Source organism: Pan troglodytes, chromosome 22, assembly GCF_028858775.2.
Source record: "Pan troglodytes isolate AG18354 chromosome 22, NHGRI_mPanTro3-v2.0_pri, whole genome shotgun sequence".
Lineage (NCBI taxonomy): Eukaryota > Metazoa > Chordata > Mammalia > Primates > Hominidae > Pan > Pan troglodytes.
In genome coordinates, this window is record NC_072420.2 from 29320735 (window position 1) to 29781670 (window position 460936).

The 460936-nt window shown below is 38.6% G+C and overlaps 2 protein-coding genes and 4 pseudogenes across 15 annotated transcripts; 1 reads left to right on the forward strand and 5 right to left on the reverse strand.

Annotated features, from left to right (window-relative positions):
• Window positions 1-39232: 39232 nt before the first annotated feature.
• N6AMT1 (N-6 adenine-specific DNA methyltransferase 1) lies at window positions 39233-344944 on the reverse strand. Of its 8 annotated transcripts, XR_001712444.4 has the most exons (10): window positions 344771-344944; window positions 342545-342631; window positions 341721-341811; window positions 339439-339522; window positions 337763-337904; window positions 335906-336085; window positions 332203-332329; window positions 282462-282530; window positions 88548-88639; window positions 39233-41016 (listed from the first exon to the last, which is right to left on the reverse strand). XR_001712444.4 is itself a non-coding variant. In XM_525443.9 (6 exons), the coding sequence occupies exons 1-6, from the start codon at window positions 344902-344904 to the stop codon at window positions 335979-335981; spliced, it is 645 nt and encodes a 214-aa protein (XP_525443.2). In that variant the 5' UTR covers window positions 344905-344944; the 3' UTR covers window positions 331787-335978. The 8 variants fall into 8 exon arrangements, 1 of the variants encoding a protein (XP_525443.2); XR_010154394.1 differs by lacking the exon at window positions 339439-339522 and having other exon boundaries at window positions 344771-344926; XR_001712446.4 differs by lacking the exon at window positions 88548-88639 and having other exon boundaries at window positions 39398-41016.
• On the forward strand, window positions 203755-203854 carry LOC112206689 (U6 spliceosomal RNA; annotated as a pseudogene).
• Window positions 344945-346833: 1889 nt separating the features above from the next.
• On the reverse strand, window positions 346834-348820 carry LOC474080 (60 kDa heat shock protein, mitochondrial-like; annotated as a pseudogene).
• Window positions 348821-360701: 11881 nt separating this feature from the next.
• On the reverse strand, window positions 360702-362738 carry LOC100609301 (THUMP domain-containing protein 1-like; annotated as a pseudogene).
• A 24795-nt stretch (window positions 362739-387533) lies between these two features.
• On the reverse strand, window positions 387534-452462 carry LTN1 (listerin E3 ubiquitin protein ligase 1). 7 transcript variants are annotated; one of them, XM_514851.9, is made up of 30 exons: window positions 452224-452462; window positions 446203-446406; window positions 445612-445710; window positions 444169-444399; window positions 441793-441845; window positions 440598-440778; window positions 430691-430864; window positions 429972-430162; window positions 428868-429003; window positions 425767-426576; window positions 425261-425302; window positions 419906-420095; window positions 418840-419079; window positions 417766-417919; window positions 416712-416856; window positions 416141-416327; window positions 412595-412754; window positions 411546-411650; window positions 406845-406987; window positions 405533-405668; window positions 405188-405332; window positions 403767-403980; window positions 403055-403292; window positions 402650-402724; window positions 400608-400794; window positions 395916-396087; window positions 394504-394724; window positions 391866-392060; window positions 390546-390713; window positions 387534-389911 (listed from the first exon to the last, which is right to left on the reverse strand). In XM_514851.9, exons 1-30 carry the CDS (start codon window positions 452401-452403, stop codon window positions 389849-389851), a joined length of 5439 nt encoding a protein of 1812 aa, XP_514851.4. In that variant the 5' UTR covers window positions 452404-452462; the 3' UTR covers window positions 387534-389848. The 7 variants fall into 7 exon arrangements, 6 of the variants coding, with proteins under 6 accessions (XP_514851.4, XP_009446796.3, XP_063659491.1 ...); XR_010154396.1 differs by lacking the exon at window positions 394504-394724; XM_009448521.4 differs by lacking the exon at window positions 425261-425302.
• Window positions 452463-456932: 4470 nt separating this feature from the next.
• LOC473940 (large ribosomal subunit protein uL14-like) lies at window positions 456933-457493 on the reverse strand (annotated as a pseudogene).
• Window positions 457494-460936: the final 3443 nt, after the last annotated feature.

Below are 460936 nucleotides of genomic sequence, written 5' to 3' on the forward strand. Positions count from 1 at the left end.
TGATAAAACACCAATGTGTTGGGCCCTGGAAAATAATTTCTCTTGAGGGCAGGTAGGTCTTGCAAGAACAGAATCGTTGACATAAGCAAGTTTAACTATGACTTGATTTTATTTGCATTATTAATTAATTTGTCTGTTAGGCTGAATGTCCAAAGAACATTTTTTCAAGTTCACTATCTTTACTAGGCTTTATCATGATGTTGGTATACCTGGGTTGTTTGGTTTCTTCATCAATTTCCCATTGTTATATAACAAGTTGCCGCAAACTTAGCAACTCGAAACAAGACAAATTTATTATCTTATGTCAATGAAGAGTCAAACTCTGTAAAATATTTGAATAGATTTATTCTTAGCCAAATATGAGTGTCCATGGCCCATGACACAGCCCTGAGGAGGTCCTGAGAACATGTGCCCAGGGTGGTCGGGGTGCAGCTTGGTTTTGTATATTTTAGGGAGGCATGAGACAAAATTGAACAAATACATTGGTTTGGTTCACAAAGTCAGGACAACTCAAAGCAGGGGTTTCCAGGCTATAGGTAAATTTAAACATTTTCTGGTTGACAAGTGGTTGAGTTTATCTCAAGACCTGGGATCAATGGAAAGGAACGTCCAGGTTAAGATAAAGGATTGTGGAGACCAAGTTTTATTGTGCAGAGGAAGCTCTCAGCAGACTTCAGAGAGAGAACAGGTTGTAAATGTTTCTTATCAGACCTAAAGGGGTGCCTGGCTCTTAGCTGATTATCTCCTGGATCTGCAAAGAATGGAAGGAAAACAAAAGGGGGAGGGGATTCTTTATAGAATGTGGATTTTTCCCACAAGAGACTTCTCAGGGCAATTTCAAGGTATGGCAAGGAAATATATTTTGGGGTTAAATACTTTTTCCTTGTTTCATAATGTTATGCCAGAGTCAGATTGAAAAGTAAGTCACGATATATAGGGTCAAATAAAACCCATCTAATGAGAACTGATGGTTTGTAGGGCATGAACTCCCTAGACCTCTTGGGTAAGAATTTGGCCAAGATAAAAAGTCAGAGCTTAATCCTCACTACAATATCTACGGGTCAGAAGTCTTGGCAGAAGTTAGCTGGATCCTGTGCTGATTAGGGTCTCACTAGGTTGAAATCAAGGAGTCAGAGGGGGCTACCATCTTTTCTGAGACTACTGGTCATCTTCCACATTCACGGGTTGTTGGCAGAATTCGATTGCTTACCTCTGTAGGACTAACACCTAGCTTTCTTGCTGGCTGTCTGCTGGAGGCCACTCTCAGCTCAGTTTTGAGAGACCACTAAGCCATTTCAGGCCAACAGAATAGGCTTGTTTTAAAAGACATTATAACTATGTGTCTTTCCTGAAAATATTGGTAGAGGTCATTCTTTTCATGCATTACTTGTTGAGTTATAAATTTAGTCTCTGCTTAATTTTTATAAAGGATTTTTAACAGCATTTTAAGAAAATATGGTATAAAAATAGGATCAGAAAATCGAGGCAAGGAGAAAATAAGTACAGGTGAAATAATGCCCAAGGTGAACGTTATATCCCAAACTGCATAATATAAAATTCTACTATATAGCTGTCCTACATTTACAATCTAAGCATGCTATTAATAGTTAACAAAGCAGAGAAGGAAACTGACATTCCTTCAGAAAAGCTTTTTTCAAGCACAGAAACCTAATCGAAATTTCTTCCATGAATCCTCATGAAAAGGGCACCAAGTGGTAGAGTGAGCAACATTGCAACTGACCTCCCTAAATAAATCCAAAGGCATAGTTCCAACACATAAACTCTATAAAAATATTTAATAATTGTATAAGAAAACAAAAATGTGGTTTAATTTGGCATGATCTAGGCATGGAATTTAAAATACATTAAAAAACGCATAGACTACAAATTCTTTAGTAAGTTATCCATGAATAACATTACTCAAACTGAGTTTTTGATAAAAATTACATGGCAAAGCATTTTAAGTTACATTCTCTGGCTAAAACCTGAAGGTTATACATGGCATGTAGGGAATAGCTAGAGGATTATCATGCTTTGACAATCAAACAGGCCTGCAGGGATACTGACATCCCCTTATTAAAATGAGGAGCCTAACTAAGACTTGGGCTTGGATAGACTTTCATCCAATGACTGTATGGAGTTGATTCAAGGTAGTGACTTTGGGCAGAGCCAACATTTTACTCACTCCTGGGGCTGATGCAAATATGGGCAAATGAGTAAATGAAGGTCTAAATTCTCCATGAAAGACTATGGCTGCAAGAATTTTCATATAGAAAATGTTATGAACAGGTGTTACAAATAACCAGAGCACCCATTTATAATGTTGGTGAAGTATCCATAGAACAGTGACTATAAAATCCTGAAATTAAACTATGTTTGTCTTCTGATGATTCTTTACAGTAAATCAGAAAAGCATTGGTATAGATTTTTCTCCAGCCTACTTAGAAGCCAAGGAATAGAAAAATTTGTTTAGTTACATTGGTCCAGAGTTTGAGATTGTCAAGGTGTCATGACAAATCTACCATAAATTTCATAAAACCACCAAAAGGTATTAGATCTGGAGAACACAGCAGAGTTAAGAACTTGACAATTATGATGAGGGTTGAAGGACAGGCAAAAAGGGAGCAAGATAATTCGAGTGATAAAAATAAAGGGTCCTTTTGTTAAAGTAGGAAATTTCTGGCTTTCAGTTTCCTAAGAGAATCAGATCCGGTGGTGAGAAATTTCAAGGTATAATCACACACATGAATGGCTAATGTGAAATTAAGGAAAGTTTATAGAGTAGAAAAGCTTAGGAATGGTGAGTCTAGAGTTGCTGAGGACTCAATGTCCAACAGCCAAAATATACTCACCTACTTCAAAAGAACTATACTCTGAGCTTCAATTATTTGCTAGTTGTTATTTCCTATTTACTTATGTAAGTTACTTAGTTAAACTGGTTTGAAAACAATAGCCAGCAAATAAAGTGCAAATTGTTTCATAACTAATACACTTTGTCAAGCTAATTGAACTCTACGTGCTAAGGACTTTGGCATCAACAATGATGACTAATAGCTGAAAAGGGAGATGAAGAAAAGTTAATGTGAGGGAAAATGAAAACTTGGATTTATAGTGTAGTCCAATTGACTAAAGTTTCAAAATAATATTGACATACTGATAGTAAATGGAAAAAACGAATGGTGGAGAAAGCAGTTACGATTTCACAGAAAACCACTTCCAATAGAAATACCATTTTAGATTGCTCATCTTCTAAATGAATGTTTAAAATGCAATTTTTAAGAGAAAGTTTTATTTCCGTTGTGGTTACTAATGCATCTGAGTCACTTGTATATTCTTCTCCAGTGTGATGTAAAAAAGGCCAATGAAGAAATAAATCACTTTGATAAATACCTATGTTTAACAGAAGATCTTAGGAAGGTCATCCTTAAAGACCATGTGTTAAGTTGGCTGAGTATCAATACAATGAGTATGCATTGATTCACAAGGAACTCATGTCCCTAGGGCTCCAGTTTCTAAGAGTGGTCCACAGTGGTAGCTTCAAGCTGAACTCTGAACGTGAAATGAAATCCTATGTCATTTGAACTTTTTCTTTTTTTTTTTTTTGAGACCGAGTCTCGCTGTGTTACCCAGGCTGGAGTGCAGTGGCGCGATCTCGGCTCACTGCAAGCTCCACCTCCTGGGTTCACGCCATTCTCCTGCCTCAACCTCCCAAGTAGCTGGGACTACAGGCGCCCGCCACCACGCCCGGCTAATTTTTTGTATTTTTAGTAGAGACAGGGTTTCACTGTGTTAGCCAAGATGGTCTCGATCTCCTGACCTCGTGATCCACCCACCTTGGCCTCCCAAAGTGCTGGGATTACAGGCGTGAGCCACCGTGCCCAGCCTGAACTCTTTTTCTATTCTCGAAATTGTGAGATCCTCTGACAAATTCTGCTAACAGTTCCAAGGTTTAAAACTGGGGAAGTTAGAGACATGTTATTATAATTTTTTTTTAATTTCAACTTTTATTGTAGACACAGGGAGTACATGTGCAGGTTTGTTACATGGGTATATTGCACCCAGGTATTGAGCATAGTACTCAATGGGTAGTTTTTCAACCCACATCCCCCTTGCTCCCTCCCCTGTCTAGTGGTCCACAGTGCCTACTGTTCCCATGTGTATGTCCACGTATGCTCAATACCATAATCCTAAGTGAATTAATGCAGGAACAAAGACATGTTTTTGTTTTTGTTTGAATGCTACATCTGGGGCTGGCTAGGATTGAGAAGACACTATGTCTTGCTGATATGTCAGTCGCAACTTCAGCCTCTTTTGTGTGTGTGTGTGTGTGTAAAAAAGAAATCTTTTTTATTTATTTATTTTCAAATTATAAATTCATAGGGTACATATGCAGGCTTGTTACATGGGTGTATTGCATAATGCTGGGATTTAGGCTTCTAGAGAACCCATCACCCAAATAGTGAACATAGTATCCAATAGGTAGTTTTTCAATTCTTGTCCCCCTTTCCACCCTCCCCACTTTTGGATTTCTCAGTATCTATTTTTTCCATCTTTATAGCCACCAACATGAGTCTTTTGATGAAATAATGCTTGGCTGAGGTCCACAACTTAAAACAACATTCCAATATAGATTCTCATGATCCCTGAAGAAGTGTGTCTGATGTGGCTAAACATCATCAAATGAGTAAGTCAACATAGTAAAAGAAAAGAACAGTTCTTTATCAGATTAAATGAGCAAAACAGCTAAATGTCAAGTGACAAAACATTGGGACTGACTGTATAAAATGCTAATAACATCTACCAAACAGTTTACATTGTGCTAAACAACTTATGCACATTATTTCTTTGATTCTTTTTAACACACTGTTGTGGGCTGAATGGTGTCTCCCAAGAAGTCATATGCCGGGATCCTGTCCCATAGTGCCTCACAACGTGACATTGTTTGGAGTTAGGGTTGTTGAAGATGTCATTAGTCAAGATGAGGTCATACTTGAGTGAGGTGGGTTTCTAATCCAATGTGACTGGTGTCTGTGAAAAGGGGAAATGTGGACACAGGTCCACATATAACGAGAACCCCATGTGAAGATGAAGGTAGAAATTACAGTGATGTGTCTACAAGCCAAGGAACACCAAAGATTGACAGAAAATCACCAGAAGCCTAGAGAGGCATGAAACATTCTCCCTCAGAGCCTTCAGAAGAAAGCAATCCTGCTGGCACCTTCATCTTGGACTTTGAGCCTCCAGAACTGTGAGGCAATACATTTCTGTTGTTTAAGCCACCCAGTTTGTGGCATTTTGTTACAGCAGCACTGGAATCCTAATGGATGCTGTATTAGATAAATATTTTAGGCTTAGGTAGGTATTTTTTATCACTTCTATGCAATGGCTTGACTATTGTTCTATTTGTCCCTAAATCTGGTTCTTCAGCCTCCCTAATGATTCTGTGAGCTAGTGATCATCCTTTAACAGCTTTTTTATGATTAAGTCACCCAGGATAGTCTCTGCTGCTTACATCTTCACAGGAAGAAGAGAACTCTAGACATGCAGCAGCCATCTTGTGGATATGAGGGAAGAGCCAAATAGACTACAAATCGGTTAACACAGAGAACTAAACCTGTGGAGCTACTGAATGAACCAGCTATGGAATTGCCTGTGTGTGGGCATTCAGATGGACATACCGGATAAAATTCTGGACTGGTAAGAGTGTGGGGAAATTGCCAGTCTTAAGCAGTGCTGATGGAGGTGTGAATTGGTAAAACAATTTGAAAAGTAAGTTGCTAGTTTTTATAAAATTTTTAAAAATAAATGTATTCTCTGACCCAGTATTATCTTTTCTGGGAATCTATTTTACACATTAAAAAAGCACTAGATTGTCATATACTATATATATATATATGTCATATATAGTTATACATATAAGCCATATATATTTACACATATAATTATATATCTATTAAAATACCTGAAGGAATGGTCAATACAAAGAGTATCATCCAATTTTTAAAGAAGACAGGAATAAAAACCCCTCTGTGCTTTTTGGGGGGATCTATTTGTATGGAGCAGATAAACACATGGAAAGATAAGTATCAAACTGTTGCCATTGGTTACTTCAAGGGAGTGAGTTTATAACAAGAAAGTGGAAGCAGATAACATTAAAGTTTTCCTTATATGACTCAGTATTATTTGACTCATTTCAATAAGCATGCATTATTTTTTACATAAAACACATCCGGAGTGGAAAAGCTTTTTCCAAACACTGTCATTATGTCATGCTAATAAGTGAGTTTTGGGAAGCAGCATAGTCCAGTGGTTGTGGACACAAGATTGGAGTAACTTCTGGATTTAAATACTGGCCTTTTACTAACTGTAGAGTTTGAGCAGGATACTTTCTCTTTAAGTATAGCTGTCCTCATTTACAAATGGAGATGGTGATATCTGTTAGTCCCCTGCCTTCTACTGCCTGCTGTAGGACAATTTCCCATTCCTTTCAGCAACCCTTCAGTGAAGAGAGGGGCCATAAAGGCAAAGGAATCTTAGCTAATAGGCACTATAGCAATTTTCTAAATACTTTATTTTTTTAGAGCAATTTTAGGTTCACAGAAAAACTAAGAGTCAGGTGCAGAGATTTCCCATATGCTTCCTGCCCCACATGCATAGTCTCCTGCATTATCAACATCTCCCACCAGAGTGGTACCTTTGCTACAACTGATAAACCTATATCAACACATCACAATCATCCAAAGTCCATAGTTAATATTAGGGTTTACTATTGGTGTTGTGCACTCTATGAATCTGGGCAAATGTATAGAGACATGTATCTATTACCATAGTACCACACAAAAGCATTTCCACTGCTTTAAAAACTCTGTGTCTGCCTATTAACCCTCCCAAACCATCATAGTAACCTATTTCATGAGAGGCCTACAGCTTATTACCTTGCTGTGTGGAATGAAAACTCTGACAAAGAATAGGAATTCTCTTCCCTTAGTTGGCCTTGGAATAAGTACAGAGAAGTCAGCAAATGTAGATGCTTGAAATCTGAGCTTGCTGTTACCCTGAAAACAAAGCACACAAGACTGCCATTCCTTGTGATAGCAATTTTCTTCACTTGCTGCATATCCACGAGGAAGGGAGAAGTGTCTTTCTTTTTGCCTCTGTCTGAAGAAATATACACCATACCTTATTTATTCAAGTATTTGATTTAATTCATAGGTATAACCTCATAAAGTTTTTAATCCACCCTACCTAAGCCTAAAATATTTATCCAATACAGCGTCCACTAGGATTCTAGTGCATAGGATTGCATAGAAGTGAGCAAAAAATACATGTTTGAGATGATGCATATGTTAATTACCCTGATCTGATCACTCATTCTGTCGCCAGGCTGGAATGCAGTGGCACAATCTCGGTTCACTGCAACCTCTGCTTCCCCGGTTCAAGCGATTCTCCTGCCTCAGGCTCCTGAGTAGCTGGGACTACAGGCGCACGCCACCACACCCAGCTAATTTTTGAATTTTTAGTAGACACAGGTTTCACCATGTTGGCCAGGATGGTCTTGATCTCTTGACCTCGTGATCCACCCACCTCAGCCTCCCAAAGTGCTGGGATTAGAAGTGTGAGCCTCCGGGCCCGGTGTTTATTTTTTCAATTTTTAATAAATTAATTTAATGAAAAAATAAACTTGAGACCATTCCAAAATCATGGAAAATAAAAATGCACACTACTACCAATTCTGCACCAAAAAAATTAAACTTGCAGTAACTGCCAACTGCCTCTAGATAATTTTTTTTTCTTTTTTCTTTTTTTTTTTTTTTTTTTGAGACAGAGTCTTGTTCTGTTGCCCAGGCTGGAGTGCAATGGTGTGATCTTGGCTCACCACAACCTCTGCCTCCTGGGTTCAAGCTATTCTCCTGCCTCAGCATCCTGAGTAGCTGGGATTACAGGCATGTGCCACCATGCCTGGCTAATTTTTGTATTTTTAGTAGAGACAGGGTTTCGCCATGTTGGGCAGGCTGGTCTCAAACTCCTGACCTCAGGTGGTCCACCCACCTTGGCCTCCCAAAGTGCTGGGATTACAGGCATGAGCCACCACGCCTGGCCGAGAATTTCTTACTGTGATATTGTGAAATATATATTTGGTATCTGCACCTGGTTCCTGAGACAGAGCTCCTAATAACCTCGTAGATAGGGGTGCTAAGAGAATCTTTTGTTCTAATATTTGGTCTCTGAGCCCAGTTTTGGCACAGAGCTTCTAAGAACTTTATAATTTCCTGAGTGCTAAGAGTGTCTGACAAAGAACTTCTAAATCCCTTGGAATTTCCTGGGCGACAGAAGCATCTTCTGTTCTAATGAAGTGACTCTTGGTGTGTACCCGGATAGCCTCATGACTGGAGTTGGTTGGCTGCTAGAAGAACAAATCATGTGATTAGAGTGTTGGAACTTTCAACCTCAGCCCTCAACTTCCGGGGAGGGGAGAAGCGCAAAAGGTAGAGTTGACCACCAATGGCCAGTGATTTAACTAATCATGCCTATGTAATGAAGCATCCATAAAAAACTAAAGATCATGGTGCAGAGAGCTTCTAGATTGCTGAATAAGTGGTAGTTCCTGGAGGATGATGCACCCAGAGAGGCATGGAAGCTCTGTACCTCTTTCCAATTGTCTCTGCCTATGCATTTCTTCCATCTGGCAGATCATCTGTTTGCTTTGTAGTATTTTGTATTTAAAAAATGGATAAATGTAAATAAAATGTTTCCCTGAGTTATGTGAGCCACTATAGCAAATTAATTGAACCAAGGATATCATGGAAACCCCAATTTATAGCTGGTTGTTCAGAAGCACAGGCCAAAGCCTGGAGCATGTGATTGGCATCTGAAGTTGGGGGGAGTCTTGAGGAATGGAGCCCTCGACCTATGAAATCGGACACTAACTCCAAGTAGATAGTTGGGTGAATTAGAAGACACCCAGCTGGTGTCCACTAGAGAATTGTCTGGTGTTTGGGAAAAACTCACACCCAGTTTGGTGACCAGAGTTGAAGTGTAGTGTTGAGAATAGAGAGTAAGAAAAAAGTCTGCTTTTCCATCAAAGGTACCACGTCTGTTTCTCATACTACTTGAAGGAGTCTAAATCATACTATATGGGAAACCGTAAAATGTAGCATCTAAAAGTTTACAACTTTTGGTAGGAGGCAGTCTGTGCCTCCCACCAAAACTCATAAGGTATGAATTCATCAAACTATACAGAGAGTTTTGGTGCTAGGTGGCAGAAAAGAATAATCGATGTGTGCAGTGTATCTTCTTTTTGAGTTTAGCCATTCTACTGGATGAAAACTGATTTCCCATTCTTTCTCTTATAACATTTTCCTAATACTATGTTTAAGATATGTTTTATTTCATTTTCCTAATTTGTACTTTTATCTTTTTCAATTATTAATATAGTTTTGTGCTCTTAAATTTTTAATGCAATTTATATTTTGGTAGTATCTAAAGTATCAATCATTTTATTATTCATTCACCTTAAAATGTGGCTATGGTTTGGACATTTGGATTAAGTGATGACATTGTAATTCAGCCAGAACTGGCAGTAATCATCAGTGTTTGGCATGTTTTGAGAAAAAAAGTCCCAGTTCCTGGAAGGGTGGCCCTTCATGTGAACACAGAGTGCACACTCTGTATGGTGTAATCCAAGACAGTTGAACGGTCTGCCTGCCAAAAATATGCCTTCCACCAGGTTTTTATAAAGACTAGTATTACCAGCTTGAAGGCCATTTTCTGATTTAGGGCATTAAAACCTAAGGACCATGTTAAAAGACTGAAATTAACATTCACTGACTTGTTCATTCATTAAACTTTTTTAAGTTTTTTAATTGACAAATAATTATATATATCTATAGGGTACAATGTGATGTTTTGATGTATGTGTGTGTATGTATATGTATACATATACATATATATATATATATATATATATATTTTTTTTTTTTTTTAGACGGAGACTTCTCCGTCGCCCATGCTGGAGTGCAGTGGCACTATCTCAGCTCACTGCAAGCTCCGCCTCCCAGGTTCACACCATTCTCCTGCCTCAGCCTCCCGAGTAGCTGGGACTAAAGGCACCCGCCACCATGCCCAGCTAAATTTTTGTATTTTTAGTAGAGACAGGGTTTCACCGTGTTAGCCAGGATGGTCTTGATCTCTTGATCTCGTGATCCACCTGCCTCAGCCTCCCAAAGTACTGGGATTACAGGCATGAGCCACTGCACCCAGGTGATGTATGTGTGTATCATAGAATGATTAAATCAAGCTACTTAACATATCCATAACCTCACATACTTATGTTGTTTACATGTGCTATGAACATTTAAAATCCACTCTCATAGCAATTTTGAAATATACATTATTATTAACTATTGTCACCATGCTGTGCAATCGATTTTAAAAACTTATTCCTCCTATTTAACCAAAACTTTGTAAATATTTAATGAGTGCCTCCTATTAGCCAGACCCTGTTTGAGGCACTAATGACACAGAGTTGAAAGTCAAGTTTGAACCTCTCTTCTTAGGCATATAACTGTAGGCAAATTATGTCAACTTTGGCCAGTTTTCACATTTAAAATAGAGATGATACTGCTGCCCACTTAATGGGTTTGCTCTAAGAATTAAATGATACTGTTTACGGTGCCCAGAAGGAAGGTAGGCCCACTGGCAGTCAGCGCACGTAATGGACCAAGGGGTCTTTGAAGAAAGAACATATCCAAGTACAGGCAATGAGCTTGTATTTGAGCACAATGGGGCAATGTTGAATGGCAGTATGGGAGGTGCTATCTGTGATCCTCCCACAGTCTGATGACAGGGCCAACACCAAAAGGTGTGATCTAATCAAGCACCAGGCACCCACGCAAGGGTGCTGTCCAAACCAGAGACAGCCTATGGGGACTGCCAGTTAGCTCTGCCAAAAAACATCCTTCCTGTCCAAGTCTCCCCCAAGTCTCTAATAAGAAGAGCCACCTTGAAGCTTTGGACTCCAAGCATGGCTTTCTGGTACAACTTTAACACAGAAGTTTATATTCAATTACCTACAGATACCAAAATTATCATTACTATCATTATTAATAAACATACAGTTAATTACAACAAGGTACGACAAATCTATAATAGACGTAGGCTAGGCTGCTATGGTTGATGAGAGTATAGAGGGAACAGCACTTCCCAAATTGGAGCAGAGGAAAGAAGGTTTATAGAAGGCACCCAGAGGAGAAAAAGCTTGAATCAAGTCTTCAAGAATGAATATGAGTTATTCTGGAGAAGAAAGTAAGTGTGTTTGGCAGGAAGTACAAATGCTTGGAGAAGACAGATTAAATAGCACATCCAAACTATGGGGATGTGAAAGAATGTGGAGTGTCGGTAGACTTATGAAAGGGTAGCGTGGGCCAGGACATAACCTAAATGTGGGAGAATGGAGAGAAAGGATGCTGTTCAAATTATGGATGGCTTTGTGTACGATGTTGAATTGAGACATTGTGTTCAATAATATAAGGAGACATAAAATGACTTTCAGGGTGGTGGATGGTGGGAGGTCATGATTATCTGTATTTTAGACTTTCTACTCAGAGAGTAGTGGGGAAGTTGACTGAAGGAGTTTAAGATTAGTAACCAGGAGAGCCCCATCATATCAACGCAGTAATCTCATGGGGAGTGGCAATGGCTAAAGTAGTAGCAGTAGCAAGGAAGGAAACAATTAGATACACACTTGAGAGGTAGAATTGGCACTTGAGACAATTGGCTGAAGAACAAGGAGAACTCTTCAAATATTACCAGGTCCCTGGCCTGGACAACTGAGTTGATGTGGCATTATCAAGCATGGGATGTAGAAGACCAGGGTCAGTTTATTGATTATGTGTAGACTCTGAGATGTCTGTGGAACACTATTCCAATGAGACCTGGAGCTCCCTGTATATAGTGATATTGTCAAGTTGTGACAGATGTGTATTTTACCAACTGGATGATCTCCATTTCTCATATTATCTTCCCCACATGATTCTTGTGAGTATGGGCCTCAGGAGGCACCTGGTGTGAGATTTAGAAGACAGAAGTGAAGTCGCATTGGATTATTTTTATGCTCCAGAGGTTGGAGCTGGGTATGAGATACAGTAACTACACAGTCAAGTTCTACCTGCCAACTCACCTTGGTGGCAACATTCAGCCTCATTCCTGTATAATCCTCTGTTCCTGCTGTAGCTCCTTCTTCAGCATCTCTTGGGCTGGGTGAATAAAAAAGGGGACTGGCTTCTACAGGACACCCATGTTATCAAGGGTTACTTCTTAGTAAGAGACTGACGTGGGTTCCAGTTCATCTTCATAAGCCAACTCATCCAGAAGGTCCCAGTTTTTCCTCCTGGGTTCTAGCTCAGACTGTCAGGTTCCACTTTGTCCATGGTTTCTTTCTTAAATGCCTGCTGTGATGACTTCAGGCTGATACAGAAGAAAAGAGCCTCCCATATTACTATTGAATTGCCTCCCAAAATTGCAAAAGGTCAAGTCTCTATGGATAATCCTTTCTGGTTCTTCTACTCTGACTGAAGCCTGACTGACACAACAAATGTGATTCTTATAAACCTCTTTTTCACTGTATACAGCTTGGTATACATAGTCCAACTATCCAGACACTTTGGTCCCTGGGACGAAAGGTTAGCAGTTTTAGAATTCCATCAGTCTAGCACCCTGCTGTTCAGTTAGCATTAAGCCAGTGGCCCATCTCCTCAAGCTCAGAAATCATGTGTACAATAGATTGAAAATCTAAAGCAGGGGTTGGCCTGCATTTTCTGTAAAGTGCCTAATAGTAAATATTTTAGGATTTGTAGCCCATAAAGTCTTTATTGCAGCTATTCTGCTTGCAATATTGAATAACAAGCAGCCATAGAAAATATAGAAATTTTAAAATATGGCTGTGTCACAATAAAACTTTACTTACAAAAACAAACAGTACAGATTTGGCCTATAGACCATGATTTGACAATGCCTAATTTAGATAAAATAGTATAAGTTCTTTATCATAAAAGTACATTTAAAATGTTCACAAATACATTTAACATTGAGAAAAAAAATCAATTCAAGGTCAGACAGCCTGAGATCTAATCACAGCTCTGCCACTCTCTGATGCTCCATTTTCTCATTTTAAATAGAGGCAAGAAAGTAAGTGCAGTGTTTCAAAATATATCCACAAGTTTATTGACATGCTGTCTTTCGAAAGGTAACATATAATTCCCTTTCCCCTGAATATGGACAGGACATAATGACTCTAAATGAATAGAAAGTTGCAGAAGTTGTATTTGCATAATTCCGAAGGCTAAGTTAGAAAAAAAGATGATTCAGCTTCAACTTGACTCCCTCTCAGGATAATCACACATAAAACACAACAGCCAAGCTGTGAGAAACCCAAGTGGCCAAACAGAAAGGCATGTCGAGATGTTTTGACCAAAGGCCCCACCAGAGGTCCCAGCCAACAGCTAGCATCATCTGCCAGACATGCAAGTGATTGGGCCACAGATGATTCCAGTCCCCAACTTTTGGGATAATACAATTGATGCCAAATAGAGCAGAAATATTTGTCTACACAAACCTCACATAGATTGCAGAAACTTAAGTAAAATAAATTTTGTCATTATCTGAAACCACTAAGTTTTGGGGTCATTTGTTACATAGCAATAGATTGCCAGAACAAAAGGATTCCCAGAGACTCCTCACTTATTACAATAAGAGAATTTTGTGGGAATCTCCCTAATCTATTGACCTGCTCACTTGGATCTTCGTACCAAAGACAAGTATATGTGTGCACTTGACTATTGAAGAAAGCTTCTCAACCATCAAGGAGAAGTCTGAGAAAACAAGCCAGAATACCATCAAAAGCCACAGAGAGAATGTAAGAGGCTGAACCTAATGATCCAACCTGGAATTTGACCAAAACTCTAGGCTTGACACTTCCAGCTCTTTTTAAAACGATGTCATGGGACTTTCAATAACCAGCCTAGATCAGGACTACAGCTGGCCAAACCATCTTTATGTGAAATGGAACACCACTGCAGAAAAATAGGCCAGTGAATTTTGAACTAGAAAGTTTGGGCTTTAATTTATTTTGACCAGAATTCTTTTCAACAGAAATGTAAATCAAATTTTAAAAGTTGGCTTCTAAGAGACATGAATGGCTACAGGTCAGTTACAATTGGTTAATTTAAGGTTCATTCTTAAGTTCAACATTATAAGATGGAGTATAGGAAACAGAATGCCTACACTTTTTGATCTAAATATTGGGATAAAAACCTCTATGGCTAGAATAATTCTTTCATAAAGACAAAGATGATACTAAGAATAAAAGAGAAAAAAGAGAATAAACCTAGAAACACGGGATTGTAGCTTGATGATATGATGTGTGGATGGTGGGTATGAAAAGAGAAGGCCTCGGTTGTGTAAGTGAGTAGGTGTGAGTGAATATAAATATTGAAATTAAAGAACAGGCCTTACAGAGAATGGAATATGAGAAAATTGTTCGATTACATTTCTTTGCAGCACCTTCTTTCTTTCCCAAAACTATGTGCTTTAGTGACACTGACCTACTTACTCATTCTTCAGTTTGCCATTTTTTCCAAAATGATATAACTTTGCTACTCTAGGCTCTTTCATAGAATGTTCCCAGAGCAGTGCTTTGAAGTAGAGGAAACATGGAGTCATGCAACCATGGATTCAGAGGTCACATCTGCCTCTATCAAACTGTGTAAACTTGAGCCTTTGTTATTTACGAACATTAATTTCAAAACCTGTAAAATGGGGATAAGATATCCAGCCATATGGTGATCATAGGGTTCAAGTAAGGCAATATTCATGAAACACTGACCACAATACCACAAGACAACATGTAGGACAAGTTTAGTAAAGATTAATCTTCCCAGAGCCCCCAATTTACTACTCCGTGACTTCTACTTAGGCTTCACAGTCTGATGCAGTGTCACCTCCTCCATGCAGTCCTTGCCAAAGCCCCCAAGCAAAATTTGGTATCTTTCTCCAAGCTGTCAAAGCATCTTAGTCATATTGTATGGTCTTAGTATGATTACATGTCTATCTACCCCATGTGGATTTGGACTTTATCAATTCCTTGTGTTTCGTACCTTCATCATGATAGTCTAGGGATTTCTGTTTTGTAACAAAGGCATTCATCAAGATGACATTTACAAAAATTAGTATGTACTATCTGAGAATGTTGAAATGTGGATTACTCAGTTCTTGGAAGTGTTTTAGCCTGCACTGCAGAGACCATCACTCTCTCTCTCCTCTGGTTCCCGTTTGCCCAGCTATCACCCTTAATTGATTTATGGGGGGCCCTGCTCTTCTTTATGACCTTGCCTCTCATGTTCTCTCAAGTTAGAGTTTCTTTTTGTAAAACTATACCTTTGCTAATGAAATACCACCAATGGACGCTATAAAGTACTCTCGAAACATGTAATACAACATATTATATACTGCCCAGAGGGGTAGTACTAACTACAAAGGATGAAAAAACTACTACTACTGTAAAAGTTTACTTTTAGGAACGTGTTTTTTCTCCTTATGTTTTAATCTCAAAAAAGGTTTACACTCTGATCCCTTTATTTCAATCTACATATTCTTAAACTGCTAAATGTCTAGAAATAATTATAATACAACTAATGTTTACTCAGTATTTACTATGGCACAACACCAGAAAAGCTTTTTATGTGTCATCTCATTTTATTGCTATGGCAAACTTACAGGAGAGATATTATCGTTATGCCAATTTCACAGATGAGGAAGTTAAACCATCATTAGACTAATTCTAATTTTAAAAGCCTAGTTTGCACATTATGCACTATTTATACATGGACTTATATATTGACAGAATTAGCTACCTCCTAGGGTTTATGATATTTTCATTATTTTCTTTTCTAACATTTAGGTACATAAAGAGCCTATGTTAAGATTTTTCTAGCTATAAATAAAGCAGCTTTGTTTATATGATTGCCTTCTGTCATTTGACAGGAATGCATATAAATAGGAAACCAAGTAAATACATTTTATTAAAAATAGGAAGCAGACAAAGAAAAAGTCAAAAAGTTCAGGATGGATGCTTCTTACTGCAGGCACTGAAGGGGAGGAACTGTGGCAGTCAAAGGGTTACACAAGAACTTACAACTTCCTGAGCAGTTGAAATAATCAAAAAGAAACAGAAGCTATCCTAATAGTAACATTTATTTACTTTTACCAAAGTAGTAGGTGTCTAAGATCTACAGTAAGATACGGATTTTTGCATTTACTCTACTGATTTCCTTGTAATAAACAGAAAACTGATCAAAGGTAGCCTTCTCAAATTACTTATATTTATTACAAGATTATTCTACCATAACAAACAAATCTCCAAAATAGAAAAATTTGATTTTTGTGGACCAAATGTTGTTATTTATACACATTCATTCTCCTCGACAGGCATATTCCTTTAGGGTAGAGGTAAAAGCCCTTAGGTGAGTGCCTATCATGGTCCATTAATGTCTTAGGCCATTTGGGCTGCTATAACACAGTACCATAAACTAAGTGGCTTATAAACAACATAAATTTATTTCTCAAAGTTCTGGAGGCTATGAAACATAAAGCCTTCTGTTGCCAGCAGATTCAATGTTTGATGAAGGCTGAATTTCTGGCTCATACACAGTAATATGGTTTGGTTCTCTGTCCCCCCAAAATCTCATCTCAAATTGTAATCCTATGTCAAGGAAGGGACCTGGTGGGAGGTGATTGGATCATAGGGGCAGTTTCCCCACGCTGTTCTCATGATTGTGAGTTCTCACAAGATCTGATAGTTTAAAAGTATTTAGCAGCTCCTCTATCACTTACTCTCTCTCCTGCTGCCTTGTGAAGAAGGTGCCTGCTTCCCCTTCACCTTCTGCCATGATTGTAAGTTTCCTGAGGCTTCCCCAGCCATGCGGAAATATGAGTCAAACCTCTTTTGTTTATAAATTACCCAGTCTCAGGTAGTTCTTTATAGCAATGTGAAAATAGACTAACATACACAGCATCTTCTTACTGTGTCTTCACCTGGTTAAAAGGGTGAGGGGTCTCTCTCAGACCTCTTTTATAAGGGCATTGATCCCATTCATAAAAGCTATGTACCCATGACCTAATCACCTCCCACAGTGCCCCCCTCCTCCCAGTCCTAATATCATCACCTTGGGGATTAGGATTTCAACATATAAATTTGGGGGAACAAACATTGAGACCACAGCAGATAGCAGTGTCTTGGGGGGATAATGACTTGGGGCCCTTTTTACCATATATCAAATGGATGCTTTCTCCCTGGTAGCTGCCTAGGCCATTGCTCTAGATTGAATCCAATAAGAAATCTCTCATGAGAGCAAATTCCAAAAACTAGACCTTCCAGAAGGAGGACAGAAGAGAGAGAGCATACCTGTGCATGTTTCAGTGGGAGCAACTGCCATGGAGTGTAAGATAAAAGAGATCTTATACTCCTGTATTCTGATTAGTTCCTCCAGGAATTTTTCTGTTCACACCCTTGATAAGATGGCTTGCACACAAATTATAAAACAACAATATATTGTTTGTAGATATGATTAGTGCCTATGTTGGTTCTATTATCCTACCAAAACTAGCTTTTATAGTCATGCAAATAAGGTATCCCTAATATACTGATGTTAATAAATTTAGTGGTGTTGATTAGTGGTATGGCCAGAAGTGGACTTAGAATCATAATTCATGCATTCAAACACTCGGCAATTTTGCAGTGAAACACTATGTTGCAGTAAAAGGCATCATTTTTGAGATCAGAGAGTCCTAGACTTAAATACAGCCTTTGATATTTATAAGATACATCAAAATAATTAACCTCTTTGCATCTTATTTTCCATCCATTTAAACCAATAATAGTAATATTTTCCCTGAAATATTATTTTGAGAATTAGAGATAAGTGCTACAAAATTCATGATGCTCAAATTTGGAACATAATAAAAAATTATTAAAATTATTGTAAAAGAAAAAATACAACAGAGAAAACCAAAACACAAATGGATTTAAATGATTAACAAAAACCGATAAATGACTAAAAAGATTCCTTTAAAAAGGAAGGACACATTAATAACCAATTACCAGTATCAGAAATAAATGTGACAATATCACTATATATCTTACATACATCCAAAGGCTAATAAGAAAATATTTTCATCAAATTTATACCAATAAATTTGATAATTGAAACAAAAATTTTCTTGAAATAACACAATTCCCCAAAAGTGACACAAAAAGAGACAGTGTGAATAGCATTAAATAAATTGAGGTCATAATCTAAAACTTTTCCACAATGGCACAAGAAAGCTTCAAATCAAGATGGCTTCACTGATGGATTCTATCAAACATTTACAATCAGTTTTATATAAACTCAGAATATAGGAAATAAGGGACTACTTCCCAAATGATGTTATGAGATCAGCAGGACTCTGATGCCAAAATATAATTAGGGCATTATAAGAAAAGAAATTACAGATGAATATCTCTCATGAAAATAAATGTAAATATTCTTATCAAGTATTTAAGTCAGATCAGCAATATATAAGAAGCTAATACCTTATGATCAAGTATTCAATATTTTACATTTGTAAATCAGTCAACATAACTGATTAACAGTATAAAAGAGAAAAATCTTATGAACATTTCAGTGTATGCAGAAAACATTTTTGACAAAATTTAACATTAATTCAGGATTTAAAAAAATCTCTTAGCAAACTATAACTACAGAATAACTAAATCAATCTTACAACAGGCAACTGCAAAGAAACCTACAGCTAATATATTTCTTAATGGTGAAATAGTGAACACTTTCCCAGATCAAAGATGTCTACTTTCACCACTTCTATTTAATATCATATGTAGGTCCTGCTGAAGAAATAAGGTTGTTAAAAAGAAGCAAAGTAATAAAGGTTGAAAAGAAAGAAACACAAATGTATTATGAGACTATATGATTATATACATAGAAAATCCTAATGAATAGTATTGATATTCAGAATATCCCTAATGTCAAATTAATTATGTGCCTAGAAGCAAGAATAATATCCGTTCATTTCCAATGCATTTTACCAATTACCATATTCATCAATAAATTACACATTATATTTGACCATTATGTGTACCTATGAATAGAAGAAGAATATTAATTCAGGAATAAAACATATGTTGAGTATTATGTTCCATACCTACCATCACAATTAGTCCCTGCCCTCAAAGAGTTTATAGTCTTGTGAAATCCAAGACTTAATATGGGACTTAGATAACATTTACATTTTACAGTTAAATTCACAATTAATATGCATGATGGTTCTATTTTCCATGAGTCACAACTTACCGGTCAGCCTCTGCTGTTATTGTCACAGGTAAGTCAATTGTCCCCATGGCCATTTACTAGTCAGATGGGATAATAAAAACTAAATCTGAGATGTGACAAGTGTTGGGTAGAGTACAATGTATGGTCCTCTCTACTTCACGCTATAATCACACTATTGCACTACAGCCTGATACCTTCTCCCTATTAAAAAAATTAAGAAAGATAACTTAGAGGGTTCTACTTCTTAAACTCTACAGTTTGTTTGCAGGTTTCTAATAAGCTAAGCAAGTTTGAATAATGACATTTGAGCTCTCTGATTTTTCCTTGATGTAGTTTTCCCATCAATTAAAAAATGATTATGAGAGTGGGCCATAATATGTAGCCAATTGGAGTTTCAGAAAACTTAGCATGTGTTAATGTTTGAGAATCTCATTTATTTTTTATTAACCCCTCAAGAACAGAGAAAATCTTATAAATCCTGCCAGAAAATATCAGAAGTTTGGACTATTTTAGATGGTGGTAACTGCCCTAGTGGCTTTTAATTAGCCATATTGTGCCTACCATTTAGAATGTTTATTTTTGCTCTTGGAAGATTTTCAGAAACAATTAATAAGAGCCAAACCATTTATAGATGCACATAACCAAACCAAAATCAGAGTATTCACAAACATGTTAACCCAAGTATGCAGATCAAACAAAACATTAAACTAGGCACACAGAACCAAAGTGCATAGATGGGGGGACCTCTCCCCAAGCCAAGGGAAGCAGTGAGGGACTGTGCTACCCACCAGGGGTACTACACTTTTTCCACAGATTTTTGCAATCCATGGATCAGGAGATTCCCTCATGAGCCTACACCACCAGGGCCCTGAGTCTCAAGCACAAAACCAGGCGCCTGCTCAGGCAGGCACTGAGCTGTAGGAGTTTTTACCTATTGCAGTGGCACCTGAAACTCCAGCAAGAAAAGAGAACCATCTACTCCCGTGGAAACGGGGCTGAAGCCAGGGAGCCAAGCAGTCTCGCTCAGTGGGTCCCACCCCCATGGAGCCCAGCAAGCTAAGAACTACTGGCTTGAAATTCTCACTGCCAGCACAGAAATCTGGAGTCTTCCTGGGATGTCCGAGTTCCCAGGGGGAGGGGTGACCACAATTACTGTGGCTCTAGTCAGTGGTTTTCCTCTGACAGTGCTAAGGAGACTGGGAGGTTTAGACTGGGTGGAATTCCCCACAGCACAGCAAAATGGCTGTGGCCAGACTGCTTCTCTAGATCCTTCATACCTGGAAGGAGGAAGTCCAGCAGCTCCAGGGGCTTACAGACAGAACTCTCATCTCCCTCGGACAGAGCGCCTGGGGGGAGGTGCTGCCGTGGCCTCAGGTTCAAAGGGCTTAATCTTTCCTGCCTGCCGGCTCTGAAGAGATCGGCTGATTCTGATTAGGTGGATTCGCCCAGCATAGCACACCAGCTCTGCTAAGGGAGAGACTGCCTCCTCAAGTGGGTCCCTGATCCCATGCCTCCTGACTAGGTGAGACCTCCCAACACGGGTGGACAGACACTTCATACAGGAGAGCTCCAGCTGGCATCAGGTCTGTGCCCTTCTGGGACAAGCTTCTGCAGAAGAAGCAGGTGGCAATCTTTGCTATTCTGCAGCTTCCACTGGTGATACCCAGGTGAACAGGATCTGGAGTGAACCCCCAGCAAACCACAGCAGACTTGCAGAAGAGGGGCCTGTTAGAAGAAAAACAAACAAACAGAAAGCAACAGCAACAACCACATCAACAAAAAAAGACCCCATAAAAACCCCACTTTGGATTTCTGTGACCTCACAGAAATCCAAAGGTCAACAGCCAGCCTCAAAGATCAAAGGTAGATGAATCCACAAAGATAAGAAAAAAACAGCACAAAAATGCTGAAAATCCCAAAAGCCAGAATGCCTCTTTTCCTCCAAATCATCACAACACTTCTCCAGCAAGGGCACTAAATAGGGCTGAAGCTGAGATGGATGAACTGACAGAAGTGGCTTCAGAAAGTGGGTAATAATAAATTTCACTAAGCTAAAGTATTATGTTCTAACCCAATGTAAGGAAGCTAAGAACCATGATAAAAGATTACAGGAGCTGTTAACTAGAAAAACCAGTTTCAAGAGGAACATAAATGACTTAATGGAGCTGAAAAACACAGCAGGATAACTTCGTGATGCAAACACAACTATCAATAGCCAAATCAACCAAGTGGAAGAGAGAATATCAGAGCTTGAAGACAATCTTGCTGAAATAAGGCAGGCAGACAAGATTAGAGAAAAAAGAATGAAAAGTTATGAACAAAACCTCAAGAACTGTGGGGCCATGTTAAAAGACCAAACTTACGACTGATTGGAGTACCTGGAAGAGATGGGGAGAATGGAAAAAAGTTGGAAAACACATTTCAGGACATCATTCAGGAGAACTTCCCCAACCTAGCAGAACAGGTCAATATTCAAATTCAGGAAATCCAGAGAACCCCAATAAGATACTCCGCAAAAAGGTCTACCACAGCAGACCTCTCAGTGGAAACCCCACAAGCCAGAAGAGATTGGGGGCCAATATTCAACATTCTTAAAAAAAAGAAGTTCCAACCTAGAATTTCATATCTGACTAAACTAAGTTTTATAAGCAAAAGAGAAATAAAATCTTTTTCAGACAAGCAAATGCTGAGGGATTTTGCCAGCACCAAGCCTGCCTTGCAAGAGCTCCTGAAGTAAACACTAAACATGGATAGAAAAAAACGTTACTAGCCGCTGCAAAACACACTGAAGTAAACAGAGCAATGACACTATGAAACAACTACATTAACAAGTCTGCAAAATTAACCAGCCAGCATCATGATGACAGGATCAAATTCACGCATAACAATATTAACCTTAAATGTAAATGGGCTAAATGCCCCAATTAAAAGAGACAGAATGGCAAGCTGAATACAAAGACAAGACCCACTGGTGTGCTGTATTCAAGAGACACATCTCATGTGCAAAGTTGCACATAGACTCAAAATAAAGGGATAAAAATAAAGGGATGGAGGAAAATTTACCAAGCAAATGGAAAGCAGAATAAAGCAAGGGTTGCAATGCTACCTTCTGGCAAAACAGACTTTAAACCAACAAAGGTCAAAAAAGACAAAGAAGAGCATTACAAAACGTTAAAGAGTTCAATTCAACAAGAAGAGCTAACTATCCTAAATATATATGCACCCAATACAGGAGCACCCAGATCCATAAAACAAGTTCTTAGAGACCTACAAAGAGACTTGGACCCCCACACAATAATAGTGGGAGAGTTTAACACCCCACTGTCAGTATCAGACAGATCACTGAGACAGAAAATTAACAAAGCTATTTAAGACTCGAACTCAGCTCTGGACCAAGTGGACCTGATAGATATCTACAAAACTCTCCACCCCAAAACAACAGAATATACATTTTTTTTCAGTGCCACATGACACTTACTCTAAAATTGATCACATAATTGAAGTAAAACACTCCTTAGCAAATGCAAAAGAACTGAAATCATAACAAACAGTTTCTCAGATTTAGAAGCCCACTCAAAATCACACAACTACATGGAAATTGAACAACCTGCTCCTGAACGACTGCTGGGTAAATAACAAAATTAAGGCAGAAATAAAAAAGTTATTTGAAACCAACTTTGAGAACAAAGAGACAACATATCAGAATCTCTGGGATGTAAAGCAGTGTTAAGCAGGAAATTTATAGCACTAAATGCCCAATTCAAAAAGCCAGAAAGAGGCTGGGTGCGGTGGCTCACACCTGTAATCCCAGCACTTTGGTAGGCTGATGCGGGTGGATCACAAGGTCAGGAGATCAAGACCATCCTGGCTAACACGGTGAAACCCGTGTCTACTAAAAATACAAAAAATTAGCCGGGCATGGTGGTGGTGGGAGCCTGTAGTCCCAGCTACTCGGGAGGCTGAGGCAGGAGAATGGCATGAACCCAGGATGTGGAGCTTGCAGTGAGCTGAGATGGTGCCACTGCACTCCAGCCTGGACGACACAGCAAGACTCTGTCTCAAAAAAACAAAAAAACAAAAAAACTAGAAAGATCGCAAATCAACACCCTAACATCACAACTAAAAGAACTAGAAAACCAAGAGAAAACAAACTCCAGAGTTAACAGAAGACAAGCAATAACCAAGACCAGAGTGGAACTGACAGAGATAGAGAAAAGAAAAACCCTTCAAAAAAATCTATGGATCTAGGGGTTGGTTTTCTGAAAAAAAAAAAAAAATCAATAAAATAGACTGTTAGCAAAACTAATAAAGAAAAAAAGAGAGAAGATTCAAACAAACACAATCAGAAACAATAAGGGGGATATCACCACTGACCTCACAGAAATACAAATAACCATCAGAAGACACTATAAACACCTCTATGCAAATAAACTGGAAAATCTAGAAAAAATGGATAAATTCCTGGACACATACACCCTCCCAAGACTAGACCAGGAAGAAGCTGAATCCCTGAATAGACCAATAACAAGTTCTGAAATAGAAGCAGTAACAAATAGCCTACCAACTAAAAAATATCCCAGGTCCAGATGGATTTACAGCTGAATTCTACCAGAGGTACAAAGAGGAGCTGGTACCATTTACTCTGAAACTATTCCAAACAATTGAAAAGGAGGGACTCCTCCTTAACTCATTTTATGAGGCCAGCATCATCCTGATATGAAAACCTGGCAGAGATACAACAAAAGTAGAAAACTTCAGGCCAATATGCCTGATGGACATTGATGCAAAAATCCTTAATAAAATACTGGCAAACCAAATCCAGCAGCACATCACAATGCTTATCAACCACCACCAAGTTGGCTTCATCCCTGGGATGCAAGGCTGCTTCAACATATGCAAATCAATAAATGTAATTTATCACATAAACAGAACTGAAGACAAAAAACACATGATTATCTCAATAGACATAGAAAAGGCCTTTGATAAAATTCAACATCCCTTCATGTTAAAACCTCTCAACAAACTAGGTATTGAAGAAATATACCTCAAAATAATAACAGCCATTTATGACAAGCCCACAGCCAATATCATACTACAGGGGCAAAAGCTGGAAGCATTCTCCTTGAAAACTGGCACAAGACAAGGATTTCCTCTCTCACCACTCTTATTCAACATAGTGTTGAAAGTTCTGGCCAGGGCAATCAGGCAAGAGAAAGAAATAAAGCGTATTCAAATAGGAAGAGAGGAAGTCAAATTGTCTTTGTTTGCAGATGACATAATTCTATCTCTAGAAACCCCATCATCTCAGCCCAAAAGCTTCTTAAGTTAATAAGCAACTTTAGCAAAGTCCCAGGATACTAAATCAATATGCAGAAATCATAAGCATTCGTATACACCAACAACAGACAAGCAGACACCCAAATCATGAATGAACTCCCATTCACAACTGCCACAAAGAGAATAAAATACTTAGGAATACAGCTAACATGGGAAGTGAAGGACTTCTTCAAGGAGAACTACAAACCACTGCTCAAGGAAATCAAAGAGGACACAAACAGATGGAAAAAGATTCCATGCTCTTAGATAGGAAGAATCAATATCGTGAAAATGGCCATGCTGCTCAAAGCTATTTATAGATTCAATGCTATCCCCATTAAACTACCATCAACATTTTTCATAGAATTAGAAAAAAATTTAAAAGTTATATGGAACCAAAAAAGAACTTGCAGAGCCAAGACAATCCTAAGCAAAAAAAAAAAAAAAAAAAAAAAAAAAAAAAAAACCAAAGCTGGAAGCATCACACTACCTGACTTCAAATTATACTACAAAGCCACAGTAACCAAAACAGCATGGTACTGGTACAAAAACAAGCACATAGACCAATGGAGCAGAATATTGAACTCAGAAATAACACCACACATCCATAACCATCTGATCTTCAACAAACCCAATGAAAACAAGCAATGGGGCAAGGATTTCCTATTTAATAAATGGTGTTGGGAGAACTGGCTAGCCATATGCAGAAGATTGAAACTGGATCCCTTCCTTACACCTTGTACAAAAATTCACTCAAGATGGATTAAGACTTAAATGTAAAACCCAAAACTATAAAAACCCTATAAAAAATCTAGGCAATACCGTACAGGACATAGGCACAGGAAAATATTTTATAATGGAAGTGCCAAAAGCAATTGCAACAAAAGCAAATGGGATCTAATTAAACTAAAGAGCTTCTGCACAGCAAAAGAAACTAGCATCAGAGTAAACAGACAACCTACAGAATGGGAGAAAATTTTTGCAATCTACTCAACTGACAAAGGTTTAATATCCAGAATCTACAAGGAACTTAAGCAAATTTACAAGAAAAAAACAAACAATCCCATCAAAAAGTGGGTAAAGAATATGCACAGACACTTCTCAAAAAAAGACATACATGTGACCAACAAACATATGAAAAATAGCTCAACATCACTGATCATTAGGGAAATGTAAATCAAAACCACAATGAGATACCATCTCATACCAGTCAGAATGGCAGTTATTAGGAAGTCAAGAAACAACAGATGTTGGCAAGGTTTTGGAGAAGTAGGGACACTTTACACTGTTGGTGGGACTAAAAATTAGTTCAACCACTGTGGAAGACACTGTGGAGATTCCTCAAAGATTCAGAACTGGAAATACCATCTGACTCAGCAATCCCATCACTGGGTATATACCCAAAAGAATATAAATGATTATATTATAAAGACACATGCATGCATATGTTCATTGCAGCACTATTCACAATAGCAAAGACATAGAATCAACTCAAATGCCCATCAGTAATAGACTGGATAAAGAAAATCTGGTTCATATATATTGTGGAATAATATGCAGCCATAAAAAGGAATAAGATGATGTCATTTGCAGGGACCCAGAAGAAGCTGGAAGTCATTATCCTCAGCAAACTAATGCAGGAACAGAAAACCAAACACCACATGTTCTCTCTTATAAATGGGAGCTGAACAATGAGGACACATGGACACAGGAAGGGGAACAACACTTTTACTGGGCCTGTCAGAGGAGGGAGGTGGGGAAGAAAGCAATAGGGAAAAGAGCTAATGCATGCTGGGCTTAATAGGTAGGTGATGGGTTGATAGTTGCAGCAAACCGCCATGGCACATGTTTTTCTATGTAACAAACATGCACATCCTGCACATGTACCCTGGAACTTAAAAAATACAAATAAAATACTTATTTTTTAAAAAAGACAGAGTTGCCAGTGGCATTTAAAAAAAACAAGATTCATTCATCTGCTGTCTTCAAGAGACCCACTTCACATGTAATGACATACAGGCTCAAAATAAAGGGTTGCAGAAAGATCTACCATGCAAACGGCAAACAAAAAAGAGCAGGGGATGCTATTTTTATATCGGATGAAGGAGATTTTCAAACTAACAACAGTAAAAAAGAACAAAGAAGGACATTACATAATGATAAAGGGTTGAATTCAAAAGACTAACCTATCCTAAATATATATGCGCCCAACACTGGAGCACCTAGATTCATAAAACAAATTCTTGGAGACTTATTAAGAGACACCAATAACCACACAATAATACTGGGAGATTTCAACACCCCACCACAATTTTAGACAGATCACCAAGGCAGAATACTAACAAAGATATTCAGGACGTAAACTTGACACTTGACCAAATGCATCTAATGACATCTACAAAACACTCCACCCAACAAAAACAGAATATATATTCTTCTCATGTGCAAATGACACATACTCTAAAATTGACCACATGCTCGGCCATAAATCAAGTCTCAAAAAAGTCAAAAAACTCTCAAAATCATATGAACCACACTCTTGAACCACAGGACAATAAAAATAGAAACCAATACCAAAAAAGCTCTCTCAGAACCATGCAGTTATACGGAAATTAAACAATGTACTCCTGAATGACTTTTGGGTAAATAGTGAAATTATGACAGAAATCAAGAACTAATGAAACTGATGAAAACAAGACACAACATACCAGAATCTCTGAGACACCGCTAAAGTCGTGATAAGAGGAAGTTTAGAGTGCTAAATGCCCACATCAAAAAATTGAAAAGATCTTAAATTAGCAACCTAACATGACACATAGAGGAAACAGAATAAAAAGGGCAAACCAATTCCAAAGCTAGCAGAATAAAAGATATAATCAAAATCAGAGCTGAACTGAATGAAATGAAGATGAGAAAAAACATGATATTCCAAAGAGAAGAATGAAACCAAAAGTTAATTTTTTAAAGAATAAATAAGATTTATAGACTTATAACTAGACTAATAAAGAAAAAAGGGAGACGATCCAAATAAACACAATCAGAAATGACAAAGGGGGCATTACCATTGATCCCACAAAAATACAAAAAAAAAAAACCCTCAGAGACCATTAGGAACACTTTTATGCACACAAACTAGAAAACCTAGAAGAAATAGATAAATTCCTGGAAACATACAACCTCTTAAGATAAAACCAGGAAGAAACTGAATACCTGAACAGACCAATAACAAATTCTGAAATTGAATCAGTAATAAACAGCCTACCAACCAAAAAAAAAAAAAAAAGCCCCCGGACCAGAATGATTCACAGCCAAATTCTACCAGATGTATACAGAAGAACTGGCACCAGTCCTATTGAAATTATAAAATATTGAAAGGGAGAGACTCCTCTCTAACTCATTCTATGAGGCCAGAATCATTTTGATACCAAAATCTAGCAGAGACACCACAAAAAAAAAAATTCAGACCAATGTGCCTAATGAACATAGATGCACAAATCCTCAACAAAATGCTAGCAAACCAAATCCAGCAGCACATCAAAAAGCTAATCCACCAACATCAAGTAGGCCTTATTTCTGGGGTGCAAGGTTGGTCCAACATATGCAAATCAACACACGTTATTCATTACATAAACACAACTGAAAACAAAAAACATACGATCATCTGAAATACATACAGAATAGGCTTTTTGTAAACTTAACATCCCTTCATGTTGAAAATTCTGAACAAACTAGGCATGAAGGTACATACCTCAAAATAATGAAAGCTATCTATGACAAATTCACAGCCAACATCATACTGAACAGGCAAAAGCTGGAAACGTTCCCCTTGAGAACTGGGACAAGATAAGGATGTCTGCTCTCACCACTCCTATTCAACATAATACTGGAAGTTCTAGCCAGAGAAGTGAGGCAAGAGAAAGAAATAAAAAGCATGAAAATAGGAAGAGAAATTCAAACTATCTCTCTTTATAGGTGATATAATTCTATGCCTAGAAAACCCAAAGGCTCCAAGATTTGATAATCAACTTCAGCAAAGTTTTAGGATACAAAATCAATGTACAAAATCGGTAGCATTTCTATACAGCAATAATGTCAAAGCTGAGAGTCAAATCAAGAACACAATCCCATTCACAACAGCCATAAGAAGATTAAAATGCCTAGGAATGCAGCTAATCAAGGAGGTGAAGGAGCTCGGCAATGAAAATTACAAAACACTACTCAAGGAAACCAGAGATGGTACAAACAAATGGAAAAACATTTCATGCTTATGGATAGAAAGAATCAATATTGTTAAAATGACCATACTTCCCAAAGCAAATTATATATTCAACGCTATTCCTATCAAACTCCCAATGACATTTTTCATAGAATTAGAAAAAAAATTCTAAAATTTACTTGAAACCAAAACAAGAGATGAAACAGCCAAAGCAATCTTAAGAGAAAAGAACAGAGCTGGAGACATCACACTACCCAACTTCAAACGATAGTACAAGGCCATAATAACTAAAACAGCATGGTACTGGTACTAAAACAGACACGTCAACCAATGGAACAGGTTAGAGAACCCAGAAATAAAGCCACAACCCTACAACTATCTGATCTTCAACAAAGCTGACAATAACAAGCAATGGGGAAAGACTTCCTGTTCAATAATGGTGCTGGGGTAACTGGCTACCCATATGCAGAATATTAAAATTGAACAACTACATTTCACCATATATAAAAATCAACTCAAGATGCATTGAAGACTTAAATGTAAAACCTAAAACAATAAAATTCTGAGTAGAAAACCTAGAAAGTACCATTCTGGTCATCAGCCCTGGTAAGACTTCATGAAGAAAATTTCAAAAGCAGTTGCAACAAAAATAAAAATTGACAAGTGGATTAAGCTAAGGAGCTTCTGCACAGCAAAAGAAACTATCAACAGACAACATATAGAATAAGAAAATATATTTGCAAACTATGCATTCAATAAATATCTAATGTCCAGAATCTGTAAGGAACTTAAACAATTGAACAAGGAAAAAACAAATAACTCCATTAAATGGACAAAAGATATAAACAGACACTTCTCAAAGGAAGACATACATGTGGCCAACAAACATAGGAAAAAAAATGTTCCACGTCACTAATCATCAGAGAAGTACAAATCAAAACCACAATGAGATACCATCTCACACCAATCAGAATAGCTATTATTAAAAAATAAAAAATAAAGAACAGATGCTGGCGAGGCTACAGAGGGAAGCAAATGCTTGTACACTGTTTCTTCCAGCCACTGTAGAAACCAGTCTGGAGATTTCTCAAAGAACTTGAAACAGAACTACCATTGGAACCAGCAACCCCATTACTAGGTATATATGCGGAAGAAAACAAATCATTCTACCAAAAAGACACAGGAACTCACGTATTTATTTCAGCACTATTCACAATAGTAAAGACATGTAATTAACCCAAGTATGCCTCAACAGTGGGTTGGATAAAGAAAATATGGTATATATATACCATGGAATCCTGTGCAGCCATAAAAAGAACAAATCACGAGGTCAGGAGATCGAGAACATCCTGGCTAACACGGTGAAACCCTGTCTCTACTAAAAATACAAAAAAAAAATAGACAGGCGAGGTGGCAGGCGCCTGTAGTCCCAGCTACTCGGGAGGCTGAGGCAGGAGAATGGCGTGAACCCCGGGGGACGGAGCCTGCAGTGAGCCAAGATTGCGCCACTGCACTCCAGCCTGGGCGACAGCGAGACTCTGTCTCAAAAAAAAAAAAAAAAAAAGAACAAACCATTTTCTTTGCTGCACCATGGATGCAAGTGAAGGCCATTATCCTAAACAAATTATGCAGGAACAGAAAACCAAATATCACATGTCCTCACTTATAAGTGGGAGCTAATCATTGGGTACTCATGGACACAAAGATGACAACAATAGAACTGGGCAATACTAGAGGGGGAAAAGAGGGATGGTCACAAAAGTTAACAAACTAACTATTGGGTATCATGCTCACTATCCGGACGATGTGATCATTCATAACCCAAGCCCCATCATCTCGCAATATTCCCAGATAACAAACCTGCACAAGTACCCCTGAATCTAAAATAAAAGTTTTTAAAAAGAGAAAAACAACAAAACAACAATTGACTTTAAAAAATAAAGACTTTGTGTTTTATCCAAATGATTTTCTTTGTTGTCTTTATTAGATTTTTGATTATTTAGGAAAATTGAGCTTTAAAAAAGTTAAGGACTTTTTACATCTATTTAACTTTATTGCTTTTGCAGTTTTTTTAATTATAACCCTGATTAAATGAGTAACTATTGTTTCACCGCGACTTATGATCTTGTTTTGATCAAGTGTTTTAAGCACTTAATAGTGCTTGAAAGTGCATCTTTCATAGGCTTCCCCAATATCAAAATTCAAAATTAAGTCTTTTTAACCTAAAGTTAGCTTAGAAACTTTCTTGTTGGTGCCCTGAAGATCTTCAAAGGATGTACGTATTCATTTGTGTAGATAATAAATGATTCATATTATTTAGTAAATTATATGAGAAGTATTATTGTCAGTTACATTTATAGGTATGTTATTGATATAAATGTTCCAAACTTGTATGAAAATCTTAAAAATCTGATATGGCATCAGAAATAATTCTGGTTATTATGTTGTATCCATAAAAAATAACCAAAGTCCCCTGTCAATTGCTAATTAAACTTCCATTAGATTTTTAACCATTGCTATTTTAAGTCTCTGTCACCCACAGTTATTGTTTTTCTTTTTCAGTAAAAGTATTTGCACTCAGATTGATGGAAAAAAGTCTAACAAGTACACTTAAATATAAGTTTCTAATAACTCTAAGATTTATGAACATAATAAAAATTTTCCAGAACTCTAAGAAAGAAATTAATGGGTTCCTGCAACTGCAAATTAAGATCAAACAAAATTTAAAAATTAATTATATGATATGAAATAACATCTGAAGATAACATTTTTATAACTTTTATTTGAAACATTCTTGGTTCTTCGGTGTTCTGTTTTTCACATTTAGGGAAATTTTCTCTCTTAAGCTATCTATTGTTTACATCAGTTTGGCAAAGCACATTTTTATGAACAAAGCTGGAAACATTTGCTTTTTCTCCTTACTTGATCTTCCAAAATTCAAAAGTTATCCATGAGTATTATTTTTTTGGGGGGATGAAATCATTATTTTCAGAAGTTTAATAAGAATCTACATTCTTTATAACAAGATACAATTGGAAACACTGGTGACATTACCAAGGTTTTGATTAAAATGTTATATCTGAGAATGTGCATTGAATGTCTAACTTCAAGAATTCATAACCCTACAGTGAATGAATAAAAACTGTCAATTCCTGGCATGCCCAGAAACCTTAAGACTCTGGGTAGAATCTAAAGTCTGTTTTGCTTTGGCTTTCTAGCCTCTAGAGGCCTCTTAAAAACCTCCTGAGGTTTTTAAATCTGAGATTCCTATGTGATCAATGTAGAGAGAAAAAGTTATGTTCCTAAAAGGAAGACTATACTATACCTATTAATAGACTGTAGCCCTGTGCATCATTTTAAATTTCTTTTCATCTGTCTGTAGTAGGCTGGACCAAATCCTAAATTATTCTAGGTTCCTCTTTCCAACTTTATTTCATAAAATTACTAAAAATGAAAGCTTCTGTTTCTGAAGCCCTATTAGCTGAAGCTAGATAAATTTTAAGAGGCAAGTCTTGTGCCTGATGTATGCCTCATACAAAACGTTCACCAAACTGCTTAATGACATAACCAGAGACATTCAAACTGCAAACCAGTATAAGAACTTGACAGCTTCACACACTAGACAGCTTTTCTCAAGATGTCAAAATAAGATTCCACATCATAATGAGACTCTTTCCTCTCTTAATGCCTATCTTTTTCACTTGGCAGGATAATGTTCAATGCATTTATTCAATTGGTTGCCTGTAAGCCTAAATACTTGGCTCGAAACCATTATGCAAACTGAGATTGTAATATTACTATTAATTTTACTTTGTATTTTCCCGTTTTAAACTTTATATCATTATTTGTTAAATTTTTGCTGAAGTACAACTCTTAACAGAATAATGCTGGCCCAGCACTTTGAGATGATAGTAACAAAATTGAACTTAACAATGGACTCCAAGTAGACTTAGCCTGAGAGCCACATCCCTTCAAACCTCCCTTACTGCTCAAAGGTGGCTAAAAGGGTTTCGACACTGCTTCTAGCTGTCATTCACTCTCTCCAGCATGGACCCAGACCAGCAACCAGAGACAGGTTCATCCCAGCACTGAAGAACAATTAAAACCTAACTACAGGATGATTTGCTAGAGATGCTTCTGGGGAAAAATTTTGATCAAAAAAGGAAACATTAAAGTTGTCATAATCAAAATAGAGTCACCTATGATACATACATACACACACACACACACACACATACACACACACACACAGACTAGAGCTGGGAAATGCCATGAAAGGAGATTTCTCATGCATAAATGGGTGACAAGAATTAGCGCAAAGACTCTGCAAAAATTACAACCTAGCAAAAAGGCTATCACAAACCTACACACACACACACACAAATACTTCTATAAGGACATCTGCCCAGCAACTGCTTGTCCAACCTTGGACTGCAGCCACTCTTTTTGAGACGGAGTCTCACTCTGTAGCCCAGGCTGGAGTGCAGTGGTGCAATCTCAGCTCACTGCAACCTCTGCCTCCCGGGTCCTGGTTCAAGCAATTCTCCTGCCTCAGCCTCCTGAGTAGCTGGGATTACAGGCCTGCACCACCATGCCCCACTAATTTTTGTATTTTTAGTAGAGATGGGGTTTCACCATGATGGCCAGGCTGGTCTTGAAATCTTGACCTCGTGATCCGCCCGCCTCGGCCTCCCAAAGTGTGGAGCCACTCCTATTGATCCCTGTGGCCATGGATAGATAATTGTCCCAAAACAGTTATGTAATCCTCCCTATTTTTCCTTTAAAGTACTCTTTCTTTACCTCTCTGCATATACACATAGTTTACCATGGCACACATATTTCCATTGCAAACCTCTATTTTTAAGAAATATAATTTTCTTTCAGAAACCCTCTCTCTTATTTAGGTTGAAAATTCAGCATGCCCCATAGTAAATTGCAAGAAAATCCTTGAACAAGGAGAATCGGTGTGCTTTTATTGAAGGCAGCAAAGAAGCAGGTGTTTCGGGAGACTATTCCTCACGCTGAAGTCAATGGACAGAGAAAAGAACTGGAAGATTTCTCAAGCAGAAATGATCAACAGGCTGAGTTTTGGCATCTGTTTTATGCTTCGAGAAAGAAAAAGAAGGAATTGGTCCAGATATAGGGAACCCAAATGCCAAGCAGTTGAAAGTAGGTAAGTATGTGCAGAACCCCCACCCATGTGACAGAGGAACAATGACTTGAGTAGTTAGGTAGAGCACTGTCTCTGCCCCCCCCCCACCCCACCATTTATGGCTTAGGTTGTACTTCTTAATAAACTTGCAGATCATGGAAAAGCCAGAGCTTTAGGTGATGAGACTGCAGCTAGTACAAGAGGTATTGTCAGAAATCACAAAAAAAAAAAAACAAACAAAAAAACCCACAATGGTTATTGCAGCAGGCGTAACTGGAAAGTTATAGAGGATATAGTTTCATTTCTTTCTTTGCATAATTTCATGGGATTTAATGTAATGCAATATTAGTCATTTTTACTTTTTTGTATGTGTTCTTTTGTATTTTTAGAAGACAGTTATTAAATTAGTATCATCAGAGTCAGCAAAATAGAATGTGAAAAGTGCAAGACAAGTATGACATTTCTACCTTACTGCCATTCCACCATACAAGGCACTCTTCTGAGCTCAATTACTATTTGAGCCACCAAACTCTTTTACCTTGCTCTGTTTCTATTAGTATTTCCATTATTATATTTATTATTTATATTACTATAATACATAATATAATACATATTATATGATATGATTTTTAATTTTATATTTTATAACTATAATGCAGATAAACAGTATCATATTATTACAAATTATTAATTATTCTATTTTATTATTGTATCTTATTCAGTCACTTTCCCTTGCTTTGATCCATAATAGCCCTTGCATATTTCAATATCTTATACTCCAAAATATATGCATTTGGGGTGAGTTAGATAAATAAGTCCATTTCTATAGGAAATAAAATTTTAGTTTACAAGAATTGAAAAGTTGCTCCCTCTCATATGAGTAGAAATCACTCCAGGAAAAAATATGCAACTCACCCTAAAATGCTGCAAGACCTGCCTTTGGCAGTGACTTTTTTTGTGCTGTGTATTCACTAAATTCTTTGGAGCCCTGTTGTATGGGGCAGAACATTTGGATATGTTTTGATAAGTCAACTTCAGTGTGACCTCTTATGCTCTCAATTATTAAGAAGATTACTAGCTTAAAATGTCTACAAATATTTTGTAGAAGGGAAGACAAATGGCTGTAAGCAACAAGATAAATAATTACTATTCCAAAACTGAAACTAATCAGGTTGGAAAAGGTAATTTATTGCTCCAAAAATGTGCAAAAGGAGATCACATCAGCATAGATTGATGAAAGTATTATCAAATAATTGAAATATCTTGCATGTGATCATTATTTGGGACACACTGATAGTTTTCAATATGATTTTTTCATATTAACTATCAATGTGTTAATTTATTTCCTTAAATAAAAATTAGTTGCAAAAAGCAACCAGAATGTTATTGGTGATTGATTAGTCAAAAAAAAAAAAAGCCCAGTGTTCTTTTTGTCATACAAACAAAATTTGGTTCTGGATGGTCATGGAAGTAGATAAGCTAAAGCATATAGAATTTAAAAGCTGAAGAGACTGGAAAATTAGAGCTGTCTTCCTGAAACTGAGTAAGTTCAGTTGATTTTTGAGGAAGTCATGAAATTTGGGGAAGGTTACTGGGGTGATTTCGAGGAGACCCAGAAAAAAGGTTTAAACACATTTTTATAACTTAAAGAAAATAATCAAAGTATGTTTAATACTGTATCTAAAAGTGTAACATTGAAGCCAGACAAGAGTGAATTCAAAACCCAGCTTCCAGGGTTGCTTCTCATTTTTTATCTCATTTATTATTGCACATGCCAATCTAATGGCAATTGCACATGCCAATTTAATGGCATGTGCAATAAATGAGAGAGAAATGAGAAACAATTAGCTATTAATTTTTATTGTTATCACATAAAGATGGGTTTTTGTTGTTACATAAAGATACCTTTTATTATGATAATTAAGAGTCTAAAAAAGATATTGCTATTCACCTATCTGATGATGTTTTTTATTAAGCCTACATTTAACAACATATTTTCCTCCCAAGGACAAAAACTTAACATTTTACTGCTTCTTTTAACCTTCCCTTTGTTTCTTTTACTCTTAACAAGATAACTTTATTCTTCTCCCTAAAGATGATCAAGCTTTGCAGGATAAATCAGAGAAAGTTCAGCACCTGCTCCCACCGTGATGTGTTTTGCAGCTTCTAAGAGAAAGGAGTACAGGGATACTTGTCCTGGTCACTCTCTGTAACTCCTGGGACAGAGATAGCACCAGCAAGAGTCCCTGTACAATGATCTTCCACTGTGGGAAAAAATATATATAAAATAAAATAAAAACTGTTTAGATCAGCAGATTCATTCATATGTTTTTACAAAGTACCAAACATTTATTGAACAACTACTATATGCCAGGACACTGTATAAGGGCAGATGATTAAGTGTGTGTGTGTGTGTGTGTGTGTGTGTGTGTGTGTAAAACACAGTAACTGTTTTTCAAAGTGACTCATGGCCCAAGTTTTGGACAGAAATATGTTTTCAATATGTTACATTATTCAGTTATTTTGACTTTATGTTGCACCCAGGATTTTAATCCACTCAATATGAATGTGGAATATAATAAAACAATAGCTTTTTATTAATAAAATTAAATTGTGGCATTATCATAAAATACAAGATTGAGTTCCTAATGTTTACACTACCTATCTTAAACATTTTGTGAAAGCAAGCTAATACAAATTCAATATCACTATTAAATAAGTTCATAAATTCATTGAAAATTATATAATTATAGAATAAACTGAAAATCTTATCAAAGACTACCTTCGAAAGGCGACAGGTAGTTTCAGAGGTGAATTTCTTCAAATGCTGATATATAATTCTTGTGTTATTTAAGCTATTTTTTATCTTACAGAAAGAAAGTAAATTCTTTATGTAAAATCATATTAGTAATACAAAAACACAAAAACTATAGACAGTCATCACTGAGTATGGGTTTTTAAATCCTAAGTAAAATATCTGTAAATAGAATCTTGTAGTAAAACTTATAATTTGTCACAATTGTAAATCAAAAGAAAAAAATTATATGCTCCTAGTAGGAACTGAAAACTTAATTTGTAAAATTTAGCTTCCATTCTTAGTTATATTTTTTGGAAAAAAACCTATATATAATATGAAAATAAATATGCACACATATATAAATAAAATAAAGTCATGCCTAATGGTGAGATTAAAACATTAATCTTACTAAATTCAGCAAATGGCAAAGATGTCTATAATTTTTATTATTATTCAACATTTTCCTACAAATGTTAAATGCTATATTTCCTAGCCAATGAAATATAGCATTAAAAAATAAATGAGATTTAAAAATATTAAAGAGCAGAAGGAAGCACCATTGCAATTATCAATGCTACAATTATATATCTACAAGCCCCAAATGAAAATCAACGAAAAATAGTAAGCTCAGAATGGTGACAAAGAGCAAACTTAAAATAGCTATAAATCAGCAGTCAGTTGGAGTGTCCCAGTGTCTTGAAATTCAGTTAAAATGAGCCATTTTATGCACTGTTGAAGCTCAAAGCTTACCTCAATTCCTTTTTAACTTCTAAGAGGTTTATGTTCTCATCCTCACATTTGACCCTGGGCTCCTGTTTTTGTATATGCTGTGTTTCTTTCCTTACTATATCATTTTACTTGAGTCTGAAGATCATAGGAAATATTGAATATATAGGTTTTAAAATAGAAGTGTGCACAGAAACATAATTTATGAATTTACTCATTTTTCATCCATGCAAAAATCAGATAACATTTATAAAACTGTTAAATAAAAAAGGAAAACATAATCTCTCTTCAATTTTTGACTACTTATTGCAGGATAGATGGTATAATATTTAAAATTGAAACAGGAAGTCTCTTGTCCCTCATTTGGTAGAGTGCTTATTTTATAAGTTTTAAATTTACTGAAATGAAGGAAATTGTCAACTCTATTAAAGAAATACTCATGCTATTGGAATCTTTGTAAAACAAGATTTCTCTTTTATATCTCTTGGAAATTCTTACTACAGATATGAGAAATATTTGAATTGAGTGTTTAAGCTGTAAATAATGTGATCATCATTTCATGATCACATTAATTCAGTGTTACAAAACCATGTATTTTCTTCATTTTTATTTCACTTCGGTTATCTTAATAAACTGATCTGCCTAGCTCAGCGTTCCTTGACAAGCTGTGAATGTTTTAAATTACTAAAACTATACTTAAAATGTCTTCTACAGAATACAGGGCAGAGATTTATTCTTGGGAAGAATATCCTAAGGGAAAAAATGATGCCTAAAGTAGTTCTTGTAGAAGAAATACTTTTGAGCAGATCTTTTAAAAGATTTTAATTAATTTAAAATCCAGTAATTAACCAGAAAAAATATTTGAAAATGATGCAACATAAGTTTTAAGCACAAAGCTCATTTAAAAAATTTTAATTTTCTTTTAAGACTCTCTCTTTTTAGTTATTATTGGGTTGATTCTATGTGCCTGATATCAACCCTGTGTTCTTTGATCTGGACAAATTCTTCAAGCTAGTTAACTAGTCATTATTCAGGACAGTAACACAAAGACAAAGAGAAAATAACTGATATTTACTGAGTACTTACCTAACACTCGGGCTTCTACCAAGCACTTTTACATGTATATTTTTATCCACATGGTCATAGAGCACTGAGCTTAAGAAACCTGGATAAGATTAGGTGAAGCCAGAGTACAAAATAGGTATCAATAGATATAATGAGATTTATTATAAGGTATTATAAGGTATGGGCTCACATGATTATGAAGGCAGAGAACCACCATGATCTGCATTCAACAAGCTGGAGACCCACAAAAGCCAGTGGTGTAATCTGAAGGCCTAAGAGTTGAGCAGAGAGCAGGAGAAAACCAATGGCCCAGTTCAAGCAGTCAGGCGGAGAGTGAATTTAACCTTCTTCCTCCTCTTTGTTCCGTTTAGGCCCTTGACCAGTTGGTTGATGCCAGTGGTGGACTGAGTAAGGCAGATGGCTCTGTTTCACTCTGCTTTTACCCAGTCTACCAATTCAAATACTACTCACTTTCAAAAAGACTTTTACAGGTACACCAGAAATACTGCTTGACCAGCTATCTGGGCATCCTGTGGCCCAGTCAAGTTGATACGTAAAATTAACCATCACAATCACTGTGGAATTTTTGTCTTTTTAATTGAGGTATTATTTACATCCAATAAAATGCAGAGTTCTTTAGTATATAGTTCAATAAATTTTGACAAATGTATATCCCCACATAACTACCACCCAATGAAGACACAGACATTTCCATCAACATAGAGTTTCCTTCCTTCCTTTTTCCAGTCTACCTCACTCCATACTGCCTCAGAGGTGGTTGCCTCTGTTTTTATTTCTGTAATGTTACATAAAGAGAACCACATAGTATGTTCTCCGTGTTTGTTCTTTCACTCAACATAAAGTTTCTGAAATGCATCCATGTTGTTCCACATATAGGCAGCTTGTTCCTTTCATCATTGAGTGGTATCCTTTGTATGATCACACCACACATTGTTTAATTATTCACCGGTTGATTGATATTTGGATTTTTTTCCGTTTGGGGTTATCATGAACAAAATTGTAATGAGCATTCTTGGATAAATTTTTTATGAGTATATGTTTTCATTGCTCTAATATAAGTACATAGGAAAAGAATCTCTGGGTCATATTGTAAATATATGTTTAATGTTATAAGAAACTGCCAAACTATTGCCCCAAGTGTTTGTACCATTTTATTCCCCAACCAGCATATATGAGTTCCAGTTGCTCCATGACGCTGTCAACAGTACTGTCAGCCCTTTTAATTTCAGCCTTTCTTGGGGTTAAGTGCTATCTCGTTGCAGTCTTCAGGAAAATACATTTCCTTGAATACTAATGATATTGACTTCCTTTCCATGAGTTTATTGGCCATTCATAAATTTCTCTTGTGAAGTATCTCTTTCAGTTTTTTTCCCTATTTTAAATTAGGTTTGTCTTTTATTATTGAGATTTGGAATTTTTAAAATATTCTTAATACAAGTTATTTGCCAGATATATGTATTTTTAATATTTTTCTCTATATGTCTTATCCCCATTTTCTTAATGATGTCTTTGATAAATAGAATTTTCATTTTTATAAAATTCAATTTATAATTTTTTATGGTTTCTCTTTATTAATCCCATTTAAGAAATCTTTGTGCCATGATTATGAAGATGCACTCTAATGTTTTTTCCCAGAAGCTCTGTAGGTTTAGCTTTTACCTTTCTGGGTTTGTTTTATTTTGTTTTTTGAAATGGAGTCCGACTCGTGTCACCCAGGCTGGAGTACAATGGTGCAATCTCGGTTCACTGCAACCTCCACCTCCCGGGTTCAAGCAATTCCCCTGTCTCCACCTCTCGAGTAGCTGGGATGGGAGGCGCCTGCCACCATGCCTGGCTAATTTTCATATTTTTAGTAAAGATAGGGTTTCACCATGTTAGCCAGGCTGGTCTCGAACTCCTGACCTCAAGTGATCCGCCCGCCTCAGCTTCCCAAAGTGCTGGGATTACAGGCGTGAGCCACTGCGCCCAGCCCTAGCTTTTTGGTCTATGATTCCTCCCAAATTAATTTCTGTGAACCATTACCTTAAGATGTTGAGATTTAAGTTCCAGAATCTCATTTGTTCACCTTTGAAAATTAAGAAACCCTGGCACAGTGTTGACTGGAGCCACTTACCTTAATAGAAAGTAAAGCTCACATATATCCATAATGAAAAGCAGAGACCAGCACAACCATAGTCACCTGACAGTTTAAAAATCCAAGGCCAGGATCTTCTCAACTCAGGCCCACTCACTTACTCCACAACATACTTCTTCTTTCCTCAGCATCTGCTACGTGTGCTGGGACCTTGGTCTTCCCATTGTTCATGTCATTCTTCTCCTCACAGTTCCCATTCTTTTCTCCCTGAAATAAAGAAATTTCAAAATATACCATGTTTCATGAAAAAGACAAAAACATAAAATTACCTTCAGGAAGATGTATTTTGATATAAGTTTTCTTTATCCATAAGAAATTAATAGATTTGCAATAAGCATTGATATTCTGGGAAATGAAACACCCTTGTTTTGCCCACCTGACAACTTTTTATTTCCAAAACCCAAGACCCATCCTCAACAATTTATTTTACTTAACAACATATCTAGGGGTTGCCAGATAAAATGCAGGTTTCCCAGCTACATTTGAATTTCAGCTAAGCAATAAATAATTTTTAGTATCTATCCTAAATATTGACCTTATATTTTTTAAAAAAGTGATTTATCTGAAATTCAAATGTAACTGTACATCATGTAGTTTTATGTGATAAATCTGACACCCCTACCCACATCCAATTCATCATTAAACCCTCTAAATCCTACTTCCTCAATATTACCCAAGTCAGTCCATTTATTTCTATTTCTAGTACCCTTACTTTTGAAGAAGACACCACATTTATATCCAGATTGTTTTAATGATCTTTTAATTGGCTCCCAAACTCCAGTCAAAACAACCTTTACTCTCTATTAAAGCTAAAACAATTTTTTCAAAACAAATCTGATTGTATCACACCCCTTCCATTGTTTCCATTAATTTAAGATCAAGTCTAAACTCCTAAACTCAGCTGTCATTGCTATATCCTATCTCTAAACAATCACTGTTTTGCACTCTGCATACACTCCAGCCATTTTGAAAAATCTTTCAGGCTCCTGGAAAAGCTTAACTCCGCCCTTTGTTTCCAATATTTACATATAAATTTTTTTCTATCTAAAGCATGCTTTCAGCCAATAACATAAATCTCACTACCCCTTTCTGCTGAACCTAAATCTTTTTGCCCTCAGATAGAAAGATAATTTTCCCTTCTCCTGCTCTGTTCTGATTCAGCTCTCCATAACAAGGTTGTAATCACCTCCTATTCACCCTTCTGGTGAAGGAAGGATTTCCACCCTCAGGTGATGGGGATGGTTGAACATCCAACACCTGAAACAGGACAGACGATATTGACAGTACTTGTTAGTTGCATATAATCACAGACCAGTGGAAACAGATGAACCACACAGGGCCACCGGGGGGGGTTCACTGGGGAACAGAGTGAACAATCAGGAGGTGTGGGAGGCAGGTTTAGTAGTTTAAAGAGGTTGAGGTGCCCCCCTGGATCCCATGGGAGGATCACATTGGCTCATTTGAATTATCATATGGACTGGCAGGGAACTGAAATCTTCTACTCAGGGATAAGCAGAAACTGTCCCTGGTTTCCTTGATAAAAAGGGTTGTTTGATAGGGGACCTTATCCATGGGAGGAAAGTGAGGAGGGAAATTTGTGGCTAAGCCATTCAAGGCCCTCCCAGTTTTACTAGATGTCAAGGCAGCACACGTAATATTGGGACTTAATTTTAGCCACATAACTAATAAATTTGTAAGTATGTGCAACGGCTCACGCTTGCTTTCAGAATGGCACCTAAAAAACAGATTTACCTCTCCCCAAATTCAGATATGGAATTAAATGTAATGTCAGGAAAATTGTCCAAGAGTTGGAAATGGGAAAAAATGTTCTTTTGGTGGAGTTATGGACTCCAGAGGTTATCAGATTCTATTGAATAACGTACTTTTGATTGTATTTGTAACAATTAGGCTATTTGTGAACTCGGTAGGGGTAGAAATCGAGTTGTAGAAAATGGATGGCAATGCAAGTGATTTTTGACCATATCCATGCAAATGAATTCTGTTGGTAGAAATATTCATTTCCACACTGTAGATGACCCTAAACGTATGTCATTACATTATATTTTATTGCCTTATAGACTATTAACCAATTTTGAATCATACAGTAGCAAATTTATTTCAGCATTCTTGTGTGTATGTGTTTATATATACGCGTGCATATGTATTTAAGATATATAATTGTATATTCTTCAAATTCTTCTTTGAACAGGTTTGAACCTCTTATTAGTTTCCTCATTAAGGAATTTAATAAGACCTTTAATGCATGTTTGTATTTTCATGAGAGTCATTATTTTACCTTTCTGGAAGTTATACTTCAGCAACCATGCTTTAAATAAACCATGATTTAAAATAGCTGTCTTAGAAAAAGAAAATAAAAGTATACTTAAATGTAGATGTCTATTTTTTAGTGTTTTTATTAATTTGTAAATTTAAAATAATATATATTTAAGAGAGCTAAGTAAACATGTCATAATACAAATAGAATGGAATAAGAATGACCCATGTCAAGGCAGTGTGGCAATTTTTACCTATTCAAAATTGTGCATATTTGTTAGTCTGATTTAACACCAAGAGCATTAGCCTGGATCCAATTCCTTGCTCAGCAATGTTGAAAAATATTACCCTTGGGGCATGCAAAGGGCCCCAGTTTTGCTTTCCTATATATTCAAAGTTTGACTGCTCACTCTGGTGACTGAACTTTCTGTGAAAAAGCTTAATTCCCAAGTTCTCCTCATCGTGTAAGCAGCTTACATCATGACTAAAAATTTCAAGCATCAATTTGACTGACAAAGCATAAAAGAAGAGAGGCAGTGAGTTTTCTGGTGCAAACAGATGTCAGATCACAATTCTGAATCTCTAAGAGATCATTAAGAAATCTGACAGTAGGCAAAAAGTGAGATTTTCTTGTCAAAAGTGAACACCATCAATTTCTGAATACAGTTGATAGGTGACTCGGCTTCTACCACTTTGTACACTTCTTACGTAACTGAGCTGGTGAGAAGCAGTGTCTGTAGGCAGCAGGTGGGCAAAGATCCTCTAAGAGAAGCAAGCCATTCTCCCCCTCCAGCACAAATGAAAGAAAGACCCTAGAAATGTACTCACTTCACAGTCTCTTGGCCTGTTCCCATCATGACGGGGCCCAGAGAGTTGGGCAAGGGGCAGTTCTCTACAGAGCCCTGCAAGGTCACATGGTTTGGAAAAGGAATGCAACCTGGGAGAAGGGCTAGCACGGGCAGGGCAGAGCTCTCCAACAAGTGGCTCTCTGGATCCTGTTTAGCCTCCCACCCCACTCCCCACCCATTTGAGCAAAACAATATTCCCTGGCTTCTGGTGCACCATCTCAGCCATTTTTACCAAGTTCAACTAGCTTGGCTAAAATGAGAAACGTTTAATGCACTTAAAAAAAAAAAAGAAGACGAAGAAGACGAAGCAACAGCTTTAGTATGCACAATGAAAGTGCCTGCCCTGTTGCCTGCAAAATTAATGAAAAGAAAATATCACTGAAATCCACTACACACTCAGCCTCCTCCATGAAACTCCCTCCAACCCAATAGTCGACAATTATCCTCCCCAACCTGGATGGCTAAAACACTTATTGTCTCCCCTGCCCTTTCTGCTGTGTGCATATCCTGTTCCTGTTGTGATTCACAGCTTTCTGTATAGGTGTTTCCCTTCCCAACTAGAAAGCGAAGTACTAAAAACTCCTGGGAAATCATGGGTTGTGCCTCTTATATCCCCAGTTCCTAGTATGGCCTTGATCAGGGTCCATATTTAAGCAAATAAGGGTTTAATAATGATGAATTTACCCACACCCCCATTGCCAACGTGAATAATGGCCTTTGTTCTGGTACCCATGAATCTTATTTTTTTTAACTTTGGAAAAATGGTAAAGGGTCAGTATCTTGTCCCTTAATACCAAAAATAAAGGCCCTTTTGTCAAGCAGTTTCACTGTGCACTGGTTACTACCTTGTCTGAATCTGGTGAGACAGAACATACTTACTCATACACGAGTTATGTGGAGTGGATTCATTTATCAGTTTGGTGCAAAAGTATGTTTTTTTTTGTTTTTTTTTTTTTTTTTTAAACAGCTAGGCAGCAAGGAACAAAAGAAGCCTAGGATTCATTGTTAGCAAGTCCACTGAGACTCAAGAAAGGTACCCAGGGCAGAAGGAGTCTGGACTGAGCATGGTACAATTGCACCACAGCTGAGGGAAACTTAACAGCAGCCCATACCTCAAGGGCAATGTCACTCACTGCACTAAAGCTTTGAAGGAATATACTGCTTCCAGAGGAAAGAGGAACAAAGCCTGTTCTTCCTGAGCGATTTCTCCCTAACTCAAGATGTGATATTCCCTAGGAGAGACAGGGACAAGGCCTAGATTGTTCCAGGCAGCTGCTTTCTATCTCAGGGTATTGTATTCCCATTCCCAGCACATTCTAGTTAGTCTTGAGAACTACAAGCAAGAAAGCAGTAAAAACCAGGTTGGTTTAAAGCCACCTAGAGAATTGCCCTGCACTTTTGTTATCCAGCCAAATTAAAAAGGAAAATTGAATCCAATGATCTTAGTAAATTCTGGAATGCAGTGTGAAGCTTGCAATGGCTGATACATTTTAAAAGGGGGGAAAATGTTTAAAATGCCCTAACAGTTATGACTGACAATGTAGATATAATCTTTCACTATGTTCCTAAAGACTAGAGACAGTATTTACAAAATGCAAACTGTATTAGTCTAATTTTTATGCTTTTTCTTATTATATTATAACCAGCAGAGTGTGATCCAAATTAACTGAAAAGGAGCCACAAACACTGAAGTGGTTATTTCACCAGTTGGGATTAGTTTATTGCTGAGGGTAATGGAAACTGGAATAGCAAAGGACTGAGCTATTCAGTTTTCTGTTTGGGGACCACTCAGTTCACACAGTTTAAACTGAAGCTGACACTTTAAATGAATTTATTAGTCTCGCTTTGTTCCAGGACCAGACGGTAGTCCAGCTCACACTCATAGACATCTCTGGTCTAAATAATTTAATCCAGAAAGGATATATTAATATCATTTTTTTTTCTCAGATGGTAAGCTTTCCAAGGCCAGTTCTTTGATTTGATGTCATGTTGTCACTTGGAATTGAAACTTCCACTTAAACCACCTGGGGGGAATCAAGTATGTTTTACCAGTAACATATTATTCTGAAAATTGTCTATCATGGCCTTCAGGGTGAGACTTTTATAAGACAGAGGAGTCACCCTCTAAAGTTCTGCAGAGGGTCTACCAGGGTTCTCAGTCTTAGAGCTAAACATTTAAAGTGAGAAGGAAGCCCTCCCAGAGGACTAAGAAAATCAAATTAAGAGTACACAGTAGAGAATACATTAGGAAAGATTGAGAGGAAATACTATAATCAGTAGCTTTTTTCATACAAAATAATTTATTTCATTGACTCCAAGATACACAATTATTGATATCTTATAAACAGTAGTAGCCAGGCTGTTGTCACAATGTCATTGCCATTGTCTACATATAAATAAATTTGGTGTTTTTCCCTGATGGTATAAAAAATCAGCCAGCAAACCACCTAAGGACTACTTGAGGAAGAAATACGAATCCTGGTTGTTATCTGAAAACCTTTTATACTCGTTGATAATATCAAGACAGTACAACCATCCGGGTTTTACAGAATGGGTGTCATTGAAAGAGAATTTCAGAGACAATAGAGGAATATTCTAAAGAATTGTGGTACTATCAATGCTCTTGATGACAGTGATATTATTGGAAAAACAGTATCAATGAGACTGAGTCAAAAGCTATTTCTGAACAGTTGCTATCTGAATGTGAAAGCATTTTAAAAATACTTTGAACAATTTATTTTATTTTTTACATAGCTAAAGAATTATATAAGATGAAAATACATTTCTAAATATGAAAGAGATATTTTAATGATTATAAAATAAAAATTCTAGGTGAAAAGAGAGCATTACTACATGATTCAATTGGAAGTGTTTGTTAGTAGTACATAAAATAATGGAGTTTCTTCCAATAGATGGTGTCTTAATTTAATGACACACAATGGCTGTAGATTATTGAGCAAAATGGCAAGACCCAAGCCAGAAACCCCTTCAAGAATTCTGTCCTCTCTTTATCCAAAGCATGCAGACCTTGTGAAAAGTCCTCCCTGCCCTCTGGTCACCACTGAATGAAAGTCTGAGGTCATTAAGGGGATCACAGAAGAACATAGACCTTGAAATAGGGCTACGTCATCAAAATGAACATCTGAATAAAATCATTTCCTGAACACGTCGTTTCAGGTTTTGCATAAATCATGGTGCTCAAGAGTGTCTCATCATTTTAATTCTATTAAATGATTTCGGAGAACACTTCTATCTTTGTACCATAATTGGAAGTCTTGTTAAGACAGGTGTGTTTAGCACCACAGCCATATTTTGCCCAAACTGTGCAGCATTGCATGGTTCTGTGAATGATTTCCCGTTGTTATCATAAACAACTGCTATTTTATGCTCAAGAACAGAAAGCATAGCATCTACACCCATACAGCTTAGTAGTCACATTAACAGGACTTTACTCTTTCACTCTGTGTTAATATAACTTTACTATTTCAGGAGTATAAAAGTTTCTAATCACTTTATTTTTCATTCTAGGATCATCTTGAAAGGTCCTTCAAATTTTCAATAGAAAGAATCAAAAGAAAATGTACAGGAGTCTCTGAAAGCTACATGCCAAAATCCTCAGAGTGCACACCAGTCCTAAACAAATATATCACAGCCCTTATCCAGTCCTAACCTGTACTGAAAAACTCACCTTAAACTAGACTTCACAGTCTCAAAAATATTCCAATTTTGCCCTTTCCAATCTAGGATACTATTAAAATTCTCTCAAGGGAGTTCTTTTCTTACCCTCGTAAGAATAAACTCAACTTTGACTTATCAACAGTTAATTTTGGTGGAGCTGCCATTCAACACAAAGATTATTTTGTATGAATTATCAATAAATTAGGGTGTCAGGAACTTGAATTTAAGTTGTAAAGATTTTATTTACAAGAGTAAATCAGTAATAATGGAATCAGTACTTACTAGTACATTGAGGACAGTTATAGTTCTGCTCATAGCTTCTGAGTATAATTGAGGAAGATAAATAATTAAATTAATTCATTATCTCTAAAGCCAGTTGAAGAATTTCTGTTTATAATAGTATCTTAGATCAAAGTCTTTCTAAAATATATCTCAAAAATGTCAGGAAAGCAAAACCTTTTAATTTAGGAGAAAAGCATATAAGAAAGTAAGTGGGGTCACATCTCATTAAAGTGAAAACACCACTCCAGAAAGGAAAGTTCCCCACACTCTCAGGATGTCAAAAGGGCCTGGTGGAATGGTGATCAGTGGGCCCAGGGGAGCAGGGTACTGTGGACTAAGCCTTGGACTTGGGCGGAGTAGGAAAGCAAATTGGAGACAACCCTATGTAAAGCTGGGGCTGATAGAGAGCTGCACTATAACGGAGAGGGTGAAATTGATGAAAAAGGGCACAACCAAGATAGGAAGCAAAGAAAATCATCTGTCTCTCCAAAACAAGAGAACTAAGTCATCTACCATGACACAAATGTCTACTATGTACCAAAGAAAAAGCCAAAGCTGAGAATTTTAGTTAAAAGAGGATATGGATATGGGTAGCACCCATGAATACTTGGCAGAAACAAAGACAATTCCTTTCTAGATAAAAAATATCTTCTACTCAAGCCTCACAGGACTTAGAGGTGATTGCCAGTATATGCTCACAACTTTCTTAAAAATCAGAACTACCAGCACTTTGGGAGGCTAAGGCAGGTGGATCACCTGAGGTCAGGAGTTCAAGACCAGCCTGTCCAACATGGTGAAATCCCATCTCTACTAAAAACACAAAACTTAGCTGAGCATGGTGGTGCATGCCTGTAATCCCAGCTACTCAGGAGGCTGAGGCAAGAGAATCGCTTGAACCTGGGAGGTGGAGGTTGCAGTGAGCCTAGATTGTGCCATTGCACTCCAGCCTGGGTGACAGAGCAAGACTCTGTCTAAATAAATAAACAAACAAATAAATAAATAAATATCAGAAGTAATCCAATAAATATATCACCTTCAGTGAAAATCAGCTGAAACACCAAACCAGACCCATAAAGGCTTCAGGTATTGGAATTATCAGATAAAGAACATAGAGTACCTATGTTAACATGTGTAAGGAAATCAGAGAAAGATCAAAACAAAACTACAAAAAATGACAAGGCAGACTTTTTAAAATAAAGAATTTCTAGAAATAAAATTATAAAACTAAAATTTCAAACTCAATGGAAATATAAAGCAGCAGATTACACAAACCTGAAGTGGAAATTAGTGAGTTGGATGACATATCTGAAAAAGAGTGTATGGACAATATGAGAGAAAGGTTAAGAGACATGGAGGAAAGAGTAAGAAAACCCAATATTTGTCTATTCTGAGCTCTAGAAGTAAATTATAGGGAGAATGGGGAAGGGGAAACATTAAAAAAGATAATGGCTAAAAATTTTGCCAGATTATTGAAAGACATAAATCCTCAGATAAACATGTCCAATAAATCTTGAATAAAACAAATTATAATATAACCATACTGAAAGGAAGGAAGAAATCATAAGGCACAGATAGTTTAATCCTCCACCACAATAATATCCAGTAAGTAGATATTCCCTAAGATTCATGAATTATAAGATGGCAGGATGCACATATTATTTATAACACTAGTGATACACAAATGCTAGGCGAAAGATAGATTTAAATGTTGCCCCTGGGAAAGATCTGGGAGCAAGAAAGTGGTGGGATAGAGAAATGGTGCATTTGCAATAAGCATCTTTGCGATGTTTGAATTTCTAAACCAGGATCATGCATTAAAAATTAACTTAAAAAAAACTTAAATTAGTGGAGCTAAACATTATGCATATGTTTGTGAATAAAAAGGCTAAAATTTTCTATCACAGTTTTCAAAGAAAAAGTCTTATACTACCATAAAAAGATTGAAGAGGAATCCATATCTGTCTTTTCAGGCTGCTACCACAATATCTTAAACTGGTGTTAAAATAAAGCAAAATGAGAACAGCAAAATAACTTAGGTTATTTCTTGCAAATACCTCTGATAGTCATAAATAAAGCTTAAGCTGTCTTCCAAAAATAGTATAAGATGATTGCTTGCTACCAATCCTCTGCCATCTTGAAACCCCCATGGTAACAACGAATCATTGCAAATGCTAAACAACTACCTCATTTGCATTTTATAAGCCACCCTATAACGCCATGCCTCTGAGTTTCCTCTTATCACTTTCATCTAAGGATTCATGGTTTGCAAACTGTTCTTTTGTATCCACAATAAACTTTTAAAACTTTCAATTGTATCTGATTTTATTTTTGACACTGAGTAAAGTATAAATAACAGAAATTTCTTGTTTACAGTTCTTAACACTGGACAGTCCAAGACACAGACTCTGGTAGAGTCCATGCCTGGTGAGAGCCTACTTTCTGGTTCATAGCATTGTGTCTTCTCACAGGGGGGTAGTGAATGAACTCCCCTGGGCCTCTTTTATAAGGGCATTAACCCCACCTATGAGGGCTCTGCCTTTATGACCTAATCACCTCCCAAAAGGTTCTACCTTCTAATACCTTGGGATTAGGATTTCAACGTATGAAATGTGAGAGGGTGCAAACACTCAGACCATAGCAGCATCTGTATATTTTGTGTAAAAATAAAATATTTATGATTACAAAAAACTAAATTCAAGAAAACCCAGTAAGAGATAGTTTAGCCATAAAAGACAAATTAGCAATCTAAAAATTGCAAGCTATCCTATTTTATAGTAACACATGGGAAATGGAGTAGGCATATCAGACAAGGAAATAAACAAACAAAAAAAAACACTTCAAACCCAGGCTCTATGATCCCACGATGCTTGCTCTAAACTACTCATGCCAATTTTTACCAAGCCTGATGTTTCCCTTGGAAGATTCAGTCACCTAACCTGGGTTGTGGGTTGTATTAAATTGATTTTTTATTATCTTACTCTAATCCTTATAATAGTTGTGATATATTTATATGGTAAATTATAAATATAATAGATTAATTGGTTGGTTTTTAAACAAATAGATTAGTTCATTGATCTACTCACTCCTGGTGATACAGAAAGTATGTGAAATTACTGTTACAGATTTCTAAGACACTCAGTAGTAGGCAACCTAAAAAACTAATTTACTACATGGGTAAGCCACCTTTTCCTTCTGGCATAGGTTATTTGTTCTTCCTTTCCACAAGTTTCCAATTGTGGTTACTAATGGGTGTGTTCAGCCCCATTTCTTAATAATTGACTGTTATCCCGCTAAATGACATTTTCAACTATCTACAAATGCCAGTGGAGTTGGATTTTTTTAATTTAAAAAATTGATCTACAGTCTGTCATCTCTTTACTTACTATATAATGAAGATTCCAGAAATTCAAAATGCAAACTGAATGTTCAGAAACTCTTCTAAGCCCAAATAGATAAATAAATGATCAAGTTTTATTGACCATCATAGTCCCCTAGAGGTGACTCATTTGTTTGCAGAGATTAAAATAGCATACTTTGGTATTCTCCACATGCAGATATACGCAGAGAGCATTTTGGTCAAAAGACAAGGAAAAGTATGATGTTGCAAGACAACTTGTATGCTAACCCCAGCTGCAGTTGGCAGAAAGATCAGGACTATTAAATGCAGGGGTGTTCTCTCTTCTTCCCCAGTGAGCGTCTGAAACTAATATAAGCTCTTGAATAGCTAAACATTCATAGATTTCAAAAGACAACTTCTTAGATCTTTTAAAGGTAGACATAAATTATGTGGCAAATAAAATTCACACATTGTAAAAAGAGACTCTCCACATTCTTGAAGTAATATTTAGGCAAAGTGAAAAAAAAAGTGTTGTAAGAAAGCTGATTTGGGGCACCAAAAAGGCCTATCAAGCTTCTTGCTCTACCCATTACTTCATTTAGTGGAAACTGTCACCCTCACACTACAGGCTCTGCCCCAGGAGCAACTTTAGGCAGTTCCTTACATATTGATGGTTTATTCCATAACAGCTACACATCTTTTCTGTGACCCAATCCACCTGATTGATCCAGGACAGCTAAGGGCTGAAAATTTCAAAGTTTGTCATCCCACTCAGTCGGTGACCAGGATTTAACAGAAGTCCTGCCCAATCAGAGATGACGATAAGCAATTTACCTGATCAGATTGTTGGGGTGGAGAATTCAAACCAGAAACAAAAGAAGAAAGTCAGTCGATTGATGAAAGGTACCAAAGTTGAAAAACATACAAAGAAAGAGCAACATAGATGTAATAATGCAATAGAAGCCATGGGTGAGACAGAAGACAAGAGCTAAAAGGGTCCGGGTGCGGTAGCTCATGCCTATAATCCCAGCACTTTGGGAGGCCGAGGAGGTCGGATCACGAGGTCGGATCACAAGGTCAGGAGATCGAGACCATCCTGGCTAACACGCTGAAACCCTGTCTCTACTAAAAATACAAAAAATTAGCCGGGCGTGGTGGTGGGCACCTGTAGTCCCAGCTACTCAGGAGGCTAAGGCAGGAGAATGGCATGAACCCAGGAGGCAGAGCTTGCAGTGAGCAGATATCGCGCCACTGCACTCCAGCCTGGGCAACAGAGAGAGACACTGTCTCAAAAAAAAAAAAAAAGAGTTATTGAGCCATACAAAATCATCTCAAATTACTATCCCTAAGTGAAAAAACACCAGTCTGAAAAGATTACATACTATATAATTTCATTTATGTAAACTTATAAAAAAGGCAAAACATTATAGTTGATAAACAGATCAGTGGTTATCAGGCTGTTGAGGAGAGAGGAGGGTTTAACTGGCAAAGTACAGGCAATTTTTTAGGGAAGTGAAACTATTTTGTATTATTCTGTATTGAGGTATACATGACAATATGTATTTATCAAAACTCATAGAACTGTATAGCACAGAATGGATTTCAACATACGCAGTTTTTTTTAAAAAAACCATCTAGGAGATCAAGGGATTCCAAGATGTTACAAAATCATATAACTATATTATAAATATATAAAACAACCTCACTGAGGGGGTTGGGGGAGAAAGGTATTACACAAAGTAACTTTGGAAATGAGTGGAGACTGTAAGACAGGCAAAGGAACTTCACATGGGCAATGTACTCTATTGATAAACTCGTTTGCTATGGGCATAGGGGTTAACAATTCTGAAAGCATTATGCATGTAGGCTGAAATTAAATAATTAAGTAAAGGACAGTGGACAGTGGGAGCCAAGTTTCTCAGTTTTGGCCCAGGAGGTTACAGACAAACAAAAGAGGAAAACTAGAATGATCCATGTGGTATACTAGATTTGAGCTGGAAAAATCAATATGAACCCATGCTTTGCTTTGATATAAAAATGGATACATATAGAAATATTTTTAGATATGTATGTATAGGTTGATCATTACTAATTCAAAAATTCAAAATCCAGAATGTTCCAAAATCTAAAAATTTTGGAGAACATGATGTCACAAGTGAAAAAATTTCACACCTGACCTCATGAGATGGATTGCAGTCAAAACTCAGGTGCATAACACACAGTTTTCTTTTATTCAGCATCCTCAAAGGAAGAAGACTCTCCCAGCTTCCTTCAGCTGCGATATATCTTTCCCACACATTTCCAGGTTTCCCCATGCAAACACGCCCACAAAAGGTAATAAAATGGCATGTATGGAGGCTGGATGTGCCAATAACAGGTTCCCCATGATGCCCCACATGGAGCTAAGACTTATCTGTGTTACTCTCTGTTTTCGGCTTTTTGTTTTTTGCTTATTCTTTGCTCTTTGGCATAAAGATATTGTTGAAATGTCAACAAAGCCTGCAGATTCAACTATGGGTAAGATTGATAAGAAAAAGAGGAAGCATTTATGTTTATCTGTAGCACACAAAGTCAAGCTGTTGGAGAAACTGGACACCAGTGTAAGCGTGAAACATCTTACAGAAGAACATGGTGTTGGAATGACCACCATACACAAACTGAAGAAACAGAAAGATGAACCATTGAAGTTCTATGCTGATAGTAATGAACACAAATTAATGAAAAATAAAAAAACTGAATAAAGCTAAAAATTAATATCTTGATCATGTATTGAAAGAGTGATCCATCAACACTGCAGTGAACACATGCCACTTAATGGTATACTGATCATGAAACAAGCAAAGTTCTATCATGGTGAACTGAAATTTGGAAGGAATTAAAAATACATGCAACAAGCTGGCTGCAGAAATTTAAGAAAAGACACAGCATTAAATTGTGAAAGATTTGTGGTGATAAAGCATCTGCCAATCATGAAGCAGCAGGGAAATTTATTAACTGATGAGTTTGCCAAAGTCATCACTGATGAAAATCTGGCACCAGAACAAGTGCTGATAAAACATCAATGCTTGGGCGTTATTGGTCCAAAAAGACACTTGCTACAGCTGACGAGACAGCCCCTCCAGGAATTAAGGATGCCAAGGACAGAATAACTGTGCTGGGATGTGCTAATGCAGCAGGCATGCATAAGTGTAAACTCTGCTTAGACAAAAGCTTGCATCCTCTCTGTTTTCAAGGAGTGAATTTCTTACGGGTCTATTATTATGCTAATAAGGAGTCATGGATCACCAATGACATCTTTTCTGATTAGCTTCACAAACATTTTGTTACAGCACCTCCTGCTGATTGCAGGGAAGCTGGATGGATAATGACTAAATGGCAAGAATGTGTTATTCCTTCACAACTATTTGGCTGATCCTCCAGCTGAAATTCCCATAAAAAATAATGTCTATACCATGTACTTTTTCCCAAATATGACTTCATTAATTCAGCCAATGTGACCAGATCACATTACATAAAAAAGATTACATATAAAAACACTTTCTTGAGCAGCAGGCTAACAGCAGTGAACAGACACTTGGGTATGGAAGGTTTTCAAGAGAAAGTTAGCATGAAAAATGCCATATATATGCTGTTGCCAATCCTTGGAACACAGTGACTGCAGACATAGTTGTTGCATGCCTGGCACAACTTCTGGCCTGTGAGTATGTTCAGTGATAATGATGAACAAGGTGGTGACTTTGAAGAATTTTGCACGTCAAGTGAGAAAAAAAATGATGCATGACGTCCTTACATATGCAAATAATATATTTTCAGAGTCCATCAGTAAGTTGAACAAACTGCGTATCTAGTAAGATTTTATTAACTCTTATTTTAAGTTCGGGGTACATGTGCAGATTGTTTATACAGGTACACTCACATCATGGGAGTTTGTTGCACAGATTTTTTCATCACCCAGGTACTAAGCCTAGTACCCAATAATTATTTTTTCTGATCCTCTCCCTTTTCCCACCCTCCACCCTCTGGTAGGCTCCAGTGTCTGTTGTTCCCCTATATTTGCCCATGAGTTCTCACCATCTAGCTCCTACTTATAAATGAGGACATGGTGTATTTGGTTTTCTGTTCCTGAGTTCATTTTCTAAGGCTAATGACCTCCAGCTCCATCCATGTTCCTGCAAAGGTAATTGTCTCGTTCTTGTTTACAGCTGCATAATGTTGCATGGTGTGTATGTATCACATTTTCTTTATCCAGTCTACTATTGATGGGTTTTTAGGTTGATTCTATGTCTTTGCTATTGTGAATAGTGCTGCAAGGAACATACGCATGCATGTAATTTTATGATAGAACAATTATATTCTTGTGGGTATATATCCAGTAATAGGATTGCTGGGTTGAATGGTAGTTCTGTTTTTAGGTCTTTGAAGAATTGCCACACTGTTTTCCACAAGGGCTGAACTAATTTACACTCCCACCAACAGTGTATAAATGTTCCTTTTTCTCCACAACCTCACCAGCACCTGTTATTTTTGGACTTTTTAGTAATAGCTATTCTTACTGGTGTGACATGTTATCGCATTGTAATTTTGATTTGCATTTCTCTCATGATCTGTGATGTTGAGGTTTTACACATCAATAATGAGGCAGTAGTTGTGCAGTCATTGACCAATGGAGCCAAAAAGGTTCTGAATCAAGATGATCTTGATGAGAGTGATGATAAAGATGACGTCATTAACACTGCAGAAAAATTGCCTGTAGACAATACGTGAAAATGTGTGATGGGCTTATTGAAGGACTAAAACAGCATGTATTTATAACAGAACAAGAAATCATGTCAGTTTATAAAATTAAAGAGAGGCTTCTAAGACAAAAATAATTCTTAAGGAGGCAGACAACTCTGGAGGAAACATTTTTAAAAGCCATCCGGCAGAATGCCTCTTATCCCTAGGGGACTCATTTCCTGGTCTTTCAAATGCTTCTGATGTTTCTTCTCACATAAAAATATAAAATATAGCATACAATAAGCTTTTAATCAAAACACGGCATCAGAGGAGGAGACTGAAAGCTTACTGTTGTTGCTGCTGTTGTTGCTGTTGTTTAACAGCTGATCCAGCTATTCTTGGGTTTGGTTTTACTGCACAAAGGACATGTCATATTTTTTTACTGTTAAGTACTTACATGAATAAGTGTAATAAAATGATTATTGATCAGTAGCATGTAAATTCAGAGTCAGGAATTATGGTGATGCCAAACAACCACAGATTATCCACAAAGGTGGACATAGTGGCACCTTTGCTTTCTGATGATTCCATGTAAACAAACTTTGTTTCATGTAAAAAAATTATTAAAAATATTATATTAGCCAGGTGTAGTGGCACATGCTTATAATCCCAGCGACTTAGGAGGCTGAGACAGGAGAATTGCTTGAACCCGGGAGGTGGAGGTTGCAGTGAGCCAAGATTTGTGCCATTGCACTCCAGCCTAGGTGACAGAGCAAGACTTTGTCTCAAAAAAAATACATACATTATATTAAATTACTTTCAGGCTATTTGTATAAGGTGCATATAAACATAAATAAATTTTAGGTTTAGACTTGGATCTCATCTCCAAGGTATCTCATTATGTGCACGCAAATATTCTAAAACCAAAAAAATCTGAAATCTCAAACATTTCTGGTCCCAAGCACTTCAGATAAGATACTCAACCTGTATACGTGGATTAGTATGTACACCTATATTTTCTTGCTCTGATAGTTGAAAGAAGTAACAACATCACATTAGCAATGAGTAGACCCAGATCCCAGGTCTTGGTTTCTAATACTGTTCTTCAATACAAACAAACATCACTCTTCAGAGAAATGGTTGATTCCAGGGCTAGGGTGGAAAATATACAAGATGATCCTGGAGCACTTTGTAGTGCCACTAAGTAAGGAAGTACTCAAAAAAATTCATGATAATGAATGTATGTCAAAGAAACACAGGAGCTAAGTGAAAAAGCTCCCAATGGCCAAAGCTGGAACAGTTTGTGCAAAATAAAAAACAGTAGTATTGGGTTATAACCCAAGTATAAAATAAATATTCATGAGTCCATTTACATGTAAATAAATGGCTACATAAGTAAATAAATGAAGAGAATAGACAAATCTCTCTTGCAGAAGAATTCCAAATATTTTATGTACTCTACCCTCATCGAGGTAGAGCATCACTCATAGTGACTTCCTTCCAAAAAAGACAGTTCGGAAAAGAGCTGGGGTAGAGCAACTTTCAACAGCAAAATCCGACAAACACTACTTCAGCTACCTGATCAAGGTTAACATCAACAGCGGTAAGTGATATTGATAGCATTTACCCTGACATGATGTGATGAGAATGGCATTTTACCTCTGTGATCTTGCTCTCAAATACCCATAACCTCTGTTTAATTGTGAGAAAAACATAATATAAACCCAAATTGAGGGACATTTTACAAAATATCTGATCAGTACTCAAAACTGTCAAGGTAATAAAAAGTAAGAAAACTCTAAGAAACTATCCTAGCCAAGAGAAGACTGAGCAGACATGAGGACAAAATTTAATGGGATATCATGTATGAAATTCAGAGATAGAGAAAGGATAACAGGGAAAGAGTAACGGAATCAAAATAAAATGTGGAATTTAATTAATAATAATGTACTCATATTAGTTCATTAATTGTGACAAATGTACCAAACTAATGTAGGAGATTAACAATAAGGGAAACTGAGTGCATGTTATATGGAAATTATGTGTACTATCTTCACAATGTTTCTGTACACTTAAACTATTTAAAATAAAAAATTAATTTTTATAAAAGCAGTCTGACTGCAGGGTGCATGCTCTTAAACCTAGGCAATACTGCCTTTTTTATATATGAAATTCCTATTTGACTAGCTATCATCTACTTCCCCAACAGTAGGGGGGTAGTTGTAACTTTCATTATAATTTCAAAACTAATTTTCTCCCAAAGATGATTAATTTTAAGTGATAATAAACATCAAATTTTTAAATCTAAATCTCTTTTTCCTTTGTAGACAGCCACTTAGTTGTTTTTGTGTCATTGAATACTAAACCTAAACTCTGAATTTGTGCTAGAATGAAGTTTGTTGTCCTGTATAGCAAAGAGCCATTCAGCATTTACCAGGGCTATTAAACCATATTGCTGCATCGTTCACAATAGTTGAAGTTGTTAGATCACTTTCCTACTGTTTGATTCCAGGCTTTAACAAGTATTTATTGGCACCGAAGCAGAATATGAAGTTGGAATGATCAGTTATTTCCATTATATTATAGACAATATATTTTTAAAAGCTATAGCAATTATTATTTTTTAAATTTTGAATTTTTGTGGGTACAGTAGGTGTATATATTTATAAGATAAATGAGATGTTTTGATACAGGCATGCAATGCATACTAATCACATCATGGAAGATGGGGTATCTGTATCCTCCAACATTTATCCTTTGTGTTACAAACAGTTCAATTATATTCTTCTAGTTATTTTAAAATGTACAACTACATTATTATTGACTATAGTCACCCTGTTGTGCTATCAAATACTAGGCCTTATTCATTCGTTCTATTTTTTGTACCCATTAACCGTCCCCACATTCCCCTAGCCACCTCCCCCTACCACAACCCTTCCCAGCCTCTGATAACTATCCTTCCACTCTCTATCTTCATAGGTTCAATTGTGTGATTTTTAGGTCCCACAAATAAGTGAGAACATGTGATGTTTGTCTTTCTGTGCCTGGCTTATTTAGCTTAACATAATGACCTCCAGTTTCATCCATGTTGTTGCAAATGACTGAATCTCATTTTTTATAGCTAAATAGTACTCCACTGTGTATAAATACTACATTTTTTTAACCATTCATCTGTTGATGAACACAGGTTGCTTCCAAATCTTGGCTATTGTAAACAGAGCTGCAAGAAATATGGGAGTGCACATATCTCTTCGATATATTGATTTCCTTTCTTTTGCGCATATACCCAGCAGTGGGATTGCTACGTTGTATGGCAACTCTATTTTTAGTTTTTTGAGAAACCGCCAAACAGTTCTTATTTTATTTTATTTTACTTTATTTATTTATTTATTTATTTTTGAGACAGAGTCTCGCTCTGTCACCCAGGCTGGAGTGCAGTGGCGCGATCTTGGCTCACTGCAAGCTCTGCCTCGCGGGTTCATGCCATTCTCCTGCCTCAGCCTCCCAAGTAGCTGGGACTACAGGCACCTGCCACCATGCCCAGCTAATTTGTTGTATTTTCAGTAGAGACGGGGTTTCACCATGTTAGCCAGGGTGGTCTCGATCTCCTGACCTCATGATCCGCCCGCCTTGGCCTCCCAATATTTTACTTTTTTTAAGACGGAGTCTCACTCTGTTGCCCAGGCTGGAGTGCAGTGGTGCGATCTCAGCTCACTGCAAGCTCTGCCTCAGCCTCCCGAGTAGCTGGGACTACAGGCGCCCGCCACCACTCCTGGCTAATTTTTTTGTATTTTTAGTAGAGACGGGATTTCACGGTGTTAGCCAGGATGGTCTCAATCTCCTGACCTTGTGATCCACCCACCTCAGCCTCCCAAAGTGCTGGGATTACAGGTGTAAGCCACCGCGCCCAACCCAAACAGTTCTTATTATTATATTTTTTCAAAATCTTCTTAGCCTAAATTAGGCAAATCTTTCTCATAAATTTTCTGATCTTCTCAGTATTACAACAAATAACACACACACTAAATCCCTACATTTTGTTCTAAATTATAAGTGATGTAATAAATCTCTCCCTGAATCTGACTATGATATGTATTGTTACATATGAATAATTCTATAATCCAGGATATACAGTGAAAGAGCTCCCAGTAATTACCAAGTCAGAGAAGGTTTAATTCAGAATATCCACATTATCATAATTTGCTGCAACTCAAGCAAATCTTGATTTATTTTTCTTTTGAGAAAACTACAAATGGAATTACCAATGGAATTTTGTGTTTTGCTTAATCTAGTAACTATGGCTAGAGTCTGCAAAAGATAATTTAAATTCAGTCTTGGCAGATGGAAGATACGCTAATTTTAATTCAAGCTATTTCAAGAAATCATTATATATTACTGGGAATTTTAAAAGAAGTGTCTCGATGGACAGTGTGCTCCATACTGAAAACGGGAAAATACTCCTGGAAGTTAATAGGTCCCATAGCTTTCAGTAATAATACATAATTAGAATTAAGTGCCACAAATATACACATTATTTTTTAAAGATATATAATTTAGAAAGAATTTTCTTAGCTTTTTTTAATTCAGATCCCGGCCCTCTATTAAACTAGCCTATTTTGATTCCTACTCTGTCAGTCACTTTGGGAAATCAATGACCAGAGCATTCTGCTCTGATGAAAGAAACAGACATGCTAAATATATTAATTACTTCAACACAATAAGATATGATAGGCAAAAGGGAACAATAATGTAAATGAAAAAGTCTGGCAAAAGCACCACAGAAAATTTAATATTTGAGCTAAGTCTTGAAGGATAAATAGCACATCAACAGGTGAAAAATAAAAAGAATGACATTTTAGACACAGGGAATTGCCTGAACAAGCCAGCCCATAGCTTACTCTTGGAACTGTCAGGCATCTGTGAAGGAGAGAGGTGGGTGAGAACAAGAAAAGAGACAACACCGGAAGGTGAGTGAGCGCCATTGTAGAAAGTCTTATAAATCATGCTAAATATTTTCTACTGTATTCAGTAGACAAGGAGTAATTAATAGAATTTTTAAGTGATTCAGGGAAGTGATCAAATTCTTTTTCTGGTAGTTTTGAGGGAAGACTTGAGAAACAGCAGACACTGGAGCCAGTTAGGTTTCTGTCATGATGCTATATGGAATACATCATTAACTAGGCAGTACCAGTTTGGAAATGGAGAAGAAAATCCTGATGAGAAAGACATTTGAGATAAGGAATCAAAAGGACATTTACCAGTCATGCACCAAGGACACTTATCAGAAAGAAGAGAAGTACTTTTAGGATGAGAGACTTGATAAGGATTTTAGGCTGATGGGAAACAGTCATAAGAGATGAATTTTTGAAGGTTCTAAGAGAAGGGAGATGGGATGAGGTTTTTTTAAAGGTGAAATTGCAAATCCTACGTAGAAATAAGTATAGATCTTTCCTAGAGACAAGAAGGAAGTATGAATTCAGATAAAGATAATTTGATGTTAAGGATGGAAGAAACTTGAACAGAAATCATCATTTTTGCCATTGTGATAGGAGCAACAAAAGAAGCATGAACTTAAACAGAGAAGTGAAAGCTGAAAAGTTACACTGAGGAAGGGAAAAGAAAGAAGACTTGGAACTGAGGAGCCTAAAAAAGATCAGGATCATGTATGAGATGAATGCTAACTCACAGGTGTGCAGGAAAGTGTTCACTCAGCAGGCCTGGGTTGCTCAAACTGAACATTTCCAAGAAAATCCTGTCTTCAGGATTGGCCCTGGAAGACGAGCTCTGAGCCTTTGAAAGTTTCTGCCTGATAAGAGTCCTTTGTATGCCTGAGGCCTTGGGCCATGCAGCACTGGTTTGATCATAACGTTTATGCTGACAATATGATCTATTGTGAATGATTTTTCTAATGGTTGCATATGAATGACATGATTTGCTTTGAGGTGCTGGAGTAGGAGCAGCTGAGGTCAGTCAGACAGTCATTGCATGTCTTTGTGATAAATCTCCAAAAATAACCCTCAATACCATGATTCAGAAGAGCTTATCTGGTTGGCAACACATCACATATGTTGCCACACATCCTTGGAAGAATTAAGCACAACCATGCAACTCCCCTGTGAAGGACACCTGCAAGCTGATGCCTGGTTTCTCCTGGATTTTGCCTCATGCACCTTTTCTCTTAGCTTATTTTAATGTGTATCCTTTTACTGTAAGAAACCACAGCCATGAGTTAGTGAGTTTTCTGAATCCTGCAAGTCCGCAAGTCCTTCTAGTAAATTATTGAGCCTGAGGGTGATCTTAGGGATTCCTGGGAATTCTATAGAATTACCCATTCCCCAACTCCAAGTCAAAAACAGTGAGTAGAGGTTGACTGAAAGTTTTTCTCAATCGCAGGACAGTAAGTGAAAAGAGTTGCGGACACTGAAGACAGAGTTACAGAAAAAAATGCCACAGAATCCAGCCTGAATAAGCATTAACATGAAGTCAAGATGGAACAGCTGGATGAAAGAAGAGTAGTCCCTGTAGTTACTGATAAGGTCAGAAAGAAGAATAGTGGCAGTAAAGGATTGAAAGTAGTGAGGACATGATGTTGGAGTATAGCACTTCAGAAATGATGGGTAAAGCTGCAAAGAATCCTAAAGTTTAGTCTGCACTACGGAGCTAGTAAACTGATTGACAGTGAAGGTAAAAGCAAATATAGTTGAGAGGATTCAGAAGCTATGATGCTAATGCGGTCCAGGGTAATGAACATGCAAGCAAATAGAGGAAAACAGTGAAATAAATGAATATCAACGTTCCTGATGGTGAAGCAGTGTTGTATTAGTCCGTTTTCAAGCTGCTGATAAAGACATCCTTGAGACTGCGTAATTAATTAAGAAAAAGAAGTTTAATGGACTCACAGTTCCATATGGCTGGGGAGGCCTCACAATCATGGCAAAGGCAAAAGGCATGTCTTACATGGAGGCAGACAAGAGAGAGAATGAGAACAAAGTGAAAGGGATTTCCTCTCATAAAACCATCAGATCTTGTGAGACTTAATCACTACCATGAGAACAGTATGGGGAAAACCACCTCCATGTTTCAATTATCTCCCACCAGGTCCCTCCCACAACACGTGGGAATAATGGGAGCTACAACTCAAAATGAGATTTGGGTGGGGACTCAGAGCCAAACCATTTCATTCTGCCCATAGCCCCTCCCAAATCTCAAGTCCTCACATTTCAAAACCAATCATGTCTTCCCAACAGTCCACCAAAGTCTTAACTAATTTCAGCATTAACTCAAAAGTCCACAGCCCAAAGTCTGATGTGAGACAAGGCACACCCCTTCCACCTATGAGCCGGTAAAATTAAAAGCAAGTTAGTTACTTCCTAGATACAATGAGGGTACAGGCATTGGATAAATACACCCATTCCAAATGAAAGAAATTGGCCAAACCCAAGGGGCTAAAGAGACAGTGAAATCCAAAATCTAGCAAAGCAGTCAAATCTTAAAGCTCCAAAAGTATCTCCTTTGACTCCATGTCTCACATCTAGGTCATGCTGATGCAAGAGGTGGGTTCCCATGATCTTGGGCAGCTCCACCACTGTGGCTTTGCAGTATACAGCTTCTCCCCAGCTGCTTTCACAGACTGGCATTGAGTGTCTGTGACTTTTCCAGGTGCACAGTGCAAGCTGCAGGTGGATCTACCATTCTGGGATCTGGAGGACAATGGCCCTCTTTTCACAGCTTCATTAGGCCCCAGTGGGGACTCTGTGTGGGGGCTTTAACCCCACATTTCCCTTTGGCATTGCCATAGCAGAGATTCTTCATGAGGGCTCCACCCCTGCAGCAAACTTGTGCATGGACATCCAACTGCTTCTATACATCCTCTGAAATCTAGGCAGACGTTCCCAAACCTCAATTCTTGACTTCTGTGCACCTGCAGGCTCAACACCATGTGGAAGTTGCCAAGGCTTGGGGCTTGCACCCTCTAAAGTCACAGCCTGAGCTGTACCTTGGCCCCTTTTGGCCATGGCTAGAGTGGCTGGGACACAGGGCACAAAGTCCCTAGGCTGCACACAGCAGGGGCGCCCTGGGCCCGGCCCATGAAACCTTTTTTTCTTCTGTGACGATAAGGGCTGTCTCAAAAGTCTCTGACATGCCCTGGAGACATTTCTCCCACTGTCCTGGTGATTAACATTTGGCTTCTTGTAACTTATGCAAATTTCTGCAACTAGCTTGAATTTCTCCTCAGAAAATGGGTTTTTCTTTTCTATCTCATTGTCAGGCTGCAAATTTTCTGAACTTTTATGCTCTGCTTCTCTTTTAAAACTGAATACTTTTAACAGCACCCAAGTCACCTCTTGGATGTTTTGCTGCTTAGAAATTTCTTCCACCAGATACCCTAAATCATTTCTCTCAAGTTTAAAGTTCCACAAAACTCTAGGGCAGGAGCAAAATGCCACCAGTCTCTTTGCTAAAACATAGCAAGAGTCACCTTTATTCCAGTTTCCAATAAGTTCCAAAACTGTACTCCTCCATAATAATAAATCTCAGTTAATGGTGACTTCATTCTTCTGGCTGCTTAAGCCAAAAACCTTGGAGTTATCCTTTACTCAGGTTTTTCTCAAACCAAATATTCAATCTTCTAACATATTATGTCAACTCTGGTTCAAAATACATTCAGCTGCAACCATTGCTCACTACTTCCAAGCCACCGATATCACGTGCCTGGTTCTTTTCCTCATCCTCATGCTCCATCCCAGCATATTCTACTCAGCAGCAAGAGGGATCCTGGTAAAACACCATCAGGTCATGTCATTTATCTCCCAGAACTACCATCTCACTGGGCGCAAACATCCAAATCTGCCAGTGGCTTTCAGGGACCTGCATTTACTAAGCCAGTAGCATCCTCACTGCACTTCCCCTCACCCCCTGTTCCCCAGCCTTACTGGCCTCTTTGGTGCTCCCTGGCTTTCTACACCTACTGATCTCTCTTCTTGGAACATTAGTCTTCCAGATAAGCATGTTTCTCTCCTTCAGCTTCTAGAGTTTTTGCTCAAATATAATCCTCCAGTTGAGACTTTCTCTACTAACACTTTTTACTATTTACAATTGCACTACACCCACTTCACCGCCTGGCAATTCCTGTCTCCTCCCTTGGTTTTAGTTTTTTTCTCCCTAGCACTAGTCACCTTCTGACAGCTCTCTCTCTCTCTCTCTCTCTCTCTCTCTCCGTAATTTATTCATTTAGGATTGCTCTTTCTTTCTAGTATGTAAGCCCCAAGGAGCAAGGAGATTTTCCATTCACTACTGTTTTTCTAGTTCCAAGAACTGAAGCTAGCACAGACTATTAAGTACTCAACACAGACTGTATTTGTTGAATGAATGAGTGAATGAATGAATGAATGTCTGAAAAGCAACGGAAAGTGTTACATAACATCATTTTGTAATCAGCAGACTCACCATTAAACCCAGCCCTTGGACACATCCTGTTATAACCTTGTCTGGAAGCAGCAAGTGTAAGGACCGAGAAACAGCTGCCCAATAGAGCACTGTCCTCCTAGTGAATTATGCAATGCTTCAACCATTTAATTCATTGTACATTGTCATCAGATAATGGCTTGTACAAGCCTAATTTCCTCAGGGGGAAGAATTTCAGCTTCCTAAACAAGAAAAACCTTTAATTATCTATTCATTTAACTATGAAGGAAAAAAGGACTATTTCTGCATTTTTTTTCTTCTTGGAAAACTGGGCTTCGTTGGTTGTCTTTGATAACTTAAACATATGGACTGTGTTTTTAAAATTACTTTATTATATTCATTTTTACATGTATTTATGGAGCACCTACAATGTGTTTATTTATTTATTTAGTCATAAAAATGGTTATTAAATATCTGATATGTGCCTAGGGATGTGCTACTCAGTAAAACTGACATACTTATTTTACTGGGTTTCAATGTTCATTACAATAAAAAATATATTTAATAAATAAATAAATAACTGGGACTTTAGAATTGTTGTATTCTACATTTTGTGCATATTAATCCTGGAAGTGAACAATGGTTCACCACATGCCATTCAAAGACTATGCCTCCAGAAATCCACTAGGACATCTCTGATGCTCCCATGTTGTTTTCACTATGAATGCACAATTGTAACTGCAGCCTGAAAAGTGCACAGAAATCACAAGCTATATAGCCTTCAGGAAAGAAGGTCTAGGTCACAGTATGAAGATCTGTGTCACATTAGAAGGCAAGACTCCTGAGCCAATAGAGGGCAAAAGGAATCTTGCATGTGCAGTGGAAATGATAGATAACAGTTTTAGCATTGGGACCAACCTTGGGGGCAGGAATGATTAGAGCTTATCTCACTAACCCTCCAGCCACCATATTGAGGTAGCCACAGCTGGATGGAATGAACTTCATGCAGTGCATCTGAGCAATCAACAAGAGGAGTGGCCTGCTAAAGACACCCAGTGCTTCTCCTAGACCTCCTTATATCCCTTTTGCCATTTCTGTACTTTGCTGCCTATTTTCTTCCAATGGCCAGCACCTGACACTCGTCTTAGGACAACTGCCCTCAGGGGTCCCTGAAGACCACTTGCCTGCAGCCATCATGGAAATCCACGATGGTGAATTCTCATCTCAAGGAGGAAAGCCCAGCTCCTTGGCCTCCAGTGGGGACACACTGAGGCTTAACCCACACACCAGAGTACCCTTGCAGAATCAGGCTGACACTATCCTCAACAACTCATTAGCTTCATCCCCATCCCTGCCCTGCTTCTTCAGCCTTCTTATAAATTTCTCTTGGGAAAACTTCCCTAATAAATCATTTGCCACTAATACTAATCTCAAAGATCACTTCTGGAGAACCCAATCTAGGTCACCCTCTTAGTCTCATTTTCAGGCATTGCCCATAGAGCCCCCCTTTTCTTATTCTATGGTGACATAGTGAATTCATAGGCAATCCCTTAGTGACATTTAGCAAGTGACAATATTGCTTTCCAGGAGGCAGCCCATAGAGTTTAACTCTTCCACAATATTATTTTACTGAGGATATATATAGATAAATAGATACAAACTCTCTCTATAGAGAGTTTAACTCTTCCACAGTATTATTTTACTGAGGATATATATATGTGTGTGTGTGTGTGTGTATGTTTTAGGTTGCAAGGGGAAAGTAACATAAAACCTTTGAATGCTCTAGAATACTGTTTTTGCATTTCCTTCTTAATTCTTATATGACTACAACCCCAAGAAGGTTTTCTTTTCCTGGGTTGCTTTCTGAAGGAGCTCATCCTGCTACAACATCACTCCCACAATGTGTTTAGTTTCGGCAGCTCAGTTGGAGTCTGCCTTGCAATAAATGAACTTTCACTCTCAGCTCATATATGGGGTGACAGCAGTGTTGTCTTCAATTGTCTTTATGACAGGGCTCTGGTTCCTACCTGGTTGATTCCAGAGTGCATGTCTACCCAGAAGTTGGTGGCGAGCCACGCAGGTGGCCTGCCTGAACTCTTGAATGCAGCAAGCTCTGCGTACTCATCTGGTCCAGGCAGGCCAACTGCTATAGGGAGAGGTGAACACAGTCCTTAGAATTAAAGGATTCTGTGGCTGGAAGATCTTGCAAGTCATCCTGGTTCAATCCCTACTTTCTGATGAGAAAATTGAGGCTCCTCATTGTCACACAATGTTTTGGTGCAAGATCTGAGATCAGAATCGGTGTTTAGACCTTCAGTCTACCCTGCTTCATATAGAACTGGATTTTGTCTTTTTCCTTTAAAAGAGGGCCCTTTAAGGTGGGGAACGTCACATACCAGGGCCTCTCAGGGAGTGAGGGGCTGGGGGAGGGATAGCATTAGGAGAAATACCTAATGCAAATGACAAGTTGATAGGTGCCGCAAACCAACATGGCACATGTATACCTATGTATCAAACCTGCACATTGTGCACATGTACCCTAGAACTTAAAAGTATAATAAAAAAAGAAAAGAGGGCCCTTCAAATTTCTGCCTGTCACAGGAGTAGTTTGTACCATTCCCTATATGAGAAAGACAGATGGGAATTTTCCAGGTGAGTAACAAGTTTGACTTTTCATTCAGCAAATGTCTAGAGTGGGTGAAGATAGAAATGTCTATTTTATTCCACATTGACCAGTAAATGACCTGCTGTACAAACTTCTCAGCAATTCTCCTCATTTTGCAGATGAGAAAATAGAAGTTCTGTAAGTTGTAATGACTTAACCTGAGACCATATGATAAAGAATATTTTCAGGGTGCAAACCCCAGTGTCTCTATTGTCAAAGCTTGCACTCCACATACCACTCTTGCCTCTCCAAAGCCTCACACCATTTGCTTTTTAGCTTGGCACAGATCTTACTAAAATGTCTTTGCCCACTTTCCTGCTTTGGTAATACAGTGGAGTGGTCAGAGTTGAAGTCTTCTTTGATGCATTGGGACCATGTTGTGCCACAGACAATTGTTCTTGGGCATGAATTTTTCTTGTACAGGTCCGTGCATGTAACTACCTTAAGGAGACAGGATTGTCCTAAATCTGCACTGACCACGTCCTTGAATATTGTTTTCCTCCTGATTTTAGGCATGTATCATGTAGGATTGATCCACATGTGGATGCACTTATGTCAACAAAAAGCATGCATAATTTCAAACATTCAGGCCTTGGTCTGCTCTTGCTCATAGCACCTCCACACAGCCAAGGCAGAATTCCCATTTGGGAACCAGAAGCTTTGCAAAGGAACTCCATTGGCATGTATTAGAATGATGGTTGTTTTGACAGACCCAAGACTTCACTGAGCTCAACTGCACACAGATATTAATGCTGAGTTTCAAATATATTGAAAGCGGAAGAAGAACAGATTGTTCCTCTGTGTAGTGGTTTCGTTCTGAAGAACTCTCTTTGAAGTCAAGGAAATGGATGCCTGCAACAGATAGAGAGTGCAGTGGAGAATGGCATTCATGTGTCACTCTTAAATACTTTCAACTTGGCTATTTTTAAGTCAAATGTCTTCAAATATGTCAAAAGCACTTGTTCTAAATTAAGAATAAAGGCCATGGCAAGTTGTGACTTTTTTTTTTTAACTAAGTCAGTTTTTTAGCTCTTTAAACATGACTGAATCCATATGGAAACTTTTGTTCAATATGAAAACCATATTTTTCCATCTTCCTGAATGGCCAGTCCAAATTTCCTCATGCTTAAATATTTTAACATATATACAGATATGTAAACACATTGAATGTAAATATGTATATGTGTATCTGTGTGAGTTAATCCATGTATCGTGTGTTTATGTGTGTATATGTGTATATCAAGTATAGAAAGTGTTCATTTTAAGGCCAGTTTTGATTGAAAAATTTAATATACTTTATTAGTAAGTGCCATAACTAGGATGTTTCTATTTCAATGTCAAAATACAGCAACAATAAAATTATAACAATTATGTTCCATTGAAGGTATCCATGATATTTGGACAAAAAAATTGCTTTCTTGACCTGTTAGTGACTTTCTCAGTACAGTAAATTATTTTTGGCCAATATGTTAAAGTAAAATTTTCATAACAACACACACACACACACACACACATACACTCACACAACCTGTTGCAGGATAATAAAAAGAGAAACTGCAGACCCGAGAAAGTAGTGTTGGAAGTACCAGTTGGAATATCCAAAAATTCACAAATCAAAGACAAATTTTTAGTCGTAACAGTATAGAGAGATAGTACTGTAACATGGCGGGCAATCCAAGCCCCAAGCATTCAAAATTCATTTTGGGCAGGATTTCTAAAAATGGGAAACAAAACAAAACAAAACAAAAACGCCAGGGAGCCTTAAAAGGTAGTTCTCTAAGTTACCAAAATCGTATTGTTCTCCAGAATATATCATTACAACTAAAACAGTGTTGTACATGCAGACCCATCCAAATTATGTTTGCCCATGAGCTCCATAAAGAAGCCAAATATGTGTGACTCTGTTGCCCTGCAACAGGCATCTCCTGACTCCTCTGGCTGGTCATCTCACTCCCATTATTACTCTTCAGTAGAAAATAACTTTGGGGTAACAAGGAAGGCAGGATAAAATACACAAATAAACTTGGTAGAAGCATTTAAAAAATGGGAAAAAACTGTGTTGAGGTAAAAGACAAAGCTGATGATGTCCTAAATGGAGGCATTTTTATTAACTCATGGTCTGTATTCAGTAACAGTTTCATTTATTTATTCATTCATTTATTTCAAGCTATGCATTGAGCAACGTCTCAATGTGCCAAGCAATATGCACAGTGGTTACAGTGATAAATAAGACAGAAAAGGCTTCTGCCTCAATAAAGTTTACAGTTTAATGGCAAAGGCAGGCAAAGATGAAAGAAGTAAAATTGTTATAATTATGTTCCATTAAAAGTATCTATGATATTTGGACAAAGAAATTGCTATCTTAACCTATTAGTGATTTTCTCAGTGAAATAAATTATTTTTGGCCAACTTGCTAAAGTGAAATTTTTACTGGGGAAAGTATGACATATTTATTGAACAGCAAGAAATTCTGACCAGAATTCAGTGACCAAAGAAACACATATCAATGAGTAGGATAAGGAGAGATTATGGAGGCTTGCAAGAGGTATTCAAATTGGATTACGGGTGGAGGCTTAGTCAATTTTTAATATGAATGATATGGTAAAAACATTGTTTGAGGGCCGGGTGCAGTGGTTCATGCCTGTAATCCTAGAACTTTTGGAGGCCAAAGCGGGTGGATTGCCTGAGCTCAGGAGTTCGTGACCAGCCTGGGCAACATGGTGCAACCCCGTCTCTACTAAAATACAAAAAATTAGCCAGGCATGGTGGCATGCACCTGTAGTCCCAGCTACTTGGGAGGCTGAGGCAAGAGACTTGCGTGAACCTGAGAGTCAGAGGTTGCAGTGAGCCAAGATCGTGCCACTGCACTCCAGCCTGGGCAATACAGCGAGACTCCATCTCAAAAAAATAATTATTAAATAATACATACATCAATAAATAAATAAATAAAATGTTGTTGAGGAAAACTGGCGTCATCATTGCAGGCAGAGAAGAGATCAACTAGGTTTCTGACATCCAAGATTAGGCTATGTTCACCCAATCCGTGCAAATATATGACTCTACTCCTTCACTCTAGCCAACAGGTTTAAACTTACTTTTTTCTTCTTTGTCTGCCTTTGCGATTAAACTGTAAACTTCATGGAGGCAGAAGCTCTTTCTGTCTTATTTATTACCATAACCACTATGCACATTACCTGGCACATTGAGAAGTTGCTCAATACATAGCTTGAAATAAATGAACGAATAAGTGAATGAAGCTATTACACAATATAGACCATGAGATAATAAAGGTTTAAATTAAGATTATGGATACGAAAAGAGAGGAAGAAATATTGCAAACATTGAAAATTAGATTAGCATGATTTTATATAGAAGATGCAAGAGGGGCTGATACAAAGATATTAACAGTTTGCATCTGTACAGACCTTGATAATTTACATAGTATTTTCACAAATGACTTAACAATTTTGAACAACTTTGCCCCATGTTTTCCATCCCAAACAAACAAAATTATGTTGACGATATTGAGGAAATCCAAGACTTGAGCTGCAGGACCATTTGGAGGGATATGTTAAGTTCAGTTGTAGTCACACTGAATTTGAAAATAAGGCAGAATGTTGAAATGAAAATATCTAGTATTAAATTGAAAATATGGAACACTGACATGAAAGAACAGTTCTGGAGATACAAACTGATTGTCTTTCAGGGCTGAAAAAGCAAGGAGACACTTTCAACCAAAACCCAAGTCAGTTTAATAATATGTTTTCATTCTCCAATTTTGAAATTTTCACTTTAGGGTATCAATTGCATTTTTTAATTTGTATATTCAAGTAAACTAAAAACTCCTATTAGCTTCAAGGCTAATACATTTTCAACTTCAAAAAAAAAAAAGAAATGCGATACCAGAAAAAATGGCTGATAGGAGGTAGGACTAAATTGCAGCTCCCACTCAGATGGACAGAGCAGCATATGGAGACCCACTTCATGAACTTTTGCTCCAAGAACTACTGAGGAACATAACAGGAAACCCAAGAGAATCCACAGACCCTTTGAAGGAGGTGGATGGCTATTGCAGGCTCTGTGAGACAGCTGAGGAACTGTGAGTTGGCTTGCTTTCTCAGCTGGGAGGCTTGTAGCCTTGAGTAAGTTCTCAGCCATGCTCGCCGGCTGCCTGGAAATAAATTCAATGCTATTGGCAGGGCACAGTGGGAGTGACACTGGCCTTCTGGGCTGTGGACTGCATGGGAGCTGGGTGAGGCCTGTGGCTGCCAGGTTTCCCCCACTTTAATGATGACCTGGGTGACTCAACAGAGGCAGCCATCATCCCCCGGGAAACATAATTCCATTGGCCTGAGAACCACACCCCCATCCCTCACAGCAGCCACAGCAAGCCCTGCCCAAGGAGAGTCTGAGCTCAGAAATGCCTAAACCTGCTCCCACCTGAAAGTCCTCCCTACCCGCTCTGGTCGTCAAAGACAAAGGACATAATCTCTTGGGAGCTCTATGGCCCCACCCACCACCTGTTCCTTCCTCTACTACCACAGCTGATGCACTCTTGAAAGCACCACCTCCTGGCTGGAAGCCAACCAGCACACGTAACAAAAATACAACCAAGAACCCTCACAGAGTCCACTTCACTCCCCTGCTACCTCCATGGGAGCAGAAGCTAGTATCCATGACTAGGAGACCTGAAGATGGGTCACATCACAGGACTCTTTGCCAACACTCCCCAGTACCAGCTCGGAGCACAGTAGCTCTTCTGGGTGGTTAGATCCAAAAAAGAAACAACAATCACTGCAGTTCAGTTCTCAGGAAGCCCACCCCTAGGGGAAAGAGGAGAGCACCACATCAAGGGAGCACCCTGTGGGAAAAAGAAACTGAACAGCAGCCCTTGAGTCCCAGATCTTCACTCTGACATAGTCTACCCAAATGAGAAGGAACCAGAAAAACGGTTCTGGTAACACAACAAAACAAGGTTCTTTAACATCCCCAAAAGATCACACTAGCTCACCAGCAATGGATCTAAACCAAGAAGAAACCTCTGAATTGCCAGAAAAAAAAAAAAAAACCAGAAGGTTGACTATTAAGCCAATCAAGGAGGCACCAGAGAAAGGTGAAGTCCAACTTAAAGAAAAAAAAAAATATGATATAGGATATGAATGGAAAAATCTCCAGTGAAACAGATAGCATAAATAAAAAACAATCACACTTTCTGGAAATCAAGGACACACTTAGAGAAATGTAAAATGCACTGGAAAGTCTCAGCAATAGAATAGAACAAGGAGAAGAAAGAATTTCAGAGCTCAAAGACAGGGCTTTTGAATTAACTCAATCTGACAAAGACAAAAAATTTTTTTAAAGAACAAAGCCTCCAAGAAGTTTCAGATTATGCTAAATGACCAAAACTAAGAATAATTGGTGTTCCTGAGGGAGAAGAGAAATCTGAAGGTGTGGAAAACATATTTGAGGGAATCATCCAGGAAAACTTCCCCAGCCTTACTGGCGATCTAGACATCCAAATACAAAAAGCTCAAAGAACACCTGGTAAATTCATCACAAAGAGACCATCACCTAGGCACATGGTCATCAGGTTATTTACAGTCAAGACAAAGGAAAGAATCTTAAGAGCTGTGAGGCAAAAGCATCAGATAACCTATAAAGAAAACCCTGTCCGATTAACAGCAGATTTCACAGCAGAAACTCTACGGGTTAGAAGGGATTGGGGTTCTATTTTTAGCTTCCTTAAACAAAACAATTATTAGCCAAGAATTTTGTATCCAGAAAAACTAAATTTTGTAAATGAAGGACAGACAGTCTTTTTCAGACAAACAAATGCTGAGAAAATTTCCCACTACCAAGCCAGCACTATAAGAACTGCTAAAAGGAGCTCTAAATCTTCAAACGAATCCTTGACATACACCAAAATAGAACCTCCCAAAAGCAAAAATTTCACAGGACCTACAAAACAATACAATGAAAAAAAAATAAGATATTCAGGCAACAAATAGCATGATAATTAGAATAGTATGTCACATCTTAATACTAATGTTGAATGTAAATGGCCTAAATGCTTCATTTAAAAGATGCAGAATGGCACAATGGATAAGGATTCACCAACAAAGTGTCATCAAGAGACTCACCTGACACATAAGGACTCACACAAACTTAAGGTAAAGATATAGAAAAAAATATTCCATGCAAATGGACACCAAAAGAGAGCAGAAGTAGCTATTCTTGTATCAGGCAAAACAAACTTTAAAGCAACAGCAGTTAAAAAAGACAAAGAGAGACATTACATAATGATAAACGGACTAGTCCAACAGAAAAATATCACAATTCTAAATATATATACACCTAACACTGGAGCTCCCAAAGTTATAAACAATTACTACTAGGCCTAAGAAATGAGATAGGCAGCCACACAATAATAGTGTGGGAATTTAATACTCCACTGACAGCACTAGACAGGTCATCAAGATGGAAGTTCAAAAAAGAAACAATGAATTTAAACTATACCCTACAACAAAAATGGACTTAACAGATATTTACAGAACATTCTACCCAACAATTGCAGAATTTACATTCTATCCATCAGTATATGGAACATTCCCCAAGATAGACCATATGATAGGCCACAAAACAAATCTCAACAAATTTAAGAAAATCAAAACTATAGCAAGTACTCTCTCAAACCAAAGCGGAATAAAATTGGAAATCAACTCCAAAAGGAACTCTCAAAATAATGCAAATACGTGGAAATTAAATAACTTGTTCCTGAATGATCATTGGGTCAATGATGAAATCAAGGTAGAATTTAAAATATTCTTTGAACTGAATGACAGTAGTGACATAACCTATCAAAACCTCTTGGATACTGCAACCGATATTACAACTGATACCACAGAAATACAAAAGATCATTCAAGGCTACTATGGACATGTTTACATGCATGAACTAGAAAACCTAGAGGAGATAGATAAATTCCTGGAAATATACAACCATTCAAGAGTAAACCAAAAATAAATAGAGACTCTGAACAGACCAACAACAAGCAGCAAGACTGAAACAGTAATTTAAAATTACCATTTTAAATGGGAGCAGCTCACACCTGTAATCCCAGGAGCAGCTCACACCTGTAATCCCAGCACTTTGGGAGGCCGAGGCAGATGGATCACTTGAGGTCAGGAGTTCAAGACCAGCCTGGCCAACATGGCAAAACCTCATCTCTGCTAAAAATACAAAAATTAGCTGTGCATGGTGGTGGGCACCTGTAGTCCCAGCTACTCAGAATGCTGGGGAAGGGGAATCGCTTGAACCCAGGAGGGAAGCAGAGGTTGCAGTGAGTGAAGATCGTGCCACTGCACTCCAGTCTGGGAGACAGAGAGAGACACCATCTCAAAAAAAAAAAAAAAAAAAAAAAGTTACCAACAAAAAAATTTCAGGACAGACGAATTCACAGCTAAATGCTATCAGACATTCAATTCAAAGAAGAATTGGTACCAATCTTATTGACACTATTCCAAAAGATAGTGATAGAGGGAATCCTCCCTAAATCATGCTATGAAGCCAGTAACACCCTAACACCAAAACCAGGAAAGGGCATAACAAGAAAAGGAAACTACAGACCAATATCCCTGATGAACATAGATGCAAAAATCCTCAAAAAAAAAAAAAATCTAGCTAGCCAGATCCAACAGCATATCAAAAAGATAATCCACCATGATCAAATGGATTTCATAGCAGGAATGCAGGAATAGTTTAACATCTGCAAGTCAATATATGTTATATACCACACAAACAGAATTTAAAACAAAAATCACATGATCATGTCAATAGATGCAAAAAAAAAGCATTTGACAAAATCCAACATCCCTTTATGATTAAAACTTTCAGCAAGATTGGCATACAAGGGACATACCTTAAGGTAATAAACGCCATCTATGACAAACCCACAGCCAACATTACACTGAATGGGAAAAAGTTGAAAGCATTCTCCCTGAGAACTGGAACAAGGCAAGGATGCCCACTTTCACCACTTCTATTCAACACAGCACCAGAAGTCCTAGCCAGAGCAATCAGACAAGAGAAAGAAATAAAGGGCTTCCAAATAAGTAAAAAGGAAGTCAACCTGTCACTGTTTGCTGATGATGACTGTTTACCTAGAAACCCCTAAAACCCCTCCAGAAAGCTCCCAGAACTAATAAAAGAATTCAGCAAAGTTTTCATATACAAAATTAAAGTATACAAATTAGTAGCTCTTCTATATGCCAACAGCAACCAAGCTGAGAATCAAATTAAGAATTCAACCCCTTTTACAATAGCTGCAAAAATAAAAAATAAAAAATAAAATACTTCGTAATATACTTAATCAAGGAAGTGAAAGACGTCTACAGGGAAAACTATGAACACTGCTGAAAGACATCATAGATGACACAAACATATAGAAACATATCCCATGCTCATAGATGGGTAGAATCAATATTGTGAAAATGACCATACTGCCAAAAGCAATCTACAAATTTAATGCAATTCAAATGCCCATCAATTAACGAGTGGATGAAGAAATGTGATGGATAGATAGATGATAGATAGATAGATAGACAGATCTACAGATAGATAGATACCTAAATATATATATATTATATACAAAATGAGTGCAAGCTATGTGACTGTACATAATATGTATCTGTATGTATATATAGCACAGAAACCACAGAGTGGCTTGTATACTGGTGGACCTGAAGTGGTACACATGATCGGGGTGACTTCCAGCAAATTTTGACTCTGGAATCAAGAACTTCTATATTTGCTGATACCTCCCTCCATAATGTAACTGTGACTGTACATAGCTTGCACTCATTTTAGCCAGCAGCAAAAAGCTTAGTCAAAATAAAGAAACTTTTCAAAGTTCAAAGAGAAAAATTAATTAAATAAAATAAAATAGGATACCATCAGAATTCCCATACTATAGATGGGGAAACCATGATATAGAGAGATTAAATAACTTTTTCAAATTACCCACCAGCAAAAGTATTTGCCTTGTCTTCTCAGGATCCTCACTATTATGGTAGCCTTCTCTCCTTTCTTTCTGCATATTCTTTTTTTTTTTTTTTTGCCCTTAACCAAAACCAGGACCTATCTAACAATATAATTAATTCACTAAAAAGAATCAGACCAAGTCATTTAGCTTAATGTGTCACATTTCCAAGATAGCATTTGTATTAAAGACCTTAAGTGTTTTAAAAGAAAAAAAAAGAAATGGAGTTAAACATGTAAGCAATGTCCTCAAATCTAAGTTGCAGTACTCCTACACTGATGAAGCTTGCTGACTAGGACTTACATTTCCATTGTAAAGCATCAGTATAAAAGTGCACTTTCTTCAGGGAAAAAGATACCCATGACTTTCTCCCAGGGGTCAAGTGCAGTGCTATGTTTTCTTCACTGTGGGAATATTTTCTAGAAGCAGCAACAAATCAATGCCTGTCTCTTGCATACACATTATGAGGCCCTATTGCAGCAATGCATGTCAATTTGAATAAAGTTTATAATTCCTTTCCCTCTCTTTTTCTCCCCCATCTCCATCCAGGAATTGAATTTATAATCATGGTGCAATATACAAAACTTTCTAACCATGGTAGGTAATTGACTGAGAAAAGATGAATTATACATAGTTTACAAAATTAGAACTATCTAAGATGTCTGTTCTTATCTGTGAACATATATATCCTTTACACTAGACTGATATTCTTATAATCTGGTGGGTTTTTTTTTTAAGTTTCTACGGTAGGGCTTTTAAATTTTTCTTCAACTCTTCACTATGGAGCATAATGTTAGTTAGGATTACTTTTTATAATTCACTCTACTGGTTTTCATACATTAAAAAAAAAAACATATTGAAACCTGCCCATCAGACATTTTGCAATTTAACAAAACTTTGAAATAAAAAGCTTTCCAGAAGTTTTCAGAGTGAAAAATATGATCAAATAGTGTAAGCCAAAGCCAAGATTTCAACTTGAGACTTCGCCATTTTCTTGGGCTCTACCGCTATTAAGAAAAACATGGTAGGCAATTTGTAAAACTAAATGACATTTTTTGGAAGAAAAAGTCCTTATATAAATTAGATTACAGTGACATTTTGCTGACATACGAACCACTAGAATATGGAATTTAATAGATGACATCTGACTCAAATCCTATCCAAGAAGTTTGTTACCGGAAGTAGCACAAATGCCTCCACATGGCATATGGCACAGGCTCACCTAGAGAATTCGCTAACACAGCAGCCTCTAAGGACAGCACAAAAGTGGTTCTCTTTTGAGTTTCAAAACCCTTCAGAGCATTGAGTGATATTTTTCAATCTTGTAAGCATTGCTTTTTCGGTGAGGCCTTTTCCCACTCTATATAAAATTCCATAACCCCTTCCTAATCTCTGAACGTTTCTCTGGAATGCATGGTTCAGAATGCCTCCTCTTGTCTACAGGGACAGAATTTCTTAACTGCAAAGTAGGAATGTCCCAGCATGGTGAGATACAAGGGTGATATGGGTGGCTTCTCCCTTTCCTCATTTATTAATAAAACTGACTCTCTTATTTGTCTGCAAATAAGGGAAGAATTTAATTTCCCACTGCATTCAAATGATTCTTAGAAAGATCTGTAGTTCATGACCCTGAATGAAGCAGGAAGACGCAGGGAGTAAGATGCTGGAAGGAAGAAAGGAATAAGAAAGAAATACATTCTTCGGGGTTTTACTAGGGTCATCTCTCTCTTTCCCATTTCCTTTCCTCCCTCCTTCCCCTTTTCCCCCTCCTCTTCCTTCTCTTCCTTCTTCTTTCTCTCTCTCTCTCTCTCTTCCCCACAAACCCCCACCTCCGAGAATGAGAATGAGATTAGACCACAGGACCAGCAGAGAGGACTGTTGAGTCACAGAGCTGGAGTCATAAGCACACCAGCATGAGGACCAAAAAGTCAGGAAGGAACTGAGCTTTCAGATTCTGCTCATTACAATAAATTCTTGCCAAAAAAATAAAAATAAAAAGTGTAGATTTTATTTCCCTTCTGGTTATTTCAAAACCAGGAGGAGGGGCACTTTTCTTTGGTCCCTTGTTTAAATCTTGTACTGGAAAACCCAAAGTGAAATCACTAGAACTACAGTCCGTATGGTATGGAATGCCATGTTTGTCTGCCTTCCACAAGGCTAGAATTTTATTTGTTAATGCATTATAATTAGGTTCAAAATGGAAAGGCTTAACGATTGCTTTCATATTTTTAATGCTAGATGTTATACAGGAACTAGTGCAGTGATCTCCAGAGTGGGGTAGATAAATCACACGAAGTCTAAGAGAGCCCACTGAGGTATGAAAACAAGTCAAAAGTTATGCTGATTTTTATAACAAGAAGAAAAAATAATCATAACTAATATTTAAAGTACAAACAATGGCATCTTCACTAGGTCCATGTATCAAGTGCCACTCATCATGTTTAGTACATGGGGTCTCCAGAAAGAACATTTTGTAATAAACAGGGGTTGACAGTGGAAGCTTCAGTCACTGATCACTTTCAGCTTGCAGATCAAATTGTCTAGACATAATTTCTCTAATCCTCAAAAAGTAGCTTTAAAAGATTTTTCAAGGCTTAAGATAGTGCTAATAATATAAGCAACAAGGAAATGTAGAACTAACTCTTCTGCTTTGGGGAGAGGTTCTTCGCTAATCACATCATGAGATTTTGAAAAACAATGGCAATTTTCATCAGATATGACAAGAAGTCTTGCCATTGAAACAATAAAAAAATTATTGGAAATATGGACTTATATCCAGCAGTATTGAGAATGAACCATGCCTAAAATGTATGAGGTAAAGATAATTTTTAAAAATTAGTCTTGTTTCAAAAGTTATGAATTTTTATGTAAAGTCTTATTCTAAGAAAATATTAGATTTTTAAGAAACTGTAGTTTTTTAAATTCTATTATCTGCAAAATTCTCTCTAAAACTTCCCTGATACATGAAAAATTCCTGTGCTGAAATGCTAGCCTATGCCATTGTAGGAAAAGCTCAAAATTATCAGAAAATTCTTCTTTTAACAAGTTGGATACTGTGTTCTGGTAATTTGTTTTTCTATTTCCTAGTCATTTAAATATTTTCCAGATTGAATATTGCCAGTTCCTATCCTATAAGTACCATTTGTATACCCTTTGCTATTCTAGTTTCTCATTTGTGGATGGATTCCAGTTTCTCTCTCTCCAACTCAAAAAACTCAACACATCACTCAGGATTGGATCTAATCATCGTGGCAGGCAATCAAATAATTGTCATTCTTGCTCAGTTACTTCACCAGTATTAAATAAGAAACCATCAGGTACCAAGCACTTTTTAAGGCACTGAGGCACAGTGATACAAAGTATATAAAGTCTTGCTATGATAGAGCTTAGGCTCCAGTGAGCTGGCCACAGACAATTAGTTGGTAAGGGAAAAAAATAAATAAATAAACAAGAAAAATAAGACTTAGACATAGGAGCCAGACAGTGAAGTACAACAAGGCAATAGGTCAGAGAGCGAATTGGTGGCTAATTTGAATTGGGTGGTCTGGAATAGCCTTGCTGAGGAAGGTTACATGTATATGAAGATCTAGAAGAACCTTCCACACAGAGGCACAGCCAGTGCCAAGGCCCTAAGATAGGAGGCAGTTTAGCATTGAGAAACTGAAGCACATCTGGCAGGGCTGGAGTAGAGGGAGGCAGGGAGAACAGTTCAAAATGAGACTGGAGACGCAAACAAGGACCAAATAATGAAAGACCTTGCATGACATGCTAAGAATATGTTATTTTGTGCTGATTTCATACTGAAGACCCTTAATGGTGTCAGTATCAAATCTCTCACTGCTTCCCTTTCACACCTCATAAGTACTTACTGCTAATCAGCCAACCATTGCTGTAAGCTCTCAGACTGCCACCTCTAGTCACAATACTACGAGTTCTCTCAGCTCTACAAAGCATTGGCCATTGCCACATGGAGAGATGCATATAAAAGTTGTCTCTTCACAATCCAAACAATCTGCTGATTCTTGCTACCTTAGCAGCTCATGATATGGCACTTCGTGTTCAGTGCCTGGACAAAATAATATTTCTAAAGGTCATAAATTAAAATTGTAAGCTATTCCTGGAAACAGCAAAATAAGAATGCTTGATTCATCTCTAATATTGTGGTATTTGGTATTCTTGACTGCCTTTTTTTTTTTTTTAAGACAGAGTCTCATTCCCATCACCCAGGCTGGATTGCAGTGGCATGATCATGGCTTACTGCAGCCTCAACTTCCTAGGCTCAGGTGGCCTCCCACCATACCCTCCTGAGTAGCTGGGACTACAGGCATATGCCATCAAGCCTGGCTAATTTTTGTACTGTTTGTAAAGATGGAGTTTCACTATGTTGCCCAGGCTGGTCTCAAACCCCTGGGCACAAGTGATCCTCTTACCTCGAACTCCCAAAGGGCTGAGGTTACAGGTGTGAGCCACCACGCCCAGCCTTGGCTGTTTTAAAGATTAAAAGAATAACAAGACAAATAGAATCAAGAGCTATCAAAATTAGGATAAGAATTTAAAATTAATAATATGAGTGGTACAATAAGCATATTTAAATTACTTCTCCTTGAAATGCGACTTAAGAATTTCAAATCCCTCATAGCTTCTTCCTCTGTGACCTTACTTTTCAAAGTAAAATGTTCAGGTTTTCATGACTTACAACTGTATATTCACAAAAACAAATATGTTTTTTTGCTTGAACTTACAAAAGGAATTTTCTGGCCTATTTTCTTGTAATTACCGTGCACTTAATCTTTGATTAATGGCTTATATGTTGACACATAGTTCATAGTTTATTTTACACTTCTAAATCATTCTCTACTATAAATAAAAGATTTGTGTCAAAACTACACTTGGACATTTTATTTTGAATTGATTATTAAAGCAAAGCTAAGTCCACTAGTAAAATATTGTTGAATCACAGGTGAACCTCATTTAACTGTATATTTTGGATTGATCTCCTTCTTCTTAAAAATTACTATGTAAATTGACATTGTAGAAAAACAATTAGAAACAGATTTATAATCTGTCAATGATCCTATACAACACTCTCCTATAACTCATCCTTGCACACATGAACACATATCCTAAGGTACTTTTACTTTTTGACAGTACATTGGCACACAGCTCACTCAATACTAATGATCACTTTTTACACTTATTAGTGTGACTGTGGAAAATTAACATTCAAGTTTATATATAATAATAAACTAACTTTTGATGGAGTATTCCATGTACATTGGTCGTTATGAACTGAATTGTGTCTACTAAAAAAATTCATGTAAAGTCCAACCCCTGGTACCTCACCGTATGACTGTATTTGGAGAGAGGGTCTTTACAAAAGCTATGAAGTTAAAATTAGGTCACTAGGGTAGGCCTTAACTTAATATGATTGGTGTACTTATAAGAAGAGGAAGTTTAGACACTGACATGTACAGAGGGAAGATAATATGAAGACACAGGGAGAAGACGGCCATCTACATGCCAAGGAGAGAAGCCTGGAGTGGATTCTTCCCTCGCAGCCCTCAGAAGGAAACAATCTAGTCAATATCTGGATTTTGAACTCCTAGCATTCAGAGCTTGGAGAAGATACATGACTATTGTTACGGCAACCCTAGCAAACTAATACACTGGCTTATAACAAAGAGTCTGCAAAAATCAGAGACAGCTCATATAATTTTGTGCCTTAAGAGAAGTTATTTTCTGGCAATATATCTTTAAGAGAACATGAAGTAAATACCATAAGGTGACATAAAGGCTTTGAAATAACAAATTAAAGCCAAAGCAAATTTACTGCCTTTTTGTAAATGGGATTTACTTTCACCAAATCTCATGGTCCTATAAAAGATGACATTTGTGAAGCATTCATTTTACCACCCATTGGCACTTCTCACAAAGATACTAAAATAAACTGGTAAAAGAGCTCTTAGTCTTTTGTAGGCATTGGCTACCATTAAAATCTTCATTTTATTTCTGCTCTTCTGTAACATACCTTCTTTTAGAGTCCTTTAAAAAAGTTGTTTGGAGAGACTGCATTTTTATTACAAAAGGACTGAAAAGAAGAACTATTGATTCAGTGCTTTCCTTTCTTCTCCATTGTCAACAATAATTGATGTTCCTATTGAAGTGATATGGTTTTAATTTGGGTTTGGGTTGCTAAGGACTAAGGATAGCATGCAAATCAATAGAAGATTAAGGAACTATTGTTCCCACAAACCATAATCTGAGATAAACACCACATGACTTCGTAAATCTAAGGAAATGTCTCTTAAAACTCTAACGCCAGGAGATTTTGGGCTGACATGATGGGATTTTCTAAATATACAATCATGTCATCTGCAAACAGAAACAATTTGACTTCCACTCATGCTATTTGAATACCCTTTATTTATTTCTCTTGCCTGATTTCCCTGGCCAGAACTTCCAATACTATGTTGAATAGGAGTGGTGAGAGAGGACATTCAAATTTTGCATGCCAACTTGATCGTGGTGGATAAGCTTTTTGACGTGCTGCTGGATTCGGTTTGCCAGTATTTTACTGAGGATTTTCGCATCGATGTTCATCAGGGATATCGGCCTGAAATTTTCTTTTTTTGTTGTGTCTCTGCCAGATTTTAGTAACAGGATGATGCAGTCTCACAAAATGAGTTAGGGAGGAGTCCCGCTTTTTCTATTTTTTGGAATAGTTTCAGAAGGAATGGTACCAGCTCCTCTTTGGACCTCTGGTAGAATTTGGCTGTGAATCCGTCTGGTCCTGGGCTTTTTTTGGTTGGTAGGCTATTAATTACTGCCTCAATTTTAGAACTTGTTATTGGTCTATTCAGGGATTTGACTTCTTCCTGGTTTAGTCTTGGAGGGTGTATGTGTCCAGGAATTTATCCATTTCCTCTAGATTTTCTAGTTTATTTGTGTAGAGGTTTTTATAGTATTCTCTAATGGTAATTTGTATTTCTGTGGGATCAGTGGTGATATTCCCTTTATCATTTTTTATTGTGCCTATGTGATTCTTCTTTCTTTTTTTTTTTTTTTTTTTTTTTTTTTTGAGACAGAGTCTCACTCTGCCACCCATGCTAGAGAGCAGTGGTGTAATCGGGGCTCACTGCAACCTCCACCTCCTGTGTGCAAGCGATTCTCCTGCCTCAGCCTCCCAAGTAGCTGGGACTACAGGCACATGCCACCACACCCAGCTTATTTTTGTATTTTTAGTAGAGACAGGGTTTCACCATGTTGGCCAGGATAGTTTTGATCTCTTGACCTCATGATCTGCCCGCCTCGGCCTCCCAAAGTGCTGGGATACAGGCATGAGCCACCGCACCTGGCCCTCTTTTCTTCTTTAGTAGTCTGGCTAGTGGTCTATCTAGTTGGTTAATCTTTTCAAAAAACCAGCTCCTGGAATCATTGATTTTTTTTTTTGAAGAATTTTTTGTGTGTCTATCTTAGTTATTTCTTGTCTTCTGCTAGCTTTTGAATTTGTTTTCTCTTGCTTCTCTAGTTCTTTTCATTGTAATGTTAGGGTGTCGATTTTAGATCTTTCCCTCTTTCTCCTGTAGGCATTTAGTGCTATAAATTTCCCTCTAAACACTGTGTTAGCTGTGTCCCAGAGATTCTGGTACATTATGTCTTTGTTCTCATTGGTTTCAAAAAACTTATTTATTTCTGCCTTAATTTCATTATTTACCCAGTAGTCATCCAGGAGCAGGTTGTTCAGTTTCCATGTAGTTGTGTGGTTTTCAGTGAGTTTCTTAATCCTGAGTTCTAATTTAAATCTGGGTGCTCCTATATTGGATGCATATATATTTAGGACAGTTATCTCCTCTTGTTGCTGTTTCACGCGTCCGTGTGAAGAGACCACCAAACAGGCTTTGTGTGAGCAACATGGCTGATTATTTCACCTGGGTGCAGGTGGGCTGAGTCCAAAAAAGTAGTCAGCAAAGGGTGGTGGGATTATCATTGGTTCTTATAGGTGTTGGGATAGGCAGTGGAATTAAGAGCAATGTTTTGGGGGCAGGGGGTGGATCTCACAAAGTACATTCTCAAGGGTGGGGAGAATTACAAAGAACCTTCTTAAGGGTGGGAGAGATTACAAAGTACATTGATCAGTTAGGTTGGGGCAGAAATAAATCAGAATGGTGGAATGTCATCAGTTAAGGCTGTTTTCACTTTTTTTGTGGATCTTCAGTTGCTTCGTCAGAATAGCGATCATTAAAAAGTGAGGAAACAACAGATGCTGGAGAGGATGTGGAGAAATGGGAACGCTTTTACACTGTTGGTGGGAGTACAAATTAGTTCAACCATTGCGGAAGACAGTGTGACAATTCCTCAAGGATCTAAAACCAGAAATATCATTTCGCCCAGCAATCCCATTACTGGGTGTATACCCAAAGGATTACAAACCATTCTACTACAAAGACACATGCACATATATGTTTATTACAGCACTGTTCACAATAGCAAAGACTTGGAACCAACCCAAATGCCCATCAGTGATGGACTGGATAAAGAAAATATAGCACATATACACCATGGAATATTATGTAGCCATAAAAAAGGATGAGTTCATGTCCTTTGAGGGACATGGATGAAGCTGGAAACCATCATTCTCAGCAAATTCACACAGGAACAGAAAACCAAACACCGCTCATGAGTGGGAGTTGAACAGTGAGAACACATGGACACAGGGAGGGGAACATCACACACTGGGGCCTGTCGGAGGGCTAGGGGGCTAGGAGAGGGATAGCATTACGAGAAATACCTAATGTATATGACGGGTTGATGGTGCAGCAAACCACCATGGCATGTGTATACCTATGTAACAAACCTGCACATTCTGCACATGTATCCCAGAACTTAAAGTATTAAAAAAAAACTCATATGCCAATTTGCAGTGTCAAGCAAATGCCAGCAGTTTCAGACTCATGAGTAAGGAAAAACTAGAAGGCTGTAAAACTGAGAAAGAAGTTATTGTCTTATCAGCAAAACAATTTTAATGTGTGTTCTGTTAGCTGTATAAACTGGAATGTACGAGCCATTTTTCAAAAAGAAACAAAGAACAACAAAGTTCATTTCTAGTCTTTGTAATACCAGAAGCACAGAGAAAAAATTACATTCAGATTTTGTCCAGAATTTTAGAGAAAGTTTATGCTCACATCCACTATGGGAATTTTGAATGCTAAAGCAAAGTAGCCTCTCCTCTCCATTGAGAAGTCCCATCAGCCTATCCATAAAATTGGTAATTAGACACAGTCCTAAGTCAATCACTTCTCTCCATAATACATACGAAGTGACATTCTTCTATTCCTATCTAAAACAAAGGTTAAGAGAATGAGGATAAAAACAGAGTTGTGGGTTCTGTTTGCTGCTGTCATCGAAGGGGAATATTCACCTAGTCAGAAGAGGGTGGCAGCGGTGGAATTTAGGGCATGATGACACCCACAGTCATGTGTCTGGTCCCATCACTGTCCTAAGACAATAGTCTGTTTTGTATCAGGCTCAAGTCAAGTGACTATGATTATTTGGGATCTAGAGACTCTAGAGAAGGACCCTGGAAAGATCTGAGAAGAATATCAAGTTCCTGGCTTAATGGGCTGGAATATGGAACCAGGCACAGACAGGACTAGGAACACTAATCAGGAACCCAAGGCAGAAAGCCAGATCACCAGCTGAACAAACAAGGTAGTCTGTCTACACCTGAGGCACTCACACTTACTCATGATTCTGAGCAACTACACCAAGCACCAAAGAGGTCAGCTGCAGACCTAGGCCTAGGCTAGGCTTCTCCTGTATTAAGCAGAATGAGCTAATAGATGTCAAGGCTCAGCCAAACTAGGGATGAAAGGCAGAGTGTAAGACTTTTGTCTGGTAGGTGAATAGCTATATTTGCATTTATGCTACTTTGGTTTACTATTAGAACAGGCCTCGGCCTTTTTACAAATCCTCCGCCTTTTACAAATTGCTAAGTCATGCACCCAACTTACTGAAATCAACTGAGGAAAAGTCACATTATCACTGAGCTCTGCCCATAGGCCAGTAGAAAATGATAAAAGGAGAGATTAGATGCAAAGACAAACAGGTACATTTTTGCAGAGCTGTCTTGTTTCAAGAATAAAGTTATTTTAGGAGAAGGATTATTCAAAAATTTTCTATAAAGAAAAAAGCTAGCTATTGCAAAAGATACTTATGGAACTTATATTAAAATAAGCCCAGTAATCAAAACATACTTTTAGAAGATTCTTGAAAATATTACAACATGTAGGAACCCTAACACAATCCAGTCTAATCCTTTCATTTTGCTTATGAGAAAACTAAAGTTCAAAGAGATTATTTTTGGTGGCTCATGCCTGGAATCCCAGCACTTCGGGAGGCCAAGGGGGTGGATCACTTGACATCAGGAGTTCGAGACCAGCCTGACCAACATGGTGAAACCCCCGTCTCTACTAAAAGTACAAAAACATGGTGGTGCATGCCTGTAATCTCAGCTACTCCAGAGGCTGAGGCACAAGAATCACTTGAATCCAGGAGGTGGAGGTTGCAGTAAGCTGGGACCCGGGGCCATGCCACTGCACTCCAGCCTAGGCCACAGAGCAAGACTCCCTCTAAAAAAACATAAAAATTAAAAAATTAAAAAAACAGAGATTATTTCTATTACCTTATTTGGCAAGGTAGTCTGTAGATTAAGGTAGACAGGGAATGATACCAGATGGAAATATGGATCTACACGAGAAAATGAAGATCACCAGAAATGTAACAACAAGGATGAATATATTTATTGAAAATATCCTGTAAAAGAAAGGATTTAAAAAATCATTCTAAGATAAACAAAAGCTGAAAGAATTTGTCAGCATCAATCTGCACTAGAAGAAATGCTAAAGGCTATTCTCCAAGCTGTAGGAAAAAAATGATATCAAATAGAAACTGAAATATACCAGGATTGAAACCCACAGGAAACAGTAAATAACAAATACATTTTTATTGTTGTTCTTATAATTTCCTTAAAAGACAACTATTTAAAGAAAAAAAAGCATTAAATGGTGGACTTTTTATGTTATATGTAAAAGATGGCACAAAGGATGGGTGGAGTAGAAAATAGAATTAAACTATTATATGGTTATTGCAATGAGAAGTGTATTAAGTGTAGTTATAGTAAGTGTAAGTGTTAACTAGGAACTATGAAGTGTGAAGTAGTAAACTTTGATAAGTTTTAGGGCTAGAACAACTACTAAATATTAATTAAAAAGAAGTTTAACTAAGAAGTCAATAGAGCAAATAAAATAAATCCTAAAACAAATTAGTTAATTCATTGTTAAGAAAATGATATGGCAAGCACAGATTGGGAGCAAATATTTGAAATACATATATTCAAAAAGAGCCTATATTACAATACATAAAGAACTCTTACAAGTCAATAATAATAAGACAAACAATGCAATAAAGAAAAGACACGCCACACACAGTGGCTCATACCTGTAATCCCAATGCTTTGGGAGGCCAGGGTGAGAGGATCGCTTAAGACCAGGTGTTTCACACAGCCTAAGCAACACATCCAGGCCCCATCTCTACATAAACAATAACATAAAATAAGTTAAAAATTTTTTTTAAAGGGCAAAAAACTTGAACAAGCGAAAAAAGAAATACAAGTAGCCAACAAGTACATGAAAAGATGCTCAAGGTCACTAATAATCAGAGAAATGCAAATTAAAATTGCAATGAGACACTACTTCAAACCCACTCACATACTTATATGACCCAACAATTCTGCTCCTAAGTATTTAATTAAAAAAATAAAAATTTATATTCGCAGAAACATTTTTACATGAATGTCTACAGCAGTTTTATTCATAAGAGCTAAAAACTACAAGCAATCCAAATGTACATTAACAGCTGAATGAATATGCCAATTGTGGCATATTCATTCAATAAAATACTGGTCAGCAATAAAAAGGAACAAATACTGAAATGTGCAACAACATGAATCAATTTCAGTGACATTACATTGAACAAAAGAAGCCAAGCACAAAAGAACATACGTAGTATGATTCCGTATATATGAGATTCTAGAACAGGTAACATTAATCTATAAGGATAGAGATCAGAGCAGTGCACTGCAAAGAGGCATGAGAGAAATTTCTGGGGTTATGGAAATGTTACCTGTTTTGATCAGGACGGTGGTTACACAAGGGCATACATTTGTCAAAACTTACTGAACACTGAAAATGGGTGCATTTTCTATCACATAAATTATGCTTTGATGAATCTGATTTAAAATAAAATTAAAATGTGCTCTGAGCAAAATATTGACAGTAACAGTTCTTGTCCATGCTCCAACAATAACCATCTGTTTCATTTTAGCCTCCCCACGTTTCAATATCCTGATGAGTAAGATGAAGTAGTTGAAATGAATTATTTGTAAGCTCTCTTCCATTTGAACTGTTTCCAATGCTAAAATTAACATAAGTCAGGTACCATCCATAAACTTTCTATACCTAGTGTTATTCATGTACCTTATATGTATAAAGATTTGTGTATATAGTGAGGCAGGAGAATAGGATCTGGAGGCAGGGAACCTAAGGCCAATTCACATTGACTTCCTAGAACTAAATCAAAAGGAAAACCCGAAGTTACCACACCTAAGTAACAAAAGGACCAGAGGCTACTTTCTTTGCAACCTCCCTGCCCTTTTCCTGCCTGGCAGATGGAAAATTGAAAGTACCACTGATTGGTTGCTTTCCACAACCAATCAGACATTTGCATAGGGTGTAGCCTTTGTAACATCACTTAAGTCTCTGACTGGTTGCTTTCCACAACCAATCAGACTGATTGCTGGCCACTACTTCATTTGCATGGGGACTACACCAAGTGTCCAATGGGAAACCTCTAGAGGGTATTTAAACCCCAGAAAATTCTGTAACAGGGATCTTGAGACCCTATGCTCTGCCCACTCCAACCCTCAGGAGTGTACTTTCATTTTCAATAAATCTCTGCTTTTGTTGCTTCATTCTTTCCTTGCTTTGTGCATTTTGTCCAGTTCCTTATTCAAAAGCCAAGAACCTGGGTACCCTCCACCAGTAACAATAGCATATGTATCTACACAGATATACACATATGTATGTATACAATACATACATTTATATATAGTATAAGCTTCCTTTTTATTTGACATGCTAACTTAATAGTATTGATATTTTAAAATATCAAAAATATGGTGTTTTTATTTTATAAAGACTGGATATGGTTTTAATTGATCTTTGCAACCACTATGAGTTAAGAATTGCTTGTTTTGACTGCATTATTATAAATAAGGCCAACTTTAGTTTCTGTGATATTCTTTGGAGTTCAGATTAGATCACAGGTTCTGCAAAGGTTTTCTTTTTTTTGAGACAGAGTTTCACTCTTGTTGCCCAGGCTGGAGTGCAATGGCACGATCTCGGCTCACTGCAATCTCTGCCTCCTGGGTTCAAGTGATTCTCCTGCCTCAGCCTCCCAAGCTAGCTGGAATTACAGGTGCCTGCCACCATACCCAGCTAATTTTTGTATTTTTTAGTAAAGACAGGGTTTCACCATGTTGGCCAGGCTAGTCTCAAACTCCCAACCTCAGGTGATTGGCCCACCTTGGCCTCCCAAAGTGTTGGGATTACAGGCGTGAGCCACCGCGCCCAGCCTGCAAAAGTTTTCTTGAACAGTCCTACTGTTTAGAACAAGTGAGCGTCACGTGCTGCCATTGGCTTTTGCAGAATCACAAGAAGCATTTAGCACCCTGCATCCATGTGCTCTGGCATTAACTGTGTTCACACACATCCCTGGTCATAATTTCCTGAGCTTGCAGTATTAGAGCATCAGAATGAAATAAATCCCAAAATATTAGTTAAAGTAGGGATTCTTGAACTTACCTGTTCATAAGAATCACCTGCTCGCACCCCCAACAGACCAAGTGAGTGAAAATTCCTGGGAAGGCTTGGGATCTACATTTTTTAAGTACAGCCCTTCCTCATCCCTCCCCATACACAAGGACTTTTAAGATCAGGCAAATCTGGGAAACACAGGCATAATGTGAGAAACCATAGAATTTACCCCAGAGTCTTGGCAGGTCTCTTCTCAAAGACATTTGATGCATTTAGTGTGCTTGGATTTGGATTACCTCTTTCTCTAAAGTCTCACTGGTAATTAGAGAGGAGGAGGTGGGTGGCAAATTATAACCAGACAGCCAGATTCTGAAGCCAAGGGAGACAGTGCTGTGGTGTTGTCTCCAGTTATAAATAAGTGGGCCTAGGTTTAGCGTGATCACGCAATCACCTCGACATCGAGCAGATATTCCAACCCAGATCCTACACATCAAAATAAATCATGGCATTTTTCATCCAAAATAGCCAGAATGTGCACTTCCAAAGCAAAGGCCCTAATATAAACAAATGCTCATGTAGACATTGGGTATGTATCTGACAGCCAAATATTGGAGCTATGCAGAGCAGCTAGAAGAGTGGACCGCAGGCAGGGTGGCAAGTCCAGAAGACAGCTCACTTAAAACATCATTTTTAAAATGTACATTCTTAAGGCCTTAAAGACAAGACTCAAATCTGATCCAGGAATAACTGTAGCTGCCATCTCTAATTTAAAAGGCAGGTGATAATCTCATTTTCCAGCCCTCCTGTCATGTGAAGGTTGTTTATCTTTCCATAGAGACATAACCTACCAGTATCCAGGTTTCTGCAGGGGCCTGGAAGGCATATACAGTGGCTGCATAAACCAGATCAGGGGATCGAAGGACAAGCTTAGTCCACTGGTCCAGAGGGAATCAGTACAGCTTAGTCTTCTCAAAACCCCCTTTGCTCAGTTTCTTTTTTTTTTTTTTTGATATATTATTTTATTTAACTTTCAAAAAGATTTTATTAAAGTAACAGGATTTGAGAGTCATAACTGCACACAATTTGTGAGTATGAGTATTACAATTTGCAATCAAGTATATCTGACTCCAAATCCTATATATTTTCCACTACATCATAATGCCACAATGTTAATAAAAGGAGAAAGCTTTAACATATCTTAAGGCCGATTTGCTGTAAAGTTATAAAGCTTAATTAATCATTAACTTTTTTTTTTCCACTGGCCATCAGAGAAATGCAAATCAAAACCACAATGAGATACCATCTCACACCAGTTAGAATGACAATCATTAAAAAATCAGGAAACAACAGGTGCTGGAGAGGATGTGGAGAAACAGGAACAATTTTACACTGTTGGTGGGACTGTAAACTAGTTCAACCATTGCGGAAGTCAGTGTGGCATTTCCTCAGGGATCTAGAGCTAGAAATACCATTTGACCCAGCCATCCCGTTACTGGGTATATACCCAAAGGATTATAAATCATGCTGCTATAAAGACACATGCACACATATGTTTATAGCAGCACTATTCACAATAGCAAAGACTTGGAACCAACCTAAATGTCCAACAACGATAGACTGGATTAAGAAAATGTGGCCCATATACACCATGGAATACTATGCAGCCATAAAAAATGATGAGTTCATGTCCTTTGTAGGGACATGGATGAAACTGGAAGCCATCATTCTCAGCAAACTATCACAAGGACAAAAAACCAAACACCACATGTTCTCACTCATAGGTGGGAATTGAACAACGAGAACACATGGACACAGGAAGGGGAACGTCACACTCTGGGGACTGTCGTGGGGTGGGGGGAGGGGGGAGGGATAGCATTAGGGGATACACCTAATGCTAAATGACGAGTTAATGGGTGCAGCACACCAACACGGCACATGTATACATATGTAACAAACCTGCACGTTGTGCACATGTACCCTAAAACTTAAAGTATAATAATAATAAAATTTTTAAAGAAAGAAAGTTAATGATTAATTAAGCTCAGTTTTTTATGTAGGTTTAACAGTGACTAAGGAAACAGGAAGTCACTAGAGAGTAATAAATCTCCCCAAACAAAGTATGTGTGCCTCTCTCACCAACTTCAATGGGGTTGGGGTGCAGAGGAAAATTTAGATATTCCAAAACTGACATAGGGAAATTTTGATCCAAAGCTCTCCCTCTTCCTGGTTTATAAATGGACAGTTTCAGAGGGACCAGCTGGTCCAGTCCCAGGAAAACTTCAAAAACATCATACTAGGAAAGGAGACAATATCCAAAAGATTATCTGTGGAATCAGCTGAGATTGCTTTTTATTGTAAAAATTCTGGAAATTCTTTAGCAAATGTGCTAGTAACATTCTTAAAATATCTAAACCTGTAGAAGTTTTCCTACTTCCGTAATGTTGCTTGGTCAACCAGGATTCTCTACTTCAATAATTTCCAATCCTAGCTGAATGGCAGGTCTTTTTAAAAATACATATTCTAAACCCCACCCTAATTCAGTGGTCTTGGATGAGATCTGGAAATATGTGTAGTAGAAACCCTGACAAAATTATAACTAGCATACAATTTGCTCAACCCAAAAGTTTCATAAAGCAAGAAATCAGAAAAAAAATGACATATGTACATCTTTAAGGTTAATCCTTTATATGAAACTAAAACATAAACATACGCATTTGACAGACTTTTTATGTCAAGTACAGGCTTTTTCTCATATAAGTCTACTGATTAAACAGTAAAGCCATTTTCTTGTGTATTTCACACACAAAGACAAGATACATAATCTCCAGTTTTAGTCTCTTTGGAGTGAAGACTTCAAGACTTTGTTAAAAAAAAAACAGGAGCCTAACCTTTTAGATTTTTAAAAATTTTTTTTATCACTTACAGTTGCCCTGTCCACATACAACAACAAATACATGGTATCACTCTCTTCACACTCAGATTTTATCAATTTATATTATTTACATTGTACCATTAGCAGGCTGATGAACAAACACAACAGTATCCAGTAAACATATACAATCAAGTGGAGTGTGCAGAAATGCTTTGGAATACTAGAGAATGAGCTACAAATCAGGACTAGTCAGCTTGCTGTGGTAACTAGTCAATATCTTACTGAAGTAAAGGCGAAAGTTTGTTAAACAATGAGTGAGTTGAATAAGACTCATGAATTATCTCTGTACAATATATTTCTGAAGAGCTCTACACATAAGCAATTATGATGGTTATCTAAGTTTGTGAAATATTACCCTATATCAGAGTTTCTCAAACTTAAATGTGCATACAAATTCCCTGAGAGTCTTATTAAAATGCAGATTCTAGAAATCAGTATGTCTTGGGTGGAACCCCAAAATCTAACAGTCTCCTAGCTTTTATCAGAGTAAGAACTCTAAATGAGATCTCTACTATGTCACATGTTTTTATCAGTTGTGGCAGCAAAATTGTAGTTGAAAGTGAATTTTCTTGCATTTTAACCTTTCATAATTAAATAACTTCAATTTTTTTAAACAGAAGAGTTTCTTGACCAATTATTCTCAGTAACAGCATAAGATGTTTTCATTTTTTCCAACCATTCTTTGGTTTAGTAGAAAGAAGTGTTAGAGAGCAGTCACAAAATGTGTTTTCATTTTCTATCGATGTCAACATTACCAACTCTGTTTCTCTGTCCACACGGTAAAATAGAAATCAAACTATTTGTTCTTACAACTTTTGGCTTACAGGGGAAAAAGTTATATTTATAGAAAACTTTATCAGGATGGCTGCTTCTAACTCTCTCTTCCAATTCTTGCTGTACAGTTTGGATTTAGCTAATGACAGTAGCTAAAAGAAAACCAAAATAAGTGATTTCTTGGCAGCAAATGCCTCCCTGATGAATCACCATAGAAAAGATAGCACTGGAGTTTGATGGTGGGATGAGCAAAAAGTACAGGCAGTGTAGACAGGTTTTCTCCTGCTGCAAGTGGCTTCTTTCAATTGTCAACACATCACATAAGAAATTTATAGTCAGAGTCCTATTTCCTCCCATTCCTATGGCTCCTAGCATTACTGCCACTTGATCGGACCCCATTTTCACAATCCACAGCTTTTCTCTAAAACCAGCCACCAAACTCTGATTGTGATACACTCACCCACTGGATGAGATTATGGGGACTGACATCACTATAGAAGGAGTATTTGCTCCAGGTGGCCTGAGAGGAAGCAAGTCTGAACCTGTGCACTGAAAGGGCGAGGCTGGGTCTGTACAGAGGTTAGGAATGCAGTCCTCAATTGTCAAAAGGCCTGCCAGCACTAGTGTGCATAGTCACAAAGAGAAAATGAACAAAGCTGGCTCTCCCCACGAGCCAGGATGATCCGCAAATACCTCATCTTTACTATTGACATCATTTACTATTGAAAATCCACAGGTGAGATCTTAAACTCCTACTTAGGTGGAAACTGTGATTCTAAAAGCACACAGGGCAATTCTCTGGGTCTGTTTGTTTTCAAAATTATGGCAACTTTTTTAGGGAATAGAAGAGACTGAACAGGAAGCCTACCAAATAAATGGGCTGTTAGTAGCTAAGTCTGGCAGTCATACCCACATTCCCAAGTATTTTTTTAAATACCAAGTATTTTTTAAAGTTCTGTTCTTTTAGAAACCAGAGGCCCATTTCAGAATATAATAGGAACTGTGAACCCTTTTGTCAGGACACAAAATCAACCTTCTGTATATGACTCCGAGATGACTTAAAGAGCTTTTTCCTCTGCGTGGCTACCAGGTTACAAATTCCCATTGTAATACAATACGAATAGTTCTCTGAGCCATTGCAAAGACAAAGGTGTAAGTAAATAAGCACCGTACACTATGCTCAGGGTAAGAAGTTCAGCAACTTCTGTCCTTCTGAAACCTATCTGCCATCCGTCTCCACACCAGGAAAACATTAGGGCGGTAACAGGAATAACCTACTGTGAAGTTCTGATAGTCACCAGCTTCCTGTGCTGGGCCCAATGGAACAGGCTTCGGTTATCTAAGATAATTCATTCTGTGCCAGCTACAGTGCCTGTTTAATTGTTCAGTGTTTCACGTTCGGGAACTCCTTTCCAATGACTGACTGCCCGTGGCGTCACTGCCATTCTGAATCATGCAAATGAGAATGTCATATCCTCTGACTCAAGAAGCTTTATCTCATTAAAAATTATTTTGAGAACTCCAAGCAGAGAGTTGGTCTTTGCTTAGATCTGACTTCCCAAATACATCACTTTTCCTTTTCTCACGGGGATCCAGCTGATTTGGAAGGAGACTGGGAAGTGTGCAAGGGGGGAATCCTATGGAACTGAGCTTGGGAAGCAGGTATTTGCTGGCAGGGATGCTCTCCTCCTTTGCTGAGAGGCTGTGGTCCACAGCCCTTGCCAAATCTGTCGCAGTAGCTAATAGTACATCCATGTATGTACTATTTTCTCCCAATTTTCCCCAAGGAAAGGGCGAGTCAGGATATGCACGCATAGCACACAGGACAAAAATAGCCTTGTTTAAGTAGTTAAGTAGCTATTAAGTGAAGTTCCTTGACTTTGTCTATTCTGAGCACCAGTATTTGCACTAGTCAGGCAGCATCCCCCTAGGTCAACTACCTATGTATTCTTGTACTCTATACTGAAAGACAGTATGCACAGGGCTTATGAAAACAGACATTAGAAATAGGATTTGAGTCCTTGGGCTAGTTGTGTGACTTACTGGTTATATGAACTTAGACAATTTACCAAACCTCTCTGAGCTTAAATTTGCTCATTTATAAAATGGGGTAATACTAGTTTGTAACTTATAGACGTATTGTAAGGATAAAATTAATTAATATACTGCATATAAAGTTTCTAGCTCAGTGACTGACACATATTACATGCTACGTGATGCATATGTTAAGTGTTTGTGAAGGTTAGCTGTTACTATAACATCAGGTATTCTTGAACACTTCTTTAACTCAGAGTTAAAGCCAGGAAAGACATGTGTTACATTTAGTTTAAAGGATAAAAAACAATATAGCATAGACTTGGGACTCTGGTAGTTTACCACGCAGGTAAATGCTATAGCAGTTAAAAGTCAGCAAAGTTCAAAATTATCTCTGAATGATCTACGATCTATGTGTTTAATGTCCTCATCTTTTTTTTTTTTTTCTTTAGATGGAGTTTCGCTCTTTCTCCCAGGCTGGCGTGCAGTAGTGCCATCCTCATCTATTAAGTAATAATCAAGTCTTCCTCATGAGATTTTAATGGCACTTAAATCAAAGGAAGTAAAATATCAAATCCACAAGGATTAAGTGTACAATTAATGTTAGTCATCATTACTACTAAAAATTAACATGAGCTTAAATATATACAAACTATAGAATATAGGCAGCAGGCTCCATTCATTTAAAAACTACTGATATTACACTACTGTGTACCAAGCATGGTTCTACACATCTTATTTAAAAATAACTCATTTATTTAATCCTCATAATAGCTCCAGGAGGTAGGTAACTATATCACCTAGCCCTATTTTAAATATGAGGAAACAGTGGCCACTCCATGACTAAGTTGCAGACTCATGATTCACTCCCAGGCTCCCAAGACAATGCTCTTTCAGTGCTGTCTAATAGAAATTTCTACAATAATGGAACTGATTTGTCTGTGCTGCCCAGTATGCTAGGCCCTGGGCACATGTAGTAATTGAGCCCTTAAAATGTGGTAAATATGCTTGAGGAATAGAATATTTTATTTCATCTCATTTTAATTAATTTAAATTTAAATAGCCACAGGTGGCTGGTGGCTATTGGACAACACATGCATAGACCACCCTGTTGCATTGCTTTATTAAAGGGCCAGTTCCACTGAAGAAACTAGTAGAGACCCTTATCCACACTGTGCTTGTTCCACACTTGCCTACAGTGGTTGTAGTTCCTTCATTCGGGACCTTTATTACTATCTTCTTTAAACATAAGTTGCCTTTTTTGGTACATTGAGTATCTTCAGTAAAAGGAAATTTTGCCTTCAAAATACCCCACTAATAATGGTTCATCCTGTAACTTTTTATCCCTTTTGCCTACTTGTTGTACTTGCTTGATGCCAGACACTATTCTCTAGCCACAGGTTACATGAAGCTTTCCGCATATGGCCACCCCATGTTCTCCAGTTAGGACAACGGGTTCTATTTTGCCCTCTTTTGTAGAGCTAGCAACTGCTTTATTGTTGTCTGAGCTGAAAATGGAGCCTTGATGGACAAAAACAGACATCTTATCACTTTTTAACGTAAAACCATCAAACTTGGCTTTCCGTTGATCCACCAAATTATGCTTTTACTTTTGCCTCCATTTCATAAAATTAACTACCCTAAGCATGCCTGTCTAATTGCAAATTTCCATTCCCTCATGTCCAACCTCTGCCTCCCACTGCACCACTGTAATTTGCCAAGTGAAACCTGCCCAAGTTCAGAGAGACTCAGGCAAACAAAACTCACGAAAAGGAGTACTTTTTTGTCCTGAGTTAAATCAATATTGCAACGAAGAAAATAATCTCATTAGAATGATAGTACATGCATCTTGCTTCCCATTCCCATTTTATGTAATTATCTGCGCTGTGATGCTCGATCCAAACAAGTGCTGTCTCATTTGTAATCAAGGCAGAGAGTATGACTCCATCACTTTTACCTGAGTCCCTCATACAGCATTGCTTGTAATCAGAATTTTCAAAACTGCATTTCCAAAATCACAACTGGGATCATTTTTGCTTAGAAGCCACATGACAGAAGCCTCACAGACAAACCTGAAATCTTAAACAAGCTTTAAAAGTATGACATAAAGATTATCCGATAATGTCTAAAAGCAAGTGGCACATTCAGGTAGTTCAGTTTGATTTGCTGTGCTCAGAGTCGACTGGGTAGTTCATGTGCAAATCTTCTGCTAAGTCATTTCCTCTCTTTGTTTTCAGACTGGATTTCCAAGCAAAATATTCATATCTTTTTCTGTATATAGACTGACTCAGCCTTGCCACAATTTTGTGGGCAGAAAGGGTATGTGTGTTATGTACTTATCTTATCCATCATTGTATGATATTAGGGTGGTGATTCTGAGATATGTTAATTTTTCTTGTTTTCATTGGATTCTTTTCTTTCCAACCTTCATTCCTATTGATGTGTTCATAGGTTATCATTTGTGTGATTTTTGAGACACAATGAATCAAAGGGATTAAAAGATCACTTGGATACACAATTTTTCCATTGATATGACAGTGGGCACTTGCCTCTGCACGTAACAGAAATTAAAAAAAAAAAAAATAGAAGAAGCCCCATGTGTTGCTCTCAACAGAGCTGAGAATCACATTACCAGAGGCATTACTGGCATAGACCTCTCATGCCACACAAATGCCTCACTTCTCCACCTGGGGTTAGCAAAAAACTTTCAGTCAACACTTGCATTCATGGCTCATAAATGTTGAGACTTGAGCAGCCTTCTTGCTAGGCGGGTTTCTATGCGGGGATAGGAGTTTACTCTGAAATTAATTGTAGAATTTCTCTAGGAAGCCAAGCTAGCTGAATTCATCTATTCTGAGTTCAGAATTATGAAAAAGTGAGACCAGTTTTAAGTTTTACATTTTGAAGCATTTTAATATAAGCATGATAGTTTACAACTGCTGTGAGTGAGAAAAAAAATTCTCTGTGTTCTTGCTTCTAATTTGATTTGAATCCATAAAGTATATATCAATCAGAAAGCAACTTGTTGTAAAGGAGAAAAATAGAATTTATAGACATGAAAATAAATAGATGAAAATCATGGGTGGTTATTTGATCTTTAGAAGGTACAAAGTAGCCACAAATTATGGGTACCATTTTCTTCCACATTTTAGTTTTACATTCCTGAAACTTGGGGTATGCATTTATTCAATAGTCATTCACCCTGCTAGGCAGAGGGAACACAACGAAAACAAGATACAAATCTTGCCCTCAAGAAGCTCACAATCTACTTTAGGGGGTATTAACATAAGTATTTTAAAAGAAAGTCCTTAAGTGTAGGGGTAGGAATATGAATGGAGTATCAGAAAAGCATAAGCAAAGGCATCTAACCCATCAGGCTTTCTGGAGGAGGTGGGATCTGGTCTGCAATTTGAAGGTTAGGTAGAGGGTCACTATGCGAAAGGAGGTATAGGAAGAGCAAAGGAACTGGAAGGAGGAGCACGGTGCACAGGCAAATTAAGTGTTTCCACATTGCCAGAGAGAAAACCATGAGGTAGAGATTAATAAGAGCTAAGCCTAGAGAGGCCAGCAAGATCCTGATCTTCAGGGTCTTATTTATAGCACGTGGTGGAAAGCATTCTGGGGTTTTAAGCAAAGGAGAGGACATGTCTGATTTTGTTTTTAGTGGTGTATGAGTTGGTTTGTGCTGCAAAAGAAACAACTGCCTCAAAACCTAGAGGTTTAAAAGAATGAATATTTAGCTCATGATCCTGAGGGCAGTTCTTCCGAGCAGCTCAGCTCAGCTCATTCTACCTGGCCCTCTCCTGTGTCTGGAGTCAGCTGGCAAATTGTCTGGCAGCTAGATGATCCAGGCTGGCCTCACGTACATGGTGACTGGGGGCTGTCTGCCGGAGCTCCTTGGTTTTCCACCACATGGTCTCATATGCACCAGCACGCTAGCTTGAGCTCACTCACATGGTCTCAGGATTCTAGGACAAGCAAGAGTGAAATCTGCCAGGCTATTTGAGGCCCAAGCTCACAATGTGGACAATGTCATCACCACCACATTCCATTTTTTAAAGCCAGTCACAAGGCCAGTCTAGATTCAAGAGAGGTGTAGTGGAGAGGAATGGCTTGCTTTTATGGGAGAAACTGTAGGTTTTACCAAAGTGCTACAGAGAAGGACAACCAAAGACAAGAAAGCCAGTTAGGAGATGCTGTGTACTGTAGCCTAAAAATGAGATAATGGGCCTAATCTAAAGAAGCGATAGCAATGGAGAAAAGGAAACCAAGTTAAGAAACCTTCATGGATAAAATGGTAGAATTTCATGATTGACTGGATCAAGATGAGGAAGAAGATATCTCTAGTTTGACCAAAAGAAAGATAGAAACTAAATATTTCTGTGCCTTATGTGTTTATTGAATTATCTTAACAACATACCAATGGCCAATCCTTATGCAAGTACCAGGTGTGCATCAAGAAAAGTAGAGAAGAATGTGGATCAATTTTATTTAGCACATATTAATTTAACACCCCCAGTTCTAGTGCCAACTAACGACCCTACCTTCAAGGAATTAATACTTCAAGAAACAAAGTACACAGGAAATCAGGTAATAATAGAAAATAGTAACTGATCAAATGATAAAATATATAGTAAAGATAGAAAGTGATACAGAACAGAGAAGGAAATTCCAGAAGAATCAGGGAAGTCTCCATGGAGCAGGTGGGACCTAAATAAGGTGGATTTTATAACCAAAAAGTCTCATAAATATTAGTATTATATTAATTTATCTGAGTATCATCTATATGACTAGTATACATACTTTTAATGTCTTTTCCACATTCCATTGCTAAGAGAATTGAAATAAATAGTTATTCAAATCATGTTCAATATTCTGTGGTTCAGACGAGGAACCCTGATTAAGAAAATCTGGTTTACACATTATTTCTTGGGCTTCAGATTCTAGTTGTTAAAAATCTGTCAAAACTTGTGCCAGTAATGAGCCAATCATCCAGTACAAAGGCATGCTAGGAGCAAAGCCAGATTGAACCAAGAGAAGGTATTAGGAAACCAGCAGGGATCTGAGGGGGTGGAGGAGGTTGGAGGGAGAGAAAGAAAGGCTGAGTTGTAATCCTGGAGACAAGGTCCTATTAGCAAAGAGGCCTAGGGAACATTCACTCCAATTTAGAAGAGAAAACAAAGTCCAGAGGAAACCCACAGTCTCTGGCACATGGAAAATAACAATTTTTAAATGAATCTACAGATAGATAGAAGAATGCAAACCAGGGAATGGGGAGGGAAGATATCAAGCTGTCATTCTGAGAGTTCCGAACAGTGTGGAATTAGAAAATGAAGAGTAGCAGACGCAAGTAGGAAGCACTTTCTACCAACCTCCCATGATGACCAGTGCTCTGGGGAGATGGAGACACAATGGAGAGCCAAGATCTTTAGGCTCATGATGGCTCAGGAAGAGGGGTCACCATCTAAGAGTCCTTCAAAAGTGCTTGGAGCTCTTGTGTGAGGGCACAGGATGGACACGAATATTTCTAAATTTTTCTCGTATCCAGCAAGGAAGCTGTTTACATAATAATTCATTGAGTTTGGGGAAAAGTTGAGTCAACATGCAGATCCTAGAAACAATCAGAATGGTACTACAGCGGAATCAGGGGCAACCACAAACCAACAGAAACATTCTCACCCTAAATCAAATTAAGGTATCTCTGAAATCCCTGCATCTGCAGAAATCTAGCCACCTGGAAGGTTTCCTCCGACAACTACTACTACCACTGAGTACTTCTTGGAGTCCCTAGTGGATGTCTGATCTAGGCTTCAAAACAAATCCAATCCTCTAGGACTTGGCTGATTGATCCAATGTTTCTTTCTCATCTGCCCAGCTGCCTTCTGGTTTATGTGATCTGCCATCCTCCAACACCCTGCCTTTTGTTCTAGGTGCATCCACTTCTAATTAACATTTCACCTTCTGTCTAACTCTGGTCTGCCCTGCAGGAGATCATGGCTGCTATGAAGAACAATCACAGTGCTAAGTATGTATGATGTTAGGCGAAGACACCCTTTGACACTCTCAGAAGGAAATTAAAGGAATATTCTACCCTACCGCGCATATTGGGCTTTTAGTAAAAATTGTTGTAAAAATTTACTGTTAAGAAAAACTGACTAGTGTCTCTTTGTTATTGTCTTTTTCTTTCTATTCCTTTTTTCCTGCTTTTTTCATCTGTCGCTTTTCTTTTGCTGCTGTAAACTCACAAAGGAATAACAAAATCCTTGTTTCCTCACTTTCACCACAGATAGAAGGTACCAGCATTTGTGTTTTTAAAAGTCTAAACTCTCCTTCAACTACAACTCCAGGGGAAAGTACAGTTTTCATATTTCGGATCCATAAAGATAGAAGAAGTCAGGAAGAGTAATGGAAGGTGATGTTTTGAACTGAAGAGAAGTGCCCCAATACCTAGGGTGGCTTCTTTGAGTTAAAAGAAGGCAGTGGCGACAATGAACTTGCAGTGTGCCCCCCTCCTACCCACAGACAAGGGCAGCAGAACCTCTAAAAAATGGGCTATATAATGGCTTAAGGCCTGACCACCTGGAAGTCTTCTTACCCTGAGCCCAGAGCCACCCATTTCCTAACGGAACAGATAAGCCTAAACAATGAGCATCTCAAAAGAGACAATCATGGGCAGAAGGTCAAAGGATTTACCCCAATCTTCTGGATTGGAAAAGCTCCTTGGTTGTTGTAAAGACTGGACACCCACCAAAACATAACTAAGTTTAAATATTCTACAAACCCTAATGAACAGGAACCGAGAGATTTATTTCACTTAGAAAAATATAGTGGTTTTTGCACACATAAGTGAAGCACAGAGATACAAATTATACAATTTCTTCAGTTTTTATTATCAAGTCTCTCTCTCTCAGCTAGAACTGGGCCAGGGATGGATCCAAAAACAAACAGAAAGCCATATTCAGAGCAGCCACTTCCCTCACACAACCACTGCTTGGCTGTCAGGCCGAGCTTATCTTTCTGGATCTCTGTCCCTGAGGATAAATTCTCTCCCACAAGATTCAACAATGTATACTGCAAATAGGCCTCTGGTCTATCTGCCACATCAGTTAGCCAAATGTACAGATGGTTCTGAATTCCAGAGGTGGATGAATACATGTGAGACTCAAGCCATCACGTTGGGGCTCAAAAGAAATTTGATGTTGAAAAAGTGAGAACCCCTGACATATTAGTAAACAGGCACCTTCAGGAGCTGACTGAATACTAGTAGTCCATTAAATGTTGAAACGACCCCAAAATTTCACATTAAGAGTTTATTTCTTGCTGCTCTAGGCTGAATGCATGTGTTCCCCCAAAATTGAAAAGCTGAAATCCTAACCCCAAAAGTGATCTTGAGGTGGGATAGTTCCCTTGACCCCCTTCATGGGCAGGAACTGGAGGGACTCATTTCAGTCAGCCTGCCACTAGCCACTCCTCATGGGAGGGAGCATGCAAGCAAGTAAGTGTGGGAACCGGAGTGAACAAATGCTGGAAGCATCTGGTCACTCTTCTGTGGTGGGAGCAGGCTCTACGCAGGCCCAGCAGCAGTGTCCAAGCGTGTTACTACCAATCCTCTTTCAGCTCTGCTCTCTGGGGATGGCCAAGTACCAACCAGCTCAGTGGAGGGTCAGGGTGGCAGCCCCTGCCCTCTCAACACCAGGGTTCTTGTCTGGTGTCCAAGAAGAGAATCAGGTCACATGAACTGTTTAAAAGGTGATGAATGCAGAAGACTTTACTGAGTGGAGGGTGGCTTTCAGCAGAAAGGGATGGGAAGGTGATCTTTCCCTGAAGCCCAGCCATCTCCAGCCAGGGCCCTCTCTGAAGCTGCACCATCCAAAGTTAGCTGCATCTAACTGTAGTCTCTGACAGTTGCTTCTCTGCTCACTGCTCAGCTGCTTGATACAAGCTGTCTGAATAACAAGCATCCTTCATGCTCAGCCACTTGTGTTGCTCTGCCGGCTAATGTCTTTTACAAGCACAGGATGGGGGCAAGGTAGGGCAAAAAGGCAACATTTGGGTGGAAAAACCAGGCCAGCTGTTTTCGCTTAGGGTCGCAGTTCCAGGCTAAGGGTGGGGTTTAGCCAGGAGCCCAGCCCTTCTGTATCAATAGTACTAGAAGCTTGGGCCTTGGCAGTGGTCACATACCCCACAGTCTAAGGCTGGCTGGGTAGCTGCTGCCCTCTTTGGACAGGCATGTGTTCTCCACAGTCCCACCAGTTCCTACTGCTTTGCTACACTGAAGGTGTCAGCAACCACTTATTGCACTTGCTCTGCACTATGGTCTGAATGTTTGCGTACCTTCAAAATTCATATGCAGAAATCTTCACCCTTAAGGTGATGGTGGCAGGAGGTTCGGACTTCAGAAGGGGATTAAGTTATGGGGGTAGAGCCCTCATAAATGGGATTAGTACTCTTATAAAAGAGGCTGAAGAAAGACTCCTCACCCCTCCACATATGAGAACATAGAGAAAAGATTATGTTGACTGGGCGCAGTGGCTCATGCCTGTAATTGCACATCAAGAGGCTGAGCGGGGAGGATTGTTTGAGGTCAGGAGTCCAAAACCAGCCTGGGCAACATAGAAAGACCCCTTCTCTAGAGAAAAAAATTAAAAATTATCCAGGCAAGGTCATGCACACCTGTAGTCCCAGCTACTGGAGGCTTAGGTGGGAGGATCGCTTGAGCCTAGGAATTCAAGGCTGCAGTGAGACAGGACTGCAGCACTGCACTCCAGCCTGGGCAACAGAGTGACCAGTAAGCAGGTCCTTACCAGACACTTATGCTGCAGCCTTGACCTTAGACTTCCCAGCCTCCAAAACTGTGAGAAATGAATGTCTGTTGTTTATAAGCTATCCAGTCTATGATAACTTGTTCTAGCAGCCGGAATAGACTGACACTAGCTCATGTAATAATCAAATGAAGTCAGCAGGAAGCTCTGCTCCATGTAGTCATTCAGGGATGCAGTTTCCTGCCATCTTGTGATAGCAGCATGTTCTAAGGCTTCATCTTCCTCTACATTAAGCCAGTGATAGGAGCATGAAGAACTGCATGTGAGAAGGTTCCAAGGGCCAAGACTCGAAGTTGTGTGCAACACTTACCTCCCAATTCCATTGACAAGAATTCAGGCACATCAAACCCCACTGTACTGACCTGTTCTCACATTACTATAAGGAAATACCCAAGACTGGGTAATTTATAAAGGAAAGAGGCTTAATTGACCCACAGTTCCACATGGCTGGGGAGGCCTCATGAAACTTACAATCATGGTGGAAGGTGAAGGGGAAGCAAGGCACCTTCGTCACAAGGGGGCAGGAAGAAGAAAAACCAATGGAGAAACTTGCCAAACATAAAACCATCAGATCTCATGAGAATTCACCCACTATCACAAGAGCAACATGGGGAGACCGCCCCATAATTCGGTCACCTCTACCTGGTCTCTCCCTTGACATATGGGGATTATGGGGATCACAATTCCAGGTAAGATTTTGGGTGGGGACACAGCAAAACCATATCACCCACCATCCCACCACCACCACCTATTGGCCACTGCAAAGAAATATGGAAAATGTGTGCCTAGAAATTAGTGGAAATTAGTCTGGTAAACAACCAGCCTATCTCAAGTTCCAGCCACAGAACATCATAGCTCTTTCTCCCTGCTTATGTTTCTTCACTCTGCTGCATCAAATGAGCTAATAACTGAGGAAATAACAAAACAAAGTATTAAATTCTGACTACTTTCCAATGGCCTAAACAACTCATAGAGTCTTAATTCTTTTTGTGAAATTTAAATCCTGAAAATATTTAGGTAAATCAATTTCTCATTCTAATAACTATTTCATAATAAATTGGCTAATTTGTTCTGGTGGTTTTGATGACCAGGCAATGTAAAATACTGGAAATCTAATTTTTTGTTTCTCAGAAATGTACAAATACTGCCTCACTCCACATTTTTGTTAATCTGATGAGAGATTGGCATTTGAGTTTAAGAACCTCTCTAGACTGAGGCCAGTGCTCTGGGGCCTGAAGACTTGGCCACAGATTTGAAGGTTTTTTGGTGAGTTATAGGAATGGAACTGAATGTGCATGCCCTTGGGGTAGGAGTGTCCTCATCAGGGAAGCTACAGAGTTACCTCCTTCTCCTCATCTCAAAGACTATGAAGTGAGTCTTTGAGGCCAGACAGGTAATGTACTTGTCCTCCCTTTGGGAGTTCCAGATACACACAGGGCACATTTTCCTGCCAGACTCTGTTTAATTCTCCATGCTGCACTGCACTGTCCTTTTACTAACTGCATGCATCCCCAAGCTTACACCAGGAAATTCATTTAGGGAGGGTCTCAGATAAGACTTCTCTTCATATTCTGTGAATTTAGTCTATCTCAGTCAGCCTCTGGTTTCTAATAAATGCCTTCTACTCTAAACAGATTTGAAATTATTCCGTTTATCTCACCGTCAGCTTTTGTCCAAGATCCTGTTCAGTTATAGACTGCCATACACAAGGTAAGAATAATTCAAAAGTTTCAGAGACCTATAAAGGTATTGAAGGATTAAGAAAAATTGACACAAATTCCAAAGGAAAAAGAGTCAAAAAGAATTTTTCACATCGTGGTCCCCTAAATTTCTGCATACCATCAACTTAGCTGTTTTTTTTAACAATACAGATTCCTGAGCCCCACTGTTATGGTCTGAATGCTTGCATCTCCCCAAAATTCATATGTGGAAACTTTATCACCAATGCAATGATATTAGCAGGTGGGGACTTTGGGAGTTGATCAGGTCATGAGGTCAGAACCCTTGTAAATGAGATTAATGTCCTCATAAAAGAGATCTGAGGGAGCCTGTCTACCCCTTTCATCATGTGAGGACACAAGTAGAAAGTGCTATCTCTGAATCAGGAAGCAGGCCCTCACTAGACACCAAATCGGCCAGTGCCTTGCTCTTAGACTTTCCAGCCTTCAGAACTGTGAGCAATAAGTTTCTGTTGTATATAAGCCACCCGTGTTTGTTATCACAGCCCAAAAGGACCAAGACACCCACTATATACCTATAAATTCACATTCTCTTAAGGATAGAGCTGGGATTTGGAATTTTTAAACAAATTCCCCAGGTGATTTTAATTCATATTAAAGCTGAGAAACATGAAAGAAAAGGCTAATTATGCATCAAAAGAAGGTTGTGAGGGTCACTTGATGAAACATCTGTGTCTTGAGAGAGAACATCTGGCACATGTTTGTGGAGGTTTGATGTCTGTATGTTATCATTATAATATGAGCAGCATATGGATGACTATGAAGAGAAAGAGGGAGGTGCTCCTTCCTCCTGCATCAACCTGTCATCTCAGGAAAAGCCTGATGTCCTGATAGATAACCCATAAATAGTGAGCTGGGTGATTCATTTAAGCATATCCTGAAGGACACCATGCCCTATCCCTGCTTCATACATAAAAGATTAGACAGAGGGAGAAGAGGATATGAGGGGACAACTGCCTCTTTCTTAACATTTCCCTGAGAGTGGAGGGGGAAGAACATTGAACTTGTCCTTCCTCCTTCAAAGGCTTGACCCAAGAGACTCTCTCATAAAGTATGAGGGTATTTCAGTTATCTGTTGCTATGTAACAAACCACCCCCAAAACAAAGTGGCTCAAAATAACAGTGTTATCTCCATGGTTCTATCAATTGACAATGTTCAGTCAGATGGCCTTATTTGGTATTTTTCGTATAGTATCAGTCAGGTGGCAGCTGGATTTGGAGATCACTAAAGGTTCATGGGCCATGCATGTAAAATGACTCACTCATATGACTAGGAATTGATGCTGAGTGTCAGCCTGGAGCTCAGCTGGGGTTGTCAAACACAGCACATGTATGTGGCCTCTCCATTTGGCTTGAGCTTCCAACAGCATTGTTTGGGGCATGGCAAGTCTGAAAAGGACTGATCCAAGAGCAAGTCCTCTTGTGAACTAGTCTCATAAGTCCCAGAACATCCCTTCTGATTCATTCTACTGGTTAAGCATGTTGCTTGGGCCAATCGAAATCCAAGAGAAGAAGAAATAGGCTCCTGTTCTTAATAAGGGGTGTGGTAAAGTCATATTGGAAAAGAACATTAAGGTTGAGAGATATTGTGGCTGCCATCTTTTGAAAATATGATTTTCTATAGAATGTGGCTCTGAAATATGGTACAGAGATTGTTTTTGTTTTTCCACCAAGGGAACTTGGAAGAAAATGCAAAAGGTACCCAAGATTCTGAGGATGAGCTAATACAAATCCAAAAGGTGGTATAGAAAGTAGCACTGGGGGCCGGGCGCAGTGGCTCATGCCTGTAATCCCAGCACTTTGGGAGGCTGAGGTGGGCTGATTACAAGGTCAAGAGATCGAGACTATCCTGGCCAACATGGTGAAACCCCGTCTCTACTAAAAAAAAAAAAAAAAAAATACAAAAAATTAGCTGGGCATGGTGGCACATGCCTGTAGTCCCAGCTACTCAGGAGGCTGAAGCAGGAGAATTGCTTGAAACTGGAAGGCGGAGGTTGCAGTGAGCCGAGATCGCACCACTGCATTCCAGCCTGGGCAACAACAGCGAAACTCCATCTCAAAAAAAAAAAAAGAAAAGAAAAGAAAAGAAAAAGAAAGTAGCACTGGGGGAATTCTGAGGGGCCAACCAAAAACTCCACCCAACGTCACCTCCCTATGGTTCATTATGCCTTGGAATTATAGCAGAGGGAACAAAGGCTGGAACCGCGCATTGCCTGTAAGAATTCCCCAGGGGCAAGGGTTGAGGGCTGCAGAAGGCCACCCTGCAGACCTCTTACATGAAGTGAATGGACACCACAACCATACACACACATACTCCATTCTGACAGCAAAGACCAACATAAAAGGCCCTCCTCCACCTCTCCTTTCCACTCAGGCTTGGGATGCACTGAGTAGTGCTCAGAGGATGCACAGGCATTAGGGCAAGAACAAGAGGGAGTGATTGTAACAGAAAGATCAAACCTTCCCTCTTCTCTACCACGTTCCTTGAAGCTGAGCTGAAGCCCATTATGGGGGATAGTGATTCTTGAATGTGACTGAATATTTACTCTATATGAGACTTGAGAGTGTAATTACCAGATTATAATGCAAATCACTAGTCAGAACTGAATTTATCAGCAGAGGCTGAGATTTCTTAATGGTGTTTTATACTTTTGCCTCTTTGCATATCTCCTTCCCATTCAGAAGTCCCTGGAAAATGTTAGGAACTTGAAAAATTATGACAGCAGCTTAAAAATAATTATTCCATGTTTGGACATTACTAAGATGCTCAGATTGCTCCTGCTAACTTTATGTATGTAAATACTTTTTTGAAATAAAGCATTTGACCCACTTTCCACTGGAAAAATCCTGAGAGTTAAACCTAATAGTTGCACCAGAGGTGGTTCTTTGGCAAAAAGTAGGTTATGTATGGGGTGTTTTGGCTCAACAGAAATACCTATTTTATCCTGGCAATAGAGCTGTGTGATCATTTATAAATGTCTGTCCTTGTCACTAGTCTGTAAGATCCCTGAGGACAGGGACCAAGTCTGCTTTGCCCATTACTGATTGCATCTCTAGCACTAAACTTGGTGCCTCTCACAGGAAAGGTATTCAGGTAAGGTTTGTTAAATGAATAATTAAATTAGGTTGATGAGTCAAAGAAGCCCAGAACTCTAGCAGTAGAAGAGACTTTTGAGATCATTTACTTCAACCTTGATCTTCTATGTTGTGATTCTGAGATCCACAGACATTAAAGAACCCACTCACCATAAAGAAGTATGTCAATGGCAGAGCAAGAAGCAAAACTCAGGTCTCTTGTCTCTGAATTCAGGGATTTCCCAAACATACTGTGTTTTCTTTTATTTATTTATTTATTTATTTATTTTTATTTATTATACTTTAAGTTTTAGGGTACATGTGCACAACGTGCAGGTTAGCTACATATGTATACATGTGCCATGTTGGTGTGCTGCACCCAGTAACTCGTCATTTAACATTAGGTATATCTCCTAATGCTACCCCTCCCCCCCTCCCCCCACCCCACAACAGGCCCTGGTGTGTGATGTTCCCCTTCCTGTGTCCATGTGTTCTCATGGTTAAATTCCCACCTATGAGTGAGAACATGCAGTGTTTGGTTTTTTGTCCTTGCGATAGTTTGCTGAGAATGATGGTTTCCAGTTTCATCCACGTCCCTACAAAGGACATGACTGTGTTTTCTTCTCTACGCCACGGTACAGCAGAAGAGCTGAGCACTAACCAGACAGATTGAATCTGGCTCTGTCTCCAAGGCAGTATCAATATTTCCTTGCTTTTCCCCTCTCCCCTTAAAGTCATATCACTTAGCTAAATTAAAAGAGGAAGCTCATAAGTAGAATAGAATGTTCACAAAAACTAAACCCATCTAGAAGGAAAGAATGAGGGTGGAAAGGGGGCTCTCGTCTGACCCGATTAAGAAGTAAGTATAGGGTACACTAAAGAACCAAAACATATCACCTCAGTGAACAAACCTTTGATCGTTTATTCATTCAACAATATTCACTGAGCATCTACATTGTGACAGACACTGTTTTAGGAACTGGAAAGAGGTAACAAATAAGACAAAGTCCTTTCCCACAGGTAGAGTATAATCTAGTTCGGGAGGCAGAAATAAACAACTACATGAACAGGAGAATTTCTGAGAGTGATAAGTAATTGGAAGTAAATAAATGTTATGCTGGGATACAGGATAACTGCTGGGAGAGGGTCTCCTTTGGTATAGATGATCAGGAAGGCTTTTCAAAGGCAGTAACATTTTATTTGGAGTCTACAAAGGGAAGGAACTTGCCATGCTAAGCACTAAGGAAATATTCCAGAGGCCAAGGGAACAACAAATGCTAAGGTTCAGGGGCAATAAGAATTTGAAGGAAGTGGAGAAGAAAATCAAGGCAAAGGAAACAGCTCAAGGAAAAGCAAAATAATAAAATAATAATAAAATTTTTACTTTTTTTAAAATAACAAAAGTTTAAAAGTATGAAACTACATGGCATGTTTGGAAACAAATAATTCAAATATATGCATGGGAATGAGGTCAGAAACCAAGGCTGGGAGGCTGTAAAGAACATTTGAAATTCTAGACTTTATTCTTCAGACAATGGGAAATCAAGAGAAATGTTGAAATGGATGAATGCAGGAAATGCACTGAAGTGTAAAGAGGTAGGGAGTTCAGACAAAAAACATTGCCAGCCAGGCGCGGTGGCTCACGCCTGTAATCCCAGCACTTTGGGAGTCCGAGGCGGGTGGATCACGAAGTCAGGAGTTCGAGACTAGCCTGGCCAACATAGTGAAACCCCATCTCTACTAAAAATATAAAAATTAGCTGGGCGTGGTGGCAGGTGCCTGTAATAGCAGCTACCTGGGAGGCTGAGGCAGGAGAATCGTTTGAACCAGGGAGGCAGGGGTTGCAGTGAGCCGAGATCATGCCATTGCACTCCAGCCTGGGCAACAGGATAAGACTCCATCTCAAAAAAAAAAAATGCCATGGTCCGTTTAATATTGGAGGCAGAATCAGCATAGTGGTATTGGTCATGGAAAGGAATAGAGAGAATTAAGAGACAGTCAGAGGTGGAAGCATAATATATGAAGTGACCAATTAGATACAGGAGTTGAGAGAGGGAAGGAGTCAGAAAACTTTATGGGTTTCCAAATTGGGCAATGGGGGAATGGAAGTAGCTATAGCCAACATCTTGGGGAGCAATTGTGTGAGATGAGTTCAGGTGAGGTTGTACCTGGAGGTCAGACATCTTGGAATATTAGAGAGGGGTGTCTAGCCAACTATTCAGAGTTGAAGTCTAGTCTTGAGAAGGAAGAGGTAAAGATGTAGATTTGGAAGTCCTCGGCATATAAAAGGGAGTTGAATCCATGGGGGTGAATGATGTTAACTCAGAAGATGAAAGGGGCTTGAGGAAACAGACAGCTGAGAAGAGGCTATGAAAGATATGCAGAAGAGAACTTTAGGGGATGATTTCATTAAATGGAGAGATGACAAAAAAGAACCATCAAAGGATGCTAAAGGTGGGTACAGAGTGGTAGTGGGGAAAGTGATTGAATGAGAGAAGCAAGGAATCAAGAATGTCAAAAATATTGTCAAGAGGAGAGGAGACCATAGTTGGAATTGTGTAATTATTATTTCTGTGGACCAAGTAAATCTTATTCAGGAAGATAGTTAGGGCTACATTGCTATTCTGAAAATAAGTATAAATTGTGCTAGTCAAAGCGCATAGTTTTCTGCTCCAATAAAATCTTTGCCAGCTGTCAAATACCAGTCACTTTAAAACATAATAAAGACCTATTTCACAGTGAGAAGTATTCCTTTTCCTCCCAGACTCCATGCAAATTATGGATAAAGAATGTAGCAATTTAATAAATCACTGTACTTTTGAACTTAGCCATAAGAAGAAACTACCAGAAGTGTGATTTAGAAGAAAAACTATAAAAAATATTCTACTGATTGTTGAACTGAATCAAGGCTTTTATGGAAATAAATGTGATGGTAGTTTATCAAAAAGAGGGTACTTGAAACAGAATAGAAATAAAACAGAATAAAGTAGTGTTATTTAGCTTCTAAACATGTCACTTGAATAGATCATTGTTTATGGATTTTTCATTGTAAGTTGCAATTTGAGTTCAATCAAAATTAATACCTATCACAAGAATGATTTCATTTTTGTCTCCTCTGTATAATTACCAAATTGATATAATATCTTGCATAGAGCATTATCACGAAGGTCAGAACATCTTCTTTCAAAACACTTTGTTTTCCTTGGAATCTCTCTATATCAACCACCTCAGATAATCTCTGTTAATGTCATTACAGAGAAATAGAAAATAAAGTCTGCCATGTTATTAACATGCCATTATTTTGCAAAAGAGAAAAGTTTAATAGAAATTTAAATAAAAGAAATAGGTGGGGATGGGAAGAAAAACCATATCAAAATGTGAAAATCAAGTAAGACAACTTGTTCAAATTCCAACAGTCCACAACATACCACATTATACCTGTCTTATAAATTTTCCCCTAAGCGTGGAATAGAAAATTAAATTACCACATTTCTGTGATTTAAGATCTTTGGATTTGATTTGAATAGCTGTATTTCTGAAGTTGCTTCATTACATTTTTTCCTATGGAGGTAAAGTTTTTATTTTCAGAATTATTCACACCGTATTTTTAGTCCCCTAAGATCTTAAAATGCAAACAGTGGTTGCTGACTTTATTAAAACATAAGAAAAGTTAGGTAATATATATGATACTGTTGATCACCTACCCAACAATATTTCTTCCCTCCTTCCTTTCAGAGTGTTGATTTTATTTAGGCATTCACTCTCCCCTCTTCACTGGGGAAATCCCGATTAGCCTAAGCCAATCTTGGGCATGTCATTGCCCAGGAAACCAACACCAGGATGAACCTATGACCTAAGTTGACCCAATCAGATTGGAAAGAAGGGCTTATAGTTTCTTCCTTTTCTTTCTTTTTTCCTTTCTTTCTCTCTTTTCTTCCTTCCTTCCTTCCTTCCTTCCTCACTCCCTCCCTCCCTCCCTTCCTTCTTTTCTGTCTTTCTTTCCTGCTAGACATGAACAAGGAAGCATGAAGTCCCAGCTGTCACAGACAGTCATCTTGCTCCCATGAGGGGAACGCACTTTAGAATTAAAAATGGCAAAGCAGAAATATAGAAATAAACTAAATTCTTGAGGACTCCATTAAGCTATTGTTCACTCCACCTGAAACCCACTTTACCCTTTAGACTACCAGAAATAAAAGAAAATAAATAACATTATTTATTTTCATTTGAGTTGAGGTTTAGCCTTCTTAAGACATAAACCAGATTATCCTGAGATAAAAGACCACAGCATTTATTTCCCAATCTTGAAGGGATGAAGTGAAAAAATCAGCAGAAACCAGCAGATGGCCAAGAAAGCGATCCCTAGATACCCTCATTGCTCATTAGCCTAAGATACCCCCACGAGTGCCATGACAGTTTACAAATGCCAGGCAATTACCTGGGAGTTACTGACCCTTTCTGTGGCATTGACCCAAAGGTTACTGTTCCTTTCCTAGAAAGTTCTGAATCACCCACCCCTCAATTTGCATTAACCTTCCCCTTAATTTGCATGTAATTGAAAGTGGGTGTGATTATAAAGAGAGCTGCCAAGAGTCCATACATTGCCAACTCTGGGCACACTTCATGTGAGTTAGCCCTGCTCCACAAGGAGCAGTACTGGTCACTAAAAGATGGATGTCTAACACCACTGGCTCCTCCTTAAAAATATTTCCTGGGTGAAGGCTAAAACCTTCCAAGGCTAAATCCCAATTCTGGGACTTGCCTGTCCTGCATCAATATTGCTTGTTTAACATTCTCCAATGTCTTCCACCATACTCAGAAGAAAACCCAAACTGCTTACTCTGGATAACAAAGCCCTGCAAGATCTCTCCCTTCAAACTCCTTGAACCCATGACCACCCACTCTCTCCTTCATGCACTAGACTCCAACTAAACTGGTCCAGCTCCTTGTTCCCAATTTAAGGATCCTTGTCCTAGCTATTCAACCCAACTGGAAGGCTCATCCTTCTAATACTTTTATGACTAATGTCTTCTTTTCATTCCGATCTTTTTTTAAAAGGAAACAGCCTCACAGGGACCTCCCTCAAGCACCCATACTAAAATCGCTTCTCAGTCAATTGCGTATCACTTCTGCACAACATTTCTTAACATCTGAAAAGTTTCTTGTTTGTTTACTGTCTCAGCTGCCCACAAGAATAAATAAATGAAAGCATTCCTGCTTCCACAGAAATCTTGGACCCCTGATACAAGCACTGATTTGTGTTTAGTTCATTGGACTATAAAGAGTTTTGAAATCTCAATTGTCACCTGGACTAGGTCTAATGCATGCACTAGCAACAAAATCAGATATTATTGAGAAATTATGTAAGCCTAAATGATCATGAAAAATGTATCTGGCTCTATGATTAGCAAAAGAAAAAACTATAAACTATCTTTTTATCCCTTGAAGTCATTAGCTTTAAGTCAAAAAGACTAATGAAATAAAACAACTTCAAACGCTAACCTATATGCAAACTGTGTTTACCAACTGGAATTATTGTTGACCAATGGTATTTGAAAGTCACTAACAAAAATGATGTGACAATTGTCAAATGAGCAGAAAGTACAGCAACCATGAAGAGGAAGATCTGATAAAACTCTGAGAAAACGTGGATTTGAGTCACAGAACATTGCACTGGTCTCACTGTCTTCTTGAAGGCCGATCAGAACAGGTTCGTACAATGAAAGAGCATTTAGTAAGTTATGGATCGTGGGCCATATCCTTATAGGCCATTAATTTGTTAATTTCAAAAACAGCACAGTGTTTTGTGCAACTAAGTATACTGTCTGCCTGCACAGAGTCTAAAAAATGTTGAAGTCTACTAACAGCTTTCACGGTTATCTCCAGCATTTTCTTTCTTTCTCTGCTTAGTTACTCACTTTGGAAGGGAAGGATACTGAAGGATAACCTCTGACAAGTAGTATCCTTTTTTGGTGGTAGAAAGGCACAAAAGTTAGAGATCCATAAAGCTATTTTTTCACCAGCACTCTAAGTCAAGGAAAGCATAAGAATTGTTTCTGAGCAGATGTTCTCTCCCGTGGAACTTGCCAGGACAGAGTTTCTACTGTCTCGAAAAAAATAAAACACACATTTTAATGTATTTCTCTTAACGTCTCATTTTCAGTGCTGTCCAAACAAAAACCTGGCTACAGGTTCAGACTTACTGAAACAAGTCAATGAAATCTGCTTGGAATTCATAGTTTTAGCATAAAGCGCCCAATTTTAGAAAAGTGGTTCTGCACATTAGGTTAATACATTAAGTTAGTTGTTTTCTGCAATAGGGTTATTGTAGATACCTAAAAACAGAAGTTTGGCAGCCTAGAATTCCTTATGCCAAGGATACAAAATGCTGGATATAAAATCCAATTTCCATCTGCTTACTTGAATATCTATTTTGACCAGGTATGTAAAAGACATGTACTTGCTGAAAATGTTGTCTTTTACGCTCACCACTCACTTCATGCTGCTTAAATATCCATCTTTAATGAACTCACCTGGAAACTAATTCACTTTGAAAGCAAATATTTACCAAAAAAATTTGAGGCCAATAGATGGGTATTATAGAAAAAATTACATGTGTTCTCAAAGCACATTTTGAGCCTAATATACCTTTAAAATACCCCTCTTTTTCTATTAAAATATTATGACAAAATGTTCTACTGTTGGAAAATACCCAAGTCCCCTCCTCTATTTGTCTATTCTATTTTTCACTAATTTCAATGAATACAATAAGTTTTTTATTTTGAATTTGTTTTGAACCAACTAGTATAGGGCAAAAAATGAACAAATGAAAACTATGTGGTTAGCTGCCTGAGGTAATTGCTTGTAAATGTGATAGTGTCTAACTGCATAAAAATTTGCTATAAATAAGAAAAAAATAAATCTGACTCTAAGTAGTTTTAAAAATGCATTTGAATTCATCAAGGAGAATAGGAAATATATTTTCTTTTCCAAATCCATCTCAATTGAATTAAAAACTCTTTGAGGGCAGGAAGCAGCTCAGACTGGTGGGTAGAACCTTGGAAACTTGAAATAAGACAACTCAGGATAGTAGCCCAGGTATTTAAACCACTGTGTGACCTCTGCCAGGTTTCTTATTCTCTCTAGGCTTGAATTTCCCAACTGTAAGATAAGGATAATAATATCTACTTCATAGGATTGTGGTGTGAATTAAAGATCTGAGCATCTGACTCATGGTACGCTCCAAGTCAGTACTAGCTCTCTGATATTTCCCAAAACACACAGCTCAGGTATTTACATACTGGATACTCAATGACTATTTCCTAAATGAAATAAAATTAAATGTTATTTCCACTCTATAAAATATCTGCATTTATATAAGAAATAATTACAATTAATAGGACTTTTGGCAACTTTTGATTCTTATAACTTGAGATTGCTTCTACTTTCTCATTTGTACATATCCTATCTTACCCCTAGCCCCAAACCAAAATGTAAAATTTGTGCACGATTAGAATCTATTTAAATGTACGAAAAGTCATACTTTAAATATCCAACTGAGTTTTGTCAGGAAAATAAAGTCAAAATCAACATTATGAGAAAAATGAATTAAATATACAAATTCAGGCTACACAAATAGAGGGTGCAGCAATGAAGGTTTAGAAGATGATGGCCGAGGTATCTCTTAACTAGGGGGGGAAAGCCATTTATCTCTAGAAAGTTCAAGAAACTGACACAACCCAAGAAGTGGACCTTGTGGAAAATTCTAGAAACCACATCCTTTGCCACAACCTATAGAAAACACGATCTGGGGAAGTCCAAGAAAGTACCAGAACCACTAACAGCTTGTGGAGAGGTCTAAAAACCAGCTGCACCTAACAATCAGGACAGTCCCAGGATAACAGCTTCCACTTCATTTGCACCTTCCAAATCCCACTCAAATCCCTCTTGTGGGTGAATTCTAACCCAGCACCACTTAGGAATAAGAGCATAGGGAAATATAGTCCTCAGCCTTAGACAGGGCTCTTGGTGGTGGTGCCACGTTGAAAACAACCAACCTAGCACAGTCCATGCAATACCCTTGTTAACTCATTGACTCAACATCCATCCTACTACTAAAACCATCTTTAATTTCCAAATAAAGACAATGACAACATCAGGCCTCCACCTAAACTAATGCAACCTATCATTTACACAACCAAAGACATACGAATCATCTGCCTCAAAAAGGAGGCAAAGAGTCCACATGCCACTGTTAATTCTTTCTAAATACAAAGCAAGATAAGCCCATCAACCAAAGGCAATATAGTACAAGGACTTAAGTGTCAGAAAGACCAAGGGTCAAATCTTAGCTCTTTTACTTGACCATTGTGTAACTTTGATAAATTACATAACTCTCTGATCCTTCATTTCTTCAAGAGAAAAATGAAAAACACCTACCTTCTAAGACTACTGTAAACATTTACAATAATATTTGTGACAATTCTGTTTCATAGTAAGTGCTCAACAAGTAATTAGCCTTTATCAATATCTATTTTAAGTGGCATGGATAGAGTAACATTTCTTGCTGATCATTTTTTGTCATGCAGCATATTACATTCATGTTTTCTCAACATTATATTAAACTGTTTTCATACACAACTATGTATGCTTTTCTATTGTAAAAACTTCCTAAAACAAACATCAGCTGAAATTTCCTAATTTAAATGACCAATTTCTTGATCCTGCTTAGGTTAAACAGATCTGCATAAAGATACAGAAAAGTGATTAAACAGTCAAGAGTTAGCAGCAAACCCTAAGAAAAAGAAAGGTCAAAGAACTGAATTATATACAAGTTACCTGATCAGCTCCTAAATAATAGAAAATTTACTGTTTATCCAAAAGGACAGCAGTCCTATTTACCTAAATTATGCCAAGAGTGACTTCAGAGAGGAATTAGCTTTCACTTCTACAAAGATCTAACCCATGAGTTTGTAACTTTAATATTCTGACTTCATGTCAAAGGAGAAAAATCTCAACTCAATTATCCTACCAGAAAACACAAATTGGTTGACATTGGCAGACTACAACAACACCATGAAAATTGTAACTGCAGAGAAAAGACAAAACAAAAAAACCTCTGGAAGTCAGAACACTTGAGATCATCTCCTCATAACTTGGAAGGTTATTCTTTTGTTTGGACAAAGAATACTGGAGTTTTTTAAATGTTTGTACTTCAACTCATCCATACTTATGATATAATCCCCAAAAAGCAGCCAGCAACCCAAACCTTTAAGGCTGCCAACCAGGAAAAATAACTTAGCACAACAATGATCTTTTCTAACCATAAATAATGGTATCTTGGGCCAAGCTTCCTAGATAGACTTGGATTGAAACAGCTCTTTACCCTAGGGCTATTAACTGTATAACATGGATATTGAGAGGAAAAAGGCAAAAAGAAAAAATGCAAAGGAATAAAATTAATTCTTAAAATACCTCAAATTTTGAATAAATGGGGACATGGACTTCTTGAATGGTAGTTCTGTGAATTAAGACAAGCCATTTCTTGGTATGTGTGCAAAAATCCTAGAAGTTGTGGGATGCTTAAAATCATGTTTATGACTCCAAAACTCAAGTGTGCATGTCAAATACAGGTTGTAGGGACACATCTCAACTAATCTCTTTATGGTATTTGGCTCTAACACCAAAATAATAGGACCTAAAAGAGAAACAACATCAAAGTCCTACTATCCAAAACCCAAACAATTTTGTAACTAGGATACTAATAAAAGAATAACTGGAGCCTCTAGAGTTCCAGTAGCTCAGTTTGGTTAGAGGCTACTTCAAAGGATATTAAAAATGCCCGAAACCAATAGAGTGGGAAAGTTGGCTTGAGGGACCTAAGAAAATGCATAGAACAGAATTCTGATTCAGTGGGGCTCCTGATGAGGTAGCAGAGGAATAAATACAACCCACTTCAAGTTAAGATGAAGCCTAGGTGCCCATTTTAAATTGCCCTAAAATAGAGCTGAAAGGTCTTCTGCCTGTGCAATTGCCATGTTGAAGACCTTTGTTCTGCCTGCAGGAGGTTGTAATCTGGTCCTGCTATTCTGACTCCTTTTGACTAAAAACAAATGACATGTAACCAAATACAGCTTCCATGTTACACTGGCATGATTTTAATGTCATATTTACCAATCTCATATGAGCTATTTGCCTAAGATTCAATTAGACTTTAAGAAATCGTATTATATCGTTGACTTGTCCCAAGCTCATGACTGACAAAAAACCTCTTGTCCTTTTCATGTAAATTAATGTTAAGGCACATCTTGTCTGCTGCATATGCTGAATCTTTAGATTCATTGTAGCACTTTACGTTAATTGCTATTACATTTCATCTTGTTAAACCTGGTCACTTATTTTACCTGCGTCTGATCTCGATTCTGCCCTCCAATATATTAGCTAAAGTTCCAAAGTCCATGTTAACTATTTGTTTCCTATGGCCACCAACAGTGTTGAGTAGGTATAATCCCAAACATTTGCTGCATGTAACCAGCTACTTCCTGACTGTCAAAAATATTGATTGCTTTTCTTAGATACAAACTATCAGTCAAAACTTTACAAATTCTCCTGAATACATTAAAATGTCATCCTGACATTTTTCTTTTTGTCCACAAAGATATTCTCTCCATATCTGTCTGATAAACTAGTTTCTGATATACATTTTCCTAATCAATCAGCCTAGAAGCTTTATTCAATAAAGAAATTTGGAAAATTTGAAAAGCCTTGTTCTACATGATTTAATAATAACCCACTGCAAGCGCGTCAGCTTTCTCAAAGAGTTCAAAAGATACCTTCTAATTAACCTGTTAGAGCATTTTGTTCCAAATGGACAATCAAGTTCCTCAATCTGTATCAAAATATTTTTATCAGTTCAGAATTTTGATAACTATTTTAGCAGCATTTGCCCATTTCTCATTTTTCAGCACCTTTATCTTCATCCCAGGCATTTTTAAAGTGCCAAAAGAAGTGAAGAAGCTCATTGCCACATTTTCTGTTCAAGAGGAAAGGTAGAAACCAAAGAGAACTATTTGAGTATGAAATTCCCTTCCATATTCATATACCCTGGACTCAACATTGCAATATAATGAAAAATTAAAATGGGTTAGACTTGAAGATTTGGGGTATACTTCTAACAAAAGAGAAATAGGTAATGAGACATCTCATGCTTAGCCCAAAGGACACCATTATTTTCCACAATCCACTAACCAAATATCTCCATATCGGATAAGGTAAGTCCTCTAACCTAGTTATTCATCTTCAGTATTGCCTGGGCTATCTTTGGTCTCTTGCCTTTCACACAAATTTTAGAATTATCCTAACAATATAGTTACACATACATATGTGCAAGCACATAAAAAAGTGCTAGAATTTTTATTGGGATGGCACTGAACCTAAATCAATTTGGGGAGAATTGAAATACTGAAGAGATTATAGCTTTCTATTTACTAGATCCTTTTTAAATTTTTCTCAATAATGTGTTGTAGTTTTCTGTATGGAGGTTTTGCACAACTTTTAATAGACTTATTCCTGGTATTCAGTATTTTTATATTATTGTTCATGGTATTATTTTTAACTTTTAATCTTTCATTTGTTTTTTTCTAGAGTGAAAAATAAAACTGATCAAGCTGAAATACAATGACTTTGCTAAACTCACAAATCAATTCTCATAATTTATCATTTGATTTTTGGATTTTTCTACCTAAAACTTAATATCATCTGTGAATAATTATAATTTTGTTAATCTTTATAGTTTTTACTTCTTTTTATTGCCTTCTGGAAATGATAAAAAAACTTCCACTAACATGTTGAACAGTAAATTGGGCAAGCTTTACTTGTTCCTAATCTCAAAGGCAAAGTTCTTACTATTTTACTTTTACATAAAATGTTAGCTGGAGGATTTGGAGTAACTCTTCTTTATCAGATTGTGAATTTTTTCTATATAAACTATCTATACTAAGAATTTTTAATCATAAATTTTCTCAAATTATTTTATATATTTATAATATTTTTATCTTTTGTTTTTTAATGTGATGGACTACATTGGTTTATGATCAAATTTTAAACTAATCTCGCATTCCTAGAACATAAAAAAACTTAATTGTGGTGTAATATATTGTTATATTTGGTTAGTGATTATTTTGTTTAGGAGTTTTGGACCATTGTTAATATGTGAGATTGTCCTGTAATTTTTCTTCCTTTGTCTGGTTTTAAAATCAAGGTTTGGAGAACATCATAAAATGAGATGGCTGATTGTTCCCCTATCACTATTTTTTGGAAGAATTTGTAAATGATGGCCATTAAGCCTTTTTAAAAAATGGGACAGAACTCAATAGTGAAGCTATGTGAGCCTGAAGTTATCTTTGAACGAAGTATTCAAATATGAACCAATTGTTTAATACTTAAAGAACCACTTACATACTCTACTTTTTTAAGGCCAGTTTGGTAAATTTTTTTCTAGAAATAGGTCCATTTCTTCTAAATTTCCAAGCTTATTGGACTTGGGTTGTTAAAAATATCTTACCTTTCTCATCTCTATCAGTTCTATGGTTATTTACTGACATTATTTGTGCCTTCTCTATTTTTTCCTCATCATTCTTCCCAGGAGCTTACCAACTTTATTAATCCTTCAAAATAACTAATTACTGGCTTTGTATTTTCTTCTATCTTTGATGTCTAATTAATTTATGGTATCTTTCTGATTTTCTAAAGTTTCTACCATCTTTGTATTTCACTTTTTGTTCTTTTTCTAACTTCTTGAGCTGGACACATAAATTTCTAATCGCACCTTCATCTTTTCTGAAATATTTAGTTAAGGCTCTAAATGTTCCTCTAAGGACTACTTTATTTATAACTACTTTATTTATGCAATATTTCACTATAATTTTATCATATCATTAATTTTTAAATATATGGGATTTTAACAGCACTGTGATCAGAAAAACTATATTTTTCAATTTTGTGATTATGCTAATGACTAAAAGTGCTAGGTTTTGCTGTCTCTGTCTTAACATCAGCAATGAAAATAACATATATATGTATGCAAATATATATATGCAAATATATATATATGCAAATATATATATGTGTGTATATATATATATATATATGTTCTCTTTTCTTGAGGAAGCTCATCCTGAGTCTCTTGTATTTCATTTCCTGGTTCTAATGAAGTTCTTTTACTCATATTTCCCCTCCACCTTAAGAACTCTTCATTCCTCTAGCCCAGCACTCTCTGATGGAACTTTACGTGATGACAGAAACGTTCTGTATCTCCACTATCCAATACAGTAGCCAGTAGCCACGTGTGGCTATTGAGTGCTTGAAAGGTGACTAGTGTAACTGAGAAACAGTTTTTATATTTTATTTATGTTTAATTAACTAAATTTACATCTAAGTAACCAAAGTGAGTAGAAGCTACCACATTGAACAGCACAAGTGGAATCATCCCATTCTCTCTCTGTTAGTTAGGATGTAGTCAGGAAGAAGTTATTTGAACAGAGAGAAAGTACCATAAATAATTGTTAACTAAGTATACATTTTGTTAATTAGAGAAAAAGAGAGACTCTAAGGCATCACAGAAGTGGCAACTGGGTGAAGCAACTGTCGTCTCTAGAGCTGAGGGAAGGAAATAAAGAATCTGAAATATTAAACTTAGAAGCTTGGGGAAGAGGCCCATGAAGCAGGAGCAGATCTCTGAAAGGGAAATGAGGGTGGGCGGGAGAGGGTCACGCTGATACGTGTAAACTGTACACTACAAGCTGTATTCAGCTTGTCACATCCTGAAAGAATTGCTGCTGCCAAGCTGAAGGAATGTTGCTGATGCCCCACTGATAGACTTTTGCTCTCACAGGAACCAACTGGAAGGAGCAGGTTTGTCATCTGCCTCCAGTCATGCAGCCTCCCTCTTTCCCCCTCCGCTGGCTGAGTCTAACAGGAAGCATTTCACAAAGCAAAAAGGTGGCTTTCAGAGTCCAGGTCCAGGCACCATGAAGCCAATCACAGAAGGGTGTGTTCAAAGTTAAGAACCCAAAACCAACTAATATGGTTTGGCTGTTTCCCCACCCAAATCTCATCTTGAATTGTAGTTCCTATAATTCCCGTGTGTCGTGGGAGGGACCCAGTGGGAGGTAATTGGATCGTGGAGATGGTTACTCCCATGCTGCTGTTCTCGTAATAGTGAGTGACTTCTTATGAGATCTGATGATTTTATAAGGGGCTCTTCCCTCTTTTTCTCTGCACTTCTCCTTCTTGCCATCATGTGAAGAAGGACGTGCTTGCTACCCTTCCACCATGACTGTAAGTTTCCTGAGGCCTCCCCAGCCTTGCAGAACTGTGAGTCAATTAAACTTCTTTCCTTTATAAATTACCCAGTCTCAGGTATGTCTTTATTAGCAACATGAGAACAGACTGATACACCGACATACTCTCATCTGTTTCTCCATTCTCCCCTCCTCTTGCTTTCCCCAAGCCCAATCTTAACTGCTCCCTAAGAGAAAAAGCATACCTCTGAGAACCTTCCAGCACCTCCAGCACTGATCCAGTTTCTTAGATCTTTGTTTCAACTTCAGTGGGAGATAAAGGAGAGAAATAATCTCTCAATGGATGAGTGAAAAAACGAGAAGAGAATACACAAAGAACAATCTGATGTAAAGATATAACTCTACCATGCTGTTTTCATATTTTGATAAAGACGCTGGAAGAAAGACATAATTTCCTACTAAAAGAGAAATGAGCAAGTGCAATGATAAGTGTAGTGAAGTCACAGAAACAAGTAGGGACTGTGGAGGACACATGCCTGTCTAAAGAGGGCAGCAGCCATCCGGCCAGCCTGGGACTGCAGTGCGGTAATGTGAGCCCAGTGTTCCCAGATCTCCTAATTTTTTGAGAGATGCCAGAAATCTGGATTTTTATGTGAAAGCATCCAATTTCAAAATGTTGGCTCAGGAAAGTTTTAAACATTGTACCAGCCAAATGAAACACTGCGATGGGCCAAATCCAGCCTGTGGGCCATGGTTTGGGACTTCTGCAGTGCAGCATGTGGACAAAAGGGGCTCTGCAGCAATGATATATGGACCTCAACTATCCCATCACATGGCCCAACAGCAAGAACAGACTAGTTCAACATTAGGTGCCAACTTTAATTTTAATGCAATGTTGGTTACTTGGGATGGGTTTCTTTTTGTTGCTGTTTCTGTTGTTTCTCTCTGTCTTTTCTGTTATTGTCATTGATGACGTTAGGACAAAGTCCGTCTAACCTAGCACTGTCAGCCACTACCATGATCACTCACTTCAATGTGGAGTTAATTTAAAATGAACACTTTGGAGGAAATAAATTGTATAAATGAAACATATAATCATTATTCTTAGGGTTTGGCATTTACTTCAAGAGAGTGGGCATCTCTTTAGTTTGTAAGAGCAAGAGTCCATCAGCGGGACATGTAGTTGAATATGCAAACTGAAGGCAAATTGAAATAGACTAACACTGATGTATATACATACATACGCATTGTACATATAGTACGCTCATATATAAAGCTTCATTGTCTTTGGCAAAAACTTTTTTACAGCTCTATTACAAAACAATAAAGTATATTGCAAAATAAAACGTGTAGACATTAAAACTGGAATTAGTTTTATATGTGTTTACATTTGTCAAATCTTTTAGTAAGTTCTTTGATGCTTGATTCCTTCATTTGTTTGAGTATCAGAAAATCTTTTTCCCATATGGAAGCTTTACACATATTCCTAAGCCACATGGAATAGACACTTTGACTTGTATGCAAAAGATTTGTGGTCTTTGCAAAGCCATTATAATTTCTCTTTTGGTACAATTGAAACCATAAATAAATATATGTACATGCATTGTATAAATTGTGTCATATGTTTCTGGGTATCTTACTTGCTCTTATTCAAGAAAAATAAATCACTACATAGGCCCACACTTTGAAGGAGCAGTGGATTTTATCAAATACAATATTTCTCTTTCTTCTTTCTCTACCTTCACCCAACTCAAATTAGCACTTTACTTAGCACTACCATCAACCATCTGTACTACAGTTTATTCTTATAAAATAGGGATAGTGCAGAGTATTGAAAGCATGACTTTTTCCTCCTAAAACTTTGCCTTTTAAAAAATATATATATATTGTAAGCTAAAGAGAAAAGATAATCACTCTACCAGAATTCTAGCAGACTATACCTTCAGGTCCTTCTCTATGTGCACTACATTTGAAATAATTCCTGCATGCTTCAGTCTCTAATAATAATTATTTCACAGGTTGAAATGCTCAGAAAGGAAAATAAATTAGACCTTTAGATTACAGTAGCATTACTATATGATTAATAAATGCTAGTTTTTGATACTCAAGAGGGGTAGATTTTGTTCAGAAGATTACTTTGGTTTTAAAAATTAATATTTATTATAAGTTAAAAGTTTGTAAGACTAATTCACTCCTAAGCTTTTCAATTCAACATACAAATCTTACTCCATTTATAGCTCCAGTTACTTTTAAAGAGGCTTATAGGCCAGGCACAGTGGCTCACGCCTATAATCCCAACACTTTGGGAGGCCAAGGCAGGTAGATCGCTTGAGCCTAGGAGTTCAGCACCAGCTTGGGCAACATGGTAAGTCCTCATTTCTACTAAACATAAAAAAAAAAAAAAAAATTAGCCAGGAGTGGCGGCATGCACCTATGGGTCTCAGCTACTCAGGATGTCTTGAGTCTGGGAGGTTGAGGCTGTGGTGAGATGTCGCGATCTCATCACTGCACTCCAGCCTGGGTGACAGAGAGAGACCCTATTCCAAAAGTAAACAAATCTAAAAAAGATTAATTTATAAACACATTTGAAAACTTAGTTATTTATATTTCTTTAAATATTTTAAGTTGCATTTATATATTTGGGTATTTCATTGTCCATTTTTTTAAAAAAATAACCTTGCCAACTGCTTATGTAATTCTTCTCTATAAAATAAACTTATAAATCTGAGGGACATCAATTTCTCTTACATTTTCTAATATTATTAATAAACTTCTGTCTTGACCTTAAAATCACAATTCTAAATTGATTATGCATGATGCATATTTTAAATTAGAATCTATTTCTAACATTGCAAATGGTCCTCAACTTAGGACCTACATTGTTCCCTCATGTCCCTGGACTTTTGAGTTTGTTCCCATTTGTCTCAGCTTTGAAAGGAAGCAGATTGGAAGGAAGGAAGATTTCTTCTTACTCTGTCTCCCATTTATCTTTTCTTTGGTATTTAGGAAAATGTGTGACTTTGGTGAGAAATTTACAGAATTTATTTTCTCATTTAATTATTAGATTCCCTTTGCAGTATACATTTAAGATTCTTTAAAGTAGTTGTCTGTTCAATTTTTACTATACACTTAATACTAGAAAAGGAGTTTAGGTTGCTAATACATGCCTTTGGAGAATCCAACATGCAAACAAGAAAAAATACACTTCTGGCAATGTGGTCTTCTTCAGTTTGGCAGATAAATAGACTTAGCACTTTTAGAATATCAAACTAGTTTCACACCATGTTGAAGAGAGACATGAATGATTAGATGATTAGATCTACTACTGGAAACAGTTAAGAATCTGTCCTCCACTTAATCATTAATAACAGAGGAGGGCAGGTTTTCCTATAGATTTGTAATATATTTGCCTAGATTGGAGCAAAAGGTAGAAGGGTAATAAATAGCTTAGCAGCTTTTTTGGAATTAGATATCTCTTGATATATATAAATCCTGTTTAACCACCCATCTAACCATAATGTGTTCTGAGGAAGAGACTAGAAAATATAGTCGTTAGTTCTTATCTGGTCACTTGGACTTACTATACAAAAGACAGAGAAATTCATTTCAGAGATTTCTATGTTATGGGAACAAATAGAAAAAACTAGTTGTTATGCAGTAATCTGAAAGTATTTTTTCTTCAAAGAAACAGAAGTCATGAGGTATGGAGCCTAGGACAACAGAATTTGGAATCATAAAACCATGGCTCAAATGTTGGCTCTATCACCTAGCTATGCAACTTTGTAAAGACCTAATCATCTTGTTCGTAAAGGAAGATAATAATTTTCCTGTAGACTTGTTATTAGAAATAAAGATAATATATATAAAATGTCTCAGAGTAGGTCCTGATGAAATATATGCTCTTATTTTACATAATTTTTAAATTGCTATTTCTCCCTGTGCGAGCTGTATCTCATTGCCATGAACTCATGGAATATATAAACATGTGTTGTTTTGACAGATTTTTATTCCAATGATGTGCTTTGCTAAAAAGTATATAATCCACCATCAGGTTTCTGGGTTAAAGTGAAATGAGAAGCCATAATTTGTGTTTCTTTGATGAAAGAATTAGAATATGGGAAAAAAGTATTCTAAACCAAAACTATGAGAATGGGGGAAAGAGAGAATAAAGAAGCAAATATTGCAGCAGATTGTCATTCACTCTCAAGAATGTGTCGAATACACATTTTGCTTCTGAAATCTGGAATCTTTCTGTTCTAGGTGAAAATCAGACTGCTTTTCTAGGAGTATTTATGTTGTTTCATGATGTGATTATTTCACATTGCATGCCTCTATCAAAACATCTCATGTAACTCATAAAATATACACCTACTATGCACCTACAGAAGTTAAAAATAAAAAGTTACAAAAGTAAAAGAGGGTGAAATTCATTTAAAAACACTATTCTAGAGGCAACAACAGAGGGGTCAAGGAAACAAGTTCTGAAATCCATCTTCTCATTGGTATGGCCTCCTAGCTGTGGGATCTGAGTTATGAATGTGTGATCCTTTGTGATCCTTCAAGTAAGGTTAATAATAATCACTACCTCATAGAGTTGTTGGGAGTATTAAATGAATTAATACATGGAAAGTGTTCAGGATGGCACCTGGCATATACTAATATTTATTAAGTATTCATTGTTACTACTGCTAATCAACCCAACAGCAAACGAGAAAAAACTCGTACTCTGTCTGGGAAACACAGAAGTCCTTTGGGGGAAAATTTAGAATCAAGAACAATCCTGAGAGTGTTCTAGGTCCTGGTCAAATCTCGTTATAAGCCAATTTCCCCCCTTTTCAGCATTTTCAACCAGGTTAAGTCAAATTAGAACAAACACTAAAGATAACCTTAAATAAGGCACTAAAGGCATCTTGAAATCTAAGAGAAATGTGGAAAAAGGAATTTAGAGTACCATATTTTATCCCAGTTTTGCTGTGCTGTTATTGGATGTATCTTTCAGCTTTTGCTGCAATAATGCTGTATAAGAAGCAATACCAAAATCTCATTGACTTATAACAACTGAAATTTGTTTGTCACACATGGATCTGTGAGGTAGCCATGGTGACTATGCTCCAGGCTATATATCCGGTTCCTGTTCCTCAGTCTAAGACTTATAACATCGCTCACAGGCTGATGCAGCTGTAGCCACCTAAAGAAGTTTTTATCATGGCAGAGGGAAGGAACACAAGAGAAAAAAAGCAATGACATAAACAAATTGAAAACCTTATTTGAACAGGAAGTAGGTCACTTCTGCTCACATTTCATTGACCAAAATAAATCACATGACCAGGTCCAATAGCTATGTAACTAGGAAGTACATGCCTCCTGTGCTGGTATGGTCGAGGGCAGTATTTGCTGAACAATAATACAATCGATCACACTTGCCAAACTACCACGGTTCCATCCATCAAATTCAAGACATATACTGACCACTTCAATTAACCGTATATTAGTGATATAGGTCTCAAATGTTGAAAAGCATCAAAATCACCTGGGGAAATTGTTAAAAGTATAAATTACCTGGTCTTCCCACAGTGATTCTAATGTAATGCACTTGAGGATGGGACCTAGGATCTGTATTGTTACCAATCTCATCAGTAATCCCATCATACACCAAAGTTTGATAATCACTGGTTTGCAGAAAGCTATGCCTAGAGATTAGGACAAGTCACTATTCAGAGCAGGTGCCTACTTTTTGACTTGCTGTCCCAGGGAAGAAGGGAAGATGACACAACAACATTCCCACTTGTAGAAAGAAGAGAATAAACTGGGCTGGGTGCAGTGGTTCATGCCTGTAATCCAGCACTTTGGGAGGCCAAGGTGGGCCAATCACTTGAGGTCAGGAGTTCGAGACCATCCTGGTCAACATGGTGAAACCCTGTCTTTACCAAAAATACAAAAATTAGCCAGATGTGGTGGTACACACATGTAATCCCAGCAACTCGGGAGGCTGAAGCAGGAAAATCTCTTGAACCCAAGAGGCGGGGGCTGCAGTGAGCCGAGATCACACCACTGCACTTCAGCCTGGGCGACAGAGTGAGACTCAAAAAAGGAAGAGAATAAACTGAAGTTTCTGATGGATTGGATGTTGGCTCCCAATTATTTCCCCTCTGTGTTTTCATATCTTTGCCATTTGACTTTGTAGTTCCTCCCACTGTTTCCCTACCTTGTGGTTAGACTTAACCATGTGACTCACTTGGCCAGTGAGATGTGGGCGAAGTAACAGAGTGCCAGTTCCAAGCTTAAACCGTGTTCCTGCTTACCCTCTTGATCTGTACCTTGAGAACAGCTTTTCCTGGTAGCTGCTGCCAGTCCAGACAGGACCCCAGAGTTACACATTGACCAGCCTAAGCCCAAGCAAGAAGCCAAGCCCAGCTGGACCCAACTTGAATCAGAGCTTCTTAGCCAAGAGCAGTTAGATCAATCCATCTCCATATGAAATCCATACACATGAAAGAAAAACTTATTGCAATTTTGAGCCAATGGATTTGGGGGTGACTTGTCACTCAGCAAAAGCTAACTCATACCCTCTCCCCAGTTTTAGCATTATTTGGGTAGCAGGAGTGGGAACTCATGCTCCCTACATTGAAAAGAGGCTCAGACTTTAAGCAAAATAATTTTCTTAATTTTATGAAACATTAAGGATATATACTACTAGGAAGTATTCTCATCTGAACTCACAGTGTGTCATTTATTTGAATATACCTGAAGAATGAAGCATATGAATGTAGAAGAGTGAAATAAGAGAAAATAGGAATATTTAGGTCATATAACAGCATCATTTTTTTTTTCAAAATAGAAACAGATTGTTGTACAGAATCCAGCAATCCTGGTGGAAATACTCTGCAATGGAAGCATGTTTTCCATTAACTTAAATACTGTGTTAACCTCAATCAAAAATACACTTTCTTAAACTAAATACAGAATTTATAGTTTTGAGAAACAGAGCCTACAGTCTAAATGGGCAAAGGAACTGATGCAAATGACTCTGTCCCACATGATTAAAAATATTCTTAGTTTTATTTTGTAAAAATGAAATTAAAACCTAAAATAGAATTTATTCTGTCACTCAACCAAACATTTAGCCATGTGTGGTATCTTTTACATCTCCAGAGTCCATTTTCTTTTCTCATTGCTGTGTACTGTCTTGAGGCCATAAGGACACGGTTTCTCTCTATTCAATAAAACTACTCAAGAAAAACTTCTCACACACAGACAGCCTCTATCATCTCAAGACTCTTGGAGGCTGACATTGCAAGGCAGATCTTTCTACTAAGCTAGTGAATCTGGAAGTATTGTCAGAGCTCTGTCCTGTTAGAAAGTGTATTAGTCCGTTTTCACACTGCTACAAAGAACTTCCCTGAGACTGGGTAATTTATAAAGCAAAGAGGGTTAATTGACTCACAGTTCCACATGGCTGGGGAGGCCTCAGGAAACTTACAGTTGTGGCAGAAGGCTAAGGAGGCATGTCTTACATGGCAGCAGGCAAGAGAGAGCATGTGAAAAAGGAACTGTCGAATGCTTATAAAACTGTCAGATCTTGGTGTGAACTCTCTCACTATTACAAAACAGCATGGGAGGAACCACCCTCATGATCCAATCACCTCCCACCAAGTCCTTCCTTCGACACATGGGGATTATGGGGATTACAATTTGAGATGAGATTTGGTTGGGGACACTGAGTCAAACTATATCAAAGAAAGTGATGCAACAGGTAATATATTGTATATCTGAGTTGCACTCTGGGCTTTTGGGCTTAATGGGAGTGTCTTGCTATGAAGAAGAAAGATGTATGGAACAAGGAGGGGCAAGAGCCTTCACGGAAGGCTCAGGCCTCAGAGACTGCAGCCAGCTTTGGATCTTGCCTGTGATCCATATATTTCTTCTGTACTTCATCTTTGCCTTTTGAGGGACCAAACAGATGTGGAAACTGTTACTCACGTCTTCGAAAGAAAGTGAGAACAGGCAGTGGTGGGAGAGAAGCAGTGCACTGTTGGAAGAAAGAGTAAAGGTCCAAATAAATCCTGTCTGAAAACCCAAGGTAATAAAGTGGGCCCTAATCATGAGCGGAAGATTTCAGGTTAACGCTACCATGCGTCCTCCTTTTGCAGGCAACCTCTTCCTCTGGCTGCTAGAAAAGGAAGAATCCTCTTCATATATCCAGCCTTAGAGGTGAGCAAAGACCAACTCTGTATTCATTTGACATGAAATCAAACATTTCTGGGACTAGATGAAGTGATTTCCCAGCCCAGAAGACTATGATGATAAATACAACCTGGATTACTGTAGTGTGGTAGGAGTGGGGTGGGCAAATAACCTGGTGTTTATAATGTGTTTAGAAGACTCAGAGTGCTTGATGCTATTTCTCAAGAGGCTGAGTTTCGTATAGCAATGCCAGGGATATCATCATTCCATAAATCTCGTTTACACCCTTAGTCACTAGGAAGCTTGGCTTTTTTATTACATCTGACGGTTGCTTCCACAATCATAAACATGATCCTCTGAATCATTTCCACTCTTTGAAAATGTTAGTTTTAATGTCACACGTAAATTCTGCCATAGCACTAATATTCATAATTTAATTTGCAAAACCTTTAATCCAATATATGGTCTCCCCTATCATTTCACTGGAAAACAGAAAATTGTGAAATTCTGTGACTTATTCATTCTACAGTGGAGCAGAACAACTCAAGACCCATCAATCACATGACCAGCCATAGGCAATTTTAAAGTACACGTTGTTTTTCAATCACCAGAGCACATTAGATAGTAGGCTCTTTTGCAAAGCAAACTCCCAAAAAAAGAAACATAGGCTTAAATAGTTATCATTCTCATTAAACATTTGTCTAGTTCTCTCTTCACTTGAAACAAATGTTAAATCATTTGGAACTTCCCTTTGCTGAGTCCTGTCCTCCACAGAGGCTTGTTCTCTGTCTCTTTCTCACCCTCTGTCTTCCTCAGGTTAACAACTGCCCCAAGTACCAATCTATAGGGGATACTGCCTATCACTGGGTATTAAATTTCCACGGGAAATTTAAGATGTAGAAAATGGTATTGACCATAATATTTTCCAAGGAGAGGACTGCATATGTTTACAGAGAGAGCTTTAAGTCATTTGCAGCCAGAAAGACTCTTGAGGTGAATCCTAGAATTGCAAATAAATGTTTGCTCCTCTGCCCTGTCAGAAATGTGCAAGGCTCCTGTTTGGTAGAAAAGAACATGCAAGTTTTGGGGCCTGAGCTGAATTTCTCCATTAATAGAGAAGAAAGCAGGCTCTCCAGGAGGTGGTCTTTCTCCTCTTGTTCCCCAACCAGTGTACACCCCTACTTTAAATTAAATGTAGAGAGAATATTTAAAGACAATGGTTTAAGGTGGTGCTATATTAGTAGGCTATCCAAGACACTTGTATGACTCAAAGCAACCAAATGCCCTGCTCTTTTTCTCTTCTTGACGCCGCTCTCTTTCCATTTTTCTTGACTTGTTTTAATTTAAAAATTAAAAATGTAATTCTTCCCTCACAGATGTGAGCTAAGTCTCAGCTCTTCCTTTTATCTCCCAATTCCTGATTCAACTAAGGAAACAAAAACTACCTTCCTTTTCTATTCTTCCTTCTACATGATAAACGCAAAAAGAAGGAAGGGAGAGAGAGAAAGAAAGAAAGAAAATAAAAAAAAAGAGAGAAAGAAAAAGAAAGAGAAAGAGAGAAAGAGAAAGAAAGAAAGAAAGAAAGAAAGAAAGAAAGAAAGAAAGAGAGAGAGAGAAAGGAGAGAGGGAGGGAGGGAGGAAGGAAAGAAAGAAAAGAGAAGAGAGAGAAAGAGAGGGAGGAAGGAAGGAAGCAAAGAAGGAAGGAGGGAAGGAAAGAAAAAGAGGAAGGAAGGAAGGAAGGGAGGGAGGGAGAGAGGGAGGGGAAGGGAGAGAAAGAAAAACAGAAAGAAGAAAGGATGAAAGGGGGAAGAAAGAAAGATTGTCTAGAAAAATGCATGATAGTGTTTTTGCAATCATTCAAATGAATCATTCATAACTGTTTTCTCCAATCAGAAATTTGTCTGATTCAGAAAATTTAGAAGTATTTAAAGAAAAGAAATTTGTCTGACACTATTTCTCTTTACATTGCTGAAAGTGGATTTAAATCTACTTTCTCACTCCAAAAATAAACTTCAGATAAATTTATATTCTCAGCAACATTCCAAAGTCAAACACTTAGCTCACATATAACCCACATATATGGTCATATGACTATATGACTTGAAAAAGCTACATAAGTGAAAAATGCATAAAATGAATAGTTTCTCTTGCATTATAATCAACAATGTCCTTCAAGGTTTGAGGACAAAACATTCGTTAAAATTAACCACTCAGATAACTCAGATGGTAGTGTCAGAGGCATTTGAACCAGAGCAACTCCATCTTAAATAGAAGCTGGGTAAAATGAGGCTGAAACCTACTGGGCTGCATTCCCTGAGGGGTAAGGCATTCTAAGTCACAGGATGAGATACGAAGTCAGCAAAAGATACGGGTCACAAAGACCTTGCTGATAAAATACGCTGCAGTAAAGAAGCCGGCCAAAACCCACCAAAAGCAAGATGGCGACAAGAGGAACCTCTGGTCATCCTCATTGCTACACTCCCATTAGTGCCATGACAGTTTACAGATGCCATGGCAACATCAGGAAGTTACCCCATATGGTCTAAAAAGGGGGGGCATGAATAATCCACCCCTTGTTTAGCATATCATCAAGAAATAACCATAAAAAATTGGCAACCAGCAGCCCTCAGGACTGCTCTATGGAGTAGCCATTCTTTTATACCTTTACTTTCCTAATAAACTTGCTTTCACTTTATAGACTTGTCCTGAATTCTTTCTTGCTCAAGATCCAAGAACCCTCTCTTGGAGTCTGGATCTGGACCCCCTTCTGGTAACAGCAGCCCCAGTCAAAGACTCTCAAAAGCATAACTCATTCAGAGGTAGGCAGACAGAATGAGTCTCCCAGGGAGCTTGTCCTGCTTCTCTGGAGTTAAATGGAAGGCTCACTTCATGATCTCACTCCTTGATTGCCCAACTGCATTAATTTTTTCTGGTTTTAGTTCTTTTTGTTTCCAGATCTGAGCACTCACCTTGAGAACTCTTTGCTAGACCCAGTATGTTAGTCCATTCCTGCTGCTGTCACAAAATATCTTAGACTGGGTAAATCATAAAAAATTTATTTCTCACAGTTCTGGAAACTGGGAATTCCCAGGTCAAGGTGGTGGCAAGTTCAGTATCTAGTGGAGGCCTGTTTCTCACAGATGGTGCTTTCTCTGTGTCCTCACATGGCCAAAAAGGCAAGGCAGCTCGCTTCAACCTCTTTTATAAGAGCATTAATCCCACCCATGAAAGTGGAGTCCTCATGACTTAATCACTTCCCAAAAGGCCCCACCCTTTAATACTATTGAATTGGGAGTTAGGTTTCAACATATGAATTCTAGGGGCACATCAACATTTAGATCATAGCACCCAGTAACTAAATGATTCATTAGCTACCTAAGGACCTACGGGCTACAACACATTGGTAAATTATAGTAAACTTATGCTTAGTGTGTGATTTTAGCACATTTACCAAGCGCTTCCAAACAACTGGCTTATTTGTCCATGTCTTCCTCATACAAGATAGAACAAGTAAACTTATTCCTCTTTTATGTACAATGATTATGGAAGTGAAATAGCAACCTTTTGCTGCTTTAAACAATACATTTATTCAAACATGATAATAAAAATGAAAAATGGATCAATCCTAAAAGATAATAAATGAATACATCTCAAGTTGGCAATTCACAAATTATGTCAGGCAGAGCACAGCCTGACTCATTACCCCCTCCCAGTGTCCCTATTTTGAAAACTCGTGATCTAACTGTTATTAAGTGTTTTAAATATCTAAAGTGACTGCCAACAAGACTGTCAGCAGTAGGGCAGGATATCCATCATTGGCAACAAAAAGAGGGCAAGTTGAACACAAGTGTTACAAGACAGAGACAGAACAAGGAACATTTTAACCTTGCTCAGGGCATGCCCTTAGAAACTATAAGGATTGATGATGCATCAAGATTAATTTGATGACTTGCATTTCAACCAATAGGGCAGATTTTCAGGAACGCATATTCGACTTGGAGCTGGGAAAGGCACAAACCCTGGGCCCAGTCCATCTTTGGGGACTGAGAACAGAGAGTTGAGAACTCATCTTACTAATAATTCCTGCAATATTGGAGTGTGTGTTTTTAACTTGGAGTCAGACAGAGTTTTCCTCACCCGCAGAGAGGACAGTAAAAGTAATCCAGAATGCTGCATCTGTGTTAGCTCTTCTTAGAAGGGCCTGGAGCTGCTACAGGAAGTTTCTCATTTGGAATTATGAAGTTCTTTCTTTTCTTGGGCCACTTTCTCTTGCAAGTCCAGCTGGGCACTACCCTGCCCCCTGGAATTTACTCCAACACAGAATCCTTCCTGCTTAACCCCAATTCCACTGTCTGGGCCTTCGGAGTCAGAGCCAAAGCTCAGCAGCAGATAAAGTACAAAAGCTAGCAAGGTAGAATTTGAAGCAAACTGCCCTGGTGTATGTTTTTTAGGGCTGCCATAACAAACTACCACAGACTGGGTGGCTTCAACTACAGAAATTTATTGTTTAACAATTCTGGAGGCTGAAATCCTGATATCAAGGTGTCAACAAGGTTGATTTCTCCTGAGGCCTCTGTCTTTAGCTGGTAGAGTCCTGTGTCTACACATGGTAGTCCCTCTGTGTGTGTCTACGTTCTAATCTCCTCATTTTGTGAAGACACCAGTCAGCTTGGATTAGGGCCCACAATATGACCTCATTTTAATTTAATTACCCCTTCAAAGACCCTATTTCCAAATACAGTCACTTTCTGAGGTACCAGGGGGTTAGGACTTCAACGGGAGCTGATCATAATCACAAAAGACACAATCCCAAATATCATCATCTTGAAATCCTGAAAGATCAAAATCCTGAAAATACAGAGACAGCCAGGTGGGAGGGGGTCCCGAGAGAAATTCCAACTGGCCTGCACACTGGGAGGAGCATGCACTGGGGTGTAGCCACAGAAGTTTGCATCTTTGCAGCAGCGAGGAGCCTGGCCCCTCCTCTTCCTGGGTGGTACCCGGGATTCAATCTGTGAGGCAGGAAGCACACTAGCAGGACCCTGGCTTTGTGGAGGGTCCCTATTTCCCCTTTTTCCCCCTTTTGCCCAATAAATTCCATTATTCTCACCCTTCAAATTGTCTGTGAGCCTAATTTTTTGTGGCCATGTGGCAAGGACCCACATCTTTAGTGGAACTAAGGAGAGAGTCCTACAACAATATAATTCTGGAAAAAATGACTTTTAAAATTCTTTAAGAGGGAGCCAAGATGGCCGAATAGGAACAGCTCCAGTCTACAGCTCCCAGCGTGAGCGATGCAAAAGATGGGTGATTTCTGCATTTCCAACTGAAGTACCGGGTTCATCTCACTGGGGAGTGTCAGAAAGTGGGTGCAGGACAGTGGGTGCAGCACACCGAGTGTGAGCTGAAGCAGGGCAAGGCATCGCCTCACCCGGGAAGCGCAAGGGGTCAGGGAATTCCCTTTCCTAGTCAAAGAAAGGGGTGACAGACGGCACCTGGAAAATCGGGTCACCTCCACCCTAATACTGTGCTTTTCCAATGGTCTTAGCAAACGGCACAACAGAAGATTATATCCCACGCCTGGCTTGGAGGGTCCTATGCCCATGGAGCCTTGCTCATTGCTAGCACAGCAGTCTGAGATCAAACTGCAAGGTGGCAGCGAGGCTGGGGGAGGGGCATCCACCATTGCCGAGGCTTGAGTAGGTAAACAAAGCGGCTGGGAAGCTCGAACTGGGTGGAGCCCACCACAGCTCAAGGAGGCCTGCCTGGCTCTGTAGACTCCACCTCTGGGGGCAGGGCATAGCCAAACAAAAGGCAGCAGTATCCTCTGCAGACTTAAATGTCCCTGTCTGACAGCTTTGAAGAGAGTAGTGGTTCTCCCAGCACGCAGCTGGAGATCTGAGAACGGACAGACTGCCTCCTCAAGTGGGTCCCTGACCCCCGAGTAGCCTAACGGGGAGGCACCCCCCAGCAGGGGCAGACTGACACCTCACACGGCTGGGTATTCCTCTGAGACAAAACTTCCAGAGGAACGATTAGGCAGCAACATTTGCTGTTCACCAATATTCGCTGTTCTGCAGCCTCCGCTGCTGATACCCAGGCAAAAAGGGTCTGGAGTGGACCTCCAGCAAACTCCAAAAGACATGCAGCTGAGGGTCCTGACTGTTAGAAGGAAAACTAACAAACAGAAAGGACATCCACACCAAAACCCCATCTGTACGTCACCATCATCAAAGACCAAAGGTAGATAAAACCACAAAGATGGGGAAAAAACAGCAGAAAAACTGGAAACTCTAAAAATCAGAGCGCCTCTCCTCCTCCAAAGGAATGCAGCTCCTCACCAGCAATGGAACAAAGCTAGACGGAGAATGACTTTGACAAGCTGAGAGAAGAAGGCTTCAGACGATCAAACTACTCCGAGCTAAAGGGGGAAGTTTGAACCCACGGCAAAGAAGTTAAAAACCTGGAAAAAAATTAGACAAATGGCTAACTAGAATAACCAATGCAGAGAAGTCCTTAAAGGACCTGATGGAGCTGAAAACCAAGGTATGAGAACTACATGATGAATGCACAAGCCTCAGTAGCTGATTTGATCAACTGGAAGAAAGGGTCTCAGTGATGGAATATCATATGAACGAAATGAAGCGAGAAGAGAAGTTTAGAGAAAAAAGAATAAAAAGAAATGAACAAAGCCTCCAAGAAATATGGGACTATGTGAAAAGACCAAATCTACGTCTGATTGGTGTACCTGAAAGTGACGGGGAGAATGGAACCAAGCTGGAAAACACTTTGCAGGATATTATCCAGGAGAATTTCCCCAATCTAGCAAGGCGGGCCAACATTCAAATTCAGGAAATACAAGAACGCCACAAAGATACTCCTCAAGAAGAGCAACTCCAAGACACATAATTGTCAGATTCACCAAAGTTGAAATGAAGGAAAAAATGTTAAGGGCAGCCAGAGAGAAAGGTCGGGTAACCCACAAAGGGAAGCCCATCAGACTAACAGCAGATCTCTCAGCAGAAACTCTACAAGCCAGAAGAGAGTGGGGGCCAATGTCCAACATTCTTAAAGAAAAGAATTTTCAACCCAGAATTTCATATCCAGCCAAACTAAGCTTCATAAGTGAAGGAGAAATAAAATCCTTTACAGACAAGCAAATGCTGAGAGATTTTGTTACCACCAGGCCTGCCCTAAAAGAGTTCCTGAAGGAAGCACTAAACATGGAAAGGAACAACCGGTACCAGTCACTGCAAAAACATACCAAATTGTAAAGACCATCAAGGCTAGGAAGAAAGTGCATCAACTAATGAGCAAAATAACCAGCTAACATCATAATGGCAGGATCAAATTCACACATGACAATATTAACCTTAAATGTAAATGGGCTAAATGCGCCAATTAAAAGACACAGACTGGCAAATTGTATAAAGAGTCAAGGCCCATCAGTGTGCTGTATTCAGGAAACCCATCTCACATGCAGAGACACATATGGGCTCAAAATAAAGGGATGGAGGAAGATCTACCAAGCAAATGGAAAACAAAAAAAGGCAGGGGTTGCAATCCTAGTCTCGGATAAAACAGACTTTAAACCAACAAAGATCAAAAGAGACAAAGAAGGCCATTACATAATGGTAAAGGGATCAATTCAACAAGAAGAGCTAACTATTCTAAATATATATGCACCAAACACAAGAGCACCCAGATTCATTAAGCAAGTCCTTAGAGGCCTACAAAGAGACTTAGACTCCCACACAATACTAATACTAATGGGAGACTTTAACACCCCACTGTCAACATTAGACAGATCAACGAGACAGAAAGTCAACAAGGAAATCCAGGAATTGAACTCAGCTCTGCACCAAGAGGACCTAATAGACATCTACAGAACTCTCCACCCCAAATCAACAGAATATACATTCTTCTCAGCACCACATCGCACTTATTCCAAAATTGACCACATAGTTGGAAGCAAAGCACTCCTCAGCAAATGTAAAAGAACAGAAATTATAACAAACTGTCTCTCGGACCACAGTGCAATCAAACTAGAACTCAGGATTAAGAAACTCACTCAAAACCACTCAACTACATGGAAACTGAACAACCTACCCCTGAATGACTATTGGGTACATAACGAAATGAAGGCAGAAACAAAGATGTTCTTTGAAACCAATGAGAACAAAGACACAACATACCAGAATCTCTGGGACACATTCAAAGCAGTGTGTAGAGGGAAATTTATAGCACTAAATGCCCACAAGAGAAAGCAGGAAAGATCTAAAATTGACACCCTAACATCACAATTAAAAGAACTAGAGAAGCAAGGGCAAACACATTCAAAAGCTAGCAGAAGGCAAGAAATAACTAAGATCAGAGCAGAACTGAAGGATATAGAGACATAAAAAACCCTTTAAAAAATCAATGAATCCAGGAGCTGGTTTTTTGAAAAGATCAACAAAATTGATAGACTGCTAGCAAGACTAATAAAGAAAAGAGAGAAGAATCAAATAGACGCAATAAAAAATGACAAAGGGGATATCACCATCGATCACACAGAAATACAAACTACCATCAGAGAATACTAGAAACACCTCTACACAAATAAATTAGAAAGTCTAGAAGAAATGGATAAATTCCTTGACACACACACCCTCCCAAGACTAAACCAGGAAGAAGTGGAATCGCTGAATAGACCAATAACAGGCTCTGAAATTGAGGCAATAATTAATAGTTTACCAACCAAAAAAAGTCCAGGACCAGATGGATTCACAGCCAAATTGTGTCAGAGGTACAAGGAGGAGCTGGTACCATTCCTTCTGAAACTATTCCAATCAATAGAAAAAGAGGGAATCCTCCCTAACTCATTTTACGAGGCCAGCATCATCCTGATACCAAAGCCGGGCAGAGACACAACAAAAAAAGAGAATTTTAGACCAATATCCCTGATGAACATTGATGCAAAAAATCCTCAATAAAATACTGGCAAACCGAATCCAGCAGCACAACAAAAAGCTTAACCACCATGATCAAGTGGGCTTCATCCCTGGGATGCAAGGCTGGTTCAACATATGCAAATCAATAAACATAATCCAGCATATAAACAGAACCAACGACAAAAACCATACGATTATCTCAATGGATGCAGAAAAGGCCTTTGACAAAATTCAACAACCCTTCATGCTAAAAACTCTCAATAAATTAGGTATTGATGGGACGTATCTCAAAATAATAAGAGCTATTTATGACAAAACCACAGCCAATATCATACTGAATGGGCAAAAACTGGAAGCATTCCCTTTGAAAACTGGCACAAGACAGGGATGCCCTCTCTCACCACTTCTATTCAACACAGTGTTGGAAGTTCTGGCCAGGGCAATTAGGCAGGAGAAGGAAATAAAGGGCATTCAATTAGGAAAAGAGGAAGTCAAATTGTCCCTGTTTGCAGATGACATAATTGTATATCTAGAACACCCCATCGTCTCAGCCCAAAATCTCCTTAAGCTGACAGGCAACTTCAGCAAAGTCTCAGGATACAAAATCAGTGTGAAAAATCACAAGCATTCTTATACACCAACAACAGACAAACAGAGAGCCAAATCATGAGTGAACTCCCATTCACAATTGTTTCAAAGAGAATAAAATACCTAGGAATCCAATTTACAAGGGATGTGAAGGACCTCTTCAAGGAGAACTACAAACCACTGCTCAATGAAATAAAAGAGGATACAAACAAATGGAAGAACATTCCATGCTCATGGGTAGGAAGAATCAATATCGTGAAAATGGCCATACTGCCCAAGGTAATTTATAGATTCAATGCCAACCCCATCAAGCTACCAATGACTTTCTTCACAGAATTGGAAAAAAATACTTTAAAGTTCATATGGAACCAAAAAAGAGCCTACATTGCTAAGTCAATCCTAAGCCAAAAGAACAAAGCTGGAGGCATCACGCTACCTGACTTCAAACCATACTACAAGGCTATAGTAACCAAAACAGCATGGTACTGGTACCAAAACAGAGATATAGACCAATGGAACAGAACAGAGCCCTCAGAAATAATGCCGCATATCTACAACTATCTGATCTTTGACAAACCTGACAAAAACAAGCAATGGGGAAATGATTCCCTATTTAATAAATGGTGCTGGGAGAACTGGCTAGCCATATGTAGAAAGCTGAAACTGGATCCCTTCCTTACACCTTATACAAAAATTAATTCAAGATGGATTAAAGACTTATATGTTAGACCTAAAACCATGAAAACCCTAGAAGAAAACCTAGGCTATACCATTCAGGACATAGGCATGAGCAAGGACTTCATGTCTAAAACACCAAAAGCAATGGCAACAAAAGCCAAAATTGACAAATAGGATCTAATTAAACTAAAGAACTTCTGCACAGCAAAAGAAACTACCATCAGAGTGAACAGGCAACCTACAGAATGGGAGAAAATTTTTGCAATCTACTCATCTGACAAAGGGCTAATATCCAGAATCTACAATGAACTCAAACAAATTTACAAGAAAAAAACAAACAACCCTATCAAAAAGTGGGCAAAGGATATGAACAGACACTTCTCAAAAGAAGACATTTGTGCAGCCAAAAGACACATGAAAAAATGCTCATCATCACTGGCCATCAGAGAAATGCAAATCAAAACCACAATGAGATACCATCTCACACCAGTTAGAATGGCGATCATTAAAAAGTCAGGAAACAACAGGTGCTGGAGAGGATATGGAGAAATAGGAACACTTTTACACTGTTGGTGGGACTGTAAACTAGTTCAACCATTGTGGAAGTCAGTGTGGCGATTCCTCAGGAATCTAGAACTAGAAATACCATTTGACTCAGCCATCCCATTACTGGGTATATACCCAAAGGATTATAAATCATGCTGCTATAAAGACACATGCACACGTATATTTATTGTGGCACTATTCACAATAGCAACGACTTGGAACCAAGCCAAATGTCCAACAATGATAGACTGGATTAAGAAAATGTGGCACATACACACCATGGAATACTATGCAGCCATAAAAAATGATGAGTTCATGTCCTTTGTAGGGACATGGATGAAGCTGGAAACCATCATTCTCAGCAAACTATCGCAAGGACAAAAAACCAAACACTGCATGTTCTCACTCATAGGTAGGAATTGAACAATGAGAACACATGGACACAGGAAGGGGAACATCACACACCGGGGCCTGTGTAGGGGGAGCGGGGAGGGATAGCATTAGGAGATATACCTAATGTTAAATGACAAGTTAATGGGTGCAGCACACCAACATGGCACATGTATACATATGTAACTAACCTGCACGTTGTGCACATGTACCCTAAAACTTAAAGTATAATAAAAAAAATAAATTAAAAAATAAAAATAAAAATAAAATTCTTTAAAATATTTCTATATTATATTTATGATTATATTTATATTATATTTTAAAGGGGATTTATTTCAGAAACACACAAACACATGAGAACACTTCATAAGCCACTTTACACAATAAAATAGGTAATAGTAACATACACATTTTGGCAAGCATAAACACTGAGGTATACTAACAACAGTCACACAAGTATAACAATTATGAGCAGATGAACAATATTCATAAAGAAATAGGTCAAAAAGCAAAATGTATGAACGCTTATCACTATGGCTGGTAACTGTGTGCACCCAGCTTTATAACTGCAGTCATCTGAAACACTGTGATGAACAACCCAAGTCTTTTGATAAGATTAATCCAAAACCATGATGGGTCACTGCCGCGTCATCACTGTAAGTAGCCCAACGAGCCAGTATCTCGAGAAATTTTATCTTTCACAAATGCAAATGTACAAAAAGGATATCTCTTATATGACATTTTTACATGCACGCACAATGTTTACACACCTAGTCAACATTGTGATGATGCACGTTCATGGAATCACATTTGTAAAAAATTACATAAAACAAATTAGAACTCTCTGAAAGTCTTAATACAATTTACATCTCCAGTGTTAGCAATTATGAAAAGGTGAAATATATAGCACAGCATATTGTAAAAAATAATGCCAACAATTTTAAATAGTGAAAAACACTAAAAATAAAAGAAAATTTAACATGAAAAAACACATTGCAAAGAAAGACTGTGAGCAATTGCACACAGACAGCCCCTAAAAGCTAACTTTCATAATCATTAACTATATTCTGAAGTCTGGCATCATGAGAAGCTTCTTTTTATCTTTTGGGATATGTATCTCCTTGGAGAATATGTTGACATTTATTTTCTATGTGGCACTGCTCTTTTTAAAATTACTCTATAATTCAATAGACACCAACATAAGCATTCCCATCTTAAACTATTAAACTCTCGCATCTTCTGTGCTATGCTTATATGTTGTTTTGGATACTCAGAAATCCATTCCACATGCACCTATATGCAGACCACAAATTTGGCAGAAACAATACTGGTGATTCAACAGCAATACCATTGTGTGTTTTCTTATCCTACCGTGCACATAATTATTCTCAAACACTAAGTAACTTCTCTGGCTTCTTCGGCCAAATGCAGCTTTAATTCTTTAAAATCTGGAATGTTGTCAGCTAGGAAGGAATGTCAATGCAGGTAAATGACACATTTTTTAAACTGAAGTTTTCACTGGACCAATTCATCCATCTGAATTTCCCTCCAAATGCATTAGGCTGAACAGAAAAACAAACTTCATTAGTAATACCTTGAAATTCACTTTTATAATCCTTTATGACACCTAATTTCGGGTCTGTCATTACGGTTTGGGAATTCAATTGAAATCCATTTTCTTCTGCATAAAGACTACAAGGTAATAGTTCAACCTGACATGATGCAACCATCCCGTGACTGTGACTTTCATCATTTTAGACATAAGGGATATTATACTGCAGGGATTTTCATCATTTGGGATTTCATCATTTGAGATTACGGCATTCAGGATTGTGTCTTTCAGAATTACGATCCAAACCTGACATCAACACACGAATGGGGGATGCACAATCCCACCCATAGTACTTGGGAACTCCAGTGGACCATGGGCTCACTTGAGCTCCAAGCTCCTGGGTCGAACATCCAACTGCCCTTCCTCACCTTGATGACCAAGTACCTGTGAGATCAGCTCTATTTTACAAGGAATGGTTATGCACACTTAGATTTCTAGTGGCCACCAAAAAGATTTAAATGGTGTAAAAAGTAAACAAAGTCAGACACTAGTTAAAGAGGTAAAGACAGATTTTCATCAGTAATGTACTACTGCAATAGGGAAATGAGTTCTGCATGAACCGAAGTCAACTTCAATTTGTGGAGAGGTGACTGGTGTTTTAAAGGGAGAATGAGAGAGTTGGGAGGGGGCAGGTGTTAGAGTCAGGGAAGTAAAAAAAAACTACAAAAAACAGAAATAGGGAATTGGTTCATGTGAAGCATCTCAGGATGCAAGACTTCAGAATATAGTTAGTGATCATAAAAATTAGCTCTTAGGGGCTATCTCTATGCAACTGCCTTGCCATATGTTTTCCATATGTTAGATTTTCCTTTTTTAAGTCTTTTTCACTATTTTAAATTGTTGGCATTATTTTGTACAATATGCTATGATATGTATTTCATCTTTTCAACTGATCATGAGCCTTTATGTCCCAAAAGCCAGTATACCAGAAAGGACAGGAAGTTGAAGTTGAAGAACAGCAAGACTTTCAACAGAAAGTCACAAAGAGCCACAGTGATGACTCTTTTTTAAAATTTAGCTAAAGGCTGCGGTAAAGTGGAAAAGGAAAAATATATTAAGAAAGCAGAAGATTTAAGACCCCACTGACTCTCAAACCAAAACAAAGCCCATCGTTGCAAACTTACAGAAGCCAGTTTGGTTACGCACACTTAGATTTCCAGTGGTCACCAAAAAGGTTGAAATGGTGTCAAGAATAAACAAAGCCAGATGCTAAAGAGGTAAGGACAAATTTTCATCAGTAATGTACTATTGCAATAGGGAAACACGTTCTGTATAAACTGAACTCAGCTTCAATTTGGAGGGAGGTGACTGTTGTTTTAAAGGGAGAATGAGAGAGTAGGGAGGGGGCAGGTATTAGAGTCAGGGAAGTAAAAAATTACAAAAAAAACAGAAACAGGGAATTGGTTCATGTAAAATCCACACAAGTTTGCTAACTGGAGCTTATCAGAGTTAGGCTCCTTCCCTCCCACAGAGGCTGGGAGACAGGGTCCCTGTATTCAGGTGTTGGCTGAAACAAACAGTACATCCTTGTGACAGCCTTGAGTGTTCTCAGGCAAGCATTTTATATGTGGGTCTAGGGTCATTCTTAGGAACACTACTTTGAGCTATTAGAAACTATTAGTGAGTGTTCAAGTCTTTATATGCCAGGCTGAGGCCTAGTCAAGAAGAGGGCTCCAAAGAGCCTGGCTAGCATTTGGTGAAGGAGAGAATCCGTTATAGTGAAAATTTACTACTCTCCCACACCTCACCATTAGGTTTTTTGTTTTTTGTTTTTTTGTTTTTGTTGTTGTTGTTGCTGTTTGTTTTTTGAGATGGCGTTTTGCTCTTGTTGCCCAAGCTGGAGTGCAATGGCGCAATCTCAGCTCACCACAACCTCTGCCTCCCAGGTTCAAGTGACTCTCCTGCCTCAGCCTCCCAAGTAGCTGGGATTACTGGCGCCCACCACTATGCCCGGCTAATTTTTGTATTTTTAGTAGACATGGGGTTTCACTGTGTTGGCCAGGCTGGTCTCGAACTCCTGACCTCGTGATCCTCCCGCCTCAGCCTCCCAAAGTGCTGCGATTACAGGAGTGAGCCACCACGCCTGGCCACCATTAGGTTTTAATAAAAACAAATCTCAGCATAAATTTCTTTATATAGACAGACATGTAGTAGCAACTATTCATTAGCAAGAAAGCATAAAAGAGTTTATACTATTTGTTCTGTGTGCTGGATGAACGCTTTTTAGGTGGCCCAGGGATGAAACATTCAGTTGAAATAGACACTGTGAGATTTCCAAGGCAGGATTCTGTGCTTACACAGCACCAGGCAGTCAGAAATTCTCCTAAGTCAACATCTGGATTGAAGGGAATCAAACCATGACTGTCATCCTTAAAAATATCAGATCAGGCCTTCGTGCATTTTTATACTCTTTTTAAAAAGGATGGAGAGACTCTGAACTATTTTAGCCAATCCATATGTTCAAAATATGTTTAATTTCATCAGTGAGAGCCAAAGCCTATTTCTAACATCCATCAGGCTAATCAACAAACACTAGATTCAGCAATGGAAACCCAAATTTGGAATGGATATGCTAGTTCATAGAGTATCAGAGGTTGAACAAAAGGATATAATAAAGGGCATGTAGCAGCTGTTTCCACAGTGGGCCCCTCTCACATTATACCCCCTGCCACATCTGAACTGTGCTGCCCTGCTAGCATTCTATCTGACCACATATAAAGTTAATGCCTTAGCTAAAGTTTGCTCATGCTGTATGTACTTTAAAGTAAATTACAGAGATTGTAATACATGTCTTATACAAAGCTGAACCATGGCAATGGCAAACACACTGCACCTGGGGCTAGGACCCCTGGATTCTGATTTTAGGGCACCCATCTTGGACACACCGTCTCTTTGGACCTCATTTTCCTCGTCTAGAAAATAAATGGATTGACTTAGGTCACATTTCTCAGATTTGTCCTACAGAAACTTAGGGTTTTGTGGAGGAGCTTCAGGAATCCTACAAACCTGTGATATACATTTTTATATCATTTATTTCCAATGTGTTTTTAAAGAAAAAAAGAGAAAGTACAATGTACATGCCAGCATAGCATGCACACACCCAGCAAAATTCAACAGAGTAGACTTAGTGCTACCAGACCAACTTGTTTTTTTCAATCTTAGAATAAAGCTTCTCTAACCATATCCGTAAATGATATATAAAGATACTATAAACATGTGATTGAGAAGGTAGATTGTAACTCAACCTTTTTTGTTGTTAAATTTAGGCCCATGCATGTCAACTCATGTAAAAGTACGTGACGAGGGACATGACTAGGATACAGGTAATGTACTTGGCTTAATGCCAGGAAAAGCTTAAGGATGGAGGCCCTCATCACAGCATAGTTGTCAGTTATGCAACAGAAAGGAAAGGCCCAACATTTTGTGCATTTATTGTAAGTTCTTGTTAAGATTTGACTTTTTAATTTTAAGGCTAGATGCATTGTAAGTCTTGGGGTCTTTTTATCTAACTGCTTCTTTTCCCCAGGTAAGAAAAATAAATCCTTCTAAAGCTGAAAATTGATATGAATCACTGGTTAAAAATAAAGCTTCCAAGAAGATTTGTTGATGGATATGGTGAATGGATGTGGCTCAAGTTAAACTGTCAAAATGCCTGATGATCACCAGTTGATTTTTCAACCAGGATTCCATTCACAACTGCACATCAAATGAAAGAAACATCTCTCAAACTGCATAACACAACTTGAAGACAATAAAGAATGAGAGTACATTGCCCATTCATTGAGAGTACATTCAATGGGTTTGAGTGAAATTCTTCAAAATAATTTTGCCTTCAAATATACTCCAGTGTAAATCTGAAACAAAACATAGTGAACATACAACATAAACTCAGATTTTTCAACAGTAATTGAATAATTTATAGGAAACATATGCAAACAATACTTACATCTAACAACAAAAATGCATTAACTTTTATCTTCAGATGCTGCTCTGTGGCAGGTCTGGGAGAAGCTGTTAGAAAAAGTTTATTATATCCTGGACTCTTGATACCAGCATGTCAACTAGAGTGCATGCATGATGAAGCAGGGACTTCGCCTGGTTAACTGCTTATCTCCAGGATCTAGGATGACACATACTAGGTTCTCAATAAATGCTGTTGAATGAATAAATGAATGAGTAAGTTGATACAAAAATATACTTAGCATTATTATCAGAGCTCAGAGAAGAATTCAGATATGTACACTACAGATGCGTAAAAATTGATTCTAAGAAATGTTTATGCTATGACTAAAGGAGCAGTAGATTTTCACGGCTGTCTCCATTTTGTTTACTTTTATATAATATGCCCATATAAACAAATACAATGAAAATATATCCCTAGTAAAATACAGAACACACACACAACAGGAGAGGGAATCTTTAAATGCATAGACAGGAGATCTACAAGTGGTGATATGTGGGCCAAATCCAGCCATGCCCATTAATTGACGTATTGTTCATATGCTGTCAGGCTACAATGGCAGAGTTAAATATCTGCAACAGAGACAATATGGCACACAAAGCTGAAAATATTTACTGTCTGGCCTTGTACAGGGAAAGTCTGCCCACCCCGGTGTAGATAAAGTATAACATACCGTCAATTAAGAAAAAATGTAATGACAATTATACCAAAAAGTAGTTATAAAATGGCAGAAAAAATCAAAGGAGTATCTTCTAAAAGCTATTGCCAAAGTGGATTGAGGCATTCCTTCTACATTATGAACCTGAGCATCCACTAAAAAGAATATCCCGTTAAAAGTCATGCTTAATAATTCCATGCAAATTGTAGATGTTAAGACATAATCATTTAATCACAAATGTCTTAGGGTTACAGTAACAAAAGCAGCCAGTTCAAGAATTTACTTTTTTACACCTACATTTTCACTATCCTTAGAGAAATATTTCAGCTAAGAAAAAAATAATTTTCTTTTTTGTCTTTTTTTTTTCTTAAAAAGAAGGTTAAGTACCTTTGGTAAGTATCTTTCAAATATCACAAGAAGGCATCAGTCTGTATATCTCAGTAATTTTTTAGCCTTCATATATTATTTGTGAAATAAAATACAAACACAGAAAACAACACAAAACAATGTATAAGGTGATCACACCTTTGGCAGGCAGAATTCTAAAGACATCCTCCCAAGATTCTAGTCCCCTGGTTATTCAATCAAACACTCACCTAAGTACTGCTGTGAAGAGACATTGAAGATGGAACTAAGGATACTTATTAACTGACCTTAAAATAGGGAGCTTATCCTGTATTCTCATATGGGACCAATGTGATCACATGAGCCCTTCAAAGCAGCAGAGGAAAGCAGAAGAGTTGCAATAGAAGGAGAAATCTGAGAGATTCAAAACAAAAAAGGGACTCCGTTTACTGCTGCTGTTTGAAGATGAAGGGGGCAATGCAGGGGTGGCCTTAAGAAGCTGAGTATATTAGTTCATTTACACACGGCTAATAAAGACATACCCAAAACTGGGTAATTTATAAAGGAAAGAGGTTTAGTGGATTCACAGTTCCTCATGGCTGGGGAGGACTGACAATCATGGCAGAAGGCAAAGGAGAAGCAAAGGCACATCTTACACAGCAGCAGGCAAGAGAGTTTGTGTAGGGGAACTCCCATCTATAAAACCATCAGATCTAGAAAGACTTATTCACTACCATGACAACAGTATGAGGGAAACTGTCCCCATGATTCAATTATCTCCACCTGGCCCTGCTCTTGACACATGGGGATTATTATAATTCAAGGTGAGATTCAGGTAGGGGCACAGCCAAACCATATCACTGAGGGAGTTCCTAGATGATAGCCATCAATAAAACAGAATCCTCAGCCTTGCAGCCTCAAGAAACTGAATTGTGGCAATCATCTGAATGAACTTGGAAGTGAGCTCTTGCTCAGAGGCCCCAGATAAGAGCCCAGCTGACCAGCAATGTGATTCTAGCCTTATGAGACTCATAGCAGAGAAGCAAGTCAAGCTCACCCGGACTTCTGACCTACAGAACCATGAGAAAATAAACTGTGGTTTTTTTAAGCCTCTACGTTTATAGCAATTTGTTACAGCAATAATAGAGAACTAATACAATGCCCTTGACATCCTCACCTGAACCAAGAAGTAGAGCTTTGCCAGCCACCTAGAAGCCCCCACTATGTGCCCCAACTCAAATGCAGCCACCTCTTTCTCCACAAAGAAACCACTCTCTTGCCTTTACAGTATCTTCAAAGTAATTTCTTTCTTGCATTGTATAGTCTTATCATCAAAATGATAAGCCCCAGATATTATGTATAATTTACCTCAATTTTTTAGAAATCAACACGTCTGTTACTTCCAATATACAGCATCTCCCTCCATCTCCTTCTTTTCCTTACAGTCCATCTGTGTAAAAACACAGCCATTTTAACCTGTAGAGCTTCTCTCGGTCAGGATTTTGTTGATTGATATTCACAGTGCAATTCAGCAAGCTTCTCAGTCCTCTCTATTTTCTGCAAATTGGCAGCTAGATAGAGTCTTGATCAATCTCAGATTGCATCCCTTTGTCAAGGTTATAGGTGTTGCTGTACTTCTCTCCCTTTAGGAGGCACAGAAGGTCTGATTTTCACTCTGGTCATGACATTAGCAGCTGAATACCTAGATCGTATTTCATGTGTGTTGCAAAATGGTGATAATTCTATCACTTCTTTCTCATTCATTCATTGGAATACTCTTGTTAAAGAGATGCTTTCCCTCATCTACTATTGATTACCCAGTGAGACAGTTCATATGAGAGAGGTAGACTGAATGCTTGGGTTTTTCTCTTTCCTTTTAACCAGTTTTTGAAACAATGAATTGATTCAGCATCTTCCAAAGATAATCAATTAATTTTTAAATATCTTTATGAATTTAAGGATTTAAATATCTCTGATGGGGTTCACTCCACGTCAGTTAAAATCCTTATTAAAAGCCCAAATTGTTCCATTTTTGGCCAGTGAGTTGGCCTCTTCAAGTTGGTTTCTGAAGCCTTTTCTCATGACCCTGATGGTCTCTGGTGGGTTCCTTGAAATCTGGCATGACAAGGTGTTACAGGTTGATCTTATACATATTCTGCCCCCGAGCCTGGAATCAGCCATTTCTCCAAAAAGTTCTGGTTGCCTCAGTGGGAAATAGTATTTCAATGCCACAATCTAGGAGCTAGGATTAACGATATTTTAAAAATTGGAAGAAACTCAAGTTGGCAAGAGATAGTGATGTTACTACGATTCAACAGCAGATAAAGTGTCAACAAAGATGTCAGAATATAAAGCTTGGACCCAGCATAGAATCAAATATGTTTTACTCTTTTGAGACAACCTGTGAATATCTAACAAGACAACATTGGAGATAGCTGAACTTTCTTTAAATGACTTTGTTAAACATTTCATTATTTCAGAAAATAATATGCATTTTCACCAACACAAACTAGCCAAAAAACTGTTTATTGGCTCTCTCCAAATTTCAAAGTTTATCATACAGAAATGCAGGAAGCTACTAAATCTTACTCCTTATTTGACTGGAACAAATGTTCTACTCTTCTTTCAACCTTCCCAAGTGGTTTAGTTAAAGAATACACCAGAATGGTAAAGTGCAGTTTAAAAGCCAAAATTATAGTCATTAATTAAAACCCACTTTATCTAAAAGATTGTATCACCCATGTTATTCACAGTACTGTTGACCCATGAGATTCCTTGCAACCCTGGACATTCTATGATTCCACATGCATTATAAATTTATTTCAGCAAGAGACTATTACTCTTACTAGTCTCAGCAAGAGACTAGTATCCATGAGATACTAATGGAAGCAAAAGAAAGAGATACAATTAGGGACAAAAAAAGCAACTGTCCTCAAGAAATGCAATTAATAGTGTACAGAAATGCAATCTAAAAATTAAAACAAAATATGAAGCTATATGCAATGATTAAAAATTCTATCCTAGGAATATATATACTGTATATACTTTACAATAAGGAAAGTAAAGTAAAAATAGAATATGGAACAATATTCATATTTTGATACCATTTTCTCTTTTAAATAAAAACACTATAAAACTAACCAAAGAATCTAAAAGGAAATAAGCCAAAATGATTAATAGTATATTTTATTTATTTTTGATATTTTTATGTTGCAGTGATTGAATAAAGTTTTTAAATATTAGTATTTTTGTTTCAATAAAATACATTTAAATGTAAAACATGATCTATGCAAAAACTTGTATATGAATGCTTCTAGCAGCATTATTCATGATAACCAAAAAGTTCAAATCACCTTTCATCAGCTGATGAAAGGATGAACAAAGTGTGGTATATTCAAACAAGAGGCTATTATTCTACAATAAAATGGAAAAAAGTATACACTACAACATGATGAACTTTGAAAACATTATACTAAGTCAAAGAAGCCAGTCACAAAAGGCCACATTTTGTATGCTTCCATCTACGTGAAATGTTCAAAATAGGCGAATCCAAAGTGGCAGAAAATAGATTAGTGTTTTGCCAGCAGCTGGAGGAGGGGGAGGAATGGGGAGTGACTGCTAATTAGTACTGGGTTTCTTTGTGGGGTGATGAAAATATTCTGGAATTAGATAGTGGTGATGATTGCATAACTTCATGAAAATGCTAACAACCATTGAAATGTACACTTAAAAGGGGGGACTTTGTGGTAATGAATTATGTCTCCAGTAAAAACTTTTAAAATATATGTATAATGTAGATGGTAAAATAATTCATTCAAAAAATATTTACTTTTTATAAAGATCTATACAGATGAGAACAGGAGAGGAACTAGAGATCTTTACAAAGAAGGTGGCATTTGTGAGGGGTTTTAGGCATAGAAGCGTGCACCATTTGCCCAAGTTTTAGCAAGCATGACAAATTATTAAAGCTAATGTCATCATAGTAATAAGGACTTGGGTACTAGGACTTATAACATTTTCAACCTAACAAGGATTCACTTTTAAGCCCGATCAACTGGAGGTGAAAGTTTTCTGCCAAGCCCCCAAAAGAATGAGGAATTTTTCAGGTTGTACATGTATTTCTTAACCAAAATCTCTGATTCTGCTTCAACATTTTGATTGCTGCAGCAATAATGTTAAAATGACACCCGTTAAGCATGCCGCAGCCTGCCAAAATGAAGTACATTTTTATCTTTTGGGAATCACATCATTTTGTATTCATAGAACATGCAGGAAAGCATGCTTTCTTCTTTATCATATTAAAGACAGTGAGCCCTCATCATTTCAGCTGGTTTACCTAACTTGCCTTGAGGATAACAGTGACACATTGGCAATCTCATCTAGCTATCTAAGATGCACATATATCACCTTTTATACACTGTCAGAAAGAAGAAAGACTCTAATTTTGTCTTTCTTAATCAGTGTTTAGCTGAATTAAAATTCAACATGGATTTTTCACTTCTTTATCCATACAATCAAGAGAGAATTTTTTTTCAAAGTATTTCCAGGAAAATGTACCCATTTAAAAATTTATTTACAAATGTATGAGTAGTAGATAGTACAAACAAAGCATTAAATGATTACCAAATATATCTGCTTAACCATTACAATGTAATTACAGAGGCAGTTTCAAAAGTACATTGTCAAAGGAAGGGTACCTGTTTGTAATTATTGGCCTGGCCTACAGTTTCTTGGACAATTCCATTCCTCAAGCACACTGGGCATTCATACCAAGCACACTCTGAGGCTTACTTTCTGTTTTCTCTTCTTTCTTTTAATGGTTACGGTACATACTTGCTCTAAATAGTAGACTACCCAACATGTAGAATTTGCTTTGACCTAATTTGCAGGAATGTCTTGTAAGTCTGTGTGCAATATCTATATAACTAACATACACATCATCTTTGAATGCTCTAAGTACTATGAGAAAAACAACAAAACGAAAATACAGAAAATCTTAGTATAGCACTAAGAGGTCATCAACATTACAAGCTCTTAAAATTCTTTAAAGCCTCCCTCCATCATTTATGGTTGAAGTTCTAAGCCCTTAATGTGGTTCACAAAACCAGCCATAATCTGGTCCGTGCCTCACTACACTATCCTCTTTCTTCAACTGTCCTTGACACACTCTACAATGTAGTTATACTTGCATTTCCCAAATGTTCAATTTCCCTCCTCTGTTTTTTTTTGTATTTTCTTCTTTCTGCCTGGAACATTTATCTCTTCCTGGTTCTTGGAGTAATTACTTTTTCAAGATTCAGGGCCGGGCGCAGTGGCTCACGCCTGTAATCCCAGCACTTTGGAAGGCCGAGGCGGGCGGATCACGAGGTCAGGAGATCGGAGATCAAGGCCATCCTAGCTAACACTGTGAAACCCCGTCTCTACTAAAAATACAAAAAATTAGCCGGGCGTGGTGGTGGGCGCCTGTAGTCTCAGCTACTCAGGAGGCTGAGGCAGGAGAATGGCGTGAACCCAGGAGGCGGAGCTTGCAGTGAGCCGAGATGGCGCCATTGCAATCCAGCCTGGGCAACAGAGAGAGACTCTGTCTCAAAAAAAAAAAAAAAAAAAAAGATTCAACATTGTAAAACTTTGCTGAACTTTCTCCTCCTAGCTAGGCTGAGTCAGGTATGAAGGCCAATATGTGATCTTTTATCTTGACTTTCTTATGCCCAAAACACTGCCTGATGCAGTTAGTGCTTAATATTTTTTTCTAAATGAACAAATAATGAACCAGTGAAAAAATATATATAGCAGCTTGTCTTAGTTCATTCAGACCGCTACAACAAAATACCATTGCTATAGTTTGTTTTGTTTAACCCCTCCAAATCTCATGTTGAAATCTGATCCCCATGTTGAAGATGGGGCCTAATGACAGGTATTTGGGTTGTGGGGGCAGATCTCTCATAAATGACTTGGTGTGTGTATTAGTCTGTTCTCACACTGCTAATAAAGACATACCCAAGACTGGGTAATTTATAAAGAGAAAAGGTTTAATTGACTCAGTTCAGCATAGCTAGGGAGGCCTCACAATCATGGTGGAAGGTGAATGCGGAACAAAGTCATGTCTTACATGGAAGCAGGCAAGAGAGCTTGTGCAGGGGAACTCCCATTTATAAAACCATCATATCTCGTGAGACTTATTCACTACCATGAGAACTGCCCCCATGATTCAATTATCTCCACCTGGCCCCACCCTTGACACGTGGGGATTATTACAATTCACGGTGAGATTTGGGCAGGGACACAGCCAAACCACATCAGGGGTACAGGCATTGGGTAAATATACCCATTCCAAATGAAAGAAGTTGGCCAAAACAAAGGGCTACAGGCCCCACGTAAGTTTGAAATTCAACAGGGCAGTCTTTAAACCTTAAAGTTCCAAAATAATCTCCTTTGACTCCATGTGTCGCATCCAGGTTGCACTGATTCAAGTGGATTCCCATGGTCTCAGGTAGCTCTGCCCCTGTGGCTTTGCAGGGTATAGCCCCTCTCCTGGCTACTTTCATGGGTTGTCATTCAGTTTCTGTAGCTTTTCTAGGCACACAGTGCAAGCAGTCTGGATCTACCATTCTGGGGTCTAGCGGATGGTGGCCTTCCTCTCACAGCTCCACTAAGCAGTGTCCCAGTAAGAACTCTGTTTGAGGACTCCCATCCCACATTTCCCTTTGGCACTGCCCTAGCAGAGGTTCTCCATGAGGGCTCCGCCCCTGCAACACAACTCTACCTAGACATCCAGGAATTTCCATACATCCTCTGAAATCTAGGCAGAGGTTCCCAAACTGCATTTCTTGACCTCTGTACACCTGCAGGCCCAACATCATGTGTAAGCCACCAAGGCTTGGGGCTTGCACCCTCTGAAGCCACAGCCTGAGCTGTACCTTGGCCTCTTCTAGCCATGGCTGGAACTGAAGCAGCTGGGACACGGGGCACCATGTCCGGAGGCTGCACACAGCAGGGGGGCCCTGGACCTGGCCAAGGAAAACATTTTTTTTTCTCCTAGGCCTTCAGGCCTGTAAGGTGAAGAGCTGCTGTGAAAGTCTCTGACATGCCCTGGAGACATTTTCCCGGTTGTCTTGGTTATTAACATTTGGTTCCTCATTACTTAGAAATTTTCTGCAGCAGGCTTGAATTTCTCCCCCGGAAAATGGGTTTTTCTTTTCTACTGCATTTTAAGCCTGCAAATTTTTCAAACTTTTATGATCTGCTTCCTGTTGAATGCTTTGCTGCTTAGAAATTTCTTCCCCCAGATACCCTAAATACTCTCTCTCAAGTTTAAAATTCCACAGATCTCTAGGGCAAGGGCAAAATGCTGCCAGTCTCTTTGCATAGCAAGAGGGACCTTTACTCCAGTTCCCAACAGGTTCCTCATCTCCATCTGAGATCATCCCAGCCTGGACCTTATTGTCCAGATCACTATCAGCATTTTGGTCAAAACCATTCAACAAGTCTCTAGGAAGTTCCAAACTTTCCCACATCTGCCTGTCTTCTTCTGAGCCCTCCAAACTGTTCCAACCTCTGTCTGTTACCCAGTTCCAGTGTGTCTTTGGAGTAATGAGTGGCTTCTCACTCTATTAGTTTCCACAAGAGCTAGTTGCTGAAAAGAAGCTGCCACCTTCTTTCTCTCTTGCCAGGTAATCTTTGCACATATTAGCTCCCCTTCACTTTCACCATGAGTGGAAGCTCCCTGAAGCCCTCATCAGAAACAGATGCTGTCACCAGGCTTCTTGTACAGCCTGCAGAATCATGAGCCAAAAAAAAAAAAAAATCTTTTCTTTAAGAATTACCCAGTCTCAGGTATTCCTTTAGCTTACAGTAATACAAACAAACAGACAACCATAGACACGGTGACTTGTAAACAATCGGAATTTATTTCTCACAGTTCTGGAGGCTGGAAGTCCAAGATCAGGGCAGATTCAGTGTCTTGTAAGGGCCTGATTCTCTGGCTCATAAACAGTGTCTTTTTACTGTGTTCTCACATGGAAGAGGTGAACAAGCTCCTGTGGGCCTCTTCTATAAGGAGATGGATCTCACTCATGAAGGTTCAACCCTCCTGATTAAACCACCTCACAAAGGACCCACTTCTTAATACTATTGTATTGCAGTTTAAGTATCAATATATGAATTTAGGAAACACACGAAGATTCAGACCATAGCACATCATACAACTTTTAGCTGGAGCACGAGCTCTGGAGCCAACTGTGTTTGAATCACTATGCAACTACTTACTAGCTGTGTGCTGTTAGAATGGGCTTTTTTAACCTCTCTTTAACTCAATTTTCTCATAAACTGGAGAGACAGATATATATATATATAAAGCCTGCTTCATAGCTTTAAATCGGTTAAAATGAAAAATTGTTTAAAATAATGTTGAGCACATTACAAATAATATGTTAGTGCTTACTGATATTATAATTGTAATTACTTGTATTACAGCATACATGCCAGGAATAGAAAGACTTGGTCCTATCCCCCCTCAAGGGGAGAGATTCTTTTTTAAAGAATTATTTAATTTAAAAAAAGAAAGAAAAGAAATGAGGAATGACTATGAAAATGTGTAACTAATACAGTAAAACCACCAAAAGCTGTAAATAAGATCAAAAAACTTCAATTTTATGAAAGAGTGAAGTATTACAAGGCTAATAAAAACTAATTTTTTCTACTCCATCTCCTATGAACTGTTTGAGCAAAGATATTTTCACTGATTAGATGTTTTCACTGATTATTTTCATGAATATATTTTCTATGAACTGTTTGAACACAGACATTTTCACTGATTAGATTTTTCCCTGACTAGATAGATCAATTATGTTTTTAAAAAGACACACTATATCTTGCATACCTACCCCGACCAAACCCCTCATGGGTGGTGAATGAAATCCATCACCAAAACTTATCAGAATTCACATTATCCCATCGTTTTGCATATTCTTTATAAGATCAACCAAAATGTAAGCATTCATGTGTTTTTTTAATCTCTGAAATGTTCACCTCCTAATATTATTTCATATTTTAATTCATGCAACCATTGCTCAAATTATTGTTGGAAGTCATCTTTCTGAATGGCCTCTGGTAGTAATTCATGAACCACCAGAGAAAATCTAAACTATGCTTTTTAGTTAAAATTACCCTTTTAATGAAATGCTACATGACTGTCTTTGTTTGTGTTACTATTGCAAAGTATCTTAGTCTGAATAATTTATAAACAACAGAACTTATTTCTTACAGTTCTGGATGCTGAGAATTCCAAGAGCAAGGCACAAACAGTTTTGGTGTGTGGTGAGGGCCTGCTTCCTGGTTCACAGATTGTGCCTTGTAGCTATGTCCACATTTAGGAAAAATGAATACATTGAAATTGTCCAAAGATTTTGAAGATATTAAGTTGGGTCAAAATTTACAGGTAAGTTTATCAGTCAGCTGAGTTTGAATTATTTTAGGAGAAAGATTAATGTGGGACCAAACAAAAATTTAACAAGAAGAATACATGATTTTTTAAAGTATCATTGGCATTTTAGGGTTTGATAAAGGTAAAAATAAAATTGCATTCACTGAACTTTAGTTCAATTTAAGATTTTATCAAATTTAAGAGAAATTTGTTTACCAAGAAGATATAATCAATAAAAGGGTGGAGTGCCAGGGGCAGGTATAAAAGTTTTTCATTAAATATATTTAAGGAAAAAGTTTGCAAGCACAAACATGTCTGTCCTCTTTTCAACTTTGAGTTTGTTAACACTGTGCAAGAACAGATTGTTCAGATAGGGTTTCGTCATGCCCCATGAAATGGGAACTGCAAACGTTTGATTTATGTGACAAGAATCCTTACTCAGATTAATTTCATTGAATTTTACAATTAAATCACTAAAATATTACCATGTTTTCCATATCATTTAGATTACTTCAATACAGTTTAATAAATTTATACCAATTTTCTTTCCCCAAAACTAAATGCTAAATAAAGCAGCAACTGATCCTTAAGGTGAGAAACAGACCAACAGTCCCTGGCCAACACGGTGTTTGAGACTTAACAAAACATCCAGGAGGAGAAATGCATCCCCAGGGTGTCCCCATCTCTTTTCCTCTTCCCAAGTAGTGACCCCCTTCCCCTCTCCTCCCACCAGGGAATTGGTGTCACCCCCACTATGTAGCTTTTCCTATTCTGCTTTGCCTCTCTAACTTTGTTCTCTCAATAATACCTCTATTATGACAACTGTCCTCATCATAATCAATGGTATTTGAAGTATTGTTCACCTCAGAAGAACACGTTTCCATTTTTAAACAGTCATCAAAATATTTTGCTTTCTCAAAAAACAAGGGGAATTATTAAGATGGATAGACTACTAGCTAGACTAATAAAGAAAAAAAGAGAGAATATCCAAATAAACACAATCAGAAATAACCATGGGGACATTACCGCCAACCCCACAGAAATAATATTTTAAAAAGCCTTCAGAGACTACTATGAACACTGCTATGCACGCAAGCTAGAAAACCTAGAATAAATGGATAAATTCCTGGAAATGCAACCTTCCAAGATTAAACCAGGAATAAATTGAATCTCTGAACACACCAATGATGAGTTCAGAAATTGAATCCGTAATAAAAAGCCTACCAACCAGAAAAAGTCCAGGACCAGACAGATTCACAGCCAAATTCTACCAGATGCATAAAGAGCTGGTACCATTCCTACTGAAGCTATTTCAGAAAATTGAGGAGGAGGGGCTCTTCCCTAACTCATTGTATGAGGCCAGTATCATCCTGATACCAAAAGCTTGCAGAAACACACACACACACACAAAGAACACTTTAGGACAATATCCCTGATGAACATAGATGCAAAAATCCTTAACAAGATATTAACAAACTGAATCCAGTAGCACATCAGAAAGCTAACCTACCAGGATCAAGGAGGCTTTATCCCTGGGATGCAAGGTTGGTTCAACATATGCAAACCAATAACTCTAATTAATCACCTAAACAGAACTAAAAACAAAAACCATATGATTATCTCAATAGCTGCAGAAAAAGCTTTTGATAAACTCCAACATGCCTTCATGATGAAAACCCTCAACTAAGCATTGAAGGAACATACTTCAAAATAGTAACAGCCATCTATGACAAAGCCACAGCCAACATCATACAGAATGGCCAAAAGCTGGAAGCGTTCCCCTTGGAAACCAGAACAAGACAAGAATGCCCTCTCTCTCCACTCCTATTCAACATAATACTAGAAGTCCTTGCCAGAGCATTCAGGCAAGAGAAAGATATAAAAGGCATCCAAAGAGGAGGAGAGGAAGTCAAACTATCCCTCTCTGCAGATATGATTCTATATACCTAGAAAACTCCATACCTCTGACCAAAACCCCTTGATCTGATAAACAACTTCAGCAAAGTTTCAGCATACAAAATTAATGTACAAAAATCAGTAGCATTCCTATACACCAACAATATATAAGCTGAGATTCAAATCAAGAATACAATCCCATTCACAATAGCCACACACACACACACACACACAGACAAAACCTAGAAATATAGCTAACCAGGGTGGTGAAAGATTTCTACAATGAGAATTATAAAACACTGTTCAAAGAAATCAGAGGTGACATAAACAAATGGAAAAACATCCCATGTTCATGGATAGGAAGAATCAATATCATTAAAATGGCCATATTGCCCAAAGCAATTTACAGATTCAATGCTATTCGTATCAAACTACCAATGACATTCTTCATATAATTAGAAAAAACTATTTTGAAATTCATATGGAACCAAAAAAGAGCTCAAATAGCCAAGGAAAACCTAAGAAAAAAAGAGTAAACTAGAGGCATCACATTTCTCAATTTCAAACTGTACTATAAGTCTACAGTAACCAAAACAGCACGGTACCACTACAAAAACATATACACAGACCAATAAAAGAGAATTGAGAGCTGAGAAATAATGCAGCACACCTACAAGCATCTGATCTTCAACAAAGTCACAAAAACAAGCAACAAAGAAAGGACTCCCTATTTAATAAACGGTTCTGGGATAACTAGCTAGCCATATGCAGAAGATTGAAACTAGACCCCTGCCTATTACCATATACAAAAATCAACTCAAGATGGAATAAAGACTTAAATGTAAAACCTAAAACTATAAAAACCCAGATGGGAACCTAGGAAGTACCATTCTGGAAATAGGACCTGGCAAAGATCTTATGACAAAGATGCCAAAAGCTATTGCAACAAAAAAAAAATTGACAAATGTGACCTAATTAAATTTAAGAGCTTCTTCATAGCAAAAGAAACTATCAACAGACTAAACAGACAACCTACAGAATGGGAGAAAATATTTGCAAACTATGCATCAGAATCTATAAGGAGCTTAAATCAATAAGCATAAAACATACAACCCCATTAAAACATGGGCAAAGAACATGAACAGGCACTTTTCAAATGAAGACACACACGCAGCCAACAAGCATATGAAAAAATGTTCAGTGTCACTAATCATTAGAGAAATGCAAATCAAAACCACAATGAGATACCATCTCACACCAGTCAGAATGACTATTATCAAAAAGTCAATAAATAACAGATTCTAGTGAGGGTGCAGGGAAATGGAAACACTTATACACAGCTGGTGGGAATGTAAATTATTTCACACATTGTGGAAAGCAGTTTGGTGATTTCTCAAAGATCTCAAAGCAGAATTACCATTCAACCCAGCAATCTCATTATAGGGTATATACCCAAAGGAATATAAATCATTCTACCATAAAGATACATGCACTTGTATGTTCATTGCAGCACTATTCCCAATACCAAAGATGTGGAATCAACCTAAATGCCCATCAATGGTAGACTGGGTAAACAAAATGTGTGACATATACACAATGGAATACTACACAGCCATAAAAAAAGAATGAGATCATGTCCTTTGCAGCAACATGGATGGAGCTGGAGATCATTATCGTAAGTGAACTAGCACAGGAACAAAAAAACCAAATACCATGTTCTCACTTATAAGTGGAAGCTAAACTTTGTGTACACATGGACACAAAGAAGTGAACAACAGACACTGGAGCCTACCTGAGGGCAAGAGACTAGGAGGAGGATGAGAATCAAAAACACTACCTATCAGGTACTGTGCTTATTACCTGGCTGGTGAAATAATCTTTACACCAAACCCTGGCAACACACAATTTACTTATATAACAAACCTGCACATGTACCCCTGAAACTAAAATAAAAGTTAAAAAAAAAGGTGGGGGAAGGATGATTCCCTGTAGGATCGCTGGCTGGACAGATGGGGAGGGGATGCAATAAGCATTATTATCCTGGTTTTGCAGGTTAAGGCCAGGGAGAGAATAAAGCCAACCTCATTAAGCACCAGATGTCAGGCACCACACTGGAAGTCTTGCTAACTTTTTCTAACATAATCTTTACAATAATGCTCCATGTTACTGACATTGTATTATGAAATAAGAAGCTCATGAGAGGAACTAAGCATCTTTTATCTGCTCGTCCTTTATCTATGGATAAAGACAGGCTGAAACCCCAGACTTCTGTTCCAGTGCTCTATCCATGGGTCCAAGCCAAAGGCAGCACTTCCCTGTGGTAGCTGTTACTGTATTTCATTTCTTACATTCCACATCCCTTACATTTTATCAGCATCCTCTGGAACAGGAAAGAACATTGTTTTTATAGAAGTACATTCGTCCTGTGTAAAATTTATTGGATGCTCTGATTCAGAGTTACAGAAAAAAAATTACAGTGTAATAACACTATATTTAATGAGGTGTTACATATTTTCCATCCTTCTCTTGGCATTTTAGACATTATTCTCTTAGGTCAGGACACCAACATTTCATGCTGTTTTCGTGGACTTGAAGCTTACTTGACTATGGTTAATGCTAATTAATATTGTGAACCCATACAACATGTCTGCTCATGTCACATTACCATTGAAACACTATCCAAACTATTGTTTTGGAAGTTAAGATACTGCAGAAATAAACCCCTTGATATATAAACAGTAGCTGGGAGGTCATGTTTCTAGCACCTTCTCGTGCCTTGAAAATTAGCTAAGTTAGCTGCATCTTCCTAGATCTGTAGAGGGAAGCCAGAGGTAGTTCAAAATGCTGACTTTCTATAAACTAAGCCCAGTTGGGGAATATAATTCAGACCACATAGAAAACACTTTTTCCCCATTTTTATCCCTTCTCAGACCTCCTAATGCACTGCTCAAGCAATTAAATCTCCTTATACTCATGAGGCATTTCCTAAGTGCCCTGAGACTTCAAACAAAATGCATGGCTGGTTAAAGGTTTGCTTTTTTTACGTCCTGGTAGAAAATTTATATTGGATCTGGGACACCATCTGGGTGAGACGCAAGTGATTAGGGTGTTAGCTCTAAACCCCCTGCTTAGCAATTTTACTAAATATTTTCTTCATACCATGATATTCAGCATGTTCCAGAAGGTTTTGGCAAAAAAACAAAAAAAAAACTTATTCCCATTATACTAGGGTTATGAAATGCAGGTAGGTTTTGAATGGACACAGAAGGGAACAAGCGTTTAAAAAAAAAGTCAAATTGTTTCAGGTAAGCCTAATTTACCCCTGACTTTCAGCGGTCATTCATAGGAAAACTGTCACCCCTAAGATGTACTAAAATTACTCTGAAGTAATTTAAAGCCAATTTAAAGCCAATCATTTAAAATAAATGTTGATGACAAAGTATACAAGTTTCAAAATAAAAATGCTGAATGTAAACACAACTTAATTTGTCCTGGTCCCTGTACCAGGTGGAGCATGTAAAGGCAGCAAGCATTGATGTTTTCCTGGCTTGGCAAACTGCCTCACTGGCTTCAAACTGCTTTGGCACTTCTAATTTTACATTTGGAGTAATGGCCTCCTTCCCTCTTCACTGCTGCTATCGTTCGTACTTGCTGGTCTCCCTCTAGGCATCTTTGGCTTGAAGTCAACAAAATTACGTGAGGGTGAAAGAAATATAAACTGCAGTTTGCTCTCTAAGCAGCTTGGTAAATTTTCATTTCTTTTCTTTTTTCTTGTCCTACCTTGACTTATTCCTACCACTATCATACTACTAGATCAAGGCTCAAAATATTAACAAATATTTTTTAACATTCTACTGAGCCCATTCTCTCCTATACATTGAAATCTATATGTCTATGGACTTTAAATAACTACAATAAAGAATTTCATTGATTTGAATAATTTTAAGACTCTTTTTTACTACTTTTCTTTTCTTTATCTACCCAAAGAAAAACCAAGATTTTTAAATAATTTCTTCAGGAGGCTACCTTCCTAACTCATTCATTGATAGAAGCAAAGACTTAGAAATAGGTTCCCATGTGTTCCTCATGAAAGAAATAGAAAACCAACATATATCTCTTGGCTTCTTCTCTTATTACTTGGTTAATATGTTAGCTGCATAGTACAGCCTACACAATACTGTACTTGAGAGTGAAGAGCTGGGAGTCAGAAAAATGTCCAACTTCAAAGACTCTGCTGTATTCATTTTCCACCATAATGAATTACCATAAACTTAGAGGTTTAAAGCAACCCAAATGTATTATCTGACGGTTCTGTAGGCTAGAAGTCCAACAAGGCTCTCACTGGGCCAAAATCAAGGTGTCTGCAGGACTGTGTTCCTTTCTGGAGACTCTAAGGGTAAATCAACGTTCTCGCCTTTTCCAGCTTCTAGAGGCTTTCCACATTCCATGACTCATGACTCCCTCCCCCATCTTCAAAGCCAAATGCAACAAAAATGCAGAGAAATGCAATTCTCTGACCATTCTGTAATTCCATCTTCCTTTCTCTGATCACAATGGGAAAGGCTGTCTGCTCTTAAGATTAGCTTGAGCCCACTTGGATAATCCAAGATAATTTCTGCATCTTAAAGTCTTTAATATCACATCTTCAAAGTCATTTTTGCCTTGTAAGGCAACATATTCACACATTCCAAGAATTAGGATGTAGACATCTTTGAAGTGGTCATTATTCTACCTACGACACCACCTATCAGTGCCTCATTCCACACGGACAAAGTCACAGGTTAATTGTTCTATATTTGACGTAACTCTAAGTTCTCGTAAGAAATCTCAAACCTGTCTCTAAATCTCCTCTGTTTTCATCTAAAGATTTTGTTAGTGTATATCTTTGAGCATTCAGAAGTAGACAGTTGCAACTACAAATTCATTTCATCTGTTCCACAATGGTTTGGTTACATTGAAGGATTATTTAACGACTCTATAACATCCTAGTTATATTTTCTGAGAAATTTATGGTCCTTATCAGGCCTCAATCAAATGTCATTCATGTCTTATTTCACATGTAGTTAGAAGGGGAGTGTGTGTAAAATATGGCCATGAGGTGACTCTTGCAGTATCTTTACTCATCTTGGAAACAGAAAAAATGAGCTAGTTTCATAAACTTAATTTCTTTACCTCTTCAGTTTTCTCTATCTGAAATATTGAGGCTTCTCTTTAACTCATCTTTTAAAGCACAGAATTTCCTAAACTTTTTAAAAATTAAATGACTTTTCCTGATTTTGCAATTTTCTTTTCCCTTCATGAACGTTATCACTGCAGAAAAAGCAAGCCTTGTACTTTCAAGACTATAAAATAAGCCCAGTTTATAAAATTATTATTTGGAGGCTAAATATGGAATTTCAGATACTCACTCTGAACCACAAAAAAACTGAAATTAGCATTATTCTTGGTAGCTGTATTCTCTGCTACTGCATTTCCTTATTGTTCTATGTACTGTGCTCTACTTTTGAAACTCCCAGTCAGTAGGAAACTGCTCTATGCTCTCAGATAAATATACTCTGGTGAGTGAATGAAATGTAATGGACCCTTTGAAAAAGTAAATACTTAATGTACACAAAGAAGGTGGAAATGACATTTGGATTCTCTAAAGTCTAGCAGTTCTCAAATTTTCTGGCCTCAACATCCCTTTACACTCTCAAAAGTGAAGGGCCTCGAAGTTCATGTGGATTGTGTGTACTGATATTTCTAATATTAGAAAATTACATGAGAATTTTTAAATATTTATTAGTTTTAAAATGACAATAAACACATTAAAGGTTAACACAAATAACACCTTAATGAAAATTTACTATACTTTCCAAATCACAAAACTTAGAAGAGTTGCACAATTTTAATTTTTTTTTTTTTTTTTTGAGATGAAGTCTCACTCTGTCACCCAGTCTGGAGTATGGTGGCATGATCTCAGCTCACTGCAACCTCCGCTTCCCCCATTCAAGTGATCCTCCCACCTCAGCCTCCCAAGTAGCTGGAGTTACAAGCATGCGCCACCACACTGGGCTAATTTTTGTATTTTTTGTATAGACGGGATTTCACCATGTTGGCCAGGCTGGTCTCGAACTCCTTGCCTCAAGTAATCCACCTGCCTCGGCCTCCCAAAGTTCTGTTATTACAGGCATGAGCCACCACACTCGATGTAAATATTTTTATCTCTTTAACGTACACCCTAGTAGAAGGCAGCTAGACTCACCAGAGAATTACCCGCTTATAAATAGTTTTTCTACTACATTTAGTTAAAATGCTCTTCTCAATAAACTATTCTAATATATATATATACACACACACTGTATCCCTACATAAAGCTGAGGGTTACCGAGAATAAGTCAAATGTATTCATTAATGTCAATAATGAATTGGGTGGGAGTGGATTTAGACAGAAAAGAAATAAAAACAAAGGGTATATGTATATCAAATCATCACACTGTACACCTTGAATATATACAATCTTTATTGTCAATTAAATATTGTTTTAAAAAATAAAGGACCAGAAGCTGAATATAGTTATAGAATGCAGCAAATGATGAAAACAAAAGTGGGAGCGAAGAACAAGCCTGAGATGATCGGTGTGAACTTGGCTAGAAGGATTCCAGATTGCTAGATCTGCTGCTAATTGTGAAGCATGGGTGAAAAAAGCAATTACTTTAAAAACAAGCCCATGGCCAAAAGTTTTCAGGACCCATATTTTCAAAATTGCAGATTCCATGATTTTTAATCATGTTTAAATAACATTAATGTATGTTAATATCTTCTTGACACAATGTTTTTATGGTTTAAATAAAATGAGGAACTTTAATGTAGTCAAAAAAAAAACTATTCTACCATATGAAACTTACATGTGGAAACTTAAAGATCTTTTGAAAATCTGGTTTTATTTTTACTGGTGTCTCCTACTATTAATCCTTTTTTGCCTCCTGCCAAAGAGTATTCTTTGTCTTCTTCCACTCATTATGTTATTCATGCTTATGTAGTAAATGATTATAATTTATCTTACAATTTCCATTAAGTTGCTCTTGGATCACAATCCCCAGGGTATGCTTATAATCCCAGGGATGAAAGGAAATGGCAAATAAGATATCATGTGGGCATAGGTTAAACAGGTGCAACAATTAATTCCAAGCATATGTACAGAAGGATAGCTATGACAGTTGTCAACAGTGGTTATGACCAAGGAAAAATAGAAAGTATTATGGTGTGGTTTGAAAGATATTTGTCCTTAGGAAAGCTATTAACAAAAATAATGCTAGGTAATAGCAAAAAAGGGTGTTAAAAGTAAATCATACAAGTCTGTCATTCTTTATTCAAAACGGATTCATACCATACCTAGAACACTGTGAGCAACTGTGACCTCTATAAAGGCATAGCCAAACTGGATGAAATCCAAGAAGATTAACTAAAATGCTTAAAAGAATGGAGCGGTTTCTCAGAAATGAGATATTAAAAAAAGGAAAGGTTATATGTGTAAATGAAGACTGTCTTAGTTCAGGTAGCTATAACAAAATACCAAAGACAGAGTGGCTTATAAACAACTTAGTTCTCAGTATCCTGGAGGCTGGAAGTCAGGGTGACAGTATGGTCTAGTCCTGGTGAGGGCCTTCTTCCAGGTTGCAGACTGTCATCAACTTGTTCTATCCTCACATGGTGAAAAGAGCTGGGGAGTTCTTTGGGGTCCCTTCTATAAGGGCACTAATCCCACTTATGAGGGCTCCACCCTAGTGACCTAATCGCCACCCAAAGGCCTTCATTCTCCTAATACCATCACACTGGGGATTAGGATTTCAACTCATGAATTTTGAAGGCACACAAACATTCTGTCCATTGCAAAGTCTTTGAAATCACAAAAGGTATATGTAGAATACAGAGTTAATATGGAGGCAAATTTAGAGTTGTTTATCAAATCTGAGAATTCTCAAATTACCTTCCATTGTGGAACCCAGGAGTGGCACAAATTTAAAATATAAGTAGATTCAGGAAGGGCTTAGGGTAAAGTCATGAATGAGAATCATAATATAGGATGGAACTTCGGAATGCACTTCTCTAGTATTTCCAACCAGCTGTTATGAAGGACAACCAAGTCTACTGTTAAGAAAATGTCCCTTGGTGCTGTCAGATAGAAAAATTTCTTATATCCTTATTTATATAATTTAAATACAAAGATTATCTTATGAGGGTCCCTTGCCTTTCCCATCCTTATGCCCTATAAAAAAGATTCTAGCTTTTCCTTGTCTGTCTTCCTTTTTTCCACCCTCTAAGGAGCTCCCACATTTGCCAGACTGACCCTGTAAGGCTTTGTAAGGCAAAATCAGACAGAGGGCAGGGGAGAAAAGCACAGGAAACTAGAGGGCTGGGGCTAGAGGAAGAGATTTTCCCAGGTGAAGGACACTTGAAAATAAAAGTCTGGGTATAACTACAGAGAATATGCATGAAGAATGGGAGAGGAGTAAAAAAGAAGATATTAGAAAGCATTGCTTTTGAAAGATGTAAAGGATTTAGGTTACTTTGAAGCTAATTTTGGTTTCAGTGCTGTGTTCTTTTGACCATGATACTGCCCCAGACTTAACCACACCAGTCAAGGGTTTACAAACATTCCCATGTGGGCTCATCCAATAATACTCTTTGAGATTCCCTATTAAAACACCTAGAATTCCTACTTATGATTTCTGTTTTACCACATGACACTTTTCAGAAGAAAGTGGTTAAATAAGCTCCTTGGATAACCTCCTAAGTTAGGTAATTGGAGCACAGGGAAGAATCTGTCATCAGATGCCTTTCACTAAGTTAATTACAGATAAAACCAACACGAAGTGGCTAGAAGCAAAGGTTAAAATTTCACTCCCTTGGACTCTGTATAATAATGAATTAAACTGCTGGACTGCATTGGCATCCTGTTGGGAATATGATTTGGAAATAGAAAAACCAGCCAATGGTGGTCTAATTTTGTTCTTGAAAGTAATTTAAAGTAACACAAACCCACCAAGACTTTACCTCTTTTTCACTTTAAAATGCTATTCATGATTTTTAAAAACAGTGCAGATGTACAAAAGAATCTATATGCTTTTCCTCAAGTAAAGATACTTTCTCCATATGTGTGTGGACCACAAATCACCTAAATACTTTATAACTCAGGCACCATGACAGCATTTCAGTGCTGTTTCATTTCTCAAAACGTTAAATCCTCCACAAATCCAGAAATCACGTCACCTTAAAAAGCAGCCAGTGCTGGGGAGTGAGGAAGAAGGAGTAGGAGTGAAGAGAGGGTGCAGTGGAGAATGGAATGAAATATATGGAGGATGGAAAGAAAAGGATCAGTTATTTTCTTTTCCTCAATAGGAAAGAATCAAGTGATCCTGTCTCAATGAATATGCTTCATGTATGGTATTTTTGCTATTTTTTAAAACTTCAGAAAACACATTCCTAAATGAAGATCCCACCCAAATTCCAAGTTCTTCATTAATCAGGCTTTCCATTACATAGTTCATGAGAAAATTCTCCTTTTTTAAACTACGTGGTTTAATGCCTCCCATATTCCATAAGATTTTATAACCCGTCTTTTCTGCTGGTGGCACCTATATGCTAAAAGTTGTCAAGCTCCAGAGCCTTGTTATTTTTTACTTTACTTCTTCTACATCTACTATAAATACTAGATCCTGATTTTTAATATGTTCAACTATTAAAATATATTAGCTAGAAACTCTAAGTACTTTTAATTAAAAAATAAAAAATCCAAGTCCCTACCTCCTACACTCCCTTCGGATAATATCCCATTTTCCTTTCCAAATACTATGTCCTCTTAATTATTTTGGAGGAGGAATGAGACGCTTTCATTATTGTATATGAGCAATAAATAAGAAAAGATTCTATCTATATGAGGGCTGGGGGGCATTGCAGACACCATTAGTGCCTTTTCAACATCAAATATCTGCGTACCTCTGCTTGAGGGGGCCCTCTGGCTGCTGAAGTGAATTTGGTCCAGGCCAAACCAGGCAAGAGGTGCCGGGGAGTCATGGTTCCTCAGAGCAGCCCTCAACCACTGCCTGATGTGAGAGGACGTCTTTTTCAGTTTGGGCTGCTAGAACAGCTGGGGAGTCCAACTTCAATTACAGGGTGTGCTCACAATGTTTAGTGATAGAGAAGAGGCAAAAAATGTTTTAGAACCTGTTGATCTAGAGGAGGGGGCTGATAGGAACAATTTAATTCAAGTCTGTCTGTGATATAAACTCACATAAGAGCAAAGCAGCTTGGAAACAATTTGACAGGGATCCAGAAAAGCTTCAGAGGCAGTAACGTTTCAAGGAGGCTTTGAAGAATTAATAGGATTCATCTCGGCAGAAGTGTTTAGAGGATATCCTAGCGGGGGTAGCTTAAACAACAAACATTTATTTCTCACACTTCTGGAGGCTGAAAGTACAAGATCAGGGTGCCCATATTTTCGAGCTCTGGTGAGAGCCCTCTTCCGTCTTGCAGACTTCCATTTTTTCACTTGTCCTTACATGGCAGAAAAGAGGGTGAGGCAACTCTCTGAGGTCCCTGTTATAAGGACACTAACCCCATTCCTGAGGGCTCCACTCTTATGACCTAATAACCTCCCCCAAAGCAACACATCATAATACCATCACCTTGGGGATTACATTTCAACACAGGAATATTGGAAGGACACAAACTTTGAGTCCATAGCAGAGGACAATCTCCCCAGCATCTTTGCCTTCAGTTGCAACAACTATGAGGCATGTTCTACACAGCCTCTGAGAGGTCCCAGCAGAAAGGATTCCTGGTTGTCCACCACCATGATCTGCTTGATAATTCCCCACTCCCTCAAAAGCACTTCCTGGGATCATCTCCCAAAACAGATTACTTACACTCAAATCCCTATCTCAGGATCTGCTTCTGGGGGAAGCCCAACTTCAATCAGAGGGTATGCTCACAATGTTTAGTAATAGAGAAGAAGAGGCAAAATAAGCTGGAGAACTTGTTGATCTAGAGGAAGGGGCTGATGTGAACAATTTAACTTTAATTCAAGTGTGCCTGTGATATAAACCCACATAAGAAAGCTCAGAAACAATTTGACAGGGATCCAGAAAAGCTCCAGAGGCAACAATGTTTCAAGGAGGCTTTGAAGAATTAGTAGGATTCAGCTGGGCAGAAGTGTTTAGAGGACATCCCAGGCAGAGGAACCAACAATCAAAGCCAAGAACACCCTTGGGGGCAATAGAGAAGCCATGAAGATGAGGCAGGAAAGTGACTCAAGACCTTGGATATGATGTTAATTGCAAAGAGCATACATTTCATTCCATAGACATTGGGGAAGAGAATAAATGTTTGATCAGGGAATTGATACATTACAATTGTTTAGAAACCTAACTATGAAGAAAGCATATGAAATTGGTTTTTTAAAATAATAAGAGTATAAAATGTTTGAATCACTTACATTTATAGTAAAGCTAAATAAATGTTTTGACTAATTTACACCAATCATGGCAAACCTACTATTTTTGTGTATATTTGTTTCCATAGATACATACATACGAATATGATGCTCTTTCATGAATGAAAATAAGATTTTAGGCAAAAGGTACACTAAGGTTTCAGATCTGTGAAATATGTCTGCAAGTAAATAAGGACAAAGGTACTCTGCAAAGTCAGTACTTTTCTGGTATTGCCTTTTGCAATGAATGGCATCACCACAGGCTGAGTTTCCAATTTGGGAGACCAGGATTCAGGCTTAGCACCTCCCTCTTCTTCCACTGCCATATCCAGCCCACCACAAAGTCCCATCCATTTTACCTCCTAAATATCTCCCAGATTCCTCCACTTTTCTCCATTGCTCATGCCATCACCCAGTAACAGCCACCATCATCTCTCACCGGGAGGACAGCGAGAGCAAACATTCACCCTTACTCCGCCACTCTATTAACAGCACAGAAGCTCATGTCTCTCCCCAGCTTAAAGCCCTGCATTGGTTCCCACTGCACTTAGGATAAAGTGAAGTGGCCTCTGCCCGCCTATTCCGCGTTGACTCTCAGGACTCCCTCGCTCATTCTTGATGCTCCAGCCACAATGGCCAACCTTTAGTTCCCCAGGAAAACCTGTGATCCCCAGCTGGGGGCTTTGCATGTACAGTTCCTCTTGCTAGGATGCTCTTTCCCCAGGCCCCTCCTTCTTTACTCATTTAACTCCCATTCCTCCTTTGCATCCTAGCCTAGTATCACTTTCTCAGGGAATCTTCCCTGTCCCTGGGAACCAAACCAGGTCTCCCTATTGGAAGTTTGTAACCTTCTGCGCTTTTCCTTTTCTGTCTGTTATTATCTACCTACAGACCCATGTGACTGTCTACCTCCTTCTTTAGACCATGAACTCTGTGAAGATGGCACATAGCAGGGGCTTAAGAAATAAGTGTGTGAAGAAATTATTTCAATTACATGTTACTTTGCCTCAGGTATATGGTTCATCATTTTATATGGCCAATATGTACATATGCATTCTATGCACATTATATACGCATATATAGCTAAGAAAACTCAGGCTGAGAGACTCTTAAGTTACTTGTTCATCAGGAATAATGCACCTGGAATTTGTCCATGAGTCTGGCTTGAGCAGACACTCCTGACCAACACCTTGTACTGTACGCCAGAATAATAGGTAACAGTTATAGAGTTGTCTTCATGTTAAGAGTTATGGGGCCATTTTTCTATTTCTCAACATTTTATTGTATGTCATTGCCTTGATGCCTCTTCCATAAAAATAGCCCTCTAAATGATGGATAAATTTTTCTAAGCTTTGTCTTACCCAAATTCTAATGTATTGTTTGTGTTCTTAGAACTTTTTTCCAGGTTAGTTATTTGGCTTCCCATTGTATCATATTATGTCATTCTAGATATATTATTTCTACTCTTTGCCTCTGTTCTCCTTAATTTTTGCAAAGATGCAATAAATTGAGAAAATATGCCCATTGAGGCCTATTAATTTTGCTCAAAATATCACTATCTTCCTATATAGTTAGGGTGTGGAGAGTGTTCTGAAATATGGTAGGTACAGACAATGAGATGAGGCTGAATTATACATAGAATAAAGAGTAGGAAAAATCAGCTCCAGGTTGGAAACAATGAAACCAGGTAACACTTCAGGTTAAAGGAACAAACATGGTTAAAGAAACAAACATGGTTAATGAGTGTCTACTGTGACAAAGAGTTGACTAATACACAGAAGGCCAAACATAATCTTCATTTTTTAAAATTTAAACCTTTGTTTTTGATTTGGGGTACATGTGCAGGTTTGTCACATGAGTATATTGCATGATGCTGAGGTCTGGGATACAAATGATCTCGTCACCCAGGTAGGGAGCATAGTACTCAATAGGTAGTTTCTAAACCCTTGCTCTCTCTCCCCTCTAGTAGTCCCCAGTGTCAATTGTTCTCACCTTTATATTCATGAGTACCCAGTGTTTAGCTCCCACTTATAAGCAAGAACATGTGATATTTGGTTTTCTGTTCCTGTGTTAATTTGCTTAGGATAATGACCTCTAGCTCCATCCACACTGCTGCAATCAATGTGACTTCATTCTTTTTTATAGCTTTGTAACATTCCATGGTGTATATGTACCACATTTTCTTTATCCAATCCACCACTGAAGGGCACCTAGGTTGAATCAATATCTTTACTCATATTAATAGTGCTGTGATAAACATATAAGTGCATGTGTTTTTGGTAGAATGATTTATATTCCTTTGGGTATATATCCAGCAATTTGATTACTAGGTCAAATGGTAATTCTATTTTTAGTTCTTTGAGAAATTTCCAGACTACTTTCCACAGCAGCTGAACTAATTTACATTCCCACCAGCAGTGTGTAAGCATTCTCTTGTCTCCGCAGCCTTGCAAGCATCTGTTTTTTTTTTTTTTTTTTTTTTACTTTTTATTAATAGCCAGTCTGACTGATGCAAGATGGTATCTCATTGTGGTTTTGATCTACATTTCACTGATGATTAGTGATGTGGAGCATTGTTTCATATATTTGTTGGCCACTTGTATACCTCATTTTAAGAAGTGTCTGTTTATGTCCTTTGCCCACTTTTTAATAGGGTTATTTATTTTTTGTTTGTTGAATTAAATTCTTTACATATTCTGGATATTAGACCTTTGTAGGATGCATAGTCTATGAATATTTTCTCCCATTCTGTAGGTTGTCTGTTTATTCTGTTGATAGTTTATTTTGCTGTGCAGAAGTTCTTTAGTTTCATTATGTCTCACTTGTCAATTTTTGTTTTTGTGGCAATTGCTTTTGAAAACTTAGTCATAAACTCTTTGCCAAGGCTTATGTCCACAAGAGTATTTCCTTGATTTTCTTCTACCACGTTTATAGTTTTAGGTCTTACATCTAAGTCTTTAATCTATCTTAATTTTTGTATATGATGATAGGCAGTGGTCCAGTTTCATTCTTCTGCATATGGCTAGCTAGTTATCCCAGCACCATTGATTGAATAGACGGTCCTTTCCCTATTGCTTATTTTTGTTGGCTTTGCTGAAGATCAGATGATTGTAGGCAGGAGGCTTTATTTCTGGGTTATCTATTCTGTTCTATTGATCTATGTATCTGTTTTTGAAGTTGTACCATGCTGTTTTGATTACCATAGCCTTACAGTTTAGTTTTAAATTGAGTATTGTGATGCTTCCAGCTTTATTCGTTTGCTTAGGATTTCTTTGGCTATTTGGACTCTTTTTTGGTTCCATGTGAACTTTAGTTTTTCTAATTCTGTAAAAAATTATGTTGATAGTTTGATAGGAATAGCACTGAATCTGTACATTACTTTGGCCAGTATGGCTGTTTTACTAATAATCTTCTGATACATGTGCCTAGAATGTTTTGTTACTTGTTTATGTTACCTATGATTTCTTTCAGCAGTGTTTTGTAACTCTCCTTGAAGAGATCTCTCCCCTCCTTGACTAGATGTATTCCTAGGTATTTTGTGTTTTTTTTTTTTTGTGGCTATTGTAAATGGAATTGTGTTCTTGATTTGGCTCTCAGCTTGAACATTATTGATGCATAGAAATGCTACTGATTTTTCTACTTTGATTTTGTATCCTGAAACATTACTGAAGTCATTTATTAGTTCTAGAAGCCTCTTGGCAGAGTCTTTAGGGCTTTCTAGATATCAAATCATATCATGAGCAAACAATGATAAAAGCATCCTATATGGATGCTTCTTATTTCTTTCTCTTGCCTGATTGCTGTAGCTAGGACTTCCGGTACTATGCAGCAAAACTAGACATCCTCATCTTGTTCCAGGTCTTAAGGGAAATGCTTCCAGCTTTCATCCATTCAGTACTGGCTGTGGGTTTGTCATAGACAACTCTTATTGTTTTGTGGTATGTTCCTTCATGCCTAATTCTTGAGGGTTTTTATTATGAAGGATGCTGGATTTTATGAAAAAGCTTTCCTGTGTCTATTGAAATAATCATACAGTTTTGTTTGCAGTTATGTCTTCAGTTTTTAGTTGTGTGGTGAATCACATTTATTGATTTGTGTATATTAAACCAACCTTGCATCCCAAGAATGAAGCCTACTTGATCATAGTCAATTAACTTTTGGATATGCTTTGGGATTCAGCTTGCTAGTATTTTGTTGAGGATTTTTGCATCTGTGTTCATCAGGAATATCAGCCTGTAGTTTTCTTTTTTCATTGTGTCTTTGCCAGATTCTGCTATCAGGATGATGCTGGGTTTGTAGAATGAGGGAGTAGTCCCTCCTCCTTGATTTTTTGGAATAGTTTCAGTAGGATTGGGACCAGCTCTTCTTTTTATGTCTGGTAGAATTCAGATATGAATCCATCAGGGCGAGGGTTTTTTAAGGTTGGGTGTTTTTTTACTACTGATTCAATTTCAGAGCTCATTACTGGTATTACTGGTCCGCTCAGGGTTTCAACTTCTTTTTGATTCAATCTAGGGTGGTTGTGTCTTTCCAGGAACTTACCCATTTCCTCTACATTTTCTAGTTTGTATACATAGAAGTGTTCATAATAGCCTCTGAGGATCTTTTGTATTTCTATGGGATCAGTTGTAATGTCATTTTAGTCTTTTTTTTTTTTTTTTTTTTTTTTTTGAGACGGAGTCTCACTCTTCACCCAGGCTGGAGTACAGTGGCATGCTCTCGGCTCACAGCAACATCCGCCTCCTGGGTTCAAGCAATTCTTCTGCCTCAGCCTCCCAAGTAGCTGGGATTACAGGTGCATGCCACCACCTCCAGCTAATTTTTGTATTTTTAGTAGAGACAGGGTTTCACCTTGTTGGCCAGGCTGTTCTCCAACTCCTGACCTCAGGTGATCTGCCCATCTCGGCCTCCCAAAATGCTGGGATTACAGGTGTGAGCCACTGTACTTGGCCATCTAGTCATTTCTGATTGTGCTTATTTGGATCTTCTCTCTTTTTTCTTTGTTAGTCTAGTTAGCCGTCAATGGATCTCATTTTTCCCTTCAAAAAAGCATTTTGGTTTTCTTGGTCCTTTGTATGGATTTTGGATCTCAATTTCATTCAGTTCTGCTCTGATTTTAGTCATTTCTTCTGTTCTGGTAGCTTTTTAGTTTGTTCTTGTGTTTCTAGTTCTTCTAGGTACAATCTGAAATTGTTAATTTGAGATCTTTCTAACTTCTTGATGCAGGCATTTAGTACTATAACTTTTTCTCTTAACACCGCTTTTGCTGCATCCAGAGATTTTGGTATGTTGTGTCTGTTTTCATTTATTTCAAAAATTGTTTTGATTTCTACCTTAAATTTTGTTGTTTACTCAAAAGTCATTCAGGAGTAAGTTGTTTAATTTCCATGTAATTGTCTAGTTTTGAGAGATCTTCTTGGCATTGATTTCTATTTTATTCCACTGTGATCTGAGAGTATGCTTAGTACAGTTTTTTTAATTATTATTTTACTGAGACTTGCTTTATGGCTGAAGATGTGCTTGATCTTAGAGTATGTTCCATTTGCAAATGAGAAGAATGTATATTCTGTGGCTATTGGCTTAAGTAGTCTGTAGAAGTCTATTAGGTCTAATTGGTCAAGTGTTGAATTTAAGTCCAGAAATTCTTTGTTAGTTTTCTGACTCAAAGATCTGTCTAACAATGTCAGTGGGATGTTGAAGTCTCTAACTATTACTGTGTGGCTAAGTCTTTTTTTAGGTCTAGAAGTACTTGTTTTATGAATCTCAGTGCTCCAACATAATCTCCACTTTAAAAAAAAATAAACTGCTTGAGATTTATCCAAAGGAGAGTTATGTGAAAACAGATCAACTTATATAATAGAATCACTATATATTTTAAATATGCTGCATTTTTCTCAATAAAATCAGAATTATTTACAACATATACATGTATTTTTCTTTGTTTCAAACAAAGAAAATTGTTTAACAAAAGAGATAAAAGGTGAGGTCCTAATGAATTCAGAAAATCCAGTCAACCTGATTCATGATAAGACAAAAGAGTAGATGAAAGTATCAAAAATTCTTGCAAAATCTGTCAATGATTGTGCACAGCAAGCTTAGGTATGAGTCAAGGTTAATGTCTTCACTCACAATCTTATGCTTTTATCCCAGAAAAACCTACTCATGCCCCACAAAGCCAGTCCCCAAAAAAGGCAACAATGGGCACCACAGTCCATTCACCCAAGAGTCCTGGCCTTTTCAATTTCTTCCTGGCTGATGTCTGGCTCTTATTTCTGTGCCTTCTTTTATGGGCTCTCATCTTTTGACTTCATCTCCAGCCCCTGTGGGAGCATTGCAATTGAGCATCATTATGCTTTGGGTTTATCTGCTTTTGCCTTTTGCCAAGTAGGGGCATTGCTCGTTTTCTGGCTCTGTTTACAGTTGACTCTGCCCAACTGATATCTTTCAGCTGAGTCCCCACCCAAATCTCACCTTGAATTGCAATAATCCCCATGTGTCAAGGGTGGGGCCAGGTGGAGATAACTGAATCATGGGGGTGGTTTCCCCCATACTGTTTTTGTGGTAGTGAATAAGTCTCACAAGATCTGATGGTTTTATAAATGGGAGTTCTCCTGCACAAGCTCACTCTTGCCTGCCACCATATAAAACGTGCCTTTGCTTTTCCTTTGCCTTTGCCATGATTGTGAGGCCTCCCCAGCCATGCTGAACTGTGAGTCCATTGAACCTCTTTCCTTTACAAATTACCCAGTCTCAGGTATATCTTTACTAGCAGTGTGAGAACAGAATAATACACCAACCAAGCTCCATGATACACTCACTTGGCTGTTCCACTCCCTGGGAGTAGGAGTGGGCAGTTCACCATTATGAATATCCAAGTGACAGGGTTTGAAGGAACCCAGTAGCTTCTCAGCTGCCCACCCAAATACATGGAAAGCATCTCTTAACATGCAAGTGTTGACGAGAAGCAACCCAGCTTATTCTCATTATTCAGAGATTCACTTATTTGTAACTCCAAAATCAATTCTCTCAGTGCTTTCATGGCCATTCACAGATTTGCACAGAACAGGAAAAAAGTCTGAGTCACTTGACACATATATTCCCAGCTGAGGTTGAACAAGGCAACATGCTGCCTTCTTGTTTCAGTGGACATACTGTAAAACAAGTGTCCTTTTAACTGTCTATTTACTGCCCTGTTTTTTACATTTGTGTGCTTCGGTTTGATGATTTCACTGCTTAAAAGTTCCCAAGCACAGTGCCGAAGTGTTGTCTAGTATATGTGTTAGGCAAGCTTCATTCAAACCTGAGCTACAGTATTGTTGGCCATGAGTTCAATACTAACAATCCAACAACAGATAGTAAATAAGGTGATTTTAAATAGAAACACACATAAGGTATGTGATGATCAGATAGTGAACACACTGTGACCAGAGGCTCCTGGGAGCATAACCCTGTATTTCCCCTAGGAGCAATGGTTCAGTATTTGCTAATTCAGTGTTTACAGTGACTTTATAGAAGACAATTACTATGAATAATGAGAATTAACTGAACTGCATCACATTATGGTCCTGGAGGAATAGGACCCAGAACAGACAGTAATGTTAAAATATAAGGGCCTGGGGCCAGGCATGATGGCTCATGCCTGTTATTCCAGCACTTTGGGAGGCCAAGGTGGGCGGATCACCTGGGGTCAGGAGTTTGAGACCAGCTTGGCCAACATAGCAAAACCCTGTCTCTAATAAAAATACAAAAATTAGCTGGGCATGGTGGCAGGCGCCTGTAATCCCAGCAACTCAGGAGGCTGAGGCAGGAGAACTGCTTGAACCTGGGAGGTGGATGTTGCAGTGAGCCGAGATTGTGCCACTGCACTCCAGCCTGGGCAACAAGAGCAAAACTCCATCTCAAAAAATATATATATAAAGGCCTGGAAGGAGGTTTTGATGGGCTCCACCCTGAGAAACTAAGGAAGTGTCATGCGAAATAGGAGAGCACTCAACTGGAGCTGGAGAAACACCAGACAAACTTGTACCTCTTCTCCATACTTCTTGAGACCAACCCTATTGCTATGTATATAGTATTAGTAAATAATCTGGTAATAATATCACATAAACTATCCATGGCAAAAGAGGTATTATCTTAGGATTTTAATGTTTGACAGTATGGATTGCTACTGCTCAGTACAGTAGCTACCAGCAAATGTAGTCACTGAGTACTTGAATGTGGCTAGTCCAAATTGAGATGTCGATTTCAGACACAGTATGATAAAAATAATGTAAAACTGCTTGTGAATATTTTTTGAGACAGGATTTTGCTCTGTCTCCCAGGCTGGAGTGCAGTGGTGTAATCATAGCTCAATGAAGCCTCCACCTCCAGGGCTCCAACCATCCTCCCACCTCAGCCTCCCTGGTAGCTGGGACTACAGGCATGCATCACCATGCCCAGCTAATTTTTGTATTTTTTGTAGAGAGAGGTTTTACCATGTTGCCCAGGCTGGTCTCGAACTCCTGGGCTCAAGGTATCCTCCCACCTCAGCCTCCTAAAATGCTGGGATGACAGGAATGAGCCACCACGCCCAGCATGAATAATTTTTATATTGATTCCATATTGAAGTAGTTTTACATAATAGGCATTAAAAGTATTGAAATTAATTTTATCTTTTTTTAACCTTTTTAAAATGTGGCCACTAGAAAATGTTACATGGCTTATATGGACTGCATTGTGTTTGTATTAGACAGTGCTGATTTGGAATAAACAGCTGAATTGGGAGGATTTATAGTAAGAATTTATAGTGAAAATAGTGAACTAGACCACCATATAACAGCTATCACTTACATCCTACTTACTCTGAGCCAGGCACTGTTCTAAGTACTTTACATATATTACTAATTACATATATTATTTTACATATATTAACTTGACTGATCCTCACTGGAATTCTCAGGGATAGATGCTATTCATTTTGCAAATGAAAAACTGAGGCAAAGAAAAGTGAAGTGATTTGCCCCAGGTCACACTAGATTTGAGCCAGATTTGACCTAAGTAATATAGCTCACATTCTTAACCATCACACACACACACACACACACACACACACACACCCCTATTTGATGCAATCATCAAACCCATAAAATAAAAATTACTTATCAGTAAATAAAAATCATAGCTTATGCCTCAGTTGCATTCTCTGAAGATATAAAAAGAAACAGATATTTTTATAAAGGAATTAACTTCCAAAAGTTTTGCAAGGTTTTGCAAAAATTGAGCCACCATGAATGTGAGGATATTGTGTTGTCTTCCATCTAGATCTAGTATAGAAACGCAGGTCAAAAGGTAGGAAGATAGAGTAAAAATATACCGATTTTATTGGTTTAAAAAAACTGATAAAAGAGAATACAAAAAAATTTAAAGGGGGATTTGGGGATAAATATTAGAAAAAGAACTTTTCAAATGAGAAGAGATAGCATACAGTGAAGTTTGCAGATGAACTAAGGTTCTAGGGAAATGAAGAACCAAGCCAGCAGGAAGAGGAGTCCGATGGAAGAGGCAGAAATGTGCTAAATAAACAGACTTAGGATTTGTAAAACAAAACTGCTTAAGCTGACCATATAAAGCTACTTGTTTGTTGTTTCAAAAATCAATTGAAAATTATTTGAGAGAGTTGTTTCCATTTAAAAAATAATGATTATATTCACTTATCAGCAAAGGACAATGACCTGGCTCCTGTGCTCGTTATTCCTGGGAAGAAAGGCATCCAGAGGCCGGGCACGGTGGCTCACGCCTGTAATCCCAGCACTCTGGGAAGCAGAGGCAGGCGGATGACCTGAGGTCGGGAGTTCAAGACCAGCCTGACCAACATGGAGAAACCCCGTCTCTACCAAAAATACAAAAAAATTAGCCGGGCATGGTGGCGCATGCCTGTAATCTCAGCTACTCAGGAGGCTGAGGCAGGAGAATCGCTTGAACCCAGAAGGCGAAGGTTGTGGTGAGCCAAGGTCGCGCCATTGCACTCCAGCCTGGGCAACAAGAGCGAAACTCAGTCTCAAACAAACAAACAAACAAACAAACAAAAAGCATCCAGAAAGGCCATGAGAGGAGCCTGACTCTCTTTTATACCTGCAGGATCTGCATCTTCAGAACTCCATACAGGCCTTGTAGATTTCTTTTATTAAAAAAAAAAAATAGAGACAAGTCTCTCTCTCTGTTACCCACGCTGGAGTGCAGTGGTGCAATCATAGCTCACTGCAGCCTCCAACTCCTGGGCAGAAGCAATCCCCTGCCTCAGCCTCTTAAGTAGCTGGCGCCTACAGTTGCACACTGCCATGACCAGCTAATTTTTTTTTATTTTTATTTTGTAGAGACAGAGTCTTGTTATGTTGCCTGGGCTGGTCTCAAACTCTTGGGTTCAAAAGATCCTTCCATCTCAGCCTCCTAAAGTTCTGGGATTACAGGCATGAGACACTGTTCCTGGCCTAGATTTCATTTTAAAACACTGAGAACAATTAGTCTACATGTCACTGCACACTTGCATGGAGACAACTCCTCTGCTACACAGGGAAGCCTGGATTAGTAGCAGGTGTTGCTGAACCACATCACCAGCCTGGGACTCAGAAAACCTGCATTCGAAGTCTCTCTGCTACTTATTACCCTGGGAATCTTGGCATATCACAGAGTTAGTTTCCAAGGGCTTTATTTCTAAAGAGAAAAGATGGAACAAAAGGAAGAAGTTTACACAGAGATTAAAAATCTAAAACAGGGCTCAGATTCTTGCTCTTCAACTTCAAGTTTAAGACGTTGGCCACATTACCTCTTGGAGCTTGTTTCTTCATCAATAAGATGTTGATAATCATCCCCACCTCATGGGACTGATGAAATGAAGGAGTGAGATCATCTTTGTAAAGTTTTAGCGCAGTGTTTAGCCTGGCATGTAGTACGAACCCAAAAATGATTTTTTAAAATTAGATGATAATTCAGCTTCTTTCCAGCTCAGACATGCTATGAAGATACGCAGCCAGCACTGCCTTGCCATGGTGTGTCTTTTTTTCTGACTCAAGCCTGTTCCTTATTAAAATGCTGCAACTTTGTGGTGAGAAAAGGAGTTATTCCATAACTTTGACCATCAGAAAGTGAACCAACTGACACCAAGGCCTCAGCAATGATTCTAAGTATTAAGAGTTGCTTTCATCTTCACAGACGGAAGAAGTGAGGACAATACTTGGTCAAGGTCACACATGGTGAGGAACCACCCAAGAGAGATCAGAAACTCAATCCCTTCCTCAAGCCCTTGGACTCTGTTTGCTAATTACTTGTGAGAGTTATTAACGTGCTTTTTATTTTTCTTTAATTTTGGTTTTCTTCATTTATGGCTATCAACATAATCCCTTGCTCAAAGCTCAAGGCTAAATACTAGGTAAGGCTCATATTCTCACTGGCAGAAACCTCTGTTTTAAACACTTCTCTAAAAAATAGAACCTTGTTTATAAGCTTTATACCATTGCTGTAAAATGTAATATGCAAATAAGGCATTTTATAACTTTAGAGTTAAATAATAAAGGCAGCACTCCAAACCTCAACTAGATATTTACATAATTGCATTACTAGCATTTGCATGAGCTGTAATGAAAGCTAAGGGGGAAAACCTGCTTATTTCCTATTAACTCCATAATAGAGCATGATTTTTATTTGCTCTTACAAATAAAACTTAACTGCTTGTTTGTTTGTTTGTTTTTTAACCAGACGCTACATTTGGGTTCCTTATAGTTCCTGATTATAATAACAGAGCGCCAGCAAATTTCATAAGAAGAAAAACCTGTTTGATGAAAAATTAGTTATTCCAAAAGAATTCCCCTAAACATCTGACTTTAGTATGCCTCTGCATTTGCTTTCTGGCTTTTGACAGATCAGCTTCTTCACTACATGTATCAGGTTTTTTGTTTTTGTTTTTGTTTTTGTTTTTTGAGACAGGGTCTCACTCTGTCACCCAGGCTGGAGTGCAGAGGCATGATCTCAGCCCACTGCAACCTCCACCTCCTGGGTTCAAGTTATTCCCCTGCCTCAGCCTCCAGAGTAGCTGGGACTACAGGTGCGCACCACCATGCCCGGCTAATTTTTTGAATTTTTTTGGTAGAGGCGGGGTTTTGTCATATTGGCCCGGCTGGTCTCAAACTCTAGGCCGCAAGCAATCTGCCCTCCTTGACCTCCCAAAGTGGTATCACATCTTTTTAAGACTAATTTCTTTAAGGTCAGTTTTCCCTAAATCTCTTTATGTACACTCAGTACAGAGGACCAGCTGATAGTCCTGACTTCCATCCTGATTAATAAGTCAATCAATGTTGTTGGGTGTCCCTAGAGCCAACCTAGCATGCACCCAATAAATGCATGCTAAATTGTATTGAAATTAAATCTATTCTATGTAAGTAAGTGACTTATGGCACATCTCTTGGTTTTGATGTCCCCCAAATACAGATTCTGAGATAGAAGCTGGGTGCAGGTAGTTTATTTGGGAGATAACCTCAGAAAGCACAGGTAGGGCAATGGAGAAAGTGAGACTAGGAAGGGAGGTAAACTAAAAGGGATACATTCATGAGACAGGTAATCACTGCAGACAACTGAGCTGCAAACTCAGAGTGAATACTGGGAGGAAACACATGGAGGGAACTTGATGAAATCTCAGGCATTTCTCCCCCTTAGCCTTCTCCTAACCACACATCAACAGCTTTCCAGGGATACCAGACAAGAGTGAGGGCTTAGGTGCTGCCAACTCTCAGACTGAACTCTGCAAGTTCTATCATGTCCTGACTCAGACCCCAGTTACTGTCAGAAGCAATGCTCTCTGCCATCCGCAGTCCAGATTCTCAATCTCATTTCAAGTCTTGCTTTGAAATAATTCTGGATGATTTTTATAACTTGGTCTTCAATCTGTCTATTTTTACTCATCTATTCCCTAAAATAATTTCAAAAGACATTGTACTCCCTAGCACATCATTAGGTTGACATCTATAGGCTTTCTTGGTCATCAGTTTAAGTAGTTGCTAAAAGTGACTTCCAATAAATTGTAAATATTCAAAGTCTAAAATAAAATTGTTACTCAGATCCTTTAAATGTTTCCAGTGGAATTTAAATTCCAAAGAAATGGGATACTCATCACTGTTCACTTAAAGATATAAATGTACATGCTTATCTTGTTTTATAATGTTCCTTAAAGTCACATTTCCATTCCATTTTCCCCACAGAACTTTATGCTAATACAATAATATACTTGAAAGAATTTAACTAAATTTAACTAAATTTAACTAAATAAGAATTTAACTAATTAACATAATTCACCACAGAAAAGCGTATAAATTAACATTTTTTAAAAAAGGTCCTTTGACTATATAGGTTCAAATGTATTTTTTTAAGTTTTCTTTTGGGAATTACCATACTATGTTTTACTTAGTTCACAATTGATCAAAACAATACAAATATATTTTAAATATTAATAAACTTAAAAATTTAAATTTTAATGGAAAATCATCTCAATGAAATGGGCGCGACTGGTCTGATTTTTCTAATTAGTTAATCTCTCCATGAATGAATACTATTTATCAATAGAATGAGACAGAGGTTAATATCAATGTTGTTCTTTGTTTAAAAAATAGCACTGAAAAGACTTGTCCAAAAAGAATTTATTTAAGTAGTTGAAAATAGAATCGATTTTATTATAGCAGTGTCTTTCAATTCTTTGAGATTTTTTAGAGTTACATCCTAAACATAGCATAGTAGTCTACCGTCAAAGATTATTTTCAGGCCAGGTGCAGTGGCTCACGCCTGTATCCCAGCACTTTGGGAGGCCAAGGCCTGTGGATCACTTGAGGTCAGGAGTTCGAGACCAGCCTGGCCAACATGTCAAAACCCCATCTCTACTAAAAATACAAAAATTAGCCGGGAGTGGTGGTGGTTGCCTGTAATCCCAGCTACTTGGGAGGATGAGGCATGAGAATCCTTGCGCCACTACAGTCCAGCCTGGGCAACAGAGTGAGACCCTATCTAAAAAAAAAAAAAATTATTTGGAATATCCTAAGTAGGTTTTCAAATTTTATTCTGAGCAAAGAATGAAAAATCATTGTAAAAGAATGTGGTCCCCAGTTATCAGATCAATTAGTTTTCTCAATATCAGTACTAATTCACAGAGTCCCTTTGCTTGGGTTTTTCCACCATAGCAAGATAAGGAGTGAATCAAAGGATGGAAGTAGGAACACGAAAAGGGCAAGTGTGGGGAGAAAAAATAAGCAAGAAACTCTGCAAGTCATAAGGGTGCCTATGGAGAAATGAGTCTGAGAAAAGAAAATATAGGGGATTTGAGGATCTGGAGGTTGATTTTGTTGACACTGTCTCAGTCCCCACGTACTCCCTTGGGAAGTAGATGCATCCCCAGGACACCCACACATTTACATACACTTCAGTGGCTTTGGAATAACTGTATGGTCCCAAAGTCTTTCTTAGTTTTGCCTTATGAAATTCAAAGCCCAAGCGTTTGAAACCCAAAAACTAAGAATCAACTCTTTGGTTTGGTTACATCATCCTCAGGAGAAGTTAGTAAAACCTAATGCCCAGGCAGCTGCCTGGAAAGGAGGGAAGGATAGAGGACAAATAGTTTCTAGCAATAAAAAATACATTAGCTAACCTTTCAGAGTTGCACCCTGCGTGCTCAAAATAACAAAGGAGCCACATCCATTATGGATGTATAGAATTCATGAAGTGCAATCATTTGATTTGGGCCTTTAGTTTGTAGATTTAAGATTTATTGGAGAAGAAAAGAAGTTCATATAATAGATTAATTTGTGGGGATGTTAAAAATGCCTGTGCATGGACTTATTAGATAACGTGCAATGCGTAGGTAAATTTTATGTTCAAATAGGACCACTTGTTTATAAGCCTGATTTCTTTGGGAAGAAAATCAATTCAGACCAGACCTGTTTCATTCAAGTAAGCCTGAGGGCTTGCTTGAAATAAACTGATAAATTCTTCTGTTCCCAATAAAAAAAATAGGGCCAATATCCCTCATTTTAAAAATGCTTCTGTTTTTCATGAAGTGTGTGTATGCATACACATAATAATCTGAAGCAGTCTGCTGCTATTTAATTATAGCAATACATGTGACAATGGAAACAGAGATTGGAGCGATTCAGGGCCATGAGCCAAGGAATGCAGGGTGCAGTTTTAGCCCAGTGAGGCCCATTTCAGACTTGGGACCTCCAGAACTAGACAATAATAAATTTGTGTTGTCTTAAACTCTAAGTTTGTGGTAATTTGCTACAGGGGCAATAGGAAACTAATTCAGTGCCCTAATAAAATGACATGCCTTTACAAATTAACTATGTAGACACATCCCATAATCATCCTACATTAAAAGTATTTAATGTCCTCTAAAATAAAATTCCATTTTAATAATTATCACCTATGACTTTTGATTGCCCTAAATAATCTAATACAGATATGAAAATGAGTGTATCACCAGGCTAGGTCCAAAGGAAATTGACAGGGCTGAGCAGTAGAAATCAGGAGGTATTAGAAATCATGGGGCCTCCCTAAAGGGTGGGAAATTTATCAACTGTGCTTTTCTTTCCTATTCAAGTGGTTATGTTTGCCCAGAAATCCATGAACATGGAAGAACTCTAAGTATGTCTTCGGTAGGCAAATACTTGTTTTCTTCTAAACTCATGATGTAGAGGGAATGATTAAAAGCTACAGACCACAGGGGGTGGAAAAGTATTAGCTTAAAAAAAAAATGGATCCAATCCAAATGTCATGGGCCAGCTTGAATTTTGGTGAGCCTAATGATTTTTGAAAAATGTCTGTTAAAACTGTTCTCCATGCCAAGCTCCAGGGTAAAACCACAAGTAGGAATTGATCTGTTGTATTTTATAAAATCCAAATGCTGTTTTTCTGATTTAAATACTTTTTTAACAGATTCTGAAATAGGACACAAGGGAAGAAATTGAAGACAGTACATTTTAATCTTCTCAAGCTGCCAGGACACAGATCTCTCCCTCTTTCCCTCCAGAAGGGATCAAGCAGTGCCCACTCCCCACCCTCCAGGGAGCTGTGACTCCTGGTGAGGGGCTATTCATACAGTGTCCATTCCCAGACCATGCTTTAAACATGGCCAGGAACACTGAAGCTTTGGGACTGAGAGTGTACTCATTTAGTTTCCCTGAATTGAGAATGCGTGAGAAAAAGCAAAGGGCACCCAAATACTTGTGGCCTTATTAATGCTTTCTGTAAAGTCTTTAATCATTTAATAATCTTCTAGGTTTCTCTGTCTCTGCTTCTCCCCAAAATAACATGGACAGGTGCGAAAGCCTGTTGTTCTCCTCTTCAAGTAACCTCCAAATTTAGTTGCTGCTTAAGCCCCAAAATTCCTCCTACGCTGGCTTTGCATGAACTTGAGATGTTCATGCCTGAGATCTAGGCCTTGAATGGGAGGGGTTTTAATAGGAGCAAATGGCAAAACCAAGACGGTGGCCTAGAAAATGTTTGTGAATGGGCTTAGAGGTAAAGGGGCCTCAAAGCACATAAGCCTCTGCCAAGTCCTATAGCAGTGCCTAGAAAGAGCGTGGGCATTTTTGTTGATAGCAGAGGGACTGGAAGAGCACTGTCTCAGGCAAAGCTGGATCCCAACTATTTCACTTGCAGAAATGTCTATGGCAGGGGTGTCCAATCTTTTGGCTTCCCTGGTCCACACTGGAAAAAAAGAACTGTCTTGAGCCACACATACAATACACTAACACTAACGATTGCTGATAAGCAAAAAAAAAAAAAAATCACAAAAAAATGTCATAATGTTTTAAGAAAGTTTATAAATTTGTTTTGTGCTGCATTAAAAGTTGTCCTGGGCCGCGTGTGGCCCACGGGCTGTGGGTTGGACAAGCTTGGCCTACAGAAATTCTTACAAGAAACTAATATCTATGGAGAGTTTTCACGTTGAGGTTTTTAGAGGAGGGGTTGGTGAGAGATAAACAGCACACCACTCCCTTGCCCAGTTTTTCTAATTAAAAAATAATTGGGAAATAATGCAAAACACACGTGGAGAACAAACTGTCATCTTTACGACCCAATATAGGGAAGGTCAGAGAATCCACTTACATCTGAGGGGCAAAGGGCTTCCTCAGACTGAACACCAGATTAGCCAGACCTACCCAGCTGTACTAGTTATCTATTGCTTTGTAACAAAATCCCTCAAAGCTAAGCAGCTTAAAAGGACAAACATTGCCAGGCTTGGTGGCTCAGACCTATAATCCCAGCACTTTGGGATGCAAAGGCGGGAGGATCACTTGAGTCCAGGAGTTCAAGACCAGCCTGGGGAGCATAGTGAGACCCCCCCCCCCCATTGCCACACAAAAAAAGTTTTAATTAGCCAGGTACGGTGGGATGAGCCTGTAGTCACAGCTACTCAGGAGGCTGAGGTAGCAGGATTGCTTGAGCCTGGGAGGTCAAGGCTGCAGTAAGCCATGATGACACCACTGCACTCCAGCCTGGGCAAACCTTGTCTCACACACAGACACACACACACACACACACACACACACACACACACACACATTTATTTTCTCACAATTTCTATGGATCAGGGATCTGGGTACGGCATGGCTTCTCTGGCTCAGGGCCTCTCACCAGGCTATAATCAAGGTGTTGGCCAGGCTGTGGTCACCTCAAGGCTCCACCGGAAAAGGACCTGCTTCCACACTCACTCATGTGGCTATTGGCAGGAATTAGTTCCTCACAGGCTATTAAACTGAGGCCTCAGTTTCTTGCTGGCTGTTAGCTTGGAGACGTGAGTCCTTGCTATGTGGACCTCTCCATAGGGCTATTTAGAACATGGCAGCTTGCTTCCTTCCTTCTATAGCAGGGCTCCAAGACAGCAAGAAAGAGAGGACTGCAAGCCAGAAGTCACAATATTTTACAACCTAATCTCAGAAGTCATATCTCACCACTTTTGCCACATTCTGTTTGTTAGAAGCAAGTCACTAAGTCCAGCCACATTCAAGAGGAAGAGATTATACATGTGTGTGAATATTATAGGGGCCCTTCTCAGAGGCAGCCCACCATGACAGACAAGTCAAGCAGTGCTCTGGGAGGATTGGAGGCCTCCATCTACCCCATCCCAGCAGAAAAAACTCATGCTCCCTATAAGAAGCCTGTCCATGGGTGAAATGACAGAGGATGGGATACACGGCACATGCTGTGTCATACCCATCAATTGCATAAATAAATCTTGAATGAGGGAGGAAGTGGTGGAGAGAGGCTATAAGCTTTAGGCTAAAAAAGCTGGGGGAAGGGAGAAGAGGGAAGGAGCAGATCTTTTCAAATCGAAAGGAGCATTAGTAGTAAGGAATGAGAACCCGCTAATTCTCACAATACCCTGTTTATATTATGATGCTCAATTTACATATAAAGAACTTGAAGCTTATAGAGCTTGAGTAACCCAAGGTCACATAGATACTATGTAACGGAGCTAGAATCTATAAATATTCAATTTCTGAAAAAGTGCCATATTCTGTGTAATAATTATATGTCCCATACTCAGAATCTGTTGGAAGCAGCTATCTGATGAAGACATTTATACTTGCCCATGAAAATATCCCGTTTCAGGAATGATGCTGCCCCATTCTCTCTGTGTCCTTAGATGTCCCCTAAATCTAAAGTTTTATGAAACAATGGCTTGGCCAGGAAACAAAATACACACCTGGCTTAGAAGTGAGCAGTCCCTCACAGGAAGGGGAACATCACACTCTGGGGACTGTTGTGGGGTGGGGGGAGGGGGGAGGGATGGCATTAGGAGATATACCTAATGCTAAATGACGAGTTAATGGGTGCAGCGCACCAGCATGGCACATATATACATATGTAACTAACCTGCACATTGTGCACATGTACCCTAAAACTTAAAGTATAATAAAAAAAAAAAAAAAAGAAATGAGCAGTCCCTTCATGACATAGGGCTAGAGAGAAAAGAGAAAAAAAGAGAAGTGAGCAGTCCCTGGAACCACCTGCAAGCTGTCTGGGAACTCTGCAGAGCACCCTAGGACTGCACAGCCTGTGCCTGCAGCCGTGAACCTTGCCAGTAGCTGGTAGCCCACACAGAGGTGGTGACATGCAAGGCAACTTGTCCAGAGTCCCTGGGTGGCACGTGTCACTCCTAGAAACCTAGCAGGTCAGAAAAGCATTGCTTTGAACTTGAGACAAGATAATTGCTTTCATCAGCCACCCAGCCTCTCCTGCCGTTTTGTTCTAGGACGTGGGCTAAATCACAGATGGTGACACTTGGCTTCCTGCTGCCTTTGAGGTACAGGGCTGGACAATGGCTATTTCTAGCCATACATGCTGCACAGAAGTAGAATGACCAGGGACTATCGTCTCTTCAAGATTTCATGTCCTGTGTTAAAGAGAATGGGAAAAATATTTACTTGAATGGCTGTATAGTTCTACGTGTGCTGTCATAGTTAGTGTCCTTTATTAAATGGTATTTCAGTGCCATTGTGTGCCAGGCACTGTGATGTGTGCTGAGGGTCACTGATGAATAAAGCAGGAGCACACATGGTCTAGTGTGAATTCCCAAAGATAATACAGCATGTGCTGGCATCAAGGGATGTCCCAGGTCACGTAGCATCTCCTAGGATGGACTGCATATGTGAAGGGGATTCACAAAGGCAGAAGACTGTGCGTTGTGGACATCACTATCAATTTCCCTCTCTGGGACCCAGTTCACTAAGTTACTCTTTCCTCGCCCAGAAAAAAAGAAGGCTGTAGGCAGGAGGAGTGGGGGTAAGCATGAAAGGGACTGGCAGGGGGGCCACAGGTAGGGATAAGGGAACTTGTGTAAATAATGTTTCCCAAGGAGACGACAGAAAGGATCACCAGCACATATCCAGTATGTGCACCCAAATCATCTGAGATTCTCCACTCCTCAGAGGGAAAGACTGTGCCTGAACAAGAAAAACTTTGATTTTTGCTGAGTCTCAGACCTGACCATTATTCCCTTCTCCCAAATGTCTTTCAAAATCCTCTGTCTGCCTCTAGATAAAATTTTGCTTGTCGGTAATACCCAGGTACCTCCAGAATAAGGACTGTGCAATATTGAAGCTTCACTGGGGTCAACTTGTGCTCTACTCATCACGTCTCCCAAACAAAAACATTAAGAATGACTGGGCGTGGTGGCTGACGCCTATAATCCCAGCACTTCGGGAGGCCGAGGCGGGCGGATCACAAGGTCAGGAGATCGAGACCATCCTGGCTAACACGGTGAAACCCCGTCTCTACTAAAAATACAAAAAATTAGCCGGGCGTGGTGGTGGGCACCTAGGGTCCCAACTACTCGGGAGGCTGAGGCAGGAGAATGGTGTGAACCCGGGAGGCGGAGCTTGCAGTGAGCCGAGATCACGCCACTGCACTCCAGCCCAGGCAACAGAGCAAGACTCCGTCTCAAAAACAAACAAACAAACAAAAACATTAAGAATAAGCAGCAATATTGTTTACACAAATTGTGTGGTCTTCCATTTCCCTGTTTGTAGCAGAATTCCTCTTAGATAACATTGGCTTTGTTTCTCAGCTAAGCATCCACAACAGTCTCCAGCTGAAAATCCCATCACGTACCCTAAACATCCAATAACTGCCTCTTCCTGGGACATACACACAGGTCTCATGATAAAGGAACCAGTGATGCACTTGTGGACCTCTCTACAGTTGAACCTGAACATGTATTTCCTCCACCCACACCTTATATTTTGCTCTTCCTTTTCTCTGTGGGTCACTAATGTTTTGACTTAAGTTACCTACCCACTCCCCCCAACCCCATTTTTCTCACACACAGGAGTTTTGCCCCGTGTAACCTTTTGGTAGCCTGACTGCCACCCTTTGCAAGCCACTGGTTTTTTTTTTAATAATAGTTTAAGTTCTAGGGTACATGTGCACAATGTGCAGGTTTGTTACATATGTATACATGTGCCATGTTGGTGTGATGCACCCATAAACTCGTCACTGTTTAGTCTTCCTCTGCGACAGCCTCTCCCCACCCCCTTCCCAGCAACGGCAGCCCTATTGCTGATCCTTTTTCCCCTTCACACTAATCTTCCAGCAATCTCCATCCACAGAAGTCTGTTCTAACATTTCTTGGTTCATTTAGGAATGGTTCATTTACCCCCTTCCCAGCAACAGCAGCCCTATTGCTGATTCTTTTTCTCCTTCACACTAATGTTGCAGCAACCTCCATCCACAGATGTCTGTTCTATCATTTTTTGGTTCATTTAGGGATGGAGAAAAGCCATTATCATCTTTCCTGGGAGAGGGTATTAACATTGGATGCCATTGCAGACCTCCTATTACTGAAATACTGTAGCAATCAAACCTTCTAAGTCCAAGATCCCTAATATCCATATCAGGAGTTCAAAATGAAACTGAGCCACTCACATTTGCTTCACACACCTGCCTGATTATCTTAGGAATATAAAGTAGACAGTAGCCCCCCGAAGAAGAAATCCAAGTTTGCAAACAGGCTGAGTTCACTGAAAACAGTTTAGACTCCACACAGAGACACACTGCATATATTTATAAATATAAGTTTTAAATTCTGACAGCATGAGTACACCACTGAAATGTTTTCATCTTTGTTTTTTATATCTGTTGTCTGCCACGGCAGACAACCCTTCACTGTGTCTGCTTTCAACTATAATCAGAAATTTGGCAAGACAACTTTTTTAAATATTTTATTTATAATTTGCAATCATATTTATAATGGTGAAAAGGTGAGTTGGTAAAATAATTTACCCTGAGCTCCTGATCATAAAAAGAAGTTTATAAATGAATTGTTTTTACATGAAGGGGCAGTGAGGAACTTTGATATGACCCATGGAATAATCCTGATTGAACCCATGCCACAGCTTTGATCAGCTCTGTGACGGTGTGCTGCCTAAGTACCTCACTGAAATGGGTGGGTCTCATCATGAGTCAACAAAAGCTTTCTATCTGAAGAATCATCAGTTCCAACCTTTCTAAATGTGGCAGTGTGCACGCTCAGCATTAAGACAAGTTTGGTGTCTGCTTATAAAGACAGACTTTATATCAATTAGATATTGCTCTGTAACAAACCAACCCAACGCTTAATGGCCCAAACAACAATCACTTGCATAACTCATGGTTCTGGAGGTCAGCAAGTCAGAGTAGGATAAACTGTGTGGTTCTATACTCGGCTGAACTCCCTCAGGCATCTGTGATCAACTGTGGGTTGGTCAGGTGGCCCTGCTTCTGGAAGTTGGCCAGCTTCAGTGGGGGCTCCTCGGCACTGCTTCATTGATCTCTCATTCCCCAGAAGGCTAGTCTGGGCATGGCTTCTTGATCTTGCCAAGGTTCCAAGAGAGAGAATAGAAGTGTATGAGGTCTTTTGGGGCTATGTTGGTTTTCTGTTGCTGCATAACAATTTCTACAAACTTAGCACCTTAACACAACACTCATTTACTAGCTCATAGTTCTGTAACTCAGAAGTCTAGTACAATAGGACTGGGTTCTCTACCCTGGGTATCATAAGGCTGAAATTGTGGTGTCACCTGGGCTAAGTTTTTAGCTGGAGGCTCTGGGGGTGAAAATCTGCTTCCAATCCCATTCTTGGTGTTAGCAGAATTCAGTTACTTGTGGTTGTAGGACTGAGGTCCCTGATTCCTTGCAGGCTGTCAGTGAGAGGCCACTTTCAGCCACTAAAGATGACCCACATTCCTTATTACAAAGCTCCCTCCATCTCCAAGACAGTCAGGGTATGTCAAGTTCTTCCCTTCCATATATAAAATTTGAGCAGCTGGGGAGATTTAAAAGAGGCTTCCCATAAACTCAGAAGTAAAAAGAGACAAGGGTCCCAGTAAATACAAAACGATTGGGGTTGGGGAGGCGGATTTTCTGTCCTCAGTGACGTTTTGTTGGTTGATTGGTTTCAGACCTTGGACTGCCTCTGTCTCTGACCACTAGACTCAGATTTAAAGAACTCATGTGATGAGGTCAGGTCTACCCAGATAACCTCCCTATCTTATGCTCAACGGATTTGGAAAGTTGGTTATATCTGCAAAATCTCTTTTGCTATATAACATAACATAATGACAAGAGTAATAGCTCATCATATTCACAAGTGCCAACCACAGTGAAGGCAAGGAGATTACACAAGAGTAAGGGTCATGGTGGAATTCAGCCTCCTGCAGAAGCCTGGGCTTGACCGGCTCATTGGCCCTTCTACCCCATACTAAAAACTAAAGCAGATCAGCCCAAATTTAAATGGTGGGAAAACAGATTCTACCTTTTGATGGAAGGAGCTACAAGGGCACATTACAAGGAGGGTAGACACAAGGAAGGGGTATAGATCGACACCAGATTTTGCAATCTACTACAGACAGGATATATGAGACTTAAAAAATCCAGGCAGCTCAATGCCTTATGATAGCTCTTGCTGCAACAAGGTGGCCTGCAGAGAGAGCCCACTTCTAGTTATTAGGATGAGAATATAGAAGGACAAGCAAGAAATGTCAGGCCCACACTGTCCGTGAAGTAGGATAACCCACCTCTATTTCCTAGCTGCTCCACTTCACAAAGCCCGGCTATCTTTGCCTCCTGCTCCTTCATTAGTGCAATGGAACAGCAAATCAGGATACTTTCACAGTTCTCTTAAGTGAGCCTAGAAGTGGGGAGCTGCTTGTTCACAAACTTGAAGCCTGAATATGTTAATATCCTTTCAGTGGCCGGACGCGGTGGCTCATGCCTGTAATCCCGACACTTTGGGAGGCCGAGGTGGGCAGATCAACCTGAAGTCAGGAGTTCGAGGCCAGCCTGGCCAACATGATGAAACCCCACCTGTACTAAAAATAGAAAAATTAGCTGGGTGTGGTGGCGCATGCCTGTAATCCCAGCTACTCAGGAGGCTGAGGCAGGAGAATCGCCTGCACCTGGGAGGCAGAGGTTGCTTTGAGTTGATATCGTGTCACTGCACTCCAGCCTGGGCAACAGAGTGAGATCCTTTCAGAAACCTGCTGTCTGTGTTTGGATACAATTAAAAAAAAAAAAAAGATGAGAGAGGCAGGCGCAAAAGAAATAAAAGTCACAACTGATCCAGTTGGGAAACTCAGAATTGACAGTTAGGTGTCCTTTCATTTATTGATATTTTGAGATTCACAGGGGTTTAAACTTTATTCTTCTAAGACTGAATAGTTCCCACCTCCCTTCCATATATAAAATTTGAGCAGCTGGGGAGATTTAAAAGAGGGTCCCCATAAACTCAGAAGTTAAAAGAGACAAGGGTCCCAGTAAATACAAAATGATTGGGGTTGAGGAGGCGGATTTTCTGTCTTCAGTGAAGTTTGTTGGTTGGTTGGTTGGTTGGTTGGTTTGTTGGTTGGTTTTTGAGTCAGGGTCTCACTTTGTCACCCAGGCTGGAGTGCAGTGGTACAATCTCAGCTCACTGAAGCCTCTGCTTCCAGAGTTTAAGCGATTCTTGGGCCTCGGCCCCCCAAGTAGCTGGGACTACAGGTGCGAACCACCCCACCCAGGTAAGTTTTGTAAAAGTAGAGATGGGGTTTCACCATATTGGCCAGAGTGGTCTTGAACTCCTGGCCTCAAGTGATCTGCCCACCTCAGCCTCCCAAAGTTCTGGGATTACAGTCATGAGCCACCACGCCCAATCCCTCAGTGGAGTTTTATCCACTTATTATAAAATGTTTTTGAGGCTTTAGAGGCAGAGCCAGAGAAAAGAAGACTGCAAAAATCTGCCTTTTTTTGTTTAGAAGTGTTGAAATCATGGCCTACTTGTGTTTTAATGGGTTTTCAGAGCTTAATTAGTCCATAGACTGTTTAAAAAAAAAAAAAAAAAGAAGAAGAAAAGATGAGCTGCTCTATGATTCCCCAGCTGCCTTAGAAATGTGCACCAAGTTTACGATGAAAACTTGTAAGGAACATATATTTATTTTAAGGATTCTCAAGAGCTCTGGAGAACTGTGCCTTTCTCTACATACATCACTTCACTGCTCTCATATCTCAGTTAAATGAGCTAAATTCACCAAGCCCTGCTTAACTTCACAAGCCAGGTCTGCCAGAACTCTGGGAGGTGTCCATTGCTGATTGGCAGCTAGCCAGTAATATACACAAAGAATGCAAGGATGAGAGGATGATCTACGAAGTAAAGAATCATGTTCAGGGAGAAACACAGGAAGGGGCAGGTTGGGAGCAAACACTGAAAAGCCAATTGCACTGTGTTTTCATTTGTTTGGAGAGGGCATTATGGGAGGGCTGGAGGATTGTTTCTTAGCTTCTTCCAATGACAGTCAGATAATTGCTGCAAGTGGAGAGCTCAGAAGAGCAACAATTTGCCAACACATGAGGGCCCCTCTTTACGTGTTCATCTTTTTGGTCACCTTCCACTTATGTATGTGTTATTGAAGTAGCAATGGACACTTTGAACTTTCTTTCTCAGAAAGCTATTAGCTTAGCTGGTGTTCTGTATTATTTCCACATTTAAGCAATAAAGCAGTGTTTCTTTGTAAAAATCTGACTTTTTTCAGTTAAGTTTGTTGCCAGATCTCCCAAAAAAGACAGCTGAAGTCTATTACATATGTTGATCGCTGTGATTGGGAGAAGGTGTTGGCAACCTTTTGAGTGGGCTGTGATGTTGCCAATGTGTTTTTCCAACAAGGTAAGGATGAGACAAGATAAAGGGCAAGGAAGGGGGAAAGGGTGCTGATGTGGACACAGAGAACGGCTCCCTCTTGCTGTCCTCCCTCTGCTTTCCATCAAGGTCAAGTGTCTCTTGTAAACACCAGCAGGGACAGTTCAATCTGCCCATCTCTGACACTTGGTTCTCCCTTTCAGAAGCCTTTCTGTGACCCGGGAAACAGTCCCACGGAGAAGCCAGGACCCTGGGCCTTCACCCTGGGGGCTCTTTATGCAGGTCACTGCCCCACTCCCTGAACTCCGAAACAACAGAGCTTACGTCCTAGGAAAACCTCCCAGAGATGGCTCTAGTCCCCAACATTTTTGCAATTGCAACATTTCTTATCCTATAATAATACAAAAACTTTCACATTTAAATGCATTCATTCAACAGAGGCCAACTTCAGCACATGCACTTCTGGGGCACTTGTGTTTACAATGGGGACAAAACAAGACAGTTGGTGTCCATGGGCAGCTTAATCCTAGTCATTTTGACGCATTTTGCTTTCAATTAGCTTTCTCTGAATAATTCTATGACCACATTGAAATCGTGAGTGACATCCTGAAATATACCTACACTGGATTGTAAACCACAGTGAAAAAATATATATAAATGTCGCCCTTTCCAGAAGCTCATGTGTACTTAAAGTGAAACCAAAAAAACCTAAATTAGGTATTCACAGATACTCTTTTGAGAAATTCGCAAGAGCAGCAAAAGTACACTGACATGCGTATTTCTGACCCCATTTGATGACCTGAAACATTTCCTCCCTCTTCATTTTCTATTGCTGAACCACAGTATTTTCCTGTTTGGCACAGATCAAGAACACAGCTCTTTCTCTTTTTTTGTTTTTCCCAGTGAGGCTATGAAATTGGTCATTCAGTTATTACAGTAAGGATTAGTAAGGACATTTCAAGCACAACTAATTAAAGACGTGTTTTCTGAAATTAAGATATTTTTGTTTAATTACATTAGAAGGAACTAAATATAATATGGTATAGATAAAAATAGACAGAATTACTCAGAACTGAGGGAAAAAATAAGTAGTGAGAAAATGTTAATAAGATCTGAATGCCATCTTCGTGGCATTTTTCCCTAAACTTCATCAGTTGGGAGAAAACTAAATCTTCAATATTAAAAACAAGTCTTATGAGCAAAAATTACCGTCCGGTCACCCTCCAGAGCAGGATGCTGTCTAAACAGAACTTTCTGTGATGATGGAAATGTTCTCTATCTGTACTGTCCCTATAGCCATTAGCCCTAGGTGCCTATTCAAATTTAAATTAACTAAAATTCAATAAAATTAACAATTCTGTTTTTCAGCGACAGTAGCCACATTTTAAGTGCTCAAAAGCAACACATGGCCAGTGTCTACCATATTGGACAGCACAGTTCTAGAAGCCAGGAAAGAAGGTTAAATACACAGTGAAAATACACACCCAAGGTTTTCCAAACATGAGTAGAAATGGGAAATTTTTCCCGAAAGACCTCTATGGAGCATGAGAAGAAAGGTCTACTTTGTATCATCTGGAGGATTTTTTCCTCTTTCCATCAAGTTTCAGCCAATAATTAAAACAAGTTAGCAATATTTTTCATCCCAACACCTTGTGTAAATTCTTGTCTTCCCCCAAAGAGTTCCCTTGATATGCGTTTTACACACCGTCTATAGAAAAAGCACTTTCCAAACACCCAGTGTATGTTTTTCATGTAAATTCACTTTTCTGATCCTTTTAGTATATTTATCATGGAAATTCTCTCTACTTAAAGCCTATCTATATCTTAGCAACCACAGTTTCCAAAGCTATTCCATGAAGCAGGTTTCTCTATTTACTTTTGTCTATTTGTGTAGCCCAGACCACGCAATAAGATTTTCAAACTGGCCAAAACACATGAACATAGACAAAGTCCTTTATTGTGTGGGTAACCCTTTGGAATGTCTTATTCCCTATGAGAGCTGACATAAAGCAGGAATTCAAATGACAGTGGGTCAAAACCTGAGGGCCAACTGCAGATTTCAGCCTACTTTACAGTCCGTTGGCTATCATAGCTTCCATATGGGCAATAGTGATTGTTTCTGAATTAATCCATGTAAAATATATCAAATCTAGTTGGACAGGATTTTTGTGGGAGAGAAAAGGTACCCTTCCTTCACCAGCCTCGGCTTCATGCTAAAGTATTTCACAACTACAGTGTTCTCATAAGCTTAGAATTCAAATGAGGCCAAAAACTATCAAAAGCAACCTGCTATCTTTACCTGACCCAGAAGTTTACAAGATTGAATTCCTAGAAATTATTGGCTTTATTCTTCTGGAGTCTGCTCAAGTCTAGATAGGCAAGAAAGAACCTAACAGATCAATGCCTCTTAAGGGAATTGATCCCTTCTGCCCAACTTCCTGGGCAGAGTGGCCTTGAGTGAACCATATTCAGAATTAGCTCCTGTGGAACCTGACTATGGATAAGTATGTTAATAAATACATTACATTTTTGAAAATTATGTAATGCATTTTTTTGGACACAGGGCACTGTTCATAACTGTATATATGCTTTACCTCTAATACAATTACTACTACAATTTACTTCCTAAGTTGGTTTCTGTTTGGTTAATATACACATGTGTTAGCTCCAAGATAACTGAAGAGCATTTTCATGCTCACCGAGCCAGCTCCAAACCAAGCACAATCCCAAATCTGAACTCTTATTTCTAAAGTCGAATCAAATCAGATGGGTCCTATGGGAAGAAATGAGACATGTCCAGGCCAACATCATGATTAGACCCATCTCCAATGTCACACTCACAAGTCAGTTTCCTAACCCACTCAACCCAACATTTTACCTCCAAAAAAGATGACACAAGATCATGCTTGAAACATATGGGGAAAGCATAAGCATGAAGTTTTAAAAGGCAGGGGAGGGAAAATGTGTGTATTAGGCATTCAGACCTAATACAGAAAGAGGTTTCTTTTTTTAACTTTTATTTTAAGATTTTAAGTTCAGGGATATATGTGCAGGTTTGTTACACAGGTAAACTTGTGTCACGGGGGTTTGTTGTACAGATTATTTCATCACCCAGGTTATTAAGCCTAGTACCCATTGGTTATTTTTCCTGATCCTCTCCCTCCTGCCACCCACAACCCTCCACTAGGCCCCAGCGTGTGTTGTTCCCCTCTATGTGTCTCTGCGTTCTCATCATTTAGCTCCCACTTATAAGTGAGAACATGTGGTATTTGGTTTTCTGTTCCTGTGTTAGTTTGCTAAGGATACTAAGGCCTCTAGCTTCATCCATGTCCCTGCAAAGGACATGATCTCATTCCTTTTTACGGCAGCATAGTATTCCATTGTGTATATGTACCACATTTTCTATATCCAGTCTATCATTGATGGGCATTTAGGTTGACTCCATGTCTTTGCTATTGTAAATAGTGCTGCAATGAACACATGTGTGCCTGTGTCTGTATAATAGAATTATATATATTTCTTCCTTTGGGTATATACCTAGTAATGGGATTGCTGGGTCAAATGGTATTTCTGTCTTTAGGTCTTTGAGGAATCACCACAAGAGAGAGCCTTCTTTAGAGGGAAAGCAAGCCTGGGTTTGAGGAGGTGACGGCAAACTATCGCTCAGGACCAAATCTGCCTCCTGTTTTTGTAAATAAAGTATTGTTGGAACACAGCCATGCCTGTTTGTATATGTATTGTCTATGGCTGCTTTCAGGGTAAAATGGCAGCTTTGAGCTTGGACAGAGACCGTGTAGCCCATAAAGCTGACAATATTTACTATCTGGATGGATCTGTACAGAAAAAGTTTGCTGGCCCCTGGTTTAGAGTTTTACATTTGCTGAAAACAGTAATTATTGAACAGTTTCTTTATGTTTGCCACAGAGCACCATTTGTGCCTTGGTCTTAAAGCAACTCTACATCTCATCACTTTGCTGCCATAAGTTCTGAGAACAATTATTTCTTTGTTAACATTTGGTAAACTTATCTCTAGGGACATAAAAGAAGGTTGGGAACATCTCTGAGGCTTAATTTCAAAACACGTTGAGTTTAACATGGGGATTCACCAAGTGCTGGTAGCTAGAATAATGATGTACTTATCCAAAGACTTTTCAAGGGGAGGCTACTGACTAGTGCTTTGTAGTACAGGCCGTGAGAGTAAACATGAAAAAAATGGGCATAATTCCTTTTCCAAGTTTTAATCATAAATGATCATTTTTTAAAAGATTCCAATAACTTACCCACTAAGAAAGAAAAAGGAAAAAAAATGGGGGAGGGAGATAACGACACAGTGGTTTTGTTCTAAAACAGTCATGTGCAATGTCATGGTGCCATCTACAGTATTTCAATATTTTCACCCAAACACCAGAATTTGAAGAAGCCCTATAGACACATATCTATTTATTGAGGGAGAAACGTTTTGCTAGCGCAACAGTATAAGAAGGCTTTAGGCTAAAATTTTCTCTGTGGTCACGGTCTTCTGTCTTCTTCTCCTCCTATGCACCATTTTTAAGTTTATTCCGTTTCCTGACAACTTCTTAGTTCCCATTGTGATAGTAAATATTAAAATTAATGAATGTGCTGTACCTGAGAGGAGTGCAATGAAACTGTTCAAAAACGTTGGGATTTAGTATCTGCTCACGTTCACACAAACACAGTCACTATTGTCAAATGCGCTGCAGTGGTGGAGTGTAGCAACAGCAGGGATGAGACCCAAAGGTCTGAAAAGCCAGTATTTTAAGAAGTCTTGGAAAATGTAGGGGTTGAAAAATCTAACAGGAGTGCTTGCTTCAGCAGCAATTTAGAGTAGATTAGCATGGCCTCTGCGCCAGGATGACATGCACATTCCTAAAAGTGTTCTGTGTTTTAAAAAAAAGAGAGAGAGAGAATCTGAGGGGATGTGTACGTTTGCTAGAGCTACTATAACAAAGTACCAGAGGCAGGGTCACTTCAACCCTGAAATTTATTTCTCACAGTTCTGGAGGCTAGACGTCCAAGATTAAGGTGTTGACTGGGTTGAATTCAGCCCATAACAGGAAATAAGGAGTTAAATAAAGCACTTGCTTCTATTGTTTGTACCTAAAGTTAACAGAATACAGTAAGTAACAAGTCATTGGGATGCAGGAAAGAAAAAAGAGAGTGAAGGAAGGAGAGAAGGTGAAGGGAGAATGGAAGAGAGGAAGGGAGGGAGGAAAGAAAAGTTTGATGAATGATTGCAGTCTAAACTGGTTCAAACAAGAGATCTTGTTTAATTAAGGAATTCATCCCATCTATGCCTATTAGGAGGAGGAAAAAGTCTAAAATAGAAGATGGTGAAAGTTGGATGACCCCAGGCATTAAGGCCATTCATCTTTAACTGTTATGCTTGAATCATGCAAATGGGTCTGGTAGCTACAAGGGTTGCTGTGGGTACTGAATGTTTTATTGTTCTGAGGCTATCAAAGAAAATAGCCATGGGACATATCGACCATGGAATACTATACAGCCATGAAAAAGAACAAGATTGCATCCTTTACAGAAACATGGATGGAACTGGAGGCTGTTATCCTCAGCAAACTAACACAGGAACAGAAAACCAAATACCACACGTTCTCACTAATAAGTGGGAGCTAAATAATGAGAACTCATGGACAGAAAGAGGGAAATAGCAGATACTGAGGCCTACTTGAGGGTGGGGGCTGGGAAGAGGGAGAGGTTCAGAAAAAACTATCTGATACTATGCTTAGTACCTGAGTAATTAAATACTCTGTACACCAAACCCCTGAGTCATGAGTTTACCTATATAACAAACCTGCACATGTACTCCTGAACCTAAAATAAACATTAAAATATTTTTCAAAAATAAAATAAATTAACAATTAGAAAAAGAAAAAAATGAGACAGTAAATAGATCCCGGGAAAAACTGTCCCCAGAAGTGTTCTTTTAAATTTACACTACAGATGTAATCCAAGTTGAGTAAAATAGAAAGGCATGGATTTGCTGTTCCTGAAAGTCATTCATGGTTAATTGCCAAACACTTTCATCTGCAGTGTCTGTGGAAGGGTAGAACCTTAAGTAGTTTTTCATTCTCTGACTACTCAACTAGAAAGGCATAAGAGGCAACTCACTCTATGATATCTCACTGTTTGGCCTCTCCTGTTCCATAGTAGCAAAGGATTTTTGCACTTATCCACTAATTTATGATTTCTTCTTAATAAAGGAAACAAGAGCCTCTATTTATTATGATTCCTGCCATGTGTGAGGCTTGAGCTGGGTATTTCACATACATTATTTCATTTGATAATCACCTTTTCAAACTCTTCAACCACATAAATGCATTACAGAGAGCTATTTTAGATAAACATGGTTATAAATATGTAAACTATATAAAACCATATTTTAGAACCATTCTGTTTCATGCTTTTAGAAAATCTTACTATAGACCATAAATTAAAAACAGTAAATTATAAACCAAACACTTTTATGGGGTTTTTTTGGTCTTGCAGTTCTAGCTGAAGGAATACTGCACTTTAACTCACATGCTGATTAATTTTATTCACAAATTTTGAATTATAAAATGTGTAGAGTCACAGACAATTCAATTTTTTCAACACCCATTTTCCCAAGACAATAACCAAAGTATACATACAGTAGCCACTATTGGCAAAAAATGTATTCCTCATTTATGGAAAAAGTGCAAATAAAGAAAAATTGCTGTTTATAAGCATAATTCCAATGACTGCTGCGAGTGGGAAGCACAGTGATTTTGTGTTAGATTTCTAAGAGCTTACAAGATGGAAGCTTGTGGTGTAAGCATTTAGTGGTGCAATACTGTCATCTCGTGGTCAGTATGCAGTATTTCAGATTTAGTTGGAGAAAATGTCTGAAAATCGTTAACGATGTTTCTAGTCTCCTTTCACATACTTACTCCCCAGAGAGTCTGATTTGTACACAAAGACATGATAGAATCGGCTTGTTATTTAAACAAGCAGATGGATGTTGTATGAGGTTGTTTCAGGAGTTTACTGCCTTAGACCCGGACGAGAGGGGGCCCTGCCCTGGCCCCGTCAGTTAGAGGGCTCAGCTTTGACCTCTCCTGCCTGTACCCCTCTCCACAGATCAAGAAGTCCTCGGAACCAAGAAAATGCCCATCCAAAACCAAGCCCTTTTCTTCCCTTTACCTGCCCTCTATCTCACCTCACCAGCAGTTCCACTTCCCTGCATCTGGATGAATGCTCTAATGCTCTCACGTTGCCTGAGGTTTCATGAATAATAGTGGGCTGCCACTTCCCAGATATCATTTGCATTTGAGCAGCTTCCCGACATATGACACACCCCTTCCCAACAATAATAATGATGAAAGGAATTTTGAAGATGCAAAAACAGCCCCATGGAATAACTTTTCTCACCCCCTTCAAATCCTATCCCAGCATGTATACAAGAACATGTGAGCACTTTCCAAACCTTAGCTCTCCGCTGCCACCTTCAGGACGATTTCAGTAACCGCAGATACTGCAGCTGCTTAGCTAAGAAACATTAACACTCCCAGAAAGAGAAACCTGGCTGAATCTTGAAATAGAGCCAAGTGAGAAAGAAGTGGTTGGCATTTAGTTTATGGTATTTAGCAAAATCTTGTAACATATTTTATTGGATACTCTATCAAATAACAGAATAACAATAGCTAACACCATATATAATGTAGACATGTGTAAGTAATAAAAACTGATAAAACGTTTTGTTTTATATGTATAACAAAACTATATGAATATAAATAAAAATATGTATACATCCTACAGTAACAACAGCTGATATTTATTTGGGGCTTTTTCTGTGGCAGGCAGTATTCTGTATACTTCATCACTGTAAATATGTTTACATGTTTTGAAATGTCTCAATACTCAATAACAACATGAGGTACATACTACTCTTAGTGTGTTCCTTGCCCGTGGGGGACTCCTGTCTTTGCAGTGAGTCAGAAGATAATGACAAAGCATAGACATAGCATTGCCCTGCATTCATTCAACAAATATCACCAAGCACTGAGAATGCAGAGATCAGTAGGACAAGCAAGGTCTTTGCTCACAATGTGTGCAGGCAGGGAGATGAGCAACAGAAAATAAATATTTTTAAGGGAATATATGAGTGATGAATGTAGCTTATAAAATGTATAACTATACTGGAAATCAAAATAGGGTGACGTGATAGAAAGTGTCTGAGAGGCTATCATACATTGAGTGGTCCAAGAAGAGTTGATATTAAAGTAGGGCCAATCTAAAAAAAAAAAAAAACTATATCATGATCTATGGAGAACATTCCAGAAAGATATGAAGAGCTAGTGCAAAAACTTTGAGAAGGGAAGCATTTCAACATACTTGAAGAACACAAATAAGGCCATTGGCAGGGGTGAGAAGGGAAGGCAGAGGGTGGAAGAGGGAGGGCTGAACCAAACACAGCCACAGCATGGAGGGCTTGATAAGCCAGGGCTGTGCAATGAGGTTTTTTACCAGGTGGGAAGGGAAGTTCTTAAAAGGCTCTGAGCCTATGAAAAAGATCACTCTGGCTGCTCCATGGAGACAGGAATTTATGGAGCAGAGAACGTAGAAGCAAGATACCCAGTGAGAAATCACGTGCAATAGAGGCTCAAGAGACACCACCTTTGACTAGCAATGGAAATGGACAGATCTAGAAAATCCAGGTTTGTTGTGGCCATGGAGTCTACAGGTGTACCTGATGTTTTCAATGTGGAACAGAAGGGAAAAGATGAACTGAAAGTCATACTTAGATATGGGAATTGCTATGACCTGGGAGGAGAGTTTCTGGGTGGCAAGAAGCAAATCTAGAGTTGTCCTGCAAGGCCCGGATGGAGGAGCCCATTCTGTCTTCCTGTTTGACCGTAGTCCAGCTATTGGACCTCATGGAGCCCTAATGTACTTATCTGTAAAAATGCAGGGGCAGGTTCCTGCCAGATCAGCTTCTCTGAGTCTCTTGGGATTTAATTGAAGTTGACACAGAATGACTTTAAAACCTTCCAAGCCAATGGCTAATGATGAAAATACATATGAAAATTAATTTGGGGGATCCTGTGCAGAAGAAAACAAAATAGTTCTATTCAACCCTCAAAGGAAATATCCAGAAGTGAAGATGAAGTTATCTTTCAGAGTTACAATACTCCTACCCCACTACCTGTTTAAAATGGACTTTTATGTTACATAATCCTGAAAATGTTGGGAGTCAAGATTCCTCTAGATAAATGAGGCACACATATACCATGGAATACTATGCAGCCATAAAAAGAAAACAAAATCGTATCCTTTGCACCAACGTGGACAGGAAATCTTATCCTTTGCACCAACATGGATAGGAAATCTTAACCTTTGCAACAAGGTGCTTTCAGAAGCAGGATGGGCACTGCAATTGAAGGCTAAGAGGAAATGGCTCTTGGCCAATTTAACTGATCAGTCTGTAAGAAATTAAAAGGAGCATAACCAGAGAGAGATAGGGTATCTCTTATGAGAACATCAGAGGAGCGTCTCTGGCTGTGTAATGTTGACCTTCTCTTCTCAACGTGGATGCAGCTGGAGGCATTTCCTAAATGAATTAACACAGGAACAGAACGGCAAATACCACATATTCTCACTTCTAAGCGGGAGCTCAGTATTGTGTATGCATGAACATAAAGATGGAAACGATGCTGAGGACTACTAGAGTGAGGAGAGAGGGACAGGAGCAAGGGCTGAAAAGCTACCTATTGGCTACCATGCTCACTACCTGGGTGACAGGATCATTCAAACCCCAAGTCTCAGCATCACATAACACAGTCATGTAGCAAACCTGCACATGTACCACCTGAATCTAAAACGAACATTGAAAAATGTAAAATAAACATTGAAATTATTTTTAAAACAGAAGCATAAGAATACAAATTAACAATGATATTCACCTTTTACTATACCTTGGTAAAAAATAATTATGAGTTCAGTTTAAAAAGTCTTCTAGATAACAAAAGTATCATACTGCTTTTAAATAAACATGGTAGATTGGAGTAAGTTCTTTTTCATTTGGCAGTGACATTGCTCTTCACACAAGTTTCCATCAAGTATTGAACCACTTGGGCTTGATTCTTTCCCTCAAGTTACTTTTGAAGGAGTCTGTGAGGTTTGGGGATTATTGCTGTGATATCTGGGTTTTCTAAAGAAAATTCCAGGAAACCAAAAGGATTTGGGACAAAGCATACATGAACAGGAAACAGAGACATGGAAATAAATATTCCATCTTCTGGGAAAACATGCACCATTATCAATTATATGGAGCTAATCTTCATTTTAAAAATTGGTTCCTCTTTCCATTGTCAGAGAGAGATTACAAAGATTGGTAATATTCCTGCCCTGTTCCTTAGAACTTTTAGAGAATTTCCATTTTCTAGTTTGCTTTCTCCAAAGACTTGGAGGTCAGCTGAACTATTCATATTACCAAACTCACGAGGATATGTGTCCCACCAACTGACCCATATTTGAGCAAACTGATCTAGATTCTTGATAAATATTATTGTCCAATAAACATCACATACTTTATGATCTGGGTTTAACATATTATCAGACCTTGGAGACATGGCTCCTTAGATCCCCAGAAGCAGAGTTAATTTAGCTAACCAGTGGTGAGCTGCATTCTGCTGTACGAGTTCGCTCTACCTCCTAATGTAGCTATAATATTGTAGGAGATTCCAGCATTGGCCAAAAGAGTGGACTACCCTCCCTTTATGATTTCTTGGAACCCTAAAACTTTATGAGACTATGAATATGACTAGGAACAAGGAGACGATTTTCTTCTCAGTAGTGAAAATCATTATATATACATATATATCTTTATAATCCTAACAGCACAACTTATATTGTTACTATGTTATATGGGCCAAGCATTGTTCCATGCTCAAATTAACTCATTTAATTCTCATAAGAACTTATGTGGTAAATACTGTTATTATCCCATTTTTAGAGGAGGAGATTGAGGTAGAGAAAGTTCAAATGATTACCTCAAAGTCAGAGGATCCAAAGTACCTGCCCATCTTAAGATAATTTGAAAGTATAAACTTGTTTTCTGCCATGAAGGAAACACAGCCAAAATTCCATACAAAATTCCTAACAGCCCTGTCACTTTTTTAAATGTGCAAGAATCCAATCAAGAAGTGTGAATACTGATACTGCTCAGCACTTGGTGACCTTGAACTTGATCGTCAGAGTATGATCCTCTAAAAGGCAATCTGTTTTAACACGGTCTTTGCTCACAGCACAGGAGGATAGCAATTTCAGGAGCAGGATGAGCACTGCAATTGAAGGCTAAGAGGACATGGCTCTCGGCCAATTTAACAGATCAGTCTGTAAGAAATTAAAATGAACATAACCAGAGAGAGATAGGGTATCTCTTACGAGAACATCAGAGGAGTGCCTACAGCCATGTAATGTTGACATTCACTTCCAAAAACTGGCATATTCTCTAAAAGGACAGCAAACTGGATTGACATGCCAAAACCACTAGTTGAAAAATAAAAATAATCCGTTATTAAGTCAGTTGTTTTGTCATTGCTATTTTCACCAATCTAATTGAACAGGCCAATGCTTTTACAAGAAGCAGACAAGTGACTCATCTTGAAATTTAGGACTAATAGCTGCGTAAATGCTTCTGAAATACACAAAGAGTAGACTAACCAACAGTATTCACAACACAGTGAATAAATACACTAATATATGTAGAAACCCAGGCATATATTAGGTTAAATTAAGAAAAGAGAAACACATGAATATCCTACAGAATGAGATTTGAGGAGAAAAATCTTCTAAATATGAAATTAGGTTCCCTCATCATATTTAATTTTTAGCTGTAAGTAATCTATTCTAAGACCACTGTGTAGAACATCCCAGTACAGACACACAGTTTAACAATTTAATAACTTCAGAAATAACCGCAGATGTCAACTAGGCCAAACCCATTTCATAGAGTAGAAAACAAAGTCTCAGCTGGGAGCGGTGACTCATACCTGTAATCCCAACACTCTGGGAGGCCAAGGCAGGCAGATCGCTTGAGGCCAGGAGTTCGAGAACAGCCTGGCCAACATGGTGAAGCTCCATCTCTACTAAAAAAACATAAAAACTAGCTGGATGTGGTGATACACACCTGTAATCCCAGCTACTCAGGAGGCTGAGGCAGGAGAATCACTTGAACCCAGGAGGTAGAGGTTGCAGTGAGCAGAGATCGCACCATTGCACTCCCTCCTGGGTGACAGAGCGAGGCTCCATCTCAAAAAAAAAAAAAAAAAAAAAAAGGCAAACAAAGTCTCAGACAAGTTAAGCAATATTCCCAGGCTCATGCAGTTCATTAGTGACAGAGCCAACTCTACAACCTGGTTCAGTCTTTCACAAAAATGAAAGAAAGAATTGTTGGCAACAGAAATGCAGTTGGGCCTAAAATGTTGTGATACAGAACCTTTCAGCCATCTCTTCTCCACTCGCCATGTTTAGAAACTTCAGAGAGCATTAAGATACATTAGTTCGGCCAGGTGCAGTGGCTCACGCCTGTAATCTCAGCACTTTGGGAGGCCGAGGCGGGCGGATCACGAGGTCCAGGAAATCAAGACCATCCTGGCTAACAAGGTGAAACCCCGTCTCTATGAAAAACACAAAAAATTAGCCGGGCGTGTTGGCGAGCACCTGTAGTCCCAGCTACTCGGGAGGCTGAGGCAGGAGAATGGTGTGAACCCAGGAGGCAGAGCTTGCAGTGAGCCGAGATCACGCCACTGCACTCCAGCCTGGGTGACAGAGCAAGACTCTGTCTCAACGAAAAAAAAAAAAAAAAAAAAAAAAGATACATTAGTTCACTTTCATGACACAGAGAGATCCTAAGTTACTCACTACCTAATACTTCTAAGGGGTGTGGGTTTCTTATCAACTGCATGAATTCTTCCTAAATGATCTTGAAAAGAACCCACTATCATTCTGAATGTTGCTTGGAAACATATCTACTGTTCAAAGTAACTTTGTTGAGCTTAGAATTTAAACAGAGGAAGATTAATGTCAGAGCATGTACCATGTGCAGATTAAAAACTCCACTGTGGGTTATCCCAGAAGTAGAGCAGAATTTTTTTCATTTTCTTTTTGAAATCGTGTGTCTAAAACCAGCAGTTAGTTAAGGGCAGAAGAGATGTTGCAAATGAAGATTTAGACAGAAAAATTTCAAAGCCAATTTTTAACATCTATGTTTTGTTCAGAACCACCATAAGCAAAAGGTTTTTTTTTTTGTTTTTTTGATTTTTTTTGAGACAGAGTTTTGCTCTTGTTGTCCAAGCTGGAGTGTAATGGCATGATCTCGGCTCACCGCAACCTCTGCCTCCTGGGTTCAAACGATTCTCCTGCCTCAGCCTCCCGAGTAGCTGGGATTACAGGCATATGCCATTACGTCCAGCTAATTTTGTATTTTTAGTAGAGATGGGGTTTCTCCATATTGGTCAGGCTGGTCACCCGCCTCAGCCTCCCAAAGTGCTAGGATTACAGGCGTGAGCCACCATGCCTGGCCAAGATTTATTTTTAAGAAAAGAAAAAAAAGTTTGTTTTATAGACAAGAAATTGGGAAAGAATAAATTGAACAGAACATAAAACCCTTTCACTGTCTAAAAACAATTGGATTAGTCTCTGGTTCCCACTTAAGCTTTAAAATCTCTAAAATTAAAGTATCATGTGTAAGTCATGAAACCAGTTTTTAATGTACATTTTCTCAATTCCTGTTTGCCAGTGAATAGACTAATTGTCCCCAAACCAAACAAAGTCCAATCTTACAGAGCTAAACAAACAGAAAATCAAAATAACTGGAAGGAGCATCATCATCTGGTTATCTGGTCATCATAATAACCAGAGAGTGAATCAACTGATCCCAGGATAGTCCAAAGGACCAAACAAACAGCTGTCGTTCCAGTTAGTAGTACCTCACTTGACGGAGCACATCATAAAGTCCTTCTAAGACGTTTCTAATCTAGGTATGTGAGCCTGGCTTCCAACATACCTCAGAGACATAGAAATGCCCTATGATAATCTTGATGCTTCTTCCATAGTCATGTCTTGAATACTATTATTCTTGCAATATAGTATATGTTTTCTTCCACTGTCATAAAAAAATGGAAATGCTTCAATCTCACCTAAAGACAGACCCTTCCAGCTGTGGATACTGAGTGTCCACACACAGCGAACAGAGCCCTGGGTTAGCCATCAGGAGAACAGGGACCACTCTCAACTCAGTCTTTTCCCAGCCTTGTGTCCTTAGCAAGTCTCTGCACCACGTCCTCATCGGATGGGGGCAGAAATGAGAGAGAAAGGGATAAAGCCAGCTCTACATGCCTCTTGAAAAGCAGAAGCACTACAAAATGTAAGGTATTATTGTTGTTACAATGCAAAGGGTGAAGCCAGGAGCACCCCATTGTCATGACACAGAGGGCCACGGCAGAGGCCCATGGGGATGTGGGGCAGGTATCAACGGATGACCTGTGTGCACAGTGAGTCCATCCTTCTCCATTCGTGCTTGGCATCATGAACCACGAATGGTTCTCCTTACCCCTGAAGAACCATTATTGTTAAGTTCTGCAGTCCCTGCTATGGAAATGAGGCTGTGGTGATGCCTTGGTGAGATGGCTCTTAAGCAAGAATGGTTCTCCAGGGTTAAGAAGTAGAAGGTACACTTTGGGAGGCCAAGATGGGCGAAGCACTTAAGGTCAGGAGTTGGAGACCAGCGTGGCCAATATGGTGAAACCCCATCTCCACTAAAAATAAAAAAATTAGCCAGGCATGGTGGCACGTGCCTGTAATCCCAGCTACTTGGGAGGCGGAGGCAGGAGAATCGCTCAAACCCAGGAGGCAGAAGTCGCAGTGAACTGAGATTGCACCACTGCACTCCAGCCTGGGTGACACAGTGAGACTCTGTCTCAAAAAAAAAAAAAAAAAAAAAAAAAAAAGTAGAAGGTAACGCACATGTTTACATTTTTCCAGAATCCTTAGTGCCTGCAATACTAGAGCACGTGCTTTCTTGCATATGGCCAGAATAGATCATCTGGCACCTCCCAGAGTTCACCCCTAACTCCCAGGGTCATTATGGGAGCAGAAGGATTGACATTCTCAATCATCATTGAAGAAAGGATGCCCCTAAAGAGAAAATAATGCCCAGTACATCATAAATCCTACATCAGCTTTTAAGGTAGGTGATTAGAATCCTCAGCAGTAACTTCATCTCCAAGGGTAGCCATTTACAAATCTCAGAGTTAGCCATATACAGTAATGTGAAAAGAAACACCTTTCACAAAACAGCACTATTTTGGAAAAAGAATTTATTCTGCTTAGTTTTATGAAATTCTTTTCTATAACCTACCTATCTACTATTTTTGTCTAGATAGAGATTTGGTCCTTTCAAACACATGTGCACACGCAATGCCCTCCTGTCTCCTTTTTTGGGATGCTCCTCCATCTAAAAAGGCAGTGGAATTCCAAAGGTTACTAAATATACTCTGGCTTTTTCATGGCGTGCAATAATAAAATAGTGCTCTCTTTTCATCTGTTTTTGTCTTTTTAGGTAAAAGTATTTTTTCAGGAAGGAACTTTCTAAGATCATTCAGTACGTGTTTGGAGTGAAGCCCTGTTCACTTTCATTTCTACAAATCTCATACCAGAAAGATCTAATGCAGCCCCACTCCTATGTGTAGCTTCCATCAGTGTCAATGCCAGAGAGGCCCAAGGGCCCCCTCGCGCAGTTGAGTATATAACCTCATGAGTCCACAACTTCACTTCCCCGAGTGAAGAGAAGAATGGAAGTGAAGAAAAGAATGGAAATTCAATCGGTACCAGCAGACTGTCAGTTCCTCCAGTAGCAAACAATAAATGCATCTGAGGAAGTTCTGGTGAACCAATCAACAGGGGGGCTTTGTTCTGAACTTGGCGGAGCCTACCTCGTGCCTTGTAAATGTCAGTGTGTGTACGTGTGAGGGTCTGACATTACTCAGCAGCACATACCAAAGGCCAGGAATTTGGCAGAGTGAGGCTGATTACAATGCCTAAAAATATTCTGTTTTATCAAAATCTATTCTGATGCCTTTTAGCATGTGGGCAAAATGCTAGAGCAGCAGGCTCTTTAGGAAGCGGAAATTCTGAGAGGCGTTCCAAATATCCAAAACGACACAACCTCATTGTGTAAGAAGTAACCCTTCAGCTTAAATTCTTGTTGTTTGTCTATTTTTATCTCAACAGAATTTTTTTTTGTAAACCATGTAAGGCAATGATCTCTCCTTTGTAAACATTTATGAAATGTAATATAATTTATTTAACAAATAATTATTGAGAGCCTATTATACACAAGGCACTTTGTTGGGCTTAACAGGGACTATAAGGTCAAATAAAAAACTGTTCTTATTTTTAATGTGCCTGCAATAAGAAAAGCGTTAAGACCTTTCCTGAGAATAAGCTGCTCTGAGCAAGGCAAACCATGATCCAGGCTTTAGAAGAGGCAAGAAACAAGAGCTAGGGAGAAAGGGACAAGCGAGGAATTAATTTTCTGCTAAGAACTGGCAAAGGCTTCTTGAGGGTTGTGGCATTTTGATGTGGGCCTTTCAGAGTAGATCGAGTTGGCCAGGCAGAGCTGAGGAGTGCTCTAGGCAAAGGGAGCAGCATGGGTATGTGCAGAGATGGGAACTCCAGGGCAGCAGAAGAATTCGTGTGAGGTCTTCAGAGGTCTTCATCATCACCAGGGATAGGATTTTTCCAAAATGAGAAGGCTAATGGCACCTAGAAAATGTACTACAGTGCGGTAGACTCTAAACAAAAGGAAGGGTATCATTTCTGTGAAATTGCCAAAGCCACAAGAGTGATAAATTAGGCCGGAGGGAGGCAAGGCTTAATCCTCATTTGTTGAACATGTGAAAAACATGTGTGTCCACCACATACATGTACACACAAACACACTCTAAGCACGCCACCTTATAGCAATTCTTCCTTTTTCAGCAACTGATGTACTCTTTGTCCTGGGTTTTAGTTTAGGTATCTCCCTCTCATTACAGATTGACCAAGAAGCTGCAACTTATGTTTCTACCATAGAGTTTGTGGGAGTAAATACAAGAGGTGTGATGTCTATCTTCTGTGGTAAGAGCTCTGGAAGGCTTGCTCAGGAATCACCTTTATGTTTACCTGTAAATTGATACTTAAAGAATAATCGTCTAGCAATTGTGAGGAAGACTGATTGCCAAGTTATGACACTACCAGATAGAGCCAGTCAGGTGCTACTGCATAGCCATTCAACAAACAGTTACTCAGTGCTCACTGTCTACACAGGTATGAGGTGATGAAAATTGTGCCTGAGAAATGCCTAATAAGACAGAAATAAGAGCAACGCCATTTCTGTGTGTGAGAGAACAGGACTGGTCAATCTACTGATGGATTGCAGTCTCTCTCTTATACCCAGATGCCTATATGCATATACCCTTATACCTATATGCACGAAGAAGAGCTAGAAATAAAGGATATATTCTAGCACAAAAGGTATATTGAATCAAACATTAAAATATATGTGTGAGCCCAATTTTCACATTTCTAAGGCCAGAATTGTAGCAGCTGAAGTCAAGTAACTTCTGATCATCGGCACAGTTTTCATGAGTGTTCTCCACAACTCCCTAACTCAAGAAGACAGACACAAGGCCAGTTCTGGCATTTGGTTCATTACCAGTGGCCATAGATATACTTTGTTTTTCCGAGCAACAGGTGAGTTGTTCAACCATGCATTCCCTATGAACTGTGCATCTGTCTACCCTGGGGCCACCTAATGTCACAACCAACCAACCTTAGCCAACAGCACCACTGATGGCTAAATCACTTAGTGGTTTAACTTCCAATCTCTTCCTCACTGCACCTTCCTACAGAGGCAGATCATGCATATACCATGTGCCCAGTTTTTCTGTCTTTCCCCACCCTCTAGCCATTTACTGTCACTTCAGGCGGCCTTTTTTCACACTTCACTCTCTACTTCATTCCATGTAGAAAATGATCTCAGGAAAATCTCCATCCATTCCAACCATAAACCAAAAATTTATTTTATTCTTTAGCTCCTATTTGAGTCTCACCTTGTATTATAAAACACATTAAATATGTATCATTTCACTTGATTCTCCAAACAACCTTGTGAGATAGATATCACTTATCACAATTTACAGAGAAGACAAGTGCCTTTTGCCAGAGAGTTTAGCTAGTAAGTGAAAGAACAGGTCTACAAACCAAGGCCTCTTGATTCCCAAACACTTTGTCCTTCTAGGGTAAAACAATAGTACTAATGGTTCATCTGCTATAAATAAGAAAGGAGAATTTTTACATTTTGACATGAAATTAACATAAGAAACCAAAACTTCCAACAGCAATATCATGTAAAACTACTCAGAAGTCTCCTTCAGCATCTAGACAATGTTCTGACTTAGATAGCTTTTTCTCAAGAAGGGTGTCTAAGATTGATGTAATCAATGCTATTTTCTACTTATGGTAAATAATTCACTTAATAACTTTTGTTCTATCATTCATTGCAAATACAATATTTTAGTTTCATCATGTTGTACATGGAATAGCCTGGATAGTTAGTATTGCTTTGAACTCCACTACACATACTGCTATTCTTGCATTAATTTATTCAGCAAATGTCTATTAAATATTTTCTCTAGTAAAGATGCTACACCATACAGTATTAGGAATATCAAATTATGCCAGCACACTCTAAGTCGATCTATTTATAAGGTGTCATCCATGCTTAATTCAGGTATCATGTAAGTGATTCAAACTAAATGACAGGAATGAAGAGAACCCAATTATAGTTAAATTTTTTAAATAATAAAACCAATTGGCACATTTTTATGTATTTATAAGAATATTTCATACCATGGGAGCAGAATGGAGGAAAAGATGAAAGGGAAACAAATTTTAGTTTGTTTCCTTAAAGAAATATATGTTAGATTTTCTCATTCCTACCTGCCCCATTCCTCTGTCTGCTGAACAGAATCAATGATAGCAGCAGCCGAGATCCCAGTGGACCCTCTGGCCAAATGCAGCTGCATGAGTGAGCCCAAGTAAAGACAACAAAGGAACTCCCCTGCCCCAATACAGATGTGTTAGTTTTAAATTGTTTAATTTAAATTTGTTGTTGTTAAATCACTGTTGTCTGCAGATGAGAAGTTGCAGGGTAGTTTGCTACACAACAATCGACAGCAGATACAACAAAACAGAATTCCCTAGAGACTGCAGGGCCAGAAGAAAGAATTGAGTTGGTCAGGTGCCTCAGGAGAAGAGAGTGGATAACAGTACTGACTAGGATAAGTGTAGATGTAAGGCCAAGAGGGGGTTTCCATGAAGGAGTGTGAGGAGGGCATTCTGGGACAGCAGAAACAGAGTTTGTTCAGGAGCTTTTCCTGGGTATAAGAGAGAGACTGCAACCACAGGAAATACAGCAGATAAGGCTATGCATTAGGAATGAATTTCTCCATTCCATCATTTTCTCAGTAAACTGAGTAAAGATCTCAATTGCTTTCAATTTTTTATTATAAATGAAAATTTACTTTGAGATTCATTTTAAATATGCATTCTCAGTAATTCTTTTTACTTTAGGGGCAGAGGATGTATAACGGATGATTTTCCTCTTAGCCATATGGAAGAGTTGGACAAATAAACTAGGTAAGATTCTAAGAAGAAGGAAGATTAAATACAGCTAGATTGTGGTCCTAAGACAAAAAATGAAGGAGCTAAGGCATGCAGACTAGCTAGTCAGTTATTTCCTGACACCTTAGTATTCTAGTGTAGATGGAAGACTGAATAGGAGGCCAAGAAAACAACAGAACAAGAAAGGCAGGAGCCATGATTTAGAATGAGTTGCTCTGTGCAATCAGGTTGGGCGGGACAAAAAGAGAAAGTCAATTTTTGGACTTAAGAACTAGAAATTAAGAGGCAAATATGATCATAGCAAAGGAGTAAAAGTAGAAAGGAATCTGGAAAAGACAAAAAGGAAGTTGGTCACAACACTAACTCATCCATCGCAGAGAACCAGAGGAGTTGGCAGCAGATGAGGGAAAGGAAATCCGTGTGGCAGTGAGGAGCTCAGCAACTGGCACAAGAGAGAACTATGAAGTTGGAGAAAACTAAGTTAGGAAGGGCAACGAGCAGAAGAGAAGATGACTAAGAAGAGAAATTCTTAATAGTAAGGCAACAAGAATAAAACCAACGTGCTCTTAATAATATGTGTGTTGCATTGTATTAAATTCTTTGGAACACTTCCCATGAAACCCGATCCTCAGGCATGAAAATAACATGTCAAACCTCCCCACGACAGGTTACCTAAAAATAACTTCCAGGTACCAGGGGAAGCTGGTGAATAGGCTGGAGCTCAGTGATTTGTGGATCTAGATAGGCTTTTTAGATCCAGAAAGTACACAATCCAGCAATTCATTCCAAGTTAGAGAAGTATGTACGCCTGCTGCGGCCCCTCTCCAGGGGTACCAATGTCTGCTGCACTCTCACTCCTGGTAGTCAGCTGAGTAGCCTAGCATAGCTGGTTTTCAAAATGCAATTGTCACAATAAATGGATAGGTGCCCTCTGATGTCCCTTTGAGCTCCAAAGTCCTAGGATCAGGGCCAGCTTTCTGGGCATGCAATCTGTGCATTTGCACAAGGCTCTGTGCTCCAGTGGGTCCTGCACTTGGTTTAATGCTCAGCTGCTACCATCTTAAAATTCTTGACAGTTTATTAGCAAGATCCCAGCATTTTCATCTTGCACTGTGCCCAAGGGCATGGGAGCCCACCTCTTGCATCAGTGTGACCTGGATGTGAGACATGGAATCAAAGGAGCTCATTTTGGAGCTTTAAGATTTGACTGCCCCACTGGATTTCAGACTTGCATGGGGCCTGTAGTCCCTTTGTTTTGGCCAATTTCTCCCATTTGGAACAGCTGTATTTCCCAATGCCTGTACCCCCACTGTCTCTAAAATGTAACTAACTTGCTTTTGATTTTACAGGCTCATCGGCAAAAGGGACTTGCCTTGTCTTTGGTATGACTTTGGACTGCGGACTTTTGAGCTAATGCTAAAATTAGTTAAGACTTGGTGGGACTGTTGAGAAGGCATGATTGATTTTGAAATGTGAGGACATGAGATTTGGGAGGGGCCGGGGTGGAATCTCATCTTGAATTGTAGCTCCCATAATTCTCACATGTTGTGGGAAGGACCCAGTGGGAGATAACTGAATCATGGGGCAGTTTCCCCCACACTGTTCTAATGATAGTGAATAAGTCTCATGAGATCTGATGGTTTTGTAATGGATTTCCTCTTTTACTTGGCTTTCATTCTCTCTTGTCTGCCACCATGTAGGACATGCCTTTCGCCTTCCACCATGATTGTGAGGCCTCCCCAGCCACATGGAACTGTGAGTCCCTTAAACCTCTTTTTCTTTATAAATTACCCAGTCTCGGATATGTCTTTATCAGCAGTGTCAAAACAGTTTACTACACACTGAACATCACAAATTATGTAACTGGTCCTGCCTGGGATCTGTGTCCTGCACTAAAACTGAACAAGGACTGAATTGCCATCACTTGTGGGATATTTTCTGGACTTCTTTCTGGACTTCTTTCCTTACAGTACAAACTACCACACCAAATGTATAAAATCTCACAATGCAGCAATTGTCCAAGGCATCTTACTGCTTCTATCTTGACTGTGAAGAAGAGGGTGCAATAACAACTCCCAACTCTCAGGGAGAGAAGGATGATGGAAAAGGAAATCCCTGTAGATGGATGAGATTTTTGGTGATCTCTGAAAGTTTCAATTAGGCTTTGCAGCATATTTCTAGAGTCAATTATCAGGAATATCAAGCCCATGCTATATCAAGGCCTTCATCACTTTCTAGATTCAACAAACTTTTTCCATAAATGGCTATAGAGTAAAATTTTAGGCTTTGTGGCACATGTGATCTTTGCTGCAGTGACAATGTGAAAGCAGACATAGACAATACCTAAACAGTTATGTCTGTATTCTCTTAAAAATTTAATTGCATAACCCAGGTACCAAGGACATTAACACTGTAAAAAAAACTTTTATACAGATTACAGACTTCCTATATATTTTGTAAATTGTTTTGACTGTATCCATTAGTTACAAAATAATATCCAATATCACATATAGCATTAACTCAACATAACTCTTTGGTTCCCTTTAATCTTGAACACTTTCCGTATCATTCTTTATATTTATGACATTGATATTTTTAGAGAATAGTCATTTATTTTGTAGACTGTCCCATCTTATGATGGCCCCTTCATTTTTGACATGGGTAATTTGTGTTTTTGATCAAAGTCCAATCTTGCCAGATATACACTGAATTAACAATGTTTTGACAAAGCCAACATTTGGTCTTCATTCTGTTTCACATTTGTTTTCTATTTCAATAATTTCTACTGTGTGTTTATTGTTTCTTTCTACTTTATTCGGGGATAATCCAGTCTTTCCCTTTCAAACATATACAGATTTACCTTTTGTCATAGATCTATTCATTTATTATTGAGTTTATGTTATTATTTATTTTCACCTTAAATTATATATAATCAGAAAAAAATAATTCCAGTGATTTTATTACTGTTTTGCTTTGTTCTGAGGGGACTTCTTTTATGGCCCAGTATATGATTATTTTTGAAAAATGTGATGTTCAACAAATATAAATTAGCTGAAACTTATTGACTGAGGTTTTTTGAATCATCTATGTCCTTCAAGAATCAGTTCATAAGAAATGGACCCTGAAGAATTTAGGTATAAATGGGCACCATATTTGCAACTTACTCTTTAACAATTCAGCGAAAAAAATATACATATGCATGAGTTTATTTCATTATTTTACACTATTTTAAAAATTTTTCTGTAAGAAATTATCCAAAATGTTTAAAAGTAAAGCCAAAAAATTAATATTAAAAATACTTTTAATTGCAAGGACCTGTGTTGAGCAGGATTTGGCCCATGAGTCAAAATTTGCCAACCCTGCTGTAGAGAAAGGAGGCATCTCATTGTATCATAGATTACAGTAAAAATCGGATGACCTGAAATGTATTCCCTTGGTTATCTGTGTCACATAACTCAGACTGAGTCCTTTCTTCACTCGGTGTCTCAGTTTCTCTATCTGCTCTACAAAGCTTTTTTTTTTTTTCAATTTAGTATTAAATATATGGGAAGCCTTAGGAAAACTGTATAAACTGGCCTGGGAAGGGTTACTGGTCTCTCTTCATTCTGTCTCCTCCCCCATTTGCCACATACAATGCACTAAAATGCCTTATAAAATGAAATGGAGGGAAGACACAGAGAAGGCACGCAACAGGTTGAATAAATGATGAGGCATCAAGAAGATGAAAAGCAGCAGGATCTTTGAAGGAAAGATGTAGACCATAAAATGGGGCAGCAAATTGAAAAGATGAAGATTGGAATGAAAAGAGTTTGAAGCCAAACCACAGAGAATTCAACCCAATGAGATCACTAGACTGAGGTAGGAAAAGAAACATCATGATATACTTCCAAATGTGTTTCCAGTCTCTGCTCATTAGGAATAAAATCTCTACCATTGTGTATTCCTTACACCCACAGATAATTTGATACTCACTCTGGGGTAAATCTGAATATCTTAGCTTTCCCTAAGAAAAGATGTTGCCCTCAGATTGCTGACAACCTGCACAAATTCACACAAGAAGAGAGGAATGCTGCCTGGGTGCTGACTCCTGGAGATGCTATCTCTAGCACATTATGTTTCACAGCATTTATTAATACCATTATTGGCCCAAGTTACCCACATCACTTGCTATTCCTGTAATCCTTTAAAGGCTTGCACAAGGAAACCAAGAACATACCCATGGATATTTTTTAAATGTCTACAATATTTTCTGCTTGACATATGAAGGTTATCCAAACCATGGTCTACATTAAAAACAAATAAAGCTGAGTCTCACCTTATTTATTTATATCCAGCCCACTATAAAAAGCAAGGCCTCTCTCACCTGTCTCACATTGTTGGGGTTGAAAGGGTCACCAAAAATCACTGAATGTGAAAAATTAACTCCAGAGAGAGTATGTACTTTGACTAATGTTCCAGAACTAAATGGAATTGGTAGCAAGCTGCAATGGTTTTAATGTGCCCCACAAAAGTTCATGTGTTGGAAACCTAATCTCTTTGCCCTCATGAAAGGAGTAGTGGAATAATGTTGCTATCACTGCAGCAGGTTTATTATTGCAGGAGTGGCTTTGTTTTAAAAGCAAATTCCCTTGGCTCTGTTTTTCTTCATCTTTCCCCTTCTACCATGTTATGATGCAGCATGAAGGCCTTCACCAAGTGCAGGTGCCATGCTCTTCCCAGCCTTTAGAACTGTGAGCTGAATAAACTTCTTTTCTTTATAAATTACTCCATCCATCATATGGTGTTACAGCAAAAGAGAATGGACTAAGACATGGGACAAAGATTCAGTAGGCTTATTAAATTATCTATGTAACTACAGAGAGCTAGTGAACCAACTTCAGCTTAGGGGAAACAGGAAATTCAGAAACAGGAAGCCCAGAGAAAAGTGGCACTGGACTGTGACTCCTATTGCCTCAGGTTAGATCATCTGACTTCACAAGGTAAAAGCTTCTGCACATAAAGCTGCTTCAGCCCTTTTCCACCAATGGCACACCCTTGCTATGTAAAGTAGTGCAAAACTCTGTCATTTACTTGTCATGGGACATTGGGTAAGTCACTCTGTATTAGTCCATCGTTTTGCTATAAAGAAATACCTGAGGCTGGGTAATTCATAAAGAAAAGAGGTTTAATTGGCTTATGGTTCTGCATGCCGTACAAGCATGGCACTGGCATCTTCTCACTTCTGGTGAGGCCTCAGAGAGCTTTTACTTATGATGGAAGCTGAAGCAGGAACAAGCATGCCATATGGTGAGAGAGGAAGCAAGAGAGAGAGCAAGAGGAGGAGGTCAGGCTCTTTTAAACAATCAGCTCTTGCATGAACTCACTCATCACCAAGGGGATGGTGCTAAGCTATTCATGAGAGATCAGACCCTATGATCCAGTGACTTCCCACCAGGCCCCACCTCCAACAGTGTGAATCGCATTTCAACATGAGATTTGGAGGGGACGAACATCCCAACTATATCACACTTGAACATTCTCAGCCTCAGCAGCCTTATCAGAAGAATGAGGATAACCCAGTAAACTCAAGCCTAAGTGATGGAGGTGTGGTAATGCTTGACAGACAGAGTTGTTAAAGGGGAAGCTATGTCATCATAAAAGGGAATGAGCTGATGAGTATGACCATGTTCTTTTCAGGAGACACAGTGAGGTACACTTAAGCAGATGTGATTGGTGCTCCCAAACCAACTCGTTTGACTGCCAACACCAACTACTCTCTTCCTGAGGTGATCTCTGGCCATTGTAGCCCACATGGACCACATGGAGCAGACTAGGGAGTTAATGTATCCCTAGAAGCAGTCCTCAACCAGTGACTGAAAACCCCAGCTTCCTCATCCTGGGATAGGAGCAGGCACAACAACTCTGAAGCATGTTGCATAGTGTCCCCCTGGCAGAATCAAACCTCAGCTGTACACAGCAGTGACCTACTTAGTATCACACTCTTTCATAGTTTTCTCTTTTTTTCCTAACTCACCTCCCTACTCCCTGCTGCTGTCTCCTGGAAGCACTTCCCACATAAACTATTTACACTCAAATCCTTATCTTAGAGTCTGTTACTGGGTACTTAGCCAACCTAAGATAGCCAAGTAGAAATACCCAGCAGGTAGTCTAATATCCAAGTCTGGGAGTTGTGTCAGCAGGACAAACTGTATTTGCAAGTTGTTGTGCATTCATATTTGCTATGTGGAAAAGAGTGGTTAGAGTGAGTTTAAATAAAAATTTTAAAGTGAGGCAGAAGCTGCTAAGACAAGAGAGAATTTGAGCAAGAAATATTTCCGCAGAGGCCCAAAAAATCAGCAAAAGAAGATGATAACAAGAACGCCCCTTATAATAAACAAGGAATATAGGAGACAGAAAAAAAAGCTACAATGAAACCTGTTTTACTTCTAGCACACTTATGTCTTATCAGGATATACACAGAGAACACAAACGTCCTATAAAAGATAAAGAAGCATGTCCCTTTGGCAGTCCATCAGTTGCACTCAGCATCTTCAGGAGAGAATAGCGAGGGCATCTGATTTCCTATCCAGTATTGCCCCCTCCTAGAACTCACAGATGCAAGTTGATAACTCCTTTTTTATAACTTAAGACTGCAGCTGTCAGGAAAGAGAGGGAGACAGGCTCAACCACTCTCAGTGGCCAGAAATCAGGTAATGTGATTATTTCACCTCCTTCCACTAGGTATTTCAGCAAATCATGAATGTATAATGACAGCTACATTTACTTCTAATTCTGGACATGAGTATTACTAGTTTTTCAGTATTGCTAACTGTCAGACATACTATAAATTGTCCCCTTGACCCACCTGATATTCAAAATATCCTACTGGCATTTAATCTCTTGTGTGATGCTCTCCCCTTGAGTGCAGGCAGGACCTGTGACTTGCTTCTAACCAACTGAGTATGATGAAGTTGATAGAATATATGTAATTACATTACATAAGATTCTAATGTCTTTCTTGCAAGCAAAGTTTCACCCTTATGGCCTCTGAGGGAGCAAGTGGGTATGTTGGGAAGAAAGAGTGGCCTCCAGCTAACAACCAGCAAGAAATGGAGGCCCTCAACCTAACGTGCCACAAGGAACTGAATTCTACCAACGACCACATGAGCTTGGAAGCAGATCCTTCCCCAACTGAGTTTCAGGTGAGACTGCAGCTCCATTTAACATTATGGTTTCAGCCTCATGAAGCCAAGGACTAGAAGAGCCAGCTATGGTACACTCAAACTCCGGATGTACAGAAACTTATAAGTGTGTGTTGGTTTAAACTGCTAAAGGTGAGATGATAAATGTGTGTTGTTTTAAGCTACTAAGTGTGTGCTAATATTGTTACATAGCAATAGCTAAATAATACGCTAACTATAATCTTGTATTGACTTACTGGCTTTTAGTCCTAAGAATTTTGCTATTTATATTGAATACTTTTAAACCAATAAACCATGTGGTTTGCAAATTATTGGATTTGTCATTGCCTTTTTGAAATACAGGCTACCAAATCAGCCAAAAAGGTTTCCACCAACACACAATTCCTTGGGTGAGTGATAAGAGAGACCCTGGTAATAGCCAGATATGAGGAATAACTTGACAAGTCTTACTGTGCCCCTGTAGGTCAGAATCAACCTCCAAACAGCAGGAAATATTTGGTGCTGTGAGCTCCATTTCCCTCACACTTGAGCTTCAGGAGAAATTTGAGAAAGCCAAGTGTGAGTAATGACTAGCTAAAGAGCCATGATTTGCAAATGTTCAACATTATTAATCAACAGGGAAATGCAAATTAAAATCACAATGAGATACCACCATACTCCTGCAAGAATGGCCATAATTCACATATACACCATGGAATACTATGCAGCCATAAAAAAGAATGAGTTCATATCCTTTGCAGGGACATGGATGAAGCTGGAAACCATCATTCTCAGCAAAGTATCACAAGGACAGAAAAACAAACACCACATGTTCTCACTCATAAGCAGGAGTTGAACAATGAGAACACATGGACACAGGGAGGTGAACATCACACACCAGGGCCTGTTGGGGGTCGGAGGACTGGGGGAGGGATGGTGTTAGGAGAAATACCTAATGTATAGTGGGTGCAGCCACCAGCATGGCACATGTATACATATGTAACTAACCTGCACAATGTGCACATGTACCCTAAAACTTAAAGTATAATTTAAAAAAATAAAATAAAATAAAATAAAATAAATAAAAAAAAGAAAAAAAAAAAGAAATACCTAATGTAAATGATGAGTTGATGGGTGCAGCAAACCAACATGGTACATGTATACCCATGTAACAAACCTGCACGTTGTGGACATGTACCCTAGAACTTAAAGTATAATGATTTTTTTTTTAAAAAAAGAATGGCCATAATTAAAAAGTCAAAAAGCAATAGATATTGGCATGGATACGGTGAAAAGGGAACACTTTTATACTGCTGGTGGGAGTGTAAATTAGTTCAACCACTATGGAAAACAGCATGGAGATTCCTTAAAGAACTAAAAGTAGAACTATCATTTAATCCAGCAATCACACTACTGGCTATCCACCCAAAGGAAAAGAAGACATTATATGAAAAAGACACATGCACACTCATGTTTAAGGCAGCACAGTTCATAGTTGCAAAGATATGGAACCGACCTAAATGCCCATCAACCAACGAATAGATAAAGAAAATATGGTATATATACACCATGGAATACTACTCAGCCATAAAAAAGAAGGAAATAATGTCTTTTGCAACAACTTGAAGAGAGCTGGAGGCCACTATCTTAAGTAACTCAGAAATAGAAAACAAAATATTGTATGTTCTCACTTATAAGTGGGAGCTAAGTTATGAGGACACAAAGGCATAAGAACAATATAATGGACTTTAGGGACTCAGGGATGAGAAGGTTGGGAGGGGGTGAGGGATAAAAGACTATGTATTGGTTATACTGTACACTGCTCAGGTAACGGGTGGACTAAAATCTCAGAAGTAACTGCTAAAGAACATATCCAAGTGATACGGTTTGGCTGTGACCCCACCCGAATCTCATCTTGAATTCCAATGTGTTGTGGGAGGGACTTGATGGGAGGTAATTGAATCATGGAGCGAGGTCTTTCCCGTGCTGTTCTTGTGATAGTGAATGAGTTTCATGAGATCTGATGGTTATAAAAAGGGGAGTTCCCCTGCACAAGTGCTCCTCTCTTTGCCTGCCACCATCCATGTAAGATGTGACTTGCTCCTCCTTGCTTTCCACCATGATTGTGAGGCTTCCCCAGCCACATGGAACTGTATGTAAGTCCAATTAAACCTCTTTCTTTTGTATATTGCTAGTCTCGGGTATGTCTTTTTCAGCAGCATGAAAACAGACTAATACACCATGTAACCAAAAACCACCTGCACCGCACCCCAAAAACTATTGAAATTAAAAAAAAAAAATTAAGAGCTATGATTTGAAACAAAAAGGGCATGAGATTTAAAAAAAAAGAATTATGTTCTTGAAAAATTATTGAGACTACAGAGCACTGACCAAGACCCAGGAGAATTCAGGACTCCAGTCTGCATATAAACCTATCTGATAAAGGGTAGTCATTAAACAATTGGCAAGAGCAACAACATTATGCTAACTGGCATAATACCCTTGACAATGAAAGAAGGGAGTTATAAAATTTATTATGGAATGACTTTACTGGAATCCGTTGTAACCACACACAGAGCCGAGAGGAGCATATGAAACAGGTCTTACTCTATAGTCAAGTCATATCATCTAACACATAACAGTTGATGTGCCTTGGGGTAGGCAGTAGTTGGTGTCTCAGGAGTGACTTCTTTCCTTCCATAAATTCATTCTGCCCAACTCCTTTACAATCGTGGGTTCTTTAACATTGGCTCATGAGACATCCTCTCGCAGTCACCTGTCTCACGGCTGGCAAGTCCTGTGAGAACTCTCCTCTCACAGGACCCCACAGTCCCTTTAGCTTTTCTATGTGCCCCTCCAGTGACCCCCCTTTTTTTGTTTCAGCCTCCAACGTGATTGTCAGTTATTCAGGTCCATATGCGTCCTCTATGGATGAGGAGCAAGGAATCAGGGTGTCGGGAAAGTGTGAGAAAGAGTTAGAAGAGGGTCTCTCTTTCATTATATCTCTGAGAGGTTGAGATCTCTCACAGCTAGAGGTAGTCTCCTTGCAGAGATGTTATTCCTCTGCCCAAACAGGATGCACTTCTCTTACCCTGGGCTTCCCCTCTGTGAGCCACGTATCATGCCATGGAGACCACTGGAGGTTGGTGGAAGCAAAAGGCCATCCTCTACCTAACCTAACTCTTGAAGCTTGTCCAAAGGATACATTCTACTTCTTCCCCACCACAGACACAGAATACTGGGGATTCTTACTGTGTAGCATGCAGCATCCAGCCACTTGCAGAGTGTCCACTCAGTTTGTGCTCACCTTATTTCATGGATTGGCCAAAGAGATAAAGGATTTCCTGTGAGTGTTCCCGTATGGAAATACCACTTCTTTTTCATTTCAGATCTCCATCATCCCACACTCAACTCAGAGGAAATCAGACCTTATTCTCCCTTTCCTCAACTTTCATCCAAGAAGTACCCTTCTCCTCATGTTCAGCCTACCACCCACTCCTAGATAGGGGACAAGAAGGAAGAGGCAGATCTTTGTCGGTCTCCTCTAGAGTACAACCAATGGAGCATCTCATGGTCAGTGAGATGAGTTCCTTTCCCTCCAGTTTCTTGATGGATTGAAGGTCATTGCTCTAAGGTCCTGTTATGGACTAAATTTTGACCCCCTAAAAGTCATATGTTGAAGCCCTAACCTCTGATGTGACTATATTTGGACACAGGATCTTTAAAAAGGTAATAAATTAAATGAGGTCATAAGGGTGGGCCCCAAACCTAATAGGACTGCTGTCCTTACACAAAGAAGAAACACCAGGGGTGAGCATGCACAGAGAAAAGGCTATGTGAGGACACAGCAAGAATATGGCCATCTGCAAGCCAAGCAGAGAGACCTCAGGAGAGAGCTAACCAGCCAACACCTTAATCTTGGACTTCTAGCCTCCAGAATGGTGAAAAAATAAATTTGTGTTGTTTAAGCCATTTAGACTGTTGGTATTTTGTTATAGCAGCCCTGGCAAACAAACAGAGGTCCAGTTGAATTTTACAAACTGGCAAGGATCCTGACTGGTCTACTAGCTGACAGGAGATCTCTCCAGATGTCAGGGATCTTAGGCCCACCTGGAACCCCCAGGTTTCAAAACAAGACCCAATCTCTACCCAGAAGCTTCTGGCATTACCCCTAGATGATGTGTAAGTATTTTTTCTATTGCAAAAGTTGTGTGCTGGGCTGTCAGATAGCTAACTTATACGGTTTGGAATTTACCTCTCAGCTCAGTAGCATAAGGGAGGTCTTTGTTTTCTCCCCCAAAATGAACGTCAAAGATCCTACCAGAACCTTCAGCAAAGCATAATGAATCCAGACACTTGGTTCCTAATAGCAGCAGATATATGCCCTGGGAGACCCATATTTGGACTTCATTGTCTTTTCTACTCCAGATGTAAATTTTCTAGGTTATTATTAAAGTAAGGTTGTGGATTCTCTTGAGAGTGATATAAAATAATCATAGATATTTTAATCCCTCTGAATTTAAGTATTTCCCATTGAAACAGAGCCCCTTTTTCTCTCTCACTTGCTTATAATGACTCAAAAGGGAACCAGTGAACTGAAATTTTTCTTAACCAAATCTACCAAGTGTAAGCTTTCTTGTCCTACAGGGAAAAGCCTGCACATACTAAAGTTATCTAGGTTATCTTGTAAAGTTTTAGCTGTCCAGTTCCCAGAACAGAATTCAAAGCTTTCTAACTCTAAAGTTTTCTTATTCTGAATAATTTCTAAATGGGCTTCTTTTGTAAGCAATAGTTTGTACTGAATCAATTGCTTACAAGGATCACATTTTGACTGACATTTCCTGCCTTTGGGCTAATGAATTACATCATAATTCAATTTGAATGCCTCAAAGTCATCAGCCAGCACCCTCAGCATTGTGGGGCAGTACTTCTAAGGCAACAGTAGTTACTGTCTGAGAGCTGAATTTTTTCTGCAGAATGCACCATCAATAAATGATTTTTATTTGCCTTCCCTAAAGCAAGGCTTTTGTGACGTTGAATTTGTAAGTTGTATTTTCCATCTCACAAAAGATTTCACAAGGAAGTAGAGTTTGAGGATTGCTTCTCCGCTCTTGTGCATCCCACAAATCCTCACCCACATCCTGACTCCTCAACAGGTCACCGTGTTAAGAGTTGGTAGGAAGAAACCCTTTCCTTTAGGATTTTTCCTCTTCTCTATACCCCATGGCCACCTAGTGTAATCAAGCCCCTTTACTTTCTTCCCTCTGGGCTCTTCTTAGGTTTTCCTTACCATTCAATTCAACTTGTTTCCAAGTGAAGGGAAGAGGATGGGGAATGAGGCTTCCCAAGGATATGTCCAGTATCTTTATGATACTGAGACCTTTCCAAGTGCTATCATTTGAATGTGTCCCCCAAAGTTTGTGTGTTAGAAACTTAATCTCCAATGCAACAGTGTTGGGAGGTGGGGCCTAATGAGAGGTGATTAAGTCACGAGGGCTCTGTCATCATGTATGGATTAATGTCATTATTGTGGGAGTGAATTAATTATCTCAAGAGTGGGCTTGTTATAAAAGCAAGTTCAGCTCTCTCTCTCTCTCACTCGCTCTCACCTTCCACCATGAGATCACACAGCAAGAAGGCTCTTGCCAGATGCTGACACCTTGACTTCCTAGCCTCCAGAAACATGAGCCAAACACATTTCTCTTTGTTATAAATTGCTTGGTCTGTGGTATTCTCTCATAGCAGCATCAAACTGACCTACACACTGAGCACCTAGATCAGACTCCTCTTAGAATACCTCCTGAGTAGCATCATGCTACAATTCTCCACCTCTTTCTCCACTGTGAGTCAGTACCAAATGCTGTCTCTCTTCCTTATTCTACCCATGACTCTGGATGGAGAAATAAGATTAAAACACACACACACACGTGCGTGCGCGCACAACTTACTGGAATTTATAGAGCAGTTACTTCACGCCAGACACTGTGATAAGTGCTTCAGAAACATTGCATCAATTAATCCTCACAAACAACTGTTACTCCCATTTTATAGGCAAGGATATTGAGACACAGTGACCACACAAATAGCAAGTGTCAAGCCAAGGTTTGAATCCCAGTTTGAGGTCACCACTGTGCTCTGTGAACAGGACTTATGATGGCCAAGTACTAATATTACAATTGGAATTTATACTCTCTGGAGTTACGATTCAGGGAGAGATGATTTGGAAGTATAAAGTCAGATATTTTCATATTAAATCTAGGTCAAATGTTCTCAACCAGAGGTTATTTGCATCCCTCTCCCACCACCCTGACCAGGAGACATTTGGCAATGCCCAGAGACATGTTTGGTTGTCACAACTGGGGACTGCTACTGGCACCTAGTGGGTACAGGCTAGGGGTGCCGTGAAAAATTCCATAATGCACAAAATGCACCACCACCCCCCCCAAAGAACTGCCTACTCCAAAATGTCCACAGTGCTGTGATCCAGACACCAGCTCTAGGGGTTTGGTTTAGTTGGCATATTTTCCTCTCCCCTACCCATTCTTCTCTTTGGATTTTAATTCTCTGTGTCCATTTTAACAGTCTAGTTTTAGGTTAATCTTTTACTATGACTTTCCAAGGTCCTTTTAGGAAGCAAGGGGAGTGTGACTGAAGGAAAAACTGACATTCAAAGAATCTCCTGAGAAATAGCACCCTGCTTGGAACAAAATGCTCTGTGAACACTATTTTGGGAACAGTGACCAAACAAGCCAGTCGTCTGCCACTTACACATCCAATCCCACTTACTACCACTGCTTCCTGGAATCCTGTCCCAAGAAAGGGGCTAGGGGTGAGGAGAGTGGTTACCCTGGAACATACCATTTCTATGAGAAATCTTAAAAGAAAAAAAAAATGAAGACAACAAACCTGTAACTTGATGCCAGCCTGAAATCCTCTTCACTAATCATAAGTCAGAGAAAGTGAAATTATTTCCATCACACTCATACAGCATGTTCTCTGGGGTTTGCAGGAACAGAAGAGACAATGTGGAGAAAATGCATCGTCTGTGGTTCTGAAATCAAAGCCCAATTAGTCAGAAGACAAATCCCATGGGCTTCAGTAATAAAACCTATGTTTCAACCATGCCTATGTTGGGTAAGTCCTAAAAGTCAAAGAATGATAAGGCAACTTTAGAGGAGAACGATCTTGTTTACATTACAGGACTCACATGTAAACTTTGAAAGCATGCAATCAAGTGAATAAAATATTTTAATTGGCCTTTAAAATATTATTATAAGAGAAAGACCAACTTGTTTAAAGTATTGCCTGGCTGGTCTCTGGTTTTGGCAGCTCATTATACTGTCTTAATGCCGTAAGATTTATTAATGGTCACATGCATTTCTCTGAAAAGCATTCCACATTTTATCTAATTCTGGGTAAAGGTTATTTATACCTTAGAATGCTCTTAATTGCTTCACATTAAAGAAAAATATGGAATAAGTTATAAGTATTGCCTCATTTAATGTATTTTCAAATTATAGTGTTTTGGCAAGTTTTGCTCATTCACTTCTTTAAGCTTGGGATATCTTTTATCCCTTTTGCATTCTCTCAAAATTTTCCCTATCACTCAAAAGCTAATTCAGATACCAATTCCTCCATTAATCTGTTCCTGACTCCCACATCAGCATTAACCAAATGTGCTTCTCTGCTCCCAACCATATTGCTTCTATATTCACTAGGCATATGTAACAATCATTTTGCTCTACATTATATTTGTCTCTGTCTTTCTTCTTTAATTAAAGTAATTAAAGTACCTTCAGTGGGAAAGACAGCATGTTATTCATTTTGCATCTGAGGAAACTGATAGGGTGTCTGGAATTAGCATCCAATAACTATTGATTAAATTACATGTAATCATATGAGTTTTATCAAATAAAAATTGCTTCAAGTTTGTTCTTTTGGTTTGTTTGAAGTAGTTTGCTCATTTTAATAATTACATGAGACCCAAGCCTCAATCTCTTAGAACAGGTAGCTCTAGTGCCTCTCCCGCTCTAGACTTAATTTTGTTTCCATTGGTGCCAGGATATGAACAAAACATTTTCTGATGCATATATAGTCTCAGATTGGGACCACACCAAATACCACAGTCCAAGTAGGTGAATAATGCACTGAATATTTGGCCTGATTTGGCTGATTGCAGGCAAGCTAGCTAATAATTAATTAAAGCAGGATCTTCTGTATTTACTTCATTTCAAAACTCCCTGACACTCTCTCACTCGGCAACTCTCATTATCAACTAATGACATTTAAACACCTAATACATACTAGGCATCTTTAACAACTAGAAATACAGAGCTCAGTAAAGACACAGAACTGACTTCATATGAACAAATGTAGAAACATATTAATAGAAGATTCTCTCTTTTAATATCTAAAAGATTGAAAAGATTGTTTAACAGAAAATATTGACCTAGAATGTGACTTGAGCAGGCAAGTAGTTTGTTTCCAAGAGAAACAGGTACTCTCCTAGTAATTGCATTTTAAATATACACGATGTGCCACTGAGATCCCATAAATAATGCAGACCAAGGTCCCTAGCCATGCATGGAGAGAGACTTGCAAAGATTAATTCAAAGACAAGGATCATCTCTGGGAAAATCCCAGCTGCAATGCTCTACTGGTATTCTGCATCAGATTCTCCATGGTTTCTACCTGAAAGCCAGAACCTCACCAATCTAGTTTGATTTTGTTTTCTTATGGCCTGATACTTGATGTCCTGTAGCAGGAAAACTGCTCCCAAGCTGCAATCTGTGGCTTGAATTCTGCTTGCAAATATCAAGAATGGTACAAGTCTTTCTGAAGCTGTGAGTTTATTTTCACAAAGGAGGAAATAAGCCACAATTTAAGAATAGATCCCAAGTTTTCCTTATCATTTGCAATTCTTACACCTGCAACACTGGCTGGAAACCCAAAGACATTGGTTTTGGTTCTGTTTAGGCTTTTCACAAGTTCTATGAGCTTCGGCAAACTACTTAACTTCTCAAACCCAGTTATCTTATCTTCAAAATAAAAGAGATTGACAAGGTTATCTCTAAGATACACTCCAAATCTGGAGGCCTATGACTACTTGGTTTTTAAGTTCAGATGTCTCAGGTTTCTCCTGGAACATATTATCAGGATATCTGGAGAATCAAGCATACCTACTAAAAACTGTTAACAATATTAAGACATGCCCATAAAAGCCCGGTGTGGTGGCTTCCACCTGTAATCCCAGCATTCTGGGGGCTAAGGTGGGAGGATCACTGAGGCCAGGAGTTCAAGACCAGGCTGGGCAACATGGTGAGACACTGTCTCCACAAAAAGTTTAAAAATTAGCCAGGTGTGGTGGCACATGCCTACAGTCCCAGTTACTCAAGAGGCTAAGGCAGGTGGATCACTTGAGCCCAGGAGTTCGAGGTTACAATGAGCTATGATCATGCCACTGTACTCCAGCCTGGGTGACAAAGCAAAACCCTGCTTCTAAAAAGAAAGAAAAAAGAAATGCCCATATACAGAACTATTCAGACTTCCCTTGAAATATTGTAAATTAAATTAGCAAATTAAATTTCTTATTCCTTCTCTCTAGTGATATGATTATCTCCTAAAAACCTTACCAAGGTCACTAAGAGTAGAAATATTTTCCTATTTCAAATCTATTTTTGAATACGTAAGTATTATTTCTTTTGAATCTACATTATGTATTCCTGAGTAGTATGTAGCAATTAAAAGATGAGCATCTTTGTAATATTTATTTAATTTTGAAAAGATTATCTCCTCAACTTATCTTCAAGATGCATCTAAATTTAGATCCATCTTGTTTTTAATAATTTCATGAGGAAAACCTGGCAGAAAAGAACCCTATAAGTGGAAACTAATACATTCCAGAAAGAAAGGACTTTCCTTCAAAATGGAAAAATTTACAGTATAAGGAAGGAGGCCCCTCAGGCAAAACACATCTCAAATTCCTTTTATTCGGTTTTCATTTAATATTTTGCATACTTGAAGAAATGAAAGTAACATTAGAGATAATCTTATGCCACCCTCTTATTTTGGAGGTTAGGAAAATCAAAGCCATGATTTATGGCTGGAGCAAATGGGTGACTGATATTGGCATTTACTGAAATTGAAAGCTCTAGAGATGATCATTTACTGAAATTGAGAGCTCTAGAAATGATATATAGGTGAGGAGGCAGACAGAGTGAAGGAAGAGGAGAAATGATGAGTCAAGAGTTTGAATTTGTTGAGACTGAGATGCCTGCAGAACATTCAGGAAAACAAAGTCCAGAAAAGAAATGGATATACAGGTCTTGAGCTGAGGAGAATTTAAAATGTGTGTGTGTGTGTGTGTACATAAAATATTGAAATATACACACATGTGTAAAAGTATCACTATGTAAATCGTAAGCTTTAGCCATAGCCATGAATGATGGATTGATAGAAAGAATGTAAAGGAGACAAAGGGAGAACTATCCAAGTGTCAGAAGAAAAACCCAGAATGAGGCTCCATGGAAGTCAAAAAATAATGCTTTTTTTCCCCCAACAATGTCAAATTCTTCTGAGAAGTTCAACAAGAAAGACAGTAAAAGGTACCTGAATTTAAGGACCTAAAAGGTCATTGTTGACAATAACATGAGTTGTTTCAGTGGACTGATGGGTACTGAAGCCAGATTATAAAAGATTAAATAAATGGTGAGTGAGAGAGAAGAAAATGGAGACTAAGTGTACACAACCCTTTCAAGTTGTTATTTAAGAGAAAATAAATTAGAGAGCAAAGTGAAGTAAATGGAGGATTTTATTAAGATGGGTGTGACTGTTAAAATGCCATTGGAAAGGATTCAGTAGAGTGGTGGAAATTGGAGAGGTGAGGGTAAAAAAAAAGAGGGAAGACAAAATATGCAATGGCCTTTAACAGAAATTGGCAGAAAAGGATTCTGCAGAGGAGTTATAGGTTTTAACCCCTTAAGTTCTTAAGGGGAATGGGTCCCTTTTTAATTCAAGGAATGGGGAGAAAAGCCTAGCAAAGACAGGCAGCGTCAAGAAGAATTTGTAGACTTCTGGGAGTTTCAATGGCGATGCCTCAAGCCTGGGAACAGGGTAAGCAGCCCTAATTAGGATTTCTTCTCAAAACTTGAAGCATGAAGAAAACATGAAAGAATCTCTTGTGCCTTCTATAGGCAACCCAGCTGAAGTCAAGACATCTTTTAACATTAAGAGTGGATGCCACAGAGCCAGTGGCTTATCTGCCTGATGAATCAGTTGCACCAGCCCAGAATGAGGTGCAATTCAAAAAATTCTTGCCCCACTAGTAGGCTGCTGTGTATAATCCTATTCTGAGAGAGGCCCACACAAGTGTGGTGAGAGTAGGAGAAGGGCTGTGGACTGTGGTTGTATTAGTCATGGGTCTCTAGAGGAACAGGACTAATAGCATAGATGTATATATGAAGGGGAGTTTATTAAGAAGTATTGACTCACACAATCACAAGGTGAAGTCCCACAATGGGCCGTCTGCAAGCTGAGGAGAAGGAAGCCAGTCTGAGTCCCAAAACCTCAAAAGTAGGGAAGCCGACAGTGCAGCCTTCAGTCTGTGGCTAAAGGCCTGAGAGTCCCTGGCAAACCACTGGTGTAAGTCCAAGAGTCCAAAAGCTGAAGAACTTGGAGTCCAATGTTCAAGGGCAGGAAGCATCCAGCACAGGAGAAGGATGAAGGCTGGAAGACTCAGGCAATCTAGTCCTTCCACGTTCTTCTGCCTGCTTTTATCCTAGCTGCTCTGGCAGCTGATTAGATGGTACCCTCCCAGACTGAGGGTGGGCCTGCCTCTCCCAGTCCACTGACTCAAAAGTTAATCTCCTTTGGCAACACCCTCACAGACACACCCAGAACAATACTTTATTCATTCTTCAATCCAATCAAGTTGACACTCAATATTAACCATCACAGTGGTTATTCTATGTATTATTGAACATGTTTTTCACTAAAATGTGTTCATTCAGTTTTCCTTAAGCATTAAGTAATCCATTAGAATGTTTTTGATGCAAGTCACAGACTATCCAATTTGAAGTAGTTCAAACACTAAGAAGGCTTATGATATGGCAATGAAGCAGCAAAGCAATATCATCAAGAACCCTTGTGCCTTCTCTATTTCAGTTTTGTCATCTTTAGAATGTCATGTGACCTCTTTACAGTCCAAACATGGTATTAGCAGCATCAGCCAACAACTGCAGACACAAAAATACCCAGCAAAGAGAAGGTGAATTTCTTCCTGTATCTCAATCACTATTAGCAAGGAAGTTTCCAGAAGCTCCCCCAATTGACTTCTCCTCAGGTCTTATTGGCTAGATGTAGTCACATGCCCATCCCTAAATCAATGTCTACAGAGGAAATGAGTCCACCATGATTGCCTTAGCCCAAACATAATTCACTCTCTGGGGTCAAGAGAGGTTGTCACTTACCCTGAACTCATGACTAGGTGACACCAGGATGAAATCAAGTCTCTGCCCTCAAGGAAAAGGGGAAGAAATGGCTTAGGATAGACCAGCAACTGTCACAGCAGAATTAAAGAACACATTTGGCAAGAGGAGGAGATCTGGTCACAAATGAAGGACCTTTGTTGTTAGAGTAAAAAGCATTCTTGTCCTCCAAAAGATGAAAGATAAGGTCATCAAACAGTGTTTGATTTCAGAGATATCTTCAAAGCCTAGCTAGTGAATTCATTTATTTATTAAACAAAGTTAATGGGATATTTGTATCTATGAGACATCAATAAAGTTCTAAAGAAAATTTCCTAAATTTAAATAACATATTTACTTATAAGCAAGTCTTCCAAAATCCCATGAGAACCTTTACTTTAAAAAATAAATGTTTACCCTTGAAAACATTCTCAGTAGTACAAAAGAATTGTCATAAATTTTTTGGTGTTACATTTTTAATTGACAAATATACATATTTATGGTGGACAACACGGTGTTGTGAAATTTGTATACAATGAGAAATGGCTCAGCTTTTATATAACCACACTCACCTCCTTACCCTACCCATCTGCACACTCCCAGCAACTATTAGGCTATCCTCCAATTCTAAAATTTTGTCAAAATGTTATGTAAGTGGGATCATACAGTATTTAACCTTTAGGGGTTGGCTTTTTTCTATCGGCCTAATTCCCTGGAGATTCATCCAAGTTGTCGAATGTATTAGTCTTCCATTTCTTTTTATTGCTGGGTAGTATTCCATGGTATGGATGTGTCATGGTTTAACTATTCGTTTGTTGAAGACAAACCAAGCTTTTATACACATTCATCGACATGTTTTTATATGAACATGTTTCAATATATCTGCAACTAATGTCCAAAAGTGCAACTGCTGGGTCCTATGGCAATTGCAGGTTAGTTTTATAAGTAAGAGACTACGAAACTTCTTCAGAGTGGTTGTCCCATTTTATATTCCCACCAGCTATGTAGAAGTGGTCAAGGTTCTCTGCATCCTTGCCGGCATTAGGTTTCATTACCATATTTTAGCCATCCAGATAGGTATGTGCTAGTATCTCACTGCAGTTTCTAGTTTCATTTTCCCAGTGACTAACAATGAATATCTTTTCATGTGCTTTTTCCCATCTTATATCTTCTTCATTGAAGTGTTTATTCATGCCTTTTGCCCCTTACTAATTAAATTTTTTACCTGACTTTTTTCTTCATATATTGGGGGTTTAGTTGATTTTTTATATATGCTAGAAACAGGCCTTTGCTGGATATGTGGTTTGCAAATATTTTCTCCCAGTCTATATATTATCTTTCCATCCTTTTCATATGGGCTTTCACAGAGCTAGAGTTTTTAATTTTTATGAGATCCAACTTAATCGATTTTTCCTCTTATGCATCATGTTTTGGTATCCAGATCAACCCAGAAGGAAGCCATAGGACAAGGAGACTTGAAGCTAGACATTAAAATTAGCCTCCTTAACTCCTTAAAAAACTAAACATAGAACTACATATGATCCAGCAATCCCACTTCTGGATAGATGTTCAAAGGAACGGAAATCAGTATGTTAAAGAGATAGCTTCCACTCCCACATTCATTGCAACATTATTTACAATAGCCAAGAGGTGGAAGTAAACTAAGTGTTCATCAATGGATGGATGGATGGATAAAGAAAATGTGATATATATACACAATGGAATACTATTCAGCCTTTAAAAATAAGGAAATTCTGTCATTTGTGAGAACACAGATGAATGTGGAGGATATCATGAGGAGTGAAATAAGCCAGGAATAGAAAGAGTAATACTGTATTATCTCACTTACATGAGGGATTTTAAAAAGTCAAATTGTTAGAAATAGAGAGTAGAATGATGGTTGCCAGAGGTTGGGAGGAGGGTGTTGGAGAGGTGTTGATCAAAGGGTATAAAGCTTCAGTTAGGCAGAAGGAATAAGGCTTTTAGATCTATTGAGCAGCAGGGTGAGTATAGTTAATAACAAGGTATTGCATATTTCAAAGTTGCTAAGAGTACATTTCAAACATCTTACCACAAACATATAATGGATAAGTGAGATCTTCGGTCTCCTTGGGTCACTTTCTCCTGCCATGTTTCCCAGAAACTTTCTCTCTAGATCTTTTCTGTCATCTCTCTTCTTCCAGTTCTCAACTTCTCAAGCACCAAAGGACAATTCCAAGGTGTCTATTTCTTTACAAGATGGAGGAATTTAACGCCAAATACTCACCTGAGACTTAGCTCCTGGCCTCCTCTTTCAGTATGCAAAAAGAGTTTATTGTAAGAATTTTCTTGTTTTAAAAAAAAAAGCCATCTACACCTGAGATTAATGCTGCTGTTTCCTGAGCATTTCTTCTGTTGCTACATTATTTTTTATTAGACATATAACTCCCTCTGCCAACCCATCATCTGTGTCACTTTAAACAAAAAAAAACCCACAAACTGAAACCTCCCATAGCAGGAAGAGTCTCATTGACTAACAAAGACTGGATTCCCATTGCAAACACTATAACTCAGGTCCATGAGCTATGAGCTTATGAGTAGCTAATGAGACTTCACTGGGTTCTGCTTGGGTGACTTTAGAAGACTGACCTAGATAATTTTTTTTTTTTTTTGAAATGGAGTCTCACTCTGTCTCCCAGGCTGGAGTGCATTGGCACAATCTCAGCTCACTGCAACCTCTGCCTCCCAGGTTCAAGTGATTCTCCTGCCTCAGCCTTCCAAGTAGCTGTGACTACAGGCGCGAGCCACCATGCCCAGCTAATTTTTGGTATTTTTAGTAGAGACGGGGTTTCACCGTGTTAGCCAGGATGGTCTCCATCTGCTGACCTCATGATCTGCCCACCTTGGCGTCCCAAAGTGCTGGGATTACAGGCGTGAGCCACCGCGCCCAGCCAGACAACTTTTAAAGTTCATTCTAACCTTGAGATTCAAAGGGACCACCATAATAGTGAACTAAAGCTTTGCTCACTAAAGTAATCAGACCCAATGTCTATGAAATAAAGTTACTCAAATCCAAGTCCCAACTCCCTAGACGTCATGGGAGACTTAAGAATTCCTTTAAGCAGCCATTACAGTTCTTCCGCACTTGTATTTTATTTCAACCCCCTCTCCTGGTGGCCTCTATCTTCCCCTGCTGCTCTGGCTCTTGACCACCACCCCTCCTTGGTGACTATGATGTCACTGCTCAGGGACATCACTCATTTATCACCATAGCTCCCAGATAGGCTACACTTATCCTGCAGTCAAGACTTTTCATTGAGACAGGAAGAGTTCTCTCATCATCTTTACAGATCTTAAGAGTTTCCCAAAAGCATTTTCCTTTCTCTCTCTGGTTCCTAAATAACTTCTACAAATATGGCTTTATTATCCTCATTTTTCAGGTTTTTTTCAAAGCCTCTATCTCAAGTTGCTTAGAGTACATGCACCCAGGGCCAGGACAGCAGATATGAAAGAGGCAACTCATAAAATCAAATGTAAAAGCACTCTTTTATTATTTGACTTCTTCCTGCAGGTGAATTACCTATCAATTCAAAGTACTCCCTGAAAATTAGGAGATAGCTTTGTATGCTTCTGTTCTATATCAACTTTAGAGGCTTTCAACCTGTTCATCCATCTCTATCATTCTTATTACTTCTCCCAGAAGGATCATTGAGTAATTGGGCAAATGAGACATATAGCTACCCATGACGCCATGCCAGAGTTCCCAATGCATGTTCCTGTGTTCAGAGCTCCCCAAGATCACCCTCAGACTCAATAATCTTGAAGGATTCACAGAACTTCAGAAAACTGTGATACTCACAGTTACAGTAATACTACAGTGAAAGGAATCAGATTAAAATCAGCAATGGTAAAAGGTACATAGAGCAAATTTTAAGAGAAACCAGATACAAGTTTCCAGTTGTCCTCTCACAGTGAATTTGTGTGAACAGCTTAATTCTCCCAGCAGCAATGTGGAACAACATGCACAGAGTAGTACCAACCAGGGAAGCTCACCTAAGCCTTTAGGCCAGAGTTTATATTGGGAGTCATTTATATGGGCATAGTTATCCACCCACATGGCTGATCTTCAGTCTCCAGTCCCTCTAGTGGTCACATTGATACTGTCTGGCCCAATGTCAGACATAATGGAATTATTTGCATAGATTTTCTGGCTCCAAGGCTTCTAGGTAAACAGACACTGTTATCAGGGAGGATATTCTAAGGGCTTAGAGGTTACCTCCAGAGTAAGGGTCAACCTTTCTTTGGATTGTGCAGGATGTGAACAATCTGCTGAGCTGATCCTTTACTATACAGTTTCATTGGGGCCACCTATAATTCTTAATTTAAAAAACTATTTCATTCAAGATGCAGAAATTGCTTAATCATCAACATAAGCATGAATCACATTCTAGCCATTCTCCCCTTTAACTTTTCAAAACTGAATAGTCTTAATCTTTGCAGTGTGTTCCCAAGTGACAGTGACTTTATTCCTTTGGTCATTTCCCTTCTTTATTTTAATTATTTTAGTTGACACATACAGAACAGAACTGCATCCAGCAGTCAAGGTTCACCTAATACTATAATATACACATAATATTAGGAAAATATATTGTGCCCAAAATGTTTCTGTTTATATCTCAACATTTATAGGCACTCTAGGCAAAAGGAATGGACCTATATCTTCAGGGAACAATCAAGGCTTAGGTTCCTCTCCTAGCGAAATGCAATAAATCCAGTACATTCAATATACACATAGAGTTCAGAAACGTTATCTATAAATGCATTACTTTGTGCCTTCACTAACCCACAAATTATACCTATTCAATTATACCTATTCAAAAGGAAAAACTTCTTCATGTCATAAAAGGAGACACGAATAATCAAAAAACCTTAAGTAATAACTATAACATATGTAATAGGGAAAAGTTTTAATATCCTTGATATATAAAGAACCCATGAAAAGAAAACTGTTAAATGTTTAAATTTTTAAGTGGTCATGGGGATAAACGGAGAGTGATTGCTAATGAGTATGAGGTTTCTTTTTTGGGTGATAAAAAATGTTGTAGAAATGATTGTGCTGATGGTTACACAACTCTGTGAATATAGTAAAAGCCATTGAATTGTACACTTTAAATTAGTGATTTGTATAGTATTTGAATTATCTCAATAATTATACCTCAGTGGTTATATCTCAATAAAACTACTATTACTTTTTTAAATGGCCAATCTCTCTATAAATTAAATTAACAGTTGACCAGTATGTAAAATGTTTTTTCGCAAGTGCTGGTAACAGTGTAGAATAATGATCTCTTTCACACAGACATCCCTGATACAGGTTGAGTATCCCTTATCCAAAATGCTTGGGAACAGAAGTATTTTGGATTTTGGATTTTTTTCAGATTTTGGAATATTTGCATATATATAATCAGCTATATGGGACCCAAATCTAAACACAAAATTTATTTGTTTCTTAAACACCTTATACGCATAGCCTGAAAGAATTTTTTTTTTTTAAACAGAATCTCGCTCTGTTGCCCAGGATGGAGTGCAATGGTGAGATCCCAGATCACTGCAACCTCTGCCTCCTGGGTTCAAGCAATTCTCCTGCCTCAGCCTCCCAAGTAGCTGGGATTACAGGCACCCACCACCACACCTGGCTAATTTTTGTAATTTTCGTAGAGACGGGGTTTCACCATGTTGGTCAGGCTGGTCTCGAAATCCTGACCTCAGGTGATCTGCCCACCTCGGCCTCCCAAAGTGCTGGGATTACAGGCATGAGCCACTGCGCCCACCTTAAATAATATTTTTAGTATTTTTGTGCATAAAACAAAGTTTTGACTGCGACCTGTCACATAAGGCCAGGTAAGAAATTATATACTTGTGGCATCATATTGAGAGGTGACAGTGTGCTGGCAGCCCTCGCTCACTCTTGGCACCTCCTCGGCCTCGGCACCCACTCTGGCCATGCTTGAGGAGCCCTTCGGCCCACTGCTGCACTATGGGAGCCCCTCTCTGGGCTAGCCGAGGCTGGAGCCAGCTCCCTCTGCTTGCGGGGAGGTGTAGAGGGAGCGGCGCGGGCAGGAATTGGGGCTGCATGCAGCACTCACGGGCCAGCACGAGTTCCGGGTAGGGATGGGCTCGGCAGGCCCTGCACTCGGAGCGGCCGGCCGGCACCACCAGCCCCAGGCAGTGAGGGGCTTAGCACCCAGGCCAGCAGCTGCAGAGGGTGCGCCAGGTCCCCCAGCAATGCCAGCCCGCCGGCGCTGTGCTCTAATTCTCACCGGGCCTCAGCTGCCTCCCTGCGGGGCAGGGCTCGGGAACTGTAGCCTGCCATGCCTGAGCCTCCCCCAACGGCCATGGGCTCCTGTGTGGCCTGAGCCTCCCCGACGAGCGCCATCCCCCGGCTCCACGGCGCCTGGTCCCATCGACCAACCAAGAGCTGAAGAGTGTGGGCACACAGCGCGGGACTGGCAGGCAGCTCTGCCTGCGGCCCCGGTGTAGGATCCACTAGGTGAAGCCAGCTGGCCTCCTGAGTCTAGTGGGGACTTGGAGAACCTTTATGTCTAGCTAAGGGATTGTAAATACACCAATCAGCACTCTGTGTCTAGCTCAAGGTTTGTAAACACACCAATCAGCACCCTGTGTCTAGCTCAAGGTTTGTAAATGCACCGATCAGCACCCTGTGTCTAGCTCAAGGTTTGTAAGTGCACCAATCAGTGCTCTGTGTCTAGCTAATCTAGTGGGGACTTGGAGAACTTTTGTGTCTAGCTCAGGGATTGTAAATACACCAATCAGCACTCTGTGTCTAGCTCAAGGTTTGTAAATGCACCAATCAGCACCCTGTGTCTAGCTCAAGGTTTGTAAATGCACCAATCAGCACCCTGTGTCTAGCTCAAGGTTTGTAAATGCACCAATCAGTGCTCTGTGTCAAGCTAATCTAGTGGGGACTTAGAGAACTTTTGTGTCTAGCTCAGGGATTGTAAACACACCAATCAGCACCCTGTCAAAACAGACCAATCAGCTCTCTGTAAAATGGACCAATCAGCAGGATGTGGGTAGGGCCAGGTAAGGGAATAAAAGCAGGCTGCCAGAGCCAGGAAAGGCAACCCACTCAGATCCCCTTCCACAATGTGGAAGCTTTGTTCTTTCACTCTTTGCAATAAATCTTGCTGCTGCTCACTCTTTGGGTCTGCACTGCCTTATGAGCTATAACACTCACTGCGAAGATCTGTGGCTTCACTCCTGAGGCCAGCGAGACCACGAACCCACTGGGAGGAATGAACAACTCCAGACAGGAGGAACGAACAACTCCAGACGCGCTGCCTTAAGAGCTGTAACAGTCACCACGAAGGTCTGCAGCTTCACTCCTGAAGCCAGCAAGACCACAAGCCTGCCAGAAGGAAGAAACTCCAAACACATCCAAACATCAGAAGGAACAAACTCCGGACACACCACCTTTAAGAATTGTAACACTCACCGCAAGGGTCCGCGGCTTCATTCTTGAAGTCAGTGAGACCAAGAACACACCAATTCCAGACACAATATCATTACTCAAAAAGTTTCAGATTTTCTGATTTCAAATTTTTAAATCAGGGATGCTTAACTTGTAATATAATTTGGTACTTTTCAGGAAGACAATACAGCAATATGTATCAAACTTTAAAATTAGGCATGTTCCTTAACACAGCAATTTTACTGCTAGCACTATCCCATGATAAATTACAAATATGTCCCCAATTCTTTACTTCTCCCTATATCCACAAGGTTTGCCATGTAACATTAAGTATATTCCCACTTTGACTCTTGCTTCAGTGCTGTAACTTCTTGTAGCAATGAGATATCAGCAAATGTTACACAAGAAGAGGATTGAAAAGGTGCGCATTTCTGCTTACATTCTTACACCTCAGTCATCACTATGTGAATATGCTCAGGTTAGCCTGCTGGAGAATAAGGGGCATTAGAGCAAGTCAAATCATCCTCATAGCCCCAGCTGACACTCAGTCATTCCCTACACATAAACAAATTCAAATGAGACCAGAAGAACCACCCTCCTGAGCCCAGCCTAAATTGCTGACTCAAAATTTATGACCATCTCCTGTATACACCATATTCCTTACCATTAGCATATTTTAGTCCTTCTAAAAGGACGCCCGACTCAAAATTTTATCAGTCAACTCATACTCATGTCTTATTTGATCTGAGAAAACTTTAAAAGTGAATTTTAAGATATTTGTTTATATTCCTTGCTCACACTTTCCTTTTGGTCTTTCACACTTGCTGCACCCATCTACCTCTAGACAACAAATTCATTATGGACAAGAACTTTGCATTATCTTTGATTCCTGGTGCATAACCCAGTGACTAGATGCTTGTTAAATGTCTGTTAACTGAATGGAAATGAGATCAGAACCAAGAGATCTAAGCTCTGGTTCTGGCTTCATAACTTAGGCAAATCACACCTCCATGTTTCAATCTTCTCAACCTGTGAAATGGTACAATATCATCTTATCTCTCAGCTTCACAAGGTTGTTGCAAAAACAAAATGATCTAATTTTTAAGTGTTTTGTAAAGTCTAAAACATTATTCACCCATAGGTCAAGTTTGTTATCTTTATTAAAACTTAATCTAATACCCCATTAAGGAATTGTAATTCTTGGGCCAGGTGCAGTGGCTCATGCCTGTAATCCCAGCACTTTGGGAGGCTGAGGCGGGCAGATTACCTGAAGTCAGCAGTTAGAGACCAGCCTGGCCAACATGGTGAAACCCTGTCTCTTCTAAAAATACAAAAATTAGCTGGGTGTGTTGGCACACACTTGTAATTCCAGCTACTTGGGAGGCTGAAGCACAAGAATCACTTAAACCCAGGAGACAGAGGTTTCAGTGAGCCAAGATTGTGCCACTGCACTCCAGCCTGGGTGATAAGAGTGAGACTGTCGAAAAAAAAAAAAAGGAATTCTAATTCTCTAGAAACAGAGATGTTCTCTGTTGCCAGATACATTAATATAAGAAAGACTGATGATATTATTAAAATCTATTTTCAAAACTTTTCTACATAGATAATAGTAATAACAGTACTTTTTTAAAAGAATGAAAATCTTGTAATATTTTCAACTGTTGATAGAAGAAGCTACAAATTCAATGCAATCTCCATCAAAATACCACCATCATTCTTCACAGAGTTAGAAAAAACCGTTCTAAAATTCATATGGAACCAAAAAAGAGCCCACAGAGCCAAAGCAAGACTAAGCAAAAAGAACAGCTCTGGAGGCATCACCTAGGCACACAGACCAATGGAACAGAAGAGAGAACCCAGAAATAAATCGAAATACTTACAGCCAACTGATCTTCAACAAAGCAAACAAAATCATAAAGTGGGGAAAGGACACCCTTTTCAACAAATGGTGCTGGGATAATTGGCTAGCCACATGTAGGAGAATGAAACTTGATCCTCATCTCTCACCTTACACAAAAATCAACTCAACATGGATTAAGGACTTAAACCTAAGACCTGAAACTATAAAAATTCTAGAAGGTAACATTGGAAAAACCCTTCTTAGACATTGGCTTAGGCAAGGATTTCATGACCAAGAACCCAAAAGCAAATGCAATAAAAACAAAAAGAAATAGCTAGCACCTAATTAAACTAAAGAGCTTTTGCACGGCAAAAGGAACAGTCAGCAGAGTAAACAGACAACCCACAGAGTGGGAGAAAACCTTCACGAGCTATACATCTGACAAAGGACTAATATCCAGAATCTACAGCAAACTCAAACAAATCAGTAAAAAAAAGAACAATCCCATCAAAAAGTGGGCTAAGGACATGAATAGACAATTCTCAAAAGAAGACATACAAATGGCCAACAAACATATTTAAAAATGCTCAACGTTACTAATGATCATGGAAATTCAAATCAAAATCACAATGTGATACCACCTCACTCCTACAAGACTGTCCATAATCAAAAAATGAAAAAACAGTAGATGTTGGCATGGATGCGGTGAGCAGTGAACACTTCTACACTGCTGGTGGGAATGCAAACTAGTACAGCCACTAGAGAAAACAGTGTGGAGATTCCTTAAAGAACTGAAAGTAGAACTACCATTTGATTCAGGAATCCTACCACTGGGTATCTACCCAGAGAAAAATAAGTCATTATTGGAAAAAGATACTTGCACATGCATGTTTATAGCAGCAAAATTTACAACTCCAAAATCATGGAACCAACCCAAATGCCCATCAATCAATGAGTGGATAAAGAAACTATGGTATGTATATATATATGTATACTATTTCAAACTAGACTATAAGGCCATAGTCACCAAAATAGCGTGGTACTGGTATAAAAAATAGGCACATAGACCAATGGAACATAGTATTCCATAATATATGTATATATGTGTATATATGTAAATATACATATATGTATACATATATACTCCATCATATATATATACATATATACATATATATGTATACACACATATATATGTATACATATATATTCCATCATATATACACACACACACACACACATATATATATGTATACATATATGATGGAATACTATGCAGTCATAAATAGAAATGAATTAACAGCATTTGCAGTGACCTGGATGAGACTGGAGACTATTATTCTAAGTGAAGTAATTCAGGAATGGAAAAGCAAACATTGTATGTTTTCACTGATATGTGGAAGCTAAGCTATGAGTACAAAAGGGCATAAGAATGATACAAACGGACTTTGAGGATTTGAGGGAAAAATCGGAGAGGGGCAAGGGATAAAAGACTACAAATATGGTGCAGCGTATAACTGCTCGGGTGATGGGTGAGCCAAAATCTCACAAATCACCACTAAAGAACTTACTCATGTAGCCAAATACCACCTGTACCCCACTAACTTATGGAAAAATAAAATAAAAATCTTTAGGTACTCCAAAAAAAAAGAAAAAGAAAAAACGCCACTGTCCTGGGTTGAACAGTATTCATGTCCACCAGACTCTCAGAATGTAACCCTATTTGGAAATAGGGTCCTTGCAGATGTAATCAGTTAAGATGAGATCACACTGGATTAGGTAGGGCCCTAATATAATGAGTGATGTCCTTAGAAGAAGGCCATATAAAGACACCCAGTGGAAACAGCCATGTGAAGACGCAGGCATAGATTGGAGTGATGCATCTACAAACCAGGGAATGCCAAGGATTGCTGGGGCTACAGAAACAAGGAGAGAGGCGGGAAACAGCTTCTCCCTGCAACCCCCTAAGAGGGAACAAACCCTGCTGACTCCTTGATTTCAGGTTTCTGACCTGCAGAATTGTGAGAAATAAATTTTTGTTGTTTTAAGTTTTTAAAAAAAGGCAAATATCCAGTTAAATTTGAATTTCAGATGAATATCAAGTAAGTTTTTAGTGTAAGGACGTCCCAGGTAACATTGGCAGTATTTTTATCTTCTATATGGGGCAACCTTGGTAATAGAAGGCTATTTTTTATTTTTAATGCTCTACTGCTTTCTATGGGTTTGAGGATGTAAGATTGGCTGTGAGGTGCTGAGAAACAGCTCAATAAACGGCGTATAGCTCTCAATTGTGGAAAGATATGGATGCCCAACTGAAAGCCAGGAAGTTAGCACTAGCAAGGAGGGGGAAGAAGACAAGATGCTTGGCAGAGGCCTAAGGGGCATGGGAGAGGGGATATGAGGGACAGTTATGAAATGTTATGCTATTTTCTTAAAAGATAAAATAAAATCATCCTTCTAATCTTCTACAAGTGCATTTCAGTAAAATCTACATTGCTAACTAATGCCTTGGGGTAGAAGTAGGTAAATTCTTTCTAGAGTGGATTCTTTCCTGGCATTAAATGATATCAAGTCCTACTTAAAGTTTGACACAAAACAGCCAACATGTAGATTATACGAATAACTGGAGAAAGTCTTGCAAGCAATAGCAAGCCCACATATGACATATATTTGCTTCAGCCTCTAACTGGCAGGTCTGCAAAACCACCCTGAATAAATGTGAACCAAAGTAGAGAAGGCCCTGCTTAGGGCTAGTAACTGATAGCTCCTGAGCAACTAAAAGCAGAGTGTTTAGACTAAGACCAAACTAAAATCACTCACTCACTCACTCATAGAAAACAATACCCATATGAAGATTTTTTTTATTATTAAACATTGGTCTAATGCTAAAAAGTTTAAACACCAACATAGCATTGTAAACCCACTGCCTTGTGAGTTAACTTTAACTTACTTAGTTAACTAACTGCATTTTTAACGTAGTGTTTCCATTTTAAAAACAAACTTGGCCACTTCACAAACACTTCATGGCTAATCATTTTATAATATAGTTTATTTACAGAAATGAAATGAATTTTGGTAATTTGAAGCAATGAACTACATCATAAAACATCTCTGAAATCTTTTTGAATGTCAGTTTTCAAAACAAAAACTCAGAAATGTGATTCCATTTTGATGATAAACACCTGCAATAAACTAGGAATATTTTTTCAACCCACTCTCCCAGTTGCGTTACACATCAAACTGCTATTTGGTTAGGTGGGAAGGAGGGGGATTAATTGTTGTTAATGGTTTTTATTATTCAGAAAGAATTTAAATCCGTGAAACCTGCATTTGTCAAGCATCAAGCGTCTTGCAGACTGCCACAGAGAGTACCAAAGTTCTGGTGTTTTGCTGATCCTTTGTTTTGGACATTGTGTGACTGTTCTAAATACAACAGTTTCCATTCAGCATTAACTGTGAAAGACACAGCACAAGATTACCCCAGGGCTGGTGTGAGAAAAACATAGCAGGATTATCTGATGGAACAATTCCGGGCACAGAGTAAGGGATCTATCCATAGTCACTGAATGAATAAATACTTCTGTAGCTTCCCTCTAACTTTAGGAAAAAATATTAATGAAGGAAAAATGAATTCTGGATTCATTGAGAACATTTTGGAAATAGTTTAAATGATATTGCATATGTGTGTATTCTAAATGCTTTTTTTGTATTTTCTAAAGAATATTTTGACACAGGAAGGGGAACATCACACTCCGGGGACTGTTGTGGGGTGGGGGGAGGGGGGAGGGATAGCATTAGGAGATATACCTAATGCTAAATGACGAGTTAATGGGTGTAGCACACCAGCATGGCACATTTATACATATGTAACTAACCTGCACATTGTGCACATGTACCCTAAAACTTAAAGTATAATAAAAAAAGAATATTTTGCAAATAAAGTAAAAGAAACACCCCTGATTGACAGTATTCCATTTGTGAGCCAGTGGTTAGACATAGAAAATGATGGATTAGGGACAGCAGGTAGACCAAGAGTTCCCAACCTTGGCTGCATGTTAATATTACCTCAGTTGCTTTTTTAGAATCCCAATTCCCAGGTCACACCCCACACTCATGAAATCAAAATCTGTGTGGGTAGAACACAGGCATCAATATTTTAAAAAGTGATTTCATTATGCAATCAAGGTTGAGAATAACAGATATGACTCTAATTCTTCTCTTGTCCCATGGAATAGTGTACAGAAAGCTACATTTGGGACAAGCAATGGATAAAAATTCACCCTGTGTTTCTGAGATGGTGGGGTATTGTTCCTCCTGGATAAAGAATCTTTCACCTTTTTCTACACTGTGTTCCCAACTGGGAGGTGAATAAAGTGGAAACAAAAAATAAACATAATTCAAAAAAAGGGTGAGAGAGTGGGGCTAAGGCAAGCTGAGTGTTCAACATTTCCTCTTCCAACAAGATTCCTCTTATCATGCTCTATTTGACATAATCTTATAAAAGTTAATGTTTAATAGAAACATACAAACAATTTTAAGAAATCTCTACTAGCATTTTGTGTCGGGGAAGGTCAAGACTGAGACCCACTACTCTGGTGTCTTCTGCTACTGGATTTATTTGTGCCTGGGTTGACCACGAGGGAGTCATTGGCAACTTTAAGCAGCAGTAGGAGGATTGGCCAATCCACTGTGCCCAAATTACCAGAGTGACTCCATCTTGAATAGGGGATGGGGAAAATGAGGATGAGACCTGCTGGGCTATATTCCCAGGTTAGGCATTCTAAGTCACAGGAAAAGATAGGAGTTTGGCAGGACTGTTATCACAAGATACAGGTCATAAAGACCTTGCTGATAAACCAGGATGCAGAGAAGAAAAAAAAAGAAAGCCCACCAAAGATGGTGGCTTTGGCCAAGATGGCAACGAAAGTGATCTTTGATCAACCCCACTGCTCATTATATGCTAATTATAATGCATTAGCATGCTAAAAGACACTCCTACCAATGTCAGGACAGTTTACAAATGCCATGGTAGCATCTGGAAATTACCCTATATGGTCTGAAAGGGGAAGAATGGTCAGTTCCAGGAAATGCCCGCCCCTTTCCTGGAAAACTCACGAATAATCAACCCCTTGTTTAGCATATGATCAAAAAATAACCATCAAAATGCCAACCAGCAGCCCTCTGGTTGTTCTCTGTATGAACATAGCCTGTTCTGCCTATGGAGTAGCCTATCTTTTATTTCTTTACTTCCCTAATAAACTTGCTTTCACTTTATTCTGTGGACTTGTCCCAAATTCTTTCTTGCTCAAGATCCGATACCCCTCTCTTGGGATCTGGATCAGAATCGCTTTCTGGTAACAAAATCTCTTAAGCCCCCACAAGTGAGAGGGATGAGACTTAGAGGGAAAAGCTCAGGGACTCCAAAGACTATTCAATGGAAGGTCCTCTGTGCCCTGCTCTTGTGGTTGTAAGAAACAGAGTCCCATGGTCTATCTCAGATGATGTCTTTCTGGGTGAATACTTGGTACAATAAGAGAAATGTGACTTCCACAAGAATCCCCAAATTGTGAAATGGTCTAACTCAGCAACAGCTGTGTATTGAACCTCTGCCCCTAGAGTGACATGGCAATGCTCCGTCTTGCTTTCTACCTGCTCAGCAACTGCTGAGCTTAACAATACTGCGTCTTCTCTTCCTCATTATGCCTGCTTTCTCGAGAGTACAGCTTCCTATGCCTTCCTAGGGTTCTCACTGTTTTTCATCTCCATCTGGATCTTTTCAGCATTTGCTCCCAATGCCCAGGTAAATCAGGGGCACCTAGGCATCAGTATCTTCTAAAGCTCCCCAGAGGATTCAACGTGCAACCAAGCAGATAACCACTGCACCAAAGAACAGTGGGTACAAGTAAGGCAACTTGGATTTATAATTACCACCTTAGCCCAAAAGGAAGAAAACTGGAGAAGGTAACTTATAATGCCTGGGAATTCTGTTCTCCTTGCATTTTATTTTAATTCAGTGTCTTGTTTCTCTATCTATACAGCACACATTTATTCACATGGATTTTAGTATTTTAACTGTGTTGTACTTAAAGGAAAGCAAACATGCCTTCTGAAGTGATGGTCTTTGAGCCACTAGTCAAGAGACTGGGGCTCTCTAATGAGCCAAGACTCCCATCTAGTAGTAACCACCTCTGAATTGCAAATAGAAGGTTTCTCAACTTTTATTAATGACAAAACTTTTTGGGAAGTGGCTGGTCAATTTCAATAACTCATTTGCCTAAAACGAAATGCACCTATTTGTCAAAAGACCTTTGCCACTTCCAATCTGTGTGTGTAAATATCCCCAGGGTAAATTATTGCTATTTATTTGAACTTATGAAGGAAAACCAACTTCATGATTCTGTCAAATAAGTGTGTTTTAGTGAATTCAGAGGTTGTGTGACTGATAAAAGTAAGTGGTTATTATGAAATAGTTCATACACATCCAAAGTGAAATGACTAATGATAAAACCTTAGAGGATGCTGTGAGGTGAGTGGTGGCCCCTGAAAAAGTATGTCAGCATCCCAATCCCCAAAATCTGTGAATGTGACCTTATTTGGAAATGGGGTCTTGGTCCATATCATTATTATGTTAAGAATCTTGAAAACAGATCATCCTGGATTATCCAGGTGGGCCCTAAATCTAACACAAGTGCTTTATAAGAAGCACAGAGAAGAAGAGAAAAAACAGGGAGAAGGAGTCAAAGGCCATATGAAGACAACAGCACAGATTGGAATTAATGCAGCCAGAAGCCAAGAGGACATCTGAAACCACCAGAAGCTGAAAGAGGCAAGAAATCTCCACTCGAGCCTTCGGAGAGAACATGGCCCTACTGACACCTTCATTTCAGACTTCCAGCCTGAAGAACTTTGAGAAAATCATTTTCCGTTGTTTTAAGACATCCACTGTGTGGTAATTTGTTACAGCAGACTTAAGAAAGTAGTATGGTTTCCTCTTCCTTTCTTTTCAGTACACTCCTTCAGAAAACAAAAATAGCATATTTGGAAATGACCTAGGTACCTAAAGTTTTTTTTTAATAATATACATATAAATTCATTGCTCTACAATATTATAGGATGGTATTCAATCAACAGCATAAATACTTCACTGTCTACCTACAATTTTCAAAGGTATTTTGGATAGCAAACTTTTCATTTCAGAAGTTTTTCACTACAAATACCTTAACTGAAAGACTAATCAACTAAAATTCTTCTTTCTAAGATAGAACATGAAGCAACAAGAGTTTTGCCTAAATATGGATGAGTGTAATGAGAATAACTCAAATTTCATGTCCAGTTGGGACAGCACAGTCAATTCAACAGGAATGTTTATGAGTTGTTTATCATGTGAAGTATTTGGAAGGTATGCAAACACTAAAAACAACAATGTCAATACAATTAAATGGAGGCATTCATAAAACTGTTGTTCAGATCAGCAGGTAATCTTGTAACTGCATATTTGAGAATTTCAAGGAAGGAAATGTACAAATAATCAAAGGCAGAAAATTCCCTTCAGGAAATGTGGTATCCACATATTGTATGACAGGCTTGCTTTTACTGAATAATGCATGAAGATGTCTGTTTTAAATCGTTCACTGACTACAGAGTTGACAAATAACCACTGAAGAACAATGGGACTGGGCACCAGATGCCTTTGTTTCATATCTGACTCTGCGAAGGCTGTTTCTTTCCTAGGGAACTGGGGGTTCTATGTAACATGAGACTCAAGCAAAAAGTGTGGATTCTGTGGTATGCTCATGGGATGGTTCCAGTAAATGTGCTGATAGAATTCTGGAGCCCAAGAGTTGACGATGGGTGCCATTAAAGTCCAGACCTGGTGCCGTAGCACTTTGATGTGTCAAAGGCTTAGGTTCTGCCATTTTTCTGAACAAATATATTCAAATAGAACACTACATAAAAATGTAAAGGGCCTTGTAGGGTCAAATGAAAGTCTGAGCAGAGAATGAACAATATCCCTATGGGATCAAAGTGCTGTCTTTGTTGAATTAATTCCATTATTTTTTGTTCTCACTGTTTTCAAAACAATTAATAGATATACTGAGAAAGAAGGAAAGCAAGAGAGTTACTCTGATAATGATGGCTCTCATTTATAAATCCATGAAAAGTAATATCAATTTTCTTTCTTAATAGATGAGAAATCTAAAACTAAGAATGGGTGAGGAACTTGCCCCAATATCACAGAGCCAATAACTAAGGTGCTTCTCTCCCAGAACCTTTGCTACTTCCTGGCTGATGCCAAAACACTGCCTAATAAGGACCTCAAAAAAAAATCTTTCTAATGAACTGACCATTGGTCAAGTGTCTCCCCTCTCCAGTTCCAACAGACTCTGCTGGAGTCACAAACGACAAGGAACGTTGTCTCTTCATCTCTTTATCTGCAATACCTACCATGGTGATCATTCATAATAAAGCACTCAACATGTGTTTACTGGGTGAACAGATAAAAGGTACAGAAAAGAAGGAAAGGGCTCAGGAAAAACTATACAGAACATTTCAGAAGTATTTGCCATTTCCATGTGGAAATGTCAATCATAGATAAATATCCCAATCATGATGATTCATAAAATATATTCAGAGGAGCCCAATGTTCAGGAAATGCAAACTATCTGCAGTGTGAGTTTGGAGCATAGGTTTGAAAACTTAGAGGCTGATCAAAAAGGAAATTTGGTTTACAATTTTGTAATTATCAGGTATATGATAATTAATTATCCTAAAGTGATATTGAAGGCTTGGCCTGAGTCTGATGACAATATTAGAAATCTGAGTGAGAAAGTGATCAGCAGTTTGACTGTTTAAAGGTTTGTTGGTTGTTCCTTACCTTTTAAAACTGAGTCTCTAGCCGCTAGCTACTGTGTCCCAGGGGGCCTTGTGCCCTCTACCTCCTGTTTTCTCTGAAAACAAATGAGATTTTTTATTCTGCCTTGACTCTATACAGATTTTCCTGCTCTTAAGAGACAAACAGAAGAGTGATACTTCAAAGCTAGAATAAATGTATTTTATTTTATTTTATGTTTTCAGACCGAGTCTCACTCTGTCGCCCAGGATGGAGTGCAGTGGCGCTGTCTCAGCTCACAGCAACCTCCACCACCCGCCCCACTCTCTGCGATTCTCCTGCCTCAGCCTCCCGAGTAGCTGGGATTTATAGGTGCCTGCCACTACGTCCGGCTAATTTTTGTATTTTTAGTAGAGACAGGGTTTCACCATGTTGGCCAGGCTGGTCTAGAACTCCTGACCTCAGGTGATCTGTCTGCCTCAGCCTCCCAAAGCGCTGGGATTACAGGCGTGAGCCACGACACCCAGCCAAATAAATGTATTTTAAATCTGGGATATATGTTCCAATTAGCTAGACTCTGAAATTTCAGATTTTAGCTTCAGTCAGAGGCTATTAGAACTATTCCAAAAAATGCACAGAATTAATAAACTATTGACGGATGAGTAAGAAAAAAAACTGAGTCTTACTCTGTCATCAAGGCAGGAGTGCAGTGGTGCAATCACAGTTCACTGCAGCATCTACCTCTTGGGCTCAAGTGATCCTTCCACCACAGCCTCCCAAGTAGCTGGGACCACAGGTGCATGCCACTATACTCAGCTATTTTTTATTAATTTATTTTGTAGAAACGGGAGTCTCCCTATGTTTCCCAGGCTGGTCTCAGACTCCTGGGCTCAAGTGATCCTCCCGCCTTAGCCTCCCAAAGTGCTGGGATTACGGACATGAACCACTGCACTTGGCCTGTTGGTTGTTCCTTTAGGATATAACAATTAATATTAAAGGCACTTCGATATAAATTCCAAATTGTAATTTAAGTTTTTTCCAGGGTCACTATTTTGTATATTTATATTTTTAGTTTATTCTATGTTTTGTTGGTAGCACCCAAGTATTCCCTAGGCTGTTGGTTGTTCCTTCCGACAGTTTCTAGGACAGAAAATGGGTCTTTCTCCCAATAGAGATGAGGAATTGGTAAACTGCCTTGGATGCCAAGATATTCTTGTTTTATGTACACTTGGCAGAAGTCATCTACAACCATCTGCAGACTCTAACTCTTCACTGGGGCCCACAGTCATCCCCACTGTTGAATGCACATTGCACTCCTGTTCTGAAGGAACAAAGGAAGGACAGGAAATGAGTGAACCCAGTGAGGAAAAAGCTTTCAAGATATGTATCAAAAAGAAAAAGGAAGGCCGGAACCAGTGGCCCATGCCTGTAATCCCAGCACTTTGGGAGGCTAAGGTGGACGGATTGCTTGAGCCCAGAAGATGGAGCCCATCCAAGGCAACATGGTGAAACCCTGTCTCTACAAAACAAAAACAAAAACAAAAAACAAACAAAAACACAAATTAGCTGGGCACACTGATGTGTGCCTGTGGTCCCAGCTGCTCAGGAGGCTGAGGTGGGAGAATCGCTTGAATCTGGGAGGTGGAGGTTGCAGTGAGTGGACATCGTGCCACTGTATTCCAGCCTGGGTGACAGTATGAGACTCTGTCTCAAAAAAAAAAAAAGAAAATGAGAAACCTAGAGACTGAAGAATCCAATTCTCAGTATTAAAAGGTGGGAAAAAAATAACTTGGGTGACAGCTATTAGGTTGAAACAGGCACAAGATAATAAAACCCAACATCATAATAATGAGGAAAACTAGCTTGTGTAAAACGGAAGATGACAGTTGGAAGATTAAAAAGGTACTGCCTGTTGTTGCTAAAAGGTAAAAATAAGGGGTTCTGTGACATGTGGGTGCAAAAGGAGCTATTGAGAGGCTTAAAGGAGCATTCAGAGCTGATACAGATAATCAAAGTTTCTGTTGATTCCTATCTGCGTGGCTGGACTTACTGATCCCACCAAACATTCTTCACTCATGCTCCATGAGTTTTCAATCCTTTAACTTCTAACTGGAACACCATGCACCCTGCCTCCTTTTAGGCTTAGTTTCTGCCAACAGCCAGTCCTGAGGATCCAGGCAAGTGACCCTGTGTTATCTTTCCGCTCTCCCTTCTCTCCTTCGTTCATCAAGCAGCAACCGCTACTTTCAGTGCTTCTCTGCACACGGAGTATAGACAGGTTCCGAGTATGTGAAGCTCAGCTTGGGGTTTGAGGAGGGTGTTTAAAATCACTACCTCCATGTCTCTTGACCACTTCCAGATGAAATTCAAGAACAATCACAAGATAAACAGAACAGCACTGAACTTTGCAGACATACTTTTTTCGCATGGTAACCCTGTGGCCTGGGGCAATTTAATTGATCTCTCTGTGCTCAGTTTACTCATCTGTAAATTGAGCATATAGGTATACCCACCCCATAGAGTTTCTGTGAGAATAAAATGAGATACTGTATGTTCAGCAGTCATTCTGTGCTAGACACCATGCTAATAACTGAATAAGTAAGCCTGTTTTTATTTTTTTATTATAATTGTTCTATTTATCACCCATAAAGTCTGTAACTCTAGAGCCTGAGTGGAAACTAAATAAGGGATGTGTGGCCACTCATTTTTTCCTTTTGATCCCTGTCCTGTGTTCTTTGGGGGCCTGGACAGGAAAAGAAATGGTAGCACCAGAGCTGTCAATTAATAGAGATGAATAGTAGTCATGGTGGGTGTCATAGTAGGAATTGTGCCACTAGTAGTAGAAGCTGTAGTAACAGCTAATACAGCTAATACAACTCCTTGGGTTGTGCCAAGGAGTGTGCTAATGACACAAATCTCCATGCATTGCTCATTGCCACTACTCTTAAAGCTAGAGATGTGTGCAGCCTTAGGGCAGTTATATCTCCTGCAGCAAAACGCATCCCTATCCCTCATCAGTAATTTGAGATGTCTGTGCCTTCCTAAGGATCTTTCAGGATACTCTTTCAACCTACTGGAATCCTCATTTGAGCGCTGTCCTAAGAATGTAAACTGACACTGAACTGGTGGTTTTCCAACTGCACTGTGCACACAACAGAGATTTCCAAATTCCACAGCACCTCCCTAGGATTGCCAGGGCTGGTGGCATGATCAACAATTTGGGTTCTGTATTAGTCCATTTTTATGCTGCTGATAAAGACATACCCAAGACTGGGCAATTTACAAAAGAAAGAGGTTTAATGGACTCACAGTTCCACGTGGCTGGGGAGGCCTCACAATCATGGAGGAAGGTGAAAGGCATGTCTCACATGGTGGCAAACAAGAGAAGAGAGCTTGTGCAGAGAAACTTCCCTTTTTAAAATCATCAGATCTCATGAGACTTATTCCCTATCATGAGAATAGCACAGGAAAGACCCACCCCCATGATTCAATTACCTCCCACCGGGTCCCTCCCACAACATGTAGGAATTGTGGGAGCTATAATTCAAGATGAGATTTGGGTGGGGACACAGCCAAACCCTATCAGGTTCCAAGACTCAAACCCTCTTCACCCAGAGTCTGCATTCATCTGTTTCAACATTGTCCTCTCCTCATCATCTCACTGAGAAAACTTTGTAGACAAAGAGCTCACAGTTTTCAAATGACTGTGAAAGCCAAAGCACTAAACTTGGTTTCCTCCTATAAAATCACAATGCTAAACCCTCTGAAGGATTTCATCAACCATATTAGTGCTTAACTCCTGAAGGTTGGGAAAGCCCTATGAGATTTTCAAAAATGTTCCCTATTTTTCCCTATGTGAATACAAAATATTATTTTTAACTTATCCTCTCATTCTTCTATCTGTATCTTTATTTATGCAAAACTATCCATATTTTTGATCAGGTAAAATGTTTGGCATGCCCAAATTTGGAATCTTCTTTTATGGTTTTGTTTTTCTGTGTAGTTCAGTGATGAGAGGACCCAGCTTCAAGCACATAACCAGATACTCATTTTTTATGTCTACAAGTAAGAGCATTTTCCAAGAACACTCAAGTCTAGCAGTATACACTTTGAAACTCACATTGTAGCTTTGGCAATCCTGTTTTATGCACGTGATGCTGCAGTTTATGTGCAATCGTGCTTTCCAAGACACGGAAACTCCTCATGGCTGTACCCATCAGTCCAGACCTACGTTGGTTGGGAAATCAAAACACTGTCACCATGACTGAGTTATCTGTCTCTTGCTTCCAAGTGGGCCCCTTTGTTTTAAAGCAGTGGTGCTTAAACACCAGACAGACTCATCTCATGCTGACGTACATGTGAAATTCTCGCACTACACAATCTTGGATGGCTTCACGTTGTAACAGAAAAACCAACCCAACCACTAAGAAATCCAGTTAAAACAATGCTTTAATGTAATCTTTTTTTTTAATGCAGTGGAATTGAGGAAAGGATGTGTAAGCTCTGTGTTCACGACCCTTTCAGATCACACCCTATGTTTCCCTGAATTTGGCAGGTCCTGATCTGTACCCATTATATTAAAAGTGTAATTGTAAATGCATGTACATATATATGCTTATACACATTATATATAAATGTATATATATTTATCATATGTATGTCTTATGTGTATAGATGTATCTGTGTGTATGTAAATATATATTGTGCATGTGTATGCCTTTGTGTGTATATATCCGTAAATCTATATATATGTGTATATGTAGTGGAGGATTGTGAGACCTCACAAGATTGATAAAGTATCAAACAATGCCTGTATTTTTTAAAAGGAGCTGTTTTTCAACATATAGAGTAATAATGTCAATTCCTGGATTAATACTCTTTTAGAAAAGGCCAATTTTCATTGATTTCAAGTAGCTCATGTTATTCAGTAACAATCTCAGCCTTCAAAAGTAGCCAAAAGAAAAGCAGAATAAATGGTCTCCTAAATAAAATGACCTGTGGGGCCCATCATTGACTAAGTAGCCTTTTTACTCATCTCATACAGCCTCTTCCTAATAAAAATGAAGCAGCATCGTGAGAACGGTAGGGAGAAAGGGTGAACAGACAGAGGTTTACGGGTCAGGACAGAGTACCAGGGTTAGGACAGATACCAGGAAAGAGGAAAAGAACACACTGTGGAAGAAACAGGGCACCAGCTTCACACTTGTGCCTCAGGCCAGCTTTGTCAAAGTGTTCTGAGTACAAGAGGTATCCTCTAAACATTTATTAACCAAATGCACAGAGAGGCATGTTGACAGGGATTTAGCGTATGACAAAGGTGGCATATCAAACCCATGGGGGAAAGGTGCTACTCAGTAAATGGTTTGGAGACAACTGGGAGCCAACTAGAAAGAATAAAATAAAATTGGATTCATACCTCACATTTTATACTAGGACAAATTACAAATGGATCGAATATTTTATAGTAAAAAATAAAACTATAAACATTCTTTTTTTAAAAGGGATAACTTCTTTATAATCTTGGAGTTGTAAAAATAAATTATAATTTTGAACTAGGGAAGATCTTTCTAGCCATAATTCAAAATATATAAATGAAAAAAGAAAAAATGATAATTTGATGACAAACTTCTTCATGGACAGAAACATTAAAAGCCAATCAATAGGAAAATTTAAAAAAATATATTTGAAATTTATATCACAAAAGGCTACTCTCCCTGATACACAAAGATCACCTAGAAATCAACAAGAAAAGACCAACACAATATAGCAAAGGATATAAACAGACAGTTTAGAGAAAAAGAGTATAAGATTAGGTTAAATCATATGAAACTAATTGTTAAAAATGTTTGAAAATTGGCAATTTCAAATGATTTAAACAAATAGCTATGAAACATACGAGAGAATGTTCAATAACACTTATAAGAAGAGAAAGGCAAATTAGAACATCACTGTTGGATTAACAAAAAAAGAATCCAAAAATTTGGAAACTCACTATTTGGTGAGCTGTGGGGAAACAGAGGCTGTCACACATCATTGGTATAAATCAACTTATCTTTGGGGGCCAATTTGGCATATCTATTGAAATTACATATATATATATATATATATATATATATATAAGCTTTGGCTAAGCAATTCTACTTTGGAGAATGTATCCTGTATATATACATGAGCAAAATGATGAGTGTACAAAGTTACTCATTTCAGCCTTGTTTATAACAGCAAAAGAGTAGGAATACATAAGCAAGTGCCTAGCAATAGGGACCAGTTAAAAACATAATGAGTCATTGGTACAATGACTTTCTATACAGCTTGTAAAAAAGTAAGAAGTTTCTTATGTACAGACATATCTGTAAGATCTCCAAGAAATATTAAGTGAAAAAATTAAATACAGAACAGTGTGTGTTGTATGTTACCCTCTGTTGAAAATAAAAGGAAGAGAAATAAGTCTCTATATTCATATTTCTTCTCTATGCATAAAGAAATTCTGGAAGGATACAACATAAAAAACTAATAATACCAGTTACATAGAGAGGGAGCTAGAATGGGGAACAGAAATGGCAAACAGGCCAGGTGTGGTGGCTCAGGCCTGTAATCTCAGCACTTTGGGAGGCAAAGGTGAGTGGATTACTTGAAGTCAGGAGTTCAAGACCAGCCTGGCCAAAATAGTGAAACCCCGTCTCTACTAAAAAAAAACACAAAAATTAGCTGGGCATAGTGGCATGAGCCTGTAGTCCCAGCTACTCGGGAGGCAGAGGCAGGGGAATCACTTGAACCCAGGAAGGGGAAGTTGCAGTGAGCTGAGATAACATCACTGCACTTCAGCCTGGGTGACAGAGTGAGACTCCGTCTCGAAAACAAATAAATAAAAAATTAAAAAAGAAATGAAAAATATATTTTCTTGTCAACCTTTTAATAATTTTAGCATTTTGAACCAGGTGAATGCATTATCTATTCAAAACAATTTTAACTTAAAAATAAATAAATGAGTCTTATGACTGATCAACAAAGGATTTGGAGTAGATGCTTGTTTATATCATTTATATACTAGATCATCTACATAAGTTGTGGGACTCTGAGAAAATTAAAATATGAGGCCTCTTGTTATAAACTTTTTAAGAACTTCAAGATGGCAGCAGCACAGCATTAAACCAATCACTGGGGCCCTTCTAAGAATGGGTCAGGCACCTGTGAAGTTAGCCCTGGTTGCACACAACTGTACTCATCAGAATATAAAATTCAGAATACTAATGTCATTCCCAAAGGGAAGCAACTGGCTTCTCAAAAACCCAGGCAGCAGAAGTCTTGGAAAAAATCATTTCCCTCGATTTCACATACACTTCAGGTTCTGTTGGTTCCTAAGCAATTAACCTGAATATATATGGGTGCTGATCCCAAGGGATTAACATACACATCCTAAAACCTCAAGCTTTGGAGACTAACCATCTTCGATCACAAATTTGTGATCATGCAAAATAATAGAATCTTAAGAAATGGGCTTTGTATACATAGTCAGTTTTTTGAAATAATAAGTTTTTATTTTACTGCACTCAATTAAATTGTGAAACCCAAATAAAGTCTGGAGCCCAATGTGGTCCAATCTCAATCTACTGCTACAGTCAAAGAATCATAGCTTAGCAGCCAGAAAGTATTGAAAGAAACTTCCAAGGTTTTCTTTTTCAGCTTCTTAAGAAAATGCCAAAGAAGGAAATATATTCTTAATGCCCAGAAAAACACATTTTAAATTCTCTCTCATCACTACCTCTATTAGGCTCCTCCATAAAGCTATTAATAGTAGCTGCTTCCCAAAACTCTCTCCTCCCGTTTACACCCCACCTTCACCCACATAGATTTTCTGTTCCTTACCTCATTTCTTTCTACCTCTATTACTCTTCCCTCTTCTCACTTATTCAAATGTGAATCATCCATTTCTATTTCTTGGGTACCCCAATTAGAGTAATTGTCTGAATTATAAGGGTTGGGTTAGGGGAGGCAGAACTTCAGAGCAATGCCAGAATTGTCTTTCATGGGCAAGAGAAGGGCAACGAGTTATGCATACTCACAAATAATTTCTGTCCTTGTTACAGTTGCAGTTATCAACATTGTACTGCTAACAGAATTTCTTCCAAAATGACTGTAGCATATTCCTTAGGAAATTCATACTGACAATTGTTTTGGAATGAAGAAATGAAGCACAAGTACTCTATCAGTGTCTAAAAAATGAAGCCAACATTCTAAATAATCTTGTTCAATTAACATATGGTATTTATTAGCTTTATCTCCAAAAGATAAAGGCTATCTTCTTATGAAAAAGCTTTTTCCCATCTCTTCTAGAATCAGGAAGTTCAGACAAATTTACTTGATTTTCTGTGCTGTTCCAACTAGCCCAAGAGTTACTATCTGTGACTTTGGTACTGCTTATGTTTATCTACAGTTGCTCCATTACTTCAAAAAATGCAAAACAAGACTTGAACATTTTGTAATTCAAAATAAAGACAAGAACAGCCAGATTTTCTTTTTAGCTGTCAACAGAAAAATTCCAGCAATCAGTTTGAATATCTCATATAATTAAATGTTGAGGCCGGGCACAGTGGCTCACGCCTGTAATCTCAGCACTTTGGGAGGCTGAGGCAAGAGGATCGTTTGAGCCCAGGAGTTCAAGACCAGCCTGGGCAACATAGGGAGACCCCATCTCTACAAATAACTTAAAAACAAAATAAAATAATAAATAAATACACATTGAAATCATTTTTAAAGGTAATACATATGACCCTAAAATGATCTACCCTGTGGTAAAGAGACAATGGCACTTGGTAGGCTGATGGATCATAAACCAAAATCCTATCCAAAAGCTTCATCACTCAGAACACTTGATAATCTAACATTAGACGGACCACATGGCATGTGCACATTTCTTTCATTCCTGCACACACAATATCAAAAGGGCTGGGAAGAAAACCAGCATTCATTGAGTGACAATTACGCTATATACCCTATTCTAGACACTTTACATACTGTTTGTAATTCATGTTTCTCAAAGTACCCTGAGAGTTTCTTAAATCTACAGAAACCTGGGTTGTCATTAAATATACAGCTTACCAGGCCCCACCCCTGAAAATTCTGATTCAGTTGGGCTAGATTGGGGCCCAGGAATCCGTGTTTTAACAAAATGTACTCTTCATTGCAATGTTGTAAAATTATTTTCCTTGTTTCTGTCTTGCAGAAGCAAGGCAACTGTGAGAATTAAACAATTTATCAGGGCACCCAGATGACACAGGGAGAGCTGGATATTCAATCTCAAGTAGGTTGGCTCTAAAGCCGACTTTATCACTGGGCCATGCCAAATCCCAGTAAAACTCCATTTGCACTCTGACTGAAATAGTGGCTTCAGTTCCCCATCTATAGCAGTTCTAGCTTCTCACTGCCTGTTTTCCCTCCCACCACCCGCCCATAAAATCCAGCACTGTATAGGCTCTTGAATTATATTATTGGTTATTATATGATAAAATTTTGCATTGCAACTTGAGCAGGAAGACAAACTAATGAGAATCACATCCTATTTTCTAATTGTCTCAAACCATACCTCTATAAAGTAAAAAGAGTTGATTGAAACCAAAATGTTTGGGAATTACAACAAGCTATTCCTAATCAACACAACTTGTCAGAAATTTGGAGGCTGCCGTCAGCTCAGTAGCTTCTCAAACAAAGCAGTCTCAGAGTATGTTTTGAGTCCCTGATTCTTTCAACTGGGTAGATGCTTCTGTACGACTTTACATTGTTTTATTTAAAAGCTGTGCTTTTTTTTTCTCCGAAACTAGTGTATTTATAGGTGCTACATGCTTTAAAAGTCTCTGACTTTGAATCCCTGATTCTTTCGGCTGGGTAGATGCTTCTGTACGACTTTACATTGTTTTATTTAAAAGTTCTGCTTTCTTTTCTCTGAAACTAATGTATTTATAGGTGCTACATGTTTTAAAAGTCTACAACTGTGAAAAATGATGTAACACTGAAACAAGCAAAACCTTGAAGGAAAGTTGAAATTGAGATTGTCCAAAAACTCAGCCAGTACATAGTGTTTCCGCCTACTCTGATTTTTCAGCAGTTTTGTGATTTCTTTTCCCTTGTTTGTTTTTGAGTACACTCATCAGTATGTCCCATGGCATAATGTCTGTTTTCCAAAAATCCAGAAACATGAGTCAGCTGTTCAACTATTATATACAAATTTGGTAAAGTACCGTATTCATGGAATCTGAGTGTGTTTTCCAGGAATTACGTCTCCAGTGCCCCCACATGACTGCCTGATCAGCCTGTGATGCCTCTGAAGTGTTCTGCACCTACTTTCTAAGGGAAATGTTGCCACGATAGATAATTATGGAATTGTGGGCTTTTAGTTATTCAGAATAAATCTACAAGGCAATAGTTTAATGAATTTAATACACTGGTTCATGTAAAATGTCATATGCCATATGTAACATGACTGTAACTTAAGGATATTCTTTTAACTCAGTAAACTTGGTAGAAAATCCTTATATGAACCTGATACGGGTTAAACTGTGCTCTCTCAAAAAAAATATGTTGAAGTCCTAACCTCCAGTAACTCAGAATGCCACCTTATTTAGATATAGGTTAATTATAGATGAAATTAGTTAAGATGAGGTCATGAATGAATTCTAATCCAATATGACTGGTGGACTTGTAAAAAGGAGGTATTGGGCAGTCCCACAGAGGCTGGACTGCCTGGCTGGTGCATCTTTCCTGGTCTGCAAAAGAGAAGAAAATAAAATTAAAGAGGGAAAATGGGATAGACATAGACATGCAGAGAGAAAAGGTTATGTGAAGAGACATCCAGGGAGAAGATGGACGAATGAAAATGGAAGAAGAGATTCAAATTATGCTGCCACACACCAAAGAATGCCTGGGTTCACCAAAAGCTAAGAAAGGACAGGAAGGATGCTCCCCAGATGCTTCAGAGTGACCATGGCCTTACTAACCCCTTGATTTCAGACCTCTAGCCTCCATAACTGTGAGACTAAATTTCTGCTGTTGTTAAGCAACTCAGTTTGTGGCACTTCTTTATGGCAGCTCTAGGAAACAAATACAGAGCCCTTGAAGGTACTTTCAGCTGGAAAATGTCAGAGGCAGGCACAACTAAACTGAGGTTCCTGCTTAAGTGAATTTATTCAGCACAGGACTTTAAACGCCATTTATATCATATGACTTCCAAAGGTATTATCTACCATCATTACCACTTCCTGAGCTCCAGAATCAAATCTGCAACCACCCGATGGGTAGCTTCTCTTGCCTAATAGCATCTCAAAATTAGCACAACCAAAGCAGGACTTTGAATTCATTGCCTGCCCATACTTCCCCTAGTCTACTGCATCTAAGTAAAGACATCACCATCTACTAACTTATTTAAAGAAAAACCCGGAAGTCATCCTAATTCCTTCCTGCCTACCCACCATATCCAATCCATCTGTGTGTCCTCTAAATTCTACGTCCAGGTCAGTTTCCTGGGAGACACATTCTGAGGTGGAGATTAGCATGCAGAATTGTTATCAGGGATTGCCCTCAGAATCAACATCCACAGACAGAGGGAGAAGCTGAACTGCAATGCAGTCACCATAGGGACCTCAGTTCATCCTACAAAGAACTCTGGAGCTGTGAGGGCCCCTATCTTGAGTCATCTTTACCCCCACTCCACTGACCAGTTAGTGAGTGCAGGTCATCCCTGATAAGGGAATGTGGCCTTGGCTGACATGGTTCTTTTTGGCAGAGAGCAATTCCTGGAGAGAGTCCTTAGTGGAGAGCCATCAGCCTCCAAATTTTTCAACAGCTAAGGTAATAAGTACCTTGTTTCAGAAAAAAGATCTGGATGGCATACCACAGCATCTGCTATACTAGAAGAGAAAGAAGAAATATCCTGACCAGCTAAATCCTGTAAAACTAAATACCTGTGAAAATTCAGGAAAACTAATGATTAATTTTTTTCCCATCCATCCCCTCCATTTTCCCACTCAGCCAGTCTTTCTGTGTTCTTAATTACAGGAGGTGATGTGAAAGAGTCTTCTAGAATGAATTTCCATCAGCTGGGTCTTTCTGGGATGCTAAGAAAAGTTTAGGTTTATAAAGAATGTTTGAGAGAAACAGAGAGCTAGAGCAAATGACTTGAAGAGAGTACAGTGCCTCCCCCAAAACCTTGAAACAAGATTGCCCCCAAGATGAAGAGAGAGGAGACACAAGGAAGATGATGACAGCAGAGAAGTCATGGGCCCCAACAAAAGGGCAGAATCTAAATTGGGCTGCATGGACAGGGACAAGGGCAAACATCTCAACAAAAACTCCCATGAGGAGTACTGTTCCAGTGATGTTTGATTTTCAAACTCATTTCAGGACCACATTACCTTGCTTGCTGCAACTTTATAGTAAGTCTTGAAGTCAGGTAATGTAATGTAATTCATCTAACTTTCTTCTTCTTTTCCAATATTTTTGAAATGTTCTAGATCCCTTGCATTTCCATATATTTTTTAATTACTTTGTCAAATTCTACCCTTCCAAAAAAAAAAAAAAAGCCTACTGGAAACATGATGAGGATTGCATTGAATCAGTAGATCAATTTGATGAGAAATAACATCTCAACAATATTGAATGTTTCAATCCATGAACATGGTATATCTCCTTTTATTTGGGTCTTGTTTAATTTCCCTTGGCATTGGTTTGTGGTTTTCAGTGTAGAGAGCTTATATATTTATTTATAAATACATTATATCTTTATGTTATTATAAATGCAGTTGTTTTTATTTCATTTTTCAATTATGTACTGCTAGTATATGAAATAAAATTGATCTTTTACATTAACCTTGTATACCGTGATTTTGCTAAATTCACTTATGAGTTCTAGTGGTTGTAGATCTCTTAGAACTATTTATGTAAACAACCATGTCATTTGCTAATAAAGACAATTTTACTTTTTCCTGTCTGCTCTTTATATTAGTATTTAACAAAATGCATTTCAACTTATTCAAATTTAATAGTTTTAATTAAGAGAATGGTATTATTAATGTTCATCAAGATAACTCATTTTTCAAAGCACTCAAGAACAACAGATTAAAACTGTCATTTCAGTCATCAAATTTTACTTTTGCTAGTTTGTGCATAAAGAGTGGCAATAAAGCAAAATAAAATTTTGTCTTTAATGAATTATGCTAGAGAAATTCACAATTGCTCTATAGAGGTGACATATTCATCATAATTTCAAATAATGAGAGGGATTGCTGATTAGTAGTATGAACTGAAGAAAACTTTTGGAGATCAAGATATCTAAGCTAGCCTTTGAAGAAAGTTTAGACAGTCAAATTAGTGGTAGGAAAGATACAGGCATAAAGTAAGCAAAGGTAGAGGGAGAAATTAACAAAACAAGTTCCAAATATAGAGGCAGAGAACAAATCATATTGTTATGTATCAGTAACATAATAACAGAAGGTCTCAAATGATCGGCTACTGAGTTTGGATTTTATGGTCTACTTATGTAAAGGTTTTTAAGTAGTGAAGAATTACAAGAGGAAATCTTCCAACTAGACCATAGCCAAAGAAAGCTTGAGCTCTGAGAGGAGATAATAGGTATAAATACTTGTACAGCTAACAGTTCATGTAAGAGCTGAACAGTTTTCCCATATCAGTGTTTTTGCAAAGCCAAATAAATAATTTATGTTCTTGAGGACAGGCTACTAACTTCATTTAAAATGCAACAGCTGGAAGTTCCCATGTCTAATCCTATAAGAATGGCTTAATATAAGGCTGATACATAGTTAACATTCAGAAATGAGGAAGCAATTTCTGCTATGTGGATGAAATTTTCCAAGATAAAAAAAATCTTGCATTCTAATGCTTTTTAAAATGCTTTGATATATAGTGCTAAAAACTCACAATAAATATATTAATTACAGAGTAGAATTCATAGACAGTTTTATCTATCTTGATGCCATCCAAAGGGAGTATCACCTTTAAAATACACAAGGAAATGCTTCAAGGAATGAGTAGCAGTTGATCCAAACCTTGTAAGGTTATCCATTTCTGGGCACAAATTTCCTTGTATTCTCTCATTGCCTTACTCTGCTATATAATGTCATGGTCTACAAGGCTATTGAAATAGTATAAAACAAAACCATACTAGTCTGAATGCCTGGAGCCACCATGGCCATGGAGTATCCGTAGATTCCCTCAGCCCAGTGCTAATACACTGCTCTACCAGAAATGTGCTTCTCTCCATTAAGCAGTATCCATGTCTTTAGCTCTTGGGGAAACTATCTCTGGTACAGTGCTAGATTAGGTCCCCCCAATAGGACACAAATTTTTCCCACCCATTCAAGAAGCAGTCATTTCCATTTGGTCACTCAGCTTTCCATCAGGAAAACTGAAGCCACTCTAGGTATTTCAACCAGTAATAATTTAATAGACGGACTCAGGGACTTACAAAACTGTTAAAAAGACTGAGAGAGCAACAGTCATGGAAGCTTTCATTTACAGTCAATAAATCAAAAAGGGCATGAATTTAAAGAAATATCTGTTAGTACCAGAGGGGCTGACTCTCAGGAGCTCACCCAGCAACCATTTGCAAACCTCACTTCTGTCACCTGCCTGCTGGTGCAACTAAAGATCAGAGGCCCTCCTTTTCTGTTTTTCCACATTCACATATGTGCCTCACATTGGGATAATCTAAACTGGATCTTGCTGATGAGGTAAACTGGGAATGTAATTTTTAGCATTCCAGCCCTACAATGTAGGGTGGGACTTAGACAGGCAAGGATATTGCTGAAAACTAATAGACAATATCGAGCACATCTTTCTTTACCTCATAACCCATAGCCAAAACCACTCCCCAAAAATACTCATTCTTCCACAGTATTCTCACTGTGGTGATTTCCCTTCAGAGGCTCAGTTCAGTCTTCTTCCTTTTGCATTCTGTGTTCTGCCAGTCCTTCTTATAAGCATGTCTGCTCCCCAATGGAAACCAGCATCCTCCACATCTGATCTTCCAAAGGGCTACTTTTCCAGAGTTTGAATAACAGTGTATGCATTATTGCAGGTTCAAAGATGGAGAAGGAATCATGTGGCGAGACTTTCACTAAGCCAAAGATTAAGTCCCTAACATGAAAAGGCTAAGTTGTGCAATACACACTGAACAGTGTTTCAGTGAACCAGCCTATGCACAGAAAACCAACTATGTACAGAAAATCCAGACATAGGCCAGGCACAATGGCTCATGCCTGTAATCCCAGCACTTTAGGAGGCCAAGGCAGGAGGATTTCTTGAGACCAGGAATTCAAGATTAGCCAACAAATTGAGATCTCATCTCTAAAGAGAGAAAGAGGGAAAGAGATAAACAGAGAAAGAGGAAAGAAAGAAAGAAAGAAAGAGAAAAGAAAAGAAGAAAGGGAAGGGGAGGGGAGGGGAGGAAGGAAGGAAGGAAGGAGAAAGAAAGGAAGGAAGGGAGGGAGGAAGGAAGGAAGGAAAGGAAGGAAGGAAGGAGAAACAGAGAAGGAAGGAAGGAAGGAGGGAGAGAGGGACGGAGGCAGGGAGGGAGGGAGGGAGAGGGAGGGAAAGAAAGAAAAGAAAGAAAGCCAAGAAGGCTGATATATATTTAACATTCTTATTATGAATAATAATCTTAACATTCATATTTAACATATTTTGGCATATTCCAACCCAAAGAGAATCCACAGAGCAGATAGATTTGGGAGTAGCTTATTCTCACTATTCCCACTCATCCTCCCCTACCCTTTGAACGTACCAGCTTTACAATAATTCTGTATGTGTCTGAATATTCATGTGTCTGACTCTCTCACTAGGTTGTAGGTACTTTGCTAAGCTTTGTATCTTTGCTACATAATATGATGCCAATTATATAGCAGGATTTTCATGAATAAATGGAACGGTAAGATGGAGCTTGAAAAGTTTTCTACCACATCTCCAACTGGTTGCTTAATGTTCCTGTGAATATATTGCTTAGCCATTCAGACACCACATATCTAAAATAAAATTCATCTGTTCTTTAAAACTTTCTCCCTTAAGGGGTTAGTAGTGGTTTTTAATAATGTGGTTCATCAGAAAGGTGGAAAAATCCTAAGGTCCAGATGTGTTATGGATCCACATGACTATTGAAAACATTTAGGAAGAGATGTGGAGATAAAAACAGTAGAAGTAAATATTTTTAGGAAGATAGAAACGAAAATTGCTGGGCATTAGCTAGCAAGTATTTGTGGTCTAGCCAGAAGTATTAATGGCATTTTTAAAGTATTTGAATATCTGATGCTATTGAATGATGGTATAATGACATTCCCAGAGTTATTTAATATTGATATAAAATTCCAGCTTTTGCCCATTTAGTATGATATTGGCTGTGGGTTGGTCATAAATAGCTCTTATTATTTTGAGATACATTCCATCAATACCTAGTTTATTGAAAGTTTTTAGCATGAAGGGGTATTGAATTTTATTGAAGGCCTTTCCTGCATCTATTGAGATAATCATGTGGTTTTTGTCATTGGTTCTGTTTATGTGATGGATTACATTTATTTGGTATGTTGAACCAGCCTTGCATCCCAGGGATGAAGCCAACTTGATCGTGGTGGATAAGCTTTTTGATGTGCTGCTAGATTCGGTTTGCCAGTATTTTATTGAGGATTTTCACATTGATGTTCATCAGGGATATTGGCCTGAAAATTTTGTTTTGGTTGTGTCTCTGCCAGGTTTTGGTATCAGGATTATGCTGGACTCATAAAATGAGTTAGGGAGGAGTCCCTCTTTTTCTATTGTTTGAAATAGTTTCAGAAGGAATGGTACCAGCTCCTCTTTGTACCTCTGGTAGAATTCAGCTGTGACTGTCTGGTCCTGAGCTTTTTTTAGTTGGTAGGCTATTAATTACTGCCTCAGTTTCATAACTTGTTATTGGTCTATTTAGGGATTAGATTTCTTCCTGGTTTAGTCTTGGGAGGGAGTATGTGTCCAGGAATTTATCCATTTCTTCTAGATTTTCTAGTTTATTTGCACAAAGGTGTTTATAGTACTCTCTGATGGTAGTTTGTATTTCTGGGGGATCAGTGGTGATATCCCCTTTATCATTTTTTATTGTGTCTGTTTGATTCTTCTCTCTTTTTGAAAACCCGCACAAGACAAGGATGCCCTCTCTCACCACTCCTATTCAACACAGTATTGGAAGTTCCAGCCAGGGCAATCAGGCAAGAGAAAGAAATAAAACGTATTCAAATAGGAACAGAGGAGGTCAAATTGTCTCTCTTTGCAGATGACATGATTGTATATTTAGAAAACCCTATCGTCTCAGCCCCAAATCTCCTTAAGCTGATAAGCAATTTCAGCAAAGTCTCAGGATACAAAATCAATGTGCAAAAATCACAAGCATTCCTATACACCAATAATAGTCAAACAGAGAGTAAAATCATGAGTGAATTCCCATTCACAATTGCTACAAAGAGAATAAAATACCTAGGAATACAACTTACAAGGGATGTGAACCAATGCTCAAGGAAGTAAGAGAGGACACAAACAAATGGAAAAACATTCCATGTTCACAGATAGGAAGAATCAATATCGTGAAAATGGCCATACTGCCTGAAGTAATTTATAGATTCAATGCTATCCCCATCAAACTACCACTGACTTTCTTCACAGAATAAGAAAAAAACTACTTTACATTTCTATGGAACCAAAAAAGAGCCCATATAGCCAAGATAATCGTAAGCAAAAGAACAAAGCTGGAGGCATCACATTACCTGACTTCAAACTATACTACAAGGCTACAGTAACCAAAACAGCAGGTACTGGTACCAAAACAGATCTACAGACCAATGGAACAGAACAGAGGCCTCAGAAATAACGCCACACATCTACAATTATCTGATCTTTGACAAACCTGACAAAAACAAGCAATAGGGAAAGGATTCCCTATTTAACAAAGGGTGTTCAGAAAACTGGCTAGCCATATACAGAAAACTGAAACTGGACCCCTTCCTTACACCTTAAACAAAAATTAACACAAGATGGATTAAAGACTTAAACATGGGCTGGGTGTGGTGGCTCACACTTATCTTAATCACAGCACTTTGGGCGGCTGAGGTGAGCGGATCACGAGGTCAGGAGATTGAGACCATCCTGGCCAACATGGTGAAACCCCATCTCTAATAAAAATACAAAAAATTAGCTGGGCATGGTGGTGCACGCCTGTAGTCCCAGCTACTTGAGAGGCTGAGGCAGGAGAATATCTTGAACCTGGGAGGCAGAGGTTGCAGTGAGCCGAGATCATGCCACTGCACTCTAGCCTGGGCGACAGAGCGAGACTCCATCTCAAAAAAAACACTTGAATGTAAGACCTAAAACCATAAAAACCCTAGAAGAAAACCTAGGCAATACCATTCAGGACATAGGCATGAGCAAGGACTTCATGTCTAAAACACCAAAAGCAATGGTAACAAAAGCCAAAATTGACAAATGGGATCTAATTAAACTAAAGAGCTTCTGCACAGCAAAAGAAACTACCATCAGAGTGAACAGGCAACCTACAGAATGGGAGAAAATTTTTGCAACCTACTCATCTGACAAAGGGCTAATATCCAGAATCTACAATGAACTCAAACAAATTTACAAGAAAAAAAAATAACCCCATCAAAAAGTGGGCAAAGGATATGAACAGACACTTCTCAAAAGAAGACATTTATGCAGCCAAAAAACACATGAAAAAATGCTCACCATCACTGGCCATCAGAGAAATGCAAATCAAAACCACAACGAGATACCATCTCACACCAGTTAGAATGGCTATCATTAAAAAGTCAGGAAACAACAGGTGCTGGAGAGGATGTGGAGAAATAGGAACACTTTTACACTGTTGGTGGGACTGTAAACTAGTTCAACCATTGTGGAAGTCAGTGTGGCAATTCCTCAGGGATCTAGAACTAGAAATTCCATTTGACCCAGCAATCCCATTACTGGGTATATACCCAAAAGATTATAAATCATGCTGCTATAAAAACACATGCACACGTATGTTTACAGCGGCACTATTCACAATAGCAAAGACTTGGAACCAACCCAAATGTCCAACAATGATAGACTGGATTAAGAAAATGTGGCACATATACACCATGGAATACTATGCAGTCATAAAAAATGATGAGTTCATGTCCTTTGTAGGGACATGGATGAAGCTGGAAACCATCATTCTCAGCAAACTATCGCAAGGACAAAAAACCACACACCGCATGTTCTGACTCCTAGGTGGGAACTGAACAATGAGATCACATGGACACAGGAAGGGGAACATCATACACTGGGGACTGTTGTGGGGTGGGGGGAGGGGGAAGGGATAGCATTAGGGGAGATACCTAATGCTAAATGACGAGTTAATGGGTGCAGCACACTAACATGGCACATGTATGCAACAAACCTGCACGTTGTGCACATGTACCCTAAAACTTGAAGCATAATAATAATTAAAAAAAAAAAGATAGGGAAGGGTCTGAAGGCAGCCTTGAAGATGCTAAGCTGGTTAGTCTCTCCCACATCCTACTAAACAGCTGCCAGGAAAAAATGGCAATTGGAGTAAAGCACCAATATCAGCTCCATGGCCCCCAAAACACAGTGGTGTCCAGGTAAAAACTGACCCAGGGAGGAACAGGGTGCCACCTTACATAGCACCTTTCACCAACAGGACATTCCATGCCTCCAACACATTCACTGAAGGACAGCTACAGTTATCACAATCAGCATCTTCAAGCAGGTGACAAAGACAAAGATGAGCAAAACAAAAATGAAAATTACCAAATATTTGAGTAAAAGCAACAGCATCAAAAAATGGCACCAAGTCCAACCAACTAAATAACTAACATCTGAGAAAACAGAATTCATAGAAGAATTGAGGGAGGAAGGTCTTTACAGTAAACCATACATATAGTTGTTATGGACTGCATTATTATGTCCCCCTGAATTTATATATTGAAGCTGTAACCCCTAGTACCTCAAAAATGTGATTGTATTTTGAAATGGGGCCTTTAAAGAGGTTAAGTAAGGTAAAATGAGGCTGTTAGTGTGGGCTGTAACACAATCTGAATGAATATTAGGGCACACAAAGAGACACCAGACAAGTGCACACCCAGAGGGAAGATCAAGTGAAGAGGCAGCAAGAGATGGCATCTGAAGACAAGAAGAGAGGCCTCAGAGGAAATTAACTGTGCTGGCACCTTGATCTTGGGCTTCCAGCCTTCTGAACTGTGAGAAAATAAATTTCTGTTATTTCAGCCACCCAGCCTGTGATACTTTGTTCCTAGCAAACTAATACAATAGTGATATTCTCAGAAAGAAGTCATGAGAATATTACTACCAGGAAAAACAAACTAAATAGTTTGGAAATTTAGAATGTCAGTGTTAAAATTAATTTGTGTCAAGATCTATATCCCAGGGAAATAAAAAATAATAATTTTTTAAAAGTTATCCAGCTGGGCACAGTGGCTCATGCCTGTAATCCCAGAACTTTGAAAGGCTGAAGTTGGAAGATCATTTGAAGCCAGAAATTCAAGAGCAGCCTGGGCCACAAAGCAAGACACTGTCGCTACAAAAAATAAAAATGAAAATGAAAAATTACCCAGGCATGGTGGCATACGCTTGTAGTCCCAGCTGCTTGGGAGGCTGAGACAGTAGGATCGCTTGAGCCCAGGAGTTGGAGCCCACACTGAAATATAAGCACACCACTGCACTACAGCCTAAGAGTCAGAGTGAGCCCTGTCTCTTAAAAAAATTAAAATTTACCTAAGAGAAGAGATACAGCTGAAGAATGAATTAGTGAGCTGGGAGATCAAGCTAGGCAATTCTCCTAAAATGCTGCGCAAAGAAAAGTGAAGAAAGCACAAAGGAAGAGCTAGAAGGCATGAAGGGTGCATCCAGGAGCTTCAGCAGCTGCCTGGTAAGTGCTCCAGACTGAAAGCAGAGAAAATGGAAGACATGAGATGATAACTTAGAAGTCACTGAAGAAATTTCCTCAGAGCTGAAGAAACATATGAATCTTTTCATTCAAATGGACCATCATATGTCATGCAGAGTGAATAAAAGAAGCACAGTAAAACACATCCACGTGAAACTTCAAAATCCAGTGAAAAAGAAAATGCTAAACACTTCCAGTTGGGCAGGGGGTGGGGTGGCAATTATAAACTAATGAATGAAAATTAGATTACTGTCTGTAATCACAACAGCAACACTGGGTGCTAAGAAATGTTGGAATATTATATTCAAAATTCTCAAGAAAAATTCACATTGAACCTAGAATCCCATTTCCAGCCCAATTTCAAACACAAAATAAAGACATTTTCAGATATGCAAGGACTCAGAAAGCTTATTTGTTTACCCTTTCTGAAATAGTTTCTCAAGGATGTATTCCAAAAAAATTAAAGATAATGTATAATGAAGAGGAAGATATAGAATACAATAAATTGTAGAAAACAAAGAAAAAAGTAGCTATTTCAAAAGTTATTGATGTATTATTTTTATTTAATTACCTTTTATAAACAAAATTACAAGTGATCTCTCCATGATAGGTGTAGGGTTGGGCAAAGAGGACAAAAATGGGAACACTCTTCTCTTATTTGGGGATCATGTTTACTAACTCTAGATTTCAACTGAAAAACATAAGCTTAAGTATTCATTTTTGAGAAATATATACACTTTGAAAGTCACTAAGAAAGGAAAATGAAGGATTTCCTTGAGAGTAGTAATTATACCATGTAACTGCTAATAAATGTCTGATGGAGTGAAGAAAATTTGTCTATAAAAGTAGCAGGGAACACTGACCCTTCTCAATTGTGCCTTCTATCCCTTGGCCATTAGTGTTGGGAGACAGTGCAGTAATCAAAAACACAGATGGGGCTCAGGTCCCAGCTTCCCATTCACTAGCTATATGTCCTTACTCATGACAGTTACTATCTCGGAGCTCTGGTGTGTCCATTGTTAAAATGGAATTAATAAAATCTTGCAAAATTGCCATGTAGATAAATAAGTCAACCCTCCTTTGGTGACCAACCATCTGCACATACGGATAGTGTGATGGTTAATACTGAGTGTCAACTTAACAGGATTGAAGCATGCAAAGTATTGTTCCTAGGTGTGTCTGTGAGGGTGTTGCCAAAGGAGATTAACATTTGAGTCAGTAGACTTGGGAAAGGGAGATCCACCCTCAATCTGGGTGAGCACAATCTAATCAGCAGCCATGTGGCCAGAATAAAAAGCAGGCAGAAGAATGTGAAAGGACTAGACTGGCTGAGTCTTCTGGTCTCCATCTTTCTCCCGTGCTGGATGCTTCTTACCCTCAAACATGGAACTCCAAGTTTTTCCGCTTTGGGACTCTTGGACCTTTGACCACAGACTGAAGGCTGCACTGTTGGCTTCCCTACTTTTGAGGTTTTGGGACTTGGACTAGCTTCCTTGCTCCTCAGCTTGCAGATGGCCTATTGTGGGACCTCACCTTATGATTGTGTAAGTTAACACTCATTAATAAACTCATATATATATGTATATATGTATATCCTATTAGTTCTGTCCCTCTAGAGAACCCTGACTAATACAGACAGGAATATAGAGCAATGTCTAGACAGAGCCTGAGACCCTCCTCACCTCCAAAGCACCTTGTGTTTTTCTCTCCTTCCCCTTCTTTGCCCACCCTCTCCTTAGGAATTTTCAGCCAATCCATATCTTAGAAAGCTGCAGGAAGGAGTTGGCCTGATGGGCTTGCCACACTTGGGCCCCACTGCAGTTTCCCTGGAGCCTCACAGGGACTGCATCACAGTCCATGGGGCTCAATAATAAGCTCTTTCAGCATCAGCCTAGCTTCACCATTAACTGCTACCACATTGAGGCAAAGAACTGTGGTTTTCATGGCCTCCCCAAATCATGTCGGATCATTCCTACAAAAAAGTGGACCAGAAAGAAACAAACTAGGATTCATTTCTTAGTGCCAGAAGTAACATAATTACAGAGGAATGTTCTGGCTAATGTAAAAGTTGCTTTTTGGTATGTTGACCTAAGACCTATATTTGCTGTTTTGTTTTCAATGTTCTTCCTCACATGTCCTGTCTTTACCATTTCCAAGCCTAAGAACTGTGGGTTATCTATAATCAGTCATTAATGTTTTCGTTACCCTCAGTTAGTGAATACTCAAAGAAGCTGGAAATTCTCAAAGCTCTGGTAGTTGCTCAAGGAAAAGCCAACAAATAATAGGGTATAGAAAAGCCTCAAGTAAAACTAGATGGGTATTGTTGGATACCCATGACGTAAGGATACATAAAGTCTTTCATTTTGCTGAGTCAAAATGTGCCATCTAAACTACACAGCAACCATGCAGTTTATTAGCTCAAAAAAAAAAAAAAAAAGGCCCTGGTCATTTAAATCTATGCCATTCATGTGTTTATACATATTTTTATATGCTTTATATAGGAAGTCTTTTAACTTTTTTTTATTTAAGCATAGGTAAAAGTTATATAACCAAAAAATTCGATTAACTCAAATACATGAGAATATTTGGGCAATCTTTTGGCTTACTGAATTTTCTAGTTAGTGGAGGATTTACCAAAGAGTTCTTTCAGCTTTCCACCTTTATTTTTCTTTTCCTTTTTTTTTTTTTTTTTTTCAGACAGAGTCTTAATCTGTCGCCAGGCTGGAGTGTGCAGTGGCGCGATCTCGGCTCACTGCAACCTCTGCCTCCCAGGTTCAAGCGATTCTCCTGCCTCAGCCTCCCAAGTAGCTAGGACTACAGGCACGGGTGCCACCATGCCTGGCTAATTTTTTGTATTTTTAGTAGAGACGGAATTTCACCATGTTGGCCAGGATGGTCTCGATCTTTTGACCCCGTGATCCACCCACCTCGGCCTCCCAAAGTGCTGGGATTACAGGCATGAGCCACTGCGCCTGGCTCCACCTTTATTTTCTAACGATTTCTTTACCAAGTCTTCCCAGGTCCTTTACTTAGTACTTTTATCTCACCTAAGGTACATGACTTTTTAACCAATGAGTTCTTATTGTAAAAATGCCTCAGAAATATCATTCTGGCTGTCAATTTATTAAGTGATATGAATTCATGGGTTAACAATTTATGTCTTTTTCATAGAAAGTTAAATGTACAAGAAAATCTCCAGATTTCATCATGATATACAAATGCTTTAAAGTGAAGGAGTTCAGGGAACTTGACCCCAAAATATGGCTCCCTAGTATAATGAGTATTTTGAACTAAAGGCCTTTAGAGATCAACAGATTTTAGAAGATACTTTTTCCCTATCTACATAAAGACCAGAGAGACCCATAAAGAGAGGAATTGTTTTCCTCCCCTACCTCTTGCCTCTCAATCCTCTGCCTCTCCCAAACACAAGCTGAAGTTCCCTCATCTGCCTAAAGTCTGGACCTACCAAAGAAGAAAACAATGACCTCTGGTCCCTTCCCTGAGTTTTCATTAACTGAACCCATATTGCAAGAAGGAAGACTAAAGTCTGTCAACAGACCTCGACAGACTTTTGTCACAAAACCTTGACTGCTCTGTGGGCCCAAGAGACCACTGTATGTTCTTCAAGCCCACTGATTTCCCCTAAAAATCATTTATTATCCCCCTAAAATTATCCACACTTCCCCATCTCCATTCCCCCTAAGAAATAGAGCATATAAACACCTGTATCCCATTGGAATATTGGACAATCACTCTGAGATTCCCTTCATGCACATAATAGTAATAAATCTGTGTGCCTTTTCTTTTATTAATCTAAATTTTTGTGAGTTGATTTTTCAGCAAACCTTCCAAGCTTTCCCTTCACCCATACAAAAAGTGTGTAACTTTTGGGTTACTATATTTCTGGCTCTTATTTTTTGAATGTCTTCCATAGGGGGTTTTCTTTGTCTTATAAAAATGTGGGGAAGCTGAAATGCAGGGAATCTGAAGCAATCATATGTTTTTGTTTTACCTCCTATGTGAAATACACAAGTAAAGTGGTTTCTCGACACGTACATCAAGGGCTGAATTCCAAAGGTATCCCAGTTGTCTGAGCATTCTCCCCTACCTATCAGTGTATTCCTTTCCTCTTCTTACTTTTCCATAAACCAAATGTTTTCATTTCTTATATTTATACTTCTGTGACTCTTAATAAAGATAGTAAAGCATAAACAATAAATGCCTGAAATGCAGTTTTTGTCTGACTTTGGACTTACTCCGTTGCTCAGTTTTTTTTGAAGATTTTTCCTGCCAACCTTCCACTCCACCCACCATCACCCCACCCCGGCCCCCTCCATTTGGTTCACTGACACCTTCCAAAACCTATTCCATTGTCTAGCACTAATTACACTGCACCACAGAGGGAGAGGCTGTGGGCTCCAGAATCGGCAACCTCAATCTGAATCTCCGCTGCCCCACTGCGGGATTCTTAACCTCTCTGAGCCTCTATTCCTTTATCTGTAAAAGTGGAGATAATAGCAAAACTGGATAATCTGCTGGAAATATTTAAATGAGTTGACCTATGTGAAAGAAACTTACTTTCAATAGATACTTAGTAAATTCTAGTTTCTCTTCCCTAGTTTGAGGAATTTGGAAGGAGGAATAACAATGATTGTTGTCTATAAACTCATACCACTTTTCCACCGCACCCCTTTATCTTAACAATCTAAATGAAAGTTCAATGGCAGAGTACCAAAGAAAAGAAGCTAAAATGTTTATCTGAAAAAATCAGTAGACTTCTGCCAAATTTCCAGTCTCACAAAACCCAAGAATACTCTTCCCAAGAATTTCCAGTGCCCCTCCCCCAATCGCTAATAATAAAAACAACAATTCTGACATCTGTTTGCTGCTAGAATATACTGGTGGCTCAATCTTCAAAGAAAAATGTAATATAACCAAATATATTCAAATTAAAGTATAATTTAGAAGGTTTTTTTACACATCAGAAGGTATTTCAAGACCTTGCCCTTTCTCCATTTGTTAGTGGCAACACTTACTAGTTCCGGTTATTTTCACTGTCCACTGCTTTGGATCTGGATACTGGAAGTTTACTTCAGTAATACCTCCTGGAGGACCAAAAAGTGAGATAAACACAAATATCAGTATAATTGAATGAGGCAATACGGACAAACAACTGCAAAGAAGAGAGATACTCTATCATGTAGAATATTACATTCTCTGCTTCCCTTTTATGGACATTTTATTCTGCTACAGAATTCCAATCACTAGTTTAGCCACACTCTGAAAAGTCATTTTCCTTTTTGACTTGTAGTGGAGCCAATCAGTTTAGAAGCACTCAGGGAGGTATCTTATATACCATCTGGGACAAAGAAAATAAAGTATTTTTTCATTTCCTTAGCAGTTACAAATTTACCTAATGATATCATTCCAAATTGAGCAGAATATAAGGTTTGACTATTTTAATCATTTGGCAATTGTGGTCCAAGTCCTATTACAATATTAAGATACCCACAATTTAAATCACACATCATATGAAATAGTAATTTGCTTTAAAAATGCTGAATTTCTTGGCTCATGTTCTAAAAAGATATCATAGGAGACCAATTGCAACAAAAAAAATTATAGAACATGTGTGGAATAAAATATGTAAGGAATTTCCCTAGTTTATTTCCTTAAATGAGCCACACCATAAAAGTGGCTACAATGCATATATATATATATATATATATATACACATATATATATCCCTGAGCCCTCATAATTGTTAGATTGCTAGACTAGCTTTGCTATGAAAAAGCTGAGGAACTCCAGCTGGAGCCATTCCTTTCCCCAGTTATTACTAAAGGTTATATTTAATTATCTAGCTGAGCTGCTGTAATTAGCATCAACAAAGCTCTGTGCCATAATGACTTGATATATAAACTTTTGGGAAGCCCATTACAATTCAGATGGACCTTCTGAAATGTAGCATTCCACCTGATGGCTAATCCCAGATATTAACGTCCATTCGATTTCCATTCACCCCTTCTAATGTGTTTGTGTACTGCTTGCTGACAACTGTAGTATGTTTGTAGTACAAACAGTACTTTGCATTTTTGAATTTGGGGTCTAAATCTGTTCAGGCTCTCTCATGTGGCTGGAATGTTGGCATGGCTCAGAAAACAAAAGTCAACTTAAAAAAAAGTTGGTTCCTCCAGGAAGAGAGATGGCTATCAAGCTTGACAAATGCACTGTAATGTGAACAGGGCAGCAGGGTTAATTCTGTTAAGTGATTGCTATAGGCCTTTGCTTGTCTTGGACTTTTGGCCTTTTGCTGCAAACAGGGTGGGCCTTGTTAAACTGCCAAGTTGACAATTTTATATCCAAAGGCTTTTGACAGTTTTATATCCAAGGCTTTGCTTTTCTGTTGTGATTTTTCAACAGGAAAGCTCAAAGTGCTCTGGGGATTTTCATCTCCGAGTCCATGATAACACTTAGAAAACTCAATAGATCGTTGTTTGCTGAATCTGAGCATAAAAATTAGGTTCTAAGAGAAAGAAAAATCATTTTATAAAAACATAGATTTGGATATCACAGTGTGCTCTGCTAATTTCTTTTGGCTGGTGCTTTTTGTTGTTGTTGTTTAAAGTTTACATGGGATCTCTGTTTCCACTGAACCATCTCAGACACCGAAACACAAAGCTGGGTTACAACCTAATCCGCAATGTGGGGTTATCTTCCTACTGTTGGGGCATTTTCCAACTGGGTAAGGATCTGAGCACTATAGAGATGTATACTGAGCTCTTATATTACCTTGTCTGTATCAGACTTAACTGAGACACAGATAAGTTAAAAAGTAGCCCGCAAATCCTAGGACCTAGCACCCTACAATCTAAGAGCTAAAATCATTGTCTCTTGGACATAAATCAGCAAACTTCATTCAGCACATGTTAAGTACCTGCCATATGTTAACCCTCTACTAACCATGTGTTACATACTGTGAAAAAAAAAAAAGAAGTCACAGTTGAAGGTTTCTAGAAGGTTTCTAAAAGTTACCTGATCTGCCAATCATCTCCATCAGAACCCTCAGGTAAGCTTGTGTATTAAGCAGATTCCTGAATCCCACCCCAGATCTACTTGATTGGAGGAGGGGGCTAAATTTGCATTTTTTTATAAGCTTCTCCCAAATGATGCTTATGAGTAATGTTTGAGAACTATTCTAGACTCAGGATTCTCAAACCTGGCTGCACATTTGAATCACCTAGTGAATTTAAGACCACCAATGACCTAGTACCACTGCAGACCAATTAAATCAGACCCTCTGGGGTAAGGGGGAGCCTGAGCATCAGTCATTGTTGTTGTTGTTGCTGCTGTTGTTGTTGTCGTTGTTAAGTCCACATGTGACTCTAATGGGCATCCAAGGCTGTGAACCATGGTTCTAGACTTTAGGTTCTATCAGAATTTACGACAGGAAGAAATCACTTCTATCTGAAGTGGTCAGATACTACCTTTGATTTCCTCTCATATCTTGCAAAAGACTTCATGTTCTCTTTGAAAAGTGTGTGTGTATGAGTTTGTTATTGTTTTAAAAATTACATATTTATATAGCACCCATGCAAGAAACAATTTTTACAGATAGCACATAATTTCATTTGTCTTCAATTCATCTACTGTAATGTAATCAGAAGAAAAACGTATTAGTATTCCAATTATAGATAAAGCAAAAGATTAGTACTTTGCCTGAGATCACACAACAAATTCATTCTAAAATTCTGATTTCACTGGAGTTGCTTCCCAGAAATAAAAAAAGAGAGAGAGAGATAGAGAGTCTTTGAACAGTCCTAGTTGAAATGTAGCCTATTCAATACTAAAAATTATTCAAATAAGTAGTCCATCCACACTCCATAATGGACAGTCTTCCTCTTGGCTTTTTTGTTGTTGTTATTATAAAGAAGGGAATATCCTAAAGGGTCAATAATCCTCCTTCTATTTCTCCATTTTTCTGTCTCCATAAGGCAACATCACTGAATGTATTAATAGGCTTGCTCAGTTAGGGTTTTTAATCCCTCCCAGTTTGCCCAGAATGTTCTCAGTTTTAGTACTGAAAGTCCTGTGCCCAGTTAACCCGTCTCGGGCAAACCTGGACAGTCCCTATCAGCAGTGGAAATAAACACTGCTTTGAAGATCTATGCAGGAATGGGAGTTTAAGGTTAGTTAGGAAGATCAGCCAGGCCAGCAATGGGCAGGGAGTGGGACAATCTAAAGATCCATGAAGGTGGGCAGACTTGGCTTCAGGCTTTGAAGTCTAGCTGGGAAGGCACAGTGCATGACCCAGGGAAGAGGCTCTCAAACTTGAGTGTGTATTACAATCCCCTGGAAGGCTTGTTAGAACACAAATTGCTGGGCACCACCTCCAGAGTTCCTGATTCAGTAGGTCTGGAGAGAGGCCTAGAATTTGCATTTCTAACACATTCCCATGTAATGCTGATGCTGTTGGTCCCAGGATCACGCCTTGAGAACCACTGCTCTAGGTGCTAGTCTAGACTTTCAGCTGAGCATAAGTAATAGGTGTGAAGGTGATGTCTTGGCACCAGGGAGCTAGCAGGCCACATTAGGCAGAGATATGAGCTAGGGACCAAAGGCAGGACTCAAAGCACTGAGCAAATGTGAGCTAACATGGCAGGACCAGGCTAAGAGGATCTGGAGTACTAGGCAGATAAACAAAACAGGAGCTCCATCTTAAAGAAGTATGACCAAGATCTTTCTACTGGATGTGGGTGCAAGGTGTGGTGTTGGCCTTAGGAACAAGGCAAAATTCAATGCGTAAGCAATCATTGAGGAGCACAGACTTAATGGTCAGTCACTGGAGTTCCTGAATTAGGAATTTTAAAGATCCCCTGACAACCATAAAAGTTGGGTGACCAACTATTCTAGTTTTCCCAGGAATTTCCCTACTTCAGCACTGAAAGTGCAGGGCCTAGAAACCCCTCAGTCCTAAGACATCTGGTCACCCTAATTGTGCTCTTAGAAGACTACAGCCTAGATCCACCTACATCTCTGGGTCAGTTGGCTCCAGCCATAAGGAAAGAAAGCACACATGAGAAGAGGAGGAGCCAGCTGGAAAACGAGGCAGAGAGCCAGGATGCTCATTGCAACCTATAGCCTTCAAGAGAGGATAAAAGGGCACCCAGAAATATTGTCTATAAATGCTGAAATGCATTTGCTTTAAATGGGCAAAACACGTTAAATGACTCCTCAGGCCTGCAGTTTTTCTAAACTCATGAAAGTGGAAAAGTTCAGCACAAACAGAACCATCCAGACACCCCGTAGATGGAAGTCTCTCTCACTGCCTTTTGACAATCATCACACACACTTAAGATCTCATTGTAAGTATAGCCTTAAAGAGCCCTGATAAGTACACATCAGTAGGGGAACTAAAACCCACTTGTAAATATTAGCAGAGTCTCCCATGTTCTTTTGGTTTCCCTTTACACACAAAAATAAGCTAAGTGGAATGAACACACAGTTCAAAATGACTAAAACACTAAAGGACATTTAAATCTGGGGAAAGAATCTCTCTGTTGGGAATGTGGATTTCACCTAAGATCCTTAGTGTCATTCCCAGCATGCCAGAGTTATTTCAAATCTCTTTCATAACCAAATATTAATATTCCACCAGAATGGGGAGCATGAGGGCCACTATTGACAGGAACACAGCCTACTAATCATGAGAGATGTTTAAGATGTTCTTCACTAACGTTATCCACAGACTGTATAAAAATAATAACAGAAAACATTTAACAGTAACAAGGATCATCACCAGGGAAAGTACCTAAACCATCACAAAATCCGAAAGTAAACACTGAACTAATCCATCCTCCCAGCAACTAACTCCTGCAAAATGCTGCTTATGTAGAAATAATCTTCTCAATCACACTTAAAATATTCACTATGATAATGAACTTTAGCCGCAGTGAATTGAGTGTCCCAATGTGCTGAGTCTTCATGATCAAGGAGAATCTGGCATAACCAGCATCTTCAAAATGCAAGTACCCTATGTCCTTCTGGAATGAGCCATGTCATCCAGTAAGTAGGCTGAAACAGAGGGATCGGACGAGGAGACTCTCCCAGAGCTGAAGTGGGAGTTCAGAGCAGAGTGGAGAAGATTGAAAATCTCCCAGATAACCTGGGAGAAAATGCCAGAAGAAACAGGAATTTGCCCATCCATTCAATCTTTCATTCAACAGATAGTTATGATGTGCCATCTCAATGCCAGACCCCATGCTAGGCAGAAAGGCTACAAAGTCTAATGGAACTGCTTTATAGGTATTTGTAATCAAATAGAACAAGCAGACAAATTAACAAGTAATTGCAGTACCTCTAAGACGTTTTATAATAAAAGGATATATGCAACCTCAGAGAAGCACAGATGAGAGAGAATTTTCCCCAGCCTTGTATTATTCTCAGTGCAACTAACTGTCTTTGATACCACAGTTAAGTCCTTCCTTCTCAGAAGCTTCTTCTTTGAGTCACTTTTGGGAAAAAAATAATTATTGCTTTTCTGAGAGATCAGAGTCTCATCAAATGTTATTGTGATTCTAAGACTGTCAACAGCTACCATTTAGTGATACCTACTATGTGCCAGGCACTACACTGAGTGTTTTGCACACATTACTCCACTCAATCCTCAGCCCTGCGTAACAAGCAGCATGCTCTCTCCACTTTAGAAATCAAGGGGAAATGAATCACAGTGGGATTAACTAGTTTACCCTCAGTCTGTCAATGATGGGGCAAGGAAGTGAACACAGACAGTCCACTTCATGTTCAAGATCTTAACCACTATGTTGAAATCACTTATGTAGTGAACTATTAGAATGTCTATATTGATTATTTGTATTCTACTGTTATAATTGCATGCATCTAGTTTTTGCTTTGATGAGTTCTTACAAGAAATTGCATGCTGCTTTTAATACTTCCTTATTTGAGTTGATAATTTGCAACCATTTTATTTGAACCTATCTCTGTGGGACTTAACCACAACAGCTGCAATTTATTGAAAACTTGCTCTGAGCCAGTATATATCATCTCTGTCAATTCCCATAGTTCTCTGAGGGGTATGTATGTAGGTATGTGCGTATACTTATATTCTTATATATGTATATGTAATGTAGAGTATCAGGTAACTTACCCCTTGTAGCTTAGGCTACAAGTCCTCCACTAGCATAGGCTTTTCTAAGGTTCCAGAAAGGGTTCTTAGAAACATGTTTGCATGGTCATACATTTTCTTATCTATTTTTGAAAGAGTATTTCGAAACTGATATAAGCGTAAGACCCACAAAGCCTGCAGACCACAGGTGATGGAAACAGGATTTGTGTGCAGATGTGCCCAACTCCAAGGGTTTAAAACCCCGTGACACAGTAAGTAAGGAGGAAGGGGTGGAGCAGTGGGATTTAGATGCACATGTTGGGCTTATCATGAGAGATTTCAAGCTAAGGAAAGAGGGGAGTTGATTTGAGGGGCTTTTCTCCTCTAAAGTGACCTTGAAGCCCTCATTTTAATGCTTCATGTGCCAACAAGAAGTAGAGAATGTAGGTAACTCTAATACGAATGAGGCTCTAAGAACTACTAGGTGAACACTCATAATAGTGGCACCAGTTCTGAACAACATATTTGTAAATAAATTGAAGCAGCCTTCAGTTTTTTCTAAACTAAGAAGCTACTAGACACGAAGCAGGTCAAACAGACCAAAGGCACTTTGGTGACACTTAGCTTAGGTAGCCCTTCGACTGCCAATCCATCATTATCTGAAAGTTCTGCATTGACCAACTGCTGTCAGAAAATGTTCCCTTTCTTCCAGAAATTCCATGCCAGCTCACCTTCCAAAAGTTTCCAGTGGGCTTGTTGATCTTTCACCCAAATAGCCACCTAACACTTTACGAATATCCATCTCTGTAAAGAAACTGGCTCAGCTGCAACAACCTGTTTTTTTTTTTAATTCATTAAGCCTTAGAATAGCATCTTTCTTTGTAAAATATAAATGCAATATTTAATAAAACTATATATACAGTGATCATTATAAGCAGGGAGAGGACAGGCTGAAAATGAGTGATGTTAACAAGAGCTTTAACAATTTTTAATAGACCTGCATTCCTTTACATTCCTGGTGTTTCTCAAACTTTAGTGGGTTTAAAGTTCATCTGGGGATTTATAAAAATTGCTGACTTCAAGAGCTCCTCTTAAAATTTCTAATTCTGAAGGCCTGGAGGGATCCTCAACAATCTTCATTTTTAACGATTTTGATGAAGATGGACTGCAGCTGTCTCTTGAGAAATGCTTCTTTAGAACAAGTGAAATTGCTAATTACACAGTAAGCACTTAGTCATCTACCATTACCCAAGTCTTGTTAGTTGTGAGTTGCCCCTTGGTATCTGCTAAGGTTTGAATGTGTCCCTCAGAAAGCATATGTTGGAAACTTAACCTTTAATGCAACAGTGTTTGTTGGGAGGTAGGTTCTAATGAGAAGTAATTAGAACATGAGGGCTCTGCATTTATGAATAGATGAGTGTGTGGAAGTAGGTTCCTTATAAAAGAATAAGGTCAGTCACCTTTCCTCTCTCCCATCCTCTTTTTGCCCTCTGACATCCTATGCCTTTCACCATGAGATGACACAGAAAGAAGGTCCCTGATAGATACCAGTGCTTCAATCTTGGACTTCCCAACTAAAGAACTATGAACCAATAAATTTCTGTTCATTATAAATTATCCAGTCTCAGGTATTCTGTTACAGCTGCACAAAACAGACTAAGGCAGTATGCCATTCTCAGCTGCAGCAATTCTTTTTAAGAAAAAACTCCATGGATTTTAAGACATCTGGGTAGGGAGAGTTAATTATGTCCTCTCAAAGAGGTATTTTCCCTAGACCAATTAGTTTACAAGAACATACACTCTGTTTCTAAAACTTTGGAAAACAAAGATGTGGTTCATATCAGAGTGAAAATTTCATTGATACCCATTATAATGAACGTGTTTCATTTTGGCAAACTGTCATGAAATGTCCTGTTCATTTGGAGAAAATTCCTGGAAAGATGGTAGGCAGAGGTCCCAACTCCCAATACGGAATCCTAAGAGGGAGAAGATCTGTCTGCTCCCAGTCAGAGAAGGGTGGGTTCTTCCTACACTAAGATCTTAGCCACATTTTGTCTCCCTGAATTCTTGTCAGAGACTAGTCCTCCAGGCTGAGAGTATATCTTATATCTGTATAATTAGATAACAATTATGTTATCTAAAACTGAGAACCCTGGGTATGGTACATCCAAACACTTACAGCAGAAAATATTTGATATGGTTTGGCTCTGTGTCCCCACTCAAATCTCATGTCAAACTGTAATTCCCAATGTTGGGGGAGGGATCTGGTGGGAGGTAATTGGATCATGGGGGCAGATTTCTCCCTTGCTCTTGCGATAGTAAGTTCTCACGAGATCTGATAAATGTTTAAAGGTGTGTGGCACTTCCCCCCCTTCACTCTCTCTCTCTTTCTACCATGGTGAGACGTGCTTGCTTCCCCTTCACCTTCTGCCATGACGGTAAGTTTCCTGAGACCTTCCAGCCATGCTTCCTGTACAGCCTATGGAACTGTGAGTCAATTAAACCTCTTTCTTCATAAATTATCCAGGTCAGGTAGTTCTTTATAGCAGTGTGAGAACAGACTCTACAATATCTTCAAAATGTTGCTTATTTTTTAAAAAAATGTATGGATGGACGCCAGGCGCGTGGCTCACGCCTGTAATCCCAGCACTTTGGGAGACCAAGGTGGGTAGATCACAAGGTCAAGAGATCGAGACCATTCTGGCTAACATGGTGAAACACTGTCTCTACTAAAAATACAAAAAATTAGCCGGGCATGGTGGCAGGCGCATGCAATCCCAGCTACTTGGGAGGCTGAGGCAGGAGAATCGCTTGAACCCTGGAGGAGGAAGTTGCAGTGAGCCGAGTTCGTGTCACTGCACTCCAGCCTGGGTGACAGAGCAAGACTCCATCTTAGAAAAAAAAAAAAAAAAAGGATGGGTATCAGAAAGAATAGAAGGTGAAAGGAAGAAAGGAAATGGAAAATTAGTATTCTATCCATCTGTGGAAAATTTTTAAAAATATGTATTGTCTTTTATTCTGATTTCTTCTGGATTCCACTTTTTAGATTTATGAGCCCAGGACCACTGGTATTCAGTAAAGGAGTAGAAATCAATTTGTAGGGGCAGGAGGGATGCCATGTGTCATAGCTACGCAAACAGAAGAAACTTAGTGATTAAAACTCACAAAAAAGAACAGTATTAGCTGGGAGCTATGGCTCATGCTTATAATCCCAGCACTTTGGGAGGCCGAGGTGGGTGGATCACTTGAGGTCAGCAGTTCAAGACCAGCCTGGCCAAGATGGCGAAACCCCCGTCTCTACTAAAAATACAAAAATTAGCTGGGCGTGGTAGCGGGCGCCTGTAATCCCAGCTGCTCAGGAGGCTGAGGCAGGAGAATCACTTGAACCTGGGAGGCAGAGTTGCAGGGAGCCAAGAACATGCCACTGTACTCCAGCCTGGGTGACAGAGCGAGACTCTATCTCAAAAAAAAAAGAAAGAAAGAAAGAAAGAAAGAACAGTATCACCTTTCAAACAGTGATGGGTCCCTAATACCTATATGCTGAGTATTGTCACACTCATGTTCTATAGCTGTTTGTATTCTGTGTCATTTTTACTATACGTACACAAGACAGAAAACAAAAAACACTGTTTAATTCAGATTTTGTAAGGTATATAGTATAACTATTTACTAAAATATCATATTTGTAGGAGGTGAAAGTTAATATACTAGCAAACTGCTAAAGAGAATTAACTATTTTTTTAACAAGGAATGTATATTTATGTAGCACTCTCAGACTTTAAAAGCACCATTACTGTACATAAAGCTTTTTGATTTGCAGTTTTTCATCATAAACCCAACAGAGCAGAGCCCAGACACCAGGCATTTTTCCCTGGAGTCACTCTGCCTTATTATCAGGACTGGACTTAAGTATCCTTCCCTGGAAAGGGCAAAAGATCTCACATTGTAGGGCAAATATGCTTGAGGCAGTACAAAGAGGCACAGTCATGTTTCAGGATGTGGTTTTAGCCAAAGGTGATACAATCACAAACCTGGGTTGAGAGAGGAAATAACAATCAGGAGCAGTCTTGAGTGTGTCTCTGTTACCTGGAGTCTTCTTGTTCTTCTCTCTACCTCTCCAAGAGTCTCCATTACCATTGATGTAAATAATTAGTAATAAGAGCCGGAAGCAAAAATGTTGAAATACTTTAACTCTTTTGAACACAAATTTAATAGCAGTAGTAAACTAACAAATGAATCATTGAATTGAGGGTAGATTCTGCTGCAACAAAGAACTTGTATTATGATATAAATTGAGAAGACTGTTCTGATCTAGCTCCTCCTGTATTCAGAGTTAAAACTCTCTCTAAACATCATGTTCCACCTAAGAACCATTAACTCTCCCATTCTCACAACCTGTGTGACAAATACTCATACTCTAAATATTTGGCTTATCTCACTTATCCATTGCTAGAGGATTTAACATACAAGTGTTGCCCTACATACAGACTACTAAGTTAACCATAACCATTCGTGTATTGATACGTATGATCAAACAGCAATGATGAATTGAGTGCCTGCTCTGAAGGAACTCAAATTCAGATTCAGCTAATATTTCTGGAGTAACACCCATGCACTAGGTATTGAGCTAAAGACTTTGTCTTATTTAGGTGCCTATCATGTGCTAGGTGTTGAACTAGTTACTTTAACACATTATCTCATTTGGTCTTCATAACAACCTAGTAGGTAGGCATTTTTTATTTTATAGATAGGAGACTAACACTCAGAAAAGGTGAGTGACTTGCCTGAAGTCATAAAATTAGTCAAGACTTAAAACTGGCTTTTTGGTCCTGAGTCTTCTCTCTGGCTCTTTCTAATTGGTAGTATTGTCTGTCTTAGGTCCACGCTTTTACTATCCTCTTCTATGTAAAAGAATATCTGATCAGAAAGAAACAAAGCCACTTATAGTTTGATTAGAAAGAAATAAAACCACACAGAATTTTAGCCAGCTTTGTCTATGGGCTGATAGCTTTGCACACACAAGGCCAAGCAACCACAGGCTCCAGAGATGTGATGTGGAGATGTGCCAAGTGGCAGGTGACATCACATCTTTTCATTCCTAGAAGTACTGTGCCCTAATAATTTTACAGCAGAGACATAAACAGATGGATGTGACAAATCCAGTAATGGCAGTTACATAATCTCAAGATCTTTCTCAATGACTCTAAGAACATGTCCAAGACCAAGAATGACTTACCAGGTACATGCCAGTGCTTTAACTAAACAGAAACTATTTTTCAACTAAACAAACATAAATTACATTATCCCTCCTTTTTGGCTCTACCATTTTGAAATTTCTAACTTTGTGAGGTTTTTAACTTAAAAATGTTTTTCCAAATTTATGGAAAGAGGCCACATATGCCCATGTTTAGGGAAAAGTATGGACTTCGGAGTTACAAGCTCAGGTTTGGACAAGGCCAGGCAAGGTTGGACTGAATCCTGCCTCTATCGTTTTCTCACTACATTTGCAGTGAGTCACTAAATTTTTTTAAGTCTCTGCTTCCTCATCTGTAAAATGGGTATAGCAACGATATCTACCTGTGCAGAAAAGAGTTAACTCAGCAGGGCTGAATTGTTCAAACCTTGCACATTCCCAAGAAAGGCCTGTTTTCATGACTGCTCTTTGACCAGCTTCTGGGAATTAAACTGTTAGAATGTTCCAAGAACTAAGAGTATTTTTCTCACATGGGTTCTTGAGCCATACTATACCAGTTTGTCTGGATACTTGTGCGACGTGGTTTATGCTTGCTTCTGGGAGCCTGGAGCTTCAATGGCACAAGTCATGTGCCTATGTGAATGATCCCCAATAAAAACCCTAGACTCGCTCAATCATGGCAGATGGGAGGTAGGACTAGATTGCAACTCCAGACAGAGCAGTGTGCAAAGTCTTGCATTGTGAATTTTAGCTCCAGATCAACTGCAAGAACAAACCAGCAATCCTGAGAGGACCCACAGACCCTCTGAAGGAAGCAGACAGCTCCTACAGGACCTGGGAGACCCCCCAAAACTGTGAGTGCCCCAACCTTGGAAGCAGAAAACGGAGACCCTCCTTTCCTGAACTCACACTCCCACTGGAGAAGCTGAAGGTCTGTTTGCAGGAGAATTTTCTTACTTTACCTGAAGCTGAGTCAATCTAGAGAGCTGAGTGAAATTCAGGGGCAGAGGAAGTGGCAGAAAGGCTCTGGGAACTCACTGGGTGCCCTAGCAGGCCATTCCTGCCTGTCACCACAGGGATCCAACAGGAGAGAAGCAGGGGATAAAACTACACAGGGAGAAGGAAATCTCTAGCTGAACTATGTAACAATTAGAACGGGGGATGAAGCCTCCTGGCCAGAACTCAGGGGAGGGCACAAATCCGGCATGCAGACTCCAAAGGCAAGGGAAGACCCAAGCCCCTTTCTTTTGTAGCGTGGAGGTGGGTAGACTGAGGCAGGTTTTCAAACCCATATTGCTCTCCACCTGGAAATGAATGGGCATCTGGTGGTGGGCGCATGGTGGGAGTGAGACGGGCCCTTCAGTTCGCATGGGAGCTGGGTGAGGCCTGTAACTGCTGGCTTTCCCCTACTTCCTAGACAACCTGCATGACTCAGCAGAGGCAGCCATAATCCTCCTAGGTACACAACTCCAGTGGCCTGGGAATCTCACCCCCATCCCCCACAGTAGCTGCAGCAAGACCCACCCAAGGAGAGCCTGAATTCAGACATGCCTAGCCCAGCTCCCACCTGATGGTCCTTCCCTACCCACCCTGGTCACGGAAGACAAAGGGCATATAATCTTGAGAGTTCTAGGGCCCCACCCACCACCAGTTCCTCCCCATACTACTGCAGCTAATGCTGTCTGGAAAATGCCACCTCCTGGCAGAAGCTCAACCAGCACAAAAACAGCATTGAACCACCAAAGCAAAGGACCCTCATGGAGTCCATTGCACCCCACACCCCCTCCACCAGAACAGGCACTGGTATCCATGGCTGAGAGACAGACAGATGGTTCACGTAACAGGACACTGTGCAGAAAACCCCCAGTACCAGCCCAGAACGGCGTAGACTCACTGGGTGGCTAGACCCAGAAGACAGACAAAAATCACTGCAGTTCGTCTCACAGGAAGTCACATCCATAGGAAAAGGGGGAGAGTACTACATCAAGGGAACAACAAGTGGGAGAACCTGAACAATAGCCTTCAGTCCCAGACCTTCCCTTTGACAGAGCCTACCCAAATGAGAAGGAACCAGAAAACCAACCCAGGTAATACGACAAAACAAGGCTCTTCAACACCCCCAAAAAACCACACTAGTTCACCAGCAATGGATCCAAACCAAGAAGAAACCCCTGATTTACCTGAAAAAGAATTCAGGAGGTTAGTTATTAAGCTAATAAGGGAGGGACCAGAGAAAGGCAAAGTGCAATGCAAGGAAATCCAAAAAATGATACAGGAAGTAAAGGGAGAAATATTCAAGGAAATAGATGGCTTAAAGAAAAACAATCAAAAATTCAGGAAATTTTGGACACACTTTTAGAAATGCAAAATGCTGTGGAAAATCTCAGCAATAGAATTGAACAAGTAGAAGAAAGAAATTCAGAGCTCAATGACATGGTCGTCAAATTAACCCAGTCCAACAAAGACAAAGAAAAAAAAATGAGAAAATATGAACAAAGCCTCCAAGAAGTCTGGGATTATGCTAAACAACCAAACGTAATAATCAGTGTTCTTGAGGAAGAAGACAATTCTAAAAGCTTGGGAAACATATTTTGGGGAATAATTGAGGAAAACTTCCTCAGCCTTGCTAGAGACATAGACATGTAAATACAAGAAGCACAAAGAACACCTGGGAAATTCATCGCAAAAAGATCTTCACCTAGGCATATTGTCATCAGCTTATCCAAAGTTAAGACGAAGGAAAGAATCTTAAGAGCTGTGAGACAGAAGCACTAGGTAACCTAGCAAGCAAAACCTATCAGATTAACAGCAGATTTCTCAACAGAAACCCTACAAGCTAGAAGGGATTGGGGCCCTATCTTCAGACTCCTCAAACAAAACAATTATTAGCCAAGAATTCTGTATCCAGAAAAACTAAGCATCATATATGAAGGAAAGATAAGTCTTTTTTAGACAAACAAATGCTAAGAGAATTCGCCATTACCAAGCCACCACTACAAGAACTGCTAAAAGGAGCTCTAAATCTTGAAAAAAAATCCTGGAAACACATCAAAACAGAACCTTTTTAAAGCATAAATCACACAGGACCTATAAAACAAAAATACAAGCTAAAAAGCAAAAACAAAAAACAAAAAACAAAAACAAAGTATACAGGCAACAAAGAGCACAATGAATGCAATGGTACCTCACATTTCAATACTAACATTGAATGTAAATGATGTAAATGCTCCACTTAAAAGATACTGAACCACAGAATGGATTAGAACTCACCAACCAACCATCTGCTGCCTTCAGGGGACTCAGCTAACACGTAAGGACTCACATAAACTTAAAGTAAAGCGGTTAAAACAAAAAAAGGCATTTCATGCAAATGGAAACCAAAAGTAAGCAGGTGTAAATATTCTTATATCAGACAAAACAAACTTTAAAGTAACAGCAGTTAAAAGAGACAAAGAGAAACATTATACAATGGTAAAAGGCCTTGTCCAACAGGAAAATAGCACAATCCTAAACCCTAAATACCACAATCATAAATCTGAAAATATATGCACCTAACACTGGAGCTCCGAAATTTATAAAACAATTACTAATAGACCTAAGAAATGAGATAGACAGCAACACAATAATAGTGGGGGACGTCAATATTCCACTGACAGCACTACACAGCTCATTAAGACAGAAAGTCAACAAAGAAACAATGGATTTAAACTATACTTTGGAACAAATGGACTTAACAGATATATACAGAACAGTTCATCCAACAACTGCAGAATACACATTCTATTCAACAACACATAGAACTTTCTCCAAGATAGACCATATAATAGGTCATAAAATGAGCCTTAATAAATTTAAGAAAATTAAAATTATATCAAGCACTCTCTCAGACAACAGTGGAATAAAACTGGAAATCAACTCCAAAAGGACTCTTCAAAGCCAGCAAACACATGGAAATTAAATAGCCTGCTCCTTAATGAGCACTGGGTCAAAAATGATATTAAGATGGAAATTTAAAAATTCTTTGAACTGAATGACAATAATGATACCACTTATCAAAACCTCTGGGATACAGCAAAGGCAGTGCTGAGTGGAAAGTTCATATCCCTAAACACGCACATCAAAAAGACTGAAAGAGCACAAACTGACACTCTAAGGACACACCTAAAGAAACTAGAGAAACAGAACAAACCAAACTCAAACCCAGCAAAGAAAGGATATAACCAAGATCAGAGCAGAACTAAAGGAAACTGAAACAAAAAAAATACAAAAGATAAATGAACAAAAAGCTGGCTCTTCGAAAAGATAAATAAAATTGATAGACTATTAGCAAGATTAACCAAGAAAAGAAGAAAGAAAATCCAAATAACCTCACTAAGAAATAAAACAGGAGATATTACAACTGACATCACTGAAATATAAAAGATTGTTCAAGGCCACTATGAACACCTTTACACACATAAACTAGAAAACCCAGAATAGATGCATACATTTCTGGAAAAACAAAACCCTCCTAGCTTAAATTAGGAAGAATTAGATACCCTGAACAAAACAATAACAAGCAGCAAGATTGAAATGGCAATTTTAAAACTGCCAACAAAAAAATAGCCCAGGACCTGACAGATTCACAGCAGAATTCTACCAGACATTTAAAGAAAAATTGGTACCAATCCTTTTGACACTATTTCACAAGATAAAGAAAGAAGGAACCATCCCTAATTTGTTCTATAAAGGCAGCATTACCCTAATGCCAAAACCAGGAAAGGACATAACCAAAAAATAAAACTACAGGACGGGTGCGGTGGCTCGCACCTGTAATCCCAGCACTTTGGGAGGCCAAGGTAGGCAGATCACGAGGTCAGAAGATTGAGACCATCCTGGCTAACAAGGTGAAACCCTGTCTCTACTAAAAATACAAAAAATTAGCCGGGCGTGGTGGCAGGCGCCTGTAGTCCCAGCTACTCTGGAGGCTGAGGCAGGAGAATGGCATGAACCCAGGAGGCGGAGCTCGCAGTGAGCTGAAATAGCGACACTGCACTCCAGCCTGGGTGACAGAGTGAGACTCTGTCTCAAAATAAAAAAAAAAAGGAAGAAAGAAAACTACAGACCGACATCCTTGATGAACACAGATGCTAAAATCCTTAACAAAATACAAACTAACTGAATCCAACAATATATAAAAAAGATCTAGGGCCAGGCGCAGTGGCTCACACCTGAAATCCCAGCACTTTGGGAGGCCAAGGCAGGCAGATCACCTGAGGTCGGTAGTTCGACACCAGCCTGACCAACATGGAGAAACCGTGTCTCTACTAAAAATACAAAATTAGCTGAGCGTGTTGGCACATGCCTGTAATCCCAGCTACTCGGGTGGCTGAGGCAGAAAAATCGCTTGAACCTGGGAGGCAGAGGTTGTGGTGAGCCGAAATCATGCCATTGCACTCTAGCCTGGGCAACAAGAGCAAAACTCTGAAACTCCGCCTCAGAAAAAAAAAAAAATATATATATATATATATATATACAATCTGCCATGATAAAGTGGGTTTCATACCAGGGATTCAGGGATGGTTTAACATATGTGAGTCAATAAATGTGATACAACAGATAAACAGAATTAAAAACGAAAATCACATGATCATTTCAATAGATGCAGAAAAAGCATTCAACAACATCTAGCATCCCTTTATAGTTAAAACTCTCAACAAAATCAGCATACAAGGGACATACCTTAATGTAATAAAAGCCATCTACAACAAACTCACAGCCAACTTAATACTGAATGGTAAAAGTTGAAAGCATTCCCTCTGAGAACAGGAACAAGGCAAGGATGCCCACTCTCACCACTCCTCTTCAACACAGTACTGGATGTCCTGACCAGAGCCATCAGACAAGAGAAAGAAATAAAGCGCATTCAAATCAGTAAAGAGGAAGTCAAACTGTCACTGTTTGCTAACAATATGATTGTTTACCTTGAAAACCCTAAGGACTCCTCCAGAAAGCTCCTAGAACTGATAAAAGAATTCAGCAAAGTTTCCAGATACAAGATTAATGTACACAAATCAGTGGCTCTTCCATACACCAACAGCAACCAAGCAGACAATCAAATCAAGAACACAACCCCTTTTACAATAGGTGCAAAAATAAAATACTTAGGAATATACCTAACAAAGGAGTCAAAAGACCTCTACAAGGAAAACTATAAAACACTGCTGAAAGAAATCGTAGACAACATCAACAAATGGAAACATATCCCATGCTCATGGATAGGTAGAATCAATATTGTGAAAATGACCATACTGCCAAGAGCAATCTACAAATTCAATGCAATCGCCATCAAAATACCACCATCATTCTTCACAGAATTAGAAAAACAATTCCAAAATTCATACAGAACCAAAAAGGAGCCTGCAGAGCCAAAGCAAGACCAGGCAAAAAGAACAAATCTGGAGGCATCACACTATCTGATTTCAAACTATACTATAAGGCCATAGTTACCAAAACAACATGGTACTGGTATAAAAATAGGCACAAAGACCAATGGAACAGAAGAGAGAATGCAGAAATAAACCCAGATACTTACAGCCAAATGATCTTTGACAAAGTAAACAAAAACATAAAGTGGGGAAAGGACATTCTTTCAACAAATGGTGCTGGGATAATTGGCTAGCCACATGTAGGAGAATTAAACTGGATCATCATCTCTCACCTTATGCAAAATCAACTTAAGTTGGATTAAGTCCTTAAACCTAAGACCTGAAACTATAAAAATTATAGAAGATAACATTGGAAAAACCCTTCTAGACATTGGCTTAGGCAAGGATTTCATAACCAAGAACCCAAAAGCAAATGCAATAAAAACAAACATAAATAGCTGGGACCTAATTAAACTAAAGAGCTTTTGCACTGCAAACGGAACAGTCAGCAGAGTAAACAGACAACTCACAAGTGGGAGGAAATCTTCACAATCTATACATCTGACAAAGGACTAATATCCAGAATCTACAATGAACTCAAATCACTAAGAAAAACAATCTTATCAAAAAGTGGGATAAAGACATGAATAGACAATTCTCAAAAGAAGATACACAAATGGCCAACAAACGTGAAAAATGCTCAACATTAATGATCAGGGAAATGCAAATCAAAACCACAATGCGATACTACCTCACTCCTGCAAGAATGGCCATAATCAAAAAATCAAAAACAGTAGATACTAGAATGGATGCAGTGAACAGGGAACACTTCTACACTGTTGGTGGGAATGTAAACTAGTACAGCTGCTATGGAAAACAGTATGGAGATTCCTTAAGGAACTAAAACTAGAAATACCATTTGATCCAGCAGTCCCACTACTGAGTATCTACCCAGAGGAAAAGAAGTCATTATTCAAAAAAGACACTTGCACAAGCATGTTTATAGCAGCACAATTTACAATTGCAAAATCATGGAACTAACCCAAATGCCCATCAATCAATGGATGGATAAAGACACTGTGATAGATACATATATATATATTATATATAATATATAAATAAATATTATATATAAATATTATATATAATATATAAATAAATATATATAAATATATATAATATATAATATTTATTATATATTATATAAATAAAAATATATAAATATTATATATAATATATAAAATATTATATATATATAATATACATGATGGAATACTACACAGCCATAAAAATGAATGAATTAACAGCATCTGCAGTGACCTGGATGAGATTGGAGACTGTTATTCTAAGTGAAGTAACTCAGGAATTGAAAATCAAGCATCGTATGTTCTCACTGATATGTGGGAGCTAAGCTATGAGGACGCAAAGGCATAAGAATTATACGATGGACTTTAGGGAGTTGCGGGAAAGAGTGGGAGGGGATGAGGGATAAATAACTACAAATATGGTGCAGTGTATACTGCTCAGGTGCACCATAATCTCACAAAATCACCACTAAAGAACTTACTCATGTAACCAAATACCACCTGTACCCCAATAATTTATGTAAAAATAAAAAATAAAAACAAAAACCCTTAGACTCCTAGGCTAGGAGAGCCCTGCTGAAAGACAACATTTCACACTTGTCTCAACTAATTGCTGGAGGAATTAGGCACATTCTGTGCAACTCCACTGGGAGAGACTCTTGGAAGCTTGAGGCTGCTTTCCTTTGGATTTAGTCACATGTGCCTATTCTCTTTGCTGATTTTGTTGTATATCCTTTCACTACGATAAACTGTAACTGTAACTATTACAACTTCTGAGTTCTATGAGTCCTTCTAGAAAGTCACTGAACCTGGGGTGGTCTTAGGGATAGATGCCTGACACACTATCTCAAAGGATAATTGTGAAGATTAAACAGCAACATGCATATCAAGCACTTGACATAATGGCTATCCTAAAGTGTTCCATGGGTGTTATTGGCATCATTATTATATATTACATTATTTATTCATATAAAATTATATCTTATTATATCACATATATAACTACATAACTCAGTTTTCTATACACTATTAATAAAAGATTGAGATAATTCTTTCTTGTCTTATTTTTCCTTAAACATTTACCTCTCTCACCCTTTGTTGATTTAGCTGTATTTCTACTGAACACATGAACTAATATCCTAACTTCTCAGACTATCAACAGATGCCATGAAATAATTGGATGCTTGTTAGCAACTGGCCTGATAGTATTTGATTGTGCTTTCCACTGTTCCTTCCTGATGACTCGTAGAGGGTAGAACCAGACGATACCTGGAAAGTATTTGCTCATGTGGCAGTCACTGTTGATTGCCTACCCAAAGCCATTACTCCTTCTCCCCGCCTAACAGAAGCCGAGGTTTGTTCAGCAACAATGTGCCCAGTCCCAGAGGATAAATCTTGGCTAGTCTAAGCTAGTGTTAGTAGTCGCATTTCCTTTTGCCAATGATTTATTTCAGGTGATCATGGGACCTCGTTATGAATGATGAGACAAAGGTAGAATATCCCAGTAAGCAACTGGGAAGATTTCCTCCTCTGATTGTATACAGAGAATCAGGTAGATATTAGTTAGGAGGGTCCCTTTGCCTAACTTTGGAGATGGATATGTAAAAACCTGCTGCTAAGTGTGCAGTTGTTATCCCAAGTCTACAATGGGAGATAGCATCAAATTACTGGAGATGGAAGAATGGGAAGATAGACAGTTTGGTCTTGATAAAATTGTTGAACTGTAACTTTGTAACTACTTATATTTAGACTTCTTTTAAATAAGAAAAGTAAATGTTCATTTTGTCTAGTCACTATTGGCTGAGTCTTCTCTTACATGAGACTAATAACATCCTCATGAACTTGAAACACGTGGTTTCAACACGCGTTTTGTAAAGACAAATTATGCACAGCCCTGTATTAGTCCATTTTCACACTGCTATAAAGATACTACCTGAGACTGGGCAATTTGTAAAGGAAAGAGGTTTACTTGACTCACAGTTCTGCATGGCTGAGGAGGCCTGAGGAAACTTACAATCACGGCAAAGGCGAAGGGGAAGAAAGGCAATCATGAGAGCTCACTTGCTATCCTAGAACAGCATGGAGGAAACAACCCCCATAATCCAATTGCCTCCCACAAGGTCCCTCCCTTGACATGTGGTGATTATAATTTGGATTACAATCCAAAACCATATTAAGTCCTTATCCGGGAATTCTGAAAAGGTAGCACATGTGCAATTCAAACTTAATGATCTTCTTCCAAAAAAGACATACTCAGTAATAACAAACTTCAATCAGAACCCAATTATTTTTGCAAAGAAAGGTAGGAAGATAGAACCAGAAAATTCTTTAGTCTTTTAAAGCATGTCATGGTCTCCTTTCAGGTTAAAGACCTTCTTGATTAAACATGAAATTTTCTGTGCAGATAAGCCAGTTCTGTGGATGTGAAGTCTGAGGAGTATATTTTATGTTTATAATGTGGATATTACTATTCATGGTTGGGAAATGAGAAATGAACAGTATTTTACATGCCATTATCCTTTGCCAATTTCTCCGAAGGCCATCCAGCTTCACATAGTAGTAAAATGTGTAATTCAAGACTGGGAAGCCATATAATATGAAATTAGTGTTTTTAAGAAATTTTAAGGGAATCTTGAATTTTAAAATGCTCAAAAATAAAACATATATTTATATGCACTATTAGAGCATATTATAGGTGTAATTGTTTTTAAGTCAAAGTTTTAATAATCTATTGCTTATTTAGGGGTTATATAATACCTACTTCCAATATGTGAAGCAATAAGAGAAATGACAAAGGAATTATATATATATACACATTTAAACATAATACATATACACAAATTTCAAGCATATATATCCTCCATAGTGGTCAATTTGGTAAGCTTTAATTGTTTGAATTTCTCATTAGGAATTTTATTAACAGTCAATACCATCTGATTTTAAATATCCTCAACAGTGGCTGATGGTCATTCTTTCAAAGCGGAGAAGCTATCCATCTGCTTTTTTCTCCACTCTTCGTATTAGCCTAATTCCATACTTCTCTCCCTGACCATGCAATCCCATATAGAAATGTGATGTAAGTCTACATATATAAGTATTATTGTTTATTCTACAAAAAGGGATCCTACAATTTCTATATTTTGTCTCCTTAAACTTTTGTGTGGAATACCTTGTGGAAATCACTACAGGTCAATAGGTATAGCACTAATCATTATTTTTAATGACATTTTTGCCACTACAAACACATGGCCTTACATGTGAATATCTTTCTATGGAATAGAGTCCAAGAACTGGAATTGCTGGGCCAAGAAGCACACATATATTTTTAAATTTAATAGATGTTGGCAAATGGCTTTCCCAAAACCTATAACACCTCATATTTTTCCCAGCCATGAGACTAATCCTTTCCCTAAATCACCACCAGTAGTATTTATTATAACTCTTCAATTTTTGTCATCTGATTGATGTAAAATTACACTTTCTTTTACTTTAATTTGCATTTTCCTTATTAGTAACAAACTTGAGAATCCTTCTATATATTTTTTGGACATATGGATTCATAATTCTTTGCCCATTTTTTAATTGGATTGTGTTACTTTTGGCCAAATGTTCAGCTATTTGAAAAAATCAGTTACAAATATTTGTTGAAAATTGAATGTCTGTCTATTGTTTTATTTATGATATCCTTTGTGACATCAAGGTTCAAATATGTCTATCTTTTATGGCTTCTGGAAAAGATGCTCTCAGTTCATACATTTTTCTACATTCAATTTTCTAGATCTTCTTGCAAGGCTTTTACAATTTTATTTTGACCATGTAAGCTTCTTAGCCATCTGGAATTTATATTTAAAGGTAGAATAAAATGGTGATCCTCTTTTCTTTTCTTCCAGATGGATAATCAATTGTCCAAACATCATTTATCAAACAATTGATTCATTTCACACTAAAATGAACTACTACTTTGGAAATATATTAAACTCATCTATACTGGCTTCTATTTCTGCAATTTTTATTCCTTTCCCAACCACATGATTATGATGCAGTAGTTTTATTATTTATACTAATATCCAGTAAGACAAGACCTCTCACTATTCCCCCTTTGCATATTTTCTTAGCTATTCTGAAGCATTTATTCTTCAGTATAAACTTTAAACTTCTTTGGCCAATCATACCTCCAAAGAATGCCAATTCTAATTTTACTGCCTTATGTTTATACACTCACTAGGTGTGTGTATTTAATGCTTCTCTTCTTAAGTATTTCTATTCAACGTGATATACCTTTCCATTTGTTCAAATCTTATTTTCTTTCAGTAAGATTTTCTATTTTTCTTTATGCAGTTTCTTTTCTTGTTTGATTTATTCCTAAGTATTTTATATTTTTCCAATAATTGTAAGTAGAAATTTTTTTCTCACTTCTATTTCTAAGTATTTTGTTAACACAGAGATAAACTAATGCTTTTTAAAAATTTATCTTCTATTCATCTCCTTACCAAATTCTCTTTTTTTTCTTTAAAGTTTTTATTTTAAGTTCAAGGGGTACGTGTGCAGATTTGTTACATGGGTAAATTGTGTGTCATGGGGGTTTCATGTACAGATAATTTTGTCACCCAGATAGTCAGCATAATACCCAATAGGTAGTTTTAGAATCCAAACCCTCGTCCCACCCTCTGCCCTCAAGTAGGCCCAGTGTTTATTGTTCCCTTCTTTGTGTCCATATGTACTCAGTGTTTAGCTCCCACTTATAAGTGAGAATATGTGGTATTTAGTTTTCTGTCCTTACATTAGTTTGCTTCAGAGAATGGCCTCCAGCTCCATCCATGTTGCTGCAAAGAACATAATCTTATTCTTTTTTATGGCTGCACAGTATTCCATGGTGTACATGTGCCATATTTTCTTTATCCAGTCTACCACTGATGGCCGTCTAGGTTGATTCCATGTCTTTGCTATTGTGAAAAGTGCTGCAATGAACATATGCATTCATGTGCCTTTATGGTAGAAATGATTTCTATTCCTTTGGATATATACCCAGTAATGGGATTGCTGGGTCAACTGGTGCTTCTGCTTTAAATTCTTTGAGAAATCTCCACATTGCTTTCCACAATAGCTGAACTAATTTACATTCCCACCAGCAATATATAAGTGTTCCTTTTCTCTGTAACCTTGCCAGCATCTATTGTTTTTTGACTTTTTAACAATAGCCATTCTAACTAGTATCTTAGAATGGTATCTTGTTGAGGTTTCAATTCGCATTTCCCTAATGATTAGTAATATTGAGTATTTTTTCATATGTTTGTTGGCCACATGTATGTATTCTTTTAAGAAGTGTCCGTTCATGCCCTTTGTCAATTTTTTTTAACCTTTATTTTAGGTTCAGGGGTACATGTGCAGATTTGGTATATAGGTAAATTGTGTGTTGCAGGGGTTTGGTATACAGATTATTTCATAACCCAGTGATAAGCATAGTATCTGATAGGTAATTTTTCAATCCTTGGCCTCCTCCCACCATCTACCCTCAAGTAAGCTCCAGTGTCTGTTGTTCCCATCTTTGTGTCCATGTGTACTCAATGTTAGCTCCCACTTATAAGCAAGAGTATGTGGCATTTGTTTTTCTGTTCCTGCATTAGTTCGCTTAGAATAATGGCCTCCAACTCCATGCATGTTACTGCAAAGAACATTATCTTGTTCTTTTTTATGGCTGTGTAGTATTCTGTGGTATATATGTACCACATTTTCTTCATCGGCTCCACCATTGACTGGCATCTAGGTTGATTCCATGTCTTTGCTATTGTGAATAATGCTGTGATGAATATATGTATGCATGTATTTTTAAGGCTAAACAATTTATATTACTTTAGGTATATAACCAGGAATGGGATTGGTATTTCTGTTTAAGTTCTTTGAGAAATCTTCAGACTGCTTTCCACGGTGGCTGAATTAATTTATATTCCCACCAGCAATGTATAAGCATTCCCTTTTCTCTGCAACCTCACCAGCATCATTTATTTCTTGACATTTAATAATAGCCATTCTGCCTGATGCAAGATGGCATGTCATCGTGATTTTGATTTGCATTTCCCTAATGATTAGCGATGTTGAGCATATTTTCATATGCATTTTGGCCATGGTTACATCTTCTTCTGAAAAGTGTCTGTTCATGTTCTTTATCCACCTTTTAACAAAGTTGTTTGCTTTTTGCTGTTAATTTAATTTCCTTATAAATTCTGGATATTAAATATTTTTCAGATGCATAGTTTGCAAATATTTTCTCCTATTCAGTAGGTTGTTTGTTTACTCTGTTAATAGTTTCTTTTGCTGTGCAGAAGCTCTTTCATTTAATTAGGTCCCATTTATCAATTTTTGTTTTTGTTGCAATTGCTTTTGGCATCTTCATCATGAAGACTTTGCCATGGCCAATGTGCAAAATGCTATTTCCTAGATTTTCTTCTAGGATTTTTATAGTTTTAGGTTTTACATTTAAGTCTTTAATACACCTTGACTTGATTTTTGTGTATGGTAAAAGGTAGGAGTCCAGTTTCAGTTTTCTGTATGTGGCTAGCCAGTTATCCCAGCACCATTTACAGAAGAGAGACAGTCTTTCCCCATTGCTTGCTACTATTGACTTTGTCAAAGACCAGATAGTCATAGATGCGAAACTTTATTTCTGGGTTCTCTAACCTGTTCCATTGGTCTGTGTGTATGCTTTTGTACTAGTACCATGCTGTCTCAGTTACTGTAGCCTTATAGTACAGTTTGAAGTCAGGTAGTGTGATGCCTCCAGCTTTGTTCTTTTTGCTTAGGATTGCTTTGGCTATTCGAGCTCTTTTTTGGTTCCAAATGAATTTTAGAACAGTCTTTTCCAATTCTGTGGAAAATGTCATTGACAGTTTGACAGGAATAGCACTCATTCTATAAATTGCTTTCAGTATTATGGCCATTTTAACAATATTGATTCTTCCTATCCATGAGCATGGAATGTTTTTTCATTTGTTCATGTGGTCTCTGATTTCTTTTAGCCATGTTTTGTAATTCTAACTGTAGAAAATCCTTATTTTTAAATCTAGTAATATTTACTACGGTTTCTTGAATTTTCTAGGCATACAATACTATCAACAAAAAGAGATCATTTGATCTCTTTTTTGTAAGTTTATATCAGTTTTTTTAATTTTCTTATCTTACTACATTCAGTAGCCCTTCTGAGGTAATGTTAAATAGAATGATAATGAGTGTCCTCCTCTAGTAACTAATTTAATTAAAATAGTTTTAGCATTTTAAAATTTAAAGTATTTTCTGAATGGCTTTATGTTTTCTAATTTTAATATATTCTCTTTTACTTAGCAATGTTATTAGAAACAATTCATTTCTTTCAAACTCCTTTAGGCATCTATTGATAAAATTATAGTTTTCCTTTAATGTGTTGTTATAACAGATTATGTTTATAAAATTTCCTAATATTCAACAACTGAAAATCTAAAAGAAAAACCCACTCTGTGAAATGCATTTTTCCACCCACTGCTGTGCCGCCACCACCAACTATGAATACACACATGGAGGCCAGCAGTCTTACACCCATCAGCACCCCACCCCGGTCACTGCCAGTGTGAGTGCAAGCACAGACACCAGCAACCCTGCCCCTGCCTGCGTTCTGCCACTGGTATGAGTGCACGCAGGAACTCTGCAGCCCCACTCCCGCCAGTACCCCACCCCAGCTGACACACATGCACCCCACTGTGCTGCCCCAGCTGCTGGCATGTGTGAGTTAGCACAGATCCTACAGCCACCACCCTGACAACATGCTTTGGCTACGACCACCCATCAGAGTGTTGTGGCCAGTGGACTGGGAAAACCTCAGCCCCTCCAGTACAGAAGGTTCCCAACTTTGAGGGGCCTGAGAACAAAAGCCAGGGGCCCAGTACCAGCCCCCCAGAGTTATAGTATGCAGACCAGGAGTGCCGAGCTGAGGTTTGGCTCCCTGGTATCTTCCAGAAAAGAAAAAAACCCAGTCAGCTGAACCCACATTATACCACAATCAAACTCCCAGAGCATCAAAAAAGATAAAAGAAAAAAAAAAAAAACCCCATCCAAAGCACATCAACTTCAAAGACTGAAGGAACATCAGGCCACACAGATGAGAAAGAACCAGAGCAAGAACCCGGGAAACTCAAAAAGCCAGAGTGTCTTCTCACCTCCAAATGTCTGCATTAGTTCCCTAGCAGTGATTCTTAACCAGGCTTAAATGGTTGACAGAAATATAATTCAAAATATGGTTAGGAACAAAGATCATCGACATCCAAGAGACAGTCCAAGGAATCTGAGGAATTCAATAAAATGATATGAGAGGTAAAACATGAAATCACCATTTTAAGAAAAAAAGAAACCGATCTGATACAGCTGAAAAACTCACTTCAAGAATGTCATAATACAATAGTAAGTACTGACAGCAGAATAAAACAAGCTGATGAAAGAATCTCAGATATTGAAGACCAGTTCTCCAAAATCACTTAGACAAAAATAAAGAAATAATAAAGAAGAATGAATAAAACCTCCAACAAATATGGGATTATGTAAAGGGACCAAATCTATGACTCACTGGCATCCCTGAGAAAGAGAGAAAGCAACTTGGAAAACATATTTGAGGATACCATCCATGAAAATTCTCCTAACCTAACTAGAGAGGAAACATTCAAATTAAGGAAAGGCACAGAACCCCTGTGAGATACTATGCAAGACAATGATCTCCAGGACATGTAGTCACCAAATTCCTCAAGGTCAAAATGAAAGAAAAAATGTTAAAGACAGCTAGAGAGAAGGGGCAGGTCACCTACAAAGGAAATCCTGTCAGGTGAACAGCCGGCTTTTCAGCAGAAACCCCACAAGCCAGAAGAGACGAATACCTACATTCAGCATTCTTTTTTTTTTGAGACGGAGTCTCGCTCTGTCGCCCAGGCTGGAGTGCAGTGGCGCAATCTTGGCTCACTGCAAGCTCCACCTCCCAGGTTCAAGCCATTCTCCTGCCTCAGCCTCCAGAGTAGCTGGGACTACAGGCGCCCGCCACCACGCCCGGCTAATTTTTTGTATTTTTAGTAGAGACGGGGTTTCACCGTGTTAGCCAGGATGGTCTCGATCTCCTGACCTCGTGATCCGCCTGCCTCGGGCTCCCAAAGTGCTGGGATTACAGGTGTGATCAGCATTCTCATGGAAAAGAAATTCCAACCAAGAATTTTACATGGAGCCAAACTAAGCTTCATAAGTGAAGGGGAAATAAACTCCTTTTCAAATAAGCAAATGCTAAGGTAATTTCTTACCACTAGACCTGCCTTACAAAAGGTCCTTAAGGGAGTGCTAAATATTGGAACAAAAGACCATTACTGGCCACCACAAAAACACACTTAAGTACATAAACCATTGTGTTAGTCAGGGTTCTCTAGAGGGACAGAACTAATAGGATAGATGTGCATATAAAAGGGAGTTTACTAAGGGGAGCTTATTAACCAGGCCCTTGTCTTCTCTTCCTCTATCAATTGATTATAGTGAACTCCCCATGAAGCTATCGGTGCAGGCTGGGGAAGAGAAGGGGAGAGAAGGAAGGGTGGCAGGAGTGGAGACCATGGGCATTTGAGCCACTTCCTCCTGTAACTTACTTGTGCCCTCTGGACCTGCTCGAGCCCAGACGCATATATACCACTTCCATTTGATAATGGAATGATGCTGTGCACACCCCACCTATGGCTAGATGGGTCAGAAAACACCCAGGTCTTGATAGGCAGTTCAGGTCGCATGGTGACTTGATGACCCATAATCTAATATTCAGTTTCTACCAAAGCCCAGTAACAGGCCAAGAACTGTTTCTCAAAAGGAGAGTAGTTATCTGCAGAAGATGGCAGGGCCTTACTCCAAATCCTAGAGGCTGCCACTGTGTTTCACCTACAGGGGCCTGCCAAAGGCTCCAAACAGCATCCCTATCTGCCACCAACACCTCAAGCACCATTGGATCTGATGGGTCATATGGCCCAAGTATAAGAACAGCTTGCACAGCAGCCTGGAACTGTTGCAGAGCCTTCTCTTGTTCTGGACCCCACTGAAAAATGGCAGCCTGTCAGGTCACTGGATAAATCAGCCAGAGTAACACACTTAAATAAGGGATGTGTTGCCTTCAAAATCCAAATAGGCCCACTAGGAGTTGTGCCTTTTTCTTGGTTGTCGGAGGGGCCAAATGCAGCAACTTATCTTTTACCTTAGAAGGAATGTCTCGACAGGCCCCACATCACTGAACCGTTAGAAATTTTGCTGAGGTAGAAAGTCCCTAAATTTTAGTTGGATTTATTTTCCATCCTCTGGCATGCAAATGTCTCACCAATAAGTCCAGTGTGTTCACTACTTCTCACTCACTGGATCCAATCAGCATAATGTCATCAATGTAATAGACCAGTATTATATCTTATGGAAGGGAAAAGTGATCAAGGTCTCTCCAAATAAGACAATGACACAAAGTCAGAGAGCTAATACACCCTGATGTAGGACAGTAAAGGTATATTGCTAGCCTTACCAGCTGAAGGGAAATTGCTTCTGGTTGGCCTTATGGACACGAATGGAGAAAAATTATTTGCCAAGTCAACGGCTGCATACCAGGTACCAGATGTGTTAATTTGCTCAAGCAATGAAACCACATCTGGTACAGCAGCTGCACTTGTAGTCACCTCTTGGTTAAGCTTACGACAATCCACTGTCATTGTCCAAGATCCATCTGTCTTCTGTACAGTCCAAACGGGAGAGTTGAAAGGGGATGTGGTGGGGATCACCACCCCTGCATCTTTCAAGTCCTTGATGGTGGCACTAATCTCTGCAATCCCTCCAGGGATGAGATATTGTTTTTGATTTACTATTTTTCTAGGTAGAGGGAGCTCTAATGACTTCCATTTGGCCTTTTCCACCATAATAGCCCTCACCCTATCAGTCAGGGAGCCAATGTGTGGGTTCTCCCAGCTGCTAAGTATGTCTATGCCAATTATGCATTCTGGCACCGGGGAAGTGACCACAGAATGAGTCCGGGGACACACTGGACCTACTTTAAGTCAGACCTGGGCTAAAACTTCATTAATTACCTGACCTCCATAGGCCCCCACTTTAACTGGAGAACGACAATGACATTTTGTGTCCCCTGGAGTCAATATCAGCTCAGAGCCAGTGTCCAGTAGTCCCTGAAATGTCTGATCATTTCCATTTCCCCAATCCACAGTTGCCCTGGTAGAAGCTAGAGGTCCCCTTGGGAAATGATTGGAGAAAGAATTAACAGCATAAATTGTCAGTAGTGTAGTGGGGTCCTTACACAAAAAGACCCAACCTCTCCTTCATTCAAGGGGTTATAGGTCTGTAAACTGGTTCAAGTACTGAAATTGATTGACGGGCCATGATTCCCAGTATTTGTAATTCAGATTAGTCTTTTGTCTACTCGATCTGAAAGTTCTCTGCTTATATAAATTAAGTAAGAATGCAGTAGGCTTCCTATCAATTTAACTTCTAGGAACATCATGATTAATTAGCCAATGTCAGAGCTCTACATAAGTCACACTATTCTGATTGCGACTTTGCGTCTGCTGTCCATTCTGGTAGCTACACCCACCTTGCCTTTCATGGTTGAGTGCTGCCATCTGGCCCCTGCCACCTCGGGGTCCAATTTTTCCCATTGCATTTAAATTTTGTAGTTGAATGGCTGCAGTTTCCACTGTTAGATCTGGCATATAGAGAAGAGCAATCACAGAGCTCTTCAAAGATGGCAGGTGCACCCTCACAAATCTATTTCACAAAGTATTGGTCAAGGATATATCTTCTGGACCCTCCCAGCTGGGATGAGTAAGTCTAAAGTGACTAATCCACTCCAGCATCCCAATCTCCCTAAGCCTTTGGATCCCTTTCTTTACATTAAACGAAGGAAGATCAGGCATTTCCAGCTCGCTCACAGTGGGCCATCTTTTAATCCACATTTCAGCTAACCAAGCAAATAAACTATTAGAACCTCTTTTAACTCCCCAAGCTACAACATTAAATGCAGAATCCCTGTTTAGTGGGCCCAAATCAATAAATTCAGCCTGATCCAACTATGTTTTTTCCACAATTATCCCACACCCTTAATGTCCATTCCCATGACTGTTGTTCAGATTTCTGTTTATATAAATTAGAAAACTCAAGCAGTTATTTTCAGGTGTAGCACACCCCCTCATGGGCCACACTCTCATCCTCACCTCTAAGGGCCTACTGGGACTTTAGACTAGTTATAGGTCTAGAAGCAAACAGGAGTGTTGGGGGTGGCTCCTAAGGACAATCAACATTATCTTGCCTGGAAACTGCCTCAGGGGAGGCCATCACTGTTGCCTCAGGCAATGTAGGGTTTATCTCCTCAGACAAAGGTGGAAAGGCTGAGAGCAGCATCGGTTGGGGAGGGGATGTTGCCACTATTGGAGTTGAGGAAGGTATTTCTTCAGGCAAAAAAAGGTTTATCAGAGTTTACACGCTCAATGTCCCCAGCTTCATCAGGGTCCTCTCACATGTCCCCATTCCAAGTTGCAGGGTACCATTCTTTTCCAATCAAGGCCCTCACTTTAACAGTAGACACCTGGCAAGGCTGTACATGCACCTTTCACTGCAGGTCAGCCATATACAGGATAAGAGCTTGTGTCTGTTTTTCCACAATTTCAGCTCTTTCTCGACAGGAGATAAGACTCTCACTCAGGGCTATCTTAGCAGATTTGAGGCTCAGTATCTGCTTCTGAAGCCAGGAGACAGAATCCCTGAGTTCATTATTTTTTTTTCATCATTTTGTCCACCGAACTTAGGAGCAACCAACCAGCTTCATTATTTTCCTTGGTTCCCCACATATGATCAAAGGTATTAAGTATAGAGTCGCTAAGTTCCTTGCCTCTCATGACCAATGAATCAGGAATGTCAAATGCATTTATTTTGCATAACTTTCTATACAGTTCATGCCAAGGATTATAAGTGTTCTCCACACTATTAGAAGTAGAGTCCTTAACATTTTTGGGTCTAATCATATTAAGCAGCCAAGTCCAGAAACCCTAAAACCAATGAAAGAACTCCAACCTTAATATTTTGTTCCTCTAGAACCACTCCTGGTACCAAAATCTGTATTAGTCAGGGTTCTCTAGAGGGACAGAATGGAATAGATATATCTATATATCTATATCTATAGATATACACAGAGATAGATATAGAGATATATAAAGGGGATTTACTAAGTATCAACTCACAATCATAAGGTCCCACAATACGCCATCTGCAGGCTGAGGAGCAAGGAGAGCCAGTCCGAGTTCCAAAACTGAAGAACTTGGAGTCCAATGTTGGAGGGCAGGAAGCATCCAGCACAGGAGAAAGATGTAGGCTGGGAGGCTAGGCCAGTTTCTCTTTTCACATTTTTCTGCCTACGTATATTCTAGTCACACTGGCAGGTGATTAGACTGTGCCCATCCAGACTGGGGTTGGGCCTGCCTTTCTCAGTCCACTGACTGAAATGTTAATCTCCTTTGGCAACACCCTCACAGACACACCCAGAAATAATACTTTGTATCCTTCAATCCAATCAAGTTGACACTCAATATTAACCATTACAATCATTGACACTATAAAGCAGCCACACCATCAAGTCTGCATAATAACTAGCTAACAACATTATGACAGCAACAAATTCACACATACCAACACCAACCTTGAATGTAAATGGGCTAAATGCCTCAATTAAAAGGCATAAAGTGGCAAGATGAATAAAGAAGCAGACCCAACTGTATGCTGTCTTCCAGAGACTATTTCTTATATAATGACACCTGTAGGCTCAAAGTAAAGAGATGGAGAAAAATATACCAAGCAAACAGTAAAAAAAAAGCAGGGGTTGCTATTCTAATTTCAGACAAAATAGTCTTTAAACCAACAACATTCTAAAGAGACAAAGAAAAGAATTACATAAGGGTAAAGGATTGAAGTCAACAAGAAGAGCTAACTGTCCTAATTATACATGCATTCAACACAGGAGCACACAGATTAAAAAGCAAGTTCTTAGAGACCTTCAAAGAGACTTAGACTCCCACACAATAATAGTGGTAGACTTCTATACCCTACCAACAGTATTAGCCAGACCATTAAGGTAGAAAACTAACAAAGATATTAATTATAAGTGTTGGGACCTGAACTCAACACTTGACCAAATGGGCCTAATAGAACTCTTCCACCCTAAAACAACAGAATATACATTCTTCTCATTTGCACATGGCACATACGCTAAAATAAACCACACAATCAGAAAACAACTCTCAGCAAATTCAAAAAATGGAAAATAAAATTACATCAAACACACTCTCAGACCACAGTCCAATGAAAATGGAAATCAATACTAAGAAAATCATATAAAACCATGCAATTACATGGAAATTAAACAACCTGCTTCTGAATGACTTTTGGGTAAGCAATGAAATTAAGGCAGAAATCAAGAAATTCTTTAAAACTAATGAGAACAAACATACAATATACCAGAATCTCTGGGACACAGCTAAAGCAGTGTTAAGAGGGAAGTTGACAATGCTAACCACCCACATCAAGAAATTAGAAAGATCTCAAATTAACAACCTAACATTACACCTAAAGGAGCTAGAGAAACAAGACCGAACCAAACTAGCAGAAGACAAAAAATAATATGTTTTTTAAATACATTGCAGATATTATTAGGTAAAATGTATTAAGAATTATCCTCTATATTCCTTTGTTAGAGTGATATATTATTTTATTTGTTGGACACCTTTGGCAGCTTTTTTAAAAGTTATTTTGGGCTGGGCACAGTGGCTTATGCCTGTAATCCCAGCACTTTGGGAGGCCAAGGAGGGTGGATCACTTGAGGGCAGAAGTTTGAGACCAGCCTGGCGAACATGGTGAAACCCTGACTCTACTAAAATTACAAAAATTAGCCAGGAGCGGTGGCAGGTTCCTGTAATCCCAGCTACTTGGGAGGCTGAAGCAGGAGAATTGTTTCAACCTGGGAGGCGGAGGTTGCAGTGAGCTGAGATCGTGCCACTGCACTCCAGCCTGGATTGACAGAGCAGGACTCCATCTCAAAAAAAAAAAAGAAGAAGAAGAAGAATTAAGGTTATTTTGGCTTGATAAAATCCATGTGATGAATGAAAAATCTGGTGGTCCAAGATGGCCAATTAGAAGCAGCTGCAGTCTGCACCGCTCACAGAGAAGAATGAAAATATCGAGTAAATTCTGTACCTTCAATTGAGGTATCCAGGTATCCAGGTTGTCACATTGTGACTGACTAGGCAATTGGTGCAACCCACAAAGAGTGAGGAAAAGCAGGGTCAGGCGACAGTCCACCCAGGAGCAGCACAGAGCCAGGGATCCCCCACCCCTAGCCAAGGGATGCAATGAGTGATTGTGCAACCCTGCCAAGGAAACCGTACTTTTCCCATGGATCTATGCATCCTGCATATCAGGAGATCCCCTCATGAGCCCATGCTACCATGGTTTTGGGTCTGAATCAGAGCTGTGCGGACTCCCAGCAGCTGCTCAGGCATGCATGGAGATACAGGAGTTTTTGCATACTCCAGCCCCGGGAATTCCAGTGAGGCAGGAGATCTGTTCATTCCCCTAGGAAAGTGGCTGAAGCCAGGGAGCCAAGTGGCATCATTCAGTGGGCCCCACTCCCACAGCACCTCACAAGTTAAGACCCACTGGCTTGGAATTCTAGCCAGCCAGCAGCAGCAGCAGGCTGGAGATTGCCCAAGATGACCATGTGTTTTACACAGAGTTTATAGTTTCCCTTTTAAATTTGTTTTGATTGAAGAGTTACCCAGAAGTACGCTTATTAATTTCCAAGGAGATTAAACTTTTTAGCAAACTTTGTATAAAGTTCATTTTGTTGAATTTGTTATTTAATTTTCTTGAATTTGATCAAAAAAAACATAAAGTACAAAATTTCTACCTTAAAATTGTAGGGGTTTTCCTGAAACCAAGCACCATACAAGCACAAAACGTATTTTGTAAATGTTCAATGAACATATACAAGAAAGATTCTTCATTGAAAGGATGTAAGTTTTAATGTACATCTATTAAATAAAGTTTATTGATTGTATGATTCTTTTCTGTATAACTTTTTTTTGCTTGTTTTTAACACCTGTGTAATTCTGAAAGAGAAATAATTTGTCTCTCGTGATAGTTTTATTTTCCCAAATTTTTTCCTCATGTAGTTAGCTACTGTGTCATTTAATACAGATTTATAAATGTAATATACTCTTTATAAACTGTTCCTTTCATTATTATATAACATGCCTCTTCAGTGCATTTAACCTTACATTTAACCTTGTCTGTTAATATTGCCATTTGTTATGTAAAACTAATTGCAATCCTGCCAGAACATAGATGTTCTGGGTCTTATTAAGAATAACCAAAGATTTCCCTCCTTTAGGGAAAGAGATTATATGAGCTACTCTCTATGTTAAATCTACTCTCTATGTTAAATCTTTCTGTTTAACACTTATGTCACAAAGCTATATATGTTCTAAGAACAGGGTCCACACAGTCCACTGTTCATACAAACAGCATCCAGATTGTGTCAGGTGTTAAGGTTGGCTTTGACTTTTCAACAGGAACAGGCCTCTTGTTTCATAGGTCATGCTGACCCACTTAGCCTACAATCCTACAATAAAGATCTTCTATCCTTGGTCTTATCTTTATGTGACTGAACAACAAAACAGCTGCAAGGTTCTACCACATGCTCCTTTCTTTTTATTTAAATATGTCTCTTATCTCTTCACTCAATTCTCAATTTAAGCTGTTAACACTGCTTAAGCGGGGTTTTATTTTCTTGTACATAGCAAATAGCTATGATTTGTTTGTACCCTAGTCTACAATCTGTCAACTATGTCCCTAACCACTCTTTTCCCCCATCAGTATGCCCTACTTCACCTCTACTTCTTCCTTAACCCCAATAAGTTGAAGCCCATAGACTACCTTCACTTCTCCTTTCTCCTCCCCAACTTCATTCTCTGCACCAGTTATAACCTTGGGATGCTTCTACTTTCCATTGTTACCACAATCACCAGCTCCTAAGTTTTCTGAATTTGGGTAGTACATTTTAGAAATGTCTTATCCTTCCCGTTTCAGGAGACTTGCTTATAGATCACATTTTGAGATACTATGTTCTTATTCAGATAGATGTATAGATGAAAACAGGAAGGAGGGAGGGAGGAAAGGAGGAAAGGAGGAAGGGAGGGAGGGAGGAAGGAAGGAGGGAGGGAGGGAGGGAAGTGGGGAAAGGAGGGAAGGACAAGTATTGCTGCTCACCACTGTGGCCTTGTTGCCTTGCCTCTTTATTTTCTCCATCCTAAGGTTTCTGCTCTGATTCATTTATTGCTCAGTTAGAGTATTTTCTCAAGAAATTTTTTAAAAGGGACCATGCCAGGAGTTCAATGTCACAGGGAGCTATGATCGCACCACTGACTCCAGCCTGGGTGTCTGAGCAACTCTCTAAAACATAACAACAAAACAAAATAAAATAAAAGGGGTACATGGCTAATATACTCTGAATTTTTATTTATCCTCACATATCTCTCTGTCACTCTGACAGGTCAATTATCTTATTTGAGAAGCCTTTGGGTTCCAATTCTTTAATTGATGCTATTTCACTATCAGCCAGCTTTCAGTAAATTAATTAAAAAATAACAGAGGATTCCATTGCCCAATGCTTTGTTCATATTTTCCTTTGTTGGTTGTTTGTTATTTCTACCTAGAAGCCTATAATATTATCTTCATTATTAAAGTTCCAGGATTCACTCAGGACATATCTGGTATGTATCTCTTCTCATCAGTAAAGCCTGCAACTTGGAAAGCTCTTACACTCTAGTCTTAAAACTGTATTTACCTTAGATAAATTGTTTTTTAGTATTTGTTTAATGATTGCCTATCTTCCATCTGCTCTTTTTTTCCTTAAGAATCTCCAATTATTTTTACAGTAGAGATCCTCAAATCTTGCATTCAAGTTGCCTACAATTTTCATTTGTGCTTTGACGTTTTCCCTGCACCTGGTCATCCAGTTTACCAATTCAGATGTCAATAATCACCATCCTTATCTTAAATGTATCTACTGAGTTATTTGAGAAATCATGGCATTAAAGTCAAAGAAGTCTTTTATCCGCTGCCTTAAGTGTGGTTACCTTTTTTCAATTCAGCCATTCTTCTGCTCTTCTAACAATTCTCTTCCACTGGGTTTGTGCTCTAATTTTTGTCTGATATTTTCATCTCTCATCTATGGTACCCTCGCATTTGTGGTTATTTATCTCTGATAGTTATGGGGACCTCAGGTGTACTGTGGAGAATTCTGAATGGCTGGACTCCCATGGATGCTGGAAGGAGAAGCAGCAGCTGCCCTCACCACCCCAGACCTGAGTGTGGAAACCTCAGGCTCACATCCCCCTCCCCCGGCTCTCCATATAGAAAAAAAGTAACCAAATTTAGGTCACTATGTCCCCAAAAATGATACTGTTCATCCTTTTCCCCAATATTTGTCTTTAATTAGTGAATAAATGAACTATCTGAGCTTCATCATTGGAAACAAGATATACTGAGTGTGATGGTTAATATGGTGTGTCAACTTGATTGGACCTTATTATTGTCTTTATTTGAAGATAATGCATGATCTCAGCACATGTGTATAAGCTCAAGTTGACAAGGGGTGGACTTGCAATGGTTAATACTGAGTGTCAACTTGTTTGGATTGAAGGATACAAAGGATTGATCCTGGGTGTATCTCTGAGGGTGTTGCTAAAGGAGATTAAAATTTGAGTCACTGGGCTGGGAAAGGTAGACCCACCCTTAATCTGGTTGGGCAAAATCTACTCAGCTCCCAGCATGCCTAGAAAAGAAGCAGGCAGAAAAATAAAAAGAGAGACTGGCCTAGCCTCCCAGCCTACATCTTTTTCCCCTGCTGGATGCTTCCTCTCCTGGAACATTGGACTCCAAGTTCTTCAGTTTTGGAACTCGGACTTGGCTCTCCTTGCCCCTCAGCCTACAGACAGCCTATGAAGGGACCTTGTGATTCTGTGAGTTAATACTTAATAAACTCCCCTTTATATATACAAAATATATATATATAACATATATTATATATATATAAATATATGTATATATAGAACACAATGAACCTAGTTGGTTGCTCCTAAGTTCACTGAACAAAGAAATTTTTAAAAATTATGAACTCAAGGATTCTATCTCCTGGCTTCAGAAGCAGATACTGAGCCTCAAATCTGCTAAGATTGCCCTGAGTGACAGTCTTATCTACTGTCGAGAAAGAGCTGAAACTGTGAAAAAACAGACACAAGAATTGCTTGAGTTTTCTAATTTATGTAAACAGAAATCTGGAGAACAGCCATGGGAATGGATATTAAAAGTGTGGGATAGTGGTGGAAGGAACATGGAGTTGGATCAGGCTGAATTTACTGATTTGGGCCCACCAAGTAGGGACTCTGCATTTAATGTTGCAGCTCAGGGAGTTAAAACAGGTTCTAATAGTTTATTTGCTTGATTAGCTGAAATATGGATTAAAAGATGGCCCACTGTGAATGAGCTGGAAATGCCTGATCTTCCTTGGTTTAATATAGAGAAAGGGATCCAAAGGCTTAGGGAAATTGGCATGGTGGAATGAATTAGAAACTTTAGACCTATTCGTCCCAGCTGGGAGGGTGCAGAAGATATACCCTTGACCAATGTCTTGCGAAATAGATTCGTGAAGGCAGCACCTGCATCTTTGAAGAGTCCTGTAATTGCTCTTGTCTGTATGTCAGATCTAACAGTGAGAACTGCAGACACTCAACTACAAAATTAAAATACAATGGGAGTAACTGGATCACGAGGTGGCAGGGGCCAAGTGGTGGCACTCAACTATCAAAGGCAAGGTGGGCATAGCTGCTGTAATAGACAGCAGAGGGAAAGCAGCAATCAGAATAGTCTGACTCATGTAGAGCTCTGGCATTGGCTAATTAATCATGGTGCTCCTAGAAGTGAAATTGATAGGAAGCCTACTGCATTCTTAATTTATATAAGCAGAAAACTTCTAGGTCAAATGGACAAAAGACTAATTTGAATTACAAATACAGAGAATCACGGCCCCTCAATCAATTTCCAGACTTGAGCCAGTTTACGGTTTACTTCCCCTTGAGGAAGGACCCCACCATATTACCAACACTTTATGCAGTGATTCTCCAATCCTTCCCCAAGGAGACACCATGGTCATGGAATTCACTGGTCTTACCATGTTCCCCATCATCCTGAAGCAGCTGGATTGATAGAATGGTGGATTAGCCTTTCAAAGTCACAATTCCAATGCCAACTAGGTGACAATACTTTGCAGGGCTGGGGCAAAGTTCTCCAGAAGGCCATGTACGCTGTGAATCAGTGTCCAATATATGGTACTGTTTCTCTCACAGCCAGGATTCACAGGTCCAGGAACCAAGGGGTGGAAGTGGCAGTGGCACCACTCACCATCACCCTTAGTAATCAGCTACCAAATTTTTTGCTTCCTGTTCCCGCCACATTACTTTGTGCTGTCCTAGAAGTCTTAGTTGCAGAGGGAGGAATGCTGCCACCAGGAGACACAACAATTCCATTAAACTGGAAGTTAAGATTGCCACCTGGACACTTTGGGCTCCTCCTACCTTTAAGTCAACACGCTAAGAAGGGAGTTACAGTGTTGGTTGGGGTGACTGACCTGGACTTTCAAGATGAAATCAGTCCACTACTTCACAAAGGAGGTAAGGAAGAGTTTGCATGGAATACAGGAGATTAATTAGGGTGTCTCTTAGTATTACCATGCCCTGTGATTAAAGTCAGTAGGAAACTACAACAGCCCAATCCAGGCAGGACTACAAATGACCCAGACCCTTCGGGAATAAAGGTTTGGGTCACTCCACCAGGAAAAAAACCACGACCTGCTGAGATGCTTGCTGAAGGCAAAGGGAATACAGAATGAGTAGTAGAAGAAGGTAGTCATCAGTACCAGCTATGACCACGTGACCAACTGCAGAAAGAAGGACTGTAATTGTCATGAGTATTTCCTCCTTTTGTTAAAAACATGTTTCTGCATGCATACACCTGTACTAAGAAAATACCTTCATTTTATTTCCTTTCTCCTTTATCATGTGACATAAGATTTATTGACTTCACATCAGCATTTAAGTACAGTTAACTTTACGTATTTGGGTCAGGGATTGGTGCATTTCTGGTTGTACGAAGGATAGTTGAATTATGTTAGGTGTCGTTATGACCTTATTATTGCCTTTATTTGAAGATTATGCGTGATCTCAGCAGATGTGTATAGGCTCAAGTTGACAAGGGGTGGATTTCCGATGGTTAATACTGAGTGTCAACTTGTTTGGATTGAAGGATACAAAGGATTGATCCTGGGTGTGTCTCTGAGGGTGTTGCCAAAGAAGATTAACATCTGAGTCAGTGGGCTGGGAAAGGCAGATCCACCTTTAATCTGGGTGAGCACAGTCCAATCAGCTGCCAGCACGGCTAAAATATAAGCAGGCAGAAAAATGTAAAAAGAGAGACTGGCCTAGCCTTCCAGCCTATATGTTTCTCCCATGCTGGATGCTTCCTGCCAGTGAACACCGGACTCTTACTTCCTCAGTTTTGGAACTTGGACGGGCTCTCCTTGCTCCTCAGCCTGCAGACAGCTTATTGTGGGACCTTGTGATTGTGTGAGTTAATACTTAATAAACTTCCCTTTATATATATATGTGTATCTATTCCATTAGTTCTGTCCCTCTAGAGAATGCTAATACACCAAGGTTCCATTTTACTCTATTCTACTACAAGGCTTTGAGAAAATGTTAAGTGGTGTTAACTTACAGGAGATCACAGACACTGGTGAAAACCTAAACAAAGCTAGACATACTTTCTCTAGAAGGAAAAAGCCCTTACATATACACAGAGGGTGGCCAGGTTTCTGGAAGTCCATAAACTTCAGATTAAGAGACCACCAAGGAGAGACTGTCTGTCATTTCTCTGTTTTTCAGAGTAAGATTATCAGGACCGTTGAAACTGTTCTTATTCCTTGGCCTCACTGAACACTTGCTGCTCTGGTGCCAGAAACAGTCTTTTCTATAATTTATTTATTTTTTGAGACAGAGTCTTGCTCTGTCGCCCAGGCTGGAGTGCAGTGGCACGATCTTGGCTCACTGCAACCTCCACCTCCCAGATTCAAGCAATTCTCCTGCCTCAGCCTCCCGACTAGCTGGGACTACAGGTGTGTGCCACCATGCCTGGCTAATTTTTTGTACTTTTTTAGTAGAGGCGGGGTTTCACCATGTTGGCCAGGGTAGTCTAGAGCTTCTGACCTGAAGTGATCCAACCACCTTGGCCTCCCAAAGTCCTGGGGTTACAGGCATGAGCCACCGTGCCTGGCCCCCAGGAACAGTCTTAATGTTCCTTTTGAACAGAATCCTCCCCTTGGCTAGATGAAAGGATTATAAATTATGGCAACATAAGAGCTGCTATTCCCAAGCTAGAACTTTAACCACCCACCTCCTTTTGCATAAATCTAGAGATGAGAGAGAGAGCTATAAAACCAAAGGCCTTCTAAAGCAAAAGACACCTTTGGTAAATAGCTAAAAAGATTTCTACAGCTTCAAATATTAGACACTTTAAAAAGTGTATTAATTTGACCCCATGCGTCTTACATTAGCATTTAAGACGTATGTCCTAAAAGAGCATTGCACCAGCTTAATCTTTCCTGAAAACTGTTGTCCCATGAAGACTGTCCTTTGATGAGCTCATTCAATCACATGACTTCAAACCCTCCTCATATGATAATAGCTCCTATTTCAGTAACTCTAGTTCATTTCCTCTCTCCCCTTCCTGGACCCGTATGCATAAATATTTGGACAAGTCCACTTAAAAAGCTTCACTTCAATCCTAACTTGTCCCCATGTTGTCCTTATCATCTTCCCCCTATTCCATTCTACTCTCCCTCCACAAAGCTTCCTCCTTCTGGTTTTCCATTCCTGGGAATGGCACTATTATTCTCTCAGCTGCCCAAGTTAAAAACCCACAAGTCACCTTGACTCCTACTTCTCTCTCAGATAGATAGATAGATAGATAGATAGATAGATAGATAGATAGATAGATAGATATAGAGACAGATAGATATGACAGAAATAGAGATAGATAGATAGATAGATAGATAGATAGATAGATAGATAGATAGATAGACAGACAGATAGATAGATAGACAGACAGACAGACAGAATCTATAGATATAGGTATTCAATCAGTTACCAAGTGCTGTCCCTTCCTTACCCTATGCAAACATGTTCCCCCTTCCCATTCCCACAGCCTTAACCTCAGTTCAGGCCACTACCATCTCTTCATTTAACCACAGCAGTCTCAAGAGGGTCCTCCATCTCCTGATTAACCTGCCTCTGGTCCATTCCCCACAGCCAGAGTGATCTTTTAGTTTTCCTTTTGTTTTGTTTTTGTTTTTGTTTTTGAGATGGAATTTTGCTGTCTTGCCCAGGCTGGAGTGCAGTGGCACAATCTCCACTCACTGCAACCTCTGCCTCCTGGGTTCAAGTGATTCTCCTCCCTCAGCCTCCCGAGTAGCTGAGATTACAGGTGCACACCAGAATGCCTGGCTAATTTTTGTATTTTTAGTAGAGATGTGGATTCACCCTATTGGCCAGGCTGGGTCTGGGACTCCTGGCCTCAAGTGATCTGCTCACCTTGGCCTCCCAGCATGCTGGGATTACAGGCGTGAGCCACCACGCCCAGCCCAGAATGATCTTTTGAAAGCACGTTTGATTTTGTTGACTCCTTGCTTCTAGAAGCACATCTTCAGAATAAAGACTACATCCTTTCCCATAATTTGTGAGCACTGAATGCTGTTTCCTGCTCTATCGTAGACTCCTCTTTGACTAGTCTTCCACCTGAACCCTGGACCTAGCCAGACTGAGCTACTTGCAACTCCCTGAATATGCTGGACTCTGACTCTGAAGCCGCTAGGCCTTTCCATGCACTCTCCCCTCTGCTGAATGCCCTCTCACCTCTTTTGCACTTGCCTGAATCCCATTCTCCTTTCTAGACTCAATTTAGTCATTATCAATTCTAGGATGTATTAACTTCACAGTCTCCAAAACTCTCTGTGCGTTCCTCTATCATCAAACTGTAGCCACATATCCCCACTGTTTCAGGCTTCCAAAATTCTAAAGTTGTCCTTTTCTTTTCTTTTTTGAAACAGGGTCTCACTCTGTCACCCGGGCTAGAGAGCAGTGACACAATCACAGTTCACTGTCCTTTTATTAGCCAATAAGAATAGTCCAAGTTTTGGCAGGCGCAGTGGCTCATGCCTGTACTTCCAGCACTTTGGGAGGCCAAGGCAGGGGTGGATCGCTTGAGTCCAGGAATTGGAGACCAGCCTGGGCAACATGGTATGGCAAAAGCCCGTCTCTACAGGAAAAAAAAACACACACACACACACACACACACACACAATTAGCCAGGCATAGTGGCCCATACCTGTAATCCCAGCTACTAGGGAAACTGAGGTGAGAGGATCACTTGAGCTTGAGAGGTCAAGTCTGCAGAGAGCCGAGATCACAACACTGCACTCCAGCCTGGGCAACAGAGCGATCCTAGCTACTCGGGAGGCTGAGTCAGAAGAATTGCTTAAACCCAGGAGGCGGAGGCTGCAGTGAGCCAAGATCATGTCACTGCACTCCAGCCTTGGTAACAGAGTGAGACTCCGTCTCAAAAACATAAATAAATAAAGAGCACACATTCTTCTCTACAGTCTAATAAGCATTAGTTTCACATGGTGAAACTCCCCTCTCTACTCAAAATACAAGAATTAGCCAGTTGTGATGGTGCACATCTGTGGTCCCAGCTACTCCAGAGGCTTGTGTGATGGCACATGCCTATAATCCAGCTACTTGGGAGGCTGAGGCATGAGAATTGCTTGAAACCTGGAGGCAGAGGTTGCAGTGAGCCAAAATTGCGCTACTGCACTCCAGCCTGGGTGACAGAACAAGATGCTGTCTCAAAAAACAAAAAAAGGAAAGAAAGAAAATTGAGACGATTGAGTAGAAAATGTTTGCAAAATGTAGAGATCAGTAGCCAGAATATATGAATAATTAGTTCTTACAGAACAACAAGTAAAAAGACAACAGAAATCTGATACAAAATGCTTAAATGACAATAAAGCAAAAATACCTAATGGCTAATAAACATATGAAAATTTCAACCATATTATTCATTAGGAAAATACAAATCAATATTATATTAGACCTACTAGATTGGCAAAATCTAAGAAGTCTAACAGTCCCAAATATTGGTGAAGATACGGTGCTATGGAAACTCATATACACTACTGGCAAGTAAACTGGCATCTTTCTGGAAAACAATTTGGCATTATCAGGTAAAATGAAACATAATTGTACCGTATGATTTAGAAATTCCACTTCTAGGTATTGACTAGAGTACCAACAGACATGTACAGAGATGTTTATAGCAACATTATTCATAATAGTGAAAACTGGAAACAACCTAAAATTCAATGACCAAAGTATGAATAAATGAATAGTGGAATATATTGGTGAAAATGAGTGAATAACTCATCAACATGGAGAAGTTGCACAAAAATATTAAGCAGAAAACTCAATTTGAGACATTTATAAAAATCTTTTTATAATCTATAAAAAAATCTCAATGTGCCATCACCAAGGGCAAGTGAAAAATTGTTGGCTCCAGTGAGGCAGAACTAAAGGAAGTTTTAACAAGGGAAAATTGCAGCACACTGCACTGTCGAGAAATGTAAAGGATCTGAGATTTTCCTCCACTTGCAACCCAAATTAGTCTGCCACAGTTTCACTGTTGGCAGAAAAAAACAAGGCTTTTGGGTCAGAGACAAGGAACTTTATTACTCATAGTATTCATACAACAATTAGCATGAGCAACAGCATGTTTCATCAGTTTCCCCTTGCCTCAAGTCTTATGGGGGCAACATGGATGGGCCCAGATGGATCTGACCTCCTTGGCCTCCCACAGTGCAGGGATTACATCATGCCCAGCCTCAATTTTCTTTATAATGCCTTTTGACGAACAAAACCCTTTACTCCAACTGGATTTATCAGTCTTTTAGGGTCTGTGATTCTTTTTTATTTTATAGATACACTTTCCCATTCCATTGTCATAAAAATATTCTCCTATATTTTTTCCAAATTTAAAATTCAACCTTTTTATTTACAACTTAATCCATTTTAGTGGACTTTTGTATATGGTGTGAGGTAAGAATCTAATTTCATTGTTTCCCTTTGTGTATAATCACTTATACAGTACTATTCCATTTGTTCTGCAGTTCCATTTCATCATATACACATTTCTATATATGTACATGTTTCTTTATGGACTTTCCATTCTGTTTCAGTTTATTTATCGTTGGGTCAATATAAAACTGTCTTAATTACTTTTGTTTAATAATAAGTATTTGGCATCTGAGTAGTTCAAGCTCTCCCATGCTCCTCCTATTATCTAGGAGTGTCTAGGCTGTTCTTGGTCATTTGTTCAGGTTTTATGAAAAACACTTTTGAGATTTTGACTGGAATTTTACTGTAAGTATAGGAACAATTGGTATCTTTATAACAGTGAGTCTGCCCAGTCATAAACATAAAATAATTTTCCATTTACTTAAGTATTTAAAATATCTTTTAGGCTGTGCGTGGTGGCTCATGCCTGTAATCTCACCACTTTGAGAGGCCGAGGTGGAAGGATCGCTTGAGCTCAGGCGTTCAAGACCAGCCTGGGCAACATGGTGAGACCCCCGTCTCTACTAAAAATACAAAAAATTAGCTGGTTGTGGTGGTGCACACCTGTGGTCCCAGAAACTCAAGAGGCTGAGGTGAGAGGATTGCCTAAGCTTGTGGGGTGGAGGTTGCAGTGCAGTGAGCCAAGTTTACGCCACTGCACTCCAGCCTGGGTGACAGAGCAAGACCTTGTCTCAAAAAACAAAAAAGTATTTTAATCAAATTGCATGTTAGTCCTGTACACGTTATATTTATTCCATGCCTTATTTATCATTTTTAGTGGTATTATTAAAATACATTTTCCTGCTTTGGGGGACTAACGTATAGAAATACAAATGATTTCTGAATATTGTTATTACAGGCAACCACTTTCCTAAGCCCTCTTATTATAATAAGTCAGTGGTTTTTTAAATATTTTCTTGGTAAATAATATCATCTGTTAATGACGACAATTTTGTTCGTATTTTCCTATCCTTTTCCCTTTCATTTTTTTTTTTCTTTATTTTGCTGGCTAGGACTTCCAGTGAAAATGTTGAATAGGAGTGGTAATAGGTGGCAATTTTCTCGTTTCTGATTTTTATAGGGAATGCTTCCAGTATTTCTACTTTCAGAATATTTGCCACAGTTTTTTGTATACAGACCATGTTGGGTTAAGAAAGTTCCTTCTCTTCCTAGTTTGCCAAGTGTATTGAATTTCGACAAACGTACATCCACATCTGTTGAGGTGATAATGTGTTATTTTTCTTCCCTTTAACCTATTAGAATGATAAGTGGAATTTATAGATTTTTCTATTAAACCGTGGTTACATTCCTGGGATAAACTCAACTTGGTCATAGTGTATCATCTGTTTTATATATACTGCTAGATTTAGTTTGTTGAAGTTTTATTCTTTTTTTCCTCTATGTGAATGTGGTTGGCCTGTCACTTTCCTTTCTTATATAACCCTTATCTGGTTTTGTTATCAAGGTTTTTGTCTAACACAATTATTTAGGGGAAAGAATTATAAGAACCACTTCTTCTTCTTGGGCATACAGTTCAACTATATTGGAACCATCTGAATGAGCCCTGGCCACTGGAATTTGAAGTCACTTATGCTACTTCCAGGACTGGCTCGAAAATATCTCATGCATAATCTTCCTCTTTTCTCCATATCCATGCTGACTTAGAGGTTACAGGCTGAATGTGATGGTGGCACAAAACAGAGGGATCCTCAGTCTCCGAATGACTAAATGGAATAGAACACTTTCTATGCTCTGGACAAAGCACATTAGATTATAAAATGCATAAGCAATAAATTTTTAGTGTGTCACTAATAAAGAACTTGGTACACCAGTTGAACCTCTGCACATGAGAATAACATAGACTGTAAGATCGTGGCCCAGTTCACATGAATTTAAAATAATAAAATGTATACCCAAGAAACTCTCTGGCCAACTTCAGAACTGGAACACTGCCAGTCCCTTTATGCTGTTTATCTGGGTGCCTGGTTCTCCTCTAGCCTTTCTCCCAGTCATCCTTACCTCCTCTCATCCAACCGGTTAGCACTAGCCTAAATTTTTTGTTTATCATTATGTTGTTGCCTTTTTGTTTGTTTGCTTTGTTTTGGTTTTCTCTTATACTAAAAGACTTTTCAAATATATTTTAGAATAGTTTTAGCTTTACAGGAAAACTGATAAGGATGTACAGAGAGTTTTGTTGTAGACACAGGTTAAAAAACAACAAAAAAGTATGGACTTTACACAAACCTCCTCTCCCTGACTGCACAAACACAAGCACAGTTCCCCCCAATTATTTGCATCTTGCATTAGTGTGGTATATCTGTTACAACTGATGAACCAATATTGATACACTATTACTAACTAAAGTTCACAGTTTATATTAGGGTTCACCCTCTGTTCAGTAATTTTCAAAATGTCATTTCTTTTTTTAATTGAGACAGAGTCTTGCTCTTGTTGCCCAGGCTGGAGTGCAATGGCATGCTCTCAGCTCACTGCCATGTCTGCCTCTCAAGCTCAAACAATGCTCCTGCCTCAACCTCCCGAGTAGATGGGATTACAGGTGCATACCACCACACTCGCTAATTTTTTTATTTTTAGTAAAGATGGGGTTTCACCTGTTGGCCAGGCTGGTCCCAAACTCCTGACCTCAGGTGATCTGCCTACCTCAGCCTCCCAAAGTGGTGGGATTACATCGCACCCAGCCTAAAATGTCATTATTTCTTCCTTGACATATGAATTGTTTAGAAGCATGTTTTAAATTTTGTAAATGTATGGGGACTTTAAAATTTTATTTTTGTTATTAATTTATAACCTAAACACTTTATAGTCAGAGAAGATTAGCTATATCATATTGATTCTTTGAATTTTACAGGGACTTACTTTTGGTCTAATATGTAATTATGTTTGTAAACATCCCATGGGTGCTTGAGAAAGAATATGCATTCCCTGATTGTTAGTTTCATAGTTCTATATTAGTCTATGATATCAAATTCACTGCTATTGTTCAAATCTCCTCTTTGCCTTTTTGGTCTCCTTGATGTAGTACTAATTGAGACAGACAATTTGAAATCCTCCTGTATGATCAATTTGCAAATTTATACTTGTATTTTTCTTTGTTTTACATAGTATGAAGCAATTTTCCTTGACACAATTTTAGTAAAGTGTAAACCTTTATCATTCTTTAGTGTCTGTATTAGTCTGTTCTCGCATTGCTATAAGGAATTACCTGAGACTGGGTAAAGAAAAGAAGTTTAATTGGCTCACGGTTCCACAGGCTGTACAGGAAGCATGGCTGGGGAGGCCTCAGGAAGCTTAAAATCAGGGCACAAGGCGAAGAGGAAGGAGGCACGTCCACATGGTTGGAGCAGGAGGAAGAGAGCGAAGAGGGAGTGCTACACACTTTTAAACAACCAGATCTCGCTAAGAACTCACTATCACGACAACAGCAAGGAGCAAGTCTGCCCCCATGATCCAAACACCTCTCACCATGCCCCTCCTGCAATACTAGGGGATTAAAATTCAACATGAGATTTGAGTGGGGACACAAATCCAAACCATATCAGTGTCCATGTCTATTCCTAATCAGCTTTTAATTTTGTACTCAGCGTATTAATTTCTGAGAGCTACTGTAACCGTGCCACCAACTGGGTAACTGTTTGTTGTAAAACAAACACATCCTCTCACAGTTTTACAACTGTTTGTTGTAAAACAAACGCATTCTCTCACAGTTCTTGAGGCTAGCTGTCTGAAATAAAGGTGTGGGCTGGACCATGCTCCCTCTGAAGCCTTGAAGGAAGAATCCTTGCCTGCCTCTTCCAGCCTCTGGCAGTTGCTAGCAACCCCTGGCATTCCTTTACTCATTGACTCATCACTCCAACCTCTGCCTCTGTCTTCATATGGCCCTATGTCTCTGTTTCTGTGTTCAGATTTTCCTGTTCTTACAAGGACACAAGAGATATTGGATTTAGGGCCCACCCTAATCAAGTACAACCTTGTCTTAACTTGATTACATCTGCAAAGTCCCTAATTCCAAATAGGAGCATATTCACAGGTTTCAGTTGGACACGAATTTTGTTGGGGGGACACTACTCAATCCAGTACAATCAGCTATTAATGTAGCTGATGCAGGATTTTTTGCTCCTTAGTTCAGTTAAATTTGGGTTATCACATGACCAGAAAAAATTAGGCACGCGTACACACTGAAAGGCGAGGAGGGCAGAATTTATTAGGCAAAAGGAAAGCTCTCCACAAAAAGAGGGGTCCTTCATGCAGGTTTTACACCTCACAAACTGAATGCCAGGCCACCACACACGAGCTGAAGAGGCACGGCTTCTCCCCTGCATAAGGAGCAAACTCCTCGTGGCTCCACCCCATGTGTGGGCGCTTAGTCTGAGCCACATTGATTTATTTCCCTTACTGCACGTGTTGAGAAATGGAATCTTTCACAGTAGGCATGTTCAGGCAAGCCACGTGTGCACAATGATCTGGGCAAGTCAGAGGCTCTCCAGGAACCCTTCTCTATTTGCCTAGGCTTGTGCCTGTCACCCTTCTCTTTCATAGCTATCTGTTTTACAGATTGGTCTAATATATCTTTTACCAGTACTACAAGAAAGTGGCTTACATGATTATGGAGGCTAAGAGGTCCCATGATCTGTCATCTATAAGCTGGAGACCCAGGAAGGCCTGTGGTATAATTCAGTCTGAATCCAAAGGCTTGAGAACCAGGGAAGCCAGTGATGTAAATCCATCTGAGGACAGAAGATGAGATGTCACAGCTCAAACAATGAGGCAGGAAAAAAAGGGGGGGTGAATTCTTCCTTCCTCTGCCTTTTATTTTATTTACGCCCTCAACAAACTGGATGATGTCCACCCACCTTGGGGATGGCTATCTCCTTTACTGAGTCCCCCAGTTCAAATGCAAATCTCATCTGTAAACACACTCAAGACACTTCAGAATAATGTTTAAACAGATATCTGGCACCCTGTGGCCTATTCAAGTTGACATATAAAATTAACCATCACAAGTCTACCCCTGTCAACTTGGCACCCATACACATCTCCTTAAACCATACTTAACTGCCACATAAAGACAACAACAAGGTCACAATTCCATCTAACACGATTAACAATCCAGCATTCCACCAGAAACACTCTAACCCGTTTCCCAGAAGAGGAGGTAAAGTCTTCATGTGATGTTTACTCTCTCCTTGATATCCCATAACTTAAATACTATGATGTAAAATTAATCAAGGTTGAACACTGGAGCCAGTTAAAAAATTAACAATATTTAAACACTATGCTATAAAATCAAAGCATCTTATGTTACAGAATAAGGAAATGAGAAGAAAGAAAACAAAGCTACACACACACAAAATGTAGTTATAGCAAAATATGGAGGACATACTTATGACAATCACAGTCTGTGTTTCTGTAACTGGTCATATGATCAAAGCTAGTATTTATTCCACCATTTATTCTGTATTCCCTTTGCCTTCAGCAAGCACCTCATCTGGTCATGGTACTTACCTGGTGGTGACCCAAACCTTCATTCCTGAAAGGTCTGGATCATTAGTGGTCCTGTCTGAATTAGGCTGTAGTTTTCCATTGACCTTAATCACAGGGCATGATAACACTAAGAGATGCCCTAAGGAATCTTGTGTATTCCCAACATACTTTACCTTACCACCATTCAGGGGTAGTCCAGTTTCTACTTGGTGGTCAGGAACAATCACCCAGCCAGCACTGTAACTCATTTGTCTATTGAGTTAGAGGCATGAGAAGCCCCAAATGGCTGAGGAGCAGTCTTAAACTTCCAGTTCAATTAAATCATGATTGCGTCTCTCAGTGGAAAATAGTCCACCCTATGTAAGACCTCTAGGCCAGCAGTGCATAAGTCATGGGAACAGGAAGCAAAAATTTTCCTAGTGGGTCACTAGGGCTAATAGCGAATGCTGTCCCTCCTATTCTGACCCCTTGATTCCTGGACCTGTGAATCCCAGTCATAAGAGAAATGCACCATATACTGGATGTTGATTCAGAGCATAGACAGCCTTCTAAAGAACCTTGTCCCAGCCCTACAAGGCACTGCTATATAGCTGGTGTTATTACTGTCTTCAAAATGCCATTCCACTGCTCTATGTAGCCAGTTGATTCAAGATAGTAGGGAACATGGTAAGAAAATTCCATGATCATGGGCCCACTGCCACACTTTTGCTGTGAACCGAGTTTCTTGTAATGCTGTGTGGAATACCATGGTCATAGATGAGACATTCTGTAAGTCCACGGATGGTAGTTTTAGCAGACACACTGCACGAAGGGAAAGCGAATCTGTATCCAGAGTAAGATCTATTTCAGTAAGGACAAAACACTATCCCTTCAATGATAGAGGTGGATCAATGTAATGAACCTGCCACTAGGCAACTGATGATGAACCTGGGGAATGGTGTCATATCAGGGGCTCAGTGTTGGTCTCTGTTGCTGGCAGACTGGGCACTCAGAGATAGCCTTGGCCAGGTCAGCCTTGGTGAGTAGAAGTCCACGTTGCTGAGCCCATGCATAACCTCTATTCTTGTCACCATGGCTACTTTGCTCATGAAACAATTGGGTGATGACAGGTGTGGCTGGAGAAAGAGGCCTACTAGTATCCACAGAACAGGTTATCTTGTCTACTTTATTAAAATCCTTTTTTGCTAACCCTTTGGTGAGCATTCACATGGGGCACAAATATCTTCACCCTTTTTGCCCATTCAGTGTCTATCCACATACTTCATCTCCAAATTTCTTTGTCACCAATTTTCCAGTTATATTGAACTCCCTGACCATCCAGCCAAACCACTGGCCACGGCCTATGAATTGGCATATAATTGAATATCTGGCTATTTTTCCTTCTAAGCAAAGTCAACAGGGGGACTGCTCAAAGTTGTGTCCACTGGGAGGATATCCCTTCACCACTGTCCTTCAAGGTAGCCCAGAGGTGAGCTGTAGTGCTGCAGCTATCCACTTTAGGGTGGTACCTGCATATCATACAGAACCCTCTGTAAACCAGGCCTAAGTCTTCTCTTTCTCTGTCAGCTGATCATAGGGAAGTCCCCATGAAGCCACAGATGCAGGCTGGAAGAGAGAAGGCAGGTAGCAGAAGTGGGGACTATGGAAATTTGGCCTACTTCTTCATGTAACTTCCTTGTGCCTTCAGGGCCTCTCAGGCCCAATCATGTGTATACCATTTCCATCTGATGACAGAGTGTTGCTGTGCATATCCAACTTTGTGCGTTGGTGGCTCAGATAACATCCAGTTCATGATGGGAAGCTCAGGTTGCATGGTAACTTGGTGACTCATTAAGTATCAGTCTCTACTAAGGCCCAGTAGCAGGCCAAGAGCTGTTTCTCAAAAAGAGACTAGTTATTTGTTGGTAATGGCACGGCTTTGCTCTAAAATCCTAAACCAAGATTCACCTATAGGGACCTGCCAGAAGCTTCAAACAGCATCCCTATCTGCCACTGCCACTGAAACACCACTGGATCTGCTGGATCATATGACCCAAGTGGCAGAGCAGCTTGCACAGCAGCCTGGACCTGTTGCAGAGACTTTTCTTGTTCTGCGCCCTACTCAAAACTAGCAGCTTTTTGAGTCAATTGGTAAACAGGCTGGAGTAACATAATGAAATTGGAAAATGTTGCCTCCAAAACCCAAAGAGGCCCACTAAGTATTGTGCCTCTTTCTCGGTTTTAAGAGCAGCAAGATGCAAGTACTTATCCTTCACCGTAGAAGAAATATCCTAACATGCCCCATGTCACTGGGTCCCTATCAATTTCACTAAGGTAGAAGGCCCTTGAATTGTAGTCATATTGATTTCCTACCCTCTGATGCAAATGTCTTTCCACTAAGTCTAATGCAGTTCCTACTTCTTGCTCACTAGGTCAAATCAGCATAATGTCATCGATATAACCAATCAGTGTAATATTTTGTGGAAGGGAAAGGTAATCAAGATCCCCATGAACTGAATTATGACATAGAGTTGGAGAGCTGATACACACCGGAGATACGACAATGAAGATGTGTTGCTGGCCCTGCCATCTGAAAGCAAACTGCCTTTATGGACTGGTATGAAAAAAAAAGACATTTGCCAGATCAATTCCATTGCCTTACCACATAATGCTGAAATAAATATTTCATACATAACTTTTATATTTAAAATGCAAACTATAAATATAATATACATATTTACTTGTACTTGTGCAAATAATTCTATAGGCCTGACTGAAAGGGAATGTTCCACCTTTCTACCTTTTTTTAATGACAAATTTCTGATAAAATTCCTTGTTACCTAATGAATGACTTCAGTTTCAAAATATGCTAAATGCATTCAGTTTCCAGTAGTTCTGGGCACACACTGTATGCTAAGACTTGGTGAACTTGAGGACTGAAAGAGTTTCTCGGCCTGCTTGTCTGGAAAGTGCAGTGGTTCCTTGCAGACCTTTTGTCTTCATTATTTTCAAAATTTCTTCTAAAATAAAAATCAAAAGGTAAAATCCATTGAGCCATTTGGTAGTGTGCATGATCAATAAGCAATTTAATAAGTTAAACACAGATGATTTATAAATTGTATTCATCTGACAAAACGATGTGTATCAAATAAATGTCTACTCAAGTGAACTTGGTCTTCAGCTAAATGGGAGCACTTGGTATTTTCAAAGCGTTGCTGGTGAGTCTGATCAGAATAAATGGCTTGCTTTGCAGTCACAGCCTACTTTTGACTCAGCAGAAACATTAATTGTCATTGTTATTATAGCAAGTGATCAGTTTTTTAGTTGATTGGCTCCAATCTCTGCCCTATGTCTTTCTCTTTGGATGACAAAAGCCAATGAAGGTGTGGACAAACTGAATAGTGACATTGCACAGTGAGAGTGAAAGAAGTAGCTTATTTCTTTCAGGCATATTGAAAAAAGAAAACCTTCCTTATAAATAAATAAAACTAAGAAGACTGAACTAAGACAATGGAGGGAGGAAGGAAGGAAGGAAGGAGGGAGAGAGGGAGGGAGGGAAGGAGGGAGGGAGGGAAGGGAAGGGAGGGAAAGGAAAGGACGCATGGATGGACAGAAGGAAGAAAAAAAGAGAAGAGAAGAGAGAGAGAGAAAGAAAGAAAAAGAAAGAAAGAGAGGGAGGGAGGGAAGGGAGAGAAAGGAAGGAAAGGAAGGAAAGGAAGGAAAGGAAGGGAAGGAAGGAAAGGAAGGGAAGGGAAGGAAGGAAGGAAGGAAGAAAGGAAGGAAGAAAGAAGGAAGGAAAGAGAGAAAGAGAAAGAGAGAAAGAAAGAAAGAGAAAGAAAGAAGGAAGGAAAGAAAAAAAAAGAAAGAAGAGAAGGGAAGGGAAGAAAGAAGGAAGGAAGGGAAGGAAAAAAAAGAAAAGAAGAAAGGAAGGAAAGAAAGAGAGAAGGACAGATGGACAGAAGGAAGGAAAAAAAGAAGAGAAGAGAAAGAGAAAGAAAAAGAGACAAAGAAAGATGGACAGAAGGAAGGAAAAAAGAAAAGAGAAGAGAGAGAGATAAAGAAAAAGAAAAGGAAAGGAAAGAAGAAAGGAAGAAAGATGGAGAGAAGGAAGGAAAAAAGAAGAGAAAAGAGAGAGAAATAGGAAGGAAGGAAGGGAGAAAGACGAGAAAACTAGCAATCATGTGATTTGAAGGGCTGAGGATTTTTAGTATAAGCTGAAAATCAAACTTGAAGTGTACAGAAAAAGAGAGGAAAGATTATGGTCAATTTAGTTATAAAGCAATCTGAAAACAAAGATATAAAAATCTATACAATTAAATAGCTTTCATGATAAAACTCCTAACGAACTAAAGAGTACAGCACAATTGGCAAGGGCATGAAGACTAGAGGGTAGAGAGAAAATTCATAATACTGAGAGTGAGGTGTTAGAAGAAAACATTAGAGATTTTTATACTTGAATATTAGGTTATAAACGGGGAAAAGAGAAGATAATACTTTTTTAAATCAGAAAAATTTACCTCTGAAAACCTCTTTTCTCTTTCAACATAAATTTATGCCTGTATTAGCTACTGTCAGTGATTAACTGTTTTAAGTGATTCATTAACATGCTGGGTTATCTTATAAATTGAAGCATTTTACATTATTAACTTTTGATTTCAGCAACATAAATGCTTGAACAATAAATTGGTCTGTATTACCTGGGTTGTTTTCTTTAATGGTAACTAAATAGAATAATCCTCTTGGTGAAAGGAGATCTGGAACCAGGGGAAAAAACCTGTCCATGACTTCCCGACCATTTCTGCCACCAGCCCAAGCTGCCTCTATTCCGTGACTTCCTACCTGTGAACAATTAGAAAGAATGTTTTCTTTTAACTCAAGTTTGATTTAGATCACAAACTGAATCTTTTTGACAAGTAATATCACCAAAAAAGTATATATTTTGCATTTTACTGCTGACGAAGGAGCAGTCAAGTTGAATCTAAGTTTCATCATTTTCTAGTGTGTAACCTTGGATAAATTAGTAATCCTGTTTGTGAATTACTTTCCTCTTTTATCTGTAAAATTAGAAAAAGAATAGTTCCATATGTACAATTAGAAAAATAATAAGTGGATAAAAAATGTTTTTATTAATAAAAAAAATTTTTATCCACTGTTAGGAATAAATAAGGAAGTATATTTAAAGTTTTGAGAACATTGCCCTGCATATATCAAGGGCTTAATAAGTTATTACTATTAATACAATGCTTAACATTGAGAGACATGGGTAGCTTTTGTACTTAACACAGAAAGAAGCTAGAAGGAACAGCTTGCTTTATAAGAGACCTACTGTACAGAAACAAAGTTTCAAAATGTCCCAATGCATCTGGCCCTCTTGTAGTTTAAAGTGTGAAACACATAGATCTTTTCTAAGGAATGCATTTATTTATTATATTTATATATTATTAAATAAATATATTTATTATATATTATATAAAGGCATACTGAAGCATGTTTTCCTCTAACAATCTAATTATATTTTAGAAATAATATCCATAAGAGTTTATATAATATTAAAAAATCTTTAGATCCTTATCATTGTATATTCTTTTTTTTTTTTTTTTTTTTTGAGACAGGGTCTTGCTCTGTCACCTAGACTGGAGTACAGTGGTGTAATCATGGCTCACTGCAGCTTCCACCTTGTGGGCTCAGGTGATCCTCCCACTTCAGCTTCCCAAGTATCTAGGACTACAGGCGCAAGCCACCATGCCTGGCTAATTTTTTTTTGAGACAGAGTCTCGCACTATCGTCCAGGCTGGAGTGCAGTGGCTTGATCTCAGCTCGCTGCAAGCTCCGCCTCCCAGGTTAACGCCATTCTCCTGCCTCAGTCTCCAAATAGCTGGGATTACAGGTGTGTGCCACCAGGCCTGGCTAATTTTTGTTATTTTCAGTAGAGATGGGGTTTCACCATGTTGGCCAGGCTGGTCTTGAACCCTTGACCTCAGGTAATCTGCCGCCTCGGCCTCCCAAAGTACAGGATTACAGGCGTGGGCCATTGCACCCAGTCGGTTAAAACCTTTTGTTTTGCAAATTTTTTATTCATGATAAAGGATATATGTAATATATATGTACATTTATATTTGAATATATGAATATAAATACCATGGCCTGATATGAATGTGATTTTTAAGGATAGATATGTGTCACAGTTTGTATTTCCGTCATTTAAGGTTCCTTTCCTAGGTCTTTTAATAGGACTCAATTACTGACAATTAGGAGTACAATCAGAGTAGTCCGTGATAGCAGCAGCTGACTGATGTCATAGGATGACATTCATTTGATTTTACGAACAAAATAATTGAAAATATTAATAATTAAATTTTGTTGTATGTTTTACCTCTTGAGGTGGAGTCACTACATAGGGGGGATTAAACACCAGAAGATCAACTTTTTCCGTCAATCTTGGTAGCAAGCCTTTGACCTAAATGTATTCAACAACAGTAAGAATTTTACATTAAACTCTGAATTAAATAACTGACAAATCAATCTTTAAAAATAATCTCCCATGTTTTTGGGAAAATAATGTGTTACGGGCTACACTTGTAGAGAGAAATGAAGTATTTTTATGTTTTCATTCAGAAAAATAATACATGCAATTAAATAAAAATAAGGAAATTAAACTATCAGAATGAATATTAAAAAGCCTATACTCCTCAACAGCACATATATTTATATTCTGGGTTCACTTTTAGAAAATGAAATAAGAAAGCAAACTCTAATTCTGTATAATCTGTATAGACTTGGATATAAGTTTACAACTATATATGCTAACATTTTCACAGTTTTTCCGATATCTGTACAGACACCTACAATTATTTACTGGATACTGTTCTATAGTATCTTCTATCTCTGGTGTTTCACCATTCTATCAAAAACACTTACTTAATACTAATTATGGAAACATTAAAGAAATTTTTAGGCCAGGCACACTGGCTCATGCCTGTAATCCCAGCACTTTAGGAGGCCGAGGCGGGCGGATCATCTGAGCTCAGGAGTTCGAGACCAGCCTCGCCAAGCCATGGCCAACATGATGAAACCCAGTCTCTACTAAAAATACAAAAACTAGTCGGGCACAGTGGTGGGTGCCTGTAATCCCAGCTACTAGGGAGGCTGAGGCAGGATAATTGCTTGATCCCAGAAGGCGGAGTCTGCAGTGAGCCAAGATTGCGCCACTACACTCCAGCCTGGGCGACAGAGTGAGACTCTGTCTCAAAAAAAAAAAAGAAAGAAAGAAAGAAATTTTTTAAATAAAAAAAAAATCACCACGTTGATCTCATGTAAATCACTGAAGTACCTTTCTTGATACTCTAGCTTTTATTAGCAGTAACAACTTCTAATAATATGAAAATAATTTCTTATCTCTTTGGCTTAATTCCTTCTAAGCTACAAAATCATTTATGAAAAAAAAAAAAAAAAAAAAAAAACCGGAAAGCTACCTACCCTCGTCATTGTAAGAAAAGTGCAGGTTAAGGAGCACAGAAGTATTTTGCATTTCATATGTCTACCTGGTGCATGCTATTATTATTTTTGCCTATAAAAAGGTATTTGACATATATAAATTAAAAACTTACAAATTTAAAACTGCCACTTGAAAATGTGTGCTGTTAACTTCTTAAAACAATGGTTGTGCAGTTGTCATTTGTTGTTTTTACCTACTGAGGACCCACTGCCCCTTTCTTCTGATTTAATTTCCTTGACTTTTGTTAGGGAAGCTCTACCTCCCATCATTCTCAATCTAAGTGGCCTGAGTAGGGTTTATCCCAATCCAGCTCCTGGGATGGAACTATGAGCCAGTTTGAAGCCAATCATCTCCACATTCAAATCTCCTTTGGCCACAGCAAAAGGTTGAGAGATAGGCACATAACCCAAGTTGATCCAGATAATACTCATTCTAGGGCCTCTTCTAGAGTAACTGAATAGAAAGGGCCTCTTTCCTTGGGAAGGTGTTGAGAAACAAGATACAGATATGCAAACATCTTGTTACCATGAAGGGAAGACTGCGTAGGAATAGAGCCACCAGAGAGAAGTTCAGAGATAAGAAAAAGATGTCTATAGCATTCTTAGAGTTCCTGGAAGTAGCTGTGCTGAAGCCATCAATTTTTTTTTTTTGAGACAGGGCCTTGTTTTGTTCCACAGGCTGGAGTGCAATGGCACGATCATGGCTCAAGGCAGCCTCAACCTCCCAGGGTCAAGTGATCCTCCCACCTCAGCCTCCCAAGTAGCTGGCACGACAGGTGCGCACAACCATGTCCAGCTATTTTTTTAATTTTTATTTTTTGTAGAGACGAGTTCTCACTATATTGTACAAGCTGGTCTTGAACTCCTGGGCTCAAGCAATCATCCCACCTCAGCATCCCAGAGTACTGGGATTAAAGGCGTGAGCCTTTGCACTCGGACTAACTTTTTAAATTTAAGCCAGTTTGAACTGGGTTCACTATCACTTCTGACTGAAAGAGGCCTGAATTGTGGAAAAGGTGGATTACATCAACAAAGAATTTACTTTGTACATGGTATACTGCTTAGTGGGTCAAAAGTTAATTACTTACCAAAGTTTCTTTGACCTAAAGCATCTTAACTTAATTTGAAAAGAAAATTATTACTGGACAAAGATTATCTTACCAAATCTGTAATAACTGGTTGAATGTGAACTTTGTTACAGCGTGCTGTCTCTAGGGTACAAGCTGCTGCCTCAGGGTTGATATCAGTGCACCTATAAACAGAAATGGAAGGAAACTATATCCTATGTCCATAAGGCAAATCTGTTACTGAGTAATATCAAGGTATGTTCCATTAATTCTACACAGAACAGATTTAGAAAAAAAAAAATTAGAATGTATTCAATAATGGCAAAGGAGAACAAGGATTTGTTCTGTTGATGAAAACGACTGTTATATTGATACAATGTCCAAGAGTAGAAGAATACACATACATGCACAGACATCTGAAGGAATTTATGAAATTATACATCCAATGAAGGAGTACTATGCAGCCACCAAAAATGAAATTTAAAAGGAATTTTTGATAGGAAAATGTTTATGAGACAAAATTAAATTAAAAACACAGGAAATGAAAAAAAAAAACAGAAGGAAACACAGTTGGACCATGTATGGTAAAATTTATAGGTGATTTTAATTTTCTTCTTTACACTTTTCTACATTCCCAATCTTCTATAAATTCAAGCAACTTTAAATGTCTTATGATATCAAATTATTTAGCTAAGAAATCAAATTTAGAGATGATCTAAAATTATGCTGCTTCTACAATTACGTAGTATGATGGAGCAGTTTGAACATGAATAATTTTTAGGGAAGCATAGTTTGTAATCTGAGTTTTTGCTATGCTTAAATACTATAAGATACATACTGTCTATTTAAAAATTATTTCATTAGAGTTATCATAGTTAACCTGTCAGTGGAAGATCTAGATGAATATGATATACTTACATGTACAAAGCCTGAGGGCCTATCATAGAGGCTAGGAATGCAGATACTACACCAGACCCTGACCCTACTTCCAGGCATATTTCCACTCTAAAAAAAAAATAAATAAATATTAGTATAGTAGAATCAAAATACTCTTCAGAGAAAACTCTCATGCTAGTGTTATTTCTAGCATATATATTTCTCTAGCATCATCACTCACCTGCAAATATATGAAAACAGAAATTTATAATTTCTGACAACTACTTTGTACTTAATATTGCATAACTCAAAATTACTAATATTTTGGGTACGTAATATAAGTCCATAAAAGTTATCTATTACCAAACATGGCTTTCAGTTAATTTCAACAAACCATTACATTAAAAAGTATGGAAAAATGTTAATCTAGGGTTGGAAATTTTAATGTCAAAGACAACATTCCTTCGCACAAGGAACTACTAGCTTAGTATTTCCTAAAATAAAGTTCGTATTATTACAAAATTTATTTTTGAAAAAAGTTCCTCTATCATTTTTAATACCTAACATTCATAGAGCCATCAGTATATCCTAGAGAATTAAAAGGTCCCCCAATAATAGAGCAGGTCAAAAATTCTTTTTCTGAACAGCTATATGCTAATTGGGAAAATAGTATCTGATCTTTGAATGTTAACCATCTTAGAATGCTGTTAACTATAAAATCTTCATTCTACTGTACTTTATCTTTCCATTAAATTTATTTTCTTGCCTATAATCTTGGAAGTTGCTTCTTTTTTAGAGACAGGCTCTTGCTCTGTCACCTAGGCTAGAGTGCAGTGGTGCCATCACAGCTCACTGCAGCCTTTAACTCCTGGGCTTGCTCAAGTGATCCTCCCGCCTCAGCCTCCCAAGTAGTTAGGACTATAGGCACGAACCACAGTGCCAGCCCTCTATAATGTTATACATGCATCAAAAGCATAAATCATCCCCATTACAAAGATCAGCTTGATGGCATTTAGGGAAATTTTTAGCACTGAACTCCCAAAACAACTACCCAGTGACAAGCTCCAGAGGTTTTAAACTTTTGGAACCAGTCTACACATCAGACAAGTCTTTATTAGGTGGTAGTAAGGTCTGAGAATCTCACCAGGTGGCTTCTCTTTGAAAATAACTATCATGGTCTCATAAATAATTAGAATTCCAAACTAGAAATAACCCAAGACTTTATAACAAAATCAGCTCCTTTTACAGCATACTTTGCAGTGCAATTTGTGCTTGTAAATCTTTCTGGGCTATCTTGAGAAGAAAAGACAAGTTATAAAACAGTACTGTTCCACTGTATATTCCAGTAAATCCAAAAGTTCCATCATCTACAATGAAAGACTAGTTTAATAAGAGCTGGGACATTTTATACTGGAGAAATATGACCAAGTTTAAGAGGGATAAATAAATACAATATAGATCTTTGAAACCTGAAAGCTGTTTATTCCATCCTGAGAAAACCCAGTTCATCTTATCTTCAAACAAATCTAACAACCCAAATTCCTTACATTTAAAAATCACAATGTCAGTATTCATTCTTTCTGCTATTAATTTAAAATTGATGGCGATCACTTCAACAAATCCATTTAAATAAAGTGCTAGGGTAGACTACTGTCTGCTAGCTGCATGTAACTTTTTTTTGGTAAAAATTAAATGAAAAATTCAGTTCCTCAATAGCACTAGCCACATTTCAAGCGCTCTGTAGCCACATGTGAGGACTGGCTGGTGCTAGAGTATGCTATTCAGTGGGTTTAAAAATATTTCCCCACTCCAGTAACACAACTTTCTTTCATGTTTGTTAAGGGTGCTTTCTATATGCTAAGTAAATCAAATAATACCATGCAATTTTAATATGTAATACTTTAAAAATATTAATAAGCAATGTTTCCGGAATATTTTGTTTCCAAATGTGTTATACTATCGCTTCTCTCAGGGACATGTGTTCTTCAGATTAACAGGCGACAGGAAAAGATACGCCTTTGCATGGTAAGCAGTCAGGGAACTCATGAGACAGAGCAGCCCCCTGGCAAAGGAGATGCGTCCCCGGCACACTCATTACTTGCAGCTACAGGAAAATTCTCAATTACGGCGTCCTGGCTGTCAATCATCTGCAAGTGGGCCCGCCTCCTCCGATTCAGGGCGGTGATAGCCACCGTTCCCGCCCTCCTCCACCGCACTTCTTCAGAACGCCGCAACCCTTTCCCGTCAGAGCCCCTCCCCTCCTCGCACCTTGCCAGCTCGGCAGCCGCTGCCTCGAGCGCGTCCAAAAGCAGAAACGTGTCCTCCGCGGGCTCGTACACGTCGCTGAAGGCGCCGCGGCCCACGTGCCCGTGGAACGGCGTAGCGAAGCTCTGCCCTGCCATAGTCCTTCACTGCGTTCCCTGCGCATGCGCGTGCGCATGCGCGTGCCCTCAAGCGCAGGCCTAGGAGTGGGGCTGGAGTTCCGGGCGACCAGTGTGGTGGTGTTGTTGGGTCTTAATTCTAAATTTGTCAGTGGCTCTCCTTGAAATTGCTAAGTAGACAGTTGTATAATCCGTGACTATTGACATTTGCTTTCTTCTTTGGAACATTTAAATTTTATTCTGTGAACTAGAACCTGATAGTGGGCATTCTGAGTTGTTTTTGACTAAGGTGAATGTTCTTCCTTCATTCTAATGATATTTGGAAATTCTGTTTTATTCCTAGTTTGCAAGGATTTGAAAAAATACATAATGAATTTTACTGTTTTTTTGTCAGCTGAACTTTAAGCTTTACGCTATAAAGATGAAGACTTTTCTCGTTTTTTTACTGTACTTTATAAATTGCCTTCCTGAGGAATCATGAATGCACTCTTTTTATAAACCTTAAGCAAGATGATGCGGTTTAATACACTGCTGAATTGGGGAGGCTAATAATCTGGCTCCGTTTTTTTACCAAGATTACGCTACCCTCGTTATGTGAGTTAGGACACTGTTTCTGGAACATTAGGTAGAAAGCCTTAAAACTGGCTGGGCTTGGTGCCTTTTTGAGTGAATGGATCTTTGATGTTTTGGAACATCTATAAGTTATTAGAGTATTCAAGTATTTGCATTCTTTTTGAGTCAATTTCTGAAATTTGTTTCGCAATGAAACATTTTTACAGCTCGTTTTTTAAATTTAAGAAATAAAAATACAGAAAAGTATTTGAGTTACAAATTTTATTTTATTTTATTTCTACTTTTTTTTTTTTTTTTTTTTTTTTTTTTTTGGAGACAGAGTCTCGCTGTATCCCCCAGGCTGGAGTGCAGTGGCGCGAGCTAGGCTCACTGCAACCTCTGTCTCCCAGGTTCAAGCGGTTCTCCTGCCTCAGCCTCCGGAGTAGCCGGGATTACAGGCGCCTGCAGCCACGGCTGCCTAATTGTTGTATTTTTAGTAGAGACGGATTTTCCCCATGTTGGCCAGGCTGGTCTCAAACTGCTGACTTCAGGTGATCCACCCGCCTTGGGCTCTCAAAGTGCTGAGACTACAGGTGTGAGCCTTTAACGCACCCGGCTGGGTTACAAATTTCAAAACCCCAAGTTTTAAACCCAGAAATGACAGTATTTTCTCATGTTTCCTTAAAATATTTTTTAAATACAAGAACTAAAATATTACAAATAAGATGGATGTTCTTTCTCTACTTGCCTTCAGTTTAACTGTGTAACATTCTCTCCAAGGCACTTATGGATTTAGTGTATGTCCATCTAATCCATGTAAAAACATGGATCTTGCATTTATACGTTTATAAACATTCATATCTTTATAAGCAACATACGGTGTATTTTAAAATTTACATAACTGGTACTAGGTTGGACATATTTTTCAAATTTCTTTTTCAGTCAACATTATATGAGATTTATGTTTTAATATATGGTTAGGTTACTCCTCTTAACTGCCATATAGAATTTTATTATGTAAAAATATGAAATATATATATATACAGAAAGAGTTGTACTTGATCTCCTGGGTTCAAGCAATCCTCCTCCCTCAGCCTCCTGAGTAGCTGGAACTGGAACCATAGGTGCTCTCGCACCCAGTATTAGGAATATATAAATGTCTTTTTATCCAAAAATACAAAATAAATTATCTGTAGGCATGGACAGTGACAGCAGTAAAACATTATATATTTTGTCACTTGAAACCAGTAACTGATTGTTATAGTGATTTCCTAAACATCTGCTAGCCTTTTCTTCAGTCGTTTTCTCCAACTGACTTCTCTGAAGTTATTGGTGAGGAATACTGCCTTGGGCTTCCTGCCACAGTTCATTAATTAAAGTAAAACGCTATTCTAATCATTAGAACTTGCCATTTCCCATAACACCTCCCGTTCCACCCATTGCACCCAATACAGGGTCCTTCTCTTTTTTTAGGAATTTCTGTGACTACAACTTCTGCTGTAGTTAACAGGCCACCCCAGCAGCATCCAGTAAAGCACTTCTCACAACCTTTGTTGTGTCAATAATTCGTTTTTCCACCATATTCACAAAATCTGACCGTGGCATCACAACCAGCTTCTCAGGAACTGCATAATTTTCTGGACTATCAAGAGATCCTTCAACACCTGCATTTTTAGCAATAGTCATTGCAGGAATTTTGAGTGTTCTCATAATAGTTTCTGTACCAATTTTTTGATCTTCATTAGCTGGAGTCAATGAGTCCAAGGCACCAATTCATCGAAGTAGGGTACAACCCCCTCCCAGAACAATGCCTTCTTCAACAGCAGCTCTTGTAGCATTAAGGGCATCTGTAACTCTGTTTTTCTTTTCATTCACTTCAACATGACTTGTCCCACTAACCTTCAGCACAGCTACTCCATCTGAAAGTTTTGCCAGCCGTTCATTCAGTTTTTCCTTTTCATATTCACTAGTTGTGACATCCAACTGCTCAATGATTTCTTGAATACGTTTTTTAATTTGAGCCTTGTCACCTTTTCCTTTTAAGAGCATAGCATCATCTTTGATCACAGTGACCTCTCCAGCTTCTCCTAAGTCATGAGGCTGAACATCTTCAAGATTTGAGGTCAACTCCTCTTCTCCAAACACTGCACCACCAGTGGCAATTGTCATACCTTTAAGGTGGTTCTTTCTATTGTCACCAAACCCTGGAGCTTTGACTGCTACAACCTGAAGACCAAGTTTTCGCCTATTCAAAATGAGTGTACTTAGAGTTTCTCCACCAACATTTTCAGCAATTATGACCAAAAGCTTACGGTGAGCATTGGCAATTTCAAGATCAGGTACAATGGACTGGACACTAGAAATTTTCTTGGAATTCACATTTCTGACCTTTTGATGTATTAATAAAGTATGGAAATATATCCTCAAACTTTCATGCCTTCAATAATTTCTTTTTCTTTTTTTCTTTTTTTTAGATGGAGTCTCACTCTGTCACCCAGGCTGGAGTGCAGTGGCACAATCTCGGCTCACTGCAACCTCCACCTCCTGGGTTCAAGCAATTCTCCTGCCTCAGCCTCCTGAGTAGCTGGGACTACAGGTGCATGCCACCACACCCGGCTAATTTTTTGTATTTTTAGTAGAGACGGGGTTTCACCGTGTTAGCCAGGATGGTCTCAATCTCCTGACCTCGTGATCTGCCCACCTCCACCTCCCAAAGTACTGGGATTATAGGCGTGAGCCACCACACCTGGCCTCATGCCTTCAATAATTAATTCATCGGTAGTGTTTTTCCATCTTTACTGTGGTGAAACCCTTTCTTCTGACCTTTTTCATTGCATCAGAAATTAGGTTGCCAATTTCTTTGTCTCCATTTGCAGAAATTGTAGCAACCTGAGCAATTTCTTCAGGGGTGGTCACAGGTTTAGACTGCTTTTTAAGTTCAGCAATTACAGCATCAACAGCTAACATCACACTTCTCTTGATTTCCACTGGATTAGCACCTTTGCTAAACTTCTTGAAGACTTCCTGGCAACAGTAGCAGTGGTAGTGCCATCCCCAGCCTCTTCATTTGTGTTATTGGCAACATCTTGAACAAGTTTAGCTGCAATATTTTTATACTTATCCTTTAAGTCAATGGACCTTGCAACAGTCACACCATCTTTTGTTACTTTGGGACTTCCCCAGTTCTGCTCAGTAATCACTGTTTTTCCCTTTGGCCCCATTGTAATGGCTACAGCAGTGAGTAAAAGGTCTACACCTTGAAGCATTAAGACTCAGGCATCTGCACCAAAAATTGTACATCTTTGGCATAAACCCGAGTGAGATGAGGAGCCGGGACCCTCGACACTGGTGTCATCTGACTTAAGACTGCGGGTAATTGAATCATTTCTGCGGGGCAGTGGCAGGGCTTGCGCACGCTGACCGCAGGCTGTCGGTGATGAGTGAGGGGGCTTGTTCTAATTCTTAAAGGAAAGGCTTTCAGCTTTTCCTCGTTGAGTATGATGTTAGCTGTGGATTTGTCATATATACCCAGTTTGCGTGTATTTTTTTACCCACAACATGTTCAACATTTTTATCATAAAGGAACACTGAATTTTATTGAATGCTTTTTCAGCATCTATTGAAATGATTACATGGCTTTTGTTCTTGGTTCTGTTGACATGATGTATCACACTTGTTATTGATTTGTACATGCTGAACCATCCTTGTATCCCTGGGATGAATCCCACTTGATCATGGTGAACGACCTTTTTAATGTGTTGTTGCACTCAGTTTGCTAATATTGCATTGAGGATTTTTGCATCTATGTTCATCAAGGATATTGGCTTGTAGTTTTCTTTTTTTATTGTGTCCTTGTCTGGTTTTGGTATGTCAGGTTTGTGTGTGTGTGTGTGTGTGTGTTTTAACATTAGTGACTCCATTTTGATTCTGACAACTTTCACAGTAGTTAGTGAAATAATAATCTAAGATAGATAATTTTTTTCATTATTTTTATTTTTTCTTTTGAGACAAGGTCTCATTCTGTCACCTAGGCTGGAGTGCAATGGTGCCATCATGGCTCGCTCCAGCCTTGACCTCCTGGGCTCAAGCAATCCTCCCATCTCAGCTTCTCAAGTAGCTGGGACTACCGCACGTGCCACTGCACCTGGTTAATTTTTAATTTTTTTTGTAGAGATGGAGTCTCTCTATGTTGCCCAGGCTGATTTCAAACTCCTGGGCTCAAGCAGTTCTCCCATCTTGGCCTCCAAAGGTGCTAGCATTACAGACGTGAGCCATTGCACCCAGCCAATAGATCATTTTAAATGCATCTTCAAGAATGGTTCTAAAGCTTTAGAACCATATAATTTGTTCAAATTGTTTTTTGTTGCTATAAAGCCTCAAGGTTGACCAACACTTAAAACACTATGATACAGAGTAGGAGAAAATATTTGCAAAAGACATATCTGATAAAGGACAGCTATCCAAAATATGCAGAGTTTTAGAACTCAAGAATAAGAAAAGGAACAACCTGGACAGACACCTCACCAAAAAGAAAAGACCTGGACAGACACCTCACCAAAGAAGACATGTGGACGGCAAATATGCATGTGTAAGGATCCTGAAAATGATATGGCATTAGGAAATTGCAAATTAAAGCCACAATGAGATACTGTTACACACTTATTATAATGGCCAAAATCTAAAACACTGACAACAAATGCTGAAGAGAATGTGCAACAATAGGAACTTTCATTCATTGCTGGTGGGAATGCAAAATGGTACAGCTACTTTGGAAGACAGCTGGGCAATTTCTTACAAAACTAAACATACTTTTACCATACACTCCAACAATAGTGCTCTTTGGTATTTACTCAAATGAGTTGAAAACCTGTGTCTACACAAAAACCTGCACACTGATATTTATAACAGCTTTGTTCATAGTTGCCAAAATTTAGAAGCAATCAAGATGTCTTTCTCTAGGTGAATGGGTAAATAAACTGTGGTACATCCAGAAAACAGAATATTATTCAAAACTAAAATGAAATGAACTATCAAGCCATGAAAAGACATGGGGAAAACTTAAATGCATATTGCTAAGTGAAAGAAGCCAATCTTAAAAGGCTATATACTGTATGATTCTAACTATATGACATTCTGCAAAACACAAAACTATAGAGGTAGTAAAAAGAACAGTACTTGCCAGGGGTTAAGGAGGAGTGAAAGATAAGTAGATGGAACATAGAGGATTTTTTAGAACAGTGAAACTATTGTTTATGATACTATAATGGTGGATACATGTCATTATACATTTGTCCAAAGCCATAGAATATACGACATCAAGAATGAACTCTAATGTAAGCTATGGATTTGGGGTCATAAACGTGTATAAATGTAGGTTTCTTGATTGTAACAAATGTACCACTCTCTTGTATGAGGCTGATAGTCGGGGAGGCTATGTGTGTATGTCAGGGGGTGCAGAGTATAGATGGGAACACCCTCTACTTTGTACTCAATTTTGCTGTGAACCTAAAACTTCTCTGAAAGATAAATTTTATTTTGAAAAACACTATGATACACTAAAACTTCTTTTGTCCTTATTTGGTAATACTTAGAAATATAATTTTATTAAGATTATATTTAAAAGTAGAGTCACAAGATATGCATGTTTTAGTGAAATATCTTCTATTGTTATTACTATCATCATAGTTATTATTATTTGACTTAGAAATCCTCAGTAGACATTATGAAATTAGAGATCAGTAATGTTCGAGTTGAAAAAGACATATACTTGATAAAATTGCTTTTTATTCTTTTGGCGTTACTGTGGTTAAGAGTCTTGTGCTGTAACGATCTCAGTTAAAAATAGTAAAAAGAATCTTTTCAATATTGTGGTGGACTCTGCACAGTTCATGCAACAAGAGGCATGGTTACCTGCCCATATAGCTTTGTTTGTATCAGCCAGTTGAAATGTCAACATGGTTCCTTATCCACTGAATAATTTCACAATCCTCCTCTTAATTTGGTTGCTTTGGACACATTCTATCCTGGAAACAAAATCTAGGCTTCATAATACATTCGGAAATAATAGATTCATGTTCTTTTTTTCCAGCTGGTACTGGTAGAGTTTACACATTTACTCCTGCACCATAGGAACAGCTGCTTAAAAAGCTGAAGTGTGTATTTGATTCCATTACATTGGCACAATAGAAAGTCACGTAAAAGAAGGAGACTCTCTCAGCTTCTCCATATTTGGAAAATTAATTCTTTTAAGTGCTTTAAAAAAAATCTCTACAGGTGGTCAGATTCTATGAACTTAGGACCAGAAATGACCTCATCACCTCCAGCTGGTCTAAAGTTGTCTTTGGCTGCTGCACACTTCACAAAATCTTGTTAATTATGATTGTTTTTCCTAGTTATAAGTCCTTCTGGATACATTTTTATAGCATTTATTTTTATCACTTACATAACTACATAAAATATTTTCATTGGTGTCAAAATGTCATGTTATTGCCAAATAGATTCCATTTCAATTTCTAGAAATTATTGGAAAGTTAATACCCACATTTTAATGGCACCCTTGCTGTGGTATTAAATCATGCTTTATTGAAATTCACAAGAATCAAAATTACACTGCGTTTATCCAGAATAAAGCACTAGAACAGTTACTTTTTGGCCGTCTTGCCCATTAATTTCTATGCTTGCACTTTCTCTTTAGACAAACAATGAATGAAATTTAGTGTCTTTCTAGAATTGAATTCTCATGAAAGTGACTGTCATATACACACTCATCATCTACTTCTCTTTTCAGCTCAGTGATATTTAGTTCAAGAATTGGTAAGTGAATCTTTTCCCTGGCTTATAAAACTTCACCCTATTTATTTCTATTTCAAGAAAAGTAAAAATATTTTAAAAAGTAAAATTAGGCAAGAAAAGTCATCTTGCTAGCTAGGCATTTGGTTTCTCCTTAGAGGTGTTATTTAAGAAAACTCAGTCCCCTAGACATCATTTCAAGAACATAATTGTTTAGCTGCAAAGCTACAGTTTTGGGTAGAAAATTCCCTTTGAGGGTTGCACATTGAACCCATATTTAGAGAACCTGAGAAATGAGCTTTCAGCAGCAATCCCACTTACTCTTCTCCCCACAGCCTGGGGCATCTGGAAGAAGCCACCAAGAAAGCTGGAGGATGACTAAAGGGCTGAGTTTGATCCAGTTTGCCAGATTAGGTCCATCGCCCTGAGGCCCTTTTTTGCCTGGGTCCTGCATATTCCATGCTATAGACGGAATTACGTCCCTGTAAAATTCGTATTTTGAAGCCTTAACCCCCAATGTCACGGTATTTGGAGATGGGGCCTTTGGGACATAATTAAGTTTAGATGGGGTCATGAGGCCATGGGATTAATACTCTTAAAAGAAGTGGCATCAGGGAGCTTGCTGTGTCTCTTTCTGCCACTGTGAGGACACAGTGAGAAGGCAGCCATCTGCAAGCCAGAAAGAGGGATCTAGCTCCAACCATGCTGGTGCATGAAGACTTCCAGCCTCCATAACTGTGGAACTAAATGTCTGTCGTTAAGCCACTCAGTCTATGGTATTTTGTTATTGCAGCACGAGCTGAGGAATAGAAATGGTCCCCAACCTATCAATGGTTCCACTTAATGCTTTTTTGACTTTATGATGGTGCAAAAGTGAAAAGCATTCAGTAGAAACTGTAATTGGAGCATCCATACAGTCGTCCTGGTTTTTACTTTCAGTATAGTATTCAAAAAATTACATGAGATATTCCACACTTTATAAAATAGGCTTTGTTGTTAGATGATGTTGCCCATCTGTAGGCTAATGTAAGTATTCTGAGCATGTTTCAAGAAGGTTAGGCTGGCTGGGCGCGGTGGCTCACGCCTGTAATCCCAGCACTTTGGGAGGCCGAGGCGGGCGGATCACAAGGTCAGGAGATCGAGACCATCTTGGCTAACACGGTGAAACCCCGCCTCTACTAAAAATACAAAAAGAATTAGCTGGGTGCAGTGGCGGGCGCCTGTAGTCCCAGCTACTCGGGAGGCTGAGGCAGGAGAATGGCGTGAACCTGGGAGGCGGAGCTTGCAGTGAGCCGAGATTGTGTGCCACTGCACTCCGGCCTGGGCTAAAGAGCGGGACTCCGTCTCAAAAAAAAAAAAAAAAAAGAAGGTTAGGCTAAGCTACAATATTCTGTAGATTCGGTGTATTAAATGCATTTTAAACTTAAGATATTTTCCATTTATGATTAGTTTATTGTGACATAACCCCATCACAAGTCAAGGTGTATCTGTCCATCCCCCAAGGACAAGAGACTTGGAGCCTGAGCACACAGGGATGGTGCAAACTCAGATGTTGGTCCAGACAGTTCAGGAACACATGTTTTAAAATTGGAATTGTTGCCTCAATTTTCTCTTTCGGTGTGTAAATGGAACCTCCAAATAAGATTAAATTGAAGAGAAAGCATTAAAGGGCAGTATTCCAGTGGAATCCATGAACAGTTTGTAAGTAAAATTACTTGTTTGTTTGCACTGATTTGCTAAGGAAGGAAAATTTTAAAAGTAGTCGTTGTTCTTAAGAAAGTTAAATTTATAGTTTAAGTTATGGTATATTTTATACTGGGCACTGTGCCCTCCTCATAATATTCTTATTAAATATTTGTTGATTTAAGATGTTTTTTACTTCATCACATGTATTTAGCAGAGTAAATTCTTATAAAAGAATTTTATCACATTCTTGTGACAAAGTATACTCCATGCTAAATGTGGTACTAATTACTTGAGTGTGAAGGTGAAGATTTTTCCTGGCAAATTTGGAACAGCAGCTTAAAAAATAGGTAATACACAGCTGAAGAGTCTTTCTTTCCAGATTCAACTCATATACCTACTATCTTGACTTTCTCTAAGCCTATATATTTAAATTCTAGAAACCACCACATTCACTTATTAAACACAAATGCCAAGCATGCATCTAATATTTATTACATTACATTTTTATTTTTATGAAATACTGATTGAAACAAATTGTCACCCAGGACAGGGGTCCCGAACCCCTGGACCACGGACTGGTATTAGTCTGTGGCCTGTTCGTAACTGGGCTGCACAGCAGGAGGTAAGTGGCAGGTAAATGAGCATTACTGCCTGATCTCCGCCTCCTGTGAGATCAGCGGCGGTGTCAGATTCTCATAAGAGCACAAATCCTATGGTGAACTGCGCATGTGAGGGATGTAGGCGGTGTGCTTCTTATGAGATTTTAATTAATGCCTGATGATTTGAGGTGGAACAGTTTTGTCCTGAAACTATCCCCTCTGCCTCCTGGCCATGGAAAAATTGTCTTTCACCAAACTGGTCCTTGGTGCTAAAAAGGCTGGGGCCCACTGATCTAGGGCATAGCTAGTTTTTGCCATAGCTATGTCATAACTAGATGTGTTGTGATAAAATCTCACCTGTAGATCTGAGTTGAGCATATCAGCCTATTTCATTGTGGTACACAATTCTGTCTGCCGTGGTCCTCCAAAGATATTCACATCCTAATCCCCAGAACCTGTGAATATGATGCTTTACATGGCAAAAGGGAGTTTGCACACATGATTAAGTTAAGGATCTTGATGTGGGGAGACTGTCTTGGATTAACCAGGTGGGTTCAATGTCATCAGAAGGCTCCTCCTATGAGGAAGGAAGAGAGTCAGAAATAAGAGTAGGATATATGATGTTCGAGCAGAGGAGAGAGAAAGAGAGAGAGAGATTTGAAGATGATATGCTGCTGGTTTTGTTCTGAAGATGGACGAAGGGGCCCTGAGCCAAGGAAAGCAGGCCACCTCTAGAAGCTGGAAAAGGCAAGGAAATGAAATCCCCCAAGAGCCTCCAGAAGGAACACAACCATGCCAACCTGTTTTAGACTTCTGATCTCCTGAACTGTAAAATAATAAATATGTGTTGTTTTAAGGCAATAAAGTTGTGATAATTTGTTATAGTAGCAATAGGAGAAGAATACAGCAAATCAACGCTGATTTTATTTTCTTAACATGGTGCAACTAATACCAACTTAAAAGCAATTTAAACTTTACACACTAGTTGTCAAATTCTCTAAAGAGACAAACCTAAATGAATATGAGACTAATTTAACCTTCTGACATCTATGGGCACACTGAAGACTGGGAGAACTGGTAGTGTTCACGCAGTGTTTGTCCAACCCTTTAACCCAGCACCCTCTAGACCTGCACTGTCCACCCCACCTGGAGCTACTGTGCCCTGGAGATGTATCTAGAATGTAATGAGATGTGCAGGAAGTCTAAGATACACTGTGGATTTTGTAAAGAAGAGTGCAAAATACCTTGATAATTTTTGTTTTGTTTCGTTTTTGAGACAATCTTGTTCTGTCATCCAGGCTGGAGTGCAGTGACACAATGTCAGCTCACTGCAACCTCCTCCTGGGTTTAAGCAATTCTCCTGCCTCAGTCTCCCAAAAGTAGCTGGGACTACAGGCACGTGCCACCATGCCTGGCTAATTTTTGTGTTTTTAGTAGAGACAGGGTTTCACTATGTTGCCCAGGCTGATACAAACTCCTGACCTCAAGTGATCCACCTGCCTCAGCCTCCCAAAGTGCTGGAATTACAGGTGTGAGCCACTGCGCCTGGCAATAATTTTAAAATATTGATCACATGTTGAAATGATACTAGTTTGGATATATTGGGTTAAATAAAATATATTATTAATTTTAATTTTAACTTGTTTTATCTTTATGAATGCTGTTACAGGAAAACTTAAATTACATATATAAGTCATATTTTATTTCTATTGGACAGTTGCTCTAAACAGATGAATTCTATGTAATGATGTAATTAATATAATGTAGGTTACTTATGTCAATTGATAGATTATTGATTAATCATTAGACTGCTGCAGTTGAGTTAATGGATTTATTTATATATATTTATGCAGTTTAAAACTAGCATCTCCATTTTTTGTAGTCATATTTTGCTGGAGTCTGACCTCTACAAATCTCAAATTAAATTGTGGTGAGTTAAGTCAGACTTTGAAAAAAATATCTGGACGAATGCCTAAGGAATAGTGAGAAATCCTGTTGGCAGCTCAAAGGTGGCATTTTTGGATGGCGGGAGGTAGGGTTTTCTGTGGTGGGTGAAAGTGACCTTCGTGGATGTTTTGTTGCTTTTTTTTAAAAGGAAGGAAAAGTAGTCCATACCTATGAAGACATTGTTACTATAAAAACCTTAATTTAGGTAATTTTTTTTTGGTAAAATGAAAAACATATTTTTTCCTTTTAGTGTAGGAATACTTACAGGGAAGACACAGAATTAAAAAGAGGAGGCAGCTTGCTGGGATGAAAATCACCCAGGTGAAGCCATTAGGAAAGACCTAAACCTTGTGGCTTCATTAACACATGTGTGTCTGGTTAGGAATAGAATATGCTACCAATAGAATGATTAGGTTAGAGCTTCCTAGACCATTGGCAAACTAATTTTTTTTGGGAGGGCGGGGAACAAATTTATTTTGATTTTTCTGAAAATATCAGGAACTATGAAAAACAAGGTTGATATTTGGCTGTACCAAAAGCAAAGTACAAGTAAAAATAACATTTGAAAACCATGTTTAATCTTAGAGAAACATGTTTTAAAATACAAAGTTTAACATTCTTTTCTCTATAGATTTAAACAAGTTTTCTAAACCACAAGACTGCAGGTTTTTTTTTTTAACTGACATAATTTTTTAGAAGAAAAAACTAAAGGGGAATAAAAAGCACTTACCTCCTACCCTGGAATCTCATTATTTATAAAATAACATGCTCAAATGTCAGTGAAAATAAACAGTTGATAAACCTGAAAACAAGTCTTTTAATGAGTTCAGGTTACAACCGAACGCAGGATTTTGTAGCTGGGAAAGAACAGCTTGTATAACAACCAAGCCTTACCAAATACAAATAGAGATAAAAGGCAATTAAAAGCAAATCATAAAATCAAAATATTTCCGTAGAGTGGCAGCTTTCACAAAGTAAAAACAACTTCGTTCCACAGAATTGTATGTTCTGTAGGCATATGGTCAATTCTTTTCCGAGTCCTTTTGTCTTGCACTATCAAAATAAAAGAATCTTTGTCTTGGAGCAAGTCTGCTAAAGAAGGCACCAAAATTCTATCCTCCCTATTCCCCTAAATAATATTAATAAACCTCTTATCAATCCTTTCAAGGTAACTTCAATGCCATTAAGAATTAATATTCTAAATATGTAAAGCTATAGAAGGAAGGTCCTGCCTATTCTCTTTGCCCCTCTCAAATCATTCTAGTCTGGTTTACCAAACAGAACCACTAGCTAAGAGGATAGAAATATGTTCCCATGTTCACTAGCCATTAAATAAACATAGCCACTTGTGCAGGAAGCCTAACATTTTTACTACTTCCTAACTTTTTAAAACTTAAGGATAAGCCCATTTCCACAAGCTAACTTTACAGCTCCCTTAATATTCTTAATCTGGATGGTTTACTTTGCAGACTTTGTTGGTGTCTGCCTTTTTCAATTATTTTACCCAAAAATAGGCCTTGAAAAAACTTTCAAATTCAGGAAACCCCTGCAGGGAACCCTCATGGTGTGTGAGTGTGAGCACTAAGTTGAAGAATACTCTTATTTCACAGAAATGTAGGACTGTCAGACTAGGGCTGAGTTCATTCTCTTCCTTCAGAGACAAAATTTCAAGCTGAGCAGATTTGGAGAAAGGGTTCCCCATACAGTCATATACTAGTGCTGGGAAAAGGAGAGAAAATACTACTTAATTGTGTTTTGTGGTTCCTCCAGGTGGGTTATAGCAAGATTTGAGAGTTGTACTCTTCATTTTCAAGTCCAAGTGGCTGCAGAAACATTTCAATAATTCCCCTGGCAAGGTAGCAAATCAGTTTCCTTTTTGATCTAAGACTCTTGTCACTTTAAGAAAAAAAATTTTCTCCAGGACCTTTCAGAGACTTGTTCATTTGTTCATGTGATGAAAATCGTCTGCTAAATCGGCTAGTTTCTGTAGCTATTTTTCATTTCCAAAGCATTCAGCAAAAGCTGGCTATTTTCTTGTAAGTACTCTGGCAATTCACTTTTCAACTCAAAAGTCCTGTAGAGAACTCTTCCTCTGAAAAGCCACTGGATGTCTGTATGGTACAGGAGGTTTATGCGCTGTTTGTCCAGGTTTTTGTTTTGGGTGTTTTTATTTTTTTAATATTTTTGCATAAATGGGTCTTTGATACAGGTAACCAGTTTTGTAGCATTATTCAGAATGTCATTGTATCTTCAAGTTTTTGATATCAGCATCTCTGTGAAGAAAGCAGTGTGCTATAGCGTCAACATCAGGATTTCTTCCTTTTTTTTTTTAGTGATGCAAAATGACTTATGGAGACAACCACTGATGGGGCACCAGGAGTGTAGATAACAGACCTCTGGTTATCAGATATGATATCACAACATTGTATATTGGCCTTTGTTTTGGCAGGCTCCTAGCAATAGAAAAAGTTTTCTTTGAATTTCATCATTTACAAATCTTACAAATGCTACAGCATGACAAATATTAGTGAAACCCGTTGACTCATCATCCTGGATAGAGAAGCTGCTGCTTTTCTTTTTTTTTGAGATGGAGTCTTGCTCTGTCATCAGGCTGGAGCACGGTGGCGTATCTCAGCTCACTGCAACCTCCGCCTCCTGGGTTCAAGCAGTTCTCCTGCCTCAGCCTCCCGAGTAGCTGCGACTACAGGCACATGCCACCACGCCCAGCTAATTTTTGTATTTTTAGTAGAGACAGGGTTTCACCATGTTGGCCAGGATGGTCTCCATCTCTTGACCTTGTGATCCTCCTGCCTCGGCCTCCCAAATTGCTGGGATTACAGGCGTGAGCCACTGCACCCGGCCTGAAGTTGCTTCTTTTCAGTTAATGACACAAAACCTTTTTAGCATCGTATGAGATATCATCAGTAAATCAACTTACTGAGAATAAAGTCTTTTCAATTTTGTACTGCATCCTGCCCCAGCATTTTAATGTTATTAGATTCTCATCAACTATGCATATTTTTCTTTCCTGAGATAAGTTCTGCTACTAAATAATTTGCTTTCAAAACATTTTGACTAAACGTGATTTTTGAACAAAAGCCTTACTGTTTTGATAGTCCAAAAGCCATTTGAAAATAATGAATATCCTTTCTTGTCAAGTGGCTGCGATTTATAGTTACAATTTTTAGTTTTGTAAGTTGCATGCCACAGACAATGCACAGTGGGATAGGACAGCTTGGACTGAGTCCATATTAAACCCTTAAGGAGTAGCTTTCATTATAAAGACAGAATTTCTTTGTGTCCCTTGTTGTACTAGAATACTGAAGTATACTCAGAAGACCAAAATTCTTCATCACCAACCTTTTCAGAAATGTCTGTAGCTCTGTGCCTAAAATGCCTCTCTTCTTTCTCACATCTTACCTTCCAAAATTGCAGCACTGAACTGTCAGCTTTGTTAAACACAAATGTTAATAAAATATAAAAACAGGCCAGGCGTGGTGGCTCACGCCTGTAATCCCAGCACTTTGGGAGGCCGAGGCGGGTGGATCACGAGGTCAGATCGAGACCATCCTGGCCAACACGGTGAAACCCCGTCTCTACTAAAAAAAAAAAAAAAGCAAAAAATTAGCCGGGCGTGGTGGCGGGCGCCTGTAGTCCCAGCTACTCGGGAGGCTGAGGCAGGAGAATGGCGTGAACCCAGGAGGCCGAGCTTGCAGTGAGCCGAGATCGTGCCACTGCACTCCAGCCTGGGCGACAGAGCGAGACTCTGTCTCAAGAAAAAAAAGAAAAGCAAAGAAAAAAATATATATATATATATGTATATATACACATAGACATAACCAAACAAGAAAATCACAAAGTACAAAAACTTCACCAAACAATTCAATTCTAACCTACATGATCCACACTTTTGCAATGTTTACAACAAAGTGGCAGGCGGACAGCTGAGCTGTGGCATGTAAACCTTCTTCCTTCAAATGAAAACTCCCCCCTGATTTTCTACTTTACAGTCAGTTCACTACAGTAAGTCAGCTGGCACCGCATAAGAGGAGCCTGGGAGAGGCCAACGTCCCCCTCTCCTCCCATCCTCCCATCCTCCCCTCTTTGCAATAGTGTGGCACATGGGTCTGCCTCTACATAATACCATAAGGGCTGAAAGTTCCCTAACAAAATGATTAACATGGCTGTGCAATCATTGTTCACTACTGTGAGAATAGCATAATGCAGCACACAAATAAAAAACTGTTTTTAGTCACAATTTAAGGTGGAACCCCAGCAACATCTCATAGAGACCCAGTTGAAAAACCCACCTCCAGCACGAAATGGCCTCCTATGAGAGATCATTTTCGTTTGATTTGGACCCTTCTGTGGCTTGACTTGCAAGTTCAGGTTTGGCTCCTCCCTCATTTATCACCTGTGGATTAGACGTTCTTTTCTGCCCTAGCTCTTCAGTATTCTCTGGTACCTGCTGGTTATTTTTCCCTTCTGCTGTATTGTTTTGATCTGATTTGTCAGCAGCTTCCAGTTTACCTTCTTTCCCATTTCTCTGCTTTGAATTAAGCTGTGATGGACCCTTAGAGCTCTTTATCACCTCCTGGAGATTGAATTTTCTTTTTCTTTTTTTTTTTTCTCCTTTTTTTTTTTCTTTTCTTTTTTTTTTTCTAATGCTCTGTGCCAGGCTGCAGTGCAATGGCACCATCTCACCATCTCAGCTCACTGCAACCTCCGCCCCCAGGGTCAAGCGATTCTCCTGCCTCAGCCTCCTCCCGAATAGCTGGGACTACAGGCCCGCACCACCACATCCAGCTAATTTTTGTATTTTTAGTGGAGATGGGGTTTCACCATGTTGGCCAGGATGGTCTTGATCTCTGGTCCTCATGATCAGCCTGCCTCCTTGGCCTCCCAAAGTGCTGGGATTCCAGGCATGAGCCACCACGCCCAGCCAGAAACTATTTTCTAAACTACATGTAATCTTTCAGGACACTCAGGCAACATAATTTCTACTATCACCGTGTACTGTGGATTGGTGAGAGCCACTTTATTTTCTGAATTGAGGGTGCACACTATTCCTGCCAATTTTTTGATAACTTCTCTATTCATGTGACTGTGTCTGCAGTTGGTTCTTTTCAGTGGGTTCGTAGTCTCACTGACTTAAAGAATGAAGCCCCGGACCTTCGCGGTAAGTGTTACAGCCCTTAAAAGTGGCACAGACCCAAAGAGTGAGCAGCAGCAAGATTTGTTGTGAAGAGCAAAAGAACAAAGCTTCCACAGCATGTAAGGGTACCAAGCAGGTTGCTGCTGCTGGTTGGGGGTGGCCAGCTTTTATTCCCTTATTTGTCCCCGCCCATGTCCTATTTCTGCCCTATCAGAATGCCCTTTTCTCAATCCTCCCTGTGATTGGTTACTTTTAGAATCCTGCTGATTTGTCCATTTTACAGAGGCTGATTGGTCCATTTTACAGAGCTCTGATTGGTCCATTTTACAAACCTCATGCTAGCTACAGAGCACTGATTGATGCATTTTTACAGAGTGCTGATTGGTGCATTTTACAAACCTCTTGCTAGCTACAGAGCGCTGATTGGTGCATTTTACAATCCCCTTATAAGAACAGTTCTCCAAGTCCCCACTCCACCAGGAAGTCCAGCTGGCTTCACCTCTCATGACTGCTATTTCAAGATTTGTACACAATCTGAAATGTCCCTTTGTTTGGAGCTTTAAACCAGGGTTCCAAAAATGTTTCTGCATATTTTTTCATATCTTCTAAAAAAGCTTTGCATGTGCCTGAGATGGGTAACATTCGTAGAATAACTTGAGTCTTCTTGGTTTTGTACTCATCCCGGAGAATATGATGCACCAGTTTCTCAGGTTCTTTCCCAAGTGTCCTGATGAAGGCGACGTTATTTGCTCCACTTTCCACTGACTGGAATCCTCTTAGGCTCATCTCTGTAGATGCCTCAATGTCACCAACTTCTTTCTTCAAGACAGCCTCCACATCATCATCTTCTCCCTCACTTCCAGAGGGCTGCTGATCCTTGTCTGTAAACTTTTCTGGCCCATACATGTCATCGCCATATTCGTTGAGCAGGGTGTAAGCCTCCTCCACACACTTGCGCTGGTTCATGTTGCAGGTGATGAGGATGCCCGTAGCCCGGGCTCTGGCTGACTGGGCCCGCCAGATTCGCAGTGCCGAGCTCGCTTGACCAGCACATACTGAGCCTTGCCTCTGTGCTTCCCGCCGCCAGGCTGAGGAGGCTGCTGGGCAGCAGCCGCCATGATGTGTGCAAGCTGAGAGGAAAGAGAAACGTTTCTCCACTGCAGTTGGCGTCCTCACCTCCCGGCGAACTTCTCCACGGTTTACGGGTGTGAATAGAAGAAGTATGATGGCTTCAACATTTGGCATACATATGCCTTTTTACCTGCAGACCATGAGTAGTTTTGAATCACTTCAGTGTTTTTTGTCTTCTCACAGAGTCTTCATGGACACACCTTTCTCTTTCCGAAGAAACAAATTTCTTTTGAAATCCTGTTAGTGTTTCATGAAGGCATCTAGCTAGTGCAGCTTCCTGGACCAGAGTTATGTTTGTATGATCAAGAAATCTTAGGAAACTAAACAGGATCCGAAAGCAATTATGTTTTGTGTGGCGATCACCTTAGAGTTCAGTGTGGAAAAACACATATATGTATATTAGGCGTGTGTATATATATATGCAAAGCAAAGTGATGTATATTTGGCAAAAGACAAAACATTTGCCTTCTGGGCACTCCATACCATTTTGCGAATGCTAAATATCACCTAGGACATGAGGCTCATGGTTTGACAATCAGCATGAAAAAATATATATTAAGAAAATTTAGGCTGGGCGTGGTGGTTTACAACTGTAATATTAGCACTTTGGGAGATTGAGATGGGCGAGGCTAGAGGCGAGCAGTTCAAGACCAGCCTGGCCAACATGGCGAAACCCTGTCTCTACTAAAACTGCAAAAATGAGCTGGGTGTGATAGTGCATGCCTGCAATCCCAACTACTTGGGAGGCTGAGGTAGGAGGATTACTTGAGCCCAGGAGACAAAAGGTTTCAGTGAGCTGAGATGGTGCCACTGCACTCTAGCCTGGGAGATAGAGCAAGACTTTGTCTCCAAAAAAAGAAAAGAAAAAGAAAAACAGAAAATTTGCACAAACTTTATAATTTCAATAAGTAAATAAGTGTCATAAATGATTATTAGTGGAAGGATTTCTCTTTAAATTACTTGGATCATCCCTCCCCCCACCCATCACCAGTTTTTTACTTTATTTTGTAGGGGCTGCCACACTCATCTAGGGGCCGCATCTACTAATTGATGTAAGTATTGACCACTTACGGTGTTTTAATGAAATAGTAACCTCTGAAAAGTTTCCCCACTTCTTGACAAATCCATGTACACTTATCATTGTGGCATATATACAGAAAGGTTATCAGGGCCGGGAGGATCGCTTGAGCCCAGGAATTCGAGACCAGCCTGGGTAACATGGCAAAACTCTGTCTCTACAAAAAAATACAAAAAAATTAGCTGGGTGTAGTGGTGGGTGCCTGCAGTCCCAGCTACTCAGGAGGTGAGGTGGGAGGATTGATTGAGTGAGCCATAGTCACGCCACTGCACTTCATCCTGGGCGACAGAGTGAGATGCAGTCTCAAAAAAAAAAAAAAAAAAAGAGAGAGAAAAGTTATCAGAAAGTAGGGAAAACTTTTGAAAGAGTGCTTGGATAAGATGGAAGTCAGCTGCTATCAGAGGCTAATATCCTAACTGGACTTCCATTGGCACATGTCCTGTTTTTTTCCCAGTGGGCAGTAGAATATTTCTTGGCTTTGCAAGAATACACAAATATCCCATTCATTAACTTAGGTTTCATGCTTCAAATAAACAATTCCCCTGATTTCTAAGATAAGATACAGTTAGCTATGAATGCATATAGGCAGAATCTGGTGCATGTGTTTATCTCAAATCCAGGACTGTTTTTATGTTTACAGACCATGCACTGCAAGTCTAAGTGTTCTCAGGTAAAGCTATCAAGGCAGGAGGCTGAGTGAGGACACACCAGCTTTACCTGCCTTGGGGCACTCCTGGGATTGATTGGTTTCCCCAGAGCCATAAAATTTTTTATTATTCTTCTGCATATATCAGGCCACGAACTGTGTGGCCTTCTGGGACTTCTGCTGCTTGTAAAATGGCACAACATTTTTGTTGGCTGAAGTGCAGGGTGAGAATTGCTCATCACCCTTGCAGAGCAACTGGAGACCTCTTTTAGGGTCATTGGTTAACCTGCACCAGAGGGCAGTTAATGAGCCAATGAAAGAAATGCTAACATTAAATTTAAATATGTGAAGAAGGATTCCTCCAGGCATCAGATGAGCTAGATGGGGTAGGAACATTGAGAGTGAAAATCTGGGAAATAACCAAGTGCTTTGTTCTTTTCTAAGGCATGCAGAACTCACTACTGTTGATGGAAGCAAAAACAACAAGGCTGAGTGCCTTGACTAAGTCAGAGGTTAGAAACCCTCTGGCTCAACTTTATTGGCCAACCTTCATTAGGTGAGCAAAGAAGCCTCTAAAGAGAAGAAGCTTGTTTGCCCTACTGGAAGAGCAGTCATTGCTTTTATAAATAATCAATACCACATATCTTTACATAGAGTTTCATCATGCTTAAAATATTTCAGCTTCTTCCTGGTGCAGAAGTTATAGATGGATTAAAACCAAATGCTTAAAATTCACCCCCCAGGGAATAGGGAATTGGTCTTAGAAAATGGTAGTCTTTGAGCTGAGAGGTAAGTTGCGTACTAGATATCTCTTACTGGAAAGTCCTACTGAATTCTTCTGATCTAAATGAGTACGATTGAGCCAATTGCAGTAGCAAGAAGAATTTCAGATGGTATAATGCAGCTATTATATATAAATCAGGCCTTGGAACTGACAGACCAGGAGCCAAATCCCTACTAATTTCAGTGTTATTTAACAGAGTAGAATTACAGTATATAGTTTAACAAAATAGTTGTACAGAGTTTTATTCAGTTCTTTTGGTTTTAAAGAATAGAGAGTCACCTATTCCAACAATTAAAAGAATTTTAATGTATCAGTATGATATATATGTATAGATAAATACACACACACATATATATATATTTGAGAAAGATCATCTCTTAGAAATCCAAGAACAGGATTTGTAATAGAACAATTTCTAGGGGAAGTGATTTGGAACCCAAGACAAGTCTGGGATCCTCAGAAGTAGAAGTCCATTAATTTCACTCTGAGTGCCCAATGTTAATGTGAAGACACTATGCATCTGTTGTCTTCTCTGTGCTCCCCTGTCCACCAAAGGGCTTGTGTTTTCTGTATTTCACAATTCAGGCTCTCGAAACAGGCATTCTGGCCTGTTTGAGCACAGACTTATTGGCCAGGTCACATTTTAGCCCAACCACTAGTTTATGGATTGGCTGGTGATGGGACAGACAGGCCTTTACTCCTAATCCAATTAAAGATGTTCATTAAGAAGGCTGCCCTTCATTGAGGGGAATGGGTGGACAACTTCCTTTTGCTAGGGTGTGACTGGCATAATGAATGATATGCCTGACAGTCCTTGAGAGTTGGTTATGGGTAAGTTAGATCTGCATGCCATCTTACGTTCTGATTACACTTCTTCACAATCATTGGAACACAAGTGGAAAGAAGATAAAGATCCCCTTTATTTGAGAGCAAATCTTCTGAATATCCATTCAATGAAACTCAGATACCCTCTCTAGGTAAGACTTAACTTTGTAACCTATTCACCACAGAAATGTAAACATAAAAAAATTGTCCTATAGTTAAGTGACAGAGCAGAGTGAATCTTAAGCAGAAGGGTCAAGTAGGCAATGAGATTTTTTTTTGTCAGAGTCATTCTTTCTTTTCAAACCCAGAGCTATTTCATATACTAGCAAATTAAAGGCAGCTGTACTTTGGGAGGAAGAGGATGTGATTTAGTTGGCAGATAACCTTAAATCACACCTTTGCCCCATAGCCTATGGCCTTGGGTAAATAAATGAGCTTCTTTGAGCTTTAATCTCCTCAGTGTCAAATGTAACTATCTGCTATGGTCTGAATGTGTTCCCCCAAATTCATGTATTGAAAACTTAATCCCAAATGCAACAGTGCTGAAAGGTGAGTCCCTTTGGGAGGTGTTTAGGTCATGAGGGCTCTGCCTTTATAAATAGATTAATGCCATCAAACTAGGACTTGATGGAGGGAGTTAGTTTCTCTTGACTGTCTAACGTTCCCCATATAAGAACACAGAAAAAAAGCCCTGCCAGACACCAAATGCTGGTGCCTTGATCGTGGATTCCCAGTCCCTAGAACTGTGAGAAAATAAAATTCTGTTCTTTATAAATTACCCAGTTTCAGGTATTTTGTTGTACTAGAACAAAACAGACTAAGACACTATCGTACAAAGTCGTTGTTCTAAACATTGTATGAAAGAGGTGAGTATATGATGGATAATTATTTCATAAGTACTTAAAAAAACGATGGAAGGGACACCTAAGAACTCTCATTTTACAGATGTGGGAACTGGGGCTTGAGAATTATTTCCGTTGTTTAAGTTCGGTCAGCTTACTTAGTCAAAACTAGAACTCAGGTCTCTTGACTTCCTAGGCCAGTGTTTTTTCAAGCTACCTCTACGTTATTCTACAATTCTAAAAACTTGCTCTTAAGACTGTGGATGTAGGTAAAGTTATAGCTTCCAGTTGCCTACAATGAACAAGGGAAACTATTTTTATTATTAGGCTGAATTTATTTATTTATTTATTTATTTTTTGAGATGGAGTCTCACTCTGTTGCCCAGGCTAGAGTGCAGTGGTGCAATCTCAGCTCACTGCAACCTCAACCTCCTGGGTTCAAGCTATTCTCCTGTCTCAGCCTCCTGGGTAGCTGGGACTATAGGCATGTGCCACAACACCTGGCTAATTTTTTTTTTTTTTTTTTTTAAACTAGAGGCAGGGTTTCACTATGTTAGTCAGGCTGGTCTCAAACTCCTGACCTCAAGTGATCCACCCGTCTTGGCCTCCCAAAGTGCTGGGATTGCAGACGTGAACCACCGTGCGTGGCCAAAGTTCTTTTTAAAAAAAAAAAAAAAAGAGAGTATTCTGGTCCTTATTTCTGTGAAGACCGAATAACTGTTAATAGCACAAATTACTAACTGTCCTAGAGGAATGTGTTTTTGTTTGTTGTTGTTGTTGTTGTTGTTGTTGTTTTTGAGACGAAGTTTCTCTCTTGTTGCCCAGGCTGGAGTGCAATGGTGCAATCTCGGCTCACCACAACTCCTGCCTCCCAGGTTCAAGCGATTCTCCTGCCTCAGCCTCCCGAGTAGCTGGGATTACAGGGATGTGCCACCAAGCCTGGCTAATTTTGTATTTTTAGAAGAGATGGTGTTTCTCCATGTTGGTCAGGCTGGTCTTGAACTCTCGACCTCAGGTGATCCGCCCACCTCAGCCTCCTGAAGTGCTGGGATTACAGGTGTGAGCCACCATGCCCGGCGTTTGAGGAATGTGTTTTAATAGTAACCCAAGTCTTAAAGAAGTGAAACTCTTTAGCTAGGCATCCCTGAGCCTCCCTGGCCTCCTGCAGTCACTCTGGCCACATAGCTAACCTCCTGTAGCTCTAAGATCAAGGAGCCAATCCAAGGCTTCCAACTGGCAATCAAGCTCCAGACTGAAAGGCCATGAAACACAAGTAACCTGAGCTCACCTGGCTGAGCATCATAGTCCAGAAATGTTTTTCATGCCATGCACTTCTCCGCCACGCGAGCAAAGCGTGGCATGGTGCAGTGGAAACTTTGTGTAATCCATCCTATTTTAAATTACCAAGGAGTTGAATTTTATGAAATGTTAAAGGACTAGATTCTAGAAGACCTTCATAGAATACAGATGGTTTGTTCACATAATTTTTTTCTTTGTGCAGGAGTGCAAGATTTTCCAAGCACGTCTTCCTTCTTCCACTTAGAATTCCTTCACAGACTCTTGTTGTCTATTTTGTGTAAAGCACCATAGGAAATACAAAATGATATTTTATATGCTGTCTTTCCCCATAGAGCTTGTTTTCTGGTTGACATATGAATGGAGACTCCATGAGGTCTGGAACTTTGTCTGTTTTACCCACTGTTAGGACCTAGTGCCTAGAACAGCATCTTGCAGAGAAAAGTCACCCAAGGAACATTTGTGGAATGAATAGATGAACATTAGTCATAACCAACAAACATTTATATGTCTAATATTTATTCCCCCCACCTCATTTTTTCTTTAGAGATGGGGTCTTGCTGTGTTGCTCAGGCTGGACTCGAACTCCTGGGCTAAGCTGATCTTCCCGCCTTGGCCTTCCAAGTAAGTGGGATTACAGGCTTGTGCCACAGTGGTTGACTGTGCCCCCTAGTGTTTTTTATTTTTTATTTTTTTAGACAGAGCCTCGCTCTGTTGCCCAGGCTGGAGTGCAGTGGTGCGACCACAGCTCACTGCAACCTCCGCCTCCCGGGTTCAAGTGATTCTCCTGCCTCAGCCACCCGAGTAACTGGGATTACAAGTGTGCACCACCACACCCAGATAATTTTTGTATTTTTAGTAGAGATGGGGTTTCACCATATTGGCCAGGCTGGTCTTGAACTCCTGACCTCAAGTGATCTGCTCACCTCAGCCTCCCATAGTGCTGAGATTACAGGTGTGAGCCACCACGCCCAACCTGCCCCCTAGTATTTTAAGTACAGTTGCTGCCTCATTTGATTCTCACAATTCCATGAGGTAGGAACTATTAATATTTCCATTTTGAAGATGGGGAAACTGAGGCTTAGAAAGATTAAGTAACTTTTCCAGTGTTCCCCAGTGGTGATCCTGGGATTTGTAGCAAAGTCAGCTGGCCCTGAAATCTGTTCTCTTGACCACTTTGTTCTGTTGCCTCTGCATACTAAGCTGTCTTCTCCCTCAGAGTAAAATACACTCCTTTCCTGTTTTTATAACCCAAATCAAGAGGTGCTTATAATGGCCTCACATCTGTGATATAAACAACAACGGGCTGGAAAGTTTTGGAGAGTCTGAACCAGATGTGGGACTAACGCTGCCCTTGAGGGATAGGAAGGATTTGAACAGGTTAGAGGTAGAGCTCCTCTCACTTAGACTTCTGGGAGAAGATGGCTTGAAAATCCTCTCCATAATATTGTTATATTATAATCTCATAAAATATTATAGTTATTGTCGTTCATCTTTAACCCAGCTTCATCATCTTAAACAGCTTGTGAGGGTGAGCATACAGTCTTGTTCATATTTCTACACAAGCTCAGCACATAGCATGGCACCTTCTCTTTGATTTGATTGAAATTGAATTATCATTGATGGTAAGCTGGATGGGCTTGGGAAAGTATTCTTGCCAAACCTTGAATTCCGATAAGCTTTTCTTTTTCATGTTTTTCTCCAGCCCTTCCTCTGCTTTTGAAGAAGTCCTAAAGAAAAAAAGAACACAACTCTTCATGTGAAATCATTTTTGACGTCTTCGGAGATTTCTCTAGGTTCTGGCCCAAGCCTGACTGTTGTTCTGTTCCACCTACATTCTTCCTACACTTGAGGGATTTGAAAAAATGTACTTAATGATTTGGACTTATTTTAATTTTCTCTAACTTATTTATTTTCTCTGAGGTTAAGAACATTTTGTAAATTCACTAACCAAAGATATTTTGCACACGATGAAAGAGCTTTTAAAAAACATTGGATCGGAGTTAGCATATTTCCCCAAGGAAAGGAAATACACAAACTAGTCACATGATTGATTGAAAAAAACAAAGCAAGAGAACTAAAATATCCTCCTGAACTAGTTCCTAAGGTACACTCTTTTTCCATTCTGACACAACAACTAGTCTGCACTGTTTGTTCTTTGAAGTGAAACTTTGGTGGGAAAATTTATAACCAAAATTTCTGTATATTTCACACTAACATTCTTTCTCTTGCCAGACATTTTGCTGTGAACTCAGGCATTTATCCCCATATGTTTTCCAGCCTGTTCAGGTGTTCATCTCTCTTGTTCTCAGTAAATACTAAATTTTCAAGTCAAGCTTCTGGAAAGGTAGTTTGGTCACCATGTTTTTGTAGAGAGTGATTACAATGCACATTTTCTTTCATTTGTTCATAATAATGAACACAAACCCCTGGTGTGAATTTCACTTTATTAGTAGAGTCTTTACAGTCTGAGGATCTGATATTAGTAAAGAAGTCAATTTTGAAAATGTTGGCTATCTGAAGAGTGACAAATCATGAATGACCTAATTGATATTGACGAAGCTATTGAAATTGTTAAACTGACAGACCAAAATTGACAAATTGATAAACATATTTTTGAGCAGTGACTATATATATGCAAAGCCAAACTTCCATTTGAAATTTGCTCTCTACTAAACAGAAGCAAAGATGTAGGGGCTTGGAGTAGGCACCTAGTTAGCGATATCATTCCTTATTCCCGCCAGTAAATCACTGACAAGAATAAACTCTTCCCATCCGCTTCCTCTTTCTAACTTACTGTAACTGGGCAGTACTGTAACTGGACTGATCTCACACCCAGATCAGTCAGTTTTTATAACTGACATTTTCTAATGCATTCAGCTCCATTACCAGTGCCACCAACTATTACGTCTGATTTACTTTGGAATTAATTCAAACTTTTTTCTCCAGATTTCATCATGCTAAGAAACACTTCTCATGCCTGCAACACCTAGTATCTATTTCCACAAGTCAAATTTAAAAATATTCATAGACTTATCTTTGCCCCAATGTCAGTAGCTGTCAGGGACTCAGGAGACTCTAAAGATTCATGAATAATAGTAGTAGAAGTAGCAATCGTAATAGTAAAAGTAGTAAAAATAGCAGAAATTATATTATTTACTGGATACTTTCTACCCAGGCACTGTGCTAAGCACTTTATTTTCAGTTACGATTTCATTTTACAGAAGAAGAAACCAAGGCTCAGAGAGGTGAAATAACCTTATACAGTCCAAGTGGTAGAGCCAGAAAATTCATTGTTTTTTAAAAGTTTAATAGAACTCACCAGTGAAACCATCTGGGTGGGCTTTTTTTGAGAGGGGAAGTTTTTGACTATAATTTCAATTTCCCACTTTTAGTTGAATAGTTTGAAATTTTTTCTCTGGGCTTATTTATTTTTGAGATGGAGTCTCACATGGTTGCCCAGGCTGTAGTGCAGTGGTGTGATCTTGGCTAACTGCAACCTCCACCTACCAGGGTCGGGCGATTCTCCTGCCTCTTTTTGTATTTTTAGTAGAGGCAGAGTTTTGTCATGTTGACCAGGCTGGTCGTGAACTCCTGACCTTAGGTGATCCACTGGCCTCTTCCTCCCAAAGTGCTGGAATTACAGGCGTGAGCCACTATGCCTGGCCATATTTATTTTCTTCTATTGAGTTCTTATATTTTCAATGCCCTTATTTCCCCTGAACTAAATAATTTAGTGGGCTTTATGTCACTTTGTTCTCTTTCCCACTGCTATCTCACATCTTTTGCTTATACTGATAGGCTTATCTTTGCCCCAATGTCAGTAGCTGTAGGGGCATATATTATCTTTATTTGGTAAGAAACTCACTGGTGAGTTCTACTAAACTTTTAAGAAACAGTGAATTTTCTGGCTCTACCACTTGGACGGTGTAAGGTTATTTCACCTCTCTGAGCCTTGGTTTCTCCTTCTGTAAAATGAAATTGTAACTGAAAATAAAGACAATATATGCCCCTATAGCTACTGCCGCTATAATATAAACGGACATATATTATCTTTTTCTTTGTCTTGGTCCTAGCCCTTTAAAGATGACTTTCACATTGTTTGAAATGTCTATGCCCTTACTTATCTATTTTTGTCTGCTTGTTCCATCAGTTACAGAGAGAGGTGTGTTGAAGTCTCCCGCTATGATTGTGGATAATTCTATTTTTTTTAGCTGTTTCAATTTTTGCATCATAGAATTCAAACTTATGCTAGTAGGTGACCAAATTTAGAGTAATTATATCTTCCTGGTGAACTGAATTTTTATCATTGTGGAAATGTTCCTTTTTATCTTTAGTAAAGCTTTTTACCTGAACACCTATTTTGTCTGACATTAGTATAGGTATAGTAGGTGTCTGAGTCAGTTTGCTCTGCTATAACAAAGGACCATAGACTGAGTGGCCTCTAAGCAACAGAAATTTACTCTTTATAGTTCTGGAGGCTGGAAGTCTGAGTTCAGGGTGCCAGCATGATTGGGTTGGAGTGAGGGCTCTCTTCCAGGTTACAGGCTACCATCTTCCCATTGTATCCTCACATGACAGAAAGAGAGCTGGAGAGCTCTCTTGGATCCCTTTATAAAGGCATGCATTCTATTCATGAGGATTCCACCTTGATGTGCTAAATTACCTACGAAAGACCCCACCTCCTAATACCATCACATTGGGGGCTAGGATTTCAACGTATGAATTTTGCATGGACAGATTCAGTCCATAACACTAGGTTTTTTTGGATTTATATTTAGCATATTTTAGCTTTTTCCATCATTTTACTTTCAGTCTTTAAAAAAATTAAGTTGTGTGTTATGAACTGAATGTATCCCTCCAAAATTCATACCCAGAAGCCCTAACACCTTCAATGTGTCTATATTTGGAGATGGGCCTCTAAGGAAGTAATTAAGCTTAAATGAGATCATAACCACTTACCTCCTAAAAGGTAAGAGCCAAAATAAATGACCATTTGATCTCAATTTCTATTTTTTTCAGAATATTCTACCCCTAAATGCAAATAAATTTACACAGAGCCCATTAATTTTATATGAAGCAGGTGTTATTCTTATTTTGATAATTACACAAAGATAAATGGGAGCTAGAAGCAATTTTCAAAACAAAATAAGCAGGAGGGAAAACAGTTCTGTTTTCCCAGCCTCTGTTCCTGGTCTCTCATTTCTGGCTCAAGGACTACCACACTCTGGAGCCCTGAGAATCAGCTTTCTGGAGTTTTGGGGTATGCTGCGTGCTCCTGACAAGCTAATTGCATGGACAAGGAAAATGGGATAAAAGTTGGGAAAATGGGGATTGGCTGAGGGAATAAATAATAGATAAAAGTGATAAAGGAGAGATAAAGGAAGGCAGTATGATGATGAGAAAGAGATCAGAAAGTAGTATTTTGTGGAAAGAAACATGTGATGACCCCACATAAAGTAGGCAGTATGCTCCATTAAAAACACCATCATATTAAATTCTGTTAAGAGGGCATTTCAGGAATATCAGGTTCTAGAATGATGAGAGGTACAAATGCTTTAACTCGTTTGCCTTATTGGTTAAATTTTATTTATTATCTTATTTAATATTTTAAATGGTATACGATGTGATATTTTGGTATATGTATACATTGTGAAATTATTGAATCGAACATATCTGTCACTTCACAGTTATTTTATGTGTGTGGTGAGAACACTTATCTACTGCCTTAGCAAGTTTCAAGTCTACAATACATCATGACTGACTATAATCACCATGCTGTTGAATAGATATCCAGAACTTACTCATACTATCTGAATGAAACTTTGTACCCTTTGTTTTTGTTTTTTGGGGGGTTTTTTTGTTTTGTTTTGTTTTTTGAGACAGGGTCTTGCTCTGTTGCCCAGTGTTGCCCAGGCTGGAGTACAGTGGCACCGTCACAGCTCACTGAAGCCCCGACCTCCTGTGCTCAATCAATCCGCTTGCTTCAGCTTCCCGAGTAAATGGTACTACAGGCACACATCACCATGTTGGGCTAATTTTTAATATTTTTTGTAGAGACAAGGTCTCACTGTGTTGCCCAGGCTGATCTTGAACTTCTGAGTTGAAGCGATCCTCCTGCCTCAGCCTCTCAATGTGCTGGAATTACAGGCGTGAGCTACCGTGCCTGGCCCTTTGACTTGGTTTGATCCTTAAGGGCATGAGTTATCAGATAAGAATCTACCTCTTCCTAGCTCTGTGGCCTTAACCTTTTTTTTTTTTTTTTTTTTTTTGACAGGATCTTACTCTGTTACCCAGGCTGAAGTGCAGTGGCTTGATCATAGCTTACCCCAGCCTTGAACTCCTGGGCTCAGGCATCCTCACACCTCAGCCTCCAGAGTAGCTGGGACTATAGGCAAGCCACTGCCATGCCCAGCTAATTTAAAAAATTTTTTATAAAGACAAAGCCTCACTATGTTGCCCAGGCTGGTCTCAAATTCCTGGACTTGGGCGATCCTCTGCCTCAGCCTTCCAAAATGCTGGAATTACAGGTGAGCCACCATGCCCGGCCCTTAACGTCTTTAAACTGTCATTTTCTCATTTGTTGAATGAATACCACAATAGTACCCACCTCATAGGGTAGTTCTGGGGATTAAATAAAATATTTAGTTAAAATCTTGGCACATTGTAAGCACTCCATAAGTGTTACCTACTTTTGGTATTATCATTGTTGTTATAACGATTATTATTATTGGCGTATAGGTTGGCAATAGAAAATTATAACCCTCATGCTTAATTCAGCCCTAATTAGAAATTATAACTGAATCTAGCAGCTGTGAGTGGCAGCAGTTTAATGAAGAACGAGTTGTCATAAAATTTAAATTATATCTATCCATAGCTAGTTTCTGTTTGTAATTGAGTTTTTTCCAAGTTTGTTTGTTACAAATGGAAAAGAGCTTTGCTGTAATCATAAGAGATTTGATTTAACAGTTCTAAAGCCCGCTGACCTGATTGTGGAGGTTCTGACTTTAAATGTGTAAAGCAGCCTGTGTGCTTGCCATCCTTGTTTGTTGCTTAAAAAAATATATATTTTCTTATTATGTAGGTTAAGGAAAATTATATTTGTTAGAATATGTTTGTTGTAGAAATTAAACTTACCCATCAAGCCTTATGCTGTACACCCCAGCACTCCAACCATTAACTTGCTATCCGCAGTTTTTGATTTGCATCTGTGACTTCACTAGAATCTTAGCGGCCTTTGTCTCTACCAGTGTATTTGTAATAAACTAAATTATCCTCAGAGACTTAATTGGTAACATAAGTGCAAGACTTTGCCTCTGAAAATACAGCTTTTAGAAATAACATTATGCCTTTATAAGGTGTATTCCAAGGAAGACAAATATGTAAACATTCTTCATGTCATCAGAGTTTATAGTATTTTTCTGGAGTGGAAGGTTATTATTCCTATTTTCCCAAAAAGTACCAGGGGGTCAGTGACTTCTTCCAGTCAATAGCTTCTGTCTGGAATTACCAAGACCATAACTTGAATCACCTGTTGCAAATTCCCTTTCTAGTCCATAACATTGTTGTGCAAAATTGAAATACTTATGTGACACCAAAACAAAAACGAAAACCAAACAAACCCAAAAACCAAAATCCCAAAACCCCCCAAAAAACTAACACAAAAAACTAAACTAAAAAACCTAATAAATCCTAAGTCAGGTGGAAACACTTCAAATAGTTTCTGGATGTGAGAGCTTCTCAGAAGCTAATAAAGATTCCTGGCTCTATTGGATGGAATGCTAAGAAGCTATTTTGGTTGGATTGGGAACATTTATTAACGTCTTCATGTGAGCAGCAGTAAAAGTGTACTACCTATTAAAAGTTACCTATTTGCTTATTTTGCCCACCCTTTTCAGATATGAGCTTCTGACATTTCAACAAAATTAATGACCAGCTTGTTTTGGGTAACCAGTTTCTTGCAGTTGATTATTATCCCCCAGAAATTCCTCTGTGCCAAGTCTTGTAGCCAAAACAATTATTTAACCCAAGTACAGTCATGTGCCGAATAATGATGTTTCAGCCAACAATGACCACATTTAAGACAGTGGTCCCATAAGATTATAACAGAACATAAACAGAAACCTGATATGTAACACTTGATATTGGCACTGCAGATTAAGTAGGGGAAATGACTGATAATTCAGTTAAGGTTCTGAGACATTTGGTTTTCCATATGAAAAATATGTATAAATTAAATATATATGTATACATATACCATCAATGTTTGTGTTAAGTATACTCTGATATTTGCACAATGACAAAATGGTCTAATGTCACATTTCTCAGAACATATCTCCATCATTAAGCAACATATGCCAGGAATAATTTTGAATAGGTATAATAACTGCAAAAAGTCATGTAAAATAGATGGAACTGCCAGTGCTGAACAAATGAAGAAGATAAATGAATGGTTTATATGTAAAAGGTAAATGAATGTCAGTAAGAAATAGCACTCTCATGCTTCCATTTGCCAGAAGTATCACCTTTGGTTGGTTGTGGGTAATGTCAGTTATTGAAATAATTAAGTGAATATGGAGAAATCCAGAGACTAAAATACTGAGCGATCAATCAGTGTGTATGACAAACCCTTCTGTGTATAGAAACATGGATTCTTTGGGAGGTGAAGGCATGTCTGAGGCACAGCTATGGTTTCCAAAGACTTTATAGTTTGATTTATAAAGCAATATTTGATACAGAAATACCAGAACTTTAGAGCTGGAATAAAATAGAGGAAGTTTTTGTTTTTGTTTTGTTTTTTGACATGGAGTCGTCTCACTCTGTCACCCGGGCTGGATGGAGTGCAGTGGCGTGAACTCGGCTCACTGCAACCTCTGAGTTCAAATGATTCTCCTGCCTTAGCCACACGAGTAGCTGGAATTATAGGGCTGTGCCACCATGCAGGGCTTTTTTTCTTTGTATTTTTAGTAGAGATGGGGTTTCACTATGTTGGTCAGGCTGGTCTTGCACTCCTGACCTCAAGTGATCCCCCCACCTAGGCCTACCAAAGTAGGGATTACAGGCATGAACTATCGCGCCTGGCCTAAAATAAAGAGAAATTGTAAAACTAGAAGAGAACTTAAAGATCACCTAGCCCGAGAAATTGTAAAACTAGAAGAGAACTTAGAGATCACCTCATGGTTAAAGAGGTAATTTAGTGAGAACTTAAAATGCAAGCTATAATTTTAGCTTATATCACAGGCCCATTCCTTCTCTTATATATTTTTTATTTTCCGCCTTCATATTGAGCATGTGCCAGTTCATTGATGTTACCACTTCTCAAGCTAAAAGTATCATCTGCATGTCACCCAGTGATGGCAATGAACCCGGTCACAGTGATTCAAGGGTCCCCAAAAAGGGTGCTGTCCTTGTCCATTGATGACTGAGGAAGGGGTGCTTCTTTTCTACCTATTCTGACACCATATTATCTGTGGTGGTACCAAAGCTACTGGACACTCCTGATGGCAAGAGGTATAAACCCAAATGCAGATGAATGAAGGAAGAAAAAAGACAACTAAAGCTGTGCTGTAAAGGAGACAGACAGCCCCCAACCCCCTGCCCTGAAAAGGAGAGCTATATTGTCAGCCACCCGAAAAAAGGCATGACCAGTGGACTTCAGGATCAATGTGGTCAGATGTCTTTTTTTTTTTAAGAGATGGAATCTTGCTGTATTGCCCAGGTTGGAGTGCAGTGGCTATTCACAGGCACTATTATAGCACACTATAGCCTTGATCTCCTGGTCTCAAGTTGTCCTCCTGCCTTAGCCTCCTGGGTAGCTGGAACTACAGGCACATGCCACCACACCCGACCAGAATTTTTTTTTTTTAACAGAGTCTCACCTTGTTGTCCAGGCTAGAGTGCAGCTTGTTTTAAGTGTTCTATAGCTCCATTAGTATGAAATATCTGCGTGTAAATTGATAACGACAAAGTTATTTTGACTGACAAAGTATCAGACTTTGGATAAAATCATAAATTATATAGACATCGCAATCAATTTCAAATTCATTTTGGCATCATAACTTTCTTAATTTAGAAAGAACACCATATTTAGCATATAATCTATACATGCATTACCTGCATTGTGGGGATTTTAAGCATGTCCATACATTCTTTGACACCTCTCTGTCCAAAAAGTGAAGTCTACTTCTCTAGCACCTGAGTGTGAGATAGACTTAGTGGTTCATTTCCATGGAATAGAGTATGGAAGGGAGAAAACAATAACCACATGAAGTACATGTAGACATTTATTTCAAAAAATGAAAACAAAATGACAAAAAACAAAAAATTATGAATATAATTGAAAATTAATCTCACTTATGAATATACAGAACAAGAAAAATTATAGTTTATTTGTAAATGAAGATTCAAAATTTGAAAAATAAAATATTTTAAATCTACAAGTATATTATTAGTAATACTACTGATCATGACCAATTTGAGTTTATCCCAGAATGCAAGGATGGTTCAAAATTATGTAATCCACCGTAATAGACAGGAGGGGAGGGGGGAAACACTTGCCATCTTAATAGAAGTAGGAAAAGCATTTTATAAAACTCTTCATCCACTCAGGACTTAAAAATATAAGCAAATAGAAACTTCCTAACCTAATATATTGGAAGTAGCTCAAAGCTGGGGTACATCACATTTAATGACTTAAAATATTCCATTTTAAAGTCAATCAAAAGACAAAGGTAACTGCTTACTAAGAAGTCTTCCCAGCCAAGACAAGAAAACAAAATAAGATGTGAAATTTATAGGCACTGTCTTCAAAACTACTGTCAAGCAGACTATGACAAAGCTCATGTTATGCAGGCATGAGAGGGAGTGTGTATTGGGATAAGGGGATGTTAAATGAAGGGAAGTGCTTTCCAAAAATGTAACTACTTAATTATAATCTTGTGACAAACAGCTACAAAATCACTTTTAATAATACATTCTTTCTGTGATAGAAAATGTAATCTTTTCACTTTGTAAAAGCTGTCAGTTCTATTACTAGGGAAGAATTAGGCTTTGATTACATACAATTTCTATTTCATTTCTCCCTTTTTTCCAGCAGTGGCTAGGTTCCTAGCAACAGAGTCTCTGGAAGATCTCACCCAAGGAGTAAGGCAGTTTTTTCAACATTTCTAGCATTAGGACTTGGTTGGCTCACCTGCAAGACAGTGTGAGATTCTATTCATGATAGATTCCCTAACACCAAATCTAAAGTTGAGAGATATTTTTAAATTTCTATAAGATAGTCAATAAAGATCTGCTGGTGTGTTTAACTCTGGTCTGGGAACCTGCTAAACTTTCACTTACCATATTTGCCAGAAGAGTATCTTCAAACTTTATCACCTACATACCTCTAAATAAAATTTAAGAATGTACACTTTCATGTATTTTTAAGCTGATAACTAACATTTATCATCATAAATTTAAGTAAGTGCAAATAAGATAATTTCCAGTGGCATACTGTAAATATTTACATTTTCAAAAATAAAAACTTTTATGTCATTCTTTTAAATGTATCTAATAGAATCTAAGTACCATAGCAATTTGATTCCCACCATTATCAACATAATACATAAACAAGCTCTTCAATAGTGAGACATTAAACATCATTCACTGGATCTTTGTTTATATTTTGCTTTCCTCACAGAATTATAGTATATTTTACTGCTTAAAATATTTATCTCCTAAGGTACTTCTCTGAAACGAATATAAATTGAAATTTAAAAAATTTCCTATAACTAAAAGGCTATAAGTATTAAAAATAACTTTTTTCTAAATTATTACAGTAACTATTAGAATGCAGTAGATAATATCACAAACATGAATATTTTTACACACAAGTATTACACATAAAACATTAAAAATCTTACTGGAAATTCATCTGAGAATCAAGACCAATTTGTAGTGTTTTTTTTAGTTCATCTTTCTGTGGGTATATATGATTTATAACTAGCGTGACATAGCAGTCAACATAAATTACATTCCCATTTTTCCTATCTATAGATGAGATCATTTTTAATGTAAAACAAATAGATGAGAATGTAGTTTTGTTCTGTTTTTGTTTTAACTTTTAATTTTCATGGGTACATGGGTGTATATATTTATGGGGTACATGAGATTTTTGATACAGGCAAGCAATGTGTAATAATCACATCATGTAAAATGGGGTATCCATCCCCACAAGCATTTATCCTTTGTGTTACAAACAATACAATTATATTCCTCTAGTTATTTTAACTTGTAAATTAAATTATTATTGACTATAGTCACCTTGTTGTGCTATCAAATACTAGGTATTATTCATTCTATTTTTTTGTACCTATTAATCATCCCCACCTCCAACCCCCACCCCGCCCCGTGTCATTACCCTTCTCAGTCTCTGGTAACCATCCTTCTACTCCCTATGTCCATGAGTTCAATTGTTTTGATTTTTAGATCCCACAAGTAAGTGAGAACATGCAATGTTTGCCTTCCTATGCCTGGCTTAATTCACTTAGCATAATAACGTCCAGTTCCATCCATGTTCTTGCAAATGACAGAATCTCATTCTTTTTTATGGCTGAATAGCACTCCACTGTGTAGTACATTTTCTTTATCCAGAGAATGGAGATTTGTAATAATTCTTTGTCACTCAGTGCCACTGCATCCATCAATTTTTTTAGTAATACGTCAAAAATGAAATAAATTTTAATGATTTAATGGCTGACAGCCTGCCTAGGCTTTTAATTTTATTGAAAGCAAATAACTGAAAACCAGTGAGTTGCAAAAAAGGGTTAGCCATTATTGGAGTCTCTTTCTCAACACATTTTCAAATGACCTGTATAGACTGGAAGGGTTTTTTGTTTTGTTTTGCTTTTCCCACCTTGACAATGGTGAAACTGAGAAAGATGGGTGAAAATTATGCCTTTCTTTTAAAAAAGGACATATGTGAAAGGGGCAGGTGGGAAAAGAGAACCAGTCTGAGACAGGTATATAAATGGGAAGATCAAATTTTGGAAAGAGTATCGAGGAAGTGGAGGAAATGAAAATGGATTAAAATTCTCATTGCACAAGTACCTCTTGAAATGTCTTGGTGTGCACTATTGTGCTAACCCCTGTTTTAGATATAAGGGTACATTCTGCATCTAGGATTTAAGAATAAATGTATATCAATTAGTATTTCTGCTAATTAATTAAGGTGCATTCACTTGTGCATATTGGATGAAGTTAAACTGACGAACTTATCTGGAGAGTGGAGGGGTGTACAGTGAAGTGAAAGGCAATCGTTACTTAGTCAGGAAGCCCTTTTAAAGGGTGTCCTAGTCTTAACAATAAAGACAATGGTGAGGATTTGGCCAAAGAAAAACTTTAGCCCACGGATTGACTTGTTTATGTTTTCTTACTCTGCAATAAATTGAGTATTATAATGTCTCTTAAGGTGAGTCTCTTTTGTGAATTAAAATAGTCATAAAGTCTGCCAAAGTATCCAAGGTTTAAAAAAAAAAAAAGTTAAATTCAAACTAAAGTATACAGTGAAAGTTTCTGAACCAAGCCAGATGGTATCCGAAGAGATCAGACAGAAAGGGCATGTGCGATCCACAGCTGACTTAACCAGTGCTTTCACATCCCAGCCTCTGTGTAGCTAAGCTTGAGTTGGTGACTGCATATAAAAGCTTGTGAAAGTAAAATAAATCTAGGGACCCCAAAATCACTAAGCTAATGGGAAGAGTCAAGCTGGGAGCTGCTTAGGGCAAACCTGCCTCCCCTTCTATTCAAAGTCATCCGTCTGAGGCTCACCTGAAACAAATGCATATCTGATTGCTTCCTCTCTCCTATTGTTTCTGTGAAAATGCAGATCCACTGAACCAGACTAAATTGTGTATTCAGTGGAAGGCTGATCTACGACTTAAAAGAATGCAACCTTTTGCGTCTTACCTACTTCTAACGGGGCCACTTCGAGTTGTCCTGCCTTACCGGACTGAACTAATGTACATCTTACACATAGCTGTCTCATTTCTCCCTAAAATGTATAAAAGCAAACTGTACCCCCAAACACCTTGGGCATGTGTCTCAGGACTTCCTGAAGCTGTGCCATGGGCACATCCTTAACTTTGGCAAAATAAACTTCCTAAATTGACTGAGACCTGTCTCACATATTTTGTGTTCACAAGCTCTACATGGATTTAAGGCACAGATGGTAAAGGTTTTCCAAAAGTGCTCAAGCAGGGATACCAAAACATTGTATGTGCATATATGATTGCTATAAAGGTTATACATTATCCATAAAAAGCAAAGAGAAAGAATGGAATTGACATTCTAAGACTTATCTAGGTAACTGCTTCTCTCTAGTGGAGCTTTTGTCATTAAACAAATTGTGGGGACTTCTCTTATTTTGGCTAGAACATACTTTTGTCAGGCCAGTGACTCTACTCAAAAATTAGATACACTTACAGATACAGAAACATAGATGAGGATATCCGCTTAAACAAGAGAGCCACCAAGGACGTAAGAAATTGAAGGGTCAAGACCATGTCCAAAAGGGAAGTGCAAAGGTGAGAATGACATTTAGCACCTGTTTTCCCCTTGAGGCAACTGCCAATTCATAAGCAGTAGCCTAAGGCTAAGAAGCTAAATAGTGGGAAATAATGAGCAGAAAACAGAGGCCCAGAGGTTGAAAAAGTGAGCAGAATTTTAGGCTGTCTTACATGTCTGGGAATACAAAAACAAGTTCAGCATCAATCAAGGTGAAAGAACCTTGAATGAAAAGTAAATATACCAACCCTCAAAAGGACTAAAGCTCAGCTGTTTCATCAGCTAATTGCCACACTGATCTGCTCTTATCCAAACTGTTTGCTAGAAGCAAAAAGAAAACTGTCTGTGAAAAAAAGATAGTATCAAGAGTTAATGTCATCAACTCAATAATTTTTCATTCACATGTCAGGCATTCAGACAAAAATTATTGACCATGCTAAAAGATAAGACCAAATGACTGAAAATAGAAAAGTGGAAACTGTATTAAGAATTATCAAGCATGGGCTTCCAAATTACTTGTAAGTAACTGTAATTAATATGCTCTAGAAAATATATAAGATGATGAATTTCAGCAGAGGGTCCAAATCAGTAAAAATAATTAAATGGAACTTGTAGAAATTAAAAATAATAGAACTGAAATTAAGAACGCAGTAAATGAGTTAAATGACAGCTTAGACATAGCTGAAGACAAGTTCAGTGAATTACGAAATAGGTCAATAAAAATCCAGAATGAGCATGAAGAGAAAAAACGAATAAAACAACAAAACAGAAAAGAATCTAACACACGTATGGCTAATGGTGAAAAGCCCTGAGTAGGCGAGGAAAGAGACAATTGGGGCAAAAGTGATAGAAGAAGAGATTATGCCTGAGAATTTTCCAAAAATAATGAAAGACATCAAATCACAGATTCACCTAGAGACATCATAGTAAAACTGTTTAAAACCCAAAACTAAGGGAAAATAAAAGCAGCTGGGGGTAGAGTGGGGTAGGGTACACATTTTCTTAAAAGGAATAAGATTCACAGATGACTTTGCAACAGAAACAGTAGAACTCCAAAAGAAAAAGTAATACTGCCAAGATGATGAAAGAATTACCAGATGCAAAATGGAATGAAGAAATATACAAAGGGGTAAATGTGAAGAAAAATATAAATGAATATATAGATTCATAAAACAATAATAATGTCCTGTGGTGTTTAAACAACAGTATAAAAAATAATAGTACTGGAGCGGGCATCGTGATTCATGCCTGTAATCCCAGAACTTTCGGAGGCCAAGGCAGGAGGATCACTTGAGGTCAGGAGTTCGAGACCAGCCTGGCCAACATCGCGAAACCCTGTCTCTACTAAAAATACAAAATTTAGCCGGGCATGTTAGCACACGCCTGTAATCCCAGCTACTTGGGAGGCTGAGGCAAGAGAATCACTTGAACCTAGGAAGTAGAGGTTGCAGTGAGCTTAGTTCACCCCACTGCACTCCAGCCTAGGTGACAGAGTGAGACTTGATCACAAAATATGATAATAATAATAATAATAATAATAATAGTACTGAAGTTATTCTAAGGTCCCTGAATTTTTTGTTTTTGAGACAGGGTCTCCCACTGTCACCCAGGCTGGAGTGCAGTGGCATGATCTCATCTTACTGCAGCCTTGACCTCCCAGACTCAAGCAATCCTCCCATCTCAGCCTCCCAAGTAGCTGGGACTACAGGTGCACACCACCATGCCTGGCTAATTTTTGTATTTTCTTTTGTAGAGATGGGGTTTCGCCACATTGCGCAACCTGGTCTTGAACTCTTGAGCTCAAGTGATCCTCCTGCCTTGGTCTCCCAAAGTGCTGCGATGAAGGGTGTGTACTTTGAATTTTCCAGGAAGTGACAAAAAGAATTTATATGAGATGTTGATAAGTCAGGTATTAATGTTGGAATCTCTAGTATAACCTTAAATAATATATTCTATGATGTGAAAGAAAAGAAACTAATAGGAGGGGAAAATAGAAATAAAAAAGAGAAATGGAATACAAAACAGATGGAAAACTTAGAAAACGAATTATAAACTATCTTAGTAATTACATTATATAAATGAATTAAATGTTACAATTAAGAAGAAAAATTATCACACTGGATAGAAATGATTGTACATCTTAAAGGCATACTTTAGAAAACTGTGGTCTTCAATGGAACAGAACAGAGACCTCAGAAATAACACCACACATCTATAACCATCTGATCTTTGACAAACAGAACAAAGACAAGCAACGGGGAAAGGATTCCCTATTTAATAAATAATGCTGGGAGAATTGGCTAGCCATATGCAGAAAACTGAAACTGGATCCCTTCCTTACACCTTATACAAAAATTAACTCAAGATAGATTAAAGATTTAAATGTAAAACCCAAAACCATAAAAACCCTAGAAGAAAACCGAGGAATACCATTCAGGACATAGGCATGCATAAAGACTTCATGACGAAAACACCAAAAGCAACTGCAACAAAAGCCAAAATTGACAAACGGGATCTAGTTAAATCAAAGAGCTTCTGCACGCAAAAGAAACTGTCATCAGAGTTAACAGGCAACCTACAGAATGGAAGAAAATTTTTGCAATCTACCCATCTGATAAAGCTCTAGTATCTAGAATCTACAAGGAACTTAAATTTACAAGAAAAAACAATCCCATCAAAAAGTGGGCAAAGGATATGAACAGACACTTCTCAAAAGAAGACATTTATGTGGCCAAAAACATTTGAAAAAAAGCTCAACATCACTGATCATTAGAGAAATGCAAATCAAAACCACAATGAGATACCATCTCATGCCAGTCCAATGGCGATTATTAAAAAGTCAAGAAACAATAGAGGCTAGCAAGGCTGTGGAGAAATAGGAACACTTTTACACTGTTGGTGGGAATGTAAATTAGCTCAATCACTGTGGAAAATAGTGTGGCGATTCCTCAAGGATGTAGAACCCAAAATACCATTTGACCCAGCAATCCCATTACTTGGTATATAGCCACAGGATTATAAATCATTCTACTATAAAGACACATGCACATGTATGTTTACTGCAGCACTATTTACAATAGCAAAGACTTGGAACCAACCCTAATGCCCATCAATGATAGACTGTATAAAGAAAATGTGGTACATATACACCATGGAATACAATGCAGCCATAAAAAAGAATGAGTTCGTGTCCTTTGCAGACGTGGATGAAGCTGGAAGCCACCATTCTCAGCAAACTAACACAGGAACAGAAAGACCACCGCATGTTCCCACTCATAAGTGGGAGTTGAACAATGAGAAGACATGGACACAGGGAGGGGAACATCACACATTGGGGCCTGTTGGGGGTGGGGGGCAAGGGGAGGGACAGCATTAGGACAAATACCTAATGCACGTGGGGCTTAAAACCTAGGTGACGGATAGACAGGTGCAGCAAACCACCATGGCACATGTATGCCTATGTAACGAACCTGCACATCTGCACATGTATCCCAGAACTTAAAGTAAAATTAAAAAAAAAAAAATTAATGCCAGGTAAATTAGGCACAATTTGAAATTTAAAACTTTTAACAAAATATAACGGAATTTTTTAAACCTCAGTTAAGTAAAATTTTAAAACCTAACATAAAAAAGACTCAATCATAAAAGAAAAAAAAAAGGTCTGATTAAATTTAACCGAAAAATTCTGTGAGATTAAAGATAGTCACAGAAAATGTTAAAGACAAGCCACATATTAGAAGTCCTATGAGCTAAAGCATTATGATCAGTAAGAATACAAGTAACCCAGGAGAAAAATAGGTATAGATTATGGACAAAAATCTGTCAAATAATGACCAATATATGAAATGAAGCTAGGCTTCTTAAGGAAATATAAGTTAAAACAAAGAGCTACTATCTCATAGCTTTCAGACTGCAGAACTTAAAAATTCTGATAAGACTAAGTGTTGGTGACAAGATAGGAAAACCAGAATTCTCTTAAACTGCAGTTGGGAGAGCAAACTTGCATATCACTTTGGAGGGCAATTTGAAAACATCTAAAGTGACAGAGTATACACATCCTACTACCTGAAACTCCATTTTTATTTATTTTATATATATATATATATATTTTTTTTTTTTTTTTCAGACTGAGTCTTGATTGCTCTGTTGCCCAAGCTGCAGTGCAGTGCCACGATCTGGGATCACTGCAACCTCCACTTCCCGGGTTCAAGCAATTCTCCTGCCTCAACCTCCCTAAGTAGCTGGGATTACAGGTGCACACCACCATGCCTGGCTAATTTTTTTTTTTACTTCTAGTAGAGACGGGGTTTCACCATGTTGGCCAGGCTGGTCTCGAACTCCTGACCTCAGGTGATCCTCCCACCTCGGCCTCCTAAAGTGCTGGGATTACAGGCGTGAGCCACCGTGCCGGGCTGAAATTCCATTTTTAGACATATGTCCAGAATATCTAGCACATCTGCATGAGGTGACATGATCAAGAATGTACACTTGCAGCACTGTTCAAAATGGCAAAAAAATAACAATTTAAACAATCTTTAGTAAGGGAACTGGTAAGTAAACTGATATGACACTAAACAGCATTATGTTAAGTGGAAAATCAGGTTACAAAAGATTACATACATAAAACATCATTAACATAATTTTTGTTAACTATTATACATTGTTTCTGGATAAAAACACATGGTAAAGTATAAAATCTTAAACAGGAAGGAGTCACACCAACTTCAGAATTAGTACGTTAGCTCTAGGGAAAGAAGGAGGAGAATGGCGCCAGGGAGAAGTACAAAAGAGTAACATTTTATTTATTTAAAAATCAGAAGCAAATATGGCAAAATAGTATGTGAAGGGTACAAGGGCATTTATATTATTATTTTTCTGCATATTTGAAATATTTTTAATTAAAAAGAATTTTAATGGGCACATATGGTATAACAATCAAATAATAACATTAATTACTTGCACCACAAAAATGTATCAAATAACAACATATTATTTAAGCCACAGAAACTTATGTACATATATTGGAGCATGTGATAAAAGAGTCAAAAATAAATTTTAAAATTTGCAATTTACTTTGGGGTTTTAAATTAATAATTTTGCTAATCTCATGCAATTTTAAAATGTCCTTAAGCTAAAATTTTAAGGGCTGTAATCCTTTTTGTTAGAGTTGTCAACGCTGTACAGATAAAACTTTAATGTGGTATTCTGAATTTCAGTCTTATCTTGTAAAGCTTTTTCTGTAGTATATAAACAGTTAACAAGCTTTACAATTATACTTACAAGTCTTAAAGAAATGTATTAAGAGTCCTAAGTACGAAGAACAGTTATTTAATTATAACTACTTAATTATAGTGTTTCACCAAGAATCTGATGCCCTAATACTAATGTGGAAAAACAATGCTCCATTATTCCATTTTCTTTTCTGCTTGGGGTTTGGGCCAGAAGCCAAGATGTACCAATACTGGAAAGGCTTTAAACAGTCTTATTATAAAACCATTTTTAAAGGAAAAGTAATAACTTTCACGGGGAGTAACACAATCCTTTGGGATTACTATGTCAGAGAGAGACATAGAAAGATAGAGAATATTTTAAGAAAAGGGTTAACGAGGTAGTAAAATTTTGCTATCTGTACTTCACTTACTGACCCTCAGAGGCTCAAGGCTAGAAGACAATAAATATTTTACAGTAAAATGTAGGAGGCAAACAAAACTGGGCAGGACACTGCATCTATAAATATAATTCGAGAGATCTATAACTCACACATAGTACTTCACTCTCAACTATAATCCTCTGACCACATTCATACTATTTCAATAGTCATTTTACCCAGTAGATGGAAAGCAGTAATTTTATTTATCATGAATTGCTTTTTGCCAATTAAACATGTGCAACAGAGATGATTAGCTGGTCTCTCAAGTAACCTAGATATTAGATATGCTATTTCCATGTAATGGAAGACTGCAATAAAATTATTCCAAGTTCTAAAGTTCCACACTTTTATATTTTGGGCACAATTTTTAAGAGTGGCAAAAGGCAGGTTTTCACTTACTCCACTTCAGCCTATTATACTGAATTTTACCTAGTGCTAAAATCCTTAACTTTCATTTCTGAAGGCTGAAAAACATTTGCTCCCCCAAGTCTCTTATTTAGTATAACTTTGGCTGGTAAGAATAGCTAAGTTTGCTTCCAAAATTGAAAGTCTCCTACAACATTTTTAAATGTTTTTTTTTTCCACTGATCTTTAAGTTTCAGTAATACTCACTTATTTCTTCCCTCTCAATAGAAGGATAACTACCACTCCGCTTCATGAATGAAATAATCAAATTACTATTTCTCTCAAATTCTCACCCTCTAGAGACTCGCTCAGAGTAATAAATTCACTGACAAGTTTACAATTCAAATTTCACTAATATATAGAAATAATTCTCCCACAAGCAAAAAGGTCAGCATCAAGAATTTAATTTTCTGAGTTTCATAACCCTTGATAAATGGAGGCACCTTAAAGTTCAGTTTAAACTCTTTTATATAGGATTTCAGAGCATGCCTCCAGATATCTTAAGACAAGCTGTATTAATAGCTTAGTGTCATTTTTATCATTAAAATAATCTACAAATATCAGAATACTAATTTATTGTCATAACTAATAAATAAGGCTTAAAATATCTATAGATGTAAATCAGCTCTCTCAGTTTGTTTTGCTTCACTTGGACTATTCTAAAACACAGATCAACAAACGGAATGAGTTTATCAATAATATAGTTGTGCAATCTTTTCACAAATTCCAATTCTGTAATTTAGGGGTTTTTCATATTTATTTTTAAATATACAAAGAGATTAAACCATTAATAGAAATATTTTCTCTCAAATATGTAATATTCTTTTGTAAAAGAAAGTTTCCAAACATTTACAAAGCAATCTAAAGTTAAGTAAACCTGATTTTAGGATTATTACATTAACCAAAATAATTTTCCAGAGAAGGTCCTATTTAAAAGCAATGCTCACTGGCTTCCCCACATCCACACCTTCAGACGGATCCAAATCCAGTGCCTTTGTATGATGTACTTCAGGGATCCCTTCCAGTGAAAAAAATCTCAGAAAAACGTCTCACGACACAGTGGACAAGTGGATTTGTTGCTAGATGTAAACCATTTGTACTGAAAAAGAAAAGGTTTTAAATACTAAAAGAACTTTTAAAGTTCTCCTCTAACATACATCATAAAGTACACATACATCTATAGTAACCTTCAAATGATAAAGTGAAAAGGGAAGAATACTAAAATTTTTGCTCTTTCTGTTATCTCCAAAATTAACACAAATTGAGTATTACTTCCGATGGCTACACTAAGTTCTTCCTACTTAGGCTCATGCACACAATCACTAAGATATAAGAAATCTCCTGTGAAACAAATGAACAAATGGCAACTTCTTTTTCAGTATGTTTAAAAAGAGCACAGGGCTCTGATGCCAGATGGCTTCCAGTACCAACTCCTGTACTCTCCTTCATGGTCTAGATCTCAGAAGACCTTCTACTTCTTGAGTGGTAAAAGGTCACTGGAAACACCCATTTATTAGAGGGCCTTGATTCTACCAGTCTCAGTAAACTGCTAATTATCTTTGGCAGATTTAAAAAAATCACTTTTTAATATATCTCCCATTAGCTACAATTAAGTTTAACACACATTTTCTCTTCCAAAGTTAGACATTGTGTATGTATGTATGTGTGTGTGTGTGTGTGTATGTGTATAAAATACATAAAATATAAGTAAGTTAATTTCTCTTTAGACTTACCAAGCAGGCTGAATGGAATTTTTTCTTGCATGTTCTACAGGCTTTTTTGGGAAGGGAATAGTTGAAACCGTGAATGACTGAGAAACAGATCATGCAATCTTCAACACCCTCAAAACGTTTGTCTACGTTATTTTTCCACAAAGCTAAGCCTTCCATAATACTTCCATTCTGTTAACAAGCAGAAAAATAAGTCACTACACACTGATAACCACCAATTTTATTTTTATTCAATTTCACAAATTTTAAAGTTGAATTACAATTCTGAAAGAAGAGAATCTGCTTGGCTATGTTCATGTCTCCCAACTTATGAATGTTGGTTTTTAAAATAACCTCCCAAGTTTTTGGAACCAGATGTAATTTTTCTCCATTAAAGACATACTTTAAAGGCTTCTGGACCAATACTTAAAGTGTTATAGTCTAAGCTTGTTGCTTGATAAAACTCTCTTAATAATTAAATTATTTAGGTTAGTTCTAATGTTTAACTGAAAATGATGAAATTATCTCAAATGATTTGTTCCAGCTCTACAATATTGGTGAGCATATTTGTTTTAAAATAGTTTTTCTTGGCCAGGAGCGGTAGCTCAAGCCTGTAATCCCAGCACTTTGGGAGGCTAAGGTGGGTAGATCACTTGAGGTCAGGAGTTCGTTGACCACCATGGCCAACATAGTGAAACCCCATCTCTACTAAAAATACAAACAATTAGCCAGGTGTGGTGGCGGGTGCCTGTAATCCCAGCTACTCTGGAAGCTGAGGCAGCAGAATCGCTTGAACTGGGAGGCAGAGGTTGCAGTGAGCTGAGATCATGCCATTGCACTTCAGCCTGGGCAACAAGAGCAAAAACTCTTAAAAAAAAAAAAAAAAGTTTTTCTTTATTGTAGAATGCCTGAGATACACAATGTGCACACAGAACTGAAGATTTAAAATGTGTTTAGAGGTCAAAGGTCTTCGAGAGTCCTGGGACTTCTCTAACCAAAGAGGAGTTGAAATGTAAGAATAAAAGTGAAAGTAGCTCAGAAGGCATTCATCTGTCCAGTATCTTTCAAAAGATCCTCCCCGAAACAATTTCGTTAATACACCTTCTACAGTGTTAATGAAATAAAGTCAATCCCTCTCAAACACCAGAAAATAAATTACAGAACCTTAACAATTAAAACAGAAAGGCAGGTTTAATCCATTTAGGCATATCTCTGTATTTATCCAAGGAAGTTTAATATCTACTTTTATCTTAAGCAGAAAAGATATATTTTATGTTTAAATGCCCTTTTAAATAGATCATCTTTTCCAAGTTTGTAAAGCCAAATGTGTAAACAGAAACTTACCTGATGGGTGAGGTAAGTGCTTAACTGCAGCATCCAGTTCCGCCACTGCTGAACAGCTACTCCTACTCTTTTCCCACTTTCTACTGTTATTGAACCCAGTGGATAATTTGAAGGCAGTTGTATTATAAGTTCAATAACTATGTCCTCAATAGTATAAGTAGCCATTACCTCTCGAGTAGTAGCTCGAGCTTTAACCTGCAATACAACAAAGGATATTTTGTTTGCCAAATTTCTGTCTTTCTACCAGAAAACATTTTGATAGGTTGACTATTAAAAGCTAAAGACTTCATTCAAGGACAATGCAGGTAAATACATTCACTTATCTGACATGAGATAATTAAGAAATACGTTTAAATACCTGCCTGGTATATTTTTACAGTGATTTTGTGATATTCAAAGTTTGTTTTAAAAGAAATTAATTGCTCATAAAAAAGGTTTTATTATATTAGGCTTGTCACATAATAGTTCAATAAACCTTGAATAGATAAGTGACAGAATGGGTTATTATGCTTCTCTTCCACACCCAGAGTATTGAATGTCACTTCTACATCTAACAATTCTTCCTCTACCATATTATCCTCCTGAGCTTTGGAGCCAACCATCAACTGCCAGAACATTTATAGTTATTTGTTTGGTTTTCAAACCAACATTGCAAACTCAACATAAAACGCACACATTATTATCCTTTACAAACTTCATCTTCTGAATTTCCTACTTCCAGGCTAAAAAATCATGATAGTATCATTTTAAATTTCTGCTTCTACCTCATCCTAGATATTAACTAAATCACTAGCACAAAATCTCTCACATCCCTACTTTTATATTCCCACTGTTACTGCCTCACCCATGCCCTAGTCCTTTGCTCATGTCTACCCCAATAGTCTCCTCTAACCATTCATTTGAATCCAAACTGTTTGCCAACAGATCATGCTATAGATTGTGGTCAGAGCAATTTCAAAGATTTTAACTCTGATCATGCTACTGCCTGAATGAAAAATGTTCAGTGGCTGAATTGTACCACTTTAGACTGTTATTTGAGGCCCTTCCCAACATACCTCTAATTCACCATTGAGTCTATTCACCCTTGGGACTCCTATGCATTATTTGAGTTGGAGTACTGCATTATTTATCATTTCCTGGGCAACGACTGGAATGACATTCTCACTTCTATGCTTTTTGCTTTTGCAATACTATTCTCTCTCTCTCTTTTTTTTTTTTTTTTTTTTTTTGAGATGGAGTTTCACTCTTGTTGCCCAGGCTGGAGTGCAATGGCGTGATCTCAGCTCACCGCAACCTCCGCCTCCCGGGTTCAAAAGATTCTCCTACCTCAGCCTCCCGAGTAGCTGGGATTACAGGCACGTGCCACCACACCCGGCTAATTTTGTATTTTTAGTAGAGATGGGGTTTCTCCATGTTGGCCAGGCTGGTCTTGAGCTCCCGAGCTCAGGTGGTCTGCCCGCCTCGGCCTCCCAAAGTGTTGGGATTACAGGCGTGAGCCACCACACTCGGCCTATTTTCTTTATAGTAAATGCCATTCCCTTCATTTTCCCCGTAACAAAATCCTGCCCACCTCCAAGTGATTTTCTTCCATAAAATCTCACTTAATCCCCTCAGCCAGGTGAATCTTTCCCACTCAGATCACAAGGCACTCTTTCTCTTAATATGCTACTTTCCAATGCAAAAATCATTATCAGTCTCGCTCTTTTCCCTTTATTAGACTGTATGTTATTACAGGACAAGAATCTGGTCCTACTAAACTGTTCATATCCTTGGTGACTGGGACACAGTGCTTGGCATCAGTAAGTATTCCAGTACAGATTTTGAATGAACTAATGAATGCTCAAAAACTATTTGGTGGGTGAAATGGTTTGGATCTGTATCCCCGCTCAAATCTCATGCTGAATTGTAATCCCAAATGTTGGAAGTGGGGCCTGGTGGGAAGTGATTGGATCATGGGGATGGATTTCCCGCGGGTGCTAGTCTCGTGATAGTGAGTGAGTTGTCATGAGATCTGGTTGTTTAAAATTGTGTGACACCTCCCTGCCTCTCTCCCTCCTGCTCTGGCCATGTGAAGTGCTGACTCCCATTTGCCTTCCGCCACGATTGTAAGTTTCTGAGTAGCTGGGATTACTGGCGCCTGCCACCACACATGGCTAATTTTTATATTTTTTTAGTAGAGATGGGGTTTCACCATGTTGCCCAGGCTGGTTTCAAATTCCTGACCTCAAGTGATCCACCCACCTCGGCCTCCCAAAATGCTGGGATTACAGGCATGAGCCACTGCACCCAGCCTAAACCTCTTTTCTTTATAAATTACCCAGTTTCAGGCATTTATAGCAATCTGAGAATAGACTAATACAGTGTGTGAATGAAATTATACCACTGTTTCAATCCACGCATGAAGTAATGTTGAGATTTGACACACAAATTAGAAAATAAAATAGGCTGGTCTTGAACTCCTGGGCTCAAGTGATCCTCCCACCTTGGCCTCCCAAAGCGTTGGGATTAAGGCATGAGCCACGACTCCTGGCCACCAGTTTCTATAAATTCTGAGTTAAGAGCTACAGTCTGTTATAACAATGACAGACATACCCAATATTAAAACAACTTTTCTAGAGAAAGTCAAGACAATACTAACCGTCATGCCATTAAATAGTTGTGTACTTGTTTGTACAGAAGATATTTCTTGAAAAGAAAGAACACTGCTGACATACTTGCTTGTAAATCTATCCACAATATTGAAAACACGCTTCTCACTGCTATTCCACCACAACCTAACCATGGCAGGCAAGTCTTTTAATGTCATATGATAGACTGAACAAGCCAAGTGTGGAATGTGGTATGGAAGCGTTGTTGTTTCTGAGGAAAAAACAAATTATTGATTAGTAACATATATTTCTTATATAGAATAACACACTAATATTAGTATTTTCTTTAGAAAGTGATCCTTAATTTCTCAACAATAGTGCTATAGCTCATAAAAACAAACATACCAGAGAAACCAGAACTCTGGAGTATGAGCATCTTTCCACACATTCAAAATGAACCATAAGAATGGCAAAATAATTTTTTTTTAAAGTGAAAATCCCGCCGGGCGCGGTGGCTCACGCCTGTAATCCCAGCACTTTGGGAGGCCAAGGTGGGTGGGTCACGAGATCAGGCGATCAAGACCATCCTGGCTAAAATGGTGAAACCCTGTCTCTACTAAAAATACAAAAAATTAGGTGGGCGTGGTGACGGGTGCCTGTAGTCCCAGCTACTCAGGAGGCTGAGGCAGGAGAATTGCTTGAACCCGGAAGGCAGAGCTTGCAGTGAGCCGAGATCACGCCACTGCACTCCAGCCTGGACGACAGAGCGAGACTCCGTCTCAAAAAAAAAAAAAAGTGAAAATCCCAGTTGACACTGAAAAATCTACCTAGAAACAGATTTCTGTATTTAACATGAAGACCACAAATAAAATAGAATACACATATTTTAAAAAGAAGGAAAAATTAAAGATGCTTGCTGTTATAAATTATGAAAAGGAGTTTGGCCTCCTTTACTTTCCCCAGAGCTTGCTGAACTGCTGTGCAGAAGTCTTGGAATACCCAACTCAATACTCACAAGATGCAGTCCATCCTCAGATCTCCAAGACATTTAAAAAACTCATATTCTTAGTAAATTGTTTCCAATACTGTAGTACAACCAGATACATGCATATCTGTCCTCTCAGCTCACATGTGAGCTCCCAGAATGAAATGTTATTCAACTTTATTTCCCCTGATTTATATGCCTATAAAATGTTATCACGTAAGAAATATTTGTTTACAGAGTCAAAAGTTAATAGTCTCACCACACTAAGCTTCAAAAATGTATTAAATTCCTCACAGTCTTATGGGTAAAAACTAATTATTCATCCTATTTAGAGAAATATGGAAAATGGTCAATTTCAACATTCTCATAGCTAGGACCCACCTTTGGGGTTATTCTCCACATTCTCAGGGAAAAGTTTAATTCAACCTAGTCTGAATCTAGTGTCCAACAAAGAACATAAACACATATCTTACTGACCTCTAATACTCAGCTGGAGCTCCTCAGTAAAGAATGTTTTAGGGTCCTTATTTGGGACCTCAATTGCTGTCTCTGCATAGGTTGGATTTTCTGGCATAAGCCTGAACAGGTGATAGAGCAATTTATTCAAACTCTTTGTTTTCCGAAGATACATGGAATACAAAGCCCGAAGCTGGTGGAGAGCAAAGAATTTGTTAGTAAACCAAATACACCAAGACAATTGGTATAAAAGAACAACTCAAAGTGTAACAAATTTCCTTTCCTCATAAACTAGCAGACATTCTATCCCCTCATTATTGTAACACATTTCTAATATCTTTCTCAAATTGTCTGCCTGTATTACAATGCACTCACCTTGGCTTAGAATGTCTGAGACAAGAAAATCTATTCACCATTCCCACAGATGACTCCCTCACTCTCCTCCCAAGTCTTCCATACATTCCTTCCACACCGTTGTCCTTAACCTTTCAAATTCCTGCTTAAAACTAATCCCATTTTTATGGCTGACCTCACCCTGTATCAAAAACTCCGACATCCCTTTACGACAGAGAGCACAAACTAGTGGTCCAAAATGTCATGGGGGTCTTCTCAGAGTTGTTTTCTCAATCAGGAAATTTCACATAAAAATATGGATTTCTGGTTCTCTTTTAAAAACAGAAAAACGAGCCACCAGTGGGAGCACTGCAGGTATCTGTGTGAGACCCGTGCTTCACAACTCCTGCTTTCCCTCCATAACGCAGCTTGCATTTTCCACATTGACTTTGCAGTTCTTTGGTATCTGTATTGGTTTTAAGATAATTTCTTCTACTATATCACATATCTCCTCACAGTACAAAGATATCATTTTCTTTCCCTTTTCTTTTTAAAAAATTTGTATTTTTAATTTTTGTGGGTACACAGTAGATATTTATGGGGCATATGAGGTATTTTATAGGCATATAATATGTACTAGGGTAAGTGGGGTATTCATCACCTCAAGCATTTATCCTTTCTTTGTGTAAAATATAGCATTTTCTGAACACTATGAATACTTAAGTACAAGGATCAAGTCATAGGATTTGGAATTGATTTTTAAAATATGTTGACCAAAGTGCTCTTATCATCAAACTTAACATCACTAATGAAGGATGAACATCCCAAATCTGAAAATCCAAAATCCAAAATGCTCCATAATCTAAAACTTGTTGAGTACCAACATGATGCTTAAAGGAAATGCTCCTGGAGCATTTCAGATTTTCGGATCTGGGATGCTCAACCAGTAAGTGTAACAAAAATATTCCAGAATCTGAAAAAATCTGAAATCAGAAACACTACTGGTCCCAAGCATTTTGGATAAGGGATACTCAACCTGTAAAAGAACACAATGACATTATATGGCTCCTGAGGTAAGACACTGAGAACACATAACAACTTGGGCAGTAAGTACTATTGCTAAAAATTAACCACAATCTAATGAGGAAACAATCAGACAAATTCACATTGTATGACAGGCTAAAAACAGCTGGCCAAAACAATGACAAGAAAGAAAAGAAAGGTATAGAAATTATAGGTTAAAGAAACTAAAGAAATATGACAAGCAAATACAAACATGATTCTTGATTGGATCTTCAATAGAGAAGAAAATAAAACTATAAAGATATTACTGGGACAACTGAAAGTATCTAAATAAAAATTAGATATTATTGCATCAAAATTAAATTTCTTGAGTATAAAAATTATATTATGCTTATGTAGAAACATGTCCGTGATCTTAGGAGATATATGCTTAAATACTTTTGGTAAAGCATCATAATGTCTGCAACTTACTTTCAAGTAGATCAGCAGAAAAAAAGTAAATACAGAGAAAGTATGTGCAAATGTAGCAATATGTTAAAAGATGTATGTAACTTTTTTATCTAAAAGAGTATGTGATTTTCCATTGAATTATTCTTCCAACTTGTTTAATTTTTCAAAATAAAAAGTTGGAGATTTTTAAAAAATTAATCACCAATATCAATGGACTTTAAAAAACACACATATATGACCCAGCAATCCCACTCCAAGGTATACAACACAAGTGAAATGAAAACATATTTCAACACAAAAGTTCATACATGAATGTTCACAGCAGCTTTATTTACAATAGCCAAAAAAAAGGAACAACCTAAATGCCCATTAATGGATAAACAGATAAACAAAATGTGATAGATCTACAAAATGGAGTATTATTCAGCCACAAAAATAAATGCAATACTTATGATACATGCTTCAATATGATAACCTTGAAAATAATATACTAAAATAAAAGCCAGACACAAAAGACCAGATATGTGAAATGTCCAGAACAGGCAGATGCATAGAGACAGAACACAGTTTAATGGCTGTCAGGAGCTGTGGGGTTTGAGAGGAAATGGGAAGTGATTGCTATCAATTACAATGGGATGTTGAAAAGGTTCTAAAATTATATAGTGGTTAACAGTTGCACAACTCTGTGAATACAGTCAGCCCTCCACTTCCATGGGTTCCACATCTGAGAATTCAACCAATTGCAGATTGAAAACATTTGAGGGGCAAAAAAAGTGATTAAAAAAAACCAATACAACAATAAAAATACTAAAAACTTTAATACAGTATAGCAACTATTTCAATAGCATTTACATTGTATCAGTGATAACTAATCTAGAGATGATTTTAAGTAGTATACAGGAAGATGTGCATAGGTTAGATGCAGATACTATATGCCATTTTATATAAGGAACTTGAGTATTTGCTGGGGTGGGGGTCATGGGAGGGAGCCTGGAAACAATCCCCAGCAGATATCAAGGGATGACTATATACTAAAAACACCAAACTGTGTATGCTAAGTGGGTAAATTTCATGGTATGTGCAACATCTCAGTAAAGCTTTATAAAACAGACACATAAACATACACATGTACATATACAACTTTTTCCAGTTCAATCTGATTTGCTAGTTTTTTTGAGAAAAAAGTTAACCCATGATTTAGGAACATTTAAAGTTTTCCGAAGAAAAATTCTGTTTATTTCAGGATTCATCTAATTAGTATTACTAAGTGGGTTATTCTGGTTTATCTGCCCACAGCTCAGTTCAAGTTTCAGACTCAATAATAATAAATGCTGCCGTATAATTTTGCACCCTAACCCAATCCCAGCTTAATGAAAAAGGTGATGCATGGCCATTTTCCTAATTTCTGAATATAAAATGAGAACAAAACTCTTATACACAAATGCCTCAATCTGCTGCTATTTTTTAAAGATCAACAATATTTTAAGAAATTGATGTGAAAGCCAAATAAGGAGCTCTTGAAATATATCATCAGCAAATAAAACTAGCTTAAGTCACAAAAATAAGTGACAGACCTAAAGAGAAAACTAATCTATTTAACAGCTAGATCAATGCTGCTTCTGTGATTTGACTTTTCCCCGTAGATATACAAATGCAAAGATGCAAAAATTGATATCTTTGTACCAGGGTATAGGTTATGAGCAACAACATAAATTATAATTTAAAAATTCCAAAAAGTCACATTGGAAATGAATGCCATGAATACTTAATCACACTAAGTGATAAACTAAATCTTTTTGTATTGACCTGTCAAAAGAAGGCACATATTTTACTAGGCTAATTCAATCAAAGATTGACAGAGATTTGGATCTTCCTTGTTCTTTTTGAGACAGGGTCTGGCTCTGTCGCCCAGGCTTGAGTGTAGTGGCATGATCTTAGCTCACTGCAACCTCCACTTCCCCGGCTCAAACTATCTTCAAGTGGGGATCCTTATAAAAGAAAAACTAGAGAGATCTTTCCAGTTTCTTCTTGGACAAGGTCTTACTTCCTAAACATAAGACAACAGAGACATCTAGTGGCTGCTAGAATAATTTGGACAAAATATTTCAGATATTTTCACCATTTAGGTAACAGTTTGAATTATTACATAGGTAATGTTTCACAGATTTCTCTCCAAACAGTGATTTTCAAGTAAGGTAAATTTCCAATGATGTATTAAGTTATATCTCCATAACAGAGTGACAAATTGACTCCCTCCGAAAAAAAAAACAAAAAACACAAGATCCAATTCTTTTGAAATCATTACTATGATAGTACAAAATTAAATTATATAAATATTATTTCCTGAAATAAAAGAACCTGGTGACTACATTCAGTTAGAAAAAAGTTGATCTGGCCACCTATCAGAGTAATTACTTTTGCTTGGAAGGTAAGGTATAAGGGACAGGAGTAAACTTATTAAGCAGATTGAAGTTAGTTGGATAAAATGAAATTAGGCTGGGCGCAGTGGCTCATGCCTGTAATCCCAGCATTTTGGGAGGCCAAGGTGGGTGGATCGCTTGAGCTCAGGAGTTTGAGACCAGTCTGGGCAACACGGTGAAACCCCATCTCTACAAAAATATAAAAATTAGCCAGGCATGGTGGCTTGCACCTGTAGTCCCAGCTACTTAGTGAGAAGATCGCTTGAGCCTAGGAGGCAGAGGTTGCAGTGAGCCGAGATTGTGCCACTGCATTCCAGCACAGGCAACAGAGTGAGACCCTGTCTCAATAAATAAAATAAAATAAATTTTAAAAGATGAGATTAAAACATAAGGATTTCCCTTTTATTAAACTGAAAGGAAGGTATTTAGAACAGTATCAGAAGCATATTAGGACAGAACTATCGAAAGTTGTCACATATTTATTTACCTGTGATGACGCAGCTTTGAAGAAAGTTAGTATTAATTTCCAAGTGAGAAGGTATCCCAGAACATAACAGAAGTCTTCACTCAGTGGTTTAATAGTAACTATCTGTCCAACAGGAATACACCCCAAAACATTTTCTAGTAAGTCCTCTTGAGTGCTAAGAAGAGACATCAGTGCTGCTGGTGGTGACCTAAGAATCAATGATTAAACACCACAAGTTTTCTTTATAATTCATTCCTTAACAAATTGACAGTACTTGTAAACTTCAAGCATTTTAGAAAAATTTCTCTGTTTTCCAAAAAACGTTTTAAAAATTCCCCTCTATTGAGCCAATTTTAACTCCTAATCTCACATAACAGTAAAATAAAAAAGACATATTATAGCACTTGAAGGAAAGACATTTTTAGAAAACGTCTCTTTCAATTTTCTAAGTGAAAAAAAATCACACACCCAGAGAAGCCAAATGATGAGTCCAAAGTCTTTCAGTTAGTAGGGGAAACTGTTAGGGATTCTAAATCCTACCCGGCCTTTTATCATCTTATAAAAGACAAAGTGAAGATTAAGACTTCGAAATTTGTCACTTCATTCTAGTTTCTATTTTATTGCATATTATCTACTTAGTACTATTAAGAAATATCACAATGATACTATTAATCGGATAAACACAGAAAATAATTATGTGCCTGTTTAAAAAATCATGATTGTATCTTTTTAGGAAAATAAATGTACCATTCAGATTAATTCACAACAATGTAAGTTAATTTTCTTCTTTATGGAACTACTCTACTCATTTATACTTTCAGGTGAACTTATGAGATTCTCAAAAAGTAAAATACTTAACTCTCTTCTCCATGATACTCTAGCCTGGTTCTCTCCTTTCACTTCTGTGATCGTTCTTCCCTTGTGGCTTCCTTCTCCCAGCCCACAAGTACAGGCCTTCTCCAAACTTCTGCTCTTAGGTCTTTTCCTTCAACACCTCCATCTCATGTACCCAGCCTTCTATATTCCATACTGATAGTCACTAGATCTTATAAAATACCAGCTCCAAAATCTCTCCACTTTTCACATTGCCCTCCAGGCATTGTTATTTAACTTCTGCAATCACCTCCACCTCTGCTTGCTTCTTTTTACAATTCATGTTTCACATTAGTGTCAGAATCGGCTGGTGGTGCCCTATCTCCTACCAAGTAATGACCAAATCCCCCCAAAAAAGTCATTTTTAAGGCCATTTATTATAGGACAGGAAGCATTCTGGCCTACAGCATTCTAGCCTATTTCTGTCTCAGAAATGAGAGAGAGAAATTCCTGCCCTCACAGAACTTACATTCCAGTAAAGAAAGATATTATCAATAAAACTATACATTAAGTGGTAACTACTCAATATTCCCCAAGCACATCCTCACATTCATGACTCAGTGCCTTTGTACATGATGTTCTCTTAACTTATGTTGTCTTTCCTGTCCTGCAGAAATGCTACCTAACCTTAAAGGTCCAGTTTAAATGCCTCTTCCTCAAAAGAAAGTCTTCCCTTCCTGATGTACATTAATTGTGCCCTCATAACATGCTATCTTATATAGGCCTAACTGACCTTTAAAAAAAAGTTATCTATCCTTTTTCTTAGCACTTATCATATACTATATTTTCTATAACGCTACAGTATCATCTGTATCAGATAAATTCCTTAAGGAAAAGAAAGTGCTCACTAAACACTGCATATTCCCCTCAGCATTTAATTAATACTCTGCACAAAGTGGATGCTCAATAGATACTTGAACCGATACACTCTTTCCACAGCCACCATATGGCCAAAGATAGTTTTACTGAACAGTAGCAAACGGAAAATGTGATTTAAGAACAATTAAGAGAGAGACACAATCTTTTGGGTGAAATCTATATTTCATTTATATCTTACAGATAACTAAAAAGATCTATCTGTAGAATGAATATAACTCTATAGCTTCTGTGCTGCTTCAGTCCTCTAAAGACATTATAAGTGAGATGGATTATAAGAATTTAATAAAACAAATTATTTAAAAAAACCTTACAAGGCTGGCTCTTCTTCTTCATCTCCGTATGACTTTAGATTATCCTGATCATACTGTGGTAATTCAGGCATCAATCTAGAAATTAGAACATTATTTTTAAATATGTGATATTAAACTGTTTATTAAGTCGTGCTCAAGAGCAGAAAGACCAATACTTATTTTATAATGAGTAAATGTTTTAATGAGTTTTCTCTAAAATAACTACTATAGCCAGGACTATTGAAATATAAATTGTGTATAGAGAACAATAACCTAAAAGATGAGGCAACTTAGGGTCCCTATAAGTGAAGCAGTCAGATCTCCTTCTTTTAAAAATTTTACTTTAAATAATTAAAAGTAAAAACTAAGCATATATTCTATTTTTTTAGACCACTGTAACATTGATTCAATTGGATGAATTCTTACTTGTATAGCATATGATAAACAGCAATTTGCACAGGCCTAGCTCTGAAGAGGAGTAATGGGGCCAATGTATTTAACAAAGTCTGGAGATATTCTGGTAAGTTTGTTTTTTGGTCAGCAACTAATCTTGCAGGAAGTTTGTGACTCAATAGCTGTTCCTTTGAGATATACGTTAATGTTTCACACATGGGTTTCAGCATTGCGTTCTGAAAGGATGTTTCAGACACATCTTTGTTTTCTCCTAATGACAAAAAGGAAAGAAACATGCACGTCTCAAAAGAAAGTTAGTATAGCTTAAATGATTCACAATCAAATGTCATTTAAGAAAATGAAATAAAAACTAGACATAAACAATAAAGCAGTCTTAACTAGAAACATGAACTGAATATATATTCCAGTTAATCTCAACTGTTTTAATGACTTTTATCTGATCCAGCAAATGTTCGATAGCAAGGTTCTATTCACATCATCCATTCATGTTATCTGAAGTATTATTATTTTAATTTGCAACAGTCATTGGATACCTTGCCATTTTTCAATTTTTGTCTGTAAAGTAAAGCATAGATGATGCTTCTGAGAAGCCAAGCTTTCTCTTCTGGCTTTTTCTTTTACTATTTAGTATTATTTGATTTAAACATCAAAATTTTTGGTTTTGAATTTTTCAGTAAGTCATTTCCAATGAATCAATCTCATTATTATTCCCTTTTTCACTTGCCTGTAACAGTCACCAAAATAGGTAAAAGCAAACTGTGGATGCCTTGGGAAAAAAATTCTTTCCATTCACTGATTAGATTTACAGGAAGATTGCCAATGGTATCCAGAGTTGTGGAATCAAAGAAAGCACTGAGGTCACAGGCCAAATCACAGCTGACACAGGCAAACAGTTGCACAAGTGGAATAGAATACAATGCCTGATTCTCACTTGTTGTCTGAAAAAACAATAAAAATGAAATAGGTAAACAGACTTCTACCAGAACACTACAAATAAAGCCAATATAAAGAAAAGCCCCACTTTCATTTCTTTGAATTTTAAAACGAAAAGCAGTTGAGGTGTGTAATCTCAGGAGAAACATAAAATTTTACATCAAAATAACTTTTTTCTTCAAAATTAAATACCATGAATTAGAATCATTAATAAACAATTTATTCTCAAGTACCCTTTTTAATTTCTAACCTATGGAAGAAAACACTAAGTCAGACACATTAAATACACATTTATAATCTTCTCAGTAGCCCTACAAGTTGTAAGTTATTATTTTAAAATAAGAAAATCGGCCAGGCACAGTGGCTCATGCCTGTAATCCCAACACTTTGGGAGGCTGAGGCAAGTGGATCACATGAGGGCAGGAGTTTGAGACCAGCCTGGCCAAAATGGTGAAACCGCATCTCTACCAAAAATATAAAAATTAGTCGTGCATGCTGGTGGGCATCTGTAATCCTGCTATTTGAGAGGCTGAGGCACAAGAATTGCTTGAACCCAGAGGGCGGAGGTTGCAGTGAGCCAAGATCGCACCATTGCACTCCAGCCTAAGCAACAGAGCGAGACTCTATCTCAAATTAAAAAAGAAAGAAAGAAAGAAAGAAAACTGAGTCTCAAATAGTTTAAGTTTAAAACTCTAAGTCACATAGCTAATAGCAGGCAAAGCAGAGATTCAGACCAATCCAACCCTGACTGACTTGCTGCCTTGGAGCCTACAAGTAATATACCTCTGGTTGCTTTGGGTCAAAAATTACACTAATTCCCTCTGAATCTGCTACTATTTAATGCATTACTCTCACAATATTCACACAGTATGTTTTAGAAATAATCTAATTATAACCAAAAAAGACCAAAATAATTGTCATTAACAGATAAAACCTGAAAGGGCTGTGCTGCAAATATTACAATAAGCTAATGGAGAAGGCATTTTAATAACAGGAGATTTGGTCACTGAATGATGCTGGTAGTCATTAAAAATCTATCATTTTACTATTCTGTCAAATAGTAGCTGGTAGGAAGAACATCTATAAAGTGTTTTAAATTATACAAAGGAACCAATTACAATCATCACTTAAAGAATGAGATTAGTAAATAGTTCTGATGCAAAAGTATGTAAAAAAACCCACAAGAGGTGATGACATATCAGGTTAATTTACCTCCAACCAAGCCAACATGGAGCACATGATGAAGTCCCACTCACTCTCTGCCAAAGGGGATGAGCAATATTTCAGAAATAGGGAAAGAAACCGGATTATTTCTATATTTACACCCAGTACCTCTGGACTTGCTTCTGATAGATTACTGTGATAAAGATAGAAACAAAAGACAATAAAAGATTATATTGACATTCAATTAGAAAGTATGCTACTTCAAATCTTACATACTTATTTATAACTGACTTAAATGTCTACCATAATTTCTCTACAAAATTGTGACACAGATACGTAATCTTTGTCTGAATTGTATACTGAAGGAAAAACATAGTATAAAGTATCACCTACCAACTGAAAAGAAAAATATCTTCATGCTCTTTCTTCCAGGATATTATGATTTTTAATATTCCATGTAATAGCTCTCCATCATCTATACTTTTGGTTTGCAGACAAGAATTGAAAATGGCAAGATGTCCAAAACCTCCTAAAGTAAAATTCAAAATGAAAATTAAAAATATTTAAGAACTATACCGCTACTATTAAAAAAAAGTCCACTTTGAGAAGTAAAAGACTTTCTTGAGAAGTGTTCAGGTTAAGAACTCTAATAATGACTTTTATGTAAGAGTCAACAAATGAGCTTATAAGCTCCAAAGGGCAGAGACCCTGTCTCCAAACCCAGCACCTAGCACACAATAGAGAATTTGGGGGAGGAGAAAGAGTGAATGATGCTGTAATTTAAACTGACTTATGCTGTTTTTGTTTTGGTTTCTTAAGTGCAGGACATATTCAGCAAACTCATCATTCAAATAAAAAAAACCCTACAGCTACAGAGTAGCTGGAAACAGCAAATGGAAAATAGAACATACTGTTTCATAATTTATACATTCATTCACTCAATAGCAGCTAGTACATGTGGTAAACTCTGATGTGGACTCACTCTTTAGAATCTCTAACATTCCTCAAAATCCATCCACTGGTGTATCTTAACACCCTCTGTCCCCAACCTTCTATCTTACATACCAGCCAAAATGAACAATCTGTACCCTCGTATGTTTTTGTGTACCTGGAATGCCCTTCCCCAACTATGTCCATATGGAAAACTATTTATCCTTCAACACCCAGTAGAAACATTTCTCTTTGTGAAATTGCCACTAACACCCTCAAAGCAGAGTGGAAACTCCTTCCTTTCTGCCACTTCTATACATAGTACATCTTTTTGCTACGTCCATTATGACATAATACAACTGTATGTTTGTCTTCTCTACAATAGGAACTACCATGTAGCAGGTGCTCATAAATGTTTATTAAATTAACAAACAAATGAAAAGTGCAGTGTTTTAAATACAACGGACGCTATTTTTGCCTTTATATGTTCAATCATTGATTGGCTAGGGAGAAATGAGGCACAGCTTTAAAAAGCTATAGATAGAAAAGAAATGGTTAGAAGGTATTTCTGGGTGTAAGTCTTCCCTTAAGGCCCAGCATTTTTGTACTGTAAAATGGTAACAGCCACTGTCTAACAACACTCATCCATATAATCTCAGAACAAATCAGCTGTAATTCAATTTACCTCTGCTAGATGTGGTCTTATATATTAGAAACAGTTCTTCATCTCAAGCAATAATTAAGCTAATGAAATATTTATTATCAAGCAACTAACCATTAGTGCTGCAAAGATCTTTCTTAGTCCAGCCCAAAAGAGCAGGTATACATTGAGCACTAAATTCTTTCTTTTCTTCTTTTGACAAAAATGGACATAGACTTTGAATGGTATGCAAATTGCCTTCAGTTAGTGGAAAAAAACTGTTTAAAGAAAAAAAAACACAAGTTAGATTTCTTCCAAACATACAGTTATTTTATATATTTCTTTTATTTGGACTACTGAAAAAGATAGATGAATAATTCTATCACATATAATTACATAAAAAGAAACTATGATAGATTTAACAAGTGCTGACTTGATGAAATTGGTTTTTTTTGCTCCTTTTCTCTTTTCTGCATAAATTTTTAAAATGAGCATATATAACTTTTCCCCATATATGATTTTTTAAAATTATACTAGCCACATGACATTATGTCCTCTTTTAAAAAAAAAGAGTCAATTGCAGGGTGCGGTGGCTAATGCCTGTAATCCCAACACTTTGGGAGGCTGAGGAGGGCGGATCACGAGGTCAGGCGTTTGAGACCAGCCTGGCGAACATAGTGATACCCCATCTCTACTAAATATACAAAAAATCAGCCGGGCGTGGTGGCAGGCACCTGTAATCCCAGCTACTCGGGAGGCTGAGGCAGGAGAATCACTTGCACCTGGGAGGCGGAGGTTGCAGTGAGCTGAGATTGCGCCACTGCACTCCAGCCCTGGTGATAGCGCAAGACTCTGTCTCAAAAAAAAAAAAAAAAAAAAAAGAGTCAATTGATTCAACTTAAATAAACAGTACCAGTTGTGTGTCCTTTCTTTTCTTTTTTTTTTTTTTTTTTTTTTTGAGACGGAGTTTCACTCTTGTTGCCCAGGCTGGGGTGCAATGCATGATCTCATCTCATTGCAACCTCTGCCTCCCAGGTGCAAGTGATTCTCCTGTCTCAGCCTCCCAAGTAGCTCGGATTACAGGCATGCACCACCATGTCTGGCTAACTTTTTTTTTGTATTTAGTGGAGATGGGGTTTTACCATGTTAGGCTGGTCGCGAACTCCTGACCTCAGGTGATCCAGCCATCTTGGCCTCCCAAAGTGCTGGGATTCCAGGCCTGTGTGTCCTTTCTTTGAACTGATATTTGTATTTGTGCATATATATAGTTGGGTTTTATTCACATAAAAAGGATGACACTAAACGTATTGTTCTATCATTTACCACTTACATATACTTTCTGTCAGAACATATAAATTATTCTGTTTTAAAGCTACATAACAAAAATGAACAAAATCTACCTAACACTTCATACTATGGAGGTATCATTATTTAACTATTTCCCTATCAGTGAACATTTAGGTTTCTCCCCTTCCCAAATTTTTGCCGTCACACATAAGGCTGCAATAAATATCCTTAAGAAGATATTATTCTGCGTATGTATAAACACCTCTTTAGGCTAAATTCCTAGAAGTGGAATTGAAAGCTCAAAGGATTTGAATGTATTATATGTTGGTGATCTCAAATTGCTTCTGAAAACACATAATCAACTTATACTTTCACCAAATATGCACAGGTGTGACTGTTTAGCTGCACATTTAATGAATCTTTTTGATTCTTGGCAATATAGTGGATAAAACCATTGCTCTTAATTTGTACTTCTGTCATTATTAGTAAGGCAAATCCTTTCATATTTCACATTTCAGTATTGAGCTACCTTTGACCATTTCATCTATGAATTGCCTCTTTAAGTCTTTGATAAATTTTCCAATTTGGAGGGTTTTACTGATTTATATAAACTATCTACATATTACAGATATTTTTTGTTGATTTGCAAATGTCATCTCCCATTTTGTCATTTGTCCCTGTAATCTTTACATTTTGTTCTGAAAGTTTTCATCTTTCAGAAATACTATATAAAAAATTTTAACTGTCATAAAATACACATAAAATTAATGTATTAGCCATTTTAAAGTGTAGAGTTCTGCAGTGTTAAGTACATTCACACTATTGTGCAACTAATCTCCAGAACTCTTCATTCTGCAAAACTGAAACTCTACCCACTAACACGAATGCTCCATTCCTCTCTCACCCTTGGCCCCAGGCAACCACCTTCTACTTTCTATCCCTATGAATCTGACTACTCTACAGAAGGAATCATAGAGTATCTGTCTTTTTGTAACTGGCTTATTTCACTCGGCATAATGTCCTCAAGGTTCATACAGACTGTATGTAGCATGTCAGAATTTCTTTCCCTTTTAAGGCTGAATAATATTCCATTATATGGTTATACTACACTTTTATTTATCCATTTATCCACTGATGGGCACTTAGGTTGCAAGTTTTCATTTTTACAGAATCAAATATATATATATTTACATAAAATGTAAAGGAGAAGGTCTCAGTATTTTTCTTCCAAACACACAACCAATTTTCCCATCATTATTATTTACTCACCACAGTGATTTGAAATGCCACCTATATTAAAAACTAAATTCACATTTATGTGTGGATAGGTTTCTGGACTGTATCCACTGATTTGTCTACTCTTCAATTTCATACTGCTTAAATACTATAATTCAATAATATATTTTATATTTGGCATGCAGTCTCTTTCACTTTTTTCAAAAATTTCTTATTTTTGAGAACTTTTTCCTTCAAATGTATACTATGTTCAGAACAGTTTACTAAGTTTTTCAAAAACTGCTGAAATTTTGATTGAGATCGCACTGAAATTATAGATTGACACAATCATTTTTACAATTTATCTTCCCACCTTCTTTTGTGATCTTTATTCAAGTTTTATAATTGTAATTTTTTGTTAAGTTTATTTCTAAGTATTTATAGTTTTTGTTGTCATTGTGAATGGAATCTTCTTTTTCTCCCATACCATTTTTTAAATTGATTACTATGGGTAAATAAGAAAGCTATTTATTTTTGTGTGGTAAATATACATCCATCTCCTTAGTAATTAGTTCCAACAGTTCTTTAGCTAATTCCGTATTACTTTTATAATCAGAAAAAAAATGTTAATTATGCTAAAAAAGCTAATGTCAAAAAGTTACATACAGTATGATTCCATTTATATAATATCATTTTTTGTCTTGTTTTGAGACTCGGTCTCACTCTGTTGCCCAGGCTGGAGTGCAGTGGCGTGATCTCTGCTCACTGCAACCTCCACCTCCTGAGCTCAAGTGATCCTCCCACCTCAGCCTCCTGAGTAGCTGCAACTACAGGCGCACACCACCACACCTAGCTAATTTTTGTATTTTTTTGTAGAGATGTTTTGCCATGTTGCCCAGGCTGGTCTCGAACTCCTGGGCTCAAGCTGTCCTCTCACTTCGGCCTTCCAAAGTGCTGGGATTACAGGCATAAGCCTCCACACCTGGCAAATTCCATTTATAAAATATTCTTAAATGACATAATTACAAAGAGAGAGAACAGATTAGTGGTTGCTAGAGATTAGGACAATGGGAAAGGGAAGGGAGGTGGCTGAGGCTATATATGGATAAGCAAGGGATCCTGATAATGAAACTGTTCTGGACTTGACTGTGGTGGTGGTCACAGATGTGAGCTACACAGAACACACGCACACTCTGTCTCTCACACACACAAACATACACAAACATGTGCATGTAAACTAAGTCAACTGACTGTATCAATGCCTTTTCCTTGGTTGTAATACTATGCTAAAGTTATGCAAAACAGTACCACTGGGTAAATGTATGATTTATTCTTTGTATTACTTCTTACACATTCATGTGAATCTACAATTACCTCAAAATAAAAAGTTTTTTAAAACTTTTAAGATAAAAAACGGTCAAAATTTAATTTAGAATTCTACTATGCCAGAACATGTATCTTATCATTTCAGAATTCTTCTTGGTAAATCAGTAAATTCAAAATGCCTCTTGGTAAATCTCAGCTAAGTATTAATTTGAATGCTGAGCTTCACCAGCACACCCAAACCCACAATCTACTTCTTTGTCTTAAGAACAGACACATTTGTTACATTTCCAGAATATATTTCAATAGGATGATGTTATTTAAGAGAAGAGTAACTTTCCCTATCACTTCCATATAGCAAATAAAGTGATGGAAAAAGAGTATTAGGAAAGGGCAAAAGAAAAGATTTCTATCAGAAAGATTTCTGGGGAAAAGAAAACAAGTTCATGAAATGCTGTTGGCTTAAAAAAAAAAGTACAGTATAAAATTCTACAACAAAAGACTATAGAGTTAAAACTATTTACTTTAAAAAAAAGGTGTCGGCCAGACATGGTGGCTCACACCTGTAATTCCAGGCCTTTGGGAGGCTGAGGCAGCAGGACTGCTTGAGCCCAGGAATTCAAGACCAGCCTGGGCAACCTGGCAAGACACCATCCCTACAAAATTAAAAAATTAGCCAGGTGTGGTAGTGCACACCTGTGGTCCCAGTTACTCAGGAGGGTGTGGTGGGAGGATCACTTGACCACAGGAGGTTGAGGCTACGGTGAGCCATGTTCGCATCACTGAACTCCAGCCTGGGCAACAGAGTGAGACCCTGTCTCAAAATAAATAAATAAATAAATTCAAAGGTATGTCCCTAACCTAAAACAATTTAATTTGCCTTGAAGTCTTTAATTTCCTCATTTCCTAAACCTGTTTTCTTGATTCATTAGAAATTATTCATTAATTAGGGGTTGCCAAAGTGACCGATTACAGTAAACTACAAAGTAAAAACATTTTAAATAAGAATACCTTTCTTTTCTCTTATAATGTGGTTTTACTTCATCAGATGAAATGCTTCGGGAAAGGATCAACTTAGCAATAATAAGAGACCACAGTGTGCCATGTTCTCTGGACCTGAAAAAGGAAAGAAAAAAATTATATTCCGTTTTGAAAGCATACCGAATAAAATGTTTAAACACTGGATTCCTTTTACAGAATTAAATAAAGCACCTTGTGATGGCATCAATTCACCTAAGACTTTGCACCCAAGCAACTGCCAGTAATTAACCAAAGAACTGAGAGTTTCGGCTTTCAACACTCCTTCACGGCTGGTATTGAGCTCTCATCCCTAGGCAACTCCACAGTCTCTTCAGTCCCAATAGGGGAGATGATCTTAGAGATTAGGCTTGAAGACCAGAGGCTGTAGCTGGGAAAAAGACATCTCCCAGAGGACACCTAGGCAGGCTTAAGTTGAACAATCAAAGAGGTTCTTTGGTTCTGAGGAAAGTTGTGTCAACTAAGTAGAATGCGATTGGAAAGGAAGCCTGGGTCCTCTGATACAGCAAAGCATACTCAAAATACTATCAGGAAGTGATAAACTCCTAAAGAGAAAGCAGTTCAATACAGTAATTTCAAAAAGCTAAACATCTTACTACTACAATCTCTACAAGGACTGTTTTCATACCTGCCTTCCTAATCTAGGGGAGAGGGCTTTGTGGTCATAACATTAAGACACACCTGTAACAACATGTAAGATAAAGGATGAATCTGAGAGCACTGGGAGGATGAGTCACAGATAAATCAAAACAACTTCTACAAGCTTCTACTTCTTTTTTGTCATCTGACCCCTGTATGTATTTATGGATTTAATAAGACAGGCAGAATACAAATATCTTCCCCTGAGAAGGTTAAATCAAGTATTTAGAATTCATAAATTATTTATTATTAAGAATAGGAATTATTTAGATCAATCCTCTGATTGAAACATTAGCATGAAGTAGGGTTACCTCTTACAGAAGGCAAAGCCATAAAGAAGTAGCATAGTCATTTTAAAAATAGAAATTGAAAGAGATTCTTACCTGTTAAATAACAGCTGCAAAAGGCCCGACGTATTACCAAGTACACGTAAGTTATCATACGTAATATTCATTTTTTGAAGTATTTCACAAAATCCAGTTAGAAAAATAGGTGGGTTATCTAATTCTTCACACCACTGCAGTGAATAAAGCAGTTCTGCAACTAAAAGAAGAGACAGCACCAAATTATCAAAAGTACTCTGTGAACAAACCCTTCAATTATTTTCACTTCTCCACCTTGTTTTCTAACACTGTTGTGCCCACTCATCTCAAAACACCTATGAACTGATTTTTCAAATCTGCTTTGAGATGTTCAAGGACAATGAAAACTGAGAATATTTGTCTGATACAAAATACCACCCTTTTCCCAAATTTTACTTGGTCCTTTTTCTGATTAGTTAAGAATGTGACAAGAACCTAAGTTACTAGAGATACTGAAAGAATCTTCTTACCATTTTGGCACAATTGGTAAAAAGTTCCAGACAGGAAAAACAACTAAGAGACCCAAGACCTGAGGTGAGAAGTTCATGGCAAATGGGAGAAATGGGAGACAGTATGATACAGTAAAAGGACATGAGGCCTCAATTACAGATTGGGGTGGATTCAAATCTGCATCTCTCTCTCAAGCTATATAAATAGTTATCAATTAGGATACTACGAACTACCTCACAGGACAGCTGTGATAATTAAATGGCCAAGTATCTATCATGAAGCCTGGTATATTATAGGTTTCTAATACACAGTCACAGCTCCCTTTTATAAAGCCATGTATAGCTTTTGGAGTCAGAAGCATTGTGACCTGGTTCAAAATCTAATCCTACACTTACCAGCTAAGCAGCTCTAATCAAGTCATGGTAACAAAAACAACAACACTATCTGACTAATGAGCTCGATAAAATTAAAGAAATAATATTGCCAGTTTGTAATTAGTAACACAAAAAATTATTACTCTACTTACTAGTTTTGGATTTGCACAGATTCACCCTGTGAGCAATGTTAAACTACAGGCTTGTTTCCTTTCCCTTAACTAAATGTGAAGGTGGCTGCCCAAAAGAGGTGTTTCAACTTTCTTCCACAGAGCATATATTCCCCCTTCTAGTAACTGTGTTACAGCTGAGGGCTTACAAACAAGACTGATACAGGGTTTCTGCAAATTCTCTACCTTTAATACCATCTTGTAAAAGTCACTCCACCACCTATAATTCTAAACCATTTGTTGAAACAGGGAAATTTGCTGAGGCCCTAAGTCCTCTTAGGGTTCAACATTTGAACGTCCACTTGCCAGAAAAAAAATTAGAGCCCGATGAAATACAAAAGTATTCAAAACCATTGGAATCAAAACAGCATGGTATTTGTATAAAAACAGACACACAGAGACCAATGGAACAGAACTAGAGAACCCAGAAATAAATCCACATATTTGCAGCCAACTGACAAAGTCTTCTACAAAAATGCCAAGAACATATATTGGGGAAAGGACATCCTCTTCAAGAAATTGTGCTAGGAAAACTGAATATTCATAAGTAGAAAAGTGAAAATAGACCTCTACCTCTCACCATCTAAAAAGATCAACTCAAAATGGATTAGAGACTTAAACCTAAGAACTGAAACTATATAAAACTAGAAAGCATCAAGGAACGCTATAGGACATTGGTCTAGGCAAATATTTTTATGGCTAAGACTTCAAAAGCGAAGGCAACAAAAACAGGCAAATAGGACTATATTAAACGAAAAGCTTTCTGCACAGCAAAAGAAACAATCAACAAAGTGAAGAGACAATCTGTAGAATGGGAGAAAATATTTGCAAACTATTCATCCAACAAGGGGCTAACATAAGGAATATATAAGGAACTCAAACAACTCAACGTCAAGAAAGGAAAAAAAAAATCCCATGCTCAATATTAGTAATCATCAGGGAAATGCAAATCAAAACCCCAGTTAGAATGCCTCTTGTCAAAAAGGTAAGAAATAAGCTGGGAATGGTGGCACTGCCTGTAACCGCAGCACTTTGGGAGGCTGAGGCAAGAGGATTGCTTGAGCCCAGGATAAAGACCTGTCTGGGCAACATAGTAACACCCCATCTCTAAAAAAACAAAGACAAAAAATAACAAATGCTGGCAAGAATGCAGAGAAATAGGAACTTATATACTGTTGGTAGGAATGCAAATTAGTACAGCCATTTTGGAAAACGATATGGAAGTATTTCAAAAAACTAAAAATAGAACTATCACACAATCCAGCAATCCCATTGAGTATTTAGAAAACCAGTATATCAAAGGTATATCTGCACCCCCATATTTGCTGCAGCACTATTCACAATAGCTGAGATATGAAATCAACCTAAGTGTCCATCAGTGAATGAATGGATATATAAAATGTGGTACATATGCACAATGGAATACTATTCAGCCATTAAAAAAAGAATGAGGCCGGGCACGGTAGCTCACTTCTATAATCCCAGCACTTTGGGAGGCTGAGACGGGCGGATCACGAGGTCAGCAGTTCAAGACCAGCCTGGCCAACATAGTGAAACCCCGTCTCTACTAAAAATACAAAAATTAGCCGGGCATGGTGGCGTGTGCCTGTAGTCCCAACTACTCGGGAGGTTGAGGCAGGAGAATCACTTGAACCTGGGAAGCAGAGGTTGTGGTGAGCCGAGATCGCGCCACTGCACTCCAGCCTGGGCAACAGAGTGAGACGCTGTCTCCAAAAAAAAAAAAAAAAAAAAAAAAAGAATGAAATACTGTCATTTGCAGCAACATGGATGAAACTGGACATCATCATGCTAAATGAAATAAACCATGCACGGAAAGACAAACATCACATGTTCTAATTTGTATATGGGAGCTAAAAAAGTGGATCTCATGAAGATAGAATACTATAGTAGACTGATGGTTACCCTGAGAAGGGTCAGAGAGAGCAGGGGATGAAGAGAGGTCGGTGAATGGGTACCAAAATACAGTGAGAGAGAAGATATATGACCTAGTATTCAATAACACAGTAGGATGACCATAGTTAACAATGATTAATATTGCAAAATAACTAGAAGACTTGAAATGTTCTCAACACAAAGAAATGACAAATGTTTGAGGTGATGGATATCCTGCTTAGCCTGATTTGATCACTACACATTCTATGTATATATCAAAATATCACATGTACCCCATAAATATGTAAAATTATCAGGTATCAATTTTTTTTTAATCAACAGAAAATTCTGAATCCTTGATAAAACACCAAAGCCTCACACATTTTCTTTAGGGTATGCGCCACAGGATCTGTTTATATTGATGTCATGACAGCCTGAGTAGCTAACACCAAATTACGATCCACAGTTAACAAGATTATAGCAAGATTCCAATATATTCGTATCTAATTTGCAATTTCACATTCACCACTTAAGTAACTTCAAGGTTCTCATCATTAAAATAGGAAAAAGAAAGCTGAAGATTCTTGAATTAAAAATTTAAATTGCAGTATAATCAAGATTATTTCAAAATTATATTCATTCATGCATTATGTTATATGTAAATACTCATATATACTTACTTATTTTCTCGAGCTCATTATTTTCTAAGACTGTTTCCTTTCTCAGTGCAATTAAGACCATTTTGCTCAATAATGCTGAAGTACACAAATGGCTGGGAAGTGCCTTTATGTCCTGTTCCTTAAAATCTGTTTTGAAACATTCATAATTCAAACTCAATCTTCCCTCTAAAAGAGGTCTATGTAACCACTGTGGAAAGAACACGTCATATACAAAATTATTTATTACCTAAGCAACTGAGACTGAACAAAAATGAAGTTGTGAGAATATTTATTACCAAAACCACAGAAACCTAGAAGTTTGTTTTCTTTTACAGGAAATTATCAACATGTGTATTTCTTTAAGACTCCTTAAGTACAGAACTAGGTCCTAAGTCTTTGTACCATGGCCACTGCCACTGTCAAATGGTGTCTTGCAAAAAGCAAACATCCAGTATATGAGCATACAAAGACATCAAAGCAAAGCAAAATATTCATTTTATGTTTTTCTTCCCCAAAATAAAATAAAAATATTCAAGCTTGCATGAAATCCAAACTTCAGAATGAGATATGTACTCTTCAATTTCAAAAATACCTGCATAGGAAGAGACTGCCTCATCTTTTCCCATTCACTGTCGTTCGGCATTACACTTCCAATATAAACTCCCATAAGATAAGAATCTTCACTCTCTAGAAGTGTATTTAGCAAATCATCAACAGCAGACAAGAGGACTTGGAGACTAAAAATAATGCAGAGAACTTAACTGTTGTAGTTACGCTATGACTAGTTTGAATATCCCAATACATATTAAATACCCTATAATAGCTCACCTGAACAAAAAGAAATGATGAAAATAAAAAGAGGTAAGTGACGTTCCCCCACCGATGACACACCAACATAACAGTCAAACTGGGGAGGTAATCCAATATTTATCATTTGAAATCTAGTGTTGCTTCCTATCTATCTCAGAATGAAGAGGACCTGACCTATTTCAGACCAGGTATTTCAGAAATATAGCTACCTTATGAAATGCAGCACTATTTTACCTAAACCCAATATCCTCTAAATGCATTCTCTCTTCTCCTTTATTATATGGATTTAGGTATGAGATGTAAAATATACTTGCAATTCAACATCTTAAAACACTGCCTACCTGTCCCCCAAAAATAAATAACCAAGAACAATCAGTACATGTGGTGACCATGAGAGGCTACAATGCACACCAGCCTATGACAAAGGATAGTATCACCATCACTTTACTGTCTATAAGTTATGAGTCCAGCAGGTATGTTATAGCAAATTATCCTTCAATTAACTGGCAGTTTAAATGGACGGTCATTGAAACAAAATGGTTTTGGAAAAATTTGTTTGGGTCTTTTCATAAGAGTCCTATAGATTTGTTACCTAACAAGTCACTTTTCATTTCTCTTTTTTTTAAGAGATGGCATCTCACTATGTTGCTCAGGCTGGTCTCAAACTCCTGGAGGTCTCAACTGATCCTCCCACCTCAGCCTACTGAGTAGCTGGGATTATAGGGACGAGCCCTACAAGTCGTTTTTCATAGGCACTCACACTGATCATGGAATCTAATTTAAGGACACTGTTCAAGTATAAAAGAGACACTGAAACCAAGCTCAAAAAAGGTTACCTGTTGATATCCAAAGATGAAGCCTGAACTTGGTTCTTCAGCCACAGAGCAGACAAATGTAGGAAGGTACTCTCTTTATATGAACTGTCAGTTTGATGAACCAATAAATTTACACCAGAGAGCCAAGTATTTTTCAGTTTACAGATAAGAAAATCTAAAATCAAGATGTCAACAGGAATTTGTAATCTCACTGAATTAACTCTAATCAGCACAAAATGTTTGAAACAACCCTACAGATCTGAGATTTTTTTAAATACCATTTAAAAAAGAAAAATTTTAAATTGCCATTCAAAATTCAATTGCCAAACAAAGCAACTGTGTCATAAACATGCAATCATACAAGCTAGCACGTATCATATAAATGTAAAATGGTAAGATTTTTCAAGTTACATTTTTTATGCTTGAACTTATTTACAAGAGTTGTCCTTTTGGAGACATTTTTAAAAAAATTATTACACCTTTTCCAAATACAGAAGTTAGTATTTAAGAAAGGGTTGGTAGCCAATGATGGGCAGAAAAAAAAAGAGAGAGAGAGAAAGAGGAAGGAAGAAGGAAAGAAAAAAAGAAAGGAAAGAATGAAGGGTGGGAGGAGGGAGCTCTCTATAGATAGTATTTTTTTATGTTCCTTTCACAAATAAGTCTGAATTAGCATATAAGGCAAGAATATAGTCCTTAAAAAGATAATTTCAATTCTATTTTGATATACACCAAAGACTGAATGTTTCTACTATAATAAAGGGATATTATTATACCCCTTTTACAAATGAGGAAACTAAGACATCAAGAAATTAAGGAACATGCCAGAACTGCTGAATGGACTAAGATTCTACCTAATCAATTATGGCTCATTCCAAATTTCTTTGAATATCAAGTGAGATCTTTAGAAATAACATCTACGTACATCTTTAACTTGCTTTCTAAAGCTGAAAGTGTTTAAGACTGTAGCCCTTTACTCAAAATGCTTTAAACTTTCAAACACATTATGATTCAATTAATAAATCCTGGGCACTTACACTCACTATGAAGGTCAGAGCCGGAGATTCCCAACAAAACATTTGAGCAGTAGGCTATTACCTGGCAAATGTGTTTTTTCTTTGCTCTGAGCACATAACTGAAATAGAGTTAATAATAAATCTTCAGATGATGGCATTAGCAAGCATCCTTTCGCTGAGCTGAAATAGTTATAGGCCACATCACAGATAAAAGACACTGATGAGTCACTATTTTCAGCTTCTGATAATTTCTTTGTTTTGAATAAAGTTTCATGAAGTTTAACAATGATTCTTTCAACATATACGTCTCCAATCAAGTAATCTAGAGAAAAAAAGGTTCAAACAGACAAAAAATAAAAATATTAACGTGTATTTTTAAATATCTTACTTTAGATTAATAATTCTATAGGTCTCTCCTGGATTTTAAAATGGTGTTTATGTATTAGACAAAATTTTATCAACAAATCAACACATTCTCTCACACATAAAGGCCCTCAAGTAAAAAGGGCAGTTTTAAATTAAGTAGAAAACAGAAATGGTTCTGCAGTTAGGGTGAGCAAGTTTGCTACACTGAAAACCCTTTAAGTCATGAGTCAACTTTATGAGTTAAAAAAAAAAACCCTTTAGGATATAGAACTAAAAATATTAAATATCTTCTAAGTCATGGTATGAAGATTAATAAACAATTAGGGTGCTTACAATATTAAGATATGTAAATGAGCTGGGCGCAGCGGCTCACGTCTGTAATCCCAGCACTTTGGGAGGCTGAGGCAGACAGATCACCTGAGGTGAGGAGTTCGAGACCAGCCTGGCCAACACAGTGAAACCCCATCTCTACTAAAAATATAAAATTTAGCCAGGCATGGTGGCATGCACCTGTAGTCCCAACTACTTGGGAAGCTGAGGCACAAGAATCACTTGAACCCAGATGTTGTAAGCCAAGATCACACCACTGCACTCCAGCCTAGACGACAGAGGGAGACTCAGACTCAAAAAAAAAAAAAGAAAAAAGAAAAGAAAAAAAAATATTTGAATGAGTAAGTCCTGTTATTTTTAACCAATAACACGTAAGCTGAGCCCCAAGCAATCCCCCACAAAGGTGAAATGGACTATTCCCCATTAGAAAACAAAAGCCATATTTGTCCTACCATTTTTAACATGTTGGGATAATACCAAGCTTAGAAGAGTCCATCTTTCTGAGAAGTGAGATTCTGAAGATACCCTGGATTCCAAGTCCTCATTACAAAGACAATCTGCCAAGTTGACCAATTTCCCACCAAGGATATCGCCTTTGAGCCAAGGAGTTACTAAAGCATGTTTATCTGAACTAGGACATGCCTAAAACCATAAAATTAAAGCAAAGATTAACAGCAAGATCAAATACTCTCTCTGTCCAAAATATTACTTGTACCATATTACTATCCCTTCGTTATCATGGCTCCAATTCTACCCCCCTCCTCCTCCTCCTGAAGTTCTAGGAAGACTGGTATCCTCCCTGTTCCCCACTAAGCCTGTATGATGTTCACTTCCATGCTTTGCTATGTTACCTTCCCAGCCATAAATATTCCCCCACCCCACCTTTTTTTTTTTAACTTAAAATCCCATCCATTCTTTGAAAATCAGTACAAATCCCACCTACTTTATGGAGTCTCCCCATCCACTCCAGCCCACAATGATCACTGCTTTTCTCTGAATTTCTAAAGCACTTACTGGATTGTATAATTATTTAAATGTTTCATCTGTGTATATCTTGTCTTTCCAATGAGATTGTAAGTTCCTTGAGAGTAGAGACTGTCTTAAACTTCTTTGATACCTGCTATCAACACTGTAGATATGTTCAATGAATAATGAATAAATTTTGAAGATAGATTTATAAATGCTCTATAAATTTTTGTTCATTAATTTTGCTAAAATTAAAGAACAATTAATGTATAATAATGGTAAATTACTTCAATATGAACAATGGGATTTATTTCCCCAAATTCTCTGATATAGAGTTACTAGGGCCAGATATCTGACAGCAACTTATTTTCATGAGGTGGGGAAGCAAGAAAAAAAAAAAACTGTAAATCCACCCCTAAAGCATGCTGATCCATGTTCCCAGAGCTTCTTTTGCTTTAAGGGCTGAGAAGTAAGGAATTTGCAACTTGGTTCATTTCAAAGCAATCTGGAAGAAAAAAAAAATCCAAGTGCAGATTGGGTAGTGCTTGGAAAACTTTATCCTTTTATTTAAAAATTGTAGGTAACCAGAGCTTATATTTTAGTCCAAGCTTTATCACTAACTAGCCTATGACCTTGGACAAATCTTTTAATCAACGTGGGCCTATCTCCTAATTTGAAAGTTGGAAAGATTAACTTAGAAAATCTCTAAGGTCCTTTTCTGGTTCCAAAACTCAAATCTGTTTTTTAATTGATGGGTTTTTTAAAAGATGACTTTAAGACCAGCCTGACCAACCAACACGGTGAAACCTTGTCTCTACTAAAAATTCAAAAATTAGCTGGGCATAGTGGCAGGTGCCTATAATCCCAGCTACTCGGGAGGCTGAGGCAGGAGAATCACTTGAGCCCGGGAGGCAGAAGTTGCAGTCAGCCGAGATGTTGCAATTGCACTCCAGCCTGCTGGGCAACACAGTGAGCCTCTGTCTCAAAAAAAAAAAAGATGATTTTAAGACTCTGCTCATAAAGTATTAAGGTTCCATAAAACAAGAAAAACTACTTTAGAGTTTAGATGGCTGTGATACCTGCTTTCCCAGTGTAGTTTGCCAAGTAAAACCAATCTATTCTGCAGAATCCTGGTAAACAAAATAAACTTCTGAATAAAATGCCTCTCGAGTTAGCAAGATAAGAAATTCAACATAATGTATAGGCATACCTCGTTTTATTGGGCTTAATATTTACTGGGCTTTGTAAATGCTGCAATTTTAAAAATTGAAGATTTGTGGCAACCCTGCATTGAGCAAGTTTATTGGCACCATTTTACAACAATATATGCTCATTTTGTGTCTCTGTGTCACATTTTGGTAATTCTCACAATATTTCAAACTTTTTCATTATTATGTCTGTTATAGTGATCTGCAATCAGTGACTTTTGATGTTACGATTGTAATGTTTGGGGGTGCCACAAACCATTGCCATTTAAGAGGGCAAACTTAATCAACAAATATTGTGTGTGTGTTCTGACTGCCCCGCTGACCGACCATTCCCTAATCTCTCTTCTCTGTCCTTAGGCCTCCCTATTCCCTTAGACACAACAATGCTGAAATTGGGCCAGTTAATTACACTACAATGGCCTCTAAATGTTCAAGTGGAAGGAAGAGTCACACATCTCTCACTTTAAAACAAAAGCTAGAAATGATGAAGCTTAGCAAGGAAGGCATGTTGAAAGCCAAGAGAGGTGGAAAACTAGGCCTCTTGTGCCAAACAGCCAAGTTGTGAATGCAAAGGAAAACTTATTGAAGGAAATTAAAAGTGCCACTCCTGCGAGCCCAAGAGTAACAGAAAGTGACACAGACTTACTGCTGATATGGACAAAGTTTTAATGGTCCAGACAGAAGATCAAACGAGCCACAACATTCCCTTAAGCCAAAACCGAATCCAGAGCAAGGCCCTAATTCTCTTTAATTCTATGAAGGCTGAGAGGTGAGGAAGCTGCACAAGAAAAGACTGACGCTAGCAAAGCGTGGTTCATGAGGTTTAAAAGAAGAAACCATCTCCACAATACAAAAGTACAAGGTGAAGCAGCAAGTGCTGATGTAGAAGCTGCAGCATGTTATACAGAAGATCTAGCTAAGATTAATAATGAAGGTGGCTACACTAAACAGATTTTCAGTGGAGGTAAAACAGTCACATATTAGAAGAAGATGCCATCTAAGACTCTCATAGCTAGCAAGAAGTCAATGCCTGGCTTCCAAGTTTCAAAGAACTGGCTGACTCTCGTTAGGGGCTAATATAGCTGGTAACTTTAAGTTGAAGCCAATGCTCATTTCTCATTTTAAAAATCCCAGGGTTCTTAACCTTATGCTAAATCTACTTTGCCTGTGCTCTATAAGTGGAATAACAAGGACTAAATTACAGCACGTTTATAGCGTGGTTTATTGAATATCTTAAGTCCACTGTTGGAAAAACGAAGGAAAAAAAGAAAAAAATTCTACAATAAGTAGAAATATTACTACTCATTGACAATGCACCTGGGTAACCCAAGACCTCTGATGGAGATGTACAAGGAAATTAATGTTGTTTTCATGCCTGCTAACACAACATCCATTCTGCAGCCCATGAATCAGAGTAATTTTAACTTTCAAGTCTTAATATTTAAGAAATACATTTCATTAAGCTATAGCAGCCATAGACAGTGATTCCTCTGATGGATCTGGGCAAAGTCCACTGAAAACCTTCTGGAAAAAACTCACCATTTTAGATGCCATGAAGACATTCATGAACCATGGGAAAAGGCTAAAATAGCAACATTAATAGGAGTTGAGAAGTTGATTCCAACCCTCATGGATGACTTTGAGAGGTTCAAGACTTTAGTGTAGGAAGTAACTGCAGATGTGGAGGAAAGAGGCAAAGAACTAGAATGAGACATGAAGCCTCAAGATGTGACTGAAATGCTGCAATGTCATAATAAAATGTGGATGGATGAGGAGTTCCTTCTTACAGATAAGAAAGTGGTTTCTTGAGGTGGAATCTACTCCTGGTGAAATGCCGTGAACATTGTTGACGTGACCACAAAGGATGTAGAATATTACATAAACTTAGATGATACAGCAGTGGCAGGGTTTGAAAGGATTGACTCCAATTTTGAAAGAAGTTCTTCTTTGGGTAAAATGCTATCAAACAGCATCATATGCTACAGAGAAATCTTTCATGAAAGGAAGAGTCAATCAATGCAGCAAACTGCACTATTGTCCTTATTTTAAGAAATTGTCACAGCCACTCCAGCCTTCAGATACCACCACCCTGGTCAGTCAGCAGCCATGAACATCGAGGCAAGACTCTCCATCAGCAAAATGATTACAACTCGCTGAAGGCTCAGATGATCATTAGCACTGTTTAGCAATAAATTAATTTTAAATTAAGATATGTACATTGGTTTTCAGATATAATGTTATTGCACACTTAATAGACTATAGTGTACACAACTTTTATATGCACTGGCAATCCAAAATACTTGTGTAACTTGCTTTATTGCTGTGGTGTGGAACTGAACTTACGATGCCTCAGATATGCCAGTATGAACATATCTAATGAAAGAAGCTGCCTAGCTGTAAGGAGATGAGGAGGCTAGTGAGTCATGGAAGCGCAGGCAGCAAACACTGGCTAGGAACTTCCAATCACTGCTCAGGAAGAGGATTTTCTTCCACACAGATGTGAGTATTTGCACTTCACGGCAGGTACATTCCTAAGTTGGAAATGGATACATTAGTCTACTCTTATCAAATTATTTGCACCCCCTGCTCTGAATCAAGGCTTATCAAGGAGCTTTCTGATAATTTAGCTCTTCATGTAACTTGGCTACAGGGAGAGAAGGCACTAGATAAACTAAGGCAAATAGTGTGCCTGATAAGTCATATTCCTCATTGAAAAATAATAAATATTCTGTATTTATTTTGTAAAAATAAAACTATGGGGAAAATGGGGAGTTACTGTTTAATGGATACAGGGTTTCAGTTTTGCAAGATGAATTAAGTTATGGAAACTGCACAATGATGTAAATATACTTGATGCTACTGAACTGTACATTTAGAAATGGTTAAGATGGTAAATTTCATGCTATGTGTTTTTTTTACTACAATTTAAAAAATAGAAAAAAACATGCAAATTCAAGAGTTAGCTATGAAAACAGAAAAATAATTTGAAAATGCTTTAAAAAGGAGTAAGAATTTCAGGTAGCTAGTCATAACATCTCTACAGTTGGAAAAGTGTTAGTTATAACATTTACATCCTCATTAGGAAAGAATACTTAAGCCATTTTGAAAATTTGTAACTTGTTTATGTTCTTTCATTTCTTTTCATTATTCTTACCACTAATTTTCTTAGTCAGTGGCAATCACACAAAGACTGGAAGATTTTTATTTACCTACATAGTGTTCCAGAGTAGAGAAAACTTAATTTTCTCATGTGTTCTACCCAAAGCTAGAAACACCAATCCATTTCTGCAGTAGAAAAAGTAACTAGAATAACAGCAGAAAGTTGTAGCTTTAATTAAAAGATAATAAAATGTTTAAATCTGCCTTTGTTACCTTCTAGGAAAGAAACACTGGATTTTCCAGAGCCTGTTCATTTTTCCCTAATATTACTAACCAGAAAAATACTACTACAGGAAAGGAAAAGAACAAATATCTTCCCACATTATAGGAAGAAAGTTACAATAATGAGGAAGTTCTCTAACACAGAACCTGACTATCTGACCATATTTATTGTGTAAATAGGACTACGGTTATAATATTTCTATTCCCATAAATACAAAAAAAAAAAAAAAAGAAAAAAAATCCCTAAGATACCTTTTCAATAATCTTAAGAAGAGAATTCCATTTCAAGTCCACCTGAAAAAAGAAAAAGAGTTAGAAACGATCTGCTAGAACAACTTTTTGTTTGAGATGGGGTTTTGCTATGTTGCCCAGGCTAGTCCAGAACTCATGGGCTCAAGCCAATGTCTCACCTCAGCCTCCTGAGTAGCTGGGACTACATGCATGTGCCAACATGCCCAGCTAAAACTTTTAAAAAGTAAATGAAGTACCCATGTAACCAATACAAAACTAAAATGTTCTTATCCAACTTTTTAAATGTATAGATTAAAAGAATTCACCTTTTAATTACAAGTATTTATCACCCTGGTACTGCTGAACATCTACCCAGCAGCCCTAGATACTTCCCAAATCATGATCAAGAATATATTGCTTGTCCTAAAATTGGCACTCACAGTGAAGAAACAACCAGAAAACAATAAGCAGGCTCATTCTACTCATCTATTATTCAAATAGTTTGAAAAGATATACAACAGGAATACCTTGGTTAGATCATCCAAGACTTTTTTTCTTTCCATATCATTGTCACAGCACCGGAGAGCACTGTACAAAATGTCCACCAGGAAACCAAAATCCTTCCTTTGATCTTCATTTAGCCAACCTATCAGTTTCTGGTATAAAAACTGCACCGCAGGATTTTTTTGTACAAGCTTGGCTATTTCAAGAGGTTTGGCTTGGACAATACTCTGTTTTTCATCACCAAGTAGCATTTTAAATACTCGGCTTGAAGAAAAGGAGTCAAGCAGAGTAGAAAGAAACCTTAGATGTTGCTCTGACTTTCGTTCATTGACATAATTAATACTTATATCTGCGAGTTTACAGACTAAGTCTTCCAAAGGTTTTTTCCTTAGAGGAGACAAAAGGCCTGAAGAATTATGAGTGAGAGAAGGTTCAGTTGTTAATTCCCAGCCTTCAATCTTCTCTCCTTCTGAAGATACACATTTTTCATTCTCTTTATTGCTTTCAAGTATCTCATCAGCAAATCTAACCTTACCATTTTTTTTTTTATTTGACTTCAATGAGCTCTTCGGCTTCTGAAGCACCTGTAATAGGTTAGATACACCCAAAACGGACTCAACATCAGCTTCTGGCTCACTGATTTTCGCAACACAGATCTCTGACAGTCTTTCCCAGAAATGTATCAGTACATTCTCCAAGTTGTGAGCTGTTTTTTCATCTTTTTCCGTGTCTGCTTTGGCTTCCCAGGAACTTAGAGTTTCTGCTAAATGGTTAAATAGCTGCCCATGTTGCAACCCTGGGTCTTTGAGAACTGCATCAATAAAAGGGATCAACTGAAAGAAAAGGTAGAATATCATAAAATATATATTTGGTCTTCAACCCCCATCTCCTGGCACACAACTCTAAAATCCTTGGAATCTCCAAAGTGATATCATTTCGTAAGCTAATGGGTTGATTGATGGCTGGCAGCACCTATATAGCAGGATGGGGGCTGATCACCAGAAAGACCAAGGCAGGATTAAAGGGCTAGAACTTTCAATACCTACCCAACCTCCAGGGATAGAAAGGTAGCTAAAGGTTAAGCTGATCACCAGTGGCAATTACTTAATCATTCATGCCTAGTAATGAAGCCTCCATAAAAATGCAAGAAAGACAGCATTCAGGGAGCTTTCAGATAGCTGAACATGTGGAGGTTCCTGGAGGGTAGCGCACCCAGGGAGGGTGTGGAAGTTCTTCACCCCTTCCCGTATCTCACCGTGTGCATGTCTTCATTTGTATCCTTTGTAATATCATTTATAATAAACTGGTAAATTGTTTCTCTGAGTTCTGTGAGACAGTCTAGCAAATTAAGCAAACCCCAGGAGGGGGTCATGGGATCCCTGATTTAGATGTACAGCTGGTTGGTCAGAAGCCCAGGTAAAACAGCCTGGGGCTTGCGATTGGCATCAGAAGTGGGGAGCGGTCTTGTGGGACTGAGTCCTAAGCCAGTGAGATCTGACACTATCTCCAGGTAGATAGTCAGAATTGAATTGGAGGACACATAGCTGGTATCTGCTGCAGAACTGACTGCTTGCTGGGTGGGAGAAATCTCCACATATTTGGTCACAGAAGTCTTCTGTGTTGATTACTATGATGTGAGAATAGAGGAAAAACTGTTTTTTCCACTCACAGAAGGTAAAAAATTGAAAAGTTCAATTTTCAAGAGAAAATTTAAACAAAGTATTTGTAAAACACTATTTCATATTTAATAACTGAAAAACATAAATTTTCCCCTAGAACTCTGAAAAAGTTAACCTAAAGATCCCTTTCATATCATACAAGAGCTTAATGATTTCACCTCAATTATTCCTTTTTCATGATAAAATTGACTGGGATTCTTGGTCATTAACAATCTAGTTTTCTTTGCATCTTCTGGATTTAAGTGTTTTGCTTTTCTGCCTTAACTATAGGCAAATCTAAGATATGAGACTATAAGTCAACATGAAAGATACCTAGGACCCACAGAGTGCGGAATCCTATTTCCTAAATTACAAAAATAAGGGTAGAGACATCCTAAGACCTGGGCTTCTATAATCTCACTAATTTCCTACTGTAAAGAACCATATTCCATAACCTTCTCTCATCTCTGGTTCTAAAAGCCAAGCCAAACTTTCACAAAGCATAATTTGAGTATTTTAGAATTAACAAGATGATTGCTTCATGATTTATTTAAACTTACTACAAAAGATCATAAATAGCAACTTCAGAATTCTGCTTTGCATTACATCTTTCTTTTTTTTTTTTTTTTCTGAGATGGAGTTTCACTCTTGTTGACCAGGCTGGAGTGCAATGGCACAATTTCGGCTCACTGCAACCACTGCCTCCCAGGTTCAAGCAATTCTCCAGCCTCCTGAGTAGCTGGGATTACAGGCATGCACCACCACACCTGGCTAATTTTGTATTTTTAGTAGAGATGGGGTTTCTCTATGTTGGTCAGGCTGGTCTTGAACCCCCAACCTCAGGTGATCCACCCACCTCGGCCTCCCAAAGTGCTGGGATTACAGGCGTGAGCCACGACGCCCAGCCTGCACTACATCTTTCTAAAACAGGGTTTTACAGGCCGGGCGCGGTGGCTCACACCTGTAATCCCAGCACTTTGTGAAGCCGAGGCGGGTAGATCACCTGAGGTCAGCAGTTCTCGACCAGCCTGGCCAACATGGTGAAACGCCGTCTCTACTAAAAATACAAAAATTAGCTGGGTGTGGTGGCGGGTGCCTGTAATCCCAGCTACTTGGGAGGCTGAGGCAGGAGAATAGCTTGAACCCAGGAGGCAGAGGTTGCAGTGAGCTGAGATCGCGTCATTGTACTCCAGCCTGGGCAACAAAGAGCGAAACTTTGTCTCAAAAAAAAAAGGGATTTTTGCATCCAGACACTGATTAGTTTCTTAGGTATCATACCATGCTAGAAACTGAGAGTATGGAATTTTTACTTACCTGGTCAGAAATACACATCACTCAATTGGTAAATTATAAAAATAAAATTTTTACAAGGAAGGCTTATTACTGTAAATGGCAACAAGACACAATGAGCTTGATCCTACATAATCAGTATGCAAAGAGACTGACGACTTTTACATTATAGATACCTGATCATTGACGAGCATCTGTTCAATCTCTTCCTCACCTAAGTTTTGCTGCATTATAAAACGTAAGCATTCAAAAAAAGCAGATATTACTGCCGAGGACTCTGAAGAGCTGGTTTTAGTTCTCTCTGTTGACAGCCTAAGAAATAATTAATAACTGGATTACTCTTTCATGAAGAAGAAACAAGAACTCAGAATTATCAAAATAAAGACCTCAAAAAGGCATCATGACAGAAGAAACATTTTTAAAGCAGTTTCTTAAACTACAAATTAAATACCAACGAAAATACATATAGCCCAATGAGAATATGAACTTAAAAACTTTGAAAAAGTTTTTCAAAAAATGTATCAGTAAAAAATAAAAATAAGAGAATATTTCCTTTTTCTTCTCCTTCTTCTATTTTTTTTTTTTTTTTTTTTTTTAGAAATAGGGTCTTACTATCTTGACCAGGCTGGTCTTGAACTCCTGGCCTCAAGCAATCCTCCCACTTTGGCCTGTGCTAGGATTACAGCTGTGAGGCACCACGCCTAGCCGAGATATTAATTTTCTATTCATGGACCAATCCACCTGCAAATTCGAGATAACTTATTAACCAAATAAAGATAATGGTGTAGTAAAAAAAATTTGTAATCATTAGTAAAATGATGTATCTTCTAAGTTCAACAAATGTACTGAAACAGTTTTTTAAGTGTGAATTTAAACATCTATAGTAGTTAAAGTTGTTGATGTTTTAAAAATTTCACTGGCTAATTTTCTGCATTTAGGCATTTGTATTTATCAACATAAAAAATAAAAAATGGTTACATGTGTCTGTGGTGCAATTGGTTAGCACATTCTGCTGTTAAAAAAATGGCTAATTTGAAAAATAGCCTAGTTGACCTATTTCCAACTAGGAGCTTTACCTTATTTATCTAACTTCCTGCTGTGTGCTACCACTGAAGTCTTGAACGTACTCAAGAAAAAAATATCAATTGTAATTCTCTGAAAACTTTAAAAGTATTTAATGAATAGTAAAACAACTTGGAGAAATTTAAGTAAGAAAGAAAATGAGTATAAAAACAAGAAAATCTGTTTTGTTTTAAAAATCAAAAATTTAAATTACTTACCCAGCAACTAGAGACGTGAGGAAATTTTTGAAGAAATCCAACTTTGGATTTGTGATGGACTGAGGGAGCTTGCTGATGAATGGCAGAAGGTAAGGATATATGACAGTAGCTAGACCCCGACCACCTTCACGAATCACAGTTGATAGCTTGGGAAACACACTCTTTTTTGCATTTACATGAAGCCAACAGTCCTAACCAAACAAAAGATTATAGTAGTAATTAGAGATCATAAACATACTTTTCTCAATTAAAAGAGAAAACATATAGGCTCTCAAAAAGAAAAACCAAGTATTTTACCTAAAAAAAGCTAAAATCTTTCACCACCATTAAAAACTAAAACTGAAATTATAAATGTATTACATATAATGATCATATATTCGACATGCTTACAATAAAGTATTGATTAGAAATAATTATTTAACTTCTATTTCTATAAAAGCTGCTTTCTAAAAGGGACAATTATATTTCAATCTTAATTATATTTCATCTTAAATATAAAATTCAGTTATGGTGACTGCACTAGGCCACATAAGGTTTAAAGAATAATTAATACTGGCAAAACAAAATAAAATAAAAACTCTATGCCATTTTAGTCACTTTAAGATTTATGCCAAGTTTAGATTATTTTATTTCCAAGAAAGCATTTTCCCAGTAAGTTTTGGATATTCTTATCTCATAGGTTCATTCCTCAGTGTACTAAATGTGCCTCTCTTACATACCTCAATAGTTGTAAGTGTATAGAGTACAGCTTCCCAGAGAGCTGGGCAGACAATTGGGTCACTGTCATCAATGCTAAGTAGAACTGATGGGCTCACTTTGGATGCTTCCTCTTTCATCAACTGTGGAATGCGCTGGCACAATGCAGAAACTAACTCAAAATAAGCTGAGCGAATCTAAAAGAATGCAAAGCTGAATTAAATTAAAACCCAGTAAAACTTGATAAGATTTTTAATTTATGGTAATAGTAGATTATTCACACTAACCCTCCCACTAAGAAAACTAAAATAGCTAGAAAAAATACTTTTTAAAATCTTAAGAGTATGAAATGGCTGAAAAGGCATAAGGAATTACCAAGGCAAAAGTGAAGGCTGAAAGAATTAATTCAACTTTCTCTTTCTTTGACTGAAGCAAACACAAATCCTCTTTAGTAGCAGAAGCCTTCATTTGGGGCCTCCATTATAGCCAAACAAACAGAAAATAAGACACCATGAGCAACAATCAGGAGAAATAAAAGATCTGAGACTTTAAATCTTAGAATGATCAGTCACAAATTCTATAATACAATGCTTATTATATTTGAAGGAACAAAAGTTTTAAAAAACTTTTACGAAAAAGGATCCTGGAAAAAGCAGAGCAGATCTGAAAAAGATCAAGCACAATTACTCAACTAAAAATAATTAAAACTTAAAGCTCAACTCATAGTTTAAGAACAATGCAATGGTCTGAATGTCTCCCTCCAAAATTAATATGTTGAAACTTAATCACCAGTGTGATAGTATTAAGAAGCGAGGACTCTAGGAGATGATTAGGTCTTGAGAGCACTACCCTCATGAATAGGATCAGATGGCCCTTACAAAAGGGTATGAGAGACCATGTTTACTCCTTCTGCCATGTGAGGACACAGCAAAAAGGAGCCATCTTTGAAACAGAGAAAGCAACCCTCACCAGACACTGAATCTGCTGGCACCTTGATCTTGAAATCTCCAGCCTATAGAACCGTGAGAAATAAATTTTTATTATTTACAAATTACTCCATCTAAGGTACAGTTTATCCCTTGGTACCTGCAGGGGATTGGATCAAGGACATCCCACCCTCCCACCCCCACACATATACCAAATTCTCAGGAATTACATAAAATGTCCCTGACATAAAATGGCGTAATATAGTCGGCCCTCCATATCCACGGGTTCCTCATCTACAGTTGATTGAATCCACACATGCAGAACCTGCAGATATGGAAGGCTGACTGTATTTTGTTAAAGTAGCCTGAATGGACTAAGACAGCTGGAGGTTAGATACAAATAAGAGAGAATCAGTGAACTAGAAGACCGAGCAAAAGAAATTATCCGCAAAGCATCACGGAGAGACAAAAACACAAATCCTCTTTAGTAGCAGAAGCCTTCATTTGGGGCCTCCATTATAGCCAAACAAACAGAAAATAAGACACCATGAGCAACAATCAGGATAAAGTGAGGTTTAATATCTATTTAATCAGAATCCCAAAACAAGAGAAGAATGAGGAAGGAAATACCTAGAGATAATAGCTGAGAATTTTACAGAGCCAATGAAATACACCAAGTCAAAGATTCAAAAAGTCCAACAAATCCCAAGCAGGATACATAAAGGAAATCCACACAAAGACACATTATGCAACTGGGAAAACACAAGGAGAAAATCTTAAAAGTAGCCCAAGGAGAAAGATAAACCACCTTCAAAAGAAGGACAATAAGATTGATAGTTAATTTTGACAGCAATAATTTAATCAGAAGACATGGAATAGTATCTTCAACACAAAAATAACTACCAACATAAAATCCTGTACTCAGCAAATATGTCTTTCAAGAATGAGGATGAAGGCCGGGCATGGTGGCTCACATCTGTAATCCCAGAACTTTGGGAGGCTGAGGCGGGAAAATCACTTAAAGCCAGGAGTTCAAGACTGGGCTGGCCAACATAGCAAAACCCCATCTCTACTAAAAATACAAAAATTAGCCAGGCATGGTGGCACATGCTTGTAATCCCAGGATTTGGGAGGCTGAGGCACAAAAATCACTTGAATCCGGAAGGCGGAGGTTGCAATGTGCCCAGATTGCACCACTGCACTCCAGCCTGGGTGACAAAGCAAGACTCTGTCCCAAAAAAAAAAAAAAAAAAAAAAAAAGAATGAGGGCAAAATAAAAACACCTTCTGACACAAAGCAACAAATATATAGGCAAATCTAAACAAAGATTGAGAGTATAATATTTTGTGAGATTTAAAAATACATACATATCTAACCCCACAAAATATTTTATGTATATTTTATATAAAATATTACCAAATCAAAGTTAGCAAAGTATTTTAAAAGACATGACATTTATAAAGACAGCAAACTTCTAGCTATGCCGAGAAACTTTGATCGTAAAACATCAGAAAAATCAAGAAAATTTTGCTTTGCTTAGAAATCAAGCATTCATTCATGAAAGAAACAAAAACCATAAGGACTGAACAGATTGTAAAACATTATTCTAGAATGCAAAAGACCTAAGATAACCAAAAGAATTTTGAAAAAGAACAAAGTTGGAAGTTTTCAACACAATATAAAACATTCATAATCAAGTGCATGGTATTGGGTGTAAGGATAGACATACAGATCAGTGGACAGAACAGAGTCTAAAATTAAAGTTGTACATATATGGTCAAGTGAATTCTGACAAAGATGTCAGAATAAGGATGGGATAGTCTTTCAGCAACTGAATACTACATAACCAAAAAATTAATTTTGACTCTCACCTTCAGTTTATATGCAAAAAAAACCTCTAAATCCACTACATGGAGCTAACCTATAAAACTTCTAAAATAAAATATAGAAAATCTTTGCAAACTTGGGCAAAGATTTCTTAGATAAGACATCAATCTATTAACTGGCCATTCAAATAGTAAAAATAAAAAATAAGACATCAAAAAGCACAACCATAAAAGAAAAATGATCAATTAAGCTTCATCAAAATTAAAACATCTACTCTTCAAAAACACTAATGAAATTAAAAGGCAAGCCATATACTGGAAGAAATCATTCATCATACTTTTATCTGACACATGCTTCTACTCAGGATAAATACAGCACACTTGCAACTCAAAAATAACCAAACTGCAATTTTAAAATGGACCAAAAAATACGGATGAGTGAGAGCCCAATATATCAGTCCTCCTAAAAAGGAGGCTCTGTGGATAAAACACACACAAAAAACAACTACCTGAGGACTCTGGAGACTGAAATACAGATGCATTTTAGAAGAGAATCAAACTGGGAGTAAGTGATCCATGTAGATTGAGATCCCAACTTTTGCAGCTTTGCCCAAACGTGGCTGTGGTCGCCATCACAAAGGCACAGGACCAGCTACAACTTCAGTAGAAAGACTGACATCTTTCTGGCCAGAGGAACTAGAAGAACCAGGAAAGAAGGCCAGGATAATGCGGGATGACGCAGGAGAGTGATGGGGGACTCTAGAAAGGAGAGGGCCACAGAAAGGAACCCCTATATTCTGTATTTTAACAGCCTAAATCTATAGCTTATCTCTGAACCATGCATGTGCACTCCACTATGCCCAGCTAATTTTTAAATTTTTTTTAGAGATATGAGTCTAACTATGTTGCGCAGGCTGGTCTTGAATTCCTGGCCTCAAGTAAACTAGAAGCAGCTTAAAGCTAAAACAAGAAATGAACTGAGAGCTAAGCCATTTCCCACCACAGGCATAATGGTTTGGTATGAGTCTAATCAAGTTAACTGCCTCCTAACAAAAAAAAAAATACCCTTTGGATAAATATAAAATAATCCAGTCTCCAAAACATAACATTCACAATGTCCAGTATACAATCTTAAATTAGTCAACATACCAAGAGACACAAAAATGTGGTCTCATCACAAAGGATAAGACAGTTAACTGATGTCAACCCCAAGATGACGCAGATGTTATCAGACATGGATTTTAAAAAGCTATTAAAACTATACTCAATAAGGTAAAGGAAAATACGATGAGGATGAATGGGGAAAAAATAGACAATTTCATCTAAGAAACAGAAAATATAAAAAACCAAGTGGAAGTTCTAGGAATAAAAAATTTATGAAATAAAAAATAAGCAAAAGATTACAACAGACACCTCCAAAAAGAAGATATACAAATGGCCCATAAACATATTAAAAGATATTCAACATCATTAGTCATCAGGGAAATGCAAATTAAAACCACAATGAGAAACCTCTATTCCAGAGGTCAGTAAACATTTTCCATAGGGAGATACAGAGTAAATATATTAGGGTTTGCAGGCCATGTCGTCTCTGTTGCAACTACTTAGCTCTGCTTTGTAGAAGTAAAGTAGCCATAGATGATACATAAAACTATTTACAAAAATAGATGTTTCCCTCATGTCCATGGGGATGAAAAAAACAAAAACAGATGTGCCAGATTTGACACACGAGCTATTGCAATCCCTGATCTCATACCCAGGAGAATGACCTAAATTAAAACGGCTGACAATATGAAACATGAGGATATGGAGCAACTAAAAATCTCACACATTGCTGGTAGGAGTACTACAACTTTAGAAAACATCTTGGTAGCTTCCTATAAACATATACTTACCATATGACATATCAATTCCTCTCCTTACTCAAGAAAGATAAAAACATATGTTCACACGAAAACTGTACAAAACTAAACAATAAAATGGACTGCTGATATATGCAACAACATGAATGAATCTTAAAACATTACACTAAGCAAAAGAAGCTAGATAGAGAGTAATGTCTAGCTCCATTTATATGACAGCATAGAAAAGACAAATCTAATCTGTAGTGATGGGAGGCAAATCAATGACTGCCTGGGATAAAGGCAGAGGATGACTTGGAAGGACAAAAGGAATGCATTTTGGGTAAAAAAAAAAAAAAAAGTTCTATTTCTTTATTGTAGTGGTTATATAAGTATATATACATGTAGACAGGTGTATACATCTGTCAAAACTTAAACTGTAAAAATGGCTGCATTTTACAGGACTGTGTGCAAATTATACTTCAAAAAAGTTGATTTTTTTAGAATTATTATAGGATATTTTAAAGTACCCAAATAAATTGAGAGAGGCCAGGCATGGTGGCTCACACCTGTATTCCCAGCATTTTGGGAGGCCAAGCCTGGTGGATCATTTGAGGTCAAGAGTTCGAGACCAGCTTGGCCAACACAGTGAGACCCTGTCTCTACTAAAAGTACAAAAATTAGCTGGGCATGCTGGCACGCGCTTGTAATTCCAGCTACTTGGGAGGCTGAGGCAGGAGAATCACTTGAACCCAAGAGGCAGAGGTTGCAGTGAGCCAAGATGATACCACGGCACTCCAGTGTGGGCAACAAAGTGAGACTCTGTCTCAAAAAAAAAAAAAAAAAAATTGAAAGAGATGAGAAGTTCATGGATAGGAAGACTCAACAACATAAAGAAAGCAAGTTTCTCCATATTGGTCTATAAATTGAGTACAACCCCAATTAAAATTCTAGTTAGACGTTTTTTGAGAAATTCAATAAATGTACTGGAATTTGTTTTGTTGAGACAGGATCTCACTCTATTGCCTAGGCTGGAGTGCAGTGGCAGCGCAATCAAAGCTCACTGCAGCCTCAATCTCCCAGGCCCAAGTGATCCTCCCACCACAACTTCCCAAGTACTTAGGACTACTAGCACTCCCCACTGTGTCTAGCTAATTTTTTTACATTTTTTAGATGGGGTCTAACTATGTCATGCAGGCTGGTCTCAAACTCCTGGCCTCAAGTCATCCTCCCACCTTGGCCTCCCAAAGGTCTGGAGTTACAGGCATGAGCCACCACGCTCAGCCCAAATTTACTGAAATTTTTATGAAAGAATAAAGTTCTGGCCAGGTGCAGTGGTTCATGCATGTAATCCCAGCACTCTGGGAGGCCGAGGCAGGTGGATCACCTGAGGTCAGGAGTTCGAGACCAGTCTGGCCAACACGGCAAAACCCTGTCTCTACTAAAAATACAAAAATTAGCTGGGCGTGGTGGCAGGCACCTGTAATCCCAGCTACTCGAGAGGCTGAGGCAGGAGAATCGCTTGAACCCAGGAGGTGGAGGTTGCAGTGAGCTGAGATCGTGACGCTGCATTCCAGCCTGGGCAACAGAGTGAGACTCCCTCTCAAAAAAAAAAAAGAATACAACCCAAAATATGTGACTAACCTGAGCAGGTATTAGGACATATCATAAGGCCAGGCACAGTGGCTCATGCCTGTAATCCCAAATGGGAGGCTGAGGCGGGCAGATCACCTGAGGTCAGGAGTTTGAGACCAGCCTGCCCAACATGGTGAAACTCCATTTCTAGTAAAAATACATAAATTATCTGGGCATGGTGACAGGCGCCTCTAATCCCAGCTACTCGGGAGGCTGAGGCAGGAGAACAGCTTGAACCTGGGAGGTGGAGGTTGCAGTGAGTTGAGATTGAGCCACTATACTCCAGTCCAAGTGACCGAGTGAAACTCTGTCTCAAGAAAACAGCCTGGCCAACATGACAAAACCCCGTCTCTACTAAAAAATACAAAAATTAGCCAGGCGTGGTGGTGGGCACCTGAGTGCCAAGCTACTCGGGAGGCTAAGGGAGGAGAATTGCTTGAACCTGGGAGGTAGAGGTTGCAGTGAGCTGAGATCGTGCCACTGCACTTCAGCCTAGGTGACAGAGTAAGACTCTGTCTCAAAAAAAAAAAAAAAAGACATATCATAATGTCATACTGACAGTGGCACTGGTATAACAAGAAACAGAGACCAATGCATCAGAACATAATTTAGGGCAAATTTCTGAATGTATGATTTTTTTTTTTTTAAATAGGTTCCTGCTCTTCCCCTAGGCTGGAGTGCAGTGGCACAATCATGGCTCGCTGCAGCCTTGACTTCCTGGGATCAAGCGATCCTCCTGCCTCAGTCTCCAAGTAGCTGGGACAATAGGGGTGTGCCACCACACCCAACTAATTTTTTAATTATTTTTTTGTAGAGACAGGGTCTTGCCATGTTGTCCAGGCTGGTTTGGAACTCATGGGCTCAAGTGACCCACCTGCCTTGGCCTCTCGAAGTTCTGGGATTACTGGCATAAGCCACTGTGCCCAGCAATATATAAGAACTTAATGTCTTGTAACGGCATGACCACAGATCAACAGGGAAAAAAAATAAACAGTTTACTAGGTAATGTTAGGAAAACTGACTCACCATATATGAAGAAAAATGTAACTAGATCTATACTTAACACCAAATGAAAAGGTAGATTATTGATGAAGTGAAGATTTTATATGAAAGGTAAAACTGCATATAAAGCCTACAACTATAAAGCTAAAAAATTCAAAATATAAGAATATCTTTATGACTTAAAGGTGGGAGTAGCCTTCATAAGGCAAAAATCAGTGACTTTGATCACATCAAAATTAAGATTTCTTTCTGACATAAGACACATGGGAGAGATGACAGAATGGGAGCTTTTTTGCATTGCCTAAAAATGACAAAAGATAATCTGTCATGAGATTAGAATTTTTAAAAAAGACAAAAAGACTAATATTTAGATTATAAAAGGGACTCCTGCATAAAAAGAAAAAGAGAACTCCAAAAAAGGAAAAATGAACAAGAAACACAAAAACAAAAACGCTAAAAATTCTTGAAGAGATGCAAAATCACCAATAAGGAAAGTAATTCCAGTTAAAGAGAGATATCACCTGAATTCCTATTAGGCTGATGAAAAATTAAGCAGCTGAATGTTGCCTACTGAAGGCTAGAATATAAGGTTATGTAGTAGCAGCTGAATGCTGCCTACTGAAGGCTAGAATATAAGGTTATGTAGTAGCAGCTGAATGCTGCCTAGTGATGGCTAGAATATAAGGTTATGTAGTAGCAGCTGAATGCTGCCTAGTGATGGCTAGAATATAAGGTTATGCAGTATAGGAGTCATCACGTACTGATGGTTGAGTCTAGAGTAATGCAGCCCTTCAGGAGAGCAATCTGGCACTATTTTAGGAAATTAGGTATGCACACACTTCACTGACTCAGCAATTCAGATAATTTCTTAAGATCCAAGGACACATGAATGAAGATGTTCATTGCTGCATTACTTGTGAAGGCAAGGAGTTGGAGGCAATCAGGATCTATCACTGGAGGAATGGGCAGGTTAAATGAATAGGTACATGCAAACTTCTGAATACTACAAGGCAGTTAGAAGTCATGAATCAGATGTACATACAGGAACATGATGGATCTTTTTTGAAAAAGCAATAAAGAAAAAGTAATAAATGGAATAAAATATAACAGCATCATTTATGTGAATTAAAAACTCAAGCACACACAAAAGCACGTTTTTCAAAAATACAGTCAATCCTCACAAATCCCATGTTTGCCAATTCACCTACTTGCTAAAATTAATTTGTAACCCCAAAAACAAAACTTGCAGTGTCTTAGGCCGGGCACGGTGACTCACACCTGTAATCCCAGCACTTTGGGAGGCCGAGGTGGGTGGATCATCTGAGGTTAGGAGTTTGAGACCAGCCTGGCCAACGTGGTGAAACCCTGTCTCTACTAAAAATATTTAAAAATCAGCCGGGCGTGCTGGTGGGCACCTGTAATCCCAGCTACTTGGGAGGCTGAGGCAGGAGAATCACTCAAACCCAGGAGGCAGATGTTGCAGTGAGTCTAGATCACGCCATTGCACTCCAACCTGGGTGACAAGAGCGAAACTCCATCTGGAAAAATAAACAAAAAACTTGCAGTGTCTTGCAGTCATTTGTGGACATGCATAGAATGGCAAAAAATCTGAGTCACCCACGTGCACATTCCCAGCTGAGGTTGAACAAGGCGACGTTCCCTTATTTCAGCTCTCATACTGTAAACAAGTGTCCTTTTCACAGTACTTTTTCAAATTTTTGTGCTTTTGATTGGTGATTTCATGTTTTAAATGGCCTCCAAGCAGCAGCACTGAAGTGCTGTCTATTGTATCTAGGCACAAGAACGCTATGATATGCCTTACAAAGAAAATATGAGTTAGATACGCTTTATCCAGGCATGAGTTTTAGTGCTGTTGGCCATGAGTTCAATGCTAATGAATCAACAATAGCTATGAAAAAAAGGTGTCTTTATACAGAGACACACATAAAACAAGGTTATGGTGGGGTGGGGGGAGGGGGGAGGGATACCATTAGGAGATATACCTAATGCTAAATGACGAGTTAAGGGGTGCAGCACACCAGCATGGCACATGTATACATATGTAACTAACCTGCACATTGTGCACATGTACCCTAAAACTTAAAGTATAATAATAATAATAAAAAAAAGAACTACCAAAAAAAAAACAAAAAAAACAAAAAACAAGGTTATGTACTGGTTGTGTCAGTTATCAACTGACAAAAATGCTGTGAATAGCTCACAAGAACCTAACCCTGTATTTCCCGTAAGGGCAATGCCTCAGTATTCACTAAGTCAGTATTCATGATGAGTTTATAGAAAGTAACTACTAAGAATGATAAGAATCAACTGCACAAACAAAAGCACATATATTAAACATAGTAGACCAGTCAGCCAGTGAAAGTAGAGAATGGAGAGATAGACAAAAGGGAAAAAATAAATTAATTAAATGAGAAGAGACTTGCACACACCAATTTCAAGGTGCTATGAACAAAGGAGTATGGTAATTCATACTGATAATTCTAAATCTGAGGCCCAAACTAAATAAAAAAGTAAAAACAGAGTAACATTCTAGTAAGAGAGGTAATTCAGTAAATGAATAGCCTACCACACAGATGTGCTTGCAGAGTTCTAAGTATAAACAATAAACATAAAACATAAACTAAGAAGATGGGGGTAAGGAATCAGAGAAATGTCTTAAGATAAAAAAGATTAATATACCTGAGGTACACTGTGTTTTCCATACTTCCAAAACTTATTCTGTGATAAAAGAGACTTAAATTTCTCCTCCAGAGAATCAAGCTCATTATCAGGTAAAAGACAAAGCAATCTCTTTAATGCCAATAAGGAACAAGTTACAACCCGGTAGAATTTAGCTTCTCTTTCTTCCTCTGGAACAGTTCTTGATATAAAACAAAATAAATATATTTAAAAATTTAGAATTAGCCAAACTATGTATCTGGTGGTTCTATTTAAAATGTTTTATCATTAAATATCTACCAAAGTTACTTTATTTCTATCTTCTATTTCCCCTGTGCCAACGCCCCTCAAAATGTAAACATACAAAGAAATTTAATCACATACTTTACTACTAATACAAGGTGAAAGAAGACGAAAAGCCAAGGCTTGCAATAAGTGAGAAAGTATACCGCTCTCGGTAGCATGTACAAGGGTGATCCCAGGGAATGGATATCAAGCCATCTAAGACTATTTTCCCTCAAGGACTCTTAAAACTTTAATTAGAATATAGAAATAAACAAAATAGTTTACTACTCTTTCAACAGAACTATTTATATTCTTCAACTATGTTCAACCAGACCTTAAAATACTTCCTCCTACAACTGTCAAAAAGTAAAGAAGGAAACTTAAAAACATCTCTTTCTAATACAACCAAATGTGTAGCTCCCAGGTAATTCAAGTTAAATAGCAGGACAACTTGCAAGTAAAAGCACTTAATACAGCATCTCACATATAGCATTATGTTATTTTCATCTCTACATATATTATTCCTTCTTTTTAAAAATGTCACACAGGGCCGGGCCCAGTGGCTCATGCTTGTAATGCCAACACTTTGGGAGGCCGAGGCGGGTGGATCACCTGAGGTCGTGAGTTCGAGACTAGCTTGACCAACATGGTGAAACCCCGTCTCTATAAAAAATACAAAAAAATTAGCCAGGTGTAGTGGTGCATGCCTATAATCCCAGCCACTCGAGAGGCTTAGGCATGAGAATCATTTGAACCCAGAAGCTGGAGGTTGCAGTGAGCTGAGACTGCACCACTGCAATCCAGCCTGGGTGACAGAGTGAGACTCTGTCTCAAAACAAAAACAAAAACAAAAAGTCACATTGAAATCATCTGATTACTTATGAGTGAAACAAATCCTTAACATGAGTTACAATGAAACAATACAACTTACTGCGGGTCACTGAGTGTATCAGGTGTTTCTTTTATAAGATGATCCTGCAGCACCTACAAAGGGGGGGAAATACCAAAGCCTTTGGTTTTACTGAACTGTCAATGGTGAACAGACAGAGCCTAGTTAAATAAAATCCACTTTTTAAAAATCCCCATAAACCTCATCTTACCTAAGAGCAGAATCAAATAGCAAAACTGAAAGGTTTGAATTTTACCAATTTTCCTTTTCCTAACAATTCCCAAGGTTAGCTGCTTTAGATACTTCTTCCCCACGCACCTATAAATACTCCTGACCACTTGTTCCTCCATTTCTCTTGCGCACAGCAATGAAGTGAATGTGAATCTGGGAGATAAATTAGGCTCTGCTTTCCTCTCCCCTCTTTCTGTAAGCCTGCTTGCCCACAAAGAACACCATACATTGTGCTCTGCTCCAACACAGAGGAAGGTATGAGGTTTTCAAATATGGGGAAGTCTGTTTCCTCCTGGGGTGCAGTGCAAGGGAGTCCACTGTTCCAGTAACTGCTTTATCAGCAATAACAATAACTAACACTTATTGAGCTTTTGCATGTGCCAGGTATTGCTTTGAGCACATTTTAGGCATTAACTAAATCAATCCTCATAACTCCATGAAGTACAAGTTAATTCCTGCTTTATAGATTATGAAATGAAGGCACAGAAACTTGCCCAAGGTCACACACCTAGTTGCTAGCTGATGGCAGAGTGGGACTAGAACCAATGGTGTGACCCAGAGCCCATGTCTTATAGACAGTATGATATACTATCTATAATGCTGACATTTTGATTTTCATTTGCCTAACTCCTCTCTAATACATGGGTTTGGAACTGGAGACAGTTCAATGCCAACAGCTGTAATGAACTGTAACATAGCCAACTAAAGGGAAAATAAAATGGAAGAAATAACCCAATGTTCAATGATTAGTTATCCATCCATGACAAAGCCAAGAACAAATTTATTTTCTAAAGCCTATGAAGAGCCAAACTAGTTGTCTCAAAATCCATTTCCTAAAGCTCTTAGTGTCCAAACTCATGACACTTCACTCTTGTAACATTTATAACTTGGCATTTTAAATCAACCAATGATTCTTATGCTACAGATGGGTTAGAAAACTCCATTTGAGCATATGATTAAAGCTACAAACCCTCTCTCTAGAAAAACATGCTTGGTACACCTGAGAAATGAAGAATGGAAGAACCTAAATGAGGTACTACAATCAAGTAATGTGTTGGGGAGTGCTGGGTGAAGAGATTAGATAGGGAAGCAGGGACCAGATCATGCAGAGCCTTGTATGTCAAGACAAGAAATTTGAACTTAAAAGTGTAATGGAGAGCCACAGGAAGGATGGCTAATTGAAAGGAGGAAGGAAAGCAGGGGGAGAGGGTCAGATGGAAATGTTTAAGTAGGGTTATACACAGGGTGTTGTGGAAACACAGGAGTACTAAATAAGGGAATAAATGCAAGCATAGATTTTTTAAAAAATTATCAATTCCCTCCTCACTTCTACTTCATCTACTTTTATTTCTCAATATAATTCTAACAACTTTGTTGTCTGGTTTTTCTAGTCCATATATTGGGAATAGCAAATGAAGGGGGAAGAAATGAGACACTACTAGAAACAGACACACTGAAAGCCACAAACAGGTATGGCTGGTAACTTTTTATGAGAAAGTTATGGCAAAAGTGTTAGCCCAGTGTGGAGAAACTTTATCTGAAAATGGGAGTATAAATTTGTTTGGCCTTTTGAAGGGCCATTTATCATTATCTATAAAAAATTTTAATGCTCTTATTCTTTGGCCCAACATATGCTTACTAGAAGTTCTAGTAAGTATCACTCCCACAAGGGTATGAAGAGATCTACTCAAGAATGTTTACTGAAATAGCATTTGTTATGATAAAAATTGGAAAAAAATCCAAATGTATATTAATCTAAAAAGTTAAATAAACTACAGTACATCCATGTATAGTAATACCAGAGAGCCAATAAAAAGAAAAAGACACTAAGTTAGATCTGTATATATATATATAGATATGGAAACACGAGAGAAAATAATTTTAGATTTTTAGATATATTACTTGTTTAGATTACATAAAACATGTCTACTTTTTAAAAATATAATAAAGACTTCAAAATTAAAATGGAAAATTTAAATACTGTAGAAAGATCCAATCCAAAATGTTAATTTTGTTAAAGATCCAAAATGGTTATTTAACTAAACAGAATTTTAAAAAGGCAACCTGCAGTTGGAAATACTCTACTTACTCATTCCCCTACAATCCCAAGTAAAAGAGCTGTCATTATGCTTATAACCCTTAAATACTTAAAAAAAAAAATAGATTCAGAATGATTCCAGAACTTACACTTGTAATTTCATCCTTACAAAATGCTATGGCTTCAGGTTGCTTGCTTGGAGGAAAAGCCGCTTCAAATGCATCTTTTGCTGCAAACGCAGCTGGTGTGTAAGTATCACACTGAGCCATTAGCCAATATCCCATTAAACTTTTTAAGTAGGGAGCCAACTGTTTCTTTACTTTAAGGATAAGTTTTTCAAAAGCTTGTTGTGTGGCTTCTCGGACGCGACGGTCATGATCCTATTAAAAATATAAATGTGATTTAAAATAGCTCTAGCCCATAAAAACAATCACAGACATTTCTGGATATGCTATAATGACCCATTACCAAGAATTCACCTATGTATTAAGCTAAACTGAAATCATTTTTTTTAAATCAATAATTTGGAGGTTTTAAAATCAGAAACTATGTAAAATAATTTATTAATTTTTCTTTCTCACCTTCTCCCAATGAGATAGGATTGTATTCAACACAGATTCAAAGTTGGGCCTTGAGGCCGAGCCTGGTGGCTCGTGCCTATAATCTCAGTACTTTCGGTGGCCGAGGCAGGCGGATTATTGGCGGTCAGGAGTTCAAGACCAGCCTGGCCAACATGGTGAAACCCCGTCTCTACTAAAAATACAAAAAATTAGCGGGGCATGGTGGCACACACCTGTAATCCCAGTTACTCAGGAGGCTAAGGCAGGAGAATCACTTGAACCCAGGAGATGAGGTTGCAGTGAACAGAGATCGCGCCACTGCACTCCAGCCTGGGTGACAGAATGAGACTCCGTCTCAATTAAAAAAAAAAAAAAAAAGTTGGGTCTTCAATAATTAAGCAACTCACTCTCATTCTTCTGCAGCAAATATACAGGGAATAAAATCACTATCAAAATTTATTAAAACTGGAAAGCACCTGGGTAATTCTCTAGTAACAACCTAATTTCTGAAAACAGACTTCCTAAATGTTCTTCATAACCCAACACAATCCAATCTTTTTTTTTTTTTTTAAAGACATTGTCTTGCTCTATTGTCCAGGCTGGAGTGCAGTGGTGCAATCTTGGCTCACTGCAACCTCCGCCCCGCCGGGTTCAAGCGATTTTCCTGCCTCAGCCTCCCAAGTAGCTGGGATTACAGGCATCCATCACCACACCCGGCTAATTTTTGTATTTTTAGTAGAGACAGGGTTTCACCATGTTGGCCAGGCTGGTCTCAAACTCCTGACCTCAAGTGATCTGCCCACCTCAGCCTCCCAAAGTGCTGGGATTACAGGCATGAGCCACCATACCAGGCCCCAATCTCTTTTTTTATTTCCACGCTCTTCTCAAGTGTTAACAATTCAATCTGCATAACAATGCTGACATAACATTTAATAACCCTCACCAAAAATCAACATTATAAATTTGAGAGTCTCCATGACTCCAACCAAAAAATATACAACAGAAATAAACTAGCAAAGTTTTAATACTTACAAGTGAAATTTTGCAAAAAATTCTTGGCCAATATGGAAGAACTCCTTTCACAGTTTCTGTGTCTCTCTCTGTACACATGGTTCCAAATTCCTGCATAGCCTAAAAGTAAGTTATTAACATCATTAGGATTAACAACCATAATACTGGCTATAGATTATTCTGTTCTGGAAGCTTTGTCTATTTTATGTAATAGGAGAATACACTATTTCTCTTTATGCCATATGAGACTAGTTTGAAGAGCTCTTTCACAGGCTACTATGGTAGAAACTCTTCAGTTGTTTTTTAAAAAATAAAACATCTACAAACAAAAAAAACTCATTTAAAGTTACAAGGTCAAAGTTACATTCCCTAATGGGAAAAACTATACAGCGAAAATTCCAAAGCACTTTAAAAAAGTTCACTGTAACAAACTAATTTACGACCTAGAAAATAAATATCAACTAAGTTTAAGACTCTGTGTCAGAAAAAAGTACAATTATAAAAGAACTTAGCAATAAATTGTTCATTTTTCTTTACATAAAACATGCTAATGACATTTTATTTTAACAAAGGGATTTTCTTGATAATTTTTATGAAAACAAGAAAACTTGCTTTTAATTTTGTGGTGACATCTTTCTTTGAAAGTTTCCGCAGCACCATTCGGAAATCAGAATCTACAAGACTGTCAATTTCTTCAGCTCCTTGAATAGCAGGAACATAACCTAGGTCACTCTGAGATGTTCCAAAACCAATAAATCCAGGCACTGTTCCCTGTTCTTTGGCAAGGAGTTCTGCAGCTCGGCCACTGTTTGAAGGCTGATAAGAAAATTACGGAGAAAAAAAGTCAGAGTTCAGGAAGGGTTCAAAACTTAACTTTATAATTCCTTGGCTATTCCCATGGTCAGAATGAGCTTTTATTTTATTTTATTTTTTCCTAGCCTAAAATTTCATCTATTGCAAAGTTCCCCAAAGATTAATGGTTTTCTTGCCAAGAATCCATCAATACTGATCCTAGAAATTATTCCGTTTCCTAAACATTAGAATGTTTTGTAAACCGTGGATACAATCCATTAGTGGCTCATGATATCAATATAATGGACCATGACAGAATTTTAAAGAAATTGATTAAAATTTTTAAAATCAGAATGTATCACATGCAGGAAAATTTTCATAAATGCTGTTTTATGAATTTTTTATTTCTAACTTTCATATAAATAGTATGTATACACATATGTATACTATGTAATGATGTAAAATGAACTCATAAATAGAACCCATCCTTTCATTCACCCATTAAATGAACAAATATTTATTAAACAATCACAATGGCCCAGGTCTAATGATAGCTGCCTCTAGACTGAGAGTTCCTTGAGAGTGGATACACTCATTTCCACATACTCCAAAGCCTAGCCTAACCTCTTTGGGCTAAAATTACATTATTATAGCCATAAAAATCAATACAACAGTCAATCTATAATACAGACTCCTTTGTTTTGAATCATAGTCAGTGGTTTCTTTGACTGATACACAATATAGTAGTCTTCTACTAAAAGGAGGTGAGTTGATACAGAGAAAGAAAATATTTGAACTGCTAAAAGAAATTAACTTATTGTTATCTAAACAGAAAATGCTTCAGTTTGACCACCAAGCTGACATCACAACCCATCTAAAGTCATCTATTTCTTATTTCTCTATAAGGATGTTTGCCAACGGTTATCCAAATGTGTGATTCAAATTGCTCATACCGGCCGGGCACAGTGGCTCACGCCTGTAATCTCAGCACTTTGGAAGGCCGAGGTGGGCAGATCACGAGGTCAGGAGTTCGAGACCAGCCTGGCCAACATGGTGAAACCCCATCTCTACCAAAGATACAAAAAATTAACTGGGCGTGGTGGCGCACACCTGTAATCCCAGCTACTCGGGAGGCTGAGGCAAGAGAATCGCTTGAACTGGAAGGCGGAGGTTGCAATGAGCCAAGATTGTGCCATTGCACTCCAGCCTGGGTGACAGGGCGAGACTCTGTCTCAAAAAAAAAAAAAAAAAAAACAAATTGCTCATACCGGCCAGGCAAGGTGGCTCATGCCTGTAATCCCAACACTTTGGGAGGTCAAGGCGGGTGGATCACTTGAGCCCTGAAGTTCGAAACCAGCCTCGGCAACATGGCAAAACCCTGTCTCTACTAAAAACACAAAAATTAGCCAGGCGTGGTGGCATGTGCCTGTAATCCCACCTACTCAGGAGGCTGAGTCATGAGAATTGCTTGAACCTGGGAGGCTGAGGTTGCAGTGAGTCAAGATTGTGCTACTGCACTCCACCCAGGGCAACAGAGCGAGGCTCTGTCTCAAAAAAAAAAAAAAAATTGCTAATACCTAGCAAAAGTGTGTTTGGAAAATTCATCTGACAAGGAATAATCTGGCCTACTTCCTAAACTGAATTGAGTGAACAGGAAAGAAAATGATGGCCTGCATTACATTTGTTTTCAATCTGTAGCATTTAAGACTAATTCCAAAAAAGGTTCTCTATTTTTTTTTTTAAGTGAAAGTAAGTTTATTAAGAAAATAGGTCAGGCGCGGTGGTTCATGTCTGTAATCCCCGCACTTTGGGAGGCTGAGGAGGGAGATCACCTGAGATCAGGAGTTCAAGACCAGACTGGCCAACATGGTGAAACGCCATCTCTACTAAAAATACAAAATTAGCCAGGCATGGTGGCACATGCCTTTAATCCCAGCTACTTGGGAGGCTGAGGCAGGAGAATTGCTTGAACCCAGGGGGCAGAGATTGCAGTGAGTCGAGATCGCGCCATTGCACTCCAGCCTGGGCAAAAAGAGCGAAACTCCATTTCAAAAAAAAAAAAGAAAAGAATAAAAGAATGGCTACTCCATAGGCAAAGCAGCTGTTCTCTATTTTTTAAGTTTATTAAAATGAATTAATATTAATTATTCAATTCACCTTTCTCAATATTGGTACATGAATAAAGAGCCACAAAGGAAGTAGTTAGTGAATTATAATTCTTAAACTAAATATGATGACTTTAGGGTATCAGAATTTTCTACAATCTCATGTGTAAATGGTTTTATTATGAAACAGAATAAAAAACTAACTATTGCTAACATCTAAAGGAGTTGAGGCTGAAATAACAGAATTAGGAGTGATAACTAGGGGCAAAAGAGAAGGTATCAAATTTCCAGTCTCCAATTTAAAAGTAACAAGTTACTTTTAAATGCACTATCTTTTTTTAATGTCTACTTTAAATTTAAAATATAGTTACTCTTATGATCTTTGTATGTTAAGTGCTATACCCATAGTTCAATAAAAATTAAGAAACAATTCTATTTATGGCACTTATTTTTTTTTTGTACTATGCCTACTTCTGTCTACACTCTTTCATGCCTAGCTTCTAGAGTTATCTGTGGTGGCAATCCTGAGTCTACAAAGACCAAACCAAGGAAGACTTACAAGACCTTTCACCATCTAACCTCAACTTTTCCCAGTCTTATCTCCTGCCACTTTTCCTTCCCTTGCCCCACTTCCTTCTCCCTTCTTCAAATTATGCTGCCATCATTCATGCCCTAGTAGCAAACTGAATTCGAAGTTCTCTGAGGCAGGGCATAGTGGCTCACACCTGTAATCCCAGCACTTTAGGAGGCTGAGCGTATCTTTGGGCAGATCACTTCAGGCCAAGAGTTTGAGACCAGCCTAGCCAACATGGCAAAACCCTGTTTCTATTAAAAATACAAAAAATTAGCCGGGTGTGATGGTGCACGCCTGTAATCCCAGCTACTCGAGAGGCTGAGGCAACAAAACTGCTTGAACCTGGGAGGTGGAGGTTGCAGTGACCCGAGACTCTGTCTCAAAAAAAAAAAAAAAAAAAAGTTATCTATGTGATGGCCTTTCACAATTTGATCTTTATATAACCTTTTCTCTCTACCTGAAAACGCTTCCTTTCTTTTCACTGTCTGACAAACTCCTACTCATCTTTCAAACTCATGTTTGCAACACTTGCCTTCCTCCATTCTCTTCCATTCTCCCACATTCTTTCTTCTAATACCTGCATCATAATTCTTTAACATTTGCTTACATATGTGTCTGTATCATCAAACTAATAGTTCAAGAACAGCAGACATCTATTATCTCTGAATACCTGACATCCAGGATCAAAGTCTTCTATTGAAGACTTTGCCACATTAAAGTTAAAATCCCAACTCCACAACTTCCTGGCTACATGAGCTTAGGCAAGCTAATTTCTCTAAACCTCAGTTTCACCACATTTAAAATGAGATATGAGTAATTAATTCATTAGTTGGGTTGTTTTCATGATTAAGCATAAGTTTTTAAATCACCATAGTAATAACTGATTCCAGCAAGAATCAAAGGGTGCTCAAACCATTAGGTGAAAGTTTGTGGAAGAGCAGGACATTCACAGTTTCAAACTAACATATTATTTGTTATTGGCCAATGGAAAAATATAACTTTATAATGAACAACACCTTAACCAAGTAATTAAACAAATACCACCAATAAGGGGACAAACAGGTGCGAAGTGCCCCTGGTGTGATGCACTGAGAAAGACTCATCATCTACGAAGAATTCCTTCTAAAAATTGTTTAGCCTGAATCTAATCATAAGGAAAAAACTAGATGAATCTGAATTAATCAAACAAATGGCCCAGGCTCTTCCAAATTTTGTTAAAAAAGACACTCCTCTCCCCGCTTAAACAGTACTGAGAAACTGTCTAGATCAAAGAAACCCAAATGGTAACTAAATGGAATGAGTGATCCTTGACTGAATCTCAGATGTTAAAACGGTTTATCTTCTTAAAAAAGTCCCAGCCTGGGCAACATGGCAAAACTCTGTCCCTACAAAAATAAGCTAGCCGTGATGGCCTGTACCTGTAGTCCTAGCTACTGGAAAGGCTAAGCTGGGAGGATCACTTGAACCCGAGAGGCGGAGATTGCAGTGAGCCAAGTTCACGCCTCTGCACTCCAGCCTGGGTAACAGAGCCAGACTCTGTCCCCGAAAAAAAAAAAAAAAGATTAGCCAGGAGTCCTAGCTACTAAGGAGGCTGAGGTGGGAGGACTGACCGCTTGAGCCCAAGAGGTTGACACTGCAGTGGGCCATGATCATACCACCACACTCCAGGTTTGGAGACAGAGCGACCCTGTCTTACAAAAAAAAGAAAAAAGAGAACATTATTGGGATAACTAAAGAAGTCTACATACAAGGCTGTATCCTGGATTACAGTATTATACAAAAGTCAAAGTTTCTGCATACTATAACCATTATTATAATTGCTGCAGGCTAGAAAATGGCATTGTTTTTAGAAGATACATGCTGATGTATTTAGGAGTTAAGAGTCCCGACTTCTGCAACTAACACTTATAAGTTCAGAAAAATACATAAATTAAGAGAGAGAAAGCAAATGCAACCAAGTATTAGCAATTGGTAAGTGTAGGTAAAGAGTATATGGGATGTCGTTCTAATATTCTTGCAACTTTTCCTCATAAGAACTTTTCAAATATAAAACATTTGAGAAAATCTGTTAAATAAAAAACATTAAAAGATGCAAGTAAAGTGCTTAGCACAGTAACACAACAGGTTGCTATAACTGTTAATACTGTTATTATCTTCCAAAACAGATTAAGTGACAGATCTAAGAAAATGTGACATTGAAATCACTAGAATTAACTACATCAGAAACAGGAAAAAAAAGCATTCTCATAAAATTGGACTGTGCTATAATAAATCTAACGCCATAAAAAAATACCATTACAAAACCCCTCATCGTGTAGTTTTACACGAATCCACTTTAAGGTCGTCTTTAAGCAAGTACTTAGTGAGCGTCTATTAGGTGCCAGTCTGTTCTAGGCTCCGAGGATAAAAACATTTGCTTTCAAAATACTTACGTCCTAGTGAACCAAGACAATAAATGTCATAAATACAATGGAGTAAAATAAAGTAGGAAGAACAGGGAGTGGGGAAGGGCTACCAAGAGGGTGATCATGGGAGACCTCACTGAGGTGTCGAGAGCAAAGTTTGGAGCCACCTAACTGAAGAGCGTTGGGAGCCGGCCAGGTAGTCAAGGCACAATGAAGAGATCAGTGTGGCTGGATGAAGTAAGCCAAGAGGAGGGAGTTGAAGATGGGACTGCAGATGGAAAGGGGTAACAGGCAGTCCAGAAACCAAATATACCATCCTAAGAGCTTTAGCTTAGGAGAAGCCACTGTAGGTAGCAAAGGAGAGGCACAATCTGCGGTAACCTCCACAGTGGGTTCACTTTAACATTCTCCTAACTCTCCTTCTTCCTAGCGCCGCCCTCCCCCAACCAACCCGCTACCTCGGCCAGATCACCTTCCAGTGAACCTGACACATTATCATTTCTTCATGAATATTATGGGTGTGTGCTCGGATGGGGACAGCTCTGGCATGGTACATCTTTTCTCTCACGATTCCCCAATCTGCTCAGAGATAACACAAACCGCTCTCAGGGACGCACACACAACAGAGAGGTCACACTCGACAGGGAAACACACGCCTCCCTACAGCCGCGCTCCACACACCCTCCAGCAACGCGCTGGGCGGTGCCAGCCGCCTCGAAGCGAGGCTCCCGGGTCGGCCGAGCCAGCCCCCGCTCACCCTCAGGTTCCCTTTAGTTCGCTGCTTGTTCTTCCCGCCCATGGTCGCGGTTGCAGCTGTACTCTGAGCACTCAGACCCCGGTTGACACGTCCGGGACACAACTTCCGGCTTCTGGCGGCGGAAGAGGACACCCTGTAATAACTTCCCCCGGGCCCTTTTCCGCCACCCACCCTGTCCATTTGCTGCCCCACTTCCGCTCCCGCCTCCCGCTGTGTCCCTGACCATCCGCTACCGGAGACGTCACAGCTAAAGCCACGCCTGTCTGAGTGATGTCATTCCTGGCCAATAGGAAGCCAAGCATTGGACCCGTGGCGCCAAATCCTGTCCTCCCCGCTTTCAGAAGCTAGGTTTGTTCCTTGCTTAGAGGTTAGGAAACTGGCGTGAATCATCAGAGGGGCAGTTTCACATAAGGGTAGCATTAGAATGTTATGGTAGAGGCTGTGGGAAGATGGGAATGTTTTAGACTTCCAACATGATGCAATCATCAGTATCACCTGGGCGTTTTTTAGAAAAGGCCAACTCGGGCCCCTCAGAACTCCTGAATCAGATCCTGCATTTTGACAGTATTCCCAAGTCTTGTTAAAATTTGATTACTGCTGTAGGCAATATTCTCTCTAAATCTCCCCTCCCCGTCCCCTTTTATTCATATTGAAACGGTTAACGTGCAGTTTAGGAAAGAGGATAATGTGGGAGTCCCTATTAAAATTTGAAATGTACAAATCCTGTAACCTATTGATTGTGCGACTCAGAATCACACCAGAGAAACAAGTAAATGTGTGCTGGTTATTGTTTCTTGTCCACGCAGTCACCCTTTTATACTCAACTCCATGTTGCTGGGGGGGCTTCTGCTAGATTCCACCAACAGGACGAACTAGAGGGAAACAAAGGCAAGAGGAAGAAGGGACTTGCTCCATTCTGTAAGCATCATGCCAGCAGCAGCTGCCTTTTACCGTGGCAGGAGCAATTGCTTTAGCCAGCAGGTGGTTTTAATCTCCATCCTTTTTCCAACAATCACAGAATCAGCCTTATTGCACCCCTCAGAGATCACAGCAGCAGTCAGTGCTCTCCTCAGAGATCTGAATTCTACCTTCATGCGGCCCCTCCCCTGAGCTCCTGAGATAGCCAACGTTTGAGCCACCTCCTCAGAAGTTTGAGCCTCAACACCGTGGGATCCCTTCTTTGTGCTCCAGAGATCCAGTAACAGCCAGCCATCACCCTCTCTTCATTCTTCATAGGCCTGAACTAAGGTGTTCAGGGCCCTCCTTCAAGCTTTTAGGTTCTTATGACTCCAACCACTTCTTTTGTTCCATCCTTTCCTAGCTCTAGGAATGGTAGCTGCTACCTGCAGTGATTACCTCTGTTACCTTTTATAATTCCTTTTGACCAATTTCCCATATTAAAATATTTCTCAATAACTAATGTGATTTCTGTTTTCCTGACTGGACCCTGATTTTAAAATGCACACAAAAGCCGGGTGCGGTGGCTGACGCCTGTAATCCCACCACTTTGGGGGGCCAAGGCAGGTGGATCACCTGAAGTCAGGAGTTCGAGACCAGCCTGGCCAACATGGCAAAAACCTATCGCTACTAAAAATATGAAAATTAGCTGGGCGTGGTGGCAGGCGCCTGCAATCCCAGCTACTTGGAAGGCTGAGGCATGAGAATCTCTTGAACCCGGGAGGCGAAGGTTGCAGTGAGCCAAGATCACGCCACTGCACTCCAGCCTGGGTGACAGAGCAGACTGTCTCAGAAAAAAGTCACACAAAGAGACATATTACAGGATGTTCACAAAAACTTTATAATAGGAAGATAATTGTAAGCAACCTATGTCTATATATTGGAGAACTGCTAAATAAATTATATGTATTCAGTAAGCTATTAGGCAGCATTTAAGGAGAATAAGTTTTATCTGTACACACATAGGAAGAATTCTAAGACACATTCTTAAATAAAAAGCAAATACCAAGTAATATGTACAGTATGATACCATTTGTTTTTAAAACCCACAACACAATAATATATATATATATTTATGCATATATATATAATATAAATACAGAGAATAGGCCGGGTGCGGTGGCTCACGCCTGTAATCCCAACACTTGGGGAGGCCAAGGTGGGTGGATTGCTTGAGGTCAGGAGTTTGAGACAAGCCTGGCCAACATGGTGGAACCCCGTTGCTACTAAAATACAAAAATTAGCTGGGCATGGTGGCAGGCAGCTGTAATCCCAGCTACTAGGGAGGCTGAGGCAGGAGAATTGCTTGAACCCAGGAGGTGGAGGTTGCAGTGAGCCAAGATCGTGCCTCTGCACTTCAGCCTGGGTGACAAAGTGAGACTCCGTCTCAAAAAAAAAAAAAAAAAAAAAAATAGAATAAAGATCTGCAAGAATACATACCAGTCTGATCATTGTAGTTACTTTTTGTGGGAAAAAGTGGCAAGAAAAGACATTAGGGTTAAGAGTTATAGTCAAAGGAAATTAAGCCTTATCTGTAAGATTTTATTTTATACAAGGACAACATCTTCATATATTAATTATGTAATTAAAAATCAACTCAGGCTGGGTGCAGTGACCGATGCCTATAATCCCAGCACTTTGGGAGGCCAAGGTGGGTGGATCACCTGAGATCAGGAATTCAAGACCAGCCCGGCCACGATGGTGAAACCTCGTCTCTACCAAAAATACAAAAACTAGCTAGGCACGGTGGCACGCACCTGTAACCCCAGCTACGTGGGAGGCTGAGGCAGGAGAATTGCTTGAACCCAGGAGGCAGAGGTTGCAGTGAGCCGAGATCGCGCCACTGCACCCCAGCCTGGGCAACAGAACAAGACTCCGTCTCAAAAAAAAAAAAAAAAAAAATCAACTCAACAAATATTAAATTGTTTAAAATAAATCATTGGTTACATATATCATGGTACATTGGTTATACAAATTGTAGTGTCCTCATTCTTGAGAGTTATACAATATAGCTGCAAACAGTTTAACACATTGGAAACACTACTAGATATCATGCCATTCACTGAAAATGTGGGTGTCACATATCAAAAATGCTACAGAAGGGGAAGATTAACATGTGCTTGAGTAGTCAGATAGGCTTTCCAAGCCAAAGCCCAAAGCTTGGAAAACATTAGGAAAAGTAAAATAAAAGGGAGAACATTCAAAATGGGGACGAGAGAGGGACAGAGACAGTGAGTTGGATTAGCACGGATTTCGGAAAGGACAGTCAAGAATCTAGCCTGACTTCAGTACAGACTTACCCAGAGGAAAAAAAAAAAAAACTTGAAGGACAAGACTGGCATGATTATCTGTGCTCCTATTTAGTAATTGTTTCCTAAATTTTGTCTGTTCTTGCTGGAAATATCTCTTGATTTCATTTCCTTGTATTCTGACGAGACTTTCCACCTTTCGCAACAGGGATCCATGCCTCTTGCCATGTTCCTCAACTACTCCAGGCCACACAGATCTCTCTTCGATTTTCCTAGGACATCAACTTATAACTGGTTTATTTTTTTACCCAGAAGTCAGTAGGATATTACTGCTTTGGGAACTTGAAAATAGTCTCATTGATTTAACAGTTTCTCATGTTTAGATTTTCCAGCAAGTCTGTAAATCCTTTGAAGGTGAGGCTATCTCCATGGTACTCTAAACAGTGCCTGCCAAAGTAGATACCCGCAAATTTGTTTTAATTGATTCATACAAGGTTTTAGAAATCAGAAAATAATTGTTTCTATCAATACAGTAGGTGATAGGCAGAAAAGGTTTGGACAGAAGAACATTAAAAATAATGTTTAATTTTTGTCAAAATGTAAATGTTTATGTCAAGAAATGTCGGCTGGGTGCAGTGGCTCACGCCTGTAATCCCAACGCTTTGGGAGGCCAAGCCAGGAGGATTACCTGAGGTCAGGAGCTCGAGACCAGCATGGCCAACATGGTGAAAACTTGTCTCTACCAAAAATACAAAAATTAGCCAGGCGTGGTGGTGCGTGCCTGTAATCCTACATACTCAGGAGTCTGAGACAGGAGAATCACTTGAACCCACGATGCAGAGGTTGCACTGAGCTGAGGTCACACCACTGCACTCCAGCCTGGGCAACAGAGCAAGACTCTGTCTCAAAAGAAAAAAAGAAAAAAGAAATGTCAATACTTTTAAGGCCAAGATTAGCAACTCTTCAGAAACCAGGTTGGGAGTTAAAAAAAAGAGACTTGAAACCCTCCCTTCTTCATTCATAATTATTAATATTATAAATTCTTGTTTTCACAGATTAAGAGTTACACATCAGAATTATAGCCTTTTTTCCCTAAGTAAATATCGGGCATGCCTTACAGAAGTCTGATGTTAAAATAATCTTACCCATCCAGACAAGTTTCTGAGGAGGAAAATCAGACATCAAGCACTTAAAAATATATTTCGGCTGGGCCAGGTGGCTCACACCTGTAATCCCAGCACTTTGGGAGGCTGAGGCGGGTGAATCATGAGGTCAGGAGATCTAGACCATCCTGGCTAACATGGTGAAACCCCATCTCTACTAAAAATACAAAAAATTTGCTGGACATGGTAGCAGGCGCCTGTAGTCTCAGCTACTTGGGAGACTGAGGCAGGAGAATGGCATGAACCCAGGAGGCAGACCTTACAGTGAGCCGAGATCGTGCCACTGCACTCTAGCCTGGGCAACAGAGCGAGACTCCGTCTCAAAACAAAACAAAACAACTCAGCATTAATTAATCTTTATTAAACTTGGTGGTACTTTACCTTCAACTGTTATTAAGATGTATTTTTTGGGGGGGTACAAATACTTTTTCATGGGTTTAAAGTTTTTCTTTTTCTTTTTAATCTACTGGAAAATCATGCAATGCTGCGAGCATTGGACACAATCCAGGGCCACAAGTCTGCATACTCCTTTGCTACTGGTCCTATAATGGCAGAACCTTTCATTTTGCCTTTATTATTCACTATGACCCCTGCATTATCTTCGGAATAAAGAAACACACCATCTTTTCTCCGGTATGACTTTGGTTGTCGAATGACCGCTGCTGGATGTACCATTTTTCTGAGCTCTGGTTTGCCCTTCTTGACTGTGGCCATCACCATGTCACCCACACTAGCAGCAGAAAGTCTGTTCAGCTGTCCCTTGATCCCCTTCATGGAGATGATATACAGGTTTTTGGCTCCTGTGTTGTCAGCAGTTGATCACAGCTCCTACTGGAAGACCCAAGGAAATCCAGAAGTTCACACCAGAGGACCTACCACGTCCTTGCTTTGACATCTTGAACGCTGGAAAGAAGGAAAAAAGTATTTTTAAATTCTTTTTAAGCAAACTTCTTATTTAAATAGCAGCAACACTACATAGGTAATATATGCCAGCAGAGCATTTGTTTGTCAACTGAGATCTGTAGAGTCAATTGAGAAAATAAGATATAATAGTTTGCTAACATTACAAAATAAATGTACAATAAGAATAATTTCAGAATATACCAGCTGTAACTCATCACAATTCAACATGAGATTGGGGTGAGGACAAATGTCCAAACTATATCAGAGGGATTTAAAAGAAAAGAAAATAACCATAATAGTACTAGAGGAATATATAGGTGAATTTCCAGTTCAAAATAGCATCTGCTAGCAGCCCCTCTCAAATTCACATACACACAAAAAAATTGATGAAAACATTGAAGAAGACAAAAACACCACAACTAAAATTAAAACTGATGAAAAACAGATTTCCGGAATCTAGAAGGAAACTGTAATACTGAGTCTGGACTCAGGAAGTCAAGAAGGCAGGAAGGAGATACAGACACATGTATATATTATTTCCTTACCACATAAAACTGTGTCCTTTCCACGGTGGCTCATGCCTGTAATCCCAGCACTTTGGGAGGCCGAGGCGGGTGGATCACGAGGTCAGGAGATCGAGACCATCCTGGCTAACACGGTGAAACCCCGTCTCTACTAAAAACACAAAAAATTAGCCGGGCGTGGTGGCGGACGCCTGTAGTCCCAGCTACTCGAGAGGCTGAGGCAGAAGAATGGTGTGAACCCGGGAGGCGGAGCTTGCAGTGAGCCGAGATCGCACCACTGCACTCCAGCCTGGGCGACAGAGCGAGACTCCCTCTCAAAAACAAACAAACAAAAAAAAACTGTGTCCTTTCTTGCTGGTCTAACCCCTACTCCTATGTGCCCTACAAAGCCCTTTCTTCCCACATATTCTTTGGAATTGCAGCTTCGGTGATTAGCCAATATTCACCCTCAACACGTGTTTACAGTTTGGCTAATGACAGTGCTTCCATAGCAGCCTCTCATGAGTGCTGTTTATTGTCTAAAATCCTACCTACCTCAGGGGTCTGCAGATAAGAATAGGATCTTCTTTGCTTCCACTTTCCTTAAAACAATAAATCATTGTTTTTGGGCTGCTGTCAACAGAATACACCTTCTGACATCTGTCCTCTTACCAGCCTCCTGGTCACTCCCTTTTAGTCTCTAAAGACTTAGCACTTGGCTCTCCACCCTCATTCCAAACATCATCCTGGATGGTCTTTTTAAAGTCCTAATTAGGTTCATGTGGCATATCTGTCCATTGCTTGGCCTCTCAGTTATAAAAATCTTCATCTCTCATATCCTTTTCCTCCATTCCACTTCATCTACCACACCACAGTCACATCCTGATATTAATATTTAAATTTTCCCAATTTCACCCCACTCTTGGGTCACAATCTCTCTTGCCAGATTCCTCATTTAACTGTTTCCACCTAGACATTCTTCAAGGAAATCTTAACCTTGCATTGGCCCTTATATTTTCTCGCTAACTTTAAGGACTCTTTTCTCTTTACTCCCTTCATTGTTCACTTTAGAGTTCATGATCTTTTGTGTCAATCACTCTCTTGCCAATACCACGAAGTCTCTTGTACATCTGCTCTTTCAGCCTATTCATCTGGAGAAACCAAACACTACACAAAGCCAATTATTTGTTTTCAGCTTTTTTTTTTTCCAGAGAAAAGTTGAACACTACCTGGAAAACAAACAATTTAGTCAACAGAAGCTTTAGACCACTAAGAATTAATTATCCCATGCCTTAGTTGTGTCTTCAATACAGCCCAACAAATGTACCATACTTCCGTAATGTCTTAGGACTCCCAGCAATTAATTATTTGAACACTTCTTCAAAACTCTGACCATTCTACCTTCCTCCTTGACTTCAACAGATGAGTTTTCCTCCAATTTCACAGTGAGAGGTGACAGCGTGCTGGCAGTCCTCACAGCCCTGGCTCGCTCTCGGCGCCTCCTCTGCCTGGGGTCCCACTTTGGCGGCACTTGTGGAGCCCTTCAGCCCGCTGCACTGTGGGAGCCCCTTTCTGGGCTGGCGAAGGCCGGAGCCTGCTCCCTCAACTTGCGGGGAGGCGTGGAGGGAGAGGCGCAGGCGGGAACCCGGGCTGCGCGCGGTGCTTGCGGGCCAGCGTGAGTTCCGGGTGGGCGTGGGCTCGGCGGACCCTGCGCTCCGAGCGGCCTGCCTGCCCGCCCCGCCGGCCCCGGGCAGTGAGGGGCTTAGCACCTGGGCCAGCAGCTGCTGTGCTCAATTTCTCGCCGGGCCTTAGCTGCCTTCCCGCAGGGCAAGGCTCGGGACCTGCAGCCCGCCATGCCTGAGCCTCCCCTCCCCGCTTCCGTGGCTCCTGTGCAGCCTGAGCCTCCCCGACAAGCGCCACCCCCTACTCCACGGCACCCAGTCCCATCAACCACCCAAGGGCTGAGGAGTGCGGGCGCACGGCGGGGGACTGGCAAGCAGCTCCACCTGCAGCCTCGGTACGGGATCCACTGGATGAAGCCAGCTGGGCTCCTGAGTCTGGTGGGGACGTGGAGAACCTTTATGTCTAGCTCAGGGATTGTAAATACACCAATCGGCACTGTGTATCTAGCTCAAGGTTTGTAAACACACCAATCAGCACCCTGTGTCTAGCTCAGGGTTTGCGAATGCATCAATCGACACTCTGTATCTAGCTACTCTGGTGGGGACTTGGAGAACCTTTATGTGGACACTCTGTACCTAGCTAATCTAGTGGGGAGGTGGAGAAACTTTGTGTCTAGCTCAGGGATTGTAAACGCACCAATCAGCACCCTGTCAAAACAGACCACTCGGCTCTCTGTAAAATGGACCAATCAGCAGGATGTGGGTGGGGCCAGATAAGAGAATAAAAGCAGGCTGCGGGAGCTAGCAGTGACAACCTGCTCTGCTCCCCCTACATACTGCAGGAGCTTTGTTTTTTTTTTCTCTCTTTGCAATAAATCTTGCTACTGCTCACTCTTTGGGTCCACACTGCTTTTATGAGCTGTAACACTCACCACGAAAGTCTGCAGCTTCACTCCTGAAGCCAGCAAGACCAGGAGCCCACAGGGAGGAACGAACAACTCCAGACACACCGCCTTAAGAGCTGTAACACTCACTGCGAAGGTCTGCAGCTTCACTCTTGAGCCAGCGAGACCACGAGCCCACCAGGACGAAGAAACTCAACACATCCGAACATCAGAAGGAACAAACTCCAGACGTGCCATCTTAAGAGCTGTAACACTCACCATGAGGGTCCGAGGCTTCATTCTTGAAGTCAGTGAGACCAAGAACCCACCAATTCTGGATACAAGAGGACAAGAGAATCAGATTATAATCCTTATCTTTTCAATAACAAACATATAAATTGTTTTCAATAACAAACATATAAATTGGGCTGA

What these genes read in the sequence shown, in the direction of transcription:
- N6AMT1 (XM_525443.9), bottom strand. Translation starts at nt 344,904, where the DNA reads ATGGCAGGGCAGAGCTTCGCTACGCCGTTCCACGGGCACGTGGGCCGC. An exon ending in AACCAGTTATTACAGATTTG is followed by an intron (nt 339,523 to 341,720) that starts GTAAGATAATCT and finishes GAATACATTTAG; the next exon opens with GTCAAAGGCTTGCTACCAAG. An exon ending in CATTAAAGAAAACAACCCAG is followed by an intron (nt 336,086 to 337,762) that starts GTAATACAGACC and finishes TTTTTATTTTAG; the next exon opens with AAGAAATTTTGAAAATAATG.
- LTN1 (XM_514851.9), bottom strand. Translation starts at nt 452,403, where the DNA reads ATGGACAGGGTGGGTGGCGGAAAAGGGCCCGGGGGAAGTTATTACAGG. An exon ending in TCTTGGATGATCTAACCAAG is followed by an intron (nt 425,303 to 425,766) that starts GTATTCCTGTTG and finishes TTCTTTTTTCAG; the next exon opens with GTGGACTTGAAATGGAATTC. An exon ending in TAATGAGCTCGAGAAAATAA is followed by an intron (nt 412,755 to 416,140) that starts GTAAGTATATAT and finishes CTCTTCTTTTAG; the next exon opens with TTGCAGAACTGCTTTATTCA.